The 569,136-nt window shown below is 33.6% G+C and overlaps 2 protein-coding genes, 1 non-coding gene and 1 pseudogene across 3 annotated transcripts; 1 reads left to right on the top strand and 3 right to left on the bottom strand.

Moving 5' to 3' along the window:
• Positions 1-89,028: 89,028 nt before the first annotated feature.
• Positions 89,029-89,101, bottom strand: TRNAT-GGU (transfer RNA threonine (anticodon GGU)). Its single transcript has one exon. It is a non-coding gene; the product is annotated as a tRNA-Thr (tRNA).
• A 39,510-nt stretch (positions 89,102-128,611) lies between these two features.
• LOC146996053 (uncharacterized) lies at positions 128,612-129,369 on the bottom strand (annotated as a pseudogene).
• A 1,248-nt stretch (positions 129,370-130,617) lies between these two features.
• On the top strand, positions 130,618-236,294 carry LOC118190028 (alanine--tRNA ligase, cytoplasmic-like). The gene is made up of 29 exons (XM_085822804.1): positions 130,618-131,093; positions 136,784-136,972; positions 143,439-143,584; positions 146,068-146,265; positions 150,184-150,328; positions 151,830-151,975; positions 154,161-154,305; positions 159,930-160,038; positions 160,699-160,820; positions 167,232-167,367; positions 174,018-174,178; positions 188,856-188,969; positions 191,612-191,749; positions 192,842-192,982; positions 198,382-198,467; positions 198,564-198,753; positions 201,501-201,554; positions 204,805-204,927; positions 205,010-205,136; positions 210,749-210,909; positions 214,426-214,542; positions 217,039-217,176; positions 217,309-217,449; positions 221,539-221,624; positions 221,722-221,911; positions 229,766-229,816; positions 229,930-230,049; positions 233,909-234,097; positions 236,053-236,294. Exons 1-29 carry the CDS (start codon positions 130,833-130,835, stop codon positions 236,236-236,238), a joined length of 4,110 nt encoding a protein of 1,369 aa, XP_085678930.1. The 5' UTR covers positions 130,618-130,832; the 3' UTR covers positions 236,239-236,294.
• Positions 236,295-238,239: 1,945 nt separating this feature from the next.
• Positions 238,240-531,191, bottom strand: LOC118198352 (neuronal acetylcholine receptor subunit alpha-10-like). The gene is made up of 9 exons (XM_085822803.1): positions 530,863-531,191; positions 392,328-392,445; positions 311,916-312,064; positions 278,583-278,627; positions 275,892-276,001; positions 257,326-257,626; positions 250,129-250,366; positions 241,500-241,693; positions 238,240-239,978 (listed from the first exon to the last, which is right to left on the bottom strand). The coding sequence occupies exons 2-9, from the start codon at positions 392,389-392,391 to the stop codon at positions 239,622-239,624; spliced, it is 1,458 nt and encodes a 485-aa protein (XP_085678929.1). The 5' UTR covers positions 392,392-392,445; positions 530,863-531,191; the 3' UTR covers positions 238,240-239,621.
• Positions 531,192-569,136: the final 37,945 nt, after the last annotated feature.

Below are 569,136 nucleotides of genomic sequence, written 5' to 3'. Positions count from 1 at the left end.
CACAGACGATAATTTTGACTTTTAAAAACATAGTTCAATTTCAATTACTTCTTTTGCAGCAAACGATTTTTTATTACCGCTTACAAAAATCGTCTAAAAAATGTGCGAACAGCCTCTGTATATACTCCAAAGAATAACTCACCATTAAAATGTTTTTTAAAAAATCGAAATATGCTTAAAATATTATAAAATACTATAAAACATCACAAAAAATAAAAGAAAACAATTTATTCTGTACCATTTACCTAGACTTGAGCGTTAGAAATACCTTTTTACTTCCTTGTAAAATGTAAAGGAAGTATTGCAATCACGAAAAATTCCGGGTACCATATGTCCACGAAAATATCTATTTTATACATTATCGAATGCCATTTAAGGATGTTTTTCCGTTTTGCGTCCGGGTAATGCAGAATAAAGGACTCTTTTCGCCCAAACGGAATTATAAAACTGATTTAAAATGGATTAACAAGAGATGTTTTCGTGACGTCTGTGCATACGTATGTATGTATCCCGCATAACTCAAAAACGAGTAGCCTCAAAACGTTGAAATTTTGTATATAGGACTGTTATAGAATGTAGTTGTGCATCTCCCTCTTTGGTGACAATTGTTCGTACCTAAACTATATTATTCTTATATGTTGGTAAATTGTGCATTTTTTGCTTTAAAAATGATTCAATTATGCTGTTCTTGTCTTCCGGTTAAGGTTTTTATGCCTTTGGTTAATCTGCATGCAATAGCTGTAGAATTATCAACAATTTAAAAGTGGGGCTAAGTGGATCTAACTTTTTTTTTTGTTTATATTTGAAACTTAGCAGAATAGTGAATTAGGTCTTTCTGCTGCTTCAGTGTCTTTTGCCGAGCGCGACCAAACCGAAGGTTTTAGTTTTGTGCACTGAAAAATCTGCGTTCTTGTTCTGCTGGCCGGATTGCTTGTTTTTACGTAGAAACTAAAATTTAAACTGTAAATTTTTAAATTGTGTTAACTGTATGTTTTGTTTTATGTTTCTCTATATCTTTCAATTTTTATTGAAAATATTTTGAGTTTTTATGTATTTTTGCTTTGCTGAGAAGTGAGAACTGAATTATTTGAATGATGAAATATATCTCTAATGAAATTCGAGGAAATAAGTTTAAAAGAGATGCAGCAAAAAAATGTGTATAATTTAATAGGCCGTACAATTATGCTGTTACCATCAGATTTTTCTGTAAAAGCGATTGCTATAGAGTCCTTTCCAAGAAATGTGAAGCTGGAAGGTATTAAATTTAAGATAATATATTGTGTTTTAATTCCATAAAATCTGTATTAAAGGGAAACTTAAGGCTTTGATTTATTGCCCAACATATAACGTACAATTTAATATTTCGTACAAGGAAGTCATGTGGTGTACACTTCAGATTTTTTTAATTATGAAAAAGCTGCAAATATTCATAAATATCACTTGGATATGATATTATATGCAATGCTGCTTTCAGATTCTTGTTGCTCTTTGTTCTTGCTAAGCTTCCAAGGTATGATTTTGTACACAGTTTTGATTTTTTTAGTATCTCAAAACATTAAAAATACTTTATAGGGTAGCCCACCACTGGCTGAGGGGTAAAACCGTTGAGCACCGAAAGTTCGACCCATTTTTAAATTCTTGCTAATCCTGGTTGCATGAAGGTTTTTCGTATGCAATATGAATTTATTCTGTATGTAATATAAATATGGGTGGGTGGGTTGGGTATTTAATTATGGCAAAGCACACTGGGGCTATCTGCCTAAGGGGAGAGATGCCTTCGTGGAGGACTTTCTAAGGGAAACTGGCTCGTATACACGTTACACATGAGGTAAACCACGAAAACACCCATGCAGCCAGGCCGTTCGCGGGATTCGAACCTCGGACCGAACTACCAGTGTTCAGCAATTTTACCGCTCGGCCGCTGTCATATAAATATGAGCCAATTTCCTTTAAAAATTCTTACACGAAGGCATCCCTCCTCTTAGCGGATATTCCACATCTGATCTCAGGTAATACAAATAACAGCCTTCCAAACGGTAATAAATATAAGCTAATTGCTTTCAGGTATTTCCGAACAACTCATGCCGACCTGTTCGCCTAGGATCGAGCCCGGGTAAAGCTCCCAGTATCCACCTGGCCACTGCTGGGAAGCTTCAAAGCATTAAGTCTTCCTATTCCTGGATTCACGTGTCATGTAACGAAAGTTAACCAGACGTCCGAGATTGACCCAGGAGAAATCTGGATTTCTGTTTATGTCTGGAGTTGTGTTCCAGGCAAAAAAAAATAAAAAGGTCAGGATTTTTAGATAATTGTTTATAAAAAATTGAACGAAACTTAATTAGTTGTCTTATAATGTATTTTTCTCGCCTCCTTAGTGTGCTTTCGTGCCTACTGGGCGCGTATTCCAGAGGTTAGTGATTCGATTCTCGGTGAGGACGTTGCTCATTTTGCATCTTTCCTGCTTCCAAGCTTCCAAAAAAAAAAAAAAAAAAAAATACCTAATGTCTTTACATTGGCGCCCGAACTAAAAGGGTGGTGGATGATGATTCTCCACGCCCAGTATTTGGCGACTGGATCTCCTAAAAAAAACCCAGTAGCCCTTTAAAAGGGGGAGGATGTAAGGTATTTCTCCCGCCTTCTTAGCATGCTTTCATAGTGTAGTGGTCTGCACGCTGGGCGCATATTCCAGAGGTCCGGGGTTCGATTCCAGGCGAAGGCGTTGCTCATTTTTCATCTCTCTTGCTTCCAAAAATCCTAATGTCTCTACAGTGTTTTAGCACAAAAAAGCCCGAGGTTGTTAGAAAGGTAATTGCAAACACTGAAGAAGGCTCATATATTTGTTTAAAGAAAAATGAGAGTCTGTAATAATGCTTTTAAAGGGAGGCAGGTATTTTAGGATAAAATCAGGTAATTTTTTATATCTTTGTCAATAATTTCATTAATACACCTATGTGCGATTAACATCTTTGCAAGAATTTTCAAACCTTCTGAATATTTTTGCAAATCGAATTTTCTGCTTTTTCATTTGCTTTTATTTATTTGCATTTCCTAATGACATAACATTTGTCTCATGGAACATTTGACAAATGTTGACATAACATGTGGGAAATTCAAGTAGCCGTTTGTTGCTTTAACTCAGATGTTCCCATCGGGGTCTGTATCGACTCCTGGGGGTCGACGAAATTTTAAATCGATTGTTAATGATGATCAAGGGCTCAGTTGAGGATCGATATTTACCGGCAATTGCTTGGCATAATCAAATGCCATTGATTACAAAAGTGTATTAATGAAATTGAAAATTAATTGTTTATTGATACAAAGCTATATCATACAATATGGAAGAATTTATATAAACTAACTATAGAGGGGAAAATTCATAAACAGGATTGTCTGTTACTGAAAAGGATTGTATATTCTCAGAAGATATATTGCTATATACAAGCCATTCGCAAAATTTAAGAAAAGATTTTAATCTTCGCTTGTAAGACACTGAAAATTTCTTTCATTTTATCCTGAGACATTGAAAATTTTAATATGCCAGTATGGCTTATATAACTCCTGAATTTCAATACTCCTGATTCTGATATTATGACGAAGGAAGAGATGATGTTAAAGCACATTAAGGATGATTTTAAAGCGAAAGTCCTATTCACATCATAGGAGTACGATGGGTTTTTCGAATTTGTCATCCGAGAGAAATATCTTCAAACAAAAGATGTTACATAATTAACATTATTAGCTCAAACGGTGATAGCCCAGAAAGGCTATTAATTTCGTTTTGGCATTTTGTGGCGTTTCGCTATAAACAGCGTTTCACTTTTCAAATTGTTGCCATCAAATATTATCGCCCTGTATTATATTTAAAGAAATTAAATAATGAAAAATCTACATGAATCTATGTATGTTTCTCGCACTGGGACAGTAAAAAATGGTATCTGGGGACATCAGATTTTGAATAACGTAGTCCTTTACTTGAATATCGGCATCTGGAAGCCCAAATTTAGAATTTGTTTTATTGTCTATTTCAAATTTTTTAAAACTTTAACGGATTTTTGATTATCAAACTCAACGATCTCAAAACTAGCAATGGCAGAACTGCACGGGGGAAAAAAATACACTTTTATCTCTAGCGCGCGAGACTGTGTATCGGAAATTCTAAAGATATTCTCTTTTTAAATTATTTTTGCGATATTGCTGTTGAAATGAATTTTATGGTTTAATTGGAAAGAACATGACATTTAATAAATAAAAGTAACGTACGAAATGTAAAAAAAAAAAAAGCCCCTCTGGGCGTAATATAAAATCTGACAGCTTTCAGATTTTTTTTTTCACTTTTCCCTCTTCTTACCTAGTTAAATCAGGCAGTACCACAGGTGACAGGTGAGAGCAGGTCCGGACACCCGGACGGCTTACATATACTAGTCGGGTATCGTCCGGATCCCGCAACTATCTGAAGCTACACTCCGAGCAAGAAACAGGCTGAATAGTTTTTAACAAGGTGTTTTAAGCAATTTTATGCCAAATATTAAAAAAAAAAAAAATTAATCAGTACCTCAAGCGCAGCCATCATATTCATTAACACTGAACTTACGTGCAATTACAATCTCTGATTTTGTTTCTAAAAACTTGTTTATATTTGTAAAATTAAAAGCAACAAAATATAAATCTGTAAGGTCTCGTTTGGTTTATTAACCATTTATTTTATGTTAAACTGTTTTCCTGTCCTTCTTGTTTCCTGTTTTCCTACCAGAATGCAAATTTCTAGCTCCCGTGACATTCAAATGAGGTAGAAAGAAGACAGTATTTAAATCAAGGTTTTAGAGGGTAGAATCAGAGTGTGGTCTTCCTGCTGAAGGCCACGTTGCTAATTTGATTTTCTTGAGAATTGTATTCAGCAGCATTGAGTTATTCTTGCCATTGGACTTATCACGCCGACTTCAGTTTAGAGCTAACTTGAGTAGTATTCTATTTGTGTAGTCGTTAGGCTAACTTACTTTTCATTAAATTGAGTCAAATTCATTATCTTTGATTTAAGCCGAAAATGCCGGTTGCTGTGAGCACAAGTTGTGCCTCTATTAGCTTTTATTTGAGTTACATAAAAGGGTTCTTCACACTCTTTTCAATCTCTGTGTTACTTAGTGATGATTCACTTTTAAGTCTTAAGACCTTTGAGTGTTGTTTCGTACGTTTTATGCTACCAAAGAAATACGAGACTATACAAATCTAATCAGCAATTTTTTCTAAACTTTTGTTGTTTTTGTTGCTTAAGCTCACCTATCTGACGAAGTTAGCTCAAGCCCATGAAGTTTCTCGAGGCAAGGAGGGCTATATTACACCTGTCGTTGGCAACACCTTGAGCAACATTCAGGTGACAGTGCGATTTAGCTTAGTTCCGCCCCAATTCGGATGGAAAGCACGCCGGGGGTCCGAGGGTCTCCTACCCTTTTCACCAAACCACACAAGAGGACATATCACTCAGACACTCAGGATAGCACTCACCATATCACTCAGGACAACTCCAAAAACACGTTTGTCGAAAAACTAAGACATACACGCTCAGCAACACAACCATCAGACTATCATGCTATAGCGGTGAAGACAGCTTTACAGCTCCCAACTCGGTTCGGTCATTCTTGGAACTGAACGTACTCTCGAGACTGCATACTACAAATCGTGACGCACTCGACGGTACACTCTAGCCTCAACGATGCTCACTCTGCAACAACTCACGATACAAGATATACTCAACGTTCCACACTCTCGATGCACCAACTCGGGATACACTCGACGATAAACTGACGATACACACTTAATCCGCATACACGCAGGGGCTTATATAGCTTTTGGCCTGTCTTCGAGAACATTCTGGGCAAAACTGGTAAGAATTCGTTCCAGAATGCTGTCCATCCGTCTATGGCATATCGCCTTATTTTATTTTATTTTTTTTAGCCCTTGTCTGGCCATGTATTTGTTGAACTTTGACTCAATAAATACTAGGCCCGGGCGGTTGGTGTGAACATGCTTCTGGGGGCTTCTTTGGTCTTTTGGACTGCCACCTGGATGGCCTGGTCGCTGGCTTTCGGTGTGTGGTGCGAGGCGCCTGTGTGGCCCATCTGGCTCAAGATAGAGGTGGACGTGTTGCATATGCCAATTAACCATTACGGTAAAGGGATGGTGCACATGTCCCCCGTCAACTATCAACTATCAACTATGGCATGTCGCCAAATGGATGATTTCTCGCCAAATCTGGCAACTCTAGCTTCCCTTGCCATTTTCTGGTAACCCTAAGCCAGCTTCGCGGGGAAGCTATCTTACTGCAGCTGGGCATTTCCTAACAGTACGCTTTCGTGGTATAGTGGTCAGCACATCCAGCTGACTCTTGGGAAGAATCGGTTTCGCTTCTTGGCGAGTGATTAATTTTTACTCCAAAAAGTGTTTAATCCACAACTCCATAAACTGTGCTTCATGATGGATATGCTCTACTTCTTTATACCAATTGACATCAGATGCCGCATATTTACAGTGCCGCCACCAACACTATACATTTACAAACATTCATGCTTTCTTCAGGATTCGAACCCGGGCCCTTCGGCATCGCAGTTAGCACTATACCGATTGGGAGGCTCTAAACTTTTCTTTATATTCTTAACCTAATTATTAGTCCAAAGGGGCTTTGTCCCCGAAGGACTATTGTTTTCGTTTTGCGATTTTCCGTTGAATCACTGTCAGTTTCACTTTTCAAACTGTTGCCACCAAATGTTAGAGTCCTGCATTATATTTGAAGAAATTAAACAATGAAGAATCTGCATAAATGTATATGTATACTTCTCGCATTGTGATAAAACAACGGTACCTAGAGCCATCGAATTTTGAATGACGCAATCCTCTTGCGAATATGAGCATGTGGAAGCCCAAATTTAAATTTCGAATTTGTTTTATTATCGATTTCCTATTTTGTAAAACTTTAACGAATTTTTGATTAGCAAACTCACGGATTTCAAAGTGAGCAATGGCAACGTTGTACAGAAAAAATATTTTTATCTGCCTACGATTCAACAAACAGAAAATATTTAACTGAAGCTATGAAAGAATTTGCAATACCTGAAAAAACTTATAAATTTGGTCACCATTACTCTTACTGAGACAAAACTTAGGGTTAAAATCCAGAATAATCTCTCTGATCCTATTGTTTCAAATGCGCTCAGACAGGGTGATGCACTGGACTGTTTGCGTTTTAACCTTGCCGTCCAAAATATCATAAAAGTCTCCAACATTAATACTCGTGGAACTATCTTTAACAAATCTGTTCAGATTTTTGCGTTTGCTGACGATATTGACATAGTCGCACGCACTCCCGAGTTACTTAGAGAGGCTTTTACATCTCTAGAGGCTGCAGCCAGCAAAATGCATCTAGCAGTCAACCAAAATAAAAATAAATACATGTCATGTGGTAATAACAGCAGTCCCTATTTTGAAATTGCGAATTACAGATTTGAAGCTGTTATGGCAAATTTAAATATTTAGGATCAGAAGTTAATCCTCTCAATGATTTAATGCCCGAGATCCGTAGTAGAGTCACAGATGCTAACCAATGTTTTTTGGGTCTCAAAAAATACTTCAAGTCTAACTTCACTAGCAGAAAAACGAAGATTTTAATTTACAAAAGCTTAATCAGACTCATTCTTATATACTCTGCTGAGACTTGGGCAACTGACAGAAAAAGCTAAAAGTATCATTTCTGTCTTTGAAAGAAAAATTTTGAGAAGTACTTTTTGGTGGCATAAAATGTGACAATATCTGGATAAGAAGAACTAACTCTGAACTCTCTAAATCTTTTAAAGAAATAGGTATAGTAAAATATAGAAGGTTTCAGAGAATTAAATGGGCAGGACACCTGTGCAGAATGGATAAAAATCGAGTAACTAAAAAGATCTCGGCCATACCATTCGGCACCCGAAAAAGAGGAAGACCCAAACTTAGGTGGCTCGACTGTTTGGAAACAGACTTAAGAATTTAAAAAATAATCAATTGGATGTCCATGGCCAGGAACAGACGAGCTTGGAATACGATTCTGAGGAAGGCAAGGGCCCAACCTGGGCTGTCTGGCCATTGAAGAAGAATCTTCCTACGAATATGGGCCCACCAGCGGCCGAGCGGTAAAGTCGTTGAACACTGGTAGTTCGGTCCAAGGTTCGAATCTCGCGAACGGGCTGGCTGCATGGGTGTTTTCGTGGTTTTCCCCATGTGTAACGTGTATACGAGCAAGTTTCCCTTAGAAAGTCCTCCACGAAGGCATCCCTTCCCTTAGGCAGATAGTCCTCGAGGCTTTGCCGTAATTAAATAACCTAACCTAACCTAACCTCTTACGAATATGAGCATGTGGAAGACCGAATTTGAAATTTGGAATTTGTTTTATGATCGATTTTATATTTTATAAAACTTTAACGAATTTTTGATTAACAAATTCAAGGATTTCAAAGCGATCAATGGCAACACTCTACGGGGGGGGGTGAAACCCTTTTTATCTCCAGCGCGCGGAACTGTGTATCGGAACTTTTTTATCTTTAAATTTGTTATACGCAGTTATTTGTGTTATGTTTATGTTGCCATGGTGCATATTATAGAGAAAAATGTAAGAGGGTGAATGAAGAAAATTATTCTTTAAAAAGGAATTGTTGCAAGTAAAGGGTTGGGAATTAACTGAAAAATATGAAGGCATTTTTAACGGTGAAGTTAATTTTACATAAAGTATCCTGGATAAGGTTATAAGGTAATTCTCCCACTTCCCTAGCGTGCCTTCGTGGTGTAACGGTAGCACACTGGGCCGGTATTCCAGAGGTCCGTGGTTCGATTCCCGGCGAAGGCGGTTGCAATTTTTCATCTTTCCTGCATCCAAAAATATACCTAATATCTCTACAAGTGGCGCCCGAACTAAAAAGGGTTGTGGATGATGATTCTCCACACCTAGGATTTGGCGACTAGGTCCCCTAAAACCCTAGTCGCCCTTTAAGGGGGCTCATACACCTTAAACCCCTTATGAGCTTCGAATTATGTGACTGTTGCAAGAATTGAGATATTTTATTTATTTTAAAAGTAATTAACTCCAACCTTTTACAGCTGACTATATAATATAGTTGCTTTGGAAACTAGTAACCAGAAAGTTTGTGTTGCCACAAATATTTTTGTAATTTAATCTGCTTTGTGACACAAATTTTTGTCATTTTTCCACCTCGCGCGCACGATATTTTAAAAATGGCTAATGGTACATACTTGAAATTGGATGAAATTCTTTATATGGGCACTTTTTTCTAACTGAACCAAAAATATGATGAATATTTTAATATTAAAAAATGTATGCACGAAAACATTACAGATTTTTTTAATAAAATACATTTTATAAACTCAACTCCAAATAAAATAAAAATTTAACATAAAATTCTCAGTTTTTTTGGTTTACAGTAGTTTCCAAATGTTATAAAAGCTATGTATAAACTATGGAATTAAATAATGCAACAGATAATTTTAAACTGTGCGCGCAAGATGAAAACATGACGAAAATTTTTGTCACAAAGCGGATTAAATTATAAAAATATTTGTGGCAACTCAAACTTTCTTATTACGATTTCAGAAAGCAGCTATATTATGTAGTCAGCTGTAAAAGGTTGGAAGTAATTGCTTTTAAAATAAGTAAGTTATCCCAATTCTTGCAACAGTCACATATTCGAACATTATAAGGGGTTTAAGGTGTATGACTCCCCTTAAAAGGGGGAGTATATAAGGTATTTCTCCCACTTCCCTAGCGTGCCGCTGGGCCGGTATTCCAGAGGTCCAAGGTTCGATTCCCGGCGAAGGCGATTGCTAATTTTTCATCTTGCCTGCTTCGAAAAAAAAAAATCCTAATGACTCTACAAGGTTTACTAAAATATGTTAACGCAATATACAACTGACTTTTACAATTTGTACGGTAATAAACTGTGATCTGATTATTAAAAAATACATTTGCTAGCACCATTATTGTTCCTAATTCACATCCTTTTATGACTCGCATCTCATACGATTTGTTTGTCGGTTCTTTGGAATGCCATGTCGATTTGGTTTTAACAGAAAGCTGTCACTCAGAACTGCTTTGTTTTATCTCGAGTCCGTTCAGAGATGAATACCTCGCATCAGGAGAGGAATTTTATCTGCCATTCCAACGGCATGAAAGGGAAAACGCTGAGAAAATGCTTAAGCAAATACAGGAAACGGTTTTCTTTTGATCTTTAAGCAGGAAAATATTGACGGAACGAGTTTCCTGCATTAGGACTCCAAATATTTCCATTTAGGGGATGAGGCAGTTGTCATCCTGTCAACATTGGGTCTCCCCTAACAAGAACGATATGGGATATTTATCTATCGGATGCAGACAAGAGTAATAATAGTTGTTTGCCAGAGTTTTCGATAGATTGCAAAAAGCATGTTAGGAATTTTTAAAATCCTGGTTCGATTATCTGTTCCTTTCAACGTTCGAATTTATTTTTGTTCGTAAGTGAATATGAGGGTAAATATAACCGATAAGAATTTCTCTTTGAAGTATTTTTACAACTTTTTAGTCCAAAGGGATTTGAATCCCGAAGGACTATTAGTTTCGTTTTGGCATTTTGCGTCGGACTCATAAATGTCGGTTCACTTTTCAAACTGTTGCCACAAAATGTTAGAGTCCTGAATTATATTTGAAGAAATTAAATAATGAAAAATCTGCATAAATGTATGTATATTTCTCGTATTGTGATAAAACAACGGTACATAGAGTCATCGAATTTTGAATAACGTAATCCTCCAACGAATATGAGCATGTGGAAGACCAAATTTGAAATTTGAAATTTGTTTTATGATCGATTTCCTATTTTTTAAAACTTTGACGAATTTTTGATTAACAAACTCAAGGATTTCAAAGCGAGCAATGGCAACGTTGTGCAGAAAAAACATTTTTATCTCCAGCGCGTGAGTCTCTGTATCGGAAATTCTAAAGATATGCTCGTTTTAAAACTATTTTGCGATATTGCTGTTGCACTGGATCTTATGGTTTAAGTGCGAGGAACATGATATTTAATAAAGAAAGGTAACACACAAAATGGTAAAAAACGCCCCTTTGGACGTAATTTAAAATCTGAAACATTTCAGATTTTGTTGATTTTTTGTTTGAAAGTGAGTTTACTAATATTTTTCTGAGTATTCGATTATAGGATGAAATAAAACGTAAACTCTGTAATAAGTGGTTTTTAGTCAGGAAAGCTTGAACAACCACATGCTAAAGACAGTAGGTTTTCCGAAGGCAGAGAATTTAATTAATCAAATACGCCCTGGCCTGGATTCGATCTTGTAACTGCTAGTTAGACGTGCTACCACTTGCACTACGAGAACATGCATAGCAGAATATGGTAATTCCTTATATTCTCTCGTACCTAAGGAGCTAGTCAAGACAGACATGTCAAATCTACGAGGCGATGCGTTTTCGTCCACTTCATTTTAGTTGAATTACCTCTCTATAGATATTTAGACTTTCTAGAGCAAATAGCTGATGTGAATACCGCTTCTTTGTACGGCCTATTAAATTAAGCATATTTTTGCTGCATTTCATCTAAACTTATATCCTAGAATTTCATTAGAAATACGTTTCTAATTCAATTAATTCAGCTCTCGCTTCGCGGCAAGGCTAAATTATAAACTCAAAGCATCTTCATTACAAACAGTGAAATAGAGATGTAACACTAAAACTAGATGCTGTTAAAAACAGTTAAAAAAGAATTTTAAAAATTAAAATTAGAGTTTCTACCCCCAAATTAGCAATTCGGCTATTAGGCAGGAATAAAAAATTTTCAGTGCACAAAACTCAAAGTCAACTGGGGAAAAGGACACTGAATTTTGTTCACCTATTGACTTAATTCACTATTCTATTAAGAGTTTCAAATATAACCATATTCAAATGTAATGTCGTTTCGTACGACTTTAATCAACTGAAATATTAATTAAAAACTTTGAAACCGCTAATTTACGTACTCATGTCTTCGAATGGCAACAGTTTCGGGCGCTGGAGATAAAAATCTACGTTATTTCAAAAAGTGTTGCCACTGCTCGTTTTCAAATCTTAGAGTTTGTTAATAAATAAAAATAGCTTTGCCTAACACTAAATATATTATCTCTACATATAATAAAAGAAAGAGTCTGTCTGTATGTGTGTCAGTGTGTCTTTCGTTTGCGTTGCGCGTAAGCTAACAAATAGACCTACGAAATTTGGTACATAGGTGCATCTAGACAAGAGCCAGTGCACCTCGAAGCGATTTTCTTCGAAATTCAAATTAGAATTTTTTTTTAATTTTATGTTTTGTGACGAAATCGCGTCATTTTGAGACATAATGGGCTATAGGAAAGCGAGATTTTACTCTACACACTCCATTTTCACATCGTCATGAAACGTAGGAACTTAGCTATTTTACGAACTTAAAATCAATTTCCTGTTTCAATAAATCTATTAAATACGAATTTATTTAACAAGTAAGCTTAACATCTTTTCAATGGGATTTTCTTCTAAAAAAATTATTTTTAAAAATGTACAGTTTATTTTTCTTTGATTTTTGGACACGTTAAACTTTTATCCTTGCGACTGCTTTTACAAAAAGAATTTTGGAAAAATGATAATATTTTGTATTTTTTTTAAAAAAATTTTAAATGAAGCTTCCGAGTACACTTCCAACATCTCACATCTTTAAAAATGTGATTTTGGCAACAATTTTCCTGTCATATTGTAGTTGATAGATTTTTGATGAAATCGCATTATTTAGAATAGTTTCATTCTTTTAGAAATATGGGCTTGGCAACAATTTTTCATCGCATTTCTTATGTCACTGTTTTTAAGAGATTGGCATATTTCATTGTGAATTTTCTATATATATATAATACATTTTTATTGATTTTTTTTTTTTTTTTTTTTTGATAAAGTTCTGCAAAGTAAAATTCTGCGCGGAATTTTATATTTTTTGAGTTGCTTTCAGGTTATTTTTTGCTTATTTCACTGAAGATATTGAAAAGTTTTGAGTGATGATTTTTTTGGGAAACTAAGTCCTTAACCTCCTTTGTACCATTTGAGTTCTTAAGCTTTCGCAAAGGGAAGTTGGTTAATTTATTTATTAGGATAATTAATATTTGTATTAAGGGATATTTCTTATTTCATTGTAATTTTGTTATACGTAATAACTTTTTATGAAGTTGTTCTACAGAGTAAAATTCTAAGCAGTTTTTAAATTTAACGTTTGGCCATTTTCCGGTGTATTTAAAAGCCAGACGATGGCTGGCAGCGAAGCTTCTAGTTATTGTAAGATCATGTTCTGACGTTGAAGAAAGCACTTGATTGCATGTGACGTAATAGTACGTCGAAAATGTTTCGTTAATGTCAGCATTTTAAATAAATAGCTGCTCTTGGTAACTTTTTTGTTTGAGATTAAGATAACTGACATGGTATGGTATGACCACGTTACTTCTTTTATTGATATTGAGAAAAAATGCTATATTACATTAAATTTAAAACATGACGTCATCCATATACGTATTAACCTGAAGTGTTAAAATTTTTGTTTCCTGGTTTGGCAACTAAAATTAATTTACGAAATGGTTTTTGCTTGGAAAGAGTGAACCGATTTCATTCATACTGAAATATTTTTATGCATTTCGTTTTTAGGTGTACGTAGAAACTTGTATAAATTGTATAAACTTTGTATAACAAGTAACTTGTATAAATTTTGCTTTGGCCGCTGGTGATTTAGAAATATCTGAAAATGTCTATCCCCTGACAAAATTAGTTTTGCACTATTTCTCCTTTTCAGTTTCGAATGCGATAATAAAGAAAAAAACTTGCGATGATGCCCGATTTAAATATTCCTTTCTGTTACTGACACTTAGTTAGTTATACACCCGTAATGGAATTTTCAAGAGTCGCTAATCTATGATAATCTTAAAGTAAATGCTTACAGAAACGCATGAAAGAAATGTTAAAAATGTATCTAAACATTGCTCGTTTCACATAAATTACGCATTCTGAGTTTATAATAAAAAGCGAAATCGTCTAGTCGAAACTCCCATTAACACCCTACAGAACTCGGTGTTGTTATATCGGTGCGAATTTTCAGTCAACTTGTTGATAATAAAGTTGGGTTAGAAAGCTATAAAGATCCAAGATCCGTTGGTAAAATTCCACCATCTGTTTAGTCCAGTTTGGTTCTTGAACGCAAATGGAGGGTAAAATCTAAACACATCTCACTCCGACATTTGATACCACGGAATCCTGGAGTTTTTCATGTCCCAGGGGTGCTAGGGGGTCAAACCGCGGTCACTGCTTGTTTGCAGTTAATAAAGAAATATATTCTGGTGGGTGATTTGGAGTTACTTCCTACCTCGAAAACCTGCTGTCTCAGATGGTTTGAGGTTTACACATGAAAACCCTAGACAGATGATGTTGGCTGACAGACATTGCAACGAGAGATAAACTTAGATATAAGGAAAGGAAACTGATAACTGTGTTGAGGTACTGAAAATCATCTGAAATTACTTAAGTTACTTAAAAGTTAATCTCTATACAACAGCGTAGTAGGTTTCCTGTAAAACAGTGTTATTCCGAATCGTGTTGTGTACACCAAATGACTTCCTTGTATTGGAATATTAAATTATACGCATTTTTTCTTGCATTTCATTTAAACTTATTGGATTGAATTAAATCTACTTCGCCGACAGCGCATAAACCACAATAGAATAAATGCATTCTTTAAAATTCACTCTAGTATTTGTTTACCATAGCGACACTCTAGCGCTAGATTCACTTAACAGTATTAATAATTATATAACAGTTAACTTATATAATAATTATATAACGGAAACTAAGTCAACTGTTATATAATCCAATAATTATATAACAGTTAACTTACACATTTCGTTCATATTATAACTCATAATGCACAAAATTTATATCATTTAAAGAATAGAATTATCTAATCGTTGCCACATGTTCTATTCAAATACTATAATAAAGCTAGAATGATGCATAAAAGAAATTAAGCAAACAAAACAAAAAAGAAAATTTTTCACAGACGATTGAGTATTTCTCATTTAATTAATTCAGTTCTCACTTCGCGAGAAGGCAAAAATACATAAAAACTCAAAATATCTATATTAAAAATTACGAAGTAAATCTCAAACACTTATTTCCTCGAAAAAATTCCAGAAAGAATTAAGCATGATTTAATTGGCAATAATAAATGAATGCGTTATCTTTGTTGTTGGGAAGCTAAGTTTCTCTAGATTGGCAACAAATCCGCTAGTCTCCTGTTTCAAATGTAAACATCAATGGCCGCCATTAAAAACAGGCTTAGCGGCAATTAAACAACTTTAAAATTGCTGATAATTCTAAAACTATTGCACACAGATTTACTAAAAGCATAAAATTCTTAACCGGAAGATAAAAAAACACAATTTAATCATTTTTAAAGCAAAAAATGTACAATTTACAAACATATAAGAGTAAAGGAACTGAGAGCACTGAACCGGGTAACAGAGTGGATATATATATAAATATATTTATATAAATTTGGTACCGCCGATTGCAACCAAAATACGAGGTGCAGATCAACCTGTTATAGCAGGTCCTATATACAAAATTTCAACGTTCTGAGGCTACTCGTTTTTGAGTTATGCGAGACGTACGCACGTACGTACATACGTTCGTACAGACGCCACGAAAAATTCTCTTCAGAATTAATTTTAAAGCTGTTTTATAATTTTTTGAAGGAAAAGAGTTTTATTCTGTCCTTACGTACAGATATCACGCAAAAACATCGTTAAATTGCATTCGATAGCGGTCAAAATGGATATTTTCGTTGAAATATGTTGCCTGAAACTTTTCACGATTACAATACTTCCTTTTTACTTCGTACAAGGAAGTAAAAAGCAAAACAAATCTGAAAGGTTTCAAATTTTAAATTATGTCCAAAGGGACGTTTTTTTAACGTTTTGTGTGTTACCATTATTTCTCAAATAGCATGTTCTATGTACTCAGACTATAAAATTCAGTTCAACAGCAATCAACAGCAATATCGCAAAATAATTTTAAAATGAGCATACCTTTAGAATTTCCGATACACAGCCTCGCGCGCTAGAGATAAAAATGCTTTTTTTTTTTTTTTTTTTTTTTTTTGTGTGTGTGTGTGTGTGTGCAGTGTTCTCATTGCTCGCATTGAAATCGCTTAGTTTTTTAATCAAAAATTTGTTGAAGTGTTATAAAATCTGAAATCGATAATAAAAAAAATTTCAAACTGAAATTAGTTTTTCCACATGCCCATATTTTATGGAAGATTACGTTATTCAAATTTTGATGGAACTAGTTACCGTTGTTCTATCGCAATACGAGAAACATACATACATTTATACTGTTATACTGATTCTTCATTATTTAATTTCTTAAAATAAAAGACAGGACGATAATATATGGTGGCAAGATTTGAAAAGTTATACAGCCTTTTAAAGTTTTAGACGCAAAATGCCAAAACGAAATTAATAGTCCTTCCAAGACAAACTGACCCTTTGGACTAAAAATAAATCTGAAATGTTTCAAATTTTTAATTACGTCCAAAAAGGCATTTTTTTAACGTTTTGTGCGTTATTATTTGCGTGTTACCTTTATTTATTTAATATCATGTTCTTTGCACTTAAACCATAAAATTCAGTTCAAAAGCAATGTCGCAAAATAATTTTAAAATTAGCATATCTTTTGAATTTTCGATACACAGTTCCGTGCGCTGGAGATAAAAAGGTTTTTTTTTTTCCCTCATAGAGTGTTGCCAGTGTTCGCTTTTAGATTGTTGAGTTTGTTACTAAAAAATTCGTTAAAGTTTTACAAAATATGAAATCGATAATAACATAAATTCCAAATTTCAAATTTGTCCTCCACATGCCCATATTCGTAGGAGGATTACGTCATTCAAAATTTGATGGCTCTATGTGCCCGTTGTTTTATCACAGTGCGAGAAATATACATACATTTATACAGATTCTTCATTATTTAATTTCTTTAAATATTATGCATGGCTCTATCTAATATTTGGTGGCAATAATTTAAAAAGTGAACCGACATTTAAAGTGAATGAACGTAAAATGCCAAAACGAAAGTGATATAGTCCAAATAGCTCCTTTGGACTAGTAATTCTAATGTATTGTATTAACTATTAAACAGCTGTAAAAGTTTTAATATAGATTAACAATAAATTATGGAACCTTTCCAAATTTTCCGATGAAAATCTCCAAGCGGAACAAAACTTTAGAATAAATAATTATTACTTGTTTCTTTTATATATTAAATTGTTCTTGGACACATGCAGAATGCGCAGGTTTCTATCAACATCAGTTTGAACTCAACTGGAATATAATGACCACTGTGATAGTGTTTGTTAGTGTTTGCGTATAATCCTAATAAACACGTATAAGGTATTTCTCCCAGCTTCTTAGCATGCCTTCGTAGTGTAGTAGTCAGCACGCTGAGTGTGTATCCAGAGGTCCGTGGTTCGATTCCCGGCGAAGGCGTTGCTCATTTTTCATCTATTACGCTTCGAATTAACCAAATTTCTCTACAGTGGCGCCCGAACTAAAAGAACACACTATATTGAAATCTACTGGACAATAAATTTATGTTGTATGTGTATCTGTAAGCTCTGTATCAAAAGGAACTATATAAATGGAGTGGTTTCTGTGAGCACTGTATTTATAATAAATATATAATCGGAATGCATTCTGTAAGCACAAATATGTAATTGGAAAACATTAGAGTGGTCGAAAATTGGCACCGGTGGCATATAAGCAAAATGTACACTGCTAGGACAACGGCTTGAATTTGGCCAATGACAGTCCAGATGAGTGTCATCATTAACTCCGCCCACATGAGTGATGTCATATTTCTGACGTTTGTTTACATTCTTCCCCCCCCTTTAAAGCTGGCAACCACTGCCCTAAGGGTAAGGGCATGCAATTTTGGCAATTTTAGTGTCCTTAATGCAATAAATTCCATTTAATTCTGAGACTTATTTTCCTTTTTAAAGATTAAAAATTAAAAACTGGAGAAATTACCAGGAGATAACCGGTAAATGCGACAAAAATGAACTGGAGAGTTGGCAGCTATGTCTACTGCAAAAAAGTATCGAAAAATGCCCAGGTTCAGAACTAAACTCTGAAAAGAAATAAAATACGAAAAACTGGTTTTGTTTCACGAAGGAATTCGACTTACTTTCCTCCAACAATTCGGAAGCTGTTCCATATGAATTTTGGCTTCGAAAAAAGTTCAACAAAACGGGTGGAGTCGTTGACTTCGAAGGCAGAATGCAGCATGAATGTTCTTCGTCACTCAGCGGTGTGTTCGTAACGGATCCAGAAGGGAAATGAATTAGGGGAGGGGATTTAACCTCCAGATGGGAGGGATGGATCACCATCTTTTGGCGGGTCAACAGAAGGCGGGAACAAATTGAAGAACCATCTGGAGATGTCATGATCCTCACAGAAGCCATTTGGATGTTTTTCTTCTCTTCGGGGAAGCGAAATACTTGACTTGCTGCAGTTAGCGAAAGATCGCAAGACGCTGCTGCTAAATGGTTGGTATTTCGGGAATGATTCCAGATGTGTTTTAGAGATAAACATCCATGTAACGAGAAAGAAAAAAAAATCTTTTGTGATGGTATGTCCTCCAGTTAATATCGTCACAGTTCTTTGGCTAGCAATTACAAAGATGTATGGGGTCAGTCCATAAGTTCGTACGCATTAAGAGTATATCATGGAGGTAGGAAGTAAGATGGAGTCGCCCTAAACAAGTTTCTCCGTACCCTGCTCTGAAGCACCGGCGATCCCTACGTGGTGACCAAAACATTGGGTCATTTACCATTGAGTTCTATGGGATTTGACGCGTTCGGGTGTAAATATTTTGTAATTACGTCGCAAATATACATATAAATGTATATATTTTCTTTTTCTACAACACTTCAGAGTCCTAAGTATGTGAAAACAACATATTTTTAAACAACATTTCATTCTGAACGGAATTAAATGCTATACTTTTCACAGGACAGTTTTCTCAGAATGGTTTAATTTGAATGAAATATTTTCACAAGTTTTCGTTAATTACATTAGAAAAAAAAAATTAAGGTAATTCGATTTTATTCGGTTAAGGTACAAAAATTAAGATCAAAGTTTATTGTATTATTAATATTAAAATTATTCATTATTTCTTTTCTATTTATAGAGCTTCTTCCTAAAATACTTTCTTAAATATGACATGATTTTTTGGCTTCTTTTAAATCGAAAAATGTAAGTCAATTTATAATTAATGCTTTATTCGGTTCATTTTAAATTAGAGAATTATTAGAAATTAGCGAAATACTTTAAATAAGTATTTAGCTAATTCCTAATAATTAAATAGGTATTAAATAGTATTTGATTTTCTCTGAACATTTCTGAAAGGGAATAAAATAAGTTTTTTTTCATAAGTATTATTTAAAACTTGTAACTGAGTTATTATAAAATGTAAAGGGAATAATATTTTTAATTATACTTATCAGATTTTTTTTACCCTTCATTTCAACAATACATATTCCAAAACTCTTTATTACGTTCTTAAGTGCGCATCTCATAGCATTTGCTTTACAATACCTTTTAACAGATTGCTTTCCAATACGAACAATTCTTGCTTAAATAGTTTTACAACGTATTTGTCAACAGGATTTCAATTTATGTTTACAATTCAATATTAAGGTTATTATATATTTAGATAACATTTATAATCATTATAAATTAGATACATTTAATCATTAGATTTCTTCACAGTACTTTCACAGTTGTTTATAAGTGAATAAATTCTTCATTTCAAATACATTTATAAATAATTTAATGAATATTTAAGTATTTTGTCAAAGGCAGATACATACTTTTTGCAAGCACATGCATAAATACCCATACATATTTCCTATTTATCATTTCCGGCATGTGCAAATCTTTAATTTCTGTGCAGTCACTATATTTTTCGTGTAAAGTAATTTACACTAATTTAGCATACACCCGAAAGTTTTACATAAAAAATATATATGAATATAATTTGAATGAAAATTATAAGTATTATTTTTAATACCCACTCAAAGGTCAGTTTTTCTTCAAAATTCCTCCACGATGGCATCTCTCTCTTTAGGCAGATAGCCCTTGCATGCGTTACTATATTTAATAAAAACTTAATCTGACCTATGTGCCTAATTACAAATATTTTAACATACATAATTTTATATTTACATTTAGCCATCAAGTTTCAAACTTTTCAAATCTTCTAGAAAATAAATTTTGGCAGATCTCTTTTAGCAATTTTCTTAAAATCTATATTTTTGTAGTACAACAGCTTAGAATTTTATAAAACAAATTCATAATCAAAATCGCTGTTGTTAGTTATCGAAAAATAACCAAGATGTGATTTTTGCGTAAATGTCAGTAAACTATACAAATTGCTATTATCCATTACACTGTGAATGTTCCTTTCATGCGAGAGTGTCCCTTTTTCGATTTCTATGGAACTGTCGTGTGTCGAAATACTATCAGAATCTTGTCAAGCGAGCTTCTGAATGTAAACAAAGAACACCCCGTCTGGTGACCCAAGCTTCAAAGCAGTGCTTCACTTCTAGCGCGGAATGGCCCCTCCTCCCTTTCCTACCTCCATGGAGTATATGCGTGGAATTCACTATGACAAATTTACTGAAACAATACAATTTTGAACCCGTTGAAACTTGTCATCGTTTGACTAACATATTATTCAGTTCATCACCCACTTTCGTAAATATCGAACGCATTTTAGTACCCATAGAAGATAAATATAGATAATCAATACAAACGTGCTGTGCTACATTTTTTATTTTCGAATCTGCCAGGTCTGCAGCGATAAAAATTAATAGTGTACATGGTGAACACACTATTAATGTAACGACTGCTCAGAAATGGTTTTAAAATTTTTTAGTTGGAAAAAGCAGCATGGATGATGAACCCCGTTCAGGACGTTTTGAATTGTTAGAACCAAATCAAACGATTCATTCAGAAGTTTATAGTGAACAACTCTGCCGTCTAAACTCAGAACTGATCAGAAAACGCCCATTGATTGGTGAATATCAAGAAAGTGTTGTTTCATCATATAACGCTAGACCGCATACGGCTCGAACAACGCTGCAAAAAAAAATAATGAATTTAATTGGGAGCTTTTTCCCCATCCTGCTTACTCCCCAGATATTGCCCTAAGTGATTTTCACTTATTTCGTGCCTTACAAAATTTTTTACTGGGAAAAAAATTAAATTCTAAACAGGATGTAGGCAGTGAACTTTCAAGTTTTTTTTGCATCAAAACCGAAGTCTTTCTACAGCAATGGCATAAAAAAAGCTTCTTGTAAGATGGCAATACATCGTGGATAATGGAGGAAAATATAAAAGTGATTAAAATGTTAAATTGTGTTTTTTTTTATATTATTTAAAAATTTACTAAAAAATGCGCACGAATTTATGGACTGAATAAATGCAAGCAAGTCGGCAACCTACCGATGTTCCAAGTATTATTCCCCCCCCCCCCAAAAAAAAAAGACATTTAAGCATTTTTTTTTTTTTTTTTTTTTTTTTTTTTTCAGATTTTAAGTATTAATTCATTCATTTCAATTGCCATTTAAGGCACGAGAGGACCTGATTACTAAAATAAAGTTTTCAATGAGAAAATATATTGTGCAAAATTTATTATTTATTGAAACTAGAAATTTTTGCGGATGGATTGGAATGAATTGCGTTATTTGATTATGGCAGAACACACTATGCTTCCTCTATGGCTAAGAGAAGTTACTTTCTAGTATACACTGATCCTAGTTTACGTTACATAGAAGGACACCATGAAAATATCCATGAAATGAAGCCTTTCACGGGGAATAGAGCCCGGAACAGTGGTAGCTCGGTCCAGCTACAAATACAGAACACTAGTACCGGTTATCCATTGGCTTCTAGTAGAGTCAAAACTTTCTAGGAACGTCTTTTGTCCTTTTATTTATTTTGCTGACCAGAGAGGAATGTGGTTACTGACTCTGACTGCCGTACCGAAAGGGTCGGGTTCGAATCCTGGAAAAAACATGGATGTAATTTGTCCATCCCTTCATAGAAGGCAACGGTTAGGTGCCTTCATAATAAAAAGTCTAAATCTTCCGACTTTAGTAGTGGCCGAACGGCTAGAGCTTGCTATTTGAAAGGGGAATAATTTGCATTTATATTCAGGCAACAGAAAGTTTCAGCTAAATAAAAAAAATATTCTACACGTGAATTGCAAAAGTAAATGTTCTCTAACAGGGATATGATAAAAAATTATGTAAACAATTGTATATTATTAGCCCAAAGAACGTTAGTCCACAAGATCTATTAATTTCGTTTTTTGTATTTTGCGGCGTTTCCCTTTTCAAATAGGGCGCCCACCAGCGGCCGAGCGGTAAAGTCGCTGAACACTGGTAGTTCGGTCCGAGGTTCGAATACCGCGGCTGGCTGCATGGGCGTTTTCGTGGTTTTCCCCATTTGTAACGTGTATACGAGCCAGTTCCCTTAGAAAGTCCTCCACGAAGGCATCCCTTCCTTTAGGCAGATAGCCCTAGTGTGCTTTGCCATAATCAAATAAGCCAAACAAATAAACTTTTTCAAATAGTTGCTACCAACTATTCGTTTTCTGTAAACTAATTAAACAACGATGAATCTGAATAAATGTATGTATATTTCTCTCATTTTGATAAAATAACGGTACCTAGATACATTCAGTTTTGAATAACGTAAGTCTCCATCCGAATATGAGCATCCGGAAGCCCAAATTAGGAATTTGTTTTGTTATCTATTTCCTATTTTGTAAATTATTTATAAGCTTTTGATTAACAAACTCACGATTTCAAAGCGAGCAGTGTCAACACTGTATGAAAAAAAACACTTTTATCTTCAGCGCACAAGACTGTGTATTAGAAATTCTAAAGACGTGCTCTTTTTAAATTATTTTGCAATATTGCTGTTGAATTGAATTTTATCATTTAAGTGCGAAGATGGTATTTAATAAATAAAGGTAACACACAAAACGTCAAACAAAAGTCCCTTTTGGCGTAATTTAATATCTGAAAACTTTCAGATTTTTTTAAATTTCAAGTCAGCTGTAATAAAACATAATAAAAGAAAAATCCAAATAGTAAATAAACTGCCTTTTTTATCAATCAAATGTCAGTTTAAAAAAAACGTATTGTATTTGGTTCCAAATAGCCTTTTATTTGCACTAAGTCTGACTCTTAGGTCCTATGTACAAGCGTTCCTAAACTCATATTACATGCGAGCCGATTTCCCGATCTGAAAATAGCTGACAGGCTAGATTTTTTTTAATTGTTGCAAAACTAAAATTTTTAACGAAATAAAACAAATAATTTAACTAAATTTTAAATTTCGCTTATAAAATTATTATTAAAATATATATGAACAATAATAATGTGCAGGAAAAAAAACTCATTTATATTTATTTTCTACCTGAAACCTAAAATCTGTATCGATAAAACATTTCTGTTGGTTACACTTTGTAATTCACACAATACTTATTCACTACAAGCGTTGTTTCAATTCTCAAATTATTCCATCAAATATTATCGCCCTGTATTATATTTAAAGCAATTAAATAATGAAGAATCTGCATAAATGTATGTTTGTTTCTCGCATTGTGATAAAACAACGGTACTTAGAGCCATTAATTTTGAATGACGTAATCCAAGTGCGAATATGGCATCATTTGGAAGTTGTTTTCTTATCGATTTTATATCTTTGAAAACTTTAACGAATTTTTGATTAACAAACTCAAGGATTTCAAAGCTAGCAATGGCAACACTCTATAGGGAAAAAAAAAAAAAAAAAAAAAAAAAAAAAACTTTTCTTCTTCAGCGCGCGGAACTCTGTATTGTAAATTCTGAAGATACGCTCGTTTTAAAATTCTTTTGCGACATTGCTATTGAAATGAATTTTATGGTTTAAGTGCAAAGGACATGATATTTAGTAAATAAAGGTAACCACAAAACGTTAAGAAAACGCCCCTTTGGACGTAATTTAAAATCTGAAACCTTTCAGATTTTTTCTGCTCCTTTTTTTATGTTTATTTTTACCCTCATGATTAATTTTATTTCTTCCTTATTATATAATATAGTGTTATATATCAATAAACAATGTATTACAAGTTTTATTCATTAGTTTTACATAATCAATGGTCGGATCTGGATTATGCCTATCATTTGTCAGTGCATATTTGACTACTGACTCCTAATTTGTCCCTGGTTATCACTTTCAAAACATTGCTCCTTGATCCCTTTCAAAATGTCATCAACTCCCCGGGATTCTGCACCGATCCTATTGTAACCTGCTAACTCTGAGTTTAATTATGAAAGTATTGTTACTAATATGGAAGATTCCACGGTGCATAGCGATAGTAATTTCTCTTTTTCAACTGACAATAAAGTTACAATTATTTTTAACTTTCTTATTAACTAACGTGTCGTTTCATCGTGTATACAACCTTTACTTTTCTCTCCATTTAAGACAATTACTACACAGTTTACTAAGCTATGAATACCATGTCTTAAATGTGATGATAGAACTTGAGAACTACAACGTAATACCATATGGTTACTTGGTAAAAGAAAGGTTATCCAGGCCCAGAGACCTTTATTTAACGTTTGCTGATCACTGAATCTCACGCGAGAGGCTCAACACAGCAAAAATCATTCTACAACCAAAGCGGGAAAATGGCAAACATTTCGAATGTTTGCTCTCAAATCCTGTCGCTTGCTTTCTCGCCAATTAAAACCCAGTCACGTCCATCGTTAGGAAGCTGATTTGGATTTAGGAAACAAGTTCAACAAAATGCTCAGGTTGTTATATCTTTTTTCTTCTTTCTCTCTATCTCTCCTCAAAGCAAAGCACGAGGAAAAAAATTGTTGACGTTTCCTTCGTTAATGAACCGCCATCTTGCTTAAGCACGAGCTGTCTGAAATTCTGCATTGAGGTGTTATATTTACCCACGATTTGACACGTGTGATCGAGGAAGGCTGTTAAGCTTTCTGGATATTTATTAAGCGAAATTAAATAGCCTATAAAACTTTAATATGTTAAATTATCTGAGGTGTGACGAATTAAGAGTTCTAAAAGTAGCATCCAAAATTTCGGTATCATCCAAAATACAATACAAACCCGTTAATAAAAATGAGAAGTTTCTGTGAGCAGTTGTATCTTTGGGTACAACTGCATAGGTGACATCAAGATGTCAATAATATTACTAATAATTTGCGGAATAAAATTAAGATATCGGCTAATTATTAAAGCTTTCTAATCAAAATTAGTTCTCACTTCATCAGTATCTACCTCCACCAGTGGCCGAACGGTTAAAATCTAATGAATACTGGTAGCTCACCCTGAGTTCGAACCCGGGCAAATAAGTTGGCTTAATGATGCGTTTTCTTGGATTTTTCCCATGTGTAGCGTGGTTACGAGGTAGTTTCTTTTAGAAAGTCCTCAACGCAGGTATCCCATACCTTGGACAGATAGCTCTCATGTACTTTGCAATGTACAAAATCTTAACCTTGTAGAGAATTAGGTTATTTTTGGAAGCAGGAGAGATGAAAAATAAGCAACGCCTTCGTTGGGAATCAAACCATGGACCTCTGGAATACGCGCCCAGTGTGCTGATCACTACACTACGAAGGCATGCTAAGAAGGCGGGAGAAATATCTTATAACCTAACCTAATCAACAATACTGAACAGAGAAGGATTTTAAAAATTCACATCATTTAAAAGTCATAAAATATAATGAGTGAAATCAATTACTGTTATACGACCCACTATCATTACATTTTAATTACATGAAACCATATTGTATACATTTACATAAATTACATAGGCATTTTTACGCACTTTGAACATTATTAAAATGATATGTAACTTGTTAGGGAGCATAAAGCCACTTGACATGGACCTCTTTTTAAATTTTTTTTTGTCTGAGTATCAAAAAGGAAGAGAAGGGAATTTATCTGATGGTTCCAGTAAATATCTGATGCCATATTTTTCTACTGAAAATTACTAGCGACATTAGTTATATCTGTTGTTGCTAATCATGCTTATCCGCTGTAATCAGAACAAGCCCACGAATTATTATCATGGCAAAAAATACAATACTGCGTTTATCGTTAACCAAAACCTTGAGCACCAGGTGACAGATCGACTTCCTGCTTAGTTCCGCCCTAGTTTCAAAACAGAGCGCCTCGGGGCCGAATCCAAGGGTTCCAACCCCTCTTCCCCTACTGTCAACCTCTGAAGAGGTCTTTCGTCTCGACGTATATTGTTAGTGCCCCTTGCAATTGATGCTCTGTACCTTTGCAAACGTCCATGCCTTCTCCAGGATTCGAGCCTGGAATCTTCAGAACGGCAGTCAACTTGGCTAACCACTTTCTTGTCTGGGCGGCTTAGTTATATCTACATATTACTAATACGGAGAGCCTTTTTACCACTTAGCCCTCAATACCTGAGTCTAGGGTCCTAGATCCTCTAAATTCCCCCTAAAATTCTTCATAAAAAGTAGAAGATATGGTGCTGGGCTTCTGAGAGAACATTATGCCTCACGACCTGAAGATCAACTGTGATGATCAACTCTATAGCACCAGAAAAGCTAGTATGTTTCAGATCCCCTATAACTTTGTCTTTCGTGTTCCTGCATGAAATATAATACAGAGTAGGATGCTGTGATTGTAGAGAACAGGGATTTGATCCGTCAGCTCCTGTTCATCATTAAATAAAGACATTGTCAAGGGAACATAACACTCCAAAGGAGGCGCGGGCTTACGAATGGTTCTTGATGAAAGCTGTGCTTAATCTCCAGAACGTTTGAAGTATATCCTAGGTCTCATATAAATCCTGACATCCATGTTCATTCTCGTCAGCCGTTAACCACCCTTTCTTGTGAGGTCCAGTGTAAGTTATTTGATGCACCATGTTAATTGAGCTGCATATGCTGCAAGCTTATTACATACAGAGGCGAGGGTTCTCTCATGTAAATGACGATAGGTTTTTAGGTAAACCAATTCCTTTGGCTGTCGGCAGATGTTTAGGGAGTGTATTTTGCGCTGATTTGAATGGCGTCGAGCGAAGATCCTATCATACAAATCCTGGAAGAATGGGTTACCTTGTTCTCGTCAGCCATGTTTAAGATTTCTGGAAGACCTGTCTCTTGCTGTATCTAGCTTCTAACGTGCTGATGCATTACTATATTATCATCGATATGACTTTCTTGTTCCACATCTATTGACTGTAATTCTTCTTTATGAATAAAAGCAAGGATCCTGCTGTAAAGAACGCTCCTGAACTCTACCAGAAAGACCTATGATGCTCTTGACTAGAGAGAACGTCGTTAGCAAACTCCTCACAGTACTAGTACTATAATTCATTTTAACACCTTATTTAAAGAACAGTGAATGGCAACGACTTAACTGAGAATTACGCATGCGTAAAGAGATGAGATTTCTGTGAGACGCCTGTCAGTGAGAGAGAGTTTGGGAAGCTCCGCCAGCGAGCTGAGGTGTGGAGACTTTGTTTCTCGAGTGATGACGAGTACCATCTTCGTTAATGTCTCTGATTGTGTCACCAGCTCGGATATCTACTAAAGTTTTCTAAATGTATTAATGTTGTATCTGTGATATGTTGTGTTATTAAAAAGTGATGCATCACCACTATCAGTGTTGATTCCGTTCCCACTGAAGCATCCACGACGTCACACTGCTTTCTGATAAAAAATATCTATGAGTTCTTAACATCTTGAGCTACCTTGTAATTTCTTGCTCTTTGGTTAGCTTTGAACAGTAGTCCCTGATGAGATTGTCAAGCGACTTTATCGTCCTGGCCTTACTCTTTGGTTAACTTTGAACAGTGGTCCCTGATGAGATTGTCAAGCGACTTTATCGTCCTGTCAATACGAATAACAATATATTGGGAAGAAGGTTTAAACAAATATATTTATTTGAACTTTTACCTTAACACTACACGGCTTCTGTTTACAAATAAATCTCAGCAATCTTGCTAGATTTCTGAAGCATAAAATGTGAATTGAAATTCCAAGTAATTTAACGCTTGAGATTTACAACAGCTAAAGCCTAACTACCATTCGCTCAGTTCTAACTAATTGCGCAAGGAATTCGGCTAGCGAAAAGGCTAACTCCAATTTTAAGTAGCCATCAAAGCTGGGCGAGAAAAAATTGCGCGGGTCATCTTCGCTCGCAAAGCTCTCACTGATTCTCAAGAACTCGTATCTTATGTACACGCATCTTGTTTACTGGTGAGAGTAGACCACTTCACAGGATAATGGGCGAATTAAACTAAATCCTTACAATCTAAACTAACTATGTAGAGATATTAGGTATTTTTGAAGCAGGTAACACGTAAAATGAGCAATGTGCTCGCCGGGACTCGAACCTGGACCTCTCGAATGCGCATCGAGTGTGCTACTCTTACACCAAAAAGGCTTGCAGAAAGGAAGGAGAAAATACCTTATAACTAAACCCGGTTTTTAAAATTCCATTTCTTTAAAATTTGAGGAGGCGTTTTTGTTAATTTGTTTCAAGTGAGCAGTGCAGAATTACGTGTATATGCAGCAATGTATACATTCATGCGCGCTTAAATACGCGTATGACTTCACTGCAGTAGAACCGTAAGTACAAGCTGGACGTACAGACGTAACTGTATACTTATTAGTTAACAACTATGTTTGTTATATTACGTCAAATCCTTACAGTTGCTATAGCGATATAGTATAAAAGTTATTTGAATTGTTATGTCAGTTGCGCACCTTATGCATATTTTGCTTAAGGGGACTCATACACCTTAAACCCCTTGTGATCTTCGAATATGTGACTGTTGCAAGAATTGGGATATTTTATTTACTTTGAAAGCAATTACTTCCAACCTTTTACAGCTGACTACATAATACAGCTGCTTTGGAAAATAGTAACCAGAAAGTTTGTGTTGCCACAAATATTTTTGTAATTTAATCCTCTTTGTGACAAAATATTTCCACCTTGCGCGCATGATATTTTAAAAATGGCTAATGGTACATACTTGAAATTTGATGGAATTCTTTATATGGGCACTACTTTCTAACTGAACCAACAATCTGATGAATATTTAAATACTAAAAAATTTTTATGGACGAAAACATTAAAAATTTTGTTAGTAAAATTCATTTTATAAACTTAACTCAAGATAAAATACAAATTTAACAAGAAATTTTTAGAATTTTAGGTTCACAGTAGTTTCCAAATGTTATAAAAGCTATACATTAAATATGGAATCAAATTATGCAACAGAATATTTTAAACTGTGCGCGGAAGGTGGAAACATGACGAAAAATGTTGTCACAAAGCGGATTAAATTATAAAAATATTTGTGGCAACACAAACTTTCTGATTACTATTTCAGAAAGCATCTATATTATGTAAACGTTCGCAGTAATTGCTTTTAAAATAAATAATTTATCCCAATTCTTGCAACAGTCACCTATTCAAACATCTTATGGGTTTTAAGGTGTATGAGTCCCCTTAAGTAAACATGACAAGAAACTTTATGTGTAACATTTACAAAGCGGTTGAATTTCCAAATTAAATAATTCGAATGCGTTTCTAAGGAAAAAATCTAAAATGTTCAAAATATTTCCTATTAATTTACAATCTTCTGTTTGAATGAAACATCAGGTTTGTAATAGAAAACATCCTGTTCTCATGGAAACATACCCCGAGTGTCCACCGAAATGGCCGGAAAGTGATCAAGAAAAAAATTGCGACGCAAATGCAAGTAAAAAAACGTCGAAGTAGTAAGTCGCGTACTGCGACGGGAAAGCTCTGTCGTTTCCGTAACTGTATTGATGTTTCACTTTTTATTTAAGTTTTGAAATAAATATTAAAAAAAACCACTGGTCTGATTATTTTCCTTCTCGAAAGCTCGCTTGTAGTATAGCATATTAGCAACAGCTTACTTAAAACGCTACCGATATTTTCAATCCATTTAACTGGCTGACAACACGTCAGACAAGTCAGTATAAGCAGCAACAACAACAATAGATGAATTTTCTTTTATTCTTTAACCAAATACAATTTCCTAATTCCCAGAAACTCCGAATCTCTACATATAATAAAAGAAAGAGTCTGTCTGTATGTGAGTCTGTCTTTCGTTCGCGTTGCGCGTAAGCTAATAGACCCACGGCTACGAAATTTGGTACATAGGTGCATCTAGACAAGAGCCAGTGCACCTCGAAGCGATTTTTTTCGAAATTCGAACTCGAATTTTTTTTTTTTTTTTTTTTTTTTTTTTTTTGTGTGTTTTGTGACGAAATCTCATCATTTTGAGACACAAGGGGCTACAGGAAAGCGAGATTTTACTCTACACACTCCATTTTTACATTGTCATGAAACGTAGGCACTTAGCTATTTTACGAACTTAAAATAATTTTCGTGTTTCAATAAATCGATTCAATACGAATTTATTTAACAAAGGGAGCTTAACACCTTTTCAACGGGATTTTTTCTAAAAATGTTTATTTTTAAAAATGTACAGTTTATTTTTCTTTGATTTTTGGACAGACACGTTAAACTTTCATCCTTGCGACTGCTTTTACAAAAAGAATTTTGGAAAAATGATAATATTTTGTAGTTTTAAAAATTTTTTTAAATAAAGCTTCCGAGTACACTTCTAACATCTCACATCTTTAAAAATGTGATTTTGGCAACAATTTTCCTTTCTTATCTTTGTTGATAGATTTTTGATGAAATCGCATCATTTTGAATAGTTTCGTTCTTTTAGAAATATGGATTTGGCAACAATTTTTCATCGTATTTCTTATGTCACTGTTTTTAAGAGGTTGACATATTTCATTGTCTTTTTTATATATATAATACATTTTTATTGATTTTTTTTTTGATAAAGTTGTTCTGCAGAGTGAAATTCTGCGCGGAATTGTTTATTTTTTGAGTTTCTTTCATGTTATTATTTTGCTTTTTTCACTGTTTGTAAGATATTGAAAAGTTTTGCATGATTTTTGTTCTTCAACGGAAAGTTGGTTAATTTTTTAATTAGGATAATTAATATTTGTATTAAAGGATACTGCTTAGTTCATTGTATTTTTTATATATGTAATACATTTTTATTGTTTTTTTAATAAAGTTGTTTTGCAGAATGAAAGTCTGTGCAGTTTTTTAATTTAATATTTTTTTTTGGGTACTGGACGTTTGTCGTGTATAATAAAAGAAAGAGTTTGTGCATCTTTTCATTCGTGCTGCGCGTAAGCTATTAGACCCAGGGCTACGAAATTTGGTATATAGGTGCATCTAGATAAGAGCCAGTGCACCTCGAAGCGATTTTTTCAAAATTCGAATCAAGATTTTTTTTAATTTTATCTTTTCGATTCTGTCGCATCATTTTGAATAGTTTCATTCTTTTAGAAATGTAATTTTGGCAACAATTTTTCACTCAATTGTATACTGGACTGCTGACCACTGAAAATCAGCACTGTTGCCAATTTGAAAAATGAGGGCGATAATTCTGTGCAGTTTTTAAAATTTAATGTTTCTCTTGGATACTGGACGTTTGTTGAGAGAAGGCAATGAGAAGTTGGTTAATTTATTTATCAGGATAATTAACAATTGTATTAAGGGATATTGCTTATTTCATTGTAATTTTGTTATATGTCATTTTTTATTTAAATTTGTGGATAATTTTTTTGGGAGGGGGGGACGAAGTTGTTCTGCAGAGTAAAATTCTGTGCAGTTTTTAAATTTAAAGTTTGGTATTCCCTTCAGGCATTTTTCTGGTACATTTAAAAGCCAGACGAAGGCTGGCAGCGTAGCTGCTAGTATAAAATAAAAGTTTTGACCTTGATTAACTTCATTAATTCTAAAACGTTTATGTTTTTTATTTATTTTCAAATGCCGCACGATTGGCGTTTTAATTTTATTTTACCAATTCTTTTATATTCATACAATGAAAACAACTCGGTGGAGAACGCAAGTCGGGATAATCGACATTCATTGGTAGTCGAGAGCGATTTGAAATTTTTATGGAAATCGTTCATCATATTTAAATTTGCATTAATCATAACATCAACTCTTTCCCAAATAAAAGGTTCTTTATAGCGAAAAAATGCTGTTATTTCCTTTTCCAGTTTTCAAAGTACTCTGCCGAGTAAGCATTTATTGAACAGTAAACGAAAGCAAGACTCTAAATAAAGAAATCTCTTAAAATCTGTTCAACATCTGAAAGATTTTTTCCCCCGTGAAAACATCCAACCATCATCATTTATGAAATGGGTGCTTATCCACTTTCTAAATTTTTGCTTTGGTATCGAAACTGCAACTGTCTTACAATTTTAAAGATTCAGCGTGAATAGAAATTCCAAAACATCCAGTAACTTAATGAAGAGTCGCCAAATAAAACGTGTGCTGAGTAAACGTTAAGTGTTTATTACTTCAGATAAAACTTTTTAGCTGACGAAAGATTTTGCAAGCATCAAAAGCTATTGCTCTGAATTTTTTATAAATCATACAGTAACATTCTATAGAAACTTAGTTTCGCAACAACAAAGATAACACCTTCATTTATTATTGCCAAATAAATTATGCTTAATCCTCTCTGGAATTGTTTCGAGGAAATAAGTGTTTAAGATTTACTTCGTAATTTTTAATATAGATATTTTGGGTTTTTATGTATTTTTGCCTTGTCGCAAAGTGAGAACTGAATTAATTGAATGAGAAATACTCAATCGTCTGTGAAAAACTGTTTCTTTTTTGTTTTGTTTGCTTTCTAGCTTTATTATAGTATTTGAATAGAACATGTAGCAACGATTAGATAATTCTCTTCTTTAAATGATATAAATTTTATGCATTATGAGTTATAATACGAAAGAAATATAATACTGTTAAGTAAATCTAGCGCCAGAGTGTCGCTATGGTAAACAAATAATAGAGTGAATTTTAAAGAATGCATTTATTCTATTGTGGTTTATGCGCTGTCGGCGAAGTAGATTTAGTTCAATCCAATAAGTTTAAATGAAATGCAAGAAAAAATGCGTATAATTTAATATTCCGTACAAGGAAGTTATGTGGTGTACACATCAGATTTTTATTATAGTAATGTTATTTTCAAAGAATCATAATCACTGTAGATGAGCGGTTCTCAACCTTTTGACTAACACGTACCATCTAAACCAGTGTGGTCCAACTTTTAGTTACCCCAGCGCCTATCAAATGTTAGTATAGGAGAGCGAGAGCAAGACATTAAAGAAAGAAAATGACATGTAAATCGTTAGTTTAATATATCACTTTATTTTACGGTCTAGAAATCAATGTGATAATTGGCACTGCTTTTCTGATACAAGTATATCAATGTTCACTGTAATTTGAATATGGCAGAGTCTCAGGCTCAATTCCAGCGACTTTCAATGCGATTTTTCGTTTATGATTTAATTTGTTTCAAAGCAGAAAAAGCACTTTCACACACATATGTACTGCCAAACAGTGATAACATTTGCAAAGAGAATTTATGCAGTTTGGGAAAACGTTCTTTAGGAACCAGTTTCCAGAAATGTTCAGTGGCATCACACTGGTAGTCTGGTAGAATGGATCTGCCTGAAGATCACAAATTTCCATTTGATGTTCGCAAAGCACCTCACTTGTTTCACTCTCCATGGGATTGATAAAAATGGTATTTTTCCAATTCGTCTTGATACTCATGCCCAATGTTTTCTTTTTTGAGGAAAGCAAGAATTTTATTTATCAGCGCAAAAAACTGTTGCAGACAATATCCAGCATTCAGCCAGCGCACTTGACAGTACAATGAAATATCACCATACTCAACATTCAGATTGTCCGCAAATGCAATAAATGCTCTATGTCTCTGGACTTAAACAATCAAAAGTGTTGTAAATATTGTTGAGCCTTATAATTTTTAGTATTTAATTATTATATTTAATATATATAAAATCTGAAAACCCTGAGATTATCTTTTTTATTATTTACTTATTTATTTATTTCTCTTTAGCTGCTCGTAGCAAATAATTTTCTTTTAAAATACCTCAAAAAGGCAAAATCATCTTGAATGCGAGCTCGTCCTATCTGCGAACCAGTACAACACCTTCTAGATAGTTACACAGATAGATAGTTCTAGATACCTAGCTTGCGAGACGGTGTTGGCCTGTACAGTGTTTTATAAAAACAAACTCTTCTAACCTCGGTTTATTTCTAAGCGTTTTTGCATTATACGATAATTTAAATATTTGTTATATATGTTATCGTGAAAGACCGAAATTGGAGAATGTCGACTTTCACCGGAGAATGTCAACATTCACCAAATACGTCGGTGAAAGATCGAATATTGCATTACATTCTTGTACATTCGGACCCTCACCGGTGTATGTCGACAATCACAGATATACTCTGGGGTAGGTCGAAAACAGAGGAGTATATGTACACGCTGCCATTCCAAAAGGAAGTGTTCCACAAATAAATGCAGTTGTAAAAGCAAGGGCCTCTTGTGCAATTCAAAGTGTCATAATAGTTTAAGTTGTTGCAATAAATAAGATTTGAATCACATAATTTAGTAAGTTTTTAGCTCCTATTATTTTCCTTTCTCATTTTGAATGTACCGTGTGTTTTAAGTTCTTATGTTCTTAAGTTCTTATTTTAAGTCACAAGTGCGGTTTTTCGCGACTGAATGACGGAGAAGAAAATATAATATTCTTATATGTTTAACATTCACCATTAGTACTCGGTGAATGTCGACATTTACCGGTGTAAGGCAGAAATAAGAGTATTTGGAAAATATTTCGGACATACACCAAGCGACTATGTGAATGTTGACATTCACCGGCGAAAGTCGACATTCTCCAGATTTCGGTGTGAAACCGTAACGTATATAAATGTAACCCGTAGTTTAAGTTCATGACGTAAATTAAGAAATGTCTGCAAAACCTGATGCATGAATTCAGTGAAAGTTCTTTTTATTCTCTTTCAATCATTTATCTAAAAGATAAGTAGAAAGAATTACAAAGAAAAGTTTTACTAGGCACAGCAAGACAAAGCAATATATATAATATATCTTCACACTTAATCATTTTGACTCTAGGTAAGCAAAATTTTTCAATGACCTCATCGTATTATTGAAACTTCTATATGAAGTGCATGTCACTTAGTAATTACTGAAGAGAGAATTTCTACGCAATGCTTTATTAAGAAGAGTAAAATAAACATTGACAGCATTTCTTAAAATCTTTTTTTCCCCATTGATGCAGTTTTTTTCCTCTTTAACAAGAATGAACTACTTCTAAGAGATAATGGTGTAAGTCAAGAGTAGATAGTTTTTGGATGTTCTGATAACTGATCGAAACCTTTTCTTTTTAAATGAGGAATAATATGTTCCAAATTATAATTCTGTATTCATGAATGATCACAGGGATGTATTTAATTAATTCCAGCCATCAATTAAGTCAGTGGTTCACAACGGGGGAGTATTGACCCCTTAATGACTATGAAAATTTTAAAGGGGGTCAGTGATGATTAACCGAATATGCACTGGCTTAATCAAGATTTCGTTGATTACAGAAAACATATATTAATGAAAACGATAATTCATTGTTTATTGATGTAAAGTTGCACCATGTATTAAGGAAGTAATTACGTAAGCTGAATATAAAGAAAAAGATATACTAAAGTTATTTAATATATTTTCAAAATTAATAATATTGCGGCTGACCATAAAAAGATGAGAAAATCCCGTTCCCGGCTAGTCACTGTTATCAAGCTTTTACGATGTGTAACATGGCATAGTCTGACATCGCAGATGCATTAACCCTTTGTTGCATACAAATAATCTAGAGAAGTTAAACGAAAATGTTTGTATTTTTTCTACTTAAAATAACCTTAGTAATAATAAAAAAAATAATATTATTCAAATTTAGTTTTAAGTAATTGCTACAGTTTGTTCACTACAGCGGACAGCATGCATATACGTACATGCATACAAATCTCTTCCCAACGATTTACGGTCATTGCATTTGAAATCATTTCCTGCCTTGTTTGTAGTGGTCATTACCATCTTCTAAACGGAAAATCTACAACCGACATGTACATACAGATCCCTCAAAATACCTTCATTTCGCCCATTGTGATTGAGTTCATTTTGCTACGATTTTGTAACCTGTACCTATGGGATTCAAATGTCAAATGTTCTAGAAATTCCTTGGCAAACAAACATTTCCAGTGATGTTTTGGCTTGATAAGCAGTACATTTGGGTTTCAATTCACTCTTTTCGGTAAATCATTATCTAGCCACTCCACAATTTTCTCAAACTGACATTTAAAATAAAACGTCTAAAATGACAAATTATGAATAAAAAATGACAGTGTAAGAAAATGTAAGCAATATTATATAATGTTTACTATGAGAAATTGCACTAACTAGGAAACAGAAATAGCAGCCATTTTCTAAATAGCAATGCTTTACTTAGTGATGCTATACAGCCAGCTATGATCGACAGTTGAAAGTTCTAATAATATAGAATGAATAAACACAGGAATGGAATCTGTTAAGGCATTTACAGAAGAATAAACAAATTTAAACTTTTGTCCACTAGAGAGGACATAATGCAACAAAGGGTTAACTCGTTCCAAGTGACAGTACAAGAGACATAACTTCACGACCAGTGTCAAGAGAGTTTAGCTTCCTCCACTGTCTCTGCCGTCAAAGCCTCTCGATTACAGGAGGCCTGACAAACCAATGATCTTGTTTTCCCTCTGATAATCGTTCCAGATATAATGAATCAGAGGATCTAAAATGCTTCTGAAAAATTAAGGACGCATGGTTAATTCAGTCTGCAAACATTTTTCCTTCGGAACAACACGCCAAAACGTTCTTGATCTCTCGACTAGAAAGACCCTCGTTAGCGGGTTCCTCACGACACGAGGATTATACTTTACTGCTATAATTGTTCTATGCTATCCATGAATTATATGCATGTGTAAAGAACTTCTCGTAGTTTAAATAAATATGTTTCGAGTTTAAAAAAAATGCACTGATTATATGCAACCTCATAATGTACTGATCATCATAGAGTCAGATGCGCTGCTTGCCGCCGGTTACCACATTTTTTTTAAAGCATATAAACTTTGTATGTAGAAAGTGTAATATAAAGAAATAAAAGGCGAGAGTACAAGAAAATGCACCATAGTAGAAGCTATCCTTTCAAGAAGCCGTGTACCGTCGCAAGGTAAATCTTTGAAAATTATAATGGCAGCGCTATACTGAAAAGCTCATTTCTTACGCAGTTTTACAAAGATATTAGAGCAGTCTTCGGCCTCTATCACAGTAAATTTTCCAACTTTCAAGAGCCAACACTTCCTTCCAGGCTTTCTGCAAACTTTAAAATAGTACTCAACCCACTAGAGATCTGCAATAAAAAGGAATACATTAACATCATTAAATTGAAAGGGATCAACACCGTTGAACAGTACAGTGGATGGACAAAAATATGGAAACACCTTGTGAAATGCATGTTTGAAAAGAAAGATTGATTTTAATGAAATATGTAGGTGGAGCTGGCGTTTCTGACTACTGACACCACCCATACAACTTCGTAAATGTGCTAAACAGTTCAGTTGCTGTCGGAGTACTGTTATGTGAGGTTGTCATTGCATTATGTCAGAGTTAACAGACTTCGAACGTGGGCAAATTGTTGGAGCACGTATGGTAGGTGCTTCCGTAAGCAAGGTAGCCGAGGTGTTTAGTGTTTCAAGAGGTACTGTCTCGAAGATTTATTCCGCATATTTGAAAAGGGGAAAAACATCATCTGCTAAATCACAGCGCGGACGAAAGTGTGTGATCGTGACGGACGATCATTAAGGGCAATTGTGACGAAAAATAAGAAGACCACAGCTGCAAAAGTTACTGCTGAAATGAATGTTGTGTTACCGAACCCTGTGAGTACCAAAACAATTAGAAGGGAGCTTCCTAAACAGGGAATTGCTGGCCGTGCTGCAATTGAGAAGCCACTCATCAGTGATGCTAATGCCCGTGACAGGAAAAGGTGGTGTTTAAGTCATAAAGCCTGGACTATAGGGCAGTGGAAGCGAGTAATAGCGGTCTGACGAGTCTTCTTTCACATTGTTTCCCACTTCTGGCCGAGTTTACGTCTGGAGAACGCCATCTCAAGCCTATAATACAGACTGCTTGTTGCCAAGAGTGAAATATGGCGGGGGTTCTGTTATGATTTGGGCAGCTATATCGTTGTTCTCTGCTAGCCCCATGATAACTGTGTCAGGGCACATGACTGCCAAGACTTATGTGAACATTTTGGCCGATCAAGTTCATCCCATGGTACAAACTTTGTTCCCCGATGGTGATGGTGTCTTCGAAGACGACAAAGCCCCTGTTCACACAGCTCACATTGTCCAGGACTAGTTTTCTGAGCACGAGGTTGAGTTGTCCCATCTCCTCTGGCCACCACAGTCACCAGACCTGAATATTATCGAACCTTTGTGGTCTACATTGGAAGGGAAAGTGCGTTCTCGTTATCCACCGCCAACATCGTTATCTGAACTTGCCACCGTTTTGCAGGAAGAATGGTATAATATTCCTTTGGCAAACATACAGGAACTGTATTTATCCATTCCGAGAAGACTGCAAGCTGTTTTGGATGCCAACGGGTTTCCTACACCATATTAAGCAAAGAAACATGTTTTTTTACAGGTGTTCCCATATTTTGTCCAACCTCTGTATCTAAAAGAGGACTTTGTACACGCTTATACAGATGGTCCATGAGATGAGACGATCAGTAATCGAGATTCTGGAGTATTTCTGACTACCGCAGGGGATACTACTTTTCAACTCAAAATTGGGGCCATAGTCTATAATTTCATTTGCGAGCTTTAGACAATAGCGGACGCACTTCTCGTACATAGCTTGTTTCCCATTCCTGAGCAAACAAAAGGAATCTTTTGGAGGAATGCCAGGAGAAGGAATTAATTTTAGACCTTGGAATACAGAAGACAGTACGACTTTGTTCAGTTCTGGAGGAGAATCCACAGAGTGGCTCCAAGTGTCTTATCCTATCACAAGACCACTCGAGGGGACATTCAGCTAGCCCTATATTTTAAGTGAAAGACATTGTACACTTACATGCCGCAAAGACATTAAACGCTTACAAACATCCTAGTCTCCGCAATCTGGGCCCTGGGCCTAACGATCTTTGAACTTGGGAGCCGGTGGTGTTAACCCCTGCACCGATCAGAGTGGATTATTTGAAGTATACATCAAAAGTTCAGTATACTTTCTGTATACCGATGACTGAACTCTATTGTATTTCTTAAGTTTTATTCTGGTCTCTATCGAGATGACATCCGACCTAAGATTCTTGTATAGACCAAACTATTAACTTGCCCGAATGGTATATTTTTACTGAGTTGTAAGAACCGTGATTTAAATTAAAGTTATTTATAATTTCAATCTTTACTGTAACATCTCTTTTCCGTTTCCTCACCAGAAATGTAAATGTGTTAGAGAATATTTAAGCTGAGTTTTGGGGATTCTAAAACAAAGCTTGCTTCCGCGTCTCGAGACCACATTACTTAGTTTTGCCAGCACGGATAAGATTGTAATTATTCGGTTTTGCGTGATAGGTCCCGTTATTTAAATTGTTACGCCGGCGAGAAGTTCTGAGCCAACTTAGATTTAAATTAAAATGTGTAGCCTTTGACAACTAGGTTACGTTTTAAATTTGAGTTCAATTGCTACCTTAAGTTATATCGTTACAAGTGGTGGTTAATCTCCGTCAAGCACGAGAAGTGCGTTTATATTCAAGATCTATTTTAATACAAATGTTATCTTAAAACCTTTCCAAATCTTTGTAGTTAATTTCAGACACAGCGATAATTCGCTGTACTTCTGTTGAGAGTTTAGATCTAGTTTAGGCTTCAAATTCTTATGGAGTCTTAATAAAGTTATTCTGTTACGTTTCCTGGGACATGTTGCACATTTAGTGTTTCGAATGATAGATATAATTCATATAGTGTCGTGTACGTTCCTACATTGATTTGTTTAAGGGCGCTCATACACCTTAAACCCTCATGATCTTCGAATATGCAACTGTTGCAAGAATTGGGATGTTTTATTTACTTTAAAAGCAATTACTTCCAACCTTTTACAGCTGGCTGCATAATATAGCTGCTTTGGAAACTAGTAACCAGAAAGTTTGTGTTTCCACAAATATTTTTGTAATTTAAGGGGGCTCATACACCTTAAACCCCTTATGAGCTTCGAATTATGTGACTGTTGCAAGAATTGAGATATTTTATTTATTTTAAAAGTAATTAACTCCAACCTTTTACAGCTGACTATATAATATAGTTGCTTTGGAAACTAGTAACCAGAAAGTTTGTGTTGCCACAAATATTTTTGTAATTTAATCTGCTTTGTGACACAAATTTTTGTCATTTTTCCACCTCGCGCGCACGATATTTTAAAAATGGCTAATGGTACATACTTGAAATTGGATGAAATTCTTTATATGGGCACTTTTTTCTAACTGAACCAAAAATATGATGAATATTTTAATATTAAAAAAATGTATGCACGAAAACATTACAGATTTTTTTTAATAAAATACGTTTTATAAACTCAACTCAAAATAAAACAAAAATTTAACATGAAATTTTTAGAATTTTAGGTTCACAGTAGTTTCCAAATGTTATAAAAGCTATTTATTAAATATGGAATTAAATTATGAAACAGAATGTTTTAAACTGTGCGCGCAAGTTGGAAACATGACGAAAAATGTTGTCACAAAGCGGATTAAATTATAAAAATATTGGTGGCAACTCAAACTTTCTTATTACGATTTCAGAAAGCAGCTATATTATGTAGTTAGCTGTAAAAAGTTGGAAGTAATTGCTTTTAAAATAAGTAAGTTATCCCAATTCTTGCAACAGTCACATATTCGAAGATTATAAGGGGTTTAAGGTGTATGACTCCCCTTAATCCGCTTTGTAACAAAAATTTTCGTCATTTTTCCACCTTGCGCGCAGGATATTTTAAAAATGGCTAATGGTGCATACTTAAATTTTGATGGAATTCTTTATATGGGCACTATTTTCTAACTGAACCAAAAATCTGATAAACATTGTAATATTGAAAAATTTTATGGACGTAAACATTATAAATTTTTTTAATAAAATACATTTTATAAACTCAACTCCAAATAAAATAAAAACTTAACATGAAATTTTTAGAATTTTAGGTTCACGGAAGTTTACAAATGTTATAAAAGCTATATATTAAATATGGAATTAAATTATGCAACAGAATATTTTAAACAGTGCGCGCAATCTGGAACCATGACGAAAAATGTTGTCACAAAGCGAATTAAATTATAAAAATATTAGTGGCAACACAAACTTTCCGATGACTATTTCAGAAAGCAGCTATATTATGTAGTCAGCTGTAAGAAGTTGGAAGTCATTGCTTTTAAAATAAATAAGTTATCGCAATTCTTGCAACACTCACCTATTCGAAGGTCTTATGGGTTTTAAGGTGTATGAGACCCCTTAAGCTGTGTTGTAATTTGTTTTCTTATGCTGTGTTGCAATGATGTATGGGTACATAAATCACTAAGACAATCATTTGAAAAAGTCAATAATATGAAACATTTCTACAGTCTAAATGCGTAAAGGCAGAGCAGTTTATAGAATGCCGATTTTGGAAAGAGGGTTTTCTACTACTGATGTGTGTGATATATCTGATTATCAGCTTCCTCTGCAACCAAGAGATGGGCAAAAATTTCATATTTAAATAACTGAGATTTCCTGTTTTCTGCACCATTTTGGGATTTTTATGCCGTTGGTATAAAAGGATACAACGTAGTGGATGCAATTCAGTTTCCTTTAAAAATCCTTCGTATAGTGCCTGATAGGGGAGCGCGTAATAAATTTTAAAAAATAAACCTTTTGGGTGACCATTAAAATCTGAAACTTTTCAGAGTTTATTGTTATTATTTTGCTTGTTTCTTTTTGTCGTCAAAATAGAGGTCTACTTGATTGTTCCATTTGCTGTAATATATAGAGGGTGTTCCACATTTTTGTAACAATTTTGATTTTCTCCATTAATTTAAATATTAATTTTAAAATGATGTAGAGACTTTAGATTGTTTTAAAGCCGAAGAGATGAAAAATTAGCATCGAACCACGGACCTCTGGAATACCAGCCCAGTGTGCAGAACCACTACACAATGAAGGCACGCTAGGAAGGCAGGAGAAATACCTTATACACTCCCCATTTTAAAGGAAGACTGGGCCATTTAGGGGACCCAATCGCCAAATCCTGTTTTCGAGAGTCATCCCCCACAACCCCTTTAGTTCGGGCGCCACTGTAGAGACATTAGATTTTTTTGAGGCCGGAGAGATGAAAAATTAGCAACGCCTTCGCCAGGAATCGAACCACAGACCGCTGAAATACCGGCCCAGTGTGCAGAACACTATACCACGAAGGCACGCTAGGAAGGCGGGAGAAATACCTTATTATAAAAACGTGAGTGACATCAAATTGGTATAGGTTTTAGTTATCGTTATCGTCTGCAGCATTAAAAATATTGATTTCTTTAAAATTTCTCCAAAAAATAAACAATGGATCGAAGGCTATATTTTTTCAATGACCGAAGTGAAATGTCATTTATTAAAAAAAGATGTAAAAATGAGGGTTTTAATATTTCTATACTAAAATAAGCGACAAATTCTAAAATAATAAAACAATTTCTAAAATATTGACAATTTCTAAAATATTGACAATTTCTAAAATAAGTGACATAATTAATGAAAGGAAAGAAACGTTAGAGTTTACATCTGACTGGGAAAAAGCAAAAAATGCATACCCAACAAAGGTACGTATACAGGTCTTATTAAATGTAAAGTCGCCTCTCGTGTTTAAAAGGAAGATCCAGCTCCCCAAAGAGCTATTTCAAAATCTTTAAATAGCTCTCTAAGACTAAACAAAATTATAAAATCTAATTTAATCTGATAGAACAAAAAAATAATAATAATAATAATAATAATAATAAAAGATGATCACCTCCTAACGCCGAAACATGTTTCTCAGAGTAAGACTATGTGCAGATTGCTGTATGAAAATTATTTAGCAGGTGAAAAATGGAAATATATAGTTACAATTGATAATGCTTGAACATACGTATCTGACTGCAATAGAAAAAGATCCATTTACTACCAAAAAAAGAGGAGAAAAACTTTTAATATATTGGTTCAGAGAAAACAAGGACAGTTTCTCTAAACATTTATGCTTATTACTTGGATTCTCTTATAACGGAAAACTTAAAATACGGAAAGTAGAAAACAATGTCAAAATTAAATCGCATTATTGTCAGAAATATGTTGAAACACCTATTTTTAAAGAAAAAACTTCATCTTGTGATCCAAACAATCTTTACTGTGTTACATTCCATGAGGATAAGGCTCCAAAGCCATACCTCTAAATCTACTCTTCTATATTTTGAAAAAATGAGAAATGAAATCGGAATTGAAGCTATTCCCTTTAAATCCATCCCACTTTGTAGAGTTATTAGGTTAACTGGAAGCAGAAAAGATGAAAAATATTCAACCGCCTTCGCCGGGAATTGAACCACGGACCTCTGGAATACCGGCCCAGCGTGCTACCGTTACACCACGAAGGCACGCTAGGGAAGTGGGAGAAAGACCTTATAACTTAAGTGCCCTGATGTGTCTCCAATGGATTACTGTGCACTGGATTTTTAAAATAAGCACTTTATAAGCGGCATTTCAAAACATTGGAAGGAGGGCTGGAGTAAAATCAACCTTGATGTTTTAAGGAAAGTACTTTTGTCCTGGAAATTAAGATGTAATATTCAACAAAAAGGCTATCAAATTGAACATATTAGAAAATAAAATTATAGGGTTTGTTTATATATAAATATTACAAAAATGTGTGAAGTAGTAGTAGTAGACAGCACAGTAGTAGACAGCATCCTCAGTAGACAGCACAAAATGATTTCTTAAATGCAAAATAAACATTTTTAGCTCTTAAATACTTCTTAAATGCAAAGTAAATAGTTGTAGTTCTTCTTAAGAGTATAATAAACATTTATAGTTCCCAAATATTTCCTAGATGATATTAATTTAAAAAAAACTCTTTTCACAGTAGCAACACTTAGAGCAGTTTAGAGGAAATCTTTGCAATAGTATTACAATGTTTGGAGCTTTGTTCTTAAGATTGTAATTTAGAATAAATTATAAAGATTCAAAAGGACCGTCCTTCCACGTTCCTGTTTTATTTTTCTTAACAATAACGGTAATAAAACTCTTGTAGTACTTCTTAACAGGAATTCTTCCTTATTGATGTCAGCCTTATTGATGTTCTTCCTTATTGATGTCTTCCTTATTGATGTTCCTTGTTGATGTTGGTCATAATTTAGTTCATATTCTCAGTTTGCATTCAAAAACTTGGATGAAATGAAAAATGTATAAGCAGGATAATTAAGTGTTGAAATCTCGTGGTGATTTCTTTGAGTACTTTACCTCCAGTAAAAACTATTTTTTCCCCTCCATTTAATTCGAAATTCAGTATTTCATTATTCTTTATGCTTTGACGATCGGCGGGATTAACACCTGTAAAACAATTTTTCATACTAAAAACGCCTCCCTCAAATTGTGTCGCCCCACCCCAACTGGTTACAGCCGAAAACATCGCGGAGGAAACAACGCAAAGTGAAAACATCGTGGTCCAAAATTTCGTGGAAGAAAACATTGCAAAGAGAAAACATCGTGGTCGAAAATAAAGTGGTTTAAAAGCTTCTCAATTTAAGAACATCGTCGTCAAAAATATCGGGGTAAAAAATAAAGTACCTATAAATCATCACATAACGATAACATCGCATACTGATATGTATCTGACTTTCGTCATTAACTAACAAATCGACATCCAAAAAATTGATTGCACACTATACATGAAAATGTTAACGACACTCGAAGAATAAAAGGAAACAAAACAACATATAATTTTCACTAAAACAACATCAGATTAAAAAATGTGAAGGAAAATAATTTGATAATTAACAAAGCAATTTTTATAAAAGTAACCTCATGCAGTTAGTTATCTTCCTTTTTAAGCATTTTAGACTGTATTTTTTTATTAAAAATACTGAGAAAAAGGTTAATTTATTAATGAACTTTGTTAATTAACTACGTAAATTAAAAATTATGTTAAGTTCTATATGTTGCATTAATTTTCTTCTTATTTTCAATTTTTAAATACTTAAGTTTTCTTCTTATTTTTTCAGCAAAAATTTATTAGTTCGTTCAAAAATATGAAATATAGAAGTAAAAGAATCCTTCTTGTGATTCCAAATCATTGTAGGAACACGCATTTACAACTTTAAAACCTGAAAACGTATGTGTGCGATGTTATCGTCATGCGATGATTTGTAGGTACTTTATTTTTTACCGCGATATTTTCCAGGACGATGTTTTTAAATTGCGAAAAGTTTTCGAACCGCTTTATTTTCAACCACGATATTTTGTACCACGATGTTTTAGAAGTGTGATGTTTTATCTTTGCTTTCTTTTCTCCCTCGATGTTTTGTGTCACGAAATTTTCGCCCTGCTTTGTTTTCTCCGCGACGTTTTTGCCCCCCTCGAGATACACCAGTGACAATCGTGAACTTTCATAAGCATTCTGTTTTTAGAATTAACAATCTGCGTAGGAAAAGAATTTCGTTATTTTATGTGTTGAGCTAAAAAATTCTGTAACTGCCAATCACTATTTTTTAGAAATAGCTGAAAATACATAACCGAATTCATACCTTTGTTCTTCGAAAGAGCATCCGCTAATGAAGGTGACTTTCCATCCCATAATCATTTAGCTGTAGTAGCCTGAGGTGCTTCTCTAAATATTGTCTTAATAGACTAATTATCTGAAAGATTATACGACTAAGATAAGGAAGGGAAAAAAAATCCTCCTTTTCTCTCTTTTTTTCCCCGTAAGTTCCTTTTCTTCCTTTTTCAGCACGTAAGATTAAAACAAATTGCGAAGGGAAAATATTTCGCGTGCATTTTTTTTTTCTTCTTATTTTTGGTTTTAAAAATAATTTATAGTAACATGGAAAGTGAACAAATGAAGATTCAGGTCATTAAGAAGATAATTCGAAGCAGTTAAAACGGGAGAATCAATATTGTGAACTTGCCGCCTTCATTAAGATAAAGTTCAGAAATATTTATTTAATTTTTTTTTTGCAAATTTTTTTGGGCATTGCATTTGAACGAGAATCACGTCTAAAAGCGTGTGCGCTTTCTTTCGCTGCTTGTTGGAAGTGATAAGGTTATTATTATTATTTTTTCTTATTGTGCGTTTTATTCAATAACATTCTTTCTCAGTGAATATTCTAATTCAAAGCTAAAATTTTATGAGTGATATACTTGTTAATGATGTCGATTCCTTTTTAATGAGCGATTGTTTATTTTTTCGTATGGTGATTAGCAGAAGCTATTATTATTAAAATGAAAATTTTTATTTTTGCTGCTTATATATTTTATGTTTTCGTTTCTGCGCTACGTATTCGTTATTTTCAAATTAAAAGTGTGCTTTTTGTGTTTCATTTTGAATTAAAATTTCGAATAAGATTTTGTTTGCCGGTAAGTTTTCCAATTAAAAAGAAATTTTTCTTAACAATTATTCAATACACAGGGATTTAATCCACAGTTTTTTTTAACCTCCACGTTATTTATCTAGAGATTTTTATTCCTAAAAGCGTAAGGTAATTTAATGCAAAACGTTAGTTTCAGTGCAATTTCTAAGTTTAAAGGTTTAACCCTTTGACGCGCGCGATATTATTTTTATAATTCTTTTAACTAAAACTCTAGAAATTGGATATTATGATCCTAGAGACAAATAATATATGGATTTTAAAAAAATCTACTCTTGCCCATTGTTCTGTGGGTGGTGGTCGCACTGTGAAACCACCGCGCGTCTAGAACTTGAAACTTACCGAGGTAAGTAGGAAAAAAAAACTAACCTTTCTCCGTGCGCGTTTCCAATAAATGACGAAACTTACGAATTTAAAACAAAATTCATGTAGGAATTGCATAATATATAATATATATATTTTTTACATTATTTTACAAAGTAAATCGTCAGAAAAAATAAAAAAATAAACATTTATGTAATTTTTCTATAGCAGTGAAAGTACCTACATAATAAGGACGTTTGGCTACATGGATTAAAAAACTCAGTACAATAAGGATAAAAAAAAGACTCAGTGTTTTTTTTTTAATTTCAAAGAACAAATATTTTTTGTGACATTGTTCAAAGCATGTTTTGTCTTTTTGGTACATGCATGCCACATTGCACGTTTCGCCACATGTATCTTCTTCCACGAGGTTCTTCCTTGTGCTAGAAAATGTACACTGATTGGATCTAAATTTCACTGGTATATGTCCAGCGTTATTTAGTTTCTTTTCATCTGGCACATGAAATTTGTGATTTTTTTTTATGTTAATGAGGAGGGGCTTAGTCTTTTTGGCTTTGATACGGATCATTCGTTTCCCATTCATACTTATTTTATTCGTATTTTGTCCCAAAATTTTCAGAAAATATTTTTAATTTAAATAAAACTTTATGCGATTTTTATTTTTAATTACAGCAAAGTATATGTACATTAAATTTAAACCACAAGAAAGAATTTATAAAATCACAATACTAGCTTGGGGAGCAAGGGTGTTGAAGTTGCTGGAAAAGAAAGACATTTTTACTGGGCAGGTGCATGTATTGTTTAGTAATAAAAAACTCTGTGATTTCAAAACCCCTTATCTATATCTGGGTAAAAATAAACATTCCTATTCGAGAAGCAAGCAAACGCCATTGTGAAGAGCAGTGGTTTCAAGGCGCGACCACCGAGCCTCTAGAGCATTGTGACAGTGGGGCAATGGTCGCGCCCTGAAACCGCAAAGCAAATGCCATACATATAGAGGTTTTTTTTTATATATGCAGTTTAATTATTGCTATTTCTTATTGTTTATGATAGAAATCCTGATGTGCGATGAATAACTTTTGAAATTTAAAGTTGTTTATATTAATAAAAGGAAGTTATTTTGTTTCATTGAAAACGAATTTTAAAAGGAATCCGATTTGAAGTGCTAAGACCTAAAACATGTATGATTCTGAAGTCATTTTGTGTTATTTAGAGGTAAAAGATCAGTAATCAATTGATTTTCACTCAAAAATTTCGGAAGGAAGAGGAGAAAAAAATTCGAAATTTGGTGGTTTCAGGCGTCAAAGGGTTTTAACCGTTTGAGTCCGGCGCGCGCTTCACTTATCGTCTGCCAAAAATACTGCGTAGCGCGATAGCGCTTCTCTTGTTTTGTATCTTGAATGCGAAGACGCTGCTGTTGGTTAATATACTTAAAAAAAAAAAAAAAAAAAAAAAAAAAGTCTGAAATGTTTCAGATTTTAAATTACGTCCAAAGGGGCGTTTTTTAACATTTTGTGTGTTACCTTTCTTTATTAAATATCATGTTCCTCGCACTTAAACCATAAGATCCAGTGCAACAGCAATATCGCAAAATAGTTTTAAAACGAGCCTATCTTTAGAATTTCCGATACAGAGACTCACGCGCTGGAGATAAAAATGTTTTTTCTGCACAACGTTGCCATTGCTCGCTTTGAAATCCTTGAGTTTGTTAATCAAAAATTCGTCAAAGTTTTAAAAAATAGGAAATCGATCATAAAACAAATTTCAAATTTCAAATTTGGTCTTCCACATGCTCATATTCGTTGGAGGATTACGTTATTCAAAATTCGATGACTCTATGTACCGTTGTTTTATCACAATACGAGAAATATACATACATTTATGCAGATTTTTCATTATTTAATTTCTTCAAATATAATGCAGGACTCTAACATTTTGTGGCAACAGTTTGAAAAGTGAACCGACATTTATGAGTCCGACGCAAAATGCCAAAACGAAACTAATAGTCCTTCGGGATTCAAATCCCTTTGGACTAAAAAAAAAAAATTATTAAAAATTGAAAAGAAATTATTGAAATATTCAATTGGTTTCGCATCAGGAGGAGGGGCATGTTTTGGTCCAGGTACTTCAGAAAAAGTATTCGATTCGTTCGAAAAAATTGTATCCACGGGTAAAAACTCATCAATAATATCGTCATCGGAGGTGCTTGCAGTTACTTCATCATCATCACTGCTATCACTAATAACTCGTCATCTCTTAGAACGAATGATGATGTCACTTCCACTATCACTTTCAAGGTCATTACTATACTCTTCATTATCACTTCTCATAACATAGTCACTTTCAAATGAATCAGAACTTGACATGGGTTATTTCGTAATTATCAGTATAACACTTGGTAAAAAAATGAAAACAAAATCCAATTCCTATAAAACAACTGCTACTGATATCACTACAACTGCTCTCAATAATTGCGTAAAGTATACTAACCAACAGCAACGTCTTCGCATTCTCGATACAAAGCAAGAGAAGCGCTATCGCGCTGCGCAGTATTTTTGGCAGACGACAAGTCAAACGGTTAAAAATGCTTAAAACCAATAAAGTATGAGCATTTTTAAATTATTTTATTAAGCATTTTTACATAAAAGGGGCAATTTGTCCAGAACGGCTATTAATTTCGCTTAGGCATTTTGCGTTGGTTCACTATAAAAGTCTGAATCGTTTTTCAAATTGTTGCCACCAAATATTAAAGCCCTGCATTATACTTAAGGAAGTTACGCAATGAAGAATCTGCATGAGTGTATGTATGTTCCTCGCATTGTGAAAAATAACGGTACTTAGAGACATCGAATTTTGAATAACGTAGTCCTCCACTCAAATATGGCCATCTGGAAGCCCAAATTTGGATTTTGTTTTATTTTCTATTTCATATTTTGTAAAACTAACGAATTTTTTATTAACAAACTCACCAATTTTAAGGCATTCTATTAACATTGACATAGCGTGCATGCATCTTCAAAACGAATATTTTATGCGCGAGGTTTCTTTACAATTCTTAATGGTATTATGTTAGCAGCTTAGCAACGAAAAGACGTTACAATGTCTAACGGTATTTTGCGTCGAATGACTTTGAGTGTCTGTATCACTCTTCGAATTCCGTTTTGAATCCCCCGTGTAAAATACGTCCCTTTAGGCGTAATATAAAATCCGAATCCTTTCAGAATTTTTTAATGTTTTTTATTGGCTATCTTTTAACTAAAATATTTATTTCTTAAAACGACTAAATTAATTTTAATAAAATGAGTTGTTTTGAAAATTTATTTTTATTAAATCGTTCATAAATTATACACCGCCCCCCCCCAAAAAAATTTGAAGTTACAGTTCGCCCACCAGTTGCCGAGTAGTAAAATCCCTGAACACTGCTAGTTCGGTCCGAGGTTCGAATCCTGCGAACGGACTGGCTGCATGGGCGTTTTCGTGGCTTTTTCCTTGTGTAACGTGTTAAAACGAACCAGTTCCCTTTGAAAGCCCTCTATAAAGGCATCTCTCCCTTCCGTATAGTGCCTTAGGGCGGAACAAGTAACTAATAATAATAAGAGAAGTTACAGTTACGGCTGTAGATTAGAGTGGTGCACAGGCACTTTCACGCTTATAAACATCCATGTCTTGTCCGAGATTCGAACCCGCGCCAGTTGGTACTGCAGTATTTCAGTGTACACTGATGACTCGAAAACAGAAAGTGGTACCGGAAATGCTTTCTGTGCAATAAAAGAAAGTAAAGTCATGAATTCTGGGCAGGACGATTAAATGGTTAAATACAGACTTTCAAGCTGACCATGGAGATAACAAAGGAATTATGGTAAAATTATGGTAATTTACTGTTAAATTATGCAGTCCGAGAACCTACGTAAACATAATTAAAAAGGCTATAGAAAATGTAATTCTGCCGTAACGAAAAACAATTGCCATATTGATGCAGTCTAAAATTACGTTGAATATTCGCAGTCAGACTGCTACTAACTTACACTCAAAGGCAAAACAGCGTTTCTCGCTTGAACCCGAAAAGTAGCATTGTTAATCCCAAGCTCTGACAGCTAGATTTGAAACTGAACGATTTCCCTTTTTTGTTTATACAAGTGGTGCATGATCTGCAAGGGACCCAACGGTCATATCCGCTGCTTTTGTAAATCTCTTTTCAAGGTTTGACAAGTTCAGGCCTCGAATTTCACGCCCGCCCCAGCCATAGATTAACAGACGATATCCTCTCTAACCCGCCCTCGTAAACATTTCACAGCTCGCGGCTTTTGTTGTCACGCGAGATTAAATGCAGTCTCTCTCTTTTTTTTTTTTTTCCCTTGCAGGACTTTTTGTCTCTTGCGTTCTCACCGAAGTATTTACTAACTTCTTTTATACTTGACAGCGACAAGAGCCAATGGGTATTAACTGGTACGATAAAAGTTTAGCCGTTTAAGAATAAAATGCATATTTTTTTCAGAAAAATTGTCTGTAAGTTTCGAAATACTTCGCATAAAGATTCTCTTGTACGTAAATAAAAGCATTTAATGTGTAAAGAGGAAAAAACTCTAATTATAGTGAACAAAGTGTTTCTTTTGTAAGCATCCAGGAAAAAAAAAAAAAAAAAAAGATTCCTTTGTATGCGAGATATCTGTAAGCAATAAATAGTAATACTAATTCAGAAGTCAAACAACAAAAATCAGCGTTATATTTTCAAATTTTCGCAGGACTAGTTTCGATGGTTTTACCGAACCACCATCGTCAGCTGCAAAAGCTCAAATGAACGAGATGGGATATAATGATCGGATAAGAAAGCCTGGACATAAAATAAGCTAGTGGCGCCATCTGTTGGTGAAACCAGAACTAAAGCAATAATAAATAGTCTTAATGTCTTAATAAATAGTAATAATGATATAAATATTAAACAAGCCAAAATATTGGGTTGTTCGGAAAGTAATTTCGTGTTTTTTTTTTTTTTTCCTCAGTTGAGGGTTAATTGTATTAATTGTATTTTTTCACAGCCAACTTCACACTTAAGCCGCATACTCATTACATATTTTGATAGCTGATATAGCAAAGCTTGTTTGTGAAAATTTCGATTGATTCTACGCAGTAGTTTTTTTACCCTTTTTCAAATATGGAAAGTAAAAAGCAGCGTTTCCGGCATACTTTACTTTTTACTTCCTTGTACGAAGTAAAAAGGAAGTATTGTAATCGCGAAAAGTTTCAGGCAGCATATTTCAACGAAAATATCCATTTGACCGCAATCGAATGCAATTTAACGATGTCTTTGCGTGATATCTGTACGTAAGGACAGAATAAAAGACTCGTTTCCTCCAAAAAAATTATAAAACTGCTTTAAAATTAAATCTGAAGAGAATTTTTCGTGGCGTCTGTATGAACGTGCGTACGTATCTCGCATAACTCAAAAACGAGTAACCTCAGAACGTTGAAATTTTGTATATAGGACTGCTGTAACATGTAGATGTGCACCTCGTATTTGGGTTGCAGTCGGCCGCATCAAACGTATATAAATATATTTATATATATATCCACTCTGTTACCCGGCTCAGTGATCTCAATTTCTTTACTCTTATATGTTTGTAAATTGTACATTTTTTGCTTTAAAAATTGATTGAATTATGTTGTTTTTATCTTCCGGTTAAGGTTTTTATGCCTTTAGTAAATCTGTATGCAATATTTTTAGAATTATCAACAATTTTAAAGTTCTTTAAGTGCCGCTAAGCCTTTTTTTTTATGGCTGCCATTGATTGTTTACATTTGAAACAGCAGACTAATGGATTTGTTGCCAATCTAGAGAAACTTAGCTTCGCAACAACAAAGGTAACGCCTTCATTTACTATTGCCTATTAAATCATGCTTAATGCTTTCTGAAATTTTTTCCAGGAAATAAGTGTTTCACATTTACTTCGTAATTTTTAATATAGATATTTTGAGTTTTTATGTATTTTTGCCTTCTCGCGAAGTGAGAACTGAATTAATTGAATGAGAAATACTCAATCGTCTGTGAAAAACTGTTTCTTTTTTGTTTTGTTTGCTTAATTTCTTTTATACATCATTCTAGCTTTATTATAGTATTTGAATAGAACATGTGGCAACGATTAGATAATTCTTTAAATGATATAAATTTTGTGCATTCTGAGTTATAATATGAACGAAATATAATACTGCTAAGTGAATCTAGCGCCAGAGTGTCGCTATGGTAATCAAATACTAGAGCGAATTTTAAAGAATGCATTTATTCTATTGTGGTTTATGCGCTGTCGGCGAAGTAGATTTAATTCAATCTAATAAGTTTAAATGAAATGCAAGAAAAAATGCGTATAATTTAATATTCCGTACAAGGAAGTCATGTGGCGTACACATCAGATTTTTTACTATCGACAACGTTTAAATGCTGTTAAAGCACGGAAAAAAATATCCGATGTGTATGAAGCAGATGTATCGAACTTATCACCAGTTAGATCTTCCAGCCATTGAACTGTTAGGTCACCAAGTAAGATGGGTGATATATGCCTCCTCTCTCCTGGACTCATGCCTTCGTCATGTAATTGAAAAACATGGCTGGCTAGCAGTCGGAAACTTCGGAGTTCGAATCCTGGGGACGGCAATGCAGATTCTTCACGTCCCCTGTTCCGACAAACCAAATGACTCTACAGGTGGTACCCGAACTAGAAACGGTGGTGGATGGTAATTCGTCTCCACTGGGATTTTGCAACATGGCTGTCTCCATCCCAGTCACCCTTTAAGACGTTGACTACCACCTGAGTTTGTAAGAAAATCAATCTGCTTTAGGCCACGAGCGCTGCTACACCATCCGTCAGTTTTTTCCGATCGCATGAGTTTAGAACTTCTAGAAAGAAACGTTTTTCAACACGCTTTCAGTTTAAAATCTTTTCTCAAGGACGAAGTATCTAAGAAAGAATGTGGGACCTCGAAAATTATTTCATTTTTTTAAAATATTTTTTCTGTACTGAGAAACTTTTGAAATCTTTTTGCGTAAAATTCTTCCGCAAATATTTGCAATGTCTACAAAATAAATGAAAGAGTAATTTTTAAGTGAATCACATAGCAGTGAAGAAGAAACCTGTTGCGACAAAAAATTCGGAAAACAGCGATTAGGAACGGTTGAGATTTTTCAGAAAGATAATTATAAACAACATTACATCTTCAGATTCTGATTCGAATACGGGTAAATGCAGTGACAATAAAGTGGTGTTGATACTATTGATCATAGTTTACATGTATTGGTTGTTTAGTTAGAAAGAAAGCTGATACAGAAGAAAGCGCAATTCAGTTTAGTGAACGGAATGAATTTAGTTCTTGGCAACAATCATTTTTTGTTTCTTTCTTTCAACAATCAACAATCATTTTTTCACAAATACCTACTTTTCCTAATAAGTACTCAATGTCACCCAAATATAGACGATGTGACCGTATCGGAATTTTTGCTGTCACAGGGTGACATCGCAGTCGAAGTGTTGAGTGGGAGTAAATGTAAGGCTCCTCGAGGGCGTTGCACATTTTTCGCTTTTTCTATTTCGAATTAAACCTAATGTCTCTAAAGTTACGGATTCCTATATCCATTCGCTGCTTGGTATTGAATATTCTCCCTTTTTGACCTCTTCTCAATCGCTACATTTGTCTTAATAATAAATGATGCATTTCCAAAGAACTGTCAATAGCTTTTTTAATTTCTCTAGTCGGTTACTGTTTGGGAGCTATACCTGTTCGATCTTAAATGAAGTTTATGGTGCTCCGAACATTTTTACCTGTACCTTTCTCTAAATTTAAATTTCAGAAATGAAGCATAAAGAATTTAGGAATAATTTATCCCTTTGACTACTGACGAGACATATATGTCCCGCTAAAAGTTTAAAAAGTACTTAGAATCTCCTGAATGTTGAAGATCGTCTTCTAATAGTCGGAAATTCAAGACTGCGCTGTGCTTGTTGTGCACAAATAAGCATAGAGCACAAATATGAGTTGCCCAATATATTGGGTTATGCAAAGAATGCTTTACCCTGTACCATGCGATGAAAATCTATTTCATATAATAAAGTTTTCCAGAGTAAAATAGGTAAGTCGATCGCTACGTGTGGGACATACGTATCCCTCCATTAATTACGGCTGCGACATAAGTGTCCTAGCCTTTGGCTTCAGACCCTTTTGTCAAAAATGTCCCAAATGCTAAATTTACCTTATTTATGACTTATTTTGTGCACCAGGACAGACAACGGCGTAAATGTTTTCTTTTTACTTCCTTGTACGAAGTAAAAAGGAATTATTGTAATCGCGAAAAGTTTCAGGCAGAATGTTTCAACGAAAATATCCATTTTGACCGCTATCGAATGCAATTTAACGATGTTTTTGTGTGATATCTATACGTAAGGACAGAATAAAATACTCTTTTCCTTCAAAAAAATTATAAAACTGCTTTAAAATTAATTCTGAAGAGAATTTTTCGTGGCGTCTGCACGTACGTATCTCGCATAACTGAAAAACGAGTAGCCTTAGAACGTTGAAATTTTGTATATAGGACTGCTATAACATGTAGATGTGCACCTCGTATTTTGGTTGCAATCGGCCGCATCAAACGTATATAAATATATTTATATATATATCCACTCTGTTACCGAGCTCAGTGATCTCAGTTTCTTTACTCTTATATAATTGTAAATTGTACATTTTTTGCTTTAAAAATGATTGAATTATGTTGTTTTTATCTTCCGGTTAAAGATTTTATGCCTTTAGTAAATCTGTGTGCAATACTTTTAGAATTATCAGCAATTTCAAAGTTGTTTAATTGCCGCTAAGCCTGTTTTTAATGGCGGCCATTGATGTTTACATTTGAAACAGGGGACTAGTGGATTTGTTGCCAATATAGAGAAACTTAGCTTCGCAACAACAAAGATAATGCCTTCTATTATTGTTACGAATTAAATCAGGCTTAATGCTTTCTGGAATTTTTTCGAGGAAATAAGTGTTTGAGATTTACTTCGTAATTTTTAATATAGATATTTTGAGTTTTTATGTATTTTTGCCTTCTCGCGAAGTGAGAACTGAATTAATTCAATGAGAAATACTCAATCGTCTGTGAAAAACTGTTCTTTTTTGTTTTGTTTGCTTAATTTGTTTTATACATCATTCTAGCTTTATTATAGTGTTTGAATAGAACATGTGGCAACGATTAGATAATTCTATTCTTTAAATGATATAAATTTTGTGCATTATGAGTTATCATATGAACGAAATATATACGTTAACTTTACTGTTAACTTTACTTAACTGTTATATAATTATTGGATTATATAACAATTAACTTAGTTTCCGTTATATAATTATTATATAAGTTAACTGTTATATAATTATTAATACTGTTAAGTGAATCTAGCTCCAGAGTGTCGCTGTGGTAAACAAATACTAGAGTAAATTTTAAAGAATGCATTTATTCTATTGTGGTTTATGCGCTGTCGGCGAAGTAGATTCAATTCAATCCAATAAGTTTAAATGAAATGCAAGAAAAAATGCGTATAATTTAATATTCCAATACAAGGAAGTCATGTGGTGTACACACCAGATTTTTTAATTCGTATTTAAAGGATTAAACAAATCGGAACTTAGTTTTTCCTCACATAACATGGATAGAAATATCTTTTCTGGGCACACTACCAGATTCCTATATTACTTTAAATATCCCTAAACGTTCTTCGAGAAACTGTAAAAGAATGAAATCCGAACATCATGCCATGATATCACAAGATTTAGCAATATACTAAAACCACTTTTTAATACAAATCAAAGCTTCAACTAACCCTCTTCATTGAATCTTTATAACAGTCTTACGTAACTCCAGCCGTAACGCAAACACCTCGAAATCTCGCCCCTCCCACACCAACTACTTCAAGGAGCCAGGGCATTATTTTGCTAAGCACATCATCTCGATCTTAAATGCAATTTTCTGCTGCACATTAACGCATTATTCCTCTTGTTCGTTAAACTCAATTAAGGGTATAAGTATCGTTGTCATTAAGGAAAGGCCCGGAGAGGATCCACGTCAAATTACATTCCAAACTTAATTAGTTTGTAGTGCTGAGCCCCTTTACCGGAGAAGCATGATTAAAGCAAGTAACTTCCATGCCAGAAAAGCGAGGGCCTTTAAATTTAAAATTGGATATGCGAGGCATTCAGGTATTCTTGCAGACGTAAGTAAAATTTCCATAATGGTTCTTCCAACTCGCCTTGTTTTAAAACAGGGGATATAAGGGTTAGACTTCGTGACTCGGATTTGGAATAGTATGCCCTGGTACATTGGATGACAGTTGAGAATCACGCTGCAGCATCTATACCATTGCATATAATTAAAATGTTTTGAAAAAAAAAAAAAATATGGCAGGCAATTCTAATGTTAAGAGGACCCATATAAGAATAATTAAGATGTGCAGCAGGGTACTTATTTGTTAATTGGGAACAGTTAGGCATTGCTGCACGAGATACTGAGTATTCATATCCAGCTTACCACACTACAGTGAATATCGCAATAAAGCAAGTCACATAAATACAAAGGGAGTTTGCACACTTTATAAGGTATTTCTTCCGTCTTCCTACCGTGCTTTCGTGGTGTAGTGGTTCAGCCCGCTGGGTCGGTATGCCAGAGGTTCGTGGTACGATTCCCGGCGAAGGCGGTTGCTATTTTTCATCTTTTCTGCCTCTAAAAAGATCCTAATGACTCTACACAAAGACATGAGTATTTTTTAGTATAAAGTAATGGCAACTAAAATAAATTGATGGGTCATATGATCCTTTTGAAAGAATCTAAATTTAAGATAAATTTTAAGCTAAATTCTTGCTAAATATACCGATCTTTTTCCTTCATTAACTTTGTAGCGATTTTTATTAAATAATTTTGAATACTTATAAATGTAACAAACATCATTAAAAATTAATTTTAAATAGTAAAAATATTTACCTTGTTTGCTTAAGGAAAAGAATGTTTAAGATTACGATGAAACTAAAAATACTAAGCATATAAGGACCTCAAGTTTTACTAACGTTTATTTGATTTTAAAACTTTACTGTCCTCTCTTGTTTTCCACTTCCGGCCAGAATAAAAGCGTTAGTCTGTTTATGCAAATTGTGCTTGCAAACTCTTAAGAATTTAAGTTGTGGCTTTTCGACAAGAAGAGAGAGAGAGTGAGCCTTCTTGCCACTTTGTTTCACGAGTGCTTTTACTCAGTTGCTGTTCTCCTTTAAGGTCAGAGGTTTAGTCCTCTTGATATTGAAGACGTATTGCAGTTTTCCCGCATTCTGCGTACTACATACGTAATGATCTAAAAGGCCAATCTTAGTTTTACGAGTCTGTGTAAAGTATTCGAGTTTAGCTCTTATTTAAATTTAGTTAGCTTGTAGTTCTTCTTTTCTTACGTTCAGACCACAAGTAGTGGTCTTCGTATTCCGAAGTGCCGGAACGCCTGTGAACTGTGAAGAATGAAGGGTAGTTAAACACTTCCTTTTCTTGTCATCTCTTCCACAGTTTAAAAGAACCTAGTTTTTAGGTAAACTCACTGTTCTATTCAGGACACTTACATGTTTCCAAAACAGATAAGAAGAGATACACTCTTAGACCAAAAAAATGCAAAATTTTACATTTTGGCTGCCAATGAAGGAACAGTTGTCGCTACAGCGCATCTGATCTGCGCAACTGGCAGGATATTTAAGAGGAGGAAACTACGATTCCAGGTCATACATTCTTCGCGAACTTCATTCCGTGTACTCTGGTAGACAGTAACTATACCTCGCATAAAGGTGCGCGAACGATATGCGCAGATGTCAGAATTTGAGAGAGGTCGTGTAGTTGGACTCAAAGAAGCCGGTTGGTCTTATCAGCGATTAGCCCGACATTTGAGCAGGAGCGATGACACTATTAGACGATGTTGGCAGGAATGGGTGAACCATGGCCGCACAAAGCGTCAGGAAGAAGGTGGTAGGCCTAGAGAAACGACAGAACGTGAAGGATTATGGGTGTCCGAATTAACGACTTTTGACTGTATTTCTCCCACTTTCCTAGCGTTCTTCGTGGTGTAGTGGTTCTGCACGCTGGGCCGGTATTCCAGAGGTCCGTGGTTCGATTCCCGGCGAAGGCGGTTGCTAATTTTTCATCTCTCTGGCTTCTCCAATTAACCTAATATCTCTACAGTGGCGCCTGAACTAAAAGGGTAATGGATGATGACTCTCCACACCCAGGATGTGACGATTGAGTCCCCTAAAAACCCCAGTCGCCCTTTAAAAAAGGGGGTATATAAGGTATTTCTCCTACTTTTCTAGCGTATCTACGTGGTGTAGTGTTTCTGCACTCTGGGCCGGTATTCCAGAGGTCTGTGGTTCGATTCCCGGCGAAGGCGGTTGCTCAAAGTACTGGCGAGCCGAGTGACTTGGTAGTTGAAGAAGAGGGGTGGAAGACCCTCAAACCGTTCCCTCCCCAAGACAGTCTCCGTAGTCAGTCAAAGCTGGCAAAAAGAGTTTTAATTTTTTTTATTGCCTTAAAAGTTAAAAACACTTTTTTAAATCATCAAAAACAGCAGATTAATAAGTTTTTTTAAAATATGTGTTTCTTTGTTGTTGTTGCTTATGCTCACTTGTCTGAGTCAGCAAAAGCCCACGAAATTCCTCGTGGCAAGGAGCGCTAGATTACTCCTGTCGTTGGCAACAGCCTTGGGCATCATTCAGAGGGCCGTGCGATTTAGCTCAGTTCGCCCCACTCCCAATTTTGACGGAGAGCACCGCGGGGGGACGGGTCCGAGGGTCTTCCACCCCTCTCCCCTTGCACCAAACCACACGAGAAGACTTTCGGCTCGCCGCATATTTAGAGCGCCGCCATGCCGCACAGACACTATACACATACAAACCTCAATGCCTTCTCCTGGACTCGAACCCGGACTCTTCGGCATGGCAGTCAACGCTAGCGGTTGGGTAGCATTTGTTTCTTTACTGGATGTAAGTTAATATATTTTTATTTCCAAAATCAGTTTAACTATGTAAATTTAATTAAATGAATGTTAATTACATATTTGTGTATACGTGTTCTATGGTGATAATCCAAATAAGGGGACTCCCTGGGAGAGTTTTGCTTCGGGCTTCGGTTAGCTGTAGGTCTTCCACTGCTGTTAGGCACGGGAATTAGTCAACTCATGAAAAAAGGAATCTCTTTTTAGTTAAATTTTTATAGTACGCCGTTATTTACCATAAAAATTCTCCAAAGTCTGCATATCTTCGACATTGTTTATCACACATAAGGGATAATTGCTGACATGATTTTAATTTTCAATGCATTTAAATTTTTACATAAGCCATTCGTGACTTAAATAATAACGCATTACTAAAAACAAAAATGGTTTTGGAGAAACTTCTCAGGTTCTTGTCATACGCAATTCCAGTGTAATGGTTGATCTTTGCTTTGATCATTTTTAGGCTCATATTCTTTGTCTTGATGATGGGAAATGTCTGCTTAGTACCCGGTGGCTCTGGATAATGGCTTTCTGATGATATAAGGTATTTCGGAGTGAAGAATAGATCTTATTCGATGGTAGAGAATCGGCACTCTCCTTTCCATCCCAGAATCTGGAATCAATTCGTACGTGCTTCGGAATGTTGGCAAATATGCGATAAAGACAATGCATCTCGAACATAAAATCTAAAGGAGAAATTCTGGAAATAATATGAAGAATTCATAAGTCATTTTAGCGTCGTTATATTATTATTTTGTCGGATAACATCAGAAAGTCAAACTTCTTTAATATGGTGAATCTTTAGATCAACAAAAATATTAAAATCAGAAGTCAAAAAGAGAGATCCCAAAGAAAATAAGTAGAATTAACAGGTTATTTTATTAATATATCTTATTGTCAAAGAATTTCGAAAAGTCCTTGAATTTCTTTTCCTCTGTTACTGATAAAAGTACACTAGGTTTCATTTTTCTTAATCCAAAGTACGTCTGTTGAGGAATCAGTCCAATAATAGTCTTCATGGATATTGATTCTTAGATTCCTTTTAGCAAAAGAGGCCATAATCTAGCTCCAATAATGCAAGCTAGTAATTCAAGTCTAATAATGGTAATTTCGCGTAACGGATTTTGCTTGAAGTAGTTGTACCTTAACCTTTTCCTCATTTTTTATATCGTAAATAAATTACAGCTGTATATCTTTCGAACATCGAAAAAACAGACAAACTCTGAGTGACGTTATTTAAGTTATCTCTCTGGGAATTTTTACTGATGACAGTAAAGGTAATTCCTCTAATCACTTTAAAAATTTTCAAGTACTGTTTGATTTTCACGACCCCCGCAATAAATCGCCAAATTATGTAAAACTGTTATTTATGCAAACCGCGTTAGCTCATCATAGTCTTTTTCAGTTTAATCTTTAGAGAATCGAAGCTTTCTCTAACCTGTATGCTTAAATACTGAAACACCCGTCCCTGCCAGTAAGCGTCCGGTACGTTTCCTCCCCTCCCCATCCATTAACGCACAGACATGTGAAGATTTCACATGAAATCCTTTCTACTTCCTAACCAAGAAGCTTCCATTAGCCTTTTAGGACAAGCTGTCTGCAGTAAACTGATGCAATGCAACTGGAGAAATTGCACCTGCTAATACATACCTTAAGAGAAGGGAAGAAAACAGCATTGCAATCTCGGCCGTTTCGGGCGGTTGTGATCGTTTGAATGAAAGGCCATCTCATGCGTTTTGGTTTTCAAAGGGTTAACTTCTAATTGCCGAGTCACACGGACGCGTAATTGTCTTTTTCCAGTTTAAACATTTATACAAAAAACAATACTTTCGTTTTCGACTTCTGTCTTCCGAATTCAATGAACAGTATAATAATATCGTAATAGTTTCAACTTAATCATTGTAAAAAATGTTTACACTTTTAAATTTACTGAGAAGTGAGAAGATGTGTACCCTTTTTCCAGTAATTGTAAGAGAAATGTATTGCCTCGATTGTAAGTGTAAAAGATTGTAAGAGAAATGTATTGCCTCGATTGTAAGTGTAAGAGATTGTAAGAGAAATGTATTGCCTCGGTTATAATTGTAAGAGATTGTAAGAGAAATGTATTGCCTCGATTGTAATTGTAAGAGAAATGTATTACCTCGATTGTAAGATATATTGCCTCGATTATAAAAGATGTATTTTTTTGTGCAAGGGGTATCTAGAGTAAAGTCCAATAAATATATTTAGGGAAAAAGGCCTTAGAAATGAATAAGATCTATTACTTAGCTGAAAACTTTTTTATTTAAAATTTGCATGAGCAAGTATTTAATCTTCATTTACTGTTCGATAAATTTCCTTTGATTTATAAGTATTAAAGCTGTCGCATGACAAAATATTGACATAAAATAAATATCTATTGCAGTGGACCCCCTCCCCCCAAAAAAAAAGAACAGGGAGAGAGAGAGAGAGATTTACATGTTGTCTTTCAGATAAATGAAATGATGCCACTACGTTATAAGGCTCAAATTATTCTAAAATCCAGTTCATTTGTTCTTAACTATGTGAATATTCCTATTCCTATATTTTCAATAAGAAAACTGTAAAACTGACAAAACATTTTAAATCAGAAATAAAACAAGGCGTCCTTCAATTTCAATTCCAGTAACTATAAATACAGTACTTCCATGAAAACAATCTAAAGCAAGAATTTGTATAACAGTTCTCTACCATTAATCGTTTTTAAAGTATGAATTCAGTCAATTCAGAAGAAGTTTCCAAATTGACAGTTTATTTTATGAACTGGTAGGAAGTTTTCTCAAATAATATTCTCAAAATTCTCTAAATGTTTTCTCAAATAATATAATATTCAAATAAATGCTAGCACAAACCATAAACATGACATAACGCGCTTGTACATTTTATGTGTATAAACATGGATCATAAATGGATTGCTATCGACCCTTTGGCAGTTGATGAAATTTAGTTTTAAGAAGTTCGGTAATGATCAAGGGGTCAACTGGGGGTCGATAACCGAATATGCAAAGACAGTGCATAATGAAGATCCCATCGATTAAAAAAAAATCTGTGCTGTTAAAATCAGTGCGCATCTGTCTTCTGTAAATCATCTCCTCCGGAACGACGGGGAGTTGAGTTTCCAGAGGTCGCGAAAGGTCGCAGGAAGCACTTTCGACAATTCTCATCTTCGTACGATCTTAGTCAGTCGAGATATTAATTAAAAACTCTGAAAAAGGTATATTGACAACAAAAAAATTATTTATAAATCGGTTGTTTCGGGTTGCCCGAGATATTAGCTTTTGATTGTTGCGGGTTTTTGCGAGACATTAATTAAAAACTCGGAAAACGCTAATTTGGCAATAAAAAATTTATTTACGAGTTTGTTGTTTCCTTGAACAGCCCGCTAGTTTGTTAATGAAATTGATAATTAATTCTTTGCTGATGTAAAGCTGCATTATATAATAATGCAGAAATCATATGATTAAATATAAGAGGAAATTATACTAAAATTATCGTGCAAGAACAGTTGATTGTTGAAGGGAGGTGTTCAAGCACATGCCTTATTCGAAACACATGTATTCGGAAAGTTTTTTGGAATTTCAAAGTCATGTCAGAGAAATATTTCAAAATATATATGGCCCACCAGCGGCCGAGCGGTAAAGTCGCTGAACACTGGTAGTTCGGTCCGAGGTTCGAATCCCGCGAACGGGCTAGCTGCATGGGTGTTTTCGTGGTTTTCCTCATGTGTAACGTGCATACGAGCCAGTTTCCCTTAGAAAGTCCTCCACGAAGGCATCCCTCCCTTTAGGCAGATAGCCCTAGTGCGCTTTACCATAATTAAATACACCAACAATATATATATATATATATATATATATATATATATATATATGTGATGTACCAGTTTTAGTCATAGCTTAAATTATCAGACGATAAGTTTAAAAAAAAACAGGATCCATTTATTATTATTCAGTAGAAATAGAAGTTACAAAATCAGATATCCGGAGTAAATAAAAAGAATTACTAATAACGTTTTGTATGAAGTTTACAGCATCGTGACATTTAAGAAAAAGCCCCCGATATTCCTTTGCGAGTCCTTTTATAGCCTCTGGAAAGGCGGAGCTTCCGAGAAATGACGTCAGCCTCGTCAGCCAATCCAGCTCACTTTAAATATTTCCAGAACATTCCATAACTGTACGTGTAGAAAAGGCGGGAAAAACAACTTGACTACGGGGCTGTGGATTTAATTCCACGTACTTTCAAATAAGAGAACGTCGCCATTAAAAATAAAAAGAACATACAGTTAGAATTTTAAGTGTATTCTTGACTATGGAATTTTATTATTACATATATATATATATTCTATCTAAATGACGTCATTGACTTTTCCCTTTTCTAACCTAATGGAAACGTGGTTTAATCAAGTCAATAAATTACAGACAGGCTGAATGTTTTTGTACGAGGGGATTTAAGAATTAAGTTAAGCATTTTTATGTCAAATATTTATAAAAAATTACATAATCGTAGTAATCGCATTAAGAAAAGTAGAAGTTTTTTAAAATTAGAATCGTGATTTTGGCTCTGATAACTAGTTTTTAGTTGTAAAATTATAAAGAATATTAATGCAAAAAAAAGTAAAAAACATGAACGCTTTCAGATTTCATATTACGCCCAAGCGGATCTTTTTTAAAGTTTTATGTGTTACCATTGTTTATCAAATATTATGTTCTTCGCACTTAAAACCCTAAAATTCAATTCTACAGCAATATCACAAAATATTTAAAAGAGCATATCTTTAAAACTTCCGATACACAGTCTCACGCGCTGGAGATAAAAATGTTTCTTTTTTTTCCGCATGTATTGAATGTGAATGTTGTACGTGTGAAATCGTTGAGTTTCTTAATTGGAAACTCATAAATGGTTTGCAAAATATGGAATAAAGCAAATTCCAGATTCCAAGTTTGGGCTTCCAGATGACCATATTCGGGTGGAGACGTACGTTATTCAAAGTTGGATGGCTCTAGGTACCGTTGCTTTATCATAATGCGATAAATATACATATATTTATGTAGATTCTTCATTATTTAATTCCTTTACATAATGCAGTGCTTTAATATTTTGCGGCAACAGTTTGAAAAGTGAAAAGCCTTTTTATAGTGTACGACGCAAAATGCCAAAACGAAATTAATAGCCCTTCTGGAAAAACTGCCCCTTTGAGCTAAAAATAACAAAACATAAGTCTAGTAAACCATTTGGTTTTCAATTTTGTGCGCATTCTTAGTCTAAATGCTATTTTTAAGCTAGTTATGTACAATTATTTATTTTATGATTATGTGTGCAGTGTATTATAGAAAAAAAAAATAATAAATGTCAGATAAAGGTAGGGGTGGTAAACAAGGCCATCGTTTTAAAGGGGATCGATACAAGATAAAGGTTCGGAACTCCTAACTTTCAATTTATTTTTACTACATGTTCATTTGAGGTACGTCACAGAGAGACTCTCGCCGACAAATGGTGCGGCTGTTAGGAAGTAAATATATGGTATATTAAAATTACTCAGCATCTAAACGAACGTAGTTAAGTTATTTAATTTCTTTTTACTTCCTTGTACGAAGTAAAAAGGAAGCATCGTAATCGCGAAAAGTTTCAGGCAGCATATTTCAACGAAAATATCCATTTTTACAGCTATCGAATGCAATTTAACGATGTTTTTGCGTGATATCTGTATGTAAGGACAGAATAAAATACTCTTTTTCTTAAAAAAAATTATAAAAATGCTTTAAAATTAATTCTGAAGAGAATTTTCGTGGCGTCTGTACGAACGTATGTACGACGTGCGTACGTACGTACGTATCTCGCATAACTCAAAAACGAGTAGTCTCAGAACGTTGAAATTTTGTATATATGACTGCTATAACATGTAGATGTGCATCTCGTATTTTGGTTACAATCGGCCGCACCAAACGTATATAAATATATTTATATATATATATATATATATCCACTCTGTTACCCGGCTCAGTGATTTCAGTTTCTTTACTCTGATATGTTTGTAAATTGTACATTTTTTGCTTTAAAAATGATTGTATTATGTTGTTTTTATCTTCCGGTTAAGGTTTTTATGCCTTTAGTAAATCTGTATGCAATATTTTTAGAATTATCAATAATTTTGAAGTTGTCTAAGTGCCACTAAGCCTTTTTTTTTTATGGCGCCCATTGATGTTTACATTTGAAACAGGAGACTAGTGGATTTGTTGCCAATCTAGACAAACTTAGCTTCGCAACTACACAGATAACGCATTCATTTATTATTGCCAATTAAATCATGCTTAATTCTTTCTGGAATTTTTTCGAGGAAAGAAGTGTTTGAGATTTACTTCGTAATTTTTAATATAGATGTTTTGAGTTTTTATGTATTTTTGCATTCTAGCGAAGTGAGAACTGAATTAATTAAATGAGAAATACTCAATCGTTTGTGAAAAACTGTTTCTTTTTTGTTTTGGTTGCTTAATTTCTTTTATATATCATTCTAGCTTTATTATAGTATTTGAATAGAACATGTGGCAACGATTAGATAATTCTATTCTTTAAATGATATAAATTTTGTGCATTGAGTTATAATATGAAAATATATAAGTTAACTGTTATATAATTCAATAATTATATAACAGTTAACTTAGTTTCCGTTATATAATTATTATATAAGTTAACTGTTATATAATTATTAATACTGTTAAGTGAATCTAGCGCCAGAGTGTCGCTTTGGTAAACAAATACTAGAGTGAATTTTAAGGAATGCATTTATTCTATTGTGGTTTATGCGATGTCGGCGAAGTAGATTCAATTCAATCTAATAAGTTTAAATGAAATGCAAGAAAAAATGCGTATAATTTAATATTCCGTACAAGGAAGTCATGTGGTGTACACATCAGATTTTTTATACTTTTCATTTGAAACCTGTTTCACTATATTTAAAATCATGTAAATTGTGTCATGTTTAAAATGCAGTTGCTGCTCTCGAACATTTCATCATCCATTATCATCATCAGTTTATAAATCATCATCATCAGTTTAGTGTTTAAATCATCATCATCAGTTTAGTGTTTAAATGATCATCATCAGTTTACTTTATAAATCATCATCATCAGTTTAGTTCATAAATCATCATCATAAGTTTAGTTTATAAACTGGTAAGAAAATTAAGAAATTTATTTAGATACATAAACGATGTGGTTCAAACAAATGCTACTGGCCTATTTTTAAACTTTGCTTACTTATGCTGTCTCAGAAGAAAAGGAAGGAAATTCAAGATAAATTAACATTTAAAATTTAATCTGAGCAATGCATTGCATAAAATGACTATAAATATGTTTCTACAATTTAAAATATAAAGAATCAATTGAAAACTTTTAAACAAAAATTTAGCAAATCAATAAAAATAATTTGTTTTCATGTGAAGTCCATTATCTTAAGATTATTTTACGACCAATTAGTTTGTAAATCTACCTAAAGTGGGGCAGTATATATTCAAAGAAGCCTAAGGGGTACCTAAGGGTATAAAGTACCTAAAGGAGGCAGTATATATTCATTAGTAGTAGTATATTCAAGTTAGCTTGACTAGTTTATCTAATGTCATTGAATATGTACTGCCCCCTTTTAGACAGATTTGCAAACTAATTTTGGGTAAAATAATCTCAAGGTAACGGACTTGACATGAAGTGGAAGACAAATTATTTTTCTATTGATTTGTAAAGAAAAAAAACTTCTGTAATTAATTTTTATCATGAATATAACACACTCATGGTTCATGTTTAAACTAATTAAACTTCTTTATTTAAAAAAATTAATTAGGTTTCATAACAAAGAGATTGAATAACATGAAACTTGAAAGGGACACGTATTTTTGTCTACGATTACACATTTTAAGATTTATACAGGGTAGACCAAATAAGACCAACTAATGTTGAACACAAATAACTTTTTTATTTTTTTTAGAATTATTTTTTTCTTTTTGTAGGTTTATAAGGTATTTCTCCCATTTCTCTAGCGTGCCTTCGTGGTGTAACGGTAGCACGCTGGGCCGGTATTCCAGAGGTCCGTGGTTCGATTCCCGGCGAAGGCGTTTGCTATTTTTCGTCTTTTCTACTTCCAATTAACCTAATGACTCTACAAGTGGCGCTCGAACTAAAAGAGTTGTCGACGATGATTCTCCGCACCCAGTATTTGGCGACTAGGTCCCCTAAAACCCTAGTCGCCCTTTAAAAAGGGGAGTATATAAGGTATTTCTCCCACTTCTCTAGCGTGCCTTCGTGGTGTAACGGTAGCACGCTGGGCCGGTATTCCAGAGGTCCGTGGTTCGATTCCCGGCGAAGGCGTTTGCTATTTTTCATCTTTTCTACTTCCAATTAACTTAATGACTTTACAGATTATAATTGAATTCTTGGATATTATGGAAGCATACAGTACAAAACAACGCGTTAAATTATCGATTTTTTCTATTCTTGTCAACGATCAATTGTTATGACGTAGCATAAATATCAGCAATATTTTATTTCAAGTGTACTGTTTGGTGCGGTGTTATGGCTAGTACAGTTATTGGCCCATATTTCTTCGAGAATGAGGATGGAACGGCGGAAACGATTGCCGGAGCTTCTTACAGAACAATGATTGAAAAGTTTTTGTGGACAATGGCGGAGCGGAATCCATTTTTATGGGGATATTTAAAAGACAAAGTGTATGTTAATAAACCAGAGACTATTAGCCAGCTGAAGCAGAATATTCGAAACGAAATGCTAAGCCTTCAACCAGAAATATTAAGTGGCGTAATGGAAAATGCATTAAACACAGCCAATCTCTGTATCGAGAAAATTGTGGTCTGATGTCATATTTCATACATAATTTCCATAACATATATTTAATGTATAAAACAATTAATCAAAATAAATGATTATTAGAACAGCTATGCGTGTTTAACATTAGTAGGTCTTATTTGGCCCATTGTGTATCTAAAAAATATCGATTGATTTTTTTATATTTTGAATTGTAGAAATATATTTATTTATAAATGGGCTGTACTACGAAACCCGAAAAACTGCATAATGTGTTTGTTCATTTTGTGAATAGCCCCCCTTTCTGGAGTCATTCCCTAAACCGTCTATTGGCATTTGGGACGAGCACATTTGCAATAAGAACACCATCTGTGCCTAGCTTGCCGCCTGTGTAAGACGATCTCGGCTATCGATGCAATTTATCTTGGACAAATAGACGGGGTTAAGGATTTAGAAGCTCCGAGAGAAGGTGTTAATTTCGCGAACGTTCCCGCCTCCCACCCTGCAGTAATATCTGGATCCTTCGGCGATGAGGAGGTGGGGGGGGTTGGAAATAGATGCCACCAATAATGAGGACTGCAGATTGAGCTCCAGATTCTCAATTCCCGGTTGATTTGGGGACAATTTCTGGAGCTCGTAGCCCAGAGGCACGTTGAATGAGATAGAGTTAGGGATACTTTTGCGGTACTGTGTCAATCTCCTCTTTTTTTTTTTTTCTTATTTTCCGAAGATCTTTTCCTTTTTTCCTGTTGGGGCTTTAATATATTATCGAGGGCGACAGTTGAGGTTGATTGCATATCGAGAATACGCCGCGGCAGAATGGTTGCCCAAACGAAGGATGTGTTTGTATGGAACAGCTGATCCATTTTCTGGGAAAGAACAGATGGAGGGCCTAAGATTGCTTAGATAAATCGCTGACAACTATAAAAAAAAATATTATTAAATCCCATCTCTCAAACACCGAAACATACTTCATTACTAATGCTTTTTATTATCATCATGAAATTTCTACATGAAAGCAGGAGCTTAAGTTCTAATAATAGAAATACCGGGCCTTATTGAAGGCTGTCAGAAATACGGAACAAAAATTAATAAATAAAACAATAAATTATATATGGTTAAAATTAAACAAAATGCAGAGAGATAATGCAGAGAGATAAAAACAAATGCAGAGAGATAAATTTAATATATTAATTAATTAAACTAATTTTAAATAAAGTAGAAAGTTAAATTGAGGTAACACAAATAGCGCAAGCCCACGAAATTCCTCGTGGAAAGGAGCACAAGTTTATTACTATCGTTGGCAACAACCTTGAGCACTTTACAGGTGACAGTGCGATTTAGCTCAGTTCCCCCCCCCCCCAATTTTGATGGAGAGCACCCGGTGGGGGACAGGTCCGACGGTCTCCCACCTCTCTTTCCCTACCAGCAACCTTTCGAGAGGACTTTCGGCTCGACGTATATTTAGAGCGCCCCCCGTCCCGCATGGACCCTATACATTTACAAGCATTCATCCATCCCTTCTCCGGGATTCGAACCCAGGCTGTTCGACACTGCAGTGAGCGACGGTAACCACTACAGAGGTTGGGTGTTATCACAAATATTAAAATTAATTAACCAAATAAATCAATAATAAATTTAAAATAAAGAAATATCATCAAAATCAAATGAAATAATCAAACAAGGTGAATAAAATAATAGTAATAAAACATGGTAGGAGAGTATAAAAGAAAGAAAAATATTTGAAAAGAGACTTCTTGACCAGATGAACTTCAAAATTCCTCTTTTTAATAGGACTGCGTTTCAATAAAATTCCTCTTTTTAATAGGTTTGCATTTCAATATTAAGGTTTTCCTTTCTCGGTTGTTTTAAGTCTTTCCATGTATTTTGAGCTTTTAAGGGGAAATGAAACATGCGTTCAGTATCTTGCCAATGTTATTAACTGCTAAATAAAATCTGCAGTAATAATTGAGTTTTCTTTTTCTTTTTTTTTTTTTTTAGTCCAGAGGAATTTGAGTCCCCGAAGGACTATTACTTTCGTTTTGGCATTTTGCGTCGAACTTCTATAAATGTCGGTTCACTTTTCAAACTGTTGCCACAAAATGTTAGAGTCCTGCATTATATTTGAAGAAATTAAGTAACGAAAAAACTGCATAAATATATGTATATTTCTCGCATTGTGATAAAACAACGGTATCCAGTTTTGAATGACGTAATCCTACTGCGAATATGGACATGTGAAAGCCCTAATTTGAAATTTTGAATTTGTTTTATATTGATTTCATATTTTGTAAAACTTGATTTAAAAACTAGCAATGGCAACACTCTACTGATAAAAAAAAAAAAAAAAAAAAAAAAAAAAATTATCGCTCATTTTAAAATTATTTTGCGACATTGCTATTGAACTAAATTTTATGGTTTAAGTGCAAAGAACATGATATTTAATAAATAAAAGTAACACACAAAACGTTAAAAAAATGCTTTTTTGGTCGTAATTTAAAATCTGAAACATTTCAGATTTTTTTTTTTTTTTTTTTTTTTTTGTGTGTGTGTGTGTGTGTGTAAATAAATATTACCATTCATTTATACAAGAAGTATTACCGCTTTCTTTGTTTTGGTATCTGTGTGCTCCGGTTATAATTAGGATTTCACTCAAAAATTTAGAAGTGCTCCAACTGAATTTAGCTCCTGCATAAAATTTTAAAGCTTATATGAAATAAAGTTTGTAAAGTTATTTGTAAAGTTTATTTTGTAAAGTTATAGAGTTAATAATTAATGACAACTTATAGTCTATTTAATATGTTTCTCTTATTCATAAAAACCTTTCTAGGACGCATAGATAGAAATACGTATGTTTGTATATAAATAACAAACTTATATCTCTCTTCGTATTCTTCTCAATTTGACATTTGATCGCGTTTCAATTCTGCTATATTTCTAGCCTTAAAGAGAAATTCCGATAAATTATCTTCATCACACATTGCATAAGCTCCTCGGTCAATCGGAATCTTGAGCCCACCAGCGGCCGAGCGGTAAAGTCGCTGAACACTGGTAGTTCGGTCCAAGGTTCAAATCCCACGAACGGGCTGGCTGCATGGGCGTTTTCGTGCTTTTCCCCAATATGTAACGTGTATACGAGCCAGTTTCCCTTAAAAAGTCCTCCACGAAGGCATCCCTCCTCTTAGGCAGATAGCCCTCGATGCTTTGCCGTAATCACACACACACACACACACAATCAGAATCTTATTAATTTTCGAATGTGGAAAAAAAAAACTTGACATACAAATGCATCCCCAAAGAAAGTGGTTATTCTTCGCGCAACAATTCGCCACTGAGCATATTTATTTTTTGGACATGTGCGAAAAAAAGTTAATCAAGTCTGAATCTTCAAATTTTTTACCAAAACTTTATACCAGATTGTAATTAATTAACTCCATTTGTAGGTTTTGTGGTGGGTGATTAATGTTCGCTTTTTATAGTAATGAAAATAATGTAACTCTTGGAATGTAAACAGTTAGATCTTGAAATCTTCGCAACACTGTATTTGCAACGAAAACATTATCCCAGAAGGGATGTTAATCTCGAAACGGCATTTTGCGTCGAATCACTATAAACGGCTGTATCATTTTTCAAATTGCTGCCACCAAATATTATAACCCTGTATTAAATTTAAAGAAAGCAAATAATGAAGAATTTACTTGAATGTAGGTACGTTTCTCTCACTGTGAAAAAAATAACGGTACTTAAAATCATCAAATTTTGAATAACATAGTCCTCCAACCAAAAATCGGTACCTGGAAGCCCGAATTTGGAATTTGTTTTATCGTCTGTGTCATATTTTGTAAAGCTTTTAACGAATTTTAGATTAAAGAACTCAACAATTCCGAAAAGAGCAGTGGCAACACTGTAGGGAATAAAACATTTTTATTTCCAGCGCGTGAGACTGTGTATCGGAAATTTTAAAGATATGCTGTTTTTAAATATTTTGTTATCTGGTTTGGTTAAGTAATTTGGGTGTTTTATTCAACACATTTAGCTGTCAATACGTTTGAGTTTCAAAATGTGATCATAAATTTCATTCAAACTTTAAATTCCAGAGGTAAAGTAATATAAACTGTAATTCTTTCGTTTACATCTTATTACTACTGTTTATGCATATTTTCATAAATATTTACTAAGTAAAACTAATAATTTAATTTAAAAATTGTTTTGTTAAAAAAATTTCATTTTGGTAAAAAAAAAATTTGGACGGTCAGCTGCTTTAAGATCAGGCATTTCACTCGCATGTAATTTGATCATTGTACTAGACACTGCACTAGATAGTACTAGATAATGCACTTTAAGACTGAACATATACTGTAGTTTAAGGCCACTGTACTAGATAGTTTCATGCTGCTTACTCTAATTACCTTCCATAAAGCAAATTATAATTAATAATAAAACATAAAATAATTATTATTTAAAAGATAGAAAAAATCTGAAAGTTTTCGGATTTTATATTACGCCCAAAGGGGCTTTTTTTCCAACGTTTTGTGAGCTATCTTTATTTATTACATATCATGTTCTTTGCACTTAAATCAATTCAAAAGCAATAGAACAAAATAATTTTAAAATAAGCATATCTTTATAATTTCCGATACACAGTCTCGCGCGCTGAAGATAATTTTTTTTTCGTACAGTGTTGCCATAGCTAGCTTTGAAATCGTTGAGTTTCTTAATCAAAAACTCATAAATGCTTTACAAAATGTGAAATAGATAATAAAACAAATTCCAAATTTGGGCTTACAGATATTCGGGTGGAGACGTACGTTATTCAAAATTTGATGGCTCTAGGTACCGTCGTTTGTTTTATCACAATGCGAGAAACATACATACATTTATGCAGCTTCTTGATTATTTTATTTCTTTAAATGTAATACAGGGCTGTAAAAGTTGGTTGGCAACAATTTAAATAGCGAATCGACGCGAAGTACCAAAACAAAATTAATAGTCTTTCTGGGCAAATTGCCCTTATGGACTAATAATTATTAACAATAAAATAATTATCATTAATAATAAAAAACTGTAAAATGCTAATAAAAATACTAAAATGCTAATAAAAACCTGTAAAATAATATTAAAAAGCTGTAAAGTGTAGAGTAATTATTATTAATAATAAAATAAATTACTGTAAAATTAATTATCTTCTTAAGTACAAATTTTCCTAAATGTTACAGAGAGTTGTAATTCATGGACAAAGAAAAAAACGAATTTCCTTCCTTCAAAAAAAGTACTTACAGTAAAAATATCCTTATTTAAATATGAAAAGCAAACTTTACATTGAAAAGACTGGTATTCAAAGTAGGAAGTAAAGTAACTTCAGCGATATGCTTTTGACATAAGATTCTTCTCCAAGCTAAAATATTTGGAAAAGAAAAAAAAATGCTCAAGGAGGAAGCTCTTGCCCAAAGCCTAAGGCCTTTTATTTCCATCCTGACCCTTTGGAAAATTTTTTTTCCTCCTTCTACTCTTCCATTTCTGGCTGAAAGAAAAAGGGCGTTGTTCAATTTAGGAGAGCAATTTTCAACTTGTTCTGAATCTTCCCTGGGCTACATATTAGACGCACGATTTCGAACAGAGGATTCTGGACTTTAACGCGCAATGCTTCTCCCTCTAGCATTTTTTTTTCCCCTTTCGTAAGAGAAAGTCCAAGGAAATTTCAGAGCGCCAATTTTTTTCTGTTTGTATATCTACCGACGCAGGATTTGTCCAGTTCGTCCTTTTAGAAGTCATTCTCGTTAACCGGAGGCAGTAAGAAGTTCTCTTTTAGTATTGGCAAAGCGTCTGGGATGTATACGAAAGTCCTCCCAAGATACAAATGGGTATATGGTCAATGACAAAATTGCCAAAACAAATTAACTGGGTTGTGGGTTAAAGGGATTTATATTAAAAAAAAAAATAAAATATGTTTATTCCGGAACGATGGGATACTGTTGCAAATGTAAAAAACATAACTGTCAATGTAAAAAACAAAACTGTCAATGTAAAAAAAAAAACAAATGTAAAGTAAAAAAACAATATAAAAAACAAAACTGTCAAAATTTTAAGGCGAGTCTGAACTCAGTGGCGCTTTTAGTTACGTGGCAATGAAAGCAATCATGGTTTGGCGTAGGTATCAAATAAAACTCTATTGATTTCGAGGATGATCAGACACAGGTCTCTCTTCTTCAAGAGAAAAAAAAAGTGCTTGTACAAATTTACTGAAAAATTTTATTTAAAATTTACACCAAATAAAGGTGTCGTCCACACGGTACAGGAGTTAGGGAATCCTACTACGCTGCCGATGGAAGACCCATGGATGTTTGTAAATGTATAGCGTCGGTGCGGCATGGCGGCACTCTAAATATGCGGCGAGCCGAAAGTCCTCTCGTGTGAATTGGTGGAAGGGGAGAAGGATAGGAAACCCCCGCATCTCCCCTCGCTCAAAATGGTGGATGGAAAATAGAAGTCCAACATCTCGTGGGGAAGGCTGTTGCAACCATTGTTCCGTGTAATATGGACAAGGCAAAAACAAAAAACATAAAGGTGACATTTCTTGCCTAGTTTTAAATTTTTCACAGGTGTGTCTCTCTTCTCTTTGATCAATTATTTAAGTTCTCTTAAAAATACTGTTCTTTAATGCAATATATAGACGAAGGTTTTTGATTTCCAAAGATATTTATTCTTCCGATATTTACCAAGTATTACTTTTGTTCTGTATATTGCTTTATGTAATCAAATCAGTTTGTGTTGTGATTTATCTCACTTGTCTGACAGTAGCATCTAGACCAGCTTATGAAATTCATCGTGGCAAGAAGAGCAAGATTGCGGCTGTCGTTGACAAGAGCGCCTACCATCAACCTCTCTAGAGATCTTTCGGCTCGACATATATTTAGAGTGCCATCATGCGCCAAAGACACTATACATTTACAAACATCTATGCCTTCTCCGAGATTCGATACACCATGAATGCATAGTAGAAGGAGAGGGAAAATACCTTATAAATTTATTCAGATTACATTGCTTGAAAATGTCGGTAAATTGCTAATAATGCCCTATTTACTTAAAAACAAGATTCCCTTGAATATGAGACGTCTTACTATTTCAGAATACATTATACGAAATAAGATCGTAGGTGGATATTTTATGACAGCAGCATTCTGAGCGAACTGCCCAATTAAAAACAATATTTTACAACTCTATAGAAAGAATAGAAAAAGTTAGTGCTACATTGTTAACCCTTTCCGGCACGCTACCTTTTAAAGTCGGAGTTTTGATTAAAAAAAAAAAAATAAAAAGGGTAGGCAGTTTAATTAGGCCTAGAGGAGAGTACACAAGTAAAATTTTGTGGAGATAGCACTTATCGTTTTAATTCTGTGGGTGTGCCTAAAGTGGCACACTGATTGAATAGAGCTTCGAAAAGAGTGCTGAAACCAGCATTATTGTCAATGAACTGACCAATGAGATGAGGAGAAACAACGAATACAGACTCTCAGTTGTCCTAGATCATCGGTGAGCCGGTCTGGGCACATCTAGGGTTCGCCGTTTGATTTTAGGGAAGATTTCAAGGTAAAAATTTAAAACTGATATAGAATAAGGAGATTAGCATACAGCCAAAATAATAACATTCTTTTCAAACAATTTCTTTAATACCCTAAAAACAATCTGGAAGATTTCTTTGAAAAATGATTGTCTTAAAAAACTATAAACATGGCTGAAATATATGGACAGGTTTGTGTTGAGCTGCCATCTACTATAAATAAAGAAGGTTCAGAGTAACCTATAAATCCTTTTTCATTCAATTTTTCTTTGCGTAAAGAAGGAAAGTTTTAGGTGTGTCCAGTCTGGACACACTGTGCCGCAAAAGGTTAACTATATGCTTGCAGGTATACAAGATAATTGTATAGTTTGGAGATAATAGCGTCACATTTTTGGAGGCGACAATTTTTCAAGTGAAATGTATTATAATTGTTAATAATATGGGTCATCGAAGCAAATAGAATAACTGAGATTTATAGTAAAGTTCATTATGCTTATCTGCCAAGACGTAGGATGTCTTCATGGAGGACTAAAGTTCTTCCTAGAGGGCTTAAAAAAGGAGAACTGATTCCTGTTCTAGCTACTGACTCCTTTTCACGAACTGCAAGTGTGAATATCCGAACCGAACTGAACTACCAGTGTTCAGAGGCTTTTACTGCTCCACCGCTAGTGGGCTTATGACAAAAGCTGAACGGATTATACATCCAATCGTACTAGTTTTCTCTTCTGGGAAATATTCTCTTACAGTTTTCTTCAAATGAAAAGGGTGCCCCATTGTATAACTTTTCACACTGTTATCTAAATGCAATTCATTTTCCATTAGAAAACTCTTTAGTTTTGCGAAACATTTCACGTTAATCTTTTTGACATGTGCTAAAATTTTATTTTGAATTGCGGAAACCCAGGGTTCCGCGGAACGCAGTTTAATGACCACTGCAATAAATTATGGCACTTAAAGCAATATTTCTTAGCTTACGGCACGAAAATGTATACTTGGATTTTCCCTTAATGTATTTTCATTCCTGCTTAAAGCAAATTTATAGGTAAGTCTTAGTATTTAATTGATAAGTGACGGTCAACCGAAGCCTAATTACTTAGTTAATACCCTTATGTTCGTAGTAACGTGAAATGAAATTTTGCCCGAAGTAGTTATCAATGGCTACAGCTTTTCTTAATTAGCATTCTGGATTTAAAATGTCATTAACTAGTTTCTAGTTCTAACAAATTTTAGTTAAAGTATAATCAGTTTTTTTTTTTTTTTTTTTTTTTTTTTAAGGAAGGAAAAAGAAAAATCTGTCTTTTTCCTTTTTACTTCCTTGTACGAAGTAAAAAGGAAGTACATTTTGACCTCTTTCAAATGCAATTTAACGATGTATTTCCGTGATATCTGTATGTAAGGACAGAATAAAATACTCTTTTCCTCCAAAAAAATTATAAAACTGCTTTAAAATGAATTCTGAAGAGAATTTTCCGTGGCGTCTGTACGAACGTATGTACGTACCTCGTATAACTCAAAAACGAGTAGCATCAGAACGTTGAAATTTCGTATATAGAACTGCTATAACATGTAGATGTGCACCTCGTATTTTGGTTGCAGTCGACCTCACCAAACGTATATAAATTTATTTATATATATATCCACTCTGTTACCCGGCTCAGTGATCTCAGTTTCTTTCCTCTTATATGTTTGTAAATTGTACATTTTTTGCTTTAAAAATGATCGAATTATGTTGTTCTTATCTTCCGATTAAGGTTATTATGCCTTTAGTAAATCTGTATGCAATATTTTTAGAATTATCAACAATTTTAAAATTGTTTAAGTGCCGCTAAGCCTAATAATGTTTTTCATGGCGGCCATTGCTCTTGTTCACATTTGAAACAGCAGGATAGCGGATTTGTTGCCAATCTAGAGAAACTTAGCTTCGCAACAACAAAGATAACGCCTTCATTTATTATTTAATTCATGCTTAATCCTTTCTGGAATTTTTTCGAGGAAATAAGCGTTTAAGATTTACTTCGTAATTTTTAATATAGATATTTTGAGTTTTTATGTATTTTTGCCTTGTCGCGAAGTGAAAACGGAATTAATTGAATGAGAAATACTCAATCGTCTATGAAAAACTGTTTCTTTTTTGTTTTGTTTGCTTAATTTCTTTTATACATAGTTCTAGCTTTATTATAGTATTTGAATAGAACATGTGGCAACGATTAGATAATTCTTTAAATGATATAAATTTTGTGCATTCTGAGTTATAATACGAACGAAATATAATACTGTCAAGTGAACCTAGCGCCAGAGTATCGCTACGGTAAACAAAGTGAATTTTAAAGAATGCATTTATTCTATTGTGGTTTACGCGCTGTCGGCGAAGTAGTTTTAATTAAATCTAATAAGTTTAAATGAAATGCAAGAAAAAATGCGCATAATTTAATATTCCGTCATGTAGTGTACACATCAGATTTTTTCATTTTTATGCTCTGTGTTAAGTTTCCATTATCTAACCTTTAATATAAAACTTTTTATGAGTCTCGTCTAAGTGCACTTCTCTTCCCTACCTCTCTCTCTCTCTCTTTTTTAAATTGTATATTTAAACTGATTTTGTGTTTCATTTTTACAGAATTTTTCTGAATTTATAATAGTCTCCCCTCGGCTAGCATTTGGCTTCTTTCTTTTATTAATAGATGGCGCCACTAGCTGTACAAAGTTCAGACTTCCTTATCGTTAATGTGGAATATGGAGTATAATTGCTTCAATTTAAGCAACGAATACTACTTGAAATTATTCTAATCAGTAGCATAGTTAGTTAGAGCTTCCGCTGCCCGGGGCGGTCTCTGATTTTCCCCCTGGCGTGGTCCCTAAATTTGCTGCCGCTCTTGATAGATAAACAAATAAATTTAAAAATGTCAAAATGACATAGGGAAATTAATTTATTTCTGAAGAAAAATTTTAATTTCAACATTTAAAAATTATATTATTGTTTATCTTTTTCTATTTTTACCCTCCTCAAAACCCTTGGGGACATCTTGGAGGTTTACTTGATTGCTCTATGGCTGTAATGCAGACAGCATAGAAAGATTTCTTAAGTGCAAATTAAATATTTACAGCTCTTAAATGCTCTACTTAAATGCAAAGTAAATATTTACAGCAATTCTTAAATGAAAAATAATCATTTATAGTTCTAAATACTTTCTAAATGATTTTTATTCAGAAAACTCATCTCACAAACAGCAGTTCTGTTTGCGAGGTATTTGGAGATTTGTTCTGGAACTTTGTTGTATTTTAGAATAAATTGCAAAAATCAAAAATTCAAAAAGACTACCTTTTCTTGTACCTGCTTAAATTTCCCCTAGCAATAACGGAAATAAAACTCATGTAATACTCCTCTCTTAACAAGGAATTATTTATTACTACTACCCCCCATGACCATAAACTTAGTAGAAATTTATAATTTTCATTCAGAAGTTTCGATGGAATAAAAAAGATATAACAAGCGTTTGTAACTGTTGAAATCTTCTGGTGATTTCTTTGAATACTTTACCTAGAGTTAAAGCTATTTTTTCTCTCAATTTAATTCTATATAAAATTTTGAAACTCTCCAGTCTTTACGTGCCTTGATGATTTACGCGAAAAATGTCATGTGCGGCTTGGGGCGGTCCGCCTTCTCCGCCCCCTTTAGCCACGCTACTGCATTCTGATATCAATTTGAAACAAAGTCAGCACTTTCGAAGTATTCATGATTAAAAATTATACATGACTAACTATCATTATGATAGAAGAGAGCTTTATTAATTAAAACACAAAATTATATGTAACACTTCAATAAGTACTAAATAGAATTTCGGCACAGTTTATATCAAACTCTGCTAGAACATAAGTATTTTACAAAAATAGAGCGAAAAGAAAGAGTAATGAAACTTAACATATATACACTTAAAATATCATTAATATTAATGATTCTTTTGCTAGAAAAAATTTAAAAAGAACTTTAAATTGAATTTAAATCATTTATAAATTGCGCTTAACCCTTTAACCAAATTAGCCATATAAATTCTATTTTATACTAGTGTGATACAGTGAATAGTAAAGTATTAGTACGGTGAATATTGAATTACAGGGAATAGTAAAGTATTTTATAGTAGTGTGTAATAAAATATTACCATTAATGAACAGAATTAAATTTGAAGTTTACTAAATATAATCTTACAAATGTAAAAGTTTATAAAATATGCATACACCGTACGAGTCATTATCCACCTTTTTTGTTTACCACATATTAGTTAAATATTTTAATGTTTACATTCAGGATGATCAGAAGAGAACTGCACCATCATCTGTTGTTCGCTACATTTTTGAAGCCGGTTTTCTACTATGCACTTTTACCTCTTTCGTCCCACACCGCCCCAGGAAACACAATGCAACAATGTCCGGCCGACAATATATAAGTCTCCGGAAATAATCGGCATCGGTGGCATGGTATTGGCTGTAAGTTGGTGTCCTGAAAAACTTCTCAGCGCGTCAAGTTGTCACTTTGATCACGGTTACTTTATGACAATGTCAATGAAGTGGATAACGGAATCGGTGAGTATCTTTAAAATGGCTAACAGAATCGGTCAATATTGGGGAAGTGGCTAACGGAATTTGGTAAAATTTTTGTAAATAAACATGAAGCAAAAAAAAAAAAAAAAAAATACCAAAAGATGTCGAACGTTTTTTTACAACTCTTAGCCGTAGCAATTTTTACAAGTTACAATTTACAAGTTACAATATATAAATAGCATACGAATTTTAAAAAAATATGACAACACTTGACATCCTGTAAACGTGAACGTTGATCAACTGAAGGCGTTCACGCTACACAGCTCCAAAATCCCGTTTACACAGTCGTCGAAGAACTACAATAAACACGCTGGAACAATCAGCGACACAGCCTTATCGACAATCAGCGACACAGGCTATCACGGTGGAGATAGCTTCATTGCAAAGCACCAGAGTACAGCTCCCGACTCTGCTTGGTCGCTCTCGGAACTCCACGTACTCTCGAGACTCTCCACGCTACAACTCGCAATGCACTCGACGATATACAAGAGTATAGCTCTCGACGCAGCATAGTCTAAGACAAAACTCGACGATGCACTAACTAGCGACACACTAAAAGACTCTCTCGATGCACTCGACGACCAACTCCTCGCTAGACTTCGAGACACTCGCTCAATGGCTGACGATCAGCTCGCTAGACGAGGCACACACTCGATACTAAATAACTCCGCGAACCAGCAGGGTTTATATAGATTTTGACTGGTGTTCGAAAACATTCTGGGCTAAACCCATAAGAATTGGTTCCAGAAAGTTGTCCATCAATCTATGGCATATCGCCAATTTTGTCGCCAAATGGGCGATTTCTCATCAAATGTGGCAACCCTGTCTTATATTGCCATTTTATGGTAACCCTAAAACTGCTTTTCGGAGAAGCTATCTTACCGCTCCTGTACATTTCGTAACACTACTATACCTATCGTCCCCAAACTTTCTACAATTCTTTTCTAGGCCCTGGAAAAGGTCGACGTACACTTTTTTCCAAAAAAAGTAGCTAAAATCAGCGATATTAATTAAAAACTATAATTTTCGCGCTCGTTTTTCCGAGTGGCAACAGTCTCGCAAGCTGGAAATGAAAATCTGCTTTATTTTGAAAGTTGTTGCCACTGGTCGCTTTCAGATCGTAGAGTTTGTTAATAAAGAATGTGTAGATTTTACAAAATCTATACATATAAAGAAAAATGTCTGTTTCTGTGTGTGTTTGTTCGCGTTATTGGTTTCTGATCAATTATCATAAATTTTTTGCCACATTTAATCGACTAAAATTGAATATAAGTGAAATATTGGATGGAACTTGAGCTTTTGTAATCATTTGAGTAGATATAATGAGAGATATTTGCTCATATAATGAGAGAGAATTAGCTTATTCTTCTATCGAAATTTTTGATGGGTTCTACTGTGGGTTCGATTTCGCATCAGACTGAAATCTGTATGATTATAAACCGTATTTTTTGCATCGTTATTAGAAAAGGATTACAGAGGTATCAATCTCTCTGTTGTTAAATGCATTACTCTCAATGTAACTTAACTGGCATCGGGTACTTCCGCTAGATACTTAAGCGAAAGATACTTAAGCGCATGTAAAGTTAGATACAAGCCACTTTTCTTTCAGATAGTTTACGCGTGGAAGTCTACAAAAATGTAATCATTGAATCTTTTGCCTTAGTAAATTACTTAGAATTCAAATATTAATTATATTTAATTTAAAAATTATGTGTGTTTTATAAAATATGAAATTTAAATCATAATTACTTCCTTCCGTTATTACATTATAGGGGGTTTCCTCCCTCCTTTCTGCATGCCTTCGTGGTTTAACGGTAGCCCACTCGATGCGTATTCGAGAGATCTAAGGTTCGAGTCTCAGCGAGGACATTGCAAACTTCCCATGTCTCCTACTCCCCCCCGGAATAAAATAAACCTAATGACGCTACTGTGGTTATTCATTTTGGCAACTGGGTCCCCTAATTCCCAGTCGCCTTTTAAAAGGGGAGTATATAAGGTAATTTCTCCCTCCTTCCAGCATGCCTTCAAGGTGTATCGGTAGCACGCTTGGCGCATATTCGAGAGATTCAGGGTTCGAGTCCCGGCAAGTGCATTGCATATTTTTCACCTTTCCTGCTTAAAAATAACCTAATGTGTCTAATCATAATAATATTATCCGAATATCTAAAGATCCAAAGACACGTAAGATAAAATTATATGTTTCGAAAGTTTAAGTGTGAGAACACTTGCCACGTCTAGGTAGCTTAACGAAGAATCTACACAAAATACGTTTCAAATAATAAAATGGATATAAGACTAATACAAAAATTAAGCGTAACTTGAATACACTGAATAAAAATAATCAAGAGAATACAATTCACCAATAAAAATATCCTCAGATGGAAAACTACAGAGGAAAGGCAAATTTACGCGACTATTTAAAAAATTTTCAGAACCTAACACTTAAAAGCTAGGCGAGGAAATTCGCAAGAAAATATTGTTACGTTTTTTTTTTTTTTTTTTTTTTTTTCTGACACCAGTTGTTACGTTACTGTCTTCCTTCACGTTCTTATGGGGTTTACGTGTGGAGTTGGAGTGAATAATAAAACTTCTTGATGAAGTATCGAAACACACACTTTATTGGCCGGTATTGATCAAGACAGATCCAAAGTCACGTTTTACAGACGTCGAAGATCTGCTATAAACTCGCTGGAACAATCAGCGACACAGCCTTCAGGTTATCAGGCTATAACGGTGGATACCGCTTCACTGCAAAGCGCCAGAGTACAGCTCCCGACTCTTCGGTTCAGTCGTTTCCGGCGCTCAGCACGCTCTCTCGACGATGTACCAACCGCAATACACTACGAGACTCTTTCGGTGCACTCGACGACCCACTCGGCACTCGCTGCCCGGCTGTCAACTCAATCAACTCCTCACAGACTGACTCGCTAGGCGAGACACCAACTAACTCGTAACTGCAGACCAGCAGTGTTTATATAGCTTTAGGCTTGTGTTCGAGAACATTCTGGGTTAAACCGGTAAGAATTCGTTCCAGGAGGTTCTCCATCCGTCCATGGCATATCGCCAATTTTGTCGTCAAGTGGGCGATTTCTCGCCAAACGTGGCAACCTTGCCTTCCTTACTATTTTATGGCAACCCTACAACTGCTTTGCGGGGAAGTCATCTTACCGCGCCTGTACATTTCGTAACAATATATTTTCTGCATAGGTCTTCAAATTTAATAGTAAATTATTGAATATTAATTGTTATTGGTCGCACTATGAGACGACTGTGATTTCTTTGTTGTCCCATGTTGGAAGCCTGGTTGTTACCCTAGCTGAGCACCAATTATGTTGATTTTGCAACTGCACATTTTCACAGGAATGTACGAGAGCTTCTTAATCGTGTTCTTCACCAACGCTGGACTGGACGTACTGCAACCAGTGGCGTAGCTAGAACTCTTGGGCCCCTGTGCAAAAATTTTTCCTGCCCTCCCCCCAATAAATTTACTGTGCTTAAAAAAGGGGGGAGAAAATCTAGTTTTGCGGAGATTTTTAAATAAAATCTTAGTAGGTTTTACATACAAGTATATGTCAAGTTTATAAAATCTGCGCCAATCCAAGTTTTCTTTCGCTTAATTTAGCAAGCTACTAAATAAGTGGTTATGTTATAAACTGGCAGACAACATGGTAGGTAAACGTACAAAAAAGACATTGCACTAATATATACCGTTCTGTGATCAACTGAGCTTACGAACATGACTTATGCAATAATATACAAGTCATAAATAAGAACTTTTATAATGTAAATGATACATTTGTTAAATATAAAATATATTTATCATAAATTTCAAACATATTTATCATAAATTTCATAACGAAAACTATTTGAACATGGGCTCTAGTGTAGAATTGGGTGCTCCTTCGATTAGCGACAGTTTTTAAAAAATTTTGGCGATGAAACCTCGTTTCTGGTTACCATGATAGTTTTAAGTTTGTTTTAGCTTCCTGATTTTATTTAAATGAAAATAGATTGATGTGTACGGTGCCGATCTTGACATCAAAAAAGAGTCGCCAAGAAACAAGGGGCACCCAATTGTAAACTTTTACCAGTTTTTGTAGAAAATATGTATGGTGAAGTTTTCCCCCCCTTCTTTTAAGAAAACTTTTTGGTACACTAAACTACTCGAATACGTGATTTTTATACGTGTTTTAAGGTTAAATATGTAAATGTAGTTCAGCAGGACATTCATGGGCCCCCTAAGCCTTCGGGCCCCTATGCGACTGCATTCCTTGCATACCCTTATTTACGCCACTGACTGCAACAGCAAACAACAACCTTCTCCCCTGCCCACCCCATTCTCCGGATTTAACACCATGCGATTCTTTCTTTGGGGGCTCGTTAAAGACCTAGTTTACGTACAACCAATGCCCGTGTCCTTTGAGGAAGTTTATAATCGGATAAAGTATGCGCTGTAGACCATCACAGCGGACGTGCTACATCAAGTATGGGAAGATTTTGATTGCCGTGTAGATGTGTGTCGTGTGATGTGTGCACATGGATTGGGATCAATGCAACAAAACCTTGGAGAGTTGCCACTGTTTATACTTTGAGGATCGTCCATATAAAGTAATACATCGATTTATTATTAATTTTTAAAGCTGCACCATTCATTTGTAAACACTGTATTGCTTTTTATACTCAACGTTTCGTTAATATTACTACATTAAAAGTTACGATTAATATATGAAAGGAATATTACTTAGCTGAAATTGGAATGTTATAAGTACATTAAATACATCATACACTTAATTCTTTTGGAGTTATTTTATGTATTTGTGTTATTTTCCCGACAAGCAGGAGCATATTTGAGTACATGCATGTTTACATAGAAATAAGATTATTTAAAGGGAAGATAATAAAATTGTATCTGATTACTGTAATGAATTAAAGTGGAATTTTTTTTTTTTTAAAGATTATTAGATTATTTAGGCTAGTTTTTTTTTTTTTTTTTTTTTTTTTTTTTTTTTAGGTTTTCTAGTTAGCGATTGCGCACAAATTCACTTTTAACTATCTAAATGAGATTAAAGATGTGTACTAATGGAACTCGCATAAAATAAAAAAATAAAAAAAACGATATCAGCAGCAACATTCGGTACATACAGAATATGATTGGAACTTAGCGTGAAAAATTTCTGACAGACAAAACTATGTTAGTAGAATTGTTATTCTTTCATATTTCTATACAGAAGTTTTAATATTTCACTGAGATCGTGTGTGAATATTGCTTACATATGAATACAAAATTATTTTCATGTATGATTGGATATATCGTATCTCCTTGTCTATATCCCCCCCCCGAGTTTTCTAACGCTAGGTTCTGAAAAACTTGAAAAATATACGGATAATACCCCTGTTTCTCAGTTTTCCCTCTCAGAGTGTTTTATTGGTAATTTCTAGTCACTTGATTATTTTTAGCCCAGAAGAGCTGTTAATTTCAAAACGCATTTTGCATCGATTCGCTTTTTAAACTGTTGCCAACAAATATTATCGCCATGTATTATATTTAAAGAAACTAAATAATAAAGAATCTGCATGAATACATGATTTTTTCTTGCATTGTGAAGAAATAATGGTACCTACAGCCATTAAATTTTGAATAACGTAGTCCTCCAACCGAACATGGGCACTTGGAAGCCCAAATTTTGTATTTCGAATTTGCCATCTATTTCATATTTTGTAAAACTTTAACGAATTTTTGAATAAAAAAACAACGATTTTAAACGAACAATGACAACACTGTACGGAAAAAAAAATATATATCTGCAGCGCGCGAGAGTGTGTTTTAATTTGTTTTTGATTTATTTCATATTTTGTACAAATTTAATGAATTTTTGTTTAAGAAACTCAGCGCTTTGAAAGACAGAAAAAGCAATACCGCTGGAAATAAAATATTTTTATCTCTAGAGAATCAGAATATTGACATTCGGCAAAATATAAGATATTTATATTTCAGTTTTAATCCACAAATTTTCGGTTATTTGAAAACAATGGATTGCAGTTGGCTAGAATACTAAAGCGTAAAAATATACTATGTATTCTCTAGATGTATTCTCTTTGTTACTGAATAGAAAACTAAGTGATTTAAAAGCAAGAAACGCAATTTTTAAAAATACTTTTTCAACATTTTAATCTGATTGATTTAAATAAAAATCCAATTAAATCATGAAATGTCTAAATAGAAATATTAAATATTTTTATGAAATGACACTATTTGGACCCATTAAATTAATTATTTATTTTTTATGATAACTCTTTTATGCGGCTGGCCACTCGAAAATTTAGTTTTTAAATAAATAATAAAATTAAAACACACACACACACACACACACACACAAAAAAAAAAAAAAAAAAAAGTATCGCAACCCCTAATACTCTATCACGAATTCCAAAGATATATTATCAGTCCAAAGGGGCAATTTGTCCCCAGAAATACTTTTATTTCGTTTTGACATTTTGCATCGATTCGCGATAAGCGCTGTTTCACTTTTCAAATTGTTGCCACCAAATATTATCGCCCTGTATTATATTCAAAGAAATTAAATAAGGAAGAATCTGCATGAATGTATGTATGTTTCTAGCATTTTAATAAAGCAACGGTACCTACAGCCATCAAAATTTGAATAACGTAATCTTCCATAGAATGTAGGCATGTGGAAGCCCTAATTTGAATTTGAAATTTGTTTTATTATCGATTTCGTATTTTGTAACACTTCAACGAATTTTTGATTAACAAACTAAACTTTTTTAAAGAGAGGAATGGCAACACTGTGCCAAAAAAAAATTATTTCCTGCGTGCGAGACTCTGCATCGGAAATTCTAAAGATATGCTGATTTTAAAATTGGTTTACGATATTGCTGTTGAACTGAATTTTACGGTTTAAGTGCGAAGAACATGATATTTAGTAAATACATACACAAAGTTCATAAAACGCCCCTTTGGACGTAATTTAAAATCTGAAACATTTCAGATTTTTTAATTGTTTATTTTTATTCTTAAATATTTTATGATTTTGTTCTTGAATTTTATGTGGCTTTGTAGAGACATTATGACGTATTTTTTGGGAGCAAAAAAGATTGAAAAATTAGCAACGTCTTCGCCGAGAATCGAACCACAGACCTCTGAAATACCGGCTCAGTGTGCTAACCACTACACCACGAAGGCACTGTAGGAAAGCGGAAGAAATACCACCTAGGTAGAGAGAATCCTCATCCAACACCCTTTTAGTTCGGGCGCCACTGCCAAAAAATATGTATTATTACGAAGGAAAACTTCGCAGCAGCGGGAGTGGCTCCCTTCGAACGAAAAAGGAAACAGCTGCGCATGCGTGAAATATCTGCGCCAAAGCTCGAAGCTGATGTCGAAGTTCGAACAGGTTCGAAGGTCCCGTTTATCAAGAGTTTAAAGCTGTGTGACTCCATTTCCCCCCCTCCATATTGACGGATATAAAATCAGATATCAAACTGCAATATGGATAATGCAAGTTCAATAGCCAGTGAAAGTGAAACTTCACCTAATTTTCTTATTCATCTTAACCCGTGTTTCTCAGTTTCCTGTACACGGCGCGGAGAAGGAAAATCTCGGCCACGTCACAGAGGGAGAAATTCTCGCCAACAGGTTCCGTCGCCAAATCCCTTGGCTAATTTTCGCTCTTCTTTCTGGTGGCGTAGAAGACAAGCTAGTTTACATTACGTCTATCGAGTCTTTCTTTCTTTACATAGACGTTCTTTGCCACTACAGAGTCATTAGGTTAATTGGAAATGCCGGAGAGATAAAAAAAAATTATCAACGCCTTCGCCGGGAATCGAACCACGGATCTCTGAAATACCAGTTCAGTGTGCTGACCACTGCACCACGAAGGCACGCTAGGAAAGCGGGAGAAATGCCTTATAGCTTAAGTGCGAAGAAAACGATGCTTAATAATGCGGCTAAGAAGTAAAAACATTGTGTCAGCAGGAATAAGTCCAAGAGCAGATTCTCAACCTGCGATGGTCAGCGAGAGTATAAAATACCTTAACAAATCTTCTGATGCTACGTTAAAATCTGATTTCTTTCAGATTCTCTTTCTTCCTTTTTTGTTTCTTTTTGTTTTTCTAATCCTTGGAAAGTACCTTTAAGTTTGTACAGAAATCTAATGTAACTAATGGATACTGATAACAAAGCACATTTAATGTATAAAATTAAGACTCGAAACTCGGGAGGACTGTAAACATTCGTACGACTTTGTGAGGTTAAACCTGATTAATTATTAACCGACTCCGGTTTAACTTTCCTGTGCTTCCGACGAACCAAGTCTTTCCACTTAACTAGAAATCTATATAAGTCGCAGACCAGAGGTAAAACGTTAAACTTGTATTTAAGGCTGCGTTCAGACGGCGGCGTAAAGGGCATAGAGGTGTAGTCATAAGGGCATAAAATACGGGAATTCCGTTCACACTTGCGAGAAAGGGGTGTAAGCCGTGGCCAATGAGAGAAGCTAAATTTGCGCATGCGTGGATGTGTCTACAACTTTCCCGCTCTGTTCTCCTGCTCGATTGATTTCCCGCGTTCGCTCTGCTTGTTTTCTAACAGCGAAATCTTAACGCCGCTTCGTTTTAGCTTCGCTCTGATTGGTCGACGCTTGTCCCAAACTCGGCGTAAAGTTGAAAACATTGAACCCTATGCCACGAACCCTAAACCAGATTTTGTGACGTAGCACAGATTGGTTGCCTTGGCAACGTAGCTCGGCTTTAACCACTTCTGTCCTTTACGCCCCCGTCTGAACGAAGCTTTAGGTTACCTACGGGACCTTACACCTCCTTTCCGCATGCCTTCGTGGTGTAATTGGAAGCATGCTCGACGCGTATTCGAGAGGTCCAGGGTTCAAGTCCCGGCGAGGTCATAATACATTTTCCATGTCTCTTGTTTCAAAAGCTCTAATGAATCTAAAAGTAGCGCCTGAACTAAAAGGTAGTGAACGATAATTCGTCATTACCCGGATTTGACGACTGAGTCACCAAACCTTATTCCCAGTACCCTTGGAAAGGGGGAGTCCAGTAGAACTTCAGTTATTCGAATTAATTGCGACCAGACCCTACTCGGATAATTAAAAATTCGAATAATTGGATTTTTTTCTGAAGAAAAGGTCTACGTACACTTTAATTAATTATTGTATCTTGAAAATGGGAGAAAAAACTATTTTTAAAGAAAAAGAGGTTTTAATTAAGATACAATAACACGCTGAACAAGTATTACTTTAGAAGTCAAACAACAAAAATCAGCGTTATATTTTCAGATTTACAGAGTTAACCTCTTTTTCTTTGAAAATAGTTTTTCTCCCATTTTCAACGTTTTAATATGATTTTTGTTGTTTGATTTCTAAATTATTAGGTTTTAATTAATTAAAATGAAAAGGGGACACTTTTACGTACATGTTATATGGCGCACTCACTGTACACTACAAGTGCTGAAAGTTATTGCTTGTTGAATATCTCAGGTCAAAGTAACCTCCTTGATGGACACCATACCTACACTTAAAATTTCTCAGCCAGTCGTTGCTTGCTTCGCAGGATAAATAACCAAAGTTAAGATCTTAGCTTCTTCACAAGGAATCGGACCCGAAATTGGGTTTCCTATAGAACGTTGCTGCAAAAACCAATTGAAAACGACATCTTCTAAATTTTTGTTTGTTGCTGCGTTGATTTTCTTGAAGAACTTCCATCTTCATTTTCAAGCAGTGCCACGAATTTTAAAAGTGTAGATTTCCTTCTTTTAACCAGGTAACTGTGACTGACGAGTATACTCGTCATGGAGAAGCGGCACGATTTTGTGTACTGACGAGTATACTCGTCATGCGTATAATGAAATGGAAAGATAAGAGGAAGGTTTATTTAGGAAATACTGTACATGATGACAACGTAATATAAACAAAGAAAAGAAAAATAATAACAAAGAAACCGGAGCTAGTGATTGCTTATAATAAAAAAAAATAGGTGGGGTGGATATGAGCGATGGAATTATCATAGCGTTCTCCACAGCAAGAAAACAACTCAAAAAGTACTACAAAAATATTTCTTTATTTTTTAGACTATATGTATCTGAATGCATTCTTATTACATTAAAAAAAATAATGGAACATAACCGCGTATCAACTTGTTGCTCAAATTTATTGAAGACACTTTTGCGACGTATCCAATTGAAAGAAATAAATCGACACTAACTCGGCCTTTTAGACCTAATATAAGCCAATTAGGCGGGAATCATGTTCCGGATTATATACCCGGAACATCGAAAAAAAAAAAACCCTACGCGAAGGTGTTCGCATTGCTACAAACGTAAGATCAGGAAGGAATCGCGTTACTGGTGTTCGATTTGCAAAGTCCCACTGTGTATAGTACCCTATTTTGCTGAATATCACTCCACAGCAGGAATTTAAATTCTTACTTTTATATGTATAATATTCAATTTAATTGATTGCGTTTTTAGTTTAATATGTGTGTAATATATGCTTATGTTAACCAAATAAGTAAATATTAGTAATAAAATTTTAAATTTTATAAAATAAACCCATCTTTTTCATCCAATATCTTACCAGCGTAACTTACTCTGTGATTCACGAATATACTCGTCATGGTTCGATTCTGGCGACACAAAACGGTGCGCACTCTTAAACGAGAGCGCCGCAATTAACTGGTTAATGTCTGAAATTGTTGATTGTCCAACACTACGTTTTTGTCGTAATTTCTTTCTTAAATTCTGAAAACGATTCGGATAATCAGTGATTCGAATAGTCGGAGTTTATATAATTGGAGTTTATTGTATTTTCTCCTCCCTTTCTGCAAGCCCTCGTGGTATAATTGGAAGCATATTGGACGTGTATTCGGGACCCCAGGATTTAAGTCCCGGAGAGTGCAGCGAACATTTTTCACATCTCTTGCTTAAAAAATAATAATAATAATAAAATAAACCTAATGACTCTATAAGACAAATGTTGAAATATGTACAACACAACTAGTAACTTCCATATCTAATCAATCCAGCTTGAACTGCTACAGTTTTTAGCCTTATTTGCTTAAAAATTTAAAATCATATATTAATTAAGACACAATAACACGCCGAATAAATACTGATTCAGAAGTCAAACAACAAAAATCAGCGTTAATTCACAAAATTTTCACAGGACTAGTTTCGATGGTTTTACCGAACCATCATCTTCAGCTGCAAAACCGCAAATGAACAAGATAGGAATTAATGTTTAGATAAGATAAGAAAGCCTGGACAAGAATAAGCAAGTGGCGCCATCTGTTGGCGAAACCAGAACTAAAACATAATTTCTCTAAAAGCCGAAGGCAAATTTGGATTGGAATTAGGATCGTTAACTAGAACAGAAAGATTTTTATGAATGTGAAATGCCTCTAGAAAATCCAGTTCTCCAATGGAAGATGTTTTTTGAATAATTTTGGCAGCAGAAAAATTGAAAGTGTGATTTTCGGACCAACAATGTTGAGCAACAGAAGACTTCTGTGTTTCCTTTTTTCTAACATATGCCTCATGTTCTTTGACGCGAAATTTTAAGGCTCTCTTAGTTTGGCCAATGTAAATTAAACCGCACTGGCAAGGAATCCTATAAATACCCCAGGAATTCATATCCGGAATGGGGTCCTTGAGTATAGAAGTTGGAATTTTATTGATGGGAGAGTAAACAACCCTAAAGTTAAATTTCTGCAAAATATGTGCAACTTTATAGCTAATTGATGGAAAGAAGGGAATGGCAACAGAACTTTTATAATCTCCTAAAATAAGAGTGTGGCTTTTAGTGTGTTGAGATGAGAATTTTTTAACTGCTTGATTAATAATGTTGGGTGAAAAGCCCCTGTCAATAGCTATTGCTTTTAAATAATTTAGTTCTTCATCAAGGGCTAGTTTGGAGGAGCAAACATGAAGAGCACGGAAAACATAGGAATAAAATGAAGCTAACTTTTGTTTAGTCGGATGACATGATTTAAAGTGTGGTGGAAGGCAAACCGATGAAGGTTTACGGTAAACTGTAGTACTGAAGTTGGATGTGTTACGTGTGACCAGAATGTCGAGAAACGGAAGAGAATTGCAAGTCTCAAGTTCAAAAGTGAACTGAATAGCAGGATCAATAGAATTCATTGTTGAAAGAACTCTATTTAAATCATCTTTATTACCTTCAAACAGGGTAAAAGTATCGTCTACGTAGCGGAACCATGCCGGGAAGTTTAAAGTTTCAAACAATTTTGATTCATAATAATGCATGTAGATATCAGACAGGATGGGACTGAGGGGGCTTCCCATGGCTAATCCCTCAGTTTGCTTGTAATATTTATTTTGGAAAACAAAATGTGTTTGTTTCAAACAGAGTTGAGTGAGAGAAATTAGCTCATCAATTTCGATGCAAGAGAAATGAAATTCGCGAAGTCTGGTTTCTAGACATCTTAATGCACCCTCCACTGGGACATTGGTGAATAATGATTTTACATCAAAAGAAACCATGAGTAAATTACGAGGAGAAATGTTTTTAACCTTTTTTACAAACTCTGTTGAATTTTTTATGGTGTAAATGTTATTGTCTAATAGAGTGGAAAATCTAGAAACTAAATATTTAGCTAATGGATACGAGGCAGTACCTAAATTTGATACAATAGGGCGGAAAGGAATACCACTTTTATGAATTTTGGGAAGAGCATATAATCTGGCACAATTCGCAACAGATGGGATAAGCGAATGTTTTAAGTTGCTTGAAATGATTTGCGAAGATTTGATCGCAGTTTTTATTTTGGATAAGTCCGAAGGTGAAGGATCTTTAGGGATCGGATTATATGGTCCTTCGTTTAAGAGTTTAGTGACACCATCGATGTAAGTGTTCTTATCCATGACGACTATCTGGCCACCTTTGTCGGCCTTTGAAATGACAATATCCGGGTTAGAATGAATCTCGCGCATTGTAGCTCTTTCTCTCGCAGTTAGATTTGGTTTCAAAGGTTTATTATTGAATTTCACATTATGAGCGATAAGATGCCTAATCATTTCTTTCTGTGAATCTGAAACTTTACTGAACTTGAAAGCTTTTTCGATAGGAGCCAAAATCTTTGGAATCGAGGGTTTACAGGTTTGTGAGAAGTTAAAATTATATTTTAGAATTCTCTCTTGTTCTTCTGAAAGACTAACATTAGAAATATTAACTATTGGCTTGATGTTTACAATGGGAAGATTTTTTGAACTACTTGAACTGGAAGACTGTAAAAGAAGTTTTTCGAATTTAACTGCAAGGGTGTTTTTATGACGGTTAACTGCATTATCCGTTCTAGACCAAGACTTTTGTTCAAGGGCAGTGAATTTTGGATATGTTTTAGCGAGTTCCAGATGAAGCTTATAGAGTTCATGTTCAATTTTGGACAATTGTTGACGTGTATCCCTTATCACGGACCGAAGTAAGGCAAGTTTGCAATTTAACAGAATTCTTGAAACGCGACTCGAAGGTTTTTGATTAGATTTGATTTGAATAAAATTGGGGATCAATTTTTTACATTTACATTTAAGTAAAAAGTCAAGATGATTCAGGAATTTTTGCCGTTTCAGGCGTAATTTAGTGAAACGATTAACGGATGAAGGCATGATAAACAAAGAGATGACGTTTAACGGATGAGGCAACGGATTAACGGAAGAGTGAAACGATTAACGGATGAGGCATGATAAACAAACTAAGAGAGCCTTAAAATTTCGCGTCAAAGAACATGAGGCATATGTTAGAAAAAAGGAAACACAGAAGTCTTCTGTTGCTCAACATTGTTGGTCCGAAAATCACACTTTCAATTTTTCTGCTGCCAAAATTATTCAAAAAACATCTTCCATTGGAGAACTGGATTTTCTAGAGGCATTTCACATTCATAAAAATCTTTCTGTTCTAGTTAACGATCCTAATTCCAATCCAAATTTGCCTTCGGCTTTTAGAGAAATTATGTTTTAGTTCTGGTTTCGCCAACAGATGGCGCCACTTGCTTATTCTTGTCCAGGCTTTCTTATCTTATCTAAACATTAATTCCTATCTTGTTCATTTGCGGTTTTGCAGCTGAAGATGATGGTTCGGTAAAACCATCGAAACTAGTCCTGTGAAAATTTTGTGAATTAACGCTGATTTTTGTTGTTTGACTTCTGAATCATCATATATTAACTTTAACGGCATACAGATGGATGATTCCCGAAATAGCTCTATTTCCTGACGCTTTCCCAAAGCTCTTTCTCTCTCTAAATTACATAACATCTGTCTGTTTAAACTGGATCTAATTTTCTTTCTGGCGTAGGCTGATGGACAAAAAAACACCAGGAAGAATTAAAGCAAAAGTAACTTATTAGCTGAAATCAGCCTTAGAACTTGAACGTTCATCTGAAAAAAATTCTCTGACACTTGTTTTTAATGGTGTTTTCTAAAGGTGAGGTTTATAGCATTCCTGCTGCAAGCAGTACAAGCTTTAAGGATTATACAGGCAGTTTCTTAAAGTTAATTGATTAGTCTAAAAGAACATTATTAAAATCGGAATATTGTTTGCATAAAATTGGGTTGAAAATGTTCCCCGTGTTAAATTTATGTAAAATCCTGATGAATTTTTATTTCAGTAAACAGCGGTTGTGTATTCATATCAGAATTATTAACCTACTAGCGTCCGAATGGCGTATACCGTTGTCCACTGGTAGATCAACTCGAGTGAACGAACTAGCTGCATAAAAGTTTTCATGGTTTTACCTATGAAATAATGTAAATACGAGATAGTTTTCCTTAAAATGTCTCCTCTTAAGGGGACTCATACACCTTAAAACCCATAAGATGTTCGAATAGGTGACTGTTGCAAGAATTGGGATAACTTATTTATTTTAAAAGCAATTACTACCAACTTTTTACAGCTGACTACATAATATAGCTGCTTTCTGAAATAGTAATCAGAAAGTTTGTGTTGCCACAAATATTTTAATAATTTAATCCCCTTTGTGACAATATTTTTCGTCATGTTTCCAACTTGCGCGCACAGTTTAAAACATTCTGTTTCATAATTTAATTCCATATTTGATATATAGCTTTTATAACATTTGGAAACTACTGTGAACCTAAAATTCTAAAAATTTCATGTTCAGTTTTTATTTTATTTTGAGTTAAGTTTATAAAACGTATTTTATTAAAAAAATTTTTAATGTTTTCGTCCATAAAATTTTTCAATATTAAAATATTCATCAGATTGTTAGTTCAGTTAGAAAGTAGTGCCCATATAAAGAATTCCATGCAATATCAAGTATGTACCATTAGCCATTTTTAAAATATCATGCGCGCAAGGTGGAAACATGGTGAAATATTTTGTCACAAAGAGGATTAAATTACAAAAATATTTGTGGCAACACAAACTTTCTGGTTACTATTTTCCAAAGCAGCTATATTATGTAGTCAGATGTAAGAAGTTGGAAGTAATTGCTTTTAAAATAAATAAAATATCCCAATTCTTACAACAGTCACATATTCGAAGATCATAAGGGGTTTAAGGTGTATGAGTCCCCTTAAGCGCGAGAGAGCTCTTGTGTACATCGCATAATCTAAAACTGCTGTCAGGTTGTAGTTCAGATTAAGTACTGGGCTAGTTGCATGTGAGTTTTCCTTCTGTTTGCTCATGAGTAATATAAACGTAAGCCAGTTTGGATTAAATAGTTGTCCTTTGGTGGTGTAAAGTGGGGTAGTCCTCGCTTGCGTTGCATATTCGACAATAATCCAGTCCTATAATAATTCTAATAATAATTGTTATTGAAAGGTTTTATGATCATTTAAGGCTCAGTGTTGCTTCCGGGGGTATTTCGTACTTTTGAACTAAAAACCGAGCTTTGAAGTTTTGTGATTAACCCTTGCCATTTATTTTTTAAAACATTTTTTAATGTGAATAATTGGCTGCACTAATCTTAAAAATTTGAAGTGCGCTCGTGTAAAATAGATACTTCAAGTTCTGGAGAACACCGTGGACACTGAACAAATTTAACTCTTCACTTGCAAAAAAAAAAAAAAAAAAAAAAATCTACTTGGTTTAAATGGCGTTTGAAAAATAAAATACGAGCGTCACTTCTTTTATCCGTTCTGACATTTTTTTCCAACTTGCGACCAATCTCACCGCTTCAGAGAATCAAGAAAAGAAAAAAAAAAGTTATTTTACCACGCATTTTCCGAGTTTAATTAATTAATTAATTAATTAATTAATCCCGCTATATGCATCTTTTTTTTTTCACCCGCTATACCATCGTTGTAACTTAATTCCGCCATGAAATTAATGTTTTTTTGCCACTCATCGCAAAGAAAAAAGCTCCTCTTCATCAAGCAAACAATAATTATAATACCTACTCATGATATCCGAAGCTTTTGATTCTTTATGGCACATTTCCCTCTCGAAAAATCTCTGAAATAAAAAGTTACAGGCACACGAGCGATCGAAAAAAAAAATATTCTTCGAGCACGCTTCCCATTAATTAGCTTTTGCCCTGATCGAGATAATTACGGTTAATTAAAATTCGCTCCCAATGCATTTTGTTTCGTTTATGATAAATGAACAAATGTTCTTTTTAGATTGAAGTGGGGAGAGGGGGGGCAGAGAACGATTTGTTTGAATCTATCTACCAACATTCAAATTTTTCTTCCTTTTTGTTTTGAAAGGATCAGCATTTTGGGGATTTGCATGCGGACCATTTTTCCCTTTCTCTGAAATTTCCCTTCATTTCACTTTTCTGTATGTAAATACAATGAGATTTACAGTAAACAATCAAATATAATAATCACCACTGTGCGAAATGGAATGTTGTATCAAAATGAGTCATTTGTTAATTCATTTTTTTTATAATATCATATAGTTTTGCTTAATTTGAGATGCAGAATAATAACAGATATTTCGTTTGCTAAATGGAAACAGATTTTCAACTATTTTTTTTCAAATGGAAGTTGATGTATATAACTGTAAAACTTTTCAGGAATATAGTCTTTTCTCCTGTACGATAACGGAAACAGGCTGCCTTGATTAAAACATAGAACTTGTAAGGATTATGTTAATTTTACTAACAGTTAAATTTTAAGTTAAAGTTCCTTTCCTGTCAAATTCTTAACTTCAACTTCCGGCCAGAACGTAGTTTTGTAATTTTGCTGAATATTTAATAAGGAGGGAGCGGTATTTAAACCACGAAGTTACTTACTGAGTCAGAAAGAATCAGAGTTTCTGATTTACGCGCGTCTGCCTTTTTGGCCACTCTCTCTCTCTCTCAAAGCTGTTATTACGCTCGGCCGTACTCAGGCCCTTGCTAAGCTTCGTAGTCAAATAAGTTAAGGGGCCAACTCCATTTGAACCTTGATATCTTCGGCTATACTTCTTTAGTTAATCTTAGTTTTAGTTTAATTCTTAGTCTTTTAAGTTCAAGTCCAAGTGCGGGCACTCCCAGGCGGAGTTTTGTTAAATCTTATTGGAATAATAAAGGGTTAGTTACCTTCTATCTTGTTGTTTCTTGTCACCGAACTCAAGCGATTATTCGCTTATCAGTTCTTAGATTCTTCACTTCCAACATTAACTTAGAATTCCGAAGTGAGGAACTCTACAAACTTAATAACATGCAGCTTAGGGCATGGATTTTTCTGACGGTGTAAAAACTTTTGTCGTTTTCTAGCTTGCTTAATTTTGTCGTATAAATGGTTGTGAGGTCTATATTATGTTTACTAACAGTTATTTGAATATGTTGGCCTTTTCTGGTTTCTCTCTCGTTTCCTCGTGTAAATGAGCCCACCAGCAACCGAGCGGTAAAGTCGCCGAACACTGGTAGTTCGGTCCGAGGTTCGAATCCAGCGAACGGGCTGGCTGCATGGGTGGTTTCGTGGTTTTCCCCATGTGTAACATGTATACGAGCCAGTTTCTCTTAGAAAGTCCATCACAAAGGCATCCCTTCCCTTAGGCATATAGCCCTAGTGTGCTTTGCCATAATACACCACCACACACCACCACCTCGTGTAAATGAACCGCCCACACGCTATAGTGGTTAGAGGAGCCAACTGCGGTACCGAAGGGCCTGGGTTTGAAACCCGGAGAAGGCATGGATGTAAATTGCCTATTCCCTCATAGGAGGTAACTGTGACCGCCTGTTAGATGCTTTCACAATAAAATTGCAACCAATTCCGGCACTTAGTAGTGGCCAGTGCTTAAAAAATGCAAATGGCCGCCTTTCGATTAAAACAAAATGATGATAAATAAAATCTGAAAGCTTTAAGATTTTATAATACGCCCAAAGAGCGTTTCTTTAACGTTTCGTGTAATATCCTTATTTCTTAAATACCATGTTCTTCGCACTTACACCATAGAATTCAGTTCAACAGCAATAATTTCAAATAATTTCAAAATGAGCCTATCTTTAGAATTCCCGATACACAGCCTCGTGCGCTGGAGATTAAAATGTTTTATTTTTCGTATATAGCGTTGTCATTGTTCGCTTTGGAATCATTAAGTTTCTTATTCAAAAATTCGTTAAAGTGTTACAAAAGTATGAAATCGATAATAGAACAAATTTCATATTCCAAATTCGGTCTTCTAAATGCCCATATTCCGGTTTAGACGAGACGTACGCTATTCAAAACTTGATGGCTCTAGGTAGCGTTCTTTTTCACGATGCGAGAAACATACATACGTTTGTGCAGATTCTTCATTATTTAATTTCTTTGACTACGACACAGAGCGATAACATTTGGTTGCAACAATTTGAAAAACGAAACAGCGCTTATCGTGAATCGATGCAAAATGCCAAAACCAAATGAATAGCCCTTCTATTCTAACGCCTTTTTGGCCTAAAAAGATGTAAATGAGTTAGTGGGAACGAGAGTGTATATAAACTGAAGTAGCGAAAAGGTTAGTCAAAGCGTGTTTCGCTGCTGACTGTGCACGTTGTTGGTTCTACCAGCTGTTTGAATTCTGAATCTCGGCTTTGCATTCTTGCCACCGAAGTTAATATCACGCCAATGTAGGTTTCTGAGTCAGCCCTCTTGATTCAATTTATCCTGAAGTACTAGCTTATCTTTACATTAAGTTTACTGTTATCTTTGGTTTTTATCGCCATTAGTGGATGGTGGATTTGTAAGCACAAAGTGCCTTCAGTAAATTACTGAGTTCAATAAAAGGATTGTCTAAGAATACAAACCAGACAATCTTCTTAGTAGAACATAAATTTTATTTCTAGTTCACGGTGATAGACAAATTTTATACAATTCTTAAGTGGCAAAATTTTCATACTACTCCTAGCTGCTAAAATCTTCAGAATCTAATCTTTTTTAAAACAATATCTCACGTTGCTGAGTAACGATTTATGGCGTTGCCACTTCAACAATAATTATATTTATTTATTAAATAACAATGTATTACAACCGTAAGCACACCCATACAGCATATGGAGGATATCTGGTTTTGAATACCATCTTAGGCAAAGATTATTATTTTCTGTCTCTCCACCGGCAGTTACAGTTGAATGTGAAGAATCTTAAGAACTAGTAAGCGAATAATCGCTTGAGTTCGTGGGGTAGAAAACAACAAGTGAGAAGGGTGAAATAACCTTTTATTATTAAAACTAAAGTTTAACAGAACTCCGTCTTGGAGTTTAACGATAAAGCCGACACTAGGGCTTAGGAAACTAAGAAGTGAAACGTAACTAATCTCAACTAAAAAGATATAGCCGAAGCTATCAATATTCTAACGGAGTTGGCCCCTTAACGCTAATTGACTGCGAAGCTATCAAGGGCTTGAAGTACGGCCGGGCGTAATAATAGCTTAAGTGGTACCAGCAACCCCTATACCGACAATGTTAAATTGGCCGTTTTCGATTTACCTTGTTCAAAATCTGCTGTGTAGATACACGCTTGAAATTTTCGTAAAGTATACCTATCTGATTATACTGAAATGAGCTTTTGAAACATTTTGAATTTTAGAGTAATTTACAGAATATTTTGTTAGGCATAGTAAAAATTAGCACTTTCTCACACACACACACACACACACACACACAAAAAAAAAAAAAAAAAAAAAAAAATTCTAAGTTTATTACAAAAAGCTCATTTCAGTAAATATTAGGAAACTTAATAAATAAATCATAAAAATTTTAGATACCTGTGAGCAGTAGTTCCTGAGAAAAGGTACATCGAGTATAAAAAAATCACGTTTGGAGAAAAACGCGTTTTTATGCAAAAATCCTCATTGATCAAAGCAGTCGATGATAAACTAAAACTAGATTTTTTACAGTTCTAATTTTCATAGAGATTAAAGAATGGTATTTTTAGAAAGATAAAAGTGTAGAGAATTTGAAAATGCAAAAGATTTTGAAGATTTTGGGGTTCCAACAGCCTAAAAAGGCGGACAAGGGCTAACCAGAATCTCTGACTAAGACAGTAGAACTTCGCGGCCAAATACCGCTCTTTCTCAATTTACATTCAGACGTGATTCTGAAACTACGTTCTGGCCGGAAGTGGTAAGTTGAAATTAAGAAGCGATAGGAATAGAAGTTTAACTCAAAATTTAACTGTTAATAAAATTAACATAATCCTAACAAAACTAATAACATCTATGATAGTGAATCAAAATATGTTGGATGATTAAAATAATAAATGCAAAGTAATAAATGCAATCTATAATAAAGCAAATAACATCAGTGTTCATAATTTGAAAGAGTGATTAATTTTTAGCAAAAGTATCATACATATTATACTTAAAATGTACATGCATTCGAATTAAGAAAAAAATAAATACTGACTTTTCGCGATTATGAAGACATGACGCATTGGTAGTTAAATTGTCATAAAGATATTATAAACCTAAAAAATCAAGTTACAAGAAAGCATACCCCTGTTGATTCTCTATGATCAAAGAGAGATAGGATTCAGCGACATACAAAAGGAAAAGACGAAAAACTTTGAAAAGAAAAAGTTAGCACAATATATATTGTTACGAATTTGGTATTTAAAAAGCTAATGTTAGTTCAATTATAAATTAAATGGTTTTATTTCTCGCGCAGTGCAGCGCGTGACGAATATTAAAAGAAAGCTAAGCCGGAAAATTGAAAATACAAGAGCGCGTGCATTAAATAAATAAATATCTCTTTTTGATTTCGAGAAAGTACTGGAAAATTCTAGCGCGTGATTTTAAAATCTTATAAAAGGAAGAAAATATCTCAGTTTGTAGGAGTTGCTTAATTTGTTGTTGTTTAGAAAACTACTGTTGTTGATTGTAGCGAATTCGCGGATTAGCGTTCTTTAGCTGTTTTGAATTACGTTCTATTGGACATTTGAGTAGTTAAAAGAAAACTACTGTGAGATATTGTAATACTGCGTGATAATTTGAGAAAATTTAAGCATTTTTGTTGTGATAATAATAAATTTTTGTTCATTTTTCATCGGACTTGTGCATTCATTTAGTAACGAATCCGTACGCACGCAACAATATGGTATAAGATTATAAAGTATTTCTCCCACTTCCCTAGCGTGCCTTCGTGGTGTAACGGTAGCACGCTGGGCCGGTATTCCAGAGATCCGTGGTTCAATTCCCGGCGAAGGCGGTTACATATTGTGGTGTAACAGTACCACGCTGGGCCGGTATTCCAGAGGTCTGTGGTTCGAATCCCGGCGAAGGCGGTTCCATATTTTTCATCTTTTCTGCTTCCAATTAACCTAATGACTCTACAAGATGAGGAATGAAATAGAAACCTTGAAACTGAAAAACTCATGGAAGAACTGCAGCAAAATGAAAGGAATTTTGCACGAGAACTTAGACGACGTTCTAGTTGAAATGGTGCAAATAACAGAAGAGAAACTTCACGATAAAGAAAGAGTATATATGTTACTGTGAAACACCGAAATCTGGAGAATGTCGACTTTCACCGGTGAATGTCAACATTCACATAGTCGCTTGGTGTATGTCCGAAATATTTTCCAAATACTCTTATTTCTGACTTACACCGGTGAATGTCGACATTCACCATGTACTAATGGTGAATGTTGAACATATAAGAATATTATATTTCCTTCTCCGTAATTCATTCGCGAAAAAACGCACTTGAGACTCAGAATAAGAACTTAAGAACTTAAAACACACAGTACATTCAAAATGAGAAAGGAAAATAATAGAAGTTATAAACTTACCAAATTATGTGATTCAAATCTTATTTATTGCAACAACTTAAACTATTATGTCACTTGAGTTGCATAAGAGGCCCTTGCTTTTACAACTGCATTTATTTGTGGAACACTTCCTTTTGGAATGGCAGCGTGTACATATACTCCTCTCTTTTCGACCTACACCAGAGCATATCAATATTCGATCTTTCACCGACGTATTTGGTGAATGTTGACATTCTCCGGTGAAAGTCGACATTCTCCAATTTCGGTCTTTCACGGTAACATATAGACTGCTTAAAAATAAAGAGAAATTACAAAAGAAAGAAATTCATCAAAGAAAAATTCTCCAACCAAAATTTATGTAAGAAGTCATGTTAATAATGGGAATACAATTATTGCATAAACTTTATTTATTTGTAAATCAGCCACAATATGGCCATATGAAAAATTCAAGAATTATTAATAAATACTAGATAAAAGCGGACGTGAGCAGAACCGATTAACCGTAATGATAGAGGGAATGGTGCCCACGTCCTCCGTTACTGCTACTACTACTACTATCACTTGAATTTGGTGAACCTGGTCTCATGCCTCTCCCGAGCACCTTTTTAAGTATTCCATTTCCTTTTCTCATAATTTTCCCCTCGATTTCCAGACGATAAAATTAGTCAAAAAAATTCTGATGCGGACTTCACATGACTTAATTGTACAGAATATTAAATTATGCGCATTTTTTGCTGCATTTCATTTAAGCTTATTTCCTCGAGTTTCATTAGATATAGATTCTTTCAATTTATTCAGTTCTCACTTCGCGATATGGCAGAAATGCATAAAACCTCATGCTATCTCCTTTAAAAATTAAAAAAAATGTAGAAAAAAAAAATAAAAAACCAACTACAGTTAAAACAATTTTTTAAAAAATCTGAATGGTTTCAGATTTTAAATTACGGCCAAAGGGGGCGTTTTTTTTAACATTTTGTGTGTTACATTTATTTATTAAATATCACGTTTCTTGCACTTAAATCATAAAATTCAGTTCTACATCAATATCGCAAAATAGTTTTAAAATGAGCATATCGTTAGAATTTCCGATACAGAGACTCGCGCGCTGAAGATAAAAATGTTTTTCCTGTACAACGTTGCCATCGCTCGCTTTGAAATCCTTGTGTTCGAGTAATACCAGCTACAACTCAACTCTGTTTTTAAGTTTCATGCTTTAAAAATAAGCTCTATTTTTTTTTTGATAATTATAACTGATTCTAAATTTTGTAAATATCTGCAATTAAAGTGTTTCTCCATATTAAATCCATAGTTGTTTTCGAATCCTTTAAAATACCGTCGTCTGCGACAGGACTAAATTTAAAACGGAAAAGAACACAATTACGGCAATATTTCACAACTTCTTTGAAAGAACTGGAAACTGTTCTAAAAGATGAAGCAGTAAGTAAGATTGATTTGATATCTGTATTTAATATTTTTAATGATAAAGCTGACAGATTATTTCAGTTAGTTGAAAAAGTTAAAGTAACGTGGCTAGAAATGGAAAACTTTAATGAAGATGAATTTTCTAAGCATATATATTTAACGAAAAACTATCGAAACCAGTGTGTTGCTATGAAAACGAAAGTTGATTCAATGTTATCAGCCACTGAAAGAAAGGGCGATATTTCCAGTGTAGTAAATGAAACTAAGCGAAATCTCCGTCTTCCTAAGTTAGAATTGAAACGTTTTGATGGTAATATTAAAAACTGGCTAGGATTCTGGAGACAATTTAAAAAATTCAATGATGATGATATCATGGATGCAGATGACAAATTTCAGTATCTTTTACAAGCAACTGAAGAATGTTCATCGGCCAGAGATTTAGTTGCAAGTTTTCCACCATTCGGCGGAAACTCTTATAATGCTATTGAACAACTGAAATCTCGTTTTGCTAAAGATGAACTATTAATTCAAATTTATGTTCGTGAACTTTTAAATCTAGTTTTAACGCAAGTAAAAAGTGGCGAAAATTTTACTTTGCGGGTTCTTTATGATAAAATAGCGACTCGGCTGCGAGCATTAGAGACTTTAGGGGTAACGTCTGAAAAACATGAAGCAATGTTATATCCTTCAGTGGAATCAGCTCTGCCAGAGTTCTTATCAAGGAGTGGGAACGCACTGATAAACGTGTAGAAAATAAAGACAAGATGAACATGTTAGGAAATTTAGTACTTTTTTAGTAACGCCATCGCAGCTGCAGCACTGTAAAAAAAAATCTGTAAGGTTACTAAGAAAACTCATGGAAACTGGGATGCCATGGGTTATTTGAGTAACAGAAACAGGTGTTTTCTTTGTAACGTTACAAGCGTTTTGCCTGTAATGGTTACAGATCTTTTTCTTGTAATATCACAGCATATAGTTATGTAAGTAGAACATATTTTTCTCATGTAAATTCCCAAATGATATATCTGTAATGGTTACAGATTATTTGCGTGTAATATTACAGCAAATAATTATGTAAAAAGAACATGTTTTTCTCATGTAAAATCTCAACAGATATATCTGTAACCGTTACAGGTTATTTGCTTGTATTATTATAGCAAGTTATTATGTGAGTAGAAGATACTTTTCTTACGTAAAATTCCAATGGTTGTATCTGTAAAGGTTTCAGATTATTTCCTTCTAATATCCCATTAAGTAATTATGTGTGTAGAATATATTTTTCATAGATAATACTAAAGGATAAAGGATATGTCTATAAAAGTAATAGATTTTTTTGTCTAAAATGATGCTTATTATAATAAAATATACTGAAATCAAGATGTTTTGAGTAAAACAATATCTGCATGTGTATATCATTATACAGATATATGCAAGTGAAGCATAATAGTTTGGCTTTTTAAATTAGTCAATTTGACCTCATAGCATTAATTTAAAAGATGCACTTTCAACAGCAATGTTCTTTTTTCAAAAAGTAACATTAGTCTGTTGCAGAGTATTTTTGTTTTATGAAGAGAAACTTATGTCTGATATTATTGAAAGGCCTTTCATATTATCATTTTGATTAATTTAAAAGTTCAAATTGATATACTACTCCTTATATTTGCCCTGTAAAATAGCTGAAAAAAATAGTATGTTTTATTTGCATGTTTTAGTGTAAGTTAATAAGATATGTTCTAGAACTTTCTTTTTAGTAATTTTAGCTAAAATAGACACATGTTGCTTTAGAGTAAACGTGTTGCATGTTGATATGATCATATTATTACAGTAAAAGACATTTTGTGAAATATTTCTATGAAGAACTCAGAACAGCTGTTCTTCATATTTCAAAAATATATTCTCTCCTTCTAAAAAATGACATTTTCAGTAAATTAAAGAATTCAACATAGCAATGAACTTCATTTTGTTACTACAAGGAATTCAAATTTTGTTCATACGCTTGAATTACAATGTCTAAATAATTTTTTTGTTCTTATCTGCACTCAGTGTTTGTCAACAGTCTGCTATTGTTTGAAATAATGCATAACTTTTTTACTTACCTTCAAATAATTTCCTTTGAATTAACAGATAGAAGTCTTTCATTAAAAACCTAATGTCATGCTTTTTCAATAAGCATAAAACTTTGCCAACTGACCTTAATTTTTTAAGGCTTGTTTCCCTTAAAATTCTTAATACAACTATGCCTTTAAGAAATTTATTTCTAAAATTAATACTTCAGTTTAGCTTAAAATTTAATGCATTTTAATTTTACCTATAATTTTTTACAAACATAATATGTAATAAATCTAAGCTTAATATTTACCATTTTTACCATTTCGAAAGTGATACTATAGTTATTATAAATTTCGAGATTCGCATACAAAATTGTGAAATAAACGTGTGACAACAGAAAACAAACTTTATGCTCTCTCTATATTACAGCATGTTAATTAAGAAGTTTATTGAATTTATAATTTTATTGTGAAACACTATGAAGCAAATGATATGCTAATTAAAATACAGAAGTAAAAATAATTTATTAATTCATAAACTTTACATAAAACCTGAAAAAAAGAATTAATTAAAAAATAACAGAATATAATTTAATAAACATTTCATAAAAATTCGTTTCGACTGCTTGGAAAAAATGAATGGTTTTTCTCCTCTTTGTAAACCATGTCTCCTAAATAAAGAAAAAAACATTTCTTTTAAAATCATAATCATGCTCTTAAAAAGCTTATAAAAATTATTTTAATAGATGTTTTAAACATGTGCTTATATAACACTTTTAATCATATTTCTTTATAATATCTTAATTAATTAAGGACAGCTTAAATTCTTTAAAAAATTGGATTACAGTGAGCCGTCTCATTACGACAAGCTACCTCAGTCAATCACTTTTTAAATTTAACCAGCATTCTTCATAAAATAACTAATTAGTAAACATAACTTCTCTAGGATGCCCACTATCATTTAAAGATCAAAATTTTCAGGAATCACGTATAGCTAGCTTAGAGAAGGTTCATTGTACAAAAACAGCCAATATTCAAATATTTTCATAAATGAAGCCACCATGGTTATTAAATATAATATACAGTATACTTATATTCAGAATTCAGAACTTGAATAAATTTCTCGAACTGTTTTAGCATTCGAAAAATATTATATTTATTACCTTAAATTTCTAAAACAATATTACATATTCATCCAAAGGAATCACTGGGACTCGGACAACATTTTCCCCCTAGCTTTCTTTTAGCACAGGATTCTGAATATGTTTTAAAGATTTAGGTAATGTTTGTCTTCCTTAAGGCGCTCACAAAACAAGTTACCCTAAATGTTTTGTCCGCATAGTGGTCATTTTCATCTTACTAACTGATTTGCTAGTGGATTTTGGGTGCATGGCCTATCATTGATGAAACAATAATAGTGAACAGCTTCAAGAAAATGGGGATATCTAATGCTCTTGATGCCATATTCCCACTTATTTTTACTAATTTTATCTTCTGAAAATTAAGAGGGAAAAATTAAACGAATAATTTAATTTCCAAAGGACAGAGTCACAGTAGGAATATAACAAATGAAAAGTAATCATGGATAAACTAATACTATCACAATATTATTTACTTAAAAGAAACCTCTATTTCAATAAGAATACACATAATTGCAACATCTAATAAGTTATCTTATTTCTTCTTTATAATTTGAACTTCTGTCATTCTCATTGTTGTTCTTGCAAATCCTTAGGCCTCAGATCATACATAAATAATTAGAGAAGGTTGTGGTCCGATGCTTGCTAGGGTGAACATTCAGCTGATATGGCAAAATTGCACAGTGAATGGCAGTTGGTATTTGCTTTCACTATCATAGATCATTGTTTGTATTAGGCTGACATAATATTCAACAGTTAGAAGAGAAAGATTCAACGGGGCCGTAAGTGTGCAAAAGTTTTCCTTTGTTAGTATGACGAAAACAATCATTATGTTGATAAATCCATTTTAAAATCTTGGGATATTCATTTTCTGAATGCATTAAAAGGGGGAAAATTATTTAAATATTTTTTTAATTTTCAGAATCTGGTTCTAAAGCTCGGTGGGGTGGAATATGCAACGCAATACGGTAATTCTGAAGATCATTGCTCGGGGCAGTACAAACTAAACGGTGATAACTTGCAGGCTGTAGAAGAAGACACAAATTGCAGTTCCAGATGCATTAAATGCTTTGAGGTCTAGGGAGTAGCAGTGGGCAATACTAAGAGTGAAATTCAAGGTATAGGGAAGTAGGAATGAAAATTACTTTTATCAGATAACTTAAATGGTTATGTTACTAAACTTTCTTATTGGAATGTCGGTTTCTTTTAAATAATAATACTATGATAGTTACCAGTAGTTCATTCATTAATATTTTTGATTGGTTATGATCTTATTGTAATCACATCCTTCAAAATTAAATTGATTGCTTAATTTCCCCCTTGATTTTCATACTATAATATAAAAGGAAGAAAAAAGTCTGCAAGTAAACATAACTCCTCTTTCTCTCTATATATATAGACATGTATCTTCGTGTGCAACTAAGCAAAACAAATGTGACTTTTTCTTCTTTAAAAAAAATTGTATAAATAAATAGGATGAGAATTAAGTTCATTTCAAAGACTTATGACACATGAAATATACATGATCAAAATAAATAAGAAAATTAAGTTCAAATAAATTTTAAGCTAAATTATGTGTTGCAATGTAAGTTGCAATAATTCAATAATGTATGTAATAATTAATACTAACAAAACCAAACATCATATTCCCATTCTGCAAAGTATAAAAATTCTTCTGCAAAACTGAAAAAATGACCAAAACTTTGGCTTATTTGATAACTTTCAAATTCACTCCTTTGTTTGCATTTAGAATTTATAACTTTAATTTTCCACAGAAATTTGTTTTTGATTTTAAAAAATTTCACTGGCATAATTTCATTCACTTCAGTATATATTAATAGATGCAGAAGGTTTTTGTACCTTACATAATTTTAAATCTTATGTAAACTAACGTAATCAATAACAAAATCAAAACATAGATCAGAAACTGCATAAAATTTAATTAATAATTACTACTAGTGTCACACGAAATGCTATGAAATTAATAAAATAAGAATGAGATAAAATATATAGAATTAATATTCCACATGTGTGAAGTTTGGAAGTTTTACGTTAAATAATTTTTTTTAATTAAGTATTTTTAAAAATGACCCCTTAAAGCATGGGACCTTTCGTAATTAGAACTTGCAAATCCACTTCGCTAGTCTTTCATAACATTGCTTTTCTTTTATTAACAAGAAATATTGCATTCAGTTATTTAATTTAAGATATCAAAAATAATGCTACTGAAAGGCATGAATACTTACTTAAATTTGAAATTAATTTGGTTGACTTAAAATAATATTTAAAAAAATAAATCTTCATATATACGTCTAAAAATCAGACCTTATTAATTTTCTTTTATTTGAACGATATCTGAATTCTGCCTTAGTTTGGACTAGTAAATCATAGGGCAATTAAATGCCAAGCTATAAGAAAACTAATGTAGTTTACAAATGCACTGAATTTTATTTCCGGTATTAACTTTCAAAGAAGGTAAAATTTTCTGCATATTTGCATCATTTGGATTGATAGAATATGGCAAAGCATGCAAAGGCTATCAGCCTAAAGGGAAGTATGGAAGCACTTGAAGTATATATTCATGGGCGGTTTTGTAAGGAAAAGTAGCTTGCATTTCCATTTATTCATGTGTGTATATATATATATTTATATTGTTAATGCTAAAATCAATGCTTCATTAAAAATTCATTATTATTTAATTTTAATACAACGTACAGATACAGAATTGTTTTAAATTCCAATAAACAATAATAATTTATTTTTAAGAAAACTTATTTTATGATTTATATATTATATTACATGAATAAGAGAAATATTTGTCAAGAAATGTATTAAACTTGTATTAGCAGATTCATGCTATCCTAGTAACAAGATTATCATACTTCAAAACTGTATTAAAACTGGGCAAAATAAAATCAACATAAATTCTACATTAAATGTTTAAAAACTTATAAGTATGCAATGGTAGTTATATATACAATATAATATATGTTGTCATTTATAAAATATTAATGAAATGGTATTTTTGGAAATAATGCACAAAATTTTAGTTTTGTTTTATAATTAGTTTAACGAATTGTTAGAAAAATATTTTAGGTCATTTCCATTTTTCCCCTGTTGATATTGGTATATTAAAATATATGGAATAATTAAGTTGCATCTAGTTAGTACAACAAAACATTACGAAAAGTATGATACGGCATATTTTTAATCAATATAATTACTTCATTTTGGAGTTATAATATTTTCGTAAGAAATTAATACCACTGAAAAAAATATTATTACACTAAAGGAATAAACGAGATTCTCGACCGCGTTGTTCAAGTTTTTGTAATTTTACTTCATAACACAGTCGTACATAAACATATTAGACTGAATTATAAACCAGGTATAACTAATCAGATAATACTAGAAAAAGAATAAATTAAACCTTGTAAGCAAAAAAATATATACATTACATTCAGAATTCTAAATGTTTATATAAACGTTTCTCGCAAGGCCTGCCGGGAAAAAGATGTCAAATGTTCTTTCGTCAGACGCTAAAGTGGAAAAGAACGCTAAAATGATTAGTTTTGTTTTCAACAACCACATTACCATTTCAATTATATACCACAAGCAGTGATTAAATTTTGGAATAATTAGTTTTAAATAATAATACGGGCAATTTAAGGCGTAATTTATCGGATGCACAATGACAAAATACTACTATTAGATCTGCATTTGGAATAAATATTTTGCACTCTTTCAACTCATTAGACATTACGAACACTGATATTAATTAATCGCAAAGCTTAAACGTTTAAATACTTACTCACTACATATAACAGTGCAAAGTGCATGAGAATAATCTGCATAAAATGAACAATAAATATTTCAAGTAGTAATTGTTAACATTTTCTTACTTACCTGCGCTATACAACCAACATGCATTCAGCCATGTTTTTTTCTGCAACTAGCTTTCAAACACTTTTCTCCTGATTGGCTAATTTCCAGTCAGTCACGTGATTCTTCCGCGCGGCTACTGAAATTTTATCTGTAATGTTACAAGCAAATCAGATGTTACCGCTACAGTTTGCTTTCAACCTGTTACCATTACAGGAAATTCTTCTGTAACTTTTTGATTTCTGTAACTTTACAAAACTTTTGCCTGTAAAGAGCGAACTTTTTTTTTACAGTGAGATCAAAAATCAAAACACTTTAATTAAAATCAAAATATTCAGTCGGATTTCGGTGGAAAATGAGCCGATATAGAGTTTAACATAAATTCAAAACAGTCTCTATTTTCTTTGACCTGATGCTGCCGCTATATGAAGTCTGCTAAATAAGATTCTAAATGATGTCTCTCTGTCCCCCTATGTCTCTTATTCCTCCATTTAGCACTGGCCCACATTATCTCAACTGTTTGTGTATGAACTCCTGTATCAGGATCAATAAAATTGTATTTATGATTAACTTTAGCATGTAGGAATCCTTCTTTTTCTATTATATTTGTTTGGTAAGCTTTCCAAGTGTCAGAATAAATTGTGCTACCATCTGCAATGGTTTCAATAATTTTATTAAGAAGGGTAGAGCTAGTTCTATTAGGAACAGTGACAACAAACGAATCTTTTGTTTCTCTACATATCCAAACACCTACTATTCGGTAATACTCGACCACAATTATTTGTATGCTTAGTAAACAAACGTTCATCAATTTCCACAATGCAATCTGGTCCACCTACCTTCTTGTTTGGTTTAGTCTCTATATCCAAGACACACATAATTCACGCATGTAATTGTTCCAATCTGTAACAGTTTTATCCGATAAATCAAGTTGCTTTTCACAAAATTTAATCGACGTCAACTCCTCGCACCAGCAGTATATGAATCTCAAATCTGAGCAAAATGGAATTCTGCTTTCTTCAAAGCAGTTGTCTTTTCCAAATCCCACTTGCTGATCACACTGTCTTAAATTACATTTCCAAAACGTACGTTTACCAAAATAAAGTTTCATATCATGCGAATTGGTACATTTTCATTTTTTTTTTGGTGAAATATTTCGTTTTTGAAAAAAAATAAAATTGCATCTTCTTCTGTGTTTGGCAAATCCCAAAGGCGCATTTTCGTACCACCAAAAAATGGCGTCAAAAATCAGCAAACAACAAGGCAAAAAGGAATCCAAAAGATAACTGCGTGCGAACAGCAGGATCGCTCTTTATTGGCGCATCAGTGCAACTTCTGCTGTGCGGTGGCGTTAATACGTAAGTACCGAAAATTTATTAGAATTTCTTCGTTTGGAAGTCGAAAGTGAAGAGCGGTTACAACTTGTTCGAACAGGTTTTGCGAATGATCAAGAATTTGAAAAATTTAAATCGAAAGGAAAAAAATTCCGACTGCAGCTTGTATTGTATCTCTTCAAAAGCAAAAAACTGAGAAAAATGGCAAGGATTGTTTATTTTGTAACAGGTCGTTTCATAATACCTCAGAATGCTTTAAGGCTGCCGAGATGTCACTGGAGGCGAAAAGGGACGCATTGAAGAAAAGTGTGGCTTGTTTCGTCTGTTTAAAACCAGGACACAATTCTAAGATCTGCAAAGCTTATTTAAAGTATTTTATATGCAAGAAAAAAACACCATAGCATTATGTGTCCAAATATAAATCTATCAAACAAGACAAACAATCTGAATCGGATGCACAGGTTGTTCTGTCACCAAAAAATTCGCCAACGTTAACTGTATTGGTGAAAATCATCAATAATGACAGGTCCGGAATCGTTCGCGGATTATTTGATACTGCTGCTCAGAGATCTTTCATACGAAAAGATATTGCGGAGAAACTAAAATTGAAAAATGTAGATCAAGAAATGATGAGTCATAGACTTTTTGGAGGTAGTGAAACTAAACAAGAGTCCCACAATGTCTACAATATTACATTACAAAGCTTGTGTTCAAAATTCAAATACTCTATTTCAGTTTTGTATGAAAGAATTATTTTGTACTGGGCGTTTAGTATGCGGCATTAAGCTTTGAGTACATTTCAGAAAGAAACACTTGACAATCCAAAGAACACAACTGCTACTAAGGGCTTAGCGTATATTTACCGCAGATGTTCTTAAAGACCTCTCAGCACGGAGGAAAATATTTCCGTTTAAACATCACTTATACGAGGGTAAGTTGAAAAATAAGTTTCCCCTGTCGACTGTGGTCAGAGTTGTGTATGAAAGTCAAAAAATAGAATGAGACATTAAAGATATGACATACCTTTATTTTATTATTCTCGTACAAGTACGTTGAGACATTTGTCATATCGCTTGATAAGCTTCAAAAAGTCCTCCAAGAAAAATTCACGCTTTGCATATGGAAGAAGCGTTGAACGGCTATGGATTTGAACGAAAGGCGACACAGCAGGAAAACGCGCAAGTCACCGATACACCATTGGGTAGAGGTCGCTGCAAATCAAGCAGATGGCGCTGTTGCAGTGCCTGCGCAAAGCGGAGACTAGCCTCTCATTTGAGCCCCGGTAGGTATGGAGAGAAGGTTCGTTTTGAATTCGTGGTCAAAGGAGGAAGTGAGAGCGGTTATCCGCTATGAATGGGCACGTGGAGTATCAGGAACAGAAATTCATAACCGCCTCGTGGAAGTCTATGGGCCAGGTGTGATGTCGAAGCAAATGATGCGGAGATGGTGTCGCACATTCAGTGATGGACGTCAGCAAGTGGAAGACATACCGAGAGCTGGACGGACGCGCACGGCCACTACAGATGCAAATGTCAGGAAGGTGGATGACATGATTAGAGCGAACCGGCGTATCACCATCGATGAAGTAGCGGAAGAACTTGGAATCTCACATGAGCGAGCTCAAAACATCATCCACGACATTCTTCGATACAGAAAAGTGTCAGCACGATGGGTGCCCCGACAATTGACCTCGACACACAAGGAACAACGCATGGGGGTCAGCCTGGAACATCTCGTGCGTTACCATGAAGATGGCAATGACTTTCTGTTTCGGATTGTGACGGGGGATGAAAGGTGGGTCCACCATTTCACGCCAGAATCGAAGGCCGCATCTATGCAGTGGAAACATCCGTCATCATCTGTCCGAAAGAAGTTCAAGACAACTCCCTCTGCAGGTACTTGGTACCTCTCAATGTACTTGGTACCTATGTGGAAAAATAAAGGTATGTCATATCTTTAATGTCTCATTCTATTTTTTGACTTTCATACACAACTCTGTCCACAGTCGACAGGGAAAACTTATTTTTCAACTTACCCTCGTATTTGCATACCGTTGAATTAATTTATAACATTTTTTTACAATAACAAAACAATTTTTTAAAAAACAAAATATAAATATGCCTAGTATTTTCGCGCTTTAAGCCGCAGAAAAATGTCATTAAAGATATAAAGTAAGAAATTTAGAACTATTGTTTCATAAAGAGAGAAAATGGAATTCATAATTAATAAATTTCAAATAATCTAATAAATGCAACAAAGAATTTAATAAATGTAAAAAACAAAACTTTTAAACAATCAATACCCCAATCCAAAAACATTCCTGAAAGAAATTGAAAGAAAAGAGAACATAACAGAAGAGTAATTTGGTCAACTTCAGTTCTACAGAGGGATTTAAATTGATTTCAGTGTTCCTTTTCCCTGGTGAAGTAAAACTGAAGTTGACCGAATTACTCTTCTGTTATGTTCTTTTTTCTTTTAATTTCTTTAACGAATTTTTTAAGATTAGGGTATTGATTGTTTAAAAGTTTTGGATTTACATTTAATTAATGTGATGAATTCTTTGTTGCATTTATTAGATTTTTTGAAATATTATTAGTTACGAATTTCAAACTTTTCATCTTTGTGAAATATTTGTTCTAAATTTCTTACTTTAAGTCTAACTTTTTTATATAATATACAGTTTGCAACTTGATGGCTAAAGTAAATATAAGATTATGCATATTAAAATGTTTGTAATTCGTCACATAGGTCAGATTAAAATTTTTAAAAAGGGTAAAGCATGCAACTGCTATCTGCTTTAGGGCAGAGATGCCATCGTGGAGGACTTTCAAAAGAAAATTGACTTTTTCGAGTGCAAATTAATGTAAGTAATGCATGTAATTTTCATTCAGTTTATACTTACATGCATTTCTTACATAAAAATAGTGAATGCACAGAAAATAAGGATTTACACATGCCAAAAATGAGCTGTCGGCGTATTTTGTATCGGTGCGTTTTTTGATAACACATAATTTTTTAATGGAATCGCACTTTCTTTCCCAATCGAGATGCATCTGAAAGAGCATTTGCTACTTTTTGATTCAAAATTTCCGCTTTTAACCGAGAATCTGTATTTTAGAACTAAAATATAGGCAAAGAAAACCCGATGTAAATAAATACAAGAAGGGATAAGACTGTTATTTTTAAAATAATTTTGTATAAAAATAATTAAGTAATGCTGGTTATAAAAGAGACACGGAAAAAAAAAACAAGTAATATTAAAAAAAAATTTAAGTCAATTCCTACTTAAATCAACAAAGAAAAATTAAAATAATAATAATAATACACTCATGTCCAAAATTATGTTTACATGCATAAATTCACGGATTTCTCAGAGACTAATAATTTAATGAATTTTCGTGGAATCATACATAACATGATGACACATAAATGCAAAAGAAAAAATTGAAGATCACCTCATATGATATAAAACTGTAGCATGAAACAATAAAAATGGTAGTAAAGTGTGACAAAGAGAGTTAAGAAAAAAAGGAATGATTCAGAAAAAGAATTAAGTCTTACGAATTTAATATGGAATATGATCTCCCCTGACTTGTACACACATATCACAACGTGTTTTAAGGCTGGAAATAACATTGTTAACCACAGTTTGGGGAATTAATCTCCACTCTTCCAGCAATGCCGTCTTCAGAGCATTTACATCTCTAGGAGGAGGATGTATACGAGCAATTGCTCTTCCAAGGTAGTCCCATAAGTTCTCTATCGGGTTAAGGTCAGGAAAGTTTGGTGGCCAAGGTATTCGCTTAATGTCTTCACTTTCAAGGAATTCATCAACGAGGTTTGCTCGATGTGGACGGGCATTATCATCCATAAATAAAAAGTCAGGTCCATATGCACCCCTGAAAAGTATTACATAAGGATCTAAGACCTCATCTCGATATATCTGGCCTGTCACAGATCCGCTGCTGAACACGTGTAGGAGGGTACGTCCATCGATCATTATTCCACCCCATACCATCACACCTCCACTACCGAAACGGTCACGTTCCACAATGTTCGAGGGATCATTTCGTGTTCTTGACTCCCTCCAGATGTAAACACGTTTAGAATCACCAGTTAAACTAAACCGCGACTCATCAGTAAAGAGAACATGGGACCATTGATGTTCAGTCCAGTTTTGATGTTCTTTACACCAATTAAAGCGATCCCTCTTTTTCTGTGAAGACAGTAAAACACATACCCTTGGCTTTCTGGCATAAAGGCCTTTTTCATTAAGCCTTCTGTATATTGTTTCCCGTGATGCAACAGTTCCAGTGGCGGCTGCAAGCTCTGAACTTAACTGGCGAGCAGTAGCCTTTCTGTTACGATGGGCAGTTAATGCCAGATACCGATCTTCAGAAGCAGTTGTCATTCGTTTCCGACCTTGTCCAGGCCTCCTTACAACACTTCCATCATTTTCAAACTGTTTCCATAGCTAAGAGACTGTCTGTCTTGAAATATTCAGACATGTGGCTGTTTCCATGATTGACTGCCCTGCTTCTAAACGGCCGATAATTCGCCACTTTACAGATTCTTCCAAATGATACTTCGAAGCCATAACAAACCGCTTTGAGTCCCTACACACTGAAATCAAACGCTATGTTGCAGAAATTCACTCAAATATTCAGTTTGCGCAAAGCGCTTGATTCACCCTTGGATGACGTAACGCCTAGATTTGCATATCACAAACCGTTTGATTACTTTTGATTGGATAATGCTAATTAGGCTTGGTTTTTCACACATTCCCTGCAAATACGGATCACATTGATTCGATATTTTATTGAATATCATCATTTTTGGGTATGTAAAGATAATTTTGGACATGAGTGTAAATTTAAATGCAAAAAAATTTAATTAAAAATTTCGAAAATGTTTAATATTTAATATATTAAAATTTCGAAAATTTTTAATATGTGAAAAAACTGTATTATCATCAAATGTCATCCCCTACAAGTTTAAAAAATGTAATTAGATGAATAAAAAGTATTTTGTTAACGATTGAAAATTAATTCATTAATAATTAACTAAGTAAAAAATTTGAAGTCCATTCCTACTTAGGTCAACAAAGAAAAATTAAAAAAATACAAAAAAAATTTTAAATACGAAATTCTTTTTAAAATAGGAAAAAAAAAATTATTTAAGGAATTTAAAAAAGTCGCCTTGAAGACTGAAGTCACAAAATTATCAGAAGTTTTATTTATTTAAATTTTGGTAGTTAATTATAATAATAATAGCCTTTATTGAATCTCAAAAAATAGGTAATGAAATATAATATATGCTAATACTGTGCATTTTTTGCCTAATATACCATACAATATACAATTATTGAATTATGTTGTTCTTATGTTCCGGTTGAGATTTTCATGCCTTTAGTTAATCTGCTTGCAATAGTTGTAGAATTATCAAAAATTTAAAAGTTTATTTGGCGCTGCGCCTAACCAGGCCGCCATTTATTTACATTTGAAACTTAGTAGACTAGTGCAGTGGTTTCCAAACTTTTCCAAGTCGCGGTGCCTTTCGAAATTAAAATTTTTCCACGTATTAACTAATGGTGAGTAAGAGCTAAAAATAAATAAAACTCATTGTTTTCATCATTTAATATTTTTTATACTTTATTAACACGTTGAACGCCAAGCGCATTTCTTAGGCAATCCCGTTCAGGCCACGCGCACAGCTTAAAAGCGCTGGTATCGTAAGGCCAGCGATTCTTATCGCAGTAGAAGATACGTAGTTTAGGTTTGGAACATGATTCCTATAGGCATTCATTCGACACGTTACGCGCTAAGTGTGTTTTGTAAATAGTTACATTCTATAGAAAGATATTCCGAGGCAGAAAATTAGCATTACTGAAGTCCAGAAAGAATTAGCGCTATCCCTTACAAGTTGTGAAAAAGAAGATATTCCATCGAACAGAAATGCAAGAATATCTAAAAAACGCATAAACTCTAAAGAAAACTGGAAAAACCTCTGAAGTACGGAAATATTGTAAATTATTTTATGATAAAAATGCAACTGAAGCTGGCAGAGTAATGGCCAGAAAAAAGACTAAGACAGTTGTCACAATTTGTAATAGCTGTAATGGAGAACCGTTGTTATGCTTACTGTGTTTCAGTGAAATCTGTTAGTCCTGTAATGAATCAAAATTAAGTAAATTTTAAATAATTTTTCTGTAATTCCATAAAACAGGGTAAATTGTATAGTTATATATCATGTTACACGCTGTCGACGCGGCCTAAACGGAAAGTCTAGTGTCAGCCATAGATGGCTGACGCGGTCTAAACGGAAAGTCTAGTGTCAGCCACAGATGGCTGACGCAGCCTAAACGGAAAGTCTAGTATCAGCCACAGATGGATGACGCGGTCTAAACGGAAAATCTAGCGTCAGCCACAGAAGGATGACGCGGCCTAAACGGAAAGTCTAGTGTCAGCCATAGATGGCTGACGCGGTCTAAACGGAAAGTCTAGTGTCAGCCACAGATGGCTGACGCAGCCTAAACGGAAAGTCTAGTGTCAGCCACAGATGGATGACGCGGTCTAAACGGAAAATCTAGCGTCAGCCACAGATGGATGACGCGGCCTAAACGGAAAGTCTAGTGTCAGCCACAGATGGCTGACGCAGCCTAAACGGAAAGTCTAGTGTCAGCCACAGATGGCTGACGCGGCCTAAACGGAAAGTCTAGTGTCAGCCACAGATGGCTGACAAGCCGCCGCTCAACGGGTTAACATTAAGTTGTAGAGACATTAGGTTAATTTTCGGGAAGCAGGAAACTTGAAAAATGAGCAATGGCTTCGCCTGGAATCGAACCGCGGACCTCTGGAATACGCGCCCAGCTTGCAGATCACCACACCACGAAGACACGCTAAGAAGCCGGGAGAAATGCCTTATAAAGTTAATAATTAATTTGATGAATGAGCCTGCAAATCAATGCACATTTTCTGAAATCGCAAAATTAAACTGTACATAGCCACCCTCGTTTCCTTTTCTACATTAATTTTTGCTGTACATTCGCTTTTCACAAGTATTACAGGGACCTCCGAAAACCCAGCTTCGAGCAAATACGACGTCGAAAATGGAATTTAAAAAATTAGATTTGAGATAGATGTTGGAAGCTTAAAAGGGTATATTCATCTTTTATTGAAATCTAAAATTCTGTTAATTCCCTGTTGCCAGATTTTGCTTTCAAACTGTTGTTGCGAGATAACTCGATAATATTCTTTTCTTCTACAGAGTAAGAAATTTTCATTCTGAAAGTATTTATCAACCCAAATAATGTGATAAATGCTCTTCCAACATGGTTTTTATATATTGAGAAAGATAAAATACATTTGAAGTCAAAAATTGCTGCAATATTAGAAAACAATCTTTGCCTCTATCTTCATTCAGTTGACTTCAAAAGGTACATAATTTTTAGCTGCAGAGACATTGAGCGAATTCAGCTTTTCCAAAATGCCGCATAAATATGCCAGTTTTATTTTAAAGTCCGCATCACCAAAATCTTCTGCATCACTTTAAGGAAATTTTGGCACAAAATCACACTTTTTCTAAAATGACACGCCATTTTTTCCCCATATATCAATTCTACTACTCAAATTACGCCAAATTACTGTTTTGTAAAAATCGCACAAGTAATTTTTTAAAAGTTAGCTCTCAAAATTTTAGCTCCTCCATATTAATTGAATTTGATATTTACCGTATTTGATGGCATATAAGACGCACTTTTTACTTCCTTGTACAAAGTAAAAAGGAAGTATTGTAATCGCGAAAAGTTTCAGGCAGCATATTTCAACGAAAATATCCATTTTGACCGCTATCGAATGCAATTTAACGATGTTTTTGCGTGATATCTGTACGTAAGGACAGAATAAAATACTCTTTCCCTTCAAAAAAATTATAAAACTGTTTTAAAATTAATTCTGATGAGAATTTTCGTGGCGTCTGTAGGAACGTACGTACGTACGTATCTCGCATAACTCGAAAACGAGTAGCCTCAGAACGTTGAAATTTTGTATATAGGACTGCTATAACATGTAGATGTGCACCTCGTATTTTGGTTGCAATCGGCCACACCAAACGTATATAAATATATTTATATATTTATCCACTCTATTACCCGGCTCAGTGATCTCAGTTTCTTTACTCTTATATGTTTGTAAATTGTACATTTTTTTCTTTAAAAATGATTGAATTATATTGTTTTTATCTTCCCGTTAAGGATTTTATGCCTTTAGTGAATCTGTGTGCAATATTTTTAGAATTATCAGCAATTTTAAAGTTGTTTAATTGCCGCTAAGCCTGTTTTAATGGCGGCCATTGATGTTTACATTTGAAACAGGAGACTAGTTGATTTGTTGCCAATCTAGAGAAACTTAGCTTCGCAACAACAAAGATAACGCCTTCATTTATTATTTAAATCATGCTTAATTCTTTCTGGAATTTTTTCGAGGAAATAAGCGTTTGAGATTTACTTCGTAATTTTTAATAAAGACATTTTGAATTTTTATGTATTTTTGCCTTCTTGCGAAGTAAGAACTGAATTAATTAAATGAGAAATACTCAATCGTCTGTGAAAAACTGTTTCTTTTTTGTTTTATTTGCTTAATTTCTTTTATACATAGTTCTAGCTTTATTATAGTATTTGAATAGAACATGTGGCAACGATTAGATAATTCTTTAAATGATATACATTTTGTGCATTCTGAGTTATAATATGAATGAAATATAATACTGTTAAGTGAACCTAGTGCCAGATTGTCGCTATGGTAAACAAAGTGAATTTTAAAGAATGCATTTATTCTATTGTGGTTTATGTGCTGTCGGCGAAGTAGGTTTAATTCAATCTAATAAGTTTAAATAAAATGCGATAAAAAATGCGTATAATATAATATTCCGTACAAGGAAGTACACATCAGATTTTTTTCCTAAATTTGGTCTCAAAAAAGTTACCTGCGTCTTATACATGAAAGACACAGGTTAACTTTCAATACTGAATGTTATTTTTTGCCCGGATAAAGATCTAGACAAACATAACTTTTTCTACATCTACATGTGTGTGGCCTTCTAAATAAGGGTGCGTCTTATATGCCGTCAAATACGGTATTTAGTAATATCTCTTTTTTTAAAAAAATGATTTGATTCTTCCTTTCACATTTCGAAGTTTAAGTTCATTCCAAATAAAATTCACCCATTTTTTATAACTTATTTTTAAAATTTGTATTTTTAAATAATTTTTATAAATATTTCGAAAAAGAAATTGAATTGTTACCTATAAAATGTTTGCCATCATCTTAAAGTAGATGTATTTTTAAGCATACCTGCAAAAAATTAGAGTTTTTTTTTTATTTAAAATTTCCTAAGATATCCGTGAATTTACATTTTGACGCGTTTTGAGGTTTGGCATATTCGTCTTAAGCGAGAATAACGCCAAATGTGGTTTACGGACTTTAATTATTTGAAAGTATGAAAGATGACCATTTTTCTCTTCGTATACAATGAAAAAAGATTGCCATAAATTAAGAAGTTTGCCAAGTAAATTATTCTTGGCACAAACTGAAGAAATGCGCCAAGATAAATTTTTAAATTTCGCACCAAATTTTACAAAATTTAGTATTTAGGCATAATTTGAGTCGTAGAATCGAAATATGGAAAAAAATTGACATGCATTTCAGAAATAGTCAGATTTGATGTAAAAATACCTATGGTAGAACAGTGTTATATATAAATCTAATATATATCCTAAGTCGCGCTTCCGAAACATGGGAAAAGCAATTTGAATTTCGTCAATCGGCCGAGCAGAACGGGAGATATAGAACTGTCTTATTTTTCTTTTGTGCAGTGTACGTGATAAAACATTACCGTGAGAGAACCATCGTGCACTGCTACAGTACAACAAAAACGAGTGTTCGGCTTCCATATCCTCACAGAGTTTTTTTAAAAAAAGTTTGCTTTCAATGGAAGATATTTTATAAAATTTGCCACATTCACTACACATTTTAACACTTGATTGAGTGCAGGACTCGGGTGCTTTGACGCAAACGCTTCTCTATGAATAGGTCTACAGTGTATTTGGGGATTTGCCTTGAATAAATGCCTTGTAGTCCTCCATAACAGCCAGTCATGGAGCGAGCTGTATCAGTACAGACACCAACGCACTTAGACCAATTCAAATTGTTTTCAGATATGAATGCATCGAGAATCTCGAACACATCCTGAGAACTTCACTCCTGCAGTGTGATATTTTCAAAAAACTAAAGGTCTTTATCATCAGCTATAAACCGTACATATCAAATGAGCAGTCCAACTGCAATCCAAATTCCGCTACTTTAATTTTTTTTTCAATTAATTGATCGTTGATGTCCTTCGCCATATGTTTTATTCTTCAGCTAATAGGACAAAGGCACTTTTAATAGCAGGTTCCCATCAGACTCACCAACCATGATATTCACCATATCTACAGCAGTCGGTAGAATAAGTTCTTCTGCAATGTTATGAGGTATCTTACATTTCGCGATTCTGTAAGCCCCCCTTGTAAAATGCTAGAAAAACATTTTTTTGGTATTGTTGCAGTCTTAAAAAACGTATTTCTTTTATTGTTTCAGTTCTTATCCTGGCAAAAAAAAATCATGAGGTTTGTCAACCATGCTGTGGTGATTAGCTTCTAAATGGCGCTTCAGTTTACTTAGAAGCATACACTAGGCTGCCCAAACTTTCATACACAATACACATTTGCGGTCTCTCTTCACCATTTATTTCTGTTGACGTAAAACAAAAATCTAAATAACTATCATAATATTTACGATATTTTCGTTTAGTTGTGCCATTGATTGAAGACATAGTTTCTTTATCTGCACTATTACGTTTATTACTGTTCAAAATTCGGTCCATTATCAAAGATACAAGAGCAACTAATCACAAAACTATGTATCCAAGACAACAAACAAGAAGTAATATAACATTAACTATACTACATGAATTAATTTATACCACTGTTCATTTATATGAAGCTCTGAGTTTCATTTCGCTATACTTAGGCTATAAACCGACTGATTGAATCAAGCCGGCAAGGCTTGCTTGTATGCTTTCCCCAAGATCTTCCAGAACAGTCCAAATCTGTCGCAAAGGGTCTAGGCACCGCGACGTGTTTATACTAAAGGTCAACCTAAGTTGAGAACACTGGATACAGTAGAAAGTGTATGCGTCTGTCGTAGAATGTAGGTATAACATTTCAAAATATCATATTGTAAAAATTACACTATGAAATATACATATTGTTGAGCAAAGAGAACGGAATAAAAAACAAAATATGTAAAACGGTAGACTATGTTACATCCGGCTTTTTATTCAAAAATTTGCTAATATCATGTCAATCATTCGATGATCTATTGGAAGACATCACTATTGGCGAAACAGGTTTGGGAAGCACTCCAAATTGTTAGAGATAGTTCTGTAAAATGCTGCCGCGAAATTCTAGTTGATCCATTGTGACTTGTTTGTTGCAAAATATGCAATGGATGAGCCATGAATTTTGAATTGATAATACACCTGTATTCAAAACTTTAACATCTATAAAAAACACGGCTTTAAACATGGTATTAAAAACAATCATCATGGCAATTAAAAAGCATGACAAGTGGAAACTACCACTTCTTTCCACGAAATCCATTGCGATAATTTGAAATATTAGCATCCATTCGATCGATTTCTCCCATAAACAGGTTGTATGTAATAATTACCATCTTCCGTTTCACAGAAGTCGACCAGCGTTTGGTTCCCTGATAGTTTCCAATCCTGTTTTCTCTGGGTGTAACCTACGACCGCAAATCCAGAATTTGATAACTCCTCAATGAGCTTTTTGGACGAAACGTAATTGTCTATTGCTATCGTAAATGGATATTTCCTTCATTTAAGTATCTGAAATAATTGATCGAATTTTCCAGTAAATAACAATTAGATTTTTTTGTATGCACAAAATAATATAAATCTTATTTTCGTGTCAATAATATGCGTAATCTGAAAAAAAAAAAAAAAAAAAAAAGTTTCGAGAAAAAATTAAAAATTGATTTTTTTCACAATTTTACGAATATATTTTCTGTACAAACAAATATATTTTAGCAAATATTGTAGAATTTAAGTATTTTGTATACAATAATAGTAATAAGAGAGTAGATTTTGAAATTTTATCGCATAAAACATGCATATTTAGAATAAAAATGCGTTTAGGTTATTGTTAAGACAACAAAATCTTTTAGGTTTAATGCACTCACAAATGGCCAATTTCCCATAAACAGGACGCCAAAGATTAAACGTAATTATACAAAAATGATATTGTTATTTTTGCAAAATAACTTTGCAGAAGTTTTTGTGATCTATTTTAAGGAAATCATTTTGATGGTTTTTAGTTTTATGAAAAAGAAGTTTGCCAAAAATACTTACTTCGTGTGGCTATCCATTATTTGTCGATGCTCGAATGTTTTCCATAAAAATAACTCATCCTAAAATAACTTTAATGTCCATCTAGTGGTTCCACCTTTTGCTAACAGTAAAAACAATCCCCAAGTGCTTGAAAAATTGCTTTGGTTAAAAGATATATGCACTACAATATTTCCTACACAGTAATTTCTAAGCGTCCTACATTTTAGCCACTGGGCATAAATGGGTTAGTGGAAGCATGCCATCATAATTACTTCACTGAAGCTTTGAAAGAACCCTCCAGTTACAGAACAATTAGCCTAATTCCAAGCATAGGCAAAGTATGTGAAATGATACAGTATACTCGCCGGATTCAGTACCTTGAGAAAGCACAGACACTCTCACAGAAACACCGTACGGATTCAGAAGAAAACAGCAATCCTCATAAAATCATAAAATAGGTAGTGGTACGAATACGATGAGTGCCCAGCAGGTTCGTGAACTTCCTGAAAAGATGCGATTCAAAGTTCCGACCCTTGTCAGTAGTGATAGTGGAAGGGCATCCAAAACGAGCTATCCATCCACTAATTAGAGCTTTACAAGTTGTTTCAGCCGATATATCAGATGTAGGAATTACTTCCGACCATCGCGTGAAACGATCGATTATGGTTAAGCAATACTGGTAACCTTCAGAAATTGGTAATGGGCCAATAAAATCTATGTGAATATGAGAAAATCTGGCATTAGGAAGTAAAAATGTCGAAATGGGTGATTTTGTATGCTTGTTTATCTTGGAACGTTGACATTTCTCTCAAGCGTTCACAGAGTTTTTGATAAAAGTGTGCATGTTAGGCCAAATGTAACATCTGCGGATCAATTTTGAAGTGGCAGATATACCTGGATGCGAAAGGTTGTGAATACTTTGGAAGATGCTAGGTCTAAATGAAAAGGGAATGAAAGGACGAGGGACATTGGTTGTGAAGTCACAATAGAGATAAATATCTTCAAGCGGAAAATACTGTTTGGAGAGCTTCAAAGAAGAAGATTTAGAAGTTAGTAATTGTTGTAGTTCATGGTCTGTAAGTTGTGCTGAGGCTAACTGTTTGAAATCCAGAATAGGTGAGCGAGAAACAGAATCTACTTCTATTCGGGAGAATGTGTCAGCAATAACATTTTCCCTACCTTTAACATATTGTATATCAGTAGAAAATTGAGAGATATAGTCAAGGTGTCTCAATTTTCGAGGAGAGCACGTTTCTGCTTTTTGTCTGAAAGCGAATGTTAGTGGTTTTTGGTCAGTAAATATGATGAAGTTGCGACCTTCCAACATGTGCCGAAATTTCCTGATAGACTCATATATTGCCAGAAGTTCGCGGTCATATGTAGACCATTTCCGTTGACTCTTATTCAGTTTTAAAGAATGGAATGCTATTGGCTCCCATTGACCATTTTGGAGTTGCATGAGAGAGCTGCCAATAACAACATCAGGATGCATCGGTCCAAAGACCGAGTTGAGCACCAGGAATTGGATGTCTTAAGAGGGTAGCTTTTGTAAGAACTTCTTTAGCTGCTAAAAATGCCTTTCCGGCGTCCTCAGACCACGGAAGAGGATTTTCAGTCTTCTTAGTTGGACGGAATGATTTCTTTTTGTTAGAATGACCTTCGAGAAGCTTAATTAAAGGGGACAAAATGTGCGCTGCATGTGGCACAAATCTGCGATAAAAATTGAATAGGCCAAGAAATCTGCGAAGCTGTGTTAAGCTTGTTGGTCTAGGAAATTTAGAAATGGCATCACCTCGATCTGGAATGGGAGAAATACCTTCTTTAGAGACTTTATATCCTAAGAAATCTAAGGTAGGAATTCCAAATGTACACTTTAAGGGTTTGATTGCTAAACCATAATGATCTAACCTTTGAAAGAGAGCTCCTAGATTGTTAATATGCTCGTTGTGGCTTTTAGAGGCAATCAAAATATCATCAATAAATGCATATACACCGGTTAAACCTCTCGTAACTTCATCTATAAACCTTTGAAAAGTACTTGATGCATTGCACAAACCAAATTGCATCCGAGTACTCTCGAAAAGTCCAAATGGTGTGCAGATAGCAGTTTTATGGACATCCTCGGGAGCAATCGGAATTTGATGAAATGCTTTGACTAAATCTACATGGGAGAATATGTTGCACCCATGGAGTTCACTTGTGAAATCAATAATACTAGGGATTGGATATTTGTCCTTTTTAGTCTGAGCATTAAGGGCCCTAAAATCACCGACAGGACGCCAATCATTCATATCTTTTTTAGGGACCATATGCAATGGCGAAGCATAATTGCTGTTGGATGGGCGAATGTGGCCTAGATCTAACAGATGTTGAAATTCCATTTTTGCAATTTTCAAACGATCGGGTGCAAGCCGACATGGTTTGGCAAAAACGGGAGAGCCAAAAGTTTCAATATGATGCTGAACTGAATGTTTGACTATTTGGTTTGCACAGGAAGCTTGAACAATACGAGGAATTTCATTTAACAACTTAGCATAATGATCATAATAAATTACAGATTTCACTGAATATATACTAGCAACATGTAAAATACCATAAGAATTTAATTTGGTGCAAGTATCGTTTAAGCGACGATTTCTAAGATCTGGTTGTAGATTAAAATAATGTAAGAAATCTGCACCAATTATAGCAGTTTGAACATTGCATACATAAAAAGGATAAACAAGCTGTTTTCTTAAACCTAAATCTAAAGATAATAACTTTTGTTTATATACATTTATCTGAGTACCATTTGCAGCCAGAAAAGTTTGAATAGGAGTAGTCAGTTTATCAGATCTTGAGGCTGGAATTAAGGAACAATCACTACCGGTATCAATTAAAAAATTAATATTGGTTTTGCGATCCCGAACAAATAGGCGACGAGAACTAGAAGGCGAGGCGTATATCGCCGCTACTCTTGGCCCTGGAAATTTCCCTGAAAATTGCAGGGTGGGGTACACTTTTTTGCTCTAGAAGCAAATTTTTGGTGGTACCAACATAGATCACTTTTTTCAGATTTCTCACGATTTGATGCATGACGAAAATTACGATTACGAGACTGACTTCTTGAACGTCGTAGAAATGCAACTTCCTTGCGAAGCGATTTTATCTCTTTAAGCAGTTCAGAGTTCGGTGTAACACTAGATGATGCACAAGAATCAGAAACTACGCTTACCTGAGCAGATGACACTTCCATTATTTTATCTGCTATTTCAACAGCCTTTTGTGTGGTTAGAGGGGTGATCGATGCTAAAATAGATTGCACATGTGTAGGTATTTGCTGCAGAAATAATTCCAAAACAAGTATCCGTCACGTTATGATTTTCTGCACGAAGCTGCATAACGCGTAAGAGTTCAGACGGCTTTCGATCCCCTAGTTGCTCACCGGCAAGTAAGCGACGTATTTCTTGCGATTTGCTATCACCACAGCGAGAAATGACTTCATTCTTCAGTTTCCCATATGGATCCGTGTGGTCAGGAGAAATGATGATATCCCTCACGGTCATAGCGATGTCAGAAGGTAAATGCGCCACACAGTGGTTATACTTTTCTGGATTCTGTTATAGCCTTTGGAACCGTTAATTCAAAAATAGATTCCACCATCGTGAACCAAAGAGATGGATCAGAAGGAATGAAAGGAGGTATTTTCACTGCAGATATTTCATCCATTGTTTATGATGTTTGGATAGTTTCGTTTTCGTATTTTGTCCAGATTCCAAAAAACAAGCAAAAGATGTGCGTTGTCCAACGTCAGTCACCAATGTAGGAGCTCCATGGTGAGGCAAGACACAAGTATAAAATATGTAATCTTTATTTTACACATCGATAATAACATTCCGATGAGAAGGGAAATTCCCGCTCCATACACACCGCTCTCTCCTTACCATCTGCCGCAAATCCGAGGCGCGCATGCGCAGAACTCACAAAACTTCGTACGGTGTTTCCATGGCAACACCACAACATCTATCAAGAGTTGCAGACTACGACCAAACAAATGAGAATGTTGTGAAAAGACCATGGACAACATACTGGAACTCAAAATTGGGAACACACAGCTTTGTGACTCAGCGGAGCTGAACAGACTCTTACAGAAAGAAAATTGTTCACCTAGGACTAAATTAAGAGTATATTTACTTATCCTCACCGACCGAAACTCCTTCAGACCTGTGAATAAGATTTCGCAAATATTATATTACTATAGATACTTGTTACATTTGGGTTTTGAATCGTATCCTAGCTCAAGGACTAGAATAATAAATACTGAAAAATGTTTATTATCAATTAATTATCAAGTGTGTTTGCATTTAGATCTCATTTGTTAATATAAAGAATATATTGTATTTTTGCATCTTATTTAGGGAAATAATTGCTACAGATTAGTACTCCGTGCAATTTATTTCAAACTGGATCTTCATTATTTTCTGGAAACGTGTTCTAGTTACTAAGCAAGAGCTCCTGCCACATGTATTACAGACCAAACCAGGGAGCTTTACTCTCGCCATATCAGCGACACTAATTTGCGGAATTTCGAAAAATATTGACTCCATAGGCCTAAATTCCCAATAGAGTGATATCCACCAATATTTAATCAGTATTAAGCAAACAGCAGCTGCCTTCAGTGGTCAATGGTTAGAGATGAAAAATACTCGGGAGACAACTTCGGAGATATTTTCTTCTGCAGTTTCGAGTCCTGATTTGTATTGAACTAAACTGTTAACTCAGGATCGTTCACAAATTGTCAAGTTTTCTAGAAGCTTGTCTTCGCGTTTTGCAATTTAATGTTAAGTTTCCTATCTTTATAAATTCTTTTAATCTGAGAAGAAATCCTAACATAGCCTTTAGGATTTGCGGAAAATTTTTTGCGAGGAAAACGACTTTAATCATCTGGCAACATGTATCAACTCTGGTGTTTGTTGACAAAAATATCGCATGGCGCCAATGCGTCCGAAATCAAACCAACTCGATATCTAATGTGTTATACTGATGATTTCGGGAGAAATTTCGTATTTTTGTTTAGTTTATGATACACATGTTTCAATATCGATTTGTTTGAACACTTTGGAATATATAACATTTTGTAGATCGAATGCTGTGCATTACATTTAAGAATTAAGTATCTGTTTACCTTGAATATGGGTTTCATCTATGCTGGAAGGATATTTGACAAACGAGGAATTTCCCGTTTACTGAGGCTAAATGAATACTTTCATATATGTCGGCATTATCAAAATAAAACTTTAGAACTGAAAACTGAGAAAATTTCGGCAAGAGAAGTCAGACAGTTGTTTTTGGACTATTTTGTTAAAGAAAAGAATCATACTTATGTACATTCTAGTCCAGTATTTTTGAATAACGATCCTTCCTTGTTATTCGTTAATGCTGGTATGAATCAGGCAAGTAGTTATGTATTATTAGATCAGATCCAAGTAATATGCTATTTTTATGTGCTGGTCGTATAAATGCAGAGTTCTCTGCCGTAATTGAATAGCAGAGAGTTAGGATTCTTTTCACAGTAATTTATTGAAGACTGAGACGCTAGAAATGTGACAATGAAATATGTGACATCTTCTGTAGCCACAGGAGTATTTATTTTTTATTTTTTCATGTGAACTTGAAAATAACAAGTCAAAGAATTGCACAAACTCGGTGTCCATGTACACATCGACCTATTTTCACTTAAAAAAATAAGAGACTTGCACAAACGTGGCATTGCATACTTCCTTTGTCCATGTACACATCAATATGCACCATAACCAAAATCATTCGCGCCAAAGGTGTGGGCTGTGCTAGGATCCAACCAAACCAAAATAAGAATTCAAAGAATTGCACAAACTCGGTGTCCATGTACACATCAATCTATTTTCACTTCAAAAAATCAGAAAGCTGAAACCAAGTTAAAACTATCATGATAACCAGAAATGGGGTTTCATCACCAAAATTAAACAAAATTTGTTACCAATCGAAAGCGCAGCCAATTCTACACTAGAGCCAAATCATTTTCGGACTTTGTGGTCAATGCCACAGTGGCGTAGCTAGGGTGGGGCAAGGGGGAACACCTGTCCCCAGGTGCAGCATCCAAGGGGCACCAAATTGATGCAATGAAATTTTTTAATGAAATGGGTACTTTTCTGTTTCGCCGCCACAAACCTCGCCAGACAGATCTTATTAGCGACAACACACAGTATACACATAAAAAATGTTGATAATTGTTAGTTCTAAGAATTTCTTATTTTGAATGTATAAAGATTTTAATGTTGTTTAAAATTTTGTAAAGAAGCCAATAAATTTGTAAAAAGACATTAATTTAATAATTTACTATGCTTTTATGGTACCACATTTTGATTCGCTGGTTCATATCACGTGACCCCAAGTGATCTCATCTCACATAAACTACGCTACAAAAATCTAATTCTTTCACTAATTATCTACATTAATTTCAAGTTAAATCTTAATTTGGAATACAAGTTTAAATGCAAGAATTATTTCAATTCGTACAAATAGCTTACTCAGAAATTATGTAAAACCGCAGTGCTTTACTTCACTAGTGCATTCTCATTAGAATTTATCAATTTAACCCTTTGTTTTTTTCTATATTTTTGCCGTCGGGTGAGCGGTGTTATTGCATCCTAATTCACATTCACTTAATTACTGCCCATGAATGGCCTTAGGGCATAAAATTGAACTATCGGGTAAAAATTCTATGTAATTGTATTGAAATTGTTTAGAAAATGAAGAGTAAAAGGTTAGCAGCGAGGATATTCCGTTTGGCATCACTTGTACCATTATTGGCAACTTTATCGTCTGCATCGGCAAAACGGAAAAGTACCAAGAAATGTTTTCCGTTCTTGGGACACAAACTGGGTGCTGGAAACTCTAGCTATGCGTCTGCAATGCCAGCACCATTTAGTTGTCCTTGAGCAACACACTTTCTTTAGCATGTACACTCTTTCCTTCCTCATTGCTACAGGCAGATGGTGTTTTGGGAGTGAACTCCGATTAGGGAAATCTTTGTGTAAATCACTGCTGATAAAAACCAATGAAATTAAAAACAACAACGACAACAAAAAATATATCTGAAAGGTTTCAGATTTTAAATTCCGTCCAAAGGGGCATTTTTTTAAACATTTTGTCTGTTTCCTTTATTTATTAAATATGTTCTTCGCACTTAAAACATAAAATTCAGTTCAAGAGCAATATTGCAAAATAGTTTTAAATTGAGCATAACTTTAGAATTTCCGATACAGAGTCTTGTGCACTGGAGATAAAAGTATTTTTTCTGTACAATGCTGAAATCGTTGCTCGCTTTGAAATTCTTGAGTTTGTTAATGAAAAATTTGTTAAAATTTTACAAAATATGAAATCAATAATAAAACAAATTTCAAATTTGTGCTTCCATATGCCAATATTTGCAGTAGGATTACGTCATTCAAAATCCGATGGCTCTATGTACTGTTGTGTTTTACAGTATAAAGTCCGTAATCCGGACGTCCATTATCCGGACCTCAAAGCCACAAACTTTACGCATGCGCATACATTACACATGCACGCGTTGAAAGAAATGTTTAATAAAGTAAACAAATAAATATTAAGCTTCTTTTTTTTTTGTAAAATTTGATACCCTTTAGATCATAATTGCTCTTTATTTCATAAATTACGGTTTCAAATTTTTTAATTGTATACCATCTTACTAGATTTAAATTGATGATCTATAATCCAGAAAAAAACCTAATCCGGAATCGCTGAAGTCCCGACGAGTCCGGATTACAGACTTTATACTGTATACAGTCAAAAGTCGTTAATTCGGACACCCATAATCCAGACCTCAAAGCTAAAAACTTTCTGCTCATGCGCCGCGTTGACACATGCGCATAGGCGTTTACGTGTGCACGCAAGACCTTTTACGTTTTCGCATACGCGTGTGCATAAGCGCAGAATACGTTTTCGCGTGCACGTTTTATGTATAAGGGATGGTATATGCTAAAATTATCTAATTATCTATTTCAGTTAATGTTGATTATTGCGTTGTTCCTTAATCTTCGAATTGGATCCGGCTTATTATTTTTTGCAGACTGTAACAGCAATACTATAAAAGTAAACTTGAACTTTCGATTATGTCAAATAGAATTTCCCATTCTGGAGCTCCCAAAGGATCATACAAAACGAAAGTATGTTTCCATGTCCATCAAACAAAAAGTGGAATTGCTGCAAAAAATGGATAAACACATGAATATGACAGAGAGGTTGTGAAAATGAAAAAATTTCGATTGACAAGTTAGTCGGTATTCTCGGCACAGCAATTAACGGGACTTGAACAGCGGAACTTTGTAACTGAACAAGAAATTATGTCTGTTTATAGAATTAAAGAGAAAGTATTATGACATAAAACGAAACAACTTACATTGAAAGAAATGTTTAATAAAGTAAACAAATAAATGCTAAGCTTTTTTTTTTTTTTTTTTTGTAAATTTTGATACCCTTTAGATCATAATTGTTTTTTATTTCATAAATTACGGTTTCATATTTTTAATTTTATAATTTCTGCATGCTATCTTATGAGATTTAAACTGATGATCTATAATCCGGAAAAATCAGTAATCCGTAATTGCTGAAGTCCCGTCGAGTCCGGATGAACGACTTTTGACTATATACAATGCAAGAAATATACATTTATGCAGATTTTTCATTATTTAATTTCTTCAAATATGATGCAGGACTCTAAAATTTGGTGGCAACAGTTTGCAAAGTGAAATGGACATTTATAGTGAACCAATGCAAAATCCCCTCCCCAAAAAGTAGTCCTTTAGGGACAAAGCCCTTATGGACTAATAAGTGAATTGAGGTATTTATATAATGGTCACTCGCTAATGGCTTACTGTCTGCTATGGGGTTTATCACCAAATGCATATTCTAAACATATCAGGTATTTCATTATGACTTTCCTACTTTTAAGACAAAAATTCAATTGCATCTCTGCAGTATAATCATAGAAACATCTTCTGTACTCATATCAAAACGTCCTAAGTGCTTCTACTCACAGTTCTCAAATACTAAAGGCAGTGCTTGTTAAGGAACAGGTTCAAATGTATTATTGTTTAACCGTTGTAGAGACATTAGGATATTTCGAAGCAGGAGACATGAAAAATGAACAATGTCCTCGCCAGGACTCGAACCTCGGACCTCTCGATTCACGCTGAGTGGGCTGACTTATTACACCATGAAGTCATGCTAAGAAGGAGGTAGAAATATCTTATATACTCTCCCTTTTAAAGGCCGACTGGGGAATAGGGGATCCGATCGCCAAATCCTGGTGGTGGAGAATCATCATCCACCACTTTTTTAAATTCGGGCATCACTGTTGAGACATTAGGATTTTTTTGAAGCAAGAGACATGAAAAATGTTGCCCTCACTGGGACTCAACCTCGGACCTCTCAAATACGCACTGAGTGTGCTGACCCCCTACACCACGAAGATATGTTAAGAAGGCGGGATGAATATCTTATACCAGGGTTTCTTAAACTTTTTTCAGTGACGACCCCTTTTTATCACAGAGATTTCTTCATGACCCCCAGGGCCCCATAATATTTACAAAAATTTTGTGGGACCCCCATAAGTATTGCACAAATAATCCGACTCGCACATGAGTGAAACTGTCAATTTTTTCACTTGTACTGTAATATACTATTGCAGTTTTAGGTCATTAATTTTAATTTCTCATTTTAAGACCTAGAACAATGAGAAAATTTTAAATAAGTAACAGATGAAATGGCAGCATCACGTGCAAAGCAAGGAAAAGGAACGTTTATATTATAAAAGGGATGCTTCGAAACGTTTTTGTGTTTTTCTTTGTCTGTATTGTCTTATATTTATCTATTTTCAGATACATTATGTAAAAATATTTGGTAATTGTAAATTTATTATAATAAGAAATATCAAAACTGCTAAAATTTTTGCTTAAACTGTGGGTTGCGACTCCCCACAGTTTAAGGAACCCTGCCTTATACCATTACAAAACCAATACAGAGTTGTTTTCTCTAATATTGACAAAAAGCAATAAAGATAGTTTTAAAACTTTTAAATCATCTCTTTGTATGTAAAATATTAGTTGTGTTCCAAGTACAGTTTAGTAAAGTTTTGTTAGCATAACTTTTTTTAATTTCTTGGAATTTGTTTTTCTGCTTTTTCCAGTTTCTGCTTATCAAAGTTCAACTACATTGATTTTGGTTATACCGTTATCACATTACTCATTTTAGTGACACAAGTAAACATATGATTATTATCTGAACACTTAATGTTATGATGATAAAAACATGTTTAAGTAATATGAAATAAAGCATATAAAAAATTATAATCCTCATAGACAACCAACACAAAATTGTCTTTTGGCTGTACATGTGAATTAAAAAAATTTCCCTTTATTTTATTTTATAATACTTAAATTGTTACTGTTTTAGCATACAATAAATGATTATTGTATTCTCATATAAATAAAATGGGATTTTATCCTTTTTATTGGAAGGTGTGGTAAGATGATTAATAAAAAGTTTTACTTTCATCGTTCAATTTGCAATTTGTGTTGTTTATGTTTTGTGAAATATGAAACAAATTTTTATTAAAATGTCTTTGAGAAAATTACAAGATATAATATAACTTATTAAATCTTAAGAATTATTTTTTGGTTCGGTAAAAGTTCCACTATCCGGAAAGGCTGAATTTCAGATATGTAAAAATTCTGGATAGTTGAGCGTATAAAAGATGGAATTCCAATTAGAAAATGCAAATAAATGAAAAAAAGTTTCTATTTCAAAATTATAAAAAAGTTATCAAATGCAATAGAGAAAAAGAGCAATTGTAACTTCATTGTAAAACCCAGCCTGACTTACTGAGGATCCGGGTTATATAAAACCAACAAAGTTCTTATGAGTCTGTAGTGATGCCAAACTTATTCACATTAATATTAAATTATACTGTTCAAAGACATTGCCAAAAATGGTTAGCAGTAAAATATATAAGAACCAAATTTTTATATTTTCTTATTGAATTGAAATATAAAATTTGCTCACATGCACTTTTTGTTTAATGCAGTTTCGATCCTTGCTGATGAATAAAACACACACTGGACATCCTTTACATGGATTAAAGAGGGTGGCTAATAGTCAAAAATGCATTCGTTTAAGTGGAAAACACAATGATTTGGCTGATGTTGGCAAAGATCTTCATCATCATACATTTTTTGAAATGCTTGGAAATTGGTCATTTGGTGACTATTCAAAGGTAATTGTTTTTCTGTTTGTATAATGTAAATCAATTCTTAGATACAAAGTCTTATTTTCCATTTCTGAAGTATTAAATGCTATAATTTTGCATTTTCCCCCTTCTTTCGTTTTTGATATGTGGGATTTTTGATGCTGTAACTAGGCTGTAAAATTATACATGTGGAGTTAATTTTTTAAATTTTAATTTTTTTGTATAATTTGATAAGTGCTAATAAGATAATTCGTGTATTTATTGTTGAAAATAAATTATGTTGTGTGTAAACCCAGACTATTCTGTCAGCAATGTTATGCAATTAGATAAGCATTTAATAAAATATATAAAGTGATGATTATATTTTTGGCAGTCAACTGATTTATCTTGCTAGTTTTGTTTCCATTAGCAGTTATCTTCCAGTATACACAGATGGATCCAAGTCAGATGATCATGTTGGGATGGCATTTGTATTTCAAGGTCACATAGAGGGCAGACGTTTGCACATGGGTTTCTCAGTCTTAACATCTGAACTAACTGCAATCTATTATGGTCTTTTGTACATCTCAAAGCTCTGCCACACAAAGTTCATAATTTATACAGACTCGTATAGTGCTCTTAAATCCTTGGAAGCTTTTCCCAACACTCAAAATCCTGTGGTAGTGGATGTTCTTAAAATTCATATAAATTTAAAGATTCGAGGATATGAAATCCTGTACTGCTGGGTTCCTGGGCATACGGGAATAAAGGGAAACAAGCTTGCAGACATCGCGGCAAAATCTGCTGTTGAACTGTCCAGTCGCCTAATCCCTTTTAGAGACATCTGTTGTGTCATCAAGGGAAAGATCCGGGAAAAATGGCAGCAAATTTGGGACGTTCAGCTTAACAACAAGTTGAGAAATGTAAAGCCTAGAATTGAGCATTGGGATTTTGATGGAAATCATAAGGAGGAAGTTCTTTTGACTCGCCTCAGAATTGGTCACACTAGAGTGACACATAACTATCTTCTCAAAGCTGAAAATGAGCCTGTTTGTTTTAATTGTAATGTTTGTTTATCTGTTCGTCATATTTTAATTGAGTGTCCATGTTTTAATAGTCTTCGCCAGAAATATTTTAGTAGCTGTGACTTACCTCTCGACCATTTAATCGGAAGAGAGGTCAATTGCAATTTATTTTATTATTTAAGAGACTGGCTTTTATTATCTAATGTAATTTGTTTTGAAGACTGTGTCTTGAATTTTAATGTGTGCTTTTAACTTGTTTTTATATGACTTCATCCTCTGGATTTGGTACATTTGTATACTTCTTTTTATTTATTGTATTTTAATTTCATCATTTGTAATCATCCCATCTTGTGTTTGGCGCACTATAATCATCTTTGTTTTGTGGCATAATCTCTCACTCACTCACTCACTCAGTTCCCATTAACGTAACATGCACATTAAAAAAGACACTGGTAAATATAAGTATTTGAAAGATTATTACATGGGATGTATATTTAAAGAGCTGGTTTGTAATTTCATCCTTACAGCATGGAAATTACTGTACTCTTTTATGTATAAGCCACACTTTTTTTCCATAAAAAAAAGGAAAGCTTTCTGATTTTATATTATGCTCAAAGGGGTGTTTGTTTCATTTACATACGCATACACATTTGGAGAGCATTTTGGCTTAAAATATTTTAAAGCAGCTTATCTTTAGAATTTCCAATAGACAGTTTCACCCACTGGAGATAAGTGTTTTTTCCTCGTATAGTGTTGCCATAGTGCGGGAAAAATATGCCATTGCTCGCCTGAAATTATTGAGTTTAATAAAAAATTCATTAAAGTTTTACAAAATATGAAATGCGCAATAAAGCAAATTCAAAATTTGAGCTTCGAGGTGTCCTTATTCGGGTGGAGGACTACGTTATTAAAAATGTAATGGCTCTAGGTACCATTGTTTTTCACAATGCAGAAAACATGCATGCATACATTTATGCAAATTCTTTATTATTTAATTTTTTATATATAATACAGGACGATAATAGTGAGTCAGATAAAAAGTCTCAGCGTATTTTTACCACTAGATGGTGGTGATGCCTATATACAGGGTGATTATAATTAAAGTTTAAGTTTCAAAACGCAATAAAAAAAGAACAACTGATGAAAATGATGTGAAATTTGAAAGGAATGTTATTGAAGAAGGCGGAAAGCGTATGGCAGAAGAAAAAAGTTAGTTTCAAAAGTTAGCAACAGATGGCGCTGTAAGCGACAGAATCACGACGAGAAACGAGAAATGATTCGTAAAACAACGGCTAAGGTGGAAGTTACACATTAAAACGCATTGATAAATTAGAATTGTTGAATAATTTTATTTGCATGACTGTACATATCACATCGAAAGGGACAAATCGGTTTCAAGAGTTTTGTGGCGACATACCGCATAAGAACCATTCATCAAAGAAGTTCGGAACTGGCGCAAAACATGTTCAATATGGTGTCCACCGTTGTGTGCAACAAGTTGAAAGCGACAAACAGCATGTTCCATAACGGATCGCAGTGTCTCCGGGGTGATGTTCAGAATGTGTTGCGGAATGCGTGCCTTTAATTCTGCTAAATTTGCAATTGGAGCGCGGAACACAACATCCTTCAGATATCTCCACAGCCAGAAATCACACGGAGTAAGATCAGGTGATCGAGACGGCCAGGCTGTAGGGAAATGACGGCTGATAATTCGAGCATTTCCGAAATGGCGCCTCAGCAGCTGCTTCACGAGATGTGCAATGTGCGGAGGAGCGCCATCTTGCATAAAAATGATTTCATCCACACATCCACGCTGTTGCAGAGCTGGAATCACGTGGTTGCGCAAAAGAGACGCATATCTCTGACCAGTGACGGTTTCGGTAACAGGACCGGAAGCACCCGTCTGCTCGAAAAAATATGGTTGTAGGATGAATGATGCCGTAAAGCCACACCATACCGTGAAGTGGTACGGGGTGCGTTGCCAGTGGATTTTCTGTTGCCCATATTCGACAATTCTAGGTATTCACGTATCCTGTCAGATGGAAATGGGCTTCATCTGTCCACAAAATTTTCCACGGCCATTAATTATCCACTTCCATGCGATCGTGGAATTCTAACGTAAACGTCTCCCTAGCTGTCAGGTCAGACGGAAGCAACTCCTGCACATGGCCAATTTTGTACGGATAGCATTGCAGGATGTTTCGTACAATTTTCAGCACTGTGCTTGTAGGCCTGTCAAATGTTCGAGCAATTCCTCGTGCACTGCATGGTTGCACACCACCGGCCGACCCTTCCTGTAATGCTGTGGCCACTTCTTCAACTACCGTCGAATGCACTCGTTTTCTCCCTCTACCAGATTGCACATCAAACGAACCTGTCGTTTCGAATTTTTGCATCATTTTCTTTAGACCTACGACACTCATTGGACCAACGCCTTCTTTTATACCCTTCAGTGTCCTGAAATTTTGCAGAGCTACTCTTGCACAATCATCATTCTTGTAATACAGCTTTACCAGCAGAGCGCGGTCCTGCAGTGAAACACCCATGGCGAACATCTGAGACGCGAATTGAGGAACAGCCTGGTACCTGGCGGCTTTATAACACTGAAATTTAACTAGCATTTTAATTTACGTCTTCTTCTGCTTGCAGCGCCATCTGTTGCTAACTTTTGAAACTAAATTTTTTCTTCTGCCATACGATTTCCGCTTTCTTCAATAACATTCCTTTCAATTTTGACGTCATTTTCATGAGTGGTTCTTTTTTTATAGCGTTTTGAAACTTAAACTTTAATTATAATCACCCTGTATCTGGCAACACTCACCCAATTGTCTTAAATGAACATGTGCTTAAAAGGTGACATTCAGCTCCCATTGTTTCTGAAAATAGTTTTCTAATTTGTTGTGTAAAAAGTTATATTGATTTGAAAATGAGTGAAATATCAGAAGAAATACATTGTGTAACGCTTTTTTACTATGAAACAGGTAAAAAGTCTGCAAAAACATGCCGAAAAATTTGTGAAGTGTATAGTGAGAATGCTGTGAGTGAACGAAGGACTCGGAAATGGTTTGCTCGATTCCATTCTGGAAATTTCAATATCAAAGACACATCTCCCTGTGGTTGGCCAGTCGCTGAAAACGTCAATGAAATTTTGCAACTGGTGGAGCAAGACTGGCACATAACCTGTCAGGAAATAGCAGAAGCACTAAACATCAACCATATGACGGTTTGGAATCATTTGAAAAGAGCAGGTTACAAAAAGAAGCACAATGTTTGGGTGCCACATAAATAGCAACCTGGCGAAACCATCAATTCGGCCCTGTACTTTACACAACTCAACGTTTGAATGAAGCAATACAGAAAAAGTGACCAGAATTGGCCAAAAAAAAGGGAGTTGTGTTCCAGCATGACAATGCATGGTCACACAAATCTTTGATGAGTTAGAAAATATTGATGGAACTTGGTCGAGAAGTTTTGATGCATCCAGCATATAGCCTGAACCTCGCACCGTCTGACTACCATTTTCTTCGATCTCTGCAAAACTCTCTTGATGGTAAAAAAATTGGCCGACCGAAGAGCAGCTGAAAATCACTTGCCCAAGTTTTTCCAAGATAATCCACAGAAGTTCTACGCTGATGGAATTATGAAGCTACCCGAAAAATGACAAAAGATCATAGATAATAATCGTCAATATGTACTTGATTAAAATTGATTTTCAGTAAAGAAAATTTTTGTTCAAAAATGTACCAAAAAAGTGTGGAGATTTTTTATATGACCCTATATTTGGTGGGAACAATTTGAAAAGTAATTCAGACTTTTATAGTGATTCAATGCAAAACCCTTTTTGAGACTGGGTTAATGCTCCTTTGTGCTAAAAAGAATAGGTGTGGAATGAAGCATTAGAAATAGGTACATATAAGTATCTTGCAATACAGCAGTGTATGCAGCATAGCAATGGATATTTAATGGTCGAATATAAAATCCATTGCTGTTGGGTAGGATTATATATTGCTGTTGAGATGTACATAGGATTCTGCAAATTTAATTGGAATTGCAACTCGTTTGAAGGAAAATGTCAAATTTAGCACAAAGGATACTAAGCTAAACAATTTAGCTACATTGTACTTTTTATACTTCCAGTTATCTGATTTTGTGAGAAAATGGGAACTGAGCTGCAGTACATTATTTTGATGTGAGTGAATCCAACTTGCGATACTGGAAAAGCGGAAGAATGAACTTCAAAGAACAAACAGCAAGAAGAAAGCATTTTATGGAAAAGCAATTAAGTTTCCTCAACTGGAAGATGGATTTTTTATCTTATGTGACTGGAAAAACAAGATCTGGTTCGCTTTAGTCGCTTTCACACCTCCAAAATGGGAAAAAAAAAAAAAAAAAAAAAAAAAAAAAACCACACATTGTAGGTGGTAGACGGGCTACTCACAGCTTATCCTTGAGATTTTTTTTTAAAAATTAAATTAAAGGTAAAATTTAAGAGTGCATTTTATATACGCAGGAATACTGTATTCCAATTTTATTGTCCTTTTTGCTATTTTCTGATCATCTGCACCCCAACCAGAAAAGTCATGAACTGGTTGGCAGTTTCAGGGAGAAATATTTGTTTCAGTATCTTTATGTCTATTTCAAAGATGCATTAAGTGCCGTCTATTGTTTACATTTTTCTTTTTCTATAAAAAACACACATACCTCTCTGCAGGCCTCTTCATGTACACAATAATCTATTTTTGCTAAAATAAAAAATAATAAAAAGTTAATTTCAGTGAACCTCACAAACTTAGCATTGCACACAAATGGCATTGTCGTGAAACCGTAAAACTCCAGCAGACAGCAAGCCACGCCATTTATTCTGAGTTGCACAGTAAAATTTCTTCAAAAGCTAATAAAATGCTGTGTCAGAATGAAATATATTAGCAAACTATGAGAACATTTGCAAACTAAGAAACTGTTATCACAGTGGATTTCAATGTCAAAATATGAAAGCAGTGTTTTGAGCCAAAAATACTTTTAATAAATAAATTTAGTTAATATTTAATAAATAAATTTTAAAAAATTGCTAACCATATGACCTTTTCTAATGTCTTTATGTTTAACTTTTATCTCATTATTCTGATCAATGTTATTTTCTTTCTTTAACAGAATGTTTAAGGTAATCAGAATAGTTTTTGGTGCTATCAGACATCTCATTATATGACCATAAAAAATTGGAATTAAATGAATGTACAAGTAAATTAACAAAAGAAAGGGACTGGTTTGGTTTTGTGTATATTTTATATAATTATCATTAAAATACAATTAGTAAATTTTGTATCATTGTCATTAAAATAAAATTTGTTTTTATATGTTAAGAAAATTTTTTGTCGATTTAAATTGCCTCAATTTTCTGTTTATCTCTGTATATAATTCACTTATTATTTACACAGATGCTGATTATTTTTCTTCAATATTCAGCATTTCACTTTCTTTCCTTTGTTTAGAAAGAAGCTTGTGAAATGGCATGGGAGCTTTTAACCAAAATTTATGGTCTAAATTCAGAGAATCTTTATGTGACTTATTTTAATGGAGACAGTAAACTTGGAGTGCCACCTGATGAAGAATGTAAAAATATTTGGCTTGATATTGGGTAAGCTATTGAACTGTTCTGTTTTCTGTATTTCTTTTGGTACTTTCCTGTAAAACCCATACCATGTATTTTTAGCACCATATTGGTGCATTTCGGCTTATTTCTGGCTTCATATCTTGACCCAGTACAATAAACCTTTCTTTTCCTGTATTTTTTTTTCAATTGTTTTTTTCCTTTTTACCAGATTTCAGCTGGTAATTATTTTCTTCCTTTATTTATGTTGGTTTCATAAAAAAAGAGAAACTTGAAATGAAAATGAAAACAAATGCAAGGAATGATAGCTTTACTTATTGCATTGCAATCACTAAAAGAAAAAAATAACATCAATAAATTTTGCAATAAAAATCATACGAGATTAAATGGGAGGCATAAAATTAAAAATGACTATATTAAGCATGGCAGAGAACATTTTTACTATGGAATGTGTGTGATTCCAAATTCAGTTAATTAAGTATCGAAATATTAATAGGCAATACCTTTATTTCTTTACTAAGTATGACAGAAAACATTTTGACTGTAGAATGCAAGTGATGCCAAATTCAATTAATAAGTATTTAAATATTAGCAGGCAGTCCCTTTTTGGGCTTACCAGTTCCTAAATGGTAAAGCTGATAAATGCTGTTAATTTGATCTGGATTTAAATCCTGATGAATGGGCTGGCTACATCAGTTTTCATAGGTTTCCTAAGTTGTGCTGTGGATATGAGCCAGTTTCTCTTAAAAAGATTCTAAATAAAGGCAACCCTTCCTTTTATGGATATCCTTGTGTATGTGTATTGCCATAATAAAATAAAATAAAATAAATAAAACACATTTTTGGTGTTGTCTCATTTTGCACTACTTCACAAGATGCTAACAGACTGTGACATCCACTGTTACGAAATAAGAATCACTTTCTTTGGAAATGTTTGTATGCAACAGCTTGCAGATCAGAAGATTTATATCCTCTCTAAACTAAACTAAACTCAGTGATGCAACAGCCCTAGTGTGCCATACCCTGCAGTGCTCCGATATCTGCTTTCCTGACTGTTGGCCCCAGGTACCTGAGCATATGCCATGGACAAGTGGTCAGCTTGTCGCAAGACTTATATCCTATTTAGCAATGAAAAATATATTGTTCCATGTATGGCAGCTTTCTCTAGTGCAAAAAATACGAAATGGGGGTGGCACGTATAATTGGATGCAAAATATAATTGCACAAGGGATGGTTATAAAATCAGTCATCTCATGAAGCTTGTTTACATCAGTGTGGATTCTGTATCAGTTGGCAGAGAACATTTGTGAGTGATTTGCTTCTTCAGTGAAATGAGAGTGAAGCGTTTTTAAAAAGAATAATTTCTGGAGTTGAACTTTGGATGATGTGAGAGAGTATTACTTATAAACATTCCTGTTTCCACCATAATAAGTTGTAGCAAGGCCCAGTCTTTACCTGAAAAAAGTTTTTAATTCCAGTTTGGTGGGATTTTATGTGCATCATTTAGTATAAACTGCTTCTATAAGGTAAAACAATAAATTCAATTAAATACTCTCTTTAGATGCACAAACAGAAAGAAGCAACAGCAGAAAAATAGCCAAAATTAATGAACATATATAGCATCATTTACCAGTACAGTAATGTCAGGTCTCGTATATTTTTTGCAATGAGAAACTGTTAACACTTGACTGGGATTTTCTACCTATCATATATTTTATTAGTTAATGGAACCCAAACATATCTAATAATTTGGAGCATGATAAACCTCACTTTCTGATGAAAATTGATAATCCTGAGTTCTCTGACTGTAGCAATATGTTTCAGAGGTTTTACACCTGTGGCCATACTATTTGTTCAGCAGTGTGATGCATTTTAAATTTGGAAAAGGTTGTTGATTATTATTGCCCAAAAGTTGGCTGCTATTGCTGTTGACTATAATAGAGCTGATTTTTACTTCAATTAGCTGTAATAGCAAGTTGGTTGTAACAATGCACACTTTTGCTTCAATTCCTTTGATGAAAGCCATCAAAATGAAAAGTGTGATAAATGACACCAAACTTTTCATTTGTTGCAATATGATGGAATGACAATTGTAACGCCCTTGATGTACTGAATGTGGCACAGCTAAAAATCTAATAGTCACAAAATATGGCACTATATTACAACACAGTGTATAAGAAAAACTTTAGCCTCTGATATACTCTTCTGTGTCTTGTTCAAATTTACCTTGATGCATATATGATTTCATTACTCCAGTTTCTTTTCAAATGTATAGGAATGTGCACTTTTGTAATTTTTTAACCACTTGCATATTTACGTGTCTAGTTTCTGTCATGAAAATTTCATTAAAATAGCACAAGCTGCTATTTTTGTGGATTATTTTAAGGTATATTAATCGGTGATGTGTTAATGATTTTATTAAAAAAATTATTTAGTATCTGTTATATGTCTTTTCTTTAAGTATATTGTGTTATTTATATTTGAGTATTATTTTTTAAATTTATTTTCAGCATTCATCCAAGTCATATTTTCCCCTTTGGAACAAAAGATAATTTTTGGGAAATGGGTGATGTAGGACCTTGTGGCCCTTGCACTGAAATACATTATGATTTTTTATCCTCTGGCTCTGAATCAGCTGCTCAAAGAATAAACTCTGGTAGATCTGATCTGATTGAAATATGGAATTTAGTTTTCATTCAGTACAACAGGTTAGATTTTTATCTAAGTATTCATAAAATTATTCAGCTCAAAAATTCATTTATTTACTTGCTTCTGATTATGTTTTAGCAGTTGAAATATAAGCAAAGTATAATTTTCTGAAATTTAGAATTTAGCATTCACTGTTAGATAATCTGGTACTTGTCTAGTGGTCTAGTGAGAGTGGTGTTGACGCAACTCAGGCTTTGTTGACAGATGTTATAGATAATCACAAAATGAATTTGACTAAGGTAAATGTTAATTCTTTAATACCTACACAATATAAGTTATTTAATATATACTTATGGAAAGAATTTAATATAAATTTGGATTTATTATAATATTTAATTAAATAAATTGTAAAATTCTATTTATTGTTATCAGTTTATTCAAAAATAACATACATAAACATACCATAAAATTCATTTTTTGCAAGCTCTTTCTGGTAGCCACAGCTTAGAAATTCCTTCTTATAATGCCTCAAACACATTGGCCAACTTGGTGTCTGAACATTGCATGACTGAATGGTTTCTTTTCCAACGTATTGTTGTATATTACACCTATTTTTCAGTAATTCTCACTTGGTAAAATACATTTTTTGGGGGGGAGGAAACTAAGCATCTTTGGTAGATTCTAGATTGAAAATAGTAAGTTAACAAATATTTGCTGTGAAAAGATGCTATATTTTAAAAGTAAAATTTTTCTATGTCTGCAGGAACAGGAATTACAAGCACACACAAAAACTGTTATACATACTTAAAAAGTTACAGTAAAAGAAATGCACATGCACAGATCTGTAACTGTTAACATTTGTTTCTTGCACAAGCATAGATAGGAAACCATTTATTTCTTGCTAATGCAGGAATGTGTCAAATAAACATTCTCGCCAAAATCACCACAGAAGTCAAAGGCCAATAATTTCAGGAATGTTATAAATTTAACTTCATATTTAAAATACTTCTCCCAAATTCTTCAGAAAAAGTTTCATACTCAAAGTGGGCTCTTCAAGTGCATCAACTCTATACTGCAATTAACAATCAAAATGTTACAGTTAAATTTTCTTAATAATAATTTTGAAAAGTGGGTGGAGACCACAATAGAATGATTTTAGTGTTAATCAGGAAACTATCAGAAAACATAGAGGTAGTTTTGTATGCAGCAAAAATCATCTATTCAATAATTCATAACAAATCTTTTAAACACATTTAAAATTTTTTTTATAAATAACCTATAATTAAAAGATGAATTTATGAAAAATTATCAATAATATAACAATAGTTTAAAGTTCTACTTAAAAATTATTGCACTTGAATGAATTATTTATTACTCAGGAATAAAAAAAACAAAAATATCCAGTCTGCTATAAATATAGCTGGGAGAATGTAATGATATATCTTTATCATACATATAGATTAGCTATGTGGATGCTGCATATGCAAAAAATTGAATGCACATTAATTTTTGTGTTTGAAAGTAGTTTTTAATTGCTTATAATCATTTTATTGTAACCTAACGGATGTAATATAGATGTAAAAGCTCTTAATATTCATGTCACACAGAAGCAGAATAGTTAAAAACTATGATTTCCATGTTTTTTCATTTTTAATATGTGTCTCTGAAAATCAATGACGAAGATAGCCTACAAGAATAGATATAAATCTGTTACCTACATATTTTTTTAGAGTTCATTAATAATATGTATGCATATTAATAGCTTAGTTATTTAGTGTATGTGTGTGCAATTTTAACAATATTAGTTTAAAAATGCGTTTGCGTGAAGATTATTATTATTGTAATAAATATTTGTTTCATGTTAAAGTGTAAGAATTAACATGGACTGCGGTGGGTTATTAAGGTTATAAATGCCAGGCAAAATGGTATTATCTTTGAGAATCCTTTTTTAAACAAAATGAATGCCCTGTCACTTAGATTTGGATGATGAGTAAGTTACTGCCCTAGTTCCTGAAATTTATTGTGGTGGCAAATTTATTCACATAATTATGTAAGATTTTACAAATAATTCACAAGAGTTTTTAAGAGTAGCAAAAGTATTTAATATTAACAATGCATAATGGAAAATAAAAATGAAGTGCATATTAATAACTTGTTCTTATTAAATTATCTAAAATTCCTAGTTGCCTTTTATTGTGTTCTTTTAGAAATTTTAAATAATATGATATTTTAAGCCAGGTAGAACAATATGTTTCAATTCTACCCTTCCCCCCATCACATTCTTCTGTCAGTCTAGGGTTATGTATTTTTCTAGCAATCAAAATCATGTGTTTATTTAATCTTTTTCCTACTGAATTTTTTCTTAGTATCATTGTATACAGAATTATTATAAATGATTCGTCGGTGTCTAAACCCTGTGTTTTGCAAAGTATTGCAAATTAAAGAGACTGATTACTACATAAAATGAAGTAAAAATCTTTCTGGTTTAGGTATACTCTATAAAATATTCAATATGTGCTTCTTCTTTTACATGATGTACATTGAAGCTGTGCTCTGTTTCTGCTCATTTGCATTGTAAAGCATTCACACTGATGATCACCAAAGCAGCTATACCGTGGTTCCAAAGTTCTTCTGATGGTTCTGAAATAAAGGGGTATAAACACTGTTTTTAACATACTTAAACCCCCTCCAAAAAATCTGTGTAAGATTAGGAGACCTTGTTAAAATGATGGCCATTTTATAAGTCATCTTTCCTATGCTAACCAATCCATTTGCATGTAAATTGATCATTCACTTAGCAGTGTACCTCACTGTGCTAACAAGATGAATCCTTATCTTGCTGGGATCTGATTTTTTTAAAATCTTTTTTCATTTGTGAAAAAAAGAGCTCATACAGCTTTGTTAGTGAAAATGCACAGAAGATGTTTAATTTAATCCTGTTTCATTCAACAGAAACATGACAATTTTCCAGGCTCCATATCTGGACATTGTGATAGACAATCCAAAGAAACAAATGAAATTGAGAGAAGAAATTTGTTACAATTCAATACTCATCCTCTTTAGTCCCACCCCCCAGGAATTCATGCTATTTAATTAGTCAGTAATAATTCTTCCTCCCTCACAGAAGAAGAGCATTTTATTTCTTTATTTTTTATTTATCTTATATCACTAGTGAATGGTATTAAACAATGGTAAGCAGAAAAATGAAAAAAAAATTAAGAAGTAAAATGGGAGGTAAACACAATGACTGCAGGAAATGACATTTATTTATGATTTTTTACATTTCTGCTAGAACATTCTGTCTTTAGTTATGACACTGATGATGTAGTTATTTGTTGTGAGGACTGCAGGACAATTATGTTAATTATATAAGGACTGCAGGTCATGATGATGTGATGAGTATTTTGCAGGTTTAGTCCTAGTATGGAACATGCAGTATTCATATTTGGTATTCATTGTATTATAATGCTTACATATCATAAATTTAAAACAAAGTTTTGTATTTTATTTTGAAAAAATACTTTTTTATTGATCATAATTAAAATGATTTGAGAGATTGCTCTAATATATGATTTTTTAAATCTATTTATAAGGGTGATTATTTAATTTATTTTTCTATTTCAGCAGAAATTTTTAGGCATTTTTGTTTTCAGTGATTTGAATAATCATGAAAACTTTTTAATTCAGGTATCTGTTTTACTTTGCACTGAAAGTAAACATTTGTACATTTTAAGTGGAGTCTACTTAATTACCTAAATCTTTACTATTTACTATTTGTATTAGAATCTTTACTATTTGTATTAGAATAGTACTTTGTCCATTCAAATCTAGGTTATCATCTTTTCATATAATAAAGTTTTATGTTTCTCTAAGCATGGTTAATTTGATTTGAATATATGTATTTTATTTATTTATTAGTTTTTAACTTTGATTATAATTGTTTAATTATTATCATTCTTATTATTTTAATTTAAAAGGTTGCCAGATGGCATGCTTAAAGCTCTTTCGTCATTAAATGTAGACACTGGAATGGGCTTTGAAAGACTTACTGCAGTTATTCAAGGAACAATGTCAAATTACAACACTGATATATTTATTCCATTATTTAAAGCAATTGAGAAAGTGAGTATCATTATATTAGTGTGGAGGTTTATTGTAACTATTAAATAGATTCTTTCTATTCTCTTTTTAAATATGTACATTATTCTTACATTTCATATATGTTAAGTAGACATTTTAAAAATCATTCTGATGTGAATACAGAAAAATCTAAGTTTATTCTGAGTGGTCCAATAGTGAATGATTCCCTGCCAGGGTTGTGTATCATCAACCTATTTAGCTTTAAAATTTTCAGTTAAAGATATAAAAGTATGTCTGAAGAGGAGAAATTTGTTATCTGTTTCCATTTTGTAAACATACAATTTAAATTTTTTGTTTACATGGATGAATTTTTGCTGAAAATTGGCAGTGCATTCAGTTTAACATTTTTATTTTGAAATCAAGTCTAATAATAAAATTAAAGTATTTATTTGAAATTGCCATGCATTATACATATTCTCTTCACTCATAACACTTACTGTGCTTGTTCAAATTTGTACACTGGGGTGACTTTGGGGAAAAAACATTGTGAACCATATTCTTACTTAATTTCTTTACTAGATTAGCATGATGGCATTATAGATTATCATTATAGATTAGCATGGTAGATTAGCATGATGGATGCCAGTTTTAAATATTCCTCCACATATGTTTAGGTGGTTGAGAAGGTCCACTTCTGCAGGATTGAGTTTAAGACAAACAAGGCTTTGGGCTAGCAAAATATATTGAACCCCTAAAATTGGAATTTTTTAATCTGCTCCTTTGACATTATATAGAGTTGAGACATAAAGGATAAGACAACATAATTGCTCTAACTATCAGGAATATATAAAAATATTATATTTTTTTATAGTTATTAATTTTCTATTTAGGATTATCTCCTGGAAATGAGAGTGTAAAACTATTGCAAAGTGAAAGTAAAAAATGCTAATTCTTGATAAGACAGACAAAATATTAATAAAGCAGTTATAAACTCATAAGAAGTTTACATTTTGCATGGGTATTCATTAAACTCATACGTTTTAAAGTAAAATAATAATAATAATAATAAAAAGAATAGTACATACATATAAATAAAGTAAGTACATTATTGCTGATTTCCAGAAAATTTGCAGTATTTGGGGATGATCTTGTTTCATCTCCTTTGTATGAATATATTCATCTCCTTTGTATGAATCTATTCATCTCCTTTGAATGAATATATTCCTAATTGTGAGAAACTAACGTATTAGGAATTTATCAAAATTTTGTTTGACCGCTGAATTCTTTAAATCTAATTATACTTTCTGTTTATGTTTTGCTATTGTAATATGTTGGTTTTTAAGTAACAAAACTAAGAAAATGCACATACATACTGAGTTTTCAGCTGCTAAATGTTCATACAGTTTCTGTAAAATAGCAGTTAATATATAATTTTGAATCTTTTCATTTTTGAGCAGTTGCCATTTTGTTTCTTAGCTGTATTTTTTAATTAACTTAAGTAATTTCTATATTTTTCTAATAAATACATTTTTTTTTACCTCAGAATTTCAAGGTTCAACCCTATAAAGGCAAAACTGGATGCCATGATGTTGATGGCTTAGATACTGCTTATCGAATATTGGCTGACCATAGTCGCATGTTTACTGTGTCCATAGCTGATGGCATTTTTCCTGATTACAATGATGCAGGGTAAATTTTTTTTGAGTTTACTTTGAAATTAACGTATAAAATAGAAGTATGTAGAGCAGAAGACTTAAATCCACCAATGCCTGAAAATCATACCGCCTGTCAGATGTCAATAGTGAAATGTTGGTAGTTTTGACAAGATTTGGACATTATTGTGACGGATTTTATTATTCATTGTTGAAGAAAGCAACGTTATTCTTTTGGTAATTGCTTTTATAATTGTTAACAAAAATATTTTGTTACAAATAAATTAACTTTCACCTATAACTTAACATTAATCCTGTGTTGTTTTAGTTGAATATTTGAAGTAATTGAAGTTTTTGTAGTCTTCTGTTAAAAGGCCAGTAGTCAAATTGCGCTCAAACGCGGCAGCTTTTAAAGCAAACAATTATAAATGGGTGTCTATAAAAAATAATTTTTTGCATGCTTTTTTTAAATCCTTGTTTCTTTTCGTATAAAACTAAGGTATATTTAATATATATTTTTTATAAAAACTCAGAAAGGAATTAATTGTTTTTATATGTACTTTTTAAAATTTATCTATGTTTATTCTTTCTTTTCTGTATCTAAATCTAAAAGTTTTTATTTTATGGCCATAAATCCATAAAACTATATAAACTGCACAATCTCAGGTCAAAGCTGTGTGGATTTTGATCTTTTATTCTGTCATAAAATATTGCTAAAAGTCTGTCACAAAACTTTAAAGCTTTATCATGTGAATGGTATTATATTTTGGATATTTCAATTATAATATAAAGTTATCGGTAGAATTCATTCTAAAGCAACTGAAAGAAAATTCAGGATATACATCAGCAAAAGTTATGTTATAAGTACTCTATATTTTAACTAGCAGAAGTACCTGGATAGCTCAGACACTTTATGCATAGTGAAAAGGCTTCATTTAAAGGGATAGGAGTAGATCTTATCAAATAAATCTGATATAGCCAGCGATTTCTTTCTCTTATTTATTATTATTATTATTATTATTATTATTATTATTATTATTATTTTATGGTCAAGGTGAATTGTGCAAATTTTTACCATGATCAAATATAACCATAGAACAGTGTAGAACTAGCATGATGTAATGTAATAGTTTTATTAAGGACTGGACCTTTATTATTGTCTATGTCTTTTTCAGAAGTGAGACTTTAGGTAAGAACTAGTACTTTGTTATTGGCTGTGTCTTTCTTCAAAAGTGAGACTTTGGAAAATCACTATCCACTTTAGCCAGTTTCTTTACCATAAAAATATTCATGAAAAACTGAGAGAAATCACACTTAAATTCTGCATTAAAAATTCTACTGTGTTCTGGAAAGTTCCAGACTATTCTAAAGAGTAAATGGACATGCCACCATCTAGAGGTTTGAGCAAAAACTGATAGTGGGAATGCAGCAACTGTTTTAGTATTTCAAAATTTAACCTGTGTGTGGAAATATTAATATTTATTTTTATGTAAAAAATATTTCCTTGCTTAGTATATTGATTTCACTGATAATTAAAATGCCACAGCAGTGGCATGAACCTATGGTGGATGACATAAGTGCAACTTTATAATATAAATGCACTAAATGTCAGCCCCGTGGAGTGGTTTTCAAAATGTTATATAGACAGTGACCTTCCTCTTGTTTTGAAGGTCAAGTGCACAACATTTTATCAAGATCAGAATAAAACTCTAGATTTGTATGGATTATACACACACACACACACACAAAATGAATGAATCCAGTAAGTATAATTTCAAGGTCTAGATAGTAATTAATAACTGAAATGAATCTGCATTTATTGCTTTTAACCTTCTTAGTTTTATAATTAATAACAGAATAAATTTGGGAGAAAAATTACATACCTTATGCTTTGCTGAACATCAAAACCTTGTAACAATGAAAGATGAAAATATTTTAACTTATACAGGTGGATTAAAATATTTTCATTTCAACAAATCATTCATTCCAACAAATCACTGAGTTTGTTGATTAAATTTGGAAGACAAATATATTGCAAGTGGCTTCTTTAATATTGCTCAGTTTTATAATTAAATTTCAAACACAAATATCTAATATTTTGCAAAGTGGCAACACAAAGCTTTACCAGTGACCAGTTGGCCCACATTGTTATAGTGTTATATTGTAGATTATTTTCCATAATTCAGCATACTGTTAATTTTTATAATAATTTATATTTTTAGGTCTGTCCTTCGTAAAATAATTAGGAGAGCAGCATACACTGCAAATCGTGTCATGAAAACTCGACCTGGAATTCTTACATCATTAGTGCCATATGTTGCTGAATCTCTAGATTTTTATCCTGAAATAGGAAAACATGTTAAGGAGGTACTTTTTTTTTATCTCTGAAATCATGGTCTTTTTACATTGTGCATATGAACAATTTTAAGATTATATTGAAATAAAAAAGGGTACTTATGTATTATTTTTGTCAACTGTAAAAGTGTCCCTAAGCAGCATGCTTTAGGGTCAATTTTAGATAAGCACTACACACACACACACACACACACACACACACACAAAAAAAAAAAAAAAAAAAAAAAAAAAACGCAGTCATAACTCTTGCATTTTCATCTAATGCAATCTGATTGATTCCTGATAGGTAGTCTTTTGTTTTTATGAACAAGGATACAAATTAAATGTTTATCCGTATTTTCTCCTTGCATTTGGAGGGGTGGGGTGGATTGACATTTGATATCTGGTTTTTACAGAACAGCAAATAGTGCATTTTTTTCCAAAGTTGTGGGATCCTACTATAAAAAAAGTGTGCATTAATGGACATGATATAGTCAACTGAATATGACTGACAAAACAATAATAGACTGGAACAATTACGTATGGGATGTTTGTGCTCACAGCATTCTAAACAGAGCTTCAATAAAATTGGAGGTCTAAATCAAACAGCAGAAACTAACAAAAGCCTTTTTAAAGAATGCAAAAACAAAGGTCAAATGCTGATTGTTTACTAAATAAAGAGGTGTTAGTTTTTTCAGAATTCAATAAGAATGATTTGCACAATTTTGGCAGGATCTCCAACTTTCATAATTCGATGGTAGCCAGTTTATATGGTTGATGGGATAATATATAAGTACCAAAAAGTAATACATGTGGATTAAGTAAAGTTCTAATTTTTATTCTTATAATATATTTGTATTACTTTTTACTTCCTTGTACGAAGTAAAAAGGAAGTATTGTAATCGCGAAAAGTTTCAGGCAGCATATTTCAACGAAAATATCCATTTTCACCACTATCGAATGTAATTTAATGATGTTTTTGCGTGATATCTGTACGTAAGGACAGAATAAAATACTCTTTTCCTTCAAAAAAATTATAAAACTGCTTTAAAATTAATTCTGAAAAGAATTTTTCGTGGCGTCTGTACGAACGTATGTACGTTCGTGCATACATACGTATCTCGCATAACTCAAAAACGAGTAGCCTCAGAACGTTAAAATTTTGTATATAGGACTGCTATAACATGTAGATGTGCTCCTCGTATTTTGGTTGCAATCGGCCGCACCAAACGTATATAAATATATTTATATATATATACACTCTGTTACCCGTCTCAGTAATCTCAGTTTCTTTACTCTTATATGTTTGTAAATTGTACATTTTTTGCTTTAAAAATGATTGTATTATGTTGTTTTTATCTTCCAGTTAAGGTTTTTAAAGTTAGTAAATCTATATGCAATATTTTTAGAATTATCAATAATTTTAAAGTCGTCTAAGTGCCGCTAAGCCTGTTTTTAATGGCGGCCATTGATGTTTTCATTTGAAACAGGAGACTAGTGGATTTGTTGCCAATCTAGAGAAACTTAGCTTTGCAACAACAAAGATAACGCATTCATTTATTATTGCCAATTAAATCATGCTTAATTCTTTCTGGAATTTTTTCAAGGAAATAAGCATTTGAGATTTACTTCCAAATTTTTAATATAGATATTTTGAGTTTTTATGTATTTTTGCCTTCTCGCGAAGTAATAACTGAATTAATTAAATGAGAAATACTCAATCGTCTGTGAAAAACTGTTTCTTTTTTGTTTTACTTGCTTAATTTCTTTTATACATAGTTCTAGCTTTATTATAGTATTTGGATAGAACATGTGGCAACGATTAGATAATTCTTTAAATGATATACATTTTGTGCATTCTGAGTTATAATATGAATGAAATATAATACTGTTAAGTAAACCTAGCACTAGTGTCGCTATGGTAAACAAAGTGAATTTTAAAGAATGCATTTATTCCATTGTGGTTTATGCGCTGTCGGCGAAGTAGGTTTAATTCAATCTAATAAGTTTAAATAAAATGCAAGAAAAAATGCGTATAATTTAATATTCGGTACAAGGAAGTCATGTGGTGTACACATCAGATTTTTTTTAAAAGCAAGCTCAGTCTTTTTTCAATTCATTTTTGTTTAGTATTTATTGGAAAGCCATATTTTTTCGCTTACAAGACATTTATTGCAAAGGTTAAAATAATTACACATAATTAAAAACATTATCACTGTTCTCTGTCTTGTTCTGTACATTTTTGCACTTGATATTGCTGGAAATGAATTCTTTTTGACAAGTGTACATCCACTTATGCACCCCAACTAAATCTTACCATTGTCCTGGAGTTCTTTTTTACTCAGGATGTATCTAATTTTCCTTTCTGTGAGAATACGCTGAAGAATTTTGATGAGCTGATATTATGGTTATGCCTTTTTCTAAATTGTGACTTATCAGTTTTCCTGCATCATGTTTTCCCTAGTTGCAATGTTGTCTCCTATTACCACTTGGTCTTAGTGAGGAGAATCATGCATTTTAATTAGAACAGTCTTTATCTTTTCAGTGCACTCGTATGTTTATGTATGACTATTACGTCCTTCATCATACTGAATTCTCACCTGATGTTGAATCTATACAGGTTACACCCTTTCACTTAAAAAGCTTACATGCTTCATTGTTCTTGTTTGATGCTGTGTTATAAGGGCATCACCATTATGGTAAACTGTCTCTCTTGTTATTTTACATGTGCTGACATCATCTATTGGTAGTTCAAGATTGCTATCTCACATTCCTGATGGCAATATTGGTTTTATGTTTGAACTTTTCTGGTTTCCAATAAGCAACCTAATAACTAATGATGTTTAGAAATATATTATGTTAATGTATGTGTTACTGTAAAAGTTGGAAGACTGTTATTGTAAAAGATATCTAAATTAAAAAAAATTTATCTAAGTTTTAAAATTTACCACTGCATCCTAAACTTTATTCTTGGCAATAAAAATCCAAAATATCTCGTGAAATGTTTAAACTTTAGCAGCAGATAATGATTATAGTAAAAAATTATTGATTTGGCAAAAGCTAGATGTAATTTCTTTCAGTCATCATTTTGTATGTAAATCTTTTGCAGATTGCATTTTTTGGTGTCTGCAGCATTTACTAATTCAGTCCACCAAAATGTGTGACATCATCTTAAAAGGAATATGAATTTTCTAATAACACATTGAATAATTAAAAAGCATGATCTAATTAGGTAATAAAAAATGTAACACCCAGTTTAATGATGTAAAAAAATGCAAAAACCTTAATCCATTTACTGTAGATGTTTGAAACTTTATAGCATTCTCAACATCAGGATTATGAAAAAACTTGCAAGAAAAAGTTCTTCATTGAAGAAAGTATGATGCTGGCCAGAGCATCTTTAACTCTTGAACACATATCCATATGACTCACATTTTCAATAAAAAGAATAGTGAAAGTACACAGGTATTTAAATTAAACGAAGTAGAAAACTTCATATCACTTCACTACGGTAAGCTTCCAGATGGAGTGTCTTCATGTTGAAATGTTCTCAGTTTCTTTGATATAAATTTATATTGTTTTTCTATTCTCATCATTTGTGTGCTCATGTGAGTTACAAGAACAAACGCATTGGATCCAAAAGACATGATTTGTGTTTTTTGTAGAGAAAATTATAAATCTTCAGAAAAAGTGTTACATCTATGCCAATAATAAGACTTATGATCAACCTTAAAAATATGCACATTAAAATTTTTAATTTTTCCAAATGCTTTTATGAAATAAAATTTCTTAAAGGAATAAAAAAAATCGTATTATATATTAGCGTGGGAAAAAAATATATACCTTTACTCCATATCGATTCTTTATTAGACTATAGACACAGAGAAAAAATGCAACAAGAAATGTTAGCAGCACGTTGAACAAAGTGTTGTTGTGTGTTCCAAATACAAATATTTTTTATATTCATCGCACTGCATTTTTCGTTTTGCTGTGCTTTTTAGCTGGGCAAACACTGCATCTTTTTTTCTTGGTTCCGATAATTTTTTTCCAATAAAACAATTTATGTCATTCTCACTCTCGTTTTCAGTATCTATATTAGTTTCTGAATCAGTATCATGTGAACTAAAAGTCATGATCATGGCCATCCTCCTTTTCTTCAATACATTCTTCGATAGTTGATACATCGAATAATTTTTGCAACATTTTTGCTTGTAAGATAAATTACGCGACATGTTTGTCACTTCGTATACTATCACAAATCAACTAAATAATAGTAATATAAATAGGTGCACAGGTTCTAAAAGACCCGATCCAATCAAAATGAAGACTCCAAATCAAAGCCCCTGTGAAAACATGTTAGAAACTTGAAAAGGTTGACCTCAGACATGACTACACTCGATCTCAACAATTTGTGTGAAAATACGTATTATTTGTGAAAGGTTTGTTTAATCTTGTGGGTCAACTGGACCCAGTGAGTGCACTCGGGTTAAAGGGAGAGGAATGAGACTGCAGGATACCTCCTCTGAGATGTCCTTCACTAAAACTGGGACAGAGCTAAGCAAACTTGCACTCTCACCTTTTAATGCCCAATGCCTTTGCAAATAGACAAAACTCTCTACTTCTTGACCATGATGCATTTATGTCTAAGAGCACCGTGTATTGATCAAGAGGATCAGTTGTAGAGACATTAGGTATTCTGGAAGCAAGAGAGATGAAAAATTAGCAATCGCCTTCGCTAGGAATCGAACCACGGACCTCTGAAATATTGGCTCTGTGTGCTGCCCACTACACCACGAAGACACGCTAGGAAGGCGGGAGAAATACTTTATATACTCCCCCTTTTAAAGAGTGACTGGGGTTTTTAAGAGACCCAATCATCAAATCCTATGTGAGGAGAATCATCATCCAACACCCATTTAGTTTGGGCACCACTGTAGAGACATTAGGATTTTTGGAAGCAAGAGATTGAAAAATAAGCAACAGCCTTCGCTGGGAATCGAACCATGGACTTCTGAAGTACAGGCTCAGTGTGCTGACCACTACACCACAAAGGCATGCTAGGAAGGTGGGAGAAATACCTTATATATTCCTCCCTTTTTCTGGAATACCGGCCCAGGGTGCAGAACCACTACACCGCGAAGGCACGCTAGGAAGGTGGGAGAAATACCTTATACAGTCAGTAACACAACGACATGCAGTAACAGTGAAAAATAAATTGAGATAATCCTGTGTAGTTAGTATATTGATATATGTTTTAATCATTCTTATTTCTAATATTTCATAATATTATATAATATTTTAATTGAATCATTCTTTGTTCAAATTTTAAGATCCTTAATTTGATATGTAATGTGCTTGTATAGAAATATAGGTAAAATTTTTGATTCATGTTTATTCAAGATATTAGTATTACTTCATTGAGTGTAGAATATTATTTGTGATATGTACTGTCATTCTCTAAGTTGATTAGTTTTCTTTACAGTTTTGGAAAACATTTCGTATAAATTCCAGATGAAATTGATTTTTGCAATTAGGCTTTTAACAAGTTGATTTGCATATGATAAATCTAAGACGTATTTGTCGCACACATGTCAAAGGCTTAAATGTGTTTTGAAAATATGATTTTCTTTCTTTATAAATCTGGATTATTTTAACAGGTTATAGATATTGTAAATGAAGAAGAAAAATTGTTTCATCAGTTAGTGAACAAAGGTCGCAAAGTACGTAACAAAATGATGTCAGAAAGTACAGGAAATGTATTTGATGGTAATAAATTTTATTTCATAATTTATTATTTCGTAGAGTAATATTCCTTGGTACTTGCGTATTATCGCAACCAGGTTGGTGCTATTTGTAAGTTTGAGTAAAAAAAGTATGAATAGAAAGAAAATGTACATTTATTAATTACAGATAATTTTTAATACAGTTTTTTATATTATTTTGTTTTAAAATATAAAATAGCAATTAAACCCTTCCGATTTCGAATTTGAATAAGTTGCAGAATTATTTTTTCGGTGGAAATCTTTTGGCTATTGCTTTTAGCACTGATTGAAAACCGTATTCACCATAACCATGTACACGTCGACTTATTTTTACTTAAAAAAACATCCCAGAATTGCACAAAAATGGCATTGCGCACACTCTTGACTTTATCCATGTACACTGCTATTTTCTCATAAATTACAAAAATTTGCACGAAAATGCAGGAAAATTTTGTGAATCTCCACATGCTCTTTTTACAAAACTATGTATAACACGTAGGGTTGTCGTATAGGGTTGCCGTAAGTAGGATCGCCAAATTTGGCAATTTATGCGAATTATGGCCTGGTTGCGTTAATACGTAAGTACCTATTCCTTTAATTTGTATAAATTTCACATAGATGCTTTGTTTCATTGTTCTTTTATCCAAAATGATTTTGAATACAGGACAGAAATTGTGGGAATTGCATGAAATTCATGGTTTAGAGGAAAATGTTATTCAGGATTTACTGTTGGAAGTTAATATCTTACCAGATTGGGAAAGTTATAAACAAGTCACGAAGGAAAAGGTATACAACTTTTTACTTATTTATCTTGTTCTGAAATCTAAAATGTAGAATTTTTGGTACATTTAAATACATGCAGTTATTTTTATATTCCTGCTATTTTTTATATGCAATATGTATATAGAAACCTTTTTTTAAAAATTTTTTAAATTTTTGTTCAGAGAATCAAAAATTGTTTGAGTATTAAGTGCAAGAAATACTATGCTCCTAAATAATTATTTCTCCTATGTTCAAAATTCTCAGCAGTGCTTGCATCAAATTATAATTTGATAATAATTAATCATATATAAAAACAGTAGAGAAGGAAAAATTCGTGGACTTTACCCAGACTTCACACAGTTAGAAAGGACTTCAAAACAATGCATTCGCAAAAGCCTTTCAGGCATCTTGAATGAATAAGATTAAAAAAAAAAAAAAATATATTAATCTGAAATTCTGTGTAACATATCCATCACTTGAATTTGTCAAATTACCAAAGCTTGTTAAGACTCAGTAATTACATGTAGGCATCACTGCAGAGAGATGTAGACTTTAAATGCTAGTCTTTGGTATTGAGACATATAACCTTTCAGTAGTTAAGCTTCTTTATCAAAGTGTAATTTAAGCTATGATGTTCTTTTTAATAGAAACTGGTGGACACATTGTTTTTATTAATCCAGTGGTCGTACACCTGCTAATTAAGCATTCGTTGGGAATTGCCATGCATCATTTAATGGTCTCACTACTGAGAATGCACGATAGTACAAGTGATATTATATTTGTAACAAAGGTAGCAGGCAGCTGCCAATTAATTGAGGTTAGATTGACTATGTTGCACATAAACTGGGCCTTGTCTAGAAAAAAGTTAAAATTGTTAATAGCAGAATGATAGGAGAGTTAGAATCATAAACCATTAGCAAAATTTCTATATGAAGTGCAAACAAGAGGGGAGGGAATGAGTGAAATAACAACGGCGATAACAAGGAATGTTACTGTATTCAGGAATTGTTTTTATCCACAAAAGTATATAACTTAAGTGTACGTGGTTAAATCACTCATTAAAAATAAATTGCTGAACTGGAAAGATAAAACAAATGTACAGCTAATTCTATTTCCCATTGACTTGTTCCATTGACTTTTGAAATGCAGTCAAAAGTCTTTAATCTGGACGTCCATAATCTGGAATGATCTATAATCCGGACATCAAAGCTACAAACTTTCTGCGCATGCGCACAATACCTTTACGCATGCGCGTTTAATGTATAGCGGACGATATAAGCTAAGCTAAAATTACCTAATTATCTATTTCAGTTAATGTTGCAGATTGCGTTGTTCCTTAATCTTTGAATTGGATCCGGCATATTATTTTTTGCAGACTGTTAGAGCAATTTTATAAACGTAAGCTTGAACTTTTGATTATGTCAAATAGAATTTCCGATTCTGAAGCTGCCAAAGGATCTACAAAGCGAAAGCATGTTTCAATGTCCATTAAACAAAAAGTGGAATTGCTGCAAAAAATGGATAAACGCATGAAGAAAGTGACAGAGAGGTGATTTGTTTCTCTAACCATTCCAAAATCTATTTATCAATTTCACACTGCTCTGCGGGGAGGGGGGAACGTCGCGGCGCGCAATGAACTGGAAGTTGATCTGTCAGCACTATCCTCATCTTCAGCGCAGATGTTTTTATTTTATTCGGCTTATAATTCCTTACTAAATGTAGTGTTTCATCTCAATGAACTCTGATATGATTTAAATCAATTTCCTCGTCATTATAAATGTCACGAATACACATCAAATAACTAAGACACAATAACATGCTGAATAAATACTAATTCAGAAGACAAACAACAAAAATCAGCATTATATTTACAAAATTTTCACAGGACTAGTTTCGATGATTTTACCGAACCACCATCCTCAGCTGCAAAACCGCAAATGAACAAGATAGGAAAAAATGATTAGATAAGATAAGAAAGCCTGGACAAGAATAAGCAAGTGGCGCCATCTGTTGGTGAAACCAGAACTAAAACATAATTTCTTTAAAGGCCGAAGGCAAATTTGGATTGGAATTAGGATCGTTAACTAGAACAGAAAGATTTTTATGAATGTGAAATGCTTCTAGAAAATCCAGTTCTCCAATGGAAGATGTTTTTTTTGAATAATTTTGGCAGCAGAAAAATTGAAAGTGTGATTTTCGGACCAACAATGTTGCGCAACAGAAGACTTCTGTGTTTCCTTTTTTATAACATATACCTCATGTTTTTTGACGCGAAATTTTAAGGCTCTCTTAGTTTGGCCAATGTAAATTAAACCACACTGGCAAGGAATCCTATAAATACCCCAGGAATTCATATCCGGAATGGGGTCCTTGAGTATGGAACTCGGAATTTTATTGATGGGAGAATAAACAACCCGAAAGTTAAATTTCTGCAAAATGTGTGCAACTTTATAGCTAATTGATGGAAAGAAGGGAATGACAACAGAATTTTTATAATCTCCTAAAACAAGAGTGTGCTTTTTAGTGTATTGAGATGTGAATTTTTTAACTGCCTGATTAATAATGTTGGGTGAAAAGCCCCTGTCAATAGCTATTGCTTTTAAATAATTTAGTTCTTCATCAAGGGCTAGTTTGGAGGAGCAAACTTGAAGAGCACGGAAAACATAGGAATAAAATGAAGCTAACTTTTGTTTAGTCGGATGACATGATTTAAAGTGTGGTGGAAGGCAAACCGATGAAGGTTTACGGTAAACCGTAGTACTGAAGTTGGATGTGTTACGTGTGACCAGAATGTCGAGAAACGGAAGAGAATTGTAAGTCTCAAGTTCAAAAGTGAACTGAATAGCGGGATCAATAGAATTCATTGTTGAAAGAACTTTATTTAAATCATCTTTATTACCTTCAAACAGGGTAAAGTAAGTACCATCTACGTAGCGGAACCATGCCGGGAAGTTTAAAGTTTCAAACAATTTTGATTCATAATAATGCATGTAGATATCAGCCAGGATGGGACTGAGGGGGCTTCCCATGGCCAATCCCTCAGTTTGCTTGTAATATTTATTTTGGAAAACAAAATGTGTTTGTTTCAAACAGAGTAGAGTGAGAGAAATTAGCTCATCAATTTCGATGCAAGAGAAATGAAATTCGCGAAGTCTGATTTCTAGACATCTTAATGCACCCTCCACTGGGACATTGGTTAATAATGATTTTACATGAAATGAAACCGTGAGTAAATTACTAGGAGAAATGTTTTTAACATTTTTTACAAACTCTATTGGACTTTTTATGGTGTAAATGTTATTGTCTAATAGAGTGGAAAATCTAGAAACCAAATATGTAGCTAATGGATACAAGGCAGTACCTAAATTTGATACAATAGGGTGGAAAGGAATACCACTTTTATGAATTTTGGGAAGAGCATATAATCTGGCACAATTCGCAACAGATGGGATAAGTGAAATTTAAGTTGCTTGAAATGATTTGCGAAGATGAAATTTAGTGAAACGATTACTGGATGAGGGCATGATAAACAAGATCCTTCACCTTCTGACTTGTCAAAAATAAAAACTGCAATCAAATCTTTGCAAATCATTTCAAGCAACTTAAAACATTTGCTTATCCCATCTGTTGCAAATTGTGCCAGATTATATGCTCTTCTCAAAATTCATAAAAGTGGTATTCATTTCCACCCTATTGTATCAAATTTAGGTACTGCCTCGTATCCATTTGCTAAATATTTGGTTTCTAGATTTTCCACTCTATTAGACAATAACATTTACACCATAAAAAATTCAATAGAGTTTGTAAAAAAGGTTAAAAACATTTCTCCTAATAATTTATTCATGGTTTCTTTTGATGTAAAATCATTATTCACCAATGTCCCAGTGGAGGGTGCATTAAGATGTCTAGAAACCAGACTTCGCGAATTTAATTTCTCTTGCATTGAAATTGATGAGCTAATTTCTCTCACTCAACTCTGTTTGAAACAAACACATTTTGTTTTCCAAAATAAATATTACAAGCAAACTGAGGGATTAGCCATGGGAAGCCCCCTCAGTCCCATCCTGGCTGATATCTACATGCATTATTATGAATCAAAATTGTTTGAAACTTTAAACTTTCCGGCATGGTTCTGCTACGTAGACGATACTTTTACCCTGTTTGAAGGTAATAAAGATGATTTAAATAAAGTTCTTTCAACAATGAATTCTTATTCATCCTGCTATTCAGTTCACTTTTGAACTTGAGACTTGCAGTTCTCTTCCGTTTCTCGACATTCTGGGTACACGTAACACATCCAACTTCGGTACTACGGTTTACCGTAAACCTTCATCGGTTTGCCTTCCACCACACTTTAAATCATGTCATCCGACTAAACAAAAGTTAGCTTCATTTTATTCCTATGTTTTCTGTGCTCTTCAAGTTTGCTCCTCCAAACTAGCTATTGATGAAGAACTAAGTTATTTAAAGCAACAGCTATTGACAGGGGCTTTTCACCCAACATTATTAATCAAGCAGTTAAAAAAATTCTCATCTCAATACACTAAAAGGCACACTCTTGTTTTAGGACATTATAAAAATTCTGTTGTCATTCCCTTCTTTCCATCAATTAGCTATAAAATTGCACATATTTTGCAGAAATTTAACTTTCGGGTTGTTTATTCTCCCATCAATAAAATTCCGAGTTCCATACTTAAGGACCCCATTCCGGACATGAATTCCTGGGCTATTTATAGGATTTCTTACCAGTGTGGTTTAATTTACATTGGCCAAGCTAAGAGAGCCTTAAAATTTCGCGTCAAGGAACATGAGGCATATGATAGAAAAAAGGAAACAGAGAAGTCTTCTGTTGCGCAACATTGTTGGTCCGAAAATCACACTTTCAATTTTTCTGCTGCCAAAATTATTCAAAAAACATCTTCAATTGGAGAACTGGATTTTCTAAAGGCATTTCACATTCATAAAAATCTTTCTGTTCTAGTTAACGATCCTAATTCTGATTCAAATTTGCCTTCGGCCTTTAAAGAAATTATGTTTTAGTTCTGGTTTCACCAACAGATGGCGCCACTTGCTTATTCTTGTCCAGGCTTTCTTATCTTATCTAATCATTTTTTCCTATCTTGCTCATTTGCGGTGTTGCAGCTGAAGATGGTGGTTCAGTAAAATCAAAGAAACTAGTCCTGTGAAAATTTTGTAAATATAACGCTGATTTTTGTTGTTTGTCTTCTGAATTAATGCATCAAATAGTTTTCTGGTTGCAATTTTCTAATTTCGACTATGTGTAATGTATGCTTTACGCATGCACGCGTTGGAAGAAAAGTTTAATAAAGTAAACAAGTAAATATTAAGCTTTTTTTTTTTGTAAATTTGTATACTGTTTAGATCACAACTGCTCTTTATTTCATAAATTATGATTTCATATTTTTAATTGTATAATTTCTGCATGCCATCTTACCAGATTTAAACTGATGATCTATAATCCGGAAAAAACGATAATCCGGAATCGCCGAAGTCCTGACGAGTCTGGAAGACTTTTGACTGTATAAGAGAAATGTAAATAAAAATATTGTTTTTTCTGTTTTGATGTAGGTTGTGTTGAATGTCGATTCAATTTATGAACTTATTCTCCAAATTTAACTTCTTAAAACATAGGGGAATAGCTAATAACTGTTAATTATAATATAAATTATTCTTTATATATTTTTTAAACACTACTGTGGGTGTAATCCCTTTTATTACTGCATTTAATTGAGAGTCTATGGTATCTACATCTTCAACAATGTGCCTTTTTTAGAATTTCAACCTGGTACCAATGATATGGCAGGTAACTCTGCTAATCACCAGAGAGTGGCAATCTATGAACACACATCAAGCTTATTGCTTCCTTGTGAAAAGGGAATATGCATGCTGAAGCAATCTGAGTGACACAGAACTGTAATAGTGTTAATGAATTGCAGAGGTTATGTTAGCATGTGAATATCATTACACTGAGTTAATTTGAGTAAATTAAATCTTCCTCAATGTGGGTGGTTAATAGCGAGAATAATATTTTATTGTATAATTCACTTATTTTGAAATTTTAAATTGATAGTAAAACAGCTTAAAAAGCTAACATTGTTACACTTGATTGGCATGAATTCTATGCACTCTACTGCATAAATTTTAATTTTTTTTTTTGCCAATTAAATGAACAGCTTGATTCATTTAACTATTTCTTAAAATGAATCATTAATTATATTTTCCATTCATGGATATTTTCATGGTGATTTTAAATACTTGATGCTTCATTTATTTTTGGTATGTTCATTATAAAAGCTCAGTAATCTGAGAACATTGAAGAAAACTAGTGGGCGGGAGAAGATGAATTTAAACTCAAATGAAATTTTTTTTTTTTATTAACTGGCATTTATTTTTTATTTATTTAATTCTTTAAAGCAACAACACAGAAGTTCTCAGTTTGGAGAAAAATCAAACAGCATGTTAGAACTGCTAAAAATTCTGGAAAATGAAAGTATTCCAGCCACTAATGACATATTCAAGTACAGGCATTATACTGATAAAAATAAATTTGGTAAGTATTTATAGGAAGTATTGATGTACCATTTATGTTTGCTTAAAAAATAATTTTTCAGTTGATTTATTCTGTTTTACAAATTCCTATCTCATTTTAAAATTATGTTTATACCAGTTGTGTATGCAATTAAATCTTGTTTCTTTTAACTTGCAAAATGTAAAATATAAATAGATGATGTATAACCAAGACTACCATAAACAAAAGACTCACCTGACCCTTTTAAATAGCTTTAACTAACAACAATAAAGATAAAACATTACAATTGAGGGCATTATAATTGCACATTTAAGTTACAAAGTAAATCTCGAGGGAACACCATACTTAGCTGAGTCCAGTACATCGACTGAAGGCTATAGTCTTTTTTTTTGGCTGGTGTTTCTTCTGGCGGCCGCTAGGTGGCGTTCATTGAGCCATGGGGTTACAGACTCACCCCCCCCCCCAGGCTCATACGACGTCTCACTGAAGAGCCAGAAAACTTTGGTTTTCAAATAGGATGTAATGTCAACCCTACTCTATCACCTGGTTCGTAAGAAGGCTTTTGATGTTGATGACCATAATATATTTTTTTGCTTGTCATACTCTTAAATCGGGGTGATTCATCAACAGCATAGAATCTAGATGATTCCTTTCAAGCTTCATTGAATCAGGATGATTCATGGCACAGCATAGAATTAGGATGATACTCTTCAAACTTCACTGAATCGGGACGATTCATTCAAAACTTCATAGAATCGAGATGATTCCTTCCATAGTTCATTGAACCGGGATGGTTCTTTTCAAACTTCATTGAATCGGAATGATTCATCGCATAACACAGAATCAGGATGATTCTCTTCATACTTTCATTGAATTGGAATGATTCATTCAAACATCTCTGAATCGGGCTGATTCATCACACAACACAGAATCAGGATGCTTTTCTTCATACTTCATTGAATCGGGATGATTCCCTCAAAACTCCATAGAATCAGGATGATTCTCTTCATACTTCATTGAATCGGGATGATTCACTCCAAACTTCCTGAATCAGGATGATTCACTTCAAACCTCAGTGAATCGAGATGATTCTTTTCAAACTTCATTGAATCAAGATGATTCATCACACAACACAGAATCAGGATGATTCTCTTCATACTTTCGTTGAATCGAGATGATTCATCACACAGCATAGAATCAGGATAATTCTCTTCATACTTCATGGAATCGGGATGATTCACTCAAAACTCCATAGAATCAGGATAATTCTCTTCATACTTCATGGAATCAGGATGATTCACTCAAAACTCCATAGAATCAGAATGATTCTCTTCATATTTCATGGAATTGGGATGATTCACTTAAAACTCCATAGAATCAGGATGATTCTCTTCACACTTCATTGATTTGAGATGATTCATTCAACGGCACAGAATCAAGATGATTCTCTTCAAACCTTCACTACATGGGGTTGGATCTCCCCCTGGTTCAAAGCAGTTCTCTTGAATTTTTGCAATAAGTGATTTAGTTGAGTATGCCGTTTTGTATGCAGACGTTTACCTTCGTTACTTTGAAGATTCACTAAAGTGGATGTTTCAAAGCTTTAGCTTAATTGGAAATTTATAGAATTTTTGTCTATGTGCTTAATTAGCTCTTTGAGTTGAATCACTTTCAAATTATCTGAGACGGGCAAACCCAGTTCTGTGATAAACACTTGCACATCTTTTTTTCTGGTTAATCCCCAAAATTCGTGTTATCGTACTTTCAATGTCCATTGAAAAGTTCAGTATTTGTTTGAAGAAAATTATATGTTCAGAAACTTTATGAATTTCTTAATTACCCTTGACAATTACATAATATTTGAAAAATAACGTCGAACAAAATCATTAATCTGAGATTACTTCGAAAACAAAATGAAACTAACATTTAACAAAGATTGGTACACTTGCCCAATGGCCAATAAAAGAATGCACAAATTTAGTAAAATAAAATCCCAAAAATAGAATTTAACTTTTATAAATTTTCTATTAGTTCTATGATGTCTACAAAATCCTAAATGCTTTAAGAAATTAATTTTCGATTATAGTTCTCTTTGAAAAACACAATTAGATATATAAGTTGTTCTTAAATATTACAAAATAATAATTTAAAATTTTTATAAACACACAAATAAAAAATGCAGCAAGTATTAGAATGCCTTTTCAGAATAACAGCAAATTAAACATTAATTCAAAAGAAGTATTCTTAATAAATAAAAACAAAACATTAGTGGCACAGCTTAAATAATATACTAGATAAAACCCTTTTCACTTTTTAATCATTTCTATTCTGAAAGAGAAAAAAAGTATCCGTTAATATTATTCATAAAATAAAATGAAACAAAACTCACAACTCATTCATTGATAGCAATACAGTTATAAAATCCTAAAAGAATTACGCACACTGGAAACGTACATCAATCAGAATAAAAATAACATTTTGCCACGTAAACAACTTTCGTTCAGAACCGAAACAAAATTTAATTTGTGTTGACTTCCAGTGAAATCAATCTTCTATTAGAACACAGAATTAAAACACAGGAAATTCAAATAGAAATCAATTATTTAAAACAATGTAAGACAATATAAATTCTTAAAGTGCAACATATGTAAAAAGAAACATCTAGAGCTTATACTTTATATTTGATTGTTTAATTTTTAACGATGCATTCCATTCCATATTATTAACGTATTAACAACATTATAATTAGAATTTTATATTGCTTATTGAGTGAAAATCTGTTATCTTCTTATTAAGTTAAATGCTTATTGAATAAAAATCTTTTATCTGTTATCTTTGGGTGAAGATGAAACCAATACTTCATATGATATAAAAAATAATCTTCGTTTGAGGACTTTGCTGGTGGAAGTAGTACCCAAAACCTGGAAAAGAAATGTGAGTCAATGTCCTGGAATCGTAAACTAAACATTTTTTTTTTTTTTTTTTCTAAATTGGGTAAATCATTCGAACCGCACGTTGGGTGGCCAACTATATCCAAAACTACCATAAACAAAAGATGCACCTGGCCCTTTTAAGTAGCTTTAATTAACAAAACACAATAAAGATAAAATATTACAATTAAGGGTGTTTTAATTACACATTTAAGTTATAAAGTACAAAGTAGTGGGGTTACAGATGTTAAATTCAAAGATGAATTTTAGTAACTGGATTTACTAAAATTTGCATTTATTTAACACAGTATTTCCAAATCTTTTTTAGTTTTGCAATTCACATACGTATACTTTCAATTTATTATGATCCATATAGTTTTTGATTTTATAAAAAGAAAGGAAAGAAATAAGTCTCTGAAGAAATACAGTTAGTTCCTCATTATTATGACCCTGTTATTGAAATAGTGTCAAGATTACTACCAAGTTTATAATTAAGTCGCAGTTAAAATCTTATATTGCAAGCATGCTTGCTTCATGATTTTTCTGTGCAACAGTAAATAAATCACAGTGAAATCACTGAACCAGTTCTCAGTTTTTCTTTTATTTGCAAAATTTCATCTTGTACCTTCAGTTGTTGTTGCCTTGTGATTTCCAGATGCTTTCATTGATATATGGTTTCATTTCATGCCATTTTTGCATATCTGAATGTGAGATAAAATGTCTCTTTCTAGGAAAAATGATACAGCATCTTCACTTTTTGCTAAACCAAAAATTATTAGCATTTCCTGAAGAAAAAAAAAAAAAAAAAAGACAATGGGCTGAGGACTGTTGTCTGTTTGGTGACAGTTGACAATATATTAATGATCTTGGTCCATTTAAATTAAAGGTTGTAATAATAATAAGGAAGTACTAAAATTTGCAATTTTTTAACTTCTAATTTTTGTATTTATATAGATTACAAATTTTTAGGCTCCTAAATTTTTACAATTGTTTCAGTAATTTGATATTGAGTAATTAAATTGAGGTACGTGTGGTTTTCAAATTAAAGCATACCTTCTCATGATTAGCTGTCAAATGAATCCTGTGTTGGATAAAATACCAAATTTGCAATTTGTACTTTGTCGTTAAGTTGTCAAATTAATATTTGTGGTTTTGATACATTAATAATATGTTATTACATATGTATATGTTGTTTATTAAAGGAAAGTTGGTGCTTTGTGATTATCTGCATCCCTACTGAAAAGTCACGAAAAAGTATTATGAAGCAACACGGTATGTTGCCAGAATAGTTATGTGGCAACCACTGAAGAATTTATCAAAAAGTATTTATCGGCAACTCAAGCGTGCACGTAACACACATCTGTTTATTTTCCACTTTTGAAATTCAATCATCCTTTTTGGGATTATTGTTTCATTTTGCATTGAATGTATTTCTTTTTCTCACAATAAATTATAATTTAAGTGTGAATTTATCAACTGACAGAACATAAAGCATTTTATTTCTTTAGCAATGTGGTGTTTTGACTAACAAAAGAAAATGCAAAAATTCACATTCTAGGGAGTTCCACTTCTTAAATGACCACATATAAATCAAAATGCTGTGTGAAAAATTGCATGTGATAAAATGCAAGTCAGAAATTGGCTTGGAGACAGCTGTAGCTCCTTTACATCAACTATTCATTTTATTTATTGTTGGCTGTTTCGCTATACCAACATTATGTGCTCTGCTGATTTTGTGCAGTTTTCTGATGTTTCTTTGTAGTGAAAACAGATTGCTGTTTATATGGGGAGAGTAATAAAGAAAGAAAAAAAATTACACAAGAATTTCTCTTAAGAAGGCCAATGTTTTATTGCTGATTTTTTTTCATTAATTTTATTGACTGATTGCTCTTTTTTGGAATTTTAAGTGTGCCACTATTTTAAAAATGGCTCTTACTGTAAATGGCAAATTAGTTTTGCAAAAAAATAGCCTCCAGCTAGTTCGTGTATGCTTTCCAAAGTCAGCAAAAAATTCACAACATTTTGCTAGAAGTTCAGATAACCAGAAATGTATTACTTTTTAATCTTTTTGAATCATATATTATTTACGCTTTGCTCATAGTGGCCGTAATATGAAATGTGTATTTTTTGTGTTAGCTGAGCATGACTGGTAATATGAGGCATCTTTTCTAGAATAAAGCAATTTTTAAAATTTTCCTTATGATGACTTTTTTTTTTTTTAAAAAAAAGGATTTACAGTCACTGAATGTATTTAAAATTTTTCTTTTATGTTGATGCCATGAGTATATGTTTTTTGTGTTTGAGCTATTCATTTATTATTTTATATTTTCTCTCTAAGAGTTGATCACTGTAAAGACTTCCTATTTTGCAAACATTTTGAAATTTTGGGAAATTGCATAATAGTTCTTCATTGCAGTGTAATGTTAATTTAAGAGGTTATTCAAACTGCCTTTCTGCTGCTGTGACTCTGTCACTAATTAGAATTCTGATATTTTTTCAGAGGCCTCAAACATCCTATATTGAAAATTTTATTTATATGGGAATTTTGGTAAACTGAATCACTGTTTTTAAATCTTATTTGATTTAAAAAAGTACTTAGGTGTAAATGTGGGGTTTGTTGTACTTCTTTTAAAATACAAATCAGATAAATTAATTTTCAATTACTCATTAAATGAGGCATTAATAAAAAATAGTAGAACAAACATTTTAAAAATTGCCTTAAGAAATATTTTGTTGGAAAACAGTTAGTAGATCAAAGGCAATAAATTCAAAAAGTGAAAAGAAATTGACATCTGCAGAAAGAAATTCAGTTTTATAATTCCACTATAAATAACATTTTTCCAAAGAAAATTTCAACATGGATGCAGATTTGAATTTTTGTGAAGGAAAAAGAATCTTCCAGTGTTGTTTCCTTTATTCTTTATTTTTCTTTCTTTCCCTTATATCCCAATGTATAACTCTTAAATGCTATGAGAAGAAATGATATTTTTGGAAGCAGTTTGAACTCCGGAAAAAAAAAAAAAAAAAAAAAAAAAAAAACATTGGTAAATAAGAGAAGAAATGACACATAACTGAAGTTATGCATCATATAAATAAAATATTTTACTATGAAGTGGAATGAAATGAACTGGAACAGAGATCAAATGTTAAGCAAACACAGAAGTATATAAATGTGAAATGTATTAAAAGTGCTTTTTCAAATTGGTGATAGCCTTACTGTTTAAACATAACTGCAAGGGAAAAACTGTACTTATTAAGAATTATAACTATACTTATTTCTTTTAATTTCTTTAATTTATTTTAATGTTAAGTTATATAATATATTTATTTTCTTTGAAATGAAAAAAAGGAAGATTATTTGAAGCACAAGATAAAAATGAATTAAAAAAAATAAATGTATGTGCTTCTTTTTTTTTCTTTAAAAAAAATTGTATTTCAGAATTTTCTTAATATAGTTTCCTTAAAATTATATATTATTATTTGAATTGCAGTTTTCCTTTTCTTTCCTTTTCCCCCTTTTCTCTTTCTCCCCCTCCTTTTTTATTTAAAGTCATGAATATCAAACATTGATCACAATTTTTAATTTCTTAGATTTCTTAATTTTGTTTTCAAATATTCATGTAAAATAAAAATATTTTTTTTAAATACTGCTACAGCACCTTAAAATGTATCAAGATGTTCTGCTCTATATGTGTGTTACACATTTAAGATTTTCATGTAATGTATTCGATAATAATGCAGGTGTTGAAAGTATAACTTCCTCTGTTCTTGCGATCATAAGCGATGGAAAACTTTCATCAGAAGTACAAAAGGGTAACCACTGTATAATAGTAACAGACAAAACTAACTTTTATTCTGAAGCTGGAGGACAAGTTTCTGATGTTGGAAATATTTATGGTAAGGTGGGTGAAAATTATTTTAAAAGCTTTATAAGAATAATTTTCCATTTGGAAGTAGGCTCATATTTAAATTACATTTTGGTAAACTGAATCACTGTAAATCATTGATTTCATGTGAATAATCCATGAGTGTTAAATAAGATGTTAAATATTCCATGAATGTTTCATGAAATACTTAATATGCATTAAATGTTGGAATAGTTTTAAATTCTAATCAATATATCAATACTGTGTGACTGGATTGATAATTTAAAGCACTTAACAAGAAGTGCTAGTATTGACATTTCTATTCCCTAGAAAATGTATCCTTCTTTAGCCATTTGTCATGTTTTCCCTTTTGAATGTCAGAAAACTTCCACCTCTGTTGTTTGTAAGATTCTACCCCTATTGTTGCATATATAAACAAGTTTGCTTGTTGTGTATAATGTAAACTACCCAGCTATGAAGTATATTCAATTTTAATAACTTCTGAAAACTTGAGAAATTATAAATTCTTTGCCCTAGTTCATTACAAAAACTAAAAATCAATTGTAAATAAGTGGAATATGCGTCTAAGCAGAGATTTATCTAAAATAAAAAAATGTAAAGATTTAACTATGCATTTGCTGTAGAAACAGGGGGATGGTGCACATGCAGAAAATGCTTAATAACTCCAATAATAAAATAAACATGTTTCTTCAATCAATATATATTATAAATATAGTGCATTTTTGTTTAATAAGTTCACTTGCATGAGCATATATAAAAAAAAGGCTGTTAAATATGCTATGCTGAAATTAAGACACAATAACACGCCGAATAAATACTAATTCAGAAGTCAAACAACAAAAATCAGCGTTATATTTACAAAATTTTCACAGGACTAGTTTCGATCGTTTTACCGAACCACCATCTTCAGCTGCAAAACCGCAAATGAACCAGATAGGAAATAATGATTAGATAAGATAAGAAGGCCTGGACAAGAATAAGCAAGTGGCGCCATCTGTTGGTGAAACCAGAACTAAAACATAATTTCTTTAAAGGCCGAAGGCAAATTTGGATTGGAATTAGGATCGTTAACTAGAACAGAAAGATTTTTATGAATGTGAAATGCCTCTAGAAAATCCAGTTCTCCAATGGAATATGTTTTTTAAATAATTTTGGCAGCAGAAAAACTGAAAGTGTGGTTTTCGGACCAACAATGTTGAGCAACAGAAGACTTCTGTGTTTCCTTTTTTCTAACATATGCCTCATGTTCCTTGACGCGAAATTTTAAGGCTCTCTTAGTTTGGCCAATGTAAATTAAACCACACTGGCAAGGAATCCTATAAATACCCCAGGAATTCATATCTGGAATGGGGTCCTTGAGTATGGAACTCGGAATTTTATTGATGGGAGAATAAACAACCCGAAAGTTAAATTTCTGCAAAATATGTGCGACTTTATAGCTAATTGATGGAAAGAAGGGAATGGCAACAGAATTTTTATAATCTCCTAAAACAAGAGTGTGGCTTTTAGTGTGTTGAGATGAGAATTTTTTAACTGCTTGATTAATAATGTTGGGTGGAAAGCCCCTGTCAATAGCTATTGCTTTTAAATAATTTAGTTCTTCATCAAGGGCTAGTTTGGAGGAGCAAACTTGAAGAGCACGGAAAACATAGGAATAAAATGAAGCTAACTTTTGTTTAGTCGGATGACATGATTTAAAGTGTGGTGGAAGGCAAACCGAAGAAGGTTTACGGTAAACCGTAGTACTGAAGTTGGATGTGTTACGTGTGACCAGAATGTCGAGAAACGGAAGAGAATTGCAAGTCTTAAGTTCAAAAGTGAACTGAATAGCAGGATCAATAGAATTCATTGTTGAAAGAACTTTATTTAAATCATCTTTATTACCTTCAAACAGAGTAAAAGTATCGTCTATGTAGCGAAACCATGCCGGGAAGTTTAAAGTTTCAAATAATTTTGATTCATAATAATGCATGTAGATATCAGCCAGGATGGGACTGAGGGGGCTTCCCATGGCCAATCCCTCAGTTTGCTTGTAATATTTATTTTGGAAAACAAAATGTGTTTGTTTCAAACAGAGTAGAGTGAGAGAAATTAGCTCATCAATTTCGATGCAAGAGAAATGAAATTCGCGAAGTCTGATTTCTAGACATCTTAATGCACCTTCCACTGGGACATTGGTTAATAATGATTTTACATCAAATGAAACCGTGAGTAAATTACTAGGAGAAATGTTTTTAACATTTTTTACAAACTCTATTGGACTTTTTATGGTGTAAATGTTATTGTCTAATAGAGTGGAAAATCTAGAAACCAAATATGTAGCTAATGGATACAAGGCAGTACCTAAATTTGATACAATAGGGTGGAAAGGAATACCACTTTTATGAATTTTGGGAAGAGCATATAATCTGGCACAATTCGCAACAGATGGGATAAGTGAAATTTAAGTTGCTTGAAATGATTTGCGAAGATGAAATTTAGTGAAACGATTACTGGATGAGGGCATGATAAACAAGATCCTTCACCTTCTGACTTGTCAAAAATAAAAACTGACATTCAAATCTTTGCAAATCATTTCAAGCAACTTAAAACATTTGCTTATCCCATCTGTTGCAAATTGTGCCAGATTATATGCTCTTCTCAAAATTCATAAAAGTGGTATTCATTTCCACCCTATTGTATCAAATTTAGGTACTGCCTCGTATCCATTTGCTAAATATTTGGTTTCTTTATATTTGGCGTAAATGTTATTGTCTAATAGAGTGGAAAATCTAGAAACTAAATATTTAGCTAATGGATACGAGGCAGTACCTAAATTTGATACAATAGGGCGGAAAGGAATACCACTTTTATGAATTTTGGGAAGAGCATATAATCTGGCACAATTTGCAACAGATGGGATAAGTGAATGTTTTAAGTTGCCTGAAATGATTTGCGAAGATTTGATCACAGTTTTTATTTTTGACAAGTCCGAAGGTGAAGGATCTTTAGGGATTGGATTATATGGTCCTTCGTTTAAGAGTTTAGTGACACCATCGATGTAAGTGTTCCTATCCATGACGACTATCTGGCCACCTTTGTCGGCCTTTGAAATAATAATATCCAGGTTAGAATGAATTTCACGCAATGTAGCTCTTTCTCTCGCAGTTAGATTTAGTTTCAAAGGTTTATTATTGAATTTCACATTATGAGCAATAAGATGCCTAATCATTTCTTTCTGTGAATCTGAAACTTTACTGAACTTGAAAGCTTTTTCGATAGGAGCCAAAATCTTTGGAATCGAGGGTTTACAGGTTTGTGAGAAGTTAAAATTATATTTTAGAATTCTCTCTTGTTCTTCTGAAAGACTAACATTAGAAATATTAACTATTGGCTTGATGTTTACAATGGGAAGATTTTTTAAACTTCTTGAACTGGAAGATTGTAACAGAAGTTTTTCGAATTTAACTGCAAGGGTGTTTTTATTACGGTTAACTGCATTCTCCGTTCTAGACCAAGACTTTTGTTCAAGGGCAGTGAATTTTGGATATGATTTAGCGAGTTCCAGATGAAGCTTATAGAGTTCACGTTCAATTTTGGACAAATGATTGTTGACGTGTATCCCTTATGACGGACCGAAGTAAGGCAAGCTTGCAATTTAACAGAATTCTTGAAACACGACTCGAAGGTTTTTGATTAGATTTGATTTGAATAAAATTGGGGATAAATTTTTTACATTTACATTTAAGTAAAAAGTCAAGATGATTCAGGAATTTTTGCCGTTTCAGGCGTAATTTAGTGAAACGATTAACGGATAACTTCATTTTATTCCTATGTTTTCCGTGCTCTTCAAGTTTGCTCCTCCAAACTAGCCCTTGATGAAGAACTAAATTATTTAAAAGCAATAGCTATTGACAGGGGCTTTCCACCCAACATTATTAATCAAGCAGTTAAAAAATTCTCATCTCAACACACTAAAAGCCACACTCTTGTTTTAGGAGATTATAAAAATTCTGTTGCCATTCCCTTCTTTCCATCAATTAGCCATAAAGTTGCATATATTTTGCAGAAATTTAACTTTCGGGTTGTTTATTCTCCCATCAATAAAATTCCGAGTTCCATACTCAAGGACCCCATTCCGGATATGAATTCCTGGGGTATTTATAGGATTCCTTGCCAGTGTGGTTTAATTTACATTGGCCAAACTAAGAGAGCCTTAAAATTTCGCGTCAAAAAACATGAGGTATATGTTAGAAAAAAGGAAACACAGAAGTCTTCTGTTGCGCAACATTGTTGGTCCGAAAATCACACTTTCAATTTTTCTGCTGCCAAAATTATTCAAAAAAAACATCTTCCATTGGAGAACTGGATTTTCTAGAGGCATTTCACATTCATAAAAATCTTTCTGTTCTAGTTAACGATCCTAATTCCAATCCAAATTTGCCTTCGGCCTTTAAAGAAATTATGTTTTAGTTCTGGTTTCACCAACAGATGGCACCACTTGCTTATTCTTGTCCAGGCCTTCTTATCTTATCTAATCATTATTTCCTATCTGGTTCATTTGCGGTTTTGCAGCTGAAGATGGTGGTTCGGTAAAACCATCGAAACTAGTCCTGTGAAAATTTTGTAAATATAACGCTGATTTTTGTTGTTTGACTTCTGAATTAGTAATGCTATGCTGAATTTTTACAAAATTGGAAATTTTTTTATTTACTTCTAAAAATGCATGTGGATTAAAGGCATCTTCAGTTTCAAATTATCAGAAATATGTACTGTATTTTTAAAAATATTATTTAACAGTTGATGTTATTTGTTAATTTTAAAAGTGCTAATTTTAAAGCTCTTTGTTTTGCTACTGATAGTAAATTTTAACATAACTTATTTAAGCATGTGTAAATAACTTTAACATGTTAAAAAAAAAAAAAAATCTTTTCCTTTCACTTTATTATCTGTGGAACAATCAGAGCGATTTTTATTTTGTGTAGTATATAGGACTGAAGCAGGTATGAACAATCATAACCACAATGAAAAATGTAACTAATTCTTAGTAGAGTATAAGTGTTATTATTTTTTCACCTCTGTTTTCTAAATAGTTTGAAATTTTTTTAGGTTTTTTTTATCTTTAATTATAAAAATTTTGGATTGAAATAATTAATCAAAAGTAAAAGAAAAAAATTGAATTACAGGATCATAAACAGATTTCTACAAATATGAACAAGGTCAAACTGTTCAATTTTTTCATTGCCTTTTAATGTTTCTAACTACTTTTTCTATGCTGAATGCAGTGGAACTTATTGAACTATGTACTATTACCAACTTAAAAAAGTTTCTATCTTCAAAGCTCTGACATTGGATTTGTAGCATGTTGCAAATATGTGGAGGGGAAATAATGCTCAGCAGATAATGCTGCTAAATGTATTTGGTAATAATAGAGTAATTATGAAGTAATTGAATTTGGAATAATCAGTTTGTAAATTTAGATGCTTAATAATAAGGCTTATAAAATTGTCATTAAATTTGTTGAAAATTTTATATATTTATTATTTCTTTTATTGAATTTGTATTTTTTTAGATTGTTAAATTTAATAATTAAATTAATTTGTTAATTCTTTTGCAATGGATGATTATATTTGCATAGTGTGTTAGTGAATGAAGTTTGTTATACTGTTTGTTATACGAGAATAATGAAGAAACAGTCAAACGAAATGACTACGATAGAAAATTCTGTTAATCCTTCAGCAGAAAATATGTAAACCTCATATCTTTTTTACATCTCATTTAGTGCACTAATGCATTAATCTGGGTGGGAATTTAATCCATGAAATTTTCTATTTAATCAGTTGTCTAGAGTTTTGAACTTAGATAACAAATTTTTCCATATATTCCTTATTGTTATTCGAAAAGTTAGTGGAATTCCTAAAGGCGAATGAAACTTTTCATTACATAATGTAAGTATAAGCCTTTCGTGCCAACAATGGACATACAAAAAGTGTGCTGTCTTAGTACATTCTTAAGGTTTTTCTCTTTGTTTTTATGTCACTTTGTATCATCGGCCATTAAATTTGGTAAGTTGACCATTAAATTTACATTATATAATGAAAAGTTAAATTTGGTAAAATCTCTGCTAAATTTAATATTTGATGGAAAGATATGTAAATGTCACCTTATTTTCCCCAGCTTCATTCAAAATAAGTTTAAAACTTTCTTAATGGCCTATGAGCTTATATTTTTAGTTTGTGCAAATTTTTTGGGTGCAAATCTATTATGTGTAGTGTTGCCTTATTGTTCTGCTTATTGACTTGATCTTTCTTAGCTAATGAATGTTTGTGTTGATGTTTATTTTTGTGAGAATGAATCGTAAAAGAATATTGTATTATAGATTATAAAGTGAAATACTTATTAACCAAATAAGAATAGTTACAAAGAAAGAAACAACTATTTTCCCCTGTTTAAGTTTTAAAAAGTCATATTTTAATTGAATTACTGTAGCATTGTGTTCATGGCTAGTTGTAAAATTGTTAAGCAAAATTGGTAAAATTTAACACAAACAAACTTTGACATTTAACAAAAGGAATTAATTAAACACAAACACTATCAGGTGAGTGCAAAAAGTACTACCCGTTTTTGGATATGCAAATTTTCAGTTGAATTGACATCACACATGATATTGTAATGACGAAAATCGTCGGCCAATCAAACGTGTGGATGCCTCACATATAAATGCAAAGTGTCTTGTATAGTTAATCATCTAAAAAAAAAAAAAAAAAATCTCTGGAGGTGTAACACGGAAAGTGAGAAGGAGCATATAAGACACTGTTTGTTGTACGAGTTTGAAAAAAAAGAGTATGGCAGTCGCTGCATATCGCAATGTTTGTCAAGTTTATGGGCAGGATGCAGTAGATGAAAGCACATGTCATCGATGGTTTCGTAAATTTAGGGAAGGAGACAGAAGCTGCCCAGATCAGGCTAGGAGTGGACCCCCATCACATGTTGGAGAAGACGATATTGACAAAGCCATAAGGAACAACCTGAACCCAACCATGCAAGAATTAATGAAGATCTTCAATGTAACCGGACAATGGTCGAGAGATGACTGGTTAAGTTGGGTTTTATGAGAAAGTTGGATCGTTAGGTTCCACATAACCTGACAGCTAATTAAAGGGATGACCGAATTGCCACCTGTATTTCCTTGCTTTCCAGGTACAAAAACGATCCATTCTTGACACAAATTTTGACAGGAGATGAAAAGTGAGTTATGCACCATAAATAAAGCGTCGTAAGAGTGTGTGTCGTCTTCTGATCCGTCTGCATCGACTTCGAAAGTTGAACTTCATCCCAAGAAGGTGTTATTGTGTATGTGGTGGGATGTGCAGGGAATAATTTACTGGGAGGTCCTGCCACTCAACTAAACCATCACTGCTGCCTTCTACTGTCTACAGTTAGACAGGCTGCATTCAAATTTGGTAGCAAAATGGCCGGGTCTCATCAGTCGTCACAGTGTTATTCTTCATCATGATAACACATGCTGCTATCATCACTCATCAAAAGTTACTCAACTTCGGTTGGGAGGTTTTACCCCATCCTCCCTATTCTCATGACTTGGCACCAAATGACTATCACCTATTTCGTGCATTGAGCAATTCCTTTAGTCAGAAAATCTTTGATGATCTTGATGCTGTGAAAACTGCCATCCAAGACTTTTTTGACTCGAAACCACCAGAATTTTACTGCCATGGGATTCATCTCCTACCAGAAAGATGACAAGAGGCCATAGATAACAATTGGGATTATGCCCAATAATAGGTGCTGTTCATTTTGCATTTATTTGCTCTTCTGTATGGGAAATGAAAACGAGTAGTAGAACTTTTGCACTTAACCAATACATAAAGAAATTTGCATAACCAAACTAACAAGAAGTAACACAAAGAAATTTTACTCAAACAGAGAAAAAAATACATGTTCATGGTCTTCTGCCAAAACTCAAACTGACTTGTTTTGGAGTAGGTTTTTTTTTTTTTTTTTTAAAGCTTCCTTTAAGGTGGCATTGCAGTACATGGGGCTGTTTTCTAGCATTGTTTTACATTACTGTAATGCATTAGTTTATTTTAGTATCATGTAATATATGAATATTTTAATGGTATATATTCATACAATATAATAAACAAATGAATTATTAATGTAAAAAAATTAAAAATGTGAAAAATGTGATGTTATGAATATTGTTTATGCGATGCGTGCGTTGTTATACAACAATTTCAAATTAACTAGAAGTGGACTGTACTAAGTATTTTATTCAACAACTTTAATCAAATGCGTGCCATCTTTCAAGTGATGACTTACTACTAATAACAACAGCAATAAAAAAAAACTGAGTAAGCGTTTACAGGGTTGCTGTAATGAACATCTGCGCCATGCAAGGCGCCAAGAAGAGAAAAAATGACGTAATCTTACAGTTAAATAGTCTTAATGACTTAACATACCCCCCGGCATTGAAGGGTTACTTCAATAATTTCGTGCGATAATACTCATAATAACCTACAAAATTGTACAATTACTACCTTATACAATAATGCAATACGAATAACTTCTCTTAATTCAATATAATAATATTCAATTTTCAATAAAAATTTTATACACAATACAATGTACAATACAAGTTTTATAATAATAAGCTAACACTTAACTAACTTAGGAAGCTTCTTCTTGGGGTAAAATTGCAATTTTTGTAATTCCACGCTTAATGATGCCCTTTGCTGTCTGTATTTCTATTACTCTAACCTTACCGTCAACTCCAGGAAAAATTCTTGTAATGCGCCCTAACACCCATCTACAGACAGGAAGCTCATCCTCTTTAACTAGTACTAGCATACCTATTTTAATATTCGTTTGTTCTACCTTCCATTTTGAACGCTGTTGTAGTGTGTTTAAATAGTCCCTATACCAACGATTCCATCAACTGGACAAATCTGGTAGTTCGTTTCCATCTTGAGAGTCTGTTTTCAGGTATATCAATTAATTCAGGTTCTACTATAGCATTCAAGGGTCTTCCAATGAGAAAATGACCTGGTGTTAATGCCTGTAAATCATTTACATCGGAAGATAAGGGAGTAATAGGGCGAGAATTTAAAACAGACTCTATCTGAGTTACTACAGTTAATAACTCCTCGAAAGTCAACCTTGCATTACCTACAATCCACTTTAAGTGATATTTCACGGATTTTATTCCAGATTCCCATAGTCCACCAAAATTAGGTGTCCGTGGGGGAATAAACTTCCATACTATTCCTTCTTCACCTAAATAATCTGCTAATTTTTTGTCAGGATTTCTAATTAAATTGTTAATTCTTTGCAATTCGGCATTTGCGCCAACGAAGTTTTTTGCGTTGTCTGAGAAAATGATTGAACATTTTCCGCGCCTAGCAATAAATCTCTTTAAGGTGGCAATAAATGCGTCAGTGGTGAGATCACTCACTAGTTCGAGATGCACTGCCTTTGTTATAAGGCAAATGAAAAGAGCTAAATATACCTTATGAAGAGTTCCTTTCCTCTGTCCCTTGTACCTAGTAAAAAATGGACCGCAAAAATCGGTGCCGACATGATTAAAGGGTGAGCTTGGATTTACGCGCCCTGCAGGTAATGACCCCATAATTTGTTTGATAGTGACTGGTTTATTTTTACTACAAATTATACATTCATGGGTAATCTTTCTAGTTAAATTCCTACCTTGTAATGGCCAAAATTTCTGTCTCATAAAACACAATAATGCTTGCGAACCTACGTGTAAATATTTCCGATGATAATGCTCAGCAATCAGCTTAGTTAGTTTGTATTTAACAGGCAAAATTATTTGATGTTTTTGTGAAAACATTACATTGGCCCCTTGTAATCGGCCTCCTACTCTCATTACATTATTTGCATCCAAAAAAGGGTTCAAAGAAAGTAAATTACTTTTATTATTAATGGGTTTACCTTGTGCGAGGGAGTTGTAATCTGAATAAAAACTACATTTTTGAACCTCTCTTACTAAAAAGGATTCTGCCTCATTTAACTCCTTTGAACTTACTCCTCCTGTTCTTCTCTGTGCTCCTTTCTGTTTTGCACACCTAGAGTTCCAAATGAACCTGAAAATATAACTAACAATACGTAATAATTTTAAATAATTGTTAGTGATATCTAGGACATTATCAATAAATTTTGAAGGCAAAGTGCATAAACAAGCAATGTCAGTTCTTTTTCTCAGTTCGTTAGAAAATGTCTCTGTTTTTTCTAATTGTTCAAAGTCAATGTTCTTGTTAGGTATGACACCCTCACTCAAGAATGGAGGACCTTTCCACCACAGATCAGCATCATGCAGCTTGTCAAAATTCAGTCCTCGGGAAATAAGGTCTGCTGGGTTCTCCTCTGAACGCACATAATTCCACTGGCATGTATGTGTTAGCTCTTGGATCTGCAACACTCGATTAGGAACAAAAGTGTTTAGCACATGCGGAGGATTCTGAAGCCACGCTAACACTATGGTTGAGTCACACCACAGACATATTTTGCTGATGTCCAATTTCAATAAAGGCACCACCTTTGCAACAAGCTGTGCTAGCAGTACAGCTGCGCAAAGTTCCAGTCGAGGTACTGTCAGCGGTTTTAGTGGAGCTACTCTGAACTTGCTGCAAAGCAAATGTGAAGATAAATTATTGTCACTTCTACAGCGTAAATAGATGGCTACTCCGTATGCGTGTTCTGATGCATCTGAAAATCCATGAATTTGTATATCAGAAAAACTATCCTGTAAAACATATCTACTGACTTTCAAATTGTTGATAGATTGCATTGAATCAATAAAAAGTTGCCAATCCTTAATTATCCTTTCGGGTAGCGGATCGTTCCAATCAAGCTTCAATAACCTTCAATAAGTCTTTGGATGAAGATTTTTGCTTTTGTTATCCCTGGACCAAGCAGTCCTAATGGATCATAAATGCGAGCAATATCAGACAACACTGTTCTCTTTGTGTAAGTATTTGGTTTCTTGATGGTTGATTTGTACGAAAAACAATCTATCTTTGGATTCCATAATAATCCTAAAGTTTTGATGCTCTGATCGTCATCGAAATTACTGAAAGAATATTCTTCTTGTCCATCCGGAAACTGCAAAAGATCAGGATGATTAGCACACCATCTGTGCAGACGCATTCCTCCACTTGATAATAGGTTAATCAATTGCGACTGTAATTCTTTAGCCTCTATTAGAGTATGGGCTCCTGTGAGTACGTCATCGACGTAAAAATCCCTTTGTACTATTGGCGCTGCTAACGAAAAATTATTTTTCTTGTCTTCTGCTAATTGATTAAGTGTGCGTGTTGCTAGATATGGTGCGTTGGAAGTACCGTAAGTTATAGTCTTCAGTCTATAGACCTTAACTGGTTCTTCTTCACTACTCTTCCATAAGATGCGTAATAAATCTCTTTGATGTTCTTTAATCAAAATCTGACGATACATTTTTACAATGTCTGCTGTGAAGGCAATTTTATGCGTTCGAAATCTGCAAATAATATCAAATAGTTCGTCTTGAACTAACCCTCCATTCAGCAGAATATCGTTTAACGAAATTCCAGTAGTCGTAGGAGCAGTGGCATCGAACACTACCCTAAGTTCAGTGCTAGGTTTCTTGGACCTGAAAACCGCATGGTAAGGAAGATAATATGAGAAACTAGAGCTATCCCCTTCATCAATTTCTTCGGAATGGCCTAATTCATTATATTCCTTAATGAAATCTTCATATAAGTGTTTCATTGCAGGATTGCGAGTGAAGCGTTTAAGTAGATAATTCAGTCTTTTGCTAGCGTTTTCTCTCAATTCCCCTAAAAGGCTAAGTCCTTCCTCCTTAATTGGCATTTCCACTACATATCTGCCATCATCTTGCCTCGCGTGTGTACGAAGAAAGTGCTGTTCACAAAATTCCTCTTCCTGACTTTTCACTTTTTTTGCTTCATTAATACCTTCAATCTCCCAAAACCTTCTCATGTTGTCAGATAAATTATCCCCATTTTCCACAAACCCACAAAAATTATCAACACTGCCTTGCTGCGGCATGCGTACTGACCCGCTAACGATGTATCCAAAAACTGACTGATGGAGAATCAGGTCTTGCATATTTATTCTATTTGTTTCCAGTAAATCAAAAAATATTTCGTTAGATAATAAAACATGTATTTGACCAGGTTTATAAAACTCTGGATCAGCTAAACTAATGAGTTGCAACTGCTTAACATCAGGAATGTTTATATATCTAGCAGGCGTTACGCGAGTTATTTTTTGGACAACAAAAAATTTTAAGGTATGAATAAAATCTCTAGTAGCGTTAGCGATGGTTGCTATAGCTTTTTCCTTAACACCCATAACTCTACCATTGATACCTGAAATAGAAGCGTTTATTTTTCTTTTCTTCAAATTCAATAACTCAGCACCTTGTTTAGTAATGAAATTATTTTGAGAACCGGAATCTAGCAAGGCTCTCAGCGAGATAAATTTTCCATCATTACACGAACGAACTTACACTTAACGAAAATAATTTCAGTTGAAAGTAGAACTTGTTTATTAAAAGAACTGGAAATATTCAACGCAGTACCGTTAATGGACTTTGCTTGGTTGGTTTCGTGTCACTAACCTTTTGGCTGCTTGCCATTGGAGAGCATTTGGAGAAAGATTACTGCTTAATTTATTAGTCTTGTTTGTGATTTGATTCGATGTGCCATTTACTTTATCGAAATTTTCTTCATTTCGATCAAAATGTAAGAGCGAATTGTGAAATTTCTGACATTTTCTGCATGTATTAGAACTTTTACAGTCCTTGATTGTGTGGACCAAAGATAAACAATTGAAACATAGTTTTTTTGTCTTTACAAATTCCAATCGTTTCTTGACTGTTAGATTTAAGAATTGCGCACATTTCAACAATAAATGATCAGCTTTACAATAAGGACAACTTTTTGAATTTTCCGAAAGTGATGTAAGAGCTTTGGTATTAAATGAACGTTTCGATTCCCCATGCGGAGGTTTGTAATGTGATAGGGTGCGAGCGTGTTCCTTCAAAAAACATGTCAGTTGTTTAACCGTTCCTATCTCGTCTTTTTTAAGTGACCTTTCCCACCAACACCGAGTATTTCTATCCAACTTTTCAACTAATAAATAAACAATTAACGTGTCTGAAAATTCCTCCACCTTTTGCTCCAATGCTTCCAAGGATCGTAAACATTCATGCACCTTATCGATAAATTTTAAAAGCGACGAAGTAGAATCACTCGTTTGAGGTATAGAAATTAATTTCTTTATGATAGAATTGATCAAATCTTTTTTGTTGCTATAGCGCTCAACCAACAGATTCCATGCTATGTCATAATTCGAATCTGAAATTGGAATGGACTGAATAATATTTAAAGCGTCTGCCTTACACGAACTCTTTAAATATTGCAATTTTTGCGCATTAGTTAATTTGCTATTTTTATGCACAGCTGCGGAAAATAAATCCTCAAATTCAATCCATTCTTCGATTTTCCCACTAAATATTGGAAGAGACAATTTAGACAATTTTATATCCGAAACAATTATGTCTTTACTCGAACCGTTTTCATTTGAATAGCTATTCCTTTGAGAACTGATCTCAGAAATTTTTCTTTTAATTTTCAAATGAATTTCATCGAGATTATCTACTACATTTTCCTTTTCCTTAATGAATTCGTCAGTGTCCTTTTCTTCACAATGTGCAAATAAAGAATCGAAAATGTTACTTAATTCCTCTTTAAATTCTAATATTTTTGATTCGTATAACTCCAATAAGGAAATATCTGCTTCATGCACTGTAGAATTTACCTTATTTTCAAACTTTCTGATACTGCATTTTAAACTTTTTTTGTGAGCTTTAATCGCTTTCAATTCACTCATCATGAACAAATAAATAATTTATCACTTACCGTGATTGCAGATTTCTCGACAGCAACACCGGAAATGAACGAAGACACAGTATCCAATCTTAATTGCGTAATCCACACGAAAACGAAAGCATTCCAAACACTCTATATGAAGTTATGCGTAATACAACCAAACAAAAGTATTCTAAATGTTCTAAAAAGTTAATTTTAGCAACGATATCTTTTACCTGTGGCTCGGCGGGCCATAAAGTGTTCATGCGATGCGTGCGTTGTTATACAACAATTTCAAATTAACTAGAAGTGGACTGTACTAAATATTTTATTCAACAACTTTAATCAAATGCGTGCCATCTTTCAAGTGATGACTTACTACTAATAACAACAGCAATAAAAAAAAACTGAGTAAGCGTTTACAGGGTTGCTGTAATGAACATCTGCGCCATGCAAGGGGCCAAGAAGAGAAAAAATGACGTAATCTTACAGTTAAATAGTCTTAATGACTTAACAAATGTATTTAATGATATATATTCATAACATCACATTTTTTACACCAATATTATCTGATGACTTAGCTTTCATCTAATTGTAGAAAGTGAGTATGTAGGAACTGTACAGTTAGAAACAAAAATAAACTTCAGTTTACTTTAGTATTGCTTCTGTAGCAAATATATAGTGTGAAAGTACAAAGTTTACTTCCAGATAATTCTGTAAACATAGGTAAAATATAATGGTGAGGAATGATTGTATAAATCTAAATAAAGTTATAAAAATTTTTAATTTGTGTTTTGTTACAGGACTTTAGTTTTCAAGTTGAAAATGTGACTTCTTCTCATGGGTTTGTCTTTCACCATGGAACTGTTACTGGTGGCACCTTGAAATGTGAACAAGTTCAGATGTCTGTTAATGAGGTATAATAAATGTTTTGTTTTCTTGTGCATAATATTGTAAGATAAATACTATTATCATATTAGAATTAAATATTTGTATTACAATTTAAAAGTATGAATGGTATTAGTGTTATTACAGGGGGCAGTAATTGTTTCTTACGTTGATGATCTAGCTAATGGAATTTTTTAAAAGTTATTTGCTAATCCAACAAATGACTTCTAAAAAATGTCTTTAGCTGGACTGGTGTATTAATTAAAAATTCAATGCAGTCAAAAGTCGTTAATTCGGACACCCATAATCCAGAATGATCTATAATCCGGACCTCAAAGCTAAAAACTTTCTGCGCATGCGCTGCGTTGACACATGCGCATAGGCGTTTACACGTGTGCACAAGACCTTTTACGTCTGCGCATATGCGTGTGCGCAAGTGCAGAATACGTTTTTGCGTGCGCGTTTAACGTATAACGAACGGTATAAGCTAAAATTATACAATTATCTATTTCAGTTAATGTTGATGCTTGCATTATTCCTTAATCTTTGAATTGGATGCAGCTTATTATTTTTCGCAGACTGTAAGAGCAATTTTATAAAAGTAAACTTGAACTTTCGATTATGTCAATTTCCGATTCTGGAGCTCCCAAAGGATCTACAAAACAAAAGTATGTATCGATGTCCGTCAAACAAAAAGTGGAATTGCTGCAAAAAATGGATAAAGACATGAAGAAGGTGACACGTTTCGTTAGTGAAAACGAAAAAATTTCGATTGACGAGTTAGTCGGTATTCTCGGCACAGCAATTACGGGACTTGAACAGCGGAGCTTTTTAACTGAACAAGAAATTATGTCTGTTTATAGAATTAAAGAGAAAGTATTATCACATAAAACGAAACAACTTACATTGAAAGAAATGTTTAATAAAGTAAACAAATAAATATTAAGCTTCTTTTTTTGTTAATTTTGATACCCTTTACATCATAATTGTTCTTTATTTCCTAAAATACGGTTTCATATTTTTAATTTTAAAATTTGTGTATGCCATCTTACGAGACTTAAACTGATGATCTATAATCCGGAATCGCCGAAGTCCCGATGAGTCCGGATTAACGACTTTTGACTGTATTAGTTTCAAATAAAATTTTATAAAGATTTTTTACCGCTGTTATTTTTATCCATCCTGTATTCATTTGACTTTCTGTTCAATGCATTCAAAATGCTATCATTCTATCTTTCTGATAATTATAAATGTCTAAGGTAAAGAAAAAAGAGGAGACATAATCTTATGGATGAAAATATTCAAAGTACCTATATCATAATTTTGTACTGTAAAATTTGTTCCCTCCCGTGCCGAAAATAATATTATTATGTATAGGTTATGTAAATATGATTTCTTCACCTGTCTCTGTTTTATTGCAAACATTATTATACAGAATTCAGACTTGTGTAATTAATTAAATACTTATTTTTTTATTTGAAATAATTTTGTCCGTTTTATATTCTTTATCAAAGTACTTTTATAGATTTTTTGTTTAATTTCCATAAATACAAATTCCCTTTCTTACTTATAATGTTACTCAGCTTCGGTTGGGGTTTAACAAAAGTACATTCGATTTCTCTTAAATTCTTTGAGTCTTGTTATACATTTTGGTCCTTGATTCTAATAAATGGTGTACTTATATATCCGTCATTTTTACATTATGTTTTACATTACATTACATTATGAATAAATCATTCAGTAGTTTATATTGCCCCAATCTTTTCCAAGAGAATCTTTTAGAAGTAGAAATTTCTCATTATCTTAGAGAGGAATTTTAGCATTTAATCAAGATATACAATGAAAATGTATTAAGAGAAAGAAAGAAAATGTAAGAGCATGTGTAGAACTAGTATTTAGTATTAAAATCAACTCTTTAGAAGACATGTCAGTGTTTAATAATGTATGTAAAATATGTATTCGCTGACTTTAATGAATTGTAAAAGTATAATCTTATGCACAAAATTCATTTTTTATGAAATTTGTAAATTTTATAAAGATGTGAAAAATTGTACTAGTTTCACAATGTGTCACCAAAGCTGTATTTTAAGTGTATACTCCTGGCTGACATTCAGTTTGCCATTGGAATTAATCTGCTTTATTACATCAAAAGTTACAACTTACATTACAAGTTAGTTTCTTTCGGGGATATGGAATCTTTCGTTTTGCATACAAAAATTTGGATCCAGAAGTTTGGGGTGATTTTTTAAGCAATAAATTAATCTGAAACAGCACTCTTTTCCAAAAAAAGTGTACTTTTTTTGGGGGGGGAAGGGGATCTGCAAGAAATATGTTTAAATTAATGTCAGTAATTTTAATTTTATGATCTTTTTTTTAAATTATAAGTTTTCTAAGTAATTATTTCAAAATATTCAGATATGTGTTGGTTTCCTCTGTAAAAAATATATATTTTTTCCCCTGAATTTTTTTTCAAAAATCTTCTGATTTTTATTCGCACAAAGTTCACATGTGTCCATAAGAAAGTTTTATATAGGTAATGTGTGTTACAATATTTGATTTCCAAATGCTATATTTTTTACTGTACATTTATAAATAAAAATTTGATTGTGTAATATATAGACTAATATAATATTTCAAATATATTAAATGTATCATATTGTTTGTTTTTTAGGCTCATCATCTTGCTTGTGCCCAGAACCATACAGCAACTCATTTATTAAATGCAGCTTTGAGAAAACTTTTACCATATACTATGCAGCGTTCTTCATATGTCGGACCTAAACATCTGCGACTTGGCTTTAGTGCAAGAGTGATTATAACTTTCATTATATTTTACATTATTTATTATCATAAAATTTTGGGTCCATTATGCAAAAAGAACTAAAATTGTGTGTTTCATTTTTAATCATAATAAATCTCGAATAGCTTTTGGGCTAAGATGGATTCCAAGTATGGAAGTCAACTTCCAGTTTGACGGGCTATACTGATAATGATATCTACAGTTTACTCACTACCATGGTTAATCCAAAACAGTTAAAAAACACGGGAAAGCAGAATAATGCATATTAAAAATTTACAGAAAAATGCTATTGACAGTTTATCTGTATTTCCAAGCAATTTAATCTGGAAAATAAATTTATTTGATTTCATAGATTAAATTTGCATTTAAAACAAACAGAATTGTTGCAAATAATGATAGAATAAATATAATTAGAAATGAAGAAACTAAGTTATAATTATCATTAAAGAATAATATTTGAATATCGTTAGAAATGAAGAAACTAAGTTATAAATATCGTTAAAGAATAAAACGTGAAGAAAATTTGAGCATCTATTTTCCTCACTTCACGTGAATCTACTGTATGTGTGTTTTGGTTTATTGTCGTGTTTCAGTGTGGTTCTATGTGAAATTAGAAAATGAATAGCTTTGCATCAGATTTATTTTTATAATGAGGCAGTGCACTTTATTCAGGATTACATACAATTATACATTTGCTATTGTAGATAAAAATTCCCAAATATTATGATATTATCTACTATCACTGTTGTTACCTCATACAGGTTTTCTTTTCTTTTTATATTTTCAGTGCACATATTTTTTTTTAAAAAAGTTTTTTAATGCTGATGCGAGAGTAATTTTTTTCACCATTCTCAATAAACATACTTAGCCTTTTTTGAAAAAAACCCATTTAATCTACTCATAACTAGTTGGGAGTTGGCTGTGTATCAGTAAGACTTTTGGTTCTGACCTTTTAGAATTTGAAATTTAGAATTTTAATTGCAAACTGCCAAATAAATTAGCTCGGGATAACTTTATTTTTTGTGTTTTAAGTAACTTTAAATTTAAGATTATCATTTTAGTTTACTGAAATATTTATATGTATTTTATTTCACATTTTAGAAAATATTAAGTACAGAACAAGTTAAGGAAATTGAAAGCTTTGTCAAAAGTTGTATTGAACAGAACCTGAAAGTGAAAAGATTGGAAATGCCATTTGAGGCACTGTTAGATAATCCAAAAGCTGTAGTGCTGCGTGGTGAGGTAATTTTCTTTAAAATATTAACTTTTTTAGTATTTGTCAGTTTTAACAGTGTTCAGAGTGGCAAGGAGAAAATATTATCATGTTCAGTTGCCATTGAAAATAATTGGGAGCACTTTTAAGTGATGGAATTTAAGCAGAAGTAATTAAAAAAAAAACTAATTTTTTCTGATGGGCATAAATTGACAGTAGCAGTTAATGTGGTACCAAATAAATTATCATGGCTTTTATATCTCTACCACAAGAACTCAGCCAGGTATGCCTCAAGATGTTGTCGACCCTTATGTATCTTTTCATAGCATACAAATCCAAAAATGCCTTAATTCATTACTCATGTGAAGGCTTCTTTTTCCCTGGAATTTTTTCACCTTGCATTTTCATAAAACTTCCATGATGACATGTCACTTCATTTCTTTCCAATTTTTGCTAATTCGGGAAGCTAAAATTTCTTTCTTCAAAAAATGCTAAGTCTTCAATTTCAGTTGAAAGTAAATTAAAACATTGTCATCATTTTAAATGATAACAAAAAATGAATTTCCTGTGAACAAATGAAAAATAATTTTGCGGTTCTTATCACTTGCTTTTATGTTGGATTTTAAATTCACACAAGTGCACATATGCTTTACAAGCATGCAGACTTAGAAATTGAAGAAAAAATTATAACTCAAAGCTGATGCATGAATAAGAAAATGAAATGTGAAGAAAATGTTACTTGATTTTTGATTTTCTTTCTTATTTGGCAATAAATGGCACCAAATCCAGTGATTAATTACTAGTTGGTGATAAAACCGACAACTACTTCTTTTTTTTTTTAAATTTTCTTTTTGGAAACTATTTTTAAAATTCATTAAAAGGAAAATGTATGTGAAAAAAGGATAATTTTGTTTATATGTATTTTTCTGTCACTTAAGAACCACAAAATGCTTCAAATTACAATATAAAAGGCAATTTTTCACTTCTCTAGCGATCCTATTCGGTATTCAATATACTGTAATAACAAATTCATTTGTTTTAAAGCCACTTTGTAGTTGCCTATCACAATAATTAATGAATAAAATTTATTTAAATAAGTATCTTAATAATATCTAAAATATCTTAATAATATCTAAAAGTATCTTAATAATAATTTTAGTGAAATCATAGTATCTCTTGTATTAATGTAATATGAAGTGCTTGAGACTGCAAAGCTCTGCCAGAAAAATAAAATTACAGGGACAAGTCTATTTAACATTGAGTTAAATGGTTGTCTCGCTAAATTCGCAAGATACTGCCAAGTTCACAGTGGGTTTGGCAACTAAATTTTGTCGCCAAACTTGGCGAGAAATCGCCAAACTGGGCGACCATTTTTTGACATTTGAGTTCGATCCCTGTATAACTGTAATTGAATGACTGTAATTGATCCCTATATGTAACTATAACCATATGTAACTATAACCTCGTCTCCCTATATGTAACTATAACCTCGTCTCTTATATATAATTTTAATTGTATTTGCCTTCTAGTAAATTCGAGAAATGGAAGATACTCGAGTTTTTTCGATGGCTGTCAGAAAACTGTATAAGCTAGGAGAGAGCATCAATTCTCAGTTCAGAATCAACATCAGAGTATTGAGTTACCTTCATTTGAGTTTTGTTCTTTAGATGCGCTTTGCATGGCATTGTGTTTAACGATCTTAGTAGTTTGAAGTGGTAACTATTCATTTTGTTGTGTGATACTGTGAAGAGCCATACCAATATTTTTGTATGAAGCTCCAGAACTGTAAAATATTGGTAAATAAATTTTAACCCGCGAGTGTGCGCGCTGGGTCCAATAGACCTGCCCGATTAAAGAAACGTTTCTAAAAACGTCCCTATTTTGCCCAAGTGGTTGTGGTTCAGTGTAGTCTCCTTCAAGGCCATCACCTTTATGCTTCCAAAGTTTTTCACCGGAAATTTGATTCAGAGTTTTGTTTCGACAGGATCAAGTCTTTCAGATCCTATTCTCATTCTGTAATGTAGTTCATTCGTGGTAGCACAGAAAGCTGCAAATATGTCACGTAGTATATCCTATAGGGAAGAAATGTTACGTTTGCAGAAATTATTAGATGTATGAACTGTTGAAGACTCCACTGAAGAAACTGATTATGAAAGTTATAATGAATTTTTTAGTTCTCATGATACTGATTCAAAAATTGAGAGGGATTCTGAAAATGAAAATGAGAGTGACATGTATTGCTTTATTAGAAGAGACAAAAAAAAAAAAAAAAAAAAAAAAAAAAAGAGACTAAAGCTGATGTTAGAACTTCTACTCATAATATTATTACTAAATTGCCTAAAACGAAAATGAGAATGACATTTATTGCTTTATTGCTTTCTTAGAAAAGACAAAAAAAAAAAAAAAAAAAAAAAAAAAAAAAAAAGCCTAAAACTGATGTTAGAACTCCTACTCATAATATTATTACTAAATTGCCTGGAAACATCGGTAATGCAAAATATGTGTAGACCCCAAATTAATCATGGGAACTTTTACTAAGTGAATAAATGTTTCTGAAAGTCATCAGGCATACAAATATTTATATTGCATCTACAGTCAAAAGTCGTTAATTCGGACACCCATAATCCGGAATAATCTATAATCCGGACCTCAAAGCTAAAAACTTTCTGTGCATGCGCCGCGTTGACACATGAGCATAGGCGTTTACGCGTGCGCGTAACACTTTATGACTGCGCATATGCATGTGTGCAAGTGCAGAATACGTTCTCGCGTGCACGTTTAATGTATAACGGACGGTATAAGCTAAAATTATCTAATTACCTATTTCAGTTAATGTTGATGATTGCGTTGTTCTTTAATCTTCGAACTGGATCCGGCTTATTACTTTTTTCAGACTGTAAGAGCAATTTTATAAAAGTAAACTTGAACTTTCGATTATGTCAATTTCCGATTCTGGAGCTCCCAAAGGATCTACAAAACAAAAGTATGTATCGATGTCCGTCAAACAAAAAGTGGAATTGCTGCAAAAAATGGATAAAGACATGAAGAAGGTGACAGAGAGGTTAGTGAAAACGAAAAAATTTCGTTTGACAAGTTAGTCGTATTCTCGGCACAGCAATTACGGGACTTGAACAGCGGAACTTTGTAACCGAACAAGAAATTATGTCTGTTTATAGAATTAAAGAGAAAGTATTATCACATAAAACGAAGCAACTTAAATAACTTACCTTGAAAGAAATGCTTAATAAAGTAAAAAAATAAATATTAAGTTTTTTTTTTTTTTTTTTTTTTTTTAATTTTGATACCCTTTAGATCATAATTGTTCTTTATTTCATAAATTACGGTTTCATATTTTTAATTTTAGAATTTCTGCATGCCATCTTACGAGATTTAAACTGATGATCTATAATCCGAAAAAATCGATATTCCGGAATCGCAGAAGTCCCGACGAGTCCGGATTAACGACTTTTGACTGTATTTCTGACAGCTTTCAAAGAGAGAGAAATGCTCGTCACACAACTTTAATTGAAATTTGCACTTTTATATTTTTATGACATCTCATGTAAATGTGTGGGATCTATGCGTAACACATGGAACCGGCTTGAAAATTTTCTACAAAACTATGTCGTACAAACGCGTACTTTTTTTTATTAAGATGTTTGTGTTTTGATGACATAGGAACTCGCATCGTCAAGAAAGAGAGTTTTTTGAAGAGTTTGTGGATAACTGCCAGAAATATTACACTGTCGGTGAGCTGAACAATTGATGAAGAACTTGAAGCTTTCCGAGGAAAATGTTCTTTCAGGCAGTATATTCCTGTTAAACCTGAATAATAATTTCTGAATAGTAATATAAGGAATTCCTAATAAATTCTTTATTAATATAATATGTTTTTCTATTCCTTTAAAAATTTTTATTTCATAAAATATATTATAAAAATTAAAATTAAAATTTTAATTTTCATAATTTGCTTATGTTTAAAGTTTGATCATAATATTTTGGTATAAATGTAAGACTTTTATCTGAAGAGTAACAGTTTTTTCTTCAAAAAAGACGAGCGGGGTCTTTGGAACCCAGGCCATGCGCTCGTGTAACTCAAAAGAGCATGTGTGCTCCCGAGTTAATCAAGGTTTCATTGGTTCTGTGTGCATCATTCAATCCATTATAAACCTGGACAGACGCAACAATAATCACTACCATACTGATGAACTACTATGATTATCATACCTAACTTATTTAAGTACATTTTTATTCACTCAGTAACCTTTTTGCTCTCATAATTTATGATACAGTCAAAAGTCTTTAATCCGGACTCGTCGGGAGTTTGGCAGTGCAAGATTATCGATTTTTCCAGATTATAAATCATCAGTTTTAATCTGGTAAGATGGCATGCAGAAATTATACAATTAAAAATATGAAATCGTAATTTATGAAATAAAGAGCAATTGTGATGTAAAGGGTATCAAAATTTACAAAAAAAAAGCTTAATATTTATTTGTTTACTTTATTAAACATTTCTTTCAACGCGAGCATGCATAAAGCATACATAACGCGTAGTTGAAATTAGAAAATTGCATCCAGAAAACTATTTTATGCATATTCGTGATATTTATAATGATGGGGAAATTGTTTTAAATCAAATCGGAGTACATCAAGATGAAACACTACATTTAGTAAGGAATTATAAGCCGAATAAAATAAAAACATCTGATCTGAAGATGAGGATAGTGCTGACAGATCAACTTCCAGTTCATTGCACGCCGCGATGTTCCCCCCCCCCCCCGGCAAAGCAGTATGAAATTTATAAACAGATTTCGGAATGGTTAGAGAAACAAATCACCTCTCTGTCACTTTCTTCATGCCTTTATCCATTTTTTGCAGTAATTCCACTTTTTGTTTAATGGACATCGAAACATGCTTTCGCTTTGTAGATCCTTTGGCAGCTTCAGAATCGGAAATTCTATTTGACATAATCGAAAGTTCAAGCTTACTTTTATAAAATTGCTCTAACAGGCTGCAAAAAATAATAAGCCGGATCCAATTCGAAGATTAAGAAAGAACGCAATCTGCAACATTAACTGAAATAGATAATTAGATAATTTTAGCTTAGCTTTAAACGCACATGTGTAAACGTATTATGCGCATGCATAAACGCATATGCGCATGTGTAAAGGTATTAAGTTTGTAGCTTTGAGATCTGGATTATAGATCATTCCGGATTATGGACATCCGGATTAAAGACTTTTGACTGTATTAATAAATGCCACATTGTGTAATGCTTTAGTCCAATCCGAACAGAACCGAACTTCAAACATACATTATAAAAGTATAAAAATATTTTTTAGCAGAATTTGTATAAAATTATATGTTAAAACATGTATTTAGCGCTATTCATTTGTCTATAGCTTTTGTTTATTTCATTAAACAGGAATATCCTGAGATTGTTTCAGTGATCGCTATTGAATCTAACAGGGATGATGGCGAACTCATTTCATTAGAACCGTGCTGTGGGACGTTAGTATAAGTTAATGACTTTCATTTTGAAGTTTTACATTAGTATTTTGTATGAAGATTTAATATTTTTTCTTTCAATTTTGTTGTTACTTCTAGTCATGTGCATAATACTGCAGATCTTCTAGACTTCACTGTTATACCATCCAAATCATTTGGTGGAGCAACCAAGAGCTTAAGTGCTGTAACTGGAATGCAAGTTTCTACTACAAGAAAAAATGGTGAATTTCTGGAAAAAGAAATTTTTCAACTTAAGACGGAGGTGGAACAAACATTACAGGAAATCAATGTAATTTTACATTATCAAATTTCTTTATTAAGTTTTGAATTTTGATTATTTTTTAAAATTATATCAGATGCAGAATTATATATTCATTAACATTCATTAATAATCAATGAGAAGGATAAAATTATTCATGTTGAGATGACAGATCATCATAATTTGGTTCCCTGGTTGTTAATTTTAATCTAAGATATGGTCCCATATCCAAAAGCCTGTTCCCTTTTTTTTTTTTTTTTTTTAATCTAATGTCTATAAATGCTGAAAAAGCAACACTTCACATAGATAATGAAGTTCAAAAACCTAAGATTTATTTCTCTTACTTTCTCTGTTAAAACTGGCCTAAGACATTCTCTGTTAAAACTGGATACACATAGTGAATTTACAATCGGAGAATTTGCGATTTAAAATATGCTACTTATATCTGAAAGCATTCTTAGGAATCTAAAGGTTTTCTAATGAAACAGCTAAATTTATTCCCTTCTTTTTGAGAAGCATATAAAGACCATATCAATATTTATGCATACAATTTTTATTCTAACAGAACTTTCAATTATGATAATATATGTTTTTACTTTTTGTTGAAAATTCAGTATTTTCAGCTTGAGATTTTATAAAAATTGGTGGTTAACAAAAGAAGAATAATTTTATTAAACAATAATAAAAGTGGTGGTGAAGTTTTGAATGAAGATGATGACGGTGACTTTTTTTAAAATGATAATCTTTTTTTGAGGTTAAAGAATTCAACAATTGCTTTTGGTAATATACATGCCTACATTTCAGAAAATGTTATTAATAAAGTTAACCCTAAATTTTATGAATGATTAGTTATCCCCAGAAACAGCTAACACACATTAAATGATAATTTCATCATTATATCAATAATTGTTACAGATAATGATAAAGATAAAGCTGCTCTAACTGTTAGTAATAAGGTAGTTTATGTTTGTTAACCTGGGTATGCAACCCTGACTGTCAGCTGTAATATTAATAATTTATTAAACATATTTTAAGAAAAATGACTATAGCCTTCTATATATATGGCTATTTTTTATAATATTATTAGCTATTTTATATTTAATTCACAGAATTTTATTAAAACAATTCTAACACTGTTAGTGAGTAAGGTTCTACAAAAATAAAATTTAACATTTACATGATATTGTCAAGTAAATACTCTACTTGAAAAACTATCATTGTGTGTATCATTGGTAAAACTATCATTGTGTTTTAGTTAGTCAAAAGCAAATGATTTCATATTTAATGTACAAAACTACAAGTTATTCAAAAACAAATTTATCGATTTATGTTGTTTTGAACTATTTTACCATTTTAAATTCAAAGTATATGAGAATAATTTGAAATGAGACAAAAACAGCCTTAGTTTGATATAGGTTTCGAATAAAATTCTATTGAATTTGAGGGTGATTAGACACAAGCCATTCTTGTTCAACAGCAATTTTTTTTTCCTTCAGAAAATAGGAGGAGCACAAAACTTTTAAGAAACAGTTTTTGAAACAAAACCTAATTGTTCAGTAATTACTAATTGATTTTAATTAATACAAAGTACATAACTGCAGTTGGAAAAGTAGGAGGGAATGTTTTAAGGAAATCTGATGCATATTTTGATGCACATTGTTTTAATAATAGAAATTCTTACCTTTTGGAGATAAAGTGATATGACATCTGAGATCAAGATTTTTGTAATTTATTTATTTATTTATTTATTTTTTTAACTTTAACTATTTTGAATATTTTGTAGTTTTGTACATTAAATATGAAATCATTTACTGCAAATTTGATGACTTAGGAAAAGGGAAATAATAGCCACTCAGTCTGGTAGTCAAATGATAAAATAAAAAACTGCACATCTATGTCTTGAATAATTAAATATTCTTTCTTATTAAGTAAGTGCAAAATCAACTAGAAAATACATATCTAGAATCAATATTTGAAGATATAAAGGTAATTTGTTTATTGTGTATGTTACTTAATTTTGAATTTATGGCCACCTATTTTGTTTGCATATGTATACTTCATTTATTAATTCATAGAACTTTTAATTCTAAGTCAGTTGATGATACAGTTGTAAGGACAGCTCAAGTAAAATTTGAGATTCAGCAAAAACCTTCCTTCCAGATTTGGCAATTTCTTTTAATTAGGTGACATTCTGGAAGTTTCTAGAGAAAGTATTTTCAGATCATAATTGTGATAATTTTCAAAGCTTTCAGGAGTACTTCTTCTGCCTGTTAAGCAACCATAGGAACAGGAGGATGTGAACACTGTGAGCCATTTGAATCGGAAATCTCTTTTTTTTTTTTTTTTTTTACAATTATTGAGCTCCTTACTGAATGCTTACTGCTTTCGACTCTACAAGTGATTTTGGCCATCTGTGGTATTTTTTACTTGTTGAGGATAATTTTGCCCTAGCCCCTTAGCTCTGTTTTTCTTCTTGTTCTGTTTATAGTTGTGTATCTTGACTGTAAAAGGTGTTATTTTTTTCAAGTCGTTCTGTTCATTTAGCCTAATCATTTTAGGTATTCTCCATGAACCTGCGGGGCTTGTATCAGTAGGCATCTTTTTAGAGCAATATGTATATTGAAACTTCAATAGAGAGCACCAAGTAAAATTGTCTCCTGATGCATGAATAAGAAAAAGTATGAGAACACCAGTGAATATAATAATAACAGATAAAATTTAATTATGACATAAATTTATAAATTTTATTTGTTTAACAGGGTTGTTTTGTATTCTAGGTTCCTTTGGATACCATCTCAGCACATCTTAAAAAAGTCAAGAGCTTAACAAAAGTAAGTGCTTAAATTTAAATTTGCAGCTTTTTGAAGCTTTCTTTAGCTCTCTTTCTATGTCTATATACAGGGTGCATCAGAAAATGTATACATACTTTTGAACTGTCATTAAAAATTTATTTATTTGCTTGTTACTTATTCCAATAAAAATATATCTCATGTATGATTATTATAATTGATAAATAATTATTTTATTTTAAAGCATTAAATAAAAATATATTATTGTTAGGATTTCCTGAGATGGCATTAACAGGAAAACTGCATAATGAAATTCCTAATAGTGTAAAGAAAACTAAATTTAGTATTGAGACTATCACCATTAATAGCATTGAAATTCAGTGAGGCTTCAGCTTGATGAACAATATTTCCATAAGATTTTTTTTGACTGTATAGTATACAGATTTAATGAATGGGAACTTTTAAGAGAATTAAAGCCCAAACTTTATATAAAAACATTTTTGGAAAATCATTGCTTGGCCAAAACCTTCTAAAATGTAATTGAGGTGAAAGGAAATAAAATGTGTTGCAGCTTCTGGCATGAAGTAACTATATAATTAGATTTAATTGTTATTTTATGTTATTTCTATGGTATCTTGTAATTTTAGTTTTTTTTTTGAAACTGTAAATGCATTTATTACTTTAAAACAATTTTTTATTGGTATTTATGTATTATTGGAACCACCTTAGTAGATGTCGCCAGTTTTCCAGAATGTGCCGAACTCTGGCAACCATGCATATGAACATTCTGCAGGCAACAATCCTTCAGTCATGTCACTTTACTGTTTTTTTTTTTTTTTTTTTTTTTTTTTTTTGTGTGTGTGTGTGTGTGTCTGTGTGTTCTTTTTATTGTATTCCACGTTCCAATAGTTTTTATTGACAAATTATGAGTTCTCCCCCCCCCCCAACTCAGTTTTAAAATATTACTTGCAGAATTTTCCAGCAGTGGAAAAAACTGCTGTAAAAGTTTTGCAGTAATATAGTATTTTGCCCCAAAATCTCTAAAGCGAACAATGATGAGAAGAATTAAGTAGATGGTCAGTATGCATTGCCAAGTTTATGCAATTCTCTAGTTTTTTTAAGTGAAAACAGACATGAGGACAAGAACAGAACAAAAAAATTTCAATATGGATTTAAAAAAAAAAAAAAAAAAAAAAAAAAAAAAAGAGAGAGAGAGAGAGAGAGACAGAAAGAAAAGGAAAAGGGGAAAAAAATTTTTTTTTAAATGTATTATATCTGTATTTAATAATTTTAATTTTTTAAATGTTTTTTCTTTTGATATATTGATAGTATTTTGGCTAGCTAGCAATAAATATTGATAGATTTTTATTTTTTTTTTTAAAGTTGTAAAAATCAACAGCTTGTACCCAATAAGTAATTCTTACCTTTTATCTATAAAAGGCTGAAATTGTGCGAAGATGGTTGCATTGATCCTTAAATATCTTTTTATTTATGCACTGTTACTTTTCTATTTTTGTAAAATGTGAAGCATTATGATTCAGTATTTTGTTTTAATGACATAAAGTGCTTTTGTTAAAATTTTCATAGCTCACTGCTTTTTTCATAGGAAGTAGGGTTCCATAAGTAAAGTATAACTTTGTGTGTAGCCCCCAAAGAATAAAATTTACAATTCCTAAAACATTAATTGTACTTTCGTGAGTTAAAATCAGAACATTTCATACATTACCTCAAAAATTCAAAGGGATACAATCATTAAATATTTTCATAATAATAGGATAAATTCAATAACAGACATTATTTACGCAAAATAAAATAATTTATTGCCATATCAAGAAATTTATGTTTTTTACTTGCTTCCTAAATATGTTTGTTCTCAGAAGTTCTGAGATTATAGTTATGTTGTTCCTAGAAAAATAACATCTCTATGAGAACTGTATAAAATGTTAGATTTTATTAACCCAGGGATAATAGTCTCAAAATGGCATTTGATAATGAATCGCTAAAAACAGCTTATTGCTTTTCAAATTATTGTCACAAAATATTAACGCCCTGTATAATATGTATTTAAAGAAATTAAATACTGAAGAATGTGCATGAATGTATGTATGTTTCTTGCACTGTGAAAAAACAACAGTGCCTAGAGCCATCAAATTTCGAATTTGTTTTATTATCTCTTTCATATTTTGTAAATCTTTAACAGATTTTTGATTAACAAACTCAATGATTTAAAAGTGAGCATTAGCAGCACTAATTTTTTATTCCTAATGCATAAGACTGTCTATTTGAAATTCTAAAGGTATGCTGTTTTTAAAAATTTTGTGACTTTGCTGTTGAATCAAATTTTATGTGGCTTTTGAATCAAGAATGTGATATTTTAGAAGTAAAGTAAACACACAACACATTAATAATAAAAAGACAAAAAAAGTTTTTTTAAAGCGAACTTAGTAAGAAAACTGAACATTGATATGTTGAACTCAGAAAAGACTAAAAAAGCAAAAAAATGTATGCTAAAACTTTGGAAATTCTAAACTTATATGCTGCTTTTAAAACTTTTTGCAATTTTGCTGTTAAATTGTATATCACGTAAGTGGGGGAAAAATGGGCTGCTTAATATTAAAACCTTAAAAAAAAAAAAAAAAATTAATAGGAGTGAGTTTAACAGCACACTGTAAAGTCAGAAAGTAAAAAACTTTAACGAACTCTTTTGGGCAACCATTAAAATCTGAAACCTTTCAGATTTTTTTTTTAACCATGTTGAAACTATTTTCAATAAATGTAATAATTTCACCTTAAATAAAATGGAATTCAGTACTAAATTTATAGCTGTCATATTCAAAGCATTTTGAATATATATCTGAAAATTTTGCTCATAAATATTTATATATTTTTATAGTTGATTTAAAAAGCAAAGCTTTTTTATGATTGAATAATTTATAAATTGGAGAAATTTATCTTAATGGTTAATCTAATTAATCTTCTCAAATTAATCTTAATGGCCTGAATGTGAATTGGGGTGTATGAATTACTGAAGTGAAATTCATATAATGTTTCTGAATTTTTAGCTTTGCTATAACAATAAAAATTTGAAGAAACAAAAATGTAGGCAAATAATATAATTTTTAAAGGAATGAATATTTGGTTGTTTGAATATATATACAAATCTCTTACATTATTATATAATATTTGAAATAATTTCTGCTTTATATCTGAATTTACATAAAAATATTTAATTCATGTCTTCTGAATTTGTTAGATAATCTATTAACATCATTATTTCTTTGTTTAATTAAAGGAATGCCACTTATCAAATGATGTACCACTGTTGAAGATAGAAGAATATAAAGATATTTTAGGGGAAATGAAGTTAAAACTGAATGATGTCATAAACAGTTTATCCGAAACAGATGCAAACTCAGTATGTAGTAACATTTTTTACAGTATTTGAAATAGTGTTGAATCTTTACTATGAATGACGATATTCTTACTCATTTTTGAAGGTTTGCAGTGAATCTGATGTTCCGGTGAGCCCAGGTTTAAGGGCTTCTGAGGAAGTTCTTGATTTTTTTCATGCAAATAATATATCTCCAACTAATGATGAATACAAGTACAAGTTCAGTAATGAAGGTATTGTCATAAACTAAAACACTTTATGAAATGTAAAATTTTTGATAAAGTTGGTTAATTTTTCAAAATTTCCTGTGTTTTGCTTTAGTAATAAAAATTTGAAAATATTTCAATTTGAGCTCAAAATAATGAATAAATTTATTTAAAATACTTTTCCTCAGGTAATGAGTATTTTAATGTATGAAAGCTTTTACTTTTTATTTATAATTATAAATTCTATAAAAACTTTATATTTTTCATATTACAGTACAAAGTCTTTAATTCGGACTCATCGGGACTTCAGCGATTCCGAATTAGGGTTTTTTTTTCCGGTTTATAGATCATCAATTTAAATCTGGTAAGATGGCATGCAGAAATTATAAAATTAAAAATATGAAACCCTAATTTACGAAATAAAGAGCAATTATGATCTAAAGGGTATCAAAATTTATATAAAAAAAAGCTTAATATTTATTTGTTTACTTTATTAAACATTTCTTTCAATGTAAGTTGTTTAAGTTGCTTCGTTTTTTGTGCTTATACTTTCTCTTTAATTCTATAAGCAGCCATAATTTCTTGTTCAGTTCCACTGTTCAAGTCCTGTAATTGAATACCGACTAACTTGTCAATCGAAATTTTTTCATTTTCAATAACCTCTCTGTCACTATCAGAAGCGGTACATCGAAACATGCTTTCGCTTTGTAGATCTTTTGGCAGCTCCAGAATCAGAAACTCTTTTTGACATAATCGAAAGTTCAAGCTTACTTTTTATAAAATTGCTCTAACAGTCTGCAAAAAATAATAAGCCAGATCCAATTAGAAGATTAAGGAACAACGCAATGGGCAGCATTAACTGAAATAGATAATTAGATAATTTTAGCCTAGTTTATACCGACCATTATACATTAAATGCGCATGCGTAAAGGTATTGTGCGCGTGCATAAACGTATTATGCATTTATGCATGCGCAGAAAGTTTGTAGCTTTGAGGTACAGATTATAGATCATTCCGGATTAAAGACTTTGTACTGTATTTCTTAATCTTTTTGGTTTGGAAGCCTGCTTTTATCTTCAAAACTTTTTACCAAAATCATGTCTGTAACAAAATAGATGAGATAAAGTGAATTATGCACTGAATTCATTCAAAATTTGTTGCAAATTTCTTTGTTTGTAGTGGCCCATTATCCTCGTCCTTCTGTTTGTTTCTTTGGAAAAAGGCATCCATTATCTAAATAGATTTTTAACCCCTACCCTACTAGATTTTTTTTTAACTCTACTACACATTTTGTTATTTCTTAGCTGAGTTTTGATTAAGACATTGTTATCACAACAGAAAACTTTTGGTATATCATTTTCATTTATTATACTTTTTCTGCATTTCTTCACAATTTCCACTAATTGGAAAATTTCATCTTCTGTAGGGTTCAAGAAGACTGCTGTTTTTTAGTTTTGAAATTGCACTTTCTTAAGCCTAAATTGTGCCAACACCATATTCTCTCAGCAAGGCAAAAGTGTACTTTCATGTTATACTCAACTTTCATTTTGTCACTCACCTGCTACAGATTATTGAAAGATCTGTGATATGTTTCCAGAGATACAGTCAGTGGTTACAAAAGAAAACTCATATATTTATCTCAAAAGTGTATTATAAGAACATTCAATTTAATACTATCATTTTTAAGCAGGTCATAATAATCTCAGTGGGCTCAAATTCATCTTCTACTCTTTGTAACCTTTACCTCCTCACTAAAGAATTTAAATTCCGAACAGAACTTAATCAAGAAAATCGAGCTCACTTTTCATATATTTTCAGATACGTTAATGACACCTTAGCAATTAAAAATTTTTAAGAAACCGAAAAAAATAATATCTACCCCTCTTGCCCAATACTGAACAAGAACAAGAAAATAATTACTTAGATTGGCATATTTTAGCTTACAAAAAGATAAAAATTTATGACAAAAGAAGATAATTTAATTTCAATAATATTAAACTCTAATATTTCAAGATTGGCACTCTAATATTTTGAAAAATGTAATTTGAAATACCATTTGCAACTGATTTGCTCATAAAAAGTGTTTGCAAGGATATTAACGTTTTTCAAGAAGAGATTCCAATTCTAATAAATCCACTTTTAGATAATGCGATTCCCCAAATTAAAAATTACCAAGCTCTGAAACAAGCAGGCATTAACTATATATTTTAAATTATATGTTAACAGCGATATGATAAATTTACTCTTAACCAAGAGGTAAAGAAGGATGGCTTTTACATGCATTTAGTATAATGTATGTAATGTAATGGCTTTTACATGTATTTACAAATATGTAAGATCTCTGTCTCTATGTTTAATGTAATGTGGTTATAAATTAATCTAGCACTTTCTTTTATCAACAAAGAGCCAACTCTTTCCAAGGCATAAAGACAGCTCAATTATGTGAAGACTTTGGGCTTTGACTTGCTATCTTTGTGTTTCCATTGGTTTTGCCAAACCAGTTTTAAAATCAAATTTCTTTATGCTAAAGTACCATTTGCCATTTTATATGCCATTATAGTTCTACTTGGTCTACTTCATCCAGTTCTAACTGTATGTATATTTTTCAGAATTCTGAGAAACAATGTAGTTCTAACTGGATTGCAGTTTTTAGCCAAAAGCTCTACAAAAAGTGTGTGCTAAGAAGAAAAGCACGTGGCAGCTTTTGTAATGAATACCAGTTAAATTGCTCAATCCTCTTTTTTCTACAATTTCAAGATTATTACAGAATTTGGCAACCTATCTTTCTCAGATATTTATTGATTAGACCTTCAGAATTTGGCATCTTGCATTTCCAATATATATTTTTTTCTTCTTCAGCTATTTTAGCCATTTTTACACTCCACACAAGTCCACAAACATAAGTCCTTTGTGCTGCTATTTAGTTTTTATAATTTCCAACAGTTACAAGATTAATAAGTTTATCAAAGTCTCCCAAGTCTAATATTGACTGCAGTTTTATTTTTTTTTAATTGCTTGCTTTGAACAAGGTAAAATTAAAAAGTTTTCTAATTGAGCTTCATTTTTTATATAATGGTATTTATAGAACTCACCCGTGCATTTTGTAATTTATTAAAATAATGATATTTATAAATATTATGTGTATAGTTTTCTAGGTTTTTATCTTTATGTGAATTTTGTTTTTGTGTAATTTTGAATTTCAGTTTAGTTTTTACGAGTTTACTTTTGTCACTTGCTTTTAACTGATAGGGTGCCTGACGCATGTCGAAGAAGTTTTGTCATTATGAGATGATAAATTTTTTAGTGATTTTTGGACAATTAATTTGCAGCATTTTGAGTCATATAATGATAGAAAGAAAGAAACACGTGTTTGGTACTCATAATCATCCAGGTTTAATGTTTTAAATACATATACTAACCCATTGAAAAGTTCTATTTGAAACATTAAGCAAAGGGTGACTAATAGTTTTTATTTATTTCTCCCATTAATATTTTTTCAAACCCTTTTAAGGAAACATTTTTTCCAGCTTTAACGTTTAACTATGAAGTAATATGAGGCAATATAAATATTCTTAACATTTTCTCCTGGAATGGGGTAATCTTTTTAATAAAAAATGTCTTCTTGTAATAATTTCCTTGATATATATATAGGTTATTTCAAATCTAATGATAAACATAAAAGTGATAGAAACAAAGACTTTTCATCATAAAAAGCATGGTCACATGTTAAATAATTAGGCACAGGTAATGATGCCCACATCCCTTCGATCCATTCTAAATCATTAATAATGGATCACAAACAACCAAAACCAGATGATTTAACCTTAAATATCATGTGAAGCATGACATATGTCGAGCTTAGAAGAAATAAATTACTGACACATGATTTAATTAAGCCTGAAACTGTGGGTCTGTCTGAAAGAATGATGGAAAAAGGAATTTAAAAGAATAAGGCCATTTTCATGCAACTAAAAGTTACTTGAAAGTATGTAGAACTTGAAGAGTGCGTTGTACTAAAATTATAACATATAAAATTTGTCATTTTAAAAGCAGAACAATACTACAACCAGAAAGCATATGCAAGTAAAATGATTGAAGAAATATGTAATACAAATATAAAAATAAAAAGAATAATGATAGTCTATGCAAGAAGAGTTTGTTATTATATGTGCATCTAAAACAACTCTATTCTACAGCGGTGTCTAACTTTTTAGCTTCCATGGGTCTTTAAGCTTCATTGCAATTTTTCAGATTTCCTTGGTTTGACCACTGAAATTTTAATTTCAGCTCTAGAAGAGAAATGTGCAGAGTTATTAGGTTATTTTGAAGCAGCAGAGATGAAAAATGAGCAATGCCCTCACCGGGACTTGAACCATGGACTTCTTGAATACACGCCGAGTGTGCTGACCACTACACCACAAAGGCATTCTAAGAAGGTGGGAGAAATACCTTATAAGTGTCTGGTTTAATGTTTGCAATTTTCAAGGAGTTCTCAAGGTGTTCATCTGATATTCTGGCTCTAATTTATTTTAAGATTAGTATGCCTTATTCTTGGAAATAGTTGTTTATAAATGTATGTGCTGCCAAATAATGATAACATGAATAACACTTAACTGTGCAACAAGGTATATTTCTCTCTGGGTAGGTATGATTTATAAAAGTTCATAAAAAAGTCCGATATAAAAGATTAAAATCTCAATTTAAACACTATTATTCACTACAGCATTCGTACAAACACAATGTTGAAATACTGAACTGATTTTTTACCTACATATTGACTTTATGTGCCATAATTATACAAATGATATAACATAATGTAGGAAACGATTTTGCATACAGCTTGAAACAGTATCTGGGAAACATTTCACAACTTTAAACATACCTAGAAGCACTTGAAAATATAACATCACTGCTATCCATTGTAGCTTGAAGATAGCCTAAAACACTTATCTTGATATGCTTTCTTGAAGATATATATAGACACAAGCAATATATCAAAATGATGGTAATCGCTTCGAACACAAGCTAAACGATGATTTGGAATCGCTATTCTATTCAGAATGCATTTTATTTCACTCCAACTTAGAGTGTCAAATAACGCATCCATGCATATTAAAAACCAGACTCAAAACCCAATTATAACGTAAAATGTATTATTGGGCTAGAGCTTTGATATTTTTTTTTGCACTTCATGCTCATTTCTTAGGCCACATTGATATTTACTTTGGGCTGCATGCAGGCCCTGTGTTGGATACCACTGCTGTAGTACCTAATCACTTAATATGTGCCCATGCATTTTCTGATAAAAAATGTTTGTTTCAATACATTCTACCATTTCTTAAAGTTTCTGTTGTTAGTTTAGAAGCAGTGTGCATATGTTTTAATTTCCTATTTCGTGACTATTTCTTAAAATTTTGTTTCCTCTATAATGTAGAATTTGAAAATTTGCATCATTTATTTTTTGTATTGGAAATTTTTTTGGTATTGTAATGAGAACACCTTAAAAACAGATGAACTTCAGTGCTGTAATGAGCTTATTTCAGTTCTGAATTGGATTATGGTTTTGAAGGTTATTTTATGCCATCTAAGGTTAATAATCTAATAGTTTTAACTAGTTTTTACACATTTGTTTTGTACAGGTGTTATGCCTATTACTGCCGAAATTTGCGCAGTTATTGAAAATGATAACATAACTGACTCTGTTGATCGTGGACTCAGATGTCAATTAGTTTTAAACAAAACAAATTTCTATGCTGAAGGGGATGACCAAACTGGAGATGAAGGTGTAATTTCATGTCAGGTATTATATTTTTATTATTGTTATTTACTAATTTGTCTTCTTATGCTTCTGAAAATATATAAAAAAAAAGTTCAATTATGTGAAAACCAGATTTGCTAAAAACACATTTTAGTAAATAGATTTCAGAATGTTAAATTACAATTCCACATGTTCCTTTAATATTTCATTGTCAGAATATATGGTGTTGTAGTTGAGTTTTAAGCTGCAATATGATTTTAATTTTTGTTAGTGTATACAAGTAAAAAAGCTGGATAAGAAGATGGGGAGTGATTATTTTCTTTTATTTGAAAGGAATCACAGCATACAAAATCAAACAAATAAAATAATTAACATTTCTTTCTAAGTAAAATGAACTGAGTGCTTTTTTTTAATGGTTTGCATCATATGTAGTTGATACTTGAGAACAAATGAGAACACCATTGCTTTACCATCATGTCAACAGATAATACACAAGTTTCTCTTAACTCCTTTGCAGTGGAAACTACCCCAATACCTATGTATTCAATCATTAATACGTTGAGTGCCACAAGTATTTCTTAGGCAATCCCGTTCAGGCCACGTGCGCCACTTAAAAGTGCTGGTATTGTAGGGCCAGTGATTCCTATTGCAGCAGAAAATAGTTTACGTTCGGAACGGGATTCTTATAGGCATTCATTCATTCAACACGTTACGCATCAAGTCTGTTTTGTAAATAGTTACATTCTATACAAAGATATTACGAAGCAGAAAATTAGCATTACTGAATTCCGGAAAGAATTAGCGATATCCCTTACAAGTTGTGAAAAAGAAGACATTCCATCAAACAGAAATGCAAGAATATCTAAAAAACAATAACATAAACTCCAAAGAAAACCGGGAAAAGCCTCTGAAGTATGGAAATATTGTAAATTATGTTATGATAATGCAACAGAAGCTGGTAGAGTAATGGGCAGAAAAAAACACTAAAAGAGCTGTCACATTTTGTAATAGCTGTAATGGAGAACCGTTTTTATGTTTATCGTGTTTCAGTGAAATCCATTAGTCCTGTAATGAATCAAAATTAAGTAAATTTTAAATAAATTTTCTGTAATTCCATAAAATAGAGTAAATTTTATAGTTATATATCATGTTACACGCTGTCAGCTAGCTGCGGTCGATGTGGCCTAAACGGAAAGTCTGGTCTCAGCCACAGATTGCTGATGCGGCCTAAACGGAAAGTCTAGTGTCAGCCACTGATGGCTGTGGCTGACATGGCCCTCAACATGTTAACTAGCCACTGGAAAACCCAGTCATAATACTTTCCACCATCATAATAATATACGGCTTCCTGGTTTTCTGGACCTTGTTTAATAAACTGTCAGTCATTCTTGTCATCATCTGAGTGTAACAAATGGATTATTTATTATTTTCATGAACATTTCCTTTCTTTTGTTTAGCTCTTTACTTCTCCTCTTGTTACTATTCTGAATTATGGAATTATGGTTGTAATGCTACTGACATGTATTGCTACAATGTGCCATTGTAGCAATGCATGTCAGTAGCATTACAACCATAATTAAAGTGAAAAGTGGTATTATGTATTAGACTTAACCCTTTGACATATGAATAAAATTAAAAAATGGTATGCTTAAAAAGTACAGGATCAAAACTTTGCTCTGTTAAAAATTAAAAAAAAAAAAAAAAAATCTGAAGAGCTTCAAATTTTGATGTCGCCCAAAAGAATTTGTTAAGGTTCTTTATGCTCTTGCTGAGTTTTCAGTCTGCCAATCTGCACTCATTCCTGTTATCCCCCCTTTTTTCATCTTTTAACTTAATTATTTAACATTGTTTTCTTTGCACTTTATGCTATATACTATTCAACAACAAAATCACAAAATTTTTAAAAGCTGCATAAGAGCCTATATTTAGAATTCTTTGTGAAGTGTTAAATGTTTGCGTACACTATATTTTTTAGTATTTTCTCAGTTGATCATATCAATATTCAATTTTCTTAGTAAGAAGGCTAACCAAAATATTTTTTCGTCTTTTTATTATTAATTGATTATGTGTTAACTTTATTTATTAAATATCATGTTCTTCACATTTATGCCATATAAAATCCAATTCAACTACAAAATCACAAAATATTTAAAAACACCAGAATCTTTAGAATTCATGATAGAGTGTTAGTGGTTTCTATACATGTTTTTATATTCCCTATATTATTTCTTTAAAAATTAGCTGCTTGTATGGCCAGTTGCATAAAATAGTTATAAAAAAGAAAAACGTATGCAGTGATTTTATTAAATCCAGGTAAATTAAAAGAAGTATTTTTAATTAAGTGATTTTTATTAAATCCAGGTATCTTAAAAATATTGAATATTTCTTATTAGATACCCTATGATTTTAATAAATGTTTATTTAAATTATTTACATTAAAAAGCAGAAAAAATATTCTTAAGAACTGTGTTTATTGCTTTTAAATGGCTTAGCTTGTTACTCAGTGGCCTTCCAGATTAAATTTGAAAGTATCTTGGTCTTTACCGAATAGCAACATGCTAGTGCATGTAAGATAAAAGATATTTCCAGTCATGGCGACACATTGCTTTCATACAGCTGGGTTTGTTAACTAAAATTTAAAAATAAATATCTTACATTTTTCCGAATGGCAACAGTGTCAAGCCCTGGACATAAAATCCAAAAGTCATTAAAGTTTTAGAAAATATGAAATAAAAAATAATAAAATAACTTACAAATTCAGACTTTCAGGTACCAATGTTGGAGTGGAGGACAATGTTCAGAACTTGATGGCTCTAGATTATTTTTTTTCACAATGCAAGAAACATATATACATAGATGCAGATTCTTCATTATTTAATTTCTTTAAAAATAATGCAGAGCGATAACATTTGGTGGCAACAGTTTGAAACGTGATTAACCATTTATAGTGAACTGATGCAAAAGCCCCTTAATCATGATTTAAGTTTGGTATTTCCCCTCTCTGTTCTAAAAATAGCAATTGCTCAATAATATTTCCATACATTGTCATTCTAGATAAATCCATATCATATGACCTTGACATAATGGGATGATATAGCTAATTTGCAACTTGAACTGAAACCTTTCCCCTAAACTAACCTCCATACTGAATAACTAGGCACATGCTTTCTGCACTGTGGCATAGCTAGGTTTTGCTTCTGCTGTCTTCTAATTGCAACCATATCAGAAATATAAATATATGGAATTGTGGCCACTAAATGTTCAGCTAAAATAAAATGGATGTTTAAAACCTGCTACAATTGCATCTCGTTGCTTCTATGCGACCTGCAAATTTCTTCTTCATTATGGATCTACTGTGTATGCTTCAAAATCCATTTGTGTCATTCCCAAATTTTAACATATATATAATGTAAACTAAAAATTTTCCATAAATAGGAAAACAAAACATAACATGTGTTATTCTTAATATTTTTTAATATGTTGTCTATTTTTCTGCTGAAAATGTCTTGATGCTTGAAATTTTTTTTTATATCAAATATTTCAATTTATGTGTTTTAGGCCTTTGTATTTAAAGTTATCAATGTATATAAAGTCAATGGGTATGTCTTCCATGATGGCTATGTTGAAGAAGGCAAAGTGAAATCTGAAAGTGAAGTAAACTTGTTTGTAAATAAGGTTGGTATTTGTGTTCACTATTTCTATAGTTAAAAGGGAAACAAAATATAAATATTCCTTGCAAAAATGTTATACTGTTCATTGTCTTTTATGTTATCTATACGTGCTGTATTATTATGCATATGGTGTTTAAATTTTATATGTACCTAATGGTGTATTGATTCCAGTTTGATTATTGTGATTCTGTCCTTCCCCCCCCCCCCAGATTTTAAGCACAAGTGTGAAATTTAATATTAAGCAAAAAAGGCAACTTTAGTTTCTCTTAGGTTTTAATTAAAACTATGAATTTTTAGTATGTTAAAATAAAAGTTTGCCTTCTATAGGATTTTTTTCCCCTCTCTTGAAGATGAAAGGCTTAATTTTTGTGCTTTTTGGCCTAGTATTTTTAAAATTCAAACATTATTATACAGGGGGATTCAGAATCCATCATCAGTATTTGGTGGGGAGATAGGGAATAGGAAAAGAAGATTTCACATAGGAATGCATGAGCACATATGCCATGCAGTAGGGCAAAATGACCCCAGTTGAACAGAAAGAACACATAAAAAGGAAGTAGTAAGGAAAAAAAACATTTATTATTTTACATGTAACATTTCTTTGCATCGGTTTTACAGACTTACAAGAGGTCCTCGAACTGCTGACCATGTGCTAGAGTGCATGACTCGCAACAGCATTGCATGGACAACCTGGTCTTCTAGAATATGCCTGGCATCTACATGCATATCTGCAAGTTCATTCCGCGCATACCGGTTCATGTTACTTCTGCAAAGTCACCTAATCGAATGGTGACTTGGCTGCACACGTCAAACAGCTGTGCTTATGCATGGGAGTTGTGTACACACAGCGCCTTCTACACCATCATGCGTTCATCTGCGCCCATACTTTTTTATATGAAATCTCCTTCTTTTTCTATTCCCTACCTCCCCACCAAATATTGATGATGAATTTTGAATCACCCTGTATAATGTATGTTTATGTGGTTTGTTCTTCCAAAGCAATTCATTACTGAGAATAAATTGTGATGCTATTTATTTGAACATACTGTAAGGTATTTCTCCTGCCTTCTTATTATGCCTTTGTAGTGTAGCGGTCAGCATGCTGGGTGCATATTCTAGAGGTCTGTGGTTCGATTCTGGGTGAGGGCATAGCTTATTTTTTACTTCTTCTGCTTCCAAAAAATACCTAATGTCTTTACAGTGGCACCCAAACTAAATGGTTGGTGGATGATGATCCCCCACATCCAGGATTTTGCGATTGTGTACCCTAAAAATCCCCAGTCCCCATTTAAAAGGGGAGTATATAAGGTATTTCTCATGCCTTCATAGTGTAGAAGTCAGCACTCTGGGCGCGTATTCCAGAGTTCCGTGGTTTGATTCCCGGCAAAGGTGTTGCTCATTTTTCATTATTCCTGCTTTAAAAATAACCTAATGACTCTACAGTACAATAAAATACAAAGTTCTGAATTTCTGAGTGCATATGTTTAACTTAGCTCAAGGATGAAACCAACCAAAGATAATTTTAACATTTGTTAATGATAATTGTCTTTCCCATAAAGCATTTATTCTAAGAGCAGCACTGTGACTTCCTGCTTCTATTTAAATATGTATTTGTGGCTGCAAATGATTATAGCATGTTCTTTTAGAACATTTGGAACATGTAAAACATGTTTCTTTTAGAACATGTAAAACATTTGTTTTTTCTACTGGGTGACTATGCATTTTCTCTTTCAGTTGGGAATGTAGAGAAAGTTTCAGTGAGAAAAGCATCCTAATGCTTGGTCAGCCATTGTATTCACCAAATTTTTCCCCATAGGAGTTTTTTACCTGTTTTCATAACTTAAACTACACATGAAGGTGAACAGTGTGATGATATAAATGGTATTTGAATGAACATAAAACGGAAATTGAAGATTAAAAAAATTTTTTAAACTGCTGTCAGTGGCTCTGTGGATATTATTTATGGTGCATTAAGATTCTTTTGATCAGCCACACCTTTACTTTTGATATTTTTAATTGCCAAGATATAAATAAGTCCTTATGAGTTTATAAATAATATATTTGGAAAGTCTCAGGCAATTGGCAACAATTTAAGAATGCTATATAGCTATCTAAATGAAATATATGTTCAGAAAAAAGATGAAAATAATGACTGAATTTATTTTATAAAAGACTGTTTTCAATAAAAGTATCTTGGATTTGTTTTGAGAAACTGATGTTAAGTTGAAGAAATATAAGCCGTCTTCTGTAGATGTTATGAGGATAATTTATTTTGCGAAATATGGGAGCATTGAAAAGTATTGAGATGTAATAAATTCCCATTGGGTAATTTGTAAAGTTATTACTGTCATACTGTTCCAAGCAGCTTTTAAAATTTTATCCTTCAAGTGTTTTTTTAATCTTATTTTTCTAGAAAGCATTTAGTTGCGGTTGTATAACATATTAGTATTTGTCATTGCTCTCAAATTATTCATAATTTAATCAGAATAATTTTCTTTAGGAACATCGCTTAGCTTGCTCACAAAACCATACTGCTCTTCATTTACTTAGTTCTGCATTGAAACAAGAGTTACCATATTTTTATCAACAGTATGCTCTTGCTGGACCTAAGGAACTTTATCTTTCTTTTACTACTAAGGTAATACAGTTTTATTGAATTTACAATATTTTATGTTACTTAGCTTTTATAAAAATAGTTTATTTATGTTGTGAATGAATTATATAGGAGCATTTTTTAAAATTAAATATTGTACAAGTATTTTTTTTTCAGGCTTTATTGTCTGCTGAACAACTTAAGAATATTGAAAAAAAAATTAATGATTGTATTTGTGCTAATGTGGATGTTGTGAAATTAATTATTCCTGTAAATGAACTGAAAGAGTTCCCTCAGTATAAATCATCACTTTTAAAAGTAAGTTTTTAAAACAGTAGTATATTAATAATGTTTTAATTCCTTTGAGGGGCAGTAGAGTGTTTCTCATTTGACACTTATATACTTTCATATAGTGATTTTAATGCTTTTTATAAATATATATCATAAAATATTTAGAAGTATTATTTGTATATAGGTGGCAATAAAATAAGTTTTCCTATATGAACATTCTTCAGTTTTATTTAAGTGCTAGGATTCCATCAAGCTTCCACTGTTAACTAAGGTATGGGAGAGGTATATAAGAAAAGGGTTGAAAAGTCTTAATATTATGCTCTTTAAAATGGAATAGCAGCATGATTTATAGGTAAGTAAACAACAAAAACTCTAGAAAAGAAGTAAAATATTAATTTGATTTCTTGTATAAGCAAAAGGGGATGAAACATTTAATATGTTCTATAATAGATCTCTTGCAGTTTAAATCGCTTTTTATTAGCAACTCTTGTGGTTCATAAGTTTGATTCACAGTGTATTCAACAACACAATGGCACTGAATACCAATGTGAAGTTGCCCTGCATAGTGTCGTGGTTACTGAAAGCTGACTGTTAGCTGGAAACCAAGCATGGGGTTTTAACTCCCACATAAAGCTTGGGGGAATGTACAGGATGAATCTGAACAAGAGGGCAATATTTTAAGGGGTGATAGAAGGCAGCTATATGAGCAATATTCATTATAGAATGTATGTTCAGAACGCAAACGGCGAGCCACTAGATGGCATTGTAAATGTTATAAAAAAGACCAGTCCTCATACCCAATGGTGTTTCCTACCGTGGATTGCTGAGAGGATGGCTGGTTATAAGAAAAACGAAATTTCCTGGGTGATGGGCTAGTCAAGGTGGTCCCATAACTTGCCCACCAAGATCACTGGATCTCTCATGTTTAAGCTTTTCTTCTGAGGTCGCACAAAAGTCCTAATCTACGAGTGCTGCATTCAAACCAATATGGATCTAGTATTCAGGATCACCATTGTTGCCAATGATACTCGGGAAATGCGTGGTGTCTTCACAAATGTGCATCAGTCCCTATCCCGCAGGTGTGATGCCGCATTACAGCTGGCAGAAGGTCTTTTCAGTAATTTCTTCAAGAATGTATATTAATTATATTCCTGTTACAAAATGTTTTCTGAAGTATCTCCTTTCATTCTTGTGTTAATTCTTTAAATGTGAAAGTGGAAAACTACCCTTTAACTTCTCACTGCTTGCATTCTGACCATACATTCTGTGACGAGTATTGCTGATATAGCTGCCTTGTATCACCCTCTAAAGTTTTACGCTCATGTTCAAATTCACCCTGTATATGTTTCCTCCTCTTCTTATTAAAAGAAGAGGGGGAAACGTATTACAGTATTAGTCTAGGAAGTTATTATTAGTTAGGAAGTATAGTATTAGTCTTCTCTCTGTGAGGCATTCTGGGTAATATTCTCTTCTATTTCCTTTCATATTCTTTCAAACAATTTCCAACCATGGAAGGAGAAGAAAAACATATTAATCTAAACTTGCAAAATAATGTCAGAAGCAGAGGTAGCTTAGCAAATTAAAGACAAATGATTAATAACCTTACTTTAGTAAGTACTGCCATAGTAATTGCTGTAAGAACGGCTCTATCATACTTAAAAAATATTCAAGTTAGACATTCTCATTTTTATAGTTGTGGAACACTAAAAATAATCAGAAGAGTATTTCCTCTTGATAGCTATTTATAAAGAGAAAAGTTGGACTATTATAAAAATTGCAGCGAAATCATGTCAAATGGGGGTGCATGGTAACTATGCTGGAGTTTTTTGAATTCTTTGAATAAATCTGAACAACTTATTCTTTATTTATTTATTTATTGTGTGTGTATTTAAAGTTTCCACTGATTAAAATTTTTCTTCATTGCCTAACATAATGTACCCAAACCAGAAATCATCATGCTAATGCTCACCATAGGCTAGGTTGATAAACCACTGAATACTAATATTTATAATCCTAGCAAAGAGGCTGGTTGCATTGATATTTTCATTTTATGTGACATAAATATATATTTTCCGTTAGCAAGTTTTCTACAAAGGCATTCTTTAGATTAAGCAGTTGACCCTTGAATACTTTGGCATCATTGGTTAATCAAATAAACAAGCAAATATTAAATTCTGTTCTTGACACAAATGTTGTTTTTCAAAATCTGTTTCTGGCATCATTAGGCCAATGCAATATAATTAAAAATCTGATAATCTTTCATGGAATTTCCTTGCTGTCAAAATTGACATAACCAGCTGCCTTGCTGGTGTGTGTCCATTGTTAGCAGCAGGGTTACTTTCCAGTGAACTGTCAACTTTGTATAATTTTTTCAACTTTTTATAATTTCTGCTGTCTTTGATGTAATAAATTTATGCCATGTTTTAGTATTAATTTTTATATCCCTCATCCTTCAGTTTGCATAATCATTTCCCTAACTGTAACAGTTAATTCAGCGCCTTTCTGCTTACTTTTTACGATATTTAAACTCTTAAGAAGTGTATGCTCTCATTTTTGGTAAGGATTTAGATTGCAGTGTTGAATTTTTCAACCTGGTAACCCAGCGGATTTATCGTGTTCGCTTGTTCGAAGTTTGCAACCATTCTTCTTGCGTTTATTTTGTTGAATTGTCACTGTCGTTGTTCGCATTTGCAGATTTATATTATTCTTCTTATTATTTATAATTATTTTTTCTGAATTTTTCAACAACGAAATATATAAATTATTATTAATAGAAATATTTTCGTAGATAGATGCCGGTTCTCGGCTCAGGATGAAAGGAAGAAAATATGGCGAGAGGGGTGAATGCTAATTTGTAACACGGCTGTTCACGTAGTGTTCTTAATTATTAACAGCTCTAAGAACCATGAGGTTTCCAACCTCTGTTATTGGTTATTGTCATCTTAAATTATGAAAGTAAATCAATTTTTATGGCGTAAAATTTTAACAATATATTGTTAATCCTTTTCTAACAATAACCTTTCAGAGGATGGCAGGTGTAACATAAATAGATGATTAAATTGAAATAAAAATATTATTGATTATCTAAGATGACAGAATAGTTTGATGCATCACCATGGTCATCAAAATTAGCAATCCACTGCTGTTGTACGGGATATATTGTTTTCTGTGTTAAATGGAATTTAAGACAAGTTTTTTCCGCTTATCACGTTTAACCGGGTAATTTCAGTACATTAATAATAATTTATATTTTTTAAATGAATTTTTATTTCCGTTATAAATGCTTATAAATTATCTTATGCTTAATATATTTTTTTCTGTGCTAACTTGAATTTAATATAAATTTATTTTCGTATATCACGTTTAACCGGTTAGTTTTACATCTACATGCTTATTATCTGTGAATTTTTACTACGATATCCTTAATATATTGTTTTGTCTGCTAACTTGAATTTACATGCACTAAAAATCACGTTTACGGCTCGGCTCATCATCGATGAACCGCGAACTTGACGAATAAAAATGCAACGGCGCCGACAGGTTCGTTCCCGAAGCGCCAACGGGTTCTCTGCGGATGAAACCCCTTTTTCATTTCTGTCTTTAAAGTAGCTTAATATAAGTGTTTTATGCAAATTAATTAGCATGCAAAATAGTTAGTTTTTATGGAAATTTGTTTGTATGACACAAATAGTTACTTGCTGCCGAACATGCAAAGTCACCAGAAATCACTGAAATTTCATTTCTTACACATATATCTTTATTCTGTATCTTAATTAGCATGCAGTTTAAGTTTGGGACAATTTTGATCATTCATAAATCAACAGGAACTTATATAATGACCATTATACTATATGCTAAATTGATAATTGTTTACACTACTAATTTAATTAATAAAAGGCTCTGCTGCTATTATTTTTTAAGCTTGACTTGAGGAATTATCATAACTTAGTCAATGTTTGCACTTTGTCTAGCAATAAATTTGCATTTGTTTCTTTTTTTAGACTGTGATTATCTGAGATAAATATCTTTCTAATTTATATGTCTTGTGCAACTATTATAACCTTTAAAGCAATTTATGTTTTCCTGTACTATAAAAAAAACTTTTTTTTTAAACAGGACTTTAAAGAAGATATTCCAGTTATCATAATTGAAGAGAATGCTGGTAAAAGTAATTTAAAATCTACAGAACCATGTATTGGCACGTGAGTGTGTAAAAAGTATAATTCTATGAATTCAGAACATTAAATGATTTATTGAAAAGATTGGATGAAATTATATTCACTTTTTCATTCTTTTTAGACATGTATCTCATACTTCAGACCTAGATATATTTATTATAACATCTCATAAAACTAACAAAAATAAAGAAAAAGTTATTAGAGCAGTTACAGGCAAACAAGCAAGAGTTGTTCAGATGGATGGTAAAGCATATGATGATACGATGTCACAGCTAGAGCAACATGTCACTTCTTGTTTGGAAAAATCAAAGGTAAAGTAAAATATGCACATTTAAAACATACTAATTTTTAGTTGTTTGTATATATTTTGGGATATTACTTTCTTTCATAATTATTAGTAATAATAAATATAATTTTGATGAAACAAAATCAAATGTTTTTATATTTCTAATATTAAAACATAAATAAATTGCAAAAAGCTAATAATCTGTCATTTTTTTTGTAGTTTTTAAAATAATGCTCCAGTTTCATGATTATACACATAAAATTCATTTTTTAACAATTTTGCAATTTTTTTTTTCAAAGGTGCAAAAAATTATGAGAGTTTGGTGATTTATTGGCAAATTTATATTTAAGGAAATTTTTAGGTGCTTTCAAAATTAATTAATTTGGTCACTATTTGCATTTATCGTCTTTATTACATCAAAATCAAATTCTTCCTTTTTGGATTATGATTTCCTCCCCCCCTTTACCCTATGCATCTCAAGCTTTGGCATTTTTAAGATCAGTTTGTCTATACAAATTTTGATCAATGATTAATTTGCAAATTTCATGATGGTTTTTTTTTTTTTTTTTAACTTGTAATATTATTGTTACTATATCATTAAAGTAACAAAATGTATTCAAATTATATCTTTTAGAAAAATAGCATTAAAATAAAATATTTTAATTTCTATCCATCATGTCATAAAATGTCTATCTTTTATTTTAGTGATTTTTGAATATTTTATTCTGAAATTTAGACAAGATAGTTAAATGCTATAAAACACACATTTTTTTTTAAATTATTTTTTAGTAAAAAAAAAAAAAGCTACTGTAATTTTGCAAAAATGATTTTCAGCGAGATATCTTTCCATATTTATAAGAGATATTTTACAATGTAATTGTTTTAAAATATTCAGATATATCATTTTTCTGCAGAAAATTCATTTTGTACTTTTTCTGATTTTTTCCATTTAAAATCTGATTTTTATTCTCATGAATGCATGTATGCAATCTGATGATGTGTTTGAGAAATTGATAGCTCTCAAAATTAGGATTAAACAATAATTATATTTAATTTGGCAGAACAAAATCAATTTTTAAAAATAATTCTTGCATATAAAATAAATATAATAAATTGATATATATATATGTATATGTTTACGTCTGTGCGTAAGATAAAATTCTAAATTTAATTTATGATACTTCCTTAAGTCTCAGTACACTTATAATAAATCTTTCTAAAGCATGCCATTTCAAAAGTGATCTCTCTCCTGTGATTGTTATATATTAAATCACCTCTTTAAATATTATATGTATTATATATACATAGTATAATGTGTGGTTGCTTGCTAAGTTCTTTTTATAATAATTTAAATAGCAAAAATCAAAAAGCAAGAATCACTATTTTCCATATATAACATCTTTATTATTCTTTGTAGCCCTCACTAACTCACTGATTTTATGGCATGACAACCTTCTGAAACTAAACTGAAACTAAAGGTGAAGTGAAAGTAGTAGTCATTATCTAGTAGAAGTAGTTGTAGTTATTATTACCAATAATAATTGTTGCCTACATCACTCCCCTACCAGTAACAAAGTTACGTTACTCTGAAAACATGGTGGGAGAGAAGATACAAATATCTATACAAATAACACTGATACAAATATATAAAATGAAATTATGTACACACACAAAAAAACATAATTAAGTTTTAAATTAATATGAAAGAGTTATAAGTTCAAGAAGAGTCAATAACGTCATTGAAACGAACTGGAAGTTTTACTTGTCTTCCACATCGTGTTAATTTTTTAGGTTGTTCTAGTTGCTGACGTGGCACTGATGTGTGCTTACTTGGCACAGATGTATGATCACTTTTTGAAGTTGGAGACAAAAGTTCATTAGGTTGTAACACATAAGCTGGTTTTAACCTATCCACAGAGATACTAACTTGTTTATTTTTAATTGATAGAAGAAAATATTTCGGGGTCCTTTGCAGTACCAAAAAGGGTCCTTCATATGGGGGCTCCAAAGGTTTTTTTACTCTGTCAACCCGCAGAAACACGTGCGAGCATGTGTACAAATCTTTTGGGATGAAAATCTTTTCTTTACATTTGGATTTGGATTGATAGGGCTTTAAAAGGGCCATCTGATTTCGAAGATTACTTACAAAATTATCATTAGATATTGGCATGTTTGATTCTTCAAAGAATTCGCCAGGTAATTTAATAGTTTTGCCATAAACCATTTCAGCTATTGTATACTTGCAGTCCTCATGTAGAGCAGCTCGCAAACCCATAAGAACTGTTGGTAATGTTTCTGTCCAATGAAGAGAATTATGGCATCTAATAGCTGCTTTTAAAGTACGGTGTAGACGTTCAATTTTCCCATTACTCTGAGGATGGTAAGAAGTTGTATGGTTTACTTTTACTCCACATAGCGAAGCCAAATTTCGAAACAGTTCCGAAATGAATGGAGTTCCTCTGTCAGTAATAACACAAGAAGGTACACCAGATCGTGTTATCCAATGTTCATAAAAGGCTCTTGCTATATTTTCTGCTGTGATATTTGATAACGGTACCACTTCCATCCAAGAGGTAAACCGATCAATACACGTCAAACAATAAGTGTATCCATTAGAAGGTGAATAAGGCCCAATTAAATCAATGTGCACAACACTAAATCTTTCGTCTGGTGCTTGATATTGAGAATATTCTGATTTTGTATGTTTAGTTACTTTATTTTTCTGACAATCGATACAAGTTTGAGCCCACTGTTTAACATCTTTTTTTATATCCGGCCAAATGAATCTTTTAGTAATCTCTTTTACAGTACTTCGGATTCCAGGGTGAGCTAAACCATGAATTGCATTAAATATTTTCATCCGAAAAGTTTGAGGTATGAATGGTCTGATATTAGAAGTAGAGGTATCGCAATATAAGAGTTTTCCTGATGGTAATTGGTGCTGTTTAATATGCAATGATTTGGAATGTAATTTCAACTGTTGCAGTTCATCATCATTAATTTGTGCATCTGCTATCAGGTCAAAATCAACAACAGGTGAATCGATGTCCTCAATCCTAGATAGGCTGTCTGCAACCACATTGTTTTGACCACTTATATGGCGTAGGTTAGTAGAGAATTGTGAGATATATTGTAACTGTCTGAGTTGTCTGGGAGATGCTTTGTTATGATTCTGCTTAAAAGCAAACGTTAAGGGCTTATGATCCGTATAAATAGTAAAATCGCGGCCTTCAAGTAAATGTTTAAAGTGTTTAACGGATAAATATATACCCAAAAGCTCGCGATCGTAAGCGCTATAATTTTTCTGGGCATCATTAAGCTTTTTTGAAAAAAATGCAATAGGTTTCCATCCATTTGGTTCTTTTTGTTGAATAACTGACCCAATAGCCAAATCGGATGCATCTGTGAGAAGTGCCAGAGGGTAATCCGAATTGGGGTAGGCCATCAACGCTACTTGAGCAATATCTTGTTTACATTTTTCAAAACTTTTTCTGGTTTCATTGGTCCATAGTATTTTACGTCGATCTTTTTTTGTAGATCCTTTCAAAAGTTCATAAAGAGGAGCTTGAGTTTCTGCGGCATTTTTAATGTAATTCCGATAGAAATTGATCAGTCCTAAGAAGGAACGAAGTTGGTGTATAGTTTCTGGAAACGGATATTCTGTGATAGCTTTAATTTTTTCAGGTAGAGGTTTTGAACCTTCAGCAGATATTTGATAGCCCAAAAAGTCTATTACAGGTACTCCCAAAACTGATTTGCTAATATTAATTCGGAGACCATATTTATCTAAACGCTGGAAAATTGTTTTAAGATGTAAACGATGTTCTTCCTCGCAAGAAGAGGCAATCAAAACATCATCCAAATATGGAAACACAAAGTCTAGGCCATAAAAAACTTCATTGATGAACCTCTGAAAGGTCGCGGGGGCATTTTTGAGACCAAAACTCATGACATTGAATTGGTAAAGACCAAAAGGTGTGATAATAGCAGTTTTTTCTTTATCTTCATCTGCTACTGGAATGTGAAAATACGCTTTAAAGAGATCAATTTTAGAAAATATAGTTTTATGAGTTAAAATATGTTGAAAATCTTGAATTCGAGGAATGGGATAACGATCAGGTACAGTTAAATCATTCAGTCTTCTGTAATCCCCACATGGGCGGAAAGAACCGTCTTTCTTTGTCACTATGTGTAGGGGACTTGCCCATTCTGAACTGGACGGACTAATGATGTTATTGTCCAGCATATATTTGAATTCTCTTTTAGCTATTTCCAACCGTTTAGAATCTAACGGTCTTGCTTTACAACTTACAGGTTGTCCTTGAGTTATAATGTGATGTTTCACATTATGCTTTACAGTAGAAATAAGAAAATTTGGTTTTGTTATACTAGGATACATAGCAAATAAATCAGAATATTTACATAAGCTGCCCGTTGTATTTACAGTTTCATGAATAGAGATGGGTGCGATGTCACCATAAACTGCAAGGTTCGTCACACCATCAATTAGCCTTTTATGCTTTATATCAATCAATAAATTGAACTTATTTAAAAAATTTGCACCTAATATAGGTTTACTAATTTTTGCTACAATAAATGGGAATTGAAATTCTCGGCGTAAACCAAGATCAAGAATTAAAACTTCTGTACCAAAAGTATCAATTTCTGTATTATTTGCAGCATATAATTTATAGTCACTAATAAGTTTGTGTTTAGAAGTACGAGGAATAAGGCTTACCTCTGCTCCACTGTCAACCAGAAAATGTAAACCTGTTTTTTTGTCCGTGATAAATAAGCGGAATTTACGGCAATTTTCTTTATTTACAGCAGCAGAGTCTGCCGCTAATTCTACTGCTGATTTTCGTTTTCCGAGGAGCTGTTTTTCCATGCACAGGGGGGTTTGCATCTATCAGGAAAACACTTTTCTCGAAAACGAAAGTGAAAATAACAGTACTTGCCATTAGGGTTATAACGGCTCCGAGATTTACTTCGATTATTAGATGATCGACTGCTATTTCTTGAGCGAGAACGAGAATTTCTTGTAACAGTTAGTTTTTCGACTTTATTATCCAAAGCTGCAATTTGTTGTCGTAATTCAGCAATAGCATCTGTTCCTGGAGAAACAATACTGCTGGCACAGTATAGTTCTTGTTTTGGTTGCATTTCGATGATACGATCCGCCATCAGAGCTAGTTTTTCGATATCTTCATCACTAACGATTAAAATATTGCGCACAGTATCTGGCATTTTCTGCAGAAATAGTGTTTTAAGAACTTTATCCGAAATGCCATCGGTAGCAAGATTTCGCATTTTTTGTAAAAGTTGACTAGGTTTACTGTCTCGCAAGTCTATGCCTGTTAGCAGTCTCTGTAAACGTTTATTTTCATTTTCTTTAAAAGTGTTCAAGAGACGTTCTTTAGCAGCAGTATATTTGGTTTTGCTATTGTCACTTATAATATCCCATAAACTTTCTACAAATTTTGCTTCCAATTGCGATACTAAGTAGTTGAATTTAGTTTCCTCGGCAGTTATTCCACAAATAGAAAACTGTGCTTCTACTTGATAAAACCATATCTCTGGCTTTTCAGCCCAAAAGGGAGGTATTTTAACACTTACCCGTGCTATTTCTTCTTTAATCACCGATTCTTCACTTTCTGACATCTTTATCAATAATTCCGAGGTCACCAAGTATGTGGTTGCTTGCTAAGTTCTTTTTATAATAATTTAAATAGCAAAAATCAAAAAGCAAGAATCACTATTTTCCATATATAACATCTTTATTATTCTTTGTAGCCCTCACTAACTCCTTACTGATTTTATGGCATGACAACCTTCTGAAACTAAACTGAAACTAAAGGTGAAGTGAAAGTAGTAGTCATTATCTAGTAGAAGTAGTTGTAGTTATTATTACCAATAATAATTGTTGCCTACAAATGTATGAAATCTGGACTTAATGGGACTTCGGCAATTCTAGATTTTAAATCTAATAGGTTGTGTGTAGATGATATAAAATTAAAGGTATGAAATAGCTGTTTGTGAAATAATGATGTATTTATGGCTTTAAAAGAATCAAAATTTATGGGGAAAAAAAAAGAACCTTAGTATTTATTTGTTTGCTGTATTAAATTCAATGTAATTTGTTCCCTTTGCTTCATTTTTGTGCTATTTCTTTCTCTTTAATTTTACAGATAGATAATTTTTTGTTTAGTTACAAAGTTCTATTTACCTGCAGCTGCCGCATCAAGAATTCCCACTGACTGTCAATCGAAGCTTTTTTCTTTCTCAGCAATCTCTCTGTTACTTTTATTATAAGTAGTGATATAGCCTGGATTTAAAACCATGCATCAGATTTTGCTGTCCAATGGAGTAATTGATCATTGAGGCATTGTCATCACAATGAAGTACTTCTATTATGTCTTCGTCATTTATTTCCATTTCTTCACTAATTCCATTAATTGTAAAATTTTACTTTTTGTTTACGATATACAAAAACCTTCAGATTTGTGGCTTTGAAGACACTTTTATTATTATTTACATGTTCTGCCCTAAGGCACTACATAAAAGGAAGGGTTGCCTTTGTGGAGGACTTTCTAAGGGAACTGGCACATATTGTACATTACACATGGGCAAAACCATGAAAACGACCATGCAGCCAGCCAGTTCACAGAATTCAAACTTCAAACCAACTACCAGTGTTCAGGGACTTGACTGCTCGGCCACTGGTGGGCCTTAGCAGAAGGCTTAGCTAACATCTACTATATAGAATTGGTAATGTATCAAGAGGTTGGCAACTAAAGACATGTTGTTCAGTTAAATTTTGTCTTGCTTCTTTTGTATGCTGAGGATGGTTATTAGGTTATTCAATTACCGCAAAGCATATCTGCCTAAGGTCTATTTGCCTAAGGGGAGGGATGCCTTCGTGGAGGACTTTCTAAGGGAAACTGGCTCGTATGCACGTAACACATTGTATGCTGAGGAAGTTAAGACTGAATTATATTTATTTAGTTTTTACTTGCACTTACATCTATGTTCCATGTATGCTTAGAGCTTATCCGAGTACTGAATAAATAAATTCTTACATATATTTAAGGCTTGTCACGACAACAAATCATTCTTATTCAACACACTGAACACTTCACACTACAATTGACTGTTTTAAGTTTGTACTCTGAAGTCTGTAATCATTGTCAAGCACAATGTGAATATAAAGTTTGCCGTGTAGTTTGGTATTCAGTTACTCTTATTGTTTTAGATATCACTGCTTGTCATTTCTGAAGCCGCCATGAGTTGAGAGTCATGTACTGATCAAAGCAAAAAATAATTCAAAATTATTCGCCAAGTTGATGTCGTGGTTATCTTATTCAATAGGTATACAATCAGCAAGCAATTTTGTTAGAATATTTTAGTTTGTGATATATGCGAAGCAGAAAGGTGGCTATGAAACCAAATTATTGATAATTTATTTATGTTAATAAATGATTGTGTTTCTTCAACATAGATGCCTTTTATTTGGTGGCAAAGTAAAATTAAGAATCAGGATCCATCATATGCTGTATTATGAAAAAATATGTACTGTGCATGCATTAAGCATAGCAAGGTACTTTTGTTAGAAACTCTTTCTCCCTTTTCATAAAAAATTTCATGGAAAATAATTGGTGGTGGTCCAGAGGTTTGGATGTTGCATGTTATGATTTGAGATATTGTACTGTACATGTATTATAAATTTTTTTATGTTATTTAACTTAAAATTTTGTCAAAGATCCCACATAGTTCTAAAAGCTAGCTTTTTTTAACACCACTTCATAACGTTATTAATCTGAATTAAAGTCAAATATTATATTCTTTATGATAATTATTATAATCTTCATTTTTGCTATAGGTAGACTATTTGGAATTGTGGGATTGTTTGAAGGAAGTAAAATTAGCAAAGGTGAGTATGTACATGCTATGTTTAAAAATCAGTTCAAGAATTGAGACAACATCTGAATGCAATAATATAAATGCTGTCATATTTTCATACAGAACATATTTATTTATTTTCAGGGATATCATGAAACTGAACTACCGTTTCTTTTATTCAGGGACCATCAAAATAAATTAACTGAACTCACAAAAAAATTAACAGAGGCCACTGATGTTTTTGTACAAGATGGTTTTCAAAAGGTAAAATAATTTCAGTTAAATGTTACAGTCGAACCCAGTTTATAACGAACCTTCTCTCTCCCTGAATATAACGAATGAACCTTTTGGTCCCATCCAGTTTCCTAGACATTGAATGTTATTTTACACTATTATAGCAACTCTCCAAAAGTATTGAAAATCATTTGCAACAAACTTTATAGATATCTTTGATTCAAATTTTTTTAAAAGTATTCTTATATATTTTTTCCAGAATTTTGCAAATTTTAACGAAAAAATTATTAATTGAGGAATGCATCCGCATTTAGAGTATTAGGGTCTACATTTTATAAACACTACACATTCCTTCCAGAAAGGAAAACACTTTTATTTTATTTTGATTTTACCTCTTTAATTTGTATTCTAAACAAAGGTAGCCCTAAGAGAATGAGAATACAATGAGCATATCTTAGAAAATTATGTGGTGTACATGACCACTAAATCAAAAAATGTGAACAGATTCTTTGATTTTATTGAAATTCTTTGATTGAGCTGCTAGATAGAATTGTATTCAAGGTACAAATTTTGAAATTTTCATTATTCAGGGAAAGAGGAAGGGATGAAACTGGTGAAACTTTTGAGCTTGTGGTTTTACAACTGATTCTTCTTTTAAGGCTTTTAGGGAGTGAAAATTTGTTATCTTTATCAGTTAATTTTGTTTGGGTTCGAAATGCTATCCCAGTTCTATCCTTTGAGTAGGGGTTTTGCTTTCTATACTTCTTATGCAAGACATACGGTATTCTATATAAAGGTTATTGAATCTTTTTATTGTTGTCATGCGAATCTTGGGGGAAATAATTATATTGTCACTAGAGAATAGATAAGACACTATAGACAAAGACAATTTTTTTTTTTTCTTTTTATCTTTCAAGAAGAGCAAAACTCTAATATATTCTTTAACCAAACTCTCTGCACTCTCTGTGTAAAAAACTCATCTGCACAACAAGCTGTAAACTTAAAGCTTTTGCATTGAAAATAAGGTGATCAGTATTAAAAAAATACAGAATGGATGAAGCCAAATTGATATCTTTCAGGAATACAGTTTACCTAAATCTACACTAGGTACCATATGAGAAATCAAAACTGAATAGTTTCTACTAATGGACAAAATTAGGATATGAAAAAAAAAGTTGAGAAAGGTTGAGCATAAAGTTAAGCAGCATTGTTGAAATAATTTTCCATTCAAAGAAGCCATCGTCTGCCAATATCTGGTCAAATGCTTCAAGCAGAACCAGTGAATTTCCCAGATACTATGGACAAAATAGAGAAGAAAGACTAACAAATTTAATAACCGCATATAATAATAATAATTGCAGTTAAATCTTAAAATGGCTTTTTTAAGAATTAGATTTATTCTTCTCTTCTTTTGGTAGAAGCTATTTTTAGCTAAAAGGGCTGTTGGTGTCAAAATAACATTTTGCGTCATTTCACTTTCTGCATTAATTCACTTTTCCAACTGGTGCCATCACGTATTATATTTAAAGAAACTAAATAAAGAAGAATCTGCATGAATGCTTCTTCCATTGTGAAAAAAGAAAGGTTCCTAGAGCCGTCAAATTTTGAATAACGTAGTCCTGAAACCAAACATGGGTATGTGGAAGCCTGAATTTTTAATTTTGAACTTGTTTTATTATCTATTTCAAATTTTGTAAAACTGTAAGAATTTTTGATTAACCCTTGACATACAAATAAAATTCAAAGCTAATGAGCTTAAAAATTACAGGAACAAAGCTTTGCACCCTAAGAACAAACACTCTAAATATATATAATAACTTTATAATTTCATATTTTATAATCCTAACACATTTTTAAGCGACTGTAATTTTGTGAGGATTGAGATGTATCAAAATCTGCTTTAACATTAATAATAAATGACACATTCCAGATCTCATTATATGTCAAAAGGTTAACAAACTCAACAATTTCAAAGCAAGCAATGGCAACGCTGTACGGGGGGGGGGGAATATCTCCAGCGCGCAAATCTGTCTGTTGGAATTTCTAAAGATATGCTGTTTTTAAATATTTGTGATATTGCTGTTGAATTTTATGTGGTTTATTGCTAAGGGCATGATATTTAATAAATAAAGGTAACACATAAAACATTAAAAAATGCCCTTTTTGCATAATATAAAATCTAAAAGCTTTCAGATTTTCTTTTTTTTTTTTTCTTTTTCTTTTTTTTTTTTTTTAATCATTATTATTCATCTTTCAGTTTTTCATGTTTATTATGAGATAATCCATTTTTTATATCATATCAGATTTAGTTAAACATTGGATATAGCAAATTAAATTTCCGGCCCCTTGAAGTTTGTTATAGTAGAGTTTGGCTGTGTTATTTATTTATTTTTTTTTTGAAATAAAAAAAGAGCATTGTCATATTGATTACTAAAATGCATGGCAAACTATTATTTTCAAGTGAAGTTACTATTTTTAAGAAAAAAATGATTTTGTATGTTATTTTATCTTAACAATACAGTTTATTAAATTCTATAATAGCTATTAATAAATTTATTATTTATTAATTTACTGTTTACTAGGTATTGGAGTAAATTTATTTATAGCTATTATAAATTTACTATTTATTAATAGAGTCATTTTATGAGAAAGATTTAATTAAGACTTATCACATGCTTACATTGCATAAAAACCTTTATAAGGCTATCATGTATGCTTAAGTCTATGTTTAGTGACATACAGATTTAAAATTTCTGAAGAAAATACCTTAATTCAAATGTATAAAAATTGTAAAATTTAGACTTGCATAATATAAGCTCAGAATAATTTTTAAAAAATTGAAGGAACTATCTTGCTTATTTACTACAAAAGGCTTAAGTACTTTGTGATTTAGGATACAATAACACACCAAACAAGTATTAAGTTAGAAGTCAAACAACAAAAATCAGCATTATATTTTCTAATTTTCACAGTAGTAGTTTTGACGGTTTTACCGAACCATCATCCTCAGCTGCAAAAGCACAAATGAATGAGATAAGATCTAGTGATTAATCTAATCATTATATCTTATCTTGTTCATTTGCACCTTTGCAGCTGAGGATGATGTTTCAGTAAAACCTTTGAAACTACTCCTGTGAAAATTTGAAAATATAATGCTGATTTTTGTTGTTTGACTTCTAAATTAATAGTTTGTGATTTGTTTTTCTGTATTGAATTAGTTTGTTGAAAATATTCTTTACCTGGGTCTTAATTAAATGAAAACTGTTTTTCTTGAAAATAAAACTGTTTATTTTTATGATAATTATTTTTACGTAAGAAAGCACAGTTTTAATTTTTTTTTTAAATGTTAGAGTTTTATGACTTCAGTATTTCATATATTTGTAAGTGTCCTAATCTTGCTAAGATTAAGTGTTTCTTGTTACAAATTTGTTATGGCAGTCTTCTGTTCTGTTGAACGTTCATGTTGTTCAACTCTTATTTTAACATCTTTTAAATTCTGTAGCTTTTGGTAAGAGAGATCTCAATGAAAGAATATTTACATTTGTAATAATAAATTCATGCATTTTATTTATTTTTTTTCCTGTACTGAAACTGGGCCATAGACATTTAACTTATTTGCCTGTTAGTTATTCTATCATTGATTGTAAACTATGCATATTAAAAATTTAAGGGAATGTAAAAAGAAATATCTGAAAAGTTTAAATTAGCAAAATAATAAAATTCCATTAACAATTTTTTATGTAATTTTATATAAGATATAATACCAAAATATTGTTCTGATTCAAATTAATATGGTATATTTCTTATATGAGGTGTTAAGGGATAAATAATAAAAATTATCCCATGAATATTAAATTTATTAAGTGTAATGTATCTTGTTAATTTGTAGGTAAAGTCTGAGATGGAATTAGTTCTAAAAGATTACTCTAATGAAAAATTTATCGTTCACAAACTTCAGTCTGTTGGTGATGGCAAAAAGATAATTAATTTTGCTCTAGAAAATTCAGGAGGGAAACCTGCATTGTATTTTGCCCAAGATGGTCACAAAACTGTTATTTGCTCATGTGTTGTGCCAGAGGTAAGTTTAATTTCTGTGTAAAATTCAGTAAATTATCTGATATAACTAGTGATTTGCTGTCTTTAGAGATGCTAATTCTGGAAAAGTTGTTTTAATCCTCATAAATAAGTCACATAAAATTTTAACTTCCTATGTTTGTATATTCATCTGAATAACATTTTGCCTCTGTTTTCGCAAAAGTGTTTTTGAGTTAAAATAGTCATTATAATAATATGTGACAAGAACTATGTGATGTTCTTTAAATATTCTATTAAGCTTATCAATAAATTTGAAACTTTTTAGTAATGTAAAAGTGATTCTTGTATTTTCAAAAATTGCAAAAGGAAATCTCATCTTTATATTTAAGAAATTCCTTATCAGTAAATATAAATGAATTTTGCATGTAATTATGTCATTGCATCTACTGATCTGGTATCCATAGTTTTCCCTGTATATAGTTTATAAAGCTGGCTTTCCCAGAATGAGTTGCATAAGTTTTAAAATCTGTGGTGTAACATTATGAAGTACAACTGTTGAAGCAGACCCATTACTACTTTCTCACAGTAACCATATATTTGCATACATTTTTTGGACTGATGCCCTGAAGTATGGTTATGGAAGTGATTTGAGATGTTTTCAAATTACAGGAAATCCCTTTGGATTTAATGATGCTTGGCTCACATCCCAGTTTTTGATTGCCACAGAATTTTTCACAGGGTGTCACGGTTACCAATGATGAAAGATTATGTAATTCATCTCCATTTTTGTAGCCACATTTTGTTAAATTTGTCTTTATTCTCATTTGTGCCATATTATCAGAGTTTTTGCTTTTACAAAGTTCGTGCATTGTGGTAAAGCATAAATGTTATGCTGCATGGTATGGAGGAAGGAAAAAGCTTTGAATTTTTATTGGAAAGTATGGGTAGTGAGATTTTTTAATGCTACAAGTTGGAAGCTTTTGCAAGGACCTTTAAAAGGAAGGCATGCTGAAAGAGGAAATTCAATCTTTTACACAAGCAGAGGATGCTTGCTTTATTATAGAAGGGAATTTAACTTCATAAACATTAAAACTTTATGAATTCAGTCACTTTCAGACACTGGTTTTCTCATAAAATATATCTAAAATTTTAAATTTGGCATTATTATTTTATTTCTTGTATGACTTATTGCTATGATTTGTTGAACACTGTATTATATCAAGGAAGATGACAAGCATGCCAGTCAGAGTTTAAATTGCACCGGAGCCCACTGGAGTTCAAGTCTGGTACTTCTTAGTTTTTGGGACATATTCTAATTCTAGTCAGAGCATACCGGAGCCCTAAAAGAAGGCTCTGGCGCTTTTTTATGTAACTTAACAATTATTTCAGTAGAAATTTGATCTAGAAAATTTTATTTTTAGCAATAAAATTAATGAAAATCACTTATTAAATTTTAATTTATCTCTTTACATTTTATTTAATTTTAATTATTTAATTACTTTAATCTTTAATTATTTTAATAAATAATAATTAATTATGAATCAATAAAAACTATTAATTATTAACATAAATTAAATAATTATTAATGAGTTTGATACTCACTAACTATTTAATTTTTAAATTATTTATGATTTTTATAGTCATTTTTTCTATTTATTTACTCTTGCTCTTCATTCCTGATAGTCTTCCATAGGGCTCCAGCACTTCTACTTTTAGAAATAAAGCCCTGATGCCAGTGTAAGATTTAAAATTAGGCTAAATGGTCTTTTTATGTTTGGCATAAATTTTAATCAAAACTGTATCAATTTTGAGGGCGATCAGGCACAAGTCCTTCTTTGTCAAGCCAAAAAAAAAAAAAAAAAAAAAAAAAAAAAGGAATTCTGCAGCTGTTTCGCCTAATTTTAAACTGTTTTATTTCATGGCAAAATAATATAATACATCAGTTCACATCAATATATTTTTTAAATGCACATGAATAATTTTATTAATTACTTGCAGCAATTTGTTCAGTCATCATTTTCTGCACTTTTGTGGATCAATCCTGTAGCAGCACTACTAAATGGACGGGCACGAAGCCTAGCCAAAGATCCAACATTAGTATATTCTGTGATATGTGAAAGAGTAGACAGAGTTGATGAAGCTATTGATGTAGCAAAACAATTTGTACAATCACATTTAAATTAATTCTGTATAATTTATTTCACTTTACATTAATGAAATAAACATATTCTAAAATTTTATTTACGTTTTTTTAAGTTATCAGGTCTTAAATTTCTCTTATGTTTCTTATTTAAAATTCTTTCAACTCTTTTTTTTATATATATTTTTAGTTTATTTTTATAAGAAAATAGTGATATTTGCAGAAACTATTTTTTTGTTTGCCCTTAAATTCTCTGTAAGGAAACTCAATGTATTTTGAACTATTTTTTTGCTTGGCCTTCATTTCACTGTAAGGAGACCTAATGTATTTTGAAAACTATATTATAATCTTCTGCTTTCTTAATTTTAAAATGATTTAATTTCTTGTAAATAATTCTAACAGAAGATGACAAAAATTTAGTTATGAAAGATTTGCACATTTAAGGTACTTAAATAGTAAAAACCCTTCTCGGTGTATTCCGAATGAATTTTTTCCAATTCTTTGCAGAAATTATTTAATGGGCCAACTCCTGGTGATGACAGTCTTCTGGGAGATGGTTTCTGAAATTTAGATGTATGTAGAATATAATGATTTTTATATATTTACTAATTTTTTTAGACAATGTTTTGGCATTTAAATGATAAGACTCTTAATTTTCTTCTATATTTCTCTAAATTCATTTATGCCATTCATAAGTTTAGTGCTTTTAAAAGCAATACTTGTACAATAAGTAAGAATTGAATACTTTTTCTGGTAATTACCGGTCCATATTTATTTCTTAACACAATTTAAATGAAAGTAAAACATTCATAAGAAAAATTTTGAAACATATTTTATGTAAAATGTATTACAAAAAATGAATATGATCAAAATCGTTTAAGCAAAAATCTACTCCTTGTGAAAACTAGACTAAAATATTAGGGTATACTCGATACTGTTCTATAAAAATTTTTGTCATTCATGTATACCTTTAAAAAATACTATGGGTTATTTTAAATGGATCTACTCCTACCAGAGTTTGTATAAAGAGTTCTATTTTAGTGTCAAATAAAAGTGTCAATGATCTATTTTAGTGTCAAATAAAAGTTTAAATTTCCCATTTATTAAATTTTAATTATATTGCTGCTGCATCTGTGTAAGATGATCTAAATGATATTAAAAGTGTTTTTGTTAATGATTACAGAAACACTAAAAAAAAAAAAAAAAAAAGTTCAGATTTTAAGAACAATATACACTTGAGTTATTAAGTAATTTTTTGAAATATATTAATAGTGTTTAATAAGTGCAAGGATTAAATAAACACCTCTGTTATAAGTAAGTGTAAGAAATAAAAATATCATAAATAATAAATAAGGTATAATAATAAATGGGTAAGTGTAATAAATAACTGCTTATACCGTGTATTTATGAACAGAATACAAAAAAGGCAAATGCGAGTAAATCGTAAAAGAATACATGTTCAACATCACACACTGGTTAAATATAAAGTCTGCTACATTGGTAAATATATACACTGCTGGTTTAATATAAAGTCTTAGATGTGGTGTGGTGTGTTATTAATCCTACCTGATAAATAATATTTAGGTGAAAGGCCAGAAAATGTGAATAGTTAGTAGATTTAACACAGGTAAATGCTGTTGAGCATCTTCTAATTATCCCCAAAACCTGAAACCACATTATAAGTCTGAAAACAACAAATTATCTTTGCTGATTGGGATCTTTAAGACATGATTTTGTAAACCTTTTAACGGCAGATAGCCTAATCGTAAATTTAGTGTTGTCAAGAATAAAGCCTTTATTTTGGACAATATATTTTAGATTATGTTTTACTAGTTGTGGTTTTGATTTCCATAAATGAGAAAGAAATTTTGTTTTTGGAATCATGAGGACAAATTGTTTTGATTAAGTCTTGTTGCTGATAACTCATGAACAGTTAGAGTGCCACATTGGCCATTAGGTATTAAAACAGATACTCACTGAAAGTTAAGAACAGAGCTACAATTTTGCTTAGCTATCTGATTAACTTGTATTTTATGTTCAGTTTCAAAATGAAGCACACGTATTACTAAACTAAATACTTTATTGCACAAAATTGTTTTATCATGAAAGTAAATGTATATATACTTTCATTTATACAAATCTAATTTCTTTTCTAGACAATTATTTCTAGAGTTTGGTTATCAATATATACTTGTACATCCAGGATCTAGATTCATTTATACATTCATTCTAATCGCTTAAATGAAGCACAGGAATCTTATGTTTATTATTGCTCTATGAAGCATAATTATATTAATAACCTCTGGAAATGTGCTAATTATAAATTTTGTTCATAAATATCAAATAACATGCATGATCTAATAGAAGTTTTTCTATCTTTTCTTTTTAGCTGCATAAAATGCAGCCATATTTCGTTTTTAAAATAAATATATTTATTATTTTTTTAATAATATAAATGGCTTTTTAAACTGTGTATTTTAATTATGTGATATAATTGCTGTAATACTGAATACTATAATACTGCAAAATTACAGGTAATTGTGAGATTTTATGGAAGTTGTCAAATTGATTAGAATTTGCTCATAAATCATATTATTTAGATTATTCCTAGATTTTTTTAAATAGTGTTAATTGCATAAATAATTATGTTAACACTATTTATGCAATTGAAAGTACATTAAAGATTCTAGGATTAATGATTAGGGTAACATTGTTATAATTATTAATATTTTTCACTGAAATTTCCATGAATATTCTGGCTGATTAAGTTATCATGTTGCAATTTAATTTAATTTTTGCAAGTTATATATAAAAAAATACTTTTCCCTAGGAACAAAAACCAGTTTTTTAGCTTTGTACAAATTCTTATATTGTAACTACAGTCTAAGCCAAAACTCTAGGTAAAAGCAGGCATATTAATTATAACTTTTGATGGTCATTCTAGTAATTATTTAATGTTCTTGTTACCACCTGTTAGATTTAAAAATTATTGAACTAGCTGCCTAATTGCTCTCTAAAGCATCGCCTTCAAACTGTGTATATGAATAATAAATACATTACTCTGTTATATAGATAACTAATCAAAAACAAAATTTTAACAAAGACTGTGCTTGAAGATCTTCTTCAAGATGTTAGTCACAGCTGTAAAATTTCTTCCCATTCTACTCGAAGCTATAAAATATCTTCTGACAAACACTGCTTAAATATGCAAAATCCTCTAGTTTCTGCATAAAATCTTGACTTGTTTCAAAGCAACCATCTTCTTCAATCGTATCAGTTACTTTTGCTTAGCCATACATAAAGCAGGCTTATGCTTGTGTTTATTGCTTGCAAGGATTTTTTTGGTATCATTTGATTCTGATTTCTTATCTGCTTTCATAGACTTCTTTCATTTTTAAGAACAGCCAACTTGTTCTACCAAGAACGTTCAATATAATCTAGCGTGTGGCGACATGGAGAGGATACCAAAGGTTGTGCCTAAAGTGGATATAATAAATACCCATAGCAAGAATCTGTCGATAATGAGAGCCACTTGCTGCCACTCTGATTTGATTTTGTCTCGCCTGTCCTGTTCAGCTGTTCGAATTTCATTCCTCTCTATAGTTTGGTAGACCTTTTCCAGTACCTTCAAGAACTGTATCTCAAAATTTTCTATAGGGTTTTTAATTGCTCTATGTAGATTTGTGATACAGTTATTGCTACAGCGAAACTTTGGAGAAATGCCACCATTTTCACAGTAGTCTCGTTCTGGCATAATCTTTGTAGTAGGCACTCTGTGAAACAACTGAAATTTAACAGACAGTTAGGAACTGAAGTTTATTAGATATAGATAAAAAATAATGGGCTAAAACATAGATACACGCATCACAAATAATTACAGTGAAACTTGACAGTTGAGAATATTGTATTTCTTTCTACAGGCATTTAGGAATTGAACTTAACAGACAGTTAGGAACTGAAATTTAACAAACAGTTAGGAATTGAGGTTTGTTAGATAGAGTTAGAAAAAATGGACTAAAATATAGACACACACATCACAAACAATTACAGTGGAACTTTGATTATCTGTTAGTCTTGAAATCATCATCATCGTGATGGATAACAGAAACACTTCCTCTTCCTACCATAATGCATTTTATAGTCTGAGGATAACGTTCAAGGTTATAATTGAAAAAAAATGGACTAAAATATAGACACACACATCACAAACAATTACAGTGGAACTTTGATTATCTGTTAGTCTTGAAATCATCATCATCGTGATGGATAACAGAAACACTTCCTCTTCCTACCATAATGCATTTTATAGTCTGAGGATAACGTTCAAGGTTATAATTGAAATTAGCTTTTTGCCTTCCTTATTTTTACGTACAATACAAATTGTAATATTAATAAATGCATAATAATACATATATCAAACAGTATCTATAACTTTATAGATATTGTTTGAAATATGTATTATATTATGCAGCCTTTATTTTTGCAAGCCTTCGTTGTTGACATTACTTTTAATTACAGAAATGTTTTATATGATGCAAATATTCATACCTTAGCATTTTAAAATTTAAAATAAAAATCAGTGTTATAAAAATTATGAAAGCTAACATTTATAAAATGTATGATCCTTTAGTTATACTTATGCTTTAAAAAAAAGTAACTCGTGTGCGACAAAAATTTGCTGAGATATTTACAATTTCAGATCGTGCTTTCTAAAAATACAAGTGTCATACAAAAATGGAAAAGCAAAATATGTACATTTCTATGCAATTAAAAATAAAACATCAGTTCGTTAAAAAAAATTACATTAATAAATTAAGTAGTGAACAGTGATATACAGACATTTTCGAAAAATTTTGTTCAACTTTTTTTTTCTTTCCTGTAGGAAGTTTTATTTCCAGGTTAATCTTGAATTCATTTCTAAAAAATAGTGGTGAGCTTGAAGCATTGGCACACAGCCAACTAAATTTAACTCTTAAGGAAAGTCATTACACTCTAGTATATCACATAGTAGTATCCCTGAATGACAATAACTATAAAGAAAAATGATCTCTTACATACATGTTTTAATGTTACAAATATGCATTGTATTCATGTAATATTTTCCCTTCTATTTTAGTTGATTTATACTGTGCTTTCCATTTTTAAATGCAGAAGTGTGTGATTAATAAATACAAGTGCAAGTGATTAATCAATCAATTAATTTTTAATGGGTTAGATAACAATTCCTGACAATTTGATTTAATAAATTATCAAAAATTTATTAATGTTTGAAGTAATTTAGAGAATTCAGAAAAAATATTCTTACCGAATTGGCTGAATCAAATGTGTCAGGATACTCAACCCGTATGAAGAGAATTTTAGCCAAAATGCTAAAGACAAACTTTTTAACCATAGGAGGGACTTCTCCTCCATGGATGCCTCGATGATGGATGTTTAATGTAACCACAGACATTGCTGTTGCAAGTGAAACTAAAGTCATAACAACTGCATAGTAAAGCCCTAAAGTGTAAACAGGGGAAAAACAATTAACTACAGGTGAATTAAATAATATAAACCATAATTCAAATGAAATCTTCAAACATTTTTCTTTCTATAATTTTTGAAAAAGGAATTTACATTTTGAAATTAACAAAACTTACTTATTATCTGCACCCTTATAAAAATCACCAACTCATTGGCAACTTTGTGAAATACTGAAAAATATTTGTTTGGCTCTCATAAGTACCATTTTCTTCATAAATAACAATAAGATAAGGTGTTTAATGAGAAGAAATTTTTGGTTAAGGAAATTTATATAACCAATATTTACATTTTACTATGATGCTGTTCAGCTATGGCCTTCAAAATTCCTTCAAAACACTGTTTTTTTCTTAATGGTTTTTTTTTTCAAATTTCAAATAAATGGATCCAAAAAGATCTAAAGGTAATTCAATGTATACTGTAACATGTATCTGGTATGTGCATGTGTTGGTTGGCTGTTCTTGTATATGTACTCGAGAATATACCATAATGCAGTTCTGCGGAATGTTGAAACTGGAAGTTTGGATAGTCAGAGATTATTAAATTAACCAAGTAGATAATCACCAAATATTTTGAAATATAAATAATGTTTACTTAATTCACTTTCACTGATAATCTTCAAATTGGGGGACAGTGTATAAATTTATTTAGGATAAAGGAGTGTGGCGGACCCGGGAAGCAGTTTTTAATTGATGGTTCACTGCCTTTTGTGTTTAGCTAAGGTTAGCTCATGGCGACTTCTATAGACTATATTGAATATATAGAATATATTGAATTAGAAGTGTGATGCGAGAGTCTCGTTGTGCTTGGGAACCAAGTTTTCTGTTGAGGCCAGAACCCAAGTTTATTCTGTGTGAGTGAATTGCTTTACCGTTGTCACAAAATAGCTCTCATGGGATGATTTCAAGAATTTCAACTGATTCAAATTTTCCAGCATTGAGTTCCTCTGCCCAACATCTGTTGTGCGATATCAGGAAGTACAGTTTGTTATCGTGATTTGTGTCCATAAGTTTGAGGCTTGGCTTGCAAACCCATTGCTTTGATATGTTCAATTGTTTCGTTTGTGGTTTGTTGTTCTGTTTTGTTCATTAGGCATGGCTAGTTAGGCCCACTGAACACTTGAAGAGCCACACGCCATTGATGGTGCGATTGACGTAGTTCGTCAGTTCACTAGATAGGCGAATGGAGAAGGTATATGTTTTTGTCGCTTTTGAGGGGCACCACTGTGGTGACCGGTAAGAGCGGTTGTTGATTAATAGTAGGGTAGATTATGCTTTGCTGCTGTAATTGGCTGACATCTGCTATACACTATTGGCGATGTATTTTGAGATTGATGACTAAAGATTGGCAATGGAAAGAGGAGAAGAAAATTAATTGGCTACAAATTTTACAAAATTAATTTCTTCGTGTTATAACTGGAGCCCTTTGGTTTCTCAGAAGCAAGAATCTGCATAAAGCCTTTAAGATTGATTACATTAAGAACTACCTCAATAAACTAAATGAAAATTTCTACTGTAATGCTAAAACAAATCATGCTGCAAATAATGCTGAAATTTTAAACTATAGAATTATTCTGGACGATTACTTTTCCAGACCGTATGCAGCACATCTGTCTATTCAATACATTAACCGTTATACATAATTATTTCTTCACAGGATTTTCTCTATTGCGCAGTTTTTAAATGTAGGAATATTTCTTTCATTATTATAAGTGTTCTCAATTTTTATCTCACTTCTTTCCATGTAAACATTAGTGCAGTGGACAGCGCTCGGTGTTGTAGATCAATGGTTCGAACCCATCTGATGGCATTTTTATATTTTTCATCTCCCGCTCATAAAAGGTCATTTTTGCATCATTCAGCTTCTGTTCTGCATCATTCATCAATATTTTTTTTTTTTTTTTTTTTTTTTTGCATCTGCGTGTCTACAATTTTTAAAGATTAAAAAATCTGTGAAGTTATGCTTCAAAACACAAGTTTCTGTCATCATACCGAATCAGGTCTCTGAATATTTCTCCTACATCCTATGGATCTAAGATTTATCTGATCATGTACATAATTGTATTTAGAAGTACTTTATTTTATTTTCTAAATTTAATTTTTTTTTACTATTCTGCAACAATGTTTAATTTGTTTTGCACCATGAAGTGGCTTGTGTAAATTCCAGTACTCCGAACTTTAACTGAAACCGAGTATCCGAAAAATAAAATTAATTTAACTAGAAGAACTTGTACTTCTATTATTGGGACTAGATTCAGAAATCTATGTCTATATACCGTGTGTATGTATTATATATGCACGTATATGTGTATGTATAGACACACACATATTTATGTACATATATACATGCATCCATCCATCCATGCATACATACACACATACCTTTCTGAATCCGGAATACTGGAATTTGATAACAGTGCAGAGTACTGGGATTTTTGATAACAGTGAATATGGGATGAGATACCAAACAAAAATACCTTAGGAAATTGATGTGAAATAAATAAAATAATTTCTAATTAATTAGTTAATGTTAATTTATTACTGAGCATTTCGGAAACCTACAGCATTAATTTAAAGCACTTCGCAAACATAAACACGAGTAAAAAAGCAATAAACGTCTGTTTCTGCATATGTTTCCTAAGCCCACAAGTAAATAAATTCCTGCATATCTGGGATTAATAACAGATCAGTAATTAATCAAAATAATATTAAATGTTTTTTCTTTTGGCCAATACATACTTTTAAAAATTTATTTTTTGCATATGGAAAGAAATTTCTGTTCATTTCCTTGTCGTCAACACAGCCCACACATTCCTCAGCAGTTGATGTGTGGCTGAATTCTGCTTTCGTCGCCAAGCCAAAGAATGTCTATACATATTCTTTGGCCAAGCGACAAAAGGTACCATGCTAAAAAATCTCTGTTACGCATGCTTGAAGTATAAGCTGTGCGAAAGTGAGAAGCTACTTTGGTTAATGGCTCGCTCGGTTTTGAACTTTGAACTTAGATTGCGACAAGCATCGACTACTGGGAGTCTTGACTTGTAGATAGACTGGTGCCTGTGGCCAATCGTGGTTGTAAGTAGAGATGATGTTGCAAAACATCAACACCCGAAGGTAGTTATTAGAAATGCAAAGCATACTATTACCTGAGCAATAAGGCATGAGTGCAATAAAGGCATAATCAATGATTACATTTTCTAAGATAAGTTAGGCATCTTGCAGTCCTTATTCAGATAAGCAAAGTTGTTGAGGACTTATTTCCATAAAGCAGTGCAATGATGTTCAATCTTTCAGTATACAGCTAAGGCTAGCTCATGGTGACATCTATCGGCCTTAATTGAAAATAGGAGTCTCGTTGTACTTGGTAACCAAGTTTTCCGTCGATGCCAGAAACTCAGTCTACTCCGTGTGTATGAATTGCTTTACCACCGTCAAAAAAGAGCTCTCGTGACGATTTCAAGAATTTCAACTCATTCACATTTAAGAACGTTGAATGGCTCTCGCGGACTTAGTAGGAGGAACAACTAAACAAAATCATTCATACGAGTAGTACCATGTCTAGGCTTGTTGATTTTGGCAATTATGCGCCAATGATAGAAATTTTTTCTGGTCCACTACAGTTGAACACTAATCACTAATAGTGTGCTCGGTTTGAAATCCCGAAACGGTTGTCTGCACGGGCTTTTCGTAATAGTATGCTTTGCATTTCTAATAATTACCTTCGGGTGTTGATGTTTTGCAACATCATCTCTACTTACAACCACGATTGGCCACAGTCACCAGTCTATCTACAAGTCAAGACTCCCAGTAGTCGATGCTTGTCGCAATCTAAGTTCAAAGTTCAAAAACGAGCGAGCCATTAACCAAAGTAGCTTCTCACTTTAGCACAGCTTATACTTCAAGCATGCGTAACAGAGATTTTTCAGCATGGTAACTTTTGTCGCTTGGCCAAAGAATATGTATAGACATTCTTTGGCTTGGCAACGAAAGCAGAATTCAGCCACACATCAACTGCTGAGGAATGTGTGGTCTGTGTTGACGACAAGGAAATGAACAGAAATTTCTTTCCATATGCAAAAAATAAATTTTTACAAGTATGTATTGGCCAAAAGAAAAAACATTTAATATTATTTTGATTAGTTACTGATCTGTTATTAAGCCTAGATATGCAGGAATCAGCATGTTATTATAGAATCTGTAGCATGTTATTATAGAATTTATTTACTTGTGGGCTTAGGAAACATATGCAGAAAGAGACGTTTATTGCTTTTTTTTCCCGTGTTTAACGTGAATAAGAAAAAACTTCCGTTGGGAAGACATCCCTTCCTTTAGACATATAGTCTCCGTGTGCTTATGATATACTTTAATAAGTACAATCCAAATCAGAGTTATTTAATTTAGAAGTCAAACAACAAAAATCAGCGTTATATTTGCAAATTTTCATAGAATAGTTTCGATGGTTTTACCGAACCATGAAACTAGTCCTGGAAAGCTTGCAAATATAACGCTGATTTTTGTTGTTTGACTTCTAAATTAATATTTGTTCGGCGTGCTATTTTAACCCGAATTATTCAGACTAACATTTTTTTGTGCCTTTATGATTATTAGTTTGAAATGAAGCATAGATAATATATAAAGCAACATGTTGACTGTGGGCAATTCATGCTAAACAGATTACAACAAGTATAATATAATGAGCTTCTGACATCAGCTAAAGGAAATCTGGAAGGAATTGGCGAGGAATATTAGAATTTGAGTCGAGATGTGGCAGTCATATTATACTTGAGCAATCTAAAAGTGAAACAGTCGACATTTTTTTAAAAAATGAGACAATCTTCACTAGTCGGAAGAAACTCATTTTGAATGTCATTTAATATACAGATGGTATATACGTATATCACCTCAAAGTGCTGTTAGTATTTATCTGTAGAATTTATCTATTTGTTTTGAACTTCATTATTTTGGTCACACAGATTTTGAAGCTTGCTTAAAATCTTTCGTTGCCGTTGGCAATCATTATGAGTTTTAGGGTGTTAAGGATTAGAAAAGATTTTCTCTTTCAAGGCTGTTGTATGAGAATGGTCATGACATCAGAGGTCATGTCATAACTGCTTTTTTCTTAAAAGTGAAACGGGGGGCTTTGAAAATGTGATAGTCGAAAAAGATATTAAAAAATGCATCATGGGAGAAAAGTACAAGTGTGATTGAGTTTTATTGTTTTTGAACGTATGAGTTTAGTTAGGCAAGAAGCTTCATGTGCGCTTTTAACATGTTCTAGAAACTATCTATCGTATGCCTTCCCCCCCTTTTTTTTACCAATTTTATCCTGCGAAAATCGAAAAGGGGAAATTATGCGAATAATTTAACTTCTGTAAGATAACAAATGAAAAGAAGTCATGGATAAACTACTAGTAATTATCACAATATCATTTCTTTAAAAGAAACCTACATTCCAATAAGAATGCACAGTAATATCAACATTACAAATACAGTATCTTCATTTCTACTTCCCTCTAACTTGAATCTCGTTCGTTCTTATTGTTGTCTCTGCTACTCCTTAGGCCTCAAATCATCAGTTCGTGTTTGCTTCGTTGTGGTGGGCCGCTTCTTGTATTAGGATGCCATAAAGATGAAAAGTTAGAAGGGAAAGGTTCGACATCGGCAGTAGTTTGCGAGGGTTTGTTTTTGTTAGTAAAACAAAAGCAATCACTACAGGGACGAATCATTGTTAAAATTAAGGGAAGCTTGTGTTCTGGACGCATCGAGGAAGGGGGAATTACATGAATATTTTTAAAGTTTTCAGAACCTAGTGGTAAAAAGGCTAGGCGAGAGAATAAGCGAAGGAATATGGTATTTATTTATTTATTATTATTATTTGTAGAAATTTGTTGTTTGTTTTTAATATTTCTTAGAAAACATTTCAAAGAAATCATGGTTATACACTTTGGTCTGAGTAGTGTTAGACTAAATAGGTTAAGTAAAATCAAAAGAGCAGAAAGCCCTCAGATAAATGAAAAAGAATGGCTCCAGTAGTTAAGCCGAAAAATTATTTCAACATAGCTTTAAAAAAAAAAAAAATAAATAAATCTAAATTGAGTTTTGAAAAATTATTTCGAGGTGAGTGTATCGGCGACGAACTCATAGACAGATTCTTCATTTTATAATAAAAAACAATTAGGTGTCTCATGTCGAGACTCAGTTTTTTTTTTTTTTTTTTTTTTTTTTTATTATTATTATTAATACACTATAAAATTACATTAGTAAATTATTTTCACTGAGAGGATTAATGCGCGTAACTGTGCGCTATCAAATGATATATATTATATTGCAAGGGCTGTTCATTTAATCCAAAATATAAAATCATCGAAAGGATGGGCATGATTTTAAATCAGTATATCGTGCTTAATTATAAATCGGTCTTCAAAATTTTTATACCAAAGTAACTTTAAAGCGCCCAAGTTTAGGCTGTGTAAAGGTGGTTGTAGAGGTGGGTAAAGTAACTTTTGACATGCTTGTAAGACTTGCCAGAAGTGCTTGAGGCCACCGTCTGTTACCAACAAGTTCACATGAAAATGCAATTGGCAATTCATGCTGCAAAAACTTAGTGGATACTGTAGCATGTTGAAGTTAAATCTGTTAACTCTTCAACGCAGTTTTCGGGGAACAAAGCCGCCTGTTGCAAAATGGTCACTTATTGCCGTTGCTGCAATCACAGCAGATACGATCCATCATCCATACCACTCTGATACCTTCAGAGCAATAGTTAAGGCAATCAGTCATATACATGATGAATCTGAACAAGAGGGCGATAGAAAGCAACTATATGAGCAATATTCGTCATATAATATATGGTCGGAACTCAAACAACGAGCGCCTAAGTGGCATTGTAAATAAATGATATAAAAAGAATCAGTCCATTCACCCAACGGCATTTTCTACCGTGGATTGTCGAGAGGACTGCTGCTTATACAAACCACAAAATGTCCAGGGCGATGGATTAGTCAATGTGGCTCCATAGCTTGGCCACTAAGATCACCGGACATCTCGTGTTTGGATTTTTCCTGTGGGACCATACGAAAAGTGTAATCTACGAGTGCTCTATTGAAGCCAATATGGATCTAGTCGCTAGACTCGTCGTTGTTGCTGGCGATATTCGGGAAATGCCTGATGTCTTTGTAAATGCGTGTCAATCCCTATCTTGCAGGCGTTACAGCTGACGCAAAGTCTTTTCAGCAATTTCTATGAGCACGTTCTGTTAATAAAAGGTTTTCCGAAGTATCTCCTCTCATTCTTGTGTTAATTCTTTAAATATGACAGTGAAAAACTACCCTGTAACTTCTCACAGCATGCTTTCCAACCATACATTCTATGACGAATATTGCTCTTATTGCTGCCTTTTAATACCCCTTACTATTCTGTCTTCTTATTTAGATTCACCCTGTATATCATTTATTATTATGAGATAAAAAGGAAAAGAATCAACTTTCATGTTTATTTTGCAATATAAATTGTTTAAGCTGCTTGATATACATTAAAACCAAATTCAGGGCCATCCGTTTCGATGACCCTTTCTTGCTAAAAATTTGAAGGATTTCATTTTTAGGTGACTTGCCCTGTAAGATAAGTTTTAGTACTTCTTTATTATTATGACCTCCTTATATAAACATTCCAAAGCAAGTCACAAATCGTTGCCAAACAGCCAACAATCCTAACCATGATGATAAATAGTTCGTCTGTCATAAGAAGAGCTATAGGATTGTTGTTTTGACGCAGTTTGAGTGATAATATAGATTTATGTTTATATATTTAGGGCACAGCTGGATTAACCATTAAGCAAAATAAGCGCGTGCTTAGAACGTCAAGGAAAGGGCGTCCTAAGCACGCCGTCCACAAATCATTTCCATTGCCGGCTTTACCAGGGAATGCATGGCGCAACTAAACCAAAACTGAGACACAAGAAATGGGGCGGGGATGAAACAAGCGTCACTGCATGTGGGACAGCGAAAATCTTTTTCGTGCTTCGGGCCTCTAACAGTTTCAATCCAGCCCTGATTTAGGGATTACGCGACAAAAGTCTTGGAATGAGAAAATGGTTTTGATGCTACGTTAAAAGCGATCTCAGAAATATGGCAGATACAAACTACACGAGAAGTAAACATGTTGTGTTCGTTCTTAATTAAAATTTGGCGATAATCTTCGTGCCTTTTAAACAGGACTCGCAAGAATAAGAAAGTATGGAGGTTTTTTAACATTCTATAGTAAGTTTACATAAAGATGCCTGTGTCTGATTTGATTCTTTGCGCAACAAATCTCCGAGCTGCAGATTGATGGAATTGAACCCATTTAGGAAAAGATTGATTATAGCTGGATTACCAGTGACATATAAAAAAAGCGAATTGAAAAGTAGTTGCCTACCAATGAGCGGCACTGTGTCTGAAGTGGGCGGCATGCTCTCCCCGATTACCATGAGGAAGACGGTCATGGAGAGCAAGGTCGTGATGCCCAGGGTGACCTTCTCCCCCGAGTCCGAAGGCATGTAGAAGCTGAGCAGGGCAATGCCCGTGATCAGCATGCAGGGAAGGATGAGATTGAAGACGTAGAAGAGGGGTCGACGGCGGAGGACGATGTGAAAGGTCACATCTGGATACGGCTCCTGGAATAAAAATAAATAAATTTATAATAAAGCAAAGTGATGGTATTAATAATTAGATTCATTTTGGCGTGAGAAAGTTAATTGAATATTCTAAAGAGTGATTTTGATTTGTTACAAAGAACTGTGTTTTTCATTCTTAAAAAGTAGATAGCTTTCGCGTAATCTGATCATCTTGAGTACTAACTAATATCCATACCACCGCCCGTGAATTTAATCACATTCGGGGACTGACACAGAGTACCAGTAATAGTCACCCAAAAGATGACTTTTCACACACCTGCTGGGCCCGGGGTCCCACACCCCCGAGATACCAACAAATTTTTTAAAACTCCCTCAGCCAAACACTCAAATTTAGGGAACCCGCCGCTAAACATGGGCCAGTCAGAACCACCGTCCCAGCCAGACCGAAACCACGGTGGGGTGGGTAGATGACAACTTGGAGCGATGACTGGCCGTTCATAAAGCTACCTACCAGCACTACAAGGGATGCTCTTCTCCTTAGGCTTTACATGGAATACCAAGGACAGCAGTGGCCAAACTCTCAATGGTACAGTTTGCTATTTGGCTACCAGTACTCTGGTAGATGAGGACTTACACCTCCCGGCCCATGAAGAGTGAGTATAGACCCACCCCATGGACCATCAGGAACTGCCAAGTTCATAAATTTTATACCCCGTGGCGGAGACTGCCTAGGTACAAATCCTAGCCAGTACGTCGACCCTCGGGGGGATCATCTTGAGTACGACTTACAAGCTAATTTTTTTAAGTGTTTTACAAATATTTATGAGCTACTTTTTATAATTATCACATTTTGTGTATCGTAATTAAAATTAATAAAACTGAAAGGTGGTGGATGTTAATTCTGCACCACCAGGACTTGGCGATTGATGTTGCCAGACATTTTTCAACTAAAGTATCAAAAGGAGACTAAAAAAAGTCGCAAAATCGGTGATCACGTGATTTTTTGTGACGTCATATTACGCATGCTCACCACTCATGACGTCATCACAGATTTACTGTCTATTGGTTCCATAGGTTACAAACTATTCGATTCTTAGTCGTTTTAATTATGTATGTTAGGTTTAACGAAAATTTTAAAACTGTATTGCTCATTTTCAATTGCTTAAATATGCATTTCCGTTCTTAATTAATTTTCATTTAATGTAGGTTTACATTTTAAAATTAATTTGTGCATATCCATTCTTAAGAGATTCGTCACGTTTGGATTGTTAGCTCTTTTGTACTAAATTTTTTTTTTGAGATGGCATTTTTTTTTTTTTTTTTCTTTTTTTTTTTTTTTTTGTGCTTAGTTGTGAACATTTTAATTGAAGAATGCTTTTCCAGTCTGCGTGGTGGATTTAGATTCTGATCACTTAAGAAAGCCTTGCTCTTTCACTGTTAAATTCTTTCACTGTTATATAGGAAAAATTGCCGTTGGTTTGCTTTTAAGTCATTTCCATTGCTTAGTTCTCAGCAATATAATAATCAGGAGCTACAAGTTCTTTTGTTCGATTCGTTATCACCATAGCGGCCGAGCGGTAAAGTCGCTGAACACTGGTAGTTCGGTCCGAGGTTCGAATCCCGCGAACGGGCTGGCTGCATTGGCGTTTTCGTGGTTTTCCCCATGTGTAACGTGTATACGAGCCAGTTTCCCTTAGAAAGTCCTCCACGAAGGCATCCCTCCCCTTAAGCAGATAGCCCTCGAGGCTTTGCCATAATCACACACACACACACACACGTTATCACCATAAAACTGGGGGACACTGACTGAAACAAAATGCACGGGGGACGAGCGGCGTAAGGAGATAGGTCAACTTTTATTTAAGGCTAAATAAACTGTTTTTTTTTAATATAAATTATTTTTAATTGAAATATTATTTTAGCATAGAAGCATTTTACGATATACACTAGTTATCATAAATTAAGGAAAAATCACAAAAAACACGATTATTGAAAAAGTTACATGTAGAATTTTATGAAACTTGCCCACAATATGCAATACATAGTAAACTATCGAATAACATAAAAAGAAATTACCAGACAATTATGGTAGTATAGAAATTAGCACATGTATAAAATAAACAAATCAAAGATGTCAGTTTGCTATAGTAAAAGTACCTTCAATATGGAATATAATCGCCTCTAGAAACAATACAGCACATTCAGCGATGTGTGATGGTTTCAATTATGCGGTTTATCAGTTCCATAGGAAGCGAAAGCCATTGCTCTTGCAAAGCAGTTGCAAGCGCGGCAAGGGTCTAAGGGGGCGGATTGAGAGCAGCTAGACGTCTGCCTAAAGCATCCCAAACGTGCTCGATAGCATGCAAGTCTGGGGATCGAGCTGGCCACTCCATGCGCATAATTGTTTCCTGTTGAAGATAATCATATACGATGCGAGCCCTGTGTGGTCTTGCATTGTCGTCCTGTAACAGGAGAGCATCACCTATTGCCCCGGCATATAAGCGCACATAAGCATCAAGGATGTCATCTCTATAAATATGAGCATTCACGGTTCCTCTTGGAAAAACATGGAGGTCTGTGCGTCCACCCAAAGAGATGCCACACTAAACACAGACACTTCCTCTTCCGTATGCATCTCTTTCACGGATGTTTGACGGATGATAACGGGTTCCAGGTTCTCTCCATATCAAATTACGCCTACTATCGCGTTCTAGACTAAACCTGGACTCATCCGTAAAAAGAAGAGACCTCCATTGCTCAGGCGTCCAGTGGACATGTTGTCGTGTCCACTGCAAACGGTCCCTCCTATGGCGTGACTTGAGCGGCACGCAAATGGTTGTTCGCCTCGCATACAGACCACCTTCGTGAAGCTTTCTACGCACAGTTGACGTTGACACCAACCTTCCGGTGGCTGCAGCAACGGAGGATCTAAGAAGAGTCGGAGTAGCGGCTCTTTTCCTGAGCGCACATAATGTCAAATATCGGTCATCGGCGCTCGTCGTAGCAGTTGGCCATCCTTGGCTGAACCTCCTAGATGCCGAATCTGTGATTTGAAATTGTCTCCAAAGTCTATGAACCACAGAAGAACTCACATTTAGCCATCTGGCCACTTCTGTTTGACTTTGTCCTGCCTCTAGTCTCCCAATGGCTTTCTATCGCAGTTCTGCAGGCAAATGATGCCTGGAGATCATTGTTACGAATTGAATATCTCAGATTTCTGATGTCACTATCGCAGTGAAATATGTGGGCTTGCTCTCAAACATGGACTTTTATGCTCCTCGCAGATGACGTATTCCGAGTGCAGCGCCACTAATTCGCATATTGGAGTTTTACTCAGCTACTCTTACTTGGCAACATATTCAAATTTTACACGGTTTGGCTTATTTTTGAGGGAGTTATCGCTATTTTTGTGATTTTTCCTTAATTTATGATAACCAATGTATTGAAAAAATCTTTGAAGTCGCAAAAAAATTTCGCAAAATTTGAAATACTTAAATTTTAGTATGTCAGAAGTCGGAAATTTGGGAAAAATCGCACGATCTGGCAACACTGCTCTAATCCCAAGTCGCCCTATAAAAGGGGGGAATATAAAGCATGCTCTCGTGGTATAATGGTCAGCACACACGGCGCGTATTAGAGAGGTTCGAGTCCCGGTGAGGGGATTGCTCATTTTTCACGTCTCTCATCATCAAAAAACCTAATACCACTACAAGGAGGCTTTCATAAACGATTGATTTTAGAGAAATTGGCTGGTTTTTCATGTAATATATGTGAGAGAGAGAGAGAACGGAGGACGTGGGCACTAGCCCTTTATCAAACGGTTAATTAGTATAGCACCACGTCCACCACTATCTATAGCACCCCTTCAAAATACATAATGCCACCTGAAAGGTATTCAACGTGCACGACAAGACATACAATATAATATGTTACAGAGTTACAGATTAATATTCAAGATACATTACTGGTACATTACTGATACAAACATGACAGATGCTGAACTGATAAAAGGCTGATATAATACTAATATTAACACTGATTAATACTGCTACAGTACTGATACATTGATATAACACTGAATATTATTACTGATTAAATGGGAATGATTTTGCATAAGTCGGTAAATAAATCCACGAAATAATACGTTACAGAGACTCAAAATATTGCGAATTAAAATATCACAAATGAATGTTCTACTGTTACATTTCTTATACTATTGTACTATCTATAGCACCCCTTCAAGATACATAATGCCACCTGAAAGGTAATCAACGTGGACGAGAAGACATACAATATAACATGTTACAGAGTTACAGATTAATATTCAAGATACATTACTGGTATATTACTGATGCAAATATGACAGATGCAGAACTGATTAAAGGCTGATATAATACTGGTACTGATATTAACACTGATTAATACTGCTACATTACTGATACATTGATATAAAACTGAATATTAATACTGATGAAATGGGAATGATTTTGCACAAGTCGGTAAATAAAGCCACGAAATTATACGTTACAGAGATCTTCCCCCCCCCCCCAAAAAAAAAAGAAAAATGAGAATTAAAATATCATAGATCAATGTTCTACTGTTACATTACTTGTACATTACTGATGAAATATAACTGATACACGACTGATACAAGGCTGATATATTAGTGATACAATACTTTACTGATTGTAAGACTGTTTTTATTGCTCATGCGATATATGCACGAGCAAATATGCATATACAATACTTTACTAGTATTAATACTCATACAATACTTAACTGATATTAATACTCATACAATACGTTACTGATATTGATACTCATACAACACTTTTATTGGTATTAATACTCATTCAATACTGACTAATAGTGATTAATTGTAAATGGGAAATACTGATACAATACTTTACTCAATTATGACTGTTACATTACTGATACAAATGTGGATATATAAATGTAATATATGTGCAAAGCCCGAAAGCTCTCATATAGCCAGGGGACGAATGGTTAAGACAGCTGAACATTGGTATTTTGTATCGGGTTCCAATACTGGCGAGCAGGTTAGTCAGATGTGTTCCTGTCATTTCTCCCATGTATAACGTAAATGGAACTAATTTTACTATGAAAGTCTTCAATGAAGACGGTCTTTCTTTTGTATAAACTCTTGTGTGCTTTGTCATATTCAAATAACCTAATCTTCTAACATAAGGGTTTTATTTCATCATTAATAACCATGCTATTGAAAAACATTATTAAGATATATTGAGAACAAGACCATAATAAGACGAAATATTTAATTCCAAGCTGAAGAGGCTTTCAAAATCGGAATATTTTTATGCTAAAACTTCCGAAGACTCTTTCTAAAATATATCAGAGATATCATCTGAAACGAAACCGCTTATATCATTTTCAGACGAAATATTTTTGCCAAGCGCAAAGCAATGGAAAAGCCAGCCTGTTCCATAAATCCGACTGTCTCTCGTATCGTTGGACAGTTGTTTTTTCATACTATACTTGCAACTTCTTGAAATATTGCGGTTTTTGGCTGCGAGCGCCTTGTGTTGTTGGATTTTGAATTTGTTTTAAAATTTTGCTCATGTCTGAATGGGCCCTTAACAGACAAAATTTAGGCTATAAAAAAAGGGAGGGGGGAATAAAGAACGAACAAGAAAATGTTAAGGAATGGCCTACTTATACTGCGTACGTTTTCGGAGGGGGAGGAAGAGTCCAATTTGAACAAGGCCTTCTAAATTTGCTGCCTTATAAGATCCTAGATTTTCTGTGCTTCATTACATTTATATGAAGCATGAATTTTAATAATTTCAATCCTTCATGTCAAATGCGGGTATAGCGGGATGTATGAGAATAAAAATATCCAGTTTTTGCCAATATGTGAAGACTTAAAAAGGGCCCCATTTCATGAAACTATATTTAATTAAGGGAGCAAACTTCAGTTTTTTAAGCAGACCAAATGGGTTTTACTGATAATGAAATTTTATTCCCAATCCTACAACTGTTTAAATGGATTGAGGCATCATTACAGTGATAACTGATATGAATTGCGGGTTGAATAGATGGCATATTTTTATTTATTAGTCCAAAGGGGCTTTGTACCTGAAGAACTATTGTTTTCGTTTTGCGATTTTGCGTTGAATCACTATAAATGTCCGTTTCACTTTTCAAACTGTTGCCACCCAATGTTAGAGTCCTGCATTATATTTGAAGAAATTAAAGAATGAAAAATCTGCATAAATGTATGCATATTTCTCGCATTGTGATAAAACAACGGTATCTAGAGCCATCATATTTTGAATGACGTAATCTCCTACGAATATGGGCATGTGGAAGAACAAATTTGGAGTTTGTTTTATTATCGATTTCATAGTATTTTCTAAATCTTTAACGAATTTTTGAGTAACAAACTCAACGATTTAAAAGCGAGCAATGGTAACAGTCTACGGGGAAAAAAGACCTTTTTATCTCCAGCGCGCGGAACTGTGTATCGAAAATTCTAAAGATATGCTTATTTTAAAATTATTTTGCGACATTGTTGTTGAACTGAATTTTATGGTTTAAGTGCATATAACATGATATTTAATAAATAAAGGTAACTCACAAAACGTTAAAAAAAGGCCCTTTGGACGTAATTTAAAATCTGAAGCCTTCCAGAATTTTTGGGCTATTTTTATTTATTTATTTATTTATTTATTAAATTGAAATGTGAAATTATTTTTATTTTAAGTATGTTTTCGCTGTTGTTTGCTGTGCGGTTTTTATCATGCTTAAATACGGGCCAGTCTTCCTTAAAATATTCTTCACAAATATACATTAGCTGATAACCTAAGTATAGTTTTCCAAAATCAAACACCCCAATCCTAATTTCCATGTCAAGAACTGTGAGGTTTGAAGAGATTTATATCATTAAGAAATTGAATTGCAGTTATACTAGACCTATTCTACAAATTGAGCAAATAAGATAAACTAAATGTCAGCCTTACTTGACAGCATGAGTAATAGACTTCATTTCGTTCCACAAGCATGGTAATCAGGTCCCATTCTCCATTCTCCACGTAATTCGACAAATCTCCTTCCTTGGTCTGGATGACTACGTTGACCCGGAATCCATCGTAAGACCAAGAGGCGAATTTCATGGAACAATTTTGCTCGTCGAAGGGAAACCAAGCTACGTTTATTTTGCATGAGCTCCGAAAGATGGCGCTGGATAACCATGTCAAGTTTCCATCAGAGGAGACGATAACATTTGTGCTTAGAATGGCGTTATTATATTGCGAATCAGCGCTAGTGATTTGAAAAAGGAACAGCAGAATTAGTCACATAAAATAAATTAATGTAAATTATTAATCACATAAAATAAGTTTAAAGAGAGGAAACTAATAAGAGAATTCGAATATGCTTTAAAAAAAGGATTAGAAGTACTTGAAAATCTTTTTTGTGCCAAATAAGCTCTCGTGGTACTTAAAACACAAATCTGCGCTTTTAGTGTTTGAAAACTGCCTTTAAATAAACGAAAAATAGAACATTTCTGTGGCGACACTGTAACACTGAAACGCTGTCTATCAAATTCTTCGTGTTGCGAATCTTTTTCTATATCTTTAAATTTTTAACGAAGATATTTGAGGTTTTTATGTATTTTTGCTTTGCTGCGAAGTGAGAACTGAATTAATTGACTGAGAAATCTATCTCTAATGAAATTCGAGGAGATAAGTTTGAATAAAATGCAGCAAAAAATGCGTATAATTTAATATTCCGTACAAGGAAGTCATGTGGTGTCCGCAGCAGGGTTTTTTGTTTTATTTTATATGCATTGTATTATGGAATATCAATTACATTAATGTGATTATAAAAAGTAATGAAGCAGTGGGTCAATAATCATTAATTATTTAGAACAGCCAAATTAATGGAAAGATATTATTTAATTCTTCATATAATTTATATGAGAAGCTGTTTTTAAACCAAGCTGTTACCTTGGATCAAAGGTATATTGACAAAAAAATTGCGCTATCATTTCAGAAAATTTGACATTTGGAAAGTAATGCATATAATCACTGTGATATTTCACTAAATGTGAAAGATTTACTAGCATCTCCCCTGCGGGGCACTTACTGAAAAACAAACTTCAAGTCGGAGCAGAATGTGAAGACTGAGGGGGGAGGGTATCCATAAGGCTAAACCGCCAACTCATTAGTGGCATTTGGAAGGGGGATATCTACAAGGCTGAAACAGCCAACTCATTAGAGACATTATGGGATTACACAGAGGTGATTGTTCATCCTACCTAAAGCATTAGAGTTTAAGTCACAACTTAATTGCAAAAGAATCTATAAAACATTAAACAAAATCTGAAAGTTTTCAGGTTTTAACGGGTCTCCTAAAAGCGTTTGTTAAGGTTTTTTAGTCCAAATGGGCTTTGTCCCTGAAGGACTATTGTTTTCGCTTTGCGATTTTGCGTTGAATCACTATATATCTCCGTTTCACTTTTCAAACTGTTGCCACCCAATGTTAGAGTCCTGCATTATATTTGAAGAAATTAAAGAATGAAAAATCTGCATAAATGTATGTATATTTCCCGCATTGTGATAAAACAACGGTACACAGAGCCATCGAATTTTGAATGACGTAATCCTACTGCGAATATGGGCATTGGAAGCCGTAATTTGTTTGTTTTATTGTCGATTTCAGATTTTGTAACACTTCAACGAATTTTTGATTAAAAAAACTAAACAATTTTAAAGCGAGCCATGGGAAATTTGTACAGAAAAAACATTTTTATCTCCAGCGCGTGAGATTCTGTATCGGAAGTTCTAAAGATATGCTCAATTTAAAACTATTTTGCGATATTGCTCTTGAACTGAATTTTACGGTTTAAGTTGGAAGAACGTGATATTTAATAAATAAAGGTAACAGACAAAATGTTAAAAAAAACGCCCCTTTAGACGTAATTAAAAATCTGAAACATTTCAGATTTTTTTTTTTTTTTTTTACTCCAAAGGGGCTTTGTCCCTGAAGGACTATTATTTTCGTTTTGCGATTTTGCGTCGGACTCATAAACGTCGGTTCACTTTTCAAACTGTTGCCACAAAATGTTAGAGTCCTGCATTATATTTGAAGAAATATTAAAGAATGAAAAATCTGCATAAATGTATGTATATTTCTCGCATTGTGATAAAACAACGGTACATAGAGCCATCGAATTTTGAATGACGTAATCCTACTGCGAATATGGGCATGTGGAAGCCGTAATTTGTTTGTTTTATTATCGATTTCAGATTTTGTAACACTTCAACGAATTTTTGATTTAAAAAACTAAACAATTTTAAAGCGAGCCATGGGAAACTTGTACAGAAAAAACATTTTTATCTCCAGCGCGTGAGATTCTGTATCGGAAGTTCTGAAGATATGCTCAATTTAAAACTATTTTGCGATATTGCTCTTGAACTGAATTTTACGGTTTAAGTTGGAAGAACGTGATATTTAATAAATAAAGGTAACAGAGAAAATGTTAAAAAAAAAATTTTTTTTTTTTTTTAGACCAAAGGGGCTTTGTCCCTGAAGGACTATTGTTTTCGTTTTGCGATTTTGCGTCGGACTCATAAACGTCGGTTCACTTTTCAAACTGTTGCCGCAAAATGTTAGAGTCCTGCATTATATTTGAAGAAATTAAATAATGAAAAATCTGCATAAATGATTGTCTATTTCTCGCATTGTGATAAAACAATGGTACATAGAGCCATCGAATTTTGAATGACGAAATCCTACTGCGAATATGGGCATCTGAAATCCCAAATTTGGAATTTGTTTTATTATAGATTTTATATTTTGTAAAACTTTAACGAATTTTTGATTTACAAACTCAATGCTTTAAAAGCGAGAAATGGCAACGTTATATAGAAAAAAAATACTTTTATCTCCAGCTCGCGAGACTGTGTATATCGGAAATTCTAAAGATATGCTTAATTTAACATTATTTTGCGATATTGCTCTTGAACTGAATTTTATGGTTTAAGTGCAAAGAACATGATATTTAATAAATAAAGGTAACACTCAAAACGTTAAAAAAACGCCCCTTTTTACGTAATTTAAAATCTGAAACATTTCAGATTTTTTTTTTTACTTTTTTTTTTTTTTTTTTTTTTTTTTTTTTTTAATGCTTTTGCTAAACTTGCAGTCTATTAGTGTGCTGTTACATTCCTACTAACCCACTGTTTTTTCTTTTTGTCTTTTTAGCTTTATTATTAAGCATCATTTTCTTACCGCTAACGCTATATACCATTAAACAGCAAAATTACAAAAATTTTAAAAGCGAGAGAGCAGTATAAGTTTAGAATTCCTGATGCAGCGTTATGTTTTGGCATACTTTTTTTTTTCATTCTTTTCTCAGTTCATCATATCAATGTTTACTTTTTTTTTAATAATATGGCTTTACAAGACTCTATTTATTTATTTATTTGCTTTTTTTTTTTTTTTTTTTTTCCCAAAGGGTGTTAGTCCAGAAGCGCTATTAATTTCCCTTTGGCATTTTACGTTAGAATCTTTAAATGTCCATTTCACTTTTCAAACTGTAGCCACCAAATATTATCGCCCTGTGCTATATTTAAAGAAATTACATAGCGAAAATTCTGCATAAATGTATGTATGCTTCTTGCACTGTGATAAACCAACGGTATCCAGTTTTGAATGACGTATGTATCCACCCGAATATGGGCATCTGGAAGCCCAGCTTTAGAATTTGGAATTTGTTTCATTATCTATTTGATATTTTGTAAATCATTTATGAGTTTTTGATTAAGAAACTCAACAATTTCAAAACGATCAATGGCAACACTGTACGGGGAAAAAAATTAATCTCCAGCGCGCGAGACTGTGCATCGGTAATTCTAAAAATATGCTCTTTTTAAATTATTTTGTTACATTTTGTGATGTGATATTGCTGTTGAACTGAATTTTATGGTTTAAATGCGAAGAACATATTTGATAAATAAAGGTGTGACACACAAAATGGTAAAAAATGCCCCCTTATGCATAATATAAAATCTGAAAACTTTCAGATTTTTTTTTTTATATTATTAATGTGTTGTGTGTTTACTTTATTTATTAAATATCATGTTCTTGGCGTTTCCGCCACATAAAATTCGGTTCAAAAGTAAAATCATTAAATATTTAAAAATAACTTATCTTGAGAATTTCCGATATACAGTTTCACGCGCTGGAAATTAAAATGTTTTTTTTTTTTTCCCCCTGTACAGTGTTGACGTTGCTCGCTTTAAAATCGTTCAGTTTGTTAATAAAAAATTCATTCAAATTTTACAAAATATAAAATAGATAATAAAACAAATTCGAAATTCATATGGCCTTAAATTTCTTAGAAAAATTTCTTGCCGGTCAGAAGGTTGATAAACTATCAGTATTGGACCCATTTCGTTTTCCTCTTTTGCTGATTTCTATTGTTTGTTAGTCACTCCATCTTCCTGGAAGCTTTGTTTCGAATACTATGAGTACAAACGTTCTGCAGGTAATTGTTCCACTCTATTACAGTTTTACTGGCCATATAGAGCTTACCATATTGTGTCCATGAATACAATTTTTACTTCCTCGTACGAAGTAAAAAGGAAGTATTGAAAAGTTTCAGGCAGCATATTTCAACGAAAATACCCATTTTGACTGCTATCGAATGCAATTTAACGATGTTTTTGCGTGATATCTGTACGTAAGGACAGAAAAAAATACTCGTTTCCTCCAAAAAAATTATAAATCTGCTTTAAAATTAATTTTGAAGAGAATGTTTCGTGGCGTCTGTACGAACGTATGTACGTACGTACGTATCTCGCATAACTCAAAAACGAGTAGCCTCAGAACGTTGAAATTTTGTATATAGGACTGCTATAACATGTAGATGTGCACCTCGTATTTTGGTTGCAATCGGCCGCACCAAACGTATATAAATATATTTATATATATATCCATTGTTACCCGGCTCAGTGATCTCAGTTTCTTTACTCTTATATGTTGGTAAATTGTACATTTTTTGCTCTAAAAATGATTGAATTATGTTGTTTTTATCTTCCGGTTAAGGTTTTTATGCCTTTAGTAAATCTGTATGCAATATTTTTAGAATTATCAACACTTTTAAAGTTGTCTAAGTGGAGCTAAGCCTTTTTTTTTATGGCGGCCATTGATTGTTTACATTTGAAACAACAGACTAGTGGATTTATTGCCAATCTAGAGAAACTTAGCTTGGCAACAACAAAGATAACGCCTTCATTTATTATTGCCAATTAAATCATGCTTAATTTTTTCTGGAATTTTTTCGAGGAAATAAGCGTTTGAGATTTGCTTCGTAATTTTTAATAGAGATATTTTGAGTTTTTTATGTATTTTTGCCTTCTCGCGAAGTGAGAACTGAATTAATTGAATGAGAAATACTCAATCGTTTGTGAAAAACTGTTTCTTTTTTGTTTTGTTTGCTTAATTTCTTTTATACATCATTCTAGCTTTATTGTAGTATTTGAATAGAACATGTGGCAACGATTAGATAATTCTATTCTTTAAATTATATAAATTTTGTGCATTATGAGTTACAATATGAACGAAATATAATACTCTTAAGTGAATCTAGCGCCAGAGTGTCGCTATGGTAAACAAATACTAGAGTGAATTTTAAAGAATGCATTTATTCTGTTGTGGTTTATGCACTGTCGGCGAAGTAGATTTAATTCAATCCAATAAGTTTAAATGAAATGCAAGAAAAAATGCGTATTCCGTACATTTAATATTCCGTACAAGGAAGTCATGTGGTGTACACATCAGATTTTTTTTATAGTAGGATTCCACACTTCTGAAAAAAATCCACTGATTGATATTCTGCAGAAGGCAGGTCTTAAATTTTCACAGTTTGTTTCGAAATACAAGGAAATAAATATAGCAATAACAGTTAATTTACAGCCTTTTCCATAAAGACAAAACCTGTCTTATCGAGAATGAATTGAAGCCACATCAAACGAAAGCGAGAATGGTATGAGTGTGTTGTTAAATCAACAGGTTTTCATAACTGGCGCAGAATCGCACTTTTTAGCGGCAGTTTGATGTTCGACAGGATAATACGTTAATTACCCAAGACAATGTTCATTTTACCAGAAACTTTGGAATTTAAGTCATAAACAACATCTTCATAACTATAAAAAACAAAACACTGCTACTCATCTCGGTTTACTTCTATCAGGCTAAACTACTAGCTCGCAAGCGCTAGACAATGTATGGCAATAGACTGTGAGGTTTTATCTATTTAATTTTCAGTTACTTTCCTGTCATTCTCTTTTCACCCACGCTTTTCATGCTAAAATGTAAATGAGATAATGAACGTTTATTCAGATTGAGGGAGAAAGAAGTGCTATTTAAGAGAAAGTTACGCAAGTTATTTCTAGAGCGTGTTCTGCCTACTTCAGGCTACGTTGTTCCGTGACTGTTAGCGATTTGATTCTGGAGGCTTTGAGTGCTTCTAGCTATTCGGCTTGTCTTGCCAGTTTTCTGCGAACCAGAGCCTTTCCTGTGCGTTTAAATTATCCTATGAGCCGTTAGGCTAATCTAGTACATTTGAATTAGTTCAACATTACGTATTCAAGTTTAGCCAGAAGTGTTTCGCTTATGCAAACCCAAGTTGGGTCATTATTACTTCTTGTGTTCAAATAAAAGGGCTATTTACACCTTTCCTCTGACTTTGTTTGTCTATAGTTTAAGACAAGAGGATTATTTCTTTGTAGTCTTCATAGAGCTCACTAGTTTATGCTACCAAACAAAATAAGACTATAATATAACAATGTTCACCTTACCAGAAGTTTCGCTGTTTTAGGTATAAATCATAATTTAATTGCTAGGAAAAAATAAAATTCTACTACTCTCACTGCAGGTTGAAATACCAAAATCGGTATCGGTCGGGATATGAGAATGATAAATAAATGTTATTTTAACATAGATTTTGCAAAACATTTCATAATTTAAGGTGTAAATAATTACTAAAATAATAGAAAGGGTAAAAAAGCACTGCTCATCCTGGATTACTTCCGTTACCGAAGATTTCTTTTCAAAAAGTGTGCTAGAGTATTATTTATTCTCTACTTAAGCTTGTTAAGGGCATTTAGTTTCATCTTTTATCTACGAAAAATTCCGTCCAGTTGTTTAAGAATAATTTTCATTGCTGTTTATTTGTTTGAAGAGAAAAGGTCCTAATATTTTATTGCTGTTTATTAATTGCATTATTTTCTTGGATATTTCCTAATGACATCGTTGGCTTCATGCCAAAACCTCGGATCTATTTAAGGGGTACTTCAATACTTAACTGAGCTCGCAGTTTATCAGTCTGCTTTTGCACTCACTCCTATTAACATTTTTTTTTGTCCAAAGGGACGTTGGCCCAGAAGGAATATTAGTCTCGAAACGGCATTTTGCGTCGAATCATATAAACGGCTGTGTCACTTTTCAAATTGTTGCTACCAAATATTATTACCCTGTATTATATTTAGAGAAGTTAAATAATGAAGAATCTGCATGAATGTATATATGTTTCTTAGACTGTGAAAATCAACGATACCTAGAGTATTAAATTTTGAATAACGCACTCCTCTACCCGAATAGGGGCATCTGGAAACCCGAATCTTGAATTTGGAATTGTCTTTATTATCTATATATCATATGTTTTAAACTTTAACGAATTTTTGATTAAGAAAATTTATTATATTTCACAATTTCATTCAAAATATATGAAAAAGAAATGCTTAAACTATAGGATATGTTCCGAATAATATCAGACATTCTCTTGTTGCTCTTAAGAAATTTCATCAGGTTTATAAATATATACAATAAATATTTCAAGAACATCATTTGAAATATAAGAATAAAAGCTTAAGGTATAGGTAACAAATAACATGAGTAAATGTCATAAAATCAAAACGATAATTTTTATAATGAGAAAAACTTTAGATGCCTTTATCTCAAAAAGGGTTTTGTCCCCTTTATGGGAATTTTTTCCCTTTATGCTTTATAGAAAACATCTGAAAAAAACCGTTTCAGATATTTTCTTGAAATTTGCATCGTAGTATAGTGATGTTATTTCAAATAGTGTCAACTAAAACAGTTCATGTTTTATTTTTAAGTACATATATAAGTATCTCAAAATATTCGACGATATTGAGAATTAATACACATTTCGTCCAAAAAATTAATGGTATATGAATGCTTATCAGGACTACTACTTATTTACTTATCAGGACTAAAAAATTAATGGTATATGAATGCTTATCAGGACTACACTCTTAGACCAAAAAAAAAAAAAAAAAAAAAAATCTGAAATGTTTCAGATTTTAAATTACGTCCAAAGGGGCGTTTTTTAACATTTTGTGTGTTACCTTTCTTTATTAAATATCATGTTCCTCACACTTAAACCATAAGATCCAGTGCAACAGCAATATCGCAAAATAGTTTTAAAACGAGCATATCTTTAGAATTTCCGATACAGAGACTCACGCGCTGGAGATAAAAATTTTTTTTCTGCACAACGTTGCCATTGCTCGCTTTGAAATCCTTGAGTTTGTTAATCAAAAATTCGTCAAAGTTTTAAAAAATAGGAAATCGATCATAAAACAAATTTCAAATTTCAAATTTGGTCTTCCACATGCTCATATTCGTTGGAGGATTACGTTATTCAAAATTCGATGACTCTATGTACCGTTGTTTTATCACAATACGAGAAATATACATACATTTATGCAGATTTTTCATTATTTAATTTCTTCAAATATAATGCAGGACTCTAACATTTTGTGGCAACAGTTTGAAAAGTGAACCGACATTTATGAGTCCGACGCAAAATGCCAAAACGAAACTAATAGTCCTTCGGGATTCAAATCCCTTTGGACTAAAAATGCACCAAGAAGAAGTTATCCGAATGGGACGAAAATCGGTAGAAGAACCACAAAGAAACAAATAATGACAGTTTGAGAACAATTGGATGATTTATTGAAGTGATAGAGCTTCACAAAGTGAAAAAGTCAGTAACGCCATGTCCACCTATGGCCCGTATGCAATCGGTTATACGGCTTGGCATTGATTGATAGACGTTGCGGATGTCCTCCTGAGGGATATCGTGCCAAATTCTGTCCAACTGGCGCGTCAGATCGTCAACATCCCGAGCTGGTTGCAAGGCCCTGCCCATAATGTTCCACACGTGCTCAATAGGAGAAAAATACGGCGACCTTGCTGGCGAAGGTAATGTTCGGCAAGCACTAAGGCAAGTAGTAGAAACATATGCAATGTGGGGGCGGGCATTATCTTGCTGAAATGTAAGCCCAGGGGGCGTAACATGAAGGGCAACACAACGGGCCTTAGAACTTCGTCGACGTACCGCTGTGCTGTAAGGTTGCGACAGATGACAACCAAAAGGGGTCCTACTATGAAATGAAATGGCACCCCAGACCATCACTCCTGGTTGTCGCCTGTCTGCCAGTAGACAGTCCGGTTGGTATCACACCGCTGTCCGGGGCGTCTTCGCTGGTCATCAGGGCTCAGTTCAAAGCGGTACTCATCACTGAAGTCTATCATACTCCAGTCAGTGACATTCCAGGGCGAACGAGTCCGACACCACTGAAAACGGGCTTGACGCTGTACAGAGGTCAATGGTAGTCGGCGCAAGGGGCGCCGTGACTTCAGTCCCCTTTCTGTGAGCCGTCTATGAATGGTCCTTGCAGTCACTGAAACACTAGTTGCACGTACAATCGATGATAATGATGCATCTGGGGCTGTGAGTGTCTCTCTGGCGATTGCTCGGTCTTCACGTTCTGTCGTTTCTCTAGGCCTACCACCTTCTTCCTGACGCTTTGTGCGGCCATGGTTCACCCATTCCTGCCAACATCGTCTAATAGTGTCATCGCTCCTGCTCAAATGTCGGGCTAATCGCTGATAAGACCAACCGGCTTCTTTGAGCCCAACTACATGACTTCTCTCAAATTCTGACATCTGCATATTGTTCGCGCACCTGTGTGCGAGGTATAGTTACTGTCTACCAGAGTACACGGAATGAAGTTCGCGAAGAATGTATGACCTGGAATCGTAGTTTCCTCCTCTTAAATATCCTGCCAGTTGCGCAGATCAGATGCGCTGTAGCGACAACTGTTCATTCATTGGCAGCCAAAATGTAAAATTTTGCATTTTTTTGGTCTAAGAGTGTATCTCTTCTTATCTTTTTTGGAAACATGTAAGTGTCCTTAATAGAACAGTAAGTTTACCTAAAAACTTGGTTCTTTTAAACTGTAGAAGAGGTGGCAAGAAAAGGAAGTGTTTAACTACCCTTCATTCTTCACAGTTCACAGGCGTTCCGGCACTTCGGAATACGAAGACCACCACTTGTGGTCTGAACATAAGAAAAGAACTACAAGCTAACTAAATTTAAATAAGAGCTAAACTCAAATACTTTACACAGACTCGTAAAACTAAGATTGGCCTTTTAGATCGTTACGTATGTAGTACGCAGAATGCGGGAAAAATGCAATACGTCTTCAATATCAAGAGAACTAAACCTCTGACGTTAAAGGAGAACAGCAACTGACTAAAAGCACGCGTGAAGCAAAGTGGCAAGAAGGGTCAGTCTCTCTCTCTTCTTGTCGAAAAGCCACAACTTAAATACTTAAAGAGTTTGCAAGCACAATTTGCATAAACAGACTAACGCTTTTATTCTGGCCGGAAGTGGAAAACAAGAGAGGACAGTAAAGTTTTAAAATCAAATAAACGTTAGTGAAACTTAAGGTCCTTATATGCTTAGTATTTCTAGTTTCATTGTAATCTTAAACATTCTTTACCTTGAGCAAACAAGGTAAATGTTTTTACTATTTAAAATTAATTTTTAATATTGTTTATTACATTTATAAGTATTCAAAATTATTTAATAAAAATCGCTACAAAGTTAATGAAGGAAAAATATCGGTATATTTAGCAAGATTTTAGCTTAAAATTTATCTTAAATTTAGATTCTTTCAAGAGGATCATATGACCCATCAATTTATTTTAGTTGCCATTACTAAGGAATACTCATGTCGAGACAGAAGTATTGAAAATTTATAAGTATTCAAAATTATTTAATAAAAATCGCTACAAAGTTAATGAAGAAAAAATATCAGTATATTTAGCAAGATTTTATCTTAAAATTTATCTTAAATTTAGATTCTTTCAAGAGGATCATGTGATCCATCAATTTATTTTAGTTGCCATTACTTTATACTAAGGAATACTCATGTCGAGACAGAAGTATTTAAAATTTATAAGTATTCAAAATTATTTAATAAAAATCGCTACAAAGTTAATGAAAGAAAAATATCGGTATATTTAGCAAGATTTTTATCTTAGACTTTATCTTAAATTTAAATTCTTTCAAGAGGATCATGTGATCCATCAATTTATTTTAGTTGCCATTACTTTATACTAAGGAATACTCACGTCGAGACAGAAGTATTTAAAATTATTTAATAAAAATCGCTACAAAGTTAATAAAGGAAAAATATCAGTATATTTAGCAAGATTTTATCTTAGACTTTATCTTAAATTTAGATTCTTTCAAGAGGATCATATGACCCATCAATTTATTTTAGTTTCCATTACTTTATACTAGGGAATACTCATGTCTTTGGAGACAGAATTGCGTTTACTAAATTTAAATTAAAGTGGTTATGATTTATTTAGTAAACGTAACTCTGTTTTTGTCAAAACGAAACATATATCAAACAAAAGCATTTTTCTCGAAACAATTTATCTTAATTTTGTAGATTCATAAAATGATTTGCGATTATATATTTCGAAATGCTTTTCTTCTAGTGGTGTATGAAAACAACTGAAACATATTTTTAGAAGAATTCGTGAATTATTTTCTCAAAACAAATCCAATCTTTTGAATAAACAAGATTAGTACATAATAAACAAAACTGATTATAGTGTCGTATCGAAATATATTTCAAGCTTTCATAAAAATCTGGAAAGTCATGTTAACTAACATGAAAGCTTCTTACAATTTGCATTTGAGAATTTCTATACAAATATTTTATTGCCAAGATTATTAGGTTTCATTTTAGCATGCGCAACCTTTTGATCGACATGAAGGCTAGTTTTATTCAATTTCAAAAATACGAGCCATGATGTTAACAAATATATATGTATTTATTGATTTCTCGTCAGCGTAAGAAGAGTAAACCTCTCTCCTCCATGAATACAATACATGTTTGAGACATCTAAAGCGAAAATCTCTCCTAGAGAGAGGGCATTTCGTATAAAGAGTCAATCCAAATTTTGATACGGTTCCTTTTGAAATCAAATATGAAGGCTCAAGAGTAAATAAATAAATCAAAATATAAGAAATAGTTTATCATGAGGCAAAACGTAGTAATGTAAATTCACAACTGAGATACTTCTTTACGAATATTTTTAATAAGATACTTCTTTACGAATGATACTTCTTTACGAATATTTTTAACAAGGATATCACAAATGGAAGATAAACGTGGAAATGTGAAATTAAAAGCTAAATTATTTCAGGCCTTTCATATACATAAAATTTATATTCTTTTCGTTTATGATATTGATTTCAATCCAGTTCTCAACGCTTTCAAAACTCTTAACAGTAATTCTGTTTAATGTTTCCTTCATAGAAAGTGTTGCATTCGTTTTCAATTGGCTCTGCGCTTTGACTTCATTATAAATATAGTTATTTCTTCTCCATTTTTTGCAAAAATATTTTTATTCCTGTAGAAAAGGAATCTGTCTGATTGACCTCGAAAACGGAGTTTAATTCTGAATCTACGCCAATCAAAGGTCGCTTTTTGCCTAATTGTGAACATTATATTATCCTGAAATATTAAAATATTATTTTTAATTACTTTTACGAAATAAAGAAAGTTTTGTAATCGCGAAAAATTTCGGGTATTCTATTTCATTTAAAATATCATTTCGACTGCTATCGAATCCATTTGAACAATTTTTTTTTTTCCATGGCATATGAATATACGGACAGAATAAAACTCTTTTTTCGAGAATGGATTGTAAAGTGGATTTAAAATGGATTCAGGAGGGACTTTTTCGCAACATCTATACGTACGTACGTACGTACGTATATATATTGTGCATAACTCAAAAAATGATTAGCCGTAGAACGTTGAAATTTTGTATATGGCTATAACATGTAGTTGTGCACCTGCCTCTTTTGTTGCAATCGGCCGCGCCAAATGTATGCATATATATATATGTGTAATAATAAAATTCCAAGTCAAGAATACACTTAAAATTCTAACTGTATGTTCTTTTCATTTTTAATGGCGACGTTCTCTTATTTGAAAGTACGTGGAATTAAATCCACAGCCCGTAGTCAAGTTGTTTTTCCCGCCTTTTCTACACGTACAGTTATAGAAAGTTCTGGAAATATTTAAAGCGAACTGGAATGGCTGACGTTATTTCTTGGAAGCTCCGCCTTTCCAGAGGCTATAAAAGACTCGCAAAAGGAATATCGGAGCTTTTTCTTAAATGTCACGATGCAGTAAACTTCATACAAAAAGTTATGAAAAAAAAATATAAAAAGTTTATTAGTAATTCTTTTTATTTACTCTGGATATCTGATTTTTGTAACAGCTATTTCTCCTGAATAATAATAAATGGATCCTGTTTTTTAAACCTATCGTCTGATTATTTAAGCTACGACTAAAGCTGATACATCATATATATAAATATATATATATATATACACATATACCTACTCTCTTACTCGGCTGGGTGAGTTCTGTATTTTTATTTTTATATGTTAGTAAATTGTGTACTTTTTTGCTTTAAAAGTGATTGAATTATGTTGTTCTGATATTCCGGTCAAGGTTTTCATGCCTTTAACTAATCTGTATGCTATAGTTGTAGAATTATCAACAATTTCAAAGTGTAAGGGGAGGCTAGGCTTAACGTTGCAACTATTTCTTTACATTTGAAACTCTTAGTTAGTATAGTGAATTGAGCCAGTTGTTCCGTCAACTTCAGTATCCTTTTGCCGAGTGGGATTGGAAGTCACTAAAATTTTCACTCTCCGAAAGTTTTGCTTCTCTGCCTGTTGGCCGCATTGCTTATTTTGGCTCAGAAATTCTAATTTTATTGCAAAAATTGTTTTCTAACTGTTTTAACTGTATTTGGTGTTTTATGTTTTTTTTAATATATATTTTTCGATTTTTAATAAAGATAGAATTTTGGGATTTTATGTATTTTTGCCCTACGGCGAAGTGAAAACTGAATTGATTGAATGAGAAATATATCTATAACGAAATTTGAAGAAAGAAGCTTAAATGAAGTGCAGCAAAAAATGTGTATAATTTAGTAGGCTGTACAAGGTACATTATGTGATTTCCATATCAATTTTTTTAAAAAATTTTGTATTCAAACGTTTTGTCCTAATATTATTCTTTTATTAGATATAATTTCTTCCCTCATTTTGCCGGCTAATTTTTATCTTTTAGAAAAAAACTTTACTTTTAGAAGATTCAACTCCTTCATTGATCTTTGGACGCATTGAAATACTTGGTAAATTTTCCAAAATGTTAGATATTGACTCCCCCGTTTAAAGGCTGATTGCGTATGTTATTTTTAAGTCGCTTAGTTTAAAAATGTATAATTTTAGCTATACTTCCAAGGTATGGTAACCAATATAACATACTAGAATTCAAAATTACAAAAAAGACCAGGCTATAAAAATTTTTGTTATAAAATAAAGCTTATACATTTCGATATTTGAATCGCATACAATATTTATCGATTAACCCAATAAAAAACTAAAGGAAAGCTTCTTTCCTTCTACTTATAATAGCAAGCACCACATTTGTAAATGTGAAAATTAATATTACAGTAAATATAAAAAAAATTAAATATGCTAATAATAAAATAAAAATTAAAAGTGACTATGAAATGTATTTATTTACCTTTCAATGAAAGAAACTCATTTTAATTAATTGTTTAATAAGGCATCAGAGACATTAAGAAATATAAGTTATCAAGGTCATATATATAAAAATTTTGTTTCTTTTCAAAAGAAACAAACGTAAGACATTTTCTTTAAACATTTGTTTGTTTCTTAATACGTTTGGAAAATCAATTCTAAGTAAAATAATATTTCAACCTACACTCATGTCCATAAATTAAGGATAATTCGGAGTCACGCGGAAATCGAACTCTAACATAAATATATCACCTGTAAAATCACTACACACATCTTCAAGAATCATATGCAAATTTCAGGAAGTAACCAGATGACACCGATGGTACGTCACAATGACGAGAGTGTAAGAGAGTGATATATAACGAATACAGGCAAAGAAGTAAAATTGTTCGCAGGCGCTTTATAAGCATTTCAGTGCAATAACCGAATAGTTATGACACAAAGGCCACATTTTGATGATTTTTTACGTGATAGAATTATCGGCCGTCTGGAATGTGGGCGTACCCAACTAAAAGTATCAGACGAACTTGGAATTGCCCAGAGTGTCATCTCCAGGTTTTGGCAACGATTCCAAGATGATGATAATGTGACTAGACGTTACAGCACAAGTCGCCCCAGAGTTACAACGCCGAATGAGGACCGGTATTTGGAAGTTACTGCCAAAAGAAACAGGCGGAGCACAGCCTCAGACCTGTTTCGTCAGCTCTCTTCAGCCACTGGTACGACAATTTCAAGGCAGACCGTGTATAGACGCTTAGGGCAGATTGATCTAGATATTCTCGTAGGCCTGTCAGATGTGTTCCACTTACTGCAACTCACTGTCGCCTGCGGTTAGCCTGGAGTAGAGAGCATGCATTGTGGACACCGCAACAGTGGGCTTGTGTGATGTTTTCCGACGAGTCTAGGTTTAGCTTGCAGTCTGATTCTCGCCGGACTTTCATATGGAGAGTTCCAGGTACCCTTTACCACCAAGAAAACATCATTGAACGACACCGTTACGGTGGTGCAGGAGTGCTCGTTTGGGTTGGAATTATTCTGGGTTCCAGAACTGACCTGCATGTTCAAATTGGAACCATGACAAGCCAAATCTATCGGGACGTCATTATGGAACAACATGTACGTTTTTTTCGGGGCGCCATGGGCGCACAATTGGTGTTTATGGATGACAACGACCGTCCTCACCGTGCAAACATCGTAAGCGAATGCCTTCAATCGGAGGATATCACCCGTATGGACTGGCCAGCATTCTCACCGGACTTGAATCCAGTAGAGCACGTGTGCTACATGCTTGGTCGACGAGTTGCAGCCCGTCAACCTGCTCCTACATGTCTACCGGAACTTCGGAGAGCATTGCTTTTTGAATGGTGTAATATCCCCCAAGATCAGATCGATAATTTGATACTCAGCATGCCTAGGCGTTGTACGGACTGTATTGCATCGTCTGGGAGACATACAATGTATTAACAATCATACCAACCATGTAATATTGGTTTTTTGTAATTTGTTCCAGGGAGAAAAAAATCGCTAGTTTTTATAATAAATATTAAACATATAGCATTTTTTTTTTTTTTTTTTTTTTTTTTTTTTTTTTTTTTGCTCTTTACCTTTTGTTTAATAAATAAGCTTTACAAATAAGTCAAATTTGTTTTGCTTCTAACTCTTCCTTTGCCTGATTTTGCATTATCCTTAATTTATGGACATGAGTGTATTTTCCTCCTAGGCATCGTTTTTCTTGAGAATATATATTATAAAGATATGGCAAAATATGTTTTGTATATAAATTTCTGCGAATATTCTGCTGGATTGCCTGTAATATAAATAATTTTCAACTTATCTATCAGAAAATGTATTGTTAAAAGTATCAGAAGAACTGGACTACAATAAATAAATGCTTCACTTTGAATTCAGGGAATACGAATAAAATTTTCTCACATGGCAAAATTTATTGAAATATTTCTAAATAAATACAATTAAAAAAACTTTTTTTGCTCCAAAACTTTTATTCAAAACGGATATGATATTTAATGCTCTAAAAGGAGAAAAATAATTTACCATATAGTTTAACAGGAATAATAGATTATAATTCTGTTTGGAGAATTCATCTACAATTTTATATCGCGAATAATAACAACGTAGAGCGCCTATCATAAATTAAAAAAGATAGTGGTTGCATTTAGCTATGCAATTAATTAATGGATCTCGTTATTTAGGCGCCAAATTCTTTTATTATTGGCGATGTAAAATCGTAGCTGAGTTCTCTAAGTAGAATTATTTAACTTATTAGTCCCATTAAACTACATGATAAATTATTGTTACGAATTTTATATGTAAGTAATTTTAGTTTAGCTTAAGTTGTGTTTAAAAGTGTAAGTATCTTTTTGTATAATGTAGCGTAACGTTTTGAAGCATCAAAGCTCTTCCGGAAAAATAATATTGTAGGGTTACAGCTGAAAACATAGCAGCAAAAACTTCGCGGACAAAAACACCGCGAAGAAAATAACGGAAGGAGAAAACGCCGTAGTAAACAAAACATCGCGGGAGAAAACATCGCAGTTCTAAAACGTCGTCGTCGAAAATATCGTGGTAAAAAATAAAGTACCTACCAATAATCGCATGTCAATAACATCGCATACATGCGTTTTTCAAATCGCATAATGACATATCATGTAACTGACTTTTGTCATAACTACCAAATCGACATCCAAAATATTGACTGCATGCTATACATGAAAATGTTAACGACACTTTAAGAATAAACGGAAGAAAAACTATATGTAATTTTCCTTAAAACAATATCAGATTAACAAATGTGAACGAAAATAATATGATCATTAACTTAGCAATTTTTATGGAGGTAACCTCATGCAATTATTTATCTTTCTTTTTCTAAGCATTTTTAGACTGCGTTTTTCATGAAAAATAATCAGTTAGACTTTATATAAAAAACGTTTGTTAATTAACTATATAAACTTAAAATTCTACTAAGCTTTTTAAGTTGCATTAATTTTCTGCTCATTTTCAATTTTTAAATGCTTATGTTTCCTTCTCATTTTTTTAGCATAAATTAGTTCTTTCAAATATACGAAATATCCTTCTTTCCTTCTTGCGTTCTATGATCTTTATATGAATTCTGATATGCGTACTTTGTTCGTTAAAGCAAGATTTGTGTGAAAAATTGGTTAAACATTAATTTAAAAAAAAAAAAAAAAAAGTCTAAACCGAATTTTGAAAAACTCCTTTGAACCCAGTGCATTGTCATCGACTATCAGTGAACAAAATTTGAACTTGATAACTTAAAATTCCATTCACAAAAGACCATGAGTGTATTAAATAAAAATTTATAAAAAAATGTTTTATTTATATCACAAATTTTTCTTCGAAATAATTTAATAATTTTATTGTCAACAATAATGATATCATTATTGCCAAATAAGTTGAAACTATATATACTTACATTAATTCATGCACAACAATTTTTTTTAAAAATGAAATAACACATTTATTAGAAAATGGAACTTAATTTCGTATTAAATTTCCATACTAAAAGATACGTACTTATTATATAATATTATATCCGGCCGCCATACTTTATCTGCTGGTATCCGAACAACTTTAATGCCTCCGAAGTCTGAGTGATTCCATAACAGACCATAGTCCATCCAGATCTAAAGAGGAAAAACGGTATAAAATATAGATTTTCATTTGTTATTCATAATTCTTTGTATAATTTGACACATGATTTCTTTCAAAGTATAAATTGAATTGATGATGAAATACCTTATGGTTTATACCATTTGTTAAACAGTAATATTTTAGGGAGTTGCAGTAAATAATTTTAAAAATTTTATTCCCATTTAATATTTTAAAACTAACTTCAATTTCACTGATAAATGCATTATGCATAAACTTTTTTGCACTAATATATAGTTGTGCACTTGTAATACAAATAACTATTGCATTATAATTATTACTAATTATGCCTTTATGTATTGTTGCGTGCGTACGGGTTCGTTATGAAATGAATGCACAAGTCCGATGAAAAATGAACAAAAATTTATTATTATCACAACAAAAATGCTTAAATTTTCTCAAATTATCATGCAGTATTACAATATCTCACAGTAGTTATCTTTTAACTACTCAAATGTCCAATAGAACGTAATTCAAAACAGCTAAAGAACGCTAATCCGCGAATTCGCTACAATCAACAAGAGCAGTTTTCTAAACAACAACAAACTAAGCAACTACTGCAAACTGAGATGTTTTCCTCCTTTTATAAGATTTTAAAATCACGCGCTAGAATTTTCCAATACTTTCTCGAAATCAAAAAGAGATATTTATTTATTTAATGCACGCGCTCTTGTATTTTCAATTTTCCGGCTTAGCTTTCTTTTAATATTCGTCACGCGCTGCACTGCGCGAGAAATAAAACCAATTAATTTATAATTGAACTAATATTAGCTTTTTAAATACCAAATTCGTAACAGTATGCATGTATTTAATATTTTTTTCAATATAGTATAAATGAATGTTAACGCAATAAAAATTATTACTTTTATCTCTACAAGAAAAATATTTTTAAAGTGTTGAATCATATAAAAATATTATTGTACTTATTAATTAAAAATAAAAAAGTAAAAATGATATTAATGAAGGTTTTTCTCTGCTGCAAAATATCAGAAATTAATAGCAATGAATTCTAAATTAAATGAATCTCAAGAGCTTTTTAAATTTTCTCAAATTTCACTATCTTAATTTTCAAAAATTTCCACTCCCTTGAATTAATAAATTACATTAGAGTTACACACACTATATTTTAAAATTTCATCATCGACTCCACACCAAAAGGCAAATCTGCAAAATCATTGTTTCGAGAAAAATACAGTTTAGAATTTAGTATAAATTCTAGTTATTATTACTTTTATGTAATAATTCTTCGACATGCATCTTTTTCATTTGGCATACTATAAAACAGGGAAACAAAAGAAAACATAGGATATACATACAGCTTAAAGTTTCAGGAAAGCTGAGTTTTATTATTTTGATGTGGTGTCTATTATACACTTAGGTGACAAAAGTCAAGGGATAGCAATATGCAAACGTACAGATGGCAGTAGTGTCGCGTACAAAATGTATAAATGTATGTGCATTCGCCAGGGCTTTCATCTGTATTCAAATTATTCATGTGAAAAGGTTTCTGACGTCATTATGGCCGCACGGTCGGAGTTAACAGATTTTAAACGCGGAAGGGTATTTGGAGCTAGACCCATGGAACATTTCCATTTCAAAAATCGTTAGGGAATTCAACATTCCGAGATCAAAAACGGAATCGTTAGGGAATTCAACATTCCGAGATTCTGCGTGAAGTAGCAGCAGAAATCATTGTGGGTCGCGAAGGCGAACGTGTCTGGTAGGACAGTGCGGCAAAATTTGGCTTTAATGGGCTATGGTAGCAGAAGACCGAGTCGAGTGCGTTTACTGATATCGCCTGCAGCGACTCTCGTGGGCTCGTAATCACATCAGTTGGATACCAGACGACTAGAAAACCGTGGCTTAGTCAGATGAGTCACGATTTCAGTTGCTAAGTGTTGATGGTAGTGTTCGAGTGGGGCGCAGATCTCACAAAGCCATGGACCCAAGTTGTCAACAAGGCACCTTGCAAGCTGGTGGTGGCTCCATAATGCTACGGTCTGTTTTTCATGGCATAGTCGTCGTCCGGTCCAACTGAACCGATCATTGACTGGAAATGGGTATAACCTGGAGACCACTTGCAGCCATTCATGGACTTCATGTACCCAAACAATGATGCAATTTTTATAAATGACAATGCGCCACGTCACCGGGCAACAACTGTTCGCGATTGGTTTGAAGAACATTCTGGACATTTCCAGCAAATGATCTGGCCACCTATATCCCACGACATAATTCCCATTGAACATTTATGTTATATAATCGAGAGGTCAGTTCGCGCACAAAAATCCTGCATCGGCAGCACTTTCGAAATTATGGACTTCTGTAGGGGTAACATGGCTTAGTATTTTCGCGGGGGACTTCCAACGACTTGTTGAGTCCATGTTACGTCGAGTTGTGCACTTCGTCGGGCAAAAGGAGGTCTGACACGATATTAGGAGGTATTTCGTGACTTTTGTCACCCCTTAGTGTATACATTCTATGTAAACTATTCAAGCATTTTCGCTTGCAGCGACACCAGAACAACAAAACGAAACAAGAATAAAAGATTATTACCTGATTAAGCCAACAATTCGTAGTTAAAATCTGGTTTCTTTCATCCTGCAAGCAGAAATAATAATTAATGCCAAGTTCGAGTCAGTTTACGAGCCTTTTTGATAGCAAGTCTTTTAGCGCAATAATAAAGCATTAAAAGTTTTCAAGTTGTCAGCCAAACGTGGCGCTGCGTCTAAGATTAACTTGGTTTCAAAAGGCAGTTATTTTAACTCCTATCGCATTTCTCAGATATGGTATGTGTCCATGCAGCTTTTATCTCTTGCCAAAAATGACAGAGTTCGCTGATAAAAAGGCTATTTGAATGTAGAGAGTTTGGAATATTGTATAATTTGTATAATTTGGAAATTGTGGTTGATTCTACACATTCAAAGCTGCTGAACACTTACAGGTTTTCCACAAAAGCCTTACAAATATATAAAATTTTCCATTGCCAAAGGTAAACCTTCTGGTGTAATTTGATACACTTCTGAGTTTAACATATTTTTGTTAGATTCATCGTTTCCAAAGAAATTTTCTTGGACATTTCACAAAAGTTGCAATCCGAATTTTGATATAACGTCATTAATGAAACCTTTGCTCTTTATTTATGTTATTGATAGCTTATTAGGAAAGCATTTTATGATTACTTGAAACTTTAGTGGTGTAAATAAAAACTTACACCACTAAAGTTTGCAGAAGAAATCCGATTAATTTTTTCCTAAATGTATTCCTATTTGTCGTATGCAGAATCAAGTTGGCTATTGTTGTGAGTGAGTCTTGGTTGGATTTTGTAACAAAAGCTATCTGCTATAATAGTTGAATTTCAGTTTGTGATATAGATACAAACACACAGCTGCCATAATATGATTATTAACAGTTGTCATAATATTTCAAATTAAGCTGTATAAGTTTATTAATTTTTAAGTATAATTTTTAAGAAAATTTGTATGGCAGATTACTAAAGCGTCTAGTTGGTTACTAAGACGTCTTGCTTTAGTAACTAAAATCAGACAATTACTTGAATTTTACTCTATAGTATTTAAAAAACAAAGAGAAAAACATCAAATATCATGCGCAGAAGAGATAATACGCTACAAAAATTTGCTAATTATTAAATCAAAGAAAAGAAATACAAAAAGAAGAACTTTATGATAAAACAAATGTAATTCTATGATTAAAAGTCGAAATTGGAGTTGTACTAGATTAAACGCGTTTATAAAGCTTTTACTTCTCTTATTACATAAAACACGTAAAAGTTATGGTAATTCTTGAAATTCGTTTTGAGCGCCGATCTCTCAAAAATCTTGTTGCGGTAAAATTCAGTCCCGGCAAATAAGGCTCTTGGAATTTTACACACGCCTCATAACAAACAAAAATATTATTCTACATAGAAATGAAGAATTATTTCAATGTCATGGAAAAATAGTTGAAATATTTAAAAATAGTTAAACATTAACTCGTGCCGATAGCTCAAGCAGAGCTATCGGCACGAGTACAACGTATCGGAATATCCTGCTCACACCTCAAAACAAAGAGGCACCAACAAGAAGCCAAAAGGATTTTCATATCAGAATCGTTAAGATTTGTCGCGTAAAATATGGAATATCTGTCCATGGTTGGACAGATGTGCTGGCTTTTCCAACATCTTACAAACAAACAAATGTCAGGACATTGACCCTCTGGTCATTAGGCGAAAGCGGAGAGCGGCTGTTGTTGCAACAGACTTATCGTCAACCAGAGTGCACCACCAGGAGGCCTGCTATTTTACACCCACTTATAAACATCCATGCCTTTTCTGATATTTCAATCCGGGCGCATATGTACAACAGTCAGTGTCGCTAACTACTATACGGGCTGGGCGACTCGCCATCTTCTTTACTTATATTGTTATACAAAAACAAGAACAATATTATTTACGTATATATGATACATACACTGAAGTGACAAAAGTCATGGGATAGCAATATGCAAATATACAGATGGCAGTAATATCGCGTAGAAAATGTATAAATGCGAAGTGCTTTGGCAGGGCCTTGATTTGTGTTCAAGTTATTCATGTGAAGAGGCTTTGACGTGATTATGGCTGCACGACGAGAATTAACAAACTTTGAACGCGGAATGGTAGTTGGAGCTAGACGCATGGGTCATTCCATTTCGGATATCGTTAGGGAATTCAACATTCCTAGATCCACAGTGTCAAGAGTGTGCCGAGAGTATCTAATTTCAGGCATAACATCTTACCATGGACAGCGCAGTGGCCGACCACCTGCACTTAACGACCGAGACCAGCGACGTCTGCGTAGAGTTGTCAATGTTCCCAGACAAGCAACACTGCGTCAAATAACCGCAGAAACCAATGTGGGACGTACGAGGGACGTGTCCGATAGGACAGTGCGGCGAAATTTGTCTTCCTTGGGCTATGCCAGCAGAAGACCGACTCGAGTGCCTTTACTGACAGCACGACATCGCCTGCAGCGACTCTCGTGGGCTCGTGAACATATCGGTTGGTTCCTAAACGAATGGAAAACCGTGGCTTGGGCAGATAAGTCACGATTTCAGTTGGTAAGACCTGATGGTAGGGTTCGAGTGTGGCGCAGACCCCACGAAGCCATGGACCCAGGTTGTCAACAAGGCACTGTTCAAGCTGGTGGTGGTTCCATAATGGTCTGAGCTGTTTTTACATGGCATGGACTCGGTCCCCTGGTGCAACTGAACCGATCATTGACAGGAAATGGATACCTTCAGCTACTTGGAAATCACTTACAGCCATTCATGGACTTCACGTACTCAAACAACGATGGGATTTTTATGGATGACAATGCGCTATGTCACCGGGTCACAATTGTTAGCGATTGGTTAGAACATTCTGGACAATTCCAGCAAATGATCTGGCCACCTAGATCGCCCGACATGAATCCCATCGAACATTTATGGGACATCATCGAGAGGTCATTTCGTGCCCAAAACCCTGCACCGTCAACACTTTCACAATTATGGACGTCTATAGAGGCAGCATGGCTCAATATTCCTGCAGGGGACTTCCAACGGCTTGTTGAGTCCATGCAACCTCAAGTTGCTGCACTTCACCGGGCAAAAGGAGGACCGACAAAATATTAGGAGGTATCCCATGACTTTTGTTACTTCAATGTGTATGACAATCGTAGTAGATTATTATAATAATGCGATGCACATTATTACAAGTATTACAGTGCAGTATTATTTATGGTATGTCATATGAAGAATCTCCATTTTTGATAAATGTTTTTCATGAAGCTTACCTATGAAAGGCGTCTATTAAACAATAATCAATCAGAACAAATAATCTCTTAAGGTTATTCTATAAAGTATTTTCTGCCTCCTTTCTGCATGCCTTCCTCGTGTAACGGTAGAACACTTGGCGTGTATTCGAGAGGTCCAAGTTCGAATCCCGGCGACGGCAATACACATTTTTCATGTCTCCTACTTTAAAAAAAATCTGATGTGTACATCACATGACTTCCTTGTATGGAATATTAAATTATACGCAATTTTCCTGCATTTCAGTTAAACATATTGAATTAACACTTAACGAATTTTTTATTAAATCTACTTCGTCGATAGCTCATAAACCATAATAGAATAAAAGCACTCTTTAAAGTTTACTATATTTATTTACTGTAGTGCCACTTCGGCGCTAGATTGACTTACCAGCGTTAGATCTCATTCTTTTTATAACTCGAAGTGCCCAAAAATTATATGATCTGAAGAATTACTACATGTTCTATTCAAATACTATAATAAATCTAAAACAACGATGTATAAAAGAAATTAAAAAAAATAAAAAAGAAACATTTTTTCACAGACGATTCGGCGCTGTTTATCTAATGCGCATACGCTGCTAATTAATTCAGTTCTCACTTCGCGGCAAAGCAAAAATACATAAAAATTCATATTTTCATATTCATTCATTCATATTTTCATTCAAAATTAAAAGATATAGAAGAACATAAAACACCAAGTACAGTTTAAACAATTAAAAAAACAATTTTTACAATTAAATGTATAGTTTCAACGCAAAAACAAGCTAATAACTTACATGATAATTCCAGAATGAATTAAGCACAGTTTACTGCGCAATAATAAAAGAAGACATTACTTTGTTGTTGCGAAGCTTAATTTCGCTAGACTGGCAACAAATCCACTATTCTGCTAAGTTTCAAACATAAACAAATATCGCTGCCATGTTAAACAAATATTAGGCTTAGCCGCACTTAAAAAATTTTTAAATTGTTGATAATTCCTCAATTATTGCATGCAGGTTAACTAAAGGCATAAAACCTTTAACCGGATGATAAGAACAACATAATTCAATCATTTTTAAAGCAAAAAATGCGCAATTTACAAACATATAAGAATGAAGAAATCGAGCTCACTGAGCCGAGTAACAAAGTGGATATATATATATATATATATATATATATATATATATATATATATATATATATATATATGATGTACCAGCTTTTGTCCCGATTAAATTAGATTGGTGAAGAATCATAGATGTAGTCGTACCTTAAATTATCAGAAGATAAGTTTAAAAAACAGGATCCATTTATTATATTTCAGGAGAAAATAGCAGTTACAAAAATTAAGATCTCCGGAGTAAATAAAAAGAACTAATAACTTTTTGTATTAAGTTTACTGCATCGTTACATTAAAGAAAAGACCCCGATATTCCTTTGTGAGTCCTTTTATAGCCTCTGGAAAGGCGGAGCTTCCAAGAAATGACGTCAGCCATTCCAGTTCGCTTTAAATATTTCTAGAACATTCTATAAATGTACGTGTAGAAAAGGCGGGAAAAACAACTTGACTACGGGGCTGTGGATTTAATTCCACGTACTTTCAAATAAGAGACCGTCGCCATTAAAAAATGAAAAGAACATTTAGAATTTTAAGTGTATTCTTGACTATGGAATTTTATTATTACATATATATATATATATATATATATAAATACACACACACACTATATGTAATAATAAAATTCCATAGTCAAGAATGCACTTAAAATTTTAACTGTATGTTCTTTTCATTTTTAATGGCGACGTTCTGTTATTTGAAAGTACGTGGAATTAAATGCACAGCCCCGTAGTCAAGTTGTTTTTCCCGCCTTTTCTACACGTACAGTTTTAGAATGTTTTGGGAATATTTAAAGCGAACTGGAATGGCTGACGAGACTGACGTCATTTCTTGGAAGCTCCGCCTTTCCAGAGGCTATAAAAAGACTCACAGAAGGAATATCGGGGCTATACACATAATATTTATATACGTTTGATGTTGCCGATTGCAAGCAAAATACGAGGTGCACATCTACATGTTATAGCAGCCCTACATACAAAATTTCAACGCTCTGAGTCTATTCGCTTTTAAGTTATGCGAGATACATACGTACAGACGCCATGAAAAAATCTGTTTAGAATTTTAAATGATTTATAATTTTTTTTTGGGGGGGAAGAGGCCTTTATTCTGTCCTTACGTACAGATGTCACGCAAAAACATCGTTAAATTTCTTTCGGTAGCGGTCAAAATGGATATTTTCGCTGATATATGATACCCGAAACTTTTCGCGATTACGATACTTCCCTTTTACTTCGTACAAGGAAGTAACAACCCTCATAACTCTACAATTCTTTTCCAAAATGCATAGTCGAATTCTATCACAAACGCCTTTTCATCGGTACTCTGGTTTACTAAAACAAGTAATTATTTATATAAAAGAAAACTAACATTTTATGCATGTGAAATACTTAAAAAGAGAGGGAAAATGTATGAAAGCTTTTATGAAAATAAAATGAAGCTTATTTTCTGTCAAATGCATAAAAATACCTAATGAAGATTCACTAGTAAAAAAGAATCATTAAACTTATTTTTTTTAAAAAAATCCAGCAGTCATTTCTCAGCTGGCTCAGATACGAGAAGGAACTTTCTTCCTTAATCTTCATATCTTGCTTAAAATGCAAATTAAAAAGGCCGAAGTGTATCAACTTCATTATTTAAATTCTTCTTTCTCTGCGACGCAATTCTTCAACTGGCATTGTTTCTAGTTCCTTTTCTCCTTCCATTCTTCAAGATCTTTGTCAACTAAAGCACTTATCTAAATACTGAATTCAAATGAGAAGCGGGATTTGAGCCATTTACTTATAAGTTGTTATTTAAAACGGGGGCAAAAATATTTGACTAATTGAGTTCGTTTTCATGGAGGATCTCCATTCAGGATTCTTTCGCATGATCCTTGGTTAAAAATGCTTTTGGGATTGTAGAATATAAATGAACACATTTGTGCACGAAGAGTCCGTGACTGTAAAGGATTGAATGTACTGTCCGGTGAATGACCTTATTCCAAAAGCAGGTTAGATTGAGCTTTTTTTAAATTTTATTTATGGTCACTGCTTGTTTATAAAATATTCGTTTAGTTGAATAAAAGATTTTATAGTATAACTTGGACGGAAACTGTAGCTGAAAATAGAAATTTGATGATAGTTAGGGAAAAAAATAAGAAGATTGCTGTTCAACAAAACATTAAATTTTGTGAATCAAGTTTTCGTGAAGAAATATAGGTCGTATCTGCGTAAAATTTGTGAACTTTATTTCACGGTAGTATACGCGTGGATAAGCCTGTCAAAACTTGAAATAAAATTTTCGTTCCATAACCTAACTACTCAGCAGTTTGCTGCTTCCGAAATTTCCTTTAGCATACAACGTTTCCTTTTTTAAGGTACCGTGGAAATATGAAACTGTGTTTCTACAGTTCCATACAAATCTCAGAATAAAGAGATATGTTCTTCATTTAAAATTACACGAAACACTGCTCGATTTCTACATAGAACTTGTAGAGTTATAAGGTATTTCTCCCACCTTCTTGGCATGTCTTCGTGGTGTGGTGGTGTGCACGCTGGCAGCGTATTACAGAGGTCTGCGGTTAGATTCTCGGCGAAAGCGTTGCTAATTTTTTCATCTTGCCTGCTCTGAAAAAAATAACTAATGTCCCTACAGAGGCAGTTTATTTTGAAGCAGGAGTCATAAAATATAAGCAGTGCTCTCCCCAGAACTCCAAACCGAGTTACGCTTCCAGTTACACCTCGAAGGCATGTGGAATGTAGGAAGAAAATACCTTATATACTCCCCCTTTAAAGGCTGACTGGGGATGAGGGGACACAGTTGCGAAATCCTGGTGGTGACGTGTTATCATCCATCACCTTTTAGTTGACGCGCCACGTTTAGAGTCGTTAAGTTATTTTGAAGCTAGACATGGAAAATGATCAGTGCCCTCGCTGGGACTCTAACCCTGCACCTCGTGAATACGCGTCGAGTATGCTTTCAATTACGCCACGAGCGCATGCGGAAAAGAGGGAGAAAATACCTTCTAAAGTCATCTTTTGATATTCAATTTGAGTCGTTGACTACGTCCTTTTCAGTGTTATTAAAATAATGACCTTTCAAATGACACTCCAGTTTGGGAAATAGAAATAGTTCACAGTTGCCAAATCTGGTGAATAAGGGAGTAAGTGAAGATTATGACACTTTTCTTTGTTAAGAAAATGCTTGAAGCGACTAGGATTTCTTGACGGTGCTTTGTCGTGCAGCAAAAATCAGTGATTTGACATGTGTTTTAACAAGCAATTTTTTAGACAGCGTATTTAACTGATGTTAAGATCACAAATTTTCACTTATAAAGAGAGGAAACAATTTTTCAGCACATGCTATCACCTCTTTTTTACTTCCTTGCACGAAGTAAAATGGAATATTGTGATCGCGAAAAATTTCAGACTTCATACTTCAACGAAAATATCCATTTTGACCGCTATCAATTGCAATTTAACGATGTTTTTGCGTGAAATCCGTACGTATGAACAGAATAAAGGGCTCTTTCCTCTCCAAAAAAACTATGAAACTCATTTAAAATGAATTCTAAAGAGAATTTTTCGTGACGTCTGTGTGTACGTACGTACGTATCTCGCATAACTCAAAAAAGAGCAGCCTCAGAACGTTGAAATTTTGTATATGGGACTGCTATAACATGTAGATGTGCACCTCGTATTTGTGGTTGCAATCGGTTGCACCAAAAAGTATATAAATATATTTATATACATATCCACTCTGTTACCCGGCTCAGTGATCTCAGTTTCTTTATTCTTATATGTATGTAAATTGTGCATTTTTTGCTTTAAAAATGATTGAATTATGTTGTTCTGGTTAAGATTTTTGTGCCTTTAGTTAACCTACATGCAATAATTGTGGAATTATCAACAATTTAAAATTTTTTATGTGCGGCTTAATTTTTTGATTACCACGGCCGCCATGTTTGTTTACATTTGAAACTTAGCAGAATAGTGGATTTGTTGCTAATCTAGAGAAACTAAGCTTCGCAACAACAAAGTAACGTCTTTTATTATTGCGAATTAAATTATGCTTAATTCATTCTGCAACTATCATTTAAGTTATTAGCTTGTTTTTGCGTTGAAACTGTAAATTTAATTGTATAAATTGTTTTTTTAATTGTCTAACTGTACTTGGCGTTTTATGCTTTTCTACATCTTTCAATTTTTAATGAAAATATTATGAATTTTTATGCATTTTTGCCTTGCTGCGAAGTGAGAACTGAATTAGTTAGTAGCGCATGCGCATTAGGCGCTGAGTCGTCTGTGAAAAACTGTTTCTTTTTTATTTGTTTAATTTCTTTTATACATCGTTTTAGATTTATTAGAGTATTTGAATACATCATGCAGTAATTCTTTAGATGATACAATTTTTGTGCACTCTGAGTTATAAAATGAATGATATGTATCGTGTTAAGTGGAACTAGCGCCGAATTGTCGCTATGGTAACTAAATATAATGAGCTTTAAAGAGTGCATGTATTCTGTTGTGGTTTATGCGCTATCCACGAAGTAAATTCAATTCAAATTCCTTTAACTGTTAATTCAATATGTTTAAATGGAGGAAAATTGCATTAATTTAATATTCCGTACGAGGGCGCCATGCAGTGTGTGCGCATCAGATTTTTATTATTTCAATGTAATTATTTATTAGCTAAAAAAAAAGAGCCATTTTTCTTGTGGCTCTCTGTTAAACGTTTTTAATTGCAATAACCGAACAGAAAACGGGAAAAGATTTTTTAAACTTCTTTGCCATTCTAAACGTTTCTTAATGAAACTTCATGACTTAACATATATAAATATCGAAAATACATTCCAAATGCTCTATGTTTTCGTACTTCCTGAAAGATACTTTCAAAAATGCCATGTATTGTTTTTTATTATTTTGAAATGCGTTTGATAAGTTATTTAGTAATAAAATATTTTTTTAATAAAAGTCTGCTCCTGCTTAAAATCTGCTTTCTGTATCCTTATCTTTAATACATAAAAAAATCATATGTTATTTTGTTATTCTCAAATGCTGCTGTTAAGGTACAGTGGGTGCCTTTGAATGTTACGACTTTTGAAATAATTTTTGAAATAATGTTTAAACATTTTGGGAATAATGTTTAAACATTGAGGAAAAAAACATCCTTCCAATGAGAAATTAAATTTAACTGATTTAATATAAATGCAATAAGAAGCACATAAATAAGTACATTTACAGAATTTTTATCTAGGAAAATGCAAAAATTTGTTTGCAACAATTTTTGCTAAAGATAATATGAATTGTTCATATTATCTTTAGCACAACAGTTCATTTATGTACTGTTCCTAACATTTCTGGCAATTATTTGACGGATGCTATGCCATTTTTTTTTAATACACGGCATCTCTTATTGACTGGAAAAGAACATGCAAATTTAAAATTCAAAAATAGGCGTAAAAAAACAGCCTTAGTTTGGCATGTTTTCAGGAAATTTTTTCTCTTGAAGTAGAAAGAACTTCGGCTTATCTTCCTCAAAAATCAATCGATAGAGTTATTCAAAATTTAAGCCAAACAAATATTTTTTTAGCCCAAAGGGCTATTAATTTCGTTTTGGCATTTTGCGTTGGTTCACAATAAATGTCGGTTCACTTTTCAAATTGTTGGCACCAAATATTACAGCCCTGTGTTATATTTAAAGAAATTATGCAATGAAGAATCTGCATAAATTTATGTATGTTTCTCGCATTGCGATGAAACGACGGTACCTAGAGCCATCAAATTTTGAATAACGTAATCCTCCACTGAATATGGGCATTTGGAAGCCACATTTTGAAATTTGTTTTAATCGATTTCATATTTTGAAACACTTAAATGAATTTAACTTAAACCAATTTTTGATTAACAATGTCACCCGTTTCAAAGCGAGCAATGGCGATAGTGAAAAAAAAATCAATTTTATCTACAGCGCGCGAGACTGTGTCAGAAATTCTAAGGATTAAAATTATAAAATATCATTTTAAAATTATTTTGCGATATTAAGGTTGAACTGAATTTTATCGTTCAAGAGCGAGAACATGATATTTAATAAATAAAGGTAACCCAGAAAACGTTAAAAAAACACCGCTTTGGGCGTAATGTAAAATCTGAAAGCTTTCAGAGTTTTTTATTATAATTTGTAACTCTTTCCTCCCAGTTTTAATATTTATTTTTTATTTTTAATATTTACTTTTATGGTTTAAGTGTGAAGAACATGCTATTTATTAAATAAAGGTAGCACAAAAAACTCCCGTTTGGGAGTAATGTAAAATCTGAAAGCTTTCAGATTTTTTTTTAGTCCAAAAGGGCTTTGTCCCTTAACGACTATTGTTTTCGTTTTGCGATTTTCCATTGGTTCACCATAAATGTCTGTTTCAGTTTTCAAACTGTTGCCACCCAATGTTAGAGTCCTGCATTATATTTGAAGAAATTAAGTAATGAAAAATCTGCATAAATGTATGTATACTTCTTGCATTGTGTTAAAACAACGGTACATAGAACCATCGAATTTTGAATGACGTTATCCTACTGCGAATATGGGCATGTAGAAGTCCAAATATGAAATATGGAATTTGTTTTATTATAGATTTCCTATTTTGAAAACTTTAACGAATTTTTGATGAACAAACTCAAGGATTTCAAAGCGAGCAATGGCAACGTTGTACAGGAAAAACATTATCTCCATCGCGCGAGACTCTGTATCGGAAATTCTAAAGGATATGCTCAATTTAAAACTATTTTGCGATATTGCTCTTGAACTGAATTTTATGGTTTAAGTTGGAAGAACGTGATATTTAATAAATAAAGGAGCAGACAAAATGTTAAAAAACGCCCCTTTGCACGTAATCTAAAATCTGAAATCTTTCAGATTTTTTTTTGGTTGTAATTTTATATCACTAAAATAAAAAGTAATTTATTCGGTGACATAACCTCGTACGTTTCGACAATCTCCTCAGACTTGGCAAGTTTTGTAATCCAGTTTGACCTTATTTAGCGACTTTGTTAAAAAATTAGTTAACTTTTAGTGTTGTAGTTAACTCTGTACTTTAGTTATCAAGATTTATAGCTGTAATATTTCAACATTTATAAAAAGTGGTTCAATATTAACCATCTTTCCCAAGTTTTACACTCTTCAACTATCTATTCAACTCCTTCTCTTAGCACTTACCTTAAATATGTTTTTTTCAATAAATTTATAATACTCCTTTTGTTATTATTTTTTTATTATTAATTATAATACTTCTTTTCTCATAACTATAAGATTATTCCTTAACTATAAGATTATTAGTTAGAAGATTATTTATTATAAGATTGTTAATATTTTTATTATTTCATTTATTATTTACTTTTAGTATATCTTTAATATTTATATCTAGTCTACATTTTACATTCTTCTAAATTTATTTAATGTTTATTCTATATTTAGTGTTTCTCTAATTCTTTTTTAATTTGTCTTAATTATTTCTAAATTATATATGTCTAAATTCTTTAAATGCATAATGACATTTTATATTATATAATTTGATTATTCTTCAAAATTAATATAATAATATATAAAAATCATTCAATTATATATATATAATATATAAAAATCAGTAAACATAAATTTTCAACTTAAGTAACAATTATCTAAATATTTATGTTATGAGCTTTATTGTAAACATTGCCATCTACAGGGGTTGGACAAAAATATGGAAACACCTTTAAAAAAACATGTTTATTTGCTTAATATGGTGTAGGAAACCCGTTGGCATCCAAAAAAGCTTGCAGTCTTCTCGGAATGAATAAATACAGTTCCTGTATGTTTGCCAAGGTAATATTATACCATTCTTCCTGCAAAACGGTGGCAAGTTCAGATAACGATGTTGGCAGTGGATAACGAGAACGCACTTTCCGTTCCAATGTAGACCACAAAGGTTCGATAATATTCAGATCTGGTGACTGTGGCGGCCAGGGGAGACGGGACAACTCATCCTCGTGCTCAGAAAACCAGTCCTGGACAACGTGAGCTGTGTGAACAGGGACTTTGTCGTCTTGGAAGACACCATCACCATCGGGGAACAAAGTTTATACCATGGGATGAACTTGATCGGCCAAAATGTTCACATAAGTCTTGACAGTCATGTGCCCTGACACAGTTATCATGGGGCTAGCAGAGAACCACGATATGGCTGCCCAAACCATAACAGAACCCCCGTCATGTTTCACTCTTGGCAACAAGCAGTCTGTATTATAGGCTTAAGATGCCGTTCTCCAGACGTAAACTCGGCCAGAAGTGGGAAACAATGGGAAAGAAGACTCGTCAGACCGTATTACTCGCTTCCACTGCTCTATAGTCCAGGCTTTATGACTTAAACACCATCTTTTCCTGTTACGGGCATTAGCATCACTGATGAGTGGCTTCTTAATTGCAGCACGGCCAGCAATTCCCTGTTTATGAAGCTCCCTTGTAATTGTTTTGGTACTCACAGGGTTCGGTAACACAACATTCATTTCAGCAGTAACTTTTGCAGCTGTGGTCTTCTTATTTTTCGTCACAATTGCCCTTAATGATCGTCTGTCACGATCACCCAGGACACACTTTCGTCCGCGCTGTGATTTAGCAGATGATGTTTTTCCCCTTTTCAAATATGCGGAATAAATCTTCGATACAGTACCTCTTGAAACTCTAAACACCTCGGCTACCTTGCTTACGGAAGCACCTACCATACGTGCTCCAACAATTTGCCCACGTTCGAAGTCTGTTAACTCTGACATAATGCAATGACAACCTCACATAACAGTACTCCGACAACAACTGAACTGTTTAGGACATTTACGAAGTTGTATACGTGGCGTCAGTAGTCAAAAACGCTAGCGCCACCTACATATTTCATTAAAATCAATCTTTCTTTCCAAACATGCATTTCACAAGGTGTTTCCATATTTTTGTCCATCCACTGTATGTAAACACCACAAGACCTGTATAATATGTCTCTGTATGTCATATGCATATTTGCACAACCATTGTAACTTTCTAAAATTTTATTTCAAATAAATACCGCTGATAGCGGATGGCAGATAGTTTCCATCAATAGAGCACAAAAGTTGAAAGTCGTAATGATGGTGCAAGTTGCTCTGTTGATGGTTTCCTGTCTCCTGTTGAAAAATTATTCGGTAATACATTGATATTCTTAGCCGAATAACCATCGGTTAAGATTATCAGCGTCTTGCCGCATTAACCGAATCAGTCACAAAAGGTGATGTATTTTTTGTTTTTGTATACAAACCTGCGTTTCGTCTACAGCTTGATAATAATATACAGTTGTTAGCATTATATTAAGGCGGCATTTACTGTATTTGTTATCAAAGTAATGCTTCTTTCCAAACGCGAATTCCTGACAGACAAACTTTGCTTTCTATATTCTTACCTTTAAATAAATTAGTCTCACTAGTCAAAAACAAGGCTAAATTGCTTTATTATTAATTTATGCTGGTGTCTTCACAATCCGTAGCAGCGTTCACAGCTTAAAGTACTGTAATTAATGTTGTGAAAAGGAATATGCAATTAGAAAAATTCGTTTGAATGTGTCAAAAGCAAAACAGCAATTAGGAAAGAGTAATTTCAACTCAAAAGCACATGTCTGGGAATACGAAACGTTTTCAAGAACAACGGATATTAAACTGCAAAATATTTCTTCTCGCTGAGTATACCGCAGTAATAGAATTCACGCTGAAACGTGTACATTTGAAAAAAAAAAAAACGTGGTTATAACAGTTAATTACAATTAAAATGTTATTAAATCTGAATAATCACAATAGTAGTAATAATAAAATAGTAACTATTCAAAATGTTATCAGTACTTATTTAATTAATCTCGACGTAAAAGGTATATTTTCTTCAATCAGCTGCTACTTAATTATAAGACCATAACCTAAAAAAATGAAAGAAAAATCTGATGTGTACACCACAGGACTTCCTTGTACGGAATATTAAATTATACGCATTTTTTCTTGCATTTTATTTAAACATATTAGATTGAATTAAACCTACTTCGCCGACAGCGCATAAACCACGATAGAATAAATGCATTCTTTAAAATTCACTTTGTTTACCATAGCGACACTCTGGCGCTAGGTTTACTTAACAGTATTATATTTCGTTCATATTATAACTCAGAATGCACAAAACGTATATCATTTAAAGAATTATCTAATCGTTGCCACATGTTCTATTCAAATACTATAATAAAGCTAGAATTATGTATAAAAGAAATTAAGCAAACAAAACAAAAAAGAAGCAGTTTTTCACAGACGATTGAGTATTTCTCATTTAATTAATTCAGTTTTCACTTCGCGACAAGGCAAAAATACATAAACTCAAAATATCTGTATTAAAAATTACGAAGTAAATCTTAAACGCTTATTTCCTCGAAAAAATTCCAGAAAGGATTAAGCATGATTTAAATAATAAATGAAGGCGTTATCTTTGTTGTTGCGAAGCTAAGTTTCTCTAGATTGGCAACAAATCCACTAGTCTCCTGTTTCAAATGTAAACATCAATGGCCGCCATTAAAAACAGGCTTAGCGGCAATTAAACAACTTTAAAATTGCTGATAATTCTAAACATGTTGCACACAGATTTACTAACGGCATAAAATCCTTAACCGGAAGATAAAAACAACATAATTCAGTCACTTTTAAAGCAAAAAATGTACAATTTACAAACCTATAAGAGTAAATAAACTGAGATTACTGAGCCGGGTAACAGAGTGGATATATATATAAATATATTTATATACGTTTGGTGCGGCCGATTGCAACTAAAATACGAGGTGCTCATCTACGTGTTATAGCAGTCCTATATACAAAATTTCAACTTTCTGAGGCTACTCGTTCTTGAGTTATGCGAGATACGTACGTAGATACGTTCGTACAGACGCCACGAAAAATTCTCTTCAGAATTAATTTTAAAGCAGTTTTATAATTTTTTTGAAGGAAAAGAGTATTTTATTCTCTCCTTACGTACAGATATCACGCAAAAACATCGTTAAATTGCATTCGATAGCGGTCAAAATGGATATTTTTGTTGAAATATGCTGCCTGAAACTTTTCGCGATTACAATACTTCCTTTTTATTTCGTACAAGGAAATAAAAAGATTAATCAAATGAAAATGCAGCATGTATAGAAAACGAACTAAAGTGTTGTTGACCTAGTTAAAATTATTATTTTTTTTATGTTTTATTTTGAAAAATAGTTTTAACTTAAAAATACATTTACAAATACTAACTTCTTTTTATTTTTCGATTTGTTTTCTTTAAAATTGTATTTAAAATGCCTGAAAAATTTCTGTTTAACTTTCTATTTTTAGTCGAAAGGGGCAATTTACCCTGAAGGACTTTTAATTTCGTTTTGGCATTTTGCGTTGAAAACTATGAATGGAAAATCACTTTTCAAATTGCTGCAACCAAAAATTATCGCCCTTGCATTATATTTAAAGAAATTAAATAATGAAGAATCTGCATAAATGTAAGTAAGTTTCTCGCATAGTGTTAAAACAATGGTACATAGAGACATCAAATTTCGAAAAATGTACGTCTCTACTCGAATATGGGCATCTGGAAGCCCAAATTTGAAATTTATTCTATTATCGACTTCATATTTTGTAAAACATCAACGAAGTTTCTTAAAAAATAACCTAACGATTCCACAGAGGCGCTCGAACAAAAAAAGGTTGTGGATAATAATTCGCCACCACGAGGATTTGACGACTGGGTGATCTAATCCCCAGTCGCCTTTTAAAAGGGGGATTGTATAAGGTATTTTCTCTTTCCTTTCCAGCATGCTTTCGTGGTGTAGCAAACGCGGCTCGTATTCGAGAGGTCCCAGATTCGAGTCTTGGCGAGGTCACTGGACATTTTTCACGTTTCCTGCTTCCAAAATAACCTAATGACTCCACATAGTGACATTTTCAACAATTTTCATTTTTATTTTTAAATTTGATGCTTTTATTTCTCATTTTGCAGAAGTCTTAGGTTGAGGTTACAGAAGCTTTTTCATTTTAAAGGTAATGAATAATCTTAATCTGAAATTAATTATTTAATATTTCCAAAATTTAATTTTTAAAAAATGCTGTTTTGAAATGTTTGCTTAGAAGCAACCAACTACAATAATGCCAGAGACCAAAATAAACTGTTTTAGCGCCATTTGAAGATTAATCGCTATATGTTTCTTCCTGTAGGGACAGGAAACGAAAACAAATGGTATAGAGTTTATTAATGCGATGAATAATTAAGAATGCTTTTCTATATCTGCCCCTTATAATTTTTTTCTATAGTCAACTAACAACACAATCATTATACAAATAACCACACAGAATAATTAAAAAAATAACAATTAGATTAAAAATATGAACAAATTTTTTTTTAAAAAAAGGGGTCATTAGATTTATATTTTGTTGTTTTTTGAATTATTATTATTTCACTTTTTAAAAATAAGCAAATTTTCAAAAACGAAATCACAAGTTGTAATTGTATGAAAGTTGAATTTTGATTACACATTCTGTTAATGTATTTATGAAATTTTTTAAATATTTGATATAAAATTGCTCAATTTAATTCCTAAATTTCGTCATCCAAAAAATATGCAACTCGTTTCTCCTTTTCCTTTGTAAATCATTGACTTGACTATAGCTTTCTTTTATTAAGTAAGACGACGAAAAAATCAATAATGTTGGTTCGGTAAGTACTTTCATTTTGGGACATTTCTCTCGAATGACTTTTAAATACCAAAACTTTGCCTATCTATTGGTTTTGAATAAAACTTGATTTATTTTTATGATAAAGATTTATATCAATAAACGATAAGTTATAAAGCCGCCCAAACGGGATAGTGGTTAGCGAGCTGACTGCCGTACCGAAGGCCCGGGGTCGAATCCTGGTGAAGGCATGGATATTTGTAAACGTATAGTGTCTGTGCGGCATAGGATCCTATGCCGCACAGACACTATAATATGCGGCGAGCACTCTAAATATGCTGCGAGCTGAAAGTCCTCTCTTGAGAGTTTGATGGTAGGGGAAGAGGGGTGGGAGATCCACTCATCCGACCCCTTGGGGTGCTCTTCTTCAAAATTGGGGGCGGAACTGAACAAAGTTGTATTGCCACCTTTATGGTTCTCTATTGGCCAATGAGAGGCACGATCTTGCCCTCATTGGCGCGATAAATTTCTTGAACTTGTTCTGATGTAAATGTCAGACAAGTGAGATAAGTCGCAACAACAAAAGTTTTTTTTTTTAGATTTATGCTTATTGTTTTTTCTATTATTACCTTTTAATTTTACAAATGTAAACAAGTTTTCGGAAATAAAATCACATATGCTAATTGCACAAAAGTTAAATTGTAATTAATGTATGTATGTACTTGAAATATTAATGTAATTATTTAATATTTGATTGAAAAGCTGATCTTATTTGAAAAATTGATAATAATAATCATAATACAAAAATTATTAATATTAAATCCAATTAATAATTTTTCAAAACTTTCAGTAATATTTTTAATCTAATTGTTATGTGCAAATTATTTTTGTACAATTATTTGTATTTTGCTTATGTTGTATACTGTATTTTATAGTGAAAACTGTAAGGAGATAGCTGCAAGAAAAAGATTGAAAATTCCCATTTTTAGGTTAAATTCGAAATAAAAAGTCTCATGTTACCTATCATATATACATCTTTTTTTGAATAGTTGATCGTAAAAAAAAGGGTTTCCTTGAAACAGAATTTTGGATGATAATTTTAGAAAAAGAATTATTTATTGTATATAAATAAATGACGCTCCTGTCGAAGTTTCATGAAATATTGCTTAAAATAAAATAAAAATAAAAGCAGTGTTTATTAAGAAAAAAAGTTGACTTGGCGTACAACCTTGAAATTTTTATTTGTGTATTTTCGGAAAGATGACTCTAGAAAAGCTAAACATGTGTTTATCTATACAGCAGTAATTCTTTTTATTTCAGCTTTTATTAACTTTAGTATATTAAAGATCTGTATGTATTAAACAAGAAGCTTCTTTTATGGCTTCACTTTCCTTCAAGAAGTTGACAGCTTTCAAAATTTTATTCATTGTTTAGAAAAAAAAAACTGAGTTTTGAGAAGAAGTGTAACACATTCATTGACAGCCAAAATACAATTATTTTAAATCCGATACACGTAATGCATAGTGGACGAATCAACTTCGAGTCTTCAGTAAAAATAGTTGTGTAAACAGGTTAACTTAGATATTTTAGTCTAAAGGGGCAATTTGCCCTGAAGGACTAGTATTTTTGTTTTGGCATTTTGCGTTGGTTCACTATAAATGTCCGATTCACTTTTCAAATCGTTGCCACCAAATATTATCGCCCTGTGTTATATTTAAAGAAATTAAATAATGAAGAATCTGCATAAATGTATGTATGTTTCTCGCAATGTAATAAAACAACGGTACCTAGAGCCATCCAATTTTGAATAACATACGTTTCCACCCGAAAATAGGCATCTGGAAGCCCAAATTTGGAATTTGTTTTCATATTTTGTAAAACGTTAACGAATTTTTGATTAACAAACTCAACGATTTCAAAGCGAACAGTGGCAACACTCTACGGGTGGAAAAAAACCCTTTTTATCTCCAGCGAGCGGAACTGTGTATCGGAAATTCTAAAGATATGCTCATTTTAAAATTATTTTGCGATATTGCTGTTGAACTGAATTTTATGGTTTAAGTGCGAAGAATATGATATTTAATAAATAAAGGTAACACACAAAACGTTAAAAAACGCCCATTTGGAAGTAATTTAAAATCTGAAACCTTTCAGATTTTTATTTATTTATATATTTGTGTTTTATTTAATAATCGCTTTCGACAATTTTTTAGGGTTAATTAGGACTCTTTTGCTTAAAAATTATTGTTGTAAATAAAATACCATTTACCCTCTAGTATTTTATCCTTTTTACTTCCTTGTACGAAGTAAAAAGGAAGTATCGTAATCGCGAAAAGTTTCAGGCATCATATATTAACACAAATATCCATTTTCACCGCTATCGAATGCAGTTTAACGATGTTTTTGCGTGACATCTGTACATAAAAAAGATGTACATAAAGGATTCTTTTCCCCTCAAAAAATTCTAAAACTAATTTTAAATGAATTCTGAAGAGAATTTTTCGTGGAGTCTGTGCCTACGTATCTGTCTCGCATAACGCAAAAACGAGTAGCCTCAGAACGCTGAAATTTTGTGTATAGGACTGCTATAACATGTAGATGTGTACCTCGTGCTTTGGTTGCAATCGGCCGCACCAAAAGTATATAAATATATGTATATATATATATATATATATATCTCCTCTGTTACTCGGCTCAGTGATCTCAGTTTCTTTATTCTTATATGTTTGTAAATTGCGCATTTTTTTGCTTTAAAAATGATTGAATTATGTTGATCTTATCTTTCGGTTACGGTTCTTATATCTTTAGTAAATATGTAGGCAACATTTTTAGAATTATCAGCAATTTAAAAGTTGTTTCACTGCCGCTAAGCCTAATAATTTTTTCCATGGTGGCCATTGCTTGTTTACATTTGAAACAGCAGAGTGGTAGATTTGTTGCCAATCTAGAGAAAGTAAGCTTCGCAATAACAAAGATAACGCCTTCTTTGATTATTGCGTAATAAATCATGCTTAATCCATTCTGGAATTTATTCGAAGAAATAAGTGTTTAAGATTTACTTCGTAATTTTTAATATTTTGAGTTCATGTATTTTTGCCTTGTCGCGAAGTGAAATCTGAATTAATGAAATGAGAAATACTCAATCGTCTGTGAAAAACTGTTTCTTTTTTGTTTTGATACATCGTTCTAGCTCCGTTATAGTATTTGAGTAGAACATGTGGCAACGATTAGATAATTCTTTAAATGATATACATATTGTGCATTCTGAGTTATAATATGAATGAAATATAATACTGTTAAGTAAACCTAGCGCCAGAGTGTCGCTATGGTAAACAAATATAGTGAATTTTAAGAAGTGCATTTATTGTATTGTGGTTTATGCGCTAACGACGAAGTAGATTTAATTCAATCCAATAAGTTTAAATGAAATGCAAGAAAAATGAGTATAATTTAATATTCCGTAGAAGGAACTCATGTGGTACACACATCAGATTTTTCTTTTAACTAATTTTATCGTCTGAAAATCAAGAGGGAAAAATTATGTGAGTAAACTAATTTGCGAAGAACGTGACTGCAGTGAGAACGCAACAAATGAGCATAATAAACAAGTAATCAAGGCTAAATTACTAGTTACTATCAAAATATTATTACTTCCTTGTACGAAGTAAAGGAGGTATTGTAATCACGAAAAATTCCGGATAGCCTGTTTCAAAGAAAATACCCATTTTGATCGCTATCGAATGAAATTTAACGATGTTTTCCCCTGGCATCTGTACGTAAAGACAGAATACAGGTTTCTTTTTCCCCAAACGAATTATAAAACTAATTTAAAATGGATTGAAGAGAGATTTTTTTTTTTTTTTTCGTGGCATCTGTATATATGTGTCTTTCATGACTCAAAAACGAGTAGCCTCAGGACGTTGGAATTTTATATATGGGGCTGCTATAACATCCAGCTGTGCACCTCCCCTTTTTGGTTGCAATCGGCCGCACCAGAAGTCTAATTTTGTTTTCCATAGCAGCCATATTTGTTTACATTTGAAACTTAGCAGAATAGTGAATTCAGTTTCTGCACCTTCATGTGTCTTTTTGCCGAGAGGTACCAAAAGTAAATTTTCAATTTTGTGCAATTTCTGCCTTGTTGCCCGCTTAGCCGAATTGCTTGTTTTTGCGTAGAAATTCTAACGTTAATTGTAAAAATTGTTTTTAAAATTGTTTTAACTGTATTCGTATTTTATGTTTTCCTATATTTTTAATGAGGATATGTTAAATTTTTATTAATTATTTAATGAGGATATTACATATTTTTGCCTTTCCGCGAAGTGAGAACTTAATTAATTGAATGAGAAATCTATCTCTAATGAAATTTGAGGAAATAAGTTTAAATAAAATTCAGCAAAAATGCATATAATTTAATATACCTTAGAAGGAAGTCATGTGGTGTCCGCACCAGATTTTTTCTTTAAAAGAAACCTTAATTCCAATAAGAATGCATTATAACATTGACGTTACAATATCTGACAGTGATTGAGCCTGCGCGATGTGTCCTGCTGAGTTACATTGTAAAGCCCCAGGGGCACCTAACGTGGACCACACTGCATTGTCATCGACCAGCAGTGTGTGTGTAAAATTTGAATACGATACCTTACCAGGAAGTAGGTTAAAATCGATGACAAAATTCCAACCACAGTAAAAACACTATGCGTGAACTAAATGACTCCCACTTCCCTAGCATGCCTTCTTGGTGCAACGGTAGCACGCTGGGCCGGTATTCCAGAGGTCGGTGGTTCGATTCCCGGCGAAGGCGGTTGCATATTTTTCATCTTTTCTGCTTCCAATCAACCTAATGACTCTACATTACGAGTTAGCAATTTTTAAGTTTTGGATTAAAAAATCTAAACTTTAAGTGAACTAAACATTAAATTTTCGAACAATAAATTTTTTCAAACTTAAATTAAATTAATTTAATTAAATTGAATTGTTTTTTCGAACTTTTAATTCATTAAATTTTTTCGAACTTTATTTCAAAAAACGTTTTTTCGAACTTTCTATCAAAATTTGAAAAAATGTACAGGAACATTAACATCATTTTTCACACATTACATCATTTTTCACTCATGCCTTATATTTTTACAATGCTTAGCATTTAGCAATATTTTTTCACACGGAAAAAGCATTTTAGATTTTACATTACTTTAGAGTTTACAGCAAGATTTTTACAATAGTTTAAACCCCAGCTTTACACAGTATTAGCGCCCTCTATTTACAGAGTTAGCAGAAACAAACTGCTCAACATGACTTTGTTTAGAAAATGCTACTCCATTCTCCGGCATACAAACTATATAGGTAAATTAAAGGTAAATATATAGGTAAATTATAGGTAAGTTAAAGGTAAATTAAATTAAAACTTATTATTTACTTGCCCTTTTAGTATTATTATTGTATTTTTATAGATTGTGTTTAGTTTATTTTGGTTTACATGCATAATTCGTGTCGGGGAAGTTCCAGATTAGGCAAAGGGTTTCTAAATTATTTTGGATTTACACTCTTAATTACATTAGTAATGTACTTTTAATTAAAAAATTTGGTTCATCGTCCATTTACTTACTAAATTTCTCAAAATTCTTTTACAGTTAAATTTCTTATTTAAGCAATTCACTACTTTTGGTTTTGAATAATTTACCCATGCCTATATGGATGACTAAACACGAATTAAATACTAATACAGAAGTCAAACAACAAAAATCAGCGTAAATTTTCAGAAGACTAGTTTCGATGGTGTTACCGAACCACCATCCTCAGCTGCAAAACCGCAAATGAACAGGATAGGAAATAATGATTAGACAAAATAAGAAAGCCTGGACAAGAATAAGCAAGTGGCGCCATCTGTTGGTGAAACCGGAATTAAATAATTGGAGAGTTAGGTTTGGAGGCAACTTCCCCTTGAAAAGATCTGTTTCCTGCCTGCCCAGCAGTTATTCACTTTATGCAATTAATTTAGTCTTAAATTTTTTTTTTATATTTTTGGGATTGATTTTTGGATTACTAAATATTTTATCATGTTTTTAGATACTTGTACTTCATTTACATATGCTTCCTGGATTTAAATGATATTCCAAATTAATTCGAAGCAATAATTAATTTGTTATTTGTATACAATTGAATTTTCATAGTTTAAAATTTAAATTAGCTTTATATAATAGAGAATATTTGTTAAATTCAGATTGAACTTTAAGTCAGATATATTACCAAAGAAAAAATGAAAACAAAAATTCGTAAGAACTACACGTATCTTTTTCAATCGCTCAGATTTTGCAATGATAAATGAAGTGCTGATAAGCCCAGCAAGTCGAATAATAAAATGGCTTGCAAATTATTTAACAAGTCATAAATCATTTCCATACTATCACATCTTTTTGTCTGAATATCTATTGTGCGTTCCTGTCTTGGCTACGATCCAAAAGAGCTTTTATTTGTTTCAGAGGGTCTACGATTGTATCTGATGTACTAATGAGATTTCTAATGGATTCATCATTGCTAATTAAGCAAGGTCTGCAAGTTACGCGCATTGCAATTATTTATCAGTTTTTAATGAGAAGAGCAATGATTATTTTGAAATTTTAGATATTTTAAATTCAAATATTAAACGATATAAATTTGCTGCCTGAATATAATCTTCGATACTTAGTACACTATCGATTATCCGACATGCAAAGAAAGCTTAATTCATATCAGAAATTAGCAGTAGGTAATAATATAAACAGCAATAATAATAATTTTATAACCATTAATTTATTTCTGGCATAAAATAAGCTTCCACTGCATTGTTGGACAAAAAAAAATAATTATTATTGTTTATGGTGTGTAGAGAATCTGATCTTAATTAAGAAATTATTTACAATTTCAGTCTTTAATGTTATTTCTCCTTGCCGTGTTCCTCACGACAATGCAGCAGCGAGTTTTTAAACTGAGGTTCTGGTTTTGAGACAGAGCATGCTTTTGACATCGCGTGCACGCTACGTTGTTGGTTTCCTGCCAGCTCTGATAGCTGTAAATATTCGGCTTTGCGTTCTCTCGCTGCCGACACATTAATTCTGATGCTCCGGCAGAGTAATAGAGCACAATCAGAAACTGGCAATGAGTGATGTGAACAGCAAGTGGCAAAGTGAACCGCAACCGGTATAGTGTTTGATGACAATGACTGCCTTGCCGATGAGCCGGGGTTCGAATCCCGGAGAAGGCATGGATGTTTGTAAGCGTATAATGTCCGTGTATCATAGGGGCACTCAAAATACACGGCGAGCCGAAAATCCTCTCGAGAGGTTAGTGGTAGGAGAAGAGAGGTGGGAGACCATCGGATCGGGACTCGGGGTTCCTACTTCAAAATTTGGGGCGGAAGCCTAAGAATTAGATATGTTAATCAATACCTCAGTTATATATGGTAATACGGAGATGCTGACCTAGGTTCTACCTGTACCTGCTCCGGCAGAATTAGCGAGCCAACTTTAAGTAGTAGTTAATTGTGTAGTCCTTGACAACTGTTTAATGTTAGATTTAATTTGGACTTTTCTAATTTATTTTGCATCACCACGAGTATTGTAGCAAAAGCGAGTATCTTTATGTTCTATTTCTGTTTAAATAAGAAGTTTATTTTAACGTTCTCAGGAATTTAGCATTGTTCTCAGACACAGTATAATTAACTTTACGTCTGTTAGGGTTATTAGAGTAAAACAGCAATACCAGATCAAGGGTAACCGTATATCTTTATTAATAGCAATAGTAATAAATTTTAGCATTTTTACTGACTTGTGTGTTTGATTCAATATATACCGTATTTCCCCTCTTTTTTTTTTCTTTCGAAGGACGCGACTATAAAACATAACATTAAGAAGATAACAAATGAAAAGTAGTCATTGAATAAACTACCACTGGTAACTATCACAATATTATTTCTTTAAAAAGATTACATTCCAATTAAAATACACAGTAATATTAGCATAACAATATATGACGGATATTGAGTGACGTACGATAGTGACATACTGGGATATTATCTGATGTATGGGGACAACATATTGTTAAGAAATGTACAGCCGCGGTAAGATAGCTTCCCCGCAAGGCAGGTTTAGGGTTGCTGAAAATGACAAGGGAAGGCAGGGTTGCCACATTTGGTGAGAAACCGCCCATTTGGCGCTCAAATCGGCGATATGCCATAGACGGATGGAGAACCTTCTGGAACGATTTCTTACTGGTTTAGCCCAGAATGTTCTCGAACACAAGCCAAAAGCTATATAAACCCTGCTGGTACGCCGAGAATCAGTCCGTGCGGAGAGTCAGTGTCTTATCTAGCGAGTCAGTGCTAAGGCGATCGATTTGATAGTCGGTTAGCGAGCGAGTGTCTCGTAGTCTAGCGCCGAGTTGGTCGTCGAGTGCATCGAGAGAGTCTTTTAGTATATCGCGAGTTAGTGCTCCATCGAGTTTTATCCTAGAGTGTGTTGAGCTCCGGGAAAGATTGAACCGAGTCGGGAGCTGTACTCTAGTGTATCGTCGAGTGCATCACGAGTTGTAGCGTGGAGAGTCTCAAGAGTACGTAGAATTCCGAGAAAGACTGTGCAGAGTCGGGCTCTGGTGCTTTGGCGTGAAGCTGTCTCCACCGTTATGGCCTGGAGGCTGTGTCGCTTATTGTTTCAGCTTGATTATAGTACTTCTTCGATGACTGTAAACGCGTTATTGGAGCTGTCTTGAACAGTACTGGCTAATAAACTGTGTTTCGTTACTTCGTCAAGTGCTGTTGTCGTTCTTCACTCCATATCCACGAACCCGTACGAACGCGAAGAGAAAAAAACGTAACAATATGAATGAGTCTTCACCGTAGTTCCCACGAGAGACATCGGAGGAAAGAAGAAAAAGAGAGGAACGCGCAAAAGGCACGGATTTCAAAAGATGGAACACATCAGCTGTAGATAAAGCTCAGTGAGTTTTAACTGAAATAATTAGTATTCTTCAGTCCCTATATAGGATTCATTAAGAAACTGGCAAGAGCAAGAATTGCCAACTTCAGCTGCAAACTAGTATGAAACGAAAGTATCAACGTATCTACTCAAATAAGAGAAGTAAGGTGAAACGACATATTTGGAAACCTTCTTTTGTGTGAAAAGACCTGCGACATCTGTGTAGCTTAACGAAAAATTCTGCACAAAATATATTTCAAATAATAAATGCAAGGAAAAATAAAATCGACGAAATGCTAATACAAATTGAATATACTGCATAAAAATAAAAATAATCAAGGGAATACAATTCATCTATAAATTAATTTTAAGGGGCGAAAAACTGTGCACAATAGAGGAAGAGAAAAATTATGCGACTATTTTTAACCCAGCTCTATCAAGCCTGGGGGAAATGCAGTAATAGTTTTAATTCTTTCTGTCATTCTCTATTTTAATAATGTCTTTCTATACGGTTATGAAAAAAATCGGTTTAAAAACCTTTCTTTAAGCATTTGAACACAGACTTATATACAAGTAGTAAGCGGAGGCAACCGGTAGACGGAAGTGACGTCACAGTAAAGAGGCGTGGTCGCCGACATCTTGGATCACGTGACAACCGGAAGTGACGTAGATGAATGGGATGACGTGGCAATACTGATAAACGTGATGAAAAAGGAACTCATTGGCTAGCTGTCTACATTGCAGACAAACAGACTTACTTTTTTGGCAGGATCAGCCATCACCTTATTTAAAGTCTGGCACAAGATGGAGGTGACTGCGCCCTTTTTCTGTGACGTCACTTCCGCCTACAAGTTACCTCCGTTTACTACTTATACACGGGATGACCAAAAGTCCGTTAACATTCGAAAATTCAATAATTTGCGGAATAACGTAGATAAAGAGATAAAAATTGACACACATGCTTGAAATGACATGGGGGTTTACTGAAAACCAAAACAAATAAATAAAACGCTAACATATGGCTCTAGGCAGCAACATGTCAGTGAAGCCGCATGAGAATCGTATATGAAATGAGCTGTAGTGAGAGAAGGCGATCGGTCCCTTCATGACTTAATCACTTTTCTATCCTCGCCGCCGGGTGTCGGCCTTGAGTTTGTTAATCAAAAATTCGTTAAAGTTTTACAAAATATGAAATCGATCATAAAACTAATTCCAAATTTCAAATTTGGGCTTCCGCATGCCCATGTTCGCAGTAGGATTACGTCATTCAAAATTGGATGGCTCTAGGTACCGTTGTTTTATCACAATGCGAGAAATATGCATACATTTATGCAGATTTTTCATTATTTAATTTCTTCAAATATAATGCAGGACTCTAACATTTGTTGGCAACAGTTTGAAAAGTGAAACGGACATTTACAGTGAACGATCGCAAAACGAAAACAATAGTCCTTCAGGGACAAAGTCCCTTTGGACTGAAAACATCAACACCAGCAGCGTGGCGATTACCTTTCAGAAATTCAACTATAAATTTGCATATTTTTACAAATTCTTCAAAATTATTAAAAACATTTTCAAAATTAATATTAAAATCAGATCTAAGATTATTAAACATACCACAGTCCTCGATGAAATACCGTCCAAGTGCCACAATTTCGCATGTATTACAACTGCCCTTTTCTTGGATTTCAAATCGAGAGATATTATGTCCTTAATATCTCTCGTCTTGTCCGTAATATCTCTCGATTCCAAGAGGCCAAATAATACATGCGAAACTGTGGGACGTGCACTGTAATATCTCTCGATTGTTCAGAAAATATTTGTCCATGTCCAGTAAATCCCATGTCCAGTAAATACTTGATTTAAATCTATATCACATAAAACTGAAAATTCACTTTAAAATACAGTTTTTTAGCTTTTAGCTAATTTATTCTTTTACTAGAGTTTTCCCATTATAAATCCTAGCAGTTGGAATGTTAGCTGCTAGCTTGCGAAAAGCTAACTCCTAAATTCGAAAACTCTTCTTATACAGTGGATGGACAAAAATATGGAAACACCTTGTGAAATGCATGTTTGAAAAGAAAGATAGATTTTAATGAAATATGTTGGTGGCGCTGGCATTTTTGACTACTGACGCCACCTATACAACTTCGTAAATGTGCTTAACAGTTCAGTTGTTGTCGGAGTACTGTTATGTGAGGTTGTCATTGCATTATGTCAGAGGTAACAGATTTCGAACGTGGGCAAATTGTTGGAGCACGTATGGTAGGTGCTTCCGTAAGCAAGGTAGCCGAGGTGTTTAGTGTTTCAAGAGGTACTGTATCGAAGATTTATTCCGCATATTTGAAAAGCGGAAAAACATCATCTGCTAAATCACAGCGCGGACGAAAGTGTGTCCCGAGTGATAGTGACAGACGATCATTAAGGGCAATTGTGACGAAAAATAAGAAGACCACAGCTGCAAAAGTTACTGCTGAAATGAATGTTGTGTTACCGAACCCTGTGAGTACCAAAACAATTAGAAGGGAGCTTCATAAACAGGGAATTGCTGACCGTGCTGCAATAGAGAGGCCACTCATCAGTGATGCTAATGCCCGTAACAGGAAAAGGTGGTGTTGAAGTCATAAAGCCTGGACTATAGAACAGTGGAAGCGAGTAATATGTTCTGACGAGTCTTCTTTCACATTGTTTCCCACTTCTGGCCGAGTTTACGTCTGGAGAGCGCCATCTCAAGCCTATAATACAGACTGCTGGTTGCCAAGAGTGAAACATGGCGGGGGTTCTGTTACGGTTTGGGCAGCCATATCGTGGTTCTCTGCTAGCCCCATGATAACCGTGTCAAGGCACACGACTGCCAAGACTTATGTGAACATTTTGGCCGATCAAGTTCATCCCATGGTACAAACTTTGTTCCCCGATGGTGATGGTGTCTTCCAAGACGACAAAGCCCCTGTTCACACAGCTCACATTGTCCAGGACTAGTTTTCTGAGCACGAGGATGAGTTGTCCCATCTCCCCTGGCCACCACAGTCACCAGACCTGAATATTATCGAACCTTTGTGGTCTACATTGGAACGGAAAGTGCTTTCTCGTTATCCACCGCCAACATCGTTATCTGAACTTGCCACCGTTTTGCAGGAAGAATGGTATAATATTCCCTTGGAAAACATACAGGAACTGTATTTATCCATTCCGAGAAGACTGCAAGCTGTTTTGGATGCCAACGGGTTTTCTACACCCTATTAAGCAAAGAAACATGTTTTTTTAAAGGTGTTTCCATATTTTTGTCCAACCCCTGTATATGTTACTAATTTACATCCTGATACGAGCTACGAGCTAACGAAAGCAAATAGTAATGGATTAATAAGCAAAATAGTAATGAATTAATAAGCAAAATAGCAAAATAGTCATGGATTAATAAGCATATAATACTGCACTTTGAGAACTTTCTTGAAATTCTCCTTCATTTATGCATTATGCTTAACAGGAAAAAAAAAATCTTAAATAATATTATTTCTTTGAGTTGATCTTGTTTTCTTCCCAAGAATGATCTGCATTTTAATTTTAAGATATCCGTGACATAAAATATTGATTTGCGTAAGAAAGCAGAACCGAAAAACGATTTTATCTCATTTTAAAGCAACTTTTGAGAAAAGGTTTTCCTTTGCTGTCAAAATCTCGAAGTTGTCATTTGTTACGTAGGGCTTTAAACATAATTACCAATTTGACGATCCGATATCTTCAGCTCCAGTTATTCTGGAAAAATAGGGTAAGTTTTGCAATAGATCGAGGAGTTTCGGCTGCATTTAATTAAATTAGCACATTACGTAATATTTTCTCGATGTTTACTAACTCCTTCAAATCGCTTTTTCGATCTGTTGTCGATCTGGACAAAAGACTTCAAATCCTTGAGATATACAAACCAATTTCTATTTCTATAAATTTCCAAAGGTTACTATAGATGCATATATTTATGCTGTTTAGATGATGGATGTTAATACTTTCTGCAGTCTTCCCAAATTTAAAGGAATTAGTTTGTTTTGAAGATACGTGTATGATGTATGATCTCAAATGAACCAACGAGAAAAAAAAAATTTAAGTTGACCGTAAATCTAATTTTTAAGATCTGAAGATTTTTATTTGTTCAGTCGAGCTTAGCCGAATATATACACGTCAAAATTATTCAAAACTCAGCTTTGGACTGGAACTTTTTTTAAAATTAAAACTCTTACGTTTTTCAAGGCAGCATAGGGGGCTTTTCTTTTTCAATCTGCATTCTGTATTACAAGCATAATAGGATTATTACAATCATATTTTGTATTACAAGCAGAGAAACTATTATGCAGGTAATTCAGTATCATTTTGCTTTTCGAAAATAATGACAAAACGCTAATCTCTTTCTCTTGAAATGCATAAGAGTTTTAAGATATAAGGTAGATTATCTACACCCAGGATTTAACGACTAGGTCCCCTAAAACCTTAGTCGCCCTTTAAAAGGGGGGGGAAGTATATAAGGTATTTCTTCCACCTTCTTAACGTGCCTTCGTGGTGTAGTGGTTCTGCACACTGGGCCGGTATTTCACAGGTCCGCGGTTCGATTCCCGGCGAAGGCGTTGCTAATTTCTCATCTCTCCGGCCTCAAAAAAAAAAAAAAAAAAAAAAAAAAAAAAAAAAAAAAAAAATCCTAATGTCTCTACAGTGGCGCCCGAACTAAAAGGGTTGTGGATGATGATTATCTACACCCAGGATTTGGCGACTAGGTCCCCTAAAATCTTAGTCACCCTTTAAAAGAGGAAGTATATAAGGTATTACTCCCACCTTCTTAGCGTGCCTTCGTGGTGTAGTAGTTCTGCACACTGGGCCGGTATTTCACAGGTCCGCGGTTCGATTCCCGGGGAAGGCGTTGTTAATTTTTTATCTCTCCGGCCTGCAAAAAAGTCCTTAAGTCTCTACAAGGGTTTCTCACTCTTTTTGGATAAAGTTAATGTCAAGGAATCTAATGAAATGTTAAGAGTCTTATCGCTGAGTTCAAATAACTAAAGACGTAGACTCAAGAAGGGTTAACTACCCTTTATTTCACTCAAAATAAGAAGAACAGGTGGCCCCTTTCTCAGGCTTACAACAAAGCCTCTTCTCGGGCTTAAACTCAGAATAAGAAATAAGAACTAGATTATGTATAATTAACTAAAAGACTTTGTGGAGACATTAGGTAATTTTTGGAAGTAGGCAAGATGAAAAATTAGAAACACCTTCGCCGGGAATCGAACCGCGGACCTCTCAATTACGCGCTGAGCGTGCAGACCACTACACCACGGAGGCTCGCGAAGAAGGCAGGAGAAATACCTTATAACTTAGCCCAAAGCTAATACAAATATCTAACGCAGTTGGCCCTTCATTGGAACTAGCCGGTTAATATCAAAAGGCACGTAATATACGGCCGAGCGTAACAGCTTCGATAGATATTTAGGTCGAAGACACACACGCGCTACTCAGGATTCTTAGATCTCTCTGGAGAAGTAAGTTGCACCTTCCTTAAATACTACTTCTTATTCATTTGCATTCAACGCGATTCTAAAAACTCATTCTGGTAGAGAGTTGTAAGTGAAAACAACAATTGACAGGAAAGCACTTGAAATTAAAATAGCTGTTATAAAAGTAAAATATACCTTACAGAGCTTTGCTATGGGAACAATTCCAGACGAGATCATCATTGTCCAAATGGGCAGATCCATTGAGTACAGGAAGCTGGTTCGGCTTCACTTTCCGACGACAGGCTCATTGCATTGGACATCCATGTTTTTGTCATGTGCAATCTAAACGCACTCCCAAGAACGTTCTAACGCGTGCTTTCCCGTGATTAATTAATTAGCCAATCCTAATTTAAGTTTAAATTTTCCCTAATTTTGAATTTCACTTTGGTAGGCAATTTTACCATACACGCATACCTAAATTTAGAATGAAAATGTGGCACAGCTGATTAAGGTACCAAAAGTCCAAAATAGGCTTTTGGAGTCCGAAAGTTTTGTTTACGATATCAGGAGACAAATTCAATAGAAAAACAAAGAAGGAAAAGGCCGAAAAAGGTGCACCACATCTATTGATGACAGAAGAATAAAAAGACTATGTCTCCAAGATAGAAAAATATCATCAGTGGCCATCAGAAGTGATCTGAAGGATGCTGGTGTTTCTGTCAGTTCAAGAACAATCAGGAGAAGATTAACAGATGTTGGACTGAGAGGTAGAATTCCACGAAAAAAGCCTTATCTTAATTTTTCGCAACCAAAAAAAAAAAAAAAAAAAAAAAAAAAAAAAAAAAAAAAGACTACAGTGGGCAAAGGAACACATTAATTGGACAGATGATCAGTGGTCACAAGTTATATGGAGTGATAGTGATGGGCGAAAATATGTAAGACGTAGAATAGGAGAAGAGCTGCATCCTGACTGCATTCAAGCAACTGTGAAGAACCCAGTTAGTGTTATGATTTGGTCATGCATGTCAGCAGATGGTATGGGTCGCCTTCATGTCGTCGATGGGTCACTGAATGCCAGAAAATACATTGACACTATTCTAGAACCAAAACTTCTACCTTCTATCAGAGATCTCTTCCCCAACAGTTCTTCGTTTATTTTTCAGTAGGATTCTGCTTCTTGCCACACGGCCAAAATATCGAGTGGTTTCGTACAAAGAGCATTAAATTGTTGTCATGGCCAGGAAACAGTGCTGACCTCAGTCCTATCGAAAATTTGTGGCACCGTTTGAAAACTCTTGTCCGAATGAGGACCCCATCAAATCAAAGGGAACTAATTGAGGCTATAATTGTTTCCTGGCATCATGTAATAACGAAAGAAGAGCTTAAAACTCTTGTCAGCTGAATGAAACGTCGATGTGAAGCCGTAATCAAAAATAAAGGGTACCTACTAAGTACTCATAACTCACTGCAATCATCACTATCTAATGTATATCGATAACTATTATCGTTTAACTTTTTCTGTATTGCAAATAATTGAATTTTGTGTTTTGTATTGAATTCAGTAATAAATTCTCTTTAAAATGATATATACAAGTTTGCATTTTGTGAAACGTAACGTTTTCTATAAGCATACAAAGTTCAAAAACATAAAAATTTCCAAAAGTGTCCACAGTTTTGGCCACCACTGTATTTAATTAAGCTCATTTTAATTATTCAGTACATTAATGTTTAAGTTTTAACAGCATATGAAGTGAAGATCTTAAAACAATTGCATTGTAGAAAATTTATATAACTGATTTCATTATATAAAACAAAGTAAAATCTTGAAAAACTTACCACATCTATGATCTGCGTCAGAGCTAATCCGAATGTGACATTCACAGGTTCTGATGCATGTCGGGCAGGGCGCACACTTTTGTCGTAGTTGGAGAGGAGGTACTTGGTAAGGCGGTATTCATTTTCATCTGTTGCAAGTATCATCATAACTATCAACACAAGAAAAGAAAAATAATAGCGATAAAAGAATGCTGATTTATGTGAAATATATAAAGTACTTACGTATTATCGCAACCACCTTGGAAGAATCTGACGAATTTTATGGAAGAAAAAGAACGATTACTTTTTATTATTAAAAAATTACATATTTCATGCATATATGTTATTACGTGGATATTTTAGGTTTCAACTTTATATGTATCTCATAAAAATTAGTGAACCTAGTTATAAACGGGTATTTATTTCAAACGAGCTGTGATAGAAATTTCACAGAAATCGCTTTCAGAAAACATTCGAAGCATTATTCTTTTAACGATGTTGAGGAAAATTACTGCATTCCGGCAGAAATGTCACCTCTAATTCTACCATTATAGGAAAATTCCACAAACACGAATTTAAAAATCGAGTTTAAGAGTTCACAGTTTCACAGTTTGCTCAAAAATCACAGTTTGCTCATAAAAACCGTTGGAACTTGGAATAGAATGAAAAAAAGCATGAGAAAATGGCAACCCTAGAAATTGAATATTGTTCCTGCGCATGGTGGCCTGAATAATTGTAATGCACGTGGTTACCACTGTTTGACGTATTCTGAAATTTTGGCGAGTTTTAATATGGTAGCGATAATACGTAAGTACTTATATAAAGAGTTACTGATATTTATATAATTCTTCCATACGTTTTAATGTTCTATAAACAAAAATGTTTCGAAATGCATTGAATGTCCATAAACATCCTTAAGTAGCTTTTATTTTCTAACATGTTACTCGTATATGTTTAATTACAATTATAAAATATTCTAACTGAGATAAGGCCTACCAGTGGCCGAACGGTAAAGTCGCTGAACGCTGGTAATTCGGTCTGAGGTTCGAATCCCGCGAACGGGCTGGCTGCATAGGCGCTTTCATGGTTTTTCCAATGTGTAACGTGTATACGAGCCAGTTTCCTTTAGAAAATTCTTCACGAGGGTATCCCTTCCCTTAGGCAGATAGCCGTCGAGGCTTTGCCGTAATCACATGAAACCAAACTAAATGACATAAAATTTGTCTTTTTGCAATTTTTAAAACTAAAAATTAATTTTTTAAAAATTAGGAAATTAAATTATTATATAGTCCGCGGGGAGTAAAAGTTTATACTGATTCTGAAAAATAAAAAGACAAAACGTTTGACTGGCGCACGATAAAAAACTGACAGAGATATTTAATTTTGAAGGTTGAGATCATGTTTCTTGAAAATTGAGAAATCGTATGCAAATTAAATGCAAAATAATTAAATTTGTGATTGAAAACGGAATATCAGTTAACGAAAATGTTTCTTTTTGGTAATAAATAAAGTTATGAGCATTCATGTAAAGAACGTCGTGAAAAGTTTGATCAGTGAAAATATCTTCCAAAAAGGAAATTTTATCCACAAAATATTATAGAATTAGTTTTCTAGAACCAATATTAGACTTCAAGTACTAGCGCATAGCTAACTCGTTACATTATTTGCACGGATTAAAAATGAAAAATATTTATGTTCCAATGAATTTTTTTTTCCAGAAAGTTATTCAAGCGCAAATTTTTAATAAGTATCATAATAAGTTTAATAAGTTTCGTTTTTTAATAAGTATCATAGTTTTCGAGATATCTTCAATCATAGGTACATCGGAACCCACACTTTTTGTTTCTATTGCAACTATCCGTAAGCCGGTTACGCAAATGACAGATCTTCCCGAGATCTATCGTTTGCGCATCCTTCATTGGTTTATGTCTAGGTTAATTTCCAAGTTTCGTTTCTACTGAAGGCTACGCTTGCGTATCTTCGTTTCTTTCTAAGTATTGTTTCGAAATGTACAGGCGCGGTAAAATGGCTTCCTCGCAAAGCAGTTTTAGGGTTGCCATAAAATGGCAAGGGAAGGCAGGGTTGCCACATTTGGCGAGAAATCGCCCATTTGGCGACAAAATTGGCGATACCCCATGGACGGCTGGAGAACATTCTGGTCTAAACCGGTAAGAATTCGTTCCAGAAGGTTCTCCATCCGTCCATGTGATATCGCAAAACGGGCGATTTCTCGCCAAATTCGGCAAACCTGCCTTCCCTTGCCATTTTATGGCAACCCTAAAACTACTTTGCGGGGAAGTCATCTTACCGCGCCTGTACATTTCGTAACAATATAACACACACTAGCCAATGAATTAGAAACCTTTGAGATTTTCATTTGAATGCGTGCAAGTACATGTTTTTTTTTTCTTTTTTTAATGGTGAAGTACATGTTTATTTCTTTTTTTAATGACGTGAGCTACACGTGGTTAGAACGCTAGTTAAAAGTAAGGCGTAAAAGTGCTTTTCACGATCAATGGAGTAAAATGATAAAAACGACAGATCTTTCACCATTCGAAAAAGAGCTTATTGTTGGTGCCCGTTTAGCAGGGGCACCGATTTCGAAGACAGCAAATCTCGCTGGGTTTTCAGAAGCAGCCATATTAGATGTTTTCAAAAGTTGGAATCAGAACCCACAGTCCTTCTGTAGAAAACGTAACTTCGGTTCGAGCAGATGTTTTCAAAAGAGTGATCGACGGCTTCTCCGATGAATTGTATGGCAGAACAGAGACGATACTGTGCTTCAACTGGCACAAATCGTAAACCAAGGCTGTTCTCAGCAGATTTTAGCTCGAACCATGCGCAGGGAGTTGCAGAGGAAAGGAATGCATAGCCGGGTGCCTGTGAGAAAACAACTCATTTCTGCCCGACATGCTAGTATTCGTTTGCAGTGGTGTCAAGAAAGGAGACACTGGACATCTGAGGATTGAAAACTGGTTATGTGGTCTAATGAATCACGCTAAACCTTATTTTGCACTGACGGAAGACGTCGAATTTTGCGAGAACTCCATGAAACCATCTTGCCTTTCTCGCACTGTGCAAGGGTCTGGTGGGAGTATCATGATATGGGGCATGTTCTGCTGGCATGGAAATGGTGCCCTGATGTTCCTCGAAGGTAAATAAACAGTCATGAGATCATGTCATCTATACTGGCAGATCAAATGCACCCTGAAATATTGCATTTTTAGCCTAAAGGCGACGGATACTTCATGTACGATAATGCAACTATATATCGTGGCAGAAGTGTTCGAAATTGGTTCGCTGAATATCAGTCTGACTTCCAATACTTTCCCTGACCACCCCATAGCCCGGATTTTAACCCCATAGAAAGTGTATGACACATGGTGGAAAGACGCATCCGACAACACTCTCCTCTTCTAAGTTACAAGATCTGAAAGGCTGCATAGCCAATGCATGGTATTCCTTTGGACGTAAATACACTCCAGAAGTATGTAGACTCGATGCCCAAACGAATCAGAGCAGTTATACGTGCGAAACGTGGTCCAATAAAATATTGATCTCAGGTTTCGAATTCATTGGGCAATGTGTGTAGTTTCCAATTTCCGTTTCTATTGTAGGTAGAATGGAACAGCTGTATCTAATGACAGTTGAAGCTGACGTTTGCGGGCACTTTAACTTCACTCTAACTTTATTAGATCACTAGTTTCGGTTTCTTACATAGGTACTACAATGAAAGTGGTTATACCCAACTTTTAGTTTATTTTAGTTTGCTTTCTGCTATAGGTAAAATTGAAATCTATATATAACGGGTGGCCATAATTAAAGTGACAGTGCTCACAGTGTTCTGTAGCGCGATGTATTTGCGAGAATGACGCCACATTTTGTAGGAAGATTAAACAAGACGGGGGACGAAGGATTCCGCGAAAAAACAAATTAGTTCCAACATTCACCGCTAGGGGAATATTTGGCGCTGTGTAATAGAAAATAGAGTGTTAACAAATGAAAATCAATAAGGAAATTACCTTTTATTTTGCATTCAAATAAGGTTCAATGTGGGCGCCGTTGTTGTGGATCACATATTGCATTCTGTGCACAGTATGCACAACAGTAGAAAGTAACATGTCTGCAGGACTCTCCTGTACAGTCCGTGATATGTTATCCTTCAACGTAGCCAGGTCTTGGACCACTCCTTGATAGACCTTGGACTGAAGGTAATCTCACAGCCAGAAGTCGCATGGGGTAAGATCAGGCGACCGAGGTGGACATGCAGTTGGAAAGTAGCGGCTAATGACCCTTTCTGTTGTGAATTTTTGTCGTAGCATCTGTTGCACCCGTACAGCAAGGTGCGGAGGGGCTCCATCTTGCATGAAAATGATTTCTCCCAGGCATTGTCTTTGCTGAAGTGTCTTTGCTGAAGCTGTTCAACATGTGGCGATATTTCTCTCCGGTAACAGAACAGGTCTCCGGTCCTGTCGGGGTAATGTTCTCATAGAAGAATGGACCTACGATAAATTCCGCCTGTGAACCCACACCAAACACTTACTTTGGTGAATGTAAGGGAATTGCTGTGACTGCATGTGGTGATTTGTCATCCCAAATTCGGCAGTTCTGGGTTCCATTCAGGTAAAAGTGGGCCTCGGCTCCCCATAAGATCATCCATCACGGCCAAGCATCATCCACCTCCATTCTGGCAAGAAAGGTGAGAGCAAAAGTCAATTGCTTATCATGGTCGGGGTACAGTAACTCCTGTACACGGCTGATCTTGTACGGATAGAAGTTGATAATCCTTCGTAAGATTTTCCATACCGTACTGTAAGGCATATCCATATTCCATAAGGCATATCCATAATAAAAGGTAATTTTATTCCGTATTAATTTGCATTTGTTAACACGCTATTTTCTATTACACAGCTCCAAATATTCCCCTAGCGGTGACTTTTGGAACTAATTGTTTTTTCGCGGAATCCTTCGTCCCCCGTCTTGTTTAATCTTCCTACAAAATGTGGTGTCATTCTCGCAAATAGATCGCGCTACAGAACACTGTGAGCACTGTCAGTTTAATTATGGTCACCCGGTATATAAGCGGCTTAAGTGTTTGTCGTCGATAGTTTAGTGTTGCCACTCGGAAAAATGAGAGCGGAAATTAACGTTTCTGCAGTTTTTAATTAATATCTCGGCCAATTGAAGTCACACGAAGAGGAGAACGGTATCGATGGATTCGGAGAATTTTTTGGAATTCGAGGGCACGCGTCTCGAATTTCAACTCGGCGCTGTTCCGTAGATATTCGAGGAAAAAGAATTTGGCACGTAGCCAAATCCCTCTAATAGGGAATACGCAAAAAAGAAAGTGAAAATGTAGGGAAAAACGTAGGGGAAAATTAGCTTTTAATTAATATCTCGACTAATTAAAGTCCCACGAGGACGCGAACGGTCAAAATGGCATTCTACGGACCTGCGGAATCCAACGGTGTTCTTCGCTAAGCCCGGGTTCTAAGCTAAGTTCTGTAATATCTAAAACAGCGGTCATTTCGTATGACCGCCGGGCTTTCTAGTTATAATATATGCAAATTAAAAATCTCTTAAAATGCACACTTTTGGTTGTTCTCGTATTTTAATATGTATCATGAGCTATGCTCAGTCATAAGTACATCGTACACGCTGCACCCAACGAAACTTCCGTTTTATTATAGGTAGAATAATTTTTGTTTTAATGATAGAGTTTTTCAAGCCCCAAATTTTGCCTATTTTCGTTTTTTAAGAAGTGTTACACTTTCCGACATTTCTTCGATCAAAAGTGTACCGAAAGAGATACATCCAACAGTACTCCTGTTCTGTTATAAGTAGAATGAAAATTCTTTTTTGTAAGTGAAAGAGTTCTTCAAATGCAACATTTTGGCTATTTTCATTTGTTTCCAACTAAAGTAGATCTCGAGATATCTTCGCTCAAAGGTTAGATTTGTTTAGCATTAGGAACTAGTAACTCCGGTTCTATTATGGGTAAAGTTAAAAATGCTTTTTAAAAAAGTGATAGAAATTTTCAAGTTCAAACGTGTGGCTATTTTCGTTTTTTAATAGCCAAAAGTTTAAAACCTCCACTTCTAGAAATTACTGGAAAGCAAATGAGAGCCAGATACTCTTACAGTTGCATATAATTACATATACAATTACATAATATATAGAATTACATTTACTCAATTTCAACACCAGTTGCAATTATACAGGGAGGAGACCAAAATGTGACCAAATGATCGCCATGTTTGGCAATTTCTTGCCAAATATTCTGACAAAAATTAGTTGCCAAAACCATTGCCAGTTGGTGATATCTGGCCAGTTTACCAAGGTAGACATTTGCCTCCATGTTAGACTTGCCTCTGCAATCTATATTTTTCGGCAGAGCTTCGTTTCTTTCAAGCATTTGAAGTTACATTATACAAAAATGCTACAAATTTACTAAAATTATTTACATATAGGCCAAATTCTCAACAATAAAATCTTCGATGTATATGGTGTAAATCCTCGATGACAAACTGTTTTCTAAGTATTCTAATATTATTACATATAAAATATTATCAAGCTATTGAAATTTCTTCGCTGTGAGTCCCCAAATTTGCCATAAACTTTTACCATATTCTCTTGATTATTGTTTATTAAAACTTATATCCAAATTGCACGCCAAACTCACCTGATACTCCAGTTTTCGTACATAGTTTTGACAGTATAAGCGGGTATATCTAGATTCGAGCATGAGAAAGGTATGGTTTTGTGCATAAGAGAACGCAAGCTACGAGGCGTATTCGGAAACTAAGTACTGTTTTGGAAAAAAAAAAATAGTAAAACAATTTTTTTCGAATCCAATTTTATTTTTACATGAAAATACATGTCTTAAAATATTTTTCAACATAGTTCCCGCCAATGATCAAACACTTGTCATAGCGGATGACCAGTTTTTGTATACCATCGTCAAAGAAACTTCCCGCCAGTTTCGATAACCACGACTCCACAGCATTTTTCGTGTCATCGTCAGATCCAAAGCGCTTGATGTGCAGGAACAAGTGATAGTCTGACGGCGCCAAGTCCGAACTGTACGGCGGGTGATCGAACTGCTCTCAATGAACTTGTCGAATTAACGTTTGAGGGACACCAGCAGTATGGGGCCGAGCATTGTCATGGAGCAACACAATTCTTTTACTGAGCATTCCTCTTCGTTTGTTTTGAATGGAACGCCTTAGTTTTGTTAAAGTCTCACAATATCGTGCCGCATTAATGGTTTCACCTCTGGGAAGAAATTCAGTAAGCAAAACGCCTTTCCTATCCCAGAAGACAGTGCACATGATTTTTTGTGATGACATTGTCACTTTGAACTTTTGTTTTTTCGGAGAATGAGTGTGTCTCCACTCCATCGATTGTTGTTTCGATTCTGGTGTAAAATGACACACCCAAGTTTCATCACCTGTCACAATTTGGTTTAAAAAGTTTTCCCCCTCATCACTGTACCGCGTGAGAAATGTCAGGGCACTACCAAATCGCTTTGTTTTGTGAACATCAGTGAGCATTTTTGGAACCCATCGGGAACACAGTTTGCGATAATTCAAGCGGTCAGACACAATTTCGAACAAAACAGTACGTGAAATTTGTAGAAATGCTTCTGAAAGAGTTGTCATTGTGAAGCGTCTGTTCTCATGAATTGCTTCATCAACTTTCCTTACCAAATCATCGGTGACACCAGAAGGCCGACCACTCCGAGCCTCGGCGTGGACATTTGTTCGACCTGCATTAAACATTCTTACCCACTTTCTCACAATTCCATCACTTATCGCGTATTCATCGTAAACTTCTGTCACTTGACGATAAATTTCGGCCGGTTTAACATTCCTCGCGTTCAAAAAATTTAATCACGGCACGAATCTCACAGTCAGCGGGAGAACTAATTGACTTAAACATTTTGAATGTGTGCAGCAAACTGAAAACACAACATAGAGCAACCAAAATGGCGACAATTGAAAGTCAGTGAACAAGAAAGACTACTGCGCATGCGCGGGACGCCTACCACAGCGCTGCGACGGCGCTAGAATGAAACGGTACTTAGTTTCCGAATGCACTACGTTTATATAAAAAATGTTATTTGAGCAACTGAAAACAACGTAAGAACTATATGTTTTAAAAAATATACCTCCCAGAAATAAGATATCTCTTCATGAGATGCAGAAGTTTTTAAATTTTAGAAAAATAAATATATTAATTTATTTTTAGATACTTACATTTTATTATAAAACTTACTTTATTTTAAAAGAGTCTCTTGAAAGGTTGTTTTTAACTCTATTGTTTGAGTTATATTTTGAGTTTTTACGTTATCGGTACTGTTGAGTATATGAAGAAAGGCTATTGCTAAATAGAATAATTTTTCAACTTGCTTTTTATCTTAATCCAAATTTTTCTGACAATTTCTAACTTATTGTCAAGAATCAGAAGTAAAAATGTCCAAACTCAAGTGAAAAATCATTTTTTATAGCCGCAAAGCTCACAGAGCCAACTGCTTTTCTAAAATGTAATCAATAAATCATTCGTAGTTTAATTTTATTTCGCTTTCACTTCATAAACCCTGCGATCTGGTGCCAAAATTAGAGAATAAAGGAAGATCTTTACGTTTGATTAGATTAGACACAAAATAACTCGGAGTATTTATAAAATAATTTATCCTTCGTTCTTTCCCACAAAAGGAATAGTGTAAATCGTCTAAACTAAAACCAAATTTTTGTTTCAGATGCCTAAAAAATTATTATCCTTTTCTGGGTATATGCTCCCGAAAGCAAATTGCTAGAAATTGAACTTTTTTTAGAAGTCCCTTCAATACATGCCATTTTGTACGTTTCTAAAAATGATTTTACAGATTTTGACCCAAGAGTAATTATCAAAAAATTGTACTAAATAATCATCTTATTAGCCCAAAGTAGCGTTAGACCAGAAGGGCTATTAGTCTGGAAACGGCATTTTGCATTGGTTCACTATAAACAGTGTATCACTTTTTAAACTATTGCCACCAAATATTATCGCCCTGTATCTTATTTAAAGAAACTAAAGAATCTGCATAAATGTATGTATGTTTCTAGCAGTGTCAGCCATAAAATTTTGAATAATGTAATCCTCCACCCGAACATGTGTACTTAGAAGCCCGAATTTTGAATTTCAAGTTTATTATCTATTTCATATTTGTAGAGCTTTAGCGAATTTTTGATTAACAAACTCAACGATTTCAAAGCGAGAAATGGCAACACTGTACTGAATTTTTTTTTTTTGTTTGTTTAATCTCCATTGCGCGAGACTATTCATCGGAAATTCTAAAGGTATGCTGTTTTGATCTTTTTTAAATATTTTGTGATATTGCTGTTTAATTGAATTTTATGTGGTTTAAGTGCAAAGAACATGATATTTTATAAATGAAGGTACAGTGGCGTAGCAAGCATAGCTGGCTCCCGGTGCAAAATACATTTTCGGCGCTCCCCCCCCAAAAAAACGCTTACAGTAATATAATGTGTAGAATATATTCGTAATAAGAAAATAATGCAAATAATAATAAAATGCTGAATATGCCATAAAATACTCTAAAATATATTAAGAATAGTCACTACTTAACTGCACTAGCATTGGATTCGGAAATGTATCTGTGTCGACGGAAAAATCAGACATACGATGATCTAGAATTAGTTTAAGAAGTATTATTTTTTCAGATATTTTTATAATTGTTTTTAAAAAGTACAATTTTTATACAATTAAAAGTTTAATATATATTATAGATATATTTATTAATAATAATATAATATTATAATACATTAACACAATCAATTACTATGTATACATTTTTTTTGCCTTGGATGAAGCAAATTTATCAATTACTTCAACCGATTATCAATTACTTCAAGTCGATCCTTTTAAATTTTTCTCTTTCCACATTTAAAAAGGCTAGATGACTTAGGGAATCTTGTCCCATCGTTGATTGTAAATATGTCAAAATTTATTTTAATTTGAACGAACGTTAACGGGTAGCGTTTAATAATGAAAATACACTCATGTCCATAAATTAAGGATAATTCGGAGTCACGCGGAAATCGGACTCTAAAATAAATATATCACCTGTAAAATCACTACACACATCTCCAAGAATCATATGCAAATTTCAGAAAGTAACCAGATGACACCGACGGTACGTCACAATGACGAGAGTGTAAGAGAGTGATATATAAGGAATACAGGCAAAGAAGTAAAATTGTTCGCAGACGCTTTCTAAGCATTTCAGTGCAATAACCGAATAGTTATGACACAAAGGACGCATTTGGATGATTTTTTACGTGGCAGAATTACCGGCCGTCTGGAATGTGAGCGTACTCAACTGGAAGTATCAGACGAACTTGGAATTGCCCAGAGTGTCATCTCCAGGCTTTGGCAACAATTCCAAGATGATGGTAATGTGAGTAGACGTTACAGCGCAGGTCGCCCCAGAGTTACAACGCCGAATGAGGACCGGTATTTGGCTGTTATTGCCAAAAGAAACAGGCGGAGCACAGCCTCAGACCTGTCTCCTCAGCTCTCTTCAGCCACTGGTACGACAATTTCAAGGCAGACCGTGTACAGACGCTTAGGGCTGATTGGTCTATATGCTCGTAGACCTGTCAGATGCGTTCCACTTACTGCAACTCACTGTCGCCTGCGGTTAGCCTGGAGTAGAGAGCATGCATTGTGGACACCGCAACAGTGGGCTTGTGTGATGTTTTCCGACGAGTTCAGGTTTAGCTTGCAGTCTGATTCTCGCCGGACTTTCATATGGAGAGCTCCAGGTACCCTTTACCACCAAGAAAACATCATTGAACGACACCCTCACGGTGGTGCAGGAGTTCTCGTTTGGGGTGGAATTATTCTGGGTTCCAGAACTGACCTGCATGTTCAAATTGGAACTATGACAAGCCAAATCTATCGGGACGTCATTCTGGAACAACATGTATGTTTGTTTCGGGGCGCCATGGGCGCACAATTTGTGTTTGTGGATGACAACGCCCGTCCTCACCGTGCAAACATCGTAAGCGAATGCCTTCAATCGGAGGTTATCACCCGTATGCAGTGGCCAGCATTCTCACCGGACTTGAATCCAGTAGAGCACGTGTGGGAGATGCTTGGTCGACGAGTTGCAGCCCGTCAACCTGCTCCTACATGTCTCCGGAACTTCGGAGAGCATTGCTTTTTGAGTGTTGTAATATCCCCCAAGATCAGATCGATAATTTGATACTCAGCATGCCTAGGCGTTGTACGGACTGTATTGCATCGTTTGGGAGACATACAATGTATTAACAATCATACCAGCCATGTAATATTGAGTTTTTGTAAATATTGTTTTGTAATTTGCTCCAGGGAGAAAAAATCGCTAATTTTTTTAATATTATCAAACATATAGCATTCTTTTTTTGCTCTTTACCCTTTGTTTAATAAATAAGCTTTACAAATAAGTCAAATTTGTTTTGCTTCTAACTCTTCCTTTGCCTGATTTTGCATTATCCTTAATTTATGGACATGAGTGTAGTTGAAGTTGGAGTATTTGAAGTGCGACTCTCTTAGGTTTGGAAAAACATTTTCTCTATAGATCTGTAATCGAGTTTTAGGTTCTGTTCCTTTTCTACTGCGGAGTAACGTCATGCAGTCACATTCACTGCTCCAAACAATTAGGGGATATTGTGAGGTCGGTAAAAAATAACCATATAATCCACAACCTTTTAAACAAAAGGAAATAGAAGAGATTATAAAGGAAAATGTTAACGTTTACAAAGTTGGGAATATGCAAATTTAGTCCGTGACGTCCAAAACTATGCGATTTAGATAAGAAGCGACCTACAGCATTCCTTTTGTAGTAGGAGATTAAAAACAATTGACACGCGTTGAATGCTTTGTAGCAAAGAATATACGATGTCTCAACAAGATGAGGCCACCAGCGGCCGAGCGGTAAAGTCGCTGAACACTGGTAGTTCGGTCCGAGGTTCGAATCCCGCGAACGGGCTGGCTGCATGGGTGTTTTCGTGGTTTTCCCCATGTGTAACGTGTATACGAGCCAGTTTCCCTTAGAAAGTCCTCCACGAAGGCATCCCTCCTCTTAGGCAGATAGCCCTAGTGTGCTTTGCCATAATTAAATACACCACACCACACCACCTCAACAAGATGACTTATTTGAATCGGTAGCCAGGAAGGCCATCAGTCGTTTACAGGAGAGTCAAACGCTATCCTTAGTAGCGGAAGCGTTAGGAGTTTTCCAAAATGTCATTTCCAGACTACGGAATCGGTTTCTGGAAAGTGGATATGTTTGAGAAATTCGGGACAATGTCGTGTTATCGTTTTAAAATAAAAAACGGGAGCTATACGTGCCTTTCGTTAAATATATATATATATATATATTTTAGAGAAATAAAGTGGTCAGAAAGAACTTTTGTATGCGCAGATATTTGGTTGATGTACTGTAAACATTTTATTACACATTTTATAAGACAAATCAAGAAAATAAATAATTAATTATATTACAATAATTATTAATTTTAAATCTATTTTCCAGAAATCGATCAAAATAAAAACTGAAAAATCTCGTTTGGAGACCATTTGGCGCCTCTTTGTGAGCGGCCCCGGGGCATCATATACCCCCTTGCTCCCCCATCGCTACGCCACTGTGAAGGTAAGACACAAAACGTTAAAAATAAGCCCCTTGGGGTTTAATATAAAATCGGAAAGCTTTCAGATTTTACGAGTATATTAAGTTTTTCTTTAAATTTATTTTTTATGTATGATAATAAAATGCTTATAAATTTTAATTCAGAAGTCAAACAACAAAAATCAGCGTTATATTTTCAAAATTTTCACAGGACTAGTTTCGATGGTTTTACCGAACCACCATTCTCAGCTGCAAAACCGCAAATGAACAAGATAGGAAATAATGATTAGATAAGATAAGAAAGCCTGGACAAGAATAAGCAAGTGGCGCCATCTTTTGGTGAAACCAAAACTAAAACATAATTTCTTTAAAGGCCGAAGGCAAAGATGGATTGGAATTAGGATCGTTAACTAGAACAGAAAGATTTTTTTGAATGTGAAATGCCTCTAAAAAATCCAGTTCTCCAATGCAAGATGTTTTTTGAATAATTTTGGCAGCAGAAAAATTGAAAGTGTGATTTTCAGACCAACAATGTTGAGCAACAAAAGACTTCTGTGTTTCCTTTTTTTCTAACATATGCCTCATGTTCCTTGACGCGAAATTTTAAGGCTCTCTTAGTTTGGCCAATGTAAATTAAACCACACTGACAAGGAATCCTATAAATACCCCAGGAATTCATATCCGGAATGGGGTCCTTGAGTATGGAACTCGGAATTTTATCTTACTTCTCTTGCTTATTAATTTGCAATGCTGTTTTTTGTCTAGCAGACAAAAACATTTTAATGCATTGTTGTGTGTTACGGATTTTAATACATTGTTGTGTGCGGGAAAAATTCGCAGCGATCTCCTCTACCGAGTATACCAGCTGAACAAAAAAAAAAAAAAAAAAAAAAAAAAAAAAATTAAAAAAAAAAAAAAAAAAATGTGAAATGTTTCAGATTTTAAATTACGTCCAAAGGGGCGTTTTTTAACATTTTGTGTGTTACCTTTCTTTATTAAATATCATGTTCCTCACACTTAAACCATAAGATCCAGTGCAACAGCAATATCGCAAAATAGTTTTAAAACGAGCATATCTTTAGAATTTCCGATACAGAGACTCACGCGCTGGAGATAAAAATTTTTTTTCTGCACAACGTTGCCATTGCTCGCTTTGAAATCCTGGAGTTTGTTAATCAAAAATTCGTCAAAGTTTTAAAAAATAGGAAATCGATCATAAAACAAATTTCAAATTTGGTCTTCCACATGCTCATATTCGTTGGAGGATTACGTTATTCAAAATTCGATGACTCTATGTACCGTTGTTTTATCACAATACGAGAAATATACATACATTTATGCAGATTTTTCATTATTTAATTTCTTCAAATATAATGCAGGACTCTAACATTTTGTGGCAACAGTTTGAAAAGTGAACCGACATTTATCCATCCGACGCAAAATGCCAAAACGAAACTAATAGTCCTTCGGGATTCAAATCCCTTTGGACTAAAAAAAAAAAAAAAAAAAAAAAAAAAAAAAAAAAAAAAAAATTGAATCTTTATTAAAATACACTACATTTCCTAAGTCGTAACAGGAAATAGGTTAAAATCGATTACGAATTTTCACTCAAAGTGAAACACTACAAATGAACTAAAAGCTTATAAAAATGAGTTTTTTAAAAAGCATGAGCGTTCTAAACTTTCAAACGTTCTAAACTCTCAGGGATAATATCTTGAAGGCTGTGAATTAAGACTTTTGTGTCCTTCAACTGTCGATTTTGACCGAAATCTATTGTTAAAAGTTTGTTGAAGCGCTGTGTATATCCAAAAAAATGCGAGCAACTTTTAACGTACTAGCTTGCCGCCCAACTAGTACAGTGGCTAGTGTCGCTGACTGTCGTGGCGAAGGGCTGGGGTTTAAATCCCGGAGAAAGCATGGATGTTTGTAAATGTATAGTGTCCGTGCGGCATTGGGGCACTCTAAATATGCTTCGAACCGAAAATTTTCTAGAGAGGTTGGTGGTAGAAGAGGGAAGGGGAAGACTTTTGGACCTGTTCCCCCGGATGTTCTCCTTCAAAATTTTGCGCGGAACTGAGCTAAATCACATTGTCACCAAAGGCAGGCGTAAACGAGCGCTACGAGGAATTTGGTGGGCTTGGGCTGACTCTAGGTCAGATCCGTGAGCATTAGCAGCAGCAACAACAATAACGTACTAGCTTGTGTGCTGGTCACTCTGACTATTCCAAGTAAAAAATGGTAAAAATGCGAGATTTTTTTTCTTAGATTAAATTTAATTTTAAACAAGAGAGGTCGCTGTCAATTTATAAAACGCTAACTTCTTCGACAGAAGATCAATTTCAGTTATTACTGCGTAAAGAGTAATATCTCTTTTATGTATGACAAAACTTTCTATTTCAATTTTTGTACGCCCCCTTATTTAAGAACATGTGTTCCTAGAAATCCGAGATAATGGCGGATGATCTGCCCCCATTATTTTGTCATTTGCCCCTGCAGCAGTTGTTTCCGGGAAAGGGCAGCACTGACAGGAATTCCTAGTGATGTTTAAAGTTTAAATTTAACAGAAACTTTTTTTTTTTCCTTTTCTTTTCCCTTCTCTTTCACCCGCAGAACTTCGCCGTCTCCTTCTCAAATTTCTCAGAATAAGCTATCTTTATTCCTTTCTTTTTTTTTGATTTTTCGTTTCTTTCATCTTTAATTTGTGTGGGGTTAAGTTACATACTTAACACGTTCTAATTTTAAGTTTCTTTTGAAAGTTAATGGATGGTTTGTTTCAGAAGTTATTTAAAGTGAGTGATTTGTGTTGCACGAAACTTCAGTTTCTACACATGTAGTATTTCTGCACATCGATTCAATTCAACTGAAAACTACAAAATATAGTCAGAAATTTGCAGTCATTTCGATTGCTTTTTAGTTCCTTGTACGAAGTAAAAAGGAAGTATTGAAATCGCGAAAAGTTTCAGGCAGCATATTTCAACGAAAATATCCATTTTGACCGCTATCGAATGCAATTTAACGATGTTTTTGCGTGATATCTGCACGTAAGGACAGAATTAAAGACTCGTTTCCTTCAAAAAAATTATAAAACTGCTTTAAAGTGAATTCTGAAGAGAAATTTTCGTGGCGTCTGTACGAACGTATGTACGTACGTATCTCGCATAACTCAAAAACGAGTAGCCTCAGAACGTAGAAATTTTGTATATAGGACTGCTATAACATGCACCTCGTATTTTCGTTGCAATCTGCCGCGCCAAACGTATATAAATATATTTATATATATATCCACTCTGTTACTCGGCTCAGTAATCTCAGTTTCTTTACTCTTATATGTTTGTAAATTGTACATTTTTTGCTTTAAAAATGATTGCATTATGTTGTTCTTATCTTCCAGTTAAGATTTTTATGCCTTTCGTAAATCTGGAAGCAATATTTGTACAATTATCAGCAATTTAAAAGTCGTTTAAGTAAGGTTAAGTTTTAAATAACATGGCGGACATATTTGTTTACATTTGAAACAGCAGAATAGTAGATTTGTTGCCAATCTAGAGAGACTAAGTTTCGCAACAACAAAGATAACGCCTTCATTTATTATTGCGAATTAAATCATGCTTAATCCTTTCTGGAATTTTTTTCGATGAAATAAGTGTTTAAGATTTACTTCGTAATTTTTAATACAAATATTTTTAGTTTTTGTGTATTTTTGCCTTGTCACGAAGTGAGAACTGAATTAATTGAATAATAAATACTGAATCGTCTGTGAAAATCTGTTTCTTTTTTGATTTGTTTGCTTAATTTCTTTTAGACGTCATTCTAGATTTATTATAGTATTTAAATAGAACATGTGGCAACGATTAGATAATTCTTCAAATGATATAAATTTTGTGCATTCTCGAAATATTAAGTGAACCTAGAGCCAGAGTGTCGCTATGCTAAACAAATATAGTGAATTTTAAAGAGAGCATTTATTCTATTGTGGTTTATGCGCTGTCGACGAAGTAGATTTAATTCAATCCAATAAGTTTAAATGAAATGCAAGAAAAAGTGCGCATAATATAATATTCCGTACAAGGAATTCATGTGGTGTACACATCAGATTTTTTAAAAATGTTATGATGATTATTTTTTACGTGTTATGATGAATGTTATAGGATAATCATAACGTTAAACTTTCTTTTCGCTTCTTGTCTTTCTTTACTTTATTATTTTTTTCTTTGGACTTAGAATGCTATTTTAGTATGCACGTTTGAGTGTTGTTTTTCTTGCTTATTTCGGTTATGTGAAAAATAATTATGAATACATACGGATCTTTTCCGTTACCAGATAACACATGCCAAATATTTGTACAGTAATGCAGTATGTAAACCAACATTGTCTGCTCGCCACTGTTAAATTAAATGCGTTTTTCTTATCTCTTATAATAACGGTGTTCTTATTCAAGTAAGAACTGTCAATAAAGGAAACTTTAAAGTGAGCAATTCTATTTCCTTTTTTTTTTAAATTTAAATAAGTAATTTAAGAGACGTATATTTTTCATGTTTAGAAACACTTATGTCACGGTAATACTAAACTGATGATGAAATTAGTGTATGGCTGGGTAAATCAATGCAAATAACATTCTGGCGAAAATAGTTGGCACGTGTTGGTGCGAAGAGCTATAAATTTTTTACTTCTTTGTACAAAGTAGATGAAGTATTGTAATCATGAAAAATTTCGGGTATCAAATTTCAAAGAAAATATCCATTTTGATTCATCTCGAAGCCATTTAAACGATTTCTTTGCATAATATATGTACGTACGGACACAATAAAGGACTCTTTTGTTCAAAACGGATTGGAAAATGGATTTAAAATAAAATCAGAGGAGATTTTTTTCCGTGACGTCTATACGTATGTACGTCCGTATGTATCTCGCATAACTCAAAAACGAGTAGCCGTAGAACTTTGAAATTTTGTATATGGGACTGCTATAATATATACATGTAATAAGTATACACTGAGCTCATCGAGCAGAGTAACAGAGTGGGTACATACACATATGTGTACCCGCTATGTTACCCAGCTCGATGAGCTCAGTACTTTTATTCTTATATGTTTCTAAATTGCGCATTTTTTCTTTAATAGGGATTGAATGATGTTCTTCTTATGTTGCAGTAAATGATTTTGAACCTTTAGTTAATCTATATGCAATAGTTCTAGAATTATGAACAATTTGAAAGTGTAAGTGGTGGCTAGGCCTACCGTGGTGGTTTGTTTTTTACATAATGACTAATGGTCAGTTAAGTCGTTATATACTCTTAGTAGTATGGCCAATTAGATCCTTATACAAAGTAAAAAGGATGTATTGTAATCGCGAAAAATTTCTGTTATCATATTTTAACGAAAATATTCATTTTGACCTCTTTCTAATGCAATTTAACGATGTTTCTGCGTGACATCTGTACGTAAGGACAGAATAAAGGACACTTTTTTCCCCACTAAAAATTATAAAACTCATTTAAAATGAATTCCGAAGAGAATTTCAGTGCTTTATCAGAAGTGCTTTCACTTCTTCCTCAGACGTTCCATACAGGATATTGAAAACTGTGCATTTTGGGGTCCGCTTTTGCGGAATACGCATATTATATTTTCCTTTTATTTTGTCGTTTTTCTTCAGCACTGCATTGAGCTTCAGCAGATCTTCTTTCGTGTCACAACGCACTGCAACCCTTCCACTGTTAAGTCTCGTGATACCTCTGGATGACAGTGACAGTAGAGTTACAACTCGAACGCGAAATGAGTGAAAGTTTCGCTTCTGCCTGTGGCAACATGGAGTCGGAAAAAAACTTTGAAGTGAGCGGTCTGTTACTCGGCTTCTCCTAAATAGAATTTTATTCTGAAGAGGGGGGGGAGTAATACCCATCTTTTGATTTGAAATTAATCTTTAACTACGTCAATAGTGTACTATAATAGATGTGCTTAAATAAATAGTCATTAAAACTTATTTTGAGTTATGATTCGATTTTGAATTGGACATCGAAACCAAAAGCTCTCCCAAATAGAATCTCTTCGACATTTTAGAACTCGTGGATTAGAACAAGTGGTACACAGCGTAAAGCCAGTGATTTCAAACTCAAGTTTAATCTGGACCGAATGCTTGACATAAAAGCAAGTAACAAAATTTAAAAAGCATTTTTAACAAAACAAAACAAAACAAAACAAAAAAAAAAAAAAAAAAAAAAAAAAAAAACTACTATTTTGTAAGATTTTAGATTTTAACGGTCGTCCAAAAGTTTTGTTAAGGTTTTTTACCAATTTTCTGAGCTTGTAGACTACCACCAGTTTGCTATTGCATTCACTCCTACTAAGTCATTTCTTTCCTTCCTTCCCTTTTTAGCTTTATTATTGGGCATAATTTTCTTCGCACCTACGCCGTATACAATTCAACAGCAAAATTACAAAACTATTAAAAGCTAGATAGCAGTATACGTTCACGATTCTTGATGCAGCATTAAGTGTCGGCATTTTTTTATTTTTTCCATTTTTTTCTCAGCTCATCATATGAATATTCAGTTTTCTTACTATTTTACAAAACTTGTTTTATTGTCTTTTTAATATTAACGTTTCGTGTGTACTTTATTTATTAATTATCACCTTCTTAATCGATTCGACAGAAAATCGTAAAATATTTAAAAACAGCGTATCTTTAGAATTTCCGATAGACAGTTTCGTCCACTGGAGATAATCCCCCTCGTACTGTATTGCCAACGGTAATTTTGAAACTGTCAAATTTGTTAATCAAAAATTCGTTAAAGTCTTACAAAATATGAAACATACAATATAGCAAATTAGAAATTCGGGCTTCTAGGTGCATATCTTCCGGTTGAGGACTACGTTAATCAAAATTTGATGGCTCTAGGTACCGCTGTTTTTTGCACAATGCGAGAAACATATGTATATTCATGTAGATTCTTCGTTAATTAATTTCTTTAAATGTAATACAGGGCGATAATGTTTGTTGGCGACAGTTTGAAAAGTGACTCAACGCAAAATGCCTTCTCGAGACTAATAGCCCATTCAGGACTAACGTAGTGACTATTTGGGCTAATAAACACGATTTGTCTTTCTCACTGTATGCTTATACACTGCTAAGAAAAAAGAGAGATTTATATTTAGCGTTGTTGTAATATAGGCATTTTGGCACAAAATCGGACTTTTTTCCAAAGTTCAATTCTACGACTCAAATTATGCCAAACTGCCAATTTTTATAAAAAATCGCCAAATAGTTTTTGAAAAATTAGCTCTCAAAATTTTAGCTCCTCAATGTTAATTAAATTTCATATATATATTTAATAATCTCTCTTTTTTACTCGTATTAAACTTATTTGATTTAGTTTCATATTTCGAAATTTAGTTTCCTTCTAAATAAAATTCGCCCGCATTTTATAATTTATATTTTTAAATTTGTATTTTAAAATAATTTTCATAAATTTTTCCGAAAAAAAAAACTTTGTATTATAGCCTATAAAAGTTCCTCCATCATCTTAAAGTGGATGTATTTCTAAGCATACCTGCAAAAAATTAGAGTTTTTTTTATTCAAAATTTCCCAAGATATACGTAAATTTACATTTTGGCGCGTTTTGAAATTTGACGTTTTTATTATTGGCGATAATAACGAAAATGTGGTTTACCCACTTTGTTAAAACTATTTGAAAGTATGAACGACGTCTTTTTTTCCGCTCGTGGACGATGAAGAAAAAGGAAAGGAAAATAGGTTGCTATACATTAAGAAGTTCGCCAAGTGCAAACTGAAAAAAAATTCGCCAAGATAAATTTTTAAATTCCTCCGTAAATTTCTCACCTAAAATTACAAAATTTATTATCTGGACATAATTTAAGTCGTAGAATCGAAATATGACCAAAAAAAAAAAAAGGTATGTATTTGAGAAAAAGTCCAATTTTGTGTCAAATACCTATGTTAGTACAAAGCTATATATAAATCTAATACGTATCCTAAGTCGCGCTTCCGAGACATGGAAAGCGCAATATGAATTTCGTCAGTCGGCCGAGTAGAACTGTCCTTTCCCCCCTCTCTTTATTACTGTCAGTAAATTTAGTTTGGTAGCCAACAGCTGGTGGTGTATTCTGAAATTTTCAATTAAAAGTAAATTATTTGGTGATTAATTCAGCACAGTGAAATTATCTGAAATAAATCTCAGGCTAAAATTTAATATTTAACTATCAGCACTTTTGAACTATAAAGTATAATCAGTAAAAATTTCTTTCCCCCTTTAAACTCTAGAGATACTACATATAAATTCGATTTCTTTTCCTTTTTTGTTATTATCTTTATTGTTTATGTAAGTTTTGATAAATATACAGTAAGCAAGCTAATAAATACATAAAATATGCTGATAAATATATAAATTATGCTAAAGATATGCTGTTTTTACTGTTGAATCGGATTTTATGTGGCGCAAGCGGCAAGAACGTAGTATTTAATAAATAAAATAAACATACGGAATGTTAGACAAAAAAGCTTTGTAAAGTAGTAGGGAAACTTAACATTGGTATGCTATTAATTTTTCTGTAACTTTGTAGAGACATTAGGATTTTTTTGGAAGCCGAAGAGATGAAAAATTAGCAACCGCCTTCGCCGGGAATCGAACAACGGACCTCTGGAATACCGGCCCAGCGTGCAGAACCACTACACCACGAAGGCACGCTAGCAAAGTGGGAGAAATACCTTATAACTTTGCTGTTGAACTGTATATGGCATAAGTGCGAAAAAAAGTGATACTTAATAATAAAGCTAAAAAGACAAAAAAAAAAAAAAAAAAAGCGTTAATAGGAATGAGTGTAAGAGCAGGTTGGTACGTTCCAAGCTCAGGAGAGCGTGAAAGACCTTAACAAACCATTTTTGAGTTTGCTGACAACCGTTCTCAAGTTTTGTCCCACTTGGAAAGCTTTCTTTGAAATCTTAGAAATTTTTCAAAGTTTATTTATTTTTTATTTAAATTAAAATAAGGTATTTACTTATTAATTACAACCATTAGAATGATCTATGCATACTGAAGTACCACTGAATTAGGGTTACCTACCTAGTAACCAGTTGGGCCTCCTTTGGCCTTGATAACGGCTGCCACACGACGAGGCATAGATTCAGCAAGTTTCTGGAGGGAATGGCTTGCCAAATATTGGCTAAAGCTGTCTTTAATTCACGTTGTTGCCCGTTGGTGCCCGTTGGTGCTGTGATGGCCTTTCATGTCTTGTTCCAAAACATCCCAAAGTTGCTCAATAGGATTTAAGTCTGGGCTTCTAGGAGGCCAATTTATGATAGAAAAGTCCGTTCCTCCTAAGTTAAAGTACTCGTCATCTTATTTGCATTTCCCAGTCTAATTTGACATATACAGTGGACATATTTCCCAAACATATACAGTCGTTACTGGTGTAGCCCTGAAACATTTCATCGAGCTCTTTTTCCACTTCCTACACTGTTCCTGATCAACGTGATGTCTATTTCGGAAACTCTATAATTGCTTTTCCTTACGAGTTTTTCAACCTAATTAACCCTTACGAGTCTTTCAACCTCCCTCTTCTATGCTTCGACACATTACAGATCAAAAATCATCAATGTGGTTCAGAGTCGTAGCTAGGGTTTTTCAGCGCCCAGGGACAACTGAAGATTTCGCGCCCCCTACTGCTTGCTAAGAATGGAAAACATTTAATTCTAAAATGTCGTAACATCAGTTTGGCGCTCCTTGGATTCTGCGCCCGGGGACAGGTGCCCCCCTTGCCCCCCTCTAGCTACGCCCCTGATGTGGTTAGCCCCGGATACCGCTGCCGCGCGGGTGCCTGATGTTTGCGAATTGCGTTGGCTTGAGTCGACAGAAAAGTCAGAGGAATGCTCATTCAACCAGTTAGTAGCCAACCGCGACTTGTGGGAGGTATACTTGTCTTGCTGGAAACTTCCCATTACCGTGCGGATAACAGAACAGCATAAACGGATAGAGGTAATCAACCAGCAACTCGACGTACCGGATTGCTTTGAGGGAGGTTGGTACACGCAACCAAAGATCCCAAACAGTGCCACAAAAAACAAAACAAAAACAAAAAAAAAAAAAAAAAACTCCAGAACATGATTGAGCCACCATGCCCTTGTACAGTTCAAATCTGGCATGCAGTATCCATGGTTTCATGAGCCTGACGCCATATTCTCAGCTTTCCGTCGGCGCTAAGTAGTCGGAATCGAGACTCATCACTCCGTGCTACTCGTTTCCAGTCCTCTACACTCCAGTCTCTGTGCTCTCTTGACCAGGCAAAACGTGCAGCTCGATAGCGAGCATTGAATAATGGTACTTTCGTAGATCGACGGTTCCCGAAACCCATACGGTGAAGCGAGCGTTGCACAGTCCGTTTACTGACTATACGACTGGCACCATCATTCAACTGGGTGGTAATTTGAGCTAATGTTTGGCTTCGCTTGCTACGTACAAAACGCCTGAGACGTCTGTCACCACGCACTGTCAAGGCTAATTGTCCTTTGCAGTTTGCCCGATCGTCAGTGTTTTGTCCACCAACTGGTATTATGTATTCTTGGTATACTCTTCACACAGTCGATCTTGAAAATCCTAGCTGTCACGATTTCGGAAACTGAATGGCCCATGCGTCGCGCACCTACGATTTGTCCGCAATGTAAGGTGTCTAAATCAGGCAGTTTATTCACACTGGCAATTGGAACGACTGATTCAGAACTTTGGAACTTTGTGGCTATACTGGCCATCAGCAGGAAACCAATATCCTGCTCTTACCAGTTCCTGATGTAGTCCCGCGTAGAACCTGACAGCGAAGAAACCTGAATAGCATTTTCTCTCGGGGAGGTGGAAATGTGTGGCGAGAAACAGAAAAAAGAAGCTCCTTGCTCCTGTGCTGGTATTTCTTAGATGGATTCCGTCCAGCAGAGGCTGGAGGGAGGAACTTCGGATGACTTGTGTAGGATAGCCAATTACTTCAGATAACCCCTAAAAACTACAGTACGCGCTATATATGCAGCTACCACAACGGCCTCACTTGCGCATAAATGATGCGCAGAGGTACACAATTTGCATAACCCTTGCTACTCTTAATTCAGTGGCACTTCAGTGTATGCAAAGAAGAATGTCTGTTTGTTTGTTTGCGATTAACTCAGACAATACTGTAGCTATCGTCATTTCTACAATTATTTTCTGGGTTCTGGGAAAGGTCGACGTCCACTTTTTTCAAAAAACAAATAGCTAAAATTAGAGGTATGAATTAAAAGCTTTGAAAACGCGAATTTTCGTCGTCGTTTTCCCGAGTGGTAACAGTATCGCACGCTGGAGATAAAAATCCGCTTTATTTCGAAAAGTGTTGCCACTGCTCGCTTTCGTATTGTACGAATTAAAAATTTATAAGTTTTACAATGAAATAAAAATAGCACTGCCGAACATTAAATGCATTATTTCCGATACCTAAGATTCGTTAGAAGCCTTTCGACCATTCTCGTCTTCGTACGGCGTTAATCAACGGAGATATTAATTAAAAACCCTGAAAATACTAATTGTAGGACTCATTTTTTCCGACGGTCTCGCGCGTTGATAAAAATAATAAGATCGAGATAAAAAAAATGCTTTATTTGGAAAAGTGTTGTGACTTCTCGCTTTCAAATCGTAGAGTTTGTTAATCAAAAATTTGTAAGTTTTACAAAATCTACATATACGAGGCGTATTCGAAAACTAAATACCGTTTTGAAAAAAAAAAAAAAAAAAAAAAAAAGTAAAAGTAAAACAATTTTTTCCAATCCAATTTTATTTTTACATGAAAATACATGTCTTAAACTATTTTTCAACATAGTTTCCGCCAATGATCAAACACTTGTCATAGTGGGTGACCAGTTTTTGTATACCATCGTCAAAGAAACTTCCCGCCAGTCTCGATAACCACGACTCCAGCATTTTTCGTGTCACCACGACCACAGCATTTTTCGTGTCATCGTCGGATCCAAAGAAATCTACACAATTTCAAACGAAACAATACGTGAAATTTGTGGAAATGCCTCTGAAAGTGTTGTCATTGTGAAGCGTCTGTTCTCATGAATTGCTTCATCAACTTTCCTTACCAAATCATCGGTGATAACAGAAGGCCGACCACTCCGAGCCTCGGCGTGGACATTTGTTCGACCTGCATTAAACATTCTTACCCACTTTCTCACCATTCCATCACTTATCGCGTGTTCACCGTAAACTTCTGTGACTTGACGATAAATTTCGGCCGGTTTAACATTCCTTGAGTTCAAAAATTTAATCACGGCACGAATCTCACAGTCAGCGGGAGAACTAATTGTCTTAAACATTTTGAATGTGCACAGCAAATTGAAAACACAACATAGAGCAACCAAAATGGCGACAATTGAAAGTCAGTGAACAAAAAAGACTAGTGCGCATGCGCGGGACGCCTACCGCAGCGCTGCGACGGCGCTAGAATGAAACGGTGCTTAGTTTCCGAATACGCTACGTATATAAAGAAGAATGCCTGTTTGTGTGTTTATTTGTTCGTGTTATTGATTTAGGATCAATTATAATCAATTGTTTTGTCAAATTTTAAGAGCTAGTTTTCTTAGAATGTTTTCCACGAAGGCATACCTCCGCTTAGCCAGACAGCACTCGAGTCTTTGCCAAAATCGCATAAACCAATCCAAACTCTCTGTTGTTAGATACATTACTATCAACCTAACTTAACTGGCATCTGGTATTTCCGCTAGTTTGAAATAAATGTTAGTCGGAAATATTAATAATTAGCCGTCAGCGCGTTTGAATTACGAAGTCGCAACCAACAAAAACTTTCTTGCATGCATCAAACTTAAGATTTCAGATACAAGATAAGTATGACTTCTAATTGTTTTCCTTTTTGTTAATGTCATATTGTTACGGTTTTTGTAATTATTTAGCTATTTTTAGTAGAATTTGTAATTAAAATTGTCTAATATTCCCATGCAATGCAGCACAAGACTTTTAAAGAGAAAGCTATGCCGGTAAAATTAAAATACAGTAGCACACGCATTTAATAAATATATATCTCGTAATTGTACTCTTTTGCTATCCAGAAAAATCGAGAAAATACCAGAATGTTCTCGTGCAGGATTAAAAAGCTTATAAAAGCCGAAGAAAAAAAATCTCAATTCAGTTGCTTGTGAGTTGTGTACGCAGTGCTCTTATTGGTTGTAGCGAATTCGCGGTGCGATCGGATTAGCTTCCTTAGTGTTTTGAATTCTGTTCAACTTTTTAGTAGTTTAAATTATAATTACTGTGAGATAGTGCGATATTGTAGGAATATCTCTGAGGAAATTTCAGCATTTTGTTTTATTTTTTGTGATAAAAATAAATAAATTTTATTGATTTTTCATCAGACTTGTGAATTCAATTAATTTATTACGAATCCGTACGGACGCAAAATTATAATTATTGCTTATGTATGTTTTGATAAATATTTAGTGAACGGAATTTAAAATTTAGTTAAAATCTCTTTTATTTAGTTAATAAAAATTTCCATTTTGTTAAAAAGAAGTCCTGGCTCGTTAGCTGTCTTCAGATTCATTCAACTTGATTTTGAGACCACTATTCTATAACAGCTAATTGCTGTAAAAGCAGTACTTAGTCATTCTCGAGTGGCAACGAGAATCGATATGGTCTCTGACAATTACTAACGTTTTCCGAAATAGAATGGAGACGTTTCGTACGGTCGGCACGGCGGCTTTTCTTTCTACAAAACATTTGCTTTTAAACGCTCATTGACATGCATTTAATTTGGAGAATCTTCTAGTCTGAGTGAATCTTTGTGACATAATTCAAAGAGAAGATAAAACATTGTTTAATGTAAGCTTAATTAAGAGAATAATTTTAAACAATTGGCAAACAAACACACATTTCTTTGTGATTATTGCATAAAATAAATCGTGCACGAAATTTCTGCATCCTAGCTTTTTACACAAGTCTGAAAATCATCTGTATCTTTTGTCAATAGAAAAATGCATGAAAGAAGAGCTAATGTAAAAGCGAAGCGAAAATAAAGTAAAAGATACTTGCATTTGTTTCATCTTATTCCTTCCTTGTACGAGGTGAAGGAAGTATTGTAATCGCGAAAAATTTCGGTTATCATAATTTCAACGAAAATATCCATTTTGACTGCTGTATATTCCATTTGAACGATATTTTCGAGCGAAATCTGCACGTAAGGACAGAATAAAGGACTCTTTTTCCCAAAACGGATTGTTAAAAGGATTTAAAATGGATACAGAAGAGATTATTTTCGTGACGTCTGTATGTTAGTATGCATCTCGCATAACTCAAAAACGAGGAGTTTCAGAACGTTGAAATTCTGTATATAAGACCGCTATAACAAATAGTTGTGCACCTTCTTTTTTTGATTATAATAGGCATCACAAAATATATATATCGCTTTAGTACTCCGCTCGGTGAGCTCAGTTTTTTTTTATTCTTATATGTTGGTAAATTTTGCATTTACTGCTATAAAACTGATTGAATTATATTGTTTTTTATGTTCCGGTTAAGGCTTTTTACACCTTTAGTTAATCTGCATGCAATAGTTGTAGAATTATCAACAATTGAAAAGTTGCTTAAATGCGTCTAAGCCTAACGGATCAGCCACGTTTGTTTACATCTGAAACGTAGCAGAACAGTGAATTAAGCCAGTTTCTGCACCTTCAGGTTTTTTTTTTTTTTTTTTTTTTTTTTTTTTTTGCCGATTGGAATCAAACGTAAACTTTCAAATTTGCCTTCTAGCTCGCTGGTCGAATTGCTTGTTTTTGCGTAGAAATTCTAATTTTACAGTAAAAAATTGTTTTTTTAATTGTTTTAACTGTATTTGATGTTTTATGTTGTTCCATATTTTTCAAATTTTAATGAAAATATTTTTTTAATGCATTTCTGTCTTATCGCGAATTGAGAACTGAATTAATTGCATGAGAAATGTATCCCTAATGAAATTCGAGGAACTAAGTTTTAACAAAATGCAGCAAAAAATGCGTATAATTTAATAGGTCGTACAAGGAAGTCACGTGGCGTCCACATCAGATTTTTTTTTTAACTTTTAAAAGTGCTCATTTTTTAACTAAATTTAACCATCAGCAATGTATTCCAAAAGGAATTTATACTCAAAGGATTTTTCAGTTTTATCTGCAAATTACATACTGCATCTTTCCTATGACAACAAACACTACTTTTGAATTTGGAGTTAACCCCTTGACTTTCACTTAATAATTTTTGTTTCCCTTTTTATGTTAAATCTCCATTCAAATTTTCCACTTGAAGGATCACTAAAATGTCACTTCAAGAATCCATTTCACATGTACTAAAATTAATGAATTAACTTCCCTTGCTGAAGTTTCTCCAAATCAATGATTCTCAATTTCATTTTACAGCAAACATCGTCGTTCGATAAAAAATTGGGGAAAATCTTATTAGAATTTTGACATTTAAAGCTTAAAGAACAGTTTTAAGGTTTCAAAGTACTAGTACTAGCATTTTTTTTAATAAATCTAGTTTCCTCACCGCAGCATATAGGAATATTTTTCAGTTCATTTCTTCTCCTGTTTTTGTTTTCTTTCCAGTTCCATTTTCCGTGGAATGAGTAAGACTTCGTAATACTTCACGATTTCCTCTATGCATAATTTAAATATTAACTAGTTTCTTCCTTAAAATCTGCTCAAACAAAATGTGTTTCAGTACCGGAAAGTGCTGTGTGCTTAGCCGTGATTATGCACTTATTAGAATCTAATGCACATCTGTCTATGTATTATAATTCTACAACATCACGGGCAAGAAGCAAAGCTTAACGAAAATGTTTATTAATTAACGCCTTGGGTCAAAACTCATATTTAAGAAATTCAAAATTTTTTAAATAAATAATATACACTTGCCCCCCCCCAGAAAAATGTGACAGTTCTATATCCCCTGTTCTACCGAACCGATTGTCCAAATTTAACTCTCGTTTTCCATGTCTCGAATGCGCAACTTAGGATATATATTAGATTTATATATAGACATTATTCTAACGTAGGTATTTTGACACAAAGTCGGACTTTATCTGAAATGACGATTACAGCCGAAAACATCGCGGACAAAAACGTCGCGGAGAAAACAAGGCAAGGCGAAAACGTCGTGCTACAAAACATCGTGGGAGAAAACATCGCAAAGAGAAAACATCGCCGTCGAAAATAAAGCGGTTCAAAAACTTCGCAGTTTAAAAACGTCGTCGAAAATATCATGGTAAAAAGTAAAGTATCTACAAATCATCGCATGACGAATCATCGCAGACACGCTTTCTTCAGGCTTTAAGAACTGTAAATTCCCATAATGATTTGTGAGTGCAAGATGGAAAGAAGGATAATTTTTTACTTTCATATTTTTTATTAACTAATACATTTTTGCCGATAAAATAAGAAGGCAACTTAAGCATAGAAAATTAATGCAACTAATAGAATTTTAAACCGACATAGTTAACTAACAAAAGCCATTAATAAATCATTTTTTTTATTAATGGCTTTTTATTAATGGCTAAAGTTTTTACTGGTAATTTTTCATGAAAAGTATAATCTATAAGTTGCATTTAATTTTCTATGCTCAAGTTTCATTCTTACTTTTTTAGCAAAAATTTATTGGTTAATAAAAAAATGTGAAAGTAAAAATTATCCTTCTTTCCATCTTGCACTCACAAATCATTATGAGAATTTACATTTACAGTTATTAAAGCCTGAAAAAAGCATGTCTGCGGTGTTATCGTCTTGCGATGATTTGTAGATACTTTATTTTTTACCACGATATTTTCGACGACGATGTTTTTAAACTGCGAAGTTTTTGAACCGCTTTATTTTCGACGGCGATGTTTTGTACCACGATGTTTTAGAACTGCGATGTTTTCTTTTTGCGATGTTTTCTCCCACGATGTTTTGTAGCACGACGTTTTTGCCTTGCGTTGTTTTCTCCGCGACGTTTTCGTCCGCGATGTTCTTGCCGCGATGTTATCGGCGGACACCGAAATGACATGCCAATGTTTTCCACATTTCGATTCTACGACTCAAATTACACCTAAATATTAAATTTTGTAATTTTGGTGAGAAATTTATGGTGGTGGTTTAAAAATTTATCTTGGCGCATTTTTCTTTAGTTTGCGCCAATAATAATTAACTTGGCGAAATTCTTAAGTTATAGTAACCTACTAACTTTCCTTTTCTTTTCATTTATACACTAGCGGAAAAAAGGTCCATCGTCCATGCTTTGAAATAATTTTAACAAAGGGCGTAAACCACATTTTCGTTATTATCGCTTGTAATAAATATGCCAAATTTCAAAACGCGCCAAAACGTAAATTCACGTATCTCTTATGAAATTTTGAATTAAAAAACTCTAATTTTTTCCAGGTATGTTTAGAAATACGTCTACTTTAAGATGCTGGCAAAACTTTTATGGGTTAAAATTCAAAATATTTTTCGAAAAAATTATACAAATTATTTAAAAATACAAATTTAAAAAATAAATTATAAAAAAAGGGGCGAACTGTATTTGGAATGAACCTAAATTTCGAAATGGGGAAGAAGGAATCAAGTAAGTTTAATAAAAAAGAGATATTAATAAATATATATCAAATTTAATTAACTCTGAGGAGCTAAAATTTTGAGAGCTCTTCCTGCACTCATTCTCTACACAGTCCGCTATTTTTCAGAACATGCATAATAAATCGTAACGCAATTAACTGAACAAATTTTTCTTTCTGAAGAAGATTACCTGCTTTCGTTATTTATCGAAATTATCCCGTCGGAAGTCGCACCAAGAAAAGTTACTAGAGTGGGCGCGTGGGGTATCACATACCCCAATATTTAAAATATAATAAAAATAGTATTATTTAGTTTTAAAACTTTTTTTTGTTCTCATGTATTATAAATAAGTGAATAATAATTGGATTTCAAAAAATTAATTTCCGAAATAATCTTAGAGTTAAAATTAAGATAAATGAAAGTAATAAACATCATGCCACTAAGTTTCATTGCATCTCTAATACACCATGCTTATTTTATTTCTTCACACTTTGAACGAAATACATTTATGTGTTCTTGGCACAGAATGTTTTCCCATTTTAAACATTGCATTCACGTTCTTCTGTCCTTGGCGCGAGGGCAAAAAATTTAACACACCTTTCATACTTAGTTGTTTCGAATTTCATGTATTCGTTTTAATTCTTCCTCGAAACTTCTGCTTTTGTTTTGCATGTAGTACATCAATTTCTTGGAAAAGTATTAATCTCTGATCTTTGTTCAATACTTTTTTCATTAATTGTAATGCTAAGTCCTTCAAAAACAGACTTCTGTTTCTTGTTGGGTGATTAGCAGTTGAATGTAATATAATTCAAGCATTTATTACAGCAACATTCAATGCAGGAAAGAAAATTACCGTTGGCCACCTTCTCGTTATTCTGGCAATTGAATAATTGGCTGACTTTTCATCCCCCATATCCACTGCTCCTTTAGTCATATTATTAAAACATATAATTCCTGACGTTTTATTTTTTCCAATAGTATCATCTATAGTATGATCGTTATATAATGTTGAAAGCATAAGAACAGTTTTTCCTTTTTTAGGAACATCAGGAATTAATGTTTTATCTTTTTCGAAACCAAAACATTGTAGAAAATATTCTTAGTTTCATCTTCAGTTTCCGAAATGCAATCTTCATCGCTTTCAAATATTTCTAATAAATCTCACATGCGTTGCATCTCCAGTTCATAGGGACTCATTCTTTCTACCATAATGCAGTTAGAAATTTTTAAGAATTTAATGTCAAGTACTTTAAAATCACTTGCGAGTAGAAATATTTACTGTTACACTCTAAAAATAAATTTCTGAACTAAATATTCAGTCAGAAAAACACTTACACGGACAGGCGCATGGGGTGTGTCATACCCCAGTTCCAACAAAATACCGATAAATTTTTTTTCTGAAACACATAGGCAAAGAAAAGCGGTTCTGAAAGTCAACCACAACTAGAAACTCAGCTACTGAATGCAGCACAGAATTTCAGTTTCACAAGTTAGGAATATTCCACTTTTATGTAGGGTTGGGGTATGATACACCCCACGCGCCTTCTCGCGGGTTATAAAAGCTTTCGCTTCTGCTGTAATAGGAATACAATGGTGCCTCGCATAACGAAAAGTAAATAAGTTCGACAAGTGGATATCTCGCTGATGAAACCTAAGCATGGCGTTTGCGAATGTAATTTCTCTAATAGAAGGTAGAGTGCTCTCATGTCCATAAATTAAGGATAATGCCAGCACCGACAAATAAAGGTTCAGAAACAAAACAAACGGGACTTATTCATAAAGCCGATTTACTAAACAAAAGATAAAGAATAAATAAGATGGGGATATGTATGATACCATTATTTAAACTAGAATTTTGGCTCCCGAGAGCAATTCCAAAAAATATCTCCCTTTCAAAAAATTTAATTTAATTTTTTAAAATTTTATTTATTTATTTATTTCATTTATTATTTACTTATTTATTTATTTATTTTGTGGGAAGGTGTTCAAGGTGTACATGTGATGTCGAGATTCGAGAGTTCCAGAATTCAACAGAATGTGGTTTATTCTGATAATTAAAGTAAAAATGCGTGGTAGTATGTTTTTCTCCCCTTTTTCTCATTCACTGAATCTTTCTACATAGCGGAGAAAAGATTTATTTGGACACCTCTTTCCGTATGTCTTGAATTTATCAAAGCGTCAGGGGGTAGTTGTGGTTATTTGCTTCTTTAACCATCATAGACAGTAAATACCCACGTTTCGCTAACCAATGACACAACACAGCGAATAAGGATTTATTTCTCAATAAATTTATGTTCTTTTCTACTACGTTGCACTTCATTCGCTGGAAGAGAAGGTTATTTCAAGTCGGCTGGCAATCTTTTTATATTTCGTCATTTTATCCGAGTTTCTTTTTATTTTTTATCATTTATATATTCCTAGACAATTTTTTTTTTCGTAATTACAATATAGTTACTCTTTTCTAGGCATTTTGGAATCCATTTATCTGGATAAAATTTATTTTTGTGTGCCGTCATCACTAATCTAGCCCTCTGAGCGGCATGGCCGGCTTTATCCGCTCAGACTTTTTGTCACTTGAAGTGTATTAGCTTATGGTTTAAGATATTTTGCTTTCTTACTTTCCTTATTTAGTGAGTTTATGAAAATAGAGCCCAAATTAAGTAAATATTCAAATCTAGCTTATAAATACTGTTTAAATACAGGATTTTATGACACATCCAGAAACCCACGCAGCTCAGAGGGATAGAAGAGGATGTATTCCTGTTTCAAGTTACACGAATTCTTCTTTATGGAGACCTATGAGCCAATAAGACAGCTGCATGCTGGTATACGCTGTCCTAAATATAACTCGTGCGCCAATAGCAGCCTAGCGGTAAAGTCGCTAAACACTGGTACTTCGGTCTGAGGTTCGAATACTGTGACTGAGTTGGCTGCATGGTTTTCATAGTTTTCCCCATGTGTAACGTGTATATGAGCCAGTTCCCCCTAGAAAAGTCCTCCACGAACGCATCCCTACCCTTAAGCAGAGAGCCCTCGAGGCTTCGCCGTAATCACATAAACCAAACCAAAACAAACTTAAAGGTAACTTTGTAGAGACATTAGGTATTTTTTTTTGGAAGCAGGAAAGATGAAAAATGAGCAAACGCCTTCGCGCGAATTCGAACCACTACACTACGCAGTAGTACTAAGAAGGCGGGAGAAATACCTTATATGCTCCCCCTTTAAAAGGGCAACTGGGTTTTAGGGAACCCAATCGCCAAATCTTGGGTGTGGAGAATCATCATCAACCACCCATTTAGTTCGGGCGCCTCTGTAGAGACATTAGGTATTTTGGAAGTAGGAGAAGTGAAAAATGAGACACGCCTTCGCCGGGAATCGAACCGCGGACCTCTGGATTACGCGCCTAGCATGCAGACCACTACACTACGAAGTAGTACTAAGAAGGCGGGAGAAATACCTTATATACTCCCCATTTTAAAGGCCGACTGGGATTTTAGGGGACCCAATTGCCAAATCCTGAGTGTGGAGAATCATCATCCACCGCCCTTTTAGTTCGGGCGCCACTGTAGAGACATTAGGCATTTGGGAAGCAGGAGAAGTAAAAAAATGAGCAAAACCTTCCCCGGGAATCGGACCACGGACCTCTGGAATACGCGCCCAGCATGCAGACTACTACACCACGAAGGCGCGCTAAGAAGGTGGGAGAACTACCTTATAACTTAAGATTAAAATTTATAAAAAAACTTTTATTTACGCATTAATCGGTAACGTTTTGACACACTATTAAGTAATAAAGGCTGCTTCGATTAAGTATGGGAAATAATATTTGGCAATTTTTCTACATGTTTAATGTGATATTTGCGCGATCTTAGTACAGTAAGACACCGCTTAACGCGGGGGATACGTTCCATCGAAGTAGAGCGTAATGCGAAACAGCGCTAAGCGAGGCTATCTTAACATGTAAATAATGGGGTTAGGGGAAGATTAGGGGAAGACGGATAAAAAATGGTTAGGCATTAAATTTAATAATGTTTTTTTTAATAAAAATAAAATCAAACATTTATTTCTTACAAAAATAAAAACAATATAAACGCATATACTTTTAAAAACAAATAAAATTCTCAGTCAGATCATTCAGTCTATTCTGTGTTTCCAATTTTCTGCCTTTTTGTCAAGAAGGCATTATGATAGATTGGCTTAATGGCATATTGCGTTCAATTTCGTCGTCAATCCATATAGACAGTCGTTTTTCCATTTCCTCTATAATGTTATTTCTATAACGGGTAATTCTAGTTGCAGAGCTCGACGTAGTTGCAGTTGCCGATGACAGTATTTTTTCTTTATTCTTAAGAATTGTCCTTATTGTTGAAGTTGCCAAAATCAATGCAGCACTCATTTGAGATTGACGTTCACCAGAATCTAATCTTCTAATCACTTGCATTTGAGTTTCCAGTGAAATGCTTTTTCTGGTTGCTTTCTTTTCTTGTTTTTTATTATCACCCATGATAAAAACTAAATATCATAATATTTGTCACTGTATTAATCGTTATAGTATTATACAAATTTAAACTGACAATAATGTCAACAAATGTTTCAAATGATAAAAATGCGTCCACCAAGCAAGAAACACAACTACACTGTTTCGGATATATTATTTGGAAACCTAGCGCTGCGCATAATTTCGGAGAATCCCCGGGTGTAAATAAAAGAGCGCTAAACCGAAACAGCGCTAAACGAAACAGCGTTAAGCGGGGTCTTACTGTATAACGAATTTCTTGTTTAAGTTCAGGAATGGTTAATACGCATTTGCTGTAAACCTTAAACTTGAAGAAATCCTCAGAGATATATGTCACACAGGATAAGACTGTATGATTTTTATGGCCACTGCTTCGGGAAGTAAGTCAGCCATGAAGTTTCTCTGTAACAACTCAGTGGCTTCACACGTAACATGACCATTCTTCGCCATTATGCCGAAAGAACACCTCATCAACATAAACATGGTTAATTATCAACATGGTTTGCAACTGAGATCACAAAAAAAATGCTGTCATCATCTCGCGATAATTTAAACAATTGACAGTCGTAATTTTGAATGTTCTTTCAGGATAATAATGTGGTCTTGCTTCGTGTATTTAGTCATCATGACTAACTCAGTACTAACCCGGCTGCGACTATTAGAACATTCTGCTTCAGATAGCGTTGCCCATTCATTAGAAGAAAAGAAATGGCGCTCACTTTAAATCCTGCGTTAATTTTGAAACACCCTATAAGTCGACCCAGGTTCATATTTCCATAAAAGGGTTGACTTCATGAATGTTTTCGTGACCTTCTTCATAGGTAACATGAATAATGAGCTAAGTTTCCTATAGAAAGTTCTCCACGAAGGGAATTCTTCCCTTAGGCAAATAGCCCTAGTGTTCTTTCCTCTTATCTAATAAATAAAATCGAATCCAATCTTCTTTCTAAGCCAGGTAAAATTGGGTTTCTTCTAAATTTGTGTGCTTTTTTATATTTTTGTTAATTTAAATGGTTTCAAAAACAGGAACGCTTCTAAGTTTAAAACTTTTTAAAATTAATTTATATCAGTATTTAAATTACGTAGATACGCTTAAATATTGCATATTTCTACAACAGGAAAGACATTCCCCCTCCCCAGAGGTAAAAAGGGATAATTGTTTCTATTCGATTTAATGATAATTCTAATCCTTCTTTACCGCCATTTTTTCAAGAATTTGCTTCTTCAGTTCTCTACATTCGCTTTTAGATCTATTAGGGCTTTGTTTTCTATAATTTAGTTAGATCGGTCTCGCGTATTTCTCCATATTCTCATGTTGTGCGCATGTTTTCCCATATTTTTGCATTCGCAACTGAGGAAGTAGGATATATTCAATCTAGAAATTTAAATAGTCCTCCAAATTTTCATATTATTCAGATTCTTGTTGTTTATTGTTTGTTATCTTAGTATATAATAGTTTTAAACACATTTTGCATTATTGCAGTATAATGTATGATATATACTTTATTATTACTTTATTCCATATGTTACTAATTTCTTAGTATGTCCTACCTATCATTTAAATTACATGTTTGCAACGGGGTCGATATTGACACCCTGGGAGTGGGTGAAATTTTAAAGGGGGTCAGTTATTACCAAGGGGTCAACTGGGGGCTACAATCAAATATGCACCAGCAATTGATCAGCCTAATTGTTATTGATATAAAGTTTTATCATATGGTATGGAAAAAATATTCGAATACTGGCGAAGTCATTGAACATTTTAGCCCACCAGCGGCCGAGCAGTAAATGCCTCTAAACACTGATAGTTCGGTTCGAGTTTCGATTACCGGAGAACAGGCTGTCTGCATGGGCGTTTTCGTGGTTTTTTCTATGTGTAACGAGGATACGAGTCAATTTCCCTTAAGGGGGCTCATACACCTTAAACTCCTTATGATCTTCGAATATGTAATTATTGCAAAAATTGGGATATTTTATTTATTTTAAAAGCAATTACTTCCAACTTTTTATAGCTGACACCATAATATAGCTACTTTGGGTACTAGTAACCAGGAAGTTTGTGTTGCCACAAATATTTTTGTCATTTATTCCGCTTATTGACAAAATTTTTCGTCATGTTTCCACCTTGCGCGCATGATATTTTAAAAATGGCTAATGGTATATACTTGAAATTGGATGGAATTCTTTATATGGGCACTGTTTTTGAACTGAACCAAAAATATGATGAATATTGTAATATTAAAACATTTTATGCACGAAAACATTACAGATATTTTTTAATAAAATACATTTTATAAACGCAACTCCAAATAAAATAAAAATTTATTATGAAATTCTTAGAATTTTTGGGTCACAGTAGTTTCTAAATGTTACAAAAGCTGTATATTAAATATGGAATTAAATTATGCAACAGAATGATTTAAACTGTGAGCGCAAGTTGGAAACACGACGAAACATTTTGTCACACAGCGGAATAAATTATCAAAATATTTGTGGCAACACAAACTTTCTAATTACTATTTCAAAAAGCAGCTATATTGTGTAGTCATAACCATCATATTTATTAAAATCCCATTTTTCTGCAGTTCGAATCTCTGATTTTTATTTCTGATAATTTCTTATAATTGTAAAATTTTAAGTAATAAAAAAAATCTGAAAAATTTCAGATTTTAAACTACATCCAAAGGGGCGTTTCTTTAACATTTTGTGCGTTACCTTGAACTGAAGTTTATGGTTTAAGTGCGGTATTCTTCGCACTTAAAACATAAACTTCAGTTCAAGAGTAAGATCGCAAAATAATTCTAAATTGAGCATATCTTTAGAATTTTCGATACACAACTTAATTTCCAATATAAAACTCACGCGCTGGAGATAAAAATGTTTTTTCTGTTGCCATGGGCCCACCAGCGGCCGAGCGGTAAAGTCGCTGAACACTGGTAGTTCGGTCCGAGGTTCGAATCCCGCGAACGGGCTGGCTGCATGGGCGTTTTCGTGGTTTTCCCCATGTGTAACGTGTATACGAGCCAGTTTCCCTTAGAAAGTCCTCCACGAAAGGCATCCCTCCCTTTAGGCAGATAGCCCTCGAGGCTTTGCCATAATCACACACACACACACACACCTTAGAAAGTCCTCCAGGAAGGCATCCCTCCCCTTAGGCAGATAGCCCTCGAGGCTTTGCCATAATCACACACACACACACACTCTGTTGCCATGGCTCGCTTTGAAATCCTTGAGTTTGTGAATGAAAATTTAGTTAAAGTTTTTCAAAATATGAAATCGATGATAAAACAATTTCAAATTTGGGCTTTCAGATGCCCATATTCGCAGTAGGATTACGTCATTCAAAATTGGATGGCTCTAGGTACCGTAGTTTTACAGTGCGAGAAACATACATACATCTATGCAGATTCTTCAATATTTAATTTCATCAAGTATAATACAGAGCGATAATATTTGGTTTCAACAGTTTGAAAAGTTAAACGGGCATTAAGAGTGATTTGATGCAAAATCGCTAAACGAAAACAGTGGTCCCTCAGGGACAAAACCCTTTTGGACTAACAAAGTAAAATTAACAAAGGCCTAAGGTAGAAAAAGTAATTTTTCCAAAACATTTATTCATACTCTTCGTCTAAGTGTTATGTTTAAATTATTTATGTTCAGTTATTTGTATTTTGATTATACTGGATGCTTTTATTGCAAAGAAAATTGGGAGGGGTCGATGAAGAAAACCATCCTTTTAATAATGGTCAATGCAAGAAAAGTGTTGGCAATGCCTGGTTTAAGCTATATTGCATTTGTACAGTTTTGTTTAATTGATAATGCAAGAAAAGGGTTGTCAAACCCAGGTATGAGTCATACTATATTTATGCAGTTTCGTTTAAAAGATAATGTAGCAACTATTTGTAGTATTAATTAAACTAGAAGGTATAGATAGTCTAGTTTAGTTGATAGCGATTCAAGCGTCATATTTATACGTTGCACGAAAACTGGTTTTAATGTAGGGTTTATCCATGGTTTCATCTGTGTGAAATAAATGCATTTCCTCGCGTATTCTCCCCTTTTCTTAAACTAATTTTATCGTTTAAAAACACAGAGGGGAAAATTATGTGAATAATTTTAACATTACATTCAAGGGCCGGATACAATTACAGTTACATATAGGGATTAATTACAATTATTCAACTGCAGTACCAATTGCAGTTATGCAGAGACCAGAACGAAATGTTGCTAAATGGTGGCCAAGTTTGGCGACATTTTACAATTTCTTGCTAAGTGGGTTACAAAAATTAGTTGCCAAAACCATCGCCAACTCGTCGCTATCTCGCAAATTTGATGTCAGTTATTTATCTCAAAATTACATGGATTTTTCCAGCTGAGCTTTGCTTTTTTCGAGGCACTTCATATTATATTACGCAAATGATACGACACTTTTACACGTAATTTCGCTAAAATTATTTGCATACAAACAAAATTCATGAAAATGTATTGAATCGCTATCTGGCAGTAATTAGCGCTCAGTTATCTTGTAAAGCCCCTGGAGCACCTCACGGGAAGGAGTCTCGATAGCAATCTCCAAGAAGGACGTCAGATAAATGAAGGAGAAGGGGATGAACAAAAGACCCAGATTTTGAAAAATTGAATACATGAGAATTCGATAACGCTGCGATGAGCTGGAACGAAAATAATAGAAGTAATATTAAATCTCGTGTTTGGAAAATTTCTTAAATGTGAGAAAACCTGTTACGTTTGGGTAGCTTAGAATCTGCAAATTCAAATAATAAACGCAAGGAAAGATAAAATGGATGAAATGCTAATACAAAAATGCAAATACAAACTGCAGACACTGAATATAAATAACAGTTTATAAATAAACTTGCTCCCAGGAGGGGGGGGACTACGTAGAACAGAAGAAGGAGAAAATTATGTGAATATTTCAAGAATTTTCAAAATCTAGGGCTAAAACGCTAGAGGGGTGGAATACGCGAGCAAATACGATACCCCTATGCATTGGAAAAAGTATTGGAAAGTATTGCCTATAGAGATTGAAGTAGATTTATTTATGTAATTATATGACTCGCGCTACCGTTACATGTATGCTACAGTTTTGAATCAATTTATGTTAACATGTTAAGATAGCAAATTATTTTCCGTAATCTTATCCGCAGTTTTCGGCAGCTTTTTTATAAATATGCAGTGGTGACCAAAATTGTGGACACTTTTGGAAATTTTTATGTTTTTGAACTTTGTATACTTATAGAAAATGTTACGTTTCGCAAAATGCAAACTTGTATATATCATTTTAAAGAGAATTTATTACTGAATTCAATACAAAACACAAAATTCAATTATTTGCAATACAAAAAAGTTATATGTACTTTAATATAAATAAAAAACACAGTTATGAAGTGGTTTGTAATGTCTAGCTTTCCTGGCCAATCACTGTTCTTGTCCTGAGAACCAAGCAAATGTTAGTAACTGCCAGTAGAAGCTGACATCATGTTTACACTCGAAACAATTTATTATTTTGCTTTGTTCTGTAGAAGGAGGACCTGTTTCTTATAAACTGCAATTATAAATAGGAATTTTTTTAAAAATTTTTAGTATTTAGTCAAGAAGCAATGACATCAAATAAAAGAGTAGATTGGGCACCTAGAAAGAAATGTAATATTATTGTGTTACGAGAAAGTGGTCTTTCCTATGCTGAAATTGCAAGACAGGTGGGTGATTCAGTGACTACATCAGGAGTCCGAAACTTTTGTTTACGATATCAGGAGACAAATTCAATAAAAAACAAAGAAGGAAAAGGCCGAAAAAGGTGCACCACATCTATTGATGACAGAAGAATAAAAAGACTATGTCTCCAAGATAGAAAAATGTCATCAGCGGCCATCAGAAGTGATCAGAAGGATGCTGATATTTCTGTCAGTTCAAGAACAATCAGGAGAAGAATAACAGATGTTGGACTGAGAGGTAGAATTCCACGAAAAAAGCCTTATCTTTATTTTAAGCAACGAAAACAAAAAAAAAAAAAAAAAAAAAAAAAAAAAAAAAAAAAGACTACAGTGGGCAAAGGAACACATTAATTGGACAGATGATCAGTGGTCACAAGTTATATGGAGTGATGAAACTAAGATATCGTTATTCGGTAGTGATGGGCGAAAATATGTAAGACGTAGAAAAGGAGAAGAGCTGCATCCTGACTGCATTCAAGCAACTGTGAAGAACCCAGTTAGTGTTATGATTTGGTCATGCATGTCAGCAGATGGTATGGGTCGCCTTCATGTCGTCGATGGGTCACTGAATGCCAGAAAATACATTGACACTATTCTAGAACCAAAACTTCTACCTTCCATCAGAAATCGCTTTCCTAACAATGCTTCGTTTATTTTTCAGCAGGATTCTGATCCTTGCCACAGGGCCAAAATATCGAAAGAGTGGTTTCGTACAAAGAGCATTAAATTGTTGTCATGGCCAGGAAACAGTTCTGACCTCAATCCTATCGAAAATTTGTGGCACCGTTTCAAAACTCTTGTCCGAATGAGGCGCCCATCGAATAAAAGGGAACTAATTGAGGCTATAATTGTTTCCTGGCATCATGTAATAACGAAGGAAGAGCTTAAAACTTATGTCAGCTCAATGAAACGTCGATGTGAAGCAGTAATCAAAAATAAAAGGTACCCTACTAAGTACTGATAACTCACTGCAATCATCACTATCTAATGTACATCGATAACTATTATCGTTTAACTTTTTTTGTATTGCAAATAATTGAATTTTGTGTTTTGTATTGAATTAAGTAATAAATTCTCCTTAAAATGATATATGCAAGTTTGCATTTTGTGAAACGTAACGTTTTCTATAAGCATACAATGTTCAAAAACATAAAAAATTTTCCAAGTGTCCACAATTTTGGCCACCAATTCAAAAATGCTTTACCGTGAATGTAAAAGCAAAAAAATTTGCATTAGTGTAAAATAAAAATGTTATCCATATGTTAATCCTTAAAAGCTTATAAAAATGTAGAACACTTTGAAGTAATTTATTGATCTTGCTGCTATAAAAAAAAAGCATACATACTCAAAAAGAAGAGTCATAACAGACAGAGTAAAAAATTCGAAGTAACTTAAAATTTCGTTTCGTAACTGACAGATATGGCTTTTAAAAAATCCACATCTTGACATTTCATTCCCCTTACTTTCAAAGGGAAAATAAATGTGACTTCCTCATGGTCCTCTGCCGAGACATAGTCATATATATATATATATAACTGGGATAATACAACTGTAGAAGCAAACATTTCCAGTTTTTCATGGTCTAAATTTCGTAAAGCATCACTGCTAGGGGAAAAAATGGATTTATTCTGATTGCTGTTCTGATTTTTAAGTCTGGAATATCAAATTCTTGGTTCCTGTAATGTGCACACAGATTTCTTCATTATTTAATGTTTAAAAGAGATTTCTTCTTAAGTCAACTAAATTACATAGTGCTTGAAACTCATCTTTACAGAAAAAGAATAATATTCAATATTCTTATTCAGTGCAAATTTTTTATATTATTATTAGCCCAAAGGAATAATTTGCCCAGAAAAGCTATTAGTTTCGTTTAAGCCTTTTGCGTTAATTCATTATAAACGGCGGAACACTTTTTAAATTGTTGCCGCCAAATATTAGAGCCCTGTATTATGTTTAACGAAATTAAATAATGAAGAATCTGTATAAATGTACGTAGGTTTCTCACATTGTGATAACGCAACGGTACTTAGATCTATCACATTTTGAGTAACGTACGTCTCCACCCGAATGTGGGCATGTGGAAGCCCGAATTTGGAATTGGTTTTGTTACCTTTTTTATATTTTGTAAAGCATTTATGAGTTTTTGATTAAGAAACTCAACTATTTCAAAGCGAGCAATAGCAACACTGTACGAAAAAAACACTTTTATCTTCAGCGCGCCAGACACTGTATTCGAAATTCTAAAAATATACTGTTTTGAATTATTTTCTGATATTGCTGTTGAATTGAATTTATCGTTTAAGTGCGAAGAACAAGATAATTAATAAATAAAGGTAACACAAAAAACGTTCAAAAAACGCCCCTTTGGACGTAATTTAAAATCTGAAAGCTTTCAGATTTTTTTATTATATTATTTTTTATAATATAATTTTATGCTATTGTTAATAAAAATAGATTATTATAACTTTATTATAGATGCTTTCAATGGAAATAATGCCCTCAAATTTCGAAATTTTTCGTATGGAATTTTCTGATGGAATGTCTTTTAGCAAGGAAATCACAATGACAGGTGAAATTTGATTTAACTACATTAATAAATAAATTCTACAACAAAACATAATAAAACGGTATTAGAAGATTTCTTTTTAATTTTACGAAACTATTTAAAAATTTATAGTTATCAGCATTAGATATGTAAGTTTAAGGTAATTAGCGTGGTTCAATCAATATATTGTTAAAATGTGAAAACTATATTCGATAACTTATGCATTGTGAGTTAGCGACACTATTTAGAATCTTCGATTTACCAGGCCGAATCGATAATCTGAAAGGAGAACGATTTGACAGCATAAAATTAAACGCCCCAAAAAGAAAGATTGAGTTCTCCGAAAACAATGTCTTATGAGGAATGGTAGCAGTTCTCACAGTTGATAATTTGCCAATCCAAAGGCGGGAGAACTTGAATTTAGATTTACTATGTAATGACAAAACACACATTAGAGCTACACTGACTACCAATAAGTATTTGGACACCTATGCAAATGACGATATCTGCGGTCCAAGCATACCTTGGACCGCAGTATGGTATGCTTGGACCCGCCGATGTATGCTTGGACCGCAGAATGGTATGCTTGGACCGCCAAGGTATGCTTGGACCCGCCGATTTATATCGTGTAGAAAACAGCATCGGCTTTAGTCGCATGCAAGATGCCTCGCATTTCGGAGCTCTCTGATTTCGAGAAAGGTATAATTATGTGACCTATCCTTAAGGGACATATCTAGCTATCTGAAATACCCAAAATCGACAGTGGCCTATGTGATTAAGAAGTGGAAGGTGAGCGGTGATTGTCGGAATGTGCCCCGAGTCGGCAGACCAACGAAACTAGGAGATAGAGACCGACGAGTGCTGTCCAGATAAATTCGGAAGAACCGCACCCAACCGATGGCCCTTATGCAAGAGGAGTTTCCACAGGCATCCGGGAGTATTGTTTCAATGAATACCATCCGTAAGGAAGCACATCTGCTTGGTTTTCATGGTCGTGCTGCTGCCCATAAGCCTTTGATCACAAAGTCCAACCGCGCTGCTCGGTTAATGTGGTGCAAATCACATCGAAATTGGACCGTAGATCAGTGGAAACGGGTTCTTTGGAGTGACGAATCAAGGTTCACCCTTTACCGTTCGGATGGCAGGGTCTGGGTCTGGCGTCTACCTCGAGAACGTCTCCTGCCAGAATGCATTGTGCCAACAATCAAGTTCGGCGGAGGTGGAATTATGGTCTGGGGGTGTTTCTCCTGGTGTGGGCTGGGACCCTTGGTTCCCATTCACGGTAAGCTCAACTCCGATGCCTACTGCACTATTTTGGATGACAATGTGCTTCCTACGTTATGGCAGTTTTACGGGTTGGACCCCTGTTACTTTCAGGACGACAATGCCAGTTGTCATGTTTCGACGTTAACCAAGGCTTGGAATGGTGCCAATGGAGTTCATCGAATGGACTGGCCTGCCCAGAGTCCAGACCTGAACCCTATCGAGAACCTCTGGGACGAGTTGCATCCCCGAATTCAGGGGTGCACTACCCGTGCAAAATCGGTGAAGGAACTTCTATGTCTTCTCCAAGCCGAGTGGAAGAAAATACCATTAGCTGTCATATCATGGAACTACTTGAGGAAAGTACGCCCTGGAGGGTCCACGCTGTAATTACCTCTCGTGGAAGCTCTACCAACTATTGATTTTGAATAAAGTTAGTTTTTCTTTTCTATCACAGGTGTCCAAATACTTATTGGTAGTCAGTGTATTTGTCCAAGGAAAAAGATGCTTTTGACGCATAATTTCTAATGCAAATTCCCTCATAAAAATGCAAGTAAACACAACGGTGATTTCAGTTGACCTTTTTCAGTACAAGCGCTCTCGCCGATTCAAGACCATCAACTTTTACCTTTGCAACTGAATGACAGACAGGTACCAAGAACAGAAGGACAAACCGACAAATTTTCGAAAACAGTGTTGTCGTGACTTATCTCACTTGTCTGACAGTAACATCAGAACAAGCCCACGAAATATATCCTGGCAAAGACAACAAGATTGCACCTGTCGTTGGCAACAGCTTTGAGCACAATACAGGTGACAGTACGCCTTTACTCAGTTCTGCCCCCAATTTTGATGAAGAGTACCCCGGTTGGACGGTTCCAAAGGTCTCCCATCTTTCTTTCCCTACCATAACCTCTCGAGAAGACTTTCGACTCGCCATATATTTAAAGGTGCCCCCATACTGCACAGATAAACATCCATGGCAGCGGTGGGCGGTGATACCAGATATATATTTTTGTATATATCAATATATTTTCGTATATATCTATATTTTTGTATATATTTATATTATATATTTTTGTATATATTTTGCATATATTTTTGTATATCTATATTTTTGTAAACGGCGCCCATTCACTTACACATGAAGAAAAAACGAAAGCCAACATGCCGCTAATTCTTTTGCTCGGATATGAATTCAGATTGAAAACTACCAGTGCTCAACAATCTGCCGCTGGTTGGTACATTTGATTTCAAGATTGAGTAAAAAATTCCAACAAATTAAAAACTGAGTATTAAATTATTCATTAATGATTTAAAGATAGTTTTAAAACTAAGTTTATAAATTTGAGGCATTAACAAATTTGTTTCGGGAAAGAACAAATATAAAGTAGACAAGTTTCAAATGGAATTACACCCCCTTCCCTCCAAAAAAAATTCTTTTGTGTCTAGTAGTTATATTTTTCCTTTAATAAGTTGATAATAGAATGGAAGAAAAGTAAATAAAACGATAAGTAAGTAAAATAAATGAACAGAAATAACGGAATTCCGTCATGTAACTGAATTTAATTGATTAATGCAGAAGCAAATTGCCTCCGTCAACTAAACTGGTTTACTTTTCTATTTAAATATTTTAATTTATCTTTGAATGTTAGTTTCGAGAAATGAAAAATGTGAAATCGATGCCTATCTGATAATCTGATGGGGACAATTGAGTAAATAAGTCTAGACGCCAGAATGTCTGCTTTTCTAGTGTCCCGATAGTCTTATATATCCACAGACATTTGAAGCAAGTCGTCAGCAGCCACTCCAGAGGCTGAACAAGCCTAAAAGTATTCTTTATTGCGCAAGGTCTAACATAAATATCTATTTGTTAGGACCCTGCCACTAGCGCTCATTATCCACACAGAATGATTTCATGTCCTCGGAAAATTGTACAAAAAAATTTTTATATTATTCCTATACGTTTCATTAAAGAATTGATAAATGTTTGTTTTTCTGTTACATGACAAAGCAAAACAGAAAAGGAAATAAGAAAAAGAAGATTTGAATTGTTTACGGTTTATATGATAAAATTAGGAGATATTTTATTAGGGGGATTGAAAAAATGAAATGGTATTATTTCGCCTCTGGTTTTGTTCGCGAGGGGATAAAAATGATGTAGTAAACAAATGAAGCAGCTTAATTTAATAATTAGCACAAATAATTAAAAATAATCGCCGTTTGCAGTTAGTCACCGCTGTCTGTATAAAAAAACAGTGAATATACTGGAGGTTATAGTGCTTTAGTGAAAGTTGTAGTACTTGCTTGAAAAAAGAGAGGCGGATCAGTGAACAGGTTTAAAAAATATCAACTTTCGAATGCCAAAATTATTGCTCGCACTAATTCATAGGTGAATTTAGATTTTTCAGAAGTTTTAGAAAGAGACTATCAGAAGTTAAGAAAGTTTTCTGTAACGTACTCTCCAAAGTGAGACGTGCAGCCAATAAGTTTTCATGTCCATTTTACGTGACATCTTAGGACCAATCTTTATATTTTCCGGTGTTACGCGCCACTCGAGAAGGCGAAAAATGCACAGAGGAGTCTTTTGAAATGCAAGTAAGTCATCGCTGAATTTAGAAGATAGGGAAATTAATCAACTGAATTGACCATAATTAGTTAACAAAATCTGATGTGTACACCACATGACTTCCTTGTACGGAATATTAAATTATACGCATTTTTTCTTGCATTCTATTTAAACTTATTAGATTGAATTAAACCTACTTCGCCGACAGCGCATAAACCACAATAGAATAAATGCATTCTTTAAAATTCACTTTGTTTACCATAGCAACACTCTGGAGCTAGGTTTACTTAACAGTATTATATTTCATTCATATTATAACTCAGAATGCACAAAATGTATATCATTTAAAGAATTATCTAATCGTTGCCACATGTTCTATTCAAATAATATAATAAAGCTAGAACTATGTATGAAAGAAATTAAGCAAACAAAACAAAACAGAAAGAGTTTTTCATAGACGATTGAGTATTTCTCATTTAATTAATTCAGTTCTCACTTCGCGAGAAGACAAAAATACATAAAAACTCAAAATATCTATATTAAAAATTACGACGTAAATCTCAAACACTTATTTCCTCGAAAAAAATCCAGAAAGAATTAAGCATGATTTAATTGGCAATAATAAATGAATGCGTTATCTTTGTTGTTGCGAAGCTAAGTTTCTCAAGATTGGCAACAAATCCACTAGTCTCCTGTTTCAAATATAAGCATCAATGGCCGCCATTAAAAAAAGGCTTAGCGGCACTTAGACAACTTTAAAATTGTTGATAATTCTAAAAATATTGCATACAGATTTACTAAAGGCATAAAAACCTTAACCGGAAGATAAAAACAACGTAATACAATCATTTTAAAGCAAAAAATGTACAATTTATAAACATATAAGAGTAAAGAAACTGAGATCACTGAGCCGGGTAACAGAGTGGATATATATATATAAATATATTTATATACGTTTGGTGCGGCCGATTGCAACCAAAATACGAAGTGCACATCTACATGTTATAGCAGTCCTATATACAAAATTTCAACGCCCTGACGCTACTCGTTTTTGAGTTATGCGAGGTACGTACGTACATACGTTCGTACAGACGCCACGAAAAATTCTCTTCAGAATTAATTTTAAAGCAGTTTTATAATTTTTTGAAGGAAAAGAGTATTTTACTCTGTCCTTACGTACAGATATCACGCAAAAACATCGTTAAATTGCATTCGATAGCGGTCAAAATGGATATTTTCGTTGAAATATGCTGCCCGAAACGTTTCGCGATTACAATACTTCCTCTTTACTTCGTACAAGTAAGTAAAAAACGCGAAGATGAAAGAAGAGCAAAGAGGAAAAAAATATGTAGGGAGTGGAAGTACTCATTTAATTAACATTTATGTTGACAAGTAATGTTTTCGGAAATGAGAATAGTTAAAAAAACGTCTGAGAGAGATAACTGAATTGCCTAAAAAAATTTAGTTCTCTCCATGCACTCGAAGAACACTGAACACTGAGTCTAAAATATTTGGTACTGGAAAGTGAATGTCTAATTCATTTGCACGAATTTATACCATGGTAAGTTTCACACGTTCGATTATTCGATTCGTTAGGGAATCAGGGGGCTTCCTAGCATTTTATAATCCAACACCGCTGATATCTGAAATTTGACAGATTATCGGAGTAATTGGTTGCGTACTACAAATCTAAAGTCTCTAAATGTGTATTAATTACAGATCGAAGTTTTCGATTTTTATTAATTATTCTTCACGACAACCCCACAGACACATTTATTACAACATTTAACCTAAACGTGAGCTAACAACCTACAAATAAAAATTTCAGAACTCTAGGGAAATCTTGGGGAATTTCCTTCCTACCCGAGGGAAAAAGCAACAATGTTTAACGGGAAAAAAATAAGATAAATAACATTGCCTCTTTCGTGGAAATCTTTGATGTATAGTTGACGATCTCAATCTACTAAGTGACTGAAACTCGGAATAAAAGGGAATAGCTGCTAACAACATTCCCGTTTTTCAGCAGAGAGGACCCAGACAAGAGAAATGATGGATTTATGGGCCCCGAAGGCTAAACAGAAAAATCGATTATGCACCCTTCGGCAGAAATTGGTATTTGCATATCAGTGCATAGTTGAAGCCACTGAAATTCTTATTTATATTGTGATAGATGGAAAAAAGACGGTGTTTGTGAACTTCATTGTTAGTTTTATGCAAATGATAAACAGAGCCTCCAGACATGTAAAAATAAAACGGTAAATATTTAGCATAAAACTCCTATACGAAATGCTTCAGAAGTTTGATGACGTTTACACTTAAATAATGATGTAAATTATTAGGAACTGTAGATTTTCGATCAAAATAGTGGTACTATCTGTTGCTTTAAAGTAGGCACTTCAAGGTCTAAATCACCCTCCAATAATTTACGACCTTAACGAGGGTCATTATTAGTGAACAAAAAGAATTAGAGATTCTAGCAAACTAGAGGATTCTGTTGTTTTGGTTCAGCAGTCGTTGCCATGGTTATGACACATGGTTTAGGGAGGAAAAGGCCTTGAAGTGTCTACTCAAAAGCAGTAACAGCTACCACATTGGTGCACCCAGATGTGAATACCGACTGGGGCCACTAACCGTTAAGTATTTTAATGAGTTTATTCTGTGAGAACACTTAGAATACTTCTCATCAATCACGAGAGATGAGACCAATCAACGGCCGACTGGTAAAATCACTGAGTAATGGTAATTTTATCCGGGTTGAAATCGCAAGGAATGGGCTAGGTGCATGCATATTTGGGAAGGTTAGGTTAGGTTAGGTTATTTAATTACGGCAAAACATCGAAGGCTATCTGCCTAAGAGAAGGGATGCCTTCGTGGAGGACTTTCTAAGGAAAACTGGCTCATATACACGTTACACATGCATATTTGGGAAGAACGAATTGTTTAATTTTGCAGCCACTGAAGAGTTAATACGAGCCAGTTTTCCTTGAGAAGTCATCCATCCCCTCCTTAGGCCCCACCAGTGGCCGAGTGGTTAAGACCGCTAAATACTGGTAGTTCAGCCTGGCTTGGGTTCGATCCCAGGCGAAAGTGCTGGCTGCATGGTTGGCTTTCGTGTTTTCCCAATGTGTAGCGTGAATACGAGCAAGTTTCTCTTAAAACGTTCTCTAGAAAGGCATTCCTCCTCTTGCGCAGATAGTCCTTGTGGCTTTGTGATATTCAAATAACCTAACCACCTCCTTCTTAGACAGAATGCCTCCGGGTGCTTGGCCATACCTAAATAATCTTAACTGAATCTCATTCCATTCGACAGAGCAATGCGGCAAAGAATCGACAGTTTTTCTGCTAGCACACGATCAGAAGTACAACTCAAAAACCGGGTTTGATCTGGTGTCTTAGAAAGTCCTCCACGAAGGCATCCCTCCCTTAAGGCAGATAGCCCTCGAGTGCTTTGCCGTAATCTAATAAAACCAAAAATACCAATCGATTTTGTGTCAATACCACACCATCTTTGCCGCACAGTACATTAAGAACGATAATTTAATCAAATGCTTTCTCTTTTATTAAAAAAATCTCTTCCTTTTGTCTACTCTATCCCAATGTCTATTATGTCGCTGTAGATCATCGTCGTGCCGATATTATGCCTGTGTCTACCCTGCGGTACCGTCGATGGTGTTGCCTCCTACGCCGTGACGAACGTATAACTGTGACAAATCCGTGCAGGAGATAAATGTGCATTAATCTTTGCACTCCATGTTTCATTTTTTTATCAAAATTTATGAATCGTAAGCTGATAATTAATGTTATGATAATAATATGTGCTAGTATCGATCCAGTGCTGATGTCGATTCTGCTCTATGTCGACATTTTGAATGGAGAATTGCCTAGGCATAAGTATGTTGATAAGTTGTTTTTAATATAAGAGTGCAAAAATATATAATGTTCAAAGATAAAAACTGCACTCATTGCATTAATTATAATATTAATTATACACCACATTATGCATGAGATTCATATCGATGTCGACCAGGAGGAAGAACTCCAATAATTATGAATCAAAATCGCAAATAATAGGCAGTGGCAGGAGAGTTTTGGCCACCCAGGACGGTCCTTTTACCACTCCTCTCAAGGCACAGCAAAGAAAAAAAAATAAACTCTATAAAATGTCAAGAGACATACAGAGAAATAAATAGAAGTTCTGCGTTTATTTTTGAAATAAAAACATTTCATCACAGCAAGCTAAAGTACTATTTTATTTGTTACTTATTTGTGCGGTAAAGTAAAGGAAATATTATAACCCCGAAAAATTCCGGTTATCAGATTTGAACGGAAACGTTCAAATTGACCGTTCCTGATTCCATTTTGACTATTTGTTTGCTTGATATCGGTAAGTATGAACAGAATGAAGGTCTTTTATTCCAAAATGGATTCAAATTAGATTTTTTCCCCGTGACTTATGTACGTAACTACGTACGTATCTATCTCCCATAACTAAAATGGGTTAGCCATAGGGCGTTGAAACTTGTATATGGGACTGCTATAACATCTAGCTGTGCATTTCCCTCTTTTTATTGTAATAAGCAGCATCATAAACGTATACAGTGGAGGAGCAGCAATAGGAGAAGCAGCAGGAGGAGGAGCAGCAAGAGGAGGAGCAACAGGAAACGGAGCAGCAAGGGGAGGAGCAGCAGGAGGAGGAGCAAGATGAAAAGCAGCAAGAAGAGGAGAAGCAAGAATAGGAGCAGCAGGAGGAGGAGCAGCAAGAAGAGGAACAGCAGGAGGAGGAGCAGCAAGAAGAGGAACAGCAGGAGGAGGAGCAGCAGAAGGATAACCTGCATGAGGAGCAGCAAGAAGAGGAGCAGCAGGGGTAGCGCAGCGGGGGTGGAGCAGCTAGAGGAGGAGCAGAAGGAGGAGCAGCAGCAAGAGGAGGAGCAGCAGGAGGAACAGCAAGAGGAGGAGCAGCAGGAGGGAAGGAGGAGGAGCAAGAGGTAAAGCAGCAAGAAGAGACGAAGCAAGAATAGGAGCAGCAAGGGGAGGAGCAGCACGAGGAGCAGTAGCACAAAACATACACTCATGGTCCATAAATTAAGGATAACGCAAAATCAGGCAAAAGAAGAGTTAGAAGCAAAACAAATTGGATTTATTTGTAAAGCTTATTTATTAAACAAAAAGTAAAGAGCAAAAAAAGATGCCATATGTTTGATATTATTAAAAAAATTAGCGATTTTTTCTCTCTGGAGCAAATTACAAAAAAAAACTATTTACAAAAAACCAATATTACACGGTTGGTATGATTGTTAATACATTGTATGTCTCCCAGACGATGCAATATAGTCCGTACAACGCCTAGGCATGCTGAGTATCAAATTATCGATCTGATTTTGGGGGATATTACACCACTCAAAAAGCAATGCTCTCCGAAGTTCCGGTAGACATGTAGGAGGAGGTTGACGGGCTGCAACTCGTCGCTCAAGCATGTCCCACACGTGCTCTACTGGATTCAAGTCCGGTGAGAATGCTGGGCAGGCCAGACGGGTGATATCCTCCGATTGAAGGCATTCACTTACGATGCTTGCACGGTGAGGACGGGCGATGTCATACATACACACAAATTGTTCGCCCATAGCGCCTCGAAACAAACGTACATGTTGTTCCAGAATGACGTCCCGATAGATTTGGCTTGTCATGGTTTCAATTTGAACATGCGGGTCAGTTCTAGAACCCAGAATAATTCCACCCCAAACGAGAGACCAAACCAAAACCAAACACCCCAAACCAAATCCCACCCTGCACCACCGTAACGGTGTCGTTCAATGATGTTTTCTTGGAGGTAACGGGTACCTGGAACTCTCCATATGAACATCCGGCGAGAATCAGACTACAAGCTAAACCTGGACTCTCGGAAAACATCACACAAGCCCACTGTTGCGGTGTCCACAATGCATGCTCTTTACTCCAGGCTAACTGCAGGCAACAGTGAGTTGGAGTAAGTGGAACGCATCTGACAGGTCTACGAGCACATAGACCCATCTGCCCTAAGCGTCTGTACACGGTCTGCCTTGAAATTGTCGTACCAGTGGCTGAAGAGAGCTGACGAGACAGGTCTGAGTCTGTGCTCCACCTGTTTCTTTTGGCAGTAACTGACAAATACCGGTCCTCATTCGGCGTTGTAACTCTGGGGCGACCTGTGCTGTAACGTCAGCCTGGAGATGACACTCTGGGCAATTCCAAGTTCGTCTGATACTTCCAGTTGGGCACGCCCACATTCCAGACGGCCGGTAATTCTACCACGTAAAAAATCATCCAAATGCGTCCTTTGTGTCATAACTATTCGGTTATTGCACTGAAATGCTTATAAAGCGCCTGCGAACAATTTTACTTCTTTGCCTGTATTCCTTATATATCACTCTCTTACACACTCGTCATTGTGACGTACCATCGGTGTCACCTGGTTACTTCCTGAAATTTACATATGTTTCTTGAAGATGTGTGTAGTGATTTTACAGGTGATATATTTATTTTAGAGTTCGATTTCCGCGTGACTCTGAATTATCCTTAATTTATGGACATGAGTGTATGTTCGTGAGCAGAATAATTTTGCTTTGGAGCCCACGTGCCATTCGAGACCTGCTATTCTGCCAAGAGCCGCCCGCGGCCGGCCATTCCATAATTGTAAATAATAATATTGTTGTTGTAAATATAATACTGTAATATTTAAATGATAAATATCGCATCTGCCCTTGGAGAAGATTGTTATTTATTCTTAAGGTTACTTTTTCTATATTCAATAAATTGTAATTTGAAATTTATGAGCGAACCAAAATTTTCTTCTGTTGGCAACTGATGTCACGTGTTTGAAATATTTTCTCCTTGGAACAACATAATGGCCTGCTAGGTTAACTGCTGTTTACGAAGCAAAAATGTTTGACATCTGTATCATGACTGGTAATATAAACAGCTACAGCAAATTTTAGATTTAATTTAGAAGTCACACAACAAACGAAGCATCACCCTCAGCTGCAAAAGCGCAAATAAACGAGATAAGATATAGTGATTAGATAAGATAAGAAAGCTTGGACAGAAGCTAAGCCACTGGCGCCATCTGTTGATGAAACCAGAACTAAAACATAATTTTTTTTAAAGTTAAAGGCAAAGATTGATTGGAATTAGGGTCGTTAACTAGAAAAGAAAGATTTTTTTGTTTGTGAAATGCCTCTAGAAAATCCAGTTCCCCAATGGAAGATATTTTTTTAATAATTTTGGTTGCAGAAAAATTAAAAGGGATTATGGGACCAACAATGCTGGGCAACAGAAGTCCTCTGTGTTTCTTTCTTTTCTAACATATGCCTCATTCTTTTTAACGCGAAATTTTAAGGCTGTCTTAGTAAAATTAGTAAACCAATGTAAATTAAACCACACTGGCAAGGAATCCTGTAAATACCCCAGGAATTCATATCCTGAATGGGGTCCTTGAGTATGGAACTCGGAATTTTATTGATTGGAGAATAAACAACCCTAAGGTTAAATTCCTGTAAAATACGTGCAACTTTATAGCTAATTTGATGGAAAGAAGGGAATGACAGCAGAATTTTTATAATGTCTAAAAACAAGAGTGTGCCTTTTGGTGTGTTGAAAATTTTTTAACATTTTTGAACTGCTTGATTAATAATGTTGAATGAAAAGCTCCTGTCAATAGCTACTGCTTTTAAATAATTTAATTCTTCAGGAAAGGACAGTTTGGAGGAGCAAACCTGAGGAGCACGGAAAACATAGGAATAAAATGAAGATAACTTTTGTTTAGTCGGATGACATGATTTGAAGTGTGGTGGAAGGCAAACCGATGAAGGTTTACGGTAAACCGTAGTACTGAAGTTGGATGTGTTACGTGTGACCAGAATGTCGAGAAACGTAAGAGAATTGCAAGTCTCAAGTTCAAAAGTGAACTGAATAGCAGAATCAATAGAACTCATTGTTGAAACAACTTTATTTAAATCATCTTTATTATTTTCAAACAGGGTAAAAGTAGCGGGTCTACGTAGCGGAACCATACCGTGAAGTTTAAAGTTTCAAGCAATTTTGATTCATAATAATGCATGTAGATATCAAATAGGATGGGACTGGACCCTCAGTTTGCTTATAATCTTATTTTGGAAAACAAAATGTGTTTGTTTCAAACAGAGTCGAGTGAGGGAACTTAGTTCATGTATCTCGATGCAAGGGAAATGAAATTCGCGAAGTCTGGTTTCTAGACATCTTAATGCACCCTCCACTGGAATATTGATGAATAATGATTTTACATCAAAAGAAACCATGAGTGAATTTCTAGGAGAAATGCTTTTAACTTTTTTTACAAACTTTATTGAATTTTTTATGGTCTAAATGTTATTATCTAACAGAGTTGAAAATCTGGAAACTAAATATTTAGCTAACGAATACGAGGCAGTGCCTAAATTTGATACAATAGGGCGGAAAGGAATACCACTTTTATGAATTTTGTGAAGAGCATATAATTTGGCACAATTCGCAACAGATGGGATAAGCGACTGTTTTAAATTGCTTTGAAAGGATTTGTGAAGATTTGATCGCAGTTCTTATTTTTGACAGGTCCGAAGGTGAAGTATCTTTACGGATCGGATTATATGGTCCTTCGTTTAAGAGTTTAGTGACACCATCGATGTAAGTGTTCTTATCCATGACGACTATCTGGCCACCTTTGTCGGTCTTTGAAATGATAATAGCCCTGTTAGAATGAATTTCGCGCATTGTAGCTCTTTCTCTCACGTTTAGATTTGGCTTATTATTGAATTTCACATTATGAGTGATAAGATGCCCAATCATTTCTTTCTGTTAATCTGAAACTTTACTGAACTTAAAAGCCTCTTCGATAGGGGCCAAAATCTTTGGAATCGAGGGTTTAGAGGCTTGTGAGAAGCTTAAATTATATTTTAGAATTCTCTCTTGTTCTTCTGATAAACTAACACTAGAAATATTAACTATTGGCCTAATGTTTACAATAGGAAGATTTTTTTGAACTACTTAAATTGGGAGATCGCAAAAGAAGTTTTTCGAATTTAACTGCAAGGGTGTTTTTATGACGGTTGACTGCTTTCTTAGTTCTAGACCAAGACTTTTGTTGAATGCCAGTGAATTTTGGCTTTTTGTGAAGATGTTTTGAGTTTTTATGCATTTTTGCTTTGCCGGGAAGTGAAACTTGAATTGATTGAATGAGAGATATAACTTTAATGAAATTCGAAGAGGTAAGTTTAAATGAAATGCAGCAAAAACTGTGTATAACGTATCCGCCATAGAAGGAATTCATATGGTATACACATCAGATTTTTTTAACACCGTATGATCTGTTTGCTTTTGCTAATACCTTATACGCATTTTTGCTAATACTTATAGAACAAATGATCTTTATCCTTTGTTCGCAGCGTATGATTTGTTAATACTTTCGTAAATACCTTAAATGTATTTTTGTTAATACTGTATGTTTTTTGCTGATACCGTATAATCTGCAATATTTAAAATAAAGTTCAAGTCCTTTTTCCATGTTTAACAGTTAACTTAAAATACTGGACCTGTTTTTATTGATTATAAGGTAAATTCGGTCAAGGGCGCAAGTAATTATTTTCTGACATTAAAATCTTCGGTACTTTTCCGTTTCGCCAACGCAAATCTCGCCAAGCAGGCTTTATTGGCGGCAACATACAATATGCACGTAAAAAATGTAAACAAATGTTAGTTCTTAATTTTTTATTTTGAAGGCATAAGCATTTTAATATAGTTTAAAATGTTGTAAAATGCCTATAAATTTGTCAAAAGACATTAATTTAAGAATTTATTATACTTTTATGGTTCAACATTCTGATTCGCCGGTTCATATCACGTGATCCCAAGTGATCTCATCGCACGTAAACTACGCTACAAAAATCTAATTATCTACATTAATTTCAAGTTAAATCTTAATTTGGAATACAAGTTTAAATGAAAGAATTATTTCAATTCGTACGAATAGCTTACGCAGAAATTATATAAAACCGCAGTGCTTTACTTCGCTAGTGTATTCTCATTAAGAATGGATGAATTTAACCCTTGACTTTGCCTTTTTTATATTTTCGACTTCGGGTGTGCGGTGTGATTGCATCCTAATTGACTTCATTACCGCGAAGGGCCAGGGCCTTAGGGCATAAAATTGAACTATCTGGTAAAAATTATTGTAATATCTTGTTATTTAATAAATAAATATAATTATTGTTGAAGTGGCAATCCCATATTTGTATTAAACCGTTACTCAGCAACGTGAGATATTGTTTCAAAAAGATTAGGATTCTGAAGATTTTTACAGCTAGGAGTAGTACGAAAATTTTGCCGCTTAAGAATTGTATAAAATTTGTCTATCACCGTGACTAGAAATAAAATTTATGTTCTACTAAGAAGATTGTCTGTTTTGTAAATTACTGCAAAATACATTACATTATATTCAATTGTATGCCAGTATTGAAAGAAACAATCAATCTGATAAGAAAATGGCTGCGACTTGTTTTGAAAATGAGGCGCAAAAGGTTACCAGCGAGGATATTTCGTTTGGCATCAGTTGCACCATTATTGGCGACTTTATCGCCTGCGCTGGCAAAACTGAAAAGTACCTATGTTTTTAATTCGATATTCAATTTATGTAATATTTTAATCCAGTTAAGCGTTGGAGCAATATTTTTATAGCGGTGTTTTTATTCTATTTCTTTGCTATATGAAAGTAGTAATTTAACCTTATTTTAATATTTTATATTCGTAGTAAATGTATTTATATTTGCTTGCCATCTTAAAAAAGGACGTTTTCAACAAATAATTAATCCATTATTTTTAACGATATTTATTTTTTTAAAGTTTCGAATACATTACTATGCGTAAAATATGTAAAAACAGCGTTTTTCTAGATGGCTGACGATTGTAAAAACTGCGCCAACGTAAATCGCCAAAAATCCGTGCAACCGTCTACCAAAGTAGCACCTAAGCTTTTATTTATTTTTACTGATGGTATTTCATTGTGGTTGTAATTTTACCATCGATTTTTAACCTACTTCCTGATAAGCTATCGAATCCAAATTTTTTACACACATTGTTTTGCCGACGATGTTTGTCGACACATCATTCGTCGATGTGGGGAAGCAATGTTTTCAAAATACGTCAATTATTTGATGTTTAGACAATTTTCCGCTCATATCTTCGTTTAACGAACAAACTAAGCACATTAGAATTTTACTACCTGCACCATCGATTAGAGCGGGAAATTTTTTTTCAATGAAACTTTATGAAAATGCTAACTTAATTTTTGAAAATATATATATTGTTTAGACCAGAATTTCTTAAACTATGGGTCGCGACACCCATGAGGATCACAGGACCTGCAACAGGGGGTCGCCGAAAATTTTAGCAGTTTTGATAGTTCTTTAAATTATTATAATAAATTTACAATTACCAAATATTTTTAATCAGTGTATCTGAAAATAGATAAAGGTAAAACAATGCAGAAAAAGAAAAAATGAAAACGTTTCGACGCATTCTTTTTATAAAGTAAACTTTCCTTTTACTTGCTTTGCACGTGACGCTGTCATTTCATCTGTTACTTATTTAAAATTTTCACATTTTTCTGTGTCTTAAAATTAGAAATTAAAGTTAATGAACTAAAACTTCAATATATTAGAATACAAGTGAAAACATTGACAATTTCACTCACGCGTGTGTCGGATTTGCGCAATGCTCCACAAAATTTTCGTAAATTATGGGGTCTTGGGGTCGCGAAAGAATCTCATTGATAAATAGGGGTCACGACTGAAAAAAGTTTAAGAAGCCCTGGTTTAGACTATTTGAAGTTTTTGTTTTTAAAATTTTAACATTTGAAAATGTATCGGATATAAAATTTCAAAACTTTCACAAATCATTGAACAAAACTTTTAGTCGTCTTTCAAAACAAGAAAGAATAAAATTAATCCGGCGTCTACAAATAAATATATTGAAGTTTGAAACAGAGAGAAAAAACTTTCTCCAGGAAAATTTGGCGCACTTAATGACCAATAAGCGATATTCATATTTTTATTTGAGCTTCAAGTAAAATGCTCGTTGTAACATTATATTACATCCAGTTTCAGAAGCTGAATATTCAAAGCGACTTCTTCATTCTCTGAATAACTATCAGTTGTTTTTCTTTATTTCATAATTTTCGTATAATTTATTGCTTGTGCTTTCATAATGACTAAAACTTTCATTGTTGATAACTCGTACCTACAGAAAATAAAATGAAATTAAAAAAGCTTTAATACAATAAGCTTTTATTTAAATTGGATATGATAATTATTGCACTAAAAGCAGAAAATTAGTTTATCATATAGTTTAATGAGACCAATAGATTAAACAATTCTATTTAGATAATTCATTCACAATTTTATATCGATAATAATACAGCGTGGTACGCTCATTATAAATAAAAAAAAATCTGATGTGTGCACCACATGACTTCCTTGTATTGGAATATTAAATTATACGCATTTTTTCTTGCATTTCATTTAAACTTATTGGATTGAATTAAATCTGCTTCGCCGACAGCGCATAAGCCACAATAGAATAAATGCATTCTTTAAAATTCACTCTAGTATTTGTTTACCATAGCGACACTCTGGCGCTAGATTCACTTAACAGTATTAATAATTATATAACAGCTAACTTATATAATAATTATATAACGGAAACTAAGTTAATTGTTATATAATCCAATAATTATATAACAGTTAACTTATATACTATTTCGTTCATATTATAACTCATAATGCACAAAATTTATACCATTTAAAGAATAGAATTATGTAATCGTTGCCACATGTTCTATTCAAATACTATAATAAACATATAATGATGTATAAAAGAAATTAAGCAAACAAAACAAAAAAGAAACAGTTTTTCACAGACGATTGAGTATTTCTCATTTAATTTATTCAGTTCTCACTTCGCGAGAAGGCAAAAATGCATAAAAACTCAAAATATCTATATTAAAAATTACGAAGTAAATCTTAAACACTTATTTCCTCGAAAAAATTCCAGAAAGGATTAAGCATGATTTAAATAATAAATGAAGGCGTTATCTTTGTTGTTGCGAAGAGAATTTTCTCTAGATTGGCAAGAAATCCACTAGTCTCCTGTTTCAAATGTAAACATCAATGGCCGCCATTAAAAAAGGCTTAGCGGCAATTACACAACTTTAAAATTGCTGATAATTCTAAAAATACTGCATACAGATTTATTAAAGGCATAAAATCCTTAACCGGAAGATAAAAACAACATAATTCATTCATTTTTAAAGCAAAAAATGTACAATTTGCCAACATATAAGAGTAAAGAAACTGAGATCACTGAGCCGGGTAACAGAGTGGATATATATATAAATATATTTATGTACGTTTGGTGCGGCCGATTGCAACCAAAATACGATGTGCACATCTACATATTATAGCAGTCCTATATGCAAAATTTCAACGTTCTGAGGCTACTCGTTTTTGAGTTATGCGAGATACGTACGTACGTACATACGTTCGTACAGACGCCACGAAAAATTCTCTTCAGAATTAATTTTAGAGCAGTTTTATAATTTTTTTGAAGGAAAAGAGTCTTTTATTCTGTCCTTACGTACAGATATCAAGCAAAAACATCGTTAAATTTCATTCGATAGCGGTAAAAATGGATATTTTCTTTGAAATATGCTGCCTGAAACTTTTCGCGATTACGATACTTCCTTTTTACTTCGTACAAGGAAGTAAAAAGTAACGGCTTATTTATTTGCCATTGCTATTAAATTAAAGATTTTTATTATCCACGCTTTTATTATTAGCGATATAAAATTGTAGATGAATTATGTAAATAGAATTATTAATCTATCACTCCCATTAAATTATATGATAAATTATTTTCTCTGTTTTAGTTCATTAATTACCATGTCCCTTTCAAATAAATGCCTTTTTACGTAAAAGGAACGTTAACCCCCAAAGGGGTATTAGTCTCCGAACGGTATTTTGCTTTGGATTACTATAAAAGTCTAAATCTCTTTTAAAAATAGTTGACAACAAATATTATCGCCCTGTATTATATTTAAATAAATTAAATAATCAAGAATTTGCATGAATGTACGCATGTTTTACGCATTGTGAAAAAAACAACCTGTACCTAGAGCTATCGAATTTTGAATAACGTAGTCCTCCACCTGACTATGGACACATGGAAGCTTGAATTTTGAATTTTTCTGGTGTATTTCATATTTTGTAAAACATTAACGAATTTTTGATCAAAAAACTTAATGATTTCAAAGCGAGGAATGGCAACACTGTATGCGGAAAAAAAGTTATCTCCAACTCGCGAGGCTGCCTATCGGAAATTTTAAAGATATGCTGTTTTTAAATATTTTATTGTGTATTTGAAATTTTGTAAAATTTCAACGAATTTTTTGATTAATGAACTCGACGCTTTGAAATCGAGCAATGACAAAACTGTACAGGAAAAAAAAAAAAAAAAAAAAAAAAAAAAAACATTCTTATTTCCAGCGCGCGATACTATCTATCGGGAATTCTGAAGAGGGGCTCTTTTTAAATATTTTTAGTCCAAAGGAACGTTAGCCTAAATGCTCCGCAAGCGTGTATTTGTATGTAAGTGAAAAAAAAAAGCCGCTTTGTGGGTAAATGTAAAATCTGACAGCTTTCAGAATTTCTTTTTAATTTAATTTTTTTAGGTTGTTTTTCTTTTTGTCTGCGAACTTTACCTCCTTAATATATCTTTAAAATTATTACATTGCAGAGTAATTAGGTTATTTTGAAGCAGAAGATATAAAAGTATGTAGTGCCTTCGCCGGACTCGATTGCATTGGATTGGATTATTAAATTATGGCAAAGCACACGAGGGCTATCTGCCTGAAGGGAGGGATGCCTTCGTGGAGGACTTTCTAAGGGAAACGGGCTCGTATACACGTTACACATGGGGAAAACCACGAAAACGCCCATGCAGCCAGCTCGTTCGCGGGATTCGAACCTCGGACCGAACTACCAGTGTTCAGCGTCTTTACCGCTCGGCCGCTGGTGGGCCTCGCCGGGACTCGAACCATAGACCTCACGAATACGCATGGAGTATGCTTCCAATTACACTACAAAAGCATGCCGAAAGAAGGGAGAAAATTCCTTACATACTTTCCCTTTTAAAGGGCGACTGGGGATTAGGGAACCCAATCGTCAAATCCTGGTCGTGACGAATTATCATCCAGCGCCTTTTAGTTCGAGTACCATTTGCAGAGTCATTATTTATTTATTTTTTTTAAGCATGAGACGTAAAAAATGTGCAGTGCCCTCGCTTAGACTAGATCTCTCAAATACGCGTCAGTTTTGCTTCCCATTACACCACGATGGCAAGCGGAAAAGAGGGAGAAAATATCTAATAACAGAAACAGAAATATCTTTAATACATCTTAAACCAAAATGCCTCTTCATTTGAAAAACATGAAGACATTGTTATTCTTTGGAAAACGAGATTTCTTGAAATCTAGTGTCCTCAAAGTGAAACTCATAAAACATACTAGTACTAAAATGAATTTCTAAGTAGAGGGATTTCTGTACTAGGAAATATTGGATATTATAGGTAAATTTCAAGAAAGACATGTAATAAAATATTTGTTACTAAAAATAAACCAATGCAATAAACTTACGGAAAAACCTCTCGCTTATCGATTCCTTCAGGCTATAAAGATACCCTCAACAGAACGTAAGAATACGAAATGACACCTTAAAACGTTCTTTTTCTAAATAAGATAAGAGAAAAATAGGGAGGGAAAAGGAATACGGAGAAGCCTTATCATTTGTGAAACAGAAGGTTAAAAAAAGGGAAATGTGTATGATATTCGGATATTTATGTCACACTTTAATTCAACGAAGGATGTTTGAGATAAATTCGAACACGAGAATGGAAGATGTTAAATCATTGCTTAATACTGCTTTCGGTTTATATTATTGTAAATTTCGTAAATATTTGTATTTATTTAGCCCAAAAGGGACATTACTCCTATATGGGATATTAGTTTCGAAACGGCATTTTGCGTCCAAGCACTTAAATGCGCTGTATCACTTTTCAGATCGTTGCCACCAAATATTATCGTCCTGTATTATATTTAAAGAAATTAAATAATGAAGAATTTGCATGTTTCTTGCACGGCGAAAAAAACAATGTTACACAGACCCATCAAATTTTGAATAACGTAAACCTCCATTAGAATACATGCATCTGGAAGCCGGGATTTTGAATTTCGGGTTTTATATTTTACATTTTATAAAATTTTAATAATTTCGTTTAACAAACGCAAGGATTTGAAAGCGGGCAGCGGCAACACTGTAGGAATAAATTATTTTTATCTCCAGAGCACGAGACTGTCTGTCGGAAATTCTAAAGATATGCTGTTTTTAAATATTTTGCGATTTTGCTGTTGAATCGAATTTTATGTGGCGTAAGCTAGAAGAACGTGCATGATATTTAAGAAATAAAGTAAACACATAATAAAAATAATAAATAATATTAAAAAGACAAAAAAAAAGTTTTGTAAACGCATCTTAGTAAGAAAACTGAACATGGATATGATAAACTGAGAAAAGCCAGAAAAATGTATGCCAACATTTAACACTGCATGGGGAATTCAAAACGTGCAGCGCTATGCTTTTTTAAATTTTTTTGTAATTTTGCCGTTGAATTGTATATGAGGTAAAAGCGAAGAAAATGATGCTTAATAACAAAGCTGAAAAGGTTAAAAAAAGGTATTGGGTTAGTAGGAATGAGTGTAGCAGCAGCCTGGTAGACTGCGATCTCGGTGAGAACGTAGAAAAACTTAACCTTCCTTCTGGGCGACAGTTAAAATCTATAACCTTTTAGAATATTTTTGTTTATAATTTGGTCTATCTATATTTTTGTTCTAAAAAGGGGCTTTGTCCCTGAAGGACTATTCTTTTCGTTTTGCGATTTTGCTTTAAATCACTATAAATGTTCGTTTCACTTTCCAAACTGTTGCCACCAAATGCTATAGTCCTACATTATATTTGAAAAAATTAAATAATGAAAAATCTGCATAAATGTATGTACGTAGCGTATTCGGAAACTAAGTACCGTTTCATTCTAGTGCCGTCGCAGCGCTGTGGTAGGCGTCCCGCGCATGCGCACTAGTCTTTCTTGTTCACTGACTTTCAATTGTCGCCATTTTGGTTGCTCTATGTTGTGTTTTCAACTTGCTGTGCACATTCAAAATGTTTAAGACAATTAGTTCTCCAGCTGACTGTGAGATTCGTGCCGTGATTAAATTTTTGAACGCGAGGAATGTTAAACCGGCCGAAACTTATCATCAAGTGACAGAAGTTCACGGTGAATACGCGATAAGTGATGGAATGGTGAGAAAGTGGGTAAGAATGTTTAATGCAGGTCGAACAAATGTCCACGCCGAGGCTCGGAGTGGTCGGCCTTCTGTTGTCACCGATGATTTGGTAAGGAAAGTTGATGAAGCAATTCATGAGAACAGACGCTTCACAATGACAACTCTTTCAGAGGCATTTCCACAAATTTCACGTACTGTTTTTTTTTCGAAATTGTGTCCGACCGCTTGAATTATCGCAAACTGTGTTCCCGATGGCTTCCAAAAACACTCACTGATGTTCACAAAACAAAGCGACTTGGTAGTGCCCTGACATTTCTCACGCGGTACAGTGATGAGGGGGAAAACTTTATAAACCAAACTGTGACAGGTGATGAAACATGGGTGTGTCATTTCACACCAGAATCGAAACAACAATCGATGGAGTGGAAACACACTCATTCTACGAAAAAACAAAAGTTCAAAGTGAGAATGTCATCACAAAAAATCATGTGCACTGTGTTCTGGGATAGGAAAGGCGTTTTGCTTACTGAATTTCTTCCCAGAGGTGAAACCATTAATGCGGCACGATATTGTGAGACTTTAACAAAACTAAGGCGTGCCATTCAAAACAAACGAAGAGGAACGCTCAGTAAAGGAATTGTGTTGCTCCATGACAATGCTCGGCCCCATACTGCTGGTGTCCCTCAATCGTTAATTCGACAGTTTCATTGGGAGCAGTTCGATCACCCGCCGTACAGCCCGGACTTGGCGCCGTCCGACTATCACTTGTTCCTGCACATGAAGCGCGAGCTTGGTGGCAAGCGCTTTGGATCTGACGATGACACGAAAAATGCTGTGGAGTCGTGGTTATCGAAACTGGCGGGAAGTTTCTTTGACGATGGTATACAAAAACTGGTCACCCGCTATGACACGTGTTTGATCATTGGCGGAAAATATGTTGAGAAATAGTTTAAGACATGTATTTTCATGTAAAAATAAAATTGGATTCGAAAAAAAACGTTTTACTTTTTTTTTTTTTTTTTTTTTTCAAAACGGTACTTAGTTTCCGAATACGCGTATATTTCTCGCATTGTGATAAATCAACAGTACCCAAAGCCATCGAATTTTGAATGACGTGATCCTCCTACGAATATGGGCATGTGGAAGCCCAAATTTGAAATTTGGAATTTGTTTTATTATCGATTTCATATTTTCTAAAACTTTAACGAATTTTTGATTAACAAACTCAAGGATTTCAAGGCGAGCAATGGCAACGTTGTCCAGAAAAAAACATTTTTATCTCCAGCGCGTGAGTCTCTGTATCGAAAATTCTAAAGATATGCTCATTTTAAAACTATTTTGCGATATTAATGAACTAAATTCATGGTTTAAGTGCAAAGAGCATGATATTTAATAAATAAAGGTAACACACAAAAAGTTAGAGAAACGCTCGTTTGGACGTAATTTAAAATCTGAAACCTTTCAGATTTTTTTATTTACTTATTTATTTAATTAGTGTATTTTAAGTACAAATTTTATTATTGGTTTTAAGCATATTTTATTTGGTTTCGAATCGAATCTGTGGCCGCATAATGTGTCTCTGTGTTGAATGTAATTTTCACATGCACTGCACTGTAGATCTTTTATTTCTGAGGCAATGACGTTTAAATGTAAAGATAGCTTTTGTAGTCTGGAGTAGAGACATTAGGTATTTTTTGGAAGCAAGCAAGATAAAAAATATGCAACGCCTTCGCCGGGAATCGAACCCCGCACCTCTCAATTACGCGCTGAGCGTGCAGACCACTACACCACGAAGGCTTACTAAGAAGGCGGGAGAAATACCTTATAAGCTTAAGAAGAATCGGAGATACAGGCTGAAACTCTTTCATCATACTTTTCTCCGGTGATTTCTCGCCAACTTGACAGTATTCTAGAAGTTTCAGGAAAACACATTTTGATGTCCTAGGACCAATTTTTCCGGAAGCTTCCAGACTTGCCTTTTGAGCAACTTTATATGTAAGAGGCTTTAAGCGGATGCCACTCGGTCATTTCAACTGAGAGTCGTGCAGATATTTCAGAATAACCAATTTTTGATTCGCACAAACTTTAAAACCGGGAACTACATAAAAAAAAAGAAAGCTTGAAAGCTCAGTTGTTAATTTTCATAATCAGGTAATAAACTTATAACAGTTTTGTAATATACAGTATCCAAATGATAGCCCGCGTTTCACGACGACAAAAAGCACACACACATACAAAATAAATAAATAAATAAATAAATAAAAAATGGAGAAACTAATGTATCTATAAATCAATTATTAAACTAGAATAAATTATACCTAATAATCAGAAACTTGAGTTTTAAAATGTGTGTGTGTGTGATTATGGCAAAGCCTCGAGGGCTATCTGCCTAAGGGGAGGGATGCCTTCGTGGAGGACTTTCTAAGGGAAACTGGCTCGTATACACGTTACACATGGAGAAAACCACGAAAACACCCATGCAGCCAGCCCGTTCGCGGGATTCGAACCTCGGACCGAACTACCAGTGTTCAGCGACTCGGCCGCTGGTGGGCCACTGAGTTTTAAAAACATGATGCCCACGCCTCATACAGACAAATGAAACTGGGCACAAAATGTGTTAACAGTAGCAGATACTGGTCTTAAGTGGTTGTAAAATATGTGCAGGCTTTAAGAGAAAAATTTATTTCGTCTTTTTCTCAAAAATCATCAGTTTTGCCAGATCTAACGAATTCTTGAAGTACTTACTTTGAGGTATCCCTTTCTTTAATTGCAAAAATTATCCCTTGTCTGACGCAGTCAGCCAAGCCCATGAAATTCCCCGTGGCAAGGGGGCTGGCTGCATGGGTATTTTCGTGGTTTTTCCCATGTGTAACGTGTATACGAGCCAGTTTCCCTTAGAAAGTCCTCCACGAATTCATCCCTCCCCTTAGGCAGATAGCCCTCGTGTGCTTTGCCATAATTGAAGACACCTAGACACCTTGTGGCAAGAAGCGTCTGCCATTGGCAGCCTTGAGCACCATTCAGGTGAGAGTGCGATTTAGCTCAGTTCCGCCCCAAGTTTTGATGAAGAGCACCCCGGGGGATGAGTACGAGGCTTTCCCACCCCTCTTCCCTTTCACCAAGCCACACGAGAGAACTCGCCGCATACTTAGAGTGCCGCCATGCCGCACCGACACTGTACGTTTACAAACATACATGCCTTCTCCGGGATTCGAACCCGGGACCTCCGGCACGGCAGTCAGCGGCGCTAATCACTATAACCAGTTGGATGGCTTTATGTGCAAGTTCGCATAAGTATTGGAGTAGAAAGTCTTTTACATTCATTAACTAGATAGGGTTTGGTTTATTTGATTATGGCAAAGGCGAAGCACTCGAGGGCTGTTTGCCTATGGGAATGGATGCCTTCGTGGATGGCTTTCTAAGGGAAACTGGTTCGTATACATGTTACACATAGGGAAAAGCACGAAAACGCCCATGCAGGCAGCCCGTTCGCCTGGATTCGAACCTCGGACCGAAATACAAGTGTTCAGCGACTTTACAGCTCTGGGGCCTTATCTTGGTAGGGAGTTAAAGAAGTAGGTTGACCATGAAGTAGTAGGAGAGATACGTTCGAAGAGCACTTTTTACAGAATTCGAAAATTAAAAAAAAATATTAAGATACTGAAAGTCTTATGTGCCAAACTCGTTTACTCGCAGAATAGAACCTTGGAAGCATTAATAGTTTTCGAAAGCCTTAAAACTTAAAGGAAAATGAATGCTTAAAGGAAGATATGGTTTATATAAATGCATTGTTTAATAAAAAAAAGTAAATCTTGATAATTCTAAGTATTTTTGTTGGTTCAGTAATTTCACTAACTGAAATAAATGCCAAACCCCAATATAATTCCTTTTTTTTCCCTCCATTTCTGGCAATATTTCAAACCCAAAATTTACAACTCGCAGTTCCAGTGCTATATACAAGAATGAGAACTTAAAAATGCTAATCAAAACCTGTTCAAAAATTCTGATTACCGAGAAATCTATCAATATCGAGAAGATAGCCACTGTACTCACTACATCACATTACTTAACTGCCAAAAAAATTATCGATTTTTTTTCCCTCACTTACAAAAAGTGCTGTCAGTTGAGACCATTGTGGTTACCGTATCTTAACATAGCATATTTCTCTATATGCCAAATTTTCCCTGAATATGTACATCGACGTGGGTGAATCTTTACATTATGGTAACTTGGCGATTTTTTGGCGAAAATTTGGCGACCAACCCTGCTACAGCAACCTGCTAGTTTTGTTTCGGACGCCATTTTGTTTTCACGAAGTAAAGGCATTTTTTTTTTTTTTTTTTTTACTCAATAATTTTTTCAACAATCTGCTAGCCGAATTACGCTTATACTAGAACTTTTATGGAACAAAAATGCTTAATCATGACGAAGATTAGGTGCGAAATTGGGAGAAAGTGCAGAATCGCAAACTGCTTGCCGCGTTTTTAAGAATTGCACATACACGGTGTCCATGTACACGTCGACCTATTTTCACTTAAGAAAACATCCCAGAATTGCGCAAAAATGGCATTGCGCACACTCTTGACTTTATCCATGTACACATCGATCTATTTTCACTTAAAAAGTCAAAGAAAATTGACAAAAATCCAATTCTTCTTACTCTTGTTAAAAGCGCCAAACAGATAAGTGGGCGATTCTGCACTTTAGCAGCGAAATTGTTTCTAAGTGATTATTAGCTAAAATCACGATCAGAATTTTCCGGAAAATGTCACATTACCACATTACATGTCTCATAATCTCTCATTTCTCTGAGACAAAATAATTTGTGATTCAAACAGTGTACTTCTCAGATTATTGCTAAAGTCCTAACTAGTAACCTTTATCGCTTTACCAAAATGTCGCCAAACTACCTGTTACCATATTCTAAAAATTAGCCCCGACCTGTTCTAAAACATGTCATAATTCTGCTATTACTAGATAGAGTTAAAATGAGACGTATAAACGAGAATTAACTAAACTAAAACTTTATAATGTGAACATTTAAATCTGTCAGGAATGCTTTAGTCAATACTTTGAAAGCTTACTACGATCATTAGTAGAAACTTTCCTCCGTCAAAATTTTTCCTGCCGGTTTTCCATAAAATAATCCCGGAAGCTTCCAAAAATCACCTGCAGGGATAAATCGATTTGTGGAAAAGTCCTTTTAGTTATTTCGCTGTCATGTCCGGACGAAACTTATCATTATATTTTTCTTCTCTCCTTTTCTTGGAATATGATCGCTTTGGAAAAAAATGAAGTAAAAAGACTGCAGAAATGTGTACACATTCCTGATTTTATTTTTGCTTTCTACTCTGTTCCTGTTTATCTCCGTCCGAAGAAAGTCACTTTTGTGTCAACAAAATTCGGAAATATAAAGTTACTGGTTTTATGCTTGGTTATAGATTTTCATTGATTGGTTTGGTAGAACACTCGTTTTTTTCCCCAGTTTATCCTGTTTTCAGTCAACGGAACAGTTTAGCCTAACTATATTACACTTGAATACAATTTCTTTATGTTACATATCAATTATACTGTTGGTTAATTTTAAGAAACTGTGTGGCAACATACAGCGCATATTCCATAAAACGTCTTGCAGTCAGTCTAATTTGTGCCACAAACGATCACGAGCTTGTTAGTCTGGAATTTCTTTGTAGAAAAAAATGTTGTTCTTTGATATGTTATGCTGGTGTTGTTATTTAGAATATGTACCAAAAAAAAAAAAAAAAAAAAAGTCTGAAATAATTTAGATTTTAAATTACGTCCAAAGGGGCGTTTTTTTTTACCATTTTGTGTGTCACATTTATTTATTAAATATCAAGTCCTTCCAGCTTAAACCATAAAATTCAGTTCGACAGCAATATCGCAAAATAGTTTTAAAATGAGTATATCTTTAGAATTTCCGATACAGAGACTCCCGCGTTGGAGATAAAAATGTTTTTCTGCACAACGTTGCCATTGATCGCTTTGAAATCCTTGAGTTTGTTAATCGAAAATTCGTTAAAGTTTCACAAAATAGGAAATCGATAATAAAACAAATTCCAAATTTCAAATTTGGGCTTCCACATGCGCATATTCGTAGGAGGATTACGTCATTCAAAATTCGATGGCTTTATGTACCGTTGTTTTATCAGAATGCGAGAAACATACATACATTTATGCAGATTTTTAATTATTTAATTTCTTTAAATATAACACAAGGCGATAATACTTTGTGGCAACAGTTTAAGTGATTCGCCGTTTGTAGTGAATAGACGCAAAATCGCAAAACAAAAACAATAGTCCTTCAACGACAAAGCCCCTTTGGACTAAAAATCTGAAAGTTTTCAGATTTTCAATGACCTCCAAAGGGGCGTTTTTTAAAAATTTTTTGTGATAAATTTATTTATTAAATATCAAGTTCTTCGCACTTAAACCATAAAATTTAGTTCAACAGCAATATCGCAAAATAATTTTAAAATGAACATATCATTAGAATTTCCGATACAGAGACTCACGCGCTGGTGATAAAAATGTTTCTTCTGTACAACGTTGCCATTGCTCGCTTTGAAATCCTTGAGTTTGTTAATCAAAAATTCGTTTTCAGGTTTTACAAAATATGAAATCGATAATAAAACAAATTTCAAATTGGGTCTTCCACATGCCTATATTCGTAGAAGGATTACGTCATTCAAAATTCGATGGCTCTAAGTACCGTTGTGTTATCAAAATACAAGAAATATACATACATTCATGCAGATTTTTCATTATTTAATTTCTTCAAATATAATGCAAAACTCTAACATTTAGTGGCATCTGTTTGAAAAGTGAAACGGATATTTATAGTGAACAAACGCAAAATCGCAAAACGAAAACAGAAATCCTTCAGGCTCAAAGTCCTTTTGGACTAGAAAAAAAAAAAAAAAACCTGAAAGATATTAAATATTTAAATGCTAATGTTTTTAATGTTAATATGTCCAAAGAGGCGTTTTTTTTAATGTTTTGTATGTTATCATTATTTATTAAATATCTTATTCTTCGCACTTAAAAAATAAAATTCAGTTCAACAACATTATCACAATATATTTAAAAACAGCATATCTATAAATTTTCCGACAAACAGTCTCAAGCGCTGGAGATAAAAATGCTTTTTACTGTACAGCGTTGCCATTGCTTGAAATCGTTGAGTTTATTAAACAAAAATTCGTTAATGTTTAAAAAAATGTGAAATAGATAATAAAACAAATACGAAATTCAAAATTCGGGCAATAAAGGTGCCCCTATTCATGTGGAGGATTACATTATTGAAAATTTGATGGCTCAAGGTACCGTCGTTTTTTCACGATGCGAGAAACATACCTACATTTATGCACATTCTCATTTGTTTAATTTCCTTTAAAATAATACAGAGGCTGTTCGCACATTTTTTAGACGATTTTGGTAAGCGGTAATAAAAATCGTTTGCTGCAAAAGAAGTAATTGCAGTTGTACTATGTTCAAAATTATCGTCTGTGGCTTGAAAGTTTTGTTTTTATTCAAAATGGCGAATTTAACAGAACAGTGGTTCGAAGGCTACATTTACACTCTTTCCGAAGAGAAATATGCATACTCCGTTATCCAAAAACGATGTGAGAGTCATGGTTTTGTGATATCTAAAGCGTCGATAGGTAATATCATCAATAAGAAAGGAACAAAACTTCAAATTGAAGCCTCAAGTGGGACAAAAATTCCAAACAAATATCCAAGGAAAAAACGGACATCTGCGAATATTGCTAAGGTACGTTGTTTAATGTTAAAAAAAATCCCCCTAGTCAATGGATAGTTGCAAAATCATTAAAATGCTCGGTGTCCACTGTAAATAAAAAGATAAACGTTGATTGAACTCTCAAGAAAGCGGAAAACCGCAATGTGCATCGTCTTCTTCCAAAGCATATCGCTCAACGCAGGACACGTCACAGAATTCTATATGAGAAACACTTATCCAAAGAAAAATGGAAAACCATTGTCACAATAGATGAAGCATGGGTGTATTTAAATGATTGTAACAAAAAAGAGCCATTTATCATCATAAAAGGGGAGAAAAAAAATTTAAGTACATGGTTCAAAGAAGTTTTTCTAAGGGATTCATGATTGTTGCTGTTTTTCTTATAATGGCAAGTTAAAAATAAAGAGAGTGCAAAAAAATGTCAAGATTAACTCCAAATACTATCAGGAACATATTTTATGGCCAATTTTTTTTGAATGAAATACCATCGCTTTACCCACAGGGCCATCCATCTGTGAGATTCCATCAGGACAAAGCTAGCAGTCACACATCAAAATCCACTGTAAATTTCCTAAAAGAAATGGAACAAAAAACTGGTATCAAGGCCATACCCTTCACTGATATCCCTACTGAATCTCCCGAAGTGTCACCCATGGATTTTTGTGCTTTCGGACTTTTAAAAACTGCGTTATCCAAACGTTGTCCCAAAACCCTAACAGGACTCTGGAAAGCTGTTCGAGAGGAATGGGTTAGAATATCTCTTCTGTCACTTCAAAAGGCATTATTATCCTGGAAATTGCAGTGTCGAAAGATAGTTCAGAATAACGGATGTCAAATAGAACATTTAAAACACAAGAATTTTTATGTAATTTAGTTTTGTGAGTACAATATACATCGTCTAAAAATGTGTGAATCTCTGTACAGGGCGATAATATTTGGTGGCAACAATTTGCAAACTGATTCAGCCTTTAAACGGACGTTCCTACTGGGATTTATGTGAGCTAACGGAGACAACTGACGTAGCCGACCCATCTCTAAAACCAGTTTTTTCCCATAGGGCAGCAAGTTGAAAAACCTTAACTGCAGGCATAGCGGAGCTAGTCGACCCATGGAACTGACTCCGTTAGCTCAAATAAACTCCAGTGGTAACGGTCTCTTTGAATTAAAGCAAAATCCCATTTCGAAACTAACAGCCTTTCCGAGCTAAAGCACCTTTGGGCTAAAAAAACGGACAGTTCTATATCTGTCCATCTACTGGGCCAGTTGATGAAATTTAATTTGCGTTTTTCATATCTCGTTAGCACAACTTAGGATATATATTAGATTTACATACAGCATTGTTCTAACATAAGTATTTTTACATAGAAACGGGCTTTCTAAAACAACATAACAATTTTTTAATATATTACAATTCTGCAACTCAAATTATGGCTAAGTGCCAAGTTTTGTAAAACTCGCACAAGTAGTTTTCAAAAAATTAGCCCTCAAAATTTTAGCTCCTTAATTAAATTTGATTAATATTTTTTTAACTTAATTTACTGGATTCCTTCTTTCACAATTCGAAATTTATGTTCAATCCACATAAAATTCACAAGTATTTACTGATTTCTTTTTAAAATTTGTATATTTTAGTAATTTTTATAAATTTATAAAACATTTTTTAATTATCACTTATGAAATATTTACCATCACTTTAAAGTAGAGGTATTTCTAGGCGCACCTGTAAAAAATGGTTTTTTGTATTCGGAATTTTCTAAGATACAGGTTAATTTACATATTGGTCCATTTTGAAATTTGGCATATTTGTTATAAACAATAATAACGCCAACAACGCTTATACAATTTGTTAAAATTATTTGAAAGAATGAACGTTGCACATTGTTTCAGCTCATGCGCAATGAAAAGTAAAGGAAGATAGTTTACCAAAAATTAAGAATTTCGCCAAGTGAATTATTCTTCGAGCAAACTGAAGAAAGTGCGCCAAGATAAATTTAAAATTGCTCGGTAATTTTTTTCATCAAATTATATTAAATTTAATATTTAAGTATAAAAAGTTTTTTTTTTCTGAAAACGTCCGATTTTGGGTCAAAATACCTATAGTGGAACAATGCTACATGTAAATCTAATATATATTCTATCTTAGTCAAACTTTCTAGACATGAAAAACGCAAGTTTTGTTAAACAGTCCAGTAGAAAGGGAGGTATGGAACGGTTCTTTTTTTTTCCAATTGTGTGTGCAGATTGTACACTGCGGGGGGGGGGGAATGGGACAGTTCTATATCTCCCGTTCTACTGGACCGATCGAGAAAATTGAAATTGCGTTTTTCATGTCTCGAAAGCGCGACTTAGGATGTATATTAGATTTATATATAGCACTATTCTAACATAGGCATTTTGAAACAAAATCGGACTTTTCCTGAAATGACATGCCATTTTTTTTCCATATTTCGATTCTACGACTCAAATTATGCCTAAATATTAAAGTTTGTAAAATTTGGTGCGAACCTTACGGAGAATTTTAAGAATGTATATTGGCGCTTTTTTTCAGTTTGCGCCAAGAATAGTTCACTTGGCGAACTTTTTAATATGTAACAACCTATTTTCCTTTTTACATTAAAACGTGACAACGTTCTTTCTTTCAAATAATGTTCTTTATATTATATTTTTATTTTATTTTAAGTATTTTTTTTTCTTTTTCGAATTTCATTTTAATTGTTTAAGTTGCATGGTTTCTTTCAACTAACTGTTTTAAAAATTTCTATTTACTCATTGGAACTGCGTAGTTTAAGTAAAAGATGCATCGTTTATTATTTTTTAAGTAGTTTCTTTATACTATATATTTTTAGTCATAGTTATTATTTTAGGTAACTTTTGAATTTTTAGACTTTTATTTTAATTTTTTGTGTTGCATTGTCTCTTCAAATAATTGTTTTAATTTTTTTTATTTATTCATTCGAACTGCGCATTTTAAATATATTTATTAATATAAATTTCCTAGAATTTGATTTTATTTATTTGAATTGCTTTTCTTTCGGAAAACTACTTTGTGACCCAGACTACGATGCGTCTGAAAACTGCATATATTAAAAGAGAAAATACTGTAAAGCACAGTTAACAAGCCTTTCAGTGTTCCGTTCAGAAAAGGTATGTAAATAAGAGAGATATATATCCGACATTTTAATTTAGGATGACTTGCATATGTTGCTTTAAACAGTTTTATCATTGTGCCAATTGCTTTACACAATTTTATCATCCTATGTTTAATTTTTTTTAATTTTATTCATATTTTAGTCAAATATGTTATTTTTGAAAGCGCAAGAATCAAATATCATAAAGTAAAAAAATTTAAATTTAAAAAAAGCTAAATTTTATGCAAAAATTTATTTTTTCTTCTTAATGGCTTGCTCTTTTTTTTCAGGCATTTTGCAAGTATATTAAAAAGCATTCAACTTTTCGTAACATCCTGGTATTTCTGACATTCATTTTAAATAAATTTATCGCCTTCCATTTCAAAAGAGCCCACAAACGGCCGAGCGGTAAAGTCGCTGAATACTGGTAGTTCACTTCGGGGTTCGAATCCGGCGAACGGGCTGGTTGCATGGACGTTTTCGTGGTTTTTCTCCTGTGTTAACATGTATACGAGTTGGTTTCGCTTAGAAAGTTCTTCCCGAAGGCATCCCCTCCAGAGAAGGCAGATATCCCGTCTTTGCTGTTACTTAATAATCCGAATCAATAATTTTCATCAGTATTTGGTCTAAGCCTTTATCAGTCTTTACAGACTAAGTATTTTGAAGACGTGAAATGAAAGGAAAGCCTGGTTTCATCAAGAGGGAAAACGTCTTTAGCGTTTAATAAATTCTATATACGTTACTGAATAAATTTCGGAATTCGGCTGAGAAATCGTGGGATTCTCCGTTTATGATACGATATGATATTCTATGACGAAATTTAAATTTATACAACCATATAGTCGAAAACCAGTCGCTCTTCACTTTAATTTGCAATGATAACGTTTTTGTTTTTTCCGTTAGCATAAACTCAATTGCTGTTATATACTGGTGTACACGTCCAATTGTTTTTCCTTTGAACACCCAACTTCCTTGAAGTAGATTACCCTTTAAATTTTTGCTTCTCCTCCAATTTCCTTCTTTCCTTCTACATTTGTTTTCAGTGCTGACACAAGAATATTAGATTTTTCGATTGTTACACTTCCATAAATTTTGCACTTTTGTAATTTTTTTAAAAATATCAGTTGCATTAAATGCGTTTCAGCTGAAGACAACTTCTGGACATTTTAACTATAAATAAAGTCCAAAAAATAAATATTTGAATTAAAAGATTTTTCTTAAATGAGAAAGAAAAAAACCACTCCAGCAGCACTTATCCTGTATCACCGAGTAACCCTATACTTATATTGGGTGCAAAAAATCTTAATCATATTATTTAGAGTTTTTAAGCCTAAAAATTTCTATATTAAAGTAGATGTTTTTTATATAGTCTACAACACGAGAGAAAATTACTGCTTAAAAATTATTTCTAAGAGGATGTCTAAATTTATGTTTATATATTTGTTTTTTAAAGCTGGGACATTACCCAAAGTATCAGTGGCTTGTTTGCTTAAAAACATTGTGAAAATAAGCATAAAACGAACTTTTCTCAGATTTAGACAATTAAATTTAAATGAAGTTAAAATAAAGTAGCAGACGATAACACGGCAAAAGTAAAAATTTACTCTTACAATTATTTAAAATAAAAAGAAGGAAAATGAAATAAATTTTTAAAAAGTTAAAAATGTGAATAATACCATCTGTAATTAAAAAAAAATAGCTGTTCATATAGTATTTATAAATATTTATTACACATCATTGAGGGGAAATATTCATATAATTAATTCTCCTTAAAAATTTATTTGAAATTTAAGGTTAAAAATAGCTGTAGCAATTCATTGTAACAAAAATTCCATAAACCACATTTGGCGCTATTATCGCTCAAAAAAAGATGCCAAATTTCAAAATGCGAAAATATGCAAATTCGTGTATATCTTAGAAAATTTTGAATAAAAAACTCTAATTTTTTGTAGGTATGCTTAGAACTACACCTACTTTAAGATGGTGGTAAAACTTTTATGGGTTAGAATTCAAAATGTTTTTCGAAAAATTTATAAGAATTATTTAAAAATATAAATTTAAAAAATAATTCATATAAAATGGGTGAATTTTATTTGAAAAACACCTAAATTTTGAAATGGGAAAGGAAAAATAAAAAAAGTTTAATAAAAAAGGAGAGATTAATAAATATATATCAAATTCAATTAACATTGAGGAGCTAAAATTTTGAGAGCTAATTTTTTTTTAAAAACTACTCGTACGATTTTTACAAAACTCGGCAGTCTAGCATAATTGGAGTTGTAGAATCAAAATATGGAAAAAACCTGGTATGTTATTTCAGAAAAAGTCCTATTTTGCGTCAAAATACCTATGTTAGAATAGTAGTATATATAAATCTAATATATATACTAAGTCGCGCTTTTGCGACATAAAAAACGCAAGCTGTCCCCCCCCTTTTTTTTGCGCAGTGTACATAAATGTTTAACAATGTATTTATCCGAAAACACTGTGTAGAGCTTTTGATAAATTGCATGAGAGTTAATTCGATTTGTTAATTTTAGTGTTAATTGTTACCCAAAACTTGAGTTATATTTTAATTGATTACCCTTCGCTAATTTTTTTATTTCATCTTATTTATTTCATTTAATGTTCGTTTAATCTATTCAAGTCTCAAAACGTATTTGAGAATTTAAATTGGATTTATCCCCTATTTTTTAGTTCCGCCATTCTCGTTCATATGTATTTCTTACCGTAGCGAGTTTTGTAACTTTCAAGTTCTAATGACCGCGGCCATTACTGTGTGCTTTTTGATGTGTTCCGAATTTCGCTATTAATTTAGTAAATGTGATGCTTATTCTTGTGTAAGTGCTGTTTTATAACTTATTTTGTGTTCCAAAGTTGATATGGATGTGTGAAAAACATTTATAAGGTGTTTTTGCTGCGAATTCGAAGATCTGGAAATTGAGAAATCACTAGGCCTAATCTACGTGTTTGTTTACTATTGATGCAAGTTAGTTTCAGATGGTTCTTTTCTTAGAATGAGTAAGTAGTGATTTTCAAGTGTTTTATAGAACATTTATAAGACCCGGCGTTAATTTTTAACTTTTGTTGTACGTTTAACTGATTTTCTGAGCACTTGGACTTCTTACATGAAATCTTATTAACTATCGCGCGGATTTAAATTTTATAGCTTATGCTTCGAATTTTTTTCCATATTTAAGTTAATTATGCTATTTCACGGTGCTTTTTAATAGGATAATTAGGACCTGACTCCTTTTAATATGTTCCATGCATGATTTGCCCGATCTTAAAAAGTAGCGATTTTGTTTTTTATGTCCATTATAATTGTATTATATATATATGATCAAGATACTGTATGCTAGGGTATTGAAAATTTAATTTCATACTGTTTTACAGTTATTCCAGCGACTGATTTTATTTTTTGGAGTTTTTTTTTAAAGTTTTTAAGTTTTACACCAATCGCTTCGAAAAATGTATGTGCACTTGATTATTATGTTATGTAAGACAATTTGGATGTTAATTATTATGTACTATTATAGGCGTTTCACGCTTAATTCATGTTACTTTGAGTATATACTTTGAGCTATTCTGTCTGCACATCTGTTCTTGGATAGTTAGACTTAGCGAAGACGCCGTTTGTTTACGATCTAGGGTTTCGGATTTTGCACCTCAAGACTTGGACTTTCGGACTGTTGATTAAAATCTTGTTTATTACGTGATTTTACGCAGAACTTTGCGTTAAAATTATTTCAATAGATTTTCTATAATTGTATGTTTTTATTGGTGCATAAGTATGTTTTAATTAATTAAGTTTCATTTTAACTGCCCTGTCGCAGTATTAAGAAGTGAGATTTTTAGCTTAAATATTTTTATTATAGTATTATTCGGTTTCGAGTGCCGTAAAAAATCGCCAAACTGTTGTTGATGCCAATGCTGCCAAAAATAATTGCGGCAACCCTAATAATTACGGCAAGAAAGGAAGTATAATAATAAATAACTATTTAAGATTGATGTTTTAATTTAGATGAAATGTTAATTTCATATAATACGTTTTTATTATTATAATTTATATGAAAAAGGCTAAACATGACTGAATGGAAGCATAAGAGTCAATAACTATTTCAGATCATTATTATAATTTATATAAAAATTGCTAAACATAACCGAATGGATGCCTGCATCGCTATTTCGCTACCGACTTATCGCTAAAGCATAATTTCATCTCGTTGGTTGTTCAAGCGTAATTTTCTATAATGAATGATTCCTTTTCTTTGAAAATATTCTCGGTAAAGTGCAGAATCGCTCACTTATTTGTTTGCCGCTTTTTTTACAAGGGTAAAAACAATTGGATTTTGTCAATTTTCTTCTACTTTTTAAGTGAAAATAGGTCGATGTGCACATGGATACCGAGTATGTGCAATTCTTAAAAACGCGTCAAGCAGTGGGTGATTCTGCACTTTACCCAAAATTCTATTGCCGACATTTCGTCATGGGCAGTTCCCAAATTGTTAAATCCATAGGATATCAAAAAAGGATTTTAAAATTAAACTAGTATTTCAATGGCGTCTTAAGAAATATAAAACTATATAAACTTACGCAATCTGAAATCAACGCGTACGCTAGATTTGGCGCGCTGTTAAATGGGCGCGTTTCCTAGATTTGGCGCTTTTGCACATGCATTTTCTCTGCAATTTTCTTACGGCCCTCAAAACAGAATAGTACCTTCGTTTAATATAACTTTGTAACGAATAATTTAATTTTTATTTTTACTTTTTAAACAGCGAATCCAATTGACATAAATTAAACAGACTGTAATTTATATCGATATATTAATAGTATATAGATTCAACTGCAGCTTTACTGCATAAAAGAATTGTTAATTAGACAGAATGGGTGTGGCAGGAAGTCGCCAAATGTGCAGCGAATTGGAGGAATCGAACAATCGCGGATAGTTTGGTGCGTATGGATAACTCGAAGGACAGTGACTGTGAAAAGGTCGTTCTAGCCTCGTATACGTTCTCAAGTTAGATCGTCATGAGGTATAGTTCTAGATAACCGGCGATCTCAAGATGTACTGTGCTTTTAGGGTTGTTCGTAAGGTAAAAAAGAAAGTGTCCCTTAGGTTCGAAGAATTATGTTACTTCCAATTAAAGATGCATTGTTCTAAAATAAAATGAAATATACTTACCATTAATGATGATCAGGAATAAAATTTCTGAGAACATGATGCATAATTGCAGACAATATTGCATACAGGTTAAGTGCAAACGTCTTCCGACGTTTCGTTTTCTGTACCCATAATTAATCTGAAAATACAATACAAAACGATTGTATATTGTTAGATCAGTATAATATACATTTTTACATGTGATTTTTATGAAAATATTTTAATAAATAATAGTAAACGTATAATCAATCTCTTTATGTTTTCATAAAAATGATCAGAATTAACATCTGTAGTTTTTAAATGTTATGCATTGATTTTGTTATATCCCCAACATAATATGAATGTAAAAGTTTTTTTTTTTTTTTTTTTTATATTTCGCAAAATAATTTCATATATTCATTAAAATGCATTTTATAATTTCATAGAAAATATGGGTATTTACGTATTAACGACACCGCAGCAGAAGTTGCGCTAATGCGACAATAAAGAGCAACCCTGTTGGTCGCACGCAGTTATCTTTTGGATTCCTTCTTGCCTTGTTGTTTGCTGATTTTTGACGCCATTTTTTAGTGGTACGAAAATGCGTCCTTTGAATTTGCCAAACACAGAAGAAGATGCAATTTTATTTTTTCAGGAGCGAAATATTTTACCAAAAATATAAAAAGGTACCAATTCGCACGATATGAAACATTATTTTGGTAAACGTACGTTTTGGAAATGTAATTTAAGACAGTGTGACCAGCAAGTGGGATTTAGAAAAGACAACTGGTTTGAAGGAAGCAGAATTCCATTTTGTTCAGCTTTGGGATTCATATATTGCTGGTGCGAGGAGTTGACGTCGAATAAATTTTGTGAAGAGCAACTTGATTTATCGGATAAAACTGTTATAGATTGGAACAATGACATGCGTAAATTATGTGTCTTGGATACGGCGAATAAACCAAGCAAGAAGGTAGGTGGACCAGATTGCATTGTGGAAATTGATGAAAGTTTGTTTACTAAGCGTAAACATAATTGTGGTCGAGTATTACCCGAACAGTGGGTGTTTGGTGGTATACGTATAGAGAGACGAAAGATTCGTTTGTTGTCAATATTTCTAATAGAACTGGATCTAAACTTCTTAATAAAATTATTGAAAACTTTGCAGATGGTAGCACGAAAAATTTATTCTGACAGTTGCAAAGGTTACCAAACAAATAGAATAGAAAAAGAAGGATTCCTACATGCTAAAGTTAATCATAAATAAAATTTTATTGATCCTGATACATGAGTTCATACACAAGCAGTTGAGAGAATATGGGGCATAGCTAAATGGAGGAACAAGAGATATAAGGGGACAGCGAGACATCATTTAGAATCTTATTTAGCAGAGTTCATATAGCGACAGTATCAGGTCAAAGAAAATAGAGACTGTTTTGAATCTATGTTAAACTTTAAATCGGCCCATTTTCCACCGAAATCTGATTGACTACTTTGATTTTAAATAAAGTGTTTTGATTTTAAATAAGTGTTTTAATGAATGATTAGTCGCAAAAATTTTAGGTGTATATTGGCAGCACTTAACCGCCAAATCTGCAGCTGCGGTGGCTTTAATACGTAAGTACCAAAATATGATATAAAAAGATAAAAAAAAATCTGAAAGCTTTCAGATTTTACATTACGCCCAAACGGGCGTTTTTTAACGTTTTGTGTGTTACCTTTATTCATTAAATATCATGTTCTTCGCACTTAAACCTTGAAATTCAATTTAATAGCAAAATAAGGTACTTTTCCGTTTTGCCGGAGCAAACGATAAAGTCGCCAATAATGGTACAACTGATGCCAAACGGTATATCTTCGCTGGTAATCTTTTACGCCTCATTTAATAACAAATCGCAGCCATTTCTTTTCAGATTGATTGTTTCTTTCATTACTGACATACAATTACGTAGAATTTTTACATGATAGTTAAATTTTATGCTCTAAGACAATTCGCGGTATTAAGTCAATTAGAATGCAATCACACAGCTCACCCGAAGGCAAAAATATAGAAAAGATAAAATCAAGTGTTGAATTCATCAATTCCAACGAGAATAATTCTTGCATTTAAACTTGTATTCCAAATTAAAATTTAACTTGAAATTAATGTACATAATTACTGAGAGAATTATATTTTTGTAGCGTAGTTTACGTGAAATGAGATCACTTGGAGTCGCGTGATACGAACCGGAAAATTAGGATGTTGAACCATGAAAGCATAGTAAATTCTTAAATTGATGTATTTTTACAAATTTATTGTCTTTATGGGCTTTTTACAAAATTTTAAACCATATTAAAATGTTTATGCCTTCAAAATAAAAAATTCTTAGAATTAACATTTTTTTTTTTTTTTTTTTTCGTGTACTCTATGTTGTTGCCAACAAAGTCTGCTTGGCGAGATTTGCGCCGGCAAAACGGAAAAGTGCCCAAAATAATTTTAAAAGCAGCATATCTTTAGAATTTCTGATACATAGTCTCGCGCGCTGGAGCAGTGTTGCCACTGCTCGCTTTGAAATCGTTGAGTTTGTTAATCAAAAATTCGTTCAAGTGTTGCGAAATATGAAATCGATAATAAAACAAATTCCAAATTAGGGCTTCCGGATGCTCCTATTCGGTGGAGGATTACGTTATTCAAAATTTGATGGTTCTATAGGTACCATTGTTTTATCACAATGCCAGAAATATATATACATTTATGCAGATTCTTCGTTATTTAATTCTTTAAATATAATACAGGGCTCTAATATTTGGTGGCAACAATTTAAAAAGTGATTCGCCGTTTTCAGAGAATCAGCGCAAACTGCCAAAACGAAATTAATAGTCCTTCTGGGCAAGGCCCACCAGCGGTCGAGCGGTAAAGACGCTGAACACTGGTAGTTCGGTGCGAGGTTCGAATCCGATGAACGGGCTGGCTGCATGGGCGTTTTCGTGGTTTTCCCCTTGTGTAACATATTTACGAGCCAGTTTCCCTTAGAACGTCCTCCATGAAGGCATCCCTTCCCCTAGGCAGATAGTCCTAGAGTGCTTTGCCATAATTAAATGCATCATCATCAACATCAACCTTTTTACATTGTACGTGAGAGGAAAAAACGTGACAACGTTGTTTCTTTCAAATAATGTTCTTTATATTATATTTTTATTTTATTTAAAATATTTTTTTTCTGTTTCGAATTTCATTTTCATTGTTTAAGTTGGCCCACCAGCGTTTCCCCATGTGTAACATATTTACGAGCCAGTTTCCCTTAGAAAGTCCTCCACGAAGGCACCTCTCCCTTTAGGCAGATAGCCCTCGTGTGTTTTGCCGTAATTGAATAATCCCATCCCATCGCTTCTGGGCAAGTAGCCTCTTTGGACTAATAAAAATGTAAAGTCAATATTTAGTAATATGTATATATAGTCCCTTTATATATTTATATATAAAAAATTATAATCAATTCTTGACTTTGAATATTTCATATTTTTATACATTTTGTTTCATAGTCAACTATATTGCATATATTAGATCCAATTTAGATGGGGAAGAGGCTTGTGAGAGGGGATGTCTTTCATGCAGAATTTCTTCAACGAATCTGACGTATATTCTCAGCGTGAATTTTTATATTATTTCAATTTAGATAATGCTGTTTATTTCTGAATTAATATACATGTAACCACTAAGCATGATGAATATTACAGATTGATAAGTAGATTTACGAGTGTTTAATCATTTCAGAAAAATCTATATATAATACATTTTATCAAAAAGAATTGGTAAAATTCAAATACATTAATACTCTATGAATTTTCTGATTTATATCCAGTCTTATTAGCGGCCGAGCGGCAAAATCGCTGAACACCGGTAGTTCAATGCGGGTTTCGAATACCAGCGAACGGGCTGGCTGCATGGGCGTTTTCGTGGTTTTCCCCATGTGTAACATGTATACGAGCCAGTTTCCTTTGGAAAGTCCTCCACGAAGGCATCCCTTTCCTTAAGCAGATAGCCCTCGAGGCTTTGCCGTAATCACCAAAAACCAAAACCCTGATTTCTATCCACAGCTTACACAAGGAAAGGGGATGATAACGTTAGCTATCTTTAATCTTAACATAGGGAGCATATGTCTATTAACGAAGGAATCAGAAAATTCTGATAATTATTATTAGCCAACGATCATAGGGTAGTTGCGAACCTTTACTTTTAAATGATGCTTGTGACCTAGAACCTGATTAATAGACGTAAGCCTTCCAGTTCGATCAATGCATTAAAAGGAAACTAGAGGAATGTAATTTTTGCTCTTATACAAATGCTTTATCACTTGAAGCGAGAAACCTTATGTTGCAAACATACTTTGTGGTTTTCCCCATGTGTAACGTGTATACGAACCAGTTTCCCTTAGAAAGTCCTCCACGAAGGCATCCCTCCCTTTAGGCAGATAGACCTCGAGGTTTTGCCAGAATCACATACACACGCAAAAATACTTTGTGCCCACCGGAGCACTGAACATAAAATAGTCTCCGCTGAAAACACTGAACATAAAATAGTCTCCGGTGAGAATCGCTGAACGTTAATAGTTTGGTCCGCGCTTCGAATTTCGGCAAACGTGCTGGCTTCATTAGCGAAAGTAAAAAACCTTGCCAAGAAATTAATCGCTCAAAGGCAAAGATCTTGCACGAAAATGTAATTTTGAAATCAAAAGAAAATTTTTAAATATTTTAAGGAAAATTTAGATTTATTTTTTAGTCAAAGAAAAAATGCATATTTTTTAAAAAAATAAATTTTTTAAAAATTTTACTATTTTAAAAAAAGGCAAAAATACGTTTTAGTGTAAAACCTAATTAAATTTTAAAATCAATTAATCCTTTAAAAGTTGTCCCAAAAGTGATAAAATAGTTTCGGATTATGTTTCGTAGATATGAGCAATGTATCACTAAAGTTGAATTTTAGTAATTAAATTTTGTACATTAAATTACAGAAAGAGTGGAAAAAGGAAGTAAAGGAACTATAAAAATTTTCACCTCATGGGCTTCTTATGACGCCTTTGAAAATATATAAGGTCATGTAAGTAACAGAATAGCAACTAAAAGTTAAAAAAAAAAAAAAAAAAAAAAAAAAAAAAAAAACACTATATCCCTTAAAACATCCTTCTTTATCCTTCTCTTTTGGAGCTTTCAGATAAAAAATTCAAACTTTTAAGAAGTGTTATAGGGTGTAGGCTTATTTAAGATTATTCTAATGTTTATAATTAGAAATTTTTTCCCTTGCGTTGGGAAAGAGCCAGAATTTTCGGATGAACTATTAAAATTATAATTTAAATACATTGAAATGGATCATCGGCTAATTCTGGATACAGAAAAGCAAAGATTTTTGTAGAAGAGAGATTTCAATTAATTTCATGGGTCCTCCTCCCTGATGAAGTGACATTGAGATGGATTGAATTCCTCTTCTGCTTTTCTTCATTTTTCTTTTAATTTCATAACTTTTGAAGAGGGGTTTTGCTTGTTTGAAATGTTTTGGTTTTAAAAAATTTTAATTTATTATTGAGTTTCTATGATTATTTGAAATTTATTAATTATGAATTTCAATTTCTGCTCTTTGTGAAATATTAGTTCTAAATTTCTTACTTTATATATATATATATAAAATTAACAAGCAAGGTAGTTAGTATAATGCCGTAAGACCAAACTTACCCACTACAGAGTATGTATGTAAAATATAACAAAATACGATACCTGTTTTAAAAATTATTTGCGACCTCAAAATTAGCTATATTAGATTTGGTGCTCTCCCCCTAAATTTATCTGTTTTCCCAAATTCGAGATCTTTCCATGTTATACAACACAGCATGAAAAAGGTAACTAAAATTAACCAATCATAGCTTGTCTGTATAATCGCATCTACTTTGGTATAAATTCCACTAGCTTCGTCCCTGCTAACAAATCTCTGCTTGTTCGTCTAGAATGATGTCGCCCTCGTTAAACTGTCTATATAAAGAAGTTATTGTATTCAAATTATGATTTAAAAACATCTTGTGCGCAAAACGATGATTTGATATGCGTAAAATAAAGATTGCGATACTTCAAGTTCAGTTGTCTTAAATACGTCATCACGCTTTTCTACTCAGCTTGTCTAAGCTGTTAATGTATCCGGATTCCTCCTACGCATTAAATCATCATATATATATAATTGTCATAATAAAAGCAAAGGAAAAGACGGAACACTGTAGATGCGTGATTAGACCCATATTGAAGAAGATTTTGATTGCGTAGTATGCTAGTAATGCTAACTTGGTAATATCTAAAGAACTTGGCAGTCGAGGCAGTTTTAATTCCATTTTTATTTGCAACTGATATTTGTGGCCACAATCACTTGGCACTCTAGTCGTGCCTTTCCACAGAAGATTTACATATTTGATATTGTTGAGATAGAAAGCAAGCCAGAGAAATTACATCTTAGCACAGTAGAGAGCAAAAGCTGAAGTGCGTAGTTATGAAGGATGGAAGCACGGCGAAGAGAAAAGTTTTGGTTTACAATTCCCAATTATTACGTCATCAGAGCTGCGCGGGCCATAGAGTGATCTAGAAACGACGCGATGCAGAGACGTTATTACGATTTTAGAATAGAGAGGAAGAATTAATGTTTATAGTTATATTATAATTCTGATTCATATAATTTTATCTTACATATCCCCCCCCTTCAAAAAGAAAAAGGCGTAGCGACAGAGAAGCCTTTTTAAAGAGAAAGAATTAAAACAGTAGCAAATGTTTAAAAAAAATCATAAAATTTTTGTCCTTTAAAGTATAATGTATAAATATCAATTTTTTTAAAATAAATTTTTTATTTTTAGAGTCCTATTGAATTTTTCAGCATTTCAGTCCAAAATTAACATTCTAAATTTGATGATCTACCCCTAAATTCATCTCTTCTCACAGGTTCCAGACTTTTCTATCTTACGTAACGTTTTAATGCAGATACCTCTTGTCCAATCAAACTAATTCTAAACCAAAACTCTGAACTGAAACTTTCCCACTCCCAGCCTTCTTCCTATGAAAGTACTATAAGCTTCCCCTGCTGGCAAGACGCTTTTAAACCTTGCTGCTTTTTACTTACTTAAGACGACGTTCTAATTCAAAATGCAATTTATGTATTCAAATATAATTAGGAAACATCTTGTCTGAAAAAGGATTATTCGATATGCATTGAAAAAATAAAGATTGTGATTTTTCAAGATACGTTGTGCTAAATTGCGTTATCATGCTTTCCACTCTGCCACCTTCAAGCCACTGCAGTCTTCTCGGTCATCTACGCAGTATCTTAAGGGGACTTATACACCTTAAACCCCTCATGATCTTCGACTATGTGACTGTTGCAAGAATTGGGATATTTTATTTATTTTAAAAGCAATTACTTCCAACTTTTTACAGCTGACTACATAATATAGCTGCTTTGGAAACTAGTAACCAGAAAGTTTGTGTTGCCACAAATATTTTTGTAATTTAATCCTCGTTGTGACAAAATATTTAGCCACGTTTCCACCTTGCGCGCATGATATTTTAAAATTGGCTAATGGTACATCCTTGAAATTGGATGGAATTCTTTATATGGACACTATTTTCTAACTGAACCAACAATCTTATGAATATTTTAATATTGAAAAATTTTATGGACGCGAAAACATTACAAATTTTGTTAATAAAATACATTTTTTAAACTCAACTCAAAATAAAATAAAAATTTAACATGAAAGTTTTAGAATTTTAGGTTCAAAGTAGTTTCCAAATGTTATAAAAGCTACATATTAAATATGGAATTAAATTATGAAACAGAATGTTTTAAACTGTGCGCGCAAGTTGGAAACATGACGAAAAATTGTGTCACAAAGCGGATTAAATTCTAAAAATATTTGTGGCAACACAAACTTTCTGATTGCTATTTCAGAAAGCAGGTATATTATGTAGTCAGCTGTAAGAAGTTGGTAGTAATTGCTTTTAAAATAAATAAGTTATTCCAATTCTTGCAATAGCCACCTATTCCAACATCTTATGGGTTTTAAGGTGTATGAGTCCCCTTAAGATTTTAAAGTTTCAGTGTTTTCATCTACGCATTTTGGAATCATTACATATATATATATATAGCTACTTTTAAGTTAACGTATATAAAAGAATAAATTAATTTTGATTTTGAAATTAAAGTTTAAAAATTTAAAAAAATAGAAATGTTTCATATTTTAAATTATGTCTAAAGGGGCGTTTTTTTAACGTTTTGTGTGTTACCTTTATTTATTAAATATAATGTTCTTTGCACTTAAACCGTAAAATTTAGTTCTATAACAATATTGCAAAATAATTTTAAAATGATCATATCTTTAGAATTTCCGATACACAGTTCGATGCGCTAGAGATAAAAAGGTTCCCCCTTCCCGTAGAGAGTGTTGCCATTGTTCGCTTTTAGATCGTTGAGTTTGTTACTCAAAAATTCGTTAAAGTTTTACAAAATATGAAATCGATCATAAAACAAATTCCAAATTTGGGATTTCAGATGCCCACATTCGCAGTAGGATTACGTCATTCAAAATTGGATAGCTCTAGATACCGTTGTTTTATGACAATGCGAGAAATAGACATACATTTTTGTCTTTAATTTCTTCAAATATAATGCAGGACTCTAGCATTTTGTGGCAACAGATTGAAAAGTGAACCGACATTTATAGAAGTCCAACGCAAAATGCCAAAACGAAAGTAATAGTCCTTCGGGACTCAAATACCTTTGGTCAAATTATAAAAGAAAGTATAAATTTTATTTCTAGTTTTGATTTTGAGCTTGATTATAAAAGAATATTTTAATATAAAATATCCTTTTTACTTTTGATTTTGAAATTAACGTTTTAACACAAAAGAATAAATACATTTCGTTTTTACTTTTGATTTTTGAGTTTAAATATAAAAGAAAGTTTTAATCTAAAATAATACAAATGTCTTCTTTAACATTTATTAATTTCTACAAATATCGACAGTTTTGTTATTGTTTTGAGAGTGTCGGAGAAAATTTTTTCTAAAATGATCTCGAATAATGCACTTGTTTACGAATGCCTTAAATTAAGAAGAATTTTTTACTCATTTTTACTTCCTTGTACGAAGTAAAAAGGAAGTATTGTAATCGCGAAAAGATTCAGGCAGCATATTTCAACGAAAATATCCATTTTGACCGCTTCGAATGCAATTTAACGATGTTTTTGCGTGATATTTGTACGTAAGGACAGAATAAAATACTCTTTTCCTCCAAAAAATGATAAAACTGCTTTAAAATGAATTCTGAAGAGAATATTTCGTGGCGTCTGTACGAACGTATGTACGTACGTATCTCGCATAACTCAAAAACGAGTAGCCTCAGAACGTTGAAATTTTATATATAGGATTGCTATAACATGTAGATGTACACCTCGTATTTTGGTTGCAATCGGCCGTACCAAACATATATAAATATATTTATATATACGTATATCCACTCTGTTACCCGGGTCAGTAATCTCAATTTCTTTACTCTTATATGTTTGTAAATTGTACATTTTTTGCTTTAAAAATGATTGAATTATGTTGTTCTTATCTTTCCGTTAACGTTTTTATGCCTTTAGTAAATCTGTATGGAATATTTTTAGAATTATCAACAATTTTAAAGTTGTTTAAGTGCCGCTAAGCCTAATAATTTTTTTTTGATGGCGGCCATTGCTTGTTTACATTTGAAACAGCAGGATAGTGGATTTGTTGCCAATCTAGAGAAACTTAGCTTCGCAACAACAAAGATAACGTCTCCATTTATTATTGCGAATTAAATCATGCTTAATCCTTTCTGTAATTTTTTCGAGGAAATAAGCGTTTAAGATTTACTTCGTAATTTTTAACACAGATATTTTGTGTTTTTATGTATTTTTGCCTTGTCGCGAAGTGAGAACTGAATTAATTGAATGAGAAATAATCAATCGTCTGTGAAAAACTGTTTCTTTTTGTTTTATTTGTTTAAATTCTTTTATACATAGTTCTAGCTTTATTATAGTATTTGAATAGAACATGTGGCAACGATTAGATAATTCTTTAAATGATATAAGTTTGTACATTCTGAGTCATGAACGAAATATAATACTGTTAAGCGAACGTAGCGCCAGTGTGTCGCTATGGTAAACAAATTAAGTGAATTTTAAAGAATGCATTTATTCTATTGTGGTTTATGCGCTGTCGGCGAAATAGATTTAATTCAATCCAATAAGTTTAAATGAAATGCAAGAAAAAAATGCGTATAATTTAATATTTCGTACAAGAAAGTCATTTGGTGTACACATCAGATTTTTATTATTTTAGACTTTGTTTACGCTAAAAGAGTTTTGGCTTAAGTAGACTAATATCTTTTTAATAACTGAATATTGTTCTTAACTTATGATATAACTCTAACAAATAACTAATTTGATCCTTATCTGAAAAGACGAAACACTGTCAATTTGGTTATTGTTAATTGATAGGAATTTGATTTGTTCCCCTTGACAAGAATTAATCTTCGATCAATGACAACTACTTTTTCAGTACTACTGCTTTATTTTAATGAGCTACGTTTTCAGTACTTTGGATTTTTAATTTAATATTTAGAATTTTTTGGATTAAAGGGTTTTTCTATAGAGATTTAAAGAAACAATTACTACAATAGCAATCTAGTTAACTTTGGATACTGCCTTGGAACAATGCTTAAAATACTTACTAAAGTTTTTTTTTTAATATTCATACCTTTAATTTTCCTTGGAGATGATATATAAATATCTTTTCTATTAATAAATTATTCATTTATTACTTAGCAGCTTTAGCGCAAATTGTCGACTTTTTAAGTTATTCATAATTATGTTTACTTATCTGTATATACACATATTCACACAGTACACAATATATATATATACTTTTAGCACAGCTGATTGCAATAAAAAAAAAAGGGAGATTCGGAACTAAATATTATAGCAGTCACGAAAAAATCGATTTCGGATCGGACAAAATGGACATTTCTGGTGAAATATGGTACACGAATTTCTTCGCGATTATAATACTTCCTTTGCTTCGTACAATTAAATAAAATGTAGGAGTTCGCATAAACATTTCCATTTTAGTAAAATAAAATATTGCAATACTTTTCTTGTCGCAAGCGGAAAGCATGTGGATAATTTTACTACAGATTTAGTCATATTTTTGTATCGATTACAGTCTTCTGATTGGCTGTTTTCGTTCTATTAATATTCCTTTCTTTGGCCTAGACTGTATTTCAGCTATGTATAGTTTCCGTAAATATCTCTCGTCATTATTTTAATGCTAAAAATATTCTCTCGCTACCATCATAATGCCATCATTACTTTAAATTGCAAATGAGGATTCTGGTAAATCTTATTAATGGAAAAAGAAGACATTAAAGGTCCTTCTTCTTTGTTATATTATTCGGTCTTTTGACTAAATGACCGGCACAAGCTGCTGTTTTAATCGCTTTCATTTGGTTAATTTGAAACCCATGAAAGAATATTGTTATATTATTGTCAATAAAACAGACAAAAAAAAAAAAAAAACTCTCTTAAATTTTTCAGCTTAATGAGGCAAATATATTTTCCACTTCTAAAAACTAAAGATCATAATTTTAGAGCAGCATATATATTATAGCTGTAATATTTGAAGTCTTTTTATTTAGGAAGTGTTGTTATCACGAAACATTCCGGGAGCAATATTCCAGTGAAAATATCCATTTTGATCGCTACTGAATACAATTTAACACAGGTTTTCCAGTGGTTTTGCGTGACATCTGTAGGTGAGAACAGAATCTGTACAGTTTCCGTAATAATATGTATAGTTTCCATGATAATGTTTTGGGAAAGGCCTCTTTCCCAAAACGAATTATACAACTGCTTTAAAATGAATTCAGAAGAGATATTTTTCACAATATGTATCGCATAACTGAAAAACGAGTAGCCTCAGAACGTTGAAATTTTGTATATAGGACTGCTATAATATTTAGTTATGCACCTCCCCCCCCCTTTTTTTTTTTTTGTTTCAATCGGCTGCACCAAACGTATATAAATAAATATATATATGTATACACTCTTTTTCATAAAAATCGTCGCAGCGAAATGTGCTGTTGAACTGTCCAGTCGTCTCATCCCTTTTGCAGACGTCTGTTGTGTTGTGAAACAGAAGATCCGAAAAAAATGGCAGCAACTTTGGGATGTTCAGCTTCAAAATAAATTAAGACATGTAAAGCCTAGAATTGAGCATTGGGAATTAACCAAAAATCGTAAGGAGCAAGTTCTTTCGACTCGCCTCAGAATTGGCCACACTAGAGTGACACATAACTACCTTTTAAAAGCTGAGAATGAGCCTGTTTGTTCATATTGTAATGTTTGTCTATCTGTCCGTCATATTTTAATTGAGTGTCCATGTTTTAATAGTCTTCGTCAGAAATATTTTAATAGCAGTGACTTACCTCTGGACTGTTTAATCGAAAGAGAGGTCAATACAAATTTATTTTATTATTTAAAAGAGACTGGCTTTTTATTATCTAATGTAATTTGTTTTGAAGACTGTGTCTTGAATTTTAATGTGTGCTTTTAACTTGTTTTTATATGACTTCATCCTCTGGATTTGGTACATTTGTATACTTATTTTTAATTATTGTATTTTAATTTCATCATTTGTAATCATCCCATCTCGTGTTTGGCGCTCTATAATCATCTTTGGTTTTGCGCCATGATCTCTCACTCACTCACTCATAAAAATCGAAGCATCAAAAAGGATCGTGACGAAATTTGGTATGCAAAGATATCTTGATCGAACATGCAAATGATCACACTTTCAAGGCAAATGAAGGCGCCCACCAGTGGCCGATCGGTAAAGTCGCTGAACACTGGTAGTTCGGTCCGAGGTTCAAATCCCGCGAACGGGCTGGCTGCATGGGCGTTTTCGTGGTTTTCCCCATGTGTAACGTGTATACGAGTCGGTTTCCTTAGAAAGTCCTCCACGAAGGCATCCGTCCCCTCAGGCAGATGGCCCTAGTGTGCTTTGCCATAATTAAATAAACCAAACCAAACCAAATCAAGGCAAATGCACAGGAATTGTAACCAAAGCGCGCATTTCCAGTTCGCAATTCGCAAAGCATAAAACCAGTAAACAGAAACGGAAATTTTATCTTCTTTTGTTGCTGCCATTGTAATTCCATAAAGAAGCAACTAAAGATACCATTACGGAGATATCGAATACCCTTACAGACAACTAAACGACTTCGAACGTGGTCGCATTGTAGGTTTGCGTGAAGCTAGGTGGTCACAACGAGCAATAGGCCGCCACCTGCAGCGTACAGACACTGCTGTGCAAAGATGTTGGCAGCAGTGGTTGCTACAAGGAAATTTCCAGGAAATGAAGGCTGTGGAAAAGCCAAGAAGCACAAATGCGAGGCATGATAGGATGATTGTTCGCCAGGCCCGAACCGCCCCAACGGTATCATAGTCGACTATTCAACGCACTAACAGCCACTTGTATACCTCCAGTGGTACAATCCACCATCTCACGGCGCTTGTCTGAGGCGGGGTTATGCTCACAGAGGCCTTTAAGACGTTTATATGTGTATAGCCTTTGACCCCCACAACATCGGTGGAGTCATCTGGTGTGGTTTCGCAGCCAATCATTATGGCTGCCATCAGACTGGCATTGTATAGTGTTCAGCCATGAATCCCGCTTCACACTTGAAGCAGATGACCACCGTATTATTGAAGCAGATGACCACCGTATTATTGAAGCAGATGACCACCGTATCTAGGGTCTGGAGAGGACCGGGCCAGCGGTCCCAATCAGTCTTTGTTTTTCAAAGGCATACAGCCATAGCCGTAACCCTGGTGTGATGGTGTGGGATGCTACTTCTTATGACAGCAGGTCATCTTTAGTCATCCTCCGTACATATTTAACAGCTCAACGATATGTTGATACCATCCTGCGGCCAGTTGCATTATCTTTCATGGCACGTCATCCTGGGGCCATTTTCCTACAAGATAATGCCATGCCAAATATCTCTTGACTGTCTCCGTGCGGTTGATATTCTTCCTTGGCCAGACCTTTCACCAATCGAGCATGGTACGCCGCCAGATTCGGGTACCACAAAATATCGCAGATATGGAGCGACAACTGCTGAATGCCTGGCAGAATGTGTCGCAGGATGACATTAGGAACCTCTACCACTCCTTGCCTCGAACAATTCAAGCATGCATTGCCGCCAGGGACGGTTCGACCAACTACTAATTTGAACACTGAACGAGTGATTATGAGGCGTGAACAGGTATTATGACCTTGATTTTTTTATCATTTTACTCCCCCCCCGGGGGTCGACGTAGAGAATTCTGCGAAGCTACTGGCTAGGATCTGTACCTAGGCAGTCTCGGCCACGGGGGTATAAAATTTATGAACTTGGTGGTTCTGAAAACTCTGGGAAAGGTCACTTATTGGCCGGCCCCGGAGTCTGGCACGTCCTAGAGCGGCGTGGTACTAGTAACCCGGGGGGTCTCCCCCGGTGTCTCTGGGTAATGTCCCGCTGCGACGGGCTCGCCCAAGCGACTGGTAGGAGCATTAGACGACCGGTGCTGCCTGGGGTACTTCCTCAGGTGGTGCGCTGCTCTCCTGGAGGGTAATAGTGGAGGTTGAACTACCACGATGTGCCCAAAGGGGGAGTGGACCCGGAATGAGATTGAGTTCTCGATACGGGGAATGCCCTAATCTTCTTCTACTTCTTATCATTTTACTATCTGTGTATGAGCTATACACATATTCAATTTCACCAAAAACAACAACTTCCTTCTTGGTGCTTTGATTTTTTTTCTTTCTTTCTTTCTTTTTTTTTTTTTTTTTTTGTAAAAGAGTGTGCTCTTTTACTCAGCTCCGTGAGCTGAGTTTTTTTATTCTTATATATTGGTAAATTGCGCATTTTTTGCTGTCAAAATGATTGCATTATGTTGTTCTTATTTTCCGGTTATGGTTTTTATGCCTTTAGTTAATCTCCATGCGATATTTGTAAAATTATTAAAAATTTAAAAGTTGTTTAAGTGCGGCTAAGCCTAGTTTTTTATCATAGCAGCAATATTTGTTTACATCTGAAATTTAGCAGAATAGTGAATTAAGTGTTTCTGCACATTCATTGTCTTTTGGTCGAGTGGGACCAAAACGAAACCTTCAGTTTTGGACACCAAAAAACCTGGCTTTTTACCCGCTGGCCGAGTTTCTTGTTTTTGCGTAGGAACTGTAATTTAATTGTAAACTGAAATTTTAATTGCACAAATTGTTTTTTAATTATTTTAACTGTATTTGATGTACTAATTCAGAAGTCAAACAACAAAAATCAGCGTTATATTTAGAAAATTTTCACAGGACCAGTTTCGATGGTTTTACCGAACCACCATTCTCAGTTGCAAAACCGCAAATGAACAAGATAGGAAATAATGATTAGATAAGATAAGAAAGAATGGACAAAAATAAGCAAGTGGCGCCATCTGTTGGTGAAACCAGAACTAAAACATAATTTCTTTAAAGGCCGAAGGCAAAGTTCGATTGGAATTAGGATCGTTAACTAGAACAGAAAGATTTTTATGAATGTGAAATGCCTCTAGAAAATCCAGTTCTCCAATGGAAGATGTTTTTTGCATAATTTTGGCAGCAGAAAAATTGAAAGTGTGATTTTCGGACCAACAATGTTGAGCAACAGAAGACTTCTGTGTTTCCTTTTTTCTAACATATGCCTCATGTTCCTTGACGAGAAATTTTAAGGCTCTCTTAGTTTGGCCAATGTAAATTAAACCACACTGACAAGGAATCCTATAAATACCCCAGGAATTCATATCCGGAATGGGGTCCTTGAGTATAGAACTCGGAATTTTATTGATGGGAGAATAAACAACTCGAAAGTTAAATTTCTACAAAATATATGGCTAATTGATGGAAACGATTGTATTTGATGTTTTATGGTTTCTATATTTTTCAATTTTTAATGAAAATATTTTGAATTTTTATGTACGCCTTGCCGCGAAGTGAGAGGAACTGAATGAATTGAATATGAAATATATCTCTAATGAAATTCGAAGAAATAAGTTCAAGACGTCTAGGGTTCGAGTCCCGGCCCAGGACAGTGCACCTATTTCACGTCTTTCATTAAAGATCTTAATGACTCTACAAATGGCCCCCAGACTAAAAAAGGGTGGTGGAAGATAATTCATCACCACCAGGATTTGGCGACTGGATCCCCTACTTCCCAGTCACCTTTTAAAAGGGCGAATACATAAGGTATTTTCTCTCTTCTTTCCACATGATTTCGTTTTGTAACTGGAAGCACACTCGACGCGCATTCGAGAGCTCCAGGATTCGAACCTCGGCGAGAACACTGAACATTTTTCACGTCTATTTCTTCAAAACAACCTAATGACTATACCATTGTATTGAAATGCAGGAATTCTTCGGTACAATCAGCGGCGTCTTGTCGCTTTATTCTGGGGACATTTTGCTCGTATTTGCTTTACACGCGGAGAAATCACGAAAATGACAATGTTCAGATCGAGGTGATATCGAATCAATTTTGACCGAGGTCGAACTACTAGCGCTCATCTGTCTTATGCGCTCGGCCACTGGTGAAGCAATCTTTACTGGGAAAGGCTTCAACATTTTAAGCAATAATTATTTCCTTGTTAGTTAGCTCTTACTGGAGATCTTTCACTTACGTGTTATGAAGTAATAGTATTGTTACGAATTTTGTATTTAGGTGGATAATTTTAGTAGAGTGATAATTAAAATTGTTTTATATCCCCGTGCAATGCAGCGCGAGACAAATTTTAACAGAAAGTTACGCTGGAATAGTAAGAAACATGAGCACGTGCATTTAACATTGAATAAATGGATGTCTCCGTATTTTGTATTGAAACTGAATAAATCTAATTGACTACTGTGTTAGCTGTAACCCTAATTACCTACTCTTATTGCTTTCCAGAAATCTCGAGAAGCGGAAATTACTAGAAATTTCTCGCTACCGATTAAAAGCTATAAAAAGCCAAACAGAAAACATCTCAGCTCAGTTATTTAATTATTGTTATTACATTTATTTAGTTTCGTCTGAAACGCGGAGGTAACGCGTTAGGTAACGCGTTGCATTGCGTTGTATTTTAGCGTTTTTAGTAGTCTGAAGTATAACTACTGATTATACTGCGTGATATTGTGAACACTTGTACGAATATCTCCGAGGAAACTTCCAAGCGTTCTGATATATTTCTTTTGATAAGAATAAATATTATTATCTTATTATCTGACTTGTGCATTCAATATATTACGAACCCGTACGCACGCAGCAGTATTAAGGGGTATCAGCAACCCTTATACTGACAATGTTTAATTGGCCATTTTTGATGTACTTTTTCTCAAACTCTTCAGTAGATACACGCTTGAAAGTTTTTGTGTAATTACAGTATTAAGACTATAAAATTGCACATATTTAGCAGAAATTTAACTTTCGGGTTGCTTATTCTCCCATCAATAAAATTCCGAGTTCCATACTCAAGGATCCCATTCCGAATATGAATTCCAGGGGTTTTTATAGGATTCCTTGCTAGTGTGGTTTAATTTACATTGGCCAAACTAAGAGAGCCTTAAAATTACGCGTCAAGGAACATGAGGCATATGTTAGAAAAAAGGAAACACAGAAGTCTTCTGTTGCTCAACATTGTTGGTCCGAAAATCACACTTTCAATTTTTCGGCTGCCAAAATTATTCAAAAAACATCTTCCATTGGAGAACTGGATTTTCTAGAGGCATTTCACATTCATAAAAATCTTTCTGTTCTAGTTAACGATCCTAATTCCAATCCAAATTTGCCTTCGGCCTTTAAAGAAATTATGTTTTAGTTCTGGTTTCACCAACAGATGGCGCCACTTGCTTATTCTTGTCCAGGCTTTCTTATCTTATCTAATCATTATTTCCTATCATGCTCATTTGCGGTTTTCCAGCTGAGGATGGTGGTTCGGTAAAACCATCGAAACTAGTCCTGTGAAAATTTTGAAAATATAACGCTGTTTTTTGTTGTTTGAATTCTGAATTAGTAATTACAGTATACCTATTTGATTATGCTGAAATGAGCTTTTGAAACATTTTGAATTTGAGAGTAATTTACAGAATATTTTGTTAGGTATAGTAAAATTTAGCACTTTTCTCACACAAAAAAATTAAAAAAAAATTCTTTTCAAAGTTTATTACAGAAAGCTCATTTCAATAAATATAAGGGAACCTAATAAATAAGCCATAAAAAGTTTAGATACCTGTGAGCAGTAGTTCCTGAGAAAAGGTACATCAAGTATAGAAAAATCACGTTTGGAGAAAAACGCGTTTTTAATGTAAAAATCCTCATTTATCAAAGCATTCAATGACAAATTAAAACTAGATTTTTTACAGTTCTAATTTTCATAGAGATTAAAGAGTGGTATTTTTAGAAAGATAAAATTGTAGAGAATTTGAAAATGCAAAAATTCGAAATCAACATTTTTTGACCATTTTTGGGTTTTAACACCCCTTCTATATCCAAACCCAAATATATCGACCAGCCATGTAAAATGAGGATATATCTATGTGGATATATTTTCTCAAATTTCAGTGCTATTTGTAGGGAATTTTGTTTTTCATCATTCCTAGAATTAGTTTCCTTGTTTCAGCAAAAGAATAAAAGTAAGTTGCTCGAATCGCCGTTCCTCCATTTCCTCCGCCGGGAGGATGAAACGAACAATCAGTAACAGATAATGAAAGAGAACAGAGCTTCCTAACGCCTACCGTATGTAATCAGTTCTAGCAACTGCCAGGGCCCGATGGATGCTTTGTTTTTGATTCTTGCGCCTCAGTAATTCGGAAAAGTCCGTGACAAACACTTCAGGGCTTTTGTTTGCTGCCAACATCAGAACTATTACGGTCTTAGTTGTTATTACTCTTCCAATTCAGTTGCAGATCGTGTCCATTCTAATGATGTTAACAAAGTTCAAAGAAGTTCTTTGAACTGTAATGAAAGAAAATCGAGTGATTAAAAGTTATTTGAAGATTTTAATAGAAGTAAACATTTTAATGGTGTCCAGATTTAATGATTTTATGCGTTGCTCATGAGGACTGTCAGCTCCTGTTTTACCAATGTAATGCTGACGGCAAGGGCCATTGTTAACTCAAAATTCCAGTTACTGTATTTCTTTGCGTATTTTCCCTCTTTCTCATTTTTTTTTAGCCAAAAGGGCTATTAATTCCGTTTAAGCATTTTCTGGCGTATCACTCCAAACGGCGTTTCGCTTTTCAAATTCTTGCCAGCAAATATTACCGTCATGTATTATATTTAAAGAAATCAAATAATGAAGAATCTGCATAAATGTCTGTACGTTTCTCGCACTGTATTACAACCACGGTGCAGAGACGTTACATTTTGAATAACATACGTCTCTGCCCGAGTGTCGGCATTTGGTAGCCCAAATTTGGAATTTGTTTTATTATCCATTTCATATTTTGTAACACTTCAACCAATTTCTGATTATCAAACTCAACGATTCTAAAGCAAGCAATGGCAACACTGTACGGGAAAAAGAAGTTATCTCCAGCGCGCGAGACTGTGTATCGGAAATGCTAAAGATATGCTCATTTTAAAATTACTTTGTAGTATTGCTGTTGAATTGAACTTTATAGTTTAAGTGCGAAGAACAGGATATTTTATAAATACACTGAAGTGACAAAAGTCATGGGATAGCAATATGCAAATATACAGATGGCAGTAGTATCGCTTAGAAAATGTATAAATGCGAAGTGCTTTGGCAGGGCTTTCATTTGTGTTCAAGTTATTCATGTGAAGAAAGAGGCTTTGACGTGATTGTGGCCGCACGACGAGAATTAACAGACTTTGAACGCGGAATGGTAGTTGGAGCTAGACGCATGGGTCATTCCATTTCGGATATCGTTAGGGAATTCAACATTCCGAGATCTACAGTGTCAAGAGTGTGCCGAGAGTATCTAATTTCAGGCATAACATCAAACCATGGACAGCGCAGTGGCCGACCATCTGCACTTAACGACCGAGACCAGCGACATCTGCGTAGAGTTGTCAATGTTCACAGACAAGCAACACTGCGTCAAATAACCGCAGAAATCAATGTGGGACGTACGAGGGACGTGTCCGATAGGTTAGTGCGGCGAAATTTGTCATCCTTGGGCTATGCCAGCAGAAGACCGACTCGAGTGCCTTTACTGACAGCACGACATCGCCTGCAGCGACTCTCGTGGGCTCGTGAGCATATCGGCTGGTCCCTAAACGAATGGAAAACCGTGGCTTGGTCAGATGAGTCACGATTTCAGTTGGTAAGAGCTGATGGTAGGGTTCGAGTGTGGCGCAGACCCCATGAAGCCATGGATCCAAGTTGTCAACAAAGCACTGTTCAAGCTGGTGGTAGTTCCATAATGGTCTGGGATGTTTTTACATGGCATAGACTCGGTCCTCTGGTAACCGATCATTGACTGGAAATGGATACCTTCAGCTACTTGGAGATCACTTACAGCCATTCATGGACTTCACGTACTCAAACAACGATGGGATTTTTATGGATGACAATGCGCCATGTCACCGGACCACAATTGTTCGCGATTGGTTAGAAGAACATTCTGGACAATTCCAGCGAATGATCTGGCCAACTAGATCGCCCGACATGAATCCCATCCAACATTTATGGAACATCATCGAGAGGTCAGTTCGTGCCCAAAACCCTGCACCGTCAACACTTTCACAATTATGGACGTCTATAGAGGCAGCATGGCTCAATATTCCTGCAGGGGACTTCCAACGACTTGTAGAGTCCATGCCACGTCGAGTTGCTGCACTTCGCCGGGCAAAAGGAGGACCGACAAAATATTAGGAGGTATCCCATGACTTTTGTCACTTCAGTGTAAAGGTGACGCATAAAACGTTAAAAAATTAAATAAAAGAATCTGAAAGCTTTTAGATTTTATATTATGCCCAAAGGCGCGTTTTTTAACGTATTGCGTGCTACCTTTATTTATTAAATATCATGGTTTTTGCACTTGAACCATAAAATTCAATCCAACAGTAATATAACAAAATATTTAAAAGAACCTATCTTTAGAATTTCCGATAAACTGTATCGTGCGCTGGAGATATTTTTTTTTTTTTTTTCTGTGTACAATGTTGCCACTACTCGCTCTTTGAGTTTCTTAATCAAAAACTCATCAAAACGTAATCAAAAATGCTTTACAAATTATGAAACAGCTAATAAAACAAATTCCAAATTTGGGCTTCCAGATGATCATAAGAATATATAAGATTACTTACAAGATGATTGTTTATTTTAATAATTCAAAAAATTCGGAGCATAAACTTGAGTCTAATGAAAAAAAAAAAAAAAAAAAAAAAAAAAAAAAAAAAAAAAAACTAAAATCTGGAAGCACTGAGATTTTACATTATGCCCAAAGGGGCGTTTTTCTAACGTTTTGTGTGTTATATCACGTTCTTCCCACGTTAATCACATAAAATTCAATCCAACAGCAATATCACAAAATATTTGAAAACAACATATCTTCAGAATTTCCGCGCTGGAGATAAAACTGTTATTTTCCGTACACTGTTGCCATTGCTCGCTTTAAACTCGTTGAGTTTTTTAATCAAAAATTGGTTAAAGTTTTACAAAATATGAAATGGATTAAAACAAAATCCAAATTCGGCCATCCAGGTGCCCATATAAGGGGGGCGAGATGAACATTATTCAAAATTCGATGAGTCTAGGTACCTTCGTTTTATCACAATGCGAGAAACGTACATACATTTATGCAGATTCTTCATTATTTAATTTCTTTAAATATAACACAGGGAGGGCAATATTTGATGGCAACCATTTCAAAAGTGATTCGCCGATTATAGTGAAGCAACGCAAAATGCCAAAACGAAATTAATAGGCCTTCGGAGCTAACGCTCCTTTGGGGTAAAATGAGTCCCTTTGGGTGTAATATAAAATCTGAAAACTTTCAGAATTTTTTTTTACTAATTTTACCATTCGAAAATTGCGAGGGAATCTTATGCGAAAACCTGAATTTCCGAAGAACTCGAGTGCGGTAGCAGCATAACAAAGAAAAAGTAATCAAAAATAAAACAACAATTAAGTATCACAATATTTTTTCTTTAAAAGTATCGTTCCTTCCAATAAGAATACATATAATAGTATTAACATTACAATATCTAATCAGATATCTTCATTTCCACTTCCCTGCAACTTGAAGCATTTCGCCTGTTCTTGTTGCTGATGCTCCTGGTACTCCTTAAGCCTCAAATGATCGATAAATGATAAGCAAGAGGGTTGTGCAGCGGATTCTGCTAAATAGTAAACTGAATGTCAGTTCATGTTTGCTTCGCTTTGATACCTCGGTTCTTCTGTTACCCTGACGTTAAGTTCCGTGGTTGAAAGGGAAAGCTTCGGCGTGACTTTCGCAGTACTTTGTGAGGGTTTGTCTTTGCCAGTAAGATGAAAACGATCAGTACATGTATGAATACATTTTAAAATGTAGGTAAATTAGGTATTTTCTTTAAATGTACTAAAGAACGGGAAAATTACGCGGATATTTTAAAAAAAAATTAGAACCTGGCTTTAAAACGTTAGGGAGCAAAATACGCGAGAAATTACGGTAATCTGAGGATAGTTACTAAGACATTAAAAAAGGGTAATTTTATTTTTAATTTTAAAATAATAACGTATTGTTGCAAGCGTATGGGTTCGTAATAGATTGAATGCACACAAAACCTACGATAGCTTGATAAAATTTATTTCACCAGAAGAAACACTCAACAGTTCTGGAGCTTTCCACAAAAATAGATGAATAGCTCTTCACACTATTACAGAGTATAGTCAGTAGTTACACTTCAAACTACTAAGAACGTTAAACACACCGCACTGCAAAGCGCGTCTAAAAGGCGAAACTCTCATGGATATCTCGATACTCCGATTTCAGCTCTGAACTAATAACGGGTCCTCAGAAACTGCTGCTCGTTTTAAATAGATTACTGGAAATCATATGAAGGCTGGATACGGTTACAGCTGCATATAGCATGAATTACAGTTACTCAGTTACAATACCCATTCCAGTTACGCATGGACCGCAACTACATGTTGCCAAATGGTCACCAAATTTGGCGACAAAAATTAGTTACCAAGACCATCCTCCCGGCAAATTTTGCTTCTTTAGGTTTTTCATCGTACATTAGGAAACAATTAAAAAAAAATTAAAAGCTTCCTCATTTTATATTATGTCCAAAGGGGCTTTTTTAACCTTTCGTGTGTTACCTTTATTTATTAAATATCATGGTCTTCGCACCTAAACCATAAAACTCAATTCAACAACAATATCACAAAATCATTTAAAAAGAGCATACCTTTAGAATATCTGATACGCAGTCTCGCGCGCTGGAGATAAAAATGTATTTTTTTTTTCGTAAAGTGTTGCCATTGTCCGCTTTAAAATCCTTGAGCATGTTAATAAAAAATTCGTAAAAGTTTTACAAAATATGAAATAGGTAACAAAACAAATTCCAAATTCGGGCTTCCAGATGCCTATATTCGAGTGGAGGACTACGTTACTCAGAATTGGATGTCTATATGTACCGTTGCTTTTTCACAATGCGAGAAACATGCATACATTTATGCAGATTTTTCGTTATTTAATTTCTTTAAATGTAATACAGAGCGATAATATTTGGTGGCAACAATTTGAGAAGTGAAACGCCTTTTATAGTGAATCAACGCAATATGCCAAAACGAAATTAATATCCGTTCTGGGCAAATTTCCCCTTTGGTCTAAAAAAATCGCATATAATTTCACTAAAATTGTTTATACATACAAAACTCGAAACAATATTATAAACTTTAAGTTGAAGTATCAATAAATATTTTGGTTCTTTTGTTGTTATGAGTTTGTGTTAGGATCCTAAGTTACGAGTAGACGAACACTCGTCTGGCAGTCTAGTAAGGTGTTACTGCATTTCGATTAAGTATAATTAGAGTTTAACCTCATAAGATACTTACCAAAATATCATTTCAAAAGTAAATTATAAGAAAGTCAAGGTAGGGTATGGAAATCACTTTCCTTCTTCCCCCATACCCATCTTCTCAATTAGGATGCAGAGTGTTTTTTAATGAAATCTGAAAAATTTCAGGCTATAAAATAGAAACTATACTAAAGAACCGCATTTATTCTTTTTACTTCCTTGTACGCAGTAAAAAGGAAGTATTGTAATCGCGAAAAGTTTCAGGCAGCATATTTCAACGAAAATATCCATTTTGACCGCTATCGAATGCAATTTAACGATGTTTTTGCGCGATATCTGTACGGAAGGACAGAATAAAATACTCGTTTCCTCCAAAAAAAAAATGATAAAACTGCTTTAAAATCAATTCTGAAGAGAATTTTTCGTGGCGTCTGTACGAACGTATGTACGTACGTATCTCGCATAACTCGAAAACGAGTAGCCTCAGAACGTTGAAATTTTGTATATAGCACTACTATAACATGTAGATGTGCACCTCGTATTTTGGTTGCAATCGGCCGCACCAAATGTATATAAATACTATATTTATATATATATCCACTCTGTTACTCGGCACAGTGATCTCAGTTTCTTTACTCTTATATGTTTGTAAATTGTACATTTTTTGCTTTAAAAATGATTGAATTATGTTGTTCTTATCTTCCGGTTAAGGTTGTTTTTATGCCTTTCGTAATTCTGGAAGCAATATTTCTACAATTATCAACAATTTAAAAGCTGTTTATGTGTGGTTAAGTTTTAAATAACATGGCGGACATATTTGTTTACATTTGAAACAGCAGAATTGTAGATTTGTTGCCAATCTAGAGAGACTAAGCTTCGCAACAACAAAAATAACGCCTTCATTTATTATTGCGAATTAAATCATGCTTAATCCTTTCTGGAATTTTTTTCGATGAAATAAGTGTTTAAGATTTACTTCGTAATTTTTAATACAAATATTTTTAGTTTTTGTGTATTTTTGCCTTGTCACGAAGTGAGAACTGAATTAATTGAATAATAAATACTGAATCGTCTGTGAAAATCTGTTTCTTTTTTGATTTGTTTGCTTAATTTCTTTTAGACGTCGTTCTAGATTTATTATAGTATTTAAATAGAACATGTGGCAACGATTAGATAATTCTTCAAATGATATAAATTTTGTGCATTCTCGAAATATTAAGTGAACCTAGAGCTAGAGTGTCGCTATGCTAAACAAATATAGTGAATTTTAAAGAGAGCATTTATTCTATTGTGGTTTATGCGCTGTCGACGAAGTAGATTTAATTCAATCAAATCAATTTAAATGAAATTCAAGAAAAAAACGCGTATAATTTAATATTCCGTACAAGGAAGTTATGTGGTGTCCACATCAGATTTTTTAGACTTGCATGAGCATTTTAATAATACTTTTATTTCACTTTTTTAAGAAATAACTTAGAGTATTTAAGTATAAGCGATTAATCAAAATGTCTTCAGCAACGAAATAAATATAATTTGCATATCAGTGACAGACAGCTGTCCTGTACGTGCTGTATCGTTCCTGGAACAATTAATCGCCTTTAGTACCAAAAAAAATGTCTGTACGCATTGCACTGGATTTTAAGATAAAGAAGGTAAGCAAAGTTGAAATGTGAGAGAAACCTAAAGGAGAATTATGAAAAAAAAAAAAAAAAAAAAATAATACTTTGATTGATTTCTCAGATTATTAACGAAGCCAGTTGCTATTTATTATATACAACATCATGGGAACATCGACATAATTTTATCTGGTAAGTTAAAAAAAAAAGAAAATCTGAAAGGTTTCAGATGATATATTACTCTGAAAAGGCTGTTTTTTTTTAACGTTTTGTGTGTTATTTTTATTTATTAAATATCATCTTCATCGCACTTAACCCTTTCCGGCACGCTGCCTTTTAAAGTCGGAGTTCTGCTAAAAAAAAAAAAAAAATAGGTAGGCAGTCTAAAAAGGCCTAGAGGAGCACACAAATAAAATTTTGTGAAGATAGCACTTATCGTTTTAATTTTGTGGGTGTGCCCAAAATGGGCGCACTGATTCAATAGAGCTTCAAAAAGAGTGCTGAAACGAGCATTGTTGTCAATGAACTGACCGATGAGATGCGGAAAAGCAAAGAATACAGACTCTCAGCTGTCCTAGATTATCGGTGAGCCCCGTCTGGGCACACCTAGTGTTCGCCGTTTTATTTTAGGCAAGATTTCAAGGAGAAAATTTAAAGCTAATATAGAATAAGGAGATTAGCATATATCCAAAAAATAAAATAGAAATTTCTTTTCAAACAATTCCTTTTATACCCTAAAAAAAATCTGGAAGATTTCTTTGAAAAATGAGGCTAAACAGGGCTAAAATATATGGACTGCTTTATGTTGAGCTTCCATCTATTGTAAATAGAGAAGGTTCAGAGTAACCTATAGTAACCTATAAATCCTTTTGCATACAATTTTTCTGTGCGTACAGAAGGAAATTTTTAGGTGTGTCCAGACCGGACACACTGTGCCGCAAAGGGTTAAAGCACATAATATTCAATTCAACAACGATATCACAAACTTTCTAAAAACAGCATATCTCTAGAATTTTCAATGCGCAGACTGGAGGTAATTTTTTTTTTTTTTTTCCTGTACAGTGTTGCAATTTCTGGCTTTGAAATCGTTGAGTTTGTTAAAGGTTCGTTAAAGTTTTACAAAATTTGAAATAGGAAATAAAATACATTCGAAATTAAAAATTCTGGCTTTTAAGTGCCGATATTTGGTTGGAGGACTACGTTATTCAGAATTAGATATCTCTACGTACCGTTGTTTTTCACAATCCGAGAAATATTGGTGCATTTATGCATATTCTTCATTATTTAGTTTCTTTAAGTATAATACTTAGAGATAATATTTGGTGACAACAGTTTGAAAAGTGAATCCACGCAGAAAGTGAAACGACAAAAAATGCCGTTTTGAGATGAATAGCCTTTTGAAGCCCATTTGAGCTAAAAATCATTGTAAAAAATCTGATGTATACACCACATGACTTCCTTGTACGGAATATTAAATTATACGCATTTTTTCTTGCATTTCATTTAAACGTATTGGATTGAATTAAATCTACTTGGCTGTCAGCGCATAAACCACAATAGAATAAATGTATTCTTTAAAATTCACTCTATTTGTTTACCATAGCGACACTCTGGCGCTAGGTTCACTTAACAGTATTATATTTCGTTCATATTTGCTCAGAATGCACAAAATTTATACCATTTAAAGAATTATCTAATCGCTGCCACATGTTCTGTTCAATTACTATAATAAAGCTAGAACGACGTATAAAAGAAATTAAGCAAACAAAACAAAAAAGAAACAGTTTTTCACAGACGATTGAGTATTTCTCATTCAATTAATTCAGTTCTCACTTCGCGACAAGGCAAAAATACATAAAAACACAAAATATCTGTATTAAAAATTACGAAGTAAATCTTAAACACTTATTTCCTCGAAAAAATTCCAGAAAGGATTAAGCGTGATTTAATTCGCAATAATAAATGAAGGCGTTATCTTTGTTGTTGCGAAGCTAACTTTCTCTAGATATCCAACAAATCCACTAGTCTCCTGTTTCAAATGTAAATATCAATGGCCGCCATTAAAAACAGCTTAGCGGCAATTAAACAACTTTAAAATTGCTGATAATTCTAAAAATATTGCACACAGATTTACTAAAGGCATAAAATCCTTAACCGGAAGATAAAAAGAACATAATTCAATCATTTTTAAAGAAAACAATGTACAATTCACAAACATATGAGAGTAAAGAAACTGAGTGAGCCGGGTAACAGAGTGGATATATATATAAATATATTTATATACGTTTGGTGCCGCTGATTGCAACCAAAATACGAGGTGCACATCTACATGTTATAGCAGTCCTATATATAAAATTTCAACGTTCTGAGGCTACTCGTTTTGGAGATATGCGAGATACGTACCTACGTACATACGTTCATACAGACCTCACGAAACATTCTCTTCAGAATTAATTTTAAAGGAATTTTATAATTTTTTTGGAGGAAAAGAGTCTTTTATTCTGTCCTTACGTACAGATATCACGCAAAAACATCGTTAAATTGCATTCGATAGCGGTCAAAATGGATATTTTTTTTTGAAATATGCTGCCTGAAACTTTTCGCGATTACAATACTTCCTTTTTACTACGTACAAGGAAGTAAAAACAGAAAATTAAATACAATTAAAAAAAAGAAAACAATAATCTGAAAGGGCTCAGATTTTAACTGCTACTCAAACGGTTATGTTAAGGTTTTTCTACGCTCTCCATGAGCTCTTAGTCTACCAGTCTACTGTTGCATTCACTCCTGCTAACGAAATTCTTTTTGTCTTCTCAGCTTTATTATTAAGCATCATTTTGTTCATATTGTTTTTTTTTTTTTTCCATCTCGTTGCATATTTATTAATCCAAAGGGACAGTTTTTCCAGAAGAACTATTAATTTCGTTTTGGTATTTTGCGTTGATTCAGTACAAGCGTTGTTTCATTTTTCAAATTGTTACCAACAAATATTATTATCGGCCTGTATTATATTTAAAGAAATTAAATAATAAAGAATCTGCATAAATGTATGTAAGTTTATCGCATTGTGACAAAGCGATACCTAGAGGCATTCATTTTTAAATAGCGTAATCCCCCTGCGAATATCTGCGTTTGAAACCCGAAATTGGAAATTTGCTTTATTATCGATTTCATATTTTGTAAAACTTTAACGAATTTTTGATTAACAAACTCAATGATTTCAAAACGAGCAGTGGCAACGTTGTACAGAGAAAAACGTTTTTATTTCCAGGGCGTCAGATTGCGTATCGGAAATTCTAAAGATTGGCTCATTTTAAAATTATTTTTCGATATTGCTGTTGAATTGAAAGTGCGAAGATTATGATATTTAATACATAAATGTAACACACAAAATGTTAAACAAACGCCCCTATGGACGTAATTTAAGGGGTATCAGAAACCCCTATACCGACAATGTTAAATTGGCCATTTTCGATGTATCTTTTCTCAAAATCTACTGTAGATACACGCTTGAAATTTTTTGTGTAATTAAAGTATACCTATCTGATTATACTGAAATGAGCTTTTGAAAAATTTTGAATTTTAGAGTAATTTACAGAATATTTTGTTAGGCATAGTAAAATTTAGCACTTTTCTCACACAAAAAACTTTTTAAAATTTTTTATTCTAAGTTTATCACCAAAAGCTCATTTCAGTAAATATTAGGAAATCTAATAAATAAGCCATAAAAATTTTAGACACCTTTAAGCAGTAGTTCCTGAGAAAAGGTACATCGAGTATAAAAAAATCACGTTTGGAGAAAAACGGGTTTTTATGTAAAAATCCTCACTGATCAAAGCAGTTTGATGACATATTAAAACTAGATTTTTTTTTACAGTTCTAATTTTCATAGAGATTGAAGAATGGTATTTTTAGAAAGATAAAAGTGTAGAGAATTTGAAAATGCAAAAATCCGAAATCATAGGTTTTTGAAGAATTTGTCGTTGCAACACCCCTTAAAATATGAAACCTTTCAGATTTTTCTAAACTATATTTTAGTCTGAAATTAATTTAGTTGTTTAGTTGCAGCTGTAAAAATAGTTTGTTTAGAAACAGATATGGTCTTGTTAGAGAGTTGGAGAAATAGATGAGATTTAAAAGAGGTTAACTAACAGTAGAATGTACCATAATCTCATTTCGAATATGTGCTGCCATCGTTAGTACGGATTATTACAAGTATAGTTTTATAAAGTTCTGGTTTTCATTTACTAAGCTGTCCTTGACATGAATTGTTACCGATCCAAGTAGGGACGCCGTATAAAAGAATATTAGTCAACAAAAAAATACTCCCTCCATTAAGTGATCGCAATTCACTGGTGGGAAGAAATATCCGATTGTTATGATACAACATACATTTCAAGGACTCGTTGCGCTAATATATTGCAGCATTATCTTTTTGTTTTGTTTATGACCGCTCCAACATGCATTTAGCTCAAATGCAATTACATTAAAGGCTCGAACAATCCTTGAATCTTCTGTCGTTGAAAGGGATGAAACCGAATCCTTTGACAACCCATTAAGCATCTGATTCGGTTAAATTCAAGAGATGCTCCAGACAGCCGGGAATAAACAAGGCAAAAACAGAGATGCAGTATATGAGAAAGTAAGATGATTAAACATGGGACGGACAATCGTCCTTATTAAGTCTTTTGCGCTCTTGAAGCAAAATTATCTACAAGGATTCCCAATCTTTTCCTTGCTCCGACCCTTTTTAAAGAATACTTTATCGCCCCTTTATAGTTTTTTGTATAATATACAGCATGCAACATAATCTTGATGCAAGTAATTGCGCATAAATAATTAAAAGCTGACAGTTAACCCGGCGGAAGTCGCACCAAGAAAAGTTACTATAGTGGGCGCGTGGGGTATCACATACCCCAATATTTAAAATACAATAAAAATAGTACTATTTAGTTTTAAAACTTTTTTTTTTTTTGTTCTCGTGTATTGTAAATAAGTGAATAATAATTGGGTTTCAAAAAATTAATTTCCGAAATAATCTTAGAGTTAAAATTAAGATAAATGAAAATAATAAACATCATGCCTCTAAGTTTCATTGCATCTCTAACACACCATGCTTATTTTATATCTTCACACTTTGAACGAAATACATTCATGTGTTCTTGGCACAGAATGTTTTCACATTTTAAACATTGCATTCACGTTCTTCTGTCCTTGGCGCGAGGGCAAAAAATTTAACACATCTTTCATACTTAGTTGTTTCGAATTTCATGTATTCGTTTTAATTCTTCCTCGAAACTTCTGCTTTTGTTTTGCATGTAGTACATCAATTTCTTGGAAAAGTATTAATCTCTGATCTTTGTTCAATACTTTTTTCATTAATTGTAATGCTAAGTCCTTCAAAAACAGACTTCTGTTTCTTGTTGGTGGATTAGTAGCAGTTGAATGTAATATAATTCAAGCATGTATTACAGCAACATTCAGTGCAGGAAAGAAAATTACCATTGGCCACCTTCTTGTTATTCTGGCAATTGAATAATTGGCTGACATTTCATCCCCCATATCCACTGCTCCTTTAATCATATTATTAAAAGGTATAATTCCTGACGTTTTATTTTCTCCAATAGTATCATCTATAATATGATCGTTATGTAATGTTGAAAGCATAAGAACAGTTTTTCCTTTTTTAGGAACATCAGGAATTAATGTTTTATCTTTTTTTGAAACCAAAACATTGTAGAAAATATTCTTAGTTTCATCTTCAGTTTCCGAAATGCAATCTTCATCGCTTTCAAATATTTCTAATAAATCTCACAGGCGTTGCATCTCCAGTTCATAGGGACTTATTCTTTTTACCATAATGGAGTTAGAAATTTTTAAGAATTTAATGTCAAGTACTTTAAAATCACTTGCGAGTAGAAATATTTACTGTTACACTTTAGAAATAAATTTCTGAACAAAATATGCAGTCAGAAAAACACTTACGCGGACAGGCGCGTGGAGTGTGTCATACCCCAGTTCCAACAAAATACCGATAAATCTTTTTCTGAAACACACGGCGAAGAAAAAGCGGTTTTGAAAGTCAACCACAACTAGAAACTCAGCTACTGAAAGCAGCACAGAATTTTAGTTTCACAAGTTAGAAATATTCCACTTTTATGTAGGGTTGGAGTATCATACACCTCACGCGCCTTCCCGCGGGTTAAGCTAAGAATATAAATATTTTGAAAAAGAATATGGTTTATTAGATTTATGTTTCATTGCTGTTATTATTATTATTATTAGCCCAAAGAGGCTATCAGGATTATGTTAATTTTATTAACAATTAAATTTTGAGTTCAACTTCCTTTCCTATCGCTTCTTAATTTAAACTTACCACTTCCGGCCAGAACGTAGTTTTTGAATCCCGACTTATGAGGAAGAACGATATTTAACCGCGGAGTTCTACTGTCTTAGTGAGAGAGATACCAGATATTCTGGCTAGCACGCGTCCGCCTTTTTAGGCTACTGTCTCATAAGCTATTGCTTTAGGCCCTTGATAGCTTCGCAGTCAATTAGCGTTAAGGGACCAACTCTGCTAGAATTTTGATAGCTTCGGCTATATCTCTTTAGTTAAGATTAGTTTAGTTTAATTCTTAGTCTCTTAAGTTGAAGCCCGAATGTCGGCTTTATTGTACAACACCAAGACGGAGTTTTGTTAAACTTTAGTTGGAATAATAAAGGGTTATTTCACCTTTCTCACTTGCTGTTTCCTACTTCACAAACTCGAGCGATTATTCGCTTAATAGTTCTTAGGATTCTTCACATTTAACTGTAACTTAGAAGTACACAATGGAGAATCCTACAGTGGCGCCCGAACTAAAAGCGTGTTGGATGAGGATTCTCCACACCTAGGATTTGGCGACTGGGTCCCCTAAAAACCCCAGTCGCCCTTTAAAAAAGTGAATATATAAGGAATTTCTCCCGCCTTTTTAGCGTGCCTTAGTGGTGTAGTGGTTCTGCACGCTGGGCCGGTATTCCAGAGGTCCGTGGTTCGATTCCCGGCTAAGGCGGTTGCTAATTTTTCACCTTTTCTGCTTCCAAAAAATACCTAGTGTCCCTACAGGGCAATTTGCACAGAAGGGCTATTACCGTATTTGACGGCATATAAGACGCACCCTTATTTAGAAGGCCACACACATGTAGATGTAGAAAAAGTTATGTATGTCTAGACCTTTATCCGGGCTAAAAATAGCATTCAGTATTGAAAGTTAACCTGTGTCCTTCACGTCCAGACTCTATCACTGGCCGATAATACCAGCATAGTGGGACACACTGCCAGCACAATCCTGAGCACTATATTCCCTGACGACAACCCAGAGGAGGACACGCCCTCACAGCGTATCATCCACGAAAATGCAAGCACTCCCACCACCTCGTATGATATTCCCTTCAGTAGCAGTGAGATTAGACACGTCTTCAAACTCCTCCCGCGCAAAAAGGCACCAGGCCCAGACGGCCTCGACTATGCTATCATCAAGGTGGCCTACAATGCATGTCCATCATTCTTCAGCACCTTCTTCAATAGACTTCTTCATCTACAAATTTGTCCACAGGCCTTCAAACAAGGACAAGTAGTTCTCTTCTTAAAGAAAAATAAAAGCCCACAAGATCCGCGCTCTTGTCGACCCATCTGCCTTTTATCCGCAATGGGTAAGATTTATGAAAAACTACTTGTCCAACGGCTGTCCTATCACCTGCACGTGACCAACTTCCTCAGCTCAAGACAGTTCGGATTCCGACCACGTCTCTCCACCACACATGCTCTCTGTACTATCCGGGACACTATACAACGCAACAGAGATACGGGATGTCATACAGGCCTTCATCTCCATCGACCTGCAGAGCGCGTTCGACGCCCTCTAGTGGCCTGCTGTAAAACAAACCCTCAGAAAAGCACGCTGCCCAGATTCACAACACTTCAAGCACTTCAGAAGCATCAGCACAGTTCCCCACTAGTCATCGCCCTTCAGCATCTCTTGCAACAAAATTCACATATGCACACGACGCTGATGTGGATAAAAGCACATGCCAGCAACGAAGGCAATGAGTCACCATACCGTTTAGCCAATCAGGCAGTAACCGACGCAAATGCACAGAAGATCCACCTTCAAGCCCCACCTTCCTACCTAAAGGGACAGCTCCGGAGTAAAGGGCTCCAACAATGGCAGGAGGAATGGAACCATAGCACAAGTGGCCGCCGCACCTACGATTTCCCCCAAAAAGTCAGCACGGATCGACACATCGCAATCGCTCCGCTGACTCGATATATCACGGGGCACGGCCCATTCCCCAGCTACTTCCAAAGGCACAACATCTCATCAACAGATATATGCGTCTGTGGAGCCCCAGGCAACCCAGACCACTATCTTTTCACCTGCCAGCTGACAAAAGACCATCACCTCCCATGTCCAACCATGAACAGAGATGCGTAATCTGTACATCGCAATAGACCAAGACCCATCCAACAACTCTTTAAACACGATCCTCTTTTCGTCCCCCCTACAGACTATCCAACCTTTTCAAAAGCTTTTCTCTCAGGGGCCATACCCACAAGTTTTTAAACAAAAGCTCCCCACCACCAAGCCTTCAACTTTATGTGTACACGTCAATCTTCTTTAGAACTTACCTTACCGATGTGCTAGCAGAGTACCAATTGTGTCAACTCAAAGTGCCTTCGAATGCCTACATCACCTTCCAACCTACTGCAATGCATGGTACACCGCACGTATACATCATGCACCAACTCCGACTAAGCCTAAGCACTAATGCACAGATCAGTGAACATCAGTACCTACACCGTGACTTAGATAATTCTCTTAAACTTGTTCACTGTCATAGTAACTGTGCAACCATTGTGACTGTGTACTGAAATTACTGTGCCTAACATAGTGTCTGTGCTGTAGCGGCTGTACCAACCTATAGCAATTGCATTAAAACGTAGTGACTGTGCAAACTCCAAATTTAGTGCTATTAGTACCACAGTGTACACTAAACTTTAGTGTAGCCTGAACTCTTGCAAATTTGAACTATAGTGCAGACTGTACTTTCAGCGAACTCTAACACTAACTCCTGGCACCATAACTCTACATCCGGTACTCATTGCTTCATCTCTGTGTTTAAGTACTCACAGCACATTTACAACCACAAGGATACCAGCAATACACATATGACTCCCTTTACCCCACTCTGTATTTTAGTTTTTTTTTAAGTATTTATTACTCTTGTATTACTCTTGTTTTTACTGTTGTATCTTACATATGTGTCTCTCTTCATATTTATCTTAATATCAATGCATCCTTATGTTCGTATCTGTTAGTATTTGTTTGTTTTTGCCTGTATGTGTATCTATTCTTATATTTGTTTTGTATATTTTTATGTATCTGTGTTATTCCAACGACCATGCACACCCACAAAGTTATTGCCACGCAACCATTGTCAAACAATAATCCTCAGCCCCTGTTTGGCGTATTGATCTTTAGATCTGTATTATAAACTCCCGAGGCAGCCTCACGGGGCCCCAGGGAGTTGATTCCTAGATAGAGGAGGGCGTGGGACACACGCCTGTTTACCTATGTTAAACACCAGGCGTCCCCGTCCTCCGTCACCTTTGTCCTTCACGTATAAGACGCAGGTAACTTTTTTTTTAGACCAAATTTAGGGAAAAAAAGTGCGTCTTATATGCCGTCAAACACGGTAATTTCGCTTTGTGTTGTCCACTATAAAGCGATGTTTCACTTTTCAAATTGTTGCCACCAAATGTTAGGGACCAGCATTATATTTAAAGAAATTTAATAATGAAGAATCTGCAAAAATGTATATGTTCCTCGCACTGTGAAAAAAACAACAGTACTTAGGCATCAAATTTTGATTTTGAATAAAGTATTCCTCCACTCAAAGATGGGCATTTGAAAGCCCAAATTTGGAATTTGTTTTATTATCTGTTTCCTATTTTTTAAAATTTTAACGAATTTTTAATTAACAAACTCAACTATTTCAAAGTGTGCAATGGCAATACTGTACGGAGGAAAAATGTTATTTCCAGGGCACGGGATCCAGAGGCGTATTCTAAATTCTAAAGATATGCTCTTTTTAAATATTTTGTGAATTGCTGTTGAATTTAATTTTATGAATCAATTGCGTACAAAATGATATTTAATAAATAAAGGTAACATACAAAACGTTAAAAAAAGCCCCTTTGGGCGTAATATACAATCTGAAAACTTTCAGATATTTTTATTATTAATGTTATAAATGTAAGCAAGGTTTCCGAAACAAAATCATACATTTTAATTACACAGAAGTTCGATTTTAATTAAGGTGACGGTTGCATTGATGGGAGGAAGATTTAATGTTTTGCATGAAATATTTTAGCTTATTTCTTCTTTAATCACGTCATTAAAAATATTCAGCCGTTTCTTATTTTGGTTCCATAATAAGTTTTATTTTCGGACATTTCTCTCGGATGAATTTTACATTTCCAAAACCTGGATTATCCATGTGTTTTGAAAAGACTTGATTTATAGCTTATAACTTTATATCATTTAAAAATTAATTACTATTTTTATTAATATTCTTTTGTTATCAATGTAATCTTGACTATGCCGATAAACTCGACATGCATACTTGGCTATCGACCTCCAATAGATCCCCTTCGTTTTCACTGACCCCCATTAAAACTTCATTAACCCCAGCGGATTCAATACTGACTCTGTTGAGAATCCCTGGTTTATACCCTAAATTTACAGTTCAAAGACCTGTGCGTAAATATCTATATAATTGACGAATATATATAGGTTTTTTATTACTTCTTTGTATGAAGTAAAAAGGAAGTATTGTAATCGTGAAAAGTTTCAGGCAGCATGTTTCAACGAAAATATCCATTTGGACCTCTATCGAATGCAATTTAACAATGTTTTTGAGTGACATCTGTACGTAAAGACAGAATAAAATACTCTTTTCCTCCAAAAAAATTATAAAACTGCTTTAAAATGAATTCTAAAGAGAATTTTTCATGGTGTCTGTACGTACGTAAGTATGTATCTCACGTAACTCAAAAAGAGTAGCCTCAGAACGTTGAAATTTTGTATATAGGACTGCTCTAACATATAGATGTGCACCTCGTATTTTGGTTGCAATCGGCCGCACCAAACATATATAAATATATTTATTCATATATCCACTCTGTTACCCGGCTCAGTGATCTCAGGTTCTTTACTCTTTTATGTTTGTAAATTGTGCAGTTTTTGCTTTAAAAATGATTGAATTATGTTGTTCTTATCTTCCGGTTAGGACTTTTCTGCCTTTAGTAAATCTGAAAGCAATATTTGTACAATTAGCAACAATTTAAAAGCTGTTAAAATGCGGTTAAGCCTAATTTTTAAATAACATGGCGGACATCTTTGTTTACATTTGAAACAGCAGAATAGTAGATTTCTTGCCAATCTAGAGAGACTAAGCTTCGCAACAACAAAGATAATGCCTTCATTTATTTTTGCGAATTAAATCATGCATTATCCTTTCTGGAAAAAAATGTTAAGATTTACTTCGTAATTTTTAATTTAGATATGAGTTTTTATGTATTTTTGCCGTGTCGCGATGTGAGAATTGACTTAATTGAATGAGAAGTACAAAAAAAAAAAAAAAAAAAAAAAAAAAACTGTTTCATTTTTGTTTTGTTTGCTTAATTTCTTTTGTACGTGGTTCTAGATTTATTATAGTATTTGAATAGAACGTGTGGCAACTATTAGGTAATTCTTCAAATGATATAAATTTTGTACATTCTGAGTTATAATATGAACGAAATATAACACATACATGTTAAGTGAACCTACATTGTTAAGTTAACCTAGCTCCAGAGTGTCGCTATGGTAAACAAATATAGTGAATTTTAAAGAGTGCATTTATTCTATTGTGGTTTATGCTCTATCGGCGAAGTAAATTTAATTCAATGCAATATGTTTAAATGAAATGCAAGAAAAAATGCGTATAATTTAATATTCCGTACAAGAAAGTCGGGGTGTACACATCATATTTTTTTTAAAAATTTCTATCGTTAGTTCTTAATACATGATTATTTAGTTGCGCGTTGAAGCACACAACAAAAGCACAAAAAGAGTTTGAAATGTGTAAAACAAAGCACACAAAATTTAAAAGCACTCTAAGGGGGAAAAAAGACGCGAATCTCTGCTGAAAACATCTAGTTAAAATCAGTAGCAGTGCAAAATTATCAACCACTCCGAAAGACCTCATCTTCTCTTTCCATTTGTTTATTTGAATATGGGAAAGCACACAGGGGCTGCCTGCCAAAGAGGAGGTATGCCTTCGTGAAGTGCTTTCTCAGAGAAACTCGATCGCATTCTGGAGACTCCGTTAAGACACCATAATCGCAGTGTCATTGGTCCTAGGCACCGGTCGCATTACACCAGGGTTACGGGAGAGGTTCGCAGCTTTACTGTTCGAAACTATCCTGTAAGATAATAGAGAACATACCACTATCCACCACCAGCCGACGCGACCGGTAGCAACGCAAGTCCCAGGAAGGTACTATAGACTTAAGTTTCCGTCTGGAAGCAGGTAAAGAACTGACACTAGCCAGCACATTGGCACAGCATAAACCAGTTGCCATATTATGCCTACCCCCCCTAAAATATAAGGCGCAGGATTATAACGCTTTATGATGAGGATTTGTAACGTTTTATCAAACAAATACCAGATGGATTCGAACCATTTTGACGACAGAATTATGGTCCGTTACTTCTCTTATCGAATCCTACTTTGCAGTTGCTGTGATGCCTATCTTTAGTTTGTCTACAGCAGTTTATGTCTTTGGCGATTCAGTCGCAGATGTTTCTTGCCAGTTTTGTTCTTTAAATTCAATTCAGCCGTGTCTTCGAAAAAACTGGTGTCTGTATTAGTTCATCCTTCGAACAGTTTTATTAAATTTAGCATTTTCCGATATTATTATTATCTTTCTTTTCCTTGTGTATTTAATTAATTTGGAAACGTTTCCATACTACCCATTTTAATTGAATACTGTAGAACTTAGTGGGTCTTGTCATCTGCTTCATGCCTCGTTTCATCCCCACGCAAACGCGCTTTTAGTTGTCTATAGCAGAGAAAATTGTCTCGCAGAAAATATGCAAATTAATGACTTGGAATTATTCTATCAGAAACGCGGTTTTATTTCCATAAAACTACTCTTCAAAACTAAATCAATGTTTTCGAAAAACCCTTTGTTAAAAGCGTAAAATATCTTTCTCGTACAGCTCAAGTTAGTATATATTTCAGTTTTCCCATTTATACGTTAAATGGTGGAGAATAACTGTAAATATATTGTGCACATCGCAAATGAAAATAAGCGTATTTTTATTACTACTATGAAATTATTTTTATTTTCAAAACAAAAATTACTTTTTTTAATGTGAACCTGATTTAAAGTTGATTATCTACCTTCGGGTAGAAAGATTAGCGATTGTAGAAAGATTAGCGATAGAACTTTTGTTATATATTTCTAGACTAATATTGTCAGTTTCCAAAAGTTGGATTTTCTTAGATATCATTTATCGTATCTGATCCGCTTTCTGACTTCTTTTAAAAGCTGTAGTACAGAAATATATCTGTGAAGGTTTCTGAATACTACTGTAAATTTATGTTTTAATAACTGAAATGGAAAGTGTGTTTTGAATATTATTCTTAACGTCTTAGTGCTCCTTATTCTTAATGTCTAAGTGCTCCTTCCTGCCATTGAAGGAAATGTTTCGTTAAAACAATATTATGGCCTTTTCTGTTGAAAGATTTTACAGCATGTTTTTAGACCGAAAAGGTATTACTTCTCAAAACGGAATTTTTCGTTGTTTAACTTTCTACGTTGATTCACTTTTCAGACTGCTGCCACCAAATATTATCACCATGTATTATATTTAATGAAACTTAATAATGAAGAATATGCATGAATGCACAAATGTTTCTCGCAGTGTGAAAATACAACGATACCTAGAGCCATCCACTTTTGAATAACGTAGTCCTCCAATCCAACACGGGTACATGGGAGCTCGAATTTTGAATTTCGAATTTGTTTTATTATTTATTTAAAATTTTGCGAAACTTTAACGAATATTTGATTAAAAATATCAACGATATCAAAGCGAGTAATGGCAACACTATACGGGAGAAACATTTTTATCTCCAGTGCGCGAGACTGTGTATCGGAAATTCTAAAGATACACGGTTTTGCTGTTTTTAAATATTTTGTGATATTGCTGTTGAATTGAATTGCATGTGGTTTGCGGAGGAAAAGCGTGATATTTAAAAAAAAAAAAAAAAAAAAGGTAACACACAAAACGTCATAATATCAGTCCTTTTCGTCATAATATAAAACCTGAAAACTTTCAGATTTTATTTTTAGTCCAAGGGGGTAAGTTGCCGAAACGGACTATTAATTTCTTTCTGGTATTGATTCACATTTTGCGTTGTTTCACATTTCAGACTGTTGCCACCAAATATTATTGCCCTATATTATATTTAAAGAAATTAAACAATGACGAATCTGCATAAATACATGTATGTTTCTGGCACTATGATAAAATAACGGTACCTACAACCATCCAGTTTTGAAAACGTAATCTTTCACAGAATATGGTCATCTCTTAGCCCTAATTTGAACTTATTTTTTTATCGATTTCATATTTTGTAAAACTTTAAGGAATTCTTGATTAACGAACTCAAGGATTTCATGGCAACGTTGTACAGGAAAAATATTTTTATCTCCAGCGCGTGAGACTGTGTATCCGAAATTCTAAGGATATACTCATTTTAAAATTATTTTGAGATATTGCTGTTGAACTGAATTTTATGGATTAAGTGCGAAGAACATGATATTTAATAAAGGTAACACACAAACGTTAAAAAAAAAACGCCGCTTTGGACGCAATTTAAAATCTGAAGTCTGAAGTCTTTCAGATTTTAAGTTTAGAATAAAGTTCATGAGTCCTCGTTGTGTGACTTAACTAACACTAATGCTTCAAACTGGAAGAATGCACAGAATTAGGGCTAGTTTGCAGAAGTTGTAATCTTTACAAGGTAAGAGTGTCTATCATTCGCAGAATTAATAAAAAGGCTAAATGGCTAAATACTAGTTATATGATTTGCTATAATATTTAAGATATGTTAATCTAAAAAATCTGATGTGTACACCCCATGACTTCCTTGTACGGAATATTAAATTATACACATTTTTTCTTGCATTTCATTTTAACTTATTGGATTGAATTAAATCTACTTCGCCGACAGCGCATAAACCACAATAGAATAAATGCATTTTTTTAAAATTCACTCTAGTATTTCTTTACCATAGCGACACTCTGGCGCTAGATTCACTTTACAGTATTATATTTCGTAACTCAAAAACTCATAATGCACAAAATTTGTATCATTTATAACTCATAATGCACAAAATTTATATCATTTAGAGAATAGATTTATCTAATCGTTGCCACATGTTCTATTCAAATACTATAATAAAACTATAAAAAACTCAAAATATCTATATTAAAAATTACGAAGTAAATCTTAAACACTTATTTCCTCGAAAAAATTCCAGAAAGGATTAAGCATAATTTAATTGGCAATAATAAATGAAGACGTTATCTTTGTTGTTGCGAAGCTAAGTTTTTCTAGATTGGCAACGAATCCACTAGTCTGCTGTTTTAAATGTAAACAATCAATGGCCGCCATAAAAAAGGCTTAGCGGCACTTAAACAACTTTAAAATTGTTGATAATTCTAAAAATATTGCATACAGATTTATTAAAGGCATAAAAACCTTAACCGGAAGATAAAAACAACATAATTCAATCATTTTTAAAGCAAAAAATGTAAAATTTACAAACATATAAGAGTGTTATGCGAGATACGTACTTATGTACGTACGTACGCACGCCACCAAATATTAGAGCCTTGTATTATATTTAAAGAGATTATATAACGAAGAATTTGCATAAATGTATGTATGTTTCGCGCATTGTTGTCAAACAACGATACCTAAGGCCATCGAATTTTGAACAACGTGCGTTTCCACCCAAATATGGGCATCTGGAAGCCCAAATTTGGAATATGGAATTTGTTTTATTATCGATTTCATATTTTGTAAAACGTTAACGAATTTTTAATTCACAAACTCAACGGTTAAAAAATGAGCAATGGCAACACTGTACAGAAACAAAAATACATTTTTATCTCCACCGCGCTAGACTGTGTATCGGAAATTCTAAGGATATACTCATTTTAAAATTCTTTTGCGATATTGCTGTTTAACCGAATTTTATGGCTTAAAGGCGAAGAACATGATATTGAATAAATATTGTAATCCACAAAACGTTAAAAAAACGCCCCTTTGGCTTTTTTTTTTTTTTTTTTTTTTTTTTTAAAGATTTAAAATTATTATTTTTCTTTTGATTTTTGAATGCTTTCAGATTTTTTTTAGATTTAAAATTATTATTTTTCTTTTGATTTTTGAATGCTTTCAGATTTTTTTTAGATTTAAAATTATTATTTTTCTTTTGATTTTTGAATGCTTTCAGATTTTTTTTTAGATTTAAAATTATTATTTTTCTTTTGATTTTTGAATGCTTTCAGATTTTTTTTAGATTTAAAATTATTATTTTTCTTTTGATTTTTGAATGCTTTCAGATTTTTTTTTAGATTTAAAATTATTATTTTTCTTTTGATTTTTGAATGCTTTCAGATTTTTTTTTAGATTTAAAATTATTATTTTTCTTTTGATTTTTGAATGCTTTCAGATTTTTTTTTAGATTTAAAATTATTATTTTTCTTTTGATTTTTGAATGCTTTCAGATTTTTTTTAGATTTAAAATTATTATTTTTCTTTTGATTTTTGAATGCTTTCAGATTTTTTTTAGATTTAAAATTATTATTTTTCTTTTGATTTTTGAATGCTTTCAGATTTTTTTTTAGATTTAAAATTATTATTTTTCTTTTGATTTTTGAATGCTTTCAGATTTTTTTTTAGATTTAAAATTATTATTTTTCTTTTGATTTTTGAAATGCTCTTAAAATGGCGTTCCATAAGGTGAGTTTTCACGCTGCAGAGTTCTATGCAATAATTTTATTTACAGTGCATTGCTATCCAATTTTTGCTAAGAATGCTATTGCTTCTCTGTTTTCAGTCGCTAAACGGATACCATCAGATAGCATAGAATCTAACAAACATTTACCTTCAAATTTCTTTCTATAGAAGAGGATATTTTAATGCAAGCAAGATGTGATGTACTGGTAATCGTTGCCACAGTGCAACCTTTTTGTACCTCTACTGGAGCTGGGAGGAAAATGAGATCTAGATTCATATCGTGTATAGAAGATATTACATAAGCATATAATTCGTTAGATATTTTTAAAACCAGCCATTATGGTAAACGTTAGAAAGAAAAACGTGAAAGAGTCTTTCCTTTTCTTTTTGAGAATAATACCGATAGGCAAATGTATCGCAAAATATATTTTTGTTTAACGAGATTAAAGGTTTTGTTTTTGCTGTTAATTATCGAAACATTTCAATAGAATAACCAAAAATGTGTGTAAGCTTTACTTTGGCTAACACGTTACTTTTATGTTAAATATTTACTGCAGTTTCTGTATCTTCTGTCAACTAACGCCAGAATGCAAATTAAACGAAATTTGAATAGAAAGAGAACTTAGAATGAGATATTACTAACTTCCTGTGATATCCATCTTGGCTTTGGCAAATATGTAGAGACATTAGGATTTTTAGGAAGCATGAAATAAGTGAAAAACGAGCAATGTCTTCGCCGGGAATCACACCACGGAACTCTGGAATATGCGCCCAGCTTGCAGACCACAACACCAAGAAGGCGGGAGAAACACCTTATATACTCCCCATTTTTAAGGGCGACTAGGATTTAGGGGAACCAGTCGCCAAATCCTGGGTGTGAAGAATTATCATCCAACACCCTTTTAGTTCGGACGCCACTGTAGAGACATATTTTTATAGCAGGAGTGATGAAAAATGAGCAACGCCCTCGCCGAGAATCGAACCACGAACCTCTGGAATACGCGCCCAACGTGCAGACCACTACACGACGAAGGCACGCTAAGACGGCTGAAGAAGTATTTTATATATTAACCAAAAAGAAAGAAAACTTAGAATGAGATATTATTGCTAATTTCCTGAGATGTCCATCTGGGCTTTGGTAAATATTTTTAATTTATTAACTAGCCTAGTAGGTTAGTGCTATGGTATGTGGAGATGGTTTTATTTTAGATTTTGAATCTCTAGGACCTTGCAAGTAGCGGTGGCTAAGTTTTGTTACATGCTAGTTGAAGCATAAGATGTAGCTTTTAAAATAAAATGTTTTAGCTACGTTCAACTTTGGTCTGTGTTGTTGGAGTTTCGACTTCTAATAAATGCGAAAACGAGACTTCATATCAAGCACAGTTCGCAAACACTAGCATAGCAAATAATTTAAACACAGGCATATTTATCATATTTAGCTTGCCTGATAAAATGCTTTTCCACTTCATTTATTTCAGCGAATATTAGGACATTTGCTATTATCCGGTTTTAAAACTGATTAATGTTATGAAAACATAAGTATATTTTGGTATTGAACATTCCCTCTGTTAGGCGACCATTTACAAAGAAAATTCTGTAAGTGTGACTGGTCGCCTTACGGAGATTCATTTCGTAGATGCAACCTCCCTAAGACGACCACCTCTAAAAGATAAACTTATTTCTGAGAACGTGAGTATATATTAATATTGAGCATCACCTCTCTAAGGCGACCACTTGCAAAGATGAATTTTCATTTGCGACTGGTCGTCTTAGAGAGACCTCGTTGTGTGTGGTGTATATGATTACTGTTATAGTTTCCAAAAAAAAATTTAATCAAATAAATAAGCATATTTAGTAAAAACCCTCTCTAAAACGACCACCTGCATTTCCAGGTTACTCTGATGATCTTAAAGAGATCATATTTCCATTCTATTAATTTTATTGTTTACAAGAAGTTTATTAACGACCGATAGAAAATTAGCATAAACCCATATAAACCAACACAAGATTTGTTATCATATTGAAACCAGTTGATGACATCTGACATTGATGTTAGTTGTATAAGTGTCAATTGATACAAGTAAAAAAAAAAACCCACAGAGATCAACAGAAACCAGTAAAAGTCAGTAAAGACCAACAAAAATTCTATAGGTACCAGTAAAAAGTTTTACTGGTTTCTATGGGCCATTTTGAAACCAGTAAGAAAAACCCACAGAGATCAACAGAAACTAGTAAAAGTCAATAAAAACCCATAAAATCTTATGGGTACCCATAAAAAGTTTTACTGGTTGCTATGGGGATTTTTAGCAGGGGTGTTATACCAGAAGGTATAATACGCTAACTGAAGCGAAAATTTAATACTGCTATCTGCTGGAGAATTTAACACTCCCACTGCCAACATTTTTTTATGGAAAATTGGGGACGGCAAGTATGTTATCTTAAAACTTCTTTGTCATGCACCTCATGTGAAGTGTGGAACCAGGTAAAATTTCAAACTGTTCAGCGTTGATAATTTCCTCTTGTTTTAATGGGGGATAAGAGGTTTTCCCGGAAGACGTGCCTAAAGCTTCTGAAAACTGCTTCTTAACAGGTGCTTGAGGTTTCTGAAAGCCGAGTTGTTTTGCTTCTGCTGAAGAGCCTGCTTTATCTCGTTACTTTTTATATATGTCTCAATTTAACTATTAAAAGTAAAATTTCGAATGTGAGATATAATTTAAAAATTTCCTTTTATAGTTTGAGTGACATTATACTTAAAACAATTTTCTACTGAAAATAACAGTGCGTACGGGTTCATAATAATGTGTGTGTGTGTATTTAATTATGGCAAAGCACAATAGGGCTATCTGCCTAAGGAGAGGGATGCCTTCGTGGAGGACTTTCTAAGGGAAACTGGCTCGTATACACGTTACACATGGGGAAAACCACGAAAACACCCATGCAGCCAGCCCGTTCGCGGGATTCGAACCTCGGACCGAACTACCAGTGTTCAGCGACTTTACCGCTCGGCCGCTGGTGGGCCGGGTTCATAATAAATTGCATGCACAAGTCAGATAAAAGGCTGATAAAATTTATTCTTATCACAAGAAATATAATAAAACGCTGGCTTTAACTTTCAGCGTTATTCGTACAGTATCAGGCAATGTAATCTGTAGCTATAGTTTAAACTAATAAAAACGTTAAAATACAACGCGAACCACAGAGAAAGCTAATCCGATGTCACGCTGAACTCTATACAATAACGGAAACTAATTAAACAACAACTGAGCCGAGAACTTGGATCGTCATCTTGCTACTGGTACCTACTATAAGGGGTACAAACCAGTAAATAAAAATAAGAAAAATTACTATAACAAAAATATAGGAATAAAAAGAAAATAAATAAAAATCTGAAAGGTTTCAGATTTTAAATTACATCCAAATAAATAATAAATAAATCCAATAAATCCATATCTTTATTTATTAAATATCACGTTCTTCGCACTTAAACCATAAAATTCAGTTCAAGAGCAATATCGCAAAATAGTTTTAAATTGAGCATATCCCTTTAGAATTTCCGATACACAGTCTCAAGCGGAGGGAATAAAAATATTTTTCCTGTGCAACGTTGTCATTGCTCGCTTTGAAATCCTTGAGTTTGTTATTCAAAAATTCGTTAAAGTTTTACAAAATATGAAATCGATAATAAAACAAATTAAAAATTTCAAATTTGGTCTTCCACATGCCCATATTCGTAGTAGGATTATGTCATTCAAAATCCGATGACTCTGTGTACCGTTGTTTTATCCCAATGCGAAAAATATACATACATTTATGCAGATTTTTCTTTTTTGTAATTTCTTCAAATATAAAGCAGGACTCTAACATTTGGTGGCAATAGTTTGAAAAGTGAAACGGACATTTATTGTGAACCAACGCAAAATCGCAAAACGAAAACAATAGGCCTTGAGGGATAAAGCCCCTTTGGATTAATAAATAAGAAATTATCTTTTAAAAAAAAAAGAAAATGAAATTCTGAAAAGCTTCAGATTTTAACTTACGTCCAAATGGGAGTTTTTTTTTAACACTTTGTGTGTTATCTTTATTAAATATCATGTTCTTCGCACTTAAACCATAAAATTCAGTTTAAGAGCAAAATCGCAAAATAATTCTAAATTGAACGTATGTTTAGAATTTCCGATACACAGTCTTATACGCACTGGAGATAAAAGTTTTTTTTTTTTTTTTTTTTTTTTTTTTTTTTTTTTTTTCTGGTACAGTGAAAAATGTTGTTTCTGTACAATGTTGCCATTGCTCGCTTTGAAATCCTGGGGTATGTGAATAAAAAATTCGTTAAAGTTTTACAAAATATGAAATCGATAATAAAGCAATTTCCAAATTTCAAATTTGGGTTTTCAGATGCCCATATTCGCAGTAGGATTACGTCATTCAAAACTGGATGGCTGTAGGTGCCGTTGTGTTATCACAATGCGAGAAACATACATACATTTATACAGATTCTTCATTATTTAATTTCTTCAAATATAATTCGGGACTCTAACATTTGGTGGCAACAGTTTGAAAAGTGAAACGGACATTCAGAGTCATTCAACGCAAAATAGCGAAACGAAAATAGTAGTCCCTAAGGGACAAAGCCCCTTTTGGACAAAAAAATTAAAATGAAGTGTTAGATAGCAGTTCATATTTCTTTAAAGGGTTTGGTATCACGAGATAATGCGTAGGGTAAATAATTCTGTGTATAAACTATACTAAAAGCAAATAAAACCGAAAGAAACTTCTATAAGTAACATTTGGTGACAACTCTAACATTTGGTGGCAACAGTTTGTTGTTAAACATTGAACGGGTAGAATTAAATAATATAATATGAATAACATGCAACTGTCTATAGTGAATGCATGCATTTAGAATTTTATGGCTGTACCAGACTATCTGTTAGTGCCTTTTAAAATTTTTGGAGAAAGTGAGTAAAAATGTGATGGTCTGAAACTGATTTTGATGCAGAACTTTCTTTCTTGTCAGCCTCTTTTCGGTATTCGTATACAATTACACGTTTCAACAATTTTAACATATTATAATTTGTATACGTATTTTTAATTTATTAGCTTATAAAGAGTTATTGCCTATCTGAACACTATTATGATATAATGTCTAGCTAACAGACAGAAGATCTGTGTTTCGAATCACTAATCTACAACTAAGGGTCGTAGTTAATTTGTTACGTTTTCTGCTCAAGCCGCCCTGGTCACTTTCTTTCTTTCCTTCCACCGACAGCGAGCAGCCTGTCCACTGGGTAGTTAGCATATCGGTCAGGTAGGCCCGCTGACGGAGATTACTTGATTAAAATAACACACTTATAAATACATATTGTGCTCAAGACGACTGCTGGGGGCTGTGCAAACAAATGCTGGACGAAGACGATAGTTCAGTGATGGAAGAGGGGTGGATTGCGGGTGAAAAGAACAATTTCAGTTACACATTTACAGAGTTATGGATAGGTGGTTGCAAATACTAAAAGTAATAAGAAGTAAAATACTAGAAAGTGAAATAATACATAAAATAAAAAAGGTAAAACAGTGAAAACAATACATAAAATAAGGCATACATAATTCAAGTTTTACAGGAGATAAATATATACAGGGAATAAGATAAGCCGAATAAGCTAACTTAAGATAAAATTAGTTCATTACAGGTACAGAGCATACAGGGGCTGTGCTGGTGACGAGGAAGGTAGCTGAGAATTACTCCAGCCTGTATGAGATTTTGCGTGCAATATTTATGCAATCGCATATACGTTTCAATGCACTGCGATTTTTTGAAGTAGCTTCGGCCCATGCATGAATGTGGCCGCCCTGGTCACTATAGCGGTTAGTAACGCTATGTCCCAATCACATTATATTTCGGTTACGCGGAACTTGACGTCGAAAGGAAAAATTCTCAGAACCCGCGCAATTCCAGGAAACACACGTAGCTAGGTTACCGTTCTCATTTACTGCAAAGACTTGAACGCCAAACAGTAATCGATTATCGCTCAAATCGTGATCACGTGATCCTTCAGAAACAGAACTTTCGTCTGATTGGTTGTCTCTACCCGGAACCCGAGACATTTTCGGTGAGGTTTGAAAAAATCCCGCGTAGCCGCAATATTGCTTCCGTAGCTAGGCGGGGGCTCTTTTTTTCTAGGAATCCTCCCGTTTAAACCAGTGCTACCAGAATCTCGTTTCTCAGAAATGTCCCGTCTAGCAGGGACTGTAGCCATGTGTGCTAACCTCTTTAGGTACTTTATCTTTGAACTCGGATTCAAGTCCCCAAGAAGGCATGGTTATTTTTAAGTGTTTGTGAGGCTTGGGGTACTTAAAATATTGACGACTCTTAAAATCTTCTCGAGTAGTTTGTGGTAAGGAAAGAAGCAATAACATGCTGATATCAATGTCTGTATATCCCACCATGTCTGGGGCTGATTAATTAAGTTGCTGGTGTGTCTCCAAAGTTACTCTGGTACGTGATATTTACACTGGAACCCTTCAAGTGCAGAGGACTATTTGTACTGTAGGGTTAGTTACTCTTTTTCTCTAAGATGAACGTCGAGGAAACTAGTGAACTGTTTAGCGACTTATCGCCGAGTTCAAGCAACTTAAACGTAGACTCAAGAAGAGTAAAATTCCCTTTATTTTACTCAGATAAGAATAACAGTCGGCACCTTTTTTGGGCTTACAACAAAGCCACTACTCAAGCTTTAACTCAGAATAAGCAAGAAGAAACTAAACTATAACTAACTAAAGGAGACTTAGCCGAAGGCAAACACAAGTATCTAACGTAGTTGGACCTTAATTTAAACTAGCTGGCTAATATCATAAAAAAGGCCCGTAATAATACGGCCGAGCGTAACAGCTTCAAGAGGGACTTAGCAAACACGCGTTACTAAGGATTCCTAGACCTCTCTCACGAGGTTGAACCTCCCTTAAATACTACTTCTAACTCATTTGCATTGAACGCGATTCTAAAAACTCATTCTTGTACGGAGTTGTTAGCGGAAACAAAAATTGATGGGAAAGGTCTTCCATATTAAAATATACCTTACAATACTAAACTTAATTCATAATCAAGTTGCCTTCCTGTTTGTTTGTTGTAGATTTTATATTTATGCATCATCAACTTTTTACCTGCATTGACTTAATTCGAACTGTATTTAAGATCTTCGAAAGTTGTCAAAAAATTTAATGAATTGTTGCAAGTTACAATTTTATAGCTGGCTTCTGTGGCACATGTATATTCTCAAAGTGTTAGGAAGAAGTTATCAATATTCATCGTAACTTGAAAATAGTCATATATCACAATGAAGTGAAATATCGTAGGTGTTTGGCAAGTTAGCGTCCTATGAACCAAACCAGTTCAAGTTTCAAAACTCTAAACATTTTTTTTTTAAATCGTACTCTTCCGCGCGCGGTGATTTTTATACCAGAGGTCAGGAAACTTTTATTCTATCTGCGGTAAAAAGGATCTACGAAACCTGGAAATAATAAGAAATCTTTCAAAAACTGTTACTTCGATATTTTAAGCGACAACTGTTTCGATAGATGATCTTTCTTCAGATTAATGCGATGTGCAAGAAAACTTTGATGACAATGCTTGACCCACTTCCAATAACTTTTTACTTCCTGATTTTTCTTTATGCTTTAGAGATTTTATCTCTTTTCAAAGGAGCTATTCGTTATTTTTTATTAACAAGAAATGAATGGTTCTCAAAGAGAGATGAAAAAAAAAAAAAAAAAAAAAAAAAAACGCTACCGTAGATTTTTTTTAGATTATTTTTATTTTATCTGTTTATAAATATAATTTATCCTAGATATTTTTAATTTTTTTTCTTAAAAACGTTAAAAGAATGTACCTATATTATATTACAGATGGCTTTAGGACTGTTGTAAATTGAGTTACATTATTTACAGTGGACGCCATTAAAACGATCATGTTTGTTTCCAGCTATTCTGGTAACATTAAGTAAGTGATGAGAAAATGTAGCCTTCAAAACAACAATGGAGTTTATATAAACAGCTATGAACTAATTTAATACATGTGTTACAGGCAAAATATGAAACACAGTGCCGGATTTTTTAGGCAAAGTATGAAATATGAGAATTATTACATACTTTTCATAGGTATTGTATATTGTTACAAAATGCCCAGCTGCGGTAAGATAGCTTCCCCTCAAAGCAGATTTAGGATTGCCAGAAAAAGGCAAGGCATGGGAAGGTTGCTAGATTTAGGGCGAAATCGCCCATTTGGCGACAAAATTTGCGATATGCCATAGACGGATGGAAAACATTCTTAAAAGGATTCTTACTGGTTTGGCCCAGAATGTTCTCGAAGGCAAGCCAAAACCTATATAAACCCTGCCTGTATGCGGAGTAGCAGTAGCGTCGAATTGTTTGATCAGTGAATAGCGAGTTGTTGCATCGAAAGTATATATCGTTGAGGTTACCGAGTTGTAGCGTGGAGAGTCTCGGGAGTATGCTGAGTTCCGTAAACGACAAAACCGAGTCGGGAGCTGTTCTCAAGTGCTTTGCCATGAAGCTGTCTTCACCGTTATCGCCTGATAGCCTTAAAGCTGAGTTGCTGGTTGTTTCACCGTGTTTGTTGTAGTTTTTCGATGACTGTAAATGTGTTTTTGGATCTGTCTTGAGTAATACTGCCTAATAAATTGTGTTTTTATTCTTCATCAAGTGTTGCTGTTAATCACTCCAAATCCATGAACCCGTAAGAACGTAACACTATAATACCTAGGCATTCTATAGAATGACAAATGCTATTTAGGCAAAGTGGGAAAAAAGATCCTGATAAGACTATTATATAAATGACGTGCATTCCATTCTCAAAACATTAATGAGAGTGCCATTAAAAATTTATTCAAAATAGGTAAAGAAAAATTGAAGTTGTACAAAACAAAAATTTATGTTTAGAAACGAAATTTTCATGTAAAAAATAAAAAATTAAAGTTAATCTACTTGTTGCAACATGATATGTTTGAATGACATTTTGAGTTGTATTTCATTGCAATTTTTACGGAAAGACATTTCATATTTTGGCAGTTTGTTTTACACGTCCGTTTGAGGAATCCATGGCCGCTTCCACTAGACTGAGCAACTGCAACCGATCAGAGAGGAATTTCGTGGGTTCAGGAATATCTTCAATTCTAAGTAAATTCTTAGGGCATGAAGTGAATTATGATCTCGCATACACTTGTTTCAAAATTCTTCAGAAAATCCAAAGAAAATAGAAACCATCCTTTGTCACACTCATTTTTACAACTGCCAATATATATTGAGCGAATCACTTCGCCCCTTGTCGAAGTCAAGAATAAGAATTCGCACTGTATTTCCCAAAGAACTACTGTGAAATTTGTTTTCCAATTTATTTATTTATTTTTTTACTTGTATTTCCAGCTTGATTTTAGAATTTATTTTACCTTCAATAGCATTTTCAGTTTTAAAACAAAGGGTGCACAAAATATCCATTTCATCATGGCCACAGAAGGTATGAATTTTTTTAAGACACTTTTTGCATTCAAGTGCATCACTCGTTTCCTTTAACCCTTTCCGGCACGCTATCTTTTAAAGTCGAAGTTTTGATTAAAAAAAGGTAGGCAGTCTAATTACGCCTAGAGGAGTACACAAGTAAAATTTTGTGAAGATAGCACTTATCGCTTTAATTCTGTGAGTGTGCCCAAAGTGGCACACTGATTGAATAGAGCTTCGAAAAGAGTACTGAAACAAGCATTGCTGTCAATGAACTGAGCGATGAAATGCGGGATACAAGAATACAGTTGTCCTAGATTATCGGTGAGCCCGGTCTGGGCACACCTAGGGTTCGCCGTTTGATTTTAGGCAAGATAACCATCCAACTTCATTCTATGAGAGCGGAATGAAAAAATTACCAAAACGTTGGGAAAATGTATCATAAAAGAGGAGATTACTTAGAAAAATAATTTGGAGAAATGTACATGTTTCCTATAAAATAAATTTTGTTTACACAAAAGGCTCGTTTATATTTGACTCACCTACGTAGAAATAGTTAACGAATAAAAAAACTGATATGGCAACACTTAGCACTCCGTAAACGTGAACACTGATCAGCTGACTGCGTCAGTGGCACACACTTTTTTTTTCTTTTCGCATTTTCTAATACAGGTTTACTTGTTATTTATTACTAGACGTTATCTCTTAATAATCTGAAAATAAATGAGTTTAATATCAATTTTTACGAGAGTAAGAAAAATAAATCCAAGCATCCAAACCTATAATACACAAAACATATCGACATTTATCGCTTTTCTATTTATTGTGTCAAAGGCGTTAATAAATAAAATACAATGCCCTATGATTTCGTAAAATATATTTTGCAAATCCTCGCAATGACTTCCCTCTCGAAACCTCTTCAGGCTCTTTCTTATAAACCACGATAAGGATCAAGATAGCGATTACCGCTATTTCTTTTCTGTAGCCTCAAAGTTGCCAATAATGCGTTTTTGAGACATTCAGCCGGTAATGAGTTTTTGAGCGATACAGAGATTAAGAATTCTAGATGATAGGTCTTTGGGATAAAAAATGTCTGTGAAGAGCACAGATTATTATTAACTAATGCAGGGAAAATATAAGCCGGTCATGGCATTTTTAATAAAATCTAAAAGCGAGCAGATGTCTAAAGACGGGTACATAAAAATAAATAATTGCGTATTTTTAAGTTGTTTAGAAGGTTATTGGTTTATTTTATTTGCAGTATTTACTATGCAAAATAGGTTACGAAATAATTACGAATATTTTTAAGTTGTTTAGAAGGTTATTGGTTTATTTTATTTGCAGTATTTACTATGCAAAATAGGTTACGAAATAATTACGAATATTTAGTCTGTTTTAGCCAGATTTTGAACTAAGTATTCTGGAAATTGAGAAAGAAAGCTACTTTCTGGAACTTGAACGTCCGGTCGAACTATCAGTGTTCAGTAGCTTTTATCGCTCGGCCTTGGTGAGCCTTTGGTGCCTGTTTATGCGGAGAATTCTCTCTTACAGTTATAAGGACTCCCGCCTCCTTAACATGCCATCGTGGTGTAGTGATCAGCACGCTCGACGCGTATTCGAGAGGCCCGAGGTTCGCGTCCCGGCGAAGGCATTGCACATATTTCATCTCTTCTGCTTCGAAATAACTTAATGACTCTACAGTGGCGTCCAGACTAAGAAAGGTGGTGGTTGATGGTTCTTCACAACCAGAATTTGGGACTGGCTCCTCTAAACCCCACTCTCCCTTTAAAAAGGGGAGTATGTAAGGTATCTTTCCCGCCTTCTTAGCATGCCTTCGTAGTGTAGTAGTCTGCACGCTCAGCGCGTATTTGAGAGGTCCGTGATTCGATTCCTGGAGAGGGCATTGCTCATTTTTCACGTTTCCAGCTTCCTAAAAACCTAATATGAAACCTAACCTTACACAGTGATGTTTACTTCAGAAAGACAGCAGCACTTATTCAAATATGCACTTTCATCAAACGTCTCAACACTGGAGACACCACTTTACTTCGATGTCCATCAGGTGGAACTCATGGTGGCTTCCCACATTCTTCACACACTAGTATATATAGAATCCTAATTTGGGAGGTCACAATTTTACCGAGTTTATTATTTCTGTTATTAATGAACCAGGGCTGTGGAGTCGGTAGGGTGTGTGTATTGAGAATACGGCAAAGCACACTAGGGCTATCTGCCTAAGGGGAGGGATGCCTTTCGTGGAGGACTTTCTAAGGGAAACTGGCTCGTATACACGTTACACATGGGGAAAACGCCCATGCAGCCAGCCCGTTCGCGGGATTCGAACCTCGGACCGAACTACCAGTGTTCAGCGATTTTACCGCTCGGCCGCTGGTGGGCAGGAGTCGGTAGGGAAATGACCGACTCTGACTTCGACTCCTGGAATTTTAAAGACTCCGACTTCGAGTCCCATTCCCTCATGTAAACATATACACATGGTATACAGCTTATTTTTTTAATATAAAAGAAGTAATAGATGCTACAGAAAAAAACCGATGACATAGCATATTATTAATACTAATTAGCATTTATTATGAAATGGAAAATCTGGCATTAACTATTTCTAAGAAATAGTATAGCTTCGGCAAGATCTTTGTCGGAGGACCATAGATCTGATTTGATAAACTTTAGAGCTGAGAAGAGTCTTTCCACACTGACTTGAGTAGGAGGAAGAGCTCTTACTGCTAGGGCTACTTCTTTTAACTTTTCAGGATAGATTTTTGTAAGTTCTAAAAGAGGTGTCTTGCAAGAGCAATCATATTTCTCTATTTCTTCAAAGGCTGTGTAGAAATCTTGTTGCTATTTTTACATTTTTATATCCAAAGGCTCTTGGTTCTTTATTTTCATTCGCTTTGCCTTTTGAATATTATCCAAAAATAATTCCCAAACCTAATTCGTTACTGGAAGATGATAATAGGGACTCAGATGCAATGTCTGCAGTTTGACTGTCCTGATTTGGATTCTCCGATTTTTCTGAAAATAATTTTATTCTTATTGAAAGTTCATTAGATCGCTTTCTTTGCCTTCTTAATTTGTTCGCCATACAACAAAATTCGGTGTTTCGGATCAACATATATTGAACCCAGTAAGGTCTTATTGTCTAGTAAAGTAGTTTCTCTTTTCTTCATTGAAGAAATGATTCCTTCTGCAATAAACCCTCCATTTCAGAAAGAACAAACATCACATTCTTCCATTCTCGCCTCCTGTTGATTCTTCAGATTGTAGTTTTTTGTGGCTATATGCGGTGTAGAAAGAAGAGTTTCTAATTCTGAAAGATAATTTTTTCTTTTATTGAGAGTATAAGGTATTTCTCCCGCTTTCTTAGCATGCCTTCGTGGTGTGGTGGTCTGGCCGCTGAGCCGGTATTCCGGAAGTCCGTACTTCGATTCCCGACGAAGGCGGTTGCTAATTTTTCATCTTGCCTGCTTCTCAAAGAATCCTAATATCTCTAAAATGGCGCCGGAACTAAAAGGGTGGTGGATGATGATTCTCCCACCCAGGATTTGGCGATTGGGTCCCCTAAAAAAACCCCAGTCGCCCTTTAAAAAGGAGGAGTATATAAGGTATTTCTCCCGCCTTCCTGGCATGCCTTCTGGTGTGGTGGTCTGCACGCAGGGCTGGTATTTCATAGGCCCGTGGTTTGATTCCCGGCGAAGGCGATTGCTAATTTTTCATCTTGCCTTCTTCCAAAAAAACTCCTAATGTCTCTGCAAGAGATTAGACTTATCTATATCTTCTTAATTAACCTCTGTATCATCAAATAACGTACTTCCCCATCGCGTTGCTTGATCAATAATCGCTCCTTTTCCTGCTCGCTTCCTAAGAATGAAATCAGTTTTGGGAGTTCTCGCTGCTTTTGCTGCTTGCATAAATTTACAGGTGAGAGTTGTAACTAAATGAATCAGTTTAATCACTAATGACAAATATCACTTGAATCCTTCTTCCTTATTTTTATTTATTAATATATCAATAAAATAGAGAAGAACTATTTATTAATGTGTATAGGCCATAATTAAAAATAGCAACTCAGTGTGTCATTATTTGTTTTTCAGTTTATTTTAATTTCATTTCAAATTCAAACTGTCCAACAAAAACTGGAGTCGGAATCGACCTGTTTTTAGCGACTCCAGCTCCGACACCTTGTACCCAAAAATCTGTCCGACTCCATGACTAAGACTCCATAGTCTTGCAATGAACACTTACCAGCTACACAAGTAAATCTCACAAAGAAATCAAAGGCACAAAAAATTTGTAAAAGTATCGCTTAGATATCTAAGTATTATTGCTATGAACTTTCTCCGTGAAGTAACTCTAAATGGGTTAAGCATCCATACTCACTTGTTGTAACTAAGTTTCGAGAAGCTGCCAACGGATTCCAGGAGTCACCAGTTACTGAGATTGCGCAAGGAGCTTCTTAAATGTGCAATGCTTTTAATACCCATTTCCTTGATATAGTTCAACCGTCTTAAGCGCAACCCTGGTTGGCATTCTGCCAAAACACATAGACTCGTCCAAAAGGAGCGGTATTACTTGCTGCGGCATGAAAGGTCTTCTCTTCTCCGGAAAGAGCTATGCTGGAGGGAAAGAAAGTCCTCATCATTGCACCCCATTTTGAGAATAATTCGGTCCGAATGGCGCATGCGTGTTTGCGCTCATGGTCGCGGATGAGGCGGTTGAATTATAGCTTTAGAATGCGGTGGAAAATCGTCTGAGAAATGTCTTGACTGTTCCAAGAAGAAAGACGTTATCATTTCATTAAAAAACTAATATTTGGGAAGACTTTTTAACAAACGTAACTTAAAGCATTCGGAAGATTGCTAATTGCGAAGCAGGCTAAAACCATTACATTTTTCCCAATTAGCAAACTAATATGAACCTAATCTCAGAAAAATGTATTAATTCAAATGTTCCTTTGCTTCCAATAGTTTCCACATTCCTTTTTACAAATAATGTTTTCCTTTTCCTCGATGCCTCTAAATTTTGATCTAACAGGAAACGAAAGACAGAATAAACATAATTTGGCTTCCTTCCATGGTTTGTATTTAGTTCTGAACCTTATTTTTATAACAATAAAAATAGCTGTGTGAGCATTTTTACCTAAGAACAGATCTCATATTATCAATTGCTTAAGATTATGAGAACCATTCAGAGTGCGTCGTAAAAATAATGTAAAGGGAGATTCGCTCGTAAAGCCAATTGAGTGCTTTGTTATTTATGGGTTACAGTTACTGTAGCAAACAGAAGCGGCATTTCTTTCTTAAAAATGAAGTCAATTTCTATTTCGTTATATTTACGTATAGACTAGGGATTGTATGTGTGCTGAGAGTATACTTTCAAAGTGTTGGCTAATGTGTTTCAAATTTTTCACCGCCAAAATAAAACTAATGAGTGCTTGAACATTATCTTAAATTAAAATTTTTCAAGACCTTATCATCCAAGTACTGCAATTCAAGCTTTATACATATTTATTAATTACAAGAATTAATATTTAATTGATAATAAACGTATCACTGCTAATTAGCAGGGTGTTGAGAAATTGAAATTTTAGCATACTATTAAGTATTTGCATTAATTCGTTTGTAATTTGGGTTTCATTATTTATTTAAAAAATTTTTGTAACATAGTATGTTATTTTTATTCATTTGTTTATCTTTTTAATGTAGTATTTGACGTAATAATATTTATTCTGTGTTTTTATGTAATTGAATTCGCGGCCAGTTATTGTATTTGTAAGAGCTTATTTTAAACGCTATGTTGCAGAACTTTTGGGTCTGCTTCGATCGACGTTTGAGTTGTAAAAAAATCTCTGATAGAACCAGAGATAGGGGTAGAAACATACCGGGATACCCAAAAGTCCGTTAAAATTTGAAAATTTAATAACTTAGGGAATAAAGTAGGTACGGAGGTAAAAAATTATGCACTTGCTTCAAATGACATAGGATTTTATTGAAAGCCAAAAACAAAATGCAGAAAAGGCCAACATATGGCGTTGGGTAGCAAAAATGTCAGTGAAGCCTCATGAGAATCATGTACAGAATGACAGTAGATGACAGCTGAAGGTAAACTAGTCCATATATTTTAGCCATGTTTAGTTTTTTAAGACCCTCATTTTTCAAAGAAATCTTCCAAATTTATTTAGGGTATAAAAGGAATTGTTTGAAAAGAAATTTCTATGTTATTTTTTGGCTGTATGCTAATCTCCTTATTCGATATTAGTTTTAAATTTTTACCTTGAAATCTTGCTTAAAATCAAACGGCGAACCCTAGGTGTGCCCAGACCGGGCCCACCGATCATCTAGGACAACTGAGAGTCTGTGTTCTTTGTTTCTCCGCATCTCATCGGTCAGTTCATTGACAACAATGCTCGTTTCAGCACCCTTTCGAAGCTCTATTCAATCAGTGTGCCACTTTGGGCACACCCACAGAATTAAAACGATAAGTGCTATCTTCTCAAAATTTTACTTGTGTACTTCTGTAGGCCTAATTAGAACTGCCTAACTTTTTTTTTTTTATCAAAATTCCGACTTTAAACGGTAGCGTGCTGGAAAGAGTTAAGATGATCTGTTGTTAATGTGTAGCATTAAGATGCTCTTTTATTTGCGTTTATGTTTTCTCCAGATCAAATTTGAGGAAATTTTTAGATTTAAAATTTTTGAAATAATTAAGATTCATTCTTTTAAGTATACAGTAAATGGTTCCCTTAAATTGACATGAAGTCTAAGTAAGGCCTGACACAGATTCAGTTTTTTAGTAATTCCACTTAAACAGTAAGCTATAAAATGTAATAAATACAATAATATTTTCCTAATTCGAATGAGCAAACATGCATTCAAAGTAAATATTTGTTTAATTTTTTAAGTTTATTTTTAACTATTTAACCTTTCAAAGTGCATTCATTAAACATGCAAAATAATATAAAATTCAAGAAAATCTGATCATTTGAAGAATATTGTTAATATCTCTGCAAATAAAAGATATCAGGAGTAATATACTATAATTGATTTCAATAACAACACACATATTTAGAAGTTACTATTTCAGGCAGAATTTTTATCATAAAAAAATTTATCATCATGTGTTTGTGCAAAAATAAAAATGCTCTTTGTACATATTTTAGTCGATTTTGCTTTGCTATAAAAACCATCGTCTGCTCGGAAATTCTTTATTTCACTGAAACTATATTTTTGAAGTTATAAATAATTGTCTGCTATAAATAATTGCTACTTGAGAGTTTTATTTTTATGCAAAATGAGGCTTTTAAAGAAGCAATGTATGGAAGACTATGTTTGAGATCTTTCCAAAGAAATTTATTCATATCTAGTTACTAAAAAATGCTCTGAAACTATGGTTTTCCGATATCTAAAGCTACGATAGATAATATTATTAAAAAGAACGGGGGGAAAACTTAAAAGTATGGCTTCAAGTGGATAAACTGTTCAAGTGGATAAATTAGACTGCCTACCATTTTTTTTTTATCAAAACTCTGACTTTAAAAGGTAGCGTGCCGGAAAGGGTTAAAGAGATCTCTATAATTTCTTAAATCTTTTACGCCATATTATTGCTGTTATTGGAAATTAACTCCATGTATTGCTGTTATTGGAAATTTACTCCATGTTGTAACTGTTATTGTATGGCGATTTTTTACGCCATGTTGTTGCTGTTATTGGAATTTTTGTCATCTATTTTTACTCTCTAATATTTAGGAGAAAATAACTTGCGCCTTCATATAAATAGCATTAGAGAGATCTCCATATTTTCCAATAAAATTTCTCCTTTTAATCAAAAATAGTATCTTATAAGGTTAGTTAATTACTTCTAAGCACTGGCCCCCAAGCCCACCCAGCAGACGAAGCCTGCCATATGGCTATGAAAGAACAGGCCAATTCAACAGCCAATTACCTACAACAACGATCTTATAAGGTATTTTATCTCTCCTTCCAGCATGTCTTTATGTTGTAAAAAAAATGTAGCACACTCCGCGCGTATTCGAGAGGTCCAGGTTCGAGTCCCAGAGAGAACACTGCACATTTTTCACATCCCCTCATCAAAAAAATAAATAAATAAATAAATAAAATAAAATAAAATAAACCCTTAAAGACTCTATAATGGCGCTCGAAATAAAAGGTGGTGGAAAATACTGATTCTACAACGTAATTGGTTCATGTGTTATCCCTTAATACTAAACAAAAGAACAAAAAATATAATTCATATTTATTTACAGACGTTCTCACCCTTACCAAAGAGAGAAATTTGTTCAGAATCGAAAAGTGTTTGATGCCTTATGTTTTTCGTAAAGCCAAAATTCTGAAAGGTTTTCCTAACGTAAAGTCTGTTGTGTACGATGTCATGCAAGTCTGTTGTGTTATTTACGACGAAAGAAAAGAGGAAAACTTCTTTATACATGCTTAAATATTTATTTTCTTGAGAGACACGCTTCAGAATGCTCATTTAACTGAAAATCTAACATGAAAACTGCTTTCATCTTTCATACAGCTCTTCCTTGTTACATATATATTCCTATTACTTGTTGATGAGTGAGGATGAGTCAGTCCTTGGTTAACATCTCCCAAAGATCTACTAGCTTCATTTTAATTCCCCGACGTATATCTCAAAGATGAATGTCCAAGGTACAAACTGTAAGTAATTCTTCATTAATTTATAATATACTGCATTTAAAACTTAAAATGTATTTTTTGTTTGTTTTAATATTTTTACTTGTTTATTGGATCGTATTTACAGCTCACATCTCATGAAAATCCTTTAAGGAAAAAGGTAGATATGCATAGCGAACCTAGTAACATTTTACGAACGAATTTATGATACGAAAATCATTCGAAATGTAACTCGATCGTTAGGAGGGGAGCATCTGTATTAATTTTAGGAAATAAAAGTAACGCGTTACCAGTGAGAGGGACGAAGAACTGGCTGTTTAAATCAATTTTCCACCTAGCTTTGAACATGCTGTATAATGTTATCCTTTGCATCTTCGATGATGTCAGTTTATCTGACTCATTAAGATAATGCCGCTAAAGCAATTCCGTACGCAAGATTTAGATTATTGTAAGGATGCAAAATTTAAAGTTCTAGGTAGAGTAACAATATACAGAGTGATCCTAAATTGTTTTTACAAATTAACCCTTAGCGGCACCGGTCTGGACGCACCTAAAAATTTCCTTCTGTACGCACAGAAAAATTGAATAAAAAAGGATTTATAGGTTACTCTAAACCTTCTTTATTTATAGTAGGTGACAGCTCAACACAAACCAGTCAATATATCTTAGCCATGTTTAGTTTTCTAAGATCCTCATTTTTCAAAGAAATCTTCATGTATAAAAGGAATTGTTTGAAAAGAAATTTCTATTTATGTTTTTGGCTGTATGCTAATCTCCTTATTCTATATTACTTTTAAATTTTTACCTTGAAATCTTGCTTAAAATCAAACGGCGAACCCTAGGTGTGCCCAGACCGGGCTCACCGATAATCTAGGACAACTGAGAGTCTGTTTCTCCGCATCTCATCGGTCAGTTCATTCACAACAATGCTCGTTTCAGCACCCTTTTCGAAGCTCTATTCAATCAGTGTGCCATTTCGGTGCTATCTTCACAAAATTTTACTTGTGTACTCCTCTAGGCCTAACTAGACTGCCTACCTTTTTTTATCAAAACTCCGACTTTAAAAGGTAGCGTGACGGAAAGGGTCAAGAGGGGTGATAGTACTCATCCAGATGAGCAATAATTACGATAGAACATAGGGCCGCATTCCACTCTGAGGCCCACCAGCGGCCGAGCGGTAAAGTCGCTGAACACTGGTAGTTCGGTCCGAGGTTCGAATCCCGCGAACGGGCTGGCTGTATGGGCGTTTTCGTGGTTTTCCCCATGTGTAACGTGTATACGAGCCAGTTTCCCTTAGAAAGTCCTCCACGAAAGGCATCCCTCCCCTTCGGCAGATAGCCCTAGTGTGCTTTGCCATAATTAAATACACACACGCACGCATTCCACTCTGAGAGGCAGAAAAGAGGAATATTAGGATTCCAACCTGAACTCACAGCAGCGTTGGGAAAGCGAATGAACGAGACCAAAAGTTCCACAATCAGTTTAATGAAAAACGCACAGTGAGTGCACAATACGGATAAAACCGAAAACTTGGCGTTCGAGTGTTAATTCGAGCTCAGATTTTGGTGGCAAACACTCAAATGCACATCTTTGGTTGGCAAGGTCTCAACCTCGCAAACTATTGCAACAAGTTAATTATCTAAATTATTAGTGGAAAAACTTGATATCAAGTTTCAAGGTAGCAGTTTTTCCGCTTTGCCAACTTCTAGCCTGTCCTCCTGGACTTATTTGTGCTGCGCTGATTATACTTGAGGACATGAAGTTTTGGAATCCAGAACACAGCATGAACTTTTCATGCTAATCTCGGCATACAGCGGAAGTTGGAGTCAGGTTAAAAATATTCAGCCCTTAATTACATAATTAACTTGTTGCAGTCGTTTGCGAGGTTGAGACTTTACCCACCAAAGACGTGCATTTGAGTGTTTGCCATCAGAGTCTGAGCTCGAATTAACACTTGAACCCCAAGTTTTCGGTTTTATCCGTTTTCTGCACTCTGTGTGAGTTTTTTACTAAACTAATTGTGAAATGTTCTCGTTTATTCGCTTTCCCAACACTGCTGCAAGTTCAGGTTGGAACTAATATTCCTCTTTTCTGCTTCTTAGAGTGGAATGCGACCTTATGTTCTATGGTAATTATTGCTCATCTGGATGAGTACTATCACCCCTTTTAACTAGTAAAACAATTTAGAATCATCCTATGTACAGGATGCAACATCACATCCAAGAGGCTTTTATGTCACAATGGCAAGAAAGATGGGAACAAGGGGACACCGGAAGATACACCTTCGCAATCTTCCCGATCGTCAGGCTGTCAAGAGTTTACTCGAACCACTACACGGTTCAGGCTCTTTCCAATCATAGAAGGTTCCCCCAATATTTAGAGAGGTTTCTACATTTACACGTTAAGTGCAGTTGTGGATCACCCGCCAGCACAGCAGATGCCGTCCATTACATCACTTCATGCCCACTCACCAAGTCGCTTAGATCTCCAGCCAACACCGCCCTACTCCAAAGTAAAGGTCTCAGAGGTTACCTAACGGATTTCTACGGTCTTCAGGAAGTAAGACAGATTGTCAGCTTTGTCAGGGACAACAACATCATCATACAAATCATACCAGGTTAAAACCTGACGATGTGTAAAAGGCAGCATGCCTTATATAAATATGTAATTAACTCACTTTTTCATATATATATTTAAATTCCTATTCAAACTTGTTTTCACTAATATAACTATTCAATGTAAGTTGGAAAAACCAACATCAAATTAATTTATAAATGTAATTTGCTTTGTAATTAATTAATAACGAATGACCTGTAGTGCCCAATGAGAGGCGAGGCAGGCTAAGAATAAATATTATTATTATTATTATTATTATACAGGATGCAAAGAAAAGTCTCTTTAACCTGAAAATCTTAGGAGCGAAGAAAGCTAGAGCTATACAAGTGAGGTAATGATATCGTAAAAAGACTACGCCTAATATAATGCAAACGACAGCAGCACCCCTAGTGGCGAACTGTGTAAGATAGGCATTGCAAATCAAAAACGAAAAGAGATAGAGCAAAATTTCCAAATAGAAAGTTTTAGAGCATCAATTAATTAGCGCGAAACGACATTTTGTTCTTACGGATAAAATAAACTGTCGCCTGTATACCCGAAGATGTCCGCAATCAAAGCCCTCCATTTTGTGTAAAGGTTTTAAACGAATAACCATAGGTATTAAGAAATAAGCGCCTTTTTATTGAATAAAATACGTACTTCCGTCAATACAGTTTGATGATATCACACACACACAGCAAACTGTCACACAGTGAAGCAAGTTTATGTTATCGTCTGCCATCGAAATTATAATGAGGTTTGAAATTAGCTGTTTGTATGAAGCGACAGCCGACACCTTTTAAACTAAAATTTTAAATGCATTGGAAATTGAAGTTTTACGTTACAGAACAGTACAACATCACAATCTGCAACTGCGCACCATTACATTTCCCGAAATGTGAATATGCATAATAGAATCGTCGCGAATCATTTCGCTTGTGATTTTAAACCCATTAAACTTTTGTTTTTGAAGGAGGTGGCAACAACAAACTCTTATAACCGCTCCTGCTACTGAAAGCAACTGCGGTGTTTTGTAACTATTCTAATTGTTACAAAGCGATTGGTAAAGTGTAACGATTGGAATCCACGTTTCTAACCACTCCGTTATCTCACTCCGGATTAGGCAGGAGGAGACAGGTGCTAACTACTAAAGTGGGAAGTGACGAAGTGAAGGAGGAAGTGACGAAGTGGGAGTGGGAAGTAAAGGAGGTGACGAAAGAAGTAGAAGCAGAGGACAAATTTAATGTAAAATACAAAGTTTTAATTAAAAATAAACCTTACAAGATGGCACTTTAATTAGCACATTCTTCTCATATGGCATTTCTTTAAATCACGGGTTCACAACGGAGTCGACGAAACTTTAAAGGGGGGGGGTAAATGATGATCAAGGGGTTGATTGAGGGTGTACAGTCGGACATGCACGGGTACTTAAATGGTATGATGAAAATATCATTGATTACAAAAAATATAAACATTGTAAAATTCATATTTGATTGTCTATTGATATAAGCTATATCATGTAGTACAGTAAAGAAATCATATAAAACAAGTCTAAGATAAAAAAATGAGATAAAGGAATTAACAGTATATATTTTAAATACATAAATATTTTATTTTAGAAATACAATATAGAAGTAAAGAGCACGAACACAATAAAGAATAGGGGCCCACCAGCGGCCGAGCGGTAAAGTCGCTGAACACTGGTAGTTCGGTCCGAGGTTCGAATCCCGCGAACGGGCTGGCTGCATGGGCGTTTTCGTGGTTTTTCCCATGTGTAACGTGTATACGAGCCAGTTTTTCTTAGAAAGTCCTCCACGAAGGCATCCCTCCCCTTAGGCAGATAGCCCTCGTGTGCTTTGCCATAATTAAATACACCACACCACCAATAAAGAATAGGAATAACGCAAAATTCTTTAGGAGATATATTGTAATTAATTTAGAAGTCAAACAACAAAACTCTGCGTTATATTTTCAAATTTTCACAGGACTAGCTTCGATGGTTTTACCGAACCATCAGCCTCAGCTGCCGAAGTATAAATTTCATTGGTATTTCAGCCGCCATTTGCATTTTGTCATCTGAAGATGACTTTAGAAATACAATAGAGAAGTAAAGAGCAAGAACACAAAAATAGGAATAACGGAAAATTCTTTAGACGATATATTGTAATTAATTTAGAAGTCAAACATTAAAAATCAGCATTATATTTTCAAATTTTCACGGAACTAGTTTCGATGGTTTTACCGAGCCATCAGCCTCAGCTGCCGAAGTACAAATTTCATTTATTTTTGAGTCGCCATTTGCACTTTGTCAGTTGAAGGTGATGGTTCGGTAAAACCATCGAAACTAGTCCTGTGAAAATTTGCAAATATAACGCTGATTTTTGCTGTTTGACTTCTAAATTAATATTTGTTCGGCGTGTTAACCTAAATTAAGATGTATTGATATGTGCAAGAAGCTTGAAAAATTTAAAGGAAGATTTTAATATTCGCTTTCAAGACTTTGAAAATGTGAATGTGGTAGCATGTCTCAAAGAAATGTTCCATCTTGATATTATGACGCAAGAAGAGCTGATTGCACTGAAGGAGGATATTCAAGCACAAATCTTATTCATAACACATAAGTTTTGTTTTGGAGTCCAAAAGTCATTCGAGGGATATAAAGTAGAGACTGATATCCAACGAATATTATCGTTCGCCTCCTCTTATTGAGTAGAAACAGGCTTTAGTCGAATGAATAATTTTACACAGAAACAAGAAACAGAGAACATTTCTGAGCGAGGTGATTTAAGAATTTATTTAAGCAATTCTATGCAAAATGTTTAAAAAAAATTTCAGCAGTACATCACATTAATTCAATTTTAACTTTCGTGCAATTAGATTATGTGATTTTTATATTCTCAAAATTTGTTTGTGATTTTTCAATAATTATAATACAATAAAATAGATACTAAACCGAAACGCAGAAACGCAGTCGCATGGACCTCCGACCTAAGGTTCTACACCAATCAGAGTTACATGTCCATGCGACCACTTTTTAAAGATTTTTATTCATATGCTTAGTTTAATTACTATCTTTAAGTTATTTGTATTGTAACTGTGTTGCATGCTGTATAGCCGCCAAAATGGGACAGAGGTTAGCGACGCTGATTGCCGTACCGAAGGACAGGGGTTCAAATCCCGGAGAAGGCATGGATGTTTGTAAATATATAATCATATATCTGTGATTATTTGGATGTATCTGAGAGGCATGGGAACATTCTAAGTATGTGGCGAGCGGAAATTCATCTCGAGAAGCTGGTGGTAGGGGAAGAGGGTAGGAGGACTTCGAACTTGTCCCCCACCCGGGGTGCTGTTCACCAAAATTGGGGGGGGGGCGGAACTAAGCAAATTCTTACTGTCAGTTGTATGGTGCTCGATGCTCTTGCCAACCACTGGCGCAATCTTTCACTCCTTGACGTAATGAATTTCATAGGCTTGTTTTAATGTTACTGTCAGACTAGTGAGATAAAGTCTCAGTCACATTACGTTTCGGCTACACGGGACTTGACGTCGAAAGTGACAATTCTCAGAACACGCACCATTCCAGGAAACCCACGTAGGTAGGTGAACATTCTCGCTTACTACAAAGGCTTGAACGCCAAACAGTAATCGATTACCACTCAAATCCGGACCACGTGATCCTTCAGAAGCAGAACTTACGTCTGATTGGTTGTCTCTACCTGGAACCCGAGACATTTTCGGTGAGGTTTGAAAAATCCCGCATAGCCGCAACATTACTTCCGTAACTAGGCCGGACTTTGCTTCAGGCGGGGCTTTTTTTTTCTAGGAATCCTCCCGTTTTTTAAACCAGTGTTACCAGAATCTCGTTTCTCAGGAAAGTCCAGTATAGCAAGGACTGTAGCCATGTGTGATAACCTCTTAAGTCGCAATAACAACAGTAACTTGTCGTATGTCACAGAGAAAAAATATAAGAGAGTCTTGAGTAAAACCGTTCTTTTAAAAGCTGTCAATGCAAGAAAAAGGCTGGGAATCGCTGATATCAACGATTTTCAATAATTTAGAAATCTAGATTTTCTTAATTGAATCTACGTTTTGATTTACGCATACAAAATTAGACAGGTTGTAGAGTTCCTACTCTTATTCTGCTAAAGTAAATGTCGAGGAATCTAATGAACTGTTACGTGACTTATCGCTCAGTTCAACTAACAAAAGTCGTAGACTCAAGAAGGGTTCATTTCACTCAAATAAGATGAACAGTTGGCCCCTTTCTCGGGCTTACATCAAAGCCTCCACTCGAGCTTGAAATCAAAATAAGAATTCGAACTAAATTATAATTAAGAGACTTAACCGAAGCTAACACAAGTCTAACGTAGTTGGCCCTTAATTTAAACTAGCTGGCTAATATCGAAAGGCACGTAATATACGGCCGAGCGTAACAGCTTCAAGAGATATTTAGCTCGAAGTCCCACACGCGCTACTCAGGATTCCTAGCTTTTCTTTCGAAGTGAGTTGAACCTTCCTTAAATACTACTTCTTACTCATTTGCATTCAACGCGACTCTTAAAAACTCATTCTGGTAGTGAGTTGTAAGTGGGAACATTAATCGATAAGAAAGCACAAATAACCGTTACAAAAATTAAAATATAACTTACAAGGTTATTTGCGTGTATATGCTTCTATGAATACATTTTCATTATTAATATCAAAAATGGTTTAAATTAGCAGAAGTTTTACATTGAAATAAATAATATTTTATTTAAAATTTTAAGCAGCAGAATCAATTTTATTCCGTCTGATCAGTATTGTTACTTGAGTATTCGCACTCTTATTCTAACACTAACATCTATCACATAACAAAAGTAGGCCGCAGCGATGCTTTTTCTCCCCAACACCAGTTCATTCACAGCTAAAACTGCATTAAATAATTGAATCTTCAGAAAGAATTTCGCTTAGATCTGAAGCATTCATTTCTACTTCCACGAAATACACCAAGCTCTTTTCTTGGCCTTCCTCAGCGAAATGTATTTTGGTACACCACGTAGGCAATACCTCCGAAGAATTAATTCATAAGGGGGGAGAGCGAGAAGACAAGGAGACATCCCCTGTTTCGGTTTCACCAAACCGCTGATGGCGTTTCCTAGGGAAATTTTCTGCATTCAGGAAGTGAGTGACCATTACTTTAAGTTGGACAGCGAATGACGCTGTTGCTGGAGCGAGACAAATGGCGAGAATTTAAACAAAGACGTTTAGTGCATTCCTTTGGAGACTAAGATAGTGGAAAAAATGCCATTAACAAATGACTAAGAGGAGAGCATTTGTATCAAACGTAACTGCAGTGTCACCCGAGCGTAAAAGTTAGAGTGTTAAGAGGTGATTATGAGGGTATAGAGCCGGGGAAGGGGGGTTAATAAAGAAGTGGAAAGCGTTGAGCGACGGCATTATCCTAAATGTTCTGAGACTTGTAAATTAAGCAAGCAGTTTATCCCTTGTGAACTAACAGACTTGTTTGAAAAATGTTTTCCGTAGGACCGTATCACAAAATATCTGTATATCACAGAAAATATTCTAGGCCGTATATATACGGTCTACAATAATGTTTGTGATATCTGTAAGAACGTATATATACGTGCATATTAAAATATGGCAAAGAAACTATGGCAATTTATTAAAAGTACACAAATCCAGGTATAAAATACCAGGAGAGTTTTTATATTAAAATCAAGAAAATTTTTTCTCACAGTAGTTTTGGTAAATTTGTGCTTTCTTAACGAAAATTCTGGCCGTTCAGAGGGTTAATCTATGCTTTTAAAATTTAAGGGAATTCAGTACACCTTAAAACCCATAAGATCTTCGAATATGTGACTGTTGCAAGAATTGGAGTAGCTCATTTATTTTAAAAGCAATTACTTCATCTTTTTACAGCTAACTGCACAATATAGCTGCTTTTTGAAGTAGTAATTAGAAAGTTTGTGTTGCCACAAATATTTTGATAATTTATTCCGCTTTGTGATAAAATGTTTCGTCGTGTTTCCAACTTGCGCTCACAGTTTAAATCATTCTGTTGCCTAATTTAATTCCATATTTAATATATAGCTTTTGTAACATTTAGAAACTACTGTGACCCCAAAATTCTAAGAATTTCATAATAAATTTTTATTTTATTTGGAGTTGTGTTTATAAAATGTATTTTATTATAAAATATCTGTAATGTTTTCGTGCATAAAATGTTTTAATATTACAATATTCATCATATTTTTGGTTCAGTTCAATAACAGTGCCCATATAAAAAATTCCATCCAATTTCAAGTATGTACCATTAGCCATTTTTAAAATATCATGCACACAAGGTGGAAACATGACGAAACATTTTGTCACAAAGCGGAATAAATTACAAAAATATTTGTGGCAACACAAACTTTCTGATTACTATTTCAGAACAGCTACTATATTGTGTAGTCAGCTGTAAAAGGTTGGAAATAATTGCTTTTAAAACATATAATATTCCAATTCTTGCAACAGTCACATATTCGAAAATCATAAGGGGTTTAAGGTGTATGAGCCTCCTTAAACTATTTTGAAATTCAAATGCTTTCGTCGTTGTTAAGTTAAAACTTTCATGATATGGCTGACGTTTTAAGCTTATAAGGTATTTCTACAGCCTTCTAGCTTGTCTTCGTGGTGTAGTGGTTCGGCACGCGGGGCCGGTATTCCAGAGATCCGTGGTTCGATTCTCGGCGAAGGCGATTGATCATTTTTCATCTCTTTTACTTCCAAAAAATCCGAATGTCTCTACAAGCTCTTTTCTATTATTTAAAAACATCGTTTCATTTGCTTAAGAATAATTGCTATTAGCAACATTGCCAGATTTTAAAAAACTCTATAAGTCATCGAATTACGCTTTGAACTTAAACATTCGAATTGTTGTATTTATTGGCATAAATTTCGTTATTCCATGAAATATTTATGTACGATGGTATTCAAAATCATAATCTTAAACTGATGTGTTTATTTCAGAAGAAAATTACATGAATTTCAAGTGAATTAAGCGCAGGTGTCAGTGTTTCAGCAAACAAAAGCATTCTGCGCCATTTTGCCAGAATTAATACATGTTATAAGTAATTAAATTTAATATTAATAGTGATGAAAAGAGAAACAAAATTTGTAGTACTTTTTTTTTTTTTTTTTTTTTTTTTTTTTTTGATAAGATAGATGGAAGGAAACAGTTACAAGGCAAGACTTTTAAAGAGTTTGAAAATAACGTAAGAATTAAAACCTAAAATTAAATCTGATAGATTTTGATGAATGTTAAGGGATTCAAGAAGCTCCAGTTTCCTAAAATGAGGGTGCTGCTATTGGTAATTTTAGGGGAATTAACGTTAAATAAGTAGTTAAAGAGGGCAAAAGAAATAGAAGCTGAAAATTCATGGAAGTTTTATCGAACATTTTTAATACAAAAACATTCTTGTTTCTTCATTAAAATGATAGAATTGAAACTGATGATTTTTTTCAAAATCTAAGCAATCTACGATTACTTTGATTTTTTTCAAAATCTAAGCAATCTACGATTACTTTATTGCCAAATTTCAAACTTTAAACTCTGGATTTCCACCGTAATGGATTCTTGTCTAAAGAAAGCTTTTTTTTTATTGCGGGGTGATGGAAAAATTACGATTATTAAGTAAAGTAAAATTGTCTATGGAAGTAAAATTGTAAAGAAGAATTGTAAGTGTAAAGCAAAATTGTAAATGGAAAGTAAAATTAAGCAAGTAATTGTCTATGGAAGCAAAATTGTAAAGTAAAATTGTAAGTTAAAGGAAAATTATCTATGGAAAAGGCCAAAAGGAAAAAGAAAAAAAAAAGGGTTCATTAATGTCATTTTATGGCTTTATTTCTAACACTGATTATTGTTCCGTTAATTGCAGAGTGTTCTTTTCAATTTAAATACCGAACGAATTTACGTAAGCACACAGTTTTGCTCTTCAGATGAAAATGTTTCAAAACACAGGTAAATTGTTAAAAATATTTTTCTATTAATTTTATTTTTGGTTATTCCTCTTTTCTACACTATTTTCTGTAGACTAGCTGTGATTTTGAGCTAATATTGAGTCGTCCGCAGTATTGCCCTAGCAAAATGGGAATTACTTGTATCACTGGTAAAACTTAGCTCTCAGACTAACTTTATGAAGATTAAAAGTAAAAATTATATGTTAACGAGCTGTAAAGTAGTTTCCAGATTTTAATAGCATTCTATCAAAAATGATAATAAATGAAATTTTGATAAATGCTCTGGCATCAGAAATTTAATGTTACCTAAATTTAGTAATAATTAACAATTAAAAAATTAATTATGTTTCTTAACTTTGCATTATTAATAAACACTCTGAATATGCATTTACAGTGAATAGAGTTATAAAGTGTGTAAGATAAAAAAATGTTTTAGCTCAGAATTTTATCTTCTCATGATTTTATTCAATTTTAAAATAACCTATTTACTCGCTTAGTAGTCGCACTTTCTTTGCAAATTTTTAATTGTGGAAGTCTAGGTGCGATTATTATGTGGGGAAATCTACTGCATAGTATGGACGATTTTTTCTACTTTAAAACAGGTGTGCGACTATTACATTAGGGCTGCTATTACGCAAGTAAGTACGGTGACTTTTACTGCTAAATTTATGAAGATGCACTCATAAAACATGGAGCTGAAAATATGATAATTGTTCAAACCAGGTCTGATATGTCATGTGAACAGAAGGTAACTGGTAACAACGAAATCGTGAAAAGATACGAATAAAATATTGTACTCAAAAATTATATAAAGAAATAAAGGATAAAGGAATAAAAATTTTCCACTCTATATTGAACATAGCATTTATACTATTAAAATGTGTGTGAGTCCGTCTTTCTGTCTTTTTTTTTTTTTTTTCTTTTTTTTTGCTTGTGGCATTATCTTCTCCTGAACGGCGAGGACCTGAGTTTCGAGAGAGCTACCTTCGGATTCCAAGAAATAGTGGGAAACCATTTCGCCATTTTCATCATCCTACAACATTAATCAGCCGATTTATTAATTAAAAACTATGAAATATTCTAATTTTCTTCCTCATTTTTCCGAGTGGCAACAGTCTCGCGCCCTGGAGATAAAATTCTGCTTTATTTCAAAAAGTGTTGCCACTCCTCGCTTTCAAATCGTAGAGTTTGATAATAAAAAATTTGTAAGTCTTACAAAATATTAAATAAAGATAGCATTACCAAAATTCAAATATATTATTCCGGATTCCAAAAATTCGTGGGAGCCATTTTAACCATTCTCATCTTCGTACGACTTCAGTCAGACGAGATATTAATTAAAAACTCTGGAAACGCTAATTTTCGCACTCATTTTTACGAGTGGCAACAGTTTCTCACGCTGGAGATAAAAATCTGCTTTATTTCAAAAAGTGTTGCCACTGCTCGCTATCAAATTGTAGAGTTTAATAATAAACAATTTGTAAGTCTTACAAAATATTAAATAAAAATAGCATTAACAAAATTCAAATATATTATTCCGGATTCCAAAAATTCGTGGGAGGCATTTTGACCATTCTCATCTTCGTACGACTTCAGTCAAATGAGATATTAATTAGAAACTCTGGAAACGCTAATTTTCGCACTCATTTTTACGAGTGGCAACAGTCTTTCACGCTGGAAATTAAAGTCTGCTTTATTTCGAAAATGTTGCCACTGCTGGCTTTCAAATCGTAGAGTTTGTTAATAAAAAATTGGTAAGTTTTGCAAAATATGAAATAAAAATAACATTTCCAAACATTAAATATATTATTGTATAAAGTTATGTTCTGACATCGAAGAAAGCATGCAATTTCATGTGACGTTATTGTATGTAGAAAACATTTCGTTAACATCGGCATTTTAAATAAATATTTTCTGTTGGCAACCTTTTTGTTTCAGATTAAGATAATTGGCACGGTGTGTTATTGTCACGTTAATTCTGTTATTGATATTGAGAAAAAGTTGTTACATTACGTCAGATTTAAATAATGACGTCATACGTATTCGTTTTAACCCTGAGTGTCCAATGATTTTGTTTCTTGGTTTGGCAACAAAAAATTATTTACTAACTGATTGTCGCTTAGAAAGAATAAACTGACTTCATTCATAATGAAATGTTTTTATGCATTTTCTTTTCAGGTGTACATAGAAATCAAAATTCCGTAATAAAAATAATAAATTTTGCTATGGTCGCAGCTAGCAACTTTCTATACAGTATATTAAATTAATGGTTCATTTTGTTTTCAGTTTTTCAGTACATAGAACTTATAAATATTGCTTTGGCTGTAGACCGCTATTAATATTTTAATATTATAAGCCTTATACAAAATAGTTTATTTGCATAATAATATATTATATACAGTGTCTCACAAAAGTGATGGGACACTTGTGCTTTACAAAAGGAAACTGTAATAAAATAAATTAAAAAAACATGTAAAATTTTTTGTGTGTTTCATACTTAAATTTAGTAACAATTATTACATAGCATACATTTTCTCAAAATATTAAAATATTAATTTAATAAAAATACAATTGTTTAAAACGAAGCAAAAAATTACTCACATAAGTGATGGAACACCATTAGATACTACTACGTACTACAATAAAAATATTTTTTGGGGTTTTTATTTTTACTCAAAAGCAATTGGCAATAATTTATAAAATCGTCTGCAGTATTTCTGTCCAGTTTCTTTTGGAATTTTTGTGTTTTTTAGCCCTGTGCAGCCATGAATGCTAAACGAAAAGACACTTTGCCTGAAGTTCGAAAATTAGTTATTAATTTGCATATTGAACGTGGAAAATCTATTAGAGAAACTTCTAAAACAGTTAACTTGAGTCATTCAAAAGTTTTCAATATTATTAAACGATATAAAAAGAATCCTATGATTCAGGATAAAAGAAGACCTTGGCGACCATCAAATAGAAGCGAATTATCGAATAGAGCGAATTATCGTTCGAAATATTAAAAAAAAGTCCAAGAATGAGTGCTCCTAAAGTTGCTGTTGATTTACAAGCATTATATGGAGTAATTGTTAATACTGAGACTATTAGAAGAGTAATTCGATCTACTGGATATCACGGTAGAGCAGCCAGGAAAAAATTCTTCGCAGGTGAAAAGAATAAAAAACTCAGACTGGCTTTCGAAAAATCCAACATAAATAAGAATTCTGATTACTGGAATGAAGTTATATTTGCTGATGAGAGTAAATTTAATATATTTAGTTCTGACGGTAGAATCTTCATGTGGAGAAAACCCAGGGAAGAATTTCGAAAACAGAACTTGGTGCCCAACAGTAAAACATGGTGGAGGAGGAGTTATGGTATGGGGGTGTATGTCGTCCGCTGGAGTTGGTAATCTTGTTTTTATTGACAGTATAATGGATCAGTACAAGTATATTGACATTTTAAATCAAAATTTAAAATCTTCAGCACGAAAATTGAACCTTCATAACGATTTTAAATTATACCAGGACAATGACTCCAAGCACACTGCTTTGAACGTTAGACTCTGGCTGCTGTATAACTGTCCTGAAATAATAAAAACACCACCACATTCTCCAGACTTAAATCCCATAGAGAATATTTGGCAAAAATTGGAATCAAGAATTCGCAAACACACCATTTCTTCAAAACAACAATTAAAATCGGTGCTTCAAGAAGAATGGGTAAAATCACTCCAGAAATCACAAAAAAAAAAAAAAAAAAAAAAAAAAATTAGTCGAAGCTATCCGAAGAAGATTAAATCATGTTTTAAAGTAAAAGGAAATCCAACAAAATATTAAAACCTTTTAAAAAGTAAAATTTTTGGATAAATATTTGATGGAGAAGTAAGTGTCCCATCACTTATGTGAGCCATTTTTTGCTCCGTTCTAAACAATTGCATTTTTATTAAATTAATATTTAAATATTTTGCGAAAATGTATGTTATGTAATAACTGTTACTAAATTTAAGTATGAAACACACCCACAAAAAATTTTTACATGTTTTTAAAATTTATTTTACAACAGTTTCCTTTTGTAAAGCACAAGTGTCCCATCACTTATGTGAGACACTGTATATAATTTTATGTAATACAAATGTTGTGCGTAAAATTTCTTTATAATATAATATTAGCGTAAAAGCAGCTATATGAAACGTTGTGCAGCGTAAATCTTAAGACACTTTTAAATATACTGTAATATCAAAGAGATAAAAAAAGATAAAGCAGCACTTACGCAATGGACGGCTGCATAATGCATTTTGGAATACTACCGTCAGCGCCCGAGCTTTATTGCTCTTTTAGGTTAACTGCTTACATTGTAGATATTTGTACATAAATACATTTATGGAGGAAAACCTTTAAGAACAAAATTATACATCCTATTTCTTCAGAGACGGAGACAGCTTAAATTATGTTCACAAATGTAAAAACGACTGTTGTTTTGAAACGTTTAAAACTCATCCCATATTCAGTTCTGAATAAACCACATGCAAAAAACAAACTCCAAGAAATAAGGGGTAAAATATCCCAAGACTGAAAATTAAAAGGAAATTTATATCTTTCTCTCCATCATTATAACAGGGTTGTTGCAACGAAGGAAGTAAATGAACGAAACAGTGAATGGAAGTTTTTAGATTTTATATTACGTTAAAACGTTTTCTACTTTATTTATTAAATATCATGCTCTTCGCTTTTAAACCATAAAATTCAATTTAACAGCAATATCGTAAAATAATTTTAAAAGAATATATCTTAAGAATTTCCTACAGAATCATGCTCGCTGGAGATAAAAATGTTTTCCCCGTACAGTATTGCTATTGCTCGCTTTCAAATCGTTGAGTTTGTTAATCGAAAATTCGTTAAAGCTTTACAAAGTATGAAATACATAATAAAACAAATTCCAAATTTAGTTTTCCAGATGCCCATGATCGAGTGGAGGACTGCATCATTCAAAATTTGATGTCTGTAGTTACCGTTGTTTTTACTTCCTTGTACGAAGTAAAAAGAAAGTATTGTTATCGCGAAAAGTTTCAGGCAGCATATTTCAACGAAAATATCCATTTAATCGCTATCGAATGCAATTTAACGATGTTTTTGCGTGATATCTGTACGTAAGGACAGAATAAAATACTCTTTTCCTTCAAAAAAATTATAAAACTGCTTTAAAATGAATTCTGAAGAGAATTTTTCGTAGCGTCTGTACGAACGTTTCTACGTACGTGCGTGCGTACGTACGTATCTCGCATAACTCAAAAACGAGTAGCCTCAGAACATTGAAATTTTGTATATAGGACTGCTATAACATGTAGATGTGCACCTCGTATTTTGTTGCAATCGGCCGCGCCAAACGTATATAAATATATTTATATATATATCCACTCTATTACCCTGCTCAGTGATCTCAGTTTCTTTACTCTTATATGTTTGTAAATCGTACATTTTTTGCTTTAAAAATGATTGAATTATGTTGTTTTTATCTTCCGGTTAAGGATTTTATGCCTTTAGTAAATTTATGTGCAATATTTTTAGAATTATCAGCAATTTTAACGTTGTTTAATTGCCGCTAAGCCTGTTTTTAATGGTGGCCATTGATGTTTACATTTGAAACAGGAGACTAGTGGATTTGTTGCCAATCTAGAGAAACTTAGCTTCGCAACAACAAAGATAACGCATTCATTTATTATTGCCAATTAAATCATGCTTAATTCTTTCTGGAATTTTTTCGAGGAAATAAGCGTTTGAGATTTACTTCGTAATTTTTAATATAGATATTTTGAGTTTTTAAGTATTTTTGCCTTCTCGCGAAGTGAGAACTGAATTAATTAAATGAGAATTACTCAATCGTCTGTGAAAAACTGTTTCTTTTTTGTTTTGTTTGCTTAATTTCTTTTATACATAGTTCTAGCTTTATTATAGTATTTGAATAGAACATGTGGCAACGATTAGATAATTATTTAAAAGATATACATTTTGTGCATTCTGGGTTATATTATGAATGAAATATAATACTGTTAAGTAAACCTAGCGCCAGACTCTCGCTATGGTAAACAAAGTGAATTTTAAAGAATGCATTTATTCTATTGTAGTTTATGCGCTGTCGGCGAAGTAGGTTTAATTCAATCTAAGAAGTTTAAATAAAATTCAAGAAAAAATGCGTATAATTTAATATTCCGTACAAGGAAGTCATGTGGTGTACACATCAGAATTTTTCAACATGCATACATTCATGCAGATTCTTCGTTATTTAATTTCTTTAAATATAATACAGGTCTCCAATATTTGGTGGCAACAATTTGAAAAAGGATTCAGACTTTTATAGTGAACAACGCAAAATGCCAAAAGGAAATTAACAGCCCTTTTTGGCAAATTGACCCTTTGGGCTAATAATCATGTAACTACAATTTGCCAATAAACCAGCTCTCAAATGGAAAAACTGTGTACAACAGAGGAAGAGGAAACTAATGTAAATATTTTTTTAAATTTTCAAAGCCTAAAAAGCTAGGGGAGAGGAAAATATGGTAATTCTTATTTATTTGTTTTGTTTCGTTTCTAAAATAGCACGATCTTTTCAATACTTTTTTTAAGCGTAACTCTAATATTCCCCTAATGTTCTGCCTAAAGTAAATCTCTGCTCATTTGCTGATTCATCGCACGAATGTATATTTTTAGCCTTATCTGGCTAAAAGCGCAAAGAAAAATCCTTGCCTAGAAGAACCAAGTTCTGAGAAAGCAATTGAGTGTAATACGGGTAGGGCGATGAAGACAATGAAGCCTGGCACCTTTAATGATTTTCGAAATCCAATTGTTCCGATTCCGATTTCGCTGAACACTCACATTACACCTCCCTCCTCGGCTTTTATTCTCCTTCTCCACCTTCGAAATAAAGGCATGTTAGGGGAGGAGTCGAAAAATCAATGCAACGTGTCGCTGAATTTTGATCGAGCAAATGAGAGACATTTGTTCTGGAGCTTAATGATTTTAATATCGAGTTAGAAATATTATGTGTCTCTTATTGGGTAAATATTATTTTTTATTCATTAAAAGACGTGTCTGTGATTGCTAATCGGTAACTGTCTCACTTCGATGTACAAAGTGTAATGTAAATTAGTAATGTAATGTGTAATAACTGAAGTAGGAGCTAAACAACTGCATTCGTAACTTTGAATTTATAGTTTAAATATCATTTATTCTCATAAAATTAATTTAGATACTTTATATTAGCAACACAGTTTCAATCTAATTTAAAATATTGACGAAAGAAATCTACATCGGAACTCACCTGAATAAGAAACCCAGCAATGGCCAAGCGTTAAAGTCGCTGAACACTGGTAGTTCGGTCCGAGATTCGAATCCCGGGAAGGTGCTGTCTACATGGACAATTTCATGGTTTTTGTTGTAAATACTTCTACAACAAATTACCAGAGTAAGGAATAGAACAGTAGTGGCCAAAGTACGGCTCTCGCAGGCAATCTCTCATACAATATATGTATGAAATATGGTAAACTAAAACTATTCAGTGTCCAAAAGGAAGTAATTAATTACTTTAGACTCTTTTTACAAAGCTATCTGGGATTTCTTTCTATTTAAAACCTCCTCCACTACTTCTATAATGATGTAAATATGAACTTGTGCTTTTAGAAAATCTAGATGCGGCTCTCGAACATTCCTGAATTCAAACGTGCGGCCCATACTGACATGAAGTTTGGCCAACCCTGGAATAGAACAATTTCTCTTCCCTTGTCTTCTCGGTAGTGCCCAGCGTCATCATAGTTAATTCATAAGGAGGTTGTACACGAAATTGCAAACGAATACATTTATTTTAACACATGATAATAATATAATAGGATTCATTAGAATTTTCATAAGATATATCAAGAAAGCGTTCAATAATGAGTCATTATGAGAGAGTTCTTTAACACTTTTCTTACATGAAGAAGTGAGAAGAAGGAAAAAGTAAAAACGAGTCACTCAGTTAACTTACTCCGTTAACGCAGCCAGACTACATCTTCTATCGCCCTATTGGCGACTATTCATCACTGCATACCAACAGTAGTTTTCCTCACATGGTAATGTATATACGTGCCAGTTTCCCTTAGAAAGTCCTCCACGAAGGAATCCCCCCGCAGGCAGATAGCCGTTGAGGCTTTGAAAAAGGAAAAGCGAGTCACTTAGTTATCTTTCTCCGTAACGCACCAAGACTACATCTTCTATCGCCCTACTGGCGGCTGTTCATGACTGCATACAACTGTAGTTTTCCCCACGTGTAACGTGTCTACGAGTCAGTTTCCGTTAGAATGTCCTCCAAGAAGGCAATCCCTGCCCATAGGGAGATATCTCTCGAGACTTTGCCGTAATCACACAATCACAATCACCTGAATAAGGAAGCGGCTGAGCGGTAAAATCGGTTGAACACTGGTAGTTCCGCCCTAAGCTCCATTTTAGGCAAACGGGCTGGCTGCATGGGCATTTTCGTGGTTTTCCCCTTGTAACGTATTATACGAGCCAGTTTCTCTTGAGAAACTCTTTAACGGAGGTATCACTTTCCTTTGGAACTTAGGCGTAGTGGGCTTTGCCTTAATCAAACAAACGAAAACAAAATAAACCTGAATATAAAGTATTTTGTGCTGATATAGAAATAACTGCATCTGTCTGAAGCGGAGATGTACCCAGACAGAAAACGATACTCCGGCTGATACTAATATGTTAAAATATAGCTTTGAATTAATTGAGATAGGTTATTATTTTGGATACTGAATAAAAACGAATGTGTTAATTAAGCTTAAAACATATTTCTCTAATTTTTTTTCCTGATCGCTCAAAAAATTAATAGCCATAGTTCCTAAATTTAATAATGTTAATTTAATAATGTTCCTAATTTAATAATTAATACCTTAAATTTGCCATAGTTCCTCTCGTTTGTATGTGACAGCATTTAAAATACTTATTGTGATCAACAACTCGGTTAATATTATTAAAATATCATCGGATATTTTTTAACTGAAGTATTTTTTTAATCTACGAAGAACAGATAAAGTCGCCAGATAAGGTCAAATAAGGTAACAGATAGCTTCACGGCAATTTTTTTCTAACATTTTCATGGTAGATTTACGGATGTATATATGTGTATATATATATATATATATATATATATATGTTGTATGATCTTAAAACCATTTAGTGCGAATACAAGTTATTATTACTAAATAATATAGTACTCAAATGCATAAACATGAAAGTGTCGGGGACGGTTACTCGAGTTTAATAGGATTTCTCTACAGTAATTGATTTTTACTCCAAATTGAATTGACTAAAATGCTTCATAAGAATAATTTCTTTGAGTATCAGCATTGGTTCATAATTCCTACTATTCGCGGAAATATTTGGCCCGACTAGAATTGCCGGTTTGGTTTTAACTTATAACTCGAGTAAAGACGAAACACTTTCGTATTTACGTATTTTTATCAATTATTGTTCAATGAATGGGAGTTGGTTTGTTCTCCTTGAAAAGTCAACTAATTTCCGATCAATGACAATGATTACATGTTTTAATTTTTCCTTTTACAATTGAAATTTTATTCTTCGTGATGATTTAACTCCAGTCTCCGTTAAAACATTATTAACATTTTGCTTTCAAATTACTTCAAAACATGTTTCAAAATATAACTTACCAGTATGGATGCACACTTTTAAAATAATTCTACTTTAATTAAACTTAGGAGATAATATAATCAATTAATCAATACTGTTTAGGAAATAAATTATTATATATATATATATACATCTATGCAAATTTAACTATGCAAATTTCTTGTCTTGTTTGTGTTACGCCGATTTATATTCATGATCCAGAATAAGGTTGATCAGATATTTTTTACTGCAGTACCTAGCAGTAAGTTCAAATAAACAATTATTTCTTTACATTATGTTTTCAATAATTGTTTAAAAAAGAAACACCGGTACATTATGGACTAACCGGTTTTAATTGAATATGTTATCGAATTATTAGTGATAGAAAAAGTCGATAAATTTACAATCTCTAATAATCTGTATTCTATTGAATTGTTATTAAAAATATGTCATTACTGCAGTGTGTAATTTTTTAAGGATAAAATTAATTTAAATGAATATCTTCTAACTAAAATACGTTTATAAATAACAGAACTACCAGCTTTAAGTTATTAAGCCATTTATAAAGCACGATTAAAAAAGAGACAGTAAAAGTTGGACATTTCGTCGCAGTATCTATGGTGGCGCCATTTGTCGCTCGTCAACCCCATTGATACTTTTCGTAAAGACGTCATTATGGCCATTATACGTTACTCGGTTTTCATTCAAGACTTTTGCTGCATTTACTTTTAATTGCCTCAGTCATAAACTCTTTACAAAATGAAGTATTGAATAAGATTAAATGCAGCATCCCAGCTAGGGGTGAGGAAGACAATTTGTCCCTCAAATTAGCTTAGATGATACGTTCTAAGGAGCATTATGTGGTTCTCTTGAAATCCAGTTTCAGTACAATTGTTGGAGTAAAGGATGGCACCATAAATGGATATTTATTGCCGAATGAATTAGATTTAATCGCTTCAAGCTTTTGTCCAAAAAATGGAATTATCTAGTAAAATTATGCAATTTATAATTTAAACTGACTTTTCAAATTCTCTTATGACTGTATTTGTCTATTTCTATTCACATAATGAATTACAGATTTGGGAGTTTTCGTACAAGGGCTTCTTTTGTGGTAAATGTAAAAGACAAAAACTTAAATTGTACTATGCCAATAGTTTCTAATTAGGGAAAGGAACGAAATGGGAAGTTGGGCTTAAAATTTCATATGGTAAAACATAATTAGAACCAATAGCTGTAAATTTTCGTTTCAGATTTACTCACCTAAACGAATTCACATGCAGTCTTTGATATAAACTGAATAATTACCTTTTAAGGTATTTCTCCCCGCCTTCTAAGCATGCCTTAGTGGTGTAGTGGTCAGCATGCTCGACACGTATTCGAGGCTCGACTCCCGACAAGGGCATTGCTCATTTTTCATCTTTCCTGCTTTGAAATAAAATAATGTCTCTACAGTGGCGCCCGAACTAAAAAGCGGTGGATGATGATTCTCTACCACCAAGATTTGGCGATTGAGTCGCCTAAAAACCCCAGACGCCCTTTAAAAGGGGTAATATATAAAGTATTTCTTCTGCCTTCTTAGCTTGTTTTCGTGGCGTACTGGTCAGCACGCTCGACGCGTATTCGAGAGGTCCGTGGTTCGAATCCCGGCGAAGGCATTACTCATTTTTCACGTATCCTGCTTCCAAATAATAACCTAAGGTCTCTACAACCTATATTATAGTTCCCATCTTTTTTACACAATCTCAAATTCCCGAGTTTTATCTTGTCCAGCATCCGGTACCGTCGCAACAATGAAGAGTGATACCATTGACTATGTATGGGATATATATGCCCCAATACAAGTTTAAAAAGGAGAAGGAGAGAGTCAAAAATCCATTCAAGAGAAAAATTCATTCAAGAGAAGGAGATAAAGGAGAATCTTCTGAATGCTGGAGATCATCTTCCAATAGTTGGAAAATCAAGATGCCGCTATGCTCGTTGTACACAAAGGAACATAGAGAAAAGAACAAATATGAGTTGCCCAATGAGTAATGTTGAGTTATACAAAGAATGTTTTACCCTGTACTATACAATGTAAATCTATTTCATATAATAAAGTTTTCCAGAATAATAGGTGTGCTTATAGTAAATCGATCACTACGTGTGGGCCATACGTATCCCACCATTAACTACGGCTGAGACTTGGAGTGCCTAGATTTTGGACCGGGGGGGGGTGCTTACAATTTCGCCACTTAAAAATCGAATTCGATCTAAACATCATATCTGCATATATATACTATATTAGGTTATTCAAGTACAATACATGACATTCATATACAATTGCATCTGTGGAATCAAGCTATTAATAACGCAGTAACTTCAAAACGCACACTCAAGCGTCTTCCAACATTCACTAGCTTGAACACTGCAGTACATGTTCTTCCACAGTTTTGAATATACTAACAAAATAGGCATATGTACTTTCTTCAGATCAGAGAGAAATTAGAGGATAAAGTAATCCAGAAAGACGTACTTCAATTAAAAAATTAAGAAAATAATGCAAGCTTGAAAGTTTATGAATTTTTTTATGCAAAAAAGTAATTTGGGGGATACATTGGGCCCCTTGCAACTCCTTGAGTACGCTACTGCATTAAATACCTTCGTACTTACGTATTTTGCCGTTGGCCATTTACGGCAATGCCGCCAAAATGTGTAACTTATCCCCAATAATGGTTCAGCGTGCGTGCCAACACATTCATAAGAGTTTCGCTTTGGTTTATGTAACCCTGATTTTCAGTAAGACAAGTTAGTTTTTATACAGAATTATAAATTAACTATTTTTCCCCTCTACGTCTCTTTTTACTTCCTTGTACAAAGTAAAAAGGAAGTATTGTTAATCGCGAAAATTTTCAGGCAGCATATTTCAACGAAATTATCCATTTTGACCGCTATCGAATGCAATTTAACGATGTTTTTGCGTGACATCTGTACGTAAAGACACAATAAAGGAATCTTTTCCTCCAAAAACATTTAAAAACTGCTAGAAAAGGAATTCTAAAGAGAATTTTTCGTGGCGTCTGTATGTACGTACGTATCTCGCATAACTCAAAAGCGAGTAGTCTCAGAACGTTGAAATTTTGTATATAGGACTGCTATAACATGTAGATGTGCACCTCGTATTTTGGTTGCAATCGGCCGCACCAAACGTATATAAATTATATGTATATGTTACTATGAAAGACCGAAATTGGAGAATATCGACTTTCACCGGAGAATATCAACATTCACCCGGTGAAAGACCGAATATTTCACTACATTCTTGTATATTCGGACCCTCACTGGTGTATGTCGACAATCACAGATATGCTCTGGTGAAAGTCGAAAAGAGAGGTCATAAAGTGCCATAATAGTTTAAGTTGTTGCAATAAATAAGATTTGAATCACATAATTTAGTTAAGTTTTTTATTACTGTTATTTTATTTCCCATTTGGAAAGTACTGCATAATTAAGTAAGTTTTTAAATTCTATTATTTTCCTTTCTCATTTCGAATGTATTGTGTGTTTTAGGTTCTCATGTTCTTAAGTTCTTATTTCAAGTTTCAAGTGCGTTTATTCGCGACTGAATTACGGAGAAGAAAATATAATATTGTTATATGTTCAACATTCACCATTAGTACATGGTGAATGTCGACATTGACCGGTGTACGTCAGAAATAAGAGTATTTGGAAAATATTTCGGACATACACCAAGAGACTATTTGACATTCACCGGTGAAAGTGGACATTCTCCAGATTTCGGTGTTTCACCGTAACATATGTACATATCTAGTCTGTTACTCGGCTCAGTGATATCAGTTTCTTTATTCTTATATGTTTGTAAATTGCGCTTAAAAATGATTGAATTATGTTTTTTTTTTTTTTTTTTTTTTTTTTTTTTATATATATATATATATATATATTCCGGTTAATGTTTTTGTGTCTTTAGAAAATTTGCAAGCAATATTTGTACTATTAATCAACAATTTAATAGCTGTTTAGGTTCAGTTAAGCCTAATTTTTAAATAGCATGGCGGACATATTTTGTTTACATTTTGTTGCTAATCATTACATATTTTGTTGCTAATCTAAAGAGATTAAGCTTCGCAACAACAAAGATAACGAATTCTTTTATTACTGCAAATTAAATCATGCTTAATCCATTCTGGAATTTATTCGCGGAAATAAGTGTTTAAGATTTACTTCGTAATTTTTAATATAGATATTTTGAGTTTTTATGTATTTTTGCCTTGACGGCAAGTGAGAACTGAATTAATTGAACGAGAAATAGTGAATCACTTGTGAAAAACTGTTTCTTTTTTGTTGTTCTTTGCTTAATTTCTTTGATACATCGTTTTAGATTTACTATAACATTTGAATAGAACATGTGGCAACGATTAGATAATACTTCAAATGATATAAATCTTGTGCATTCTGAGTTATAACATGAACAAAATATAACTCTGTTAAGTAAACCTAGCGCCAGCGTGTCGCTATGGTAAACAAATAGAGTGAATTTTAAAGAATACATTTATTCCATTGTGGTTTATGCGCTCTCGACGAAGTAGATTTAGTTCAATCCAATAAGTTTAAATGAAATGGAAGTAAAAATGCGTATAATTTAATATTCCGTATAAGGAAGTCATGTAGTGTACACATCAGATTTTTTCTTTTTTAGCACAAAAGGGAGTTAGCTGGAATGGGCTATCAATCTCGAAACGAGATTTTTCGTCGTTCACTATAAACAGATGTATCAATTTTCAAATTTTTGCCATCAAATATTATTATAGCCCTGTATTAGGCAACTCAGTGATGTGAAAGCGATCAGTGGCAAGATGATATAAACGTGTATATCCTCTGAATTTCGAAATACATATATATATTTGCATTCACTTTCTGCATACTAATCTCCAGTTCAAAGTGATTTAATATGTTATAAATTAGCATGGTTTCTATATATATACATAATTTGTAAAGAAATACAAAGAGGAAATTTTTAAATTTATTTTAAAAAGGACTTAAAAAGTAAAATCCTACGCTATTGCTGCAAAGATTAAAAATTTAATTTAATTTAATAGAGAATATCTAAATGAAAAAATTGTCGCGTAGAAAATGTGAAGTAAAATTTAGATAGTAAATGTGCATTACTGTGGAAATCAAAAATTCGAATTTTTAGATAATTAAACTGAAATTGGTAATTGAAATGTTTTATTAATAAAAAGTAAATATAAACAATTAAAAAAAGTGTTATTGTTGATTGCATTGAAAGATCTCGACTTTCCAAGGAGAATTAGAATCTGCTGATACTGCCACCAAGAATTTATGAGATCGTATTTCGAATTTTTGAGCAAAATTCCTGTTCAAATTTTAAATTTTCTAATAAATTTTAAAAATTGGAATCCAAATGCAAATCTAAACTTCTTTATGATTTGGATCAAAGCCGGATTTGCGTAAGACGAAACACGATCCTCGTGAATTGTTGGTATGGAGAGATTCCGATTCTCCTTGAAAAGTCACGATCTTTTCTTTTAATTGTATAAATTTACTTTTTATTCATTAAGCATTTTAATTATCAATTCAACTTAAATTAACTACAAATTCCAATTTTTGATTTCCACAATAGTATTACTTCATTTTTCCTGGGGGATAATTTTTCATTTTTAAATACTCTATATATGCAGGGTTTGTTCGGAAAGCAGTAGGACAGAGTTTTTTTTTAAAATTATTCTCGGTTTTGATATATCGACTTAATAGTTTTCAAAATATGTCCCTTCTGCAACAACGCAGCCTTTTCCAGCGACTTTGCGTATCACTGAAGACTCCCTGGAAGGCAGAAATTGGAATGCTCTTCAACTTCATCGTTACGGCCAATTGAATGGTCTGGACTGAGCTGCGGTGCGCTCCTTTCATGATCCTTTTCAGTCGGGGAAAGAGGAAGAAGTTTGAAGGAGCGACACATGGGCTATGGGGTGGCTGGGAAGCTGTGTGATGCCATGGTCAAGAAGTCCATGGCAGCAAAGGCCATTTAGCCTGACGAATTGTCGTCATGGAGTCTCCATGGTCCAGCGATTGCCGGACGGACGCGGGCAACTGTTTTTTACTGAGCTGAGGTGGGCAGAGTTCAAAAGATTTCACACTTTCAATGAGTTTTCGTCGCTTTTTGCCGTTGAAAGGCATTCTGACCGTTGCTCATATTCAACTTGCCCTTCTTGAGCAATTTTCCAACTCAAAGACACTTGATCGACCCATGGCATCACTCCCAGAAGCCATCTTGATCATGTCATGGGTCTCACTCGCAGTTTCACACAGTTTGATGCAAAACTTCACCGCGTAACGCTGCTCTAATGAACGATTCATTGTGGAGATGACAAGACATCTTGAAAGGGGCTCACCTTAAACTCCATCTACACTCCTTGAAGGCTTCGAGACGATTGGTGCGCTGGTAGCTATGATTCCCCACAACCCAACCAGTGCAGTGACATCCCCCCCTTCGCCACGTTTTGGCGGGGGAAAATCAGTCCTACTACTTCCCAAAGAAACCTATACATATATTTTCTGTAACAAATCTATCTATACATATATTTCAAGAATTTTGGATTGAATTCAAAGCATTTCTATGCTACTCTGTTAAATATTTAAATTTAATTTAGATCAGAATGATACATAAGTATCTCATGAAGTTATTGCCATAACGTTAATAACGCCATGACGTTATTGCCATGAGGTTTTAATATTTCTGGAAGCATTTCAATGCAGGTCTGTAATAAAACAACAGTCGGCAGCAAAACCTAATGTCTAGCAACACTAAAATGTCAAGAATATAAACTCCTTATGCATAATTTTGATCTAAATTAAAGTTTATTTTTGTACTACTAACAAAGATTCGCAAATATTTAGAAGCGAAGGTTTAAACTTTAACGTATAACAGCCTGCCTTTTCTATTCTACGAATACTTGCTTAATTTTCGATAAAAGCAACCTCACCAGATGTTAGCAACAAAGCTAAAGACGACCTTTATTCTAAAATTAGATTCTCTATAATATTTAGAACCTATTTCGTTTACATTTTTCATTAGTCTGGTGGTGGAGTAGACAGAACAGTAGAATTTAGGGAAAGATTTAATATAAAACATAACGCTTTAATTTAAATAAAATTTACAAATATTTCGTACTGTTGAACATAGAAAATGCCGTGGTTCGCAAAAGAAATATTTATTACTAAGATACGCAGAGTTGCACGCAGAGATAAGCAGACAGAGATTTAAAACGTCTATGTCATAACACAATTAAAAGGCAATCGGCCTAGTGCGGTCTTTACCAATATATTTTAAGTAGGGTGTCTTTGATGATAAGTTGAATCCAGTAAAATGGAACGTACTTTTTGCACCTAGTGCAGAGTCTCTACAAGAGAAGTAAACATGGCTCCACGATATGGAGGATCTGCAGCTTGAGGATTTCTGCCGCTCGGCTATGCTTGTCTTGAGAGAAGCTGCGAATTAATCTTGATCTGCAAAGTTCAAAATCATCTTAATGGCTTGAAAAGCTAGGCAAAGTTTCTGCATATTTGATTAGAGAAGATTGAAAAACCACAATAAATTCCCACTAAAGATGACTTCCCCGTATTCATTCAAGCTTCAGGCCAAACTAATCATAACACAATTTATTATTTAGCACAATTCATTATTTATGATTTAGCTGATTTAATTCTCTGAACTATTGTGGTTATTGATTTCATGAGATAAAGGGTTTTCTGATCTTTCAAAATGTTAATGATTTCTGCTAAATTTTCCTGCGGGTTTTTCTGCTTAAGGGGACTCGTACACCTTAAAACCCATAAGATTTTGGAATATGTGACTGTTGCAAGAATTGGAATAACTTATTTATTTTAAAAGCAATTGCTTCCAACTTTTTACAGATGACTACATAATATAGCTGTTTTCTGAAATAGTGATCAGAAAGTTTGTGTTGCCACAAATATTTTTATAATTTAATCCGCTTTTTGACAAAAGTTTTCGTCATGTTTCCACCTTGCGCGCACAGTTTAAAACATTCTGTTGCATAATTTAATTCCATATTTAATATATAGCTTTTATAACATTTGGAAACTACTGTGAACCAAAACATTCTAAGAATTTCATGTTAAAGTTTTATTTTGTTTGGAGTCGAGTTTATAAAATGTATTTTATTAAAAAAATCTGTAATATTTTCTTCCATAAAATTTTTTAATATTAAAATATTCATCAGATTTTAGGTTCAGTTGAAAGATAGGGCTCATATAAAGAATTCCATCAAATTTCAAGTACGTACCATTAGCCATTTTTAAAATATCGTGCTCGCAAGGTGGAAAAATGACGAAAAATTTTGTCACAAAGCGGATTAAATTACAAAAATATTTGTGGCAACACAAACTTTCTGATCACTATTTCAGAAGGCAGCTATATTATGTACTCAGCTGTAAAAAGTTGGAAGTAATTGATTTTAAAATAAATAAAATATCCCAATTCCTGCAACAGTCACATATTCGAAGGGTGTTAAGAGGTCTAAGGTGTATGAGCTCCCTTAACTTTGTCGCTGTAAAGGTTTTTAGGCATTTCTTGATTAGTTTGGTCTGAAGCTTGAATGAATTCGGGGAATTCATCTTTAGTGGGAATTTCTTGTGGTTTTTCAATCTTCTGTAAATGATTGAATCTTTTACTGTATACCTTACAACCCCGATAAGAAGAAACGTGATTTTCGTGACAGTAAATGCAAGTTGGCTTTTCATCTGTTTTTAATTTACAGGTATTGGATCTGTGATTTTGTCCGCACTTACAGCACTTGACCTTTTTAAAGCAGTTATTTTGAAAGTGCCCGAACTCCTGGCATTTGAAACAATGAATTGGGCGTTTTCTGGGCTGATATTTTTCTATTATGATATTGAATCCGAACATATTGTTTAATTGATGAATTTTCTCTCCTGCAGAAGTTCTTTTTAGTTCAAGGAAAAATGTAGGGAAACGGATAATTTGGTTTTCTGCTTTCTTCGCGAATTTCTTTAATTATGGGGAAGCTTCTGCCTTCTAAGTCTGAGGGAATTGCTTGCTCTGTGTAGGATCTTGGGATATTCTTAAGTATAACTTTAATTGAAGAGGCTGCAGAAATTTGGTACGTATGAAAACTATTCTGTGCTATCTGGAATTTATCAACTGTAGCTTCATAATCGGCTTCGGTGGTAGTGTAAAGGAAAATCTGTCTGGCTTTGATTGTAACTTCAAATTCGTTTTTACATATTTCTCTGAGCATTTTGTCTAATTCAGGCCAATCAACATCATTTTCTGGAATGACTAATGGGGGAATTTTCGTTTTATTTTCTGTGTTGTAGTCGTCTGCGTTTCATCTGTAACTTCCATACTTTCGTTATTTTCGTTAAGAGTTTCAAATCTGTTATTTTGGGGAATATCTGGTGGTGGGATAGACTCGGAATTTTTCCTGTTTTCTTTGGAATTTGCCAGTCCTTCTGATTTATTGTTTTATCATCTGTTTTAGAATTTGCGAGCTTCGGGCTGTTCTGAATGCTTGCTAAAATGAACTGATGTCGTTGAATTTCTTGTAACTTTGAACGCATTTCTATCGGTGGTGGGGAGGTTAATGTCTTCATAGACTCCATACTGTTAAATTTATCGGCAATTTCGTTTTCTAATGTGAGTGAGAGATCTTTTGGGTTAGTCGGAAGCTGAGTATTAAGATATTCTTGCGAGATAGCTTCTGTTAAATTAGGAAAACCTTTTCTGTGTTTGTTAAACTACTGTTTCAAAATTTGAAGGGGAAGGTTTGAATTTCTTAGTATTATCGGCTATTTTCTTAGGACTTCCTGTGGTTTTCTTTTCTCTGAGATTTACTTTTCTTAGTAGAAATTAGAGTAGCAATTATACTTTGAAGCGCTGTGTCATCTGAAGCAATTACAGGCATCTCTTTGGATGTAGTTGATTTTCTTGAATAATTCGAATAAGTAAAATCTTTATCCTGCCTTGTGTCGAATGGAAAGAGAGTGACAGCGCGCTTTTACTCTGCATCAAATAAAAGGATGCCAGGAACAACAAAAGGAAAAAATGAAGAACCAAGATGGCAGAATGGGATATTTCACTTAGGCGCCATCAGACGGCGAAGAAAGATGAAATAAATGAAAATAGACCAGCAATATGAAAAAAAAGTTGAATTAGTAAGGTAGTAGGTACTTCAAATAATTAAGAAAATTTTAAGTTAGAATATCCGAAGGATATTTGTGTTTTGCTCTAGGAAAAGGTGAGCATCGCAAAGAGCTGATACAGCTGTTTGGATGTAATAGTACAGAAAGGAAAAAAATTGTTGCAAGTTTTTTTATATAATTTTGTATAGTAGCAATTTGAAGATCTCTGTGAATATATGAATTTGGGATGAACCAGGGTGCATTAATAATTTCACGAAGGGTTTTATTTTGAATAACTTGGATTTTTTTTATGTGCGTTTTAGCGGCGTGTCCCCATACCGGATGCGTAATGGCAAACCGCACATTGAGTTGATCAATGTTATCGAATTTTGCTTACTGCGCATGCTCAATAGTATACCGCTGGCGTTGGAGGAAACCCTGGTGACAAAACTATTTGGAGCTTCTGAAATCTGGATGACGCTGTGGAAAATTGCCGTTAACACTGACAAAACCATAGCCATTATTTTCAGAAAAAGACAAACAAACGTCCTTCCGCCTAATCCCATCTTCTTTGGCGACGAAATTCAATGGACGGATCAAGTGAAGTATCTCGGAGTCACACTTGGCAAAAAACTCACTTTTCGGCAACATTTACACAAAACTGTCAAGAAATTCAATATCTCAATAGCTACTATGCGTCCTCTCCTCGGCAGACATAGCAATATGACTATCAACAATAAGCTTATTTTATACAAGTCCATCCACAGACCTACTCTACTTTACGCCAGTCCGGTATGCGTAATGGCAAACCGCACATTGAGTGGATCAATGTTAAATGAATTTCGCTTACTGCGCAAGCATAAGCAACCCTACACAAGGCTGTTAGTCATGTTGTGGGTGTAACAGATTTAAATAATATTAAAATCTTGTAGTTTAAATAATTTAAATAGATGAACAAAGGTATTTGTGAATGGCAATATTTGAAACCAGACTCGAGTGCCACGTGCGACTCTCGCACGAAGAATGTAATTGATTTTTAAATGATAGAATATGTTTTCTCTTCTTGTTTGTATGTCGCCATTTTTTTTAGTGTTAAATAAAAGTTATTGCTGTGTTCCATCATTGTAGTTGCTTCATTTCGCCAAAGAAGTATTACAGTCTTAATTATTTTGGAGGCACCGACCAAGATCGAATAATCGTACGTATTTTTATTTCATTAGTTCATCACTGAACATAATATTAGTGATACCAGATTATTACTTCCTGTTAATATTGAATTGCTTTATTTTATTAGTTCATCACTGAACGCAATATTAGCGATATCAGATTATTACTTTCTGTTAATATTGATTGCTTTATTTTATTAGTTCATCACTGAACGCAATATTAGTGATACCAGGTTATTACTTCCTGTTGATTTTGAATTGCCTTATTTTATTAGTTCATCACTGAACGTAATATTAGTGATACCAGATTATTACTTCCTGTTGATATTAAATTGCCTTATTTTATTAGTTCATCACTGAACGTAATATTAGTGATACCAGATTATTACTTCCTGTTGATATTAAATTGCCTTATTTTATTAGTTCATCACTGAACGTAACTTCCTGTTGATATTGAATTGTCTTATTTTATTATTTCATCACTGAACGTAATATTAGTGATACCAGGTTATTACTTCCTGTTGATATTGAATTGCCTTATTTTATTAGTTCATCACTGAACGAAATATTAGTGATATCAGGTTATTACTTCCTGTTAACACTGAACTGCCTTATTTTATTAGTTTATCACTTGAACGTAAACTTAGTGATACCATTTTAATGCCATTTCTACTAGAGCTCAAAGGAAAAGAAAAATAGCTGAAGAGCAGATCTTGGAACAGATGAAGGAAGAAAATAAAGCATCCACAGATGTATTTGAAGAAGAAGTTAATTCACCAGAATTAAACGTGGGAGATGTTCACGAAAATTTGAAAAACGATAAAGAAATTAATATTGGGAATCATTTTGCAATGCAGCGTTATCATCATCTTTCGGCTTTTCATTTAATATCAAAGCCGCTATTAATAGACGAAGAAAACAATTGTCGAAAGCAAATTACAAATGAATATTATCCGAAAGGCACAGATGAACTGAGGAAAGGCTTTGCTGTGAATTATAGCCGAGGAACTGGTCCACCATGGAAGAGATCTAGGCGCCGTCAAGAAAAAAAAAAAAAAAAAAAAAAAAGACTAATTTGAATACTGTCCATTTTCTTCCTATTTAAATGTGGTGTAAAAATATTTGTTTAAAACTTAAAATTTTCGGCCTGAAAATTTGGAAATTTGCGAGAGAAGTTATCTTTTCTCTTTAAGCAATTGAGCAAGCTGAGCTTATAAACTTTCGAAATTTACAGAACTTTTCCCTTCGGTAAAAGTCTCTCCGTTGGGGGAGAGGTTGTAACAGATTTAAATAATATTAAAATCTTGTAGTTTAAATAATTTAAATAGATGAACAAAGGTATTTGTGAATGGCAATATTTGAAACCAGACTCGAGTGCCACGTGCGACTCTCACACGAAGAATGTAATTGATTTTTAAATGATAGAATATGTTTTCTCTTCTTGTTTGTATGTCGCCATTTTTTTTTAGTGTTAAATAAAAGTTATTGCTGTGTTCCATCATTGGAGTTGCTTCATTTCGCCAAAGAAGTATTACAGGGGGCTACCTTTTTTTTTTTACAATTGCATTACTACGGAAATTTGTTGTGTGCTTATTGCATGTGCTTCTCTTTCATTTCATTTCGGTTTATTTTGTTGATAAATATTACAATTAATATCAGTTATTTGACTTTAATATTTGACTTTAATTCAGAAATTTAAATTAATACAGTAAATTGAACTGAAATTATTCCTTAATTTGATAAAATATATACAAATGGAACGTAATGGTAAATACTCAACTGCTTTTATTCCTCTGGGGTTAATCAATAAGCATTCAGTTAATATATCTTGTAATGTTTCCTGTTTTGTTATCCTTCTTAAACGAAAATTTGCTTAGTTTGCAATCGATAGTTACACTCTAAATAATGAAGCAACTTACAGCCTAACAAGTTTTAAAACCTCGAACGGTTTACGCCCAGGTAACACAATATCAACCATATATCGTATTTATCTTCTTTTAAAATTTCGCCAAAGTTGTAGTTGCGCCAAATTCTATTCTGAGCATGCGCAGTAAGCGAAATTCATTTAACATTGATCAACTCAATGTGCGGTTTGCCATTACGCATACCGGACTGGCGTAAAGTAGAGTAGGTCTATGGATGGACTTGTATAAAATAAGCTTATCGTTGATAATTAGATTGCTATGTCTGCCGAGGAGAGGACGCATAGTAGCTATTGAGATATTGAATTTCTTGACAGTTTCGTGTAAATGTTGCCGAAAAGTGAGTTTTTTGCCAAGTGTGACTCCGAGATACTTCACTTGATCCGTCCATTGAATTTCGTCGTCAAAGAAGATGGAATTAGGCGGAAGGACGTTTGTTTGTCCTTTTCTGAAAATAATGGCTATGGTTTTGTCAGTGTTAACGGCAATTTTCCACAGCGTCATCCAGTTTTCAGAAGCTCCAAATAGTTTTGTAGAAAAATTTGTATAGTACTGATGGTTGAAGCTTGAGATAGGATAGCGGTATCGTCGGCAAATAAGGCGATAGTAATATGAGATTCTTTTGGAATGTCTTGAGTATAAATATTGTAAAGAAACGGAGAGAGAACTGAGCCTTGAGAAACACCTGCAGTAACATTTCTAGTAGTTTTTTTTTTTTTTTTTTTTTTATTATTAAAAGAAACACAACAAGTTCCCCATGTACCACATAGTATCACATGGGGCTTACAGAAGTAAGTAAGAAACACAATACAAACTAAACAGAAGAGAAAATTGAAATAAAATTAAGGATGATTACACAGTTTTACAATGAATTGACAAAAAGTGTTAAAAGCACTTCTCTCGGAAATAAATTGGTAAAACTCTGGAGGCCAGTTAATATTAAAATTTTTCAGTCCCAGTTTCAAGACTTTTCTTTCGTTCTCATATTTAGGACATAGAAGAAGCACATGTTCTACATTCTCCTCGCCGCCGAGGACACAGTCACAGACAGACTCAGGACTCAACTTAAATCTGTTCAAATAACTTTTAAAATTCCCATGTCCAGTAAGAAACTGGATTAATTTATAATTTGTGAAGAAATGATGACACGACAATCTCATTTTAATAGAAGGGAAAAATCTTCTAGTTAAACTCCCTTTATTTGAATTAATGAATTCGTGATTCCACGACTCCACAATGCTTTTATACATGACCTTCTTATAGAAGGAATTAGGGATATTGACAAAAGTGTCAATTTCCTGCTTAGTCGCAGTCTTAGCAAGGAAATCGGCTCGTTCGTTCCCAACAACACCTGTATGACCACGAACAAATGAAAATGAAACCGAAATATTTTTATCCTTTAGATTTTTCAGTTCTTTTTGAATGACAATAATGATATTATTAGAAGAAGAAATACATTTTAAGATCTCCAAGGATGAAAGGGAATCAGTACAAATGAGATAGTCTGAAACAGCACTGTTTTGTTTAGAGACCCATTTGACGGCGAAGTTTAAGCACAAAAGTTCAGCTATGAAAACGGTACATTCATCTCTGATTCTAAATTGAAAGTGCTCAAATTCAAGACCATTTTTGAAGACAACAAATGCGAGACCAACCTTGCCATCAATTTTGCTGCCATCAGTATAGCAAGTTACAGGCGAATCATCTACGACTTTATTGCTAAACTGAATAAAATTAACAGCATTTCTTTCTGAAGGATGAGGGAGATCAGATAGAGGTAATATACAATCATACTGAGAGACAGTAGAAGCAGAAATATTTTCCTTATAAGCAATAGAATGAAGAATGGCAATGTCAATTGGAGGAAAGCCAGAAATTGCATAAACAGACTCATAGCTTACGGTACGATATCCACATATGACCCGCAGAAGTATCCGCCTTTGAACACGTCGTAAATATCTATAATTTATCTTCTTCTTGAGCGATATACCCTAGACTCTAGAGCCATACATAATGAAGGGGGCAGTTCCTTGTTTATAGATGAGCGAATGAACGTTGTAATTAATACCGTATGTGTTGCGTGCAATACGACTTAATCCACGCTGTAATTTATCACATTTCTCTGATACATAAGTTAAGTGTTGTTTCCAAGAAAATTTACAGTCAAGAAAAACCCCAAGATATTTCATTTGCTTTACCACAGTCAAAGGGGTGCCATCGAGAGATAACTGAAATGCATCATAACAGATGTTTCGCTTTTCAATAATCATAACCCTGGTTTTATCAGGATTAAAATCTAATTTAAAACCTTTTGACCAGTTGGAGGCGAAATTTAAAGTCTCTTGTGCCTGTAAAAAGTAGCAGAAAGGTCCCTACTCTGGAAGCAAAACAAAACATCATCCGCAAAGGCTATAGTATCACAACAAGCAAGATTTTCCAGTTTTAATAGGAGATCATTAATAATAATATTCCAAAACGTAGGTCCTGAAACAGAACCTTGAGGGCAACCCCTTTCAAGGTGACGAATTGCAGAAGCCGAGCCCAATTGCAATTTGGCCGCCCGATCATTTAAAAAATCAGCAGCAAGTGAAAAAATATTCATTGGAAGTTCCACTTTTTTTAGAAGATTGAGAATACAAGGCCACCACGCATAGTCGAAGGCGCCCTTAATATCCAAAAAGACCAAAATAGTGTGCAAGTTTTTCTTTTTTCCTCTCTGAACAATTTCATTCAAGCGTAAAAGAGCGTCTTCAGAACTTTTTTGAGGTGTAAAACCATACTGATTACCAGAAAGAAGGTCTCTATGGCGGAGATACCAGCAAATTCTGTTAATAAAAAGTTTTCCCAAGCACTTACTCAAAACAGGAAGTAAGCTTATACACCTAAGGTTATCTAGACAAGGAATCCTAGACTCATTTACTTTAGGAATAAGAATTACTTGAGCATGTTTCCAAACATTTTTCATTTTCTAGTAGTTGAGAGGGTGTTTCCAACTTTGACAGCAAAAGTGCGATTTCTGAGGTAAGAGGCAATAAATCGAATAAAGTGGTTCGGAAAATTGAGCTGGATTAGTTTGAATATAAGTCCTTGGTGCCAAACTCTGTCAAAGGCTTTGGCAATATCTAAGAAAATTGCGCCGGTAGGAAATTTGCAATTGAATCCATCAGCAATGTAATTGATAACGCAGAGAAGCTGATGATTGGTGCTGTCCAGACGTCTGAATCCAAATTGTTCATCAGGAGTACAAGAGGTAGGAGGCATGATTCGATTAACATAAAACAGAATAATTTTTTCAGCAATTTTAGAAATTTGACTAAGTAAACGGAAAGGCCGATAATTTTGAGGAAAAGTAGAACTTTGATGATGCTTAGGGAAGACAACAACAACTGCATGTTTCTATGTTTTGGAGAAGTAAGAAAGCTTGATAACTGAGTTAATTATTTTAGTTAAGCACGTAATTGCATTAATTGGAAGATGCTTGAGTGCTTTGGAAGAAATGCCATCACATCCAGCAGCTTTTTCAGTTTTTAAAGAGCTAATAAAATCCGCAACAATTCTCGGAGAAGCAAGAAAGGTGAAATTAGGTTGTCCAGGGCTATTAAGGAAAAAATATACTGTACTATTGACTTTGGTGATATGATCATTATCATATGGGGAAGCATTGGGAGTAAAGGTATCTTCAAGAATGTCAGCAAAAGTATTGGCTTTATCTTCATCAGAATAAACAAGTCCATTGCAACCATGAAGTGGAGGAATCTGCTTGAAAGGCTTTTTGAATTTACAAGCAATGTCATAGAGGGAATTGTCTTCAGTAGCAAGAGTGTTTAAGAAGTTGCTCCATCGTTGAGATTTAAATTCCCTGATATCTTTTTTAATGGTCCTTTAGAATTCTTATCGCTATAATAATCGCTGAAAGTAGCATGCCAAGGAATTTTGCCTCTATCATGCATATTATATAACTCAAAATGTTCATTTTTTAACTCAGACTGCACAAAATTTATATCATCTTAAGAATTTTCATATTATAACTCAGAATGAAAACGTTTACAGAGGTCATATACATAACTTTACAATAGATCATGGTTTAACAAATCATAAACAAGACACATAAAACAACCAATCAAAAATAACATAAGAATGGGGTTAGGTTTCAGAATAATTCGGACCTGACTGAAAGTTAATGCATCGAAAGCTATACTTCCTTTTAACCAATAAGAATGCGATTGCAAATATCTTAACACATACTAAATTTGTGCAGAGGTCAGATATGTCAAAGCTATAAAAATTAATAAGTGTACTGTACAGAGATTCTGTAATGAAATTTCTGTAATGTAAACTCCAAGTCTACTTTCAAGCGGCAAAAATACAAAAGAGTCGATTGTATGACATCTATGACTACATATATGATGACACCCTTTCTTTATTATGGCTGTTTGGCATTAACCTCTTTTGACTGGGTGATGGGATACAGTTTTGTTTTGTCCCCATTTTGAAATCAAACTTCAGCGAAACCAGCGACGTGTGAGAATGTTTTGACGCTAGAGACAACATCGGACGTGTCTCCTGATGAAGAAGCGAAGCGTAAAGGTCGAAAGCGACGCTAAAATTTTCGACATTTCTGCGCCTCACGGCCGGTCATCCATCATAATGACTGATCGCCCCGGAGCATGACAACCTACCTTGTTGCATTACGATCCGATTTCGGAGCTCTGCTACTTGGTTTCGTTGATAACAGAAGATTTAATGCTGCGGATAATATCAAATGGCAACACCTTCTCTACTAATTGACTTCGCTGGGCGTTTCGTGTTCCATTTGTTAAAAACGTAGTATTTTTAAATTAATACCACGCGCTTTTTTGACGTTATTTTGAAATAGCGTATGTTAAAAATAATTTTTATGATCTGAATCCAGATTAATATTCACGACGTGTAAAATTTCTAGATACCAGTACAAAATGCCTCTCTATAAGGATAAGTTGCAAAATTCTTTGACTGTGCTATACTAATCTGCATTTTTGTGAAAACTGATTTTAAGTTTTAATCTACAGACGAGTTTTAAAAGGCCAAAAATACTGCGCATTAATTATGATTCTGAATAGTAAAGTTAACTATACCACTTTCCAACCACTCTTATTGGGCATGATCATAATCAATTATCATAAACGTCATTAATAGAGTGATTCTAGTATTTGATCAAAAGCTTATAAAGTATTTTCTGCCTCCTTTCTGCATGCTTCGTGGTGTAAGGGTTGGCACACTCGGCGCCTATTTGAGAGGTTCGAGTCACGGCGAGGGCGTTGCTCATTTTTCATGTCTACTGCTTAAACTAACCTAATGTCTCTACAGACTTACAGTGTTTCCTGGTGTACTTTCCTCATAGCGTTTTAGCTCTAAGTCTGAAAATTTAAAAAGTATTTGTGTATTTTCCCGCTCCCATTTTGTACACAGTTTTTTTCCTCTGAGGACTAGTTTATTGGTAAATTGTATTTCCATGATTATTTTTATTCATTCCATTCAATCTATTTAAACTTTTGTATTAACATTTCATCCATATTTTATTACTCTGCATTTAATATTTTAAATGTACTTTGCACAGATTCTTCGTTAAGCTACTCGGACTCGGCAGATATTGTCACATTTAAGAAACGTTTCGAAGATGTGGCTTCACCTTACCTCTATTATTTATGATCTAGCTCACTGAAGTACACTCATGTCCATAAATTAAGGATAATTCGGAGTCACGCGGAAATCGAACTCTAAAATAAATATATCACCTGTAAAATCACTACACACATCTTCAAGAATCATATGCAAATTTCAGGAAGTAACCAGATGACACCGATGGTACGTCACAATGACGAGAGTGTAAGAGAGTGATATATAAGGAATACAAGCAAAGAAGTAAAACTGTTCGCAGGCGCTTTGTAAGTATTTCAGTGCAATAACCGAATAGTTATGACACAAAGGACGCATTTGGATGATTTTTTACGTGGTAGAATTATCGGCCGTCTGGAATGTGACCGTACCCAACTGGAAGTATAGGACGAAATTGGAATTGCCCAGGGTCTCATCTCCAGATTTTGGCAACGATTCCAAGATGATGGTAATGTGAGTGAAACAGGCGGAGCACAGCCTCAGACCTGTCTCGTCAGTTATCTTCAGCCACTGGTACGACAATTTCAAGGCAGACCGTGTACAGACGCTTAGGGCAGATTGGTCTATATGCTCGTAGACCTGTCAGATGCGTTTCACTTACTGCAACTCACTGTCGCCTGCGGTTAGCCTGGAGTAGAGAGCATGCATTGTGGACACCGCAACAGTGGGCTTGTGTGATGTTTTCCGACGAACTGTGTGAACTGTGTCCGTTTCTTGTGTGAGGTTTAGCTTGCAGTTTGATTCTCGCCGGACTTTCATATGGAGAGCTCCAGGTACCCGTTACCTCCAAGGAAACATCATTGAACGACACCGTTACGGTGGTGCCGGAGTGCTCGTTTCGGGTGGAATTATTCTGGATTCCAGAACTGACCTGCATGTTCACATTGGAACCATGACGAGCCAAATCTATCGGGACATCATTCTGGAACAACATGTACGTTTGTTTTGGGGCGCCATGGGTGCACAATTTGTGTTTATGGATAGCAACGCCCGTTCTCACCGTGCAAACATCGTATGCGAATGCCTTCAATCGGAGGATATCACCCGTATGGACTGGCCAGCATTCTTACCGGACTTGACTCCAGTAGAGCACGTGTGGGACATGCTTGCCCGACGAGTTGCAGCCCGTCAACCTCCTCCTACACGTCTACCGGAACTTCGGAGAGCATTGCTTTTTGAGTGGTGTAATATCCCCCAAGATCAGATCAAGAATTTGATACTCAGCATGCCTAGGCGTTGTACGGACTGTATTGCATCGTCTGGGAGACATACAATATATTAACAATCATACCAACCATGTAATATTGGTTTTATGCAAATATTTTTTTTTTTTTTTGTAATTTGCTCCAGGGAGAAAAAATCGCTATTTTTTTTTAATAATATCGAACATATAGCATCTTTTTTTGCTCTTTACCTTTTGTTTAATAAATAAGCTTTACAAATAAGCCAAATTTGTTTTGCTTCTAACTCTTCCTTTGCCTGATTTTGCATTATCCTTAATTTATGGACATGAGTGTATTATTCGCTGCTCATGTTTTAAGTCTTTCGAAGCCCGGGTTTTTGGTTCGCCCTTCTGCTCTTTCCCTCCTCTGACAACACTCTTGAGAGCTGTGTAAAAACTCGTCCATGTGAGGTGCCCCTGGGGCTTAATAAGGTAAATGAGCCGGCACCGCCTCAATTACCGTCAGATATTAGCTCAATATTCGTAGGATATTGTAGCGTTGACATGCTATTGATTCTTATTGGAATGTAGGTTTCTTTAAGCGAATAATATCTTGATAAATCCGTGGCTACTTTTTATTTGTTATGTTCTTACTATAGCCGTACGTTCGTGATTTTTGGAGGGTAAAATTAGTTGAAAAGGGGGAGATACGAGACGAAATACTATAATTTAACTAAACGTGTCGTTTAAAAAAGAACACGCTGAAGAACTATATAGAAGTAATAAATGCTCATAAACAACAGAAACCTTTGGTAACCGGGATAACACTTGCAGGAACGTAATTTTGAAGGCTTAAAAGTTTTCCTCTTCATCTGACAAAAGTGAAAATGACTAAAACAAACCACTTGTCTGTTTGATAGGAAATTTCAATAATGTTCACATGTTCTCACGTCGGCATAGGCTCCTGTATGACAGAAAAATTCGAGAATTTCTGCATTATATAAACATTCTCGAATATCTCTTGAATTCTGCTTAATCTTCGAATCTGTAATCCTGAAAATTTATTAAATGTCACACTGGTTTCTGTTACTTATTATTAGCTGCTTTAATACCAATTTAGTTGGGCTTTTCTTTACATTAATAAAGTATCCGTTTTTTCAGAAACAGCGCCATGCACCACTTAGAGACCATCTGAGGAAGAGCAGTACTAATTTAAATACCACTCAAACCATTTTAGACAATTTCTTGAAACCTAGACAAAAAAAAGGTGCATGTAAGGAAGGGCGTACCCTAAATGTAAAATCACTGCGCCAGTAAATCGTGGAGGGACAAATTCTCGTTGCTAAATCGCCTAGTGTACAGAAAATTGAGGAATGCAAAATTTTTCGCGATATTTTAACCTAAAATTTTCGTAGATTTTTTTTTATTCAAAACAAATAATCCATTAGTCTACTTGCGTGGATCAATGATTTCATTTATGTGAATATGGCGCAAGAAAAAATGGTATCGTAGAAGTTTGAACTCATGACAGAAATAACTTTTCACAACAGCTCGACAGTTATTTCGCGCATGAGCGAAAAAGTAAGCCTAGATGAATAGCATTAAGCCTGAATGTATAGCCCCTGTAAAATAAACTTCATGTATATTTACCCCTCTTCGATCTGACGGAGCCACGCCTGCTTTCGCGAAACTTTCTTTCTTAATTCTGGAAGTTCTTTGTTTAGACTTACCACCGAAAAAACAAAGATAAAAACGGAATCTTCTTCTGTAAATGGATGATTGAAAATAAATTAATGCGAAGTTATCTTTCTTAATCCTGGAAGTTCTTTGTTTAGACTTACCACCGAAAAAACAAAGATAAAAACGGAATCTTCTTCTGTAAATGGATGGTTGAAAATAAATCAATAAAGTCTTACTAAGTGATTTAGTGAGCAGATAGAGCCACTCCTGTTATCACGAAGCTATGTTTCTTAATCCTGGAAGTTCTTTGCTTAGACTTACCACCGAAAAAACAAAGATAAAAACGGAATCCTTCTTCTGTAAATGGATGGTTGAAAATAAATCAATAAAGTCCTACTAAGTAATTTAGTGAGCAGATAGAGCCACTCCTGTTTTCGCGAAGCTATCTTTCTTAATCCTGGAAGTTCTTTGCTTAGACTTACCGCCGAAAAAACAAAGATAAAAACGGAATCTTCTTCTATAAATGGATGGTTGAAAATAAATTAATAAAGTCCTACTAAGTAATTTAATGAGCAGATAGAGCCACTCCTGTTTTCACGAAGTTATCTTTCTTATTCCTGGAAGTTCTTTGTTTAGACTTACCACCGAAAAAACAAAGATAAAAACGGAATCTTCTTCTGTAAATGGATGATTGAAAATAAATTAATAAAGTCCTACTAAGTAATTTAGTGAGCAGATAGAGCCACTCCTGTTTTCGCGAAGCTTTCTTTCTTAATCCTGGAAGTTCTTTGCTTAATCTTACCGCCGAAAAAAAACAAAGATAAAAACAGAATCTTCTTCTGTAAATGGATGATTGAAAATAAATTAATGAAGCCGACAAAGTCATTTAGTAAACAGATAGTAAAGTTATCACTAGAGGTTTTTTTACCATTCTTTTAGTTTTTTTACGATGTTTACAGATTTTAGATCTAAAATGGGAGTTAGCTGAAATCATTTGAATAATGCCAAATGGCAATACCTCCTCTACTAACTGAATTCGTTTGAATAAGCTATGGAAAACCATGTCTTCCATAACTAATTCTTCATATAACATTATATAATGTATTTTTTATCGTCCGAAACATAAGAGGGAACATTTTTGCTGGTGATTTAATATCCGAAGGGGGAGTTTACATAACAAATGAAAAGTAGTCATTAATAAACCACTAGTAAGAAGCACAATGTTAATTCTTTAAAAGAAATCTACCTTCCAGTATGCGTAGTAATATTAACATTACAATATCTGTCAGATATTATTAAGCCGATATCTAATGATAATTGAGCCGTACATGTCACGCAGCTCAATTGCCGTTTAAAATTCCAGGAACACTTCACATAAATGAGTTTTGACCTCTGATCCGAAGAGAAACATTGGAGGAACAAAGCAGAAAGGGGGTGAGCAAAAGACCTGGGTTTCCAAAGATCGAAAACGTTAGCAGTAGATAAGGCTACAATGAGCTGGAACGTAAATTAGAGAAGTAAGGTGAAATAACATATTTGGAAAATTTCTTGTGAGAACACTTGCCTCGTCCGGGTAGCTGAACGGAAAACCTGCACAAATTGCATTTCAAATAATAAATGCGAGGGGAAATAAAAGGGATGACATGCTAAAACAAGAATGCAAACGCAAATTGAATACTCTGAATATAAATAAAATTGATGAAGGTAATACAGTTTATCTGTAATCTAACCCTTAGCAGGGAAAAACTATATACTACAGCGGAAGGGGAATATTATCCGTCAAAAAGGGAAATTATGAGACTGAAAAAACTTTCAAATTTCAGACCTTAAAGAGCTGTGGGGAGGGAGGAATACTCTAGAAAAAACGGTAATGATCAGTAAGTTTACGGGCATTAAAGTAGCAGAAACAAGATCGCGTTTACGGAGACATTAGCTATTAAATACTTATTATCAAGAGAATCAACGAGTTATCGAAGAAAAATAATCAAGGGAATAAAATTTACCGATAAACTAGCCTTCAGAAGGAAAAACTACATAAATCTTTCATAATCTAGCTTAAAATGTTGGGGGAGGAGAATACGCGGACAATTGCGGTAAATATTATTGCGGAAAATGGATTACATTTGTTATTTGAGAAACCACTGCGCTTAAATTTTTTTTAAATTATGATTTTTCTTAAATACAATTTTTTTGTCGAAATATGACACTATTCTTTCATGACTGCAAACATCTTTTCGAACTCCAAGAGCAACAATGAGACTGCATTATTTTTAACGCCTACTCCTCGGACCACATACATCAACTCAGTAATGATGAATAGTTTTTCATGGGATGATATTCCGCGGGTGTTTGGCCCATAAACTACCATCTACATGAAAGGGAATGGCTGTAGATTTAGTGATCATATTCTTCAGAAGACCATTAGTTATATTTATGTGAATTCCTCCTACACCAGTAAGTGTCATCTTTCCGGTAGTTTGAATCTTCACCACCAGCCTGTCACACTTGATGGTAACATACGCGTAACGAACAGCAGGTCAGATTTTATTTCTCTTATTGCCACCTTACATTCACGACAGGCATAGTGATGCATTTAAGAAATCCTTTTATTTTTCCTCAGTTGTCTGAAACCTTTCTTAATTAAAGAAATTTTAATTTTTTTATATTATAGTTACACTTATAAAAATTTATTTTTCGGTAACTACTACGTATTTACACGATAGAAGCGGTTGATATGATATAAAGACGCTGTTCGCACATTTTTCAAACGATTTTCATTGCAATTGCAGATATATTTTATCTAAAATTTTTATGTTTTAAATATTCTATTTCATAACTCTTATTCTTCACTATCTCTTTACACCGTAAAATGCAAGACAATGAAACCTTTTGCAGTATCGGAAGAGATATTTTATCCCATTGATCTCGAACAGCTTTCGGAACTCTCAAGGAGGTTGCAGGTCGACGTCTGGATGAAGTTGCAGTTAAAAAAATTCCAAGCAGAAGATTTTTTTTTTTTTTACAGCAAAGGAAAATCGTCTAAAAATGTGCGAACAATTATTAAAAGGTTTGGTATATCAGTAATGCATAAGATACAATTGTAGGGGTTTTCTTAATTTGCATAACAAATTTATTTTAAGGGGCCTTATACACCTTAAACCCCTTATGATCTTCGAATATGTAATTATTGCAAGAATTGGGATATTTTATTGATTTTAAAAGCAATTACTTCCAACTTTTTATAGCTGACACCATAATATAGCTACTTTGGGTACTAGTAACCAGGAAGTTTGTGTTGCCACAAATATTTTTGTAATTTAATCCGTTTTGTGATAAAAGGTTTCGGCATGTTTCCACCTTGCGCGCATGATACTTTAAAAATGGCTAATGGTACATACTTGAAATTAGATGGAATTCTTTATATGAGCACTATTTTCTAATTGAACCAAAGACTGATGAATATTTTAATATTAAAAAAATTTATGCACGAAAACGTTACAAATTTTTTTTAATAAAATACATTTTATAAACTCAATAAAATAAAAATTTAACATGAAATTCTTAGAATTCTTGCTTCACAGTAATTTCCAAATGTTATAAAAGCTATATATTAAATATGGAAATAAATTATGCAACAGAATGTTTTAAACTGTGCGCGCAAGGTGAAAACATGACAAAACATTTTGTCACAAAGACGATTAAATTATAAAAATATTTCTGGCAACACAAACTTTCTCGTTGCTATTACAGAAAGCAGTTTTATTATGTAGTCAACTGTAAAAAGTTGGAAGTAATTGCTTACAAAATAAGTAATTTATCCCAATTCTTGCAACAGTCACATATTCGAAGATCTTGTGGGTTTTAAGGTGTATGAGTCCCCTTCTGTTCTCAACTTCTCAAACGTTCCCTCACATTTTCTCGCCAGAATGTAAATTTAAAGTTAAATGAAGTACTATTTAAACGTTTGATTATCTCAGTTTATTCAGAGCGTGTTTCACTAGCCTAGCACACGTTTCGTTGTTATTTCGCGGTCACTCTAGTAAACCTCTTGACCATATTTGTTTAGTATCACGCCGGTTAGATTTCTGTGAGTCCATCTCTTAGGAGTAATTTTGAAGTGCGTTCTTGCACTCGTTTGTTTATCAGATTTTTATTTGTATTCTAGTCTACGTTTAGTTATCGCCTCAAGTGAATGGTGTTTTGTAACGCACGAAGTCCGTGCTTTCTGTTAATTTAGTTTCAGTTAATAAAGGCTTATTTTGCACCCTTTCTTCTTTTGCACCCTTTCTTCTTTTGGTATTTAATTCACGCCTGTGCAAGAATTCGCCAGGTTCGTTGTAAGATCTAAGTTAGTGTATGTGGACATTTAGAGATAGATCTTACACAGTTACATGCCAGTCCAATTTATCCTTTACGATAGCTAAATACGCACACGTGTTGCAAAAAACACATGTGTAAATTAATGAATTATCTAAACAAATGCTTATCACTAGTTCATAAAATTGGTAATAAATGGCCGATTTTTCGTGCGGGCTTGGTTTATCTAAAAGTATCCAATTTTTAGTCCAAAGGAGCTTTGTTCCTGAAGGACTGTAGTTTTCGCTTTGCGATTTTGCGTTGGTTCACTATAAATGTCCGTTTCACTTTTCAAACTGTTGCCACCCAATGTTAGAGTCCTGCATTATATTTGAAGAAATTAAATAATGAAACATCTGAATAAATGTATGTATATTTCTCGCATTGTGATAAAACAACGGTACCTAGAGCCATCGAATTTTGAATGACATCCTCCTCCTGCGAATATGGGCATGTGGAAGACCAAATTTGAAACTTGGAATTTCTTTTATGATCGATTTCATAATTCGTAAAACTTTAAGGAATTTTTAACAAACTGAACGATTTCAAAGCGAGCAATGGCAACACTTTACGGAGGAGGGAAAAAAACCTTTTTATCTCCAGCGGGCGCGGAAATGCGTATCGGAAATTCTAAAGATATGCCCGTTTTAAAATTATTTTGCGACATTGCTACTGAACTGAATTTTATGGTTTAAGTGCAGAGAACATGATATTTAATAAAGAAAGGTAACACACAAAATGTTAATAAAACGCCCCTTTGGACGTAATTTAAAATCTGAAACATTTCGGATTTTTTTTAAATGTTTTACTCTTTCTTCGGCTTCTTTTATATAAAACTATACCCTGGTTTAATATTTTTAATTTTGTATTTTGCGCAACCCATACTAAATTGACGCTAAATCAATATGCACAAAAAGGTGAAATATGATATTTTGTTGTGAATAGTAAGGTTTTTAGTGGCTGAGTGGTTAAGACAACAAAAAATATTGTTACGAAATGTACAGGCGCGGTGGGATAGCTTTCCCGCAAAGCAGTTTTAGGGTTACCATAAAATGGCAATAGAAGGCAGTGTTGCCACATTTGGCGAGAAATCGCCCATTTGGCGACAAAATCGGCGATATGCCATGGACGGATAGAGAACCTTCTGGAACGAATTCTTACCGGTTTAGCCCAGAATGTTCTCGAACACAAGCCGAAAGCTATATAAACCCTGATGGTTCGCAGTCAGTGAGTGTGCCTCGTCGAGAGGGCGAGAGTGTGTGTGCTTCGTCTAGCGAGCTGATAGTCAGTTATTGAGTGAGTGTCTCGAAGTCTAGCGCCGAGTTGATCGTCGAGTGCAACGAGAGTCTTTTAGTGCATCGTCGAGTTTTGTCTTAGACTGTGCTGAGTCGAGAGCTATACTCTTGTAAGGGAGTGTAATATATGTAAATATTTTTGTGTATCAGTAAGCTATGTATAAGTAAGTTATGCAATTTAAAGTAATGCAGTATAAATGCAGAAATGTCTAATAAAAATGCATGGGTAACATATATGTTTTGTATTATGAATAAGGGATATAGGATGTCTAACGCAAAGCAATGTATGTATTGGAATGTCTATTTCATGTACTGGAAAATTATGCAATAAGTACCCAAATAACATGTAATGTAAGTAACCTGTAAGACTATTATGTTTGTAAATATTTGTATCTAAAAAATTAATCAGAATGTATCTGCATGTATCTATATGCAACTGCAAGTATATGTAACCTAAGGTTAAGCAGTGTAGGTAAAATTAAGTAATATGTGAAGCAGGCGTGCCAGACTATGCATGTATATAAAAATAATGTAACGCAAGGCACATGTAATATTGGCTAATATTGTCATATGTAACTGTACATGCAAACTGTATTTATATGCAATCTACAAGTAATGTAGGTATAATTATTGAAATGTACAGCTAAAAACTGTAACTGTACACAAAAGTAATCCAACACAATGTAAGATTAATGTAATTCAGGTAATGCATATGCATTGTATGCCGGAAATGAGAGACAAAGTCAGTATGTAACTCTGTAAATCACGTTATCCATAGAATATGTTAACCAGCAAACAAGAATGTAATACTAAATATTAACAGCCCTTGTATGGCCATGTAATTGCTCTTTTGAAAGACTCAGGGTTCAACTCTAGATATTGGTGGACGTGGCGCTACACCAATTAACCGACGGTAAAGGGGTGGTGCCCACGTCCCCCGTCGCATGTCGCATGTGTATCGTCGAGTGCATCGCGTGGAGAGTCTCGAGAGTACGTGGAGTTCCGAGAACGACCAAGCAGAGTCGAGAGCTGTACTCGGGTGCATTGCAGTGAAGCTGTCTCCACCGTTATTGCCCGACAGTGTGAAGGCTGTGTCGCTGAACGTGTCAGCGTGTTTATAACAGTTCGACTACTGTAAAAGTAATTTTGGAGCTATCTGATTAATATTGGTAAATAAAGTGTGTTTCGATACTTCATCAAGTGTCGTCGTTATTCAGTCCAAATCTACGAACCCCGTACGAAAGTGAAGGAAGAAAATAACGTAACAACTGGTGTCAGAAAAGAAAAACATAACAATATGCCTAATGTCTATATAATGTTACTAAAGAGTTTTGTTTCCAACTTTTATATTTCATTTCTTGCCATACGTGCTCGATAAGCTTAATCTGGACTATGAGAAAATGTTTTAGTATCTGAGAAGAATTAAGCTACAATATGAGTGTGTTGGAAACTGTATATTTATAGTTACTAACTAATTCGGAGCATAATTTAGAAGGTAACACATTTTTAATAATCGCAAAATGCATTTTAAAATTTCAGCGTGTTTGTATTGATCCATCAGAACAATAAACTTAAAATTATGCTTCCCGAGAGCAATATGAAACTCTTCTCTTGTGTCGCTAGAATTCAGTTTCTGAAGTTCTGTATAACTACGCCAGAATATATAAAGTAACCATTCTAACCAATTAGTATAAATTCGCGATTGTTAGTAAATATTCCTCATCTCAACATTCAGAACTTTTTTTTTCTAAATGGTTTCGAAAATGAAAGTTCAATTTTTCTGTTCTTCCACAGAAATCGATTTTCTCTTCCTTTTGATCGACTGTTTTATGCCTAGTATGTTAGATTAATATCTTAATATTTTAGGACAAATTCTTTATATGATTAATAAAAGTTATATTGTAAATTTTTAGCTCAGCCTCTGTTCGATTACGTTAATATTTTTAATAACATTGCGATTTGTTTTCCCACAAGACAGTTCTGGTGATTCAAATTATGCTTTAAGTAAAATTTATTACAAGAAAACTCAGTTACTCTTTAATATCCTTTCGTTGTTCAAATCGTTTAATAGATTTCGTTTTTTTCTCCCCGTGGCAAATTAAGAACTAAATCATCAATTTCTAATCCCAGTTCTTGTGAATCTAATAGCATCTGAAGAAGACAAACACCGCTAGCCTGATCCTAGTTTCACGCATGCTCAATAATAAAAAAAATCTAATGTATGCATCACATGACTTCCTTGTATACGCATTTTTTCTTGAATTTCATTTAAACTTATTGGATTGAATTAAATCTACTTCGTCGATAGTGCATAAATCACAATAGAATAAATGCATTCTTTAAAATACACTATATTTGTTTACCATAGCGATACTCTGGCCCTAGTCTCACTTAACAGCGCTATATTTCGTTCAATTTTTAACTCAGAATGCACAAAATTTATATCATTTTAAGAATTATCTAATCGTTGCCACATGCTCTGTTCAAATACTGCAATAAATCTAAAACGATGTATAAAAGAAATTAAGCAAAGAACAACAACAACAAAAAAGAAAGTTTTTCACAGACTATTCAGTATTTCTAATTCAATTAATTCAGTTCTCACTTCGCGACAAGGCAAAAATACATTAAAACTCAAGATGTATGCATTGAAAATTAGAAGGTAAATCTTAAACACTTATTTCCTCGAATAAATTCCAGAAAAGATTAAACATGATTTAATTCGCAGTAATAAAATAAGGCGCAATCTTTGTTATTGCGAAGCTTACTTTCTCTAGATTGGCAACAAATCTACTATTCTGTTGTTTCAAATGTAGACAATCAATGTCCGCCTTGGAAAAAATCATTAGGCTTAACGGCATTTAAAAAAACTTTTAAATTGTTCATAATTCTAAAAATATTGCATACAGATTTACTAAAGGCATAAAACCCTTAACCGGAAGATAAGAACAACATAATTCAATCATTTTTAAAGCAAAAAATGCGCAATTTACAAACATATAAGAATAAAGAAACTGAGATCACTGAGCTGGGTAACAGAGTGGATATATAGGTGCTGCTGATTGCAACCAATGTTATAGCAGTGCTATATACAAAATTTCAACTTTCTGAGGGTACTCGTTTTTGAGTTATTCGAGATACGTACGTACGCACAGATGCCACGAAAAATTCTCTTCAGAATTCATTTTAAATTTTTTTTGGGGGGAAAGAGTCCTTTATTCTGCCCTTGCGTACAGATGTCAAGCAAAAACATTGCTAAATTGCATTCGATAGCGGTGAAATGGATATTTGCGTTAAAATCTGATGCCTGAATCTTTTCGCGATTACAATACTTCCTTTTTGCTTCGTACAAGGAAGTAAAAATACCGTGAATTCTCTTGTGATGACCACCTCTGAAAGGGACCATTGTATATGAATTGTGGGGTTCCACACTTTTATCTAACAACTAAATGTGGAGGAACCTAATGAGCAGCTAAACGAATAATCCCTTACGTTTAGTAACAGAAACGTAAACTCGAGAAGGGGTAATTACCCTTTATTGCTCAAAACAAGAATGAACAGTTGGCCCCTTTCTCAGGGCGTACAGCAAAGCCTCTACTTGAGCTTGAACTCAAAATAGTAATAAATAAGAACTTAACTAATGCTTAACTAAAGAGATATAGCCAAAGCTATCCCAGTTTTATATAATTGGCCCCTAAATATCGAATTTAGCTAGCGAAGCTATCAAGGGCCTATAATATGGCCGGAGCGTAGTAACAGCTTAGAGAGATGTAGCCAAAAGGCAGACGCGCACTAGCCAGAAACTCTCTGGGAAGTCATTATCTCTGAGGCTCTCTCTGATGAACTCAGTGGAACTTCGACTTTAATACTACTCTTACTCATTTGCATTAAACACGATTCTACAAAACATTCTGGTATTAAATTGTAAGCTGAAATTAGGACAGACAGAAAAGGAGCTTTAACTTAAAATAACAGTTTAAAACGTAAGATAAACCTTAGAACATCAATATAGGAGTAGAACATTATCTCTCTAAGATGACTGTTTGTACAGAATGACGAAATCTAGAATAGTAATTTTAGATTTCAGTTCTATTGAGTGCTTCTTAGACATAAATTTATACACAAGAATTAAATGAGTGAAGAATTTACAAAAATAAAGTCATTTTACATAAGTGTACGAAACAAGTATATGTGCATGTCCAAGGAATTGTGGTGAACCAAGCAACGGAAAAAAAAAACCATCTCAAAACCTCTCTTAAATAGACTTAGCAAATAGCTCAGATAATGAGTTAGCTTTCCAGACGCCTTATGCTTACCTTATCACTTCATAAAATACATTTGCCAACAGCATAATTTAAGCATGCATATATTGTCATCCAAACCAATTCCGAGATTTTCACAAATGATCAACTTTTTCTTGAAACTCATATTGCATGAGGCTTAAATGCACGATCTTAAAAACAAATTGACGAGTCAGAATTTTTTCTTAAACGCAATGAAAATTCCTTGTCAACAGAATTCAGACTATATTGTCCACAACATTTACCGGCCGTTATTCAAGTGGGTGCCAAAGTTGAATGAGAAGTTCCCTTTTGAAATAACTTTGATAAATTCATCTATTCCCAGTATCAAGTTGTAATAATATGATAATAATATGCAAATTCGAGATATGCAAATCAAGTTGTAATCATATAACAAATAAATATCCATACATAAACAGCTAATAATAATTCGATAACATAGTTAAGTTACAAATAAGTATCAAAACAGTTTTAGGTCAGCTGCATTCTAGGCAGAGATTTCTATGAATTTATAAGGTATTTCTGCCACCTTCTTGACGAGCCTTCGTGGTGTAGTGGTCAGCACACTGAGCCGGTATTTCAGAGGTCCGTGGTTCGATTCCCGGCGAAGGCGACTGCTAATTTTTCATCTCGTCTGCTTCCAAATTAACCTAATGTCTCTACAGTGACGCCCGAACTAAAAGGGTGGTGGATGATGATTTCTCCCCACCTAGGATTTAGCGATTGAGTCCTAAAAACCCCAGTCGCCCTTTAAAAGGGGGAGTATATAAAGTATTTCCCCCACCTTCCTTGGCGAGCCTTCGTGGTGTAGTGGTTAGCACACTGAGCTGGTATTTCAGAGGCCCGTGGTTCGATTCCCGGCGACGCGATTGCTCATTTTTCATCTTGCCTGCTTCCAAATTAACCTAATGTCTCTACAGTGACGCCCGAACTAAAAGGGTGGTGGATGAGGATTTCTCCCCACCTAGGATTTAGCGATTGAGTCCAACCCCAGTCGCCCTTTAAAAGGGGGAGTATATAAAGTAGTTCCCCCACCTTCCTTGGCGAGCCTTCGTGGTGTAGTGGTTAGCACACTGAGCCGGTATTTCAGAGGCCCGTGGTTCGATTCTCGGCGACGCGATTGCTCATTTTTCATCTTGCCTGCTTCCAAATTACGTCTCTGCAAATTACAAATCCAAAGCGTGTTGCCAACGAAGCGCAACAAATAGATGTAAACTGATTACGAGGGCATGAAAGTAAACAAATAGGGTAAAACTATACTAACTAAATTTTTAATTTGGCTTGCTAAATATTTTTTTTTTCAAAACAAATATTCTGAGAAGGGATGTTACTATATGAATGGAGAGACCCATTCCATAGCAAATGGTAAATGTCTTTTTGGGGCTTGAAGCTCCCCCCTTTTCTCTCCCACTAGCTCCGCCCAGTTCTACATGATACTTAGTTGTCCCATGCATCCCTAAATATTTGTCCCGTGGGATTTGTTTTTGCTTAGATTTTAAAATTATTTTAAAGTTTATATTAAGTTTCTAATTTTAGTTAAAGCTACTTTCCTGTCCTTCCTAATTTCAGCTTACAATTTCCTACCAGAATGGGCTTTTAGAATCGCATTTAATGCAAATGAGGAAGAGTAGTATTTAAGTCGAAGTTCCACTGACTTCGAGAGAGAGTGTCAGAGTTTCCGACTAGCGAGCGTTTGCCTTTTGGCTAAGTCTCTTTAAGCTGTTATTACGCTCGGCCGTATTACAGGCCCTTGATAACTTCGCTAGCTTATTCGATATTTAGGGACCAACTACTTAGAATTTGATAGCTTCGGCTATATCACTTTATTAAGTTTTATTTCTTTCACTTTTAAGCCCAAGTGGAGGCTTTGCTGTACGCCCTGTGAAGGGACCGTCTGTTTAATTCTCATTTTGAGAAATAAAGGGAACTCTTCTTGAGTTTACGTCTGTGCTCCTGAGCTAAAGCGATTATTTGCTTAGCTGTTCACTAGGTTCCTCCCCATTTAGCTGTTAGATAAAAAGGGGGAACCCCACAGTCCAGACATGTCTTCGAAATTCTTTTGCTGTGGCTTATTAGTGTTGTTCATTTAAAAGGACATCTTTCCATAAAACTTTGCACCTCAAACCATTACGCACAAATTCTTCAACAAAAACCTTTTGTTGCGGGTTTCGAACTGGGCTCATTTATTGTAACTCTCTAGAAAGTCCACCTCTTCACAGTTACTTTCCAAGTCCCTGCTTTTTACCACCAACACAATATCGTAGATAACGGGAAAAAATCCTCCGTGACATTGCCGGGAACACAATCTGGTCATAATTTCTTCCTCGCGGAATTCATGACCCTGTAAGTTTCTCATTGCTAGACTTTGTTAAAGCGAACTAAGCAACAGGAAGTGTTGAAATGGTGTTTCCAGAAGTCTCTATGAGTTACTTCGCTGTCAAAGCTTATTTCAGAATACCTTTGAAAATGATATGTGGTCGGCTTTTTTGCTCATTGCTCAAAACACTCTTCGTCATCTTATATATATATATATATATGTCATATTAAAAGCACAAAGGAAAAGACGGAACACTGTAGATGCGTGATGAGACCCATATTGAAGAAGATTTTGATTGCGTAGTATGCTAGTAATGCTAACTTGGTAATATCTAAAAAACTTGGCAGTCGAAGCAGTTTTAATTCCATTTTTATTTCCAATTGATATTTGTGGCCACAATCACTTGGCACTCTAGTCGTGCCTTTCCACAGAAGATTTACATTTTTGATATTGCTGAGATAGAAAGCAAGCCAGCGAAATTACATCTTAGCACAGTAGAGAGCAAAAGCTGAAGTGCGTCGTTATGCAAGATGGAAGCACGCGAAGAGAAAAGTTTTGGTTTACAGTGGCAGTTTCAGTTCTTAATTATTACGTCATCAGAGTTGCGCGGGCCATAGAATGATCTAGAAATGACGCAATGCAGATAAGTTATTACGATTTTAGAATAGAGAGGAAGAATTAATGTTTATAGTTATATTATAATTCTGATTCATACATTGTTATCTTACATATTCCCCCCTTCAAAAAGAAAAAGGCGTAGCGACAGAGAAGCCTTTTTAAAGAGAGAGAGTTAAAGCACCAGCAAATAAAAAAGAAAAACATAAATCATAAAATTGATTCTATAAAAGTATAATTTATAAATATCAATTTTTTTAAAATAAATTTTTAATTTTTAGAGTCCTATTGAATTTTTCAACATTTCAGTCCAAAAGTCTTTTTGTTTGAGAGTTCACATAATCATAATTCTTCAGGGAAGGTTCTTGTTATCGCAGAATATCACAAAATAAACTTTTACATAATCATTACTTATAATTAAATGTAATGCACAAAAATATTTATGATATTAATTTTCCTACTGATAAATTATAATTTAACATCATAAATAATAGGATTAAGATTTTCAGAATTTATGGTTTCACCTTTATCATCTTTCATTTACAATTCCTGATTTTACCAAACTGGAAGCCTCGCAATACTTCTAAACAAACATATCCATCAATAGGGCTGTCCTCTTGAGCTAACCAGTGTGTTCTCTGCACTGGTGGCCCAGGGTGCCTAGGCAGTTACTTGAAAAGGCCTCCGTTCCTTGCATTAAGGTAACTGGCCTTTGAGAACTGCAGTAATACATTCCATAATAAAAAAATATAATAATAATAATATAAAAAATTTACATGCATTCATAAAATGAGAGCCTCCAACATTATCTTGCATGAAGAGGGTAAAAGGAAAAACTGGTACAGAGGTAATTACAGGCCTCTGTTGAAGGAACCAGTACACCCTCACATACTATACTTAACACACAATAACCCACAAATTTTAACATGCATTTACCATAATTTCATATTACTTATCTGTACTAATTTCACTTATTTTTAACATCTTTATTTTTAGAATAATTATAAAATTCGTATTCAAAATTCTCAACAAAATTTCAAAAAAATAAAAACTTATCTTTATATCCTTCCCTATGAATAATTTAAGTAGCTTAAAATTAATTACTTAATTTGCTCACACATAATTATGAAAAATTAGAAAAATTAATGAACAAGAATTTCAGATTTTCTCAAAACAAATTGCAGAAATTTTAACCAAAGTTGAAATGAAAACTATAGAATCCGCAGCACATTAAATTATTTAGTTCCTGAGCTAGATTCACACGAATGTAATAATTTTTGAGCTGTTGAAAAAGCGGAAGTGCAAATAATTTTCTGTCGCACATACTTGCAAACTAACTCGGATCGACCTTGAACCCGCTGTAATGCTTAATTCCTAAACGGTAATTAACTGATGATTTCCTTTTCACTAGGCATTCGAACTTCTCAATTTATCGAGATATTACTGTCAATCTGTAAACACTACGCGTGATTATTTTTTTGAAGCACTTGCAAAACACCACAGCAGAAGAATGATCTGTTATTTTTTAAACACTGAAAAAAACAAACTTGATGATTCACTTATTTCACATTATCTTGGATTTATCACAAAACGATGATTTAAAGAGCTGAATTAAATTTTCCATTGAGGTTTCAGGCTGCAGGAAACTTATCCTTACCGGCTTAATTGTAATGATAAAAGCAAAGGAAAAGACGGAACGCTGTAGATGCGTGATGAGACCCATATTGAAGAAGATTTTGATTGCGTAGTATGCTAGTGATGCTAACTTGGTAATATCTAAAAAACTTGGCAGTCGAAGCAGTTTTAATTCCATTTTTATTTCCAATTGATATTTGTGGCCACAATCACTTGGCACTCTAGTCGTGCCTTTCCACAGAGGATTTACATTTTTGATATTGCTGAGGTAGAAAGCAAGCCAGCGAAATTACATCTTAGCAAAGTAGCGAACAAAAGCTGAAGTGCGTAGTTATGAAAGATGGAAGCACGCGAAGAGAAAAGTTTTGGTTTACAGTGGCAGTATCAGTTCTTAATTATTACGTCATCAGAGTTGCGCGGGCCATAGAATGATCTAGAAATGACGCAATGCAGAGAAGTTATTACGATTTTAGAATAGAGAGGAAGAATTAATGTTTATAGTTATATTATAATTCTGATTCATATATTTTTATCTTACATATTGGCGCAGCCGGTAGGATTATTTATATTATTGTATTATTTATATTGAATTGTTTTTTGAATAAGTATAATATTTTGTATTGAAGTGTAAAACATGTCAATCTTTATGATGAGAGGAAAAAATGCATCATATTTGTGAACTATCAACATGCATCATATTTGTGGACTATCTGGCATTTAGAGATTTTACCAGATATTTTCATTCTATTCGAACTCTTTTTATGAAAAGGACTTTCAAAAAACAAAATGGACATTTTTAACAAAATTGAGGACTTTTGTAATTATAACTTATTTATTTATCAGTATTCCATATTTATTATGTTATAGTCTTAAAATTAGTCATATATTGTATATTTATTTATAACTCATTGTTTTAATGTTCAAAATTTCATATGCTATAAAGTCAAAATTTTATATGAGAAAGTCATGAACTATGATAGGCCATAGTTAAAGCTTGTACGCTATGTTCTGGATGTTTTCATGTCTTTTCTCATACTTTTGCTTCACTCCTGTACTAATGCTTTTCTCACCCCGGCCTCTCTTTTTGACGGGGGGGAAGATGTAAAAAAAAAAAAAAAAAAGAATACGATGGCTTTGCTCTTTGCGAACCAGCAACCTTTAATTAATTTTCTGCAATTCAGGATCGTTCCCTAACCCAGTACCTACTAGAACATTCACGCCTGTTACATAACCATTCATATAAATGCTGAGTCATAAGTTCTCCTAGACAGATGCCTTCTCGCCTTCGTCCTGCTAACGCTTCCGCTATGCTCCTCTTTCTTTGTTAGAACGTTATGATGTATTAAAGTTTAAAGTCAGTCGTATCTAATAGTTCAATTACTGAATAAGTTATTTGATTAACTTCATCTGGAAAAAGTCATCTGCTATAAATTAAAATAAAGATATGCTTGCTGTTAAAAGTGAAAAGTCCTGATTCGTCATTTTTCTCCGTGATTCAATCATCCCAGCTTCGTCAACCATCTGCCAGAATGTGTAATGGAATAGCCTCACCATTCGCCCACGATGTGTTGGAATAACTGAAAACATTACAGTTATTAATTAGTCGACAGGATACGAACCTGTGCGGGGAAACCCCAATGGATTTCGTATTAATGTGTAAGATATTAATATGTAAGATAAAAATGTATGAATCAGAATTATAATATAACTATAAACATTAATTCTTCCTCTCTATTCTAAAATCGTAATAACTTCTCTGCATTGCGTCATTTCTAGATCATTCTATGGCCCGCGCAACTCTGATGACGTAATAATTAAGAACTGATACTGCCACTGTAAACCAAAACTTTTCTCTTCGCGTGCTTCCATCTTTCATAACTACGCACTTCAGCTTTTGTTCGCTACTTTGCTAAGATGTAATTTCGCTGGCTTGCTTTCTACCTCAGCAATATCAAAAATGTAAATCCTCTGTGGAAAGGCACGACTAGAGTGCCAAGTGATTGTGGCCACAAATATCAATTGGAAATAAAAATGGAATTAAAACTGCTTCGACTGCCAAGTTTTTTAGATATTACAAAGTTAGCATTACTAGCATACTACGCAATCAAATCTTCTTCAATATGGGTCTCATCACGCATCTACAGTGTTCCGTCTTTTCCTTTGTGCTTTTAATATGACATATATATATATATATATATATATATATATATATATATATATTTTTGTTCACAGAATTCGCGATGAAAGGTATTCGCGATTTGAGGCTCCATTAAAACTTATGTATTAATTTAAATTAAATTATCGATTATTTATTTATTTATTTAAATTAGACTATTGAGTTTGTTAAAATAAATTGTCAAAAATTCGTTTAACAAAATTTGAAATGGGTTGTAGGCTTTCCCTTATTTTGCATAACAAATTTATATTAAGTTGCATACCTTTACTGAACTTCTCAACTTCCCCTCACATTTTCTCTCCAGGATTTAAATTAAAAATTAAGTGAAGTGAGTATTTAAACGGGTGAATCTCTTGAGTTTGTACAAAGCGTGTTTTGGCTAGCCAACGCACGTTTCGTTGTCATTTCGCAGTTACGTTAGTAAGCCTCTTAGCCATTTTGGATTATCATCACGCCTGTTAGGTTTTTGTGAGTCAGCCTATTGGATGCAACTTACGTGCTAATCCAGCACTACTTAGTTTAGATTTTTGACTTGAATTATATTCTACTTTTTAGGTTCACCGCAAGTTGACGGTGCCGTTGTAAAGATCGAACCTTTCTGTTAATTATTTGAATTTAATAAAAGGTTACTTTAACCCTTCTTCAGTGCTGGTATTTATTCACGCCTGTGCGAGAATTCGCCAGGTTCATTTTAGGATCCAATTTAGTTTATGTGCAGTAACAGAGAGATCCTATAAGATAATAAAACAAATTCAAAATTCTAGCTTCTAAGTACCCATATTCCGTTGGAAGACTGCCTTATTCAAAACTGGATGGCTCTAGGTACCGTTTTTTTTTACAATGCGAGGAACATGCATACATGCAGGTTCTTCATTATTTAGTTTCTTAAATAATACGTGGTGATAATTTCGTGGTGACAGTTGGAAAAGTAAACCAACACAGAAAATGAAACGATGCAAAATGCCGTTTTGAGACTAATACCTCTGTTGGTCTAACATCCCTTTGGATTAAAAAGAATTAAAGTGAAATTTTTTTAAATTTTTAATATTTTTCAGAAATTAGATTTATTAATATAAAGTACGAATTTGTCCACTGGTGAACACTTTGCATTAGCTGGATATGGAGGTTCCCAAACAGCAGCTTGACAAAAGAACGCTACATATGGGGTTGGTAAGAAAGTAATTTCGATTTTTCCTGGGAAATAAAACTCAGTCTTTTCTATACAAAATAATAATAATAACCTTGACGAGTCAATTGCCTTCCATTCTGTCTGAACTTTATGCCACCTTTCTTGTAACTTCATTATTTCACGCTCATAGAACTTCTGGTTTTAATCAGCAAAAAATTCTACGAAGTGCGATTTGAGGTCATCGTTATTACTGAAACTTTTTTTGGAAACTTTGAAGTAAATGATAATCTGATTGCGCAAGGTCAGGGCTGTGTGGAGTATCCGACATCACTTCCCAACCGAGTTCCAATAATTTCGTTCGCGTTGCTAAATATGAGCGAGGCCTCGCTTTGGCACTATTCCTTTGCGATTTGCAGGTTCTGGTCTTTTATTTTAGATTGTTGTTTCTTTCAGTTTCATAAAACGTTGGCTGTAAACATCTGAATTGGTCATATGGTTGCTTAGAAGCAGCTGAAAATATACAACACCTGTGTTGTTGCTTATCTTCGAAAGATCTGACGTATGTCAGATCAGCTCCAGAAGGTTATTGACCGCCAAAAAATCAATAATAATAAGAGTATCGGATGGTAAGTTCCTTAACATCCCGTGTGGCGCTGTGTGTCCCTTAACCTTAGAAAGTCTGATGTAACGAGTATGTGATCCCATGAAGCTGGATGGTTACAGCTTGTTTTACAAGCGGGAGGGGGATTTTACTGCCACTATTGAAGAAAAGACATTTAAGGTGGCCACTTGTTAGACTAGCTAGAGCAGTTTGATAGCCACGGTCACATTTGATTTCCAGCAGAGGACCAGGGGCTGTTCCTGTGTACCATTGGTTGCGTGGGTGGAATACGCCATATTAAACTGAGTTTAGATCTTTCATTTGGGTAAAGTTCTTAAGTAAGCGAAAAGCCAGTGTCCTTTTCTTTCTCACTACCCTATTTGGCCAGTCTGTCGGCGATCTCATTACCAGTAATGTTAACGTGTGATGGGATCCATTGGACATGGACGTCGTTTGTCTAAGAGATCTTCCTCAGTTTGAGCAGAATAGATACGCCGGTTTCATCACAACACCTCTATAATCCAACCAAATTGGTAGAATGATTTTTTTTAGCTTTCGTATGATTCGTCATGCTTCGACCATGCTATTTTCAATTAATATTATTGCAGATGATACATTTTTCGATACATTTTTTATCACCAGTGATGATTCCTTTCAAAACCGAGTCGATTACGTGATGTTTGAAATGCGTATCGCAAATATTGATTCGTTAAGTTGATGAATTTCTTTCAATTTGTGTGGAACCCAAATGTCGAGAATATTAAATATAGAGCTTCTTTAACGAGTCCAAGATATCTTATGTGATTTTGAGTTGTGCGTGATATCTTATGTGATTTAAATATTCGCAATTTCTCGCGCAATTATATGATGATTTGATTCAATGACAGCTTTAATTTTATCATCATCAGCTTCAGAAGGTAGGCCAGAACGTTGGTCATCTTCAAGTGAAAAATTTCGAGAACGAAATTTCTTAAATCAGTACCGACACGTGTGTAGAAACTGTATTGCACCAGATGGCGCTGTGTTAGCCTGAATTATTTTGAGTAGTTTAGAATATTGTTGACTGCGAGAGATATAAAACGAAAGTACATTAAGTTGCGAAAGTCAAACTAAATTTATATGTGTTTCTTTATTGTAAATGTATTTATTTGTGTCGTCAATAAAATTTGGATAAAATGACAGAATGTGAGAATCAATGCTGCGTCTGACAGGTAAACGAAATTTCGTTATTGTTTGATTTGAATATTGAGTTTTAGAATAATGCAAACGCGTTGAGAGATGTATGTTGCATATTTATAAATTTGCCTATAAATTCGGGAAGGATCTTTAGATAAATTAAATTGCGAATTGAATACTGAAAAAATTTAGTGAATAAAATAATTTACATTGTTGTGATGGATATTGAAGCTTCAAAAAAAAATTAGATCACCTGCCAGACGCGCGGCAACTGACACTATGAAATTCTTAGAAATTGAAATAAACAAACAGGAAAGATTAGTTGATTTAATTGATGAACTTTTAGCGAAACATTTAGATAAGGTTGCTAATTTTTCACCTTGCCTGCTTCCAAAAATACCTAATGTCTCTACAACACGCGCCCTCTAAGGCAATCAACACTTTAATGTATATCATTGTGAACCTCAGCCACCCGTCTTGCCAGTATAAAAATACGAAATTAAAATATGTCGAAAATGTTTACTTTCGCACCTCAAGTTGAAACTGACATAAACTAAGTCGTTAGCAAAAAAATATAAAGAATTTGTTTCTACAGCAATCTAAACGTGTCAGCTGCCAAATCTGAAAAGAAAAAAAAATATATAAAAGATTGACATAAAAATAAAAAACCAACATATTGTTACGAAATGTCAAGGCGCGGTGAGATGGCTTCCCCACAAAGCAGTTTTAGGGTTGCCATAAAATGGCAAGGAAAGGCAGGGTTGCCCCATTTGGCGATATTTGACGACAAAATTGGCGATATGCCATGGACTGATGGAGAACCTTCTGGAACGAATTCTTACGGGTTTAGCCCAGAATGTTCTCGAACACAAGCCGCAAGCTATATAAACCCTGCTAGTCCACAGTCAGTGAGTGTGTGTGTGTGTGCGTGCCTTATAGAGTGTCTCATCTAGTTAGTCCGGGCGGAGACGATCGAGTTGACAGCCGGCCAACGAGTGCCGAGTGGATCGTCGAGAGCACCGAAGGAGTCTCTTAGTGTATCGCGGTTAATGCATCGTCAAGAGAGCGTGTTGAGATCCGGGAACGACTGAACCGAAGAGTCGGGAGCTGTGCTCGTGTGTCATCGAGTGCATTGCCAGTTGTAGCGTGGAGTTCCCAGAACGACAAAGCAGAGTCGAGAGCTGTACTTTAGTGCTTTGTTGTGAAGTTATAGCCTGATACCGTTATAGCCTGATAACCTGAAGACTGTGTCGCTGATCGTGTCAGCGTGTTTATAGTAGTTCATCGACGACTGTAAAACGTGTTTCGGAGCTGACCTGACAATACTGGTAAATAAAGTGTGTTTCGATACTTCATCAAGTGTCGTCGTTATTCACTCCAAATCTACAAACGCCGTACGAACGGGAAGGAAGAAAATAACGTAACAACTGGGGACGAGAAAAGAAAAAAAAACGCAGCAATATATTTGTGTAAACTGAAATCACTTGCTTGTCAAACCAGTATAAAAGTTTTTAACCTCTCTCACATTTCCCCCCACCCCGTTGAGCATATACTGGAATCATAAAACAACATATACTATATAGAAACCACAAGACTGTAACACAGTGTATTAGTAATAAACATATACTGAAATCATAAAGCAATATATACTATAGAAACCACAAGACTGTAACTCAGTGTATTAGTGATAAACATATACTGGAATCATAAAGCAACATATACTATAGAACCCACACGACTGTAACTCAGTACATTAGTAATAAACATATACTGGAATCATAAAGCAACATATACTATAGAAACCACAAGACTGTAACTCAGTGTATTAGTAATAAAATATACTCTAATCATAAAGCAACATATACTATAGAAACCACAAGACTGTAACTCAGAACATTATTAATAAGCATATACTGGAATCATAAAGCAACATATACTATAGAAACCACAAGACTGTAACTCAGTGCATTAGTGATAAACATATACTGGAATCATAAAGCAACATATACTATAGAAACCACAAGACTGTAACTCAGTGCATTAGTGATAAACATATACTGGAATCATAAAGCAACATATACTATAGAAACCACAAGACTGTAGTTCAGTGTATTAGTAATAAACATATACTGGAATCATAAAACAACATATACTATAGAAACCACAAGACTGTAGCTCAGTGTATTAGTAATAAACATATGCTGGAATCATAAAGCAACATATACTATAGAAACCACAAGACTGTAACTCAGTGTATTAGTAAGAAACACACATATATGGGAATCATAAAACAACAAATATAGAAACCAAAAAACTGTAATTTAGTGCGTTGGTAATTAAAAAACATATATGGGAATCATAAAACAACATAATAGAAATCACAAAACTGTAATTCACTGTGTTATTAATAAAACAAACATGGATGAAAATCATAAGACAACATATAGAAACCGCAAAACCTGTAACTTAGGGTGTTTGTAATAAGCACATTTTTAGGTTGTCTTAGTGAAATTTACGTCCAAATTCAGAATGTGTTATATATTTATAACCAATAACAGTCATAAAATTAGAAAACAATAAGAAGTTTTAAATTCCAAAGCACTTGTTAACAGATTTTTATCTTCAATCTGTTTTTAAACACCTCGAAGAAAGCCTCTTCTTGGTGTTTATTGTTTTCATTTTGAGGATTTTCTATCCTAGTAAAGTAGAAAATATTAGCATTTAGTTGTTGCAAGCCTGGCGAGAAAGCAGTCGAGTGAAATAAATACAAAGCTATGTTTAGAAGAATTTTAGTTTTTTCTAAGTCACGTAAGAGTACGAATCTAAATGTAGCATTAATTTGCAATGTAATAATTTCATAACGATCCTTTTCTTCCATTTGGCATTTCTATCTCGAAGAGCTTATATGCGATAATGAACCCTAACCACGCCTCAAGAATTATACAGGATATCCAGGAAAGCCTGCGCCAAAGCAATAGGCACATTAAACTGGAGTGGATAAAGGCACATGTAGGCCATCTCGGCAACGAGATGGCGGATCTACTCGCTAAAGAAGCGGCACTAGGGCCGACAGACATACAAATTGAAATACCACGGCCGGTGTCATTACTAAAGAAATCACTGCGACTCAAAGCAATCGGCCTATGGCAGCAGGAATGGGACAGCAACATCACTGGCAGACGTGTACATTACCATATCAGCTATGTGGACACAGCACGGAATGTCGCCAACACACAGCTGATAAGGTATGTCACGGGTCATGGACCCTTTCCGGTATATTTCCAAAGATTTGGACTTTGGCACACAGACCAGTGTACATGTGGTCACCTCGGCTCCCCGGAGCACTATCTAACAACATGTCCATTAACAGAGCGACACCACATCCGTATACCGACCGCCAACAGGCAAGCCTTTTGCAAGTTGTTAATCAAACAGCGGCATTTAGTCCTGAAAATCGGACGCATAATGGACAAACTAGCAGAACTGAACACTGACTTATGTCAAAACTAGCACACCGCGCAGACAAAATTACATCAAAAGCCTTAGAAACTGCACACACAGAGGTGCATGTAGATAATCCAACATACAAAATACTCCAGCCTCGGCGTATGTTTATAATAATGAATATCTGTTGTCACAGCGATGTTGTAGCAATGTAATTTTTACAACCGCAATTTATTTATTCCCCTTTTTAATGTATATAATACACATTTAATGTCAAACTGAATGCATCTTATAAATGTCAATGTTTGTACCGTTATAAGATCTTATAATCTATATCTTTCATTTCTGGAAGGCTAATCCTAAACTTAGTAGGCCTATCTTAATTAATTAACTGGCCCACCAGCGCCCGAGTAGTAACATCGCTGAATACAAGTATTTCCCACCTGGGTTCGATTCCAGGGGAACCCGCTGGCTGCATGGATGTTTTGTGGTTTTTCCCACGTGGTAAAGTGTATACGAGGAAGTTTACCTTAGAATGTCCTCCACGAAGACACCCATCCATTTAGGCAGATAACTCTGTTGCGCTTTGCCATAATCAAATAAACCAAATCATAATTAATTGAATTAAAATGTTTCAGGTATTAAACTGAATTTGCATACAAGATCAGACTAGTGTTTTATAATTTTTTTTTATCTTTTTGAATCTTTAATGTTAATTTTTTAGAGATTGTAATCTGAAGTTTTAAAATAGCGGTGGTTTTTAATTAAAAAAGTGTTTATCTCCAGTCATAGTTCAGCATAAAGGCTCTCTACTTGTTATCTGAGACTCCATATTTAAAGAGCGAGAACAAAACCTGCTTCTAAACAACAAATAAATTCATACGAACGTAAATATGTGATAAAACTGAGAATAAAAAGCTCATGAAAATATTATATAATTTTCTATTCCCAAACCTTTAATTCACTAAAGAATACAGCCATAAAATGTCAATCTCTGTAAGAAAAAAGATGCATAAAAACCTATACAATGACTTCAACGTTGGAAGAAGAAAGAAATCCTGAAGAGAGTAATAAACTTTTTTACAACTTCCTTATACATTTTACCCTGGCAGTGAATTACACCATCCTATTCAACACCCCCCCCCGAAGAAAAAAAAAGGCTGGCGTCTTCAGCTTAATGAAATTCCCCGTTTATGCTGAAAAATCTATAGGAATATGAATGGGAAGTTTACATAGGAGTCACCCCTCTCTCTCGTCCAGTTTACAGCTATCTCAACGTAGAAATTTCAGGTAGATATGAAATAGTTCTCTGAGAGGAGAAGTGCCAATATCAAGATCATATGAAACACATTAAAAATATCCGATGCGGACACCATATGACTTCCTTGGACGGCCTATTAAATTATGCACATTTTTGCTGTACTTCATTTAAACTTATTTCCTCGACTTTCATTAGAGATATACATGGTGATTTTAAGTTACTTTTACAAGTTAAGAGAGGTGATGGTACTCATCCAGATGAGCAATAATTACCATAGAACGTAGGGTCGCATTCCACGCTGAGAGGCATAAAAGAAGAATGTTAGAATTCCAACCTGAACCTACAGCAGTGTTGGAAAAGCGAATGAACGAGACCAAAAGTTGCACAATCAGTTTAATGAAAAACTCACAGAGAGTGCACAATACGGATAAAACCCTATGGCGTTCGAGTGTTAAGTCGAGCTCAGCCTTGACTCAGACGCCAAAGGTCGAGCTCAGACTTGACTCAGACGCCAAAGGTCGAGCTCAGACTTGCCTCAGACTCAGACTTTGCCTCAGACGCCAAAGGACTTGATGGCAAATACTCAAATGCATATCTTTGGTTGGCAAGGTCTCAACCTCGCAAATGATTGCAACAAATTAATTATGTAATCAATTGCTGAATATTATCAATTAACTGCAACGTCCGCTGCATGCCGAGATTAGCATAAAAAGCTCATGCTGCGTTTCCGGCAGTCAGAACTTCGTGTCCTATAGAAGTGCGCTTGAAGTAGAATGAGCGCAGTAGAGTAAGTCCAGGAAAACAAGATAGAAGATGGCTAAGAGAAAAACAACTGCTACCTTGATACTTGATATGAAGGTAGTTTTCCCCCCTAATAATTTCGATAGTTAACTTGTTGCAATCATTTGCGAGGTTGAGACCTTGCCAATTAAAGATGTACATTTGAGTGTTAGCCATCAAAGTCTGAGCTCGAATTAGCACTCGAACGCCAAGTTTTCGGTTTTATCCGTTTTGTGCACTCTCGGTGAGTTTGTCACTAAACTGATTGTGCAACTTTTGGTCTCCTTCATTCGCTCTCCCAACACTGTTGTAAGTTCAGATTGCAATTCTAATATCCTTCTTTTCTGCCTTTCAGAGTGGAATGTGACCCTATGTTCTATGGTAATTATTGCTCATTTGGATAATGACCCTTCTTAATTTGTACAAGTAATTTAGAATCACCCTCTATTTCTCATTCAATTAATTCAGTTCTCACTTCGTAGCAGAGCAAAAATACATAAAATTTATTAATATTTAAATAAAAATACAATTTGAATATTTGATTATTCAAAACACCTTCACTAAAAATTGTTAAATAAATACAGGTGACAGGTAAAAGCAGAATCCGGACACATCCGGGCGGCTTTTACAGACTATCCGGGTGTAGTCCTCACCCCGCAACTGTCTAGGGCAACACCCTCCCGGGGCCCCATCAGAACCGCATCGGAAGTTTATTACAAAAACATGGAAATAGGATAACATGGCCATACAGACACGAAAAATCTAAAACAGCAAACTCAGTTTATAAGGTATTTCACCCACCTTCTTAGCAAGCCTTCGTGGTGTAGTGGTCTGCACGCTCAGTGCGTAATTGAGAAGTCCGCGGTTCGATTCCCGACGAAGGCGTTACTAATTTTTCATCTTGCCTGCTTCCAAAAATACCTAATGTCTCTATACGTTTTCTGAAACAAAATTCTTAAAATTACAATTAGAGTTTCTACCAAAAACAAGCAATTCGGCCATCGGGCAGGAAGGCGTATTTTTTGGTGCACAAAGCTGTAAATTTACTTTTGGTCCCACTCTGCCAGAAGACACTGCAATTCGTGCAAAAATTTGACTTAATTCAATATTCTACTAAGAGTTTCAAATATAAACGAATGGCGGCTTCGCTTTAACTTATTACTAGTTTAAACAACTTTTAGATTGTTAATAATTCTACAACTACAACATGCAGATCAACTAAAGGCATAAAAACCTTAGCCGGCACGTAAAAACAACAGAATTCAGTCCCCTTTAAAGCAAAAAAAAATGTGCAATTTGCCAACATATGAGCATAAAAAAAATCAGCTCACCTAGCTGGGGTACAAAATGAGAATATATATGTATTTATATGCGTTTGGTGCGACTGATTGTAACGAAAAAGGGAGATGCACAAGTAGATGTTATGGCAGTTCCATATACAAAATTGCAACGTTCTGAGGGTACTAGTTTTTGAGTTATGTGAAATACATACGTACGTGCGTACAGACGTCACGAAAAAAGTGTCTACTGATATTATTTTAATAATCCGTTTTGGGAAAACGAGCTCTTTATTCTGTCCGTACATACAGATGTCACAAAACATTCAAATGGATTCAACAGCGGTCAAAATGTATATTATTTTGGTTGAAATAGGATACTCGAAATTTTTCGCGATTACAGTGTTCCTTACTTAGTACAGGGAAGTAAAACAGAAATGTTTGCTTTTGTAGACAGTACAAAAGTTCCCCAAGAAGTGGATCATTTAATATAAATATGAGCAAATTTCCGTTATATCATCCCCCATGAAGGACTCTAGAAAATTCTTTAGAATTTTTTAACTTTAAAGCACAGCCTTCGCAGTCTTCGTCATAATCAATTAATCAGCCAACGAACCGAACTAAAGAAACTAAACTTCAATTTGCAAGATCTAGGGCAGAGGTTCTCAACCCTATGGCTCTCGGGCACCATGGCGATCGTCTAACGTGTGTCCGTTGTGCGATCACAATAAAAATGTTTTGATTTTCAATAAAATTCTATGTGAAAATGTTTTCCTTTTTAATGAAATAGAAATTACTTCCGACAATGCGTACATACCAGCACAAAGCGAAATGCGACCAATCTGCATTTTTATGCGCATTTAACTCTATCCAACTATAAATTCGCCTTAAAAAAGTAAATGGTGCCAGATGCAAAGGTTATAGAACATCCCCAACTGCGGCACTGCAAGTGCTGGCGGGTATCCCTCCACTGGACCTTCTAGTGGAGACAGAATCACTATTAGTAAGGACATTGCGCCTAGAAAATAACGCCTCTCTGTGGCAAAAGACATTCTACCATACAGACTATGCGAAGCGCAAGCCGATCATGCTTGGACACCCTGCAGATACTGATTTATCGCACACAATATACATGCAATACACGCCGCCAAATGAGAAGGTATTTGCTATTTGTACAGATGGGCCAAAGACGGAGAAAGGCACAGGCTGCGCCTACTGTGTACTCCAAGAAGGAGAAGTGGTTAAAACTTTGGAAAGACGACTGGCAGACAAAAATACCGTCTTTAAGGCAGAGCTTCTTTCAATAAAAGCAGCCATCAATTTGGCAAAATATCAATTAGGATTAAAGGTCAACATATATAGCGACTCTGCCTCAAGTTTGGAGTCCATCCGAGGACACAAGACAAGGAGTCCTTTGGTGCAAGATATTTAGAAAATTCTTCTAGGTATCCCACCAGATGACAGACCTATCCTGATCTGGGTTCCAGCTCATGTGGGTATTACTGGCAACGAAGCGGCGGACCTGCTTGCGAAATCTGCTGCCAATGACTCCAGTAGATTGAAAAACGCAGTAAGTGTTCCGCAGTCCTGTTTAAAACAAAACCACGCTCAATAGCCTTTTTCAAGAATGGCAGAAAAGATGGGAAAGGGAAAGCACAGGCAGGAGAACCTACAAGTTCTTTCCAAAAGTCACGTGCTCAGTTAATACATACAGCGGAGCACAAACTCAATTCTACACTGGCCATGGTCCCTTCCCACATTACCTTAAGAAATTCGGCATACGAGCATCAGATTTGTGTGAATGTGGTGCGGTAGGTGATGCAGATCACTTCCTCTTCAACTGCCCACAAACCGATAAACTGCCTTTAAAAATGCCAAGCAGTGAATGCTGGCCGCAATGGGCGGAGAATACCCGCGGCAACAAGCAGACGAAAACTAAAATAGAGGAGGTAATCAGGCTTTGCTCAGCAAGATACTAAGAAATTCTCCCCCTCTCTTGAGAATTGTATCTTCGCAGCATAATTTTAATAGCAATTCAAAATACTACAACAACTGAATATCAACACTAGGAAAATAGCTCACCACGTAGAATAATAACAGGACTGTAAGAGCAAAACTATTGTAATGTAAGCATATTATTATCCAGTTTGTATGTACTTGATAAAAATAATATTGTAAAGCAGTTTAAATGATATTGAAAATCCAGTCAATGTGTAAATGAATTACAAGTTTAATTTTGATTATCTCAGTAAAAGTATTGTAAACATGAATCCATATAATGTTTAAATGTACACATAGATGTCATGATTTTATGTATCTATCATATGTAACTTGTACAAGACAATGATTGTAATCAACATACTATCTATGCTTATACACAGGCCTTGTATGCCCATGTAATATTTATATGTATATTTTTACACGGAGGAAATTTTCCCTTCTGCCAGGATGACTACTAATACTGTAAGACTTTTACAACAAAGTCAGGTCAGTGGTTATCTCAGGCGGCGCTCAGCCGTCCAACAGACATTCTAAACTGTGCTTTTAGGGACAAAAAAGGTAGCGGATCCCTGATCTCGGGTGTTACTAACTTCATTTCATATCATTTTGAAAAATAAGGAATTTGTTAAGATATTTTTTCCCCGTACATACTGAAAATGCTTTATTGAGTAATCATAGTTTTTAGTTAGAAAAGTGCTTCAAAGTGCGTATGCAGAATCTGAAAATAGTTTACAACATAAACTTAAACTGTTTATTATTTATACGTTGCTGAGGGTGAAACCTTTAGCAAATATGACGGTTTTAGGCATTTAGTGAATGACCGTGACGTAAAATACGATTCATGCATAGATGGGTTGCAAGCAAAACAAAGAACGTTTCGATTCACTGGTTGTAAGATATCAGAAAGTCTGTATCTCTGTATCTGCTGATTAAAAGTTATTCTTCAAGATATATTTCAGTGCAGATTCAATGGAGCTAATTTTCAACTAGTAGCCGAATAAGATTTATAGTTGAATGGGGAGAAGCACATCGTGCAGATTACGATATCAGTAACAAAGTGGGGATGCGTTTTACAGTTTTTGAAAATTTCATTCGAAAATGAGATCAGAAAACGAAAAATGTCACATACTCGATTTTATTGCTTGAAAATGTAATATCTGTGGTTTTGCTTCTTAAAAGCTACACGAACAAACTTTAATCATCGAAAATATTTATCATCAACAGATTAAAGATAGTTTATCCTGATGAAATGGGAAAAAGCTCTTACAGATAACGGCAGTAATAAAATGAAAACAGTGTTTCTCAAAGTGTGGTCGCGACCCACATTCTCAGAGTCACTGTTTTATTTTATTACTACCGATTTTTATAAGAGAATGGGAAGACAATTTTAGTTGGACAAAACAAGGTTTTGTCAGAAGACAATTTTCGGTGGGTTGAAAAAAATCTGAAATAGTCTTTTACTAATTATGTAATTACACACACTTCCTTTAATTATGAATTTATTTATAATTGCCAATTAATGGTTAATAGCTATACATTTTTATTTTTTATTTCTTCATTATTACAATATTTGTTTCTAGAAAACTCCTTTCTTTCATTATTCTCTTTTTCTCAGCAACTTTCGAGTCGTTGCTAATAAAGGACTCTTAACTGCATCATTTTAAAATTTCATTTATAAGATATTTCTCCCGCCTTCCTAGTAAGCCTTCGTGGTGTAGTGGTCAGCACATTCGAGAGGTCCGTGGTTCGAGTCCCGGCGAAGGCATTACTCATTTTTCATCTCTCTTGCTTTAAAAAAAAAATCCCTAATATCTCCCGAAATAAAAGGGTGGTGGATGATGATCCTCTACAACCAAAATTTGGCGATTGGGTCGACTAACCCCCAGTCACCCTTTAAAAGGGGTAGTATATTAGGTATTTCTTCTCCTCCTTAGCATGCCTTCGTGGTGTAGTGGTCAGCACACTCGGCGCATATTCGAGAAGTCCGTGTCCCGGCGAAGGCATTGCTCATTTTTCATCTCTCCTGTTTTCAAAAAAATACCTAATGTCTCTACAGTGCCACCAGAATTAAACAGGGTGGTGGATGATGATTTTCCAGAACCAAAATTTGACGATTGTGTCTCCTAACCCCCAGTCGCCCTTTAAAAGGGGGAGTATATAAGGTATTTCTCCCGCCGTCTTAGCATGCCTTCGTGGTGTAATGGTCAGCACTCTCGGCGCGTATTCGAGAGATTCATGGTTCAAATCCCGGCGAAAGCATTGCTCATTTTTCATCTCTCCTGCTTTCAAAAAATGCATAATGTCTCTACACATTCATGTCAAATGTTCTTACATAATGCTTATTACGCGTATAATTTTTCATACTGAAACTCAAATAGCCAATGCGAGATTGTAAAGTGAAACTCGTGTTGCTTTAAACACGTCTTTCATCTAAGAACACGTTCCATTCTCTTTCCGCTTTCGTAATGTCAACTTACTGCTTAACACCACCAAAGGTGACTGCTGTCCTGATCTTCCCAAGGAAAAAAAAAAAAAAAAAAAACTAATACGCTCTACAACTTTATAAGAAAGAATTCTTTTTGCCTGAATGTTTTTTTCCTTATTTCTTAAAGGAAAATTTTGTTCGGAACACGTCCAAGTATGTGGAACACATTAATGACGTATACCCATTCTAAATACTGTGTATTTACTTCTAAATACTGTGTATTTAGAAGTAAACTTGAACAGCATCATTAATTTCAAACTCGAATAAAAAACGCTAGAACGCTTTTTAGCAAATTCATTTAGCAGACATCATCTTTTATTATAACTCTAATTCTAAGACTTTTGTTTCCCTTTCTGTATCTTCCGTATCCAATTTTTTTATGCTGATGGTTTGTCACAGTAAATTTTCTATCATTTTTTATGTCATCGGAATTTGACGATAATTTTTCGTCCATTTACATATCAGAAAAAGAAAATGGTAACTACATCTTCTTTTATGTGATCAGTACCAGTAAACTAATAAAACAATGAGAAAATTACACAAAATAACAGATAGAAAACAGAAACAAATAGCTAAATAAACGTTACTTGAGCAGGGTATTTAATGGTGGATTAAGTGGTCGTAAATATTTCTCTTTTCTATTCTTAAAAATCGTTACGCGCTTTGATTGTCGCAGTTAGTGTCAAGAAGGGTAATTTTAATACTCTCTATTCCTTATTCTTTACGGAGTAAATGATCTCTTAAAACCCATATTCCGATAAGGTAGCGATGAAAGAATGCTATGATATGAAACTGTTTCTTAAAATGAAAATAAAAGTAAAATTCCCTGTAAGTAACGCTACCGAGCTGTTAAATTAGTGATTTTCTTATACCTGGTGGTAAATTAAAATATGGAAAATTTGAAAATGTAAAAAATGTAGGAAATAGGAAACACAAAAGAAAATCTGAAAGCTTTCAGATTTTATATTGCACCGAAAGGGGCGTTTTTCACTGTACTCGTAACCGTAAAAGCTGTATTGTTTTAAATCGGCACAATCTCGAGTGCATGCCTTCAAATAACAATGTCTGAAGTTTCATTTTGATTGAGCGGATAGATCGCTAGGGGTTCACGCTTTTTATGACCACCCTGTATGTGCTTGGTATTTTGGCATCACCTTACATACTCCGTTAGCTCGGATGAAAAATACAGTACGTTCGAAAACTTTTCATGTATTAGTACCACATGCACAGTACGGAATATCCACTTGCCCGTATTCCATAGTTCTTCACGTATTTTCCCCTTTAGTACAACATTCTGAACCGTTTAAAAAATTCACATAATTTGCCTCTTCCCCTATTTTACATACTTTCGTTTCTGAGGGTAATTTATTAGTAAACTGTAGTCCTTTGAATATTTTTATTTTTATTCAGGTAAATCTATTTGGATTTTTGTAATAGACATTTCATCTATTTTATTTCCACTTCCATTTTTGGTTGCTATCGGCCGCACCAAAAGTATATAAATCTACATGTATATGTACCCCCTGTTACTCGGCTCAGTGAGCTCAGGTTTTTTTTTTATTTTTATTTTTTTATTTTGTTCATATATGTTAATTAGTTGTGCATTTTTTGCTTTAAAAATGGTTGAACTATGTTGTTCTTATCTTCTCGTTAAGATTTTCATGCCTTTAGTTAATGTGCATACAATAGCTGTAGAATTATCAACAATTTAAAAACTTTTAATTTGCGGCTAAGCCTAATTTTTGCTTACCATAGCAGCCATATTTGTTTACACTTGAAACTTAGCAGAATAGAGAATTAAGTGTCTTTCTTGCAATGAGTTTAGAAACTTGGAACAATTTCATGAGGAAAAATGTTTTTATTTATTTTAAGCTTGACAGAAAGCTTTCTTATAATTTGCCATAATTTGTAAAATTTTCTTTCAATTGTGTTGCATAAAAAGTGTAATAAAATTACCCTAGTGGTTATGAATATAGCAAATCACCACAAAAGAATCCTAAATGCCGATGCAAATAATTTATTTCTAAGTATTTAGAAAAAGTTTATGTATAAAATAATCTAAATAATTATCAAATAAGTCGATACAATCGATAATTCCTTAGATTTTCCTTCTTAAGTTTTAAATCAAGAGCTGGTTTTATTAGGTGAAATTATAACAGATCATCATGATCAAATCGTAGATGCAACGTAGATTTATGCATGTAAATGTAGATGTAATTTATTTATTTCTAAACGTTTATAGTCTAAACGTTTACGTTATTATTACTTAAAATTTTCTGTACTTAGCTTTTAAATCCAAAACATTTTTTTTTTTTTCCTGAAAAGAAAAAGGAAATAATGATGTAGTTGTACAATTGGTAAAATGTGTAGAAAGTTAAAAATAATTCAAATCTTTTAGAATTTTACTTTGTGATATTATAATAGGCTGATTTTCGTAGGAATCAGCCTATTATAATAGTAAATTTGAAACTGACTACTGAGTTGTTAATGAAACTAGAAGTGGTACAGGCCTTAGTTAATAATTCGTAATTAAATTATCAAATTAAAAGGCTTTACGATATTTTTTATCTCCGTTTCACACATATTTAAATAAAGTTTTTACTTTGGAATTTCCAAATGCAGTTTTAAAATACTATTACTAAACCATTAATAAACACAGAAGTTAACTACGTAAGCTGGAAATTGCAGAAACAAAAATATCTGACGTCGAATAATGTTTTCTTAGATTTAAAATTTCAAAATTTTAACTATGGACATGACTGAGAAATGATTTTGAACTAATGAAACATACATACAATTTGAACATGCATATATTAATGTGAAAAAACTTGTTTTAAGAATAAAAGGCTTAACAAAGTTAATAATTAAAATTCATTGCATTAAGATATTCATAAACAGCTTTAAAATACCACTCAGTAGTTAATACATAGAAATTTTTTATGGTAATTATCATAAAATACCTGCATACAATTATAAAAAGGAAATTAAATATTTATAAATAATTAGAAAATTATATTTTTGTTAATTTAATTCCTTTAATTTTTTTTCTTTATGTTTAATTTTGGTAAAGGATAATGTAAATTATCCATGGAAATAATGTCTGCCTTCAAGAATATAAATGTAAAGTAAAAAGAAAATCATCAAAAGTGTCAAAATAGATCAAATTGAAATAATCAATGAAAAATTTATTAAACCTAAAAAAACTTTAAATTGGAAAAAATTTACAGTTTTAAAGTAACATATAAATACGTAAAAAAATTTTAATTAGAAAGTATTTATGGTTTTAAAGTAACATATAAATACGTAAAAAAATTTTAATTAGAAAGAATTTACAGTTTTAAAGTACGTAAAAAAATTTTTAATTAGAAAGAATTTACAGTTTTAAAGTAACATATAAATACGTAAAAAAATTTTAATTAGAAAGTTTTTATGGTTTTAAAGTAACATATAAATACGTAAAAAAATTTTTAATTAGAAAGAATTTACAGTTTTAACGTAACATATAAATACGTAAAAAAATTTTAATTAGAAAGTATTTATGGTTTTAAAGTAACATATAAATACGTAAAAAAATTTTAATTAGAAAGAATTTACAGTTTTAAAGTACGTAAAAAAATTTTTAATTAGAAAGAATTTACAGTTTTAACGTAACATATAAATACGTAAAAAAATTTTAATTAGAAAGAATTTACAGTTTTAAAGTAACATATAAATACGTAAAAAAGTTTTAATTAGAAAGTATTTATGGTTTTAAAGTAACATATAAATCCGTCAACATTCCTTAGCCCTTTGACTACGAATAAAAAGAATTACATTATTTTCTATCCAAGTGAACGAAATATGTCATAAATAAGGTAAATTTGGGATTTTGGAAAACGGATTTCAAGCCAAAAGCACATTTTTCCCAGCGGTAGTTAATGGTGGGGTACATATCTCCCACACGTAGCAATCGACTTACTGTAAGCACACCTATTATTCTGGACAACTTTATTATATGAAATAGATTTTACATCGTATGGTATCGGGTAAATCATTCTTTTCATAACCCAACATTACACATTGGGAACTCACATTTGTTCTTTTCTCTATGTTCATTTGTGTACAATGAGTACAGCGGCGTCTTAATTTTCCAAATATTGGAAGATGATTCCCAACATTCGGGAGATTCTAAGTACTTTTTTAACCCACCAGTAATTTTTAAACTTTTAGTGGGACATGGATGTCTCGTTAGTAGTCAAGGGGTTAAGAAACAAGATTTTTTAAAAAAAATCAGTTAATAATAAAAAAATACAGTGTCTATCAAGATAATTAAGATCAATGAAAGTAATTACAACAAAGAAATTTAAAAATTATTCTTGAAATTTTCCTTTTGAAAATTTTAAATTCCTTTTGAAAATCCTTTTGAAAATTTCAGTTTATATGATTTGAAATGGAACTATCAGCCGTCTAATATTTCATAATAGAACATATTTTGACGATATGAAACGATTTTAAACTCGACAATAAATCTTTAAGCATAAAATAATTAAGTAGCTACAAATAGAAATCTTTTAATCGAAATGATTATTCAATTCATACATTATTATTTGTGCATTTATTATATATATCTATACGTGAAATAAAGCAAAAAAGTAAAATAAATAAATACAGTGAAATACAAAATAAAGCAGAAAGCGTCCTCTAAGACAAAAAAAGTACTTACTGTATCAAAATAGTTTGCTAAGAATTAAACAACGCCAGTAAACGCAAGTTTCAGAAGTTTTCTAACAACTTTCACCACAGATTTATTACGCTGTTTTTAATACGTCAAAAACTTTTACCACAAATCAAATACAAAAACGCTCCCCAGTTCTTTCAGCTACTGAATTACGAAAGAATGCATAATAATTAACATGAGACACTTTTGGGACACCGCCAGTCCTTACAGTTCAATCCCCAAGCAACAAGCGATGCAGAAAAGAGTGAAGAGGAAGATCCTCCACTCCGGAGGAAGATTTTGGGAATGGTTCTCTCGCTGTGCCCTCAAATCATGGACTGAGGGAGGTTCGAGATTAGGGTAGGGACTTTATTGACTGTATTGTGGGTAGGATCGCGGGGGTGTAGGAGACGACGCCGATTCCAAGCAAAGACGAGGTTGGTACCTTTTCTTCTGCTCTCGTTTTACAAGCATGTTAATGTATAGCCACTGGGGGGGGAAGGAAGTGATGCAAGTAGGGTAAGATTATGGACCAGGCAATTTAGGACTCTGCCGCAGTTCAGTAGCTAACATGATCATAAAAGTTTTATATATATTTTTTTTTATTTTTACAATATGTGCATGTGAAAAAAATTTCCCCTTACTCTCTCTCTCCGATTCTTTGCAGAAAGCAGTAAAAGTACAACGTTAGAAGATCCGGCCGGGATTGAATGCTGCGATGTAAATTAATATGTTGTAAGGTTTATTCTAAGTTTTTAACAGTTAATGTTTGGTTTAAGCCACTTTCCTGTCGCTTCTTAATTTCAGCTTACAATTTCCCGCCAGAACGTGTTTTTAGAAGCGCGTTTAAATGGCAAATGAAGGAAGAAGTATTTAAAGTTGAAGTTCTACTGACTTCGTTACAGAGCCAGAGATTCTGACTAACGCGCGTTCGAATTTTAGACTTCTTTCTCTCTAAGCTATTTTTACGATCGGCGGTACTTTAGGCCCTTGATAGCTTCGTCGTTAGTTAGCGTTAAGGGGCCAACTCTAGTAGAATATTGATAGCTTCGGCTTAGTTAAGTTTAGTTAAATTTTACTTCTTAGCATTCCTCAGTTCAAGCCCAAATGGAGGCTTTGCTGTAAACTCCACGAAGGAGTCGACCTTTAAATTTATTTTGAATAATAAACGGTATTTAACTCTTCTTGAGTACTGCTCTTTGTCTACTGAACTCAGCGATTATTCGCTGAGTTCTTAAGGTCCCTCATTTTTAGTTGTAACTCAAAGGTTGGAATCTTACAATGCAAAGGCGCGAGCATTTAAAAGCAAAGTTTTCCAAAAAAAAACACATATCCGATTTTTACCCTGCAAATACTGTATTTCGACGTTTATTTTCACCATTTTTACTTCCTTGTACGAAGTAAAGGAAGTAGTATAATCACGAAAAATACCGGGTATCATATTTCGACGAAAATATCCATTTTGAAAGTTATCGGATGTAATTTAATGATGCCTTTGCGTGACATCTGTACGTAAGAACAGGATAAAGGACTCTTTTACCCCAAACGAATTACAAAATTGATTTAAAATGGATTGAAAACAGGTTTTCTTTTCTCGTGGCTGTCTGTATTTACATACTTATGTGTGTATCTCCTACAACTCAAAAACGAGTAGCCTCAGACCGTTGACATTTTCTATATATATTCGCTAATAACATGCAGTTGTACACCTCCTGTTATGGTAGCAATCGGCCGCAACGAAAGTATATAAATATATATATATATATATCCCCTCTGTTACTAGGCTCAATGAGCTCAGCTTTTTTTATTCTTATATGTTGGTAAATTGTGCCTTTTTTACTTCCTTGTACGAAGTTAAAAAGGAAGTATTGTAATCGCGAAAAGTTTCAGGCAACATATTTCAAAGAAAATATCCATTTTGACCGCTATCGAATGCAATTTAACAATGGTTTTGCGTGATATCTGTGCGTAAGGACAGAATAAAAGACACCTTTCCTCCAAAAAAATTATAAAACCGCTTTAAAATTAATTCTGAAGAGAATTTTTCGTGGCGTCTGTACGAACGTATGTACGTAGGTACGTACGTATCTCGCATTACTCAAAAACTAGTAGCCTCAGAACGTTGCAATTTTGTATATAGGACTGCTATAACATGTAGATGTGCACCTCATATTTTGGTTGCAATTGGCCACCCCAAACGTATATAAATATATTTTTATATATATATTTACGCTGTTACCCGGCTCACTCATCTCAGTTTCTTTACTCTTATATGTTTGTAAATTGTACATTTTTTGCTTTAAAAATGATTGAATTATGTTTTTTTATCTTCCGGTTAAGGTTTTTATGCCTTTCGTAATATTTTCGGAAGCAATATTTGTACAATTATCAACACTTTAAAAGCTGTTTAAGTGCGGTTAAGTTTTAAATAACATGTCGGACATATTTGTTTACATTTGAAACAGCAGAATTGTAGATTTGTTGCCAATCTAGAGAGACTAAGCTTCGCAACACAAAAATAACGCCTTCATTTATTATTGCGAATTAAATCATGCTTAATCCTTTCTGGAATAATTTTTTCGAGGAAATAAGTGTTTAAGATTTACTTAGTAATTTTTAATGCAGATATTTTGAGTTTTTATGTATTTTTGCCTTGTCGCGAAGGGAGAGCTTAATTAATTGAATGAGAAATACTCAATCGTCTGTGAAAACTGTTTCTTTTCTGTTTTGTTTGCTTAATTTCTTTCATACATCGTTTCAGCTTTATTATAGTATTTGAATAGAAAATGTGGCAACGATAATTCTTAATTAAAATGAAATTCAAGAAAAAATGCGTATAATTTAATATTTCGTACAAGGAAGTCATGTGGTGTACACATCAAATTTTTTCTTTAGAAATGATTGAATTATGTTATTCTTATCTTTCGGTTAAGTTTTTATGCCTTTAGTTAATCTGTACGCAATAGTTGTAGAATTATCAACAAATTAAAAGTTGTTTTAAGTGCGGCTAAGCCTAATTTTTGTTGACCATAGCAGCCGTATTTGTTTACATTTGCAACTTAGCAGAATAGTGAATTACGTCTTTCTGCACCTTCAGTGTCTTTCTGCCGAAAGGAAACTTTTAGTTTTGTGCACCGAAAAATCTGCCTTCTTACCCGCTGGCCGAATGGCCTTGTTTTTGAGTAGAAAGTGTAATTTTAATAGTATTTTTTTTTTTTTTTTAGAATTGTTTGAAGTGCATTCGGTGTTTTATGTTTTTATATATCTGTGAATTTTTTGTGTATTTTTGCCTTGCCGCGAGAACTTGCGCGAGTTGAGAATGGAACTAATTAAATGAGTAATATACCTATATGAAATTCGAGGAAATAAGTTTAAATAAAATGCAGGAAAAATGCGTAAAATTTAATATCCCGTACAAGGAAGTCATGTGGTGTACACATCAGATTTTCTTTTCAATTAATTTTATCACCCGAAAGTCCAGAGGAGAAAATTATGCGAGTAATTCAATTTCCGAAGAATGCGAATATGGTAAGAGCATAACAAATGAAAAGCAGTCATCAGTAAATTATCTGATAATTATCACAATATTATTCATTTAAAAGAAACTTATATTCCAATAATAACACATAGTAATATTAAGATTACAATATCTGACGCTAACTAAGCAACACGGCATTGCCTTTTAAAGTCCAGAGGCCCCTAATTTGAATGAGTCTTGCCCGCTGTTCCTTAGACGGACGTCTGAGGAACAAAGGGGATTAGGACGAAAAAAAGACCCGTATTTCGAAAGATTGAAAACTTCAGCACTAGATAAATGATATAATGAGCTGGAACGTAAATAATAAAAGTAAGGTGAAATCACATACAGTAAGACCCCGCTTAACGCTGTTTCGTTTAGCGCTGTTTCGGTTTAGCGTTCTTTTATTTCAACCCGGGGATTCTCCGAAATTGTGCGCAGCGCTAGGTTTCCAAATAACATATCCGAAACAGTGTAGTTGTGTTTCTTGCTTTTTATCATTTGAAACAACATTTGTTGACATTATTGTAAGTTTAAATTTGATATATAATACTATAAAGATTAAGTGTATACAGTGACAAATATTATGTATGATCTTTAGTTTTTATCATGGGTGATAATACGAGTAAAACACAAGAAAAGAAAGCAACCAGAAAAAGCATTTCACTGGAAACTCAAATGCAAGTGATTAGAAGATTAGATTCTGGTGAACGTCAATCTCAAATTAGCGCTGCATTGATTTTGGCAACTTCAACAATAAGGACAATTCTTAAGAATAAAGAAAAAATACCGTCATCGGCAACCGCAACTACGTCGAGCTCTGCAACTAGAATTACCCGTTCTAGAAATAACATTATAGAGGAAATGGAAAAACGACTGTCTATATGGATTGACGACGAAATTGAACGCAATATGCCATTAAGCCAATCTATCATAATGCCTTCTTGACAAAAAGGCAGAAAATTGGAAACACAGAATAGACTGAATGATCTGACTGAGAATTTTATTTGTTTTTAAAAGTATATGCGTTTATATTGTTTTTATTTTTGTAAGAAATAAATGTTTGATTTTATTTTTATTAAAAAAACATTATTAAATTTAATGCCTAACATTTTTATCCGTCTTCCCCGAACCCCATTATTTACATGTTAAGATAGCCTCGCTTAGCGCTGTTTCGCATTACGTTCTACTTCGATAGAACGTATCCCCCGCGTTAAGCGGGGTCTTAATGTACTTGGAAATTTACTTAAGCGTAAGAATGCCTATCATTTCCGTGTATCTCAGGAAGAAAGTGCACGAACGTACGAAAGTGCAAGTACGTTTCAAATAATAAATGAAAAAATAAATTTTATTCATTTTTTATCGGTCTTGTGCGTTCAATTTATTGCGAACCCACGCAACAATACTATTTGAGAATACTAAAAAGCAATTTTGATTTTTATTTTAAAAAAATTAATCAAATTTATTTTGCTAAAAAACTTCGAAAATTCTAAAAATTTTAAGAAAATTTTTTTATTATTATTTTTAAACTTTTCACATTCAGATCTATAAGGTTAGGTATTATTAAAGAAACAAGTTAGTTGTACAGCTTGGGAAAGTTTAAATACTCTACCTTAAATAGAATTTTAGAAAAATATACTGTAGCCTTAAAAACCGCATTTTGAGAAAAGGCAAAAAACACTGTGTGCATACCCACAATGCTTAAAATGTACTATTTTTAAAGCTTTAACGGCACTATAATCATTTTGTTTTAACATTTCCGCATCAATTGTTCTCTGTTTTATCATTTTAATTTTCACTCTGATTTTGAGAGATTTAAAAAACTTAAGGATACTTTTCGGACTCGAGCCTCATCAGTTTTTTTCAATGAGCATTTCATATTACGGCCCGGTTCAAATCCAAATATTTTAGAACGTTTGTACGGTTGTAAACCCCAATGTTAAAATAAATTAACAGCATCTAAAACGCCTATTATCAAAGCAGTTATCGAGACAAAAACGGTTTTAGGTAAGCGTTCCCATAAACCAATGGTTAAAACGCTCATTTGGGTTCTGTGTTCTACAATGTGTGCATTTGCACGAAAGTTTTCTATCAGAAAAAATGGAGAAATGTATCTGAAAAATGTAGTTTGGCTACTCTAGAAAGAAAGGACCAAAGGGTAAAATAAAAAGAGGATTTGTTCTTTTCAGTGAGCAAGAATGCTGAAAAATGTGAAAAACGTATGTACTCTTACACGAGGTGTCGGTGTGCCTAAGTTTGTTTACATTTTTAAATACCATATTTTAGGACCTTATGTATTCCAAACCTATACAAATTATATATTATGGAATCATCCGAGTCTACTCTATTTCTTAAGACTATAATTGGAAATACGAAAATTTGACCCATTTTATGAGCCCTTAAGAAACTTTCTAAACGTGTGATTTCACCTTACTCTTATTATTTACGTTCCAGCTCATTGTGTCATTTATCTACTACTGAAGTGTTCGATATCTTTCGAAAAACATTTCTTTTTCTTACAATTTTTTTTTTTTTTTTTGGGGGGGGGGTCCTATTATTCCTTCGTTCCTCCGATATCCGTCTTGAGAACAGCGGACAAGACTCATTCAAGTTAATGGTCCCTGAACTTTAAAAGGTAATGCCGCGTTGCTTAATTATATAGTATTTTACAGCACGATGATTAGGTTGGCTGTCAATGCTGAAAATCGCAAATAATGAATTCGAATTATTGAGGAATTATGACATGTTTTTAATAGTAGACAAAGGAAAGAAGAGAGGTATAGCTCAAAAAATAAATGTATAAAAATCTGATGTGTACAAAACATGACTTCCTTGTACTGAATATTAAATTATGCGCATTTTTTCTTACATTTCATTTACACTTATTGGATTGAATTAAATCTACTTCGTCAATAGCGCATAAACCACAATAGAATAAATGCACGCTTTAAAATTCACTGTATTTGTTTAACATAGCGATACTCTGGCACTAGGTTCACTTAAAAGCGTTATGTTTCATTCATATTATAACTCAGAAGGCACCAAATTTATATCATTTGAAGAATTATCTGATCGTTAACCCATGTTTTACTCAAATACTATAATAAATCTAGAACGACGTATAAAAGAAATTAAGCAAACAAAACAAAAAAGAAACAGTTTCTTTTGACATACATAAAAACTCAAAATATATATATTAAAAATTACGAAGTAAATTTTAAACACTTATTTCCTCGGAAAAAAATATTCATGAAAGCATTAAGCATGATTTAATTCGCAATAATAAATGAAGGTGTTATCTTTGTTGTTGCGAAGCTAAGTTTCTCTAGATTGGCAACAAATCCACTAGTCTCCTGTTTCAAATGTAAACATCAATGGCCGCCATTAAAAACAGGCTTAGCGGCAATTAAACAACTTTAAAATTTTTGATAATTCTAAAAATATTGCACACAGATTTACTAAAGCCATAAAATCCTTAACCGGAAGATAAAAACAACATAATTCAATCATTTTTAAAGCAAAAAATGTACAATTTACAAACATATAAGAGTAAAGAAACTGAGATCACTCAGCCGGGTAACAGAGTGGATATATATATAAATATATTTATATTCGTCTGGTGCGGCCGATTGCAACCAAAATACGAGGTGCACATCTACATGTTATAGCAGTCTTATATACAAAATTTCAACGTTCTGAGGCTACTCGTTTTTGAGTTATGCGATATACATACGTACGTACGTACAGACACCACGAAAAATTCTCTTGAAAATTCATTTTAAAGCAGTTTTATATTTTTTTTTGGAGGAAAAGAGTCTTTTATTCTGGTCATACTTACAGATGTCGGACAAAAACATCGTTAAATTGCATTCGATAGCGGTCAGAATGGATATTTTCGTTGAAATATGCTGCCTGAAACTGTTCGCGATTACAATACTTCTTTTTTACTTCGTAAAAGGAAGTAAAAAAATTAACGATAAAAATAAACCATCTCGTTTAATAGATGCAGTAATTTTTATGGATTTGCTTGCTATGACTCAGTATTCACCATATGGTGGGATTAAGTGAAGAAATAACAAAGATTGGCTTAATAAAATGGATTATTCAGATATGGGGTATGTTTTAGAAACTGATTCAAAACTGCTACATGATAAACATTCAAATATGCTTTTAGGCCCTGAAAGTAGAATTCCAGATGGCTCTAAACAAGCTAAATTACTGACAACTTTATATGGTAAAAAACACTATGTTCTGCATTATAGAAACTTGAAACAATATCTGAAAATTGGAAAAAGTTCATAAAGTATCAGAATTTAAACAATCACCTTGGTTAAAGAAATGTGTAGATGTGAATACAGAAAGGAGAACTAAAGCTAATAACGTTTCTGTAAAAGCTGTAAACTGGTGAATAATTCTGTGTTTGGGGAAAAAACGGAAAACGTTAGAAAAAAACTTACGTGAGTTTATGTTGTAATAATGAAACATTTTAAAAATTAATTGCTATATTTGACGAAAATTTAGTTGCTGTTCATATGAATAAAAATTCACTCACCTTTAATAAACCAACATATTGTTACGTTCTACGGATTCGTGGATTTAGAGTGTTTGATGACAGCACTTGATAAAGAACGAAAACACAATTTATTAGCCAGTAATACTCAGGACAGTTCCAAAAACACGTTTACAGCCGTCAAAAAACTACGACGAACAAGTTGAAGCAATCAGCAACGCAGCCTTCAGGCTAGAACTGTGAAGACAGCTTCACTGCAAGGCAGTAAAGTGCAGCTGCCGACTTGGTTCTGTCGCTCTCAAGCTAATCCCTGAACTCAACACACTACTACTGAGCTCAACATACTCCACATACTCTCTCGATAAACTGCGACTCGGCATAGTCAGAGTTTATATAGCTTTTGACCTGCCTTCAAGAACATTCTGGAGTAAACAGGTAAGAATTCGTTCTAAAAATTTCTCGCTCCGTCTATGGCATATCACCAATTTTGTGGCCAAATAGGCGACTTCGCGCCAAATCTGGCAATCCTGCCTCTCCTTGCCATTTTCTGGCAACCCAAAACCCGCTTTGCGGGGAAGCTATCTTACCGCTGCTGAGCATTTCGTAACTATGTTGGAATGACAGGATTATATTTATTAGACAACTTCGGTTTGATTAGAAATTTGCAAAATGCGATAGATTGGGAAAATATTTCAAAATGTCAAGTGTTATCAGAACCTTTTTTTTTTTTTTTTTTCAGAATAAAAACAAAAAGTAGACTGGCATATTATTTGTGCATATCAAAGACTATCAGAAAGATTTATCGTCGAGAATAAACATTTAATTCATTGGGTTATCATTTCTATATGTCAGTCATTATCTGATAAATGTATAATCGAAAATGCTTCTAAAGGAGACAAAGAAAATTTCAGAATATCAAATATTGAGTGATAGTTTCATTATATAGAACGTAATATGCTGGTTTATTAAAGGTGACTGAATTTGTATTCATATGAACAGAAACTAAATAAATATTCGTCAAATATAGCAATTAATTTTTAAAATGTTTCATTATTACGACATAAACTCCCAAAAGTTTTTTTTTTTTTTTTTCTAATGTTTTTTTTTTTCCCAAACATTGAATTATTCACCAGTTTATACCTTTTGATATTGGTTCCTATGAATAGATATTGGTTCTTAGATATCAAATATTATCAGAATGGAAAGTACTATAGATGATGTACTATGCTTAATGATGTTATAGACTAGAATGAGGTTTCCAAATATACTTCCAAAACCTTTTACATTTAAGTATGTGGATAAAATAAAAGATTGTGACGTCATATTAAAACAGGTATGTCAGAAGAATTTGCGAATATTATAGTCAAGAAAATGGTTTTAAAGCATTTAGCTAAAATTTATCTAACTTGTATTCTTACTTTTTTATCTATCATCCATTTTTATACGTTCTTTATCTTCATCCATAATTTTTACCTTTTTAAAAATATGTTATCCTCAATTACCACTAAAAACTCTCAAAATAAATTTCAAGTACATATGGCACCCATTTGTTTTTAAATTTTCCATCAGTCTTTCATTCTGCATTTGCAAAGGCTTGAGACATTCCGTTCTGGGAGTGTTCTTTCGCCAGCGAAACTTTCTTTTACTGAACATAGAGAGTTAAAAAAAGCCTTAAATGTTGGATACTGCTCTGAAAAAAACCTGATGTGTACACCACATGACTTCCTTGTACAGAATATTAAATTATACGCACTTTTTCTTGCATTTCATTTAAACTTATTGGATTGAATTAAACCTACTTCGCCGACAGCGCATAAACCACAATAGAATAAATGCATTCTTTAAAATTCACTTTGCTTACCATAGCGACACTCTGTCGCAAGGTTTACTTAACAGTATTATATTTCGTTCATATTATAACTCAGAATGCACAAAATTTATATCATTTAAAGAATTATCTAATCATTGCCACATGTTATATTCAAATATTATAACAAAGCTAGAACGATGTATAAAAGAAATTAAGCAAACAAAACAAAAAAAGAAACCTTTTTCACAGGCGATTGAGTATTTCTCATTCAATTAATTCAGTTTTCACTTCGCGACAAGGCAAAAATGCATAAAAACTCAAAATATCTGTATTAAAAATTACGAAGTAAATCTTAAACGCTTATTTCCTCGAAAAAATTCCAGAAAGGATTAAGCATGATTTGAATAATAAATGAAGGCTTTATCTTTGTTCTTGCGAAGCTAAGTTTCTCTAGATTGGCAACAAATCCGCTATCCTTCTGTTTCAAATGTAAGCAAAAGCAATGGCCGCCATCAGAAACGTTATTAGGCTTAGCCGCACTTAAACAACTTTAAAATTGTTGATAATTCTAAAAATATTGCATACAGATTTACTAAAGGCATAAAAGCCTTAACCGGAAGATAAGAACATCATAATTCAATCATTTTTAAAGCAAAAAATGTACAATTTACAAACATATAAGAGTAAAGAAACTGAGATCACTGAGCCGGGTAATAGAGTGGATATATATATAAATATATTTATATACGTTTGGTGCGGCCGATTGCAACCAAAATACGAGGTGCACATCTACATGTTACAGCAGTCCTATATACAAAATTTCAACGTTCCGAGGCTACTCGTTTTTGAGTTATGCGAGATACGTAGGTACGCACGTACGTACAGACGCCACAAAAAATTCTCTTCAGAATTAATTTTAAAGCAGTTTTATAATTTTTTTGGAGAACAGAGTGTTTTATTCTGTCCTTACATACAGCTATCACGGAAATACATCGTTAAATTACATTTGAAAGAGGTCAAAATGGGATATTTTTCGTTGAAATATGCTGCCTGAAACTTTTCGCGATTACAATACTTTTTTTTTACTTCGTACAAGGAAGTAAAAAAAAGGTGTTCTGGAAGAAAGAAAATACATTACGTAATTTCCAAGTGCAAAATGTGGTTACTTCACTTATCTATCTGTTATCGCTTATCTACTTTCTTTAGGAGTAAAGATTTCAGGCTCATTTTTGTAAACAATTTACCCCAACTAATATGAAGTATTGGAGCGATTTCAAGGGCAAGTGCTCTGGGAAAAAAATAAATATCATCGCTTCCTCACAAAGATAAAAAGAGTTTCGCTAACTTCTCTGTAATTGAAACTTATATTCGCGGCTGTTTTATCATTCGAGCACCTCACTGCTTTTTACTTCATACTTCAACAGCATATTTCAAAGAAAATATCCATTTTGACAGCTATCCAATGCAATTTAACGATGTTTATGCGTAATATCTGTACGTAAAGACAGAATAAAATACTCTTTTCCTTCAAAAAATTATAAAACTGCTTTAAAATTAATTCTGAAGAGAATTTTTCGTGGCGTCTGTACGAACGTATGTACGTACGTGGTTACGTACGTATCTCGCATAACTCAAAAACGAGTAGCCTCAGAATGTTGAAATTTTGTATGTAGGACTGCTATAACATGTAGATGTGCACCTCGTATTTTGGTTGCAATCGGCCGCACCAAACGTATATAAATATATTTATGTATATATTCACTCAGTTACCCGGCTCAGTGATCTCAGTTTCTTTACTCTCATATGTTTGTAAATTGTACATTGTTTTCTTTAAAAATGATTGAATTATGTTGTTTTTATCTTCCGGTTAAGGATTTTATGCCTTTAGTAAATCTGTGTGCAATATTTTTAGAATTATCAGCAATTTTAAAGTCGTTTAATTGCCGCTAAGCCTGTTTTTAATGGCGGCCATTGATGTTTACATTTAAAACAGGAGACTAGTGGATTTGTTGCCAATCTAGAGAAGCTTAGCTTCGCAACAACATAGATAACGCATTCATTTATTATTCCCAATTAAATCGTGCTTAATTCTTTCTGGAATTTTTTCGAGGAAATAAGCGTTTGAGATTTGCTTCGTAATTTTTAATATAGATATTTTGAGTTTTTATGTATTTTTGCCTTCTCGCGAAGTGAGAACTGAATTAATTAAATGAGAAATACTCAATAGTCTGTGAAAAACTGTTTCTGTTTTGTTTTGTTTGCTTAATTTCTTTTATACATAGTTCTAGCTTTATTATAGTATTTGAATAGAACATGTGGCAACGATTAGATAATTCTTTAAATGATATACATTTTGTGCATTCTGAGTTATAATATGAATGAAATATAATACTGTTAAGTAAACCTAGCCCCAGAGTGTCGGTATGGTAAACAAAGTGAATTTTAAAGAATGCATTTATTTTCTTGTGGTTTATGCGCTGTCGGCGAAGTAGGTTTAATTCAATCTAATAAGTTTAAATAAAATGCAAGAAAAAATGCGTATAATTTAATATTCCGTACAAGGAAGTCATGTGGTGTATACATCAGATTTGTTTTAATTGTTATTTGCTCAAAAATAGGATTTTTATTATTTTAAGTATGTAAATGTTTAACATCATCCGTTTTTAAAATTTTTTTAATATAATTTTCTTTTTGTCATTTTTTTAAATCATCCGGTGCTCATTTTCTTGTCTTTAAAAAAAATATATATTTTATGGAACATTACTTTTTCAATTTTTAAAATTTGAATCTCTTTCAAAGTGCCGTAGCTGAAAATTTTGATCTCCAATTTGGAAGTTCCTCCTGTATATAAAAGTGGATTTGAAAATTATTAAAATTATTTATATGTTTCTTTTTTTTATGCTTTCATATAAGAAAAGTTAAATTTCCTTTACCTTCACGTTGTCCTCGCGCGAGCATTTATTAACTGCTGTAAAGAAATTTTAAAATGTTATCAATGACTGAGTTCCATTTGCGGTCAGTCCAACTTTATCAAGATGTCACTAGCATTAGGGGCGACCGCAGTAGAACTTTAACGAAACTGCACTCGGGGAGAATTCTTTTTTAATTTATTTTAGATATTTATTTATTTTGCTTATTTGTATTAATTTTTACTTCGAACGCCTTCATTCATTTACTCTTAAATTTCACAAAGTTATTTTCCTCATGTAAAAGGAACTAGTCCTAGTGAAATGGAAAACTATTGTCATACCATTATAGGTACTACTTTGGTAGACGGTTGCACGGATTTTTGGTGATTTACGTTGGCGCAATTGTTGGCGCGATTTTTACAAACGTCAACCATTTTGAAAAACGCTGTTTTTACACATAGTTAAGTATCGGAAACTTTCAAAAAAAAAAAAAAAATATCGTTAAAAGTAATGGATTAATTTTTTGTTGAAAATGTCGTTTTTTAAGATGGCAGGCAAGTGTAAATAAATACATTTACTATGAGTATAAAATACTAAAGTAAGGTTATTATTACTTTCATACAGCAAAGAAGAAAATAAAAACACCGCTATATAAACATTGTGCCAAAGTATAATTAGATTAAAATATTACTGAAATTGAACATCGAATTAAAAACCATCCTACCAACATTTAAAAGATTTAGAATATTATTAAATTCAAATACTTTAAAATTCGTTATATAGAATATAATTAACATTAAAACATATGGGCAATAATTATCTCAGCAATTTTTGAAAATAGTGTATTAATTTTTTTTAACAAAAATAGAAGTATACAATTATAAAATAAAAGAAAAATATGTACTTACATTTTTTCAGTCATTTAACATGTTGTTTATTGATAAGTACTACAAAAAAAATCGGAATCGTAATTTAGATAACATCTTTGAAGGAATTCGAAGATATGAATTAAATTTTAAAACGGCGCGGAAATGCACAAATTGTCAGTAACCAATCAAAGAGCTGATTACAGCTCGTTAATGCACAAATATTCTATAACCAAGCAGAGAGCTTATTACATCACGCCTAGAATTAAAATTATTTAAAAATTCATACATAATAAAATCATTTCTTAAAAAATGCAAAATTAAATTGTATTTTAATATTTAAAAGCCATAAATAATGTTTAAAACATTAGATTAAATTTATACATATTAAAACCAATTACTTTTAAAGTAAGGTGACGTCATTGATTACATCATCTACAACATAAAATTTCATAAAATAAGATAAACAATAAAATTTTTATTTCAAATAAAAATGCAAAATTAAACTGATTTTTAATATTTAGAAACCATAAATAATATTTAAAACACGGAATTTATGCACAATAAAACACATTATTTTTTAAATAAAATGACAACAAAGTATCGGTTACCATAAATAACTTACCCAGTAATGGGTTTACCATAAGTTGTATTACTCGCCAAAAGAAAATCGCAAAAAAATCGCCAAAATCCGTGCAACCGTCTACCAAAGTAGCACTCCATTATATACCACATCCAGTATACTGTTAAGATTTTTCATTATAATTGCTGCTATCTTCCCTCTTCCAAATACTAATATGGTTCGCTAGCTGCAGTTAATGGCATTTTAATTGTAAGGTTGTTCCATCTTTCATGACATTGCGAATTAACATGGAGCAGGAAGCATCGCGGGGTAATTAGGGGAACATTGTGCTCGTTAAATGCTTTTTTATGAATGGAAAGAAACCGCATTATGAGTTACTCAAAATGATGCATAGCGGCAAAACTTTTGAAATTTATTGAAGAGTAAAGTCTGTGAAAATCTGTGATTCTTATTTTCTAAAAAAGCTGAACACTGTGAAACATACGTATTGAATAATATTAAATTAAAACGACATATAGCGTATTTTCCAGCGTGCATCGGTTTATAACAGGGATCTATAATTTCAAGCTACACTTTTAAAATTTTAGTTATATCCCCCGTATAACGTGAGCTCAATTCTTCATAAAGAAGCCTAAAAGATACATGTGCAATGCTCTTACCTTTTAAGATCTTTTATTCTAAGATTTGGCCTAGCCTTTCGGAACAATGGTATACCGAATCGACAAGCGATAAGGGGAACAATATGTGTATGGGTTAAATGCTTGAGGGGAGTAAAACAAATATTCCGGCAAAGAGGATGGATTGTATCAGTATCAGTATCAGTAGCGGGCGCAGCCCGAATCGCCTAACTGAACAAGTTGGTCTTATGGTCATGACAAGCAATGCCCATTTCAACAAATGGATTGTAGAAAGAGGAAATGCAGAAAGAGGGTGGATTGTATTTAATGCAGATGTCCAAAAGAATGCCCCCCAGGGGTTGACTCAGGCGGATGCCTGAGAAGTACTGGTTAGGATCTGTACCTAGGCAGTCTCAACCACGGAGGTATATAATTTGACGTCACAAGGACTAGAGCCCGAGTATTGTACTCAGGTTGGTTCAGGCTTGGGAGGGACCGTACTGGTACTGTCGTGTCTGTTCCTCCGCCTGTGGTGGAGCTATATGGTACACTTTGTTGACTAAGTTCCCGGGGATTTGATCCCATTCAGTTTTCGTGGCGGGGACTAACAAAGCGGACAGTGCACCTTTTTACAATGTGGTTTTGCCAATGGAGTGGTGCCCGGCGGCAAGGTCGCAACGTTCATGTACTGCCCAATGCTTCATAAAAGCCGGGCGGGGACTGCGGGGGTTGCGCCCGCGAGAACGAGGTACAAGGACGGGTATACCCCAAACTCTGAATGGGTCCCACATAATGAGGACCTGGGACGGAGGTCCATCGTCCGGTGTGTCTGTCCAAAAGAATGCCATTATAGGGCCCTTCCAACCTAAATGAATTCATAGGATTAGGAGTTAGATGTTTTCTCTTTCTGTAGTCATTTGAAGCCGTGATTTTGAAGTGAAAATCGAAGGCTGTTTATCTAGTGATCCTTTTAGTAGTAAATATGGATCTCGCGCAAAGAAACAAACACACTGCTGGTTTCAAATGCAGAGCCATTCATTCCGCGAATACAAATAGAAATCGTGCTACAGCAAGAATGTTCGGTATTGGTGAAAGATGGAACGGATTATGATTATTTATTTATGGATGAAAATAACAATGATGATCAAGACGCATCAAAACTCGATGATACACCTGAAGCTATGGCGGAAGACGAACATGATGAACCGAGAATGAAAATGTTTAGTTTCATAAGGTACGTCATTTCTTCTAAATAAGCAGCATGTTGGTGCATGTAAAAAATCTAATTTCTTCCTTATTTTTAATCTATCATTTTTATATCCGGCGTATGATGAACACCCGTGAATTTAGATCGTATTTTTTGCACTAAAAGTGCGCGATATATGCCGGAATATACGGTAAGTACTACTTGAGCATATTTTTCTCGAGCTTGCAACCATAGTAGAATCTCTTCCGAAAACAGACTCCCATTTAATCGGTAATATCAAATTACCGCACTTTCGAAGATATAAATGTAAATTCGAAATTCCATACAGTGTCTCACAAAAGTGATGGGACACTTGTGCTTTACAAAAGGAAACTGTAATAAAATAAATTTAAAAAAAATGTAAGAATTTTTTGTGGGTGTGTTTCATACTTAAATTTAATAACAATTATTACATAACATACATTTTCTCAAAATATTGAAGTATTAATTTAATATAAATACAATTGTTTAAAATGGAGCAAAAAATGGCTCACATAAGTGATGCGACACTATTAGATACTACTACGTACTGCAATAAAAATATTTTTGGGGGTTTTTATTTTTACTCAAAAGCAATTGGCAATAATTTATAAAATCGTCTGCAGTATTTCTCACCAGTTTGTTTTGGAATTTTTGTGTTTTTTAGCTCTATGCAGCCATGAATGCTAAACGAAAAGAAACTTTGCCTGAAATTCGAAAATTAGTTATTAATTTGCATATTGAACGTAGAAAATCTATTAGAGAAACTCCTGAAACAGTTAACTTGAGTCATTTAACAGTTTACAATATCACTAAACGATATAAAAAGAATCATATGATTCAGTATAAAAGAAGACCTGGCCGACCTTCAAAGCTATCCGATGGAATAAAGCGAATTATCGTTCGAAATATTAAAAAAAATCCAAGAATGAGTGCTCCTAAAGTTGCTGCTGATTTACAAGCATTATATGGAGTAATTGTTAAACCTGAGACTATTAGAAGAGTAATTCGATCTGCTGGATATCACGGTAGAGCAGCCAGGAAAAAATTCTTCGCAAGTGAAAAGAATAGAAAACTCAGACTGAATTCTGATTACTGGAATGCAGTTATATTTGCTGATGAGAGTAAATTTAATATATTTGGTTCTGACGGTAGAATCTTGGTGTGGAGAAAACCTAGGGAAGAATTTCGAAAACAGAACTTGGTGCCAACAGTAAAACGTGGTGGAGGAGGAGTTATTGTATGGGGGTGTATGTCGTCCACTTGAGTTGGTACTCTTGTTTTTATTGACAGTATAATGGATCAGTACAAGTGTATTGACATTTTAAATCAAAATTTGAAATCTTCAGCGCGAAAACTGAACCTTCATAACAATTTTAAATTCTACCAGGACAATGACCCCACGCACACTGCTTTGAACATTAGACTCTGGCTGCTGTATAACTGTCCTGAAATAATAAAAACACCACCACAATCTCCAGACTTAAATCCCATTCAGAATATTTGGCAAGAATTGGAATCAAGAATTCGCAAACACACCATTTCTTCAAAACAACAGTTAAAATCGGTGCTTCAAGAAGAATGGTGTAAAATCACTCCAGAAATCACAAAAAAATTAGTCGAATCCATCCCAAGAAGATTAAATCATGTTTTAAAAGTAAAAGGAAATCCAACAAAATTTAAAACCTTTTAAAAAGTAAAATTTTTGGATAAATATTTGTTGGTAAAGTAAGTGTCCCTTCACTTATGTGAGCCATTTTTTGCTCCGTTCTAAACAATTGTATTTTTATTAAATTAATATTTTAATATTTTGAGAAAATGTATGTTATGTAATAATTGTTACTAAATTTAAGTATGAAACACACCCATAAAAAATTTTTACATGTTTTTTTAACTTATTTTACTACAGTTTCCTTTTGTAAAGCACAAGTGTCCCATCACTTTTGTGAGACACTGTATATGGGATTAAAAAAAACTATGTTGTGGGCTAACAATCTGATGAATTAAAAGTAGAAAATATCTGCATTATATTTCTCCCGCTTAGCGTAACAAGCCTTATCCAACCACTAACCAAAGGAATTGTCCAGAATATAAAATGGAACAACCGATTCCTTTTTACGTATCGCTGTGTGAATTTTGAATTTAGAGTCTATGATTTTCCGATTTTCTGCAGCATTCACACTGAAAGACGTCAGATTTATTTTGTCTCTTGCTCATGACGATACATGAATCCTAAAAGATACATGATCTTTACATGAACGTTCATGTTCTTTACATGTTCATGAATGTTCATGTTCTTTATATATAAATTACGGCACTTTCGAAGATATAAATGTAAATTCGCAATTCCATATATGCGATGAAAAAAACTATGTTATGGGCTAACAATCTGAAGAATTAAAAGTAGAAAATATCTGCATTATATTTCTCCCGCTTAGCGTAACAAGCCTTATCCAACCACTAACCAAAGGAATTGTCCAGAATATAAAATGGAACACTGATTCCTTTTTGCGTATCGCTGTGTGAATTTTGAATTTAGAATCCGTGATTTTCCGCAGCATTTACACTGAAAGACGCCAGATTTATTTTGTCTCTTGCTCATGACGATACATGAATCCTAAAAGATACATGATCTTTACATGAACGTTCATGTTCTTTACATGTTCATGAACGTTCATGTTCTCTACACGTTCATGAATGTTCATGTTCTTTACATGTTCATGAACGTTCATGTTCTCTACATGTTCATGAATGTTCATGTTCTTTATATGTTCACGAACGTTCATGTTCTCTACATGTTCATGAATGTTCATGTACTTTACATGTAAATTACGGCACTTTCGAAGATATAAATGTAAATTCGAAATTCCATATATGGGATTAAAAAAAACTATCTTATGGGCTAACAATCTGAAGAATTAAAAGTAGAAAATATCTGCATTATATTTCTCCCGCTTAGCGTAACAAGCCTTATCCAACCGCTAACCAAAGGAATTACCCAGAATATAAAATGGAACAACCGATTCCTTTTTACGTATCGCTGTGTGAATTTTGAATCCATGATGATTGACGTAAATCATGTAAAAAACATGATTTATGTCTCTATGGACTTAAATTATGGCCTATGCTAATGTTCATAGATTCTCCAGCGAGGAAGATTCTCTCAGTTTTAAAACGCGTCCGAGACGAACAACTTGGATTTACGAGTATTTTATATCCGCGCAGAAGGTTACTCTTAGTGAAAAGGAAAAAGGAGGATTTAATTTTGGTTAGACAATTATGTTTCCGTCACCTCTTTCAAAATGACGATGTAATGGGAATCGGACATGTAATGGGAAAGGGAAATGACGATTAGGTGGGGTAGGATAAAGATGAAGACAACATGCAAAGCAAGAAAGTTACGTGGAAGGAGGGAGATGACCAAGGATTGGCGACTTTCAGAAGATTTTCAAAGAAATGTTCACCTATATCTCTACATGATCGTACGAAGCTTCATTTGTATATGCAGTGAATTTATTTTAACTGCCGCGAATAATCTTGTAAAGAGGCAGCCATTCGAAGTTACATGCCAATATACTCGTATTAAGAAATCTGAAACATGCCATACTATAGATTGTTGCGTTCTACTGGTTCGTGGATTTGGAGTGATTGACAACAACACTTGACGAAGAATCAAAACACAAGTTATTTGCCAATATTTCACAAGAGAGTTAGTTCCAAAGACACGTTTATAATAGTCGAAAAACTACGATAAACACGCCGCCGAAACAATCAGCAATACAACCTTCCTGCTATCAGGCTATAACGAGGAAGAACAACTTCACGGCAAAACACTAAATACAGCTTCCGTCTCGAGCGATCGTTGTCGGAACTCAACACACTCAAGATAACCTTCACGATAAAACTCACAATACACCGCTACTCCGCGTACAAGCCGGGTTTATATAGTTTTTTGTCCTGCCTTCGAGGATATTCTGGGGAGAACCGGTAAGAATTCTTTGTAGAATGTTCTTGCTATGGCATGTCGCCAAATAGGCGATTTCGCGCCAAATAAGGCAATCCTGCTTTTCCTTGATAATTTCTAGCAACCCTAAAACCGCTTTGTGAGGAAGCTATTTCATAACAATATAGTAATTTTAAAATGATGCTTAACTTTATTTTCCTGATTTAGAAAAATCATATGTATGTGTTTTAATTTTAAGTCACTTATACAATTTTGGGTGCTATAGTGGTTAAAGATAAAAAAAAAAAAAAAAAAAAAAAAAAACTTGACCAACGGATTTCACGTGATGCAATTTTCAATGATGGTATCAAAAAATATGAATAAGCACGATCTAGAAATAAGTATTCAATTACCCAGAAAAATCTTTTATCCGGAATCGTTGGTGCTGGTTAAAAGAGATTCACAGGGTTCGTAGCGGTCCTTACAAGTGCTTGTAAGTCCTTATATTTGAAAATAAAATATAAAGGCCCTTATAGGTGCTTACTTTTTCTTTAAAGCCCTTATTTTTTTGTTTTTAGTGCTTATTTTTTGCTTTTAGTGCTTTTTTTTTAATCCTTTGTTTTTAATGAACGCGTATTTTTCCCTGTACCAAAGCCGAAACTAAATAAACAACTTTTCTTCTTTATATGCAACGTCAGATGGTGAATCATACTCCCGGAAATTGCTTCCCCCCCTTCCTCTGCATTAACGTAACCTATGGTGCGCGCGAGAGTACAGACAGGTGCACGTCGTTCTATTGGCTAAAGGCTAAAGAATTGCGAAAACGTAGAAAATACCGGTACATTCGGTATTCTTTTCCACCCACCCAAATACTACACACGCTTGATTAATCACACGCTATCAAGATTTTAATAATTTGCATTCTCGTTCCGCGTGATCAGTTCATATTCGTGTTTATTATGATCGTTATGCTTATATTATGAGCATATGTATGAATATTTATAATAATAATATAATTGCAGTAACTGCTGAAGTATAGATAAACTTCCAAAAATGGGTGTGTTTTTACACAGATTAGCTTTCTAAGGAATAATATTTGGAATGGCTTAAATAAAAGGAAAGTAATCGAATAGTCAAAATAATTTCATTTTTGTCAATACATTATACAGTACGGAGGTTGGGAGTTTCTCCGCAAAATCTCTAATATTGAAGCAGCGAACTTTTTTTTTTTTTTTTTTTTTTTCTGTCTGTCCAATCTGGATTGAATAGGACTAAAAGTTTTTGCGGTCTACCCAACAAGCGAAGATTGATTCTATTCCGGAAAATTAGAATCAGAAACACCCCAGATTAGTAAGTCTCTTTCTTTTCCTTTATTTAGTTCTTTATTCTCTGAATACCGGCAGGTGTTGATTCCGATTGCGTAATATCACATATGGAAGAATTACGCCGCACGTATTGCGCAATAACGTTTGCTGTATTTTGCATTGATAATTAATTTTGATGTTCAGTCTGAGATTTGTTTATAAACACTTAAAAGAGTTTTACTGTGCTTTCTAAGCAGAATATTGCTCAGTTCCATTGGTTTTTATATGATGCACATATCGAAATGTCACAATCATTTATTTAACCTAAATTTAAATCTAAAGAACGGCTACAATCTCCCCCACTCCTCTTTTTCCAGTTACTATCCGGAATTTTCGAGTATGCGGGTTAGTTAAGCTTTTAATGTTAAAGGATGACTGAATGAAGCAATTTCCCGTCTTCTGATTTTAGAAATGTGCTTCTTTTTTGCTTAAATTACTTTGCTTGGGATATATGTTAAGGAAAAACTGTTATGCAATGAAAATTTAGAAAATGTTCAGAATTTTGATTTAAGTTAAATTATTTAAATATTAATATGAGTGGGAATATAAATTGTATTTATTATTAGGTGCCAAACGAATACAATTAATATGGCTTATTATTATTTATATATTTTCAACTGAAATATCATCATTAAATTTTGTAATTTAGTTTAGTTCTGCATAGTTTTTTTTCTCTCATTGTAAACTAATTCTGTAAATTGAACTGTCATTTAAAATTTAAAAAAAAAAAAAAAAAAAAAAAAAAAAAAAAAGTTAATTGTTTTCCTTTGTTGAGGTAATGCTCATTCTCTTAATAAATATTGCATTGCTCATATTTTAAATTACAAGTGTAATTTTTCTTTTAAGGCTATGTAGTTGTGTATAATGTAATTAGACAGGTGCTTATTTTTTCCTTAAAATGTGCTTGAAAAGTGCTTATAAGTGCTTATTTTTTTAACTAAAATGTGACTATGAACCCTGGATTCAACTATATTTTTAAATTACATTTTCAGTTTTTCTAGAATTTGCTGCTGCTTTTAAGTTGTCATAATTCAGCCTTTCTATTTTTCAGGAAACATTGCACCACACTGTCAAATCGTTGTCCTCAGATACTCCACTTGACTTAAAGTGCTAAGTTATTTGTCATTCCACTAAGTATCATGTTTAATTTAACTAATATCAACCCATTCTTATACAAATTCAGAGACTTAAAAACAATATTGTTAATAGTATTGTTGCGAATTTTGTATTTAGGTAGCTAATTTTAGTAGAATTGAATTAAAAGTGTTGTATTTCCCCGTGCAATGCAACGCGAGACAAATTCCAAGAGAAAACTATGCCGGAAAAGTAAGAATACAGGGGGCACGTGCATTTAACTTTGAGTAAATGGATATCTCGGTAATTTGTATTGAAACTGAATAAATGCAATTGACCGCTGTGTTAACTGTAACCGTAATTCCATCTTTGTATTGCTTTCGAGTAATTTCGAGAAACAGAAATTAGTAGAAATATCTTGCGACCGGTTGAAAGCGATAAAAGGCTGGAAAGAGAGCGTCTGAGTTCAGTTGCTTAGTTATTGTTGTTACGAGTTGTTTAGTTCCGCGTGAACTCAGATATCTGATTGGCTTTCTCTTTAGATACGCTTAGCGTTATGTTGTATTTTAACGTTTTGAGTAGTTTGATATTGTGAACACTTCTACTAATATCTCTGAGGAATATTCCAGAGTTGTGATACATTTCTTTTCATAAGAATAAATTTTATTAACCTATTATCGGACTTGTGCATTCAATCTATTACGAACCCGTATGTAAGCAACAATATTTTTAATATTTATTAACGTAATTAATAAATAATAATTTAAAATTTATAAAGGATGTTTCTGCATCTGTGTTCAAATATTCTTGTGTGAAAAACAATTTGTTTATTTAAGACGAACGATTGAAGTAACGACATTTTTTTCTTCTAGTTTTTGTGTTAAATATTGGAATTCTTATTTTTAAAATGAAATGTTGTAACTTTTACAAAATAAAAAATATTGTTTTACGGCGAGTTAGAACCCCAAAATCTTCAAAAATTTGTGATTTCAGATTTTTGCATTTTAAAATTCTCTACACTTTTTTTTATCTTTCTAAAAATACCATTCTTCAATCTCTATGAAAATTAGAACTATAAAAAAATCTAGTTTTAATTTGTCATCTACTGCTTTGATCAATGAGGAATTTTTACAAAAACGCGCTTTTCTCCAAACGCGATTTTTTTATACTCGATGTACCTTTTCTCAGGAACTACTGCTCACAGGTATCTAAACTTTTTATGGCTTATTTATTATGTTCCGTAATATTTACTTAAATGAGCTTTTTGTAATAAACTTAGAAAAAAAAATTTAATTTTTTTGTGTGAGAAAAGTGTTAAATTTTACTATGCCTAACAAAATATCCGGTAATTTACTCTAAAATTCAAAATGTTTCAAAAGCTCATTTCAGTACAATCAGATAGGTATACTTTAATTACAGAAAACATTTCAAGCTTGTATCTACAGCAGATTTTGCGAAAAGGTACATCGAAAATGGGCAATTTAACATTGTCGGTATAGGGGTTTCTGATACCCCTTAAAAAATCTAAAATCGTGAAAGAAAAATGAAATTTATCTAATTATACATAGTGTAATAATAACATTAAAATTCCAGACTTAAAATATACTTATCACATTCATAAACATAAAATTTCGATAGTCATTCTCATTTGCGTTTTTTTTCCCAGTGGCCGTTTGAAAGACTTGTTAACAATAGTTAGTTAATTTATAAAATACTAGATAGCCCGGCGGTCATACGAAATGACCGCTGTTCTGCAATCATGTCCATAAATTAAGGATAATGCAAAATCAGGCAAAGGAAGAGTTAGAAGCAAAACAAATTTGACTTATTTGTAAAGCTTATTTATTAAACAAAAAGTAAAGAGCAAAAAAAGATGCTATATGTTTGATATCGTTAAAAAAAATTAGCGATTTTTTCTCCCTGGAGCATATTACAAAAAACACCCTATTTACAGAAAACCAATATTACATGGTTGGTATGTTTGTTAATACATTGTATGTCTCCCAGACAATGCGATACAGTCCGTACAACTCCTATGCATGCTGAGTATCAAATTATCGATCTGATCTTGGGGCATATTACAACACTCAAAAAGCAATGCTCTCCGAAGTTCCGGTAGACATGTAGGAGGAGGTTGACGGGCTGCAACTCGTCGGCCAAGCATGTCCCACACGTGCTCTACTGGATTCAAGTCGGTGAGAATGTTGGCCAGTCCATACGGGTGATATCCTCCGATTGAAGACATTCGCTTACGATGCTTGCACGGTGAGGACGGGCGTTGTCATCCATAAACACAAATTGTGCGCCCATGGCGCCCCGCAACAAACGTACATGTTGTTCCAGAATGACGTCCCGATAGATTTGGCTTGTCATGGTTCCAATTTGAACATGCAGGTCAGTTGTGGAACCCAGAATAATTCCACCCCAAACGAGCACTCCTGCACCACCGTAACGGCGTCGTTCAATGATGTTTTCTTGGTGGTAACGGGTACCTGGAGCTCTCCATATGAATGTCCGGCGAAAATCAGACTACAAGCTAAACCTGGACTCGTCGGAAAACATCACACAAGCCCACTGTTGCGGTGTCCACAATGCATGCTCTCTACTCCAGGCAGGCGACAGTGAGTTGCAGTAAGTGGAACGCATCTCACAGGTTTACGAGCATATAGATACAATCTGCCCTAAGCATCTGTAATCTTGAAATTGTCGTACCAGTGGCTGAAGACAGCTGACGAGACAGGTCTGAGGCTGTGCTCCGCCTGTTTCTTTTGGCAGTAACTGCCCAATAGCGGTCCTGATTCGGCGTTGTAACTCTGGGGCGTCCTGTGCTGTAATGTCTACTCACATTACCATCATCTTGGAATCGTTGCCAAAGCCTGGAGATGACACTCACAATCTCTGGGCAATTCCAAGTTCGTCTGATACTTCCAGTTGGGTACGCCCACATTCCAGACGGCCGTTAATTCTACCACGTAAAAAATCATCCAAATGCATCCTTTGTGTCGTAACAACTCGGTTATTGCACTGAAATGCTTATAAAGCGCCTGCGAACAATTTTACTTCTTTGCCTGTATTCCTTATTATATCACTCTCTTACACTCTCGTCATTGTCGCCATCGGTGTCATCTGGTTACTTCCTGAAATTTGCATATGATTCTTGAAGATGTGTGTAGTGATTTTACGGGTGATATATTTATTTTAGAGTTCGATTTCCGCGTGACTCCGAATTATAATTAATTTATGAACATGAGTGTAGATATTATAAATTGTAATTAAAATGATTTGTGCAAAGTTGTCTGCTAATTCAAACTGAATAACCGAGGGCAGGCGGCGAGGACGCCCCTTTGCTTACTGCCTCACGGGGTTTCCCCCTTCTTCTTGATTAATTGTTTAAAGTAGGGCCCAATGAAGGAAACCACTGTGGGTACGTTTCTTAAGAGCCACCGCTAGCTCAATAAATAAAGGTGATTTAAATAATAAAATGTTAATTCACATGTCAAAGATCTGTTTGTTCACAAAATTTGTGTATATCTATCCATCATTTTTAAGCTCGCCTTGCAGAGGACCGTCTATTATTTTTACGTCCGTTCTTTCACGAACTCTTGCGTTCAGTTAACCATTTCAAAAACAGATGATTGCTAATGCAAACAAATGTTCACGTTCCCCCTGACGCGCACAATTTGCGTTCAGCTGAAAATCCAGTTTAAAATACAATGCCGGAATAAAATCGGGCAAAATTTTAAACTTTTTACGCGAAAGGATGTTTAGCATAGGAGTTTGGGTAAACCTACCTGATGAGATGTACTACGCATAACTCGTTAGTCGGTTTCGCCTCCTTTCATTTCTCAACGTTTGCAAGTTTCTAGGTAATTCATATGTAAATATAGTTAAATGCATAATAAGCAACAATTGTATGAATTAAAAATATTTAAATGTTCTTAAATACCATGATAATTTAATGAAAACAATGATAACTGCATGTATGGTATCAGTGTATACGGACTATTTAAATGCCGTGGCAACTTCACCCCATTGGCTAGTACAGTTACGCAAGCAACCAATAAACTATCGGAGACAAACAGACACTTAAGCCGCATATAATAAAGATGTTGAGAAAGTTTATTATTTATTCTTTCAAGTTTACAAAATTTTGCATGAAAAGAAAAATACTAAGTATCGTACTTGTAGAACACCTTCAATATACCATCCTTATGTAGAGCCATCTTATGAGCAAGCTTTTTATTACTTCTTTGTTCGAAGTAAAGGGAATATTGTAATCGCGAAAAATTTCGGATATCATATTTTAATGTAAATATTCATTTCCACCGTTTCCGAAACACTCTGCACGATTTTTTTGCACGGACGGAATAAAGGACTCTTTTTTCCGAAACAGATTGTAAAATGGATTCAAAAAAGATATTTGTGACGCCTGTATGTACGTATATACCTCGCATAACTTAAAAAGATTAGCCTTAGAAAGTTCGAATTTGTATATGGAAGTCCTATAACATCTAGTTGTGTACCTCCCTTTTTTTATTGAACCAGCAGTACAAAATATATACATATATATGTATACCCGCTTGGCCTTTATTTTCGCAGTCTTTGGTCCTAGTCTTAAACTTCCAATTAAAAGAACAGTTTTAAAATATTTCATGTTTTGGTAATTCCAAATTTTAAAAACAAATTTGAAAAGCAGAATAGTGGTATAATTCCCAATGCAGCGTTAAGTGTTGCCATGCATTTTTCTGCTTTTTTCAGTTTATCATATCAAAGTTCACTTGTCTTACTAAGATAGCTTTACTAAACCTTTCTTTTTCTCTTTTTATTATTGATCTTTTATGTGTTCATTTAATATTTATTAGATAATATGTTCTTGGTGCTTACGTCACATAAATTCGATTAAATATCAAAATCATAAAATATTGAAAAATAACATATCTTTAGAATTTCCGATACACAGTCTCGAATATTGGAGATAGAAATGATTTATTCTTTACAGTGTTGTTAATGCTCGCTTTCCAATCGTTGAGTTTGTTAATAAGATATTCATTAAAATTTTTTTAAAAAATTAAAGATTCCAGATTTTAAATTACGTCCAAAGAGGAGATTTTTTTAACATTTTGTCCGTTACCATTATTTATTAAATATCACGTTCTTCACACTTAAACTATAAAATTCAGTTCAAGAGCAATATCGCAAAATAGTTTTAAATTGAGCATATCTTTAGAATTACCGATATGCAGTCTCACGCCTTGGAGATAAAAATGCTTTTTCTGTACAACGTTGCCATTGCTCGCTTAGAAATCCTTGAGTTTGTTAATCAAAAATTCGTTTAAGTTTTACTAAATAGGAAATCGATTATAAAACAAATTCCAAATTTCAAATTTGGGCTTCCACATGCCCATATTCGCAGTAGGATGACGTCATTCAAAATTCGATGGCTCTAGGTACCGTTGTTTTATCACAATGCGAGAAATATATATACATTTATGCAGATTTTTCATTATTTAATTTCTTCAAATATATAATGCAGGACTCTTAACATCGGGTGGCAACAGTTTGAAAAGCGAAACGGACATTTATAGTGAACCAACGCAAAATCGCAAAACGAAAACAATAGTCCTTCAGGGACAAAGTCCCTTTGGACTAAAAAAAAAATATTTTCGACAAATAATGAAATCTAACTTTTAATGCGGTCTCCCATTTCCTATACTTATATTTCATAAAGTTTCATACTCACTATGAAAAGATAAAATTATGAGACTTTTTTCTTGCATACGGCAAAAGTGGACCAGCATATTTAAGTTTTTAATATTTGGTATCATTTTCAACTTGCTTTCAAAAGAGGTTAGCTGAGTTAGAATAATTCGAGAAAATATGTTTAAATGAGGTGCAGCAAAAAGTGTATATAATTTAACAGGTCGTACAAGGAAATCATATAGTGTCCATAACAGATTTTTTTTTTAATTTTAGAATGCTTTAAATGGGTGTGCAGGTCTTTATGTGAGTCCGACTGATACCCAAAGAATACAGTGCGCTGTTTGTTTTTTTAACAAGTACTAAGCATTATCGTACATATTGTCACCTAGATTTTTTTTTTATTTTCTTTTCATTATTAGTGGTGTATGTAAAAAAGGAAACGTATACAAGAAAGTGCCTCAAAAATACCTTTAATATCTCTCATTCGTTGTTCATACTTTAGTTTTTAATTCTTATAGTCTGCTTTCAATGTCACATTTAGTTTAGCAGCTTTCGATTTCAAATGCGCAATATTGAAGCTTATTTTGTTAAATATTTCCCAACTAACGTTAAAAAGAATCAAGATTTTTGGAGTTATTCTATTGCGAGTCTGTAAAGAGAAAACTGTTTACCACATTTAACAGAGCTAATTTCTTTTTTTTTTTTTTCGTCTAATTTTTAATTGCATTTTTAAAAAAATTAGTTTCGAATTTTTGTTCATTGAAGTATTCCCCTTTTTCAGCGGGAAGGTGTGAGGAAAAAAGCTTCTTGGGAAAAAAAAAAAATTTAAAGAGGAGTTCTTGATGTTCTTCTTTTTATGGGATGTCTTGTAACAAATGGATAGGCAGATAGCTAGAAAGTGTAGAACATTTCTTTATGGACAATAATTGCTTATTAAAGCATTTTTCTATTATTCAAATGTCTGATCAATTAATTCCATTAATCGATTTTTATTAAATACCGAAATAGATAAGAGCAGCTGAACACTGTTAATTCGTCCCAGGTTCAAGTCCCGCTGAACTTGAGGATTGCGTGTAAGCTTTTGCAAGTTTCCCTATGTGTAGTGTGAATACGAACACAATTAAATATTCCAGTCTCTTTTAAAATCCTCCACGAAGTTATCCCTCCGTTTCAGCTCACAGCCGTTATGTACTTGTCACATACAACTAAAAAACATTCCTGTCTGCATATGAGCCCCGAGTATTAGATAGTAATAAAATCTTTTAATACAGGCTTTAAGTCAAACGCATTCCAGCTCGTACGCAGACGAGAAGTCCAGCATTTACATAATAAAGCAATTAATTGTCTGGTTACAGTTTTCTATCATGCGAATCACATTCAGGCTAAAGACATCCTCAAAGAAAACAAATAGTCCCCATTCTCCACCTCATTAATATCGATTAAAACCTTCGCTATCGATTGCCACATGTTATCTCTGCATCGTACATGAGTGGCTTTGCACACAGCTCTTAACTCTCACGAGAAATTACCAACTCCAGTCCCTGCACGGTCCATGTTCTTGTCCTCCATTTTACCTAGCCCCCTTTCCCCGAATAATCCCCGCTGGCTGATTGCCCAATTTATCAAGGTAACGAACTGAAAATCCCGTCCCTCGTTTCTTGTATCCTCAAGTATTTTTAGAATTTGAGGAATCTTTGCTCTGACCTCTCTGATCTGCGGGAAACAAATAAGGAGAAATGTCGCTGCATCACTGCCGATCGATCGCAGCTGTAAATTGATGGCGATTTCGATTATATGTGATCTATCTTAATCGAAACTGAGTGATTTGTCTTCCATTCGCTGTCCGGATATTAACAGGAGTAATATATTTTTCACTTTACTCTCTTTGTGGAGTGGGAAAGTTTAAATCATTCGAGTGGTAAAGTTTGAGCTTTGGGTTTCGTGATTTATGGCTTATGGTTTGGAAAGAACTGTGTTGTGCGGATTTCAGGTTTTAAGCCTTTATCAGTTTAGTTTTATTTTTTGACGGTATAAATATATATATGTGTATGTAAGTAATCTTATTCTCGTATATACGGGAGTGATGACAATTTTGCTCAGAGCATAACGATGAAGTGATGCATAAAATTTTAACTGCAGCTGAGTAGTATCGTTCTTTAATTTTGGAATAGTATTTTTAAAGTAAATATATGTTAGATCTCCTCATTATGCGCTGCCATCTATATATATATAAAGAAGAAAGTCTGTATGTATGTCCTCTAATTACACAGTCACTACTCCAGCTATCGTCACCAAACTTTTTACAATTCTTTTCTGCGTCTTGGAAAAGGTTGATGTCCACTTTTTTCAAAACAAAAAGTATGTAAATTCAGAGATATTAATTAAAAGTTAAAAAATCTGATGTGTACACCACATGACTTCCTTTCACGGAATATTAAATTATACGCATTTTTTTTCTTGAATTTCATTTAAATTGATTGGATTGAATTAAATGTACTTTGTCGACAGCGCATAAACCACAATAGAATAAATGCTCTCTTTAAAATTCACTATATTTGTTTACTATAACGACACTCTGAATGCACAAAATTTATATCATTTGAAGAATTATCGTTGCCACATGTTCTATTCAAATACTATAATAAAACTGAAACGATGTATGAAAGAAATTAAGCAAACAAAACAGAAAAAGACAGTTTTTCACAGACGATTTAGTATTTCTCTTTCACTTAATTCAGTTCTCACTTCGCGACAAGGCAAAAATACAAAAAAACTCAAAATATCTGCATTAAAAATTACGAAGTAAATCTTAAACGCTTATTTCCTCGAACAAATTCCAGAAAGGATTAAGCATGATTTAATTCGCAATAATAAATGAATGCGTTATCTTTGTTGTTGCGAAGCTAAGTTTCTCTAGATTGGCAACAAATCCACTAGTCTCCTGTTTCAAATGTAAACATCAATGGCCGCCATTAAAAACAGGCTTAGCGGCAATTAAACAACTTTAAAATTGCTGATATTTCTAAACATATTGCACACAGATTTACTAAAGGCATAAAATCCTTAACCGGAAGATTAAAAACAACACAATTCAATCATTTTTAAAGCAAAAAATGTACAATTTACAAATATATAAGAGTAAAGAAACTGAGATCACTGAGCCGGGTAACAGAGTGGATATATATATATATAAATATATTTATATACGTTTGGTGCGGGCGATTGCAACCAAAATATGATGTGCACATCTACATGTTATAGCAGTTCTATACACAAAATTTCAACGTTCTGAGGCTACTCGTTTTTGAGTTATGCGAGATACGTACGTACGCACGGTTTTGTACGTACATACGTTCGTACAGACGCCACGAAACATTCTCTTCAGAATTAATTTTAAAGCAGTTTCATAATTTTTTTGGAAGAAAAGTGTCTTTGATTCTGTCCTTACGTACAGATATCACGCAAAAACATCGTTATAAATTGTATTCGATAGCGGTCAAAATGGATATTTTCGTTGTAACATGCTGCCTGAAACTTTTCGGGATTACAATAGTTCCTTTTTACTTCGTACAAGGTAGTAAAAAAGGATAATTTTCACCCTCATTTTTTTGAGTGGCAACAGTCTCGCAAGCTGGAGATGAAAATTTGCTTTATTTCGAGAAGCGTTGCCACTGCTCTCTTTCAAATCGTAGAGTTTGTTAATAAAAAAATGTCGAAGCTTTACGACGAAATATAAATAGAATTGCCAAACATTAAATACATTATTCTAGATACCAAACATTCGCGAGGAGCCATTTCGACTGTTCCCATCTTCGTACGACTTTAATCCGCCGAGATATTAATAAGAAACTCTGAAAATATTAAATTTCGTACTCATTTTTCCGAGTGGCAACAGTCTTGCGCGTTGGAGATAAAAATGCTTTATTTCGAAATGTGTTGCTACTGCTCGTTTTCAAATCGTAGAGTTTTTAATTAAAAACTTAAGTTTTATAAAATCTGTATTTATAAAAAAGAATGCCTGTTTGTGTGTTTGTTTGCGTTACCGATTTCTTATCAATTATGATAAATTTTTTATCACATTTAATCGACTAAATTTGAATATACAGAGGCTGTTCGCACATTTTTTAAACGATTTTGGTAAGCTGTAGTAAAAAATCGTTTGCTGCAAAAGAAGTAATTGCAATAGTACTATGTTTTTAAAAGTCAAAATTATCGTCTGTAGCTTGAAAATTTTGTTTTTATTCAAAATGGCGAATTTAACAAAGCAGTGGTTCGAAGGCTACATTTACTCTCTTTCCGAAGAGAAATATGCATACTCCGTTATTCAAAAACGATATGAGAGTCACGGTTTTGTGATATCTAAAGCATCGATAGGTAATATCACCAACAAGAAAGGAAAAAATCGTCAAATTGAAGCCTCAAGTGGGACAAAATTTCCAAACCAGTATGCAAGGAAAAAACGGACATCTTCGACTATTGCAAAGGTACGTTGTTTAATGTTAAGAGAAAATCCCCTTAGTCAAAGGACCAAAGCATATCGCAGGACACGCTACAGAATTCTATATGAGAAACACTTATCCAAAGAAAAATAGAAAACAATTGTCACAATAGATGAAGCATGGGTGTATTTAAATGATATCAACAAAAAAAGAGCCATTTATTATCATAAAAGGGGAGAAAAAAATTTAAGTACATGGTTCAAAGAATCGAAAGAAAGTTTTTCTAAGGGATTTATGATTGTTGCTGCTTTTTTTTATAACGGCAAGTTAAATATAAAGAGAGTGCAAAAAAATGTCAAGATTAACTCCAAATACTATCAGGAACTTATTTTATCTGCAATTTTTCTGAATGAAGTACCATCGCTTTACCCACAGTGCCATCCATCTGGGAGACTCCATCAGGACAAAGCTAGCAGTCACACATCAAAATCCACTGTAAATTTCCCAAAAGAAATGGAACAAAAAACTGGTATCAAGGCTATACCCATCACTGGTATCCCTACTAAATCTCCCGATGTGTCACCTATGAATTTTTGTGCTTTCGGACTTTTAAAAACTGCGTTATCCAAACGTTGTCCCAACACCCTAACAGGACTCTGGAAAGCTGTTCGGGAGGAATGGGATAGAATATCTATTCTACCACTTCAAAAGGCATTATTATCCTGGAAATTGCGGTGTCGAAAGATAGTTCAGAATAAGGGATGTCAAATAGAACATTTCTAAAAAATGTGTGAACAGCCTGTGTAGGTGAAGTATGGGATGGAATTTTAGCTTTTACGACCATTTGATTCGAAAGATGAAAATAATTAAAACCTGGGTGCCATTGTTGCTGATATAATGACAGAGAATTAGTGTATTTTCTAACGAAATTTTTATGTGGGTTCCATATTGCATCAGACGGAAAAATGTATGACAATGAATCATATTTTTTGCATCGTTATTACAGAAGGATTACAGCGATATCGTTCCCTCTTTAGGTACATTACTATCAATCTAACTTAACTGGTATCGGGTAATTCCGCTAGTTATTAAATAATTACAAGCGAGCTTTTCACATATACAGGGTGTTTCAGAAAATTGATTACAAACTTTCAGGAAAGATAAAGTACATCTGGATGATGGAAAATCACGATGATGGAAAATCACGATTATGGAATGCATGGACGGAAATGCTTTCCTGGCGCGGTAATGAAAACACAAGAGAGAAAGAACATGACCAGAATAAGAAAATATGCTTATTATGCTTAATACATCAAAGACCAAGAAATAAGAAAAAGAAAAAGACTACAATCTTCATAAGAGCTGGTGTCCGACCATTATATCCCGGACCGACCGTGGTCAAGGTCTCTGCAGATTCTATAGGGAATTTACAGATTAACTAGGGTGATCCCTTAAAGAGCGGAAAATTGTTTCATTTCTCTAATTACCTAGGCAATCTTCACGTTACATACTGGGCACTCGTTAAAGTGTAAATAAGATCTTTTCTGGAACAACAGCAACGTTTCTATACGCTTAAATTAACATAATGTTATTTATTTATTTTTCGATATCTAAAAATTCTGATGTGTACACCACATGACTTCCTTGTACGGAATATTAAATTATACGCATTTTTTTCTTGCATTTCATTTAAACTTATTGGATTGAATTGAATCTACTTCGCCGACAGCGCATAAACCACAATAGAATCAATGCATTCTTTGAAATTCACTCTAGTATTTGTTTACCATAGCGACACTCTGGCGCTAGATTCACTTAACAGTATTAATAATTATATAACAGTTAACTTATATAATAATTATATAAAGGAAACTAAGTTAACTGTTATATAATCCAATAATTATATAACAGTTAACCTATATATTTCGTTCATATTATAACTCATAATGCACAAAATTTATATCATTTAAAGAATAGAATTATCTAATCGTTGCCACATGTTCTATTCAAATACTATAATAAAGCTAGAATGATGTATAAAAGAAATTAAGCAAACAAAACAAAAAAGAAACAATTTTTCACAGACGATTGAATATTTCTCATTTAATTAATTGAGTTCTCACTTCGCGAGAAGGCAAAAATACATAAAAACTACAAATATCTATATTAAAGATTACGAAGTAAATCTTAAACACTTATTTCCTCGAAAAAATTCCAGAAAGAATTAAGCATGATTTAATTGGCAATAATAAATGAATGCCTTATCTTTGTTGTTACGAAGCTAAGTTTCTCTAGATTGGCAACAAATCTACTAGTCTCCTGTTTCAAATGTAAACATCAATGGCGGCCATAAAAAAAAAGGTTAGCGGCACTTAGACAACATTAAAATTGTTGATAATTCTAAAAATATTGCATACAGATTTACTAAAGGCATAAAAACCTTAAGCGGAAGATAAAAACAACATAATACAATCACTTTTAAAGCAAAAAATGTACAATTTACAAACATATAAGAGTAAAGAAACGGAGATCACTGAGCCGGGTAACAGAGTGGATATACATATAAACATATTTATATACGTTTGGCGCGGCCGATTGCAACCAAAATACGAGGTGCACATCTACATGTTATAGCAGTCCTATATACAAAATTTGAACATTCTGAGGCTACTCGTTTTTCAGTTATGCGAGATACGTACGTACATACGTTCGTACAGACGCCACGAAAAATTCTCTTCAGAATTAATTTTAAAGCAGTTTTATAAATTTTTTGAAGGAAAAATGTATTTTATTCTGTTCTTACGTAGAGATATCACGCAAAAACATCGTTAAATTGCATTCGATAGCGGTCAAAATGGATATTTTTTTTAACTGAAATATGCTGCCTGAAACTTTTCGCGATTACAATACTTCCTTTTTACTTCGTACAAGGGAGTAAAAATCAAGTTAATACAATCAAAGAATCAACAAATTAGTTAACAGACATAATCATGAGTCAATTAAAAAATTATAGTACAAAAATATCTGAAAGATTTTTATATTACGCCGAAATGTGCCTTTTTTTTTAATCATTTACATACGCAGACACGTTTCGAAAGCATTTTTGATAATGTTCTTTTGGGCTAAAAATATTTAAAAAACACCTATCTTTACAATTTCCGATAGACAATCTCGTGCGCTGGAGATAAAAATGTTTTTCTTTTCGTACAGTCTTGCTATTGCTCGCTTTGAAGTCGTTCAGTTTGTTAATCACAAGTTCGTTAAAGTTTTATAAAATTTAAAATACACAATAGAATATTTAGAAACATCATATCTTTAGAATTTCCGATAAGCAGTCTCGTGCACTGGAGACAAAAATATTTTTTTTCTCGTACAAAGTTGCCATCGCTCTCTTTGAAATTAATGAGTTTGTTCATCAGAAATTCATTCAAATTTTGCAAAATATGAAATTCATACTAAAACAAATTCGAAATTTAAGTTTCCAGCTGTCCATATTCGCGTGGAGAACTACATTATTTAAAATATGATGGCTCTAGGTATACCATTGTTTTTTCACAATGCGAAAAACATGCATACATTCATGCAAATTCTTTATTATTTAATTTCTTTAACTATAATACAATTCGGTAATATTTGGTGGCAATAATTTAAAAAGTGATTCTTTGTTTATAGTGAAACGCCACAAAATGAAATTTTGAAACTAATAGCCCTTCTGGGCTACTCCCTGTTTGGGCTAAAAATTAAAATATTATTAGAATTAAGAAAATGAATATAATATTGCGTATTCATTTTCCAATATTTAAGAATCAAGTTCATACTATCAAGAGGGGGGAGGGAAAGAAAATCAGAGAAACAAACTTTTGAACTCCTTACGGTACGGAAGCCGTTAACGTGTTTTGAACTTTAACAGTACGAAAGTCGTTAATGTGCACATTACCTGTCTGAAATGCGAAAAACTCTTGATTTCACACCGTAACGAAGCAGATCTGTTAAGCTGCAGATTAACTAGGTAATGTGCACATTAACGACTTTTAAGTTTTAGCAATAACATTTTTATTTTGTATAAGCTGGTTACCTTGGGAGGTATAATCATAATACAAATGTTTTCCACATTTAAATCTTCAAATTGTTAACCCAATTAATCTTTATAAGCGGAAATTACGGATTTAATCTTAGAGCTTCAAAAGTTATATTATTTTGATATTGCTGATTAACTAGATGTCAGGTACGAGGAATTCTGCTAAGCATCATCTTTTGTCCCATTTTAAATTTTAAACATTTTTAGTCCAAAGGGATTTGAATCCCGAAGGACTATTAGTTTCGTTTTGGCATTTTGCGTCGGACTCATAAACGTCGGTTCACTTTTCAAACTGTTGCCACAAAATGTTAGAGTCCTGCATTATATTTGAAGAAATTAAATAATGAAAAATATGCATAAATGTATGTATATTTCTCGTATTGTGATAAAACAACGGTACATAGAGTCATCGAATTTTGAATAACGTAATCCTCCAACGAATATGAGCATGTGGAAGACCAAATTTGAAATTTGAAATTTGTTTTATGATCGATTTCCTATTTTTTAAAACTTTGACGAATTTTTGATTAACAAACTCAAGGATTTCAAAGCGAGCAATGGCAACGTTGTGCAGAAAAAAACATTTTTATCTCCGGCGCGTGAGTTTTTGTATCGGAAATTCTAAAGATATGCTCATTTTAAAACTATTTTGCGATATTTCTGTTGAATTGCATTTTATGGTTTAAGTACGAAGAACATGATGTTTAACAAATAAAGATAACGCACAAAACGTTAAAAAAACGTAATTTAATTTGGACGTAATTTAAAATCTGAAACATTTCAGATTTTTTTTTTTTTTTTTAAATCTGAAAGGTTTCAAATTTTTATTACGTCCAAATGAATGTTTTTTTTTTTTTTACATTTTGTTACCTTTATTTATTAAACATCACGTTCTTCGCACTTAAACCATAAAATTCAGTCCAAGAGCAATATCTCAAAATAATTTTAAAATGAGCATATCTTTAGAATTTTCCATACACAGTATCGCGCGCTGGAGATAAAAATGTTTTTTTCTGTACAACGTTGCCATTGTTCGCTTTGAAATCCTTGAGTTTGTTAATCAAAAATTCGTTAAAGTTTAACAAAATATGAAATCGGTAATAAAACAAATTCAGAATTTCAAATTTGGGCTTCCACATGCCCATATTCGCAGTAGGATTACGTCATTCAAAATTGGATGGCTCCAGGAACCGTTATTTTATCACAGTGCGAGAAACATACATACGTATATGCATATTCTCATTATTTAATTTCTTTAAATATAATACAGGGCGATAATATTTGGTGGCAACAATCTGAAAAGTGAAACAACGCTTGTAGTGAATCAACGCAAAATGCCGAAACGAAATTAGTCTTTCTGGGCAAATTGTCCCTTTGGACTAATAATAAAATATTTTAAGAAAGGTTTTTGATTATTTCGTCAGAGATATTTTTCCTGGATCTTAAAACCAACTGAGCTATTATTAGAAGAATGTAAGAATGTTGCTTGTTTCATTTTATGAACTAGTGTCGCCTACCACTAGCGGCCGTGCGGTAAAGGAGCTGAACCCTGGTAGTACACAAACAGCTTAGAATGAAACCCAGGTCTGCATGCAACGGCTGCAGGGGCGTGTTCATGTTTTCCCATGTATAACATGGATACGAG

Source organism: Stegodyphus dumicola, chromosome 8, assembly GCF_044657685.1.
Source record: "Stegodyphus dumicola isolate Sdum_Otavi_A_Nest chromosome 8, ASM4465768v1".
NCBI lineage: Eukaryota > Metazoa > Arthropoda > Arachnida > Araneae > Eresidae > Stegodyphus > Stegodyphus dumicola.
This window is presented reverse-complemented; position numbering and strand designations above follow the sequence as displayed.

Bases quoted from the DNA above. Each gene is read 5' to 3' on its own strand.
- LOC118190028 (XM_085822804.1), top strand. From the start codon at position 130,833: ATGGGTTTCATCTATGCTGGAAGGATATTTGACAAACGAGGAATTTCC. The intron at 150,329-151,829 runs GTGAGTATCATT...TTTTTACCTCAG, and splicing joins TATTTAAAGCAATTGAGAAA to AATTTCAAGGTTCAACCCTA. The intron at 205,137-210,748 runs GTATTGTCATAA...TGTTTTGTACAG, and splicing joins GTACAAGTTCAGTAATGAAG to GTGTTATGCCTATTACTGCC.
- LOC118198352 (XM_085822803.1), bottom strand. From the start codon at position 392,391: ATGCAATATTGTCTGCAATTATGCATCATGTTCTCAGAAATTTTATTC. The intron at 257,627-275,891 runs GTACGTATCTTT...TCAAATCACTAG, and splicing joins GATATAATATTATATAATAA to CGCTGATTCGCAATATAATA. The intron at 250,367-257,325 runs GTAAGGCTGACA...TTTTTATTCCAG, and splicing joins TCTATTACTCATGCTGTCAA to GAGCCGTATCCAGATGTGAC.